This window comes from Erithacus rubecula, assembly GCF_903797595.1.
Source record: "Erithacus rubecula genome assembly, chromosome: 2".
Classification (NCBI taxonomy): Eukaryota; Metazoa; Chordata; class Aves; order Passeriformes; family Muscicapidae; genus Erithacus; species Erithacus rubecula.
The window spans coordinates 65357754-65934469 of NC_136685.1; the positions used below are offsets into that span (position 1 = coordinate 65357754).

Below are 576716 nucleotides of genomic sequence, written 5' to 3' on the forward strand. Positions count from 1 at the left end.
CTGTTCCAGGTGGGAGCTGGGAGAGGCAGGAGGCTGCTCCTGCCCACTTGGTGAGCCTGGGGCACAGCCAGTCTGAGCTGGGAGGGAAGGAAACCCAGCACAGGGGATCCTGACTTGCTCCAGCACAGCTGAAGGAGAACCTCTCCTTCCAGTCCTTTCTTCCAGGAGTGGGTATGAGCCTTGGTTCACAGGGCCTTAAGAAAGAGATACGTTCTGTGGAGCAGGTGTTCAGATCACCCTCCTCAGGTCCATGTCTCAGCTGCTCTTTCACGGGCACCTGGAGAGCTGGCAATAGGGGGTAGGAGGCTGTAGAAGGATTAATGGATTTTGTTTAGAGTGAAAAACCCCAAGATGACACTCACCTCTCATGATTCACTCCTGGTAGTTCAGCCTTTGAAGAAAACTCCAGAGGAACAATATTAAGTAGCTCTGTTGCAAGCTTTCTCATCTCCTGTGGCATGTAATATTTACTTTCACATCAAGAACCACAATCAATGACTATTTTACCAGAGATATCTTCCTGGTTTTTATTTTTCCAGAAGGTAGAATTTAGGAATAAATACCATTTAACATTGTATACTCTTTTATTTGGAGAGTGTATATAGTGCAAGTATGCATAGATATATAGATAGAGATACTAATATAGCTATATATTTAATGTCAGAGACTTCAAGTGAATTTAATAAAATATATTTAATCAGTTTTTAACAAGCTAAATTTAAAAAATATTCAGGTATTAACTATCTCGATATATTTTCAGGCTTGCTTTCCTTTCTTATATTTTTCTTTCTCTCAGATGATCATGCAGTGCCACCTAGTCGTTGCTGCTGAGGTTTGCAGAGAAAACACTTAATTGAAAACAGATGCTTCTCTGAAGAGTCATTAAAGAAGTGATTTTCTTCGACTCTTGGGAGGAAGGATGGTTATGTTGTTCCCTCCTACCCTCCCTCATTATTATTCTAACATCATTTATTTACAGAATATTTAAAATTTTTAATTTGATGTTAATTTTATAATGCTCATGTTTATTACTATGCCATACAAAACATATTTATCTGAACAATATACAAAGTTACCAAACTTCCAAAAGACAATTAAGAAGTGCTGCTTAAAAGGAGCAGTTACAAAAAATATGAATGACCACAGAAAAATAATTTCCCCCTACATGCTACAGGTGGAGGTCATAGCAAGAAGTAGCTTACATTTCAGCCTCAGGAAAATGTGTGTTAGCATGAACATGTGGCAATAGCTACTCCTTGGGGCTGATCCTGCAGTTAATAGAAGGACACCCCCTCAGCCCAAATAACAGCAGCCATCAGGTCTGCCTCAATTCAAATATGCAGGTATAATATAATCTTAGGAGGAGCTTGACTGGTTGCTTATCAGGTCTTAAAATTAGAATGTGTCTGGTCACAATTGTATGAAAACTTTTCTGTTTTTCTGTGGATCTGCATCCCAAATACTTACATAGTAATGAGCACTTTCGTGTAAGCAATCAAAAGGCAAACAAAACAAACAAACAAAAAACCTAGGATTCCAGCATGTAACAGATCCAGAACAGAACTTGTAAACACAGACATCAAATGTTTAAAAGCTGAAGTGCTAAATACATGATTTCTCCTACCTCTTTCATTTTTTAAAATATATAAATATTTTTTAAATTCCCTAATTCTGGAAATACTAATGCGTGACTCTTGCAATTTTAGTGTGGAAATTGATTGTATACCCTGTATCAAAACATTTCCCCTCAGAGAGAGGTGAATTAACAGATTTTTGCAGAGGAGTAATTTTGTACACGTTTCTGGGTGCCCTCTAGAACATGTAACAGATCCAAAGAGTAATGCATGATACTAGTTTAAATTCATGTCCTTTGATAAATGAATAAGGGCTAATATTTCATAACCATTATTTCAATATTTCATTATGAATATTGTCCTTTCCATCTGGCTTTTAGACTTTTTCTTGATATTGGATTTTTTGAAAGGTGAGTGTAATGAAGTGTCTAACTAATACAGGACAGCTTCCTGCAAATGCTGGGAAGCTGCATGCAGACATAAGAAACTAATCCATTAAAAATCTAAACAGACCACAAATTAGGCTTTTTTCTTTATTATTTGTTGACCTGTTCAAGAGGATCTTGTTCTTTTAAGCAAGTACCCTTAAAAAGGCGTTTAGGATCACCTGTTGGTTTAGAACATCTCGAAGAATATCTGTGTGAAAACATACAAAAAATCATTGGATGGCACTGTTGGCTTGCATGTAAAGAATCATCCCCTAAATTAAAAAATATATATGGATTTTAAGTTTAACTATATATATATGAATTTGTGTTTGCCTAGTATGTTACAGATTTTGCTGTATTTGAGCAAACCCATTTTATAAAAAAAGTTTATTTTCATGCTAAAGGCCCCAAAATAAAGTACTATTTAATTCTGACACTGTGGCTTGCTTGAAACAGAAAGTTTTTGGACTAAGTATTGGACTGAACTAATCACTTCAAGGAATGCATTAGGTTTTGCAACACAGAAAAATGTCTGATTTTCTTACCTCTTTATAGGTACAAAGTATGAAAATTTGGTTTGTTGAATTCTTTTAAAAAAACCCCACTTCTTCTGACCAATAGAGTATATCACAGGAACTTACTCATTCAGGCTCTGATAATTTAGTCTCCATTGATCACAAGTTCCCTCAGCGCCCTCAAACACTCTTTAAAACAAGGCAGCATGGAAAAAGCACCACGTGGTCAGTGTGGAGAGGCAACACAAACCTGGGGACAAAACAATTACCTTTCCCAGAGCACAGGGCTCTGAGATCATTTGATGCTTGACAGCATTTATTGTGTGCTTCAACTCAAGCATTGCATGCCATAGGGAGGGGGATATCTGCAAATCTTTCTGCTGTGGATCATATGGGTAAACAAAGGAATAAGGAACTGCTGGGCTCTTTTGCTGTGGGTAGGGAAGCTGAGGCTGCCATTGCTCACAATGGAGTTAATCCCATTGAAAATAAGCACACTTGGAATTTGTGCCTTGGCTTTGAATGCCAACCAAACCACAGCCTCAGTGTCAGCCTTAGTTTGAACCTACACCATGGACACAGTGCTGTACACTCAGTTTGTGAGCAGAGATAAAAATGTTCATCTCTGTGAGACAGATGAACCAGGAAAATGAGGTGTGGTGTGTCTATGGCTTGGCTTTACAGCAGGATTTGCAATCAAGTCAGCCAAGGTTTTCCCTCCTGGGTGAACCCCCACATAATGTGGCAATGGCACCAAACGTTTGTAAGTAACCCAAAACTCATTGTTCTGACAGTGTGGCACTTACCTGCAGGTGTCCTACCCCAAGATGCACATGAGGCTACATGGAGCTAAATCAGGAGACCTGCTAAGACTCCCAGAATGCCTGTATGATGACCATAGGTATAGGGGAATACAGCTTGAGAGCCAGAACCAGAAAGCACTGAACACAAGGCAAAGATTCCCACTGAAATTAAAGGGGTCTCTTTGTCCTCGGACCCAAATTCCATCTGGATGGATATCTAGCTAGATGCAGAGGGAATAGACCTTCCTTCCCTCCTTCCTATTAGGATTTCTGCAAAGCTATTTCTATTGTTACATTTTATTGAAGCTGAAATTTTAAAACTATTTGTTATTCTAATCTGGGAAGAAAAATCTGACTTATTTTCAAACTGAGCACTATAACTCTAATGTAGCAGCCAAGGTCCTAGAAAGTGGAATGCACACAGGGATTGAGTAAAGGTTTGGGGATTATTTTCCATTTCCATTTGCTGTGGAGCTTACCCTGCCTCTCTGACATTGAAAATAATGTGAGTTAAAACTCCCTCTAGGGGACTTTGGTTTTGTGACTCAAAGGTCTTGAAGGAGTCTTTTATCATGTCAGATAACACATTTCTGGCATGTCTGTTGCATCTCCACACTTTTCATCTTGGCACCCATGGTTGTCATGGCTACAGTATCCATACTCTGAAAAATAATAAATAAATAAAATCCCCTTGATCAGAGTAGAGGAAAAGAATATTTTTTCTGAGTACATGAAAAGTGGTTTTCTGCACTAGACTTATTTTAAGATTACAATTTCAAATTATCAGAATTGCATTACAAATTCAGTTTTATGCCCCCAAACATGAAGCTGGAATATACTGGGTACATGTAGTCAATAACCAGGGTCACAGATGGGCAATGTTGGAATAACAAGAAATACTGAACCTTGAAATAGATCATGAATCAGCATCTCTTTTCATTACCCCGTGAAATCTCTCCCAGAAATTTGGTGGGGTTTTTCATGCATAAGTGGCCAAGATTCCTTAATCATGAAGATCAAATACTTCAAGATGCAGGTAGGAAAAGGTTTCTTCCATGTATGTAACATGGGAAGTGGGGGCAGAGTCTGTGGTGTAACTCCATTAAAAATGGAGGAATTCAGCTTCAGGACTACAGTTAAAATGACATATTTCCAAATGTAACCTCAGAATAATTCTGCTAACCAATAGATGACTCTGCTTTGAGCCAAATCTTCTAGCCTCAGGGGTTAAAAAGAAATGTCACAGAGATTTAATTCTCTCACTTGAGTTTTGTAAAGTTAGTGCCACTATAGATTGACAAGAGCATTATTTTGATCTAAGTTTACATGAGGCATTGTGCCTTATCAGACAAGGCAGACAGTCCCTGCTGCCTCACTCGTGGCTTTTGGGAGGCTTTTGTGAAACTCAGCACACCCTCCTTGTCACGCCATCCCTTCCCTGTGGCTGCTTGCAGAGGTCTCCACTTGAGTCCCACAGCCAAATTCTTACCTCAGCTAACAGTGCTGTTAATAAGCAAATGCCTTCACTGTGGTGCACAGGCATAACTGCAAATAGGGTGTGCAAATTGCACAGCTTGCCTTCACTGGGTACCATTCTTCCCAAAAGGTTCAGAGGGACCCTGCTTACATTACTGTTTGCCTGTGTTTCTCTGAGGTCAGATCTTGGCTGCCACGTTGCATGCGTAGATTCCTTCCTTATTGAAATGGAATAGCTCCTCTGCCTGTCACATATAAACAGTTCTGCTCTGGATATTGTCAGAGGTGTCTGAATCTGAAAGATTTCTTTTCTTGTTGGCAATAGCAAACCTACTTGCTAACACAATTTAGTGGAGTTTTAATCAGCAGCACTGGGCTGCTCACAGAGCAGCTCCCAGACATCTGCCATACATTTCCCACATCTGACAGGACTTTTCCCAAGGCACATGCCATTTATCAAGGAAGACATGTGATGCTGTCTCTTACCAAAACCTGTTTTCTTAATGCATGTGTAATGAGGTGGCTAATGCTTTGTGAGCAGGAGTGTCCAGCCTTAATAAATACTGACATGTGCTAAATGATATCATAGGCTTTGGAGTTATCCTGGAAAAAACCCTCACATATATATTTGCACACAAAAAAGAAGTTTCCAAGTATGATTAAAAGTTGAATATTTTTGTTTAATTTTTTTGCTGCTCTCTGTTAATCATATGAAAACAAAACAAAAAAATTGCAGTCTCTTGCTGTTGTAGTAATATTAACACAAAGAAGTCCACAACACCTATGACCAAAGAATGTATTATAACTACATACTGTAAACCTAAGAGTATACATTTACAGAGAGGAAGGAATACTTAAACACAAAGTGTAAGTTCAGGGGGAAGACCACACTTCTCTGGCCAATAGTTTTTTTCAGCTCAATACTGCAGACAGCAATTCGACTTCTAATTTTTGTGTGTTCTAAGAAAACAACAAGTTCTTTTCTTCTGGTATAAGCAAGAGTCTAATATCAAGGATGTTATTAAAGGCAGTCTTTCACCTTCCCTCTGATAATCAATACACATTTTCCTTTGCTTTCTTTTTTTTCTTAGAAGATCACACCACTGACTCTTCACCTTTGCTTGCAACATTTCTGCAGACTAAAACTTCTGTTGGGACCACACAGTCCCCCAAGTCTAAAAGCCCATCACGCCAAGCACTGCCTTCTCCAACTGCATGGCTAACAGCTCTGCATTTCTCCAGACCCACATCCTCTGATTTCCTATTTTGTTCTGGGGTTTTTCTACAGCTATTCACCACAGGTTACTTGATACAGACAGCTACAGCCCCACGCAGTAATTTTAACAGTTGGAAGTCCAACATAATTTTAGACAGAATGTTTCTTACTGGGAAAAATTACTCCACCCCCATACAATTTTGTCCAGCTGGGGCTAGGGTCTCTTATTTTCTTCTTCACAAAACATCTATTGTATAAAACCCTAAGAGCCATGGCATATGCCTCATTGAGTTCTCCCTGGGTTGGTATGCAGGGTTACAGCCACCAGCTTGGCTTGGCATCCTGGGAAAGCTGCTTCACTTCTGTGAGGTGTTATCTGTGCAACTGGAACAGTCTTTGAGACTACATAGCTGTCTGCCATTCCCTCCACAAGAACAGCCATGCTAGCAATTAACTGATCTGTGTGTTTACAGGATTAAAGGATCTGGTTTCTCTTACTAGGTCAGTTTACTCTGCTGTAATTAGCCTTATCCTATTCTTACAATTAGTGTCACACCAAAGTCTCAGAGCTTAACATAGGCCAAGCTTTGGGAGTGATCAAATTTGTATCTCACAGGTATAATTGAAAATAGAATTTGTAATCTCGTATAACGCTGTATGTTATATACAAGACACTTACAAATGCTAATTTAGGCTGGAACATAAGAGTTTTATCCAACACAAGGATGCTGAAAGTAGCACAGGAGTTTCCAGAGAAACCCATGTGAAGCACTAAAACAGGGGAGCACACAGGCCTCTGCTGAATGACCCACCTTCCCTTCCCCAAACCAAGGTGGCTAGATGTGAGCAAGGTCTGGTTTGAAAGTATAGCACCAGAAGGGTTTATGGATGTGCTGGTGAAATCAATGCTTCTAAAAACCATTCCTACTGATGCTCTCTTCAACACTGTCTGGAGCTTCACAACCTTTGTTCCTTGATTGTCTTGAATGATTTATCACTTACCTCCTCTCTTTGGATAATTCTCGACTCCTGTATTACATGTCCCACAAAAGCTAAACCACAAGCAGCACAGTGTTTAGCAGTGACAGTCATTCTAAAGCATGTAAGAATTGCAACTGCTGTGCTATTGGAGGTGCTGAGAGAGTGTGCTCTCTCACCAGGTATTGCACACATTTATCAGTCATTGCTCCTTATGACAGAACAATGGTCTGTAGAGTCTTTATACAGAGTCAGAGATGATGCCCATGTTTGGCATATAATCCTCCTCCCATCTGATATGCTGATGGCTGATGACAAATGCCAAAATAACCCAGTCCTGTCCTTGCAAGGCAATGGTCTCAGCAGGAGAGCCAGACCTCTTTGTGTGACACCTGCACTGGCAGGCACACCCTGTGCAGCAAACATCACAGGTTCTGATTCTTGGGCTTTAATTTTACCTTCCCCTTTTTGAAGTCATTGTCCTAGCTTGAAAGCAGCTTCAGAACTTAATCCATCAAGAATCTCCCTCATATAGCAGGAAAGAAGTCTAAACTTTGCAGGATTAAACCATTCCAGTCAAGTTTAATTTCCCTCACCTCCCCCAACTTTTGGTTGTCCTGTCTTCAGCTAAAAATATCCCAGGTTTATAAAAGAACTTTTGTCCTGTTTCTGTGACTTCAAAAAAATAGTAGATGAATGGATAGCAAATTTAACTTACCCAAAAGTTTTCTAATCCATTGCTTTAACCATTCTATGGTATAGTACTGGGCTATTGTTAATAGATAACAATAGCTGGAAGCCAGGTTTTAAAATTCTTTAAAATTTAATATTGTGTTATTAAAATGGTAAATATCTGCAATATGAAGGAATTATTGAAGAAAGCAATCACATGTAGATTAGATGATCTGCCAGTCAGGCAGCTCTAAATTCTTCTGACAAGAAACTATCAGCAACTGGAAATCAGCTGTTGTTGGACCACTCACTGAGCCTCGTGGGTGTTCCATGCTCTACTCTGCAGCAGCTGAGACTGACCTATGAATACAAGCCTGTTGTTCACAGCAGGGGAGAGTTATCTGTCTGATGTTCACAGCAGCTCCCTTCCTTTTTGGTCTCCTCTGAAAAAGGCATTCAAAACATGATTAATAGCACCCCATATTGACAGATAGAGAATTCAAACCACTCAAAAAATTATGAGAATGATCAGAAGACTGAAGACAAGGTGTTATTTTCTCTTGCTTTCTGTAACAGAACCAGTCTGTAATGTAATAGACTTGGTCTCCATGTACACTTCCTATATCCTTGCAGTTAATTTTTATTACAATTAAATAGTTCTTACCATTGGAGACATTCCATCTCAACTAACCATCTGCTATCTAGTCATTCTCCTTATTTTCCTAAACATAAACTAGATGTGAAGGCTGGGCATTTTATGTATTCTATTACTGTTGCAAAGCACTGATGCAAAAAATATTCCTATTCAGGACAGATCAAACTTAGGCTTGAAAATTAGGAAAAATTAACTTCATTACACTTTAAGTCTAAAAACAACTGCTGAATCTGATACTATTTCTTAAAATGAAATCTGTGAAAGTCCCAGATTATTTTCTTCCATGCACCACCCTTTCTTCTTTTCCCCCTTCCCTCCAGTTCAACAAAATACTAGTCCTTATTCTCACAAGGAAAGATGCTGGCAAAGAGTGCACAGCTTCAAAAGCAAGGCAGTGGGCTCAGACTCATTTTTGTACTATACAGCTACAATAATTCTGAATAATAAAAACCATAATAAAACCATAAGTATGCTTATAACTGTAGTTGCTCCATATCATCCTTCTGCCTGCACTCAGTAGATCTCTCTTGTTAACAGTTAAGTCCACTTCTTATTTTTCCCTGTTTTTCCACTAAGTTTCCACAGGGGACACTGCTATGGTCAAACCGATGTATACAGACTTTCTACCTGTATGGAGTGGATCTGTGTTTGGGGACTCCTGTTCTGCCCTCAGTTCTCATGCATATCAAGAGGAAAAGAGATTTGGCAAAATCTTCACAAACTCCACAGCCAGGCACATGCAGTGAAGAAAAAAGAATGCTTTTCCCACAGTACCTGTAGACTTTTATTGTTATAGACAGGAGAAACAATTATTTCCTCATTTATAAAATCTTTTGATCACATAATTAATAGATCCAATGGACTCTTGCAATTGTTCTCATATTCTGTTCAAATAATCCAAAATCAAGGCACATTCATACTGTACAAGATCCCTCCTAGCTTGTTTTGTGTAGAACTGCCACTAAGGTAATTATCTTTCAGGCTGGCTACAATCAAGATGACAAATCTTTAAAAATGAAAAAAAAAAAAAAAAAAAGCATAGAAAAGAAAATTAAGGGTTTTTTATTTGCATCATGTTAACTGGAGATTTTTGTGCTGCTTTTGCTTTGTATCCAGTGGATTATTTTGGGGGAAAAAAATCCAAGTTAATTGTTAATCCAAGTATTCCAAGTTAAGCAGGTTTTAACTTAAGCTATGTAAAAAACTGCTAAGTAGCTATACTTCACAGCTACAGAAAGATACCTACCCACCATATTTCAGAGCAACAAGTCTATTTAATTAACGATAATGCAAATCCTTGCTGAAGCAACTTCAAGTAAGTGTGTGCTAACTTTGGGAAACACACTATTGTACTTTCAGGTCTGAGCAGCATTAGGAACTGTATTACTTTTTCTTTGACCTCAGCTGAATGGAAGCAACAAAACATTGCTAAATGCTTAAATCTTTCCACAGAGTCTACTTCCCATGCTTCCCTGCTGACTTACTACTCCATGGCAAAATAAACAGCTTCAGAGAAGATACATAAACCTCACATCTAGTTGCATTAAATAGCACAGACAAAAAGCTGTGAAGAATTGCATCAGCTGTCTGCCATAAGTACTGAAAAACACAGCATATGGATATTTGTACAATGAAGCAGAAGCAAATTTTCATTTTGAAAGCATCATCAGGAAAGAGCTTGCTGGCTAGAGGAAAGTGTTTGTGATTTTACATTTTCTCATTGCAGCAACCAGACATATTTTGCTGCCATAGTGGCAGCTGTAACTGGTTACAGGACATAGCTTATTGCTTTATTTGACAAAGCAAATCTAAATTTATTTATTTATAAATATATAAATTTATATTTATTTGAATATAAATGATATTTATAATGAGGGCAGCACAAAGCCCTTTGCATTAAGGAGAAGATTGAGGATGTTCAGAGAATTAAGAATGAATAGCTTCATAAGGGCTATTAGCAGGGCTTCTGAACAGGAATTGGACTATACAACTTCCAGATACATGATCTTAGCTCTAATCCAGACTTTCTTTAGAAATGCTTAAAGGCACCTTTGAAACTTTAATCCAGGATTTTAATCTATAACTACTTTAGTCTTACTTGAAGCATCTAGCCTTTGAATGCAGTAACACAACTTTTAAAGACAGATCTTTCCCTAGCATCCCTATAACCAGGCCTTCTTCTATTGTGCCAAGAAAACTTACCAGCCCATTTCAACTTCACAAGGTACTTAAAAAAAATAAAAAAACAACAACAACAAAAAAACACCAACCAAAAAAACCACCAAAAAACCACCAAACCAAACAAAAAAAAAAAAACAAGGAAGAAATAAAAAACGAAAACCACAAAACCAAAAAGCAAAATTTAAAAAAATCCCACAAACCCAAACTTCCTTCTCTCCCCTCTTTATTTCATCTCTTACAGCATTAAATGGTCAGTGTGTATCAGCTGTGAAGGCACTCCTGATCCAGGTGGAGTGTTAGCACTTTCAGCTGTAACTGGGAGCGAGTGTGCCCTCATATCCAGAGTCTGGCAGGAGCAACTCGCTGTAGATCAGCTGGCCAGAGTGCCACCCTCAGCTGCTCCCTGCATCCAGCTGTGCTCCAGATGCTTGAGGTATTCTGTGATCCACTGTTCACAATCATTCCTGAAAGGGTGACAATAAATCTACTCCATCCTGTAAGGAAAGGAAGGAAAACAGGTGAAATTTGATAGTGATGAAAAAGAAAAGTTCATGACACAAGCAGGTCCAAATGACATATAGCAGGAAAAAATCCATCTTTGCAGTAATTACAAAAAGCAAACACACCCATTTCACAACATTAATTTCCATTTTCTATTATGCGTGGTCCATGTCCAGGTCCTTGTCTTTGTCTTTTTGTATTTTATCTATTTCCTCTAGCACTTATTGAAGAGAACATCATATAAAGTGACAATTTATTGTTTCTGGCTCCCTTTACATTTATATTCCTCAGATCAGCAAAGAGAAAAAGGAGTTGAATAACTGGAGGAAACCCCTCCAGTTAAGCTCACTCCTCCCACGGCCTCTCTTTTATAGCAGCTGTAGATCTGACACTTAAATGTCTGTAGAGGGTTGCATTTCACAGTAACTAGTGGTCCTTAATTTATGGAACATTTTGCACCCTGTTACACACCTGGCCTTTGGGCTGGACCAAGAAAAAAGCTGGAATTCTGCAGCCATTTCAAATGGCTGTGAATTTGCAGTACATCCCATAGTGTACAAGGTGAGGAAAGTACTTAAGACCTCCACAGGTTGTGCTTGTGGAGGAAAGCTCTAAAGCCTTTCCTTCAAGATGAAAGGAAACAGGAGAAATACTATTTTACTTAATCAAATCTCAACAGTGGGACTGATACTTTAAGGTTCTCTGCAACTTTGACCCACATTCATTGTTGTGAGAGGTCTGAATGCCCCACACTTCAGGGAGCCTGAAATGACATGTGGAAACCTTCAGTTAAAAAGTACAAACAAATTTTGCAGGAAAAGAGGAGTTTTTGTTCCCCTTCACTTTCTGATGATCTCTTGGCATGATGCACTGACGTGGCAATCCCTTTCCAGGATTTCTGCAAAGTGTATCCCCAAGTTCTCACAGCTGCACAGGCAAGAACAGCCCTTGTGTTCACTGAGAACTGGAAGACGTATAGTTAAGACCTCAGTAACTATCTCTTTTAGTAAGGAACAGAATTAAAAGTATTAAAATAATGTACTGGATATAAATGACAGCTGTGACAGGAAAATGAGAACAACTTTCATGTTTTTATTGCTGCCTTAAAAGCAATTGATAAACAGTACACTTCATATATAAATGAGCATGTGTCAATATATGACAACAAAAATAAATTACAGTGACATAGTATTTAACTTTACAAGGTTGTACAAAATTTCCAAATATGAATAGATTTCAACTTAAAAATTTGAAATAAGTTAAAACTTCAACTATTCTGAAGACTTAAAAATATACATACAGTTTCACTCAATCACATCATTTACAGTATGATTTTTTTAAGCTGTTTATTCTTATACACCCATATATTTTTGACTGTGTTAGTGGAATATATCCTGCTATATGCAGCTTTGCTGCAGTGGGATAAAGGGGTTCCCTGAGGGCACAGAACAGGCTTTGAGTGTTAATATTTTAAATAATTTGATTATATTTATTAGCTAGAAATATAAACCCAAAGTGTCATTTATCTGTCCTATAGTAAGAGACTGATTTATCTGCTCTTTTTAGAATTTCCATTGATGCTAATGAGAATTTTGAAGAGAGCTTAACAGCAGTGTTGAACTAAACTAACTTTGTTTAGCCAGGATGAATTAGGACAAATTATTTAATGAAGTATTTGAAAAATATCTGTAAGTATTTAAAGAATATCTGTTTTGTATTAGATGTCATTATAGACTACATAGCTAGTCCTGGCTATGCATGGACATATTTGCCTCTGCAACTAACAGGAAAATATATTTGATATGGTACTTTGAAGCAATGGGATGGATTATGGATTGGCATTTTTAACACCTCATTTATATGCATGTGATTACTTTATTAAATATTATGAAGATTAAAAGCATTGCCCAAAACTCCTTGGCTGTTGAGTATATGGTAATTCAGAATGCCAAGGATCTAATTCAAGCCATAAAATAAGGTAAGATGGAGGAAATTCGTGCTGCAGCTGGATCCCTCCCAATAACTTCAACTAAGGCAGGTGCAAACAGCCTCTGCACCAGCAAAAAGGCAAAGGCTTGTAAATTCAGAAAATATTTGTGAGAAAACTGATAAGGAAAGAAATTTGGACAAACTGCCACATGTGAGAAAATTGCTCAATTGTCAAAAATACAGGAAGACACTTGTGCAGAGGTGGGTCTTAAGCTGCCTGTGATGAATTTGTTAAGAAATAAAAAGGAATTTCAATATGTCTATCTGTGAGACTGGATTTTCTCTTCTCTGAATAAGTTAAAATATCTATCAGAATGCTGTGCCAGTAATCCACAATCTTTCCTCCAAACAAATAAATGTTCTGTGTACATCATTTAAATGAGAAAGGAAGAAAAAGAGTCATAAACAGGGCAGAGCTGTGCAGTTCCTCATTTCCATTTTTCTCTAATGTTATTGGTAATAAAGACCACTGCAGTCTACAATTCAGCTGGAAGTTATTTTAGAAGCCGCTGTTTTTGTTGTGTGGTTATGCTGTAATTGGGCTGCAGGAAGGAGGAAGGGAACTGGAAGGAGACATACATATATATACACACACAGACACACACACACACATATATATGTATATATATAGGTGTGAAAATGGCTGGGGGTGGCTTGCTCTGTTTGCTCTATATTTTCCAAGAGAATTTCTCTGCAGGCTCATACCCAGGGAGTGAAAGGTGGGGGGCACACAACTGGAGATCTGTAATGCTGATGGGAGGCCACACAGTCCAGCCCCACACTATGGTGCTGGGGCCTGGCTGCGTCCTGCTTTTCTGGGGATAAAAGTTCATTTCAGAAGCACAGAGGGAGCCTTTCCATCAGCTGGAGCTGGGCTTGGATCAGGCCCCAGAAACGGCTGTTTTTCACCGTCGCTAAAAGAGCACAGAGCAATTTCACTCAGCAACAGACTGGGTCATTAAGAGAATTAATAGCTGTCAAAGAATATTTTAGCATGTGACTGGAGTCAAAATTTCCTTCTACAAATCCACACCTAAGGGGAGTCCTCCCAGACTGAAGGGAAAGCAGCTACATGGTGAAGACTTCAAAATGTTTTCTAGATTGTTTACTCCTCTTACAACTTCTAATCTCAAACTACTTCAATCAAAACAATTACATTTCTTTTAATTGCTTGTTCTGTGCTCTGCTCCTGTTTTGGCTCCTGAGAGAAGAAAATAACATGGAAATATATCTCAAAAGTTCAAGCAACATCTAGCAGTTATGTAAACCTTACCTCACCGACTGCTTGGCACACAGTGTATTACTGTACGATCAGATACGTCTTTTATATCCCATAATTTGCTTTTTATCTTAACTAGCAAGCCACTCTATGAGCAGCAACTAAAGAAATGAGTTTATCTGCTTATATTAATGCAATTGTTATCAGGGGCATACAGGGTAAAAATAATTTGTAGATTACAGTAATGTATTTGCACGGAAATTTCCACACGGGAAGGTGCCACCTGATTAGTTTTCTGTGGAGAGTTAAAAAAAAAAAAAAAAAAAAAAAAAAAAAAAAAGATGTTAAAGCATCTTGGCAGGAGAAAATCTCCTAAGAGCACAATGTTCCACCGTGATAGTTCAGTGGGAGCCAAGTTTTGACAGCACATTTTGGGCTGATCCCCATGCAGTGAAAGGGGAAATGTGAGCTCTCATGGGCACTTGACCTGGACCAACGTATTGACTTTTCTACAAACAGGCAGCCATCCACCTTCTGCCCTCAGGACTGCAGTGGTGGCAGTCATTCCAGGGGAGAGAATATGGCATTTGAGTCTCCCACAGTACATATTCTACTCTCATTTTATTAGCTGCAAAAGGGAAGGTTCCTCTAAAACACTGAAGCCAAGGAAAACGATTGCTCTTCATCATAACCTGCCTCTACTCTTCCAATTACTGTGCCAGTGTTTTGCAAACTGCTGTCAACATGAACTAGGGCCAATTATTTTTTTCTGAGAGTTTACCAAGACATAGAATTTAATTTATTGGCAGAAAAAATCCTGCAAAGTAAGGTAGGTGCTAGCAAAAAAAGATCAACTTGGCCAATAATTTAAAAAATAGTAATATTCTGTCTAGTACCTGAATGGGTAGCTATGACTAGATCAATAGACACCAGTTTATGAGTTAATGCCCAGCACTGTCTTTTTGCACAGCACAAGTTAAGGGGCTCCTTTGTACTGTTTCCTGTAATTTTATGAGTTTATTACATTCAGTTCCACTGGTTTTGCTGCAGATGATCGGTTTTATAAGGTGTAAAATTCCAAATTTCTTTTCATTAAACCTATTTCTGATGTGCCTAATTACTGTCTGCAATTTCTCCATATATTTCAAAATCAGAAAGCAGCAGGCTCAATTAATTTAAAATTTTCAAGCCTTAAAAGTAGGTATTCAGATATTGTGTCTGGGATTTGTTTTGCTCCTAACCAGCAGAACAGAAAGCTTTCAAGTAATAGGAACATATCAGGAAACACATAAAATATGTTCATCAGATTCCTGCAAATGTTATCTCTATTTCTATCACAAAAATACCCGCTATCTCCAAATAGAAGCAGGAAGCTTATGGCTCTTTCTTGTAACAGCTTGACTGGTGTGGCCCACACCCTTCCTGCTGTGGGGTGGCAGGGGCAGGAGTTTAGTTCCAGCTTCCTGTGAGGCAGAAGTCCTATGACTGCTGGTCAGCTTTGAGGCAGGAGGAATTGGGTTAAGAGGCAGCTGGGTGATGGGACACCTCTAGAAACCTAGGGGTAATTCATATTTTAAAAATTACATCTGCTTCACTGACATCTTCTAACATCTACAGCTTACAGCTACAAAACTTCACATTTTATTTATCATTTTCCCATTTCTTTTGGAAAGAAATTAATTGTAATTTAGGCTTTTTACAGCTTTAACTATGAGCTCCTGTGTGCATTTAGTACATGGACTTCAATCCCTATGCAGCCTGCTTTTGAGAGCAGCTGTCCATCCTTAGTCTTAATATTTCACCTTTAATGATGGATTCTGTGTCAGTCAATACACATTGCAGAGACTAAAAACCAAAATAAAACAAAACCAAAAGTGGTACCTGTGCACATTAGTTTAAATCTCTTGCATTTTTCATGCTGATCCTTCCCGTCTCACAGCAGGAGAAATATGCATCTACGTAATGCAGCTGTACTGTTTTGAAAACAAGTGAAAGGACCTGAAAGGACCTTCCATCATATTCAGTGAAGTGTAGGGCAGAGCAGGAGATAAATGCTGTTCTATCCTTTACAGAGAGGATTTTGTTCAGATTACCCTATTGCCAAGAAATCATACTCATTTTGAATAAAGGAACAAAACATTTGCTCAGATGTATTTCTACAGCCTGAAAAGTGTAAAGTTTTGGTCCTAATATCACTTGCAAAGCCAACATCATTAATGGAGATATGAGGCAAGAAAATGGAATGTGTTTCTGAACCAGAAAAATTCATGCCAATGGAGAATAAAAGCTGCTTAACTCCAGCTATATCTGATTTCATATAGCTTTGAAGATGCAAAGAAACGACATATTTCTATATTGAGGGCAAAGGATATTCAATAGGTATTTTCAATAAATATATGTGATAGGTATGTACAATAGGAGGGGAGTGAGCTAAGGATAAAAGTAATGAGTGGAGAAAAGTTCTGAGCATCAGGGAATGCAGCACAGGCCCATTTCTTGTGATGTATCTGCATAAGCAGAGTGCAACACTGTGCAGGGTTCAAAGTAAACTGGCTTACTTCTTTTGCCCCATGGTGTTAGTCTGTGCCACAATGGTAATAATAATTCTTAATGTGGACACATTAAGCACAAATTAATGAGGGCAATTTGGCCATTTCCTCATTCCTTCGGCATCCCTAGAGTAGGCAGTACTTCAGGAGGGACTACAGTTGCTTTGTTTCCCAAAGATTTTAACACAGAGAAAAATAGGCTCAAGAAGACTGGATTTTGAAATTACATAAGGAATCAGATTCTTGTCCAGAGACTTTATTTCTATGATAGTATAAATTTTTCAGATCTTTTCAGCATTTTCAGTAAGTTAACTATGCCTGTATGAATGAATTGAAAAATAAATTTAAGTTCTCTTGGCCCTATAATATCCTGTGCTTTTCTGATTGTTAGGCATGGTTGAGTGATGATTACCAGACCATTGCAAGAGTAATTTAATTACAGAAAGTGCACTAAATAGCTTTGGTCCAGGAGCCCATCCTGGAAAATGCATATGCACCCAGACAAACAAGCCCTGTTTGCATATTAAGGCCTTGTTATTTAGTCCTAGAGTGTTGTAATAAGGATCTCTTCACAGAGGCTGAGTGGGGTGTCAGGGTGCTCTGCCAACAGTGTAGCCAATGGTGACGTGTGCTTTTGGCTCACAGAGTCATTCATACACTGAACTTTTTTGGGCACTGTTTACATGTGTTTATTCACCATTATGCAAGGAGGATGTGCACCATCTATAAAGCCTTTAAATGTCTTGGGGTTTTTTTTCCATACTTTCTGCCAAGTTTATAACTTCACTAGCTTGGAAAAAAGTTACCTCTTCTCACCACCATCAGACTGAATAGTTTAATTATAATTTTCATGAGACATTCCCTTAAACCAGCATCACACAGTCAAGGATTTATTGTTTGAAAACCCAGAAGGGGGGTGAATGATCTGGATATAGTGGGTATTTCTTAGTCTTACCAGGCAAACGAGGCTTTTAAAGCCTGCAAAATTCCACCCATGGGACTGGCAAATGAAAAGCATACCAAAACCAGAAAGGACAGAGCAATACTATGGGATGAGGGAGGATGGTAATTTATTTTCCTTTCATTTCTAATGGAAGGAGTGAATTTGCAGTGGTGACTTGCCTTTATATGTTTGTGACTTTTGCCTCAAACAGTTTTCATAGTGACTGGATTTCTCTTTCAACTTTGAGAAAGTGACAGTGATGTTCACATGGACATAAGAGTTTCTCTTATATGAACCTAGATAGAATCTAGTCTAGGAGGCATTTTTTTTTTTTTTCTTTGAAAAAAGGCAGTGTGAGTTTGGGTAATATGATGGAGTTAAACCTAGTGCAGCCTTGGTGAATAGCTCAGTAAGTGAAATATGTTCATGCATTTCTAAATTTTGGATAATGTCTAAAAAGCCATCTCAATACACTGAAAACACCATATCCAGAAATAAGGACAATGCAATTGTAAAAAAATGCAGTAAGGAAAGATGCAGAAACTTTTCTTGCAGATAAACAGAGAAGACTTTAACACAATTTCACTGTCCAGTTACAACTGATGAGGCATCAAAGGCAATGTTTACCATGGTTGATCATTTCAGCATAAATTTGTACATCTGTAACATTGCTCTAGATGTGGTCTGCAGATCTCTTTGTATGTACATGCACAGCAGAGTCACACATATGTTATCCTGAGATATACATAGTGCATGGAGAGGTATAGGTACAATATACACACCATACAATACATGTTGGAATAGGCCATGAAATAAGTAGCACTCTTCTTAATGTTTTCCCATGTTATCTGTGCTCCTTCCATTAAACAACCCCTGACAGGGATTGGCTCTCTTGAGCCACCTTCTAGGAATGTATCTGGAAATAACTACAGTGATATTTATTGAGAAAAAAAAAATACATTCTATGTTCTATTTTGAATGTGCAGTGTGAGTAGTGAAGAGCAAAGTCCCAAATGCCAGTACAGCATAGGTAAGGAGTTTGCCAGTTAAGATTGTGAAGAACTGTCAGTGACATCAAATAGTGTGATGCTCAGTTTCAGGCAGTTGCAGTGCCATGGGGTATGAAATGAAATAAACACAGTGTAGCATTCCCATTCATACTCAACTTGTTTTCAACAAATAGCACAACTGCATTATGTCTGCCTTACTTTAAAAGCTGAAGCACAAAAATGCCCAAGTATCAGACGTTACAAATTAGCTTTTTGCCCGATATCTTTCTGGCAGCTCAAAAACATAGAAGTAGAAAAGTGCAGATGCTATAAATGATCTATGCCTGCTACAAGCAAGAACATCCTAATTAAATGAAGATTTTAATGCCATGAAAACCTGAATGTCATGCATGCTTTAGCTAAGCTTCCAAACAGAAGTGTTTGGGTATCATGGGCGTGCAGTGCATGAGTCAAAAAGGCAACCATCATTATGAACACCTCACCTCCACCAGACATCTCTGCATACCCTTCGGGCTAACAAGAAGCAACCTGAAAATATGTATCACTCTGACCTGCTCCCAGAAGCCAGTGCAGTGGTATTTGAATGGGCAAATATATAAAAGATTAAAAGAATATAAAAAATTGAGAATCACAGAGGGTGAATAGTGACAGCAGATTTGCATGGGTCCAAGAATATTCAGAACTACCACAATGGATATGTATGCTTTTTAAAATTTCCAAATTGATTGATGAAGTGCATGAAGTTCAGGCTAGTGGGGGTTTGGGAGAACATCCCTAGGGACAGGTCATTCCCTGGTCTGGGAGAACATCCCTAGGGACAGGTCATTCCCTGGTCATGCTTGGTGAACAGACCACTTGTGGGGCAGACCATTTTTGCAAACAAGAACCTGGCAAAACCTCTCCAGTTGTTTTTGATATGTTTTATACATCTTTAGAAAAGAAACTATCAGACCTCAAAACTATACAACTCCTGTAATTAGTAAAGTGTCTTTTGATAATGTAAGATCAGATAATTTTGCATAGGGAGATTGTGAAAGGGAAAAGAAGCCCACCTGATAACAAGGCAGGCTTGTAGAGCATGTTTTAGCATAAGAATCTAGGAGCCATCTGAAGGAAAATGAGGGTTCAGAATCTCAAATAAAAATTTGAATAGCAATTTCTAAATAGTCAGATGGTTAAGGGGTGAATGAAAAGCAGTTTATACATTGTATGACACTGCTTGACCATCCCTACTGTATATAGGGTAGAGTGGTGATAACTATTTTTATTGATGCTGCTGATTAGGGGAAAAAAGTTTAAAACTTCCTTTTGCTTTGATGTTTGCATTCTGTAGAGGGAAACCAAGTGTACTTTTGGATCTTGACTCACTTTTTAGATATATAAGGTTGACAATGAAGCAAGACTTTTTAGAATATTCTTGCAGAATAAGTAAAGATATATAATAATCAAGACAGCAAAGTAAGAAAATGAAGCTGTACATAATTGAGAAAGGTCACCAACTCTCTCTGAATATGTCTGTGCATACTCCTACTGTTAGAACCCTTCAGGCCACTTATTGTTTAGGAAACACAGATCCATAGGTTTAGATCTTGGGAGCTACTCAGGCCTTTCCTAGAACAGTGCCAGACTGATTAGCTTTTGCTGAAAGTGTATTATGCAGGAGTGGGAAAAAGTGCTTCATGCACCATGGCCTCTGCCCTCAGATCTTCAGATCAGGGATCTCTCACTGCCTACACCAGAACAGAAGTAATAAACTTCTACCACAGTTTTACAATGAAAAAGCCAAACGTATGTTATAATGCATTTTGTGGCCTGTTCAGAGGCTGACAGTGACTGGGGTCTATTCTGCAAAGCTTTCTCCAGACTACCCAATGGCTCCTGTCTGGCTATCACTTCTGACTCTTTGGTCCTCTTCATATGGTCTCTAATCTTGTATTATTGCAATTAACGGAGACTGGTCTCTGAAAAGCCAACTCCCAGAGCTGGGAGGAGAGTTAATGGGACTGACCTGTTTGTCTGCCATCAGAATGATGCTTTCTACTGTGTTTTGGACTTAATTTTCTTTAAAACAGATTAAATATTACACCATATTGTAGCTCTTAAAAGCAATTCTGTCATTGGTCTTGCATTGTTCTTCTTCTGCAACCTATTATGTGCGCCTGTGTTCATAAATAATATCTCCACTAGTGCATACAGCTAAAATTTTTGTGTGTGCATGGGTTTAAAGCAAACACAGAAACATATAAAATACAAATTAAATTGATGCCCACTGTACTTGCAACACAGCCAAATTCTTAATATTTTATAGTGCATATTCCATTAAATAAATAATAACTTAACTGATCTATGCTACAATATGTGTATACATACACATTTTATGATGCCTGTAAATAACATTTTAAAGCCTGTTCACACATCAAAAGACAGGTTGTTTATTTCTCTGTTAAAACAATCCAAGGATTCAACTCTTCCTATTATGTAAACAGTGGTGACAGACGCTTTCAAGGAAGCTTAACTTCAATAAAAATAATAGTTTCCCATTTTAAAATCAATACCAATATACCATAAATCCCCCGATGAACTTTGGCTTCCTTACATGCTCTCACATTTTGTGTATTAGGGGCACAGCACTACTCTAGATACCAGAATATAATAATATGGCAATATATATAGATATAGATATATATTTAAATGTTAAAACATTTTTAGGTCAACTTGAGTAATGAATATATTTCAAATATATGCTTTTTTGTATAAATAAAGATTTGCAACATGGGTGCCTTTTTATGTGGCTAGCAAACTTGCAAAACAATTCTTGTATCTTCAGTTCAAAACAGACTTGTGACATAGATGAAGCTTTAACTTTTTTCTTTTTTGTACTAAAATTGTACTTGCAGTAGAGTTTCAATATAATTTATGAGATTACTTTAGGGTAGACATTTTAAACAACTCATACAAAAGAGAATTTATCTTAATGACAAGAAAGGTAGGTATAGTCTATTCATTTCTCAAGCAGACCTTTATGAATCACTTTAAAAGGACACTACAGCTGAAGACTGAAGAGCAATATTTATCAACATTAAATAAAACATTCGGTGAAATATGTATAAATATTTCTTCATATGAACATAACACAAAATTAAATAGTTCAGATACACAGACACCATTTAATATATTTCCACTGTTGTCAAAATCATCTGTAAACACCATCTCACACTGAATACAAAAGCAGCTTTAACATCAGTTCTGTGTTCACAACACTGATGCCCCTTTGTAAAGTAAGATACTTGTTTTATTTTCAGCAAAATAAGAGTCTAAGCAATTAAAAAAAAAAAAGTTTTGGTCGGTTCAAAGGAGAATACAAAATAATCTTTCAACATATAACTAAATCAGATTTAGAGCAACAGTTTAAAGTACAATCCTTTCCCCAGGGGACCTCTGACTTTTATAAATCATGTTTGGTGCAGACCACATCACAAATACCAGGAAATACTGGTCATGTTCTAAACTATAAATATTAAAGCCCTTTTAAAATTGTCTTTATCAAAAATTGCCAGGTTACAAATTGGCAATATCACATTTTTCACACCACTGAATAACCTGGCGTCAAATGGATATAGGTACACTTCTCCTGATGATTTTTATAACAGGTTGTGGAAAACAAACACTTTTTAGTGAACATCCTTCACGTGCAAAAATAAGCATTTCTTTGAGACAAACCAAGTTTATCTGAAGATCACCTGGGCAGACAGTGCAAGCAGCGAGGCTCCACCAACTTTTGTCAGAGAATTGCAACTTGAGCTTTCATCGGAAGCCGTGCAGAGACTGCACACAGGATCTGAGCTGGCTCTGAGGAGGGTGGTGCATCCCCATGGTGCAGCTCAGGACAAGGTGTTGCAGGAGCTGTGTGCCTCGACAGCAGCACAGCCTCCCCAGCAGGACACAGGGCTGCTGCTGGCTGTGTCTTCCTGGCTCCTGAGCAGCCACCTGTGGGCACCAGTACCGTGCAGCCCAGATCTGGGCTCTCAGCATCCTATGCCCCTAAGACAGCTTCATGCTCTTCCCCGAATGCAGCCTCCAATTCCTCCCTTCTTTGTATCTTTTAGAGAGGCAGGATCACTTTGAGGAGAGACTCTGTGCTCAAGATAAAGGTTTTACTGGGCAATTACCTCATTATAAAATTCTGCAAACTCACAGGCTATGTTTTGGTTTTCTCAGTTTGAAATGTGGACATTGTGTTTTGGTTCCAGACATAACCTTGAATTTCAGGTGCCAAATAATGAGCTATATACTTATAACACGATTTTCTGACTTAAAAAAATTTCAATCAAATTTCAATCATATGTAATCATGATGGGCAGCCCTGTAAAACCTGAAACAGCAGGTCAAATCTTTCCTGGTATGTGTGTATTTCAGAGGTGTGAATGCATGCTATGCATACACACACACACTCAAACACATAGAACATCAGCTGCACACATTCTCAGATACTCAGAAATCAGGAATCAGGGATGCAATTAACAATATACCAGAAGAGAAGTAGACAGGAAGTTCTACCAAAACAACAAGAGGCAATTTTTCGACCTATACAGTGTCTCAAATAATTTCATAATCCTGTTTTACTAGCTTGCTACATCTGTATATAACTTGAATTGAAAGTTGCTGGATTCCTTGGAAAAAGGAGAGTTGGGCTAGCTAGATATGCTTACCTGAGATCCCAGAGTTGATTAGAATCAAAGAACTGGGCAGATCAGTAATGAGTTGATAATTGCTATACAGCTTCTCGCAAATTCATAGGAAAACTTTATTAAATCTTTCACTCCTTAGTAAAAATGTTGAAGTTTCTTAGTTTTTGCTGAATGCAGATTGACTTTTATATTAAAGTGGCTTTATTGAAAGGATAAATAAGCCTAGCAGCTGCTTTCATCTCTTGATGTTCAAATCATAGAGCCAGCACCCTGGAACCACCTTCCCACCCCAACCCATCCTGTCCCATCCCTCACTATCCTGCCCATCCTGCCCATGCCATCCTGTTCTGCCCTATCTCATCACATCACATCCCATCCTGTCCCATCCCATCACATCCCTGCTTCATTATTTTTTTTGTTTAAAAAATACTATTCTATGAAGCCTCCCTGGGGATCCGCTTATGAAAAATGACCGACTGCCTTTGCTGATACTGCTGTTTGCGCCGTTTTCGTTTGTCACACTGGCACAGCAGCAGCATCTTGAAAGTGTTTCTGAATGTTTTGTTACACAGTGCATAGCACATGGGGTTCACTGTGCTATTGATGTAGCAAAGCCAATACCCCAGGTGCCAGAAAGTTTTGGGGATACAGTTGCAAAAGGTGTTCACCAGAACCATAATGTTATATGGGGTCCAGGTAATGATGAAGGCAAACAAAATGGCACTGAGTGTCTGTGCCGCTTTCTTTTCTTTGATAAGTGACATTCGTTTTCGTTTTGTGATCTGACTTCTGGTCTTCAAGGCAAACTTTTTTGCCAGTGTTGCTTCCTTAAAGGACAAGGGCAGGGCTGTTGATGTCTTGGTCACAGACGAGATGCCATCAGAAGCTGTGGTTGTCTCTTCTGACTCTGGTTCAATTGGCAGCTTAGTAAAGCTCTTTTGGAAATTTCCACCATCCTGAACACTTTTGGGAGGGTGCAGTTTTTTAGCTTTCTTTTCCTTCGATTCCGTGTCAGATTTCTGCAGTTCATCCCCTGACTCATGCAAATCTTCCGAGGAGGGCAGTTTTGTGGAATTGAGGATAGCGCTGTGACCAGGAAGCTTCAGCACGATGGAATAGATGGCTCTGGTCTCTGCAGCCATGTCTTCTTCGTCAGAGGAGGCTGAATTTTCAAGGGAGGCCGCGGCATCATTGTTGTTCCAGCTGTCACTGCTGCTGTGGTCTTGGTCCCCCTGATCCGTGCTGGGCTCCCAGCTCTTCATGGTGAGCCAGAAGTGGCAGCGTCCGTATTTCTTGCGGGAGGAGCGTTTCATGCTCTGCCGCTGCAGCTCGTAGCTGCTGCAGCTCCGGGAGCTGCCCGTCTGGTGCACGAAGCGCGCCGCCTCCGCTTCGCTGCCCGATGCCTGCAGCCCTGCCAGCTCCTTGGTGCGCTTCTCCGTCTCCTTGTAGATCCTCCAGTACAAAATACTCATTATGGTGACCGGCAAATAGAAGGCAGCTATGGCAGTGCCAAAAGTGATGATGGGTTCACTTAGAAACTGGATGAAACATTCATCAGGAGGCACGGTCCTCTTCCCAACAAAATACTGCCAAAACAAGATGGCAGGGGCCCAAAGAACAAAAGAGACGATCCATGCTAAACCAATCATTATCCCGGCCCTTTTAGTTGTTCGTTTGGCTCTGTATGTTAGTGGCCTAGTGATGGAAAAATACCTGTCAAAACTTATCACAAGGAGGTTCATGACAGAGGCATTACTGGCGACATAGTCAATGGAGAGCCAAAGATCACAGGCCAAACTTCCCAAAGCCCAGTGGTCCATGATGATGTACGTGGTATAAAGATTCATGGAAAGAACACCGATGATCAAATCTGCGCAAGCAAGGCTCAACAAGAAGTAGTTGTTGACTGTTTTCAGTTGTTTGTTAACCTTAAATGCAACAATCACTAAGATGTTTCCTATGATGGTCACCAGTGCAAGAATCCCAGTGAGGAAAGCAATCAAAACTACCTGCCAGACAGTGTGTCCACCCAGAGGGTCTTTGCTTGTGGCATTTAGGGTCATGTTTGTTGATTCCACAGTGGAGAAAGGAAAACTCTCTGTGGTCTGAGGGAAATCATAGCTGCCAATGAGTGATGCTGCTTCATCAAGGAGTCCCGGTCCATGCGAATCTCTCTTCCAGAAGGAGCTCACATTTGGAAAAAGAGGCGAGGATGAGCTGTTATTTTGCATGATCATCGTGGCTCTCTGACATAGTCTGTAGCAGAGAAAAAACAAACAAAAATCAAGTGAACAGGTGAAGATGTTAAATCAATAATTGTCCTCATACTCGTACATAAAATCACTTTAGCACTTTAAAAGATGTCTTTAAAAAGTCAAGCTGCCTGTGACACATTTCAAGGCAAACCTGTATGTGATAGCACTCAGCTTCCAGACTGAGATTAAACTGAGCTCTTTATAGTGATCACAATGTGTTTTCTTATAAACATTCAATAACAGAGGAACCAAAATCCCAGGAGAATTTGAACCCACGGTAGTATTAAAATGCCCCTGAACTCTAACTCTGAATTAAAACACTCCCTACTGGATCTGAACTCAACATATCAAAAATACACAATTCTGGAACCTTCAAAAATTAAGTTCCAAACATATGGAGCCACAAATCTTCCAAGTTCCAATCAACACTGGTCCCCAGTGCTATCCTGACTCTTGCAAAATAGAGCCACAGCCTCTGCTGCCTCCAGCTACAGCTGATGACAAACAAAAATATTGTTCTGCCTTTTCTTAAACTATGGACATACAAGCCAGCATCATTTCACTGTGTCAAGCTACTCTAACCTGTGAGGTGGCAAAACTCTTCCCATTTTCATCTACCTTTCAGCTATCTGATAAAAGTAGTAAAAGTTCTCATTAGCACATTTTGCACATGCCACCATTAATTTTTTCATGCGCATTTTTATATTTGGACTAGAGATTTTGCACATCTAATAACTTCAAAATTTCTTCAGGGGCAACACATGGTAAAAGTTCCTTTGAAACTGTGGTCTCCAGAGTCAGGAAAAACCTTTGGCAGATGTATGTCAAAGCAATCTTTAAACACTTTTGGAAAATAGGGAAAAAAAGCATGAAAGGGATTAATAATTAAACTTTAATCCTTTTCCCCAAGTACGAACATAAAATGAAAACATGCTCAGAATAGGAACTTGCATTTCTCTTTATTTCATTAGCTTCTCTAGTCAGCTGACTGGATGCATAGTAATAAATGAATTATATCATCAAGAAGAAAAAATTCTGATGAAAAAGCCCATAATTGACTGTAAGGGTTGTGCAAAACATGCTGTCAATAGTTGTTTGTTTGCTAAATGTGAGTCCTTCCAGAGTCAATATATAATGGCATGAGATAATGAGTACCACAATACACTGATCTGACACAAAAATATTTACCCAAAAGAGGAGGGTCTGGTTCTTTTTTTCTAATTAATTTCTAAATTCTGCTTTCCCTTGAACTGTATTTGGCTTTGTCACAAAGCCATAAGACACTCTGAGATTTTAAATGATGCAGTTTCTTTGACATATGCAGTATATTGACCAGCAATTCTTTTCCTTCATTCATGCACAATAACTAACACAAACCTCACCCCTCTTTCGATATCTACTGTAAATGAGGTATTATTGTTTCTTTTTATTAATAGCAATACAAGGTTACAATGATGATGCCACATTGTAATCTAATTCAGTCCACTTTTAATGCATTCATTATTGTATAACTCAGAGTATGAACACAATAATAATGAATAGATATTGTTCTGGTAAATCACACAGTTAAATTTTAAGTCTTTTCCTGATAGAATGATTGAAAACTCAGAGAAGCTCAACTTCTAAAAAATAAAATGGTAAGACAGGACTGCTGGAAACCATCCTTCTAGCAATGTTTTATTTAGAAAGCAGGCATTTTTTTCCAGAGCTGTCAGACAGGATGAGGTCAAAACCAGAATAGTATGGGAGGGATCTCAAATAATGATATTTGCAAAATATATGCCAGAAATTATTAATGTTATGGGGTGCAGATCTTCCTTCACTCACACTAGGGACAGAGAGCAGAGGATGAAAGCCAGAAAGCATCTGCTCTGCAGGACAAATTTATAAAATCGCTGTAGGGCAACAGCCAATCCAGTCAAGTTACACTTAGATGGCAATGATATAATTATGCTGCTTTATCATAAAAAAAGACAAGCTGGTACCTTCTAACACATAAGAAAAGATCAGGAAGAATATATCAATAAAGGAGACCAAACTTCCACTAGAATGGACAGAATAAAAAACAATATCACTTAGAAGTGATGGTAAAAATAATGTTATTACTAGGAAATAAAAGTAGTAGTAGTAGTTCTCACTTTCATTGTATAACACAACCATGAACTAATCTAAGTGTTAGCTTTGGAAGACCAAAACAAATACCACATAAGAGATACAAATGATCTTGCAAAATTAACATGTAAAGGCCACACTATCTATCACTAAGTCCATAAACCAATTGTGAATTCTATTGAACTGTAGACTTTGAAGTAGATTTCCAACAAAAATGCACTGATAAATCATTGAGGAAATGCCATGATTCAAAAGACTCATTTTGAGGAGCCCTGGGATCATCACAATTCAGCTGCAGTCTTTCAGACACTGCAGTGTTGGAACTAAACCTTTCTTTCTCAGGTCAGTTCTCTCATGTCTGGACTTCAAAACAGCTTCTCTAAGTCATTGTTTCAATGAAAACCTCAACAGTCCTTAGCAGTCCAGTAACTGAGGAAAAGGAGAAACTGAGAACAATCCACCACCTGTCTCCTGCTGTCCAGTGCAGTCCTGCATATGAAATTTGGCTTTTTAAACTCCACAGATTAAAGGGAACCCTAAACTTGCATTGACTGCACTATTTGATAAAATGGAAGTGCTAGTAGGATGATTAGTTCAAGTCTTTTGTTATTCTGCCTCCTCTACAAGCTCCTGTAATTGAACCATTTAATTCAATAAAAAATGTATTAACCATATGTTCATCTGCACAGAAAAAAGAAAATATCACTACCACCACTACCATACCGGACCAGCACAGCTGGCTTTTCTTGCCTTTAGGAAGCCAAGGCAAGCTACATTATCCATCATTTTCCAAAGCTGCCATGAAGTTTCTGGTTTCTGTATAAGTGCTAGAGGGAAGGAGTGTCCTGGGCTTGACAAGATGACAGTGGGATTTGCAGTGCAGCTGCCAGCACCTGCCCAGCAAGCCAAGCTCAGACAGAATGATGTGTGACCAAGTGGGAAAGCAGCCACAATGCTTGGGTAAAACAAACAGTGCAGCACTGTCTGAGGCAAACAAACCTAACTGTGAAATGATTATAGGTTTACATACCATGACAAGAATTTACAAATCACTGGTGTGATACACTACATCACAATTTCAAGGCAGGGAGTAGCTAAAAAAACTTCTTTTAGCCTAAGAATGTATAATTACTTAGCTAAGATCATGGTATTGGTATTCCCTGTGGGTTTCAGTCTTTGTTGTTCTTGTTTCTGCTTTTTAATAGGATATTATGAAAGGTACAGGCCAGAGAGCACCAGATGAAATGTACACTTGCCAAGATTATTCAGGAAAAGTGTAGGGCCAGTACAGGCAATGGCTATATAGACTTTCATACACATCCATCCAGCACCCCTCTGCTCTCTGCCCAGCCAGAGGGAGTGAGATATTTGATATCCCACTAAGACCAACTGAAAGGGTAGAAGAAAACATCTACAAAAATGGTCAGTGATTTCAATAAATGGGTATAACCCTGATTTAAAAGCCTGTAATTTATTTCACATTGCTGTAAATAGAAAGTAAAATAGAATAGACAGTAGTAACACACATTTTCAGTGCATTTAATTTCTCTCTGGTAATATTTAAGTGCTTTTGTGAATATTCCATATTTTACCAAAATTTTTATTTTCCTTAAACTTCCCTATTCAAAAAGTTTATTTTTCTTACTGTCTTTAAAGTGCTCTAAGAAGCATTTTCTGGGAAGTGAGATGGCAATCTGTGGGCTTGGCTATCTGTGAGCACAAAACTAGCAAGCCTTTATGGCTGAAGAATTTCACATTGCATCTGTTTACACAGACAAGAAAATTGCTTACCTTATTTTTCCATTTTCTTCTGCACTGCTGCTATATACACATTAGCCTAAACAGCAGAGGACTCCATATAGTGATTTGTAAAAGACTTTTCTAACATGGAGAATGGAAGCCTTCAGAATGCTTAATACAGTTCCCTAAACAAGCACATATACTTTGTTCCAAAACTATTATTTGGAAAAATAAAAATATACATTTGAGTTATAAGGTCTTCCTGAGATTATTAGCAAGATTATGTATAACAGTTTTTCAAAACATATAGAGGTTTTTTTTGTTGGTTGCTTCTTGATTTTCAAAATACAGTATATTTTTTCAAAATATAATAAAGAATTTTAAAAGCTAATAATGGAAGATGAAAGCACTCACAGTTTTACATTTATAGTAGCTCATATCAACTGAAGTTAGTGTAGCACAAAGAACAGGATTCCTTATGAATGTTTATGTGGCAACAGGAAGCACAGTTTGATAATCAGTGAACATGACCTCAGATTTACCATGACTAAATTACTTACTTATTACTTATATGAAATATATTACACTAAATATAGTTTTGCTTCTTTGCAGAATGAGAATACAGAATCATAGAAATCAAGCACACCAGCAAAAATCCTGGCCACTGTCTTGCACATTCACAGTTGCTAAAAACAAATAACTGCCATATAATTTTTTATATATGTACATACACACATAAGTATATCTACATACAAATGTATGTCACATATAGTGTAAGGAGTACATGTATACAGAGCTGCAGATGAAAGCATATGTATATATATACACTTATGTATGTACACACACACACACACACACACACATCTGCAGCTACAGATGGACATAATTTTGTCACATTATTCCAAGTATTCCTATAAAGGAAGACTGTATCTTTCACTTATTACCTATCAACCTGATACAGATAATGTTCAGTCAGACCTATCCCAGTTGTACTTCAACCCAAACTCTTCCATTTCGAATCCATAAATATGTTTTGTTTTCTAAAATCACCTAAATTAAATGTCAGTGCTTTAAAATCACTTTTGTGATTAATGAATTAGATTTGCTCATTATGTGCTTACTCTATTTCTGATGCTAGTGCGAGGTCTAGCCTGAGCAAGCTAGGAACTCATTTCTCTAATCACAGGGATCCTTTTCATTACTTTGAAGAGTGTATAGAGAACCTAATGCATAGCACTGAGCTACCTGATCCATCTCCCTTGCAGTCAGAGAAAGGAACATCCCTCGGGGCAGAGACAAGGGGATGCCACCTCAAGTGCTCCTGCTGGGGCACCAAGGATGACAGACTGGGAGCACAGCAGTCTGTGTGCCTGGCACAACCAGGAAACACACTCTAAAGCTGGACCATGCCAAGAGCCTCTTCTGTGCCTTAACTGGCCAGTTAGCTTTTGCCAAAACCATCTCCCACCATCTCCTTCACTAGGACTGAGACTTTTGCTCATACTGCCCAGATGGACCTGCAACATCCTCTGGGGACGTGATTGCTTAACCTGTGTTTGCTTTTACAGAATGTGCTCTTCTTGTAGTATGAACCCTTCACTGAGGGCTTTTGTATGAGAACAGAAATGCAATTTTGAATGTGTTTTAATGGCCAGTGACTTCAGTGCAAACATTATTTATATGGTCTCAAAAATAAGAATAAATACTGTGTTGCCATTAGGACCAGAGAAGAAAAATCTCAGATGTTGTGTCTGTGCAAAAATCCAGATATGCATTTCTGATCTCTTTCACTTAAGACTTCCATCAAAGATTGAATTTATTACACAACCTGTATAATTCTCTTGCATAATTTTTCTACAAATATACTATCTATAACAAATATACATCCTGGTCTGCATAGTTAAAGGGCAGCGATTTTTACAGATTTACTGAATAAGTGTTTCTGTACTATTTATTATTTATTTACCCCATGACCCAATGCTCATTCACACCATGACTTCCAGTTTCAAAATAATCCTATCTTGAAATCATCTAAAATGCTTCCTAGAGGTTCCAGAAATGAGCTACCAATCTCACTTGTGGTAGGCCTCAGGGCAGTGCACAGGCTTCTCACATGTAGCAGCAGCAGACTTGCCAAAGAAGGGTACTTGTCTTTCTTGGTGGTTATTGTCCAAACAATTTATACAGGACGAACTGAAATCTTCAGAAGCCTGAGCTTGGACATGCCTAGAGTTTTCAAACTCTTGAAAATCAGAGCAAATCAAGTCTTGCCTAATTAAGATTGCAGTAAATATTGATTATGAATATATGAGGTACAATTCTATAAAGAGAGGAATTGATTTAAATTCCAGGCAGTTTCAGTAAGCTTTATTAGAAGTACACCCCATCTGTCTAATTGATGTTGGAGGAATCAGACATGCAGTCTGAAGTTAGTAAGAATTACAAATACTGAGAGTTTTACCCACTTTGAGCAAACCACTGCAAACTGACTTTGCAGGTATGAGGGGACAGGAAAGTTTGGAAAAAGAGTTTATTACTACACTGAATAAAAATATGGTATTAGATTTAAATGAAAGAAAAATATTCAAATTATCTCCTCTATTTGGAAGTGCATATTTTTTCCTTTGAATAAAACCTGTCCATCTTAGTGTTCATTTCAGTATTTTATTATATATGCACTTTTAAACCCAAGATTTATTAATATTTTGTTATGTTGGATCAGAGTTGTGATCCAGATTTTCAGCTCTCTCCTTATGAAACACTGTCAATTGACTCCAGAGATAATCTTCCCAATGAGATATTTAAAGCCACATTAAAATGTTCACTATGCAAAATAAAGTAAAGAGAATTCTTAGGATTAATTATATCATTGTCCCAGATGTTGTTAAATGCTAGAATACCTTGAATCAACATGGAAAAATAATTTCTAAAGAGAAAAAAAATCAAGCCTTGTAAGTGATTTCTCCTCTTTTACTGAAATGGCATTGTCCTCTATAAAAATAATCACATTTGAACATGTTCATATTGAGAAGAGCTTGTTATCAATTCTAGATAAAGCAAAAAAAAAGTTACTGTATTTCTAATCCTGCCCTACTTTTAATAATACATGAATGCATTCAAATTCCATATTTAATGTGAATATTAGCCATAAAGAAGCTTTAAAGGGAACACAAAGCTCATAGGCAGACCTCTTTACTATCTTAATTGGTACTGCTTTAAAATTAAGTAATTAATTGATTATGCCTCAAAGAGAAATAAACTTGCTTTTTCTGTTTGCTCACTACACAATACACCTCCAGAGAAAACTGGAATACTGTACAAACACTTTTCAAGTATCAAAGAATTCAGAGAGCCTGGAAACTGAGCTCTAAAGAAGCTCATCTGACACCTGACACGATCTTTTCAATTTCATTTGTCTGCAAGAAGAAAATGAAATGACAAAATGTCTGTCAAGCCTTGAAACCAGAAAATTGAAAATATTTTTTTCTGGAAATCTTTTTCATGGTGGGAAAATAAATAGCCCAAACAACAACAACAGCAAAGCTTTAAAAAAGCCTCCTCAAACCACAGATTTTCTGCTTTTCAAAACAATATGGCTTTTTCCTTCAGAAATTAATTTCATTTTCTCTCAACTTTGAACTGAATCTCAGATATTTTGTGATAAAAAGTGCTGAAAGAAGATGAGCTCCATTCTGTTGTTAACTGAGAGAAATTATTAAAATATTTGTGTTTCCATCAGGTCTGGCATAGAGCTATCCAAGTCTCTGGACACTATGTGATGTTTACCTGGTGTCAGGTCCTGTTGTATGAAAGATCTCTAACATGCATCATTTAAATGTGTTAAACAACATGAATTAGAACTTCCCTGGAGTGTCAGAGAATCTAGAAGTTTCTAAATTGAACTATTGCTGACCACTAGATTTTCTGCTGTAACTATGGCACTGCATGCAGGTATTAAAAGAGCAGACTATCTACTTTGGTTTTTATTGATGATGGATAGTGGGGCAATTTAACATAAGATGCAATAAAGTGACTTGAAAAATGCTAGGAAATGCTCTATTAAAGGAAATTTATTGTTATTGGCTTTGATGATTGAAATATTACTGCTATCTGCTGTGGCAAACCCAATACTCCCACACAGGACAGATGGTTTACTTAAAAAGTGAAAGAAAAAAACCCACAACTCTGTTGAGAAGTTTCAGCAAAAGGAGAAAAATAGCTAAGAAAAAGCTAATGAAATCTATTAGATTTTTGGACACAAAATATTTATATGGAAAAGGAAATTTTATGAGAAATTTTGGGCCAGAATACTATGATTTTAATATAAAACACTGCTTATTATTTTGTCTAAATAATGCCTTAAAACATGCAAGCATAATAATGTGTTAAAGCTTTTTTTTTGGCACCAAGTTGTCACAATTGGTCAGAAAAGAACATTTTTATTGTATTTATTTATTTACTGTTTTACAGCATGGAAATTCCTATCATCTGAGATTTGGGGATATCTTTTCACACTGATAAGCTTATGAATTGTGCTAGTTGTTTATTGGAATGGATTTATTGCTGAGGAGGTAGAGTTCTGTGTGCATCTTCTCTATGTATTATATTTCTTTAACACAATTGCAAACAAAATGCTACAATATGGTCAAAACAGAATATTTTTTACCTAAGAGGAACACCTTGGTAAATAATCAAGAAAAAAGAGAAAATACTTTTGGTTTTAACATGTCACTCAAAATATTTTAATAAATACTTTATTTCTTTATTCACCAGTATGTTTAAAGTCAACTTTTCTATCTATTTAAAAGTGTAGTTTAACACTCACTAGGTGGCACAATGGTTATTCAGAAGTAGAAGTCTGGACTTTGCAACAAACTCTTAATCAGTCTCTCATAAAGCCTTTGTCTAATACATAGACATTACAAACCAAATTATATCTATTCCTTGATAGGGGCAGCAGATAAAGTAGATGCATGTCATCCCAGTACTAGTCTGAATTAAACTAGCAGCCAAACTGCAAAAAACTGTGTTCTCTGCTGTAGTTCGACTTCAATTTTTTTTTCCCTTGGAATAGACACATCTGCAAGTCCTAGTGGAATTCTGTAGATAAATCAAAATTGCCCATTCCAAACTTCAACCCCTTTTATGCACGCTGCCAGGAATTTGCAGTCTCTGGAAAATTGATGGTGGCAGGCACTGTGGATTTTAATGCATGCAAGCAATTGTTCTTTAGTGAGATACAGACAAGTAATCAAATAATGCTCCAATGCTAGGCTCCATTTTTAGGGGTTTTTTTGCAGGGTTTGTGGGTTTCTTTTGGTTGTTTGCTCTTCTCAGTTAGAAAACAAAGGTGTGCCCAGGTGATCATGTCACTAAAGGGAGACATCTGCAATGAAAAGACTCCACAGAGAGGGAGGAGGCACTAAGGAAAAATTAATTTTTAGTTATTCTACATAAATGCCTGTTGGTAGCCCTCATGATAGGGTCCTCTTCCTACTAAGATTTAGCTAGGTTTGCTTGACTATCTCTTTTTCTGCCCACTTGAAATATATCCCTATAATTTGAAGGTTTTGAACTACAGTTTTAAAAAATCACTGCTAGTATAGAGAATACACATTCACAAGGCAGTGATTTTATTCTGTGTGCAAAATGGATCTGCTCCAGCAATTCACTGCAGTTGCACTGCAGAATATTGATTCCTTCAAGACCCTCTTGTCTGATGGTTGTAGAAGCCTTGTTGTAAAGGAGGCACAAGGCTGAGGAGGGAAAATGAAGGATTCAAGGTCAAGAAAGTTAAATGTGGAAGCCAAGTGTATTCCTAATTCTGTTGCAATACCTCCAGTCACTACTGATGGAGTGATGTATACAGATCTTTAAAATAATATCCTTGAAAGGATAGTGCAAAGCTGAATTTAGTAAATCACAACTTTTGTATAATCAACTTTGTAAAATGAAGGATCTTGAAATATATCTTTGTAGGGCTTTGTCTACACAATTCTAAAATTTTAAGATCATTCCATCAACAAAAAGGACCATTTTTAAATGCAGCAACTATATTTTCATCTATTCCACTACAAGTTTTCTATTCACTACCTAGCTAACACAGCCATGGTACTCTGCAGCCCCTCCTTGTTTCTGTTTCTGAGGATACAGGCATTCTGCACATGGTAAATGGAAAGACATGGAGATATAATTACATTAGCTGTAAAGGTTGCTATCTAAGTAACAGGATTTTGCTTCTAAAATAAGAAGGTAGAGTGGACTCATGATTGTTTTCGTTTTCTCTTTCAAGCCTATAAAGCCTGCATTTTGTAAACCCATTACAGTCCAGGACAATCAACAAAAAACTTAAAATCAGGAGTCCTACATAAATTACAAGGAAAATATTTCTCCTAGCTTTGACAGGCTTACTCAAATGGCAAATATTTTATTTTCAGAAAGGAATAAGAAAGCTAGAAGAAAGAGAATCTGTATCTAGAAAAAATATCTCCTGCTCTAAAAGGTCAGAAGCACTTTAATACTTGAACTAAGAGTAGGGATACATGCAGCACATCTTTTCACAAAGTCACATTGCCTCAAAAAAGAAGCAATAATGCAGCATGATTTCCTTCCATTCATCTCTATCTTCCAGCTGGCCCACTTTTATGCTTTGATTCGCCAGTGAGCTTTACTTCTAGGCTGCTGTGGGTCTATCTGACCAATTATTTTTCAGAATCAGAAAAGAATTCTCTATTTGGTTGCCACTCAGGAGGGTATTTTCTTTGTTGTTCTTTTAATCTTTCTTGCCAGTCCTACAGGGATACATGTAGGTAAAAGCTCCTAGGACTGAGTAGTCTTAATTAGGTAAGTATCTGCTGCAACCCGTGGACAGATTCCAGAGAGGACAAAATGGTTTTGGATTTCTACTGGACATCAGAGAAGAGGACAATTTTAGCTTGCTGCTATTGGTACCTTCTCCCCTCCATTTCCTGCAGGATTAAAGGTTTACTGTAGAAAGGCCAGTGCAGTCTTTCTCTTTTGTTCTCCTGCATCACCTGAGCAACAGCTCTCAGGGGTGTCTCAAACCCAGTATCCCCAGTTTGCAGGACTTGTCACCTGGGTCCTTGTATTCAGCAAGAAGTGAGCCCTGCAGTGTCACTATGTTCTTCAAAAAATGTCCTGTGGGCCAGGGCATGTCCTTTGGAGAGAATGAGGAGTGGCTGGATTTGCATCCAGGGCAGGAGCACCAGGGGGAGAGTGGAATGGTCAGCATAAACTGCACATGCTTGTGTGCTAAAAGCTCCTGCATGAAATTTCACTGCACAAACAAAACCAATCTAGATAAAGATAAAAAGGACACATGTGAGCTTCTGAGTCAAGTCCTGCTTTCTGCCACTCCAGCTGCAGCAGACAAAGCAAATGCACCAGGCCTGCTCCTGAAGTAGTCATTGCATAGGACCTCTTTGATTCAGTATCATTTTATGAAAGAAAGGAGGCAGGGAGAACTGAATCTCAATAAAGTAGTTAGATATTAAAAGTGAAAAATCGGAACAAAATAAAAAAGCATTTCTAGGCTTAACCTGACATCAGTCAATTGCAGTAGCTGGGACCCTCAACAACTCCTTGCTATCAGGGAGAGAGTGGTTACTGAAACAGAAGGAGTTTATGGTATTTCAACAAACCCATGGGCACAAGAAAAATACACTGGATTTATCTGTGTCACCTGAAATACAGGGTAGCGGGCATGTGGAAGGAAACAAGCTGGCTCAAGTGTCTCCATGCTGAAATACCATAAAAGATCTGAAGTCCACATCCCAGATGGCTCCTTTATATTTTTTCCTTAGAAGAGATATTAATATTTTAGTGGCAACTAAAGGCAAGGGATACTGCAATGTTATTAGGAAAGTGAACATGTTAATGTTGTGATAACATTTGGAAAATCTTGGTCTTCAGGTCAAACCCTTGCAGTGTAGGAGTGAGCCTGAGCTATTATATTTATGCACATCATCAATACAGCACACAGCAGGATTTTCCAGATTTTTTGCAATATCTGGATTTATCATCAAAATGGTGCAGGATTTCCCTGCCATTCTCAATACTGCGTGCCAAATGTAAATTTTCTCACTAAATAATTAATGAAAATTAAAGCATTGGACCACTTATCAATTACTGAAAAGTGCCTATTGACTTTGAACAAGCATCTAGTGTCTCCAGCTTTTTCAAAAATCCAAAAATCCTACCCCAGCAAACACGGCCCAATTTCAGAGATTAGGATTATCTGCATTTCTGATGAAGTTACTGATAAATTATAAATCAATAAAGGATTTCAAAGATTTTGAAAGAAGTAGCATTAACTTAACTACTGACACTTCAGAATATTAATTGCTGCCAGAATACTGGTTCGACTTTCAAAAGGCAAAATGTATCCATGAGGGACTGTGTTGAATCATAGCTGCTTGGATATGTATTAATGTTTACCTGAGCTTTTGAAATAGAGACTAACACTTAAATCTCACTGTAGACTTTTGATCTGAGCTTACTTTTCCAAATGTCTCTGTGCCCCCATCAATCCCTTTCACTAATCCTTACTGCCACAATTTTCCAGCTGAAAATGTATCCATCCTCCAAGCTCTATATTATTAATGAATACAAATAAGCTGTGACTACTTAGGATTCATGTAAATCTATCAATATTCCCATGCTGGCTGTGCTTTCAACTGCAAGAGAAACACTCCACACAAACATCTGCAGCATATTAAAAGTCAAAAATGAGAGTTTTCATGGCGCTTGCACATTTCTGCCCTTTCATTTGTCCTCTCTCACTCATTTACTCACAGGAGGAAATGACTTTTCCTGCCAAGGTAGAGGTAAAATGTGTCAGACAAGGGCAAAAAAAAGAGAAAAGAAAGATTCATTAGTGAACCAGAGGAAACAATTTCTGAGATACAAAGTGTCAGCAGAAATGAGTTTCTACTGTTGCATTCCTGTGACCCTATTCAGAAAGGCATAATATACCACCTATTTTTTGCTACTATAAATAATTTTTAAATGACAGTATCTAGGTGAATCAATGTTTCACTAGAGTCTCTCTACTTACCAATATTTTGGTGGGGTTTTTTTGTTTTTTTCTTAATAAAAATTAGGAAAAGCTTTTCTGAGAAGTTGAATTAAAAATGTGTGCTTGTAAAAATATAAGAGTTGGGAAATCATAAATACCAGTGTAATTGGAAATATTGTCCCTAATTCCAATGCTGCAAGGTTTTACATTGAGTTCAACACACTCTGCAATTTAAACTTCTGGTCTATTTGAGTAATTTAAGCAAGTTTGCAAAGCTTCTCATTGCGAAGGAAGGAAGGAAGGAAGGAAGGAAGGAAGGAAGGAAGGAAGGAAGGAAGGAAGGAAGGAAGGAAGGAAGGAAGGAAGGAAGGAAGGAAGGAAGGGAAGGAAGGAAGGAAGGAAGGAAGGAAGGAAGGAAGGAAGGAAGGAAGGAAGGAAGGAAGGAAGGAAGGAAGGAAGGAAGGAAGGAAGGAAGGAAGGAAGGAAGGAAGGAAGGAAGGAAGGAAGGAAGGAAGGAAGGAAGGAAGGAAGGAAGGAAGGAAGGAAGGAAAGGAAGGAAGGAAGGAAGGAAGGAAGGAAGGAAGGAAGGAAGGAAGGAAGGAAGGAAGGAAGGAAGGAAGGAAGGAAGGAAGGAAGGAAGGAAGGAAGGAAGGAAGGAAGGAAGGAAGGAAGGAAGGAAGGAAGGAAGGAAGGAAGGAAGGAAGGAAGGAAGGAAGGAAGGAAGGAAGGAAGGAAGGAAGGAAGGAAGGAAGGAAGGAAGGAAGGAAGGAAGGAAGGAAGGAAGGAAGGAAGGAAGGAAGGAAGGAAGGAAGGAAGGAAGGAAGGAAGGAAGGAAGGAAGGAAGGAAGGAAGGAAGGAAGGAAGGAAGGAAGGAAGGAAGGAAGGAAGGAAGGAAGGAAGGAAGGAAGGAAGGAAGGAAGGAAGGAAGGAAGGAAGGAAGGAAGGAAGGAAGGAAGGAAAAAGGAAGGAGAAGGAGGAAGGAAGGAAGAAGGAAGGAAGGAAGGAAGGAAGGAGGAAGGAAGGAATGAAGGAAGGAAGAAGGAAGGAAGGAAGAAGAAGGAAGGAAGGGAAGGAAGGAAGGAAGGAAGGAAGGAAGGAAGGAAGGAAGGAAGGAAGGAAGGAAGGAAGAAGGACGGAAGGAAGGAAGGAAGGAAGGAAGGAAGGAAGGAAGGAAGGAGGAAGGAAGGAAGGAAGGAAGGAAGGAAGGAAGGAAAGGAAGGAAGGAAGGAAGGAAGGAAGGAAGGAAGGAAGGAAGGAAGGAAGGAAGGAAGGAAGGAAGGAAGGAAGGAAGGAAGGAAGGAAGGAAGGAAGGAAGGAAGGAAGGAAGGAAGGAAGGAGGAAGGAGGAAGGAAGGAAGAGGAAGGAAGGAAGGAAGGAAGGAAGGAAGGAAGAAGGAAGGAAGGAAGGAAGGAAGGAAGGAAGGAAGGAAGGAAGGAAGGAAGGAAGGAAGGAAGGAAGGAAGGAAGGAAGGAAGGAAGGAAGGAAGGAAGGAAGGAAGGAAGGAAGAAGGAAGGAAGGAAGGACGGAGAGAGAAAAAGAAAAAGAAGAAAAAAAAAAAAGAAAAAAAGAAAGAAAGAAAGAAAGAAAGAAAGAAAGAAAGAAAGAAAGAAAGAAAGAAAGAAAGAAAGAAAGAAAGAGAGAGAGAGAGAGAGAGAGAGAAAGAAAGAAAGAAAGAAAGAAAGAAAGAAAGAAAGAAAAAAAAGAAGAAAGAAAGAAAGAAAGAAAGAAAGAAAGAAAGAAAGAAAGAAAGAAAGAAAGAAAGAAAGAAAGAAAGAAAGAAAGAAAGAAAGAGAAAGAAAGAAAGAAAGAAAAGAAACCAGTATAAACCAAGCCTTACTATTACTTAGAACTAAAAAATCTGGCCATTTGAAGAAGGTGAAATGGAGCCATGAATATGCATATTTGCTGGCATATGCAATGAGGAGGTCATGTGGAAATGGGAGGCCCTAACCTATAATGGAAGAAGAAAGAGAAATATCAGAAGAGGGAAATTGAAGACATCTACAGTTCCAGCCATATTTACACTCTCTAGAGCAGAAGAGTTTTAGGGAATGATGGAGATGTGGCTTACAGGGAGCTCATGGTCAGTGCACAAAATCTCTAGAGCTATTACCATGTTTGCAAGCTGTCACTACCCCAAGGAGAGGAAAGGCTGGGATCTGTGTGTGCCAAAAAAGCCCCAGGTACAGGAAGCCAGTGCAGCAGGGTCTCAGTTTTGTGACCTGAGTGCCTGGCTCCCCAGTGCTTCACTGAGCTTTGCACTGGCTGCAGTTTTCCCAGGGGCACTGCTGGGTTGGGATCCTGTGCAGGAAACACCACAATGTAATTTCCCACTAACAGCCCCCACAACACAGCAGGTCAGAGCTCACTGGGGACTGCCAGTGTTTGCTAGGTTTGTTCATTTATTCATTGAAACTTCTGTCCAGAAATCAAGCCAATCAGAAGAACAAGAGATCAAATCTGGAAGCTGTACCTGAGTAAACAAATCTCAGGTGATTACACTCACAGTGCCTTCCCCTGGCCTAGTCAAAGGCAGGGAGCACCAGGTATACTCATATCTATATGTGTATGGGTTTATAACCTAAACACATAAGTGGAGAGAAAAATGACATTGCTAACAAAATACTTGGGGATAACTGATACACAGGGACACTGGGCAGGATTTGGGATGCCTCATCTAGTAGCTATTTAGGAAGGAATTTATGGGGCTTTCACTTTATATATGCACATATTATATTTTTTATTCATTTTGCTGGCTTCCTCAAGTACTTTTTCTTTCCACAGTCTGATACACATCTATGTAACATACTTCTGTAAGTGTTTTTCAAAAAATAGACACCAGTATTAAATAGGACTGTCTTTTTGCAAAGCCAGGAAGTTGTAAAATAATAATTTCTCAACTAGAAAGTTACTTTAAGGCAATTTTTTCCATTAAATAATTTCAATATATACTTATATTGAACTGCTGGAAGTGAAATGCAAGAAAATTCAGACACCTTAATTCTCTAAGAGCTGTATATTAAAAGCGGATGGCAATGAGGTTTTTCTTTCTTTAGGAAGACACTTTTTTTCCTTCTAACTTGTAAATAACTCTCCAAATGACCAGCATTTTGGTTTCCTTGATGCTGTAAAAACCAGTTCCTAAATCAATACTTTCCAGTAAAAAGACTCATTCCAACATCTTCCCCTGTATATCCTTATTCACTTGTGTGTGAATTATCGCATGGTTAGAGAAGTCAGCAGGTTACACACAGTTCCCTTCTCAAAAGGAGTCACTGCTGTGCCTTTCTGTAAATCACTTTAATCCCTTATTTTTATAAATGGGTATAAAATCCCTTTACCTAATCGCTATGTCCAAGCCCCAGCTGAATTATTCTGCAAGACATATTCATGCCTTTGGAAGGAAAGTCCTTAAAGCTAATAGCAAACACCTAATAGCTATTTAATTTGACCTTTTCCTTAAAGCCAGGTAAATATCAAACTCTAGTTTGCATGTCTAAATGAAATTTGACTTGAGAAACCCAAGAGGAATAATGATACTTTCCCAGATCTTGAACAAGGCTCAATGCCTAATTAGGACAGCCACTCAACAGGACACTGAGTCTGCTCCCTTTGCTCATCTTCAGGAGTGGACATAGATAGTTTGCAATAAGATCTTCACCCAAACTTCTTCCAAATATACACAAATGTCAGAGTTTCTTTATATCTGTGCTTATATGACTTTTCTAAAAATTTTTATTGACCTCTTATTTTTCATTCAGTTCACTTCCCTCCATGCAAAACTGGAATAAAGCCCTACTGTTCTTATTAATGATTTATTGTAATAACTCACAGAGGTAAATAGGTTCATAAAGTATAAAACAGTGAAGAAGAATTATTTTTAAGCATTTGTTTTCTGAAAAAACAATATTAAGTCTGGATCACAGTAAATGATGGACAGTATTTATGTTTTCTCTCAAAATTCTCTCAACAGAAAGCAGCAAATTTCAGATATGCTAGTCTGTAAAGAAGTCCTCGTTTCCCTACAAGTTTATACCTTCAGCTTATAGAATGGATTCTAAAAAATTAATTACTAAACTGCATTAAAATTGCATAAAACATATAAGGTACCAAAATGATTTGCTGTATTTTCCACATTTTTACTATGCAGAAAGAAAACTATGATCTGCATACTTTCTAAATGCTTGGGTGATATTTGACATTATAGGTAAACCAAGGTAAGAGTGAATGTGGGATATACACAACTAACAACTTCTTTGCTTTTACACTAAAACAGCTGGTAGCATATATCCACTAAATAATTTTTTTTTTTTTTTTTTTTTTTTTTTTTTTCTGTCAGAGAACAATGAGGTTAACTAGTTCTGTAGCAATTCACCACTGGACAAACAGTGTTTTATAATATGTTGGAAATTTATTATATAAAGCTCCCAATGGTAAGGTGTAATATAGTGATTATTTCTCTGATTAAATGAACACTCCATCCCACACACTGAAATAGTAAAAAAACCTATGAAGAGCCCTATTTATAACCTAGCATATTTCCACCAGCCTGAGGCATAACTGATTCTAATCTCATTCAATAGATTTAATATGGCTTTTTTTTTTTTTTTTTTTTTTTTTTTCTTTTTGTGGGGGTGGGGGTGGGGATTGTGTGTGGTAGGTTTTTGTTGCTATTATTTTGGGGTTTTTAATCCCTTAATCTCCTGTAGTTCATTAAGGACTAGAAAAGAATACTAGAAGGAAAACATAATTGTTAAACAAAGAATTGAAAAAGTTAATTCTTCCTGCCAAGGAAGTTTGACCATTTACCAGCAAAAAACATGGTCTGTGGATCACTTTGCCCTTTCAACATTGGCTTCTGTGGATGTCCAGTCAACATTTACATGGTAAGGAGCTGTTCCTCTGTGCCACATCTCCTGACAATGTGATGGTACTTTCCTTAAGGCAGCAAATGGAAGATCTCCAAATAAAGCTGCTTCTTACACAAACACTGCACAAATACTGGTGACGGTCCCTTGATCTCCTTGGGCATTGCATGGTTAACCAGATACACTAAACAGAGAATTCAACAAGTTAAATCAATAACTGTTTTCTCAAATTCCATGAAAAACCTCTCCTCATAATTTTAGTAGTTTATCTGAAAGGTATTGGTCGTACATCTCTAGTGTAATTATGTCTCAAATGAAATAAATGCCTTGAACTTACAGGAAGTTCGGCTGCTTCCAGATCTCAGCATGGAAAATATTTTTCTCTCTGACTCTGTATTACCTATTTCAACTGAAGCTTTCAAAATCTACAATCTAATTTAAATATAATTTTGTGATTGATGGCAGAGCTTCAAAATAGTTCTCTATGAACTATGGAAAAATACTGGCTACATCTAAAGATAGTTGTAATTTTCTTAGCTCAGTGAAACTAAATTTGGTTTCCAGGTATGCCTGAGGCCATAATTAATGCATGCATTCAGGCAAAGGGAGGATAAAGTGCACCTGGACTTCTAAAACTATGGTTTGAGAAACAACTATCCAATTGCAGAAATTTTACCAGCATTCCTAATGAAACTGCCAAAAACTATATAGACTTATCAGTGTAAAAGTGGTTAAAAAAATCCATGACTTTGAGCAAAGAAGCCTTTGAAAATACTAATATGATAGAATGTTTGAAGCAGCTCAGGACAAGCCATGAATAAAGCCATGGGCATTTGAAAATTCATTTTTTCTCAAAAGAAATGTTCCTTTTTATCTTTATTTTTTTTGTTGTTTTTGCAATGAAAAGGCAATAGTTCAAATTCAGACAGGTTTTGGGCTTTTCTCTATTTTATTTTATTTGGAATCCAAGGAGGTTTTTGCATTGACAATGTAGTAAAACTATTTCAGTGTCAAAAGACTTTACTTTCACAATGTCATTAAGTGTTTTAAATAATTTAATTTTAAAAATATCAGTAGTTAATTAATCATTAGTCTATAGAATGCATTTTACACCCTTTTACGTCCAAAATATATACATAAAATTGCTAGATTCCAGACAAAGTCTTCCATTTCCTGAAAAATGCTTTAGCAGTGGAAATTTCCTTACCTGAAGCTTTCTGGCCAGCTCTCTTTGTAAGGCTTATAAATGTGTTTGAGTTTTTCCACATCTCTTTTTTGAAAGGCTTGTATCAAGCATTGATACTGCTTGATGGAAGACTTTCCAACAAGCAGCACTGCAGTAATGACCTAAAAGGCCCACAGGAGCTCAGGAGAACAAACTGAATTATAAGGCAGTATGTTTCCCTTGTTCCTCTAAATGGTATCCATGCCCAAAGTGAAAAATTGATCCAATAGCACTCATTTTTGATCCACATGAAGAATCAAAACTGTCACCAAAGGAATTAAAGCATCAATGCTCCAAAGATGTGACAGAAATCTCTGTCTTGATGCACACGAGTAAACCACTAGAGACAATAAGGGAATACTGTCCAGTGGCAGAATCAGATATAAGGGTGTGCTAATATACTGGGATGTTTTTTAGAAACCATTAACATATGGTATATGGCATTCAAGTATTGTCCCGTAAGTGCATCTCATACTCACTCATATCATTCTCATTTGGATTATAATTAAAATCAAAACTTTCAAACTTCAGATAGCTAGATGGAGCTGAGGTTTCTACAAAGTCCCAGAGTTTTGGAGGATCAATTAATCAGCTTTTAAGAAAAAGGAAGTTAGGTGATAATTTTAGGGCTAAACTCCCAAATCACCCAATAAGGGGATTCTGCCACACAGCTTTTTGAGAAGGATCTAACATCACTAGCACTTATGGGAGCCAAGTCAAGTATTTAGTTTAGTAGTCACCATTTTTTTTCTAGTTCTTACAATGACTATATGACTTTGTAACTCATGTTCCTCATGATATAGTTTCCAGTGGTTCTAGCAAAGCTGTTCACCCTAAGCTGTTGATTTGTGTGTATGGAAAGTCCAGAAGATTAAAGATGGCTCAAGGCGGCCATCAAAATGCAGACTCATATAAACTTTATGATCTTGGCTTTTAACTGCTTTGTGCCTCAGTTGTTCAATTCAAGTAGAAAGAAAAACCAAATGTATTTAATTGTCAAGACTGCAGCTAATTATTTACAAAAGCACTGAGTCTTTATAATTAATTTTTCATTTCCTCAGCTCTCAAAGAATTGCTAATTTGTCTTGAATTTTTTATTATCTCTAAACATCACAAACTACTCTGTCCAAGCAGACATAAAATATAGTTTCATTTGGATTGAAAATCTTAATATAGAATCCAGCAGAGTTATAACATGTACTATAACAAAAGTCATGGATCATATTTTTCAATAAAGCACTAGATGGCTAACCTTTTAAAGTAAGTTAATGATGCTAATATTACAGCAGGGCTATTTTTTTTTTTTTTTTTTTTTTTTTGACAGAACACATTTCCTATCAAGGGCAATTGCCCAGGTCCTTGAATTACCAGCTCATCTGTACTTGGCAACCTTGCCAGTTCTATACCTCATGGTGTTAGAGCTCTGCTTTACATCCAGGAGGAAACATTTTCCTGAGAGTTACATACTGCTGTTAGCCCACTACTGCAAGGCAACCCTGCACTAGTATCTCACCAAACATTATCTTTCACCTTTCCAGTCTGCATTATCCATGTGCTAAACAGATCACTACATTGATTCTTGCCAGGGATCAATATATTGTGTATTTTCACATTTATACACACACATGCAGTCTAGCTTATTGAAATATATAGGTTTCGGAAAGCTAAAAGTACATCATAACAGGAGGGAAGAGAGCACAGTTTGATATATTGATTATAGGAATTATTACTACCAAGGTCACTACAATGTATATGTGTATTTACAGTGACTGCTGGCAAGATTGTCTCTTTTCTCTCAGACTTTTAACTCCTTCTAACAACAGTTTATTATCAGAGATGGGTTTATCAAAGCTGTGCAGATCAGTTCTGAGTGAAGGCATGCATGTGAGAATATGTGTTTTCATGTGCAAACACTCATATACCTTTCCATTAGAATGTTTGCTCAGGGTTATGGAATACTCATGAACCAAGAACAGAATGGTTATCAAGTTTTCTTATGGCTCCCCCAGTTTTACTGTATTATTATACACACCAATTTTTTTTTTTTTTTCACAGCCATTTTTTTCATAAGACACAAGAGCAATAGGAAATAACTAGGAAGACAAATCAAAGATCTACTACATGTAGCCATCTAATTACAACCATGCTGTGAGCAACACAGATAGATAGATAGATATATCTACCTGTATCATCTATCTATATCTATATCTATATCTATATCTATATCTATATCTATATCTATATCTATATCTATCTATCATATCTCTATCTATCTATCTATCTATCTATCTATCTATCTATCTATCTATCTATCTATCTATCATCTTTCAGTGAGCTTCTACTACAGCATTCATTCATTTTCTGTGTGGTTAAATGAGAGGTATGAATTCACTATAACATGAGTGCTTGCCTGTAGCACACAGCTAGCTCTCTCTCCTGAGGAGGCAGGCTGCACTGACATTCCTTACTGGCTCTCTGGCACAAGAGGCACACTGGCTGCTGAGAAACAGCAAGCTTTGCTCAGTCTGTTACTTTACAGGAGATTGGTATCACACACATCTCACTCAGGGAGGGCAGCAGCTGGAATTGTACCTCTGCACAAACAGGGAGACAGCAGCTTTTTGTAGTTTCTGTCCTTCCTGTGTTGAATGCCTGTATAAGATTAGTAATAACACAACCTTGAGTAAGATTTCAGCAACTCTGAGGAAGAAGCAATTTGCATCCCCAAATCTGTCCTTCACACTTAGGCTTACAGCTGCCCAAGGTGCTCAATTTTATTGCATCAGCTGTAGCATGCTAAGCAGAAGTTATAATCCCCAAATACCTACTATTTTGAATAAACCTAGGAGTTAGGCTGGGGTAGATTTATTTCATAGATATTAATTGAGCTGATACGGATTTTCTGGGTTGTAATGGAGATCCTGAACACAAAGGCTAGGAGCTTCCTGTTCCTTTTACAGAGTGCCAAATGATAAGGATGTGAACTGGAAATGAACAAATAAACCAAGCTCCAACAGAAGTCCTGGGGGTGGTCAGTCCCCCTCATTTGAACACTCCTTTTGGTTTACTGCCTGTTTCTCATTTACTTTTTCCTCTGCCTCTGTATCTCCATCTGAGATTCCCAAGGGCACTTCAGCAGAATTCCTGAAGCTTCTCAGATCTTTTCCAGCATGCAGGGCTGCACACAGGATTCCCTGGCACAAAATGAAATCAGCCATATGTAGCAAATTTGGCTGCTTTTTGCCTGATGACAATAGCCAGACTTCAATCTACAGGTATGTGCAATGGTTGGTTGGGAGCAAAAATGGTTACTGAAACTTTACAAAATTCTAGTAAAAAGATCAATCAACACATACTTTATATTTCTATTGCAGCAGCATCTATGATTTCTTTCTGCCTGAAAATTCCTCTTGCAGCAAACAGTGTCAATTTAACAACCAGAATCCATACATAAGCAAAAATGTCTCCTTTTCCTGAAGGAATTTCTGACATGCTGTGGTGTTTAATTCTGTCCCACCTTTAGTGGACTTCAATGACTTACAGCACTTTGCATCTATATCACAGACAATAAAGCCATGCAATGTTTGCAAGTTCCATTTTTGTTTTCTGGACTGTACAGCTGCCTCAATATTCAGATGCAAGAAACTTCCAGAGCATACAGAGTACAGGTGAAAATCAACAAGTCAACACCTATAGATCAAATTCTACACGAAAACTTCATACTGATTTTTAGCAAGACAATACTTTTACAGAAAGTTTTAATGCAAATATTTGTACTTCTTGGAAACTGTATTTTTGCAGGGGAAAAAAAACTCTTCTAGGTTTGCAGTGAGTCAGAATACAACCTCAGATGTTAAGTATTTGAGTTGAAAACTGTTCATATCAAAAAAGTACTTTTGCATATTTTATATATAAAACACACACACTTGTAGCAAAACTACTTTGACAAATGCTTGAAACTGAATTTAGTAGAAAAAACTATTTGACTAGAAATATTAAGGTTCTTTCTCCCATTTGTTAATGAATCAGAATCCTAAATGCCAGGCAGCCAGCAAATTGTGGGCAAGCAGCTAAAAAAAAGGAAAGAAAAGGGATACTCAGGCACTGTTAATGGATACTGCATTAACTTCTTCACTGTATCAGTGCAGGAACAATGGATAGCCCCTCTGGACTACCAAAATGCTTCCCAGTAGCATCTTTTGGAAAACTCACTGGTCCTCATCAGAAAAAAATACTATGCAAATATCTGTGCAATTGCCAATGTGAAAAAAATTGTCTATGCTGTTGATTTCGACTTCCATAATGGAATATCAGTTGCAAATCTCAGACTACAGATTCAGAATATATATAAAATGAAAATTAGGGGGAAATGAGAAAGAAATAAAAACATGATCCTTCTGAGAAATTTTTTTTACAGGTTTTCTATACTTCATAGTGATAATAATTTAAAATATTAACTATCTAAATAAACTTGGTAGTTCATAATATCAACCCTGAAATTTGGAGAAATTACAAAAATAAATTACTTTGGAGAAATATCATCTTTTGCTGGTTTTTATTTTGTTTGTTTGTTTGCTTGTTTGTTTGTTTTGTTTTTTTTTTTTTTTTTTTAATTTGAATTAGTCTTATTTTAGTCATTTTTTAACAGGTGAACTGAAAACATCTCAAGCAGGAATAGATTTCAAGCTAAGAGTTTCAAATTGATTCAGCAGAACCTGATATCCTTAACACTTTAAGCCTTCATGGGAGCTGTTTGCCTCACTTCTTCAGCAGTAGCAATAACATATATTGCAGTTAAGGGAGAAAGTTCATTTGAGGTTCTGAAGTTTTGATATATAAACAAAAGAAAATTACTTTTTTTTTTTTTACCAAAACAAGACTTTACCTTTTAGTTATAAATTAATTTCAGTTTACCCTAGACACCTTTGTGACCCACAGCCTTATGTAAATTCCTGTGATGCTTCATATTGAGAATAGTGAAAGGTTGCAAGACACATCTGGTTTTACCATAGTGTAACAGAGAGTTTTGTTCCAGCCAACTCAATCTGTACAAGACATTTACAAAATAACAAAAGATTAAAGAAAAAAAATAGAAAAGTTTGAGGAGTAGAAGTCCTTGAGTCATGGGAAGAGTGAGGAAACATTGTTTAAACAAAGTGACAAGAACAGGAGCAATATTTAAACTGTAGAAGGGCACCAAGTAATTTTGGAAATTGTAACAGAATAAGGGAAACATTATTAGTCTCATAGATTGTATCTACATCTTAAAATAAATTATTCACAGCAATGAAGCACAAAAATCTCAAAAACAATGAAGAGGCTGAGAGCAGGGGCAGAACCCCCAACAGTGCAGCTCCAAGGAAGGGAGAAATTTATTTGGTGTTTTAAGGAGGATACCCAATTATATCTGAGCAAAGGGAAGATTATTTCTTGGTGTCCTGGTTGCAGCTGGGGGTTATACTATGACACCTGGCACAATGAACTATCAGTTTTTAGGATACATATAAACATCTAGAGAAAGTTCTTAAAATGCCAAAATGGCAAACAAATTAAACAGATTGAAAATGAGAATGAAAACAAATGAGCAAATGAGAAAGAAACTCTTATTAGCAAAGAGATGGACTCGAGGGTCGAACGAGGTTTAGCTGTCTAAAGTCTTTTCAAGTGTAGAAAAATGTATAGTTTTACAATTTATTCTGAAGGAAAGATATGATATTTTTCACCTAAATGTTTTGCAATGGAAGAATCCAGTATTAGAGAAATTAAAGACTTTTTCTCTTTCTGTCTTATTATAGACTCTGAGAAGATATTTACCTTGCCAGATCAAATGTTATTTTTATCAAGAACAACTGTAATGAAAAAGGCTTACTTCACAACATTTACACCTGAAATTCAATAAAATGTGAGCACAAGTTGTGAAGTTTTCTTCTTCTGAAGTTCTCTTACCTACAATAAAAAAGGTTTACAGCAACTTTTGATAGGAATTGCATTTTTGTGTCCTTTTGTGCCTGTAGGAGCTTGTCAGTTTTAATTTCCAATGAAAAATACTTTTATTCCTCTAGGGCTTTTTTTAGTCAATTATGGTTTGCTTGCATTCGTGCAGAAAGTACTAATAACAGTAATTTGAATAATTGTTCCCACCAATGAACACTTCAACTACAACCAGCATAAAAAGATCCTGTTGCTTTGAAATCTACAGATGCAGCCTGTGCTGTAGGATAGCCAGGCTGAGACATGAAGCTCTACTGAAATAAGAGCTGAACAACGATGATAATGAGAGCTAAACCACTTCTGTACTAGGAGTAGGGACTATCATTTTGGACTATATCCACTGATGAAGATCAATGCTTAATGACCATTTTAATACCACACTTCTTCAAATTTTTAATCCCGCACTGTCTCAAAGTTTTAATTCTTTCTCTCCAATGGAGCTGAAATTGCTGTGAAACCTCAAGAATGCAATCAGAAAATACATACAATTTTATTTGACAGGTGAAAGTGAGGAGTTATTGAAAACCTGTCTCTGCCACAGCTTAATAACTAGGAGCGAGTGAGAGGTGAAGATGTCAGCTCAGAAAGGCAGACACACTTTTGATCTTACTTAGGTGAAGTGAAAGAGAGTGAAAGGGAGTGTCAGAGCCCTGTGGGTGGTGTGGCACTGCTCCCCTGCTGCTCTGGCCACACAGCAGCTGACCAGACAGCAGGAGATTAACCAAGGGTGAGAGCTCTGCTTTGGCACCAGCTCAGTGAAACAACAGCAGTCACACACCACCAGCAGTAATCCTGGGAAATTCAGTTCACCTGCCTCCAGTGAATACCAGAAATCCAGATTACATGGATAGCACCTACATCAGAGATATGATTCAGCAGCTGGAAGCAAGCTGGTGGAACAATCCAATAATACCAGGTGCTCATACCCTGAGTTATACTTCAATTAGTCTGTTGAGACAAAGGTTTAGACCACACACCAATTTTAATTACTAGGTCTTGAGGGTTCATATTTTGAGAGGAGTTATTTAAATGATTTTTTGCAAATTCAATGAAGTAAGTAAAGGATGATCAATAAAAGTAACTAAAAGGCAATTCTTAAACTCCAGTCATACCAGTACCATTTCATGCAGCTTATCTTTAAAACTGAAGAAAAGCAATAATGAAGACAACTAGTAAAATACATTTGATCAATAAAACTACTGCATTAATGAAAACTTTATAAATTATGGTCAGTGTAGTAAATGACATTTGGATACAGCTATTGCTGAGTGCAGGAAGTCAATACAAAGTTTTACTGAGTTCATACTGGTCTCACAAAAGAAAACATTTATAGGAATGATCTCTAACTGCTGATAGTACTTTTGTTTCCAAACACTAGCACAGCTATATTTGGAAACTAAGTAGGAAATGTACTGGACCTTCAGGTAAAGACTCTACTGTTCTTTATATGTGAAACTTGATGAAAGTAGAATAATGCAGTAATAAATAATTTTAAGCAAAACATATTCATCCTTTAAAAATGTTATGACTAAGACTTTTCCTTTATTAGCATGCCCACAGACAAAATGCTCAGCATCTGGAAAATTTTGCTACCCCTTCACTCCTACTTGCCTTTTTACCCCTAATACTAGAAAAATGCCATCACAGCATATAATTGCATTTTTAACTGTGGTTCTTCATAGAAAAATAACAGACATCACTAACAAAAAGATTTTATCCTAGTTTTGGCACTGCATTTCTTCTCAATATATTTAAACCAAAAGCTATGAACATACCTTTACTTTGGAGTCTGTGTACTGAGGGCTTTAGATTTATGACCAAATTCTTACAAAGATTTTCTTCACTGCAGAAAGATTTTTTTTTCATTTGTGACAACCTTTCTTGTTAGTTTTGTTAAAAACTTTGATCTTAGACATCCTTAACACATTTTCTTCACAATCTAAAAATTGATTCATTCTACTCAAAGTGACATGCTTCTTTCATGCCAGTGTATAAACTGACTGCTGGCCTAAATGGAAATATCCTTTAAAAAGAAAGTTTGAGATACAAAATCCCTGCAGGGAACAATTACAAGAAGAAGCTATTCCTAAGCAGAAGAAATATAAATACTGAAAGACCCTGCTGCAAATAATAATGGCTTAGAAGAGCAGAAATTCACAAAATGTCCAATGATGTTACATTTGTAATCCTATCTGTTAAAGCAACCATTTCAATAATATTTTCTATTTATTTGTGAAACAAAGAAAGGAAATGCAGTTTGATCACTACCAACACTGTAGGGCCTTAAACTGTGTGCAGATTAGTTAAATCCATGTTTTTTTAAATGGCAAAAGTGAAAAAAGTGGTAGTCTATTATTTTTAAGATTTCAATTGACATTGTCATAGAGTAGCCTAACCTGGAGCAAATGATGAGTAGCCTGACTAGATGACATCTATTTCCAGAGATCTACTAGGAGATGAACTGTGATGTAAACTTGCTGCAAACACTGACTGACCTCTAGCTATGGACTGTGGCTGACTATATGTGAGCTCAAATGCAACCCATATGATTTGGATCTGCAGCATTTCCTAAAGTATGGTCAACACCTTTACTGGGTTGTTTTGAAAGAAAAGGAAACCAATGATCCCTCACATCAGGAGTGGCTCTCTTCCCTGTGACTGCTGCCCATAACAACCAGTTTCAGTGATTACAAAGGGTAAAACTTATGTTACTTATTGCTGAAACAGTAATTGGATTTTTAATGTGGGACTCCTCTCAAGAAGGTTTCAGAAAGGCAAGAAGAGCCCTTCAGGATATGAAATCCATTAGGGAACAGCTCACAACCTGAGCTGGAGGGTCTATTTCAGAGCATCTCACCAGCTCATACTGCATGATTTTTACACCTTTGGCCATTCATGAACAATTGTCTCCCACTTTGTCCTGCAGTCCTTTCCACTCAACAAACCATGCAGAGTGTGGGGAAGCCAGGCCTGAACATCAGCTAAAGACACTTGCAGAAAGCTGTCTGCTTTTTCCTCAGGGCTGACTGCTCTCCATATGCCTAGTCTGCCACTGTGGGCCAAGGCTGGATACTCTGTTTTAGAAGCCCCCAACAACTCAGAATAAGACAAATCCACATATCCAAGAGAGACTCAATTACCTTTCAAATGGATGTGGCATCTGCACAGATTTCACTACACTGCACAAAGCAAATGGCAATTTTCCATCTTTGAATGGGGTTGATAAACAGCAATCAGCCTCACATCCAGACCCAGCTCTACATTGCATCTACCAAAAAGCAACAAAAATTAAAGAAAAGAGATATCTTTCTAATCAGCTGCAGAAATTCTGGCCATTTACAAAGTATCCAGCCAGTCTCACATGCACTGAGTCATATTGACTTGGGCATATATAAATCTATAATACCAGGACACAAACAGCATGACACAGGTGCCTCTTTTGGGTGTCACTGGCATCCTACATACAAAAGTTGTCAAAACCACAGGAAGTGTGGAACTATTGGATTCCATGACAGAATTAAATGAAAAATCTAAAATATCAATAGACATATGTTTTACCAGTCTTTGATGAGGTTTTCAGGAAGAAATATAAGATCAAGAGAGAGGTTTGTGAGTGAAAGCAAGACAAGTGAAAAGTTGGTCTAGTACTAATAAAACAGGATTTAATTGATTCATAAATGCATTCAAGTATATTGAACATTGTACTAAAAATCTATTCAAAACTGGGCTAAAGGCTTTTCATTTGTGTAAGCAAAATGAATTTATGAGGAGAATGCTGCTGGGGATAAGAGCCAGAGAGGGCTCAATTTTGATTTGCTGTGCAAGCTTTCTCTACCTTTCTCCCTTCAAGCTAATTTCACCTCAGCAGGGACCCAGGGGTTTTTCCTATAGATTTGAGCCTGTATTAATGCTAAACAAGGCTGAGACTTGACCACAAGGTATGGGCTAGATTAAAATTTTCACCTGCTCCCACAGGCAGGTGGGCACAGGCAGGGAGGTGGGCATCCCCCTGAACAGGGCTATTATGAAGTGGAGGGTGTTTGAGAAGATAAGGAGGGAGGATGCTTCTTCATCAATCCACCTTTAAATCTAAATCTGTATATTGAGGAGAAGCCAAGGAGAAAAGGACAGCCAAGGACACTTGTAGATACATCTAAAATACCCCAGACAGCAAGTGAGAGTTTAATTCATGAGCTATGGAGAGCAGAGTAGGGGAAGTGAGTGTCTCAGTTTCAGGAACCCCAATGCCTGTGTGCTCCTTCAGCATAGTGCCTGCCTAGGAGGCTCTAGAGACTGAAGCAATAAGGAGCAACAGACCTCCCGCAGACACCGAACATACTTTTTGCAAAAAGTGGAAATGGATAGCAGCCAAATTATATGCCTTAAGTCTCAATGAAGGTCCCAACAGAATAAATTTAACTGCAAAATAATAACTGTATAAGGAAATTTTAACAACAGCTCGGGTATTAAAAATGTTGTACTTGACACATCTAAGGTTGTCCTTGCAAAAAATGCACTACAGAAGTTTTGTATACACCATGATTTTGCACACCTCAGGGATTTCTCCACTTCTTGACTTTAAAACACAAACTAAAAACAAAAATAGAGACATATAATATTAATTTTAAACCCCCTTCAACTTCAAAATAAATTTTAAAACTCAAGCTCTTTATGCTATGTTTTCAAAGTGGAAAGTGCACTCATGCAAAAAGGTAGCATAAAGTTTATGCAGCAGCCATGTCCCAACAAGGTTCCAATAAGACTCCGACTTAAATTATTTCCTAAAGCTGTATTAGTCTTCTCAACAGAGCTTTTATTTTATCCTAAATGAATACTTCAATTAATTCACTATCCAAATGTGTGTTAACAAAAATGCAATTTCTTTACAAGAATACCAAAAGAGTACCAAAACAGTACTGGCTTTCACGAGAATAGATTTTATCTCTACAAACTGTCTTAATCTTATGCACTATTTAAGCAGCTTTCATATGCCTGTGAAGCACATTAAGTTTTTATAATAAAAGCATTTAGATAAGAGTATAACATCTGTATTAGTGCTGTTACATACATGAGATGATAAATGTACTGTTTTTCATTTATGATATTTTCCAAAGATATTTAAACTACATATAATTATCACCTAGTCAAAAGATGAAATAAATTAAAAAACAATAAATAAATCACCAAGCCTGCTCAGATTTCAAATATTTCATCACGCACTAATGAAAGATAATTGGAAATTTATAAATAAAATGAAGAAGAAAGAACTGTGATAGTTAAAAGTAATTATAATTTTAAATTATAATTAAATTTACAATAATAATGAATTATAATTTTAATTCATTTAAGTTACAACATGAATGTGTTCACAAGTTCTGACTTTTGTTTATTGAAAATGTAGTTATAGTTTCCTCGCTCTTAAGTGAGAAGGCTGGCATATCGAGCCAGGCTTGCTTGGAACATCACAGCTTCATTTGATTAGTCTTGAGTTTTTTCTGCATAATTTTCTTTATTTACATAAAAATATAGGCAAAATTGTGCAATGAAAATCTTAGAAGCACTAGCAGCAGTTGTGACTGATGGTGTTGTTGTATTAGGCTTTCTGAAGCAAACTGGGTCGTTGTGAGACCATTCCTTGGCTCCCTGTTTCTACAGAATCTCCCTGCAGTGATGACCCCCCATGACAGTGTCTGCAATACTCCAGGCACAGTTGTGCCTCCAGTGTAAAACTGACTTAATGCTTCCAGCCAAAGGAAAAAAGCTTCCTGAACCTTCCCTAACATGTGGAAGGTGGTAAAAACTGTCATCTCTGCTTTTGTCTCAATGAGGAGAAGGCACAGTTCCACATTTCTGAGTTCAGTTTCCAAATGTGGAATGACAAGGCTTCAGAGCTGTGATTAAAACTGATTAATCAGTTTAACTTCCTGAGAAACAAATATTTCACCTCTTGCTGCCCATATCCTCCCTCCCCCTTCTCCCTCGGAGATCCCCATGCCTCTAGAGAAGCAAGAGAACATTAACAAAGCCCAATCAGTTTTCTATTAAACTTCTAAAATGCTTATGTTCTGGCTTCCTTTCCTGTGATTATAACTATTAACTGCAACTACATTTAAGTCTTGCTCGAAATTAGAAATAGGAAGCCCACATTTTATTCTAACAGCTCTCCCATTATTATTTTTCATCTGGTTATTAGCAGTAAGTCCTAAATAATCCAGAAGTTCTTTTAGTATTATTAAAGGTCAAATTTTACTTTGCAAACACAAATTGATCCTATAATACACCTGCTCATCTAAAAAATCACTTATCTTTAACTAGGAAGACAGGAGTCACTCTAAGCTTCAGTTGATGTGACCTAAAGTAAAATCTAACCCCATTAATCTTTCCTTTCCTTGATTTGTCCCATAAATAGCAGCAAAGACTAGAGGGGATTAGATTTATCGAGTGTATTTTATTTCCACAGGACTCTGCAAATATGTAATTTTCAAAAGATAAAGGTGCTGCTGTTAATTTTCTGCCCTGTTTAGAGGTAACTCGGAAGATGGGAGAATAATCATTCTCCTACAATCAGCCCTTGAAATCTCAAGATGAGCATGAATAATCACAACTGAAGACATATGAGTATACACAGAGCTGTTGATATATCCTCTTACATATGACTTTGAAAGATGGGGCTAAAAGACTGTAATCCATTTTAGCATCACCTGTTTGATGTTCATTTTGGTAAGACACCTATTTGTATCTCCCTTACAAATATTGCAATTAAAACTAGCTCTGATTTAATTTGAATTTTCAAAACATTGCTCCCTCCAGTCTAAATTAATTTTCATCAGTGTTAAGCCTTGTTTGCATCATCAAGCAAAACCTCTATTTTACAGCTGCCATCACAAACCAATAATTAGTTTTGTTTCATTATCAGAATTATTCATCAGTAATTTACTAAGGTATAACTTCTGCCTACAGCTCCACACCTCTAACCACATCCTAAACCATCACCTGCCAGACATTATGTGAAAATTTGCTTTCCAGACTAGGCTTCATACTCTTAATTCCTATGTATTAGATTATGCAGTTTTCATTTAACTGATTTGGAAGGAAGGACATTCATATAAACCTACTGCCTTCGGCATACACTCCTTTATTTCTATTTCTCTCACACAGTTTTATCACACGTCCTAGGAAGACAAAATTTTAAAGCTCCATTTGGAGGTGAATATATTTTTGCCATATACTTCTGCAAACATTTTCCAAAACATATTTTTTGAAAGAATACAGAATTACTTTTCTGATTACACTAAATCATAGTAAATGGAGTAACATAAAACAAGCACATGACTGCTGACTATAGACAGCAAGCAGGAATAAGGACTTGGTCGGTGCATCTTCCTCTCATTTCTAAAGCTATCCACTCCCAACTCTGGTGATAAAGAAGAACTGATTGGCATTAACATCTCCTTTTTCTGTCTGCAAGGAGAACTAGGCAGTGTATGCTGGATGTTTTTGTGGATATATACCCTGTCATATGGCCCTGTCATAGTGTAGCATTCACAACAAACTGTGATAGCTATTTCTGCAGGTTGGCAGAGCAAACAAGATTGGATATAGCAACTGTAATTGGGGTTTGCAAAGAAACTTGGTGGAGTGCTGTTCAAATAAAGAAAGTTCCTATGGTTATTTGCACTGGCTTATTTCAGGAGTAAGTATTTTTTTCTTTTAGTTATGAATTCTACTTGGAAACACAATGGAAAAATCGGTGTTTTTTTCCTTATTTTCATAAGGGTCATGTACAAATTGAGAATGACAGCCCAGACTTTTATATAATTTGCTTTTATTAAATGCAAAAGCTACACACAAAGAGTCTGCCACACAGAGAATGCTAATTTCATTTTCCAAACCCTAGGCAATAAAGCTTCTAATCACAAAGAGAGACATTACAACATACTTAGAAGTTGTACTGATATATATTAATGGCCATGAAATTACCAAAGAAGTTTCCTGGCATGACATACACAACTCTTGTATCTTCTGGAAATGGCATGGAAGTGTTCAGAATAAACACTGCTCCTTTGAAGCAAAAGACTTTAATTTTCTAGTGCAAATATGGGTTCTGTGTTTCAAAGACATCAAAAATCACCCTTTTGGATCACTCTTAAGTATTTAACTATGATGCAGAGATTCCTGCCTCCTAACCCTTATTTATCAGATTCCCATATGATGTCTAAGAATTCACACTTGTAGGTTAAACATGTAAATATTTTCTTTGGAATGGCTCAGGAGGAGATCAGCTGAAGGGTTTGTAGGCACCTCTCCTCCACTGCTGCTGCCTTGCTTCTTTTCCTGCCCTACTTTACCCCAGAGCCTCCTGCTGAAGGGATTGGGAAGTTATGAGCACCCTGGAAGCACAGCACTGAAACCCAGATCTGTGATACTGTGGGATCTGTCTGCTGACCCCAGAAGCAGATTATTTTTATCTGCCATCTGATGCACTGATCTCAGTTTTAACTATGTTGCCAGATTTTCATGGTCAGCGCGCTCAGAATAAATTCTGAGTCTGGGCAGAGCCCAGCTGCTTTTGAAATACCTAAACAGCAGCCAGATTTTGCTTCCATACAAATTGTGTCCACACAGTGCTAGTTTTGCTTCAATGCTTAGATTATGTGGTTCACATGCAAATGCTGCAGAGCTCCTGTAAAAAGTAATGTTTATTTTCTGGATTGTCCTTAACAGGACAAAGGAGGTGGAGCATATGAAGGAAGGTTTCTTTCCCTGCTTAGCTGGAGCATTGTGCAGGAAAATGGAACAATCCTGGAGACTGGAAGTGGGTGTGATACAGCATGACCCTGGCACACTGCACAAAAGATTGCAAGAGCACCACCAGCCAGAGCTCCTCTCCAGCTCTTGAAAGATTACCTTGACAAGAAATTTTTGTTGCCTTTCAAAACAAATTGAAAAATTAAATCAGAGCAAGAAGCAATGTGGAGAGGGCATGGTGGGTGATGGGGATAGAGGAGAAAAAAGGGAATGAGAGCAGAAGAGGTGAGAAAGGCTTTAACAGTTCAAAGTAATTATTCTTGTCACCTTTTCTCAAGCTGCTCTTTGCAGTGAGGTTGTCAAGCATCAAGGCTATATACCAACATGCACAAGTCACCTCTGTTTTGACACTTTATATTTTTGCAGAGCTTTTGATACTGGAACACTAATAACAGATATTTAATATGGAGTTCAGAATGTAATTCTGATTTTCAGCTCTTAAAGATCAAAAGTCTGAGTTGTTTTGAGGAATTCTTTCATTAAGGATTCTTTCCTGATTTGTGTATATAAAAGTGTATTTACAATTATACACTGTCTTTTCTATATAATGCTAGTCTCAGTATATATTCCATCCTTAGAAAAAAAGACAGTCATACATTGTGATTTTAATTTACTGCAAACTGAATAACAAACTTAATTGACAGCAAATAAATAAATAAATAAATAAATAAGTACTGAAGGTCAAGGATCAAAAAACCTGCAAGAAACCAATGCTCAGAGTACTGATTTCTGACAAACAGATAGCATTCAAATATTTCTCAGTCTGACATTTGGCTAAAAGTTGAGTGTTGATCATACTGAAATGATTTCACAAGTCCTTGCTAGGACAGGCAGCTCTAATCAAAAAGAGAATGAAAACCTTTATTAGGAATTTAATCTTTTCAGAAAATGAAGAATGCATGTTTTTTGTACAAGCTTTTAATTTTTCCTAAATTATCAGCAGTCTTTTGACAACAAAGGAGATGGATTATAATAGTTGATCCAAATGCAAAGGAAAAAATCTTTACCATATGAAGGAAACGTGCATTATTGCATGCCTGTATGGATTATGTAGAATGAAGATGTTGTTAGAAATGACAGAGCAAATTAGCCAGTTTGATAAAACATGTGGCAGTTCCCTGGATTTGCTGACTACTTTACATAATTACAGTAGCTCTTCAACAATATTACTCTCCATAGATCATTTCAGTAATTTTCCCAAGGCACATTATTTCTTGCTGCTTTTCCAATTTAACTCATTTATCTCATTCATATTTATTCAAGTTTACTCCTTTTTTTTCCCTAACCCTTGATCGTTACCTACTGTTTAATGTAAACCAGTCCCACGAATTCATGGTAGTAATTTCAAGATAAAAGAAAGGAATCAACCAGGTTGGAAAAGACCTCTGAGATCCTTCAAGTCCAAACTATGAGCAAACACCATATTGTCAACTAGTCTTTTAAACACCTCCACCACCTCCCTGGTTAATCCACTCCAATGCCCAATCACCCTTTCTGTGAAGAACTTCTTATGTCCAATCTATACCTTCCCTGTGTCCTCTGGTCCTAAATGTGAACCTCCACTAATGTAAATATGATGCACAAAGCAGCAGACCTGCTGCTGATGCACTCCTGTTTCCTGAGGAATAAAGCTCTGTGCCAAAACTGCATGATAAACCTACACACTTAAGGGTATGAGCACAAACTCAAGTGGCTGATTCAGAAACTCTGAGTCACTCCATAATTTTTGGGCCTCCCAGAGCACACAGAAAGCATGTGGACCTCCATTCTTCATCCAGCCAAACCAGAGAACTCTGCTGCCTTATCTGCCCACTCTGGGTCCCCAGACTACTCTGGACTCATCCTCTGCCTGCAGGGAAACAGAGTGCTGGTGGTGCAGGTATCTCATGTAGCAGGAGAATACATCATGATGACAATGAACCTCCCCAAGAATTCCCAGGAAACCTACAGGGAGTTGCTGGGGCTCCTTTGCCAGTACACCTACTTCCAACCTTATGACAGCCATTTAATACCCTAGAATCACAATCCAGCATGATTTCCTTTCAGGTTATAATTACCTTGCAACTGGCTTTGTTTCTATCTACCTCAAACAAAAGGCAACTTTTATAAAAGGAGTCATTGTTCACAGCAACATTGTGTGCTGAAAGTTTATGAGCTCCTTCTGCTTGCCTGGCACAGTGTTTAAAAAAAAAAAAAAAAAAAAAAAAAAAAAAAAAAAAAAAAAAAAAGAGAAGCTGTGGCAGAACTCCACAGTTTGGAAGATGTTATATACTTGGTACAAGCAAATATTGGAATTTTTTACACCCAAATGCATTATTAACTCAAAAATAATTCCTGTACCACTTGCCTAGATTAATCATTGATTCCCTTTTCATTCAAATGCTGCCTTTTTCAAATTCACTAAGTATTTGCTAAACTTTCTTCCCTAGTATGCAGTTATCCATAGGCTGGGAACTGCATAAAGTAAAATAATTGAATGGTCTAATTTGGAATAGACAAGCTAGCCCTATCATTCCATACATTAAACAACAGAAAGCCTGGTGGCAGACAGAGGAAGAGTAAATAGAAACGAGTTTCCAAGCACCTTCTCAGTATTCTTCTTATACATTATCTGGGATCTGATCTGGATTGTTTGGTGCACAAGCAATGTCACCAGCTGTCCTGCCAGAAACCCCAGGGCTCAAGGACCTTGCCAGTTAAGAACTTGTATGAATTGCTGCTTAAAAATTATCTTTATTAAAGAAACAAGAACAGTGTAACAAGCTGAGAAACTGCATTAAGAATGGTACAGCACTGAAGACACTTGTAATTCTTGTCCCTGCACCCATGGATTCAGAAATTATAACCAATTTGTGCTGCACTGTACAGTGGCTGCTGTGGCAATTCTTTGTAATGCCTCAATAAACACATGTGAGTGTTATACACAATAAACACATGTGAGTAGGGCACATCATAGCAAAAGTTGCCCCAAGTGCCATTTTATCTCTGAAGCTACTATGGAAGGAGTGGCAGAAGGGGTTATAACTTAGAACATCATGCAATGACCTGAAAATTATGAGTTTCAAAATATTTTCCTGAGCTGAGTTTAGCTTTTACATTAAAAATCTGTGCAGAAACTGTGCAAAATATGTGCCTGATAGACTTATAAGATTAACTCTGATAATCTAACATGCCTATTAGAATCTGTTTTGCTTATTTTACTGTGAAATTGTGACTTTTCTTCCTCCCTTAAACTACAAATCATACTGACATATTTCATTCCTTTCTATAATTTTTTCCAATCAGTAACTTAAATAAATTATAAATACAACTATGACATGAATTTTGGTTGAACATTTCAAAACAATTTCCAAAGAATCATTTATTTCCTGGCAATATTTATTTTTGGCTCAGGAAGTTATTCAGCTACACTAACTCTCCTATTTTCAAACTAATCACACTTTACTCACCTTTCCTGAATCATCAGTTAGAAAAATAATGGTGTCTTGTTCAATAGGCACAACACCAAAATCTGGTAAAATTCTACCACCGTTCATGAAAGGCTCAGAGGGGCCTCTGACTTTTAATTGCAAATTAATTGCACATACCTGTGCCCATTTAAAGTACTTAAAAACTGAGATCCATTAAAAACAAAAGATTTATATGTTAAAATAATATCCACATAATCATTATGGTCTTCTCAAAAACTAATTTGGCAATTTTTTTAAAAATAGCAAGCAGAGAGTTGGTTGCAAAAAGGCAGGCCTCATTCTTGAAGGTATCTCAGTAAATGAGTCAGAGAAGCTGATTAAAAAATAAATTATTTTATACAAAGAGAACTTCTTTGAAATGGGCTCTCATTGTGTATCAAGGATTTGCTAAGGTGATCTAATGTCAGTGCGCTTTGAGTTTTGGCTACTCTTACTATGCTGTTTATATTATAAGTATTATAACCAGTTCTGATCTCATAGCATGAACTGTAAACTTCAGATTTACAAGAAAATGAAATGTGGGAAAATAAACAGGAAATGGTAACACAAAGACATCCATCTGCAGAATGAAACTGCCTCTCAGAATATATTTGCTTAGAAATAAATAAATGGATATCACAAAACCTGACACTTAATGTAACTTGCATTGCAAGCTAGTAAAAAAGGGAAGCAGACCCTGAGCAATAGGTTTATATTCCTTTTCCAAAGCTTTCCTTGAAGACTTCAGTGGCTCTGTGATCTAATGTTAATACAACCTTACTCAAGCATCACCCATTCTGCCTTTAGAGTGAGTTTTGTACCAGTTAAATCTCAACAAGTGGACCCCCACTAACAAGTTAAGAAACAGCTGCTGCCCAGAAGGGCTGACAGTCATGATTTAGGGTGGCATTAGAAGCATACTCATATCATGAAAAGGGGATTGAGCAAACAGAAAAGAAGGACAAGTGTCGGTACAATAAAATGACAGAAAGTTATCTGGAAGGTTTTGTCCTAGTTGTCCTACAGAAAATGAGAACTGAAAGGTTGGAGGCAGGAAAAGGGTTTAAAAAGGTGTGCATCTGAAAACTGCACAGAAAAAACCAGGGTCATTCAAGGAAAAGAATATAGTCAAGTTGATATACTTTAGTTTTGAACATTCTTGAACATTTTCAATAATTTCTTGATTTTTCAATGAGATTTGCCTTGTATCTGCTTACTTTGTACCACATCTTACTCCTTTGACATCAAACTTGAGACAACATCTCATGACATATTCAATTTTACATTGCAGCTGTGTGTCTCAACATCACTTGCTCCTGGGCTCACTCTTTCAGCCTCTGTCTCCAAGAATAAACTAGACTAGGGACTGCTCAGACTGGAGCCACCTCCAGAGTAGTGACCTGGTGATTTACCCTTGGAACACCACAACACACTGAAAAAGAGGCACTGGACAACATACTCATCACTACATCACTTATCTCATATAATCACCCAAAAATATGAATCTTTATGAATAGAGTCAGCCTTTCTTAATGGATGGGCTATCCAAGACACTAGGTAGGACAGCAAGGGGCTCTCTTTATTTGTCAGGCCTCATTTCAGCCTCTGTTGTACATGTTTTCTCATTTTGCATTCACAGATACTGCAACTGTATGAAAAAGTTCAGTCTAAAACTGTTCTACCAAATGTTACCCAGAAGGCTTTGCTGGCCTTAACCTCTTGTGTTTTAACCTCAAGTGGTTTTTACTGGGGTAGGCAATCCTTTTCTCAATACTGCAAGCTTTGCAAAGATCTGCAAGGATCAGAATAAAAAGAAACAACACAAAAAAACCCTTTAAAATATCAAATATAAACTTTGCCAGAGATCATGCTAATATATACTGTTAATGATTAAATTAATGTAGTATTTATAGTCTCAGTAAGCTGCTTAATAAAGTCCATTAACATTCTACTTTTAGTCCTTCTAGCACTTCATCTTGTATCAGAATGGTGAGGTTTCTAGAAGATCTAACCTGTATCTTAATGTTTCTTACACTCCTAATGCTTTTTTACATTTATCATGGGCTTGGAACTTTCTTTCACTTATTACCCTGGGGTTTAAGTTGCTGTTTTACAATCTCAGTTGCAACTTCACCTCAATTTTATGTGTGTGTTTGGAAAGCTGCTGCTTTCAAACTTCAGTGGCACACTCAAAAGTAAACAACCTCTTGAATTAGAGCACCACAACCTATGTAAACAACACTCAGTCAAACTTCAACTCACCAAGGCCAGAATTACAGTCTCATTCACAAACATGTTTGGCCGTGCCCTGATGTGGCAGCCTTCAGATGTGGCTGCTTATTGTTGATTTTCTGGACTCTGAAGAGGGAGTGTGGCACAGAGGCACTCGAAAAAACAAGCCTTCACAGTGAGAGCTGAAACAAATCCATAGCAGAGCAGCACAGAAGTGGTTCTGAGAGCCTGTCAAATGCTGATTGGCATCCTGTGGTGCCTATAAAGAAACTGGTCAAGTCTCACTGAATTTCTCGGAGCTGTATGAGAAGCAAATTCTTTTTTTTTCTTCAGCTTGATCTATCAGACTTATGGGAAAACCTGATAACTACAGGTTTGCTCTTTTCTTATTTTCCTGTCTTTTCTCTCTCCTCCCTATTCCCATTTTAAAATTACTGTGTGGATGCAATTTGATGAACTTCTCCATTTATCTCAGCTAGTAACTAGCTGGGCAAAGTAGTCTGGAAAATCATGGTATACTTCTGTTGTGGTTGATAAGCATACAAACAGGGTCTGGAATGTCATTCTGGAGAACAGGCTGCATGCTGAGGCTCCAAGGATTTGACTCTACACAAGGAGATGTCCTGCAGAGGTGAGAAAGCTGGCTGTCAGCCATGTGGTTACAACCAGCCTGCCCTCAGTTGTGCAGCTCCAGAACAATCCCCTCCACTTGAGTACATCTCATTCCCAGCTGTCTTGGCTGTATTAGAAAAATTACAAGCTGCTGGCAGCTTTCCTCTTGACTTCCAGCCACTCCTTCCAACCTCCACCTTGTGTCAGTTTTAGGATTTGAGCTGCTGTAGATAAATTCCATCTATCCATCTGTGAGATGAATTTGTGGTTGGATTGGGTCACAGAGGTGCTGGTGGAGCCCCAGGGAAGGAGAGGAAGGGACAAGGCAGGGCTAGCAGAGCAGCATTGCCCCTTGCAGCTCCACCTGACTCTGTGAACCTTAAATGCACCAGTGCTCAGAAAGACTGGAGACCTGCACGCTGTTCCATGCTGCTGATGGATTTTTCTGTCCCAGGGATCATTGTAACAAACAGTGTTGTGTCACTGAGAGGAGTGCTACCCATCATCAGGGACTAATAACAGGGCAAGCAGTGCTTGGCAGAAGATGTAGAACATAACAGGGAATACTGTGCCTGAGCAGGAAAAGATCAAGGTGCTCAATGGATCAATCATTAATGTGAACTACCTCAAACCTTATGTGCATGATGTTTGCTTTAAAACAAACTGCCTTCAAGAAATATCCAGAGCAGAGGCTTGGTAAATAACCTGAAATCATCCACCCTTTTACAAGCTGAATAATGAAATTAAATACACTCTGTAAAACAAGAGTGATGAATATTTCTTTTCCAATTTTAGAGATGTTAGATATGCTACAACAACATTTCAAAATTCAGCTAAGTTGAGAGATTTCCAGGCTCCTGGTAGGTGAAAACTAGCAGAATAATTACATATGTTAATGAGACAGCACTTAAAATTCCAGTCAGAAACATCTTTAAGAGATGCATTCTATTATAACACTCACCCTGTGGGAGTTCTATGGACTTCATAGTCAGAGAATTTTAAAAGCTAGGTGCTGGGACCTTCAGAGACAGCTAAAACAATAGCACAGTTCTGAAGTAATAGAGGAGAAAAAGACCACACTTGAAGCTAAGTCATCAAGTGAAGTTAAGAACTACACTAACTTTGGCTTCTTACCTATATTTATTTTGCAACAGCTAAGTAAGGGCTGGATGCAGCCCCAAAGGTGATAGGGGTGGTATTAGCCTGTTCCCCATCCCATTCCCCACATACAAACACAGAGGGACCCCAGCAAGGAATGCACAGTGTGAGGATCAGAAGATTCTTCTGGAGCAAAGTCATACCAACAGCAATGACAACATCAAGGCAAAAATTAAACTGTAAGAGGCACATAAGAAGCAGAATTGTACAGTAGTTATCAACTACACAGATTTTTTGGTCCCCTGAAAACTTCTTAATGTTTTGTATTGATTCCATCCTACATTAATCTAAGCAGAAAAGCTTTTCAAGTACTTTTGCTGGAAAAGTAGAAGTGTGAGAAACTACACTGTGGGCCACTAAAGGACAATGGAAATCTATCTCCTTTATCTGGTTTGCAAGTTTGGGTCATGCTCTGTCTCCCCTTAAGTAGGCTCTCCATGCTCTGCACAAGATTAATGACAGTATTTTAACCTGCTTTACTGTATGTTTCTCCAGCTCTGAAGATACAGCAAAGAACTTTAGATATGAAAAGCAAAACCTAAAACTTGTTGAGTTTGTTTTTGCTGGCTTTTTTTCCCTCTATCTAGCTCTGTCAGGTGCTTTAAGGGCTTTATCCAGTTCTTTGGTGTGCTGCTCCTTCATTTTAATCATGCTGCCCCTGCACCACAATGCATGTACTTTGGTTTTTTTTCTGTGGCTTTTTTTTTGGTCGAGGGTTTTTTTTTTTTTGTTGTTGTTGTTGTTTCCTTTAGTTTGCAAACAATTTTCAGCCTATAATCTTAAAAATTCAGCCTATAATCTGTAGAAGAGTTTAACTAAATTTTTGATAACCTGACTCATCTTTACTAGTTGTCTGCATTGCTCCCATAGAAGGCCTGAGCTGTCCCAGAAGCTTTTCCAAAACTTTTTCAGTAAATCTCAAGGCCTTTATGCTCCTCAGGAGAGTTTACAGCTCACTGCTTTAAAAACAAATTTTTACAACCAAGTACATTTTCAACTCTTCCTCAGTAATTAACTGGACTTAAAAATCTGATAATACAAGAAGAATGTATCAAATTAACTTCAGGCAAAGTTAAAGAAACCCTCCAAGAAACCACTTTGATTGGTACTCAGGTTAGTCAGGGATTCATTAATTGCCTATTTGCCCACCTAATTAAAACACTTTCCTGAAATATCAATGAAGAAGCTTTACAGAAAATTTTATTTTAGTCTCACATTTCCCTTTCAAAAACTGTCAGTGCTTCATCTTACGAAAGCTAAATAGGATAGATTCATAAAACAGTGTAATATAGAAAGCTGAGCTGAAGCCACTTGATTTTAAACTGCTTGTTACCTTATATTTAAGAGCTTAAACAGTCCTCTATTTCAGCTTTTTGATTACTACTCTGTCCTTTTGGAAACATCTATGGAGTTTATTGATTTTTTTGAGAAATTATTTTCTGGTTTTACATCAGGCTATAAGACTGGCAATGTCCTTATGATAAAATTCTTAATGGAACTTTACAAATTGGTCCTGTTTCTCCTTCTTTCATTCCCCTTTACATGCCTTGAGAACTTTTTCCAAAGGCACCCAGATTCTTTAATCTCCAAACACCCTTGAAGTTTTTGCTACACCAGCCCTCAGAACTTACAGGCTGTGACCCTATGGCAGGAGTGAATACAAGCAGGTTTTTCACCAGCAGCAGCTCCCACAATTGGAGAGGAACCTGGATGACTTCCAGCTGCTCCAGTCAGCTCAGCTCACCACTGAACAGCTGAGGCTGCACTTTCCCTGGAACGATTTATATTAATAAATAAAGTATTATGAGCTACAAGGAGAGGATTGTAAAAATTCATGGATCTTTTGGATGTCAGCTGACAACCCTCACAGTAGGCACTCCTTATTGTTCAGTGCATAACAGTGCCTCTCTTGGGTATCTCCAGTACAAGATCATTTCTAGGATTAAAGCAGAGTAAGAGTATTGATCCAAAAAGGGAAGAATAAAGTTCTGAGTCTGCTGAAATACTCACTGCTTCTTTTGGAGTTTCAGAATTTCCAGTTATAAGAAAAGCTATGGAAAAATATGAAAGATGCAAAAATGTGGGAAAATATGCCCTGTCCCAGGAAATCTGGGCACCTAGTTCCAGCTAAATTGGAGAAAACCAAAAGGTTGCCGTCTGTGCTGCCTGCCCAGTGAGGATAGGGACCTGGCCAAGTGGGGTTGGCTGGGAGTGGAATAGATGAAGAAAGGATTCTTTCCAAGAGACATTACAGCTGCCACTCCTGTCTGCATTCACTTCAGTAGGAAATTCAGCCAGAACTTCTCCCATGGTCATCACTGAAGAAATGGGAATCCCTTAAATAAATGCCATAGCATGGTGCAATTATCTAATCCTAGTTGCAGGTTAGACAGATAACTATACAACCAGACTAGTTTAAAAGAAACTGAGAATTTGAGTTGAAAGAGGTCAGCAAGTATTCACTTAAATAGCAAACAACTAATTTAAAATGTGAACTTAACAGATTTTTCTTGCTTTTATTCTATTTTTTGTGGTTTTTTTTTGTATGACTAAAATAATTTTTATAGTTCTTGTTTTTATGTTGTGTGCTGGAAAAAAGTTGGAATGCATTCAGAATTGAGATTTCCTACAATTTTCTAAATGCTGTATGTCTTCCGCTAGTTAAAAAAGCAGTTAAGTACTGAAAGTACTGTTTTTACAACTGAGGTTTAAAAAAAAGCCAGCAACATTTAAGGATTGTTCTAAATTATTCTAAACATTTGGAAACCTTGCTGAAGCTGAAAAATTACTCATTTATAAATTAAAATTTCCCTATTTACATTTTGCATTTGAAAAGTTAACATGGGAGAATGAAACTCTCTATGAAAAAAAAGTTTAACATATCACTTTATTTTATTTTAGAGGAAGCTCCTCAGTTGGCACAACCTATGGGCAGAATGCTGGCTGCCTTCTGTACCTGTTTAAGAAGCTGCATGGATCAAAAAATGCATCTTCTGACTCTGGCAGACATCATAAATGGTCTCTGTAGTGCCTGACAATACTGACACTTCTTAAAACATGCAAACAGAAAGCCTCTGCACTCTTTTTAAAAGTAAAGTTCCAACTCAGGTTTGATAATTATGTTGTTTCTTACACCATATATTAGCAGAGTATTTCTTGAAAGCACAATATTCCTCCTGCCTTGGACTATATAAATCTGATCCATACAAGTCTGATTGTTCTATGCTCCACTTGAAAGAAACAGAAGGATTTAGAATGATTTTTCTTTTACGCCTTATTTCTAAGCACTCCAGGGGTATTCCACAGATGCTGCAAGGCTCTAGGTTTTGACATTAACACTAAATAAAGGTGTTGTTATATGCACATTTGCAAGATGAAGTGTCAAAACCACTCATGTACAGAGAAAACAAATGTGAATTTCCTTGTGCTACATTGATCCTAGCAATAGAAATGTGAATTACACACTCTGAAACAAAGCCCCTTATGTTTGTTTACAACTGCTTTTCCCTTTTCCATGTTCTTATTTATTAACCAATTAAATAATCTGGGGTTGGATCTCGGCTTTGTTTTTAGCCACCTGCAAGTCACAGCACAAAGAGAAGCTGGTCTATGAATGAACTGAGAAATGTCACATAGTTAAAGTTTCATCTCTGAAATCTCCCTGTGGCACAGGCAAGAATCAATACAGGGCAACAAACATCCACCACAAAATATTTCCTCTACAGTGGAAGCAGATCAAAGGCTCTGGGCAGCCCTGGAAGAGATCCTCTCTATCAATTCTCTTTTTTAACTAGGGAGGTTGGTCTTCCAGACTTGCAATATGCAATTCAAACAAGAAATATAAACTATGTATCCTCATTCCTCTGAGGGGAGGTATTTCTGATTCATAGTCTACAGATTAAAAAAAAAATCTCTCTGTTTTTCTTAACTTTGAGAACAGCTGAGCTGGACAAAGCTGGGCAACAAGTCACCTAAAGGCATGATCTGTTTGAAATAAATCTTCAAGCATAGCTGATTTCTCTAGGAGCTATACACTTTTGATAACATGTCCCCTCAACCCCTGCAGATGATGAGTTTTACTAGTCCATCGATTTTTTTAAGAGTGCAGTCAATTAGAAACTAGTTTAGGAAACAAAATAGGGATCTAGTGGAGTGTTCAGTAGCCATCCTAAGAATTCCCAAGCAGTAAGAGTAAATATTCTTATTCGTATTCTTATAGAAACTTTCATGATTTAAAAAAACCCAAAAAACTATGGAAAGTCCAAGAATGAGATGCTAGATCTTCAAGGCACTATATCACCATGCAGATGACTTCATAGCAATTCCCCTCAAAAGGAATTTAATATATGAATGTTAGAAATAGGAAGCCTGGAAAATTCATGTTCCTTCAGGGAATAAAATCAAAATATTTCTCCAGTTTTCAGATTAAAAATATTTTCAGATAGCAATCCCTCTTTTTTACTTGTTTATATGGCAACTATGACCACAGCCTCTGGACAACTTTCACACATAGTATCTGTTGAGATAGAGAAATGCTAGTGCTAAATTAGAACAATTTAATCCAGGTAGCTAAGAGGGATGGATTAAATCCTTGGCGATGGTTATACAGAAAATTTCATAACAGAACAGGGTGTTATGTGTTTAGTGCACCAGCAAGGGCACAGAACTACACTACAGCACAGATTTGTCCTTGGGGTTTGGCTCTCAGTGCTTAATTTGGGGACCACCTGTGAGAAGCTTGGGCCCAAATGGAAGCTTGAGCTATGAGCCTATCCAGCTTGGAGTCTAAGAGTTTTCCAAAATTGGCTTTGTACAGCTTCTTCATAATGACATGATAGAGTTTAAGTTGCAGCATCATGAATTCTTCTATCCATCCATACTATTTTCTATTAAGTGAACTCAAAGAATGTGACTAACAACATCTTTCACAGAAATACAAAGAAATGCTGAGTTGACCACACGATGCAACAGAACAGACATCATTGGCTTTATTCAGGTGGGAAAAATAATCCTTCTGACCCAACACAGTCCAAATAGAAGTGGAATATGTCTTATTTTTTTGAAAAAGGTGAAAACCAATGCAAAAGGAGAATAAACACCATTAAGACATTTATGTGCTAAGGAAATGAGTAATTTCCTTAATTGCTCCAACTTGTGCAGCTAGCATCTTAATTTACAAAGAACACAGATACTACATAGTGGAAACTAAATGTCATTAATCATTGCTTGTCCTTCTCCTTTATTCTATAGGGTGCCAGGCAAGCAGGGATTTTACATCTGCAAAACTTTCCCTTCAGGAAAGACTAGACAAAACAGCTGCATTTTTATGTCATAAAGGGTTATGCTTTGCCCAAAGACATCAGTATTTGCACAGTTGCAGAAGCATGGTATGGTTGGGAAGAAGGGGAAATGGAAGTGTGCTCAGCTACATGATGATGTGTGGAAGCTGATAAGTACACACTGTGTGCCAGAGATTAGAAAAGTCAAATGGCAAAATATAATTTCAAAAGTAGAAATAAAGTAGAAAAGAAATTGAGGGTGATCAAGAAAAGATATGATATTAAATACAGGAAATATGTTCTAAACTGAAGTAGGATTATACTTATCCCACAGAAGTAGCTGTACTTTTTTTGCTGAGCAAAACATCTGTCATGAGATCACATCCTGAGTGATGTGACTCCTCTACCCAATTCTGGGCTCCTCACTTCAAGAAGGACATTGAGGGGCTGGAGCATGTCCAGAGAAGGCAATAGAGCTGGTGAAGAGTCTGGAGCACAAGTGCTCTGAGGAGCAGCTGAGGGAGCTGGGGGTGTTTAGCCTGGAGAAAAGGAGGCTCAGGAGGGATCTTATCCCTCTAAAACTGTATGGAAGGAGGATGTAGCCAGGTGGGGGTTTGGCCTCTTCTCCCAGGCAACAAGCTGCAAGAAAGCACAAGGGGAAATGTCCTCCAGTCATATCAGGGGAGGTTTAGATTGCCTAATAGCGAAACATGTTCATGGAAATGGCTATTAAGCAATGGAACAGGTTGTCCAGAGGAGTGGTTGAGCCACCATCCCTGGAGGTATTTAAATAACGTGTAGATGTGGCACTTAGGAACATGGTTTAGTGGTGGACTTGGTAGTGTTAGGTTTATTATTAGACTCAATCTCGATGGTTTTCTAACCCAAAATATTCTATAATTCTACAAATTTAGCGAAAGTGGTTTGGAATATCTTAGGTGGTACTGGCCTTCTGTCTTCAAGGAGGAATAACCACAAAACACAGCAGAGACAACCTGTGAGGATAACAAAGTGATTTATCCTGGGAGTGGAGTCATGGTGGAGACTAAGGAGTATGACCTGAAATCAGAATCACAGAATCATAGAAACATCTAGGTTGGAAGAGACCTTTAAATCAGGAAGTCTAACCATCAGCCCAGCACTATGACTAAGGACTGTTAGGCAAGGATTTCTGCCCCTGAACTAGCAACAGGTATCTCATTCGCCCTCCCCTAAAGGGGAAAAGGCATAGTACAATGTTATAAAAAACATGTAAAGGGAGTTACAGTAGTATTTGAATATAACCATACTGACAAAATAAGTTTAAATCTCCTCTCCATTATACATCCCAAGACAGATGGAAAATGCAACTTAATATGTTGCTGCCCTTTTTGCACAGTACATTTCACTTGAGTCTCTTGATATACATTTCACTAGATTTATATTCTTAGTTAAAAGACTCATAACTTCTTCAGAGTGAAGAAGCATCAACTGCCTACCATGAATCTGTGCAATGATGTGCTCTTTCAAGATTAAAAGATGCATTAAATGCCCTGGAGTTGAAACAAAAAAACAACTAGCTAGGCCATCCATTAAAATTACCATTCTGTTTAGAAATAATAGAGCAATGTAGGAGAATAAAAATAGGATTTTTGTTCTCAGACAGTCACAGAGTGAAAAATGTAATGTTAATTCAATGGGAAAAGGAGTTTATATTCAGTGAAATTTTTGTCTGATGATGCTTGTACATGCAGCCATGTCCACAGCACGTGAGCATATGGGGGAACCTTCACCATGCACAGGGCAGATGCAGGCACAGCCATGTGCTCTCATTCTGACATGGTCTCTGTCACCTTGAATTCCTGTTCAGTGAAATGAAGTGTGCTTCTGAGGTGGAACACATCAAGTGTTTAATGACATGCAATGGTTCTCTTCAATAGCCAAGGATAAAATGCAGGGAGAAAAACAATATTGCATTTAACACTTCCTAACAAGGGTTTCCCTGTAGCAGTCTCTTGCTAAGTGCAAGGAGGACCAGAAGCTGCACCTTTCACCCTATTTTGCATGTTTAATACTGCAGCTTGCAAACCAAAACATGTCTCAATGTGTATGAATTCAGAGGAAAACATACAGGGGTAGGAGAGAAGCATGGATATATGTGGATATTTCTTCTCCTTATGTCATACTGACTACTTCCCCTCTGAGAAAAACAATTAAATAACTGTTGAAAAGAATGTTCTAAACCATTCCTTTCTCAGATCCCTTTCCTTAATCTCCAGAATTTCAGACATATAAAGGGGCTATAAAACTAAGGAGTCAAACTAAAGTGGGTAGAATTTTATCTTCTGCCAGTAAACAAAGATGAACCTGACAATTTGTAAAATGTCACCATCTAGTGAAATGAGAAAGGTCTAGTGAGGCTTGAAGCATTATCATCTCATACTTAAAAACTGTTTTGAAACCTTAATAGCTTGGAACTCAGTTAATTCCACAGCCACAAGGAAAGAGGTTACACTTCATTTAAAGCTACAAATCCTTTTGAGGGTATTTAACCATTTAAGATATTGGGCAGTTTCCACTCAGGGTTGACAGTAAACTAAACACCAACCAACCAAAATAACCAAAAACAAAACCCCACAAAAACCTCTTAAACCAAATTAAAATGACAGAAAAAAAAAATATATACTTTTGGCTACATTTTGGGAACATGAGCCATGACCTCTATCATCTTGTCTTAATGCACCATCAGGCACACAACATTAGGACAGGATACCAGGCACACAGCAATTTGTGCAAGTTTGTTTGTAAAGGAATTCAGAGAAAAAAAGGGGGAAATTCCAAAAATGTTGCTAACACTGACACTAAATCATAAGGTAGTGAAGACAACAAACTGAGAAAGAGAAATCCCTTTGTTTAGTTGGACAGTCAATAGCCCCTGGGACTAACTTTTTATAAATGCTGAGGCTCCTTTTAAAGAGTACCTCTTCATGAAAAGGCAAGTTGCAAATAATTTTCCCACTGAGATGGTTCACTATCAAAGCTAGCAATGGAGGGAAAGAGCCCTGAATCCTCCCTTAACCCAGGATTACTCAGATGGAAGACTCCTGCTTGGATCTGGACCACAAGTAAAGTTTATTGCAGCCAAGTTCACATGTTTGTGATGCTTTTGCATTTCTGCAGGAGATGCTGCCATTTTCCCAGTCTGTCTAAAACCAGTTATGGCTTGCCACAAGACCTGCCAGCTATAAAAGTGGTTTGCTGTGCCTAGTTTGCTCCATAGAATCAGGGCCAGCACTCTGCTTAATGCAGAACTGCTCTTGGAAAAATACCCACCAGACTACTAGAAATTGGCAAGAGAAATAGCAAAAAGTCTGTTGGGTAAGCTGACCCTTTACCTTTTCCGTTTCTCTTCAGCATATCAACTTATATCTTTCTAAAATACAGCCAATAAATACTACAGGTGTGCATACAAAACCACATGTAAGAGTCTGAAAAATTGATATTCAAAGCTGAAATTCTATCACAGAAAAGCCCTGCACTCCCTATTTTCATTCAGTTCTCAGCAAGAGAAAAAGCCCCAAATGGGAAACACAGCTGATGTCCTGAATGTTTGGTGAAAAGAGAAAATGGCTACTTCCTCTCAAATTCCATCATATTCTTTTCCTAATAGCTAAAGATTTCTTGCCTTGCCATTTTTTTGCAGGTGCAATTACTGCAAGGCATTGCAGTGGCAGAGGCACAGTGGAGGCATCAACATTAACTGAAGTTATCTCTCAGTATCTCCTGGAAAGCTGTATGAATTATACAAAACAAGTGTCATGTTCTCCCTACAAGGAACAATTTTTAATAGACAGAGAGTGTTAGAGAGAAAAAAAAATTGATGATGGAAGATTTTTCATTAGAAAATGTTATGTCAGACTTGAAATATTTTGCTGGAATGTAATGCTTGGTTACATCTTTGGGAACATTTCAAAACAATTTGATTCCAATACACAGCATTTAATTTTGTTCAAACTTGCATTCAGCTAAAGTAATGCATGTGATAAAGTGTATATGATATGTTAAACCTCTATTTGATTTTAATAATTCTGTATATTTTATTATGTTAAAATTCTGTGTTACAGTACAACCACATTAATACCAAGAAAAAAAAAAAAGAAAATAAAAGAAAAAAAAAAAAAGAAAAAATAAGACAAGATTGGATTTTTATGTCTGGAAGCCAAATATCAAAATATCAGTTTCCTAGAAATAAAATTTGTCCACCAGTCCCTTTGAGAAAAGAAGACAGGACTCATGGGACCTTTGATGCCTCCTGTCTGAGAGCTTGAATTTCCAGGGGAGGGGAAAGCAAAAGGAAGTAGGTGTGAAACATGGGGCATCTCTCCTATGAGGAAAGTCTGAGAGAATTGGGATTGTTCAGCCTGGAAAAGAAGCAGCTTTGGGGTGACCTAACTGTGGTGTTCCAACAACAGAAGGGGGCGACACAGAAGATGGAGAGAGACTTTTTATAAAAAATGTAGTGAGAGGAGAAAGGGGGATGGCTTCAACCTAAAAGACAGGAGGTTTAGATGACATGTTACAAAGAAATTCTTTATTGTAAAGGTGCTGGGGCACTGTAAGTGACTACTGACTGCCTAATTCCTAAACTCCTTTTTTTTTTTTCCTTTTTTTTTTTTCACCTTAGGAGTGACTGGAGAAAGCTAATGGATTTGACTTAAAAAAAACCTTACTACCAACCCTCCTCTGCACTGTGGCAGAGATGTGTGTACAGAACTGTGAGGAACACAGGTGACAAATACATTTGATAGAACAGAGCAGAACTAACAACAGGGATCAGTGGATGTACAGACCCTTGAATTCCCAGCTGAAGAGGTGGCTTACTGCACCTCTGCTCTGCATTGCAGCCACGCCACACAGAGTAACGGGTGCAGGTCTGAGACCAAAGCCTGAGTGAAACAATGTTTTAGTTGATTAAACAAATAAAGGCATCCTGTAATTTCCCTAATTATTCTAATTTCTCTAATGCAACTCTGCAGTCATGGCACAATAATGCCTGCATCATTTAGGTGCTGTCTCCAGTTTCTCAAGGTGCTTTGGCCTTGGTTATTAACTGATATCACAATCATTTTTTGTTAAGTATTATTCTTGCTTTTCTTAGTAATTGTCCTTCTCCAGAACACAGGAAGAATAAAATATTAAGGAGAGCTGGATTTTCAAGGACCATAGGGATTTAAGAATAGTTAGTTTTTGTTTGTTGTTTTTTTCCTTTTTTTAGTGCAGTTTCTAGCCTTGCTTCTTAGACAGACATGGCTTATATATAAAACTGTATTTATGTGTATGTATATGTGCTTTTTCTGCCTGCCCCTTACTTTCTGTGGTCCTCTGTCTCCCTCTCAAAATGCGAATTTAATTCACATTTGATATGGAAGAGAAGACCACAGATGTATGAAATGCCTAAATATTTAATGAAAAATTATTTATTAAGAAGAGGCCCTGCTACATAAGCAGGAGAAATAAGACCCTAAACTCTGATTGCAAAGAGGTGTTTAAAATGTATCGATTATAGGAAAAACATCAGAATCTCTTTCTTAGATAATCTCATCTGAACACATATATCAACTGCAATAAAAGTCTCATTCATTTAACTTCTATATTTTTTTTTTCTTCTTGCTGCTAATACGTACACCATATTCACTCTTTATTCACTTGGATAGCATACAAACACAAATGAAGCATGTATTTGCCATGTGGCATCAGATACAAATTCTCCCAAAATTTAAAATTAGACCCATAGAAATTTAAATTTAGGCTCATTTCAATTTATCATTTGGTGCTATGCTGATGTAACTTCAAGGAAGACAACAGTAAAGCATAAAACTTTGCTTTGCATATTTAATGTTTCTTTGTGCAGAGATAGTGTCAAAAGTGATCAAAAAGCATTGAAACTCTGAAATCTTGCAGAATCAAAAGTCTTCATTTTAAAAATGGAGGAGGTAATGCAAAAAACTGCTTAGCAACTTGAGAACAGATAGCAAATGTGATGGACCAAACATGGAGCTGTCAGAATAAATTTTCATACAAAGACCTGAAAAAACTCAGAAATCTGCTACAGTGAAAAGCTGTCTCACTAGCTTAATATGATGTAGGAAGGCATGTTTTGCCAATAAGAACAAGTCCCCAGAATTAATACAAGAGTATTTCCTCAGGTGCAATATTAAATATATTGGAAGTGCCTACTTCTAATGAATAATGCCATCTGTAATTATTACTTCCTTTTTTGTTTTATTCTCAGAAAACAGAAAATTGTCCAACTTTTTATTAGTTTGTATCAGAATAAATGAGGGTGGAATATAACAATCTCAAGAAAATTAAAATGCTTTAAGTCTAGATAATGAACAAGAGGTTCTTAGCCAGTGAGTCAGTGAATCAGTCTCAGTTTCTGTCCAGCCTTGAATGGATGTACAACTGCCCTCTCTCAGAGTTCTCTTGGATTTTAACTTCAAACAAGTATGTAGACCCAGTAATATATTTCTATGGATAATGAGTGCCTGTGTCTCTCCTTACATAACATGAAGATCCAGATTTATTAGGTGAATCAAAGTAACAGCAACTCTGCTTGATTTTGCAGTGTCCTGGTTCAAGGACAGGAGGAGCTGGGTTCTGAATCCTTCCCGTGCCTACATGATTTAGATCTGTATCTCCTTTAATTTGACTCCTCAAAACTCACAGGGCTGCTCTAGCCCATCTAGACACAGGTCATAAACTCACATAAGGAAAATCATATTCTGATTACTTAGGAGTTACTTAATCAGAAATATAATATTATCAGAAAATCATCTCATTCCTCCTCTGGCTATATAAATTTAATCCTCTCACATCCTCTACTATTATTTAAAACTCTTATGATAAGGCTTCTATTATTTGTATAAGTAGATAGTTAAATACCTTGAAGATCTCATAGCTAAAATACTTCCTTTCCTTGTCAAATTCAAATCCTTTTTATCTATCCCATTGCATCAAGCCCCATCTATTTGGAGTTTCCTAATTTTAATGCTTACACTCCTCAAGTGCTTGTTGATCTTATCTTCCTTTTAGAAAGCACATTTTTGATTTGGTTGGCTATACCTCTGAATTACTGTGATTTTGATCAACAAATTCCATTAAAAAGCCTGCAAAAATCCACTCTGGATCATGATAAAATATGGTATAACACAACAGCATCTGATCTAATAATGAGACAGACCAAAAATCAAATAGATAGTAAATTATGTCAAATTAAAGCAGGAAGAAAGTGTACAATTAGGAAAAATCCCCATAACACCTACAAGATGAGCTTTTAAACTTGCCTGTTGGCTGGAAAGAGACACTGTATCTCAGTGAAATGATTTTATTTAGGAAAAAAACAGAATACTGAAGCTAGAGGAAAGACACACAGCCTCCCCTCCCACACTCCCCACTCTTTGAGCCAAAGTAGAGCCAAGAATAATGATATTATCAGCAAGTATTACTACACTTCTCTGTAGGTGGCAAACATAATACAAGCATTGGCAATTCAGCAAATAAACTAAGGGCAATTTTCAAATGCTGTAATGGGAATGCCAGGATAATTAAAGGTCAGTAAAACACATACACAGTGGCAAGGATCCTAACACTTATAAAATAGCTTGAGGAAGATGTTAGAAAGGTTCTTTTAACTCTCTGAATATACAATCAATGAATGACAATCATAAAATGATAAAAAAATGTATGAAAACATAGATATTCATTTATGCATCTACCTAGGCATCACAGGAGTGTTTCAAGGATCTGATTAGTTTTTGCATTTTCAAAAAGAAAGACTTTGGACATAAAACCAGTTGCAATCTATTTTTATTTTTAAGCCCTTGTATGGTTAGGGCTGGTCTGCAATCTGCCAAAGAGAAAGCTGGACAAAGCTAAAATTAATAGATTCCCAATTCTCCTTTAACTGTGGATCTAAGGACAGTATTCCAAGATTCCATACTGCTTAAGTACACTTTCCTGTGGTTGGTTTTGAGTCAAATCTATCCCCTGTGTTTTCTCTCATACAGCTCACAATATATTTTTCCATCAGAAACTGACTCAATGGCCTCTTTTCCCCATAGGGATGAAGAAAAAGGACACTGAAGGAACACTTTTTGGGAATGCCTGCTGCAGGAAGCATCATAAACATTTTCCTCTGCTCCTTTGGTTTTTGGCTGCTCTGCCACTGCAGCCAACTGGGGGGGGACAGCTCCTGCCTCCCACCTCCTGTGGAGGGAATTCCTTCCTTCCTCCTCATTTCATGGGTGAAGCCACATCCCTCATCACCACACACAGCCAGACAACCTGTCTTATCAGCAACACACAAACACCTCCTCTAATAAAGAATGACTACACTCTACTGTTTGAAACCATAAAGCAAATTTACCACAGGAAAGTCCCAAACCAAAAACCACCCTGTTCCAGCCATTTGATTCAGTGAGTCCTTTGGTGTACAGTTCTCATGGAAGACACAATAATAGAATAAAAAATACAAGTTAGCATTTTAAAAACTAAGGAAGTCCCCAATAAGACCACAGCTGTGGGAACGTTAAACCATTGTCTTTCTCATTGTTCCTACTGAAGTTTCATATTTTCTGCAATATCCCTGTACATAGTTGAGGCACTCCATACACTCGTGTCTAAGGTAACCCTACTAATTTTGCATATATGACAGATGTGTTTTGGAAAACAATTATGCAGAGCAAGAGAAGGCAGTATCCTGAGCCTAAATTAATCAATACAAATGTGGCACAGTACACATGTGCCATGTGGCACCATAAATGAAGATACAAAAGCAAAAGTAACAAAAAAAGCTAAAGAAACCATTTTTATCAACTAAAAAAAATTCTGTAAAATTATATAATACAAATCTATGAAATCTAAATGAACGGCCATTTTTGTAAATCCATTCCAATGTTATCAATATTGTGAATTTTTTTAAATGAAGCAATGAAAGTATTAATATTATAATATTGTATTTAATATTTATTATTAATACTTAACATTTAATTACTATTATATATTAATTATAATATTAATTATTCAGTTATAACATATCCCAGATAAAATGTAATGATTCTTAATTTGGCATCATGTCTGTTTTTGATATTTGCATTACATGTTAAATTATAAACATTAGAGAATCTATCAAAATGTCAGGTGATAATGCTGATAATTTCAAAGAAGGTTTTCTATTTTCAGGGAGTATTTAGAAGGTCAATTCTGACAGAAAATCAAACTACAATTCAAAGCCCTCAGTATTCTTCAGAACAGATTTTTCTGCCTTCTATATAGTAGCTGTTAATGTCTTTGTCTTTGGTCTGGTGTTCAATTACATAAAACTTTTAGATATTCTAGTACATTTAAATATGAACTCTTGCCAGAGAAGCATTATTTTAAAATATATTTGAATATACTCAAAAAGAAAGAACTATGAAACAGGAAAGGAAACAGTGGAAAATTAGAGTAAAAGCATTGGTGGAAATCAATGAGGAAAAAGTAGAATATACCCAAACCAAAAGTAAATTTCATTTGGATTGTCAAAATTGTTTATTGATCAAAGCGCAAGCCTAATGTGGAATAACTCAGTATCTAAGCTAATTTTGCAACTAACAATAGCAATTAAAATAAACATACATTAATTTTCAATATTTTTTAAAGCATTGTGATAGGAAAATAATTAAATTTACCTTTGCACAGTCTTTAAAAGAGAGGGTGGTGCACTTGGAAATCAGATTCAGTTTACACATATCCACATACCAGATAATCTGCCAGACAGGGACAGCTGCAGCATGAGGGGGTAAAGCAGAAACAGCCTTCACATGGGAGCCCCAGCAAAGAGCCCCAGCTGCTCCCCTCCTTACCACCTGGATGGTGCAGACTGCCCAGCTACCACCAAACCTTTGCTTTCTCCCCAGTAAACTCAGCCCTGACACACTTGCTGTGCTTCTCTTTCTAAAAGGGGAAAAAAAGACCCTAAAAATCATAGGGCAGAGACACAAAAATGCATCGATAGCAGAATTGGATTAGTGACTGCTGAGAGGAAAAGTAACTAATTTCATATTACTAACCTTACACTAAGAATTGAATCAATACTAATATGAAGTAAGCTGCACGTGGGGTACCTATTACTGAGATGTTCATAATATGGGATTACAGCTCCAACCTCCTGTGATTTTATCTTGATATGATAAATAAAGGTAAGGATTATGAGCAAGTACAACTTGTTTTTAAATAGCTTGCAGGAGATGTTTAGTAAATTTGCATACATTTTTAGATGCGTATCAACAGTGGGAAAGGTACTGCTGAAGGTAAGGGCAACAATTTTGGATCTGTGAATCTTAAACTACCTGAAAAATATGACAGTGGCTACTGTCTGCTATTAAATTAATATTAATACCTGATATTAAACAAAATCTGAAATTATAAAATATCCAGCATTTTATTCAACAAATATGGGTCTTTTGCTATTAAAATTACTATTTATCTAAAAAAATTGGATTTGAAAAAAGTTTAAATTTTTGTTAACATAGCTTTTCTGCAGCTGTGATGGTGTAAGTATAGATAAGAAACAGCCTGAAGGCATAGGTAATCTCTTTATTTTCTGATCTTCTATTAGACAAGTTGAGATAATTAGGAAAAGCAGGTTGCTTTCAGATTCAGGCTTCCATGAGACACTTTCTTTGTTGAGGAAGCTAGTGTAAAAAATATTCTGTGCCTTTATTGCAACTCCTCACACTTGTCACTACTGCACTGCATATGGGTCACAGGGTGCATTTTATCATTGATGTAATCCATGCTAAAAAAATATCCCTATTAAGAAGAGGTGGCTTCTTGTTTGTTAATGTTTTTGTTTGTTTGGTTTGGTTTTCTTAACTGATTCACTGATATGGCTAAGATGTTGTGTTAACCTCATCCCAGATAATTAGATGAAGCAAAATCCCAGGTTGAAATAGGTCAGGCATATATATTTGCTTAAATTAAAATGTTCTTCAGTTACTTGGGTAAAACAAGCAGGTGGCACAATTAAAGGCCAAAAGAACTGAGAGGCTAAGAGACTGACAGAGAAGGAGATGTTTTTGGAAACAGAGATTAAGAGATGTGGCAGCAGAAAGACTGTAAGTAGGCATAAGCTCAAAGGCTGTGCTGAATCCATTATTTTTTTGGTAACCTGGGAAGGCTTGAATTTCACTTCCCAGGCTCATCTACTGAAAAACATTTATATGCATCTCATAGTGATGATGGTTGGGTTTAACCTCAATGGAAGGTGTTTATTTGGGGGGAGTCAACCTCCAAGAGTAGCAAAATATTTTTATTCTTTCATGTAAATTGTCTGCAGAAGTCCATAGGTAATAACAGTTGATGGTTTTCTAAAACTTCCAAGAGGGCACTGAATATTCAAGACATAGCAGAACCACTTTGGATTGAGCATATGTAGGATCATGGATTTTAAACATTCTTTTGTAGGGAACACGTGTTCATAGATTTTTGGTTATGTCTCTGGTGGTTTAATTCACTACATAAACAATTAAAGTAGTTAAAATAAACTTCTTTAGGCTTCACTGACTACTGGCAAGATCACCATTGTCCATAGTGGATCATTAATATGAAGTCAACCACTTCTCTAAATTTATGCCATCCTACTCTCATTACTTGCACATTAGGTATGCTTTTTATTTTAATTTTCAATTGGTTTCTTAAAGCACTAATAGACATGGCTCTTGAAGAAGAGCCCACCAGATCTGACACAGAACTTCTGAGTCTCTATCAGAGCACCATGAAGTGGTGGAGAGACCACAGGCTACCAAGGCAGACCTGCACATGCCCGCAGGGATGTATCCAGCAGGATAAAAACCCTCGAGTGAGAAGACAGGGAAACAAAGACTGTTCAGTTCTCATGTCTGTCAAATGGGCATGATGAATAGCTATCTGGGAACAGCTAGCAAAAAACAAATGTACATATGAGCTTTGAAACCTCATTTTTAAAACACGGACTTGCACTGCAGAGTGAGACTTTACTGGAGGAAGTTTTTCTTTTGGGTTATCTTTTGTCCTCAGTGATTTCAGGACTTTTGTTCTGAAATCATTAAGAGATAATGGAGGCTCATTATTTTGAGTTACTTTCAGCACAAAAACCTCATTGGAATTGGAATCGTGTCTTTAATTAGCTTCTTGATTTGCTATTTGGGATTTCTGTGAATTAGGAGAGAGATTAAGAACTGCTAATACTCCTGCATGTGTCCTTCACTCTCACATTTTACTGGCCTCTCTAAAGGACAGAACAAGGAAATGTGAAGGTGGGTTATAAATGTATTTGTTGAATTTCTATTTTCTCTTCTGTATACTTCTAATTCCTAGACATAGTGCAATTTTATCTTGGGAAAACAGAACAAGAATGCATCTTCTAGATCACAAAGGTAATGTTAAGAAATCAAATAATGCAATCCTCCCTCCTCTCCCCCTTCAAAAGGAAGGCTACACTGAAGCTTTGCTGTCTCTCAGTGGTGTTCCAGTCTAGTTCCAGCACCCTGGAAATCCCTCCCATGCACAGTCCCTCTCTGAGCAGCTCCTGCTGGGCTGCTCCCCTCTGCAGAAGGACTAGGGCAGCATCACCCACAGGCCAGCAAACAGTCCTGAACATGAAGGAACCACGTAAACAAACTTGTTTCACTTTGAATCTAGAAATAATTTTGATTTAAAAAAAATAAAAGAAAATTACTGTCAATGGTTTGAGAGGGAGGCTCTGCTTCTCCTGTTATTTCATTCCATTCCCAAGGTGCTGTGGGCAGCAAAAATAGTTTAGATGGCTCAAGCAAGATAAAAGTGAAACTACTCTATTACAGACAGCATTGACTTGTAGGCACAAAGCAAGTTGCTTTATAAATATGTTATATAAAATAATACAAGGTTCAATTTTACTAATCTTAAGGTCAAGTAAACCTTGTTTGAACTTAACAAGAATAGTTTCCCTTTGAAATTCCTGCTCATTACTCACTTGTCACATTTAGAAAAACCTCCCAGATAATATGAAAAGCTCCTTTTTTTCACAGTTTCCTCCATGAAGACAAACTGGGCATTTCACTAAAATGATAATCCCATTTTTCTTAAAGTAAATTTTTTTATTGGACTGTGCACCAATTTTTTAGACATCTTGAGACAAACAGTTTTAATTTTCTGGTTTTTTCCTTCACAAAACAGTAACAGACACTTTACTCCAGCATGCTAAAACTTAACACTGATACAGATAAAAAAGACCCATTAAGTAATTCTATAAAATGACTTATTTCAAAGCTGTTAAAATAATACAGAATTTAAAATTCTACCACAGTTTACAGTAGACTTTTTTCTGGGGCAATGAACCACACATATTCTTCTCCATGTGTTTAATATCTTTGCTCTCATAAAGGAAAAATATAAAAAAATATACTGCTAAAGGATCTGAAGTGAGCAAAACTGGCCAGATAGCTCATCAAAAAAGTTGTACTCTGTAACTTGTGTCTTCTGTGGAGAATATGCAAGCAAGATACAAATAATAAAATAAGAAAATGCAGACATACTGTTAATTAAATTTCCCTATAAAGACAGAATTATCTTTAAAGTTATAGATAAGGCTTTCACCTTCAGATCAGTCAAATGTCTGTGGCTTTCCAATTAAGAGAGGTGATCCTACTTCCTCCTTTCCCTAAGGATATATTAATGATTTTTTTTATTGTGAAGTATCAAAAGCACTCCAAAAATTAAATTATTGGAGCACTAATAATTTTAACTTTTTAAAAAAGATTGTGTATTTCATATATTTTTCTTCTAATTAAGTATATTTATTATTTCATTACCTTTCATTTCTCTAAGATACATAATAGTTAATGTAATGCTACATGTTTGTTTTTCTATCCCTGAACATTCACAATTTCTAGGGAGCAAACTACTTCTCTTGAAATTTACTGTTTTCTAAAATATGACCATCATTCCACTGTTACTATGCTTACTAACTAAACTTTGTACTGAATTGAATACTCACAGAAATAACATGTTTATCCATCCCAAATAAAAATGAATATGTTCTGCACCACAGAGTAATTCAAAATTGAAAAATGGCCAAATATATCTGTGTTCCCTGTCTAGTGTGAGGTGAAGCTTTTCAATATCCCACTCCCAAGCAAGGCTCTGAAGCACAATGCTTCACATCAGTTGTTTTCCACTCAGTCACAATTAATCAAAACACGTGAGGATCCTTTTTTTCAAAGTAGGATGAACAGTTTATACAGCACAAATATAAACGCACATTTATTTAGAGGCGACTTCTCTGGTCATATTTACTGGAAAACCAACCAGTTCCTAGAGTAAGGGGACTCCTTTAAATGTGCCTAAGTTCTTTAAGTTGTGTTTTTCTAAATATTTTCCTCTTTTTTTTTTTTTTTTTCCTAGAATATTACCAGCTATCCAGGATTCTCTTAGAAACAGCTTAGCTCTGAGCCTACTTGTTTTACCACGCTGCACTCTAAACCAGCATATTCATGGGATGAGTACAAATTTAACACAGACGGAGTTCAAAGGAAAGGAACTAATTTTTGACACTGAATCACCAACTGTGTGTTAAATTTAAGCAAATATTTTGAAAGTAGAACATGCAAATACCATATGGGAAACCAAAACAATAAAATTAAGATCCTAAACCAGAGAAACTTCAGTTACTTATATATTCAGAACACTACTTGGACTAGAGAAAAGTTTTCTTCAAATTATATCTTGAATGCTTGCATTTTTAATTTTTGTCAACCCATTCAATGATTATGTACTGGAACATGCTAGGTATCCAGAGTGATACTTTGTGTCTCCTCTGGAATGTGTAGGTAGAAACTAAAACTTTGGACAGGTCATTTATCTGCTAAACCAAGGCTCAGTAAGTTTTCTTTTGTCCATACTAATTCTTTTACCCAGAAAGGCAGATTTCTAATGTATTGTATTTCCCACATCTACCACAATGTACAGCATTGCTCCTGCTAATACCTATTTTCAGTGAATACTCTTTAGGTTGAGATTTCAGTCAGTCCTTTCAATGCATAGAAATAGGTGAAACATACATACATTTACTTGTAAATTTCCTGTTTCATAAATACCTTACTTTAATATTTTCATAAAACACTAGCTGACCTTACATAAGAATTTGCAACTAAGAAAAAACACTTATATTTTTTCATATGCTACTATATGTGCTTCTAACCAGAAAAACGCATTCAAGTGTTTTTTAAAAGAAAGGAGTTTAATTTGGGAAGCAGTAAAAGAAAATTCTCCAAGTATCTGGGACAGAAAGTGACTGCTTTATTGAATACACAGCACAAATGAGGAAGGAACTCTTTTTTGCAGAAACACTTATGTGTAAACCAGCAGTAAGATGCACCATCCCTTTTCAAGTGGAGAGTAAACGACAATTTAAAGTAACCAAAAAAGGATTCCTGACCAGAATATTTTCATCCTGTCTGTACAGTGCAATACATGAACCCCAGTCCTCAGCCACTCACAGTTTCAGTACAAAAATCCTTTGAAAGCAAAGCTCTGCATGGACTGTAGGGGTCTCAGATCAGAGTATCTACACTACTGAGTAGATCCTGAGGGTGATTTTTTTAATGTGATTTTTTCCTTCATACACACCTAATTGTATTTCACAATATAAATGTGGTCCTAATGAATGCATTTTTTTTCAAGAATACTATCTTTATAAAATTATACACTGTTTTTGATCTTCTAGGGCAGACTTCTGGTCTTCATATTTAGTGAGTGGGAGGTTTGGGTTTTTAAGAGAATTAAAGTGAGACTATTAACAATCCCTACACTATGCTGGAGTTTTAGCATCAGGTTCAGCCACCTTTTCCTGATTTGCTGTAGATTAGTGTAAATAATTTTCATTTGATTCTCACTATGGTTTGTTAAAACACAAGTTTGTTTAAAAACAAGTAACTTTCATCTTGGAAAAGGATCCTACAGGCAGAGGAGATAAAAAAAAAATTAGTGGCAAATGAACAGAATATTAGGACAAAATATAAGACCTAACAAGAGATGAAGGAAATGTGAAAACTCTGTCAGCAATTGTGATTTTAGAATGGGTTTTCCCCAAGCTGTTTCCCTACATGGCCTTTGCATCATGTGAGTGAAGGGGAGAAGGGCTGTGGGACCAATCCTGCACACCAGCAGAACCCCTCAAGTGGCAAAACCCAGCAGTGCTGCTTCCCCTGTTTAGTCCCCATTGCTTTCAGTATTTTAACTGCTCTGGTTTGCTGGGAAGACACTATGGTTTACACTCTATACGACTTTCACATCCTTGAAAGCAAAACACTGGTTCAATATGACACAAATGTGCACATGGCCATCAGATGCACTCTCCATAGATGAATTGCATCCTGCTTGCCCATAAGCATAGGATCCTGTACAGAATTGAACTTTTGAGAAGTTTTGAGCTCCACTGCTGTGCTGGTTTCCAAAACAGGCACTCATAGAGGCAACACTTCTGACATCACACAAGTAGAAAAGGAACCATCATGGAACGTTGGACTTTGAGAAGTCTGTGAGGAGTTGCAGTACAATCTCAATTGTACAAACAGCAATCTCAAACATATTGCTTCTGGGATGGTAAATGAGGCTGTGTGTCCTGATTCACATGAAGGAGGGTTATAAAACATCCAGAGTATCCCAGGTCATCTTTTGAGGCAAGACAACCCACAGGAACTACAAATGTGGAAAAGTGAGATACTGGGTTTTGATACTGCTGTTGCCAAGACTGCTTGGAACATTTCACTAGTTCATGACTATAGCCCCTGACTCCTTTTAAGTATAGGAGAATGAAGTAGCATTTTAGTAGACATTCCACTACCAGCTGGATATGCTCCCCAAATGAACAAAACTTTAACTAAAATAACCACAGTGATCGCAGTTCTTGTGCACTGACCCCAGTCCAGATGTCCACAGGCTGGGCAGCAGCAAATATGAAATATAGAGCAGCAAAAGAGAAGTTTGCTGGATCTGGTTGCTCTTCCAAGCTGTTGGGTTCATAGGCTGGCACACAACTGAGCTGTGTCACAGCACATCACTTTTCCACAGTGCTAGTCCAAACCTGTGGGGACTTTTCCACATTTTTATGAATTGATTCAGAGAAGGAACAGTGATGCATAAAAAGAAAAATCACCTGAGTAGCTGCAATGGCTATCCCTTGCAATCTCTCCTGATGTCATTTTCAGGGTATCTTTAGCAAATCTCATTAGAGCTCTCAGAAGAGCTTCATTCCTATCGACTGAGGAAAAGTTCTAAAGACAATTGATTAGGAAAATGTATTCAAGAACATCTCCTGTAGGAGTGGAGTTATTTCTGCTGTGTGTTTCTAAGCCCACTTTTCAGCACTAGTAAGTAGCACTTTGATACCAATGTCCAGGTAGCTGAGATGATGCGTAGCTGATAGAGATGAGACACACAGACTCTAGACATTATTTGTGGGCTGGATGACACAAATCACACACTTTTTTCACTACTGATCAGCGAGTGACTGACTGCAGCTACAGTAAAGCTCAGATTTTCCAGGATGGTATGGCAAGTTTAGACTGTTGTTTTTCCTTCCCCTAAAGGCCGACCGTACAGTCACTCAACAACAATCAGCAAGCTTTCTTCCTTGATTTTTTATTAAATAAATAATACTATTTATAACATTTATATAATAATTGTTTTATTGTGTTCACCTTCAGTATAACAAACAAACAAGTTAAAATAGGCTGTACTAGAAAACAAACAATAACCTGTCTGAAAGGCAGCATGATGTGGCCTTGACACTAGTAGATATAAATGCTGCCCTACTTCAAAGTGTTCTGCTTGCCAAGTTTCTTTCCTAGGATCTCCTAGAATTCAGACAGGCCAGCTCAGTGCCTATGTTCAATTCACTGCTGCTGTATGGGTACTTTCCCAATTGAACCACACTGACAGAAATAATGCAGACAAATAACTCTTTTCACCATTCAAATATTTTAATATACACACCACTAGTTCTACTGCAACCACTAGTGTGAGTAATGGTTTTTTAAAGGTCAAAAGTTCTACCTGATACTACTAAGTTCTCCAAAATACTCAGATTTGGTGTCTCTCCTGATGGAGGAGAACACAGTGATGACACCACATTTAGATGTCACTTTAGCTAATATATTTATAGATAAATCACCCAGCAGATACTGCTTTTCTTGAAGGCTGGCTGATATTACAACCTTCTTTTGTTCCCTCATGGAAATAACAGCTTGACTCCCAGAATGGTTTGAATATTCTCAGTAACTGGAAACTCACAGTTTTTCCAAAGCATCCTCCTTCCACACTGTGCAATATTGATCAGAATACCCAGGTAATAGCAAAGTACTTTATAAAAGGTCTAGAAGGTATGCTTCTCTGCCCCTCTCTTTGTGCCTAACTCCACATGCCTGTTGAACCCAGAATCTGTGGTGCTCTTAAGGGTTTTTTTCTCCCCCTTAGATACATGAAAAACTGCACAAAGTTCAACTTGCCAAGGCCACAGTTAATTCCTACGTTCTGAATTCTTCTTTCTGGACTCAAAAGGATCTGGGAAAGTGTCTACAGATCACCTCAACACTGCCTGAATTGAGAGCATTTGACAGAGCAATTCACTTGTTTAATCTGACTGAACACTTGTATGTGAAACACCAAGAGGAGTAACATTATCTACCTGCCAGTATATGCCAGATGTGACTTTCCAGTCAGAGCTGTCTGTGATAAAAAAACAACACAGGTATACATAGAGAAACAACAGGAAACATAATTGTGTGTCCAGCACTGAATCATGAAGGAGACAATGTTACTAAAGAAAAGGGAAGAATTCATATACAGTTTCTTCTCTCAGATTTCAAAAGTTCCCGTGCTACTGCTTCATGAAGGATATACACTTTTATCTGTGATTTCTCTCTGTCTGTGTTTGTAACATCACATAAAAAATTCCAGTGATGGGAAACTTTCATTTTATTACTACCAGCTATCCTGGAGCTGAGAAGCAACTTTATAGATACAGTATAGTATAGTATAATATAGTTCAGTATATATAGTATAGATACCATTGACTGTTGATGTCTCAAATATAAACTACAAACTACAGTTATCTAACAGCAGAGAAACACAGAATGCCCTGGGTTGGAAGGAACCTTAAAGATCATCTAGCTCCAAGCCCCTTGCCATGGGCAGGGATGCCTTCCACAAGACCAGGTGGCTCAAAACCCCATCCAAGCTGGCCTTGACAACTTCCAGGGATAGGGCATCCAAAACTTGTCCCAGAAAACTCTTCCAGTGTCTCACCACCTCTCAATAAAGAATTTCTTTCTTATATCTAGTATAAATCTATCTTTTTCCATTTGAATCTCATCCCCCTTATTGTGTCACCACATGCCCTTGTAAAAACTCCTTTCCATCTTTCTTGTAGGCTCCCTTCAGATACAGGAAGGCTGCAATTAGATCACCCCAAAGCCTTCTCTTTTCCAGGCTGAACAATCCTCTCAATTCTCTCAAACATTCCTCATTGCAGAGGTACTCTATCCCTCTATTCAACTTTGTAACCCCCCTCTGGACTCCAACACACACTTCCTGTGCTGGGCACTTCAGAGCTGGATGCAGCACTGCAGGTGGGGTCTCACCAGAGCAAAGGGACAGAATCCCCTCCCTCTCCTGCTGCCCACGCTGCTGTGGATGCAGCCCAGGACACACTTGGCTTGTTTAAATTTGCCTTTTAAACCTTTCCCATGGGCCTATATTTGAGCTTGTCCAGGTCACTAACCCTTAAAACCACTATCTACATCTAGGTTATTAAAAAAAAAAAAAAAAAATCATGTTTTTAATCTCAAGTGACTATTATCTTAACTTTTAGCATGAAAAACTTAGCAAGACTTGTCAGTCCAGCTTTCCCTCCAAAATGGGCATCACCCAGACTGTTGCAGTCAGGTTATTTGTGGGGGTGCCAACATGTGGTGTTTGGAATGAATAGTGCACAAACAAGGCTGAGCAGACTGTGCTGGTGATTAGAGAGAGACACAACACTTTGTGAGAGGAGGTATCTGAGTGAGGCCTGGGGGATCACCTCTTTGTAGAGGAAGACAAGATTTATAGTGCTGAAAGTCAGCAGTGTGTTAGGCAGACAGATTCCATTCTCACTTTAATGTAAAGCTAAGATGGCTTACGTTAAGCTAATTGTGATACAATTAATGAAAAATGGCCTAAGAGGGGATCTGGGTATCTTAAGCTTTCTAAGTTTAGGTTTTATAAAACCAGTGAACTCTTCCTGAACTTCAGCTTTTGCTCAGAAAATGTTAGAAAAGGAATTCTGTGCTGTACAGAGATCATCTTATGAGCCATTCTCTTTAGTGACTGCACCTGTTTGCCACTGTCTTGTTTATAGCACTAGTAATGGGAACAATAAGCAAGAATTATGCAATTAACTGTTTGCTTAGGTGTAAATTTCCATGCTTTTTGCCAAAGAGATGGTTTTACAAAATGCAGTTCATATTCCTTAATTGAGAACTAGTCAACTGAGGGCAATTTGAAGAAGAAAAATGGAATCAATTTTGAAAGGAAAAAAATACTAAAGGAATGGCACTCTTGGGTTAACCTGGCAATTGGAAGTTGTGAATGTAAACTTTTAAGACAACATGAGTTAAAATAAAAATAAAATAAAATAAATAAAAATAAATTTAAAAAGAATGTAAAATTGAATTGATTTAAAAATCAGAAACAGGTTGCAGAAACTTAATTTCTAAAACCATATATACATGACTATTGACTGTCCATGGTAATAGAAGGAGAGGCACTAGAATGCCAGAAGAAATAAATAGTTTATAGGGACTGTAAAAGCAGAGAAAATGAAGATAACTATGATGATGATGGACAGGACTTGAGCTTTATGCCAAACTAAGAGTACAAGACTTCCTGCTAAATTTGAGGTGAATACAAGGCAAGATTTGTTCCTTTCTTAGAATATATTCTGAGTTCTTAGTCCCCTAAAATATATTCCCATTCCAATGATCCGTAACTTCTGTAGTAAACAGTATTAGTGTAATACAATAAGCTTTGGCTGCACATCCACTGCTGTTATCTGCTTACAAATATTTAAATTGATAAAAAGCCCAGAGATCCTATATCCATATTGGTTTAGCTCTCAACTGCTGCAAAGTGAAACAGCATGCAAACCAATGTCCTGTTGCCTCTGTTCCCCAGACTGCACAGCACAGGATCAGAAATAGCTTTGTGTGTTGTTCTTTTGTGCATTCTTGCACTCTGCTTACACTTTCAATCCTAGGACATAATGCTAATGTTACTGATGAACATTCTTGTAAAGGATTTACATATGCCTCAATTTCAAACAACTATTAGAAGCAAGAAACTAAAAAGTGCAATATCATCTATAGCAAAGACAGAAATTACCAAAAACCATTATGAATTTCAGCTGTGGTCAGGAAAAATATAATCAGTTGAACATAACAGAAAACCGTGTCTGCTCAGGAGAAGAAACTGCAGGAACATATGAACTTTATAAAAGGACGTGCACAGTTAGGCTTGGTCCTCTGAAGATAATGAGAATAAGAATCTCATCAGAAGTGTTATGATGGAATAGAAGGAAAATTGGACTTGATGGGGATTGCAGACAGAAGAGACGATTTGAGCTCAGAAACAAAAAAAAAAAAAAGGACTGCTCAGCAGCAAGATGCCTTAAAGAAGGGCAAATTGAATTTTTCAGTAGCATGGAGATAATCATGTAAGAGATTATTTTTATAATATAAATCAAGACATTTTTTCATGTGGGAAATTAGAATGTCAAAGGGAAAATACAGCTAAATTATTTCAATTTACTTTTCTCTTATTTTCCTCCTATACTCTGAATGTATTTTTTTTGTATATCATACAAAAAAAAGCAAAATAAAACAAAACAACAAAAAGGTATATTTCGCTTCTAGGCATGTTGCATGCTATGTGCCTTCTTCAGTGAGGCCAAGCTAGAACACAGGCATCAAATAACATGGAGGAAAATAGAATTTTTTATGAAATATTTGCAAAAATGTCCACAAGACTTAAGAGAAGGGTATAAACTGGGTTATGCAAGTTTCCTGGTGTAATAACTTAAATCAGATATTAGATCTTGCTCTGCTCATCTGGCATAAACCAATAGCATTAGTCTTTGGTAGTCCTTCTGTCAACAGGTACCTTAGTCACTTCTCTCCATAGAGCTGACAAGTTAAACAAAATCCTATTCCAGTGCCTTTCAGGGATCTGTCTTTATTAACAATAAAAATAAGATAAACTTCAGCTCAAAAATTCTGTTGATGCTGTTTCATTTCATTGAGCCTGTTGCTAAGATGACAACTTTGGGACTCCTGAGCCCACACTCTAGATTCTATCTTCTCAGGCAGCTACTTCCCCCTCTTATATCTAGAAGTTATGAGTCATCTGCCTTCCAGTGCCAACAAATGTCTCTCAGCCTTTTTCAGGCCTGAGAGAATAACAGCAGAAGGAGATGTTCAGGCAGATTCTAATAACCTTTAAAAACAGAGTAACTGTGTGGGACAAAATTCGGTCTTAAAGGTCTTTCAGAAAACAGACGTTAGAAAGTAAATGCTAATTAATATGTCATTTCAGATAGCATGTCATACTGAAACACTATCTGATATCTACCAAGGAGAAATCTGTCTAAACCAAGCTAAACAGAGTGAGGGCTCTTAACCACTGGTGGCAGCAATTTATTCTGGCATTCCAAAACTTCATGATAATTTTTGCATTCGGAGTGTGATCTTGCACTCCTCTTCCACAAATAAAGTCAAATCACTTACCCTTTAGAAGCTGTGAAGCCAAATTAAGGCTTTAAACAGAATATGCATTTCAAATTTCCTGAAATGCCTTTATTCTAACTTGCAGAAGTTTAGAACATTTCTTATAACCATGTTACTGCTGCTGCAGGAAGCAAGTGATGCCTTAAGCTGTTCTGTGTGCAGCCAGTCTCAAAAGAATCACAGGCAGGTCCTTTTTCAGACAACCTGACTGTCAGGCTGTCTGGACAGATGGAAAGTGGCAGAATGCTGGATAGATGTTTCCAGTCTGCACAGAAAGATTTTCTTCCCACTTGAAAGAAGGTAAGGTAATTTCTATTACCCCACAATATGATATACACCTATGAGAATAAGAGAAGGTTTCTTCCCACTGAGCATGAATCAGAGCTTCAGAAGAAAAGGATGGATCCATGGTCTAATCAGCAAGACAGCTATGATAAATTAGTTAAAAGAAACAAATTCAGTTCAAAACTGACCAGCCAATAGAGTTATCTGGCAGAAAGGTATTCTATTCTTTTGAGAAAACACATAAATGTAATAGCAAGTATGACAACTTGAGAGGAATATAATAGACTATCATTGTGAAAGCTTAACTGCCAATTTGCTTTCTTACATAAGAATATCAGGGATATCTATCCCGACCACTTCAGTTATTTTAAGTAAGTGTAAAATGCCTGAGAACCATTTAATGCTAATGTTATTCCCTTGTTAACACTAAATGTCACAGCAAAACTATTGAATAACCAAAGAGAGGTTTATTTTACCACAATAATTATGATATTCCAGTGATGCCTGTGGAATTTTAATCCCTCAAATTCACCAACAATGTGTTTGTCATGGGTGGGAGCAATTAAGTCACCTGAAGACTGCAGCTGTGTCTGTGGCAAGCTTGTTTTCCTACACCTGTCATTTGCTGTGATTCATGGCATGTTTGCAAATATGTCAGGAAATGCAATATTTTTTTTATTACTCTATTGTAATGGAAAATAACTGGGAAGGTTTTTCTACCTTGGCTCCATCACAATTCTGAGAGCAAAGTTCTGGCTAGCTGGTTTGAAAGAGGCAACAAATTTATCTCCTTTCTTGGTCCTTCCCCACACATTCTTTATCTTCTACCTTTTAGTGGATTTATTCCCAGGAAAGCAGAGACACAATTCTCTGCTGTCAAAGAAATCCACAACAAAAGTTTTATACTTTTCCACAGTGCTTCACACTGTTTGTATTTTAAAGGCTAGAATACAATTTGATGTTTTATTTAATGTGTCCTGACAGTCAATAAAGTCAATAACTGTCCAAAAAAGTAATAAAGTTTTAACTGAATGATTTGAAACATTTAAACACAAATGCAAATAACAGGTTTTAAGCCTGCAAATGCCTGTAAATTTCATAGCTTTAAACTGGTGTTATTAATTGCATGTGTCAAAGTTAAGCCCAGGGAGTATTTAAAAACTTACAGGATAAGGTGTTTAGACTACTGAACATTAAAAAGCATAGTTTTTTCTAACAATTAGAGCATTAGACCAAGACTGAAGATGCACAGATTGCTTTTTGTAAGTCAGTAGCCATCTGCATTACCTGGGAAAATATTTGCATCTACTCTTCAGTTTTCTCATCAATGACATTAGAGTCAAGGACATTCTTCAGCTTTGCAAACTGATATAAAACTGTTAAAAAACATAGATTTATGTTTTGGTAGTTTCATTTTACAAGACAAACGAGCACAATAACTTCAGAGTGAAATGTGTTTTTTTCTCAACTGAAATTATGTGAAGAATTGCATTGAAGCAACCACAAATAGATTGGGATACTAGAACATGCATAAATGCTCGTTAATGGGAATCCAGTGAGACTGCTTATGTCTGGCTTTCAGCCCTAGGAGGAAATGGCTCAGAGAAAAAACCTTCCTTTGGAAAGTTATTCACTTCACATGCCTTCATTACCATCCCTTTCTGGATGAGACACCCTTTCCACAGGCACCTCTCTCTAGGATGTCCACTGCCTGGGACAAGATGCAACCTTTTACATGGGAAAACACCAGGAACATAAATTCTGGACTAAATTTTTTGTCAGAACAATCATGATACAAATATCTTGGGTGTATCTACCATTTTTCAATCCACCTACATTTATCTTCTCATGTGTATTAGCCATAGAAGACAAATGAACTCCCTAAGGCAATTTTAAGGGAGTTCTAGATAACATTTTATGGATATTCTTTCTCCCACATAACCTGAAAAAAGATCTTAACTTGTCTGTTTTAAATAAATAAGGAATAATGCTAGAATCCTAGAGAAGCTGTAATGTTAACTCATAGTTTTAAAGTTTCATTTCAATTATAGGAACCCTAATAAAAATAGCAAAGCTTAGATATTTTGGAATGGAAAAGTATTTGGAATGGGCAGAAATTTGAAACACATTTCTAAAAATATAAGAACTCATATCTTTGGGCTCATTTCTGTACTTGTTAATGCATTTTAAGTGAAAATGGTTTCCATTCAATTATTTACCTGCATATACTGTATATTGTGTTGTCAGTCTGAAAATGCCTCCATCATCTTATTTTTGTAATTTATGGAAAACTTTAGAAGTCAAAATTTTTAATTCATTTTGGAAAAGCAGATCTGTGATTTCTGCTTCAGGAATGGGCAGCATATCCATCAGTAAGATCTTCACAAGCAGTCTGGTAGATTGGCTGAACATCAGCAAGAAGACTGCATGGGTTCTCAAGCATTTTAGACATGACAATTGTGTTGTAGTCCATAGGATTTTCTTTCTAGATAAGAATTAGTTTTCTCTTAGTGAAGTCATTATTTCAACTGGACCCAACAACACCATAAGCAATCCTCTATATTAGTATTCTGAATAGACTTGCACATATAATGCACACAGCATATACAGCTCTATATTCAGGACTGAAATTTATTTTCAAGCTTTCAAGCTTGATCTTTGATAACAGAAAACACTTGTGAGATATGGTGAGTAATTTGCTTTGTGTGCTCAAAGAGTTGAATAAAGACGGGATTTTTGGTAAATATTTATTTCAGTATTTTCATCAGAACAACAGGGCAGATAATTCAGTTTAAAAGGAAATTAATAATTTCCCTACTCTTCTCAAAAAATACCGCAACAAACTAATACAAGAAGTGGGTTCTGTAATGGCTTGCAGCAAGAAACTACAACATGTTGTTTTAACAACAAAAGACCAAAAATACAAAAATTGAACATGTGAGACTACCTCGATGCCAGAGGAGCACTCACACAGGGAACAGCTTTGACTAGGACTGCTAATAGAGCACAGGAACAGGCCCTTTATGGGCACTCTGTAGCATTCTGAGTAGACAGGTGTGGGTAACATGCACACCACGGCAATAATGCAGTGCATAAATTCTGCTTCTTTGCTCAACAAGCAGTACATGCAGCTACTGAGGTATCTCCAAAGGGAGCCATACCAGCTCCTTTACATTTCAGTTGGGATTAGCTGGAGCTAATTTCACCATAACTTAGAGTACAAAGATGTGCCACATCACAATGGGCTCTCTGTGAGCCCACAGCACTTCAGTGCTTTGCAAAGGAACATCAAACTTTTTTTTTTTTTTTTTTTTTTCAAGCCAGCATTAGCAATTCTTAAGGTTTCTGGAGTCAGTTTAGTACCCTGAGAGATGAAGTCCTCAAATACTTGGGGTAGCATTAAAGAAATTATAAAATCACCCCTGCTTAGGCTCCTCGAAATGTCTCCCTTTAGTTTACTGCCACTATGACAACTTCCAAAACACCAGACAATGTACATAGATCGTGCATCTGGTGTAGGCATAGTGAGTAGTTTTTCACTGTTTCCCTAAACTCAATTCTAAGCCCATGGGATAGCTTATCTTCTTTTTATTTTCAGCATTTTTATCGTGTTTTTGCAAGAAAGCTCCTTGGCAAGTTGATGAGACTGCCAAAAGAGAAGGCAAGTGAAGTGAATGAGCAGAAGTGAAAGGCATCCAACCAGAACAGGAAAAGTGGCTTGTACTCTGGGCCTATACCCACTCCTGGATGGTGGCTAATGCCCAATGCAGGTGGCTGCAGCAATTGAAGAATTGGCAAGGCAGGGGTAAACCCACCTGGGCTGCTGCACTGTGGCCAGACACCACTGCATGGGTAGGAAACTCTGAAGGACATGATGTAGATGCTCACATCCCCCAAAATCACACCATTGAATATCACTGAAACAAATAACGGGTACATAAGGTTGTCAAAATAGAAATAGCTCAGAAAGACAGACTGGGAGCAGAAGTACGAGCTGTTTATAGCCTGGTGGCTCCATGAAACAACAGGACATCTAGAAAGAGATGCAGCACACATATGGATGTGCTCGTGACTGAGGGGTGGATGATGATTTCATCCAGTGTTTTGGCTACAGTGAGCAGGCTCTGGCACAGCATCAGAGCTGTCTCTCCAACATTCCACCTCCCAGCAGTGAGCTGGATATGGGAAAGTCCTGGGCAGGGACACACCTAGCCGACCCAAACTGGCCAAGGGGATATTTCATCGGGTACATTTGGTACTTCCAATGTTTGCTTTCCTGAGAAATGACTACATATGCTTCCTCTTCCCACATAGTGGAAAAATATTGTCTGATGATGGGGAAATAGAGAGAACTTTTTTTTCCTCTTTGCTTGTGCATGCACAACCCTTTGTTTTTGCTTTAGTAAATTGCCTTGTCTCAATCTACAAGATGTCTTCCATCTTATTTTCTCTCCTTCTTTGTATTTCCTTCTGTCCAGCTGAGAAGGGGGAACTGGTAGACCAGCTTGGGGAGTACTTGGTCAATCTAAGGTCAATCCAGTACACTTTGTAGGAATACTAATAACTAAATAACATCCTAATGGCCAGATAAGACATTACACCTGATTCAGGGGCAATCTAATGAACTTAAGTGAGGTCAAACTAGTTGAATTCACTGGGCTTAAAATAGCTAGGATATAGTGCTAAAATTTCAGCCTAGAAAAAATGTAGGATATTAAACTATTCTGCAGAGGGATACATATATCTACAGCTACAGTAGACAAAATACAAAGTACAATCAGTAGCTGGGTGAAGAAGAAATTTTCCTTTATGGTATAGTTATAAAGGAAGTACATTACATTTGTTGTTAGATCATTAATCATTTTTACTACAGTAGTGCCTAAAACCATGCAAATGATGAGCCTCATAGGATTTTGCAGTATGCAGACACAAAGCAAAAGACCATAGCTATCCTGATGAATTTATAGACTAGGCAAACAGTATAGGTATCTGAAGAGAAAGTGATGCAAAAAATGAGCAGTGTGAGCAGTGCAGTCATAGGAAGTGTTAGGTTTGCAATGGGAATGAGCACACAGGATGCTGAGAAGGGATGAGGGGGAGCAAGGGGGCACTAAGAAAGGGACAGTTCAAGCAGAAAAGAAACGTGAGCAGGACCAGGATGATACACTTGGGACAAAAGTGAAGCAAAACTAAGGTGAAGGGTGTTGGCAGAGATTCAGAGCAGACATTCACTAAGCAGAGGGGCAGAGGCAAGCCTGCCAAAAGTGCAGAGACAGCTGAAGGCCACAGGTAGCCTGCAACAACAGCTGGGTGGACTCTATTTGCCCACACGGTTGCCCTAGAGCTGGTGAGAGCTCCTCAGTAGGTCAAGAGGTACTTCGAAACAGGTTTTGCTGGATGTATCTGAGACAGATGATGCACTCATTTTTTCTTGTATATGCTCATACATAATTGTATTTATATATTACCACACCATAGAAAATAATTTATTTGCCATTTTGGACCACAGGACTATAAAAATAAAGCACATATGACACCTGCCTTAAAAATTATACTAGCTGTCACTCTTTGATTGAAACAAATCAGCTTTGTAATCAAAACAAAGTGAAATTAGGGGCTTCATTCTTGATCAGATATTACCAGTGTATCTCAAAGAATTAGGATAACTGTCAGTCATAATACAGTTTTGCTCTTCAATATTTACTGATATATTTTCTCTGCCCTAAGCACAGAGTGAGGAGGCAGTGAAAATCAGATTGAACATAAAATCTTTTCAGCAAACAGCAATTACAACTGACAGTGCAAAATTAACAAGAATACTGGAGATACTGTGGGTTGGGGTTTTTTTCTCTTTGGTGTCACCAGATGAGTTACACAGCAGAGAAGCAAAAGGGCATATTATATATAATACTACATGCAAATTCATGGTAAAGCACATATGGGTACAATTTCCTAGGAAAAAGGCTGCCCCTGTGATCAACTCCCTGAAGAGAAATCTCTGATTCCACAGAAGTTCATGGAATTCCTTTGGTGAGGTATTTAGTCAGGAAGGCTCTAGTTTCATGACCTTCATGAAAAATTATTTTAAAGCTGCTCTTTATCTACTGAGTAGGAACCCAGCCTAGAAATAGTGAATATAAAGACCTCTTGGTTCAAGTAGACTAAGAGATGTTCCTAGAGGAATCCTTTCACAAAGGAGTATAAGGTCAATAAAGCCTATGAATAAAGGATGTGTTTGCACACATGTATAGGAAAGAGGTAATTTTATCTCTGTGGCTAAAATTGAGAAAACTTAAGGAAAAAATGCATTCCATTCTGGTGGCAATGTTGTAAAACAAACAGAAAACTAAGAGTAGCTGTAGAATACAGAACTTTTTTTTTTTAACCCTGTATTTTTTCTACCTTACTCAAAAGAAAACACATCCATAATCTATTTAGTGTATACATCCTATCAAAAAGAGAAAATAATAAAGCAATCTTCATTCTGTCAGCACTGAAGTTAGTGGCCTGGAGTTGAAATAAATGTCTGGAAACAAGCAAAATGCACACATTGTCACGGAGCATGGTCCTCCAGTACAAAATCCATCAAAATAAGCAACCAATCCTCTGTAACTTGATGTCTTATTCATCATTCAGAAGGTCACTCGTTAATTTAAAGCATTTTAGTTCAACACAAGAAAAACTTGGTGAAATTTAATGACTTCTGGATGTTCCAACTGTTTTCTGAACAAAAATATCTCTACTAGGTACAAAACAAAACAAAAAAAAGTGATGTGCATACACATCAGGAATTACTCCTCCCACAGCTGAGGAAAGTTTGGCTTTCTTGCAGCAATCTCCCTGATAATTCCCAGCCTTTCACTGATCTTCCCTTTCAGTTCATCCTCTATAATTCTTTTTCTTTTAGCTTCTTTAAGGAAGACTCTTCTAATATGACTGGTACACGGTTAAATTAACAATCTCAGTAAAACTGTAGCTGAAGCTGAGGAGTCTTTTCCGACTGTGATTTCTGCCATTCAATTGACTGTTTGGTAGAAGACATTCCTCCTCTGTAGACAGCAAGAGTGTTTCTTATTCTACTTCTGTATTCTTTGTTGCCAACACCTTCATGACCCTCTTCATATTTACCTTCTTCTATTGAGGCAGAGTGCAAAGCCAAGATGAACAAAGAAACACTGCAGAGTTATGAAAATGCATTGGATTTTCTGAATTCAATGCCAGGCTGCGTGTGTTTGCAATGACTGCAAACTGCTATCGAACTAAATATCACAGGTTTTCAGTTGGAGAAAGAAAAGCAGTGAAGTTGCTTAGGAGCACCCAAGCAAATAATTAATGCAATCAAGCAGCCCACCCAGGAAAAACTCCTTGGTCCTGTCCAGTCCTTAACACAGCTGCCAAGGTGGAGAACAGAGAGATGAGGGAATATCAAACCTTTGAGGTCTTTGGGAAAGGGGTGGAGACAGAAGCATAGTGAACAGTTCAGAGCTTCCAGGGCAATGATCACAAAAGCTGTCAGCTTGATCAGGGATAATACAAACAACCTAAAAGTAGGAAAGGTCTTTTCTGCTTATCAGACAGGGAACTAACAAATGTGGGGGAAAGCTTCATATTTTTCTTACCAGCTTTTATGAATAAGTCACATGCACAAAGTCCTATTGTCGTGTGACCTTCTGCTTGCTTTTGAAGGTTAAGTAATAAGTAATGAATTATGAATAATTCATAATTAATGAATAAGTAATGATCCTTTTCACAGTGACTGGGATTGACTTGCTGATAGCAGTGTTTCAGAAAGAAAAAGCTTGCAGTGAAAACAGAATCATTCTCTTCAAAGAACATGAAGAAAAGATAGATGGATAAAGGTTCTACATAAAACTCTAAACAGAGAGGTGGAGGAAGCCAGGTTTATTTCTAGGAACTGTCTTAGAAGCATCTCTGTGGGAACAGGGGATTAGGTATAATTTCAACCTCCAAACTAAAAAGTAAGTTCTTAAACATGAAGAAAGAGAAACTGTTCTTTTTTTTCTGGAGGAACCTTCAAAAAAGGGAGCTTGCTAAGAATACATGCAGGGACCTGAACAGAGGCAGGTCCCAGTGTGCTGGCAGTGTGTAAGTCTGTGTAGGCTTAGCAATGCCTCAGGCTGGCTATACATGAATGGTACTCAACATCACTGTTTACAGGTTTTGTAACTCTGCAGTGCTTATCTCCAAAAACAATCACCTCAGAGATGTCTGACTGCTCTGTATCAATGGTGAAAGGCTAAAGGAACTCCCACTAAACAAATTTCCTCTTCAAGATCAAGGAACTAGGATAACCATTCCTAGGCCAGATAAAATGAGAAAGACATTATCAATGTAAAACATTTATTTTTCCTATCCTGTTCTCTTCCCATTAATTTCTCCTTCCCCAATCATTCTCCTCTATCCCTAGCTCCTATATTGTGCTCCCTGGTACAGCTCTGATGATGTCCACTACTCTTCTTTTACAATCTAGGGAAAAAAAATTAAGTCTGTACTTCTGTAATAGGCATGAGGAAAAGTCCTGGGAAAGAACTTAAGCTTAAAACTCCTGCCTGTATTAGTTCTGTCTGTGTGAAAGAGCTAGGATTTTGAAACAAATTGAGGTGAGTTAGAAAAGGAACCACACTTTGCAAACTCATGTAACTATCTGTATATTTACTTATCTAACTAACAGTCTTGCCCAGTATTATTAAAACATGCAATTATGAAGGTTTGTCTGCACAGCACCTTATTGAAGCTGGAGACATTTTGCTCTTCTTGCAGTTCCTCTGCTGCTGAATTCACTTTCCCTTATTTTTCCATGTGCTGAATGTCACCAGGATGTCCACTGGGTCGTTTGACAAGAAAGTCACTCTGCAGTGGACTCTAGGAAACATCCACAATCTCACATTTGATTTGATAGACCTAAACAACATGAACTTGTGACATATGAAAAATGACATATAGGTCATGTAGCTAACTGTGAAGCAAACTCCACTGAGTACAGTTGCAGCAAAACATCTGCCATGTATAAAAAAAGGCCATGTGCTGAGTTTATTCATAATTTTTTTTAGAGAAAAGTACACTTAGTCCAATTTATAAATTGTACAAATTTATTTCACACATGTGATTTTAATTTTGGATTTATACGGAGTGCATCAATTTATGTCATTTTCTTCACATCAACCAACAAAAATGAAATATGAATTATGCTAACATGAAACATGTTTCCCTCAAAGCACTTTTTCCTGCCTACAGTAATTAGGGTGGCAGCACCATTATTGTTTGGTATTCCCACAGCTTCTATTTTCCTATAGAAATCCAAATTTGTTTTTGCTGTTGACTCAATAACTCTAAATAAGTTTATTTGGATCTTACTTCCAAGAAATGTTCTTAAAAACAAAGCCAGAGTAATTTTCATTACCCTGAAGGAGCTAATTCAAAACATTTTTAAATAGACCATAATGTGGAGGCATTTTCCCAGTTTTGAGTTTTTTGGTCAGTAGATTTTATGTATCTTGATAGTATCAGCAGAATCAAATATCATTAACTTTTCTCCAGTGACACAAACAAAAAGATAAATTTTACTGTAATTTTAAGCCTGGATTCCAAACTCTAACAGAGAGAGCATTTTATCTTAGCCAAATACGAAAAGTGCACTTGTGTAAATATTTGCACACACATATGTGTATATACATGTATATACATTTGAATAAATGAATGCACAAATTGACTAATCCATCTATTTATATTTAATTGCTACCCCAACATCAACCAGTAGCACAACCTTGCTAAGAATCTGCTTGTGACCTAAATGTACAGGTTGAGCAAGACAAAGCAGGATCTAAAACAGAAGGAAAGAGTAAGAGAAGATGCTCTCTAGGGATACTAAAAGCTCTTTTTGTGATAAGTATAGCTAAAGACTATTAAATATGATCTCTTTACCACACATAAAAGTATTGCATTCACTTTTTAAAACAAATTCTGGACCTCCATCATTAAATGTTTATCTCAAATCATCAATCCAGAGTATACAACAGTACCCATAGCTCTTATATTTCATTAATCAACAATGATCAACTAAGAAATGCATAAAAGATTCAATAAATCTTCATAAAGTTGCATGTCCACTGTATGATAAAAATCTAGGTTTTATTTTTTCATACATTCTTATGCATAGGATTTGTCTTTTTTGGCTCCAAATCCATATATTTTGGCAGCGTATTTTTACATAACACAGGTTAACACAAGGTCAACTCTCAGAATTAACCATGTTATTTTTCTATACCCACACACAAAAGAGTTTTCACATTAATTGATTGCTTTTATTAGGGACTATGAGCACAAAATAATCTCTCAATCTCCTCTCACTGCCAAGAGTGCTGCATGCACATCTGGCACACCAGTCCATGCTGGGAGGGAAGCAGTGATGCTTTCCTCATAACAAAATCCCAGACTCCTGAGAGGACTAAGGGTGCCACAGACATTTCACTACACAGTTAGGTATGATGGCCATCACCTCTCAGGGCTGTCATTAAGGTTTGCATATGTTTACTGATTTCTTTTGCCATCTTGTGCATACTAAGTGCCAAAATACCATCACTGCAGGCTTTGCACTCTGGCACTTGCTTTCCATATTTCAGATGTAACTGCTGGTCTCATGAGTGCCTTTTGTTTCTTGGTGAAAGTGCTGAGGATGTGTCTCATCCTCCTGCCTGACAGCCCAAAGACACCAGTCCCTCTTTCAGAGTAGTTCTTATACAGTAAACCTACATTAGTCTCACAAACTGGGTTTCACAAAGTGGTGCTGAGCTCACAGGTTGGGGTAAATAGGAAAGCAGCAACGCATTTTATCAAGTAGATATCAGCTGAAACACGTGACTACAAACCAAGAAAATGTGAATAAGAGGTTTTGGAATTGATCTCACTATTTTCATGCTTTATTACTGTTTCAGTGCAATTCAGTAAGTAACAATCCATCGTAAGACCACAGTAAATATGGTTAATTGACATCTATTTCACTCTTCTTATACCGTGTGCTTGTGTATCTTAAGGAAGCTCCTGAGTGATTAATGATTTTTTTCCCCTCTCTCAGACTAACTGATCTAGGGCATTTTACTTTCTGCAGCTCTAAATGATAGTGCATGCTGTACCATAACTATCTATAACACTCCACGCAGAAGAGATAAATCTTTCTCAAAATGTCATATATATTTTGGAAGACGTTCTAAAATTATTTCCATATAGGAAATATATTGCAGATATTGCCCTAAGTGTTTTTTTCACTCTAAAGAAGGACTAAACTGTAATTTAAGCATTTATTTTAATAATTTAGACAATACTTTGGGAGGGTGTTTGATCTGCTTCCCCTGGAATTACCTCATCAGTTTGATGCAGGATGTTTGGTAAAACAAGAGATAAAGTCACACACCAGCAGACAAATTTAATTCACTTAAGACACTAAATTCAGTTAAGACACTAAGAGTGATCTTCAGGCAGTAAGAGTTGAAGAGGAGAGATAACCCACACAGAACATCCACACTAAGGAAAAAGTATACTGTGATTAGGTTTAAAAAAAAAAATCCTCACTGACTATGTGAATCAGAGAGCAGTATCTAGTACAAATTCTATCCTGTCCTTTTCTGAATGTGAGTTTCACATTTTAATAGATAATGGGTTTTGGGCTGGAAGCTCCTGAATTTATTGAAACTAAACTAATTTAAAACATATTTATCTTAGAAAACATATAGAAGAAATATTGATCAAACTGAAAACTCTAAAGAGATTTAAAAAAAAAGACAGAAGGAATTGAAGAGCCCAAATTTCAAGAACTTCTACATCCTTGGAAAGTGGTTACACGGAGAGAGTTGTGAGCTGTGTGGAATTTTACTTCTTTCTCAGCTCTTTCTCATGATAGGAGACCAGAATATCCCTAATAAGAGTGACATAGCTACCAGTCTGTGCTGTTTGTGCTGTTTAGTCATTCTTCCTCTGATCTGGTGGTGACTGTCACACAGCTTACATCAAAAAAACCAAAAATCCCTTTTCTCTCATGTTCCAAACTCCATTCTATTTCTCTGAAGTTCTAACATATTAACTGTAGATATTATGTGTAATTTTTTTCTTCTCAAATCTGCCTATACGCTGTGTTTTCATTTGAAGCTTCACAAATAATTAAAAGAAGCACAAATAACAGTTAAACCTACTGAAATGTAAGGTACTTCCAACCATACTGAACCGAGGAAAACAACAAAGCAATTGCCAATAGCTGAAAACCTGTTTCAGAACTCCTTTGGCCACTGAGTACTCATTTATTTTAATAATTGACTGAAAGTCCTCAAAATTGTCGCTGTTCTAATTTTGGTGTTATTGAATTCTCAACTGAAGGCAAGTTTTAAATAATGATAAACTGAACTGTTTACTCTTACTTCCATAGGAAACAAAATGGTCTATTAGAAAAGAAAGAAGAATCCAGAACTTAATAAATAAAATAAAAAGCTGTATTAATTTTTGGTGTGTTAGCATTTCCACACTTATAAGATCATTAAAATACCTTTATTATTAGCAATTTTACATAAAGAAGCCATTGAAAACTTTCTTTTCATTTTAGTATTTCACAAGTAAAATAATATAATTAATAATGAATATGCTACAAAATAATTTTTATCTGTCTTTGCATTTTTCTGGTGAAAGCTGAAAAGTATTTTGAAAATATTAAGTATCCCTCTAAGATGACTCTTTCTATTATTGACATATTTAGAAGAATTGAAGCAGGAAAAGTACCAGGGACTGCTGAAAGTCAGAATGAATGGCAAGAAAGAGTATTTCAAATTCTGAAGTCCTGATTACCCACCCACAGTCTTCATCACACAATGATGCTCCTCTTTCTCTATGAAGACAAAATGATTCACACTGCCTTCTCAATAATTGGAATATTCATAAGCAATTATAGCTGTGTTCAAAGAATATCCTTGGACTTAAGCTCTTGAATAAATCCATTATCAAGGATTTTAAAAAAATCACATTTTCACATAAAGTAGCACATGTTCACTTTATCAGGGTGTTTTCAACTCTTTTCATGAAATTCATGAAGTTGCACAGCAAATTTACTACATCCTTTGCACTTCTAGAGAACTGAAGTCTGGTAAACTTATGACAACTTGGATTCCAAGTAAGAATTAAAGTCACTGTGTTCCTGTTGATGTAGAGCCACAAACCTAATTAATTACCAACTTATCTTTTTAGTGTTACATATAAAACCTAAAATAAGCATCAAGGAAAGAAAACAAACAAACAAAAATTCTTCAAATTTATCATAGGAAATGAAAACAAATCACAATACCAGAGTGAGTTGAAAGAGTCACAACTTAGAAAGCAGGCAACTTTTAAACTTCAAAAGTTATCCTTTTAAAAAAGATGTATTTTGTCAGTGCCTCCTCTGGAATGGACAAGCAAGATTTTGTTTATTTTACTTCAGTCTAAATACAGAGAACCTCCAAAGGGGTTTCACCAAGTTTCAAACAGGCCCCTGGAAATCTAGAATTGAAAATTGAAATAGAAATAAGTGCAGCAAACAAGCTGTTGCTGCCACAGTATCTGCTCTCAGTGCAAACCAGGCTGCTCTGTATTGGCACAGCACATCTGGCACCATCCTGCACTAATACAGCCTGGATTTCCCTTTGCTGCACGGAGTGCCTTATCTCAGCAAAGAGGGAAACAGCAGCTCTATGCCAATTCCACACTCCAGCCCTGGAGCTGCAAAGTGAGCACCCAGTTCCAGAGTGTCCTGACAATGTTTGGGTGAAAGCAGGGCACAGGCCAGTGCTTCTGCAGCCATCTGCCAGCATGGCTTTTCCAGCAGCCAGCTGCTTTGCAGCACAGGGAAGCAGGAGCCATCAATGAATGGCTGCTTTCTGTACCCAGATACTGCAGCCTTTATTGAATTAAAACTAAAATTGCTTTAAAATTCCACCCACACGAACCTGGCTCTAAAACAAACCTGGAAGACTTTGTGCCAGCGATCTTCAGGCTGAAAGGATTTAGTTCAGAACTCAGTTGCACACACTCAGCCTGGAAGCAGTCACAAGACACCGCCCTCCCTGCCAGGCTGCTGGGCAGTGCAGTACCCTCACAGCATTCCCTAAAACATGCTGGTGACACCCAGTGAATGTGGATAGCGAGGTCTCCTGGGGACAGGGGGGGGGGATGTGAGCAGCACTGCTTCTGGCAAGCCTGGAAGCAGCCACTCGTCAGGATACAGAATTCAGAAAAGGCTCATCTAAGACCTGGGAGCACAGCAAATTCACTGAAAAGTGAAACAAGGGGTGACATTCCAGCTTCAAAAAATAAGTGGCAAAACCCATCACGAATATCTCTCAAGTCTCTTTACTTTATGAAAACAAGAGGCTTGCTGCTTACAAGCAAGTTACATTGAGCTAAACTTTTGTACTACCAAAAAAGTGAACTTTTTGTGTCCATGGGTGGGCATACTGATAAGCTTTACTATGAAATAAATACCACTAACTTCGCAGAAGGTAACAGGAAATTTCAAGACAGCTATACACCCACACAGATTCTTAAATTTGCATGGATTCTTCCAAAGAAGTTGATGTTGTCTTCTCTTTATTGAGTAAAAAGGATGCATTCTTTGAAACTAACTTTAATGACTTTTAAGTAGTAGAACCTGATAAAAAAGGACTAGTAGTAGGTTGCCTCTCCAAGTATGTTTACTGTCCAGCAGTTTTGTGAAAAATCAGATTTCCTATGTGGATTTATTTCAGATTTTACAATAATATCACTTATGGAAAATAATTCCGATGGGAAAAAGAACTTATTTGTACCTGCCTAATGAAGCAACAGAATTTCTTCATTCAGTGTCTAAATTTAATAATAGGCTTATTTATCACTAGAATTTGCTCTTAAAAATGAAGTGGATAATGGCAGACACCGAAAGCCATGAAATTTCAACTGAAGTTCAATATGATTTCCATGTGAATATGCTGTATTTCACCTAGTACCACATTTTTAAAATCCACAAGTAAATAAAGAGTTTAGCTGTTTTGAATAAAAACCAAAAAACAACAAATAAACAAAAAACATTGTGATTTATTTCTGGCAGAGAATATAATGCTTTTTTTGATCTGTGTGACTTGTGTTTTTCCCTGCAAGCACTGTGTATCCATCAGATTACACATTCTGAAGCATGATGCATTGGAGTAAAGCATCTGCTGTACAAGAACCCCTAAGCTGGCAGCTGTATTTTGCTGACAGACCTTGGGAGTTAGATGTTTATCAAGATCTTGCTGGTGGATGGGAGCATGCTTCATAATACTCCAGGATAATCTCTGGGGACTCAACTTTTGCAATAAAGCAAGACAGGCTCTGGCTGTAAGCTGTAAGAAAAGTGACAAATATAGACCCTAAAATTTCATTATGGTACTGTATTTTACTAAACTTCATTGTATTTCAGTTTTAGGTATTTATGATCCTTGTTTTTTGCTTCAGAGCTGGATGAGAATGAAGAAACACAAACACCATAAACGGAAAGGGTGTAGAGACAAATTCTTTCAATTTGAACAGATAAACGGGAATCTCACCTTTCAAAATTTGGATTGCAAAGTTAGTGTCTTAGAAAACAAATACTCAAATGTAATCAAATAGAGAATTGCTCCAGATTTGGTGGTAATTTGTCACTATATAAGAAGCAGTGGAGCAAAAAATGTAATACAAAGGAAAATGCCAAACTCTTCAGCCCAAGAGATCTGAACTGAAACAAACCTTTCTATGGGGCTACTAAAGAATTCAGTGAATAATCTTCTCCATACTTCAAGGCTTCATTTCCACAGTAAAAATTGCCAAAATCACCTTTGAAATCAATGGAAACAGTCTGAAGTCTTTGGCAGGACTCACAACATGTGCATTGTTAACCTCCAATTTCCCCATCATCAACAGAATCTATTTGTTGAAGAACTGGTCCAATGTACAGTTAAGTTACAGTCAAGCACAATATATGCACAGAAAGATATGTAAGAGTATACCCAAGGTAAAGGAGAGATGCAAAAGAAGGCAACATAATAACTATAACTGCATAAGGTGATAAGTACTTCTACAGCATTTTTCTTCCTATTTATTCAATGTTCTTCATTGTCTCGTATTTAAGCAATATGTAAAGTGACTCTTAGTCCTAGGGAGTTCAGTTCTGAGGAAATGACACATACATGCAACTCTGAGAAAAGATAATGAAGAATGAATCCCAACAGATTGAAAATTCAAATGCAGTTTAATTGAAAAAGTTGAAAACCAGAGGAAAACATTTTTTTCCAATTATTTCAGCCTCTGCTATAAACAAAGATGAATGCTTCTCAAGGTTTTTTCCCATTAATAATGTTGCTGTAAAGCTCAAGTATGCAAAACAAAATTAAATAAACAGGACTGATTCATCATTACACTCCAATTGTTTTGCAGTGCTCTGGTGAAGCAGTAAATGCAGAAAAACTCATATTTTAGACCAACTTTATAGCTGTTCTGCATCACCAAAGTGGCACAGAGCAACTTATCACAGACAAGTAGCACGAAACAATTTGAAAAACCTCTTTCTTATTCTTCCATCTCTGCCCTCTCTCACTTTCCCTAGCAGTTGCACAAGACTAAGAAAACTAGTTGCCTCCAGCTTCTTTGATCCCTTCTGTACTTAGAGCCACATACAATACCTTTCATGCTGCTACTCACCCCTTGAGCTGCTCCTCACTGCAAAGCTGGTGAGCACTGAAGACGGTCACTAGCCCTGACTCCTGTTCTACAACTGTGCCTGGCTGCAGCCCAGCTCAGAGCCAGGGCAGGACTGGGATCACTGAAAATAAGCTGTGCAAACAGATGAACAATTCTAACAATGTGTTACTAAGAGCTGTAACCAAAACACCGGGGAAAAAGCCCAAAAACACAAAACCAAAAGGCAAAACCTCTGGAAAACGAATGTGCCTGTGATGCACACCTGCAATTTTTAGGACAGTGCTCAGCAATGCACTTACACTGCCATGGCTGAAGCTGAGCTTCCTTAAGCACTTTGGCACACTTCACTTGTGGATGAAATCTCTTATGAACAATGACAATTCCTAGGTACTGAGAAAGGGCCAACCACTTCTGCACTCTTAAGCACCCAGGGGAAGAGGGAAGCAGCAAAGGTACTGAATGCACTTCAGGTCTGAATTGTGTGAGAGGAACTGATCCACAGCTCCTCAGTTGCAGGGATGCAATTTCCCTTGATATACTTGTCTGGCTGACTGTCAACCCATTTCTGAGGTAGGAAGTGAATGTCCTTACCCATTTATTTTCTTCAAAACAGCGAAAGAATTTATCACCTGTTGTCCAGGCCAGGAGGTAACAAGGTGCAGTTGCAACTCTGCACTTACACCAGCTCACTCACCTTCACATTTGCAGCCTTAACGTGGCTCTACTTTGGCATGGCTAACCATGCCCATATCCACAGTGGAAACAAAAAACCCACATTTCCTTACACTAGGATGATTTTTTTTCAAGTTCAGAACCAATTAAATCCATGTTATCAGCTGAACTAGAAATCATATTTTCCTGACACACAGAGAAAAGAAAAATGTGATTTGTCTATCCTTTATCTCCTTAATTTCAAAAAAAACCAGCAGGAAAGTTCTATTCTTATGAAAATCCAGGGGAGATGAAAAGCCATGGAAAAATATATAGTTAAACAAAGTCCACCTACAACTGCAGCAGGAATAATACACAGCAAGATTTAGATGCAAATATGATGGTCTAGAGCCCCACATAAAAAGTTTAAATTCAGTGGCATACAGACAAGGAAGACACCTACAATAATCTCTCAGGGAATGACTTTCAAGCCCACGTTGGATATATTTACCAACTAACACTTAGGAGATGACAACCACTGACATTTACTATCTAATATTAGACTACAACTCTCCAGTGTTTTACACCTACAGGATAAACAACAGGCTGAAAGAATGAGGAAAGGTACAAGAAGCTGATACTGACAAATTTTGAACAGTCCAGTTCTCACATCACCAAAGCTTGCATTACATGTCCTTGATGCTCCTGGGGATTTTTCTGAGGGTGCCCAGTCCCAGGTTTTACCCACTCAAGGAAAGGTTTTCATTAGATTCAATTATAGTTTAATATTGGTATAACTAAGGTGTACCCTAAGACACTGATCTGTTCAGTCACTGGCAGAATTTTCAGCTCAACTGGTAGATAAATCTACAGCATTTACAAATCTGAAAAGCATTTATATGGTTTTCAAGAAAATTACACACACACATTGAATCATTCCCTTCTGACATCTTTTCAGTGGCTGTGATCACACTCCTTTGAAATGAGAAAAAATCACAACTGTGCATACATGATTAACTTTAATTAGCAAGCACCTACAAATAAATTATTAGACTGTCACCTAATTAGCTGGAATAGTAAATTGTAAGCAGCTGAGAGAAATTTCAGAGAGGAATGAGAAAACAAACAGTGCCAAGCACACATGAATTCTGAGCCAAGTTCAGCACCACTGAAGAGGAACTGAGAAGGGGATCTAGGAAGCCCCAACTTGTCTTCCAGTTCAAGTCATGATAACATTAAATAATTTCTGTAAAACTACACAGGTTCTCACTCTAGGCACAAGAACAAGCAAACAGAGCTGTACCTAGATGTTGTGTTACAGCACATGCTGCTCCACAGCACACACACTGAGGACTTAGGTGATTTTATTTTCTATGTATTTTAAAAATGTTACATCATCTGAAAGATTATTTACCCATATTTTATCAGGCTGCAGAGACAGAAACATGTTTTGCTATCCTGACCTCTATTTTTTTCCCTGTGATATCTCCCTTCTAAATCTTGGCTCAGATACAGAAATATCAAGAGGATTTTTTTGATAGGGCAGCCAGGCTATTGACACAATTTGCAGTTTCTTTTGTTAAAATGGATGGGATCCTTGCATGAATTCATATGATCAAAATTTTGGCTGTAATAACATAATTCATAGACATTATGATGAAGAAACTCTGAACCACTTCATTGTGACCACAGTTTTTTAATATTAGAGAATGCACATCATAAATCATTCTAGTCTGGGGTGAAAAAACATTGATTAACATTTGCATTTCCTGACAAGGTTATTGCACGAGCATATGTATCATATGGAGCACACGTATCATACACTACTCAGTGTGGGGAGTACGTGCTGGTTTTGGAACAGGGTAGTTGCAAGATTCAGGAGATTTGGTCCTGACAGCAAGTATGCTGCTCAGCCCCTGGAGGGAAAAAATCCTAGATCACCCCTTGGTGGATCAGGCCAAAAAGGAATTGAATTTACATTTTCTTTTTGAAATAGTTTACTCCAGTAAACAACTAATGAAGTGAAAAAAACCCAACTAAACCACTGAACCACCAAACACATTTGCTTTCCTTTCCTTTTGCCTTCCTCAAATGAAATACCTTACAGAAGGACCTTTATTAATCTTTTTTCCAATACTGCTATTTAAAGCATTGTCTTTCTTTATAACAAATGGAAAAGCACTACTCATGTAAGTGAGAGTTTTAAAAATTCAAGTGTGTGGTTGCTCTTTATATGAAAAATCATTTATTCTTTTAATATGCAGTGCATAGAACAATTCCCTTAAGTATGAGTGCTTATGGCTTGATATGAATTTGGCTTTCTTCCTCGCTCCTCTGTTTTTCCCATCTAACAAAATTGTATCAGCACAAATAGTATTATGCAATGTACCTTAGAATGCTCCTAATGCAAAAGCTTGTCTTTCACCAGAGACTTTTTAACAAAGGTAAACAAAAGAAAAATTTGGAGCATTTGAAAATCTTTATAAAATGCTCAATATGGCATATCTTCATTATAGGGAAAAGTGAAAATACATTTTTTTGGAAAGTGTGTACTCAAGAATGCTTGCCTGAAGTCCAAGTTTTAAACAGAGCCAAAGCCTGCCATTGTTAAGAAAACCACCAGGCAGTGAAGACAGTCATGGAAATGGTTGGGGTAGTGAGCTGGCAATTTCAGCATCACTGAGGCTTTCTCCTTGCTGAGCTGGACATCAAACATGGCTTTCAGGTAGAAGAAAACATTTCATTCCACATCTTACTGTTTCAGAAGGCTATTCAGAAAAGAACAAGAGCTAAATGCTATAATCACCTCAGACTGAGACACAAGGATTACTGTGAACACTACCAAAGTATGCACAATATGATCTGCATTTCCCATGCTATGAAGAAGATTAAAAAACTGGGATCTGTAAGAGTGTTCTCAGACTTGTGGTACAAACTGCTGCCCTTTTTTTCTGAGAGAGGCTATCACCAGAACAATAAACATTTATGCAAACTGAATGTTTAGTTTGGAAACTCATTCTTACCATAAATATCTGGCAAAACATATGGTAGGAATATCTTTTATGCAAAAGACAGTTCATTAACTGCCTACCTCATTCTTTAATTGTAAAGGATTGCTGTGTGAATTTCTTGGATGATTCAATGTCTATTTAAGATCATATGTTTATGCTGTTCTCTACAAGTTGATTTTACTTATGAAATTATGCTTCTTACTGAGGGCATAATTTTAATTTTTTTCACAATATGAGAATTATTCATAACCAAATTTTTGCCTTGATCATAATTTACTATTTTTCTTGATATATCTCACACCAGACTGATGGGTCGGCCAGCAAGAATGTCGGTCATGCTATAAAGAAAATATACCCTCCTGTTGTCCTGACAATACAAACTGTTCATTAAAAGAACATGTGACCAAGAAAAAAAAAAATAAAGCAGGTAGAGAAAAGATTTTTTGCTAAAACAAGCAGCTGAAATCCCTTTCAGGCTTATCAGCTTGAATTGAGGATTATCTACTCCTCGTGCAACACTAAATATGATAAAGGAAAACATACTGCCTGTTTCAGCATTGGCAGTAAGAGAAAATGCTTCTCTTTGAGCTGAAATAAAAGCACCAAGAACACACTGCTGCTGCTAAGTACTTGGTACAGGCAAAACCCCTTGATACAAGGAATAAACAGTTTTGCCACATTAGATTATTACATTCCCAGTACTGTAACAGATTTCCAGAAGAACCTGTCACAAATTTCTTTCTGGATTTAAGAACAGTGCAGTGAGAATAGCATGTTATCTACACAAAACTAATGTGATGCCATGACTGGCCCACACAGCTGCTTTACAAAAGACTTTACAAACTGAGAATGAAAATAGAGCTTATCCCCTAATTCCACATAAGAGTTATTACATTTTTAATATGCAGAAAGCATTACCCTCTCTTACCTTTGACAGACATGTGCTGAAAGGATGCTCCAACATATTTTTCAGGGTGCTGGTGATAGAGGAATCCCTGACTTACATAGGTCAGCCACCATGGCACAATACTAAAATTCTGATGAAGTAGCCAGAATTACCCAGTGGCTTGATAAAAATAAACTTACTGCAGATCTAGAGACTGCATACTGATAGGTATGTGTTGGAGAAATGGCAAATATGACAGCCCAAAAGGACAACTGAGGAACAAACTATGAACTGAAACTGCTATAACTATTAACTTGACTAGTATAAAAATGCCATCTTACTGTTCCTGAGCCTTGCAAATGAATACTGTAAAATTTGTCATATCCAGAGCTCTATTTTGAGTAATTCTGCATAATATTTATGCAAATACAATTATAATTATTTTGTAAGGATTGGAATAACTTCCAAAGATGTTTTTCCAGAGAGGAATCTCCCAAATGAGCTTTAAGTTCTCGATACAAAAAGAAAATTCTATTTACTCTTTGCTATTTTACAACCTTTAAAATAATGAAAACCCCATCCATTAAAAAAGAATTCTAAAAAAGACCTCCATAATATAGCCTGTGGATCAACAAAAAAACCATCACCCTAATGAATAAACACTGAGACTTTTCAGAAGAGGGAATAATTCAGAAAAATCTCAAGAAGGTTTTGAACATATAATAGTATGTATATTCTCAAGCAAGCCAGTCAGCCCTATTTTCTGCACCTTCCTGCAAAGCCACGAGGCTTCTGCTCCTGGATGTAGCTGTGCCTGCTCTGACCTTTGAGACAGTTCCCTTTTTGAGCTGCAGCATTTTGTATCTGCTATTTAATTTGGAAAATGTTTGCATTTTAGGATCCATTAATACTGCTCTGGTAAAAAAAAAAGATAGTTAATATTACTTTCATATCCTGTTGCTGCAATCAGCAACAGTGGCACACACAATTGTTACTTTTGGTATTACATTAACTGCATCACCTATAAGTCAGCAAAAAGTAACAACAGAACAAAAATGTTTCTGATTTTTTTTAAAGGAGATGAGCAGTATTTCACAAAATTAAAATTAAGCTTTTGAGTATACAACCATGGAATTTTAGTGTCAACACTTATGGAAATATTACACAAATGAAAATAAACATTTTGCCATAATCTTATGAGAAATAAAGTTTAACAAAAAAATAACATATATTGCAACACAGCTAAATAATTTCTCATGTTTGCATAAATTAAAAGAAAGCGAATTATTATTGTAAGTGCTAAGGTGCAGCAGTGAAATAAAGATTATCCTGGCACTAGTGTAGAGGTACAAGTGCTCTTTATTACCACTTGTATCACTGCTAACATCAGTGATTAGGGATAAATAGATACATTTGCCTTTATTTAGGAAGTAATCCCTCTTCTAAGTATAAAGAATAAATTCAGAACACAGCAAATACCACGATTAAGTGTTTCATTAAGTAGGCTCTTCCTGGAACAGCTGGAAGGTCATGAAAGATTGAACTTTTTTCTGTCAACCTGAATACAACTAAAAATCCAAACAGCATAAACTATCTCAATTCTCAGCCACATGCAAACATGGGTACTACTGCATACAACTATGAATTGTATATACAATCTTGGCAGAGACACAAAATAAAGGAATATCCTGCTGAGGATTCTGGCCAATACTCAGTCTTTATCATTTTTTATTAGTAATTTATAGCACACAGTATTAACTACTTACTAACCAGTACAAAAATGCTCATTACATCCTGTTTTGGCACTAAATCTTCTTTTAAACTGAAAATGAAAATAATTTAAATTCTGTCTCAGATTTTGTAAATACAAGTCAGGCTCCCAATCCAGTCCAGGAGACTGAAGAACTACATGCATTCACAGAAATATACAAATACATACTCTGAATACAAATATACAAATACTCTGAATGTAGTGACACAGCCATATGTAACGTAGTTACCACCACTTTTACTCAATATTCACATGCAAGCTAATGCCTGTCTCTGGGTTCCATGCAGTGATGAAATAATGGTTCTTGTGAAAGCCCAGATCAGTGGTCAACCCAGAGCTTCATTCGTTCATTCAAGCCCAGAAGTCAGGATTTATCACAACAAAGAATGCTCTGTTTTTTATGGAATGTGAAAAGAAATGGTGGCACATCAGTTTATTGCTATGATGTCTAATATGTCCTGTGCAAGGGATATCCACCTCTACCTTTAGAAAAAAGACAAGGGAAAAAGTATGTCACATTACTTTGCATCTTGGAAATCGGGAAGCAGAAGTGGAAATTCTCTTTGGTGGCAGATTGGTTAGTCTATCAGCTTCCTCCAGTTTCAGAATATAAATTTCTAGTATGGCTGCACAGCAGTTACAATTAATGTAAATCAAGGATACCATGGGCTTCTGCTTCTTCAAGTCACTAACCCTGTCAGTGAACCATCACTGACACACCTGTGAACCAGAGGAGTGAACTGGAAACTAATCACCATTTGTAGGATTGCACTGTCAGTACTTGAATGCAAAATTATTCCCAGCCCACTTCTGGATGTTGGTATTGAACATACTGTAAGCCTTAAGGAGTTGATCTTCAGTTGTATTTCAGGGAAAAAAAGGCAGGGTCACAGGCTCACACAGAAGAGTTGGATGCAAAGGGACTGTGAAAGTAGTGCCCTCTAAAGAAGAAATGGGACACGTTCCTAAAATTGAAAGAGTAGGACAAACGCACCATGAAGAAAGTACCCCAAGTTCCCCACCTGACACCTCAACCATCAGTTTTTCGTGGAAGATTTTAGGGCAGTTTAAGAAGTAGTCCTTGCCCATTATGCAAATTTTATGGGCTGTAGTTCATAAAGTAAATTGTCAGTCATGAAAACACTGTGAGCAACTAAAAGTCACTTATATTAAAGAAATTACAACTTAGACATACCTTAAAAATGTAAATTTAGATACAATCTCTAGAAAAAGGGAAGGTTTGGATTTTATAACTCAGTTTAGGGAACACAAGAAGGTGGAAGAGTAAATTTCAACAGCATAGCTGTATTCAAATTAAATCCTTGTGCAGAAAGGATCAAGAAAGGTCTGGAGGGGAGGGGAGGGGAGGGGAGGGGAGGGGAGAGGAGAGGAGAGGAGAGGAGAGGAGAGGAGAGGAGAGGAGAAGAGGAGAGGAGGATGAGGAGAGGAGAGGAGAGGAGAGGAGAGGAGAGGACTAGAGGAAGAGGAGAGGAGAGCGAGAGGAGAGGAGCGAGAGAGGAGAGGAGAGGAGAGGCGAGGAGAGGAGGGAGAGGAGAGAGAGAGGAGAGGAAGGCGAGGAAGAGGAGAGAGAGGAGGAGGAGAGGAAGAGGAGAGGAGAGGAGGAGGAGGAGAGGAGATGGCGAGGAGAGGAGAGGAGAGGAGAGGAGAGGAGAGGAGAGGAGAGGAGAGGAGAGGAGAGCGAGAGGAGAGGAGACGGAGAGGAGAAGAGAGGAGATGAGAGGAGAGGGAGAGGAGAGGAGAGGAGAGGAGAGGAGAGGAGAGGAGAGGAGAGGGAGAGGAGAGGAGAAGGGAGAGGAGAGGAGAGGAGAGGAGAGGAGAGGAGAGGAGAGGAGAGGAGAGGAGAGGAGAGGAGAGGAGAGGAGAGGAGAGGAACTGCACTTGCAGGAGGGTACCTAGAGGAGGTGTAGCCCCAAACAAGGAACAGTTTAAATGAAGCAAAGGTTGCTGCATTCCCCCACCCCTCAGGCCTGAATCAATGAGTATTGAGCCTGGTCAGCCGCCTGCAGCCTCCTGGGCCTCTCACACTTGGTGGGTGCAGGAGCAGGGACACAGCACAGGGCCAGCCCTGGGGCAAGGGGTGCTGCTGAGGACTGCTCCTTCCAGGAGAGCTGCCAGGGCAGAGCAGCTCTGGGGTGGGGATGCCCCCACAAAATTCACAGGCTGTCTATGAGAAATAAGAAGGAGCCTTTGATTTTCTACAGATAACACCTTGGTGAAACTTGCTGAGAAGAGTCTCAGTCTAACCTGAGAGGTGGAAGGCACATTATTCCTCAAAAGGAAAGTATTTCTCATAAATGGTATGCAGGACAAAATCCTTAGAATTGGAACAAACCTACATTGCTCAGGAAAAGAGATGCATCTCTAACCAAGCCATGAGTGCAAACAGCTGAAAAGGGCAAGTCCCAGCATATAAAGAAATCTCTCTCAGGTGTGAGCTAAAGCCCTTCTGCAACAGGCAGGTGGATGGAGACAGCATTAATTTCTGAAATGTTCCCTGGGGATTTGACAGGCTAAAGTATCATAAATCTTAAAAAACTGCAGAAACAAGAGACTTTTTTGGGAAGCCAAGTAAGTGAAATATTGACCATTCCTTAAACAAAACTTCCATCTTATTTATTGAGATTTCAAGTGAGGTTTAGATATAATTTATTGAAGGAATTAAAACTCATTTGTTGTGAAGCCTTAGTCACAAGATTTTAGTCTACATCCTTCAGCCCTGTCACTCTCCTCTCTCATTTGTTATGCTGCTGTCACCCACTCTTCTTCCTTCTCTGGATCAACAATGCTGGAGAGGGATAATCAGGTCTTTTTAAAAGACCTTAATTTTTACTGAGAGCTGACAAAACTCCTTCAAGTGTATAAAAAAAGTAGAAAACACTGATATTTGAAAATGAAAAGCTTTTAAAAGAAAGAAAGAAGGTCCTCAGGGAAAAATAAAACCTTTAAACTATTCTCCTGAAGACCTCAGAGGACAAAATCCTTTAAATCCATTAATATTTTGGCATCAGTATGCAGTTATTAAAATCACGGTTGACTGAAGGTTTTTTTTCCATAACACTGAGTATAAAGACACTACACAGAATTCAATGACTTCGCTCGATTATTTGATGCTTAGTTCAAAACGATGCCTTAATAGAAAGGAAAACCCAAACCCACAACTCCCCTCAAAACCACATAAAATTGCCCCCTAACATCCCAGCCTTCTGAGACGTAAAGAGTAGCACAGAGGCTTTCTTTGGCTTTCTCTGACACCTTTCCCAGGGGTCAGGATTTCAGATGAGCCACCAAAAAGATGCAGAATGAAACAGATGATACAAACTGCAGATCTTTGCATTTGCATGAAAATACTCCAGTTTTCCAGGAGGGAGGGGAGCCCCTTGCTCTCTGAAGGCCAGGATGCTTTAGATCTGCAAGCACTGCTGAGCATTGGTGCTTTGGGCAATGCAGGGCTCTGCTGGGGAAAACCCAGCAATAGTGCTTCAGACCCGTGTAGGGGCACTCCTTGGGAGCAGGAAGAATGTGCTCTCTTCAATCAGATTTTCCTCAAACCTATATTGAAAAGATCGTTTTTTCCTCCAACTACAGTGAGTGCCAAAGGCTGCTGACTGAATATAGCAGAAAACTCATGAGTGAAGATGATGTTTTCCCGTATCCTGCATGAAAGATGTGCTACAGATCCCACCTCCCTACTCAGCATTTTCTGGTGGTTCTTTTAGGGAGAATCTCACACACTGTGATGGCTTTTTAGGTGCCATTTCCTACATACTTTAGAAGGTGCAAGTTTTGCAGTTTAAGCACTTGTAAGAAAGTATAGCAGCCAAAAATGCAGTTTTTCAATAGTCAGTATCCTGCAAAGAATAGCTGGCTAAATCTTGACATGTCTAGGACTTTTGCTATAGCCAAAAGGTTATAACGGAGCCTGGATTAAAAGTCAAAAGCAACTATTTCATAGAATTTTAACTTTAAGGCAGGAAATATTATGTATACATATATTTGATATATTGCATTTAGTGGAATAATAAAACATGCAACATTATTTGATTATTATAGTCTTTAAAATTATTCAATGATTATAAAATAGTTGATCAGACAATAATTTGGTCCTGCTAATTACATCTTTTCCACCTCTATGATTGGGCAAAATACAGAATGAACTATGAATGACCCTTAAATAAGTTACTGTCAAAAATATGTATTTGAAAATATATATATGGATCCAAATCAGTTCAGCTGCAACTGAAAGAACACCAATGGATACAATTCTTGAGGTTTCAAGATTAACTGTAGCATCTGGAACATATGAAATAGAATTTGATAAATCCCGAGATTAGGAATTTTTAAACTTTCTTACTGCAGACAATATGTAATTTCATGAGCTAAGTTTTGGCTTTCTCTTTGTCCATATAAAGCAACACATGTTCAGTTTCAGTGAAATGAGCTTTCATTATAAACATAAGTATTACTTGAGAAACCTACCATAGATTAGTATCTTTATTGCATATATTCACTTGTATATTCATGTCCTGAACATTCCAGGCAAAGAGAAAGATTAATTTTTCCACACTAGGTAAGATGAATTATTAAAAAAATAGAAAAGTTGGGATTGTTGATTATGATGTTAATTCCTCGCCCTTTGCACTTTGTCTAAAGAACCCTTCCCGCCAGCAAAAAAAAAAAAAAAAAAGGTAACAATATAAAACTAATGATTATAAACAAGAGTAGTAAGAGATAATACTAATTGTAAGCTCTGCACTGATTACAAAACCAGTGTCTACTATAAATAAGGAAGACCTACTATAAACAGTTCATGTAACATCCTGTAAATTAGTTTCAATATGTTTTCTATGCCATGAAAAATCTAGACAAATATAACTTTGTGTCTTGAAACACTTTCTGATGATGAGTTCTCCAGGCCTACCACATACTTTCTAAAGTCTACTTTCTTTTAAACATTTCTATTTTTTTTAATCAAGAGCAGATTATTTTGAATTATATCTAAGGAGCATTCTGGATCCTTGCTCATGTGTGAATCCAGCAAAATGATGATGCACCAGCCCCTTGCTGCAGGAGTATGTTTTGAACACTGTGCTCATGCCCAGTGCTGTGCTGACACTCACTACTGACATCCAAGTCTGCTTGGTTTTGTTTCTCATCCCAGAGTTGTTTGCTGCCCTCTGATTCCTGATGCCTTCTAGTTAAAATAATGCAATAACTTAGATGTGTTTATATAATATCAGCACACAGTACATCCTAACAAACAAAATCAAACAACCAAAAATAAAAAAATGTACTCGAAAAGCAATATTTAGGCCAAGCTTACTTTTCATCAAAGTTCAGCAAAACAATGATTTAGTTTTTGGGCTAAGTTTTAATATGTTGTAATTTTATATGAATACATATGGGCTACTGAATTTTTAATTTGTAATTTGAGATGGAAGATCAGGAAAGATCAGTAGAAAGAAGATTATTTTACATATCAGTTTTGTTTTGAGACCACAGTTTTCTCTTATTTGCATCCAGGGAGAAATATACAAGTGTTTTATTCCCATTTAATGAGAGTAAAAGGGGTAATATGTTCCTTTGAAATGGAATTTGTAAAGCAAGAGGCTATTTGGTATCAACAAAAGCAGAAGATAGGCTGTCTTGAGGACACATGAAAAATGTGAATCTAGAGCTAAGCATCTTTGAGTATTCTATAAAATTCCCCCAAAATCTCAAAGAACAAAAGCAAAAGGCCAAATATATGCAATACAGATCCTCTTCTAATTTGAGAAGGGCCATGCAGGAACTCTCCTTCATGCTGAAGCCAAGATCAGCACATATTTTATTACTAAATTCTGCTTATATGGTATCATAAGTTCATGAGGGGAACTCACAGAGAACTGGCCCATTTGACTGTTGTGAAGAACTGCATTCATCACAAAGGCAGAGCTGCTTCCAAAGGGCACTAAGTGATGATGAAAAGTTGCAACTTGTGCACACCAACGAGGTACCAAACTGCACTGCTCATAAGCCAGAGAAAAGCAACCAGCATGCACATACAGACCAAAAAGCAGGAAAAGAAATGCTTCTGGAGGTGTGTAAGATCACAGAGCAACTTCCTGCTGTAACACAGTTCTGAATTGTGTCAGTAGGCGTTTCTGTCATTGCTGCTTAGTTAATTAGCTGGAAAAATCTATCCTCTGAGGCTTGAACACTCCAGAAGAGCCATATTTTACTCTGTCAGGACTTCCTGCTGAAACAACTCAGGCAGGCTTTCTGAACAGAGACGACAGTGTAGCTCACCTTTTGTAGTTCAAGGTTGAAGACCCTAATTAAAAATGTACTCTGAGCTGCTCAGAATGCAGATGTATTGTATGAAAAATAAACAGATTTTAGCACTTTCCCTGGTCTTGGCTTTTCAGTGCCAAAGATAGCCTAAGAGAAGCAAATATTCCCATTCATTGAGGCATTGCAGAGTAATCACCATAATTCAAAATCAAATGTGACCAATGGCATTATGGTTTACAGAGTACATTGCTTTAAATTCAAAGGCATCCAATGTATTACCATACTAAAGACTCTTAAGGGATGTTTATTCATCTTGCACCTACCTTTAAGCATAGCTATAAAGTTTGCTATTCAGGAAGATATGCAGAAATATTTTACTATAATTTTCAGTTCTAATGTCTAAGCTGTCTGATTCCATTTGCTCAAAAATCCATTGGTGAGATGGTGAGTGCACAAGCCACCTAAAATCAATGCAAGGACCATTGCTGATGGTCCATTTCACATTCCCTGCTCAACTGAATTCCAGAGGTTTTAACAGTTCCATAGGCACAGAGAGTTTAGTATGATGATCTGGAGGTTAATGATGTCTGCAGTGATGTGAAGCCGAGGTCAGTTAACACATTGAGAACTTTGGTAGAGTTGTGGGCTGCTGACTTGAACTCAACTCTCTAATTATCCCAGATTCAGCAATTCTAGGGGAGCCATGAGGTGTTTATATGAGGCACATTATCACGAATGATTACACTGTAGCTACAGCCATCACTTTATCACAGTCTGGTGGAAAAATACCTATTTTGAAAACAGACCAATATACATTTTGCAGGACCTTTCACAATGCCACTGCATTCTTTTTATGTTGCTAACTGAAAGCTAAGAAGGAAAAGCTGGTAATTAAAATTTTAAATTTAGCTTTGAGATGAAAGATCCATAAGACAAAATATCCCTAAACTGCTAGTGTTGCACAGCATTTTCATTTTATCAGATCTTAATTTTCAGGTTTTTAAAAAATGTATTTTGCATTTAATATGTTGGCTTTTAATGTCATGGACTTGGAAGTACTAGGTTAATGGTTGAACTTGATGATCTTAAAAGCCTTTTCAACCTAAAAAATTCCATGATCCTATATAATTAATTTATGAATGCTCTGATTCTCCTTACCTTAAATACCAATGGTGTAGACCAAGAGGTTTAGTAAAATGGAACCAAGTAATCTTTAAATAATTATGAGCCCTAATGATTTTCTGCAAGGCTGCTGTTTGGTTTGCTGTATGAGTCTTCTACTCACACCTTTTGTATGTGGTGCTTTCATACTGTCAGTCTAGATACAGATGCATGCTGAAGATTTTTCTGCAATATACAGTGCAGAAAGCAATAAAGGTATTTGTGACCTGAAAAACTGAGAAATGTTGATGACATGGGAAAATTTGACTGTTTGTGATTTTTAGCCTATATAAGAGACCAGAAATTTTATCTGACTAATTTTTTTCTTTTTTGCTCTTTGCTAGACTGACAGCCTAGCTTGCTATTGCTTTGAAAATATTTATCTCTGAGAAAGCACCACAGTGCAATATTATAAGTATAGAAACTTTCTTTTAAAAGAAAAGCCTTACCAGCTTCAGTTACTTCATAGTCCTTATTATGATGTCTCTAAATTCAGGAACACCTGTAGCTGATTTTTTTCAGGCACATGTTCAGGTCAATAAACAAGTTGCACTCATTCCTAAAATTCTTTCAGTTTGTTCACTGAACAATGCTGAATGTAATCATCAAAAATAACAGCTGCTATTTACTGAGAGGGGCAGCCACTTGTTTCCAGAGCTGCCACCAAGGATCTCACAATTGTTTCCATTCCTCCAAGGAGCTTCATACAAAGAGCACCACAGGGAATTATTGATTACCTGAACTCTGCCAGGAAACAAGACTGAAAACAATACAAAGTACCAGAGATTGAAAGAAGCCCTGGAAAATGCAAGCTGGCTTTAGGCACTTTGCCCCTTACTCTTCTCCTTTCAGACTTTACAATGCTGCAGGACTTCAGGTCCCTCTTCAGATGTGTTTGCATGTGGCAAAAGGGGAAAATTATTTTTCCCTCAGTGAGAGGCATGTCAAAAAAGTATTCAGAGGCAGAACTGCAGCAAAATGATACCAGCAACCAGTTTTGCCTATTTCTTTACAGATAAAAATTCACAGTGTACTCCTATGAAATGTTACAGATTAGTGTAAATTCTACCTATTTTGTGGATTTTAAGAAAAAAATAAACACTACAAAATCTGGAACTGTTTCTTTCTCTAAATAATTAATAATAATTCAACAGGAAATAGAACTTTACTACAGAGAACTGAACAGTCACCTGAACAAAAGAACACAAATAACAAACACAAAATATGCTGTGCTGGTTCAGACTAGTAGGCATCAAACTGGGCCTTTTTTGCTCTGGCAAAAACCCCCTAGATATCTTCAAACTATGTTACTTTAGTTTGGAGCAAGGAGTCATTTAGTTTCCTCAATGGTTTTGTAGAGTCTAGATCTTAAGACATCTTCTGAGTTTCACATATAAGATGGAATTACTCCAAAAATCTCACAATAGATCTAATCAAAGTAATTATGCTTTCATCTGAAATCCCAAACAGAAGCCTCAGAAGCCAAGCTTTGTCTTGGAATGTGGCATATCTAATAAATCTACTCCTGCTACCAACACATACCTATGCTGTCCCATATTATTTCTTGCCATGTTTTCTCACTGATGGCATTGCCATTCAAATTTGAAAATGCCATTCGCTAACAAATTACAATAAAAGCAGTGGAACACATGCATAAGGAAAAATTAAACAGTGACTGGCAGAAAACCACAGAGATAGTCCAAGAAATCAAAAGGATATGGAAGAGAACTTTTTTTCCCTGATAGCACATGTCACTGCCATTATAAATCAAGGACTTATTTATACTTGCCTGTTTATACTAATTGTCCCAGCTGCCCACCACATGGAGACCTGGTTCCTGCTAGTTTTCTCCACTGCATAGATTTCAGAATAGACCCTCAAAGGTATTAAAGCAGCAAATTCCTGAAGAGGTTGGTGACAGAAAGGAGAACCCAAGGCAATCATGTTCATGTGGGCCAAGAAGAAATGTAAATGGTCATTGCTAAGAGACAAAATGTGGATGGAATAACAGGGCCAGGTTTGAGGAGGAAACCAACTCTCTGTGAGGACTTTTTTTTTCTGGAGTAAAATATATGTCAAACCTAGAATTTATGATCAAGTTATCTTAATTTCTGCAAAACCAGGAAGAGATTACATGTCCATAGCATGAGATCATAGATGCTTTCAGCACTTATGCTACATAGGGAAAAATCAAGACAGTCCCCACCTTCTTCCATACTCCTCTGAAGTCAGTCCACCTTTTGATCAGTCCTTGGCTCAGCTATTTTGATTCCATGCTGGCATATGTATTATTTAGAGGGGGGGAAATGTCCTAGTCATGAATCAGAAGGTTTGCAAACATCATTTAACTGTTATCTAAACCAGATTCAAATCATGCAGGAAATTAATCTGGAAAGAAAAGTGTGTGTGATAGGCTAATCTAAACACTGGTGTAACTAGTTTAAACTGTGATTAAATAGAGATATGCTATTTTGGAAACTGTCTTCTTGTTCCTGGAATAGTTCTGCATGCAAAGGAAGATAGAGAATCTGACTTTTCAAATAGCTCTATACATATTAGAAAGAAAAATGTCTTCAAGAACTGGAATCAGAGGCACATGTCTTCACAGTCATGTGGATTAGAACATCAGAAAAACAATGCTTAGAGTATTACAGGTATCTCAACCTAATGAGAAAAAAAAGAAGCAAAATGTCTTTCAGATTTTTCTAAAACCCATCTGCTATTTTTACCTTTTTTTGATCCCATCCCACATAGTTGGGATAAGTTACTGTATATAAGATTTAAAACAAAATAAAGTTGGGTCCTTGCTAGGGAGTAAGAGAGCAATGATTTAATTAACTATACTTCTCAGTGATTGTGAGAACTGAAAAGATGGAAAATAAGGCTGAAAACATGGGCCACACCAGGATATCAAGATTGTTTACAGCAGTACACAGATACAGCATCTCATTTGAGAGGGTTTTGATTTGCAGTGAGCACATGATAATTCTTTTAGCATGTCTGCATTAATGTGATAAAAGAAAACAAGTAGGAACATGAATAGAAAAGTTAAGAAAAGCTAAACTGCTAAAACTTTGAAATGCAGACAGTGTTTTTCACTAGAGAAACAGGAAGAGCTGTGCTTTGATTGGGTATAACAATACAGTTTTAAAACTTTATCTTCTGCCCTTGTCAGATATTTTTGAAGAAAATGAAGGCCTCCAAACCTTGCCAGTTAGGAGGATTTGGAACATTACATAGGTGCAATGACTTTGATCTATAAGGAAAGTGGCTCACACAGGCACTTTTTGGATACTGTTTCATTCTCAAGGGATGGGAAGCCAGAATTAGTATTTTTCTTATTTAAAAGGTGACCTTGCTCCAACAGAAACAGCAAGAATAGCACTAATGTACATGTAAAACATCCCTTGTTTAATTCTTTGCTTTTTTACAAATATTATGTATCTTCATCTCAAAGGTTAAAATCTAGCGAAAGATGGGCTCTTAATGGCTGAGAGTGGCAACATAATTTATAGTATATGAGATTTTTCCTAGAAATACAAGAAATCTTGAGTAGGGTGGAGGTTTCTGATCCCTTTCCATATGTGAAAATCAAGCAATTTTCTTCTTCATTCAAAGTCTGTCCCTCCTGAATGCTTGCGAGCAGCAAATGACCTCAGTGAGAGATATCTACTTGCTCACCATTTTCCTGAATCTCTTCCAAAGCTTCCACTGTGACAAATTTACTTGTCCCTGTTCAGACTGACCAGGAGGTGACAAAGAGAATGGCAGAAGCTTTGTTTTTGAAGGAAAGCAATTTACAGGGGAAACGTCATGCAAAATTAAAATAGGATTTCACTGTTAGATGGCATGCAGTTGTGACAAGAATACTGATTTCTATTTACATCTGCACAACAGAACACTAATGGCAGTATCACTCAATGGGCAGGTCCCTAAAAGTGATTACATTTTGGCACTGCATTGTTCAGGCTGATCCATCTGGGAGTAATATTTCAAGTTGTCCTCTAGGGACTTGGGCTTTTTACTAACATGTGACTTTATTTTGTTGGCAAAATAGAAATTTCTATGGAGATACTGATTACATGGAAAGTAAATTTTCCTAGAAATTCGCCAGAACATGAGGAATGAATTCCCACAGAAACAAAGGACAAGCACAGTCTTGCCTCAACACTTTTTACTGTACCTTATCAGTGGAGTGCTTCAGGTAACAGCTTCCACAATAGAACACAATACTGTGCATGCATTTGTGATGACTAATTGATCTGCATCCAAAGATATTACAATATTCCTGTGGGGAGGACAGTATTAAGAGAGATGGAGAACAGCATCTAGCAAACTATCAATATGTCTGGTATAAAAGAAGAAGTGGTTTGTGTTTCCAAACCTTACTGCTTACCACATAAGAGTGTGTGTTTTGGTCCAAATTTTAAAAAGTTTCTAAACAACTCCTGATTAAGAGGCTTGAGTTATGTTCTACTGCTTTACAGTTTCAGTCTTTGTAACAGAAAATAGTTGACTTAAAAGAAAAAAAAAGTCATACATTTAGAATGACCAATCCTTACTGCAGACATTGGGAAGGACCCTGAGTACATTATTGTCACTGCAGCTTTTTTTTAGTGGCCTTTGAAAACCATTACACTAGAATTCACTTTTCAGCTATTAAAATGGATTCATGAAATCACAATGACATTAAACAGCTGTACTTTTGTGCAATTCTAGTGCTACAACAACCTTATCCCTTCTATTACACGTCGGCTTGCTCTACATCACTCTTTGAACAGAGGACACATACACGTTGATTTCATAGAATTTTTATCCTCTCAACGTTGATCTCTGCCAATTCTTTAACCATCTCTAAAATCATAGTGAAGCCTAGACCATGCCCACTCCAGCCCACTTGTTAGAGCCCTCTGTGGAGGGCCAAGCACAGCAACAGATACAGACCTCTGCACCTGTGAATAAAAAAGAGAGTGCTGCCCTTGCTGTCAGACACTGATGTTCTCAAGCCCTTGCTACCAAGATCCCATCTGAGCTGACAGCCCCCAACATTCTATCCATGCTTCCTATCTATTGGAAGTTGCAGATTAAAGATTCCTGTGCTGTTTTGAGATTAGCAGTCTCATATAAATGTTCTGCTTCCTTGATCTAGTACATTTGTGAGAGACACGTGTCAGCCCATTCAGACACTGCCAGCCAAGATGCACCTGCTTTTCCAAGAGATGTGTCTGCACAAACATTGATTTGGATTGGGTTTTTTCTGATGGAAAATAGACACAGTGGACTAACCCAACCACCTAACTTTTCATAAGTCTGCATAGAGGTGGGAAATGAAATAATGCACAGCTTTTCCCAGTGCAATACTGTTGCTGCTGCTTCTCAGCTCCCTGTAAATGGGGCAGAAAAATCCTGGGTTCATGTCCCTCCCACTGGCACAAAGCTCAGAAATCATGTACTTCTCTTCACTGACTCAATCCTCACTGACTCAATCCTCACTTACAATTGAGTTTGATATTCTTGGTCAGGAATCTGTCAAAAACATATCGTTTCAGTAAAAAAAATAAATTCTTGTTGAAAATTTAACTCTCCTTAGACACTTTCAGAATAAAAGAATAAATAGAATTTTAAAATTAAAATATTGATGAAAACATTTTATATCTCTCATTATCTTCATTTTAATTTTAAAAGTCAGTTTTTGATGATGAAAATGAAAAATTTAAATATGTGCTATTACATTGAATCATACATTTCAAGAAAAATGATTTTTTCATTCATGTTAGGTTTATATGATAATATTACTAAAAATTTGAATACAAAATCCAGCCTTTTTAAACCATTAAGTTAACAACAGACCAAGAACAGTTATGTGCTTTTCTGTATTTCCATTATCATATGCTTATTCAAGCTTCATAAAAAATGAACCTACAGAATTTCACAGTTTTTAAACCTTTAGTTATGGGAGCAAATATATATTAAAAAAAAACCAAACAGAGCCTGTATACATAAATAGGTAAATAATGTAATCCCTTTTGATTAATCTTCAGTGAACTATCTACATCTGATATAAAATAAATATATTTCCCTACATTTTTATGTGAAAATTGTCCTAAATGAAAAAGGACTGAGAAAGAAGAAACCAACAAGTGTAGTTTCTCAAACACCTGATTCTTGATCCTCCAGTTCCCTACACTGAAATAGTGGAAACTCCTCACTGCCTGATGGTGATACATTCAGTTTTTGTACAAGTCTTTAAAGCAATGATTTAGAGGGATTTTTAGCCAGAGAAAGTAGCTTTGAGATCTAATCACTAAGGTAGCAAAACCTGGACTCCCTGGAAGCTGAGGCTCTAATGCTGGCTGGCTCATTTCAACCTTTCATCTCTCAAAGGTAGATTAAATTCCATGTAGCTTAGCATATAGGGGTCCTCCACAGTGCTTTAAAAAGATGAAGTTCTATCTCCTCTAAGTGCTGTCAAATATAACATTTTTTCTCTCTTTTTTCTCCCCTTAGAAATAAATCTTAGCAACTTGAAATCATTTTTATAGATACATTTCTCTTTTACAAATGGCTCCCTACCTTCTTGCCTTGAAGGTCTGCATCTCTATTTCTTTGATTCTTTGTTTTTGTACAGCAGACCCTCTTCTATAGAATTGTTCTATTCCACCCATGGCATTGGCAGAATCAGGGCCCAAAGAAATACATGCATGTCCTCCCAGTTTAAGATGTGCTTTCTAAATTTCTTTAAATTGCAATAAAAGCTCATCAGACATACTGAAAACATTTGAACTATCTGTATAAAGAGGAAGAAACCCCAGCAATTATCAAAATAATTATTGACCATCTCCTACAAATCCCTGTGTGTACTGAGGAATAGTCTAAGGAGATTAATGACAGTGGCTACAACAGCTTGAGCTGAAATTTTTATAGCTAAAACTGTTGGTACATATTGCAAGCATCAGTGATTTTACATGTATGCACTAGGGACCTCATTTAAGCATTTAATGACAACTAATGCATTATGCAACCTTATATATTTTGGTAGACACTTGGTACAGTTTATCCCAAAGGCTTATTCAGCAGTTAAAAAGAACTGGAGAATTGCTAATATAACTTGTGATAATGCAAAATATCTTGGCAAGAGAGAAAGTGAGATTTGTGGATTCCTAGTTCTTAGGTTTTTGATTTTTTCCCAATTAAATAAAAAGAGTAATAAGCAAATTAAATTGTCAGTATTTTAAATCTTCATCCTGAATCGGGTTTAGCCACATAATCCAAATAGTCCCCAAAAGAAAGATGCCTAAAGAAAATGGATAATAATGATTGGATAACTTTGGCTGCTCTTTGGAAAAAAGAAATCCTAGAAGTGGATGCATGGGAGGAAAATAAAACAGTTCATCAAAGAGGCACTGACTTACACAAATAAAAACAGAAATTTGACAGTCTATATCCTCTCCCCAAGAAGTCATAGGAAATACTTTGGTGTACAATGCAACATATTTCTGTTGAGAGAGAAATAGGTTTATCACAGCCAATCTTGTTGATCCCACTTAAAACACCTGTTGTTTCTTTCCTTCATGGTCCTTTCAGTACATCTAGCTCTTATTAACCATGCAATGTCTGCTAATATTTCAGAAGGGAAGAAGATACAAATTTTTAATTATTCAGAGCAATTCAGCCTGAAGATCTGGCTCAATGCTTTTGAAGACACACATTGTTACAAGTGCTGCTAACAAATTTTGTGTTAAAAAGTCCCTCCTCAAGCTTTTTTTTAACAAGTCTTTCAAGCTGGTAAATGGCAGTCTATGAGCAGTCCAGGACATGTTTGTCAGCAGCCCTCTCAAGCCTCCAGCTGCTCAAAATCCTTTGCACAATACCACCAAGGCTGCAAGAATCTCACATTAAGTACAGGAGTGGTGCCTGAAGTTCACCTCAAAATCAGACAGCAGGCTGAGAAGTTCTCTCTTGCAAGCTGTGTTGGCTGCAGCTCTGTCACCCAGAGATTGCAAAGGGAATGGTCCAGAATACAAACTAGACTTTGAGACCCTGGACATCAGCATAATAATGTAGAAGTCACAGAGCAGTGGAAAAATCACAGAACCACAAAAGTGCCAGGGTTGGAAGGGACCTGTGGAGATCATCTAGTCCCATATCACCAATGGCAGGGTCATCCAGAGGTGCTTACACAGGACTGCATCCAGGTTGGTTTTGAATGTCTCCAGAGGGGGAAACTCTACAATTTTCCTGGGATGTTCAGTGCTCTGCCACTCTCAGTGTAAAGAAGCTCAAACTATGAGGCAAATGCAAAAAATTGAGCACAGAGAAAAACTGAAACAAATCTTGAAGATGCTTTGGCAGACTGTCATTTACAAGTAGAGGCAGAGGGCATTAGGGTTACCAAGTCTGAGTTCTTGTCACCTTGCTGCAGAATGCCCTGCTCTCCATTTAGCAAGTTCTCTATGGATATTTCTCAAGTGCTGCAAAGTCTTGTCTTGAGCATATTCTGGGCCAGTGTATGACAATGCCAATTTGTTGTGCTGTTTTGAAAATACTTTTTAGCTCACTTTAGATTAATCAAATAAAATAAGCATCAGGGCATCAACAACAATTCTTTTAATTAATTAATCATTTGATTGATTCATTTTGAGAAGAGTTTCAAATTCAAGAATCATCACATCAATTATTTTAGACCTAGAACACAGCCATTAATTCTGCTCTTTAGTGTCAGTCTGCCAACAGAGACAAACTGTTAATATAAATTAATACAAGGCATGGAATATCCACAACTAAAAATATATCTAGAGGTACGCTATTAATTTCTTCTTTTCTATCAATCACTAGGGTAAGTCTTCCAAAGCTCTCCAACAAAGCAGTTGCAGTGAATGTGAGTCTAAGTCTTCTCTTATGCACAGTGTACCAGTGCATGCCTAAGTCATGCCTAATTTGTATTCAAACTATGAAATTAGTTATAGTCACCTATTCAAAATCCTCACTAAAAATGCATTTTAAAACATTTTTAACATAGAGGAATCTTTTTTGGTTTATTTGTTGTTCTGGGTTTTTTTTTTTGGTTTTTTTTCCTATGCAAACAATTGTATTAACTTAGATATAAACCAATATATAAATCAATAGATGGTGAGAGTCACTATACCTTACTATACTATATACTTATATACAGTACCTTATACTTACCCTGCAAGAGGGTCCCATTGAAATTCAGGCATTTTTTCAGAAGATATGCACTGGCATGAAAGCATAAGCTTTGTAATTCCCCCAGCACCAGGCAAATCAGCAGTGACCATCATGCTAGAGCCAACTGAGAACCTTGCTAGCTTTCATGCACAAGTCATGTACTGTGCCCAAAACCAGAGTATAAATCTCAGCTTTATAATGGTGTCTACAATTGAAAGAAACTTGAAAAATCCCAGAGAAACAGTACAAATGCAGCTTCTTTGTCTGGACTGTTTCCTTTCTTCCTGAATTCTCTGCTTCAAAGCAACATTGATTACTGACTGCAGTTGGACTGACACCTCCAATGTCATATCTGCTAGTATTTATATTTTGATAGCAGCCACTAACACATAGAATAAATAAGAAAAGAACAGAGAGATGTCTATATAGATGCAGTACATTTTACATTGCATCCTTACACATTTAGATAACTTAATGCACCCTGAAGCATTTCTGACTTTAATGCTGCAGTATTTCATTTTCAATCGGTCACCACAGTGTTCAAAATAATGATTAAAAAAAGGGTATGATTTGAGGGGATATTTCAACATAGTGCTATAAAATCATGAGAGGTGATATAAAAAGCACAAATAGCAGATAAGAGCAGTCATTCAGAAAAATGTAACTGGAAAACCAGACCAGACAAGGTGTTGTTGTATGTACAGAAGATTGAAAATACTTTCTTATGAAACCTTTGGACATTTTGGCATTAAAATATTTTTCTTGCCACATTAGTTTTCCATTTGAAAGCTGACTTTAAATTACAGCGAAACAACAGATACAGTGGACTTACAATTTTGTTTGCCTATGACTCGTATTCTGAATAAAACATGTCCATCTACTGCCTTGCTGTCATTCAGAGCATGGGTTGGTGGCTGGGTGGCAGTGCATATGAAGACAGGGTGCATCATTAAGGGCACAACATGTCAAATGAACAAATGAAATTTGCAAATTCCAAACAAATCTTTACTTCAAAGTTCCTCATTAAAGGAATTCCACAGTTCCTAACTGCTCTGGCTATATACTTCTATGACAACAATACAAACATTCCAGTGAAATAATAAGGTTATATCACTATGATAATGACTCTAAGTTCCTCCTTAAGTACTTGCACATGAAGGTTTACAAGGAGAATTTGACTGTCACCCTGAGCACCATGGGTCTGGAGAGGGGCAGGCAATGCAAGAGCAGCACAGCTGCAATGAGAGCTGGGAAAAGGGACAAAGGGACTGCTGCCCTCCCATACCACGTCTCCAGTGTTTGCTATCAACTTGAATTTCTCCAAGGACTTGTTTCCTTGCTGTAATTGAGCAATCAGCCCTTAAAGTACAATGAGTCATGTATGGCCTCTTTTTATACAGTTCAATAGTGTTAATAACTAGCTGCAAACATCTATTTTCCTATGCAAAAATAGTTCTAATAACTTGAAATTAAGTGCTATGAAACAAAAACCATGTTTTAGACTTAAATATGGATTGTTTTGAGGCTAATGGCTTTTTTAAAGTTGACTCTAAAGTGGAAATAAGTGTGAGATATGAGATTGGCCTGCTTTTATTATACAACCTGTTTTAGCTCCTGTAAGCTTATATGTGCTTAGACTATCTCTACAGAAACCCATAGTGCAAAGCTGTCAATATTAGAGGAGCTTGGCAGCACAGATTTACTGCCCTCATTGCTCTGAGGAACGACAGCCTGATTTAGTTCTGCCTGCAAAGTCTCGTCACGGGGTGAAAAAGGAAGAAAAATAAATCACTCTTAAAATTAGATAGTTCACTAAGATTTTCCAGTATTTTCCTCTCCTAGAAAACATATTATCTTCATATCTTATCAGGCTCCCTTGCCTCCAAGTTATCTCTATGGAGGAGGGAGACTAATGGATTCTGTTGCTTGTGTTGCAGTCAGTCCCTGCTCAAGTTTCTCCTGCCAGCACCCTGCAAAAAGCAAGCAACACAGTTTGGATGAGCAGACTAAAACATTCCTACAGAAGAAAGCTTCACCCCCTCCATTGTTTTGATACAAAACTTCAGGCTGAGCTGAGAGACTGGGCTCCAGCAGGAGTTTGATGAAGCTGAACATGCGAGGCACAGCGATGGTAATGTGCCACAGCCCATGCTCAGAGCGTTAGTCACCCCTAATTCAGAACTGAGAAATGAAGGAAGGAGGCAAACAAAACTACACTGATCTGCTGAACACAAGGCATTGGAACACAAGATGGGAAAGAATTACTCCTGTTGCAATGACAATACTTTTAATTATATATAGTCAATGAAAAGTAAACTATTAGAGAGAGAATAAAATACTTCCAATTAATGGAAGTAATGCAATGTTCAAACTTAAATGAAGTATTTTTCTCTTGAGGGTTCTGCTGCACTATTTTATTTAGTTTAATGTAATTTAAATTATAAACAGAATGGTTTTGTAAGCCCCCAGAGAAATGTACTTTATTTATAATGTATTTCCTTTGAAGTGGTTATGGAAATCATGCTCTTCCTGAAGTCTGTATTTCACATACCACCTACAACTGCAAGCTAGTCAGTCCTCACAAGTTAAATATGATCTGTCTGGTAAAGTGCATTACAAGAAAACTTGAGATTTTTTTTTAAATGCCAGAGGGAATAAAAATTTTTAATTCTGCAAGCTAACAGTCTTTCTTTCAAAAAAAGCTATTGAAAAATCTTTGTTGATAAACGTTATGTATTTCCAGAGGGAAAAGAACTCAGCCATAGTCACTTTATTTGAGTTTTAATGCACATAATGAAAGAATAATTGTTTATACTATACCCTAGAGACAGTTTCGGCTGGAAAAAATTGCATTTTTTTATACTTAAATTTAAACACATAAATATTTCCATCTTTCATTTACATATAAAATCTTTTAAAATTTAATTCTAGTATTAAGAGCAGACACTTTATTTCAGGAGAAAAATTAAAAATGCCTAGTTTGTGTCACCTTTTTTCCTCAAAGTAATTAAAGTTATCTATTTACACAAAAATAAGCAGCCACAAATGAATAAATGGAATCCCAATCTCTATGCTCTCCTCACCATCAATACCTACTGCATTGAGCTGGTTAAATAGAGACAAAGAGGAAATTGTTTCTAGAAAATTCATTTTGGCCATTAACCATCTTTATGAAGCATAATGGTACCTTACCCTCATGGAGGAACCACTAGCTTAACATGCCAGCTCAGATACACAACAGTCTAAGCTGTGATGCTTCTCCTGAAATGATGTCACACCAAGTCACTTCAAAGGGAACAGACAATCAAACACAAGGATTTGGCTGACTCTAACTGCTGCAGCATGATCTCATGACAGGCACAGATTGCATGGGCTTTGAAATGACCCTTCCTTTTGTCCTACTCTTCTGGCTTAACCTACTACCAAAGTAGATAAATAAATAAATAGAGAAACAAATTAAAATGCAAATTGTTCACTAGTCATGGATTAAGAGATTGAATAATTTTTCAATGGGTAACATATAGGAACAAGTATTTCTTTGTAACTACTCTATAAAACAAACATCTGTTGCCTGGTGTTAACTTCTGACTGAGTTGGTAGATTTTATCAATATAACAAAGTTTCAGGTGTTCCTCTTGATGAATGCAACATGTTCAGAACAACTGACAAATTCTTCTCAGTGTTCTGCACACTTGTGGGCAATAAAGAACATAGTTTTTTATTATTTCTTTATAGATATAATCCTTTAAGACGTAGCAGACAGCATAGTGTAAATCCAAAGCAAACCATTAGATTTATTTACATGTATGGCTTTGTTGTCATTAATTTATTATCAAGTAAAGTCCCAAACAACAGATACCAATCCCTGGCTTTTCTGAAAATGGATTATAACCATTAACTCACTTCAACCCTTATTTTTTTGCTCACTGTTTCCACACGGTAACAAGAGTCTAAGTGACAAATATTTCATGTCTGTACAGGAAGAGAGCTGTGGACAGTAACAAAATGTACAGAAGTCAACCATATGAATTTAGATACTATCTTAATTACTTCTCTTTCAGACTAAAACTGAAAACAGTTCCAGTTTCTTTCAGGTATCCTGAAATTTGGCATCAATTATAAATTCTGCAACAGAACAGTTGTGCCACTGACACCTACAAAAATGACATTCTCCCATTCTCTTCAGGCTCAATAGCCTCTCCAGCATCTCCAGATGTCTTTTGGGATTGCTTCCCTACCCATCAGTTACAGCAAGGAAAGACTTTGGATACTCAAAACAGAAAATATTAATCTCTTTTCCATTCTGGAGATAGCAAGTAATTTATGAATTATGATAAGTTATATTTAATTTTATCCACCAAACCAGAAAAATATGTTTTCAGTATATTAATAGAAATACTGCCATCCTAGGAAAATAAAAGTAAGAATCCCAAACCGTAACCTTTCACTTTCTGCAAAACATCTGAAAAACATCTAATTAAAGCTTGAATATGGTCAGCACAACATGAAAGGCAGCTGTATATGTAAAAGCATACAATATACCTTGTCATAATTTCAGGATAAAAAAGCAGGGATACACATTGTTACAGGATTCACCTGAGGCAACTGTTGTTAAAACTGAAGCAAAAAAAAATTCAGCCAGCATACTCTGAAAATGTTTCACTGAGACGACTTGCTTAGAAAGCTTCTCCAGACAGAACTCAGTGACTGAAATCTCAAGACACTCCAGAAACAGTCACAATAAACTTGCAGTGTCACAGTTCCAAAAGTGAATGTGATGAGAGCTGTTTGTTATGTGCAGAGACTGTGACAGCATGGGTAAATACAGGCCATATAAACAACTGCTACACACCCAAGTTTACAGCCAATTTCCATAGAATTAGAAATGCTAACCAAGGTAGAGCTTTTACAGTGTAAGGAATGCAAAAGAAATGCCGATTATAATGTAGACATAAACTCTGCAGCTTACCAATTCATGTGAATTATTTTAAGTGCCACTGCAACTAAGACATAAAACACCTTAGCATACAAGGGAGAAAGCAGTCAAGAGGCAATAAATGCTGGCAATTTAATCAGAACAATTTAGTCCTTTGCCTAGGTCTGCTAGCTCAGAGGGAGGTGAGACTCAATGCAGCTAGCATATCAAAAAGGAAAAATACACTTTTCAGGAAATCGAGTATAAATCGCTGGATTCATTGCACTTCTAGAAGAAAACTGAACTATTCTGCAGGAAATCCTGCTGATAGAATATTGGCTACATTTTATACTTTGTCTGAAACTCACAGAAAACTTGAAAATTTGTGCAGAAGCTCAAATAGAAAACTTGAAGATTTGTGCAGAAGCTCAAAATGATCAACAGAAATAACTTGAAGGCATCCTTCTTCTGATTATTAATACCATGATATTCCTTTTTAGACAAGCATAGAGGCTCATGCAGGCAAACCTGTTCAGCCTAGCTTTTACCTGGCTAGCTCTTATTCTGCTACCTGTGTGGCTGTAATAACAAGAACCTCAAGATTTACCAGCTGCTTCACAACTCATTCAATTTCTCTGCTGGGTTTTGTGCCTAAGCTGAAATTTTCACCACTGCAGCTGCTACTAAAGTTAACTCAGGTACGCCTACAGGAATGATGGGCATCACCTGCTGCCAGCACCTGTAAGGTGCTTAAAACAGAAGTGGCCAGAAGACCAAACACATTGTGACATTTGACACTCTACCTTTGTGTTTCTATTAACAATAAAGCTCATCAAAAAGTTGTGGGGTCTTGATGATACTGTAGTCCATAAATTCCAAAAGACGCCACAAATGAGCACTGTTGCCAAAAAACAGATGTTTCCCAGTATGCTGAATACTTTTACAGATACAGTATAGATATAAATAGGGTTTTTTTAATTTTACCTACATGGTCCAGTGAGGATCATCAGAGCAGCTAGCTGGATCAGACACTGTAATTCTGTGAACTCCTCTTTTGGAAACAAAACTGGTACTGTGTCAGCATGTAGGCTGTGAACAAAGCAAATGATGGAACAATTATTAAAATAGATTATAGAAACATGGGGAAAAGCACAGACATATAAGCCAAAAAGCCTAATTTGGAGCAAGATAAGACAAAAGCTTTTAATAATCTTGATTGCCAAATAATACTGTGTTTCTTTTGTCAGTTTGTTTTTGGTTTTTTTTCCTGTCTGAGAGACCTAGTTGGAGATAGAACAACTCAAGCACACATTTATCACACAGAGGTCTGGAGCAGTGGTGGTAACATGGTACTGACAAGCCTTTGGGCTGCTCACACCTCTCTCCAAAGGGCATGACCACAGTATTCACAGATGGGTTTTTTTTTGGTTTTTTTTTTTTTTTAAACCTGGTGACCAAACTGGAGTGAAGGGAACAGTTTCTCCAATACAGTACAATCAATCATAGAATCATAAAATACGAGGCTGAACCTTTCCTGGCAAAAGCACAATCTTGACAGATAACTCAGCAAACTGTCCAGCTGCATCTTGAAAGATCAGTGCTGGGGGATCCAACACTTTCCTGGACAGATTACTATTTTAAGGCTGCAGCTGCATCAGCAAGCAAACTTGTGTAGCTTGTATGTGAAAATGGGCATCTCCAAGAAGAATGACTAGCTCATTCAGACCAAGGAGCAGGTGACCCCAAAGGCAGAATTAAGAACTGGAATCTCCTTTTCTTCCCCAAATGATGCAGCCTTTCAAGCTAACCACTTTCGAAAGTTGGTCTAGAATATAATTTTTCATGTAAAAACTGTAACAGAGGAAGCAAAAATATTAATAATTAAAACCTAAACAAAACACTTTCCTCCACAGAAGTTGTAAATGTCTGAATTTACAGTGTAGGAGAAAGATTAATGACTGACTACTATGCTCCATTTCATTACATGTAATTAGGGCCAAGAAGAACCACGTGCCATTATTATTCCATTTATTGAATGCCATTGCAGCATAAGGCTTCCAGACCCCTTTGAATAACTTAAACACAGAAGAGTGAATCTAATCAAGATATTTCTTGATGTTTCTTGATGTTTCTTCAAGATGTCTCAGTCTTTACCAGAATGCCAAGGGATTTTATTAGCAAGTGTTATGAATAGCAGGCAACAGACCAGAGAGGAATATATTCATTATGCCGCATATTTCTCAGAAAAAAAACCCCAAAACACCACCAAAACCCAACAGCAACAATAAGGGTGAGGTTACTAACAAAGCTGGGATTGTTTTCCAGTTAATTTTCAGAAGGGAAGATAATACACACTTACTACCCATGTGCATTGCTGCCTGCCAGCCCAGCACTTGTAACACAACTCTGATATGTCCTTAGCCATGAAGATCTCCCCCTGATCTGGTAAAACCATTTCTGGAAGAAAGCTGTTCCCCCACTAACCCTGCACTGTTAAGGAAGTGCCAAGAGTCAGAGAGGAAGCCAATCTGAACAATCCTTTAAACCAAATGAGCACAAGAGAGACTGTATTTGAATGAATGAAGGGAAACGAAACAAATCAGATGAAACATGGCCAGAATTTGTATAATTTGACTTACAAGGAGTGCAAAGCAGTTCTCAGCTGGACATGCTAGTGCAGCAACCCTTTCAAAAGAGCAGGCTTTGAGATGGATCCTCTCAGCCTCTGTGTTTAGATCAGAGACTATTACTCCAAACTCACTTGCTAGAACATTTATTTTCCAAGGCATTTCTTGGCCAGCCATTACACCACTATAATGCTCTGCTCCCACCATTGCTCCCAGACTGACAGTGCACAGGAAGCACAACACAAGGAAGAAGAGCCTGTACTGAGGGTCAGGAGGCAAAACTCAGAGAGGCAAAGAGCAGCCAGACAGATCAAATGATCAAATGCATCATTAACCCCCTTCCCACCTGAAAGGGTTTTCACTCTGGAATGATCTCATGGAGCCTTTGGCACTAGAGCTTGATCTTTTGGCTCAGGAAGGACTGTTAGAGACTTCTCAAGACACAGCTCTGATTTTAGCACTTCATTCCAGCAATGCAGCAGTGAATCTACACACACACTTGTAATTCACTCACATAGTAAAACTACAATTTGCACAGCACATACCAATTTTTATTTAACTGAGGTCCCTAGAGGTCATTAGTGGAATGCTTACATAGTGTTGGCAATATGAAACAATGTGAATTACTCTTAAAAAAAACTTGAACGTTTAAAAATTAATTTATCCATTTATTTAATTCAGAAAGTATAAAAGTTGAAAAAGATTTCTCATTTACACTATCAATGCAGAAAAATAATTTTAGAAACTGCTACATGATCAAAATCAGTTTTAAATAATTTTTAAGACTGCAAAACAATTTAAAAGACAAGGCTTTTTTATTGCTAGCTGAGCCTCCTTTTAGTTGACAAAATTAGGTGTCTGGCAATTAAACTTTAAATTTTAATAATTTCCCTCTTATCAAGTTATTATGCTTTAGGTTAGCAAAAAACTAATTTATTATGGAAATAGCTTTTCAAGCTATCCTCAATTAAAAAAAAAAAAATCTTCTCAATAATTTTCTACTACATGTTAGGTTTATGCCATTACTGCCAAGAAGCCAGTTTTACATGCCTAATAATGCAGGTTGTGACTCAGAGCTTTGGAATTCATTGCCTTAATTTACAACAAACTAAGTCTCCTCAACTAAGCTTGTGCTGTTTGTATATTCAGCTCCAAAGCTGATACACTCTACTCTTTATGAACAGTGACCAAGGCCAGTTGACAATCCAGGTTGTGCTGAACATCAAGCTCCAGCTGAGCAGCCCTGTCAACAAACCCCCCAAAGCCCCATTCCAGCTGCCAGCATGAACCCTGGACCTCTTTAATCCATCATCTGTCACCTCTAACCTCATTTACCATGTCTGTGCTAGAAAATTTAATTTGAGGGGTGCTTCTAGGCATTGGCACCCAAATTCTGCCATAAAACTGAAACTGGTCCTAGCAGGATTTTAGCTTAGGTTTGGTCTGGGACACAGCACAGCAAAGGAATTTCAGTAATGCTCTGCACACATGGACACACTATGAAGAGGAGAGGACTGAAATTTGTGGCACCACAAATAAAATTTAAAAAAGAAAAGAAAAAAAGAAAAAAGAAAAAAAAGAAAAAAGCTGCAGTCAGGGCAGGCAGGCACTCAGTGTTCCAGGTACAGAACTGAAAATCACATTTTGTAGAATTTATTTGCTATATTCATGAGAATTCCTACTTAAATCAAAAAGAGGCCCTGTGTGCTGCCCTTAGCTTTTTATTTATCTTTGATAAAACCTCACTTGAGACTAGAATGTCATAAATGAATGACTAGAATGTCTAAGTAAAGTATTTTTGTGGAAAGCAAAACTATGGATACAGTAATTTCGACCCTGTTTACTTGAGAAGACAAATTTGCATGCATTGACTCTGCACTGAGAAAATTAGTTCCCATGTTTCACAAAGTAGGTTCCTCTCTATGAAAAATAAAATTCTCAGACTGGTAAAACTTTATACATAATTAGGCAAGCATTTGACTTTGTATCAAGAGAGATAAATGTGATCTCATGCGTTGGGATCTTTTGAATGAATTATGTTCAATTTTTGCCTTGCTGTGATGACAAAAAAAGTCTCAAAAACTTGACTTAGTTATGTATTTTTTTTTTTTGCAGAAATAACCTAATAAAAATCAACACTTTTTCACATAACATTTTTCAACCTCAAAAATGCCTATAGAGGTACCTAAATAGATAAAAAACCATTTTGATAGTTGAATGAATATGAATAATAATTAATATGATCTTGATATTAAAAAAAACAGTCGGGAAAAGGGAAGTTTCTATTTTCCATGGACTTTAAAGAGCAGAAAATAATTTGATTCTTTAGCTTCAGACATAAAAAAGTCTGCAAGCTGGAAGAAGCATCTCTGTCTTGTACTTTTTTCAGTGAATCTCATTAGAAAGAAGTTAGGAACTTTCTGGACCAAGACTATATCAAAGATGGATGGTAAAAGATTGCAACTGCAATATTTGTGCACTTGAAAAGTGCCCCTCACTGATACAACAGAAAAATGCGCAATGTGTAGATCAAAACAGAATTTCTTTGCTGGGACAAATTCAGTATCACACAAATTCATCCAACTTGCTCTACTTTAATTTATTCAGGATGGCTAAAAACAATCATTTTATGCTCCTTTCATTCAGTTTAATGGAGATAAAAGCTAATGATTAACATCCTGATTTAGGACCATGCTCTCAGTGAACTCATGTCAATTCACAGTACTGTCTCAGCCAGCTCTCAGCTTCTGAAGAACTAGAAGCCTTTATTTTAGTTTGAAGTTCTGAGGAGTACAGTAAAAAAAATCCAAATATTTCAGGTATGATTCTAGTTTGGCAGTCTCATAGCTCAAAAATTGATCAATCTAGACATATCACTTTTTTTTACTCTAGAATAGTGACTTCAGTGTTTTATTGACAAAGCTGAGTGCTTATTACAGAAATACTCAGGATGGCCCAGGGTAAAGTTGTTCAGCTTAGTTCAGTTCACACACAAAGCATCTCAGAAGTGCACTACAGTGTCTGAATAATCAGTAGAACAAGCAGCTAGGAAAAAGGGAAACATCAGGAAAAAAACCACTAGAATACTTCAATCTAATTGCTCTGTTACTTATGTTTTCTATGTATCTGGCATATAACCCTGAAAGCTTTTTAAAATTTGTGAAGTGATTAGACTCTCTCTTAGATTGTTGCTTCTTCAGGTGTCTACTGATACCTGATTACTAGTGTCTCTGACAAGGATTATTATTTTACACACTGAAATCCTCTAAATGTCATGTATAATTTTATATGGCACTAAGAGATAATAATGGTTAAACAGACCAACACAGGAAGCTCACTACTTAGTATACAGTTATCTGCATTAATAATTTAGGGTGGTTCTACTTAACTTTAGATATCTTTGCAGTTACAAGCATCTTCCCCTGAGCAGTACAGGCTGCACAATCAATACAAGAACAGCTACCACACCAAAAACAATTCAACAGAACTGATGTGTTTTAGTTGTTGGCCCTAGGATGAGATGAAGTAAGCTTTAGGAAGTTCTCATGTTCATTATCCATTATGCAGCACATATAAATCTGTTTTGATGAATCCCTTCCTGATTTTTTATTTCTCATATTGGTATCCTTAATTGTTTTTACCAATCCCTTCCATCCACTGTTTAGTTTATAAATATTCTGATCCATCCAGCTACTTAGAGTGAGATTAGGCTCCACTGTATGCATGGAAAAAAAACAAAACACACCCCTTCTTGAGGAAGACAGCCTTATCTGAAAAAGATGTCCCAAACAAACATACTGCTACATTTCTTTCAATTTTATTTTAACTGTTACTCAAAAATTTCAAGATATTCATGACTCCCATATTCATAGCCTTTTCTCCACTCATCTCTTCAACTAATAAACCCCCCTGAGGTGGCTTTTACAGTAACTGATTAGTCTAAACACAAAGGAAAAAAAGTTTCACAAAACAGTAGACTTTTCAACATTTGAGGAAATATTTGGGTGTGACTCATGTACACAAGATATGCGTGGTGTGTCAAATCTGAGAAAGTGGGAAAGCACAAGTAAAATTTTGAATTATCATGAGGCAGCTGAATGCACAGTGAATAATATGCTGCTTTATCAGCTGGAAGCAGATGGGCTTTCCTGAAAAGGGATTGTGAGCCTGCTAATGGAAATGTGCAGCCTGTTCACTGGAATACCCAGGTAGGAAATGTCCCATAATTTGGCCCTTCCTAACTACGCCTGCCAGGCAGCACTGGAAAATCCAAGTAATCATGTATTGCTTTCTAAACTCCATTTTGTATCAAGGACACACAAAACTACCCAACAAACATCTTAATGAAATATCTGATGAGAAATTATGGGATTAATGATGTTTATAAGCAAAAAGAAACAGTCCTGACCCACTATAGGAGAATATTGTAAGCAACTTTTGGGACTGTAACATGCCTTTGCTCATGTCTGAAAATATGTTAAAGTCTTAAGAGCACTTGGAGAATGGCTCTCTGTGCAGCTGAAGCTAAAGATCTGTTATCAATTTTGTATTGAATTAGTATACAGAACTTCAGTATTGGAAAAAGCAGCTAAATAATTTCTTTTCAATATCTTGAAATTTTTTTTTGTTTGTTTGTTTATTTTTTTATACAAAATAAAATGCTAAATGGCTTTTGCCTGGTGGGGAGAAGGGATGAGGAAATAAAAAAAAAAGAAACAAATGATATGTGGAAAGATAAAAATCCTCTCACGAGGCCACGAAGCTCCTGTGTCATGACATCTTCTGTTGTTAAATACAGAACTTATACAACAAATCAGATCCCCAAAATTACAAAGTATACTGTATCATCCCAGTGCTTTACTAAAACTAGACAGCCCAGGGAATATAAGCCAGTGGCTTTGCCATCAGAGTTTTACTCTTCTGCTCAGATAATACAGGTTTAGCTTTGCTCAGGATTTATTTAATTCTGAGTATTAGGAAAAGCTTGGAACTGATTACTACCAAGGGCAATAGTAATCAACATCTGTTGCTGATATACATTTACTCAGATGAGTTAATATGAGTAAAACAGTGTAAATGACCCCAAAGTACATAAACTCAGTGGTACAGGAGATTAGGGATATAATGGGATATATCTGTGAAAGCAGCAGAATGACCTGTACCCTAACCAGGACAGAGGATCAGAGCAGACCAGGTCTGTGTGCTGTTTATAGGCTTTGACTTCAGGGGCAGTATCATAAGAGCAGGCACTTGTGGCTGGGTGACTATAATCACTCCTGCCATGCAGCACTGCTCTGCTCTCCTGTGATTCCTCAGGTCATTATAGTAATAATGCAAGTGCTGTCACCTAGACAAAATGTAAAAGCACACTTTTCTCTTGAGAACTGATGGAAACCCCAGCCACATTTTCTAGCTGGAATTAACATGGGCTTTGCCTGTGCATGTTTTCTTCTGCATTTCAATTCAATCAAAGAGAAAGTGTTGCTTCTATATTCACAAAAGTGATATTCCCTAAAGCAAAATGATTCTGTTTTTTTCTGTATATACAGTTTTCAGAGTGTTGCTTTGGAAAGCAAAGAAAATGATGGGCTTTTCCTGATAGATGATATGACTGGAGGTGACTTTGTTTTTTAAATATTTCAGAAAAATTAGATGCCTTAGAAACTGGGGAGAGGATTCATATCTGTCTTCTTTCTGTTACAGGCTGAAGTATGGAAGTGGAAAACCCTTTTCATCTTCAAGGAAAGCTTAAGCATACCAGACTAATCCCAAAGTTATCTGAACCAATGCTACCTATTAGCAATACTAAAATTTTAAGGTATGTAGCTAGATTCAGGAAAAACTAAACTAATCTAAACCATCTTTACCAAATCTAAAGGTAAGATGAAAAGTAGTCTGGTTAGGGACTGCTGTGTTTGGCTTTATTACTACCTTTCCCTGGACTATGAGAAGCAGTGTTTTTCCCAAAAAAAATGCCATCTTTTCCACTTCTACAGGCACTTATGCTATTGGAAATAACCTTAATTTCTTATACTCTCTTTCAGAAGTATCCTGTAATTGTGGCTTTTGATTTTTAAAGTACATATTCAGTGGCCACCAGGCACATACCAGTAAAATATTTTATGAACCTTCTGATCTGGAAATTTACTGATAATTGCAACCTTGGGGAACAATCCCTAAAACCACAGGTACTTCCATTCCTATGGTACACAATCACATTAGCTTTATGTTTTTGCTGAAGAAATGCAATTCAAGACTTAATAACAATATTAAATTGCGTAATTAATTTAGAGGAATTAAAGAACACCAGGATGTATTGAGACAATTAAGACCTTTAGCAAGATTATTTTATGATATTTTCTGCCTCTGGAAGGCAACATAATACTAGTACAACATCAGCTGAAGCAAAAGCTCTCACTGGGATAAAATTTTAAATTACTTAATAAAGACTTTAACAGACAAAATTCTGCGATCAGCTTCATGGAGTTCATAAGTCAAGAAAGGTCCTGATTTACTACAAGCTAACAATGCAATTATAGAAATTATGCATCTTGCTGACATTACGGAAAATGAGACAGAAAGATCAGCTATTTTTCTAAATGTAGAAAAAGGAATGTCAAAGAGAGAGTGAAAACCCTCAAGGTTGAGCTCAGTCTTACATTAATATAACAAAATACCCATGCAGGATAACCAACAGAAGTCATTATGCCTTTTGTTTTCTTGGCCAAAAATGTGTCAGTATAGGTAACTTTTGAATTAACTGCATTCAGGAGGAATAATACCACTCCAATAATACAACATTTATAACTGCATCAATTCTAAAAAGTACTCAATTTTTTTTCCACCCAAAATATCCCTATGGTTTAACAGAGATTTAAGAAATATCCTGAATAGGGCTGTTGATACCATGTAACTTAACTATTTATTTTATTCTGATATGAACCATTCTTTGCAGGAGCTTTTCCCCAGGATAACAAGAAAAAGCCCACTGGTTAATTTAGATTAAACATGAAATACCTAAACAGGTAACTTTAGGCAAGTTGGATTCCACCCAAAACTAAGCCAAGGATAAAAATCTATCCCTTTCCCTCTTATAAAGCAGTGGCACACTCAAGGTCTGAAGACTTTTTAAGCCAGACAATATCACCCTCATCCCTGCCATCTGAAAATGGTGTGAAATTCACTGATTGCTAAACTAAATTTCTAAATTGCCAGAGTAACTAATCTTGTTCATCAATTCCTGTATTTCTGCCTGATTTGTTTTGCCGCTGTTTAATTAGCAGCATTCATGAACAGAAGCCTAAGCATTAAGAATGTGCAAGGAGGAAATGAGTCTGATGTATATAACTGTGTAACAGGTAATGTTAGCTAGAGAGAAAATCATAACACCACCAACCTTTGTTAACATATGTCAATGGAGAAATCAGTTGGATTCAGGATTCAGAGCTAAACCCTGTTTTTTGACAAGAACTCTACCAAAGACAGCATGTTCTTGGACTGGGCTCTGAAGAAGGGAGGAGAGCCAGGTGTTAACCCTGTGTGTCTGCTCTAAATATAATATATCCCTTAACCACCCTTATCCACAGGAAAGGGACTGTCCTTGCATTGATTATTCTGCATAGATTATTCTGAAGCTACAGTGTCACACTTTAGGCACCATTCATCCTGCCTTTCTTCCAGTACAGGTTCTTTAATCTGCAGATATCTTCCAATCTTTCTCTGTAAACCTTGGTAAAGCATAGATAGCTTCAGCCTGCATTAAGGCAGTACTTCATGCCCTCCTAATATATTTGTTACAGACAAAAACAGCAGCTCAGTAGCTGCTGTTAGTCTGAATATATATATATATGTAGATATATATATATAATTTTCTTTTTCTTTTTGGTTAAAGAAGAAAAAAAATTCTGTATATCCTTTTTTACAGTCCAGGAACAAGGTCATAATCTTGTTGTACATTAGGTCAGTGAAAGACTTCCTGTATCAACACCCATGAAGAAAAACCAATGTAAAAAGAGAAGCAAGCATTCCTAATTGCTCAATATTGGTACTATTCTGGAAGACTGGCAAAGCAGTGCTGAAAACTCTTTCTGGTGTCATTTATTCCTTTAAATGGTGCAGTTTCCTTATGGGGAGCTGATTTAATGGCAATATCAGTTCAAATCATACGGAGGTTCTTTAACAGCCAGTAATTTTCAAGGACAGCATTTGGACCTTGCAGCAAATAAACTAATTCCATCTACAAAACTTTCTTTCCCTACTATATTACTTCAAGCAAGTCAACTTTTCAAGGTTCTGCTATTTGTATAAAAATAGCTCTTTCTCAGCCTGGCAAACAAAAGGAACAACTGACAACATTTTAATAAGACTGTAAATTCAAAAACCAATATGAAATTATAAAAAGTGTGTTGATGCCTCAAGCACTGTCATATATGCATTAGATGTAAAAATGTCATTTATTTAAAAGCCTACCACTCTGAAAAAGAAGAAAGAAGTGTAAGGAAACCCATGATGGGTAATAGTAAGGGTCCAGCAATGCAAGTTCCCAGCTGAGGCTTATAAACTTTCAACCAGGTGGAATCATCTTATTTCAGGCAGAGACAGAGTAGCTGTTGGTGGCTTGCTTGCAAATACAACGGAGGTGAACTTCAAAGCAAAGTTTGTTGAGACAGAGATTTGTGCTCATGCAGAGAACAGAATTTTATAGTGGACGTGACTTTGACAACAGCTTTAATTTAAAAGAAGCCTATCTTTTTTAGAGTGGTCCAGCATTCAAATGACTTAGTAAACTCACTATACTCTCTCCAGCAAATCGATGTGCAACAAATCTGTGCCTATTTAGACACAACATTTTCCCTAGGATTTTATACTTCAGTGAAGAAGTATGCACCTTGTTTAGGGGAAGAGGGAAAACTCCACTCAGCAGGTATCTTCCACAGCTTGTTTCTGGTTGTCTAAACAGTGCAACAGTACTTACCAAATGATAGAGCAGATTTGCTGGGCTTTACTTTAGTTTTCTTCTCACAAGTCTGGGATTATTAAAAACCCCATAACCCGCATTAGATCACAGAAAAAAAAAACCTCACCATCAACCTAGTCTGCTGCTCTGAAGTGGTTGGTTGTTGGCCATATCCTCACCTCGTAGTAATCCCAGTTACTAAACTGCTGCAACCCAGATTCTCTACTCAAGGCAAAGTTCACCTCAAAAGGAAGTCACAAGCAAAGGAGTCTCTCTTTTCCACTTCTGAATGCACTGTGGTCAAGATGAAGAATTAAAGTCACAGTTTCTTAAAAGATTATTTTGATGAAATTCATGCTTATTCACTCCTAGACGCAAAAGTTTTTAGTGAAAGATAAAAAGTCCAAACAATTCACCCAAAACCCAACCAAATACTGCAGAAGCAGAAATGTTAGGTGATTTGTATTATAGTGTTGAAAGGAATTTTCAGATTTTGTCACAATTTTTCTGCTGCACTGAGCACCCTGCAAGCCTTATTGCCAACCTGTTTGCAGGGCACAGAAATTCTGCCGGGCTCCTCACAGAGAATCGTGTCACAAGCCAGGATTAGCTCCAGAGTGAACAGAGGAACCACACGTGTGCTTCACAGAGAAATCTCCAGCTACACTTTTCTTTATTTCCCTTTCTTTGCCTTTCTTCAGTACAGGACCATTTTCCCCTAGCTTACAATGCATGATCTACACACTCTTCAATCCAACTCCATCTCTTGGTTTAATAAAATAGTTTGCTGAATTCTCCTAAAAGAACTGGGAAGATGGTAAGACTGCTACATGTTTTGCAGTGGCATATTCCAGAACAGTGCCCTGCAAGTCATATCTGAAAACATGTTGAACTGTAACTCATTCACCACAAGGAAATTAAATTTTTCTTCTGTCAGGGAACCACTAAAGTTTCTTATGTCCAAATTAATTGTATCTACTAATTTTAATTTTCCAGACACAGGATGAGAAGATCATCTTCTTGGGAATTTTGTATCTATAAAGATACAAGTGAAAAATCAAGAAACTCCTTCAAGCAAATATATAATACCAAGACTAAAATATAGATACAAACAAATGAATAAATCAAAACAAAACAAAAAAAAAAGAAAGTAATTAAATTTAATTTCTACATAATATCTCAGCTGATTCTGAGGACTGTTTTATCTATTTGACTAGAGAAATATCAATTTTTATCCAATATTAAGAGTCTAAATGATGAAAAACTTTGTTAATAAACAGAAGTTCTACTTGTTGAGAAGTGACAAAAATAGCAAATTCCTGCCTCGGGTTTACACATCTTTAAATGCCAACATTATAGCAAGAAAAGGAAAAGGGACCATTAGAAAATGGTCTCACTCTTCCTAATGTATTCTAGGATTTCATTTTTTTCACTTGCAGCAATAAAACACAAGTTCCTCTTTACAAGAAGGCATTCTAACATCATTGTACTGTTGCTGTTTGGAAGATTAAAATATTTTTTATTGCTAAAGGAATTCAAAGAATCCAGTCATATGCAGTCTTTTCAATTAAGGTTATATCTTCAAATAGAGCTCAAGCAGATATAAAAGTATTCCAATTTGATATGCTCACTGCAAGTGAAATTATTTCTTCGAGCTTTCCAGTTTTTAGCTATAATTAGGTTTGATTTTTGCAGAAAAATGTTGAAAAAAAATGAAAATAATCTTAGAAAACAGTTGTTCAACAGAGATATGGTTTGGGGTGTTTCCCTACATTTTTTCAATTTTTTTGTTTTAAATGCGGTACCTAAATTTCTTAAAGTTTTACCTTTTTTTTTTTTTTTTTCCTGTCAAATACTTATCAAAACAACAATCTTGATTATCTAATACAACCATCAATGACAAAAAACAGAAAGCTATTATTTACAAGTCCTGTTATGGTTGGTCACGAACAATTTAATTGTATTGACAAAAAGAGATGCTTTCTATCTTTAGATTTCCTGTTACCAAAGGTAACACAACAGCACCTGACACTGGTTCAGTTGGTTAGAGACTGGTGTTAATAACAAAAAGGTTTTGGTTTCAATTCCCATATGGACCATTCACTTAAAAACTGCACTTGATAATCCTTTTGGGTTCCTTGAACACAAAATATTCTGTGACCTGTGGTTTAATACTAGGCTGGCACATGTGTTGCAATGCTGAAATTTGAAGCTGAATCTCCATGCCAAAAAACAACAATAACAAAAAAAACCCAAAACCAAAAACAAACAAACAAAAAAAAACCCAAACAAAAGAAGTAGTTGAGTTGTACTTACAGGTAAACATCCTCACTCAGTGAAATCCCACTAGCTATAACACCCCTACTCATGTAATTGTAATACAGAACTACAGCCCAAGAATGCATACCAAAAAAAGAAAAATTAACATACAGACAAAACTCACATATAAAACAAATACTAATTTCCAACTTAGACTAAAAGTGTCTAAGCCTTCTCTTCCTTTGCCTCTATTTTGAGCCTTGTTATTCCAATAATTTGTGAAATTATTTGCTACAACTCATGGGTTTGAGGTTTTCACACGCTGATGTGAAAGCCAGCAGCCATCGCAACAGCGACCTAACTCTCCTCATGCCTTGTGGATGTGCAGCATATTCAATTTACACAGAACATTTGCAGCTCCCAGCTGTACAACAGTCTGCATCTTTGGGCTCTCTGGCAATAGATAACATGCAGATCATTTCACTTCCAAAGGGCACTTGGAGAGAGCACATTTAAAAGGCCAAGAAGTCACTTGGTTGTGAGAAGAGCTCAGAAGTTCTTCCAGCACGTCAAGCCCAGCTGCCTAAGGAGCCCATCAAGAGCCAGATGTCAGAAAATATCTTTCAAGAACTTGCCACTTGCATCCTGTGATTGCCATCCAAGAAGGAAAAAATGGTGGATGAACCATCTCATGGGACAGGATGGCTGGCAATCCCTGCGGAATTGTATCCTGATCAAAAGATTTACAAGACTGAAATAAGAGATTAAATTTAATGGATAACTAACGATGGACAGCATATTTGCACCTAAACCCAAGCATATATTAGCAATTAAAATACATACTTGTTTTGCTTGGTTTTTTTGCTTGTTTTTTTTAAATCTTGCCAATTAGTTACATATTTTTGCAATAACATAAACCTAACCTGCTTATTACCACAGCTAAATTCTGGGACATTGTGAATACCTGAAATGGTAAATGTAATGGGAGAGACTTTTTTTTTTCTTTGCATTAGTTTTGTGTTTGAGCATACAAAATTAGAAGGGTTTTTCTCTTTCATGTGAGCCTGGGGACCTATACTGTGAACAAGATCAGTATAGGGTTTAGAAGCAGGGAATAAACAAGTAGTGAAATAGACAGATTAACAACATATTTTGAAAGTTCTAGAAAATGTTTGTTCAACTATCAGAAATAACACCTATAAATGTGTAGATAAATTTAAAAAGACAGTTCTTAAACTATACTCTCTTCAGCTTTTGCATGCTTTGTAAGATTTGTTGAAATCTAATAAAATTATGTATTCTTTCTAAGGAACTGCAACTGAAATCCACTGTTCACAGATCCAAAATAAGCAGTTTGTGTAACCTCACTTTAAGTTCATTAACAGTAGAAGAATGTTGACATATCCTAGAGATATACACAGAGCTCAGATGAAGAGACAGTCCATAGCCCATGCTCTGTCCTTGAACCAGAATTTCCATCAGTATTTTACTATTAATTTATAAAACAATCAGATAACTTTCCCTTTGAATTGTGACTTCAAAGCACTCAAAGTTTTGGATCCAGAAAAGTTTTCTGATTACATACTTAATCTAATAAAAAAGTAGTGTACAGAACTATTTAAAAAGTATTTTCCTACAAAGGATGACAATTTCTTTGAAATCTTTCTTGTTCCAAGAAACCTTGGGATCATCATTAAATCCTGGCTGCATAAAGATTACCTCTATGTGTTTACCAAATAGTACTCCAGCTCTCACAAGATAAGATGAAAGAATAGTGTTACTAGCCAGGGTCAAAAGTTATGGCAGTCTAAAACACAGAGCACTTTGCATGATGACAAGATTGGTTTTTAAATATAATTTTGTGGAGGATATTTTATTCCTTAGGTCTGCAGGTTTTTGTGGTTAGTTGTTTGGGTACTTTTTTTGAGGGGAACAGGGGGGTTTGGGGTTGTTTTTTGGTTTTTTGGGGTTTTTTTTCCCTTAACTAGGATAGGAAGTCATGAAACAATGTAAGTAAATGGAAAAGAACAGCATTTTCTAAAGAGACAGATGAAAGAGTCCCTATATAAATAAAGGAATATTATAAAATGCATGGGAAGGGAAAAATAAAATAAAAAAATCTCTAATTTTTGTGCAAGAGTCAATGCAAAACTCAGCTTACAATGCTCTGCATGCATTGTAATTGATGCAACCTGATTTCAGAGTCAACATTTTCTTCGTGCAATTCTCTACTTTTTCCTCCATCTGGTTATGTTTTTAGCACACTTGATCAACTGTGTTACTCCCATGAGGATGCTCAAAGCAAATCCATGACCAACCTGATTGCTGTCAAGCCCACCATTGTAAGGCAAGGTAGCAACAACACCCCTTTTTCCTTCATAAAATTAAGTAGGATATAATGTTCAAAGAACACTTTAAAGAGAAATGCTAGCAGCTTTTGGTTTGAAGCTGACTATACAAATCTCATGCCACATTTGAACAGGACAAACTAGATTGTAACTTATATAAATACCTGCAATTATGAAATCTATTTGCTCTTTCCTCCTTCTTTCAGTCTTTGACTTACTTTCCCTTCCATCTCTGTAAACAAAATTTCAATCTCTTAACTTCCTTTTTTTTGATCTGCAGCATTATGTTTTTTGTGGGTGTTGCCCCTTAAGCCTCTAAATATTTTTTTTTTAAATTTCATGTCCTTCCCCTCTGTCTTTCCCTGGTACTGAGATGTTCTCTGTTCCTCCTCCTTCTTCTTGCTAGATCTCAGCTCTCTGAGCCATTTCTCTCCTCTAGCAATTTCTTGACAGCCCTTTTAATGATTTTTTTTTCAGCAACAAAGAGAACCTGAACTGCTGCATCAATGCCACAGCAGTCTGGAAGCTAAAGGTGTTTAAAAGGTGTGTTAGAAACTCTTCTGTCACTGACTACTTTATTATTTATACTCTTAACTTTTGTATTTGACTGGGACTTTTCACAGGGATTTTGAAAGAAAGCAAAGATGGAAGCAGAGGCATGTAAACACCATAAAAGTGCTTGAGATGGTTTGCAAACAGCAATCTCAAAACAAGGAAAAAATAAACATATTGTTTTTATCCCCAGACAGTTTTCACTCTCAGGTGCCCTCAGAAGGCCAAGAAGGGACTTGTGACTCAGACACACCATGAAGATCCAGCACCACTGTTCCTTACAGAACAAGAGCAGAGCTAAGCCTTTCTTTGCCTTCAGATAGGGAGTAGAAAATACACAGGGTTTGGACATATTGCAATAAGTTGTCCTGATTGCCATAGAGAAAAAAATAAGCTAATGCTTTACATCTGTTCTAACTTACCTTTTCAATATATATGCCAGTTACTTACTTCTGCATATGTCTCCTATAAAGTATGATAAGGAGGACATAAAGGTGATGAGGCACACTGAAAATTGTAAAATATGAGTGTGAAAATCCTGTAGAGAAAATCCCAGTGATATAAGCATAGGAAAGAGAAAAGCAAGCCCAAAAATAAATTAATTTATTCAAAGATATTACAGATTAATAATTATAACACTTGAACAGTTAACTAGATATACTATTTGGTTTCACAGACCTGTTAAAAAAATTAAGAAAAATAAGAAAAAAACAACCTTCCTCAGAAAATTAATAATAAAGGCAAGAAGATATAGTCTGAATTATAGGAAATACATGTGCTTCCTCAGATGATAATATGATAAATCTTGACAAGATGTTTAAATTTTCATGAGTTCTCATATACACACAGAAAAATATGAGATGTAAGAATGAGTACACCTTGCCAAGGAAGGGCTCTTGAATAAAAGCAAAACAGCGAAGCAGATCAGAAGGAACCACTAAGTGTTATTAAAAGGGATGAAGAGACTTCTTCTAAAGAAGTTGTAAAAATCAGATGAGTCAGTCTGGCAAAAGAACATGCTGAAGAATCAGAAATCTGTAGAAAGCTGTGGAAAAGCCAATCATCTAGCTGACAATTTTTTTTTGAGAGCCTTCTCACATTTCTCTGTTTCAATCCATTTCATCCATTGCACACAATTAAATCTCTTTATAAGAAATAAAAACAACTCTTCCCAACTGCATTTAGGTAAGTAGCAAGGCAAATACCTTGCAAAAATGCTTGCTGTTCACATTTGTCTCCAATATTAATTTCAGGAAAAAACAGCATCCACACACTGATACTTCTAATTAACTTTAAATTAATACAATTCAAGAATACAAGAAATGTAACCAAGTCCACTTCTGCTTCCAATGGACTGAATGCTTTGCATCTTAAAGAACTTAACAAATTAAAGTAGATTAAAACAATTAACAAAAAGATAGCAGTAAATAGTAAAAAGTTACTAGTATAAACTGAAAATTCACATACTGTATTGATAACTCCATAGTTTCAGTTGATTCTACTTCTGTGATTTATTTTAAATAAATTAATTGATTTTAATTCCTTGCATCAGATTTTTCAACCCATTTCAAAAATTGCAGAAAAAGATATTTTTTGTGCCTGAATACCTCATATTAAATCTGTTTTAGTTCTACAGCACTGTGCATATTAGCAATGAACATGTTAGAAAAATACTATCTTCATTTTCTAGAGATTTTGTAGACCTGAAATGCCTACTCTGTTACAGACACTAACAGAGTGCATCATTTGGTCTCTTATTCCAGTTCTCCAGGATGGAGAACATAACTACAGGTAGCAGCTTCTCCATTTTTCACAGAATATCAGTGTCAGTGGAACTTGGCAGGAAAAAAGGCATGACTGCAAACTTGCTTTTTGAAGTAGGATCAACAGGTAAATATATACAACATGTCATGGCAAACTATTGAAATGGCTGAGAAATACACAGTCAAGCACTGACAGAGCTTGCCTTCGCACCCAGCCTGTCCTCCACAGCAGCAGCCAAAAACTGTTTTTCTCTCTTACATTTCATACAGCACTCTCACTCTGCTCTCTCAGAGCTCCCTGTTTGATGTCAGCTAAGCATCTGACTCCACAAACTGAGATGCTCACTTCTGGGCTAGAAATGCCTTAGGCTAGTATTTTTAACCTCCTGCTTTCACTTCCATGTGTTTCTCTAATCTCCTACACTCTGGCTGTACTGTTGTGATGTATGCAATGATAAGGTGGTAGAAACTCCTTGTAACATGTTCATAAAAATTTGAACAGAGACAAACAAAAGAGTTTTGCCTCTTCTTGGCACATATTTGTATTTATGGTAATCCTGTAGGGTACAGGTCAGGTACTAATGACTATGAAAATACTGCCTGAGACACTGAACTTAGAAAGATCTCTATGTAATAATAGATTTTTTTTTACCTTATAATAGAAAGTGCTGATTTGTGGTACATAAGATATTAACATTTTTTATGAGCACTACAAAGCTTAAAAGAGTTTAATTGACTTCTACTTTTGCTGGTATACTATTCCATGTTTGAAAACAGTTTTCTGTCAGTTTTCGTTAACAGCAGCTTTAGTATTAAGTGGCTGCAGCAGAGTTACTCACAATTACAGTTTTGTATCTAGTGAAATAGCTTCACAGAATTTAACCAGTTTTTAACTTCACAGACTCAATTCTAGATCTAATTGCAAAATGCTTCTGAATGATGCTTTAAAAATTGTAACTTACATCACTTCTCAAGTGGTTATAACCACCAAGCAATCTCTCTGGATGCCTACAGAAAAAATTGAACTATGGTTTATGATATAAAACATTAGACCATCTCTTGGCAATTTCCTTTCCTCCTTTTTCCACCTCTCACAGAAAAAGAAGATTAATCACTTTTCCAATCTATTTCAGCACAGAGCTGCCCAAGCAGCTTTATGGAAACACGGGGATAGGTGACAGGCACAAAATACCAGACTGAAGCATAGCTGAATATCTCTATTGTAAAACCCAAGACTAACACTGCTTTGAAAGTGTTGGCACTGCTAAGACCACAGAGTATCCTTGCCTTTACATGACATTACTGGAGACAAATTAATTATTTAGGGTTCTTAAAGTTCACCTCTGCAGGAACTGATACTGCACAATTAGGAAATAAAGCAGAATCAGCTCACTATGAGATCTACCCCATTTTTACTGCAGAAGCAACTTTACTATTGGCACAGTTATAACTATTGTTAAAACTCATATTGACACTGTAGAATCATCATATCCACATAAGATGGATGTAGGAAAGAGATAACAAATGCCTAATTATTGTTCATGATTAAATACAGAAGACAATCCATTTAAAAGTCATAGGGTGAGCTAGAAGCAACACCAGTTGGAAGAAAGCTCTATGTTCATAAGCTATAGGTATACTTCACCAGGATTGTTAAACACCTGATCTTATGTGAGCTTCACCAGGAAAACTTCCAAAACAACTATAATGCTCAGTTTATAAATTGGAAAATAATTTATGAATGATGATTTTTAGACCAGTCTAATGTAAACAAAATTTTCCTTTCAAATAATAAGGAGAAAGAAAATTTTCTCTTTACATCAACAAACAACATCAACTCTATGACTTTGCCACATGGCAAAACACTTTTTGAATGGAATTATGAAGAACTGCATTAGATACAATGCCATTCTGAACTCTAGAAGAACATTATGCAAAGGACATTATGCATTGTGAACATTTATTCTGAAAATTTACATAGATTGTTTCTCAAGTAACTAGTGAATCTGTTTTTTCATGTCTTCATCTGAACACTTGAACAACTTTTATGGGCACTTAATGCCAGTTTTGAGTCCAGTGACTTTCAACAGCTGATTCAAACACTGAATGCCATAAACACACACAAAGAAAAGAAATAACCATTTTGAGAAGAGTTTTGAAAGATTTTCTTTGAGTTTCATTCACATGGATGACAAGTAGGCTTGACAGTGAAAAGGGGACAAAAGCTCACCTACTCTGTTGGAAACTAATTTAACATAATTGTGTTAGATTGTAGTGATAAAAGATAAATCGTTGTCTTTTGTTATTGCCAGAAAATTGGATTGCATGCATCATTTGCATGTGGAAAAATATTGCAAGGATGCTAGAAATCACACTAAAAAGTACATTAAAATCTTTACATCGCGTTAAATTCCATTGTCTTTCCCTCTCAAAATTTTACAAGCATGGGAAGGCTACAAAGTTACTACAGTGGTAATACCATAGTATAAACATCTTCGCCCACTCACCAGCAGAAACCTCCCAAGAAAAGCCTTAATGGCTTGTTGGGAAATTCTAGTCACAGAATCACAGAATCATTTAGGTTGAAAAGACCTCTAAGATCATTGAGTCCAACCTTTGACCCACCACCATCTTTGTCAACCACACCACTGAGTGCCACATCCAGTCGTTCCCAGAAAGCCTCCAGGATAATGACTTTGACTCCATGACCAGTCTGTTTCAAAGTTTAACAACCTCTTCCATGATGAAATTCCTTCTGCTGTCCAGCCTGAACCTCCTCTGGCACAGCTTGAGGCTGTGTCATCACAGCCTGTAGCTGGTTACCCAGGATAAGAGACCAGCCCCCACCTGGCCCCACTCTCTTTCCAGGTAGTTGTTGAGAGTGATAAGGTCACTCTGAGACTCCTTTTCCCCAGGCTAAACAACCCCAGCTCCTTCAGTATATGGGCTCAAGTCCATATTTGAGACTAGCATAACTCTTACGTAAGCCAGAATAAATCAGAGCAAGTCAGAAACTTGGTTTAAGATCTGAGTTGGCTCTTGGCTGCTTCTGAGCACGGATGGAAAAGTGGATGTGCATGGAAAGTACTTATGTACTCCCCTCAGTGTTCCAACAAAGCTTCTACATGCCTCTGAAAAAGGCTTTTAAAAATATCAACTACCTGGCTAGGGCAATATTTTTGCAAGCAACGTGGTTGTTATAGCAAATCGAATTTGTCAAATTGTACTAGATACAACTACTTACTAATGCAGTATTACCTTCAGAATAGCAAATTTATTAGCATACATTACCTAAGAAAGAAAATGTATTTTAAATACCTGTTTTTAATAACTTGTAACAGTTACAAGAAAATTGCGGTTCAGTAATTTCCTCTTTCTACTGAAGATTGTTTATACGAAAAACTAATTGAGTACTTCACTGATTATTGTTGCATTTAATGATCATCCTAACCCCTTTTTTGTTCAAGCTGTGAAATGCAATATTTATTACAGACATAACTCACACATAATCATGTCCTTAATAACAACGTGCGGGTAAGAAGAATGTTAGATCATAGAAATACTTTGCAATAAGAAATCTATTCTCATTTCCAATGCATTAAAAAAAAAAAGGGGGGGTATATATGAAAATCTAACATGCTTAAAATTAACTTTACTGCCTTCTTTAAGGTTTTACAAAATGAAATATAATTTTCAAACTCTGTAAATTAGCACAGATCATTATCATTATCATCTGCTAAATCCCTTAAATGCAAAAGTCATTGTTAACAGTTATTTTGCACTTTAAAATGAAAATTTGGGCATTCAGAGTTGCTGGCAACTTCTGCGTTGGCAAAAATACACAAGCTGAAAGTGGATTGAAAACAAAACAAAAAAAGGCACTGAGGATCACTTAGGTATTAGACAGAGAACAACATTTAGTCTCATGGCTACATCCTGGAAATCCTTTGAGCCTTTGGTTGGAGCAAGAACATGCATTTCTGACAAACAAAATAAATTCTACTCTATTAAACATTCGTGTGTCAGCCATGCTTAGCAAAAAAACGTTTGACTGCAGGTACCTTAGTGAACTTTAAGTCGTGCCATGCATCATTTCAATTAGATAAAGTTTTGGAGAATAGCCAGTTTTAATTGTCCTTGCAATCTTGACTGGTTATTTGCTCACTGTACCAACCGTGGATAATAGAATTCTCTATAAGGAAAAAAGCACAATCTCAAAACAAAGTGGATAGTCCAGTTTCAGTTTGCTAGCAGGAGGGTGTGGGGACAGAGAGGTCTGAGCAAGAGGTGACAGAAAACAATTCCTTAAAACTAGACAGACAATAGAATTCTCATATTTAATATAACCTGAAGGCTTAGTTTGAAAACATCTCATTATTTAGACATTTCTCCATGGGTGAAGAATTTACCAACTCTGTTCTTCCCACGTATCTCTGACTTTCCATGTAGTACTGGTCACATTTCAAGCTATCACTGTTGTTCCTATATTTCTTCATGTGTAATTGAACTTCAAGGGTACATCTCTCTGACAATGTGCAAATTCCTATTTGTGATGAGACCACTACAAAATATAAAGAATTTCTCAACATTAATCCTAGAAAAGTCAGCAAAAGAAAATTATGCAAAAATCATTGCTATTCAAAATGGTCCCAAGGACCAATTTTCCATTTTGTTAGAGCTGGGAAAATCCTGAAACTGTAAAAACAAGTAAGACTCAAAAGCAACATTCTCCCCCTTGATGTTGTTTTTCCATCCTTCCCTCAACTCCTAAAGAAGACACCTGATTAATTATCCCTGGGCTGTCACAAGTCCCTCTGCGTCCCCCCCCCATTGCTCTAGATTGGTTGAACAACAGGAATACCAGACAAGATCAGAAGAGCTGAGTTTTGGGAATGGCAGCAGAAGTCAATTATATATTTGAACACACTTGAGATAAACAGACAATAGCATGTGAGATTACTCTTTTGACAGGATATACACTGCTCTCAGCACATATCTGGACTGAAGTATTTCTTTGAAATGACAGCTCTTTCTATCTTTTTGAACTTTAGATGAACCAAAGCAGAGAATTCATATATTTCATATCTCTTCTAAAAAGTACACACATATGATGTAAGATATCATAAAGGTTGCAGTATAAATCAATTGTCATCATCTGTAATCTTCAATATTGACATTGTTCCTCCAAAAGAATAAACTGCTTGAGAATGACAGATGATTTTCCCTTATGGTATAACTTGCACATACTTTCTTCCTTCCTCTTTTTTCCCCAGTTTCACTCTAGTTTTATTAGTATAGGCTACAAAGTGCACTCTAACAAAACTTAGCCAACCTGTGTTTCATGTTCAGCCCAACTTTTAGCAAAGCACTGTAGGAGCTCCTGTAGTGAGCCAGTGGGGTAAAGAAGGTGCTGGGTAAAAAACCAGCAACTGAGGAGCCCCAAGATGCCAGATCAGTCCTCATTTCTGCTGCTGCCAGACCAGAGCAACTGAATCATGCAGTGACTTGGTACAGTTTGTTGTTTGATCTCTTTACATCAGTAACACCTCATTGTCACTACTGGCTACACTGAATTAACATGAAAGGCCCTGCAGTATATATTGTACACTTAACACCTAGGTACAACATATACTCTTACAGATCAAAAAAATATTCACTCAGAAGGCAAGAAAATGGAATATAAATTTGTATCAACTTCAGGGAAGTCACCACGTTTACATCATCTCAAGAGCTCAAAGGGAAGAGTCTGGAGTCCTGCCTGGGATCTTTTTGAGACTGAAATTTACTTGGGCTAATGTCAGACCAATGTAAATTCTATAGAAGTCCACTGAATTAAAATATATATATCAACCCAACACAAGCTGGACCCTGTTTCAGGATCTTCTCACACTGTCTATAGAGACACAAATGAAAATATTAACAGGCCTGCAACACAATCTAAGGGGTTTTGGAGATATCATAATTTATCATGTCATATCTAAATGTCACCTTTAGTTCATATAAATGTCACCTAATTAGTTCATATAAATGCTTTTTCTGAAATTACATCACCCTTAAAATTTTAGAAAGGTCAGAACTGATAAGTAGAGGCACATACATTCTCTCTGCCCCTCCTTAGAGTTATTCTGCAAAACAACTGACAGAGAATTTTGTCTTTGGTAACTAATGTAAATAAGACAACCTTGAGACAATGTTTAACACAGATGTGTGTTCCAGACAGCCCTCAGTGGCAACACAAACATTATTCCAACTAAATTTTTGCAAAGAAAAAGCACTAAGTTTATACTCCGTATGCAGTCTCCTACTTAGTAACCTTTCCCTTGGAAAAGAGGAAAAATAAAAATCTTGTGACAGCTTTTATACAGAGCCTTAATTTAAATATTTTACCTTCTTTCTTTTCTAAATATATAGCATTTGTTTTTCAAATAAAGTCAAATCCTAGTCTGATCATAGGAGCAAATGATTTGCTGAATTTTATCTGCCTTATCAAGTCCTTTTATTTACATTTAATATGTTTAAGCACTTCAGGATTTAACTTTTTCCATTTTAAATCTGGAGCCTGAAAATAAGCCCAGTGTAGAGCTGCATCCCAATAACACATCCTGAGGAAATGCTGATAAACAGGCCACAAAACATGACAACAAATATTTCTAATCCTACCTCTATTATATCAAAACTCCAATAAGAGGTTTTATAGTCTTTAGTCCTGCATATATCAAAACTTACCTAAGAGGGTTTTTTGTTTCCAAGTAGACATAGATGCTTCAAGACTGATTACGATTTTTATTTCTCTTAAAACAAAGCTTGAAACAATTGTTCCCATAATTGGTATCCAGATTAAATAAATCTAAAACATCAAGCCAATGACAATGAATAAGGAGAAAAACAGATAATTTCACATTTTAAATAATTTCTTAATTTTTTGTTGGTCTCCAGAAAACACTATACTGATGCCCCAGAAATAAAGACTGAGAATCTTACAAATTTTTACAGTTTCAGAATGCTTCCAAAGGGAAAGGCTTGATAATGGAACATTCTTAATATTGGAACATTATTAATCTTAACATGAAATTAATCAATCAATAAAAAAGTACGTAAGAACTCTTTTGTTTTTCATACCAAAATCAATTCTGAAGTCATTCATGAAAGACTAGAAGGGTTGGGGACAGAAAAAAATTCTCCTTTCTGCTACATTGGCATAAAAGAAAATATTGTGGAGCATTATTTAAAAAAACCCTCAGACAACAAAGAAAAGGAAACCTAGATTAATACTTATGTCTGTTGGATTTAGATTTTTCTTTTGTTGTTTTGTTTTTTAAAAATCATTATTTCATATCCTGATAACCACCCAGAAACACTGCATATGTGCTGCATATGACATTGAACAATATTTCAGGCCAAAATTGAAGAATGCAGATGCAAGTGTTTTTGCCATCACTCAGTGGAAAGATTCAAAGTCACATATCTGAAAACATTTTGAGAAAGAGGTTACAGTGAATTAAAACATGTGAAATATGCACAATCTTCAAAGTACTTATAACTTTTCTTTTAAATGACACTTTTTTGCAGTTTAGTTTCACCACATATGTCTACTTTGCATAAAATAAAGTGGCTTTGCAACATCAAGAAAACTGCAGGTGAGATTTGCTCCAAAGCTGCACTATTGAACTAAACTAAAACTCTCAGTAGTTCAACTGGCAGTGAAAGGTCAGAGTTCATTTCTGTCAACCACCTTACTCCTACAATTGTTCTTCTGTACAAAAATGCAAACAAGATATTTGTATGTACAGCCACACTAGGCAGTTACTGTGTCATATTTAATTTTTGCTTTCAACTCTGCTGAACTGTCGAGTCCAAATTCTTCCTGTCACGTGACTATAAAATTATAGTTTATATTTGTATAAATGACACTGAAATCTACTTGAGAAAAAATGAGAAAGAAACAATACCCACTTAAACAGAAGTGTTCAAGTGAAACAGAATTTCCTTTATGGCAAGACAGCATTTTACATTCTAAGTCTTCTTTGCTCCTTTCTAAAACTTGGAATCAAATGGGGAGAAAATATCTTACGCTCAAAAGTCAGCACCTCCATGTCTTTCTTTTAGTGGTGTGCATTCTTTGATTGAGAAATGGTCATGCAACTATACAGGGACACCTTCCATGAGGCCAGGCTGCTCAAAGGCCCATCCAACCCAGCCTTGGGCACTTCCAAGGATGATGCATCCTCAACTTCTGTAAACCTTATCTTATTATCCTTATCTCTAAACCTGAATCTTATCTAAACCCACCCTCTTTCAGTTTGAAGCCATCCCCCTTTGTATGTCATTTCACCCCTGCAAAAAGTCTCTCTCCAGCTCTCTTGTAGGCTCTCCCCAGGTACTGTAAAATTTTGATTAGGACACCTCAAGGCCTTCTCTCTTCTGGGTTGAACAATCCCAATTCTCTCAGACTTTCCTCATGGGACAGGAGTTTCACTTCTTTAATCAATGTAGTGTCCCTCCTCTGGTCCATGTCCTTCCTGTGCTGGGGACCCCAGTGCTGGACACAGTACTGAAGGTGGGATCTCACCACGGTGGAGTAGAGGGGGAGGATCACCTCTCTTCACATGCTGGCCATGCTCCTTTCCATGCAGCCCAGGATATGGTTGGCTCTCTGGGATGAAAGCACACACTGGGGCCTTATGCCCACCAGCAGCATCAATTTTGCAAGAGGCAAAATGCATTGAATTTGGAAGAGCAAACAAATAGTTTCTGGAGTCCAAAGAGAGAGGCTGCAAAAACAGGCCAACCCTCCAGTCAGGATGCCAACACCTAACATTCTCCATATAGAAAAAGAGGTTGAATGTGTTAAACATATGTTTAAACAGTGTTAAATCTCTGTTCTTTTTTTTTTTTTTTCTGTTCATGGAGCAATTCATCCCTATTCCCATATTTTTCTCTCTCTTGTCCTTCTTGTATTCTGCTTAAATTGTGTAGACAAGCTTGACAAGCTTAACAGAACTCTGAAGTGATGTAATTGCTGTGATAGGCCAAAATGCAGTCAGCAGCCTTGCTTCAGGCCAGAAGTCCAGTTACTGTAAGACTGCTCTCCATATTTCACTCATCTGTTAGAAAAGCAAACTTTGAAGTCAGACCTCTCCATTCCATCCTCTCACCCCTTTACATGGTCTTCCAAATGATTAGGACATTTGGGAAAATAATTTAGAAGAGTGCACGGACATTTAAGGGAATTTCAGCTGCTATGAACACTGTCTAATTACTACAGATAAGTAAGGAAAGGAAAATTTTAACTTTTGAATGTCAAGAATATATTTTAAGGTTTTTATTTTTATTCTCATATGCCAATAGAATAAATGGGATTAGCTGCATATAAAGATGGCCAATGCCCATATGCAATCAAATCACCTTAATGATAAAGAGTGATGTGATCTCTCATACAGAAAGATGATTCTAATACAAAACCAAACCTTCCATCTTTGTACAATTTTCTTCTATGGGCCATGAGAGAAGCTCAGCATGGCTGATTAGCAAATGAGATAGGTCAAAAAGCCTAGCTTATTCTCTGAGATAAGAAAGAGACCCAATTCTCTACTTTTCTTTTACAGCCAGCCTGAACCCAAATGCAAGAATCATACTTTTAATTTTTCTTTCATCTTCTTTTTAATAACCTCCTGTCACAAAGTCATATTCCTAATATACAAGTTATAAATTGTATGTGTATAACAATGTAAGCAATATTTATTAAAAGTATAAAGCTATAATATATATGCATATTTTTAAAATATAAACCTTATATTTATATATAAGGTAAAAATAACATCTACACAAATTAAATTGAAATTAAAAGCATAGTGGAGAAAGTTAATAGTAAGATGCATATATTTATGGTAAATTCTTGCAGTTTCAAATGTTTGCTAAAAAATTTTCAGATGAAAATATGCAGAGTTATTTTTTTCTGTTTGTTTGTTTTAAGATTTATAGGACACAAATAATGGCTACCACTGTGTAATTAATGTAATGCTATAAAAAGATTTGGGGGTAAATAGTGCATGCAACAATTACTAGTTATTTCCTACATATCTGAATATATTTTCTAAAGAATATGTAAGTGATTGCATGTGTCTAAACAGAAGTTCTAATATGATTTTACAATTTCTTCAAGTTCTACATGAATTCACTGGGAAAAAAAAAAATCACCTAAAAAGTTTTTTGCAAAAAGGATGTGGAAATGCTCACAACAAAAGCAAGAAGTCATATCAGGATCAAACGTAAGGAAAACTGAAGCAACCCCTCTGCAGTGCAGAGCAGCATTTCTGCAAATGAGAAAATGTACTACTGCAGGTCACATGGACTGAGGGAAGCCAAGGGCTCTGTGACAACACTCACTACAAGCAGCAGATGCAACTTCAAAAGCACTGGGAAATGTCTAGATAAGAGCAGTTGTTCTGGTAAAGCAATTCTTCTTGTCCTTTGCCCTGGCATAAATAACTTTGCAATTGAACAGTACAATCTGCTCCTTCCTCTGCCCTTACCATCTGTCCTGCTCTTGCATCACCATGAGAGGCGCCTCAGCAATAATCACTGAGGTAGGGGAATTTTATCAGACAGACATGGAGAACAATATAAAAAAGCAAAACAGATTTCTAAAAGGAATCTAATGAAAGGTTAGAGGAAACCCTGCACAATGTTTGTTTGTTTTCTCTAAAGAAACACACAAAACCAGAATCACCATGACAATTGTGAATTATGCCCCAATGTGATAAAAGTGACTATCTGGAAAAAAAATAACTTCAAGAATTCTCCAGGGTAATGAAGTCTGAAATACTTTGCTTTATAAATAAGTCATCATTCTCTTTATCTGCTTTCAGATAGGTTTTTGTTATCTCATAATAATTTAACTGCAATTTTCTATGCTTCTTTTCCAGTACCTATTTGTTTTTCAGTATTTATGCTGATTATATGACTACTCCACAGTAGAAAGATCCATTAATGAAAAAAATCACAATGTATTTTGAAGTAAATGTTTATGCTGACACAATGAAAGCCTTTTTCTCATCGACTATATCCTTGTATTTAATAGAAATCACTGTTCTTCTAGTGAACAGACAATTATTTTTCAAATAAAAACAATAGTCTATTTTTAATAAAAAATATAGGATGATTTCCTTCCAGGGAAAAATCACTATTCTGAGAAGCACAAACTTTCAAAACACCTCCATGAAGTAATTTTCAGACACTAAAAATATAAAGCAATTTACTCATTACATCTTATTAATAAGAAATTAGCAAGAAACATTGAAAAATAGTAAGTATATAGTCTCATCTGATGATGTTTTAGTAAAGTGAATATTCTCTCAATTTAACACAATGAGCTAAGTTACCAGTGGCTTTGCTCCTGTACAGTACAATATAAATACACATAAAGAAGGTGTCTGCCCTTCCCTTGGCATGTGCAAATTACTACTATGAAGCACCTTCTGCGTCATGGAGGGCCAAAATCCTTGAAGCTCACAGCAAACTCACAGTCCTGTATTTGACTTTTCTAAGCTGCAAAACACAGAGATGTTGACAATCATCCATTTTTTATTCCCCTGTATTTCCCTCTGGCAATTTGCTATGGGGACAGATGGATGCTGTTCAATAGCTCACTTACCCTCTGTCATTACACTCATAGAAGAGATTATGGGTACACAGTGCTAATGAGACCCTCAGAACAAAATATTAAATGTCAGTCACCCTTGGAAACACATAGCAAATTAAAACTAATTTCATGTGTACACCACAGAATTACAAATTGATTTTGACATGACCAGAGTAAGATAAAAAGCCTGTAACAGAAAGCAGGAGGATCTGGACTTTATAATTAAATAAAATACAGATGTACGTTAGAAAAAAATAACCCAGGTTGGTGACTCAGCTACATCTCCTGGGTACTATTACAACGAATGAAGGCAGCTCCTGGATCAGTACAAAGTTCTTAATCAGACATTCTCCCAAATCAAATTACAAGTCAGAACAATAGGGAGGCACCTCAGAATAGCCTGTAGCCTGATGCATAACAGTAGTACTACAGTGAGGTGTTTTGATTTCAGTACATCCTTTCACATTTACCTTTCTCTTTTCTGTCTACCCCAAAGAAGTCCACAGGGCAAGTGCATCCTTCCATCTCCTGCTGTCCTGTGAGACTCTTAAATCAGACATCACTGGAAATGCTCAGTCAGGTTCAGTGGAGCCCTGAGCAATCTGATCTTTTGAAAGATGACCCTGCCATGGCAGGGGCTTGGGCTAGGTGGTCTTTGAAGACTCACTGCAATCCAAGGCACTCTGTGATTCCATGATCTGTGGGAAATGCTGGGGCAGGTTGCAAGGAAATACCACCTATGCCCATATGTTGCCTGTGCTTACAATGATAAGGCCTTTCATACAGCAGAAGAATTCACAGAGCCCATGAACAGAGCCAATAAACTCTCTAATTCGTATCATCACATCAAGTAGATGTTATAGTACAATTGTAACAAAAGAGAAGGAGAGAACTGCTTGAGGAACCAAATGTGCTTGTGAACAGATCCTTCCCTACCCCAAAATTGCACTGGTAGGACCCCACTGAAATGAGACCATGTTAAACAGAGTAGGGATGAAGATGGCCATTCTCACCACTCAGCTAGCCTTGTCACCCTCTATTTCTTTTACAGAGCTGCTGGTAGTTGATCTAAGACAAAAGTTCTTTCTTTCTCATTAAGGCAGCAGATATATCTGAGTCGTAAGACTCATTTTGATAGTTTAATGGGACTTCTGTGGCTTGCATGCCTTATGCTATCACTGTTGAAAAGACCATTTCATTGGGAATGCACACATATCAGCACTGTCAGACTGAGAGGTCTGGAAAAGCTGGAGCTGAATATTTTAGCTCCTTTTGAAATATTTCAAGCCACTTCCTCAGCCCTTTTAGTGAAGAGCAGATCACTTTTCCTGAAATGACAAAAGTATTAATTATCTTGACATACACGAAATGGGGGCTTCTTAAGAGAAAGTAATAAAATATCAATTATTTCAAAGATCATTCTTTAATGAGAATTCTTCCTCTTAGCAGCTAAAGTGACAGAAATCACCTATTATTACATAAATGGACAATGTGAAAATGGCTGTAGTTTTGGTTTCAAAGCAGGAACCACAGTATTTCTTTTCATGACAACACAGCTTGAAGCAAACAGACCTGAGATGAAATTATCACCTTTGTTCAACTCAGTTTTTCCTAAATTAGCCACTAGAAAACTATCTACTAAAACACTTCCTAAGGATTGCAAATTGATGGAGTGTACACAACCAGATTTTAAATACTGTCTATCAGAAATTAACTTTTCAGCATTCAAAATACCAATTGCAAATGGCAAGGAAGATGGAAAGGGACCACAGCATTAAACATCTTGTCTTCTTTAGAAATTGCCTAAAAAAATATAGTTTTCAAGCATTTCCAACTACTCTTACTCAGTTGAACATGTTTCTAATTGAAACCTTCCTAGAAACCCTAAGCCCACACGTCCTTGAGTGAATTAGGACAAAAGGTAAAACGACTCAGACGTATTGGTGCATGAGAAGCTCAACATGACCTGGTCATACACACTTGCAGACCAGAAACACAACTGCATCCTGGGCTGCATCAAAAGAAAGTGACAAGCAGGTCAAGAGAGGGGACTCCACTCCTCTGCTCTCACCTTGGACTCACCTTGAGCACTGTGCCCAGCTCTGGGATTCCTAACACAAGAGAGGCCTGTTGGAGCAAGTCCAAAGAAAGGTCACAAAGATGATCAGATTCTCCTATGAGAAAAGGCTGAGAGTTGGGATTGTTCAGCCTGAAGAAGCGAAGACTCCATCGAGACCTTAACCTTCCAGTGCCTAAAGGGAGCCTACAAGAGAGCTGGAGAGGGATATTTTACAACAGCACAGAGTGACAGAACAAGGAGAAGTGGATTTCAACAGAAAGAGAGTAGGTTAAATAAGCTATTAGGAAGATACTCTTCACTGTGGGAGTGATGAGGTACTGGAACAGGTTGCCTAGAAAAGTTGTGGATTCACCATCCCTGGAAATGTTCAAGGCCAGGGTGGATGGAGCTCTGAGCAACCTGTAGCTGGTGTCCACGCTCACAGCAGGGGTGGAACTAGGTGATCTTTTAAGACCCTTTCCAAACACAAATTCTATGATATGCAGATCAAAACATCAAACAACAGAACAATGATTTTTCAACTTATTTTCAGCAACTTACAATATCTCTCCAGAGTCACGGACATTTACCTTTCCTAAATCTTACAATTTCAAGGTTTTCTTTACACAGCTTATTATTTCAGAATGAAGTAGTTTATTACCAGCCTTCTACTCCTTTTCCACAACACTGTCCAGAAGCCTGTGCTCCCATTCAGAACTGCTACTGGCTGTCCTGACAAAGACTGAACTAGATCCTAAGAGGGAGCAGCTCTTTGAAAACCTCACAAGTCTCAAGCCCAAGAGAAACTTTTTTTAGTCCTGTGAATGGGGATGAACCCTGTCTGTTATAAACAAAACACTCAGCCATGAACTCGGACAGTAAGTGATGTCCACATAGGAGAAAAGTTTGGGTTTAAGGAATTTTAAGAGGAAAAGAGACTTCCATAGCCAGCACACATCAGGCTGACTGGCTAAGAGGAGGCCATGCAACCTAAACTAAACAAGGCATAAATCAGAATTTGTGTCCCTGAGCACAAAGATTCCAGTGCTTCAAACCAACTGCTTTGATTCCTGCTCTTCAAAGAGACTGCTTTGTTACCTAAGGAAACATTATCTACAGTGACAAATTCAATTATTCCTTACAAAATACATGTAAATAACTATAGGAACTAACTTACAGGAAAGGAAAGGGATTTCCTCATCACATATTTCCATAATTCCATCAGAGAAGCTCTTAATAATGGTACATAATTTTTAAATCTCAGTTTAAATGTCTATTATACTTCAAAAGTCTGTTTATCTGCATTACAGTACCTCTGTATCAGATAAAGCTTTTATCGTTTAAGCCTAAAATGAAAAAAAATACCAGAGATAATAACCCTAATTTCCTAACCTCTTCAGGGAGATACAGTAAACTTTCTTCTCAAACAAACAAAAATCACTCAAATGAAAATGGTTTATATTACCTATTAAAAGGCTGGTGATGGCATGCAATGGAAGCAACAGAAAGCTTTGTCTTGTACTACTTTACATATTTAACAACATTCCATAAGCATCAATTCCCACAAGCAGATTCTGAGAAAACCAATAGAGAATTTCTATTACAGTGTTAGAAAAATTACAAGGCATAATTAAAATCACCGTCCAGGAGACAGAAAATGTCTGGATACAAACCCTGGTTTAAGAATCATCCTTCATCCCTGAGAAGCACAGGACCAGTCACGATTTACAGCCCAGCCATCAGCACTTCCCTTTCTGATGCTGTGCAGCTTCCAGCCTCTGGAGCAGCCCAGCACAGCTGCTTGGTGTGATGTACTGGAAGCATCCAGGAGTGGGTAAGGCAGCCCAGACAAAAGGAAGGTGGAGGGGTGTGCATGGGAAACAGCTGAATGTGATTATGCATCCTTGCTCTCTTTTGCATGCAGGAATGCAGAGTTGCCCCAGTAATTCCTTACCAGGTCTCTGGTGAGAGCTTGTAAGGAAAATGTGCCTAGAGAGACTGTTGTCTCTTGCTGTTGTATCAAGTTCAATTCCATGCAAGAAAAACATAAGTTCAGTCTCAAGGCTTCAGCAAGGCTTGAGGAAATTAGGGCACATTGCTTCCAGTGACTGATTTTAAAACATGACACAGAACACTGGAAAATGAGCTATAGTGAAAACGAAGAAAGGAGTGATACTAACCCACCTGCTTTTTGACCTGAAATGAGAGAGATGAGATTCAGTGACTGTGAGCTCACACTATGCTCAGTTTTGGAACTGTGGGTAATTTCCCTAGGTATAGTATTTTCACTATATAGGCACTCAAAAAAGAACAAGCAGTGAAAATTAAATAGTTAGCAAGATATCACCTGCCTTGGTCAACTTACTCTTGTAAGTTCAATTAAAAAAAAAAAAAAAAAAAAAAGGCAAATTGGTTGGTTTGTTCAGTTTCTCCTTCTAAAAAAAACTCAAAAAACCAACAAAACCACCACCAAAACACTCCTGTCATCTCAGTGACAGCATTTACCATAGACAAGATTTGCAAGGCGCTCACTAGTATTCACACGAAGATTCACTACCACCAAGTTCAAAAGTCAAAATTAATTACAACAGGGTTTAAGGCGAGTCTAAAATATTTTACAGTGGGGATAGGGAAAATATCACTCATTCAAGTGAAATGTGCTGGTGATATCACTACAGCCAGAAGATTTGTACAATTTCAACCTTCTCTATTGGCATCAATCTATGAATGATCCTCATGCTCACTTCAATTGCAAGTAAGGACATTTTATAAACAAAATACATTTTTTTATTGATTAATACATGGTTTTTTAGTCTGTAAGGAGACATGGGAATGAAATCTGGATCTGTGGAAAGCTTATCCTACCTCGCTAGAGAAAAGAAAATTATTCTGTGCTCATTATTCTGATCCTCCAAAAGTGATTTTTGGGAATGAGAAATGTACTGGTGAAAAAGTACACAAGCTATTGCCAAGGCTGATTGCTAACATTAAATGACTTTAACAATTATTAGTTTTTTTAATTAAAACCGCACTGTTCATTCCAAGTAAAACTTTTAAAGCTGCACTATGTCTCCCTGATGCTCAGACCTTTAATAAGTAACTGGTCTCTGGGTATTTTATGGGCTGTGTTAATAGTTCTCTAAGGTGTTCTGCACAGCTAAGAGACCAGTGTCTCTAAGCTGCATTAGGAGCTCACATCAGACATGTAATACATCTCTTAATGTTCAGAAACGATGCATATAGACTATGGCCCTCTCTGTCCCTTTTATTTCCTGTATAATTATCCCTATGCTAAATTATTAATGCGATCTAGCATTTTACTGACTCATTTCTACACTCATTTCAGGATCAGAGATGTAATACTTTGAACAGTACAGGTTTGAAATTCAATGTCATTGCCTAAAGAGAAAGTACTGGTGAATTATTTCTTATGACAATCTCACCTAAGATGATGGGGAGAAACCCCATGAAAAAAGGCAAGTATGCTTAGATACTTTTGAGATTTGCTTTGCCACAAAAAAGGTCAACACATTAAAAAGAATCCTTGTGCATATAATCAGTAAAAGGCAGGAAGTGTTACTGAGTTTCAGTCATTAACTTTGCAGGTTAAGAAAGTATTCCTGAGTTGCTGGATGGGGTTCCTTGCTATTACATGCACTGCATTACACAACATTTATACTCACAGTCAAGTCAAGATGAGTAATTTTAAGGGCAAATCTTATCAATTATCTTTTGTATACTAGTGTCAAAGCTTGTTACACTAATAAACCTAATTGCATACGTGATTAGTGAAACCCCAAAAGACCCAGTAAAATACTGTTACGATGGAAGACAAAGTCAGCAAAAAGTCTGGTACTTACCTGCCTAGAAAGCAATTTTAAAAATCCACAACAAAACAACAGCTGATGTCCTAAAGGAAAAGTATGGGGGTATTTTTGTTTTGTTTATTTTTTAACAAAAAAAATTATTTAAAGATAGATCAGGGACCAATGTGTCTGGATGTCTGAATAAATTGCTACAAAGATTGTTCTAGATGTACCCTACCAATATACTCCCTTCTACACTTACATGACAATAAAAATATCTGAGCTGGCTGGCACAGCTCTGCAACTATATGGAGAAAAAAATGAAAGTCAGGGACAGCATCCAGCTGAAAGTCAGCTTGGGTGTCACAGCCTGTAGAAAAGTGCCTGGGCAGCACTGCAGCAGTGACAAGGTTCCTGCATTATTTGAACAGATACCAGAAATCAATTAATGATCTCAATGACATGGAAGGCACAGTCTAAAGGAGAAAGGGGTGTAAGTGCAGGGAAAAGCTAGTGCCCCTTTTCAAGGGAAGTTGTATCTGACAGACAGATATGGAGCCTGGATGCCTGGCATAAGCTTTTCATCTCTGGGATTCCAGAGAGCGCCTGCTGAAGATCACAGCTAGGCTTGGAAGAAAAGTTGCACACATATACATACACACACACACACCAAAAAAAAAAAAAAAAAAAAAAAAAAAAAAAAAAAAAAGAAAATCTGGCATGGAAGAGACTATTTGTTTTCTCATGTAATCTAAAACAATATGGAACAGGGAGACTGAACAGGAGTTAAATGACAAATTTTTACTGTTTATTTTAAATGCATGGTTGCAAGATTTTGTCTGATGAAAAGGACTGAAGCGGAGGTGAGGAACGGAAAAAAGATGAGAGAGCACCATTTGTACCCATCAGACCAACTCTTCAAAGGCAGGAGAGGCAAGAATCTATTGTTTTCTGCTGTGAGCATGTGAAAAGCAGGCTCCAAGGTTACCTTTATTGTTTGTTGCTCCCTTGACCTCTCCTGGATACCTTCAGCACATCACACCCAGCAGCTGTGCTGAGCTGCTCCTGACTGAGGGCATCCCCAGGCTCTGGGGAGAAGAGGCAGCAGCAGCCCAGGCCAGTGCAGAGCTGCCTGAAGCAGGTGGCTGCAGAGCCTCAGGAGGTGAAGGGACCCATGGATGGGCAGCAAATCATGGCTGGCCCAGTGTGTCTCAGAGTACAGTGAATTCCAAGCCAGAATTTGTGTCCGTATTTCCACTCTGTTCTGGGATGACAATTTTGCATCTCCCTGATAGTTTTTCTCTTGCTTTATATAGAAGTGGTCTATTAAGTTTCTCCAATTTTTTTTTGAGAAACTATTAAGTGTTTTTCTAATACCCAAATCAGTTTGCAAGGAGTTTAAATGAGATGAGCATTCCATTCTCCCTTCTCCTTTTTAATGGTACCTAAGCACAGTGGCACCTCTCCTCCACCACCTTTTTTCCCAGAACAGACTGCAGAAGTGGTCCTGTAATTAGTTCCCAGATTCCCAGTGTTTCTTATGCAGCCTCTCTGCTGTAACAGTCTGAGCTGTAAGAGGCCTGAGCTATTTTCTTCACTGCTTGTCACAAATGGAAAGTTCAGGCAGGAGGCTGGAGTCCTGCCATGCCTTCTTGCAGACTTGGATTGCTTCAGCTCTCCATTTCTCATCTATCCTTCACCAAGGAATTGGGACATTTTTTTGTGCTGGATGCCCAAGTTCAGCTCTACCTAATTTAAGTGTAATGTATGAACTCAGCTCTGTGGAATGTGGATGTGCACACGTGTCTATAATCAACTAAGGTAACAATCATACACAGAGTTAAAATATTTGCATTCAAAGATTTTGAGCAAATCTGAAGTTTCCATAATGCTTAGTCACAGACAATATATTATCCTGATCCCAGCTGCAGACTGCAAGATTCTCATTAAAGATAGCATGCCATGAAAAGCCTTTATAAGGATGCACCACTTCATCAATGCATCTGCAGCAGAAAATGACAAATTAGGATACAGAACTTTTACAGGTAACTTATTGATGGGTAAGAGAGTTTCATTCTAGCTGTTATTAAACTCTAACTGGTATTAGAGCTATCTCTGTAATAGAGATTTTGCCTCTCTCAGAAGTGATACATTATGAGAAATATTACATGAATTATTAAAATTATTTCTTCCCCCCCCAAACACTTGGTAGAGGACACGTCCCAAGAATTCCAAAATTAGAATAAGCTGCTGATACAATGTTAGAAAACATTTATGCCTGTTATTTTCAGAGAGGAGTAGCAATCAAATATATAAAAAATCCAGAAGCCTGCAGAAACCACAGGATATTTTGAATACCACTATTTAATGTTATCTGTCCCTTTTCTTATACTGCAAAAATACTATAATTGTTAAATATATTTATTTATGGGTGGCTGGGATAGTGGTTACTTTTTATTTAGATTTGTAGTGCTTTTTCACTGAGCAAAAGGAAAAAAAATAAAGCTCTGTAAAATAACTGCAGCACAAGGACTTGACCAAGTAGAAGGTCACTTGCTCAAAGGTTAACATTCAGGCAGACTCTCAAACTTCATGGAAATATCTCCTCAAAACTGCATCTCTAGCATCACTCCAAAACAAAGAAGATTTTTCTTTCACAAGACCTCTTCTCACTCTGGAGGAGAACAGATCACCCAGAATTACCATAAGGAAAAAGCACCAGGCCTATATCCACAGCTGGATGTGCAATGGCCGTAAATGACTTAAGTGCTCTGATGTGAGGCCCTTTTACAGATTTCTGTAACTCTTATTGCCAAGTCAGGCTACCACAACTGCTCTCTGCTAGCACTGATGGGTGGGTGGCTGTCAGAGGAACACTCACCCATACCATTCCAGGACAAATTGTTCTAAGTGCAGGAGAAAGTTCATTGTGCAATTTGCTGAAAAGAGGAAACCCAATGCCTTTCCCACAGCCCCCAGTCAGGAGCAGCCTCAGAGGAATCTTCCAGGACAGGCAAAAGGGGACCAGGGCTGTGAGCACACACTTCGGTGGCCACACAGTACCACAATCTCCTCCCACAAAACTAGAGACTTTGTCCAGTGACCACCAAGGAGAGATATCAACTAGCCAGTCCCCTTCCCTGCAAGGAACAGGCCTTTCCTTGTCATCAACCCCATCCTTCCCTGGGATCACCATGCTTCCATGCTATAGGCAGGAAAATCCCAGAATGCTCCAGATAATTTAGCAAGATGCTCTAAGTGATTTGATAAAATGTGTTAAGGCATACATGGAGCTATGGGAGGATTTAGCAGGATTTAACAGAAAATTCAGAAGAGAGAAAAAACTGAGATGAGCTAATCAAGTGGAAACACAAAACACAAATTTCTTTCTGACATCATTATTTTGTGGATGCTGAGCTTCTTCAGAGGGAGCTCAGTAAAAACACATTTAAAGGCTGTCATTTTGCTCCAGACAAAGAAGGCAATTGGCAATGCTCCTAATCATTCTTACGTAGCACAAGCATCACCTTATTCTTTCTTAATAACATATATTTAATGGTAATAAATATTAACTATTAACAATAAATATCAATAAACCATTAAAAAGCTTATTATTCTCTTATATTACATAAAATCACTACTGCAGTATTATCTATCCTGAAGTATCTTGTAAGGTAAGGTTTTTGAGGATATTCCATTGAGAAATAAATGTATTTTAGAACCACTGTATCACAGCAAGTTACCAAGGCTTGTGAAAGTGACAGTTTTTGACTTGTGGCAGTGATAACCCACTTAACAGAGATATACAGTTGTGAAGACTGAGCTGTGCTCTAGATAGGCATATTTTATTGCAATCCTGAAAAACAGCCCTTATCAGAATATATGGTATTCTGCTAATATTTCACTGGTTAGAAAGCTCTTGATCTTCATCATAATTGTAGAAGATGAAACTTTCTTCCCCTTTGAAAGATGCCATCATTGCTTTCTAGTAAGGTATCAGTATACTCATCCCAGATTTTAATGAAAGCAAACACCACCTGCTGTTGGAATAAACCTGTTTATTTAATCTGCTATTTTGCTTTCAAATCTTAAAGTATCACTTTTGTTCTGTCATCTCTGAGGTGTACTGTCCCTTCTCTCCATCTCACAGGTTTCACATGCTCCTCCACAGGCAGAAGCTGACCTGTGCATCTTCCTCTTGGAGATGCAACACCACGCTGGGACCAGAAGGATGAGCACAGGCAATTCTAGAAGCTGGGGGGAGAGAGAGAGGCCTCACCCTTGGATGTTTTGAAAATATGAGTGGCCAAGACTTGGGATACAGCCCAGTCAAACAATGAAGTTAACCCTGCCTAGAGCAATGTGCTGAAGAAGGTACCTCCAGACCTCCTTTCCACCATAAAGCGTCCTTTGCTTCCTCCTTCTTTCATCCCCTTTCTTTCACTTTTGGGAAGTGCAAAGGTCTGAGCATAGCAATATTAGCTCTTACTGCTTTCTGCATACCTCTGTGGCAACTTCTGTTCACACTGAGAATAATATCTGCTAAGGACAACTTGAACAGCATACAGTAAGATCTTCTTAGACACAGGAATGTGTTTATTTCTTTCCTCCTAACCCGTAGATTTTGGCAAGCACAAGTCACAAAAATCCATAAAAGAGCTTAATGTTTAATAAATACCTTTTTGAACCTTTCTCTTGTTTTTCATTTTGAAAACTTTTCTTCATAAAATATTTTGATTTGCACTCTAAGATAAAAATTTTCTCAGAAGATCCCTGGAGTTCACATATATTACTTCTTTTCCCATTATTTCAGTGAAAATAAAAAATAATAAGGAAAAAACTGTAGAAAGAAAGAATTTGATCTCTGCTGAAAAAGGGAGCAGATGGAGAAAAAGGCAATCAATAGGCCTCAGAATTACTGTGGAGAAATAGGCATGTTTGGAAAGTACAAAATGTTGCCGAGAGCACAAAACATCACACAAAACCTGCCTTAACAGTTGCTATTCCACTCTCTACACTATCTGAAGGGGCAAACTGTATGCTCTGTTTATTTTCACTCACCATAAGCACTCTGCACTTAGCAGATGCCAGCATATGTTTTGACTAGAAACGCAATTAAACTAGCTTGGAAATAACCAATAGGTGGGGGAACAAAGACATGTTGAGCCACTTGACACTAGCTGGAAGGCAGCAGGACAATCTATCAGCCACAGTAGCCAAGGGAACTTTAGGAAACTGAAATATTTTGACTGTATGGAAGCTCAGCTGAGGGCTGAACAGTAATTGTTGAGGTGGGGTGGAAACAGTCCTCTACACAGAACAAAAGCCAGCTGCACAGCCTTTACAGGGAGCCCTTTGCAAATCACTCTGGATTGCTAGTGTCTTTTTAGTCTTATTTATAGCTCTTCATTGTCAGAGTTAAGACTGCAGTATTTCTGGTTGTTTGGAGGTTTTCCTGAGTTTTTCTGAGAAAATACCCCAAACTCTATAGACATTCAGCTGTGGCACCCTCCCATGCTGCATTCTGCAACTTCCAGCCCCAAACATGCCCCACTACCAGTCCTTGGTTTATACATTTTGGCTTTCTTATTTTTAAGCTTTACTAGTTCCCTACACTCCATTTATTTTTTGTCCTATGTTCATAATTTCATCTTCTGTCAACAAGCCAAAAGATTCTCCCCAAGAGACTGGAAAGCCACTTACTCCTTTCCCATGCTTTACTGACAGTAAACACAATCCCTGAATCTTGCTTGTGTAGTGTTTTAAGTGTGCCCCTGGAGATTCCTGAGCTCTGGGGCTAAATTGTTCAGCCCAGTTGGATTGCTCAAATCCCTGTTTCAACATGCCAGCATTGGCAAGCACAAGGAAAGAAATATCCTCTGGAAAGCAACAGTTCAGAAGAGCCTCTTCAGTATGCAGTGTAACAATTTATGTAAAACTAGCTGACTGAAAAGAAGAAAAATAAAAGCTGACCAAGAATGGACAGGACAACTGAGAAACAGAATCAGCCATCAAAAGTTCAGTGATTAATAAAAAAAAAAATTAACTACATTCTTCTTAACACTACCCTTCTGTCTCTCAGTATCTCATCCAAAGCAAAACAACACATTTTATACTAGTCAAAGCTATTAACAATAATTTAAAATGTCATCTTTCAACTATCCCCCAAACAAGAAAAGTTCCTTCACAGATATTGACAGAAAAACAAAATACGCATGAAATTAAATTATGAAGACTCAGTTACCAAAGAATACTTGCCAAAATGCATGGTTGAAGTATTTCCCACTTTATGTCACTATTACCACAGGGAAAAAACCCCACACAAAATGCTTTAGTGATAAGGATCCTGGGATGTCTCTGTGGTGTAAATAAGAAGAGAAGGCAGACAATGGAGATCTCCCACCTGCTCCCTCTGCTTCTTCAGCAGCAATAATGTGCAGATTAAACCACAAATTACATTTATTAGACAATAATGTGAAGGCATTTAAAGCTTTATAACAGGAAAGAAGGCTAAATTAATGCCATCTTCAACAACGTGTGAAAAAATAAGAGACTTTAGCGGCAGGAACAAGCTCAAACACGGTGATGAGAAAATTAACTGACCAATTCATTAGCCACAAAATGCACCTCATTTCAATACAACTTAAAAAAGGATTGGCATTGCTGCTGTTGCTTGTATTTGCTAGGAGCCTGAGATATTCTCCATCTAGTGAGATGTTTTCCTCATAATTCTGTGTCACTTCTTATAGAGTTAATCCTGATTTTGTCCTGGACTAGAGAAAACTATACATTGAAGCAGCATGCATTTAGGGCTCAGCCCTGTAGCATGTTGAGTGCTCTGGCCCCTGGCCACCAGAGCACTTAGGCACATGTTTTATTTTAAACACATGAGCAGTTCTGCTGAAATTCAGAGAGAAAGTCACAGTATGGAAAGGGCCAGATTATGCTTTGCAAATGTAAAGCTATATTAAAAATTAGCAAAGCTATTTAAAACTAATGCAATTATTTCTCTGAATCAAGTAAATCTACCTGGGTAGACAAAGTATTCTACAACACATTAATAGGTCGGAGAGGCCTCTCAGCCCCACTCATGGCTCAGGTATGCTCCCAGATTTGACAAAAATTGTTTTGTAGAAAATAACATGAGTATTCAAAGTTCAGCAATATCATTCACTGCCACCAAAACCAAAAAGAAAGGCAGAAACTGAAACCTGGAGCACATTCTCAATTCTAGTGCAGCTTGCAGAGTTCTGGGCCATGAAGGATGTGTATGCCCTTCACAAAATTGTTCAAGTTGACACCACCTTTTAACAACTACCAAATTCTGGCAAAGTTCTTTTCTTTTCACCACTGACATAAGAACTGCACTAATTATTCCCTGAAAATGCTATTAACATTTCACTGTTAAAATTACCTAGTGTCAAGTTGCAGACAAAAAAAAAAAAAATTGAATAAATTTAATATACAGACTACATAAAATTTCAGTAGAAATAATGCTTTGAGGATAGGATTAAAAAAAAAGACATGAATACCACTTTTACCTGTGTGCCTAAATCTTTACTCATCTTTGAGATGAAAAGAAAAAGCATTATTTTACACCATTATGACCATATTTCCTGAAATATGAATGTTACATAATGCATCAATTTTATTTGAAAACAAATCTGGTTTTAATTTTGAGATCATAAAATAACGTTAGCATATTTTATATCTCTTGCTCAAACACATCAGAAACAATTTAAATAATTTTTGTTACATATTGTAATCTGCACCTTGAGTGACAACCCCTGCACTGGTTATCATCTTAGAGGGATGAGATAATAAATAACTCCCTGCTTCAAGCAGTATTTATAATGCAAAATGTCATAGCTCTGTAAAGCAGTGCTGGCACATCTTAGCAAATTGTTGTATCAATGACATTTTAAAACTAGAGAACAGGAATTTGAAGCTAAAAGATCAACAACATTCTGTGTTTGAATTTGTAGCACATCAAAGCATAATGCCTCCACCACAGCAGCTGAGAGCACCTTAGTTTCTTCAACACCATTGTATTAAAAATAAAATTACTTTTTAAAAAGAAAGGACAAGTCTTATTACAAAAACCTTAAATTTTCAGTAACTGCTGGTATATACAACATTCCTACCTTTTCCCCCAATTAAATCCTCACTTGATTTTGCCAGGTTTAATGGGAAACAGTGATTGAGAAACTTGGTTCAAGGCTTTGGGCTTCCTGATGAAAGGATGAAACAACATGCACTTGAGCCACAGGTTGTACAGACCTCTGGTATTTGTACAAAACCTTGCATCTGAAAGGAAAGCTGGGACAGGATCTTGAGAAGCAGGCTCCAGGTAACAGGTCATGCCAACCCTTGGGACACAGGAGATCTCTCAGCTGCCTGGGCCCAGGGACACAGACCCACCACCCCTGATCCTAAGGAATTGCTCAGTTTGGAAAAGACCTCTGTGGCCATTAAGTCAAGCCATTAACCCAGTGCTGCCAAGGCCATCAATAAACCAAGTCCCTAAGTGCCATATCTATATGTGTTTTAAATACCTCCAAGGCTGGTGACTTACCACTTCCCTGGGCAGCCTGTTCCAACATTTAACAAGCCTTCAGTGAAGGGTGTTGTCAGATGCTAAACACTTAAAATCTGTAAAAAAAATATTTTAACATCTACCTTTCTAACATGTATTTTTTTTCTGATTTTTTGGTGCCAAAGACACTTAAAATGCTGAAATATTGCCAGCCATTTCTGCCACTGTGGCAGCTGTGATGCACACTGTTCAGAAGAATGATTTCAAATAGACTTGCCAGTCCTGTGAGACCTCTGTTTATATCTCTTTTCTAGGCCCTACCCTGTAGTGCTTAACTCCATCAGTTCTCATGAACACAACAGATTAGATTACTAAATCCTGACAGCCTGTAGAAAAATACTTCATTTGAAACACCACATATCCACTCTGCTTTTCCTGATCCAGAGGCTGCTCTGTAGAAAAGCTGCAGCTGGGAAGTTCTGTATTTGCTGTGTTTTAAGGGGGATCCTGTATGGATAAATAATGCTGTCCTTACAAGATGATTTGATTTGGCTGACAATGAATCTGTCCTGTTACATTGCTATGCCATCACATCTCACTGGGCTCTGATAAATCACTGAAGCAGGTACACTCTTAAAAGGCCCCTGTAAACCACTGATGATACATATACGATCGAGCAGGATGAGCTTCAGATACCAAGGGTATCTTCAGCAGCAAAGGGTCATATGACTCATTTAATAAATTCATTATTTATATTGAACATAACCTATACGCAGAGGCTGCTGCATAGTTCAACTGCAGTAATGATGAAGAGATTATCTTCTAACTCCTAAACTACATTTACACATAGTTTATAAAATTACTCTTTCTTTAAATGAGTTGGTCTTCTTTAAGGAAAAAAAAAAGCCAAACCAAAAACCCAACAAACCCAGCCTAAATCAGCACCTCAATAAAGGCCAAAACAGTTCAGGACAGCAACTAATGGAAACAAACAAAGCAATTACCATTTTAGATAAGTAAGGAAGAAAACACAGCCTGCTATCTCATTCTGTATAAAAGCAGAGACTTAATCAAGTCAGAACTAACTAAAAACTGAAGAGGTCCATTAAAATAAGCAAAAAAAGAAAGGTGACTTTCTATTCATATTGAAGCCCACTGTAAACCTCATTTGGTCATCAAGTTGTGAAATCACTAAATACAAGCAGGAAACAAACCCAAGCCAAATCAGACTTAGAAAAAATACTTCAAGTAACTACTGTGCTGCTAGCACTGGATGAGCTCAGGAGCAAGGGGCACAAGCAATGAGGCCTTACAGCTCCTGGCAAACAGGGGCACAGGAGCTGTGTTGCACAGCAGAGCTGAGTCTGGACAACATCCCCTCTGCACATCCCCCCTACCAGCTGATATTAGTCCACGGACTTTAACTTTCCCTTTCCAAATTAAAGCAAGTGATAAAATCTCCAAGGTGAAGGACAAAGAAGTTGAGACAACTACCACCTTTCTACACCAGATTAACCAAGCAGAGTTAATCAGAGCAGTTTGAGTCAGTAGTTAAAAACCAAACATAAGAAAATATATATACAGTAGAGTAAATTGTTTTGTTATATTTTGTATGACCCATAAGATGTGTCTAGAAAATACTCATAGAAGGAAAAGCAATAGAGAGCTCAGACTTTTAATTAATACTGCTAATTTAACTTGTACCCTAACACACCACTCACTTATTGTTATCTGCACTCCATCAGGGAGTAGATGGTGACATGTCTCAAGCATTGCTAGGAAATTATTTGCATTTTGTCCTTTCCCTCATAAACAAAACATCACAGTGGCAGAAGCTGCTTGACCTACTTTCTAAGAAAGAGATTTTCAAAGAAGCACTCCCCCCTCCTCCCATTATTCCTGATTTCTGCTTTACTTACACCTCCAGTATGTAAAAGAGTACACAAACCAGCTACTAAACTAATTTGCTTGTTTTATCCACTGTCTCACAGTCAATCTTACCTATTCTTTTCCTGGATTTGGTGTTTTAGGTGTCTATATACTCCATTAGAAGAGAGCAAGCCCCTCAACAGTAGTGAAAACCTACACAGACAGACATAATGCTAGTTTTTCACTTATCTCAGTGAGACCCTTGTTTTCCCCAGATCTCAGGGATCTGCCAAACGTTAAGATGCTACAAAAGAGCTCTGGCAAACTTTCTGTGAATATCACAGAAGTGAAGTAACCTCTTGACAAGGTCATCTTCTCTATCTTTTAAATTATTTTCTTAACTTCATTTTTTTTCATCTATGAACAAGTCCAAGTGATAAAATGATGCTATGCCATGGGGCTTGCCTTTGGATCCTTAATGTCAGCTTCTGCTGGACAGCTACAGTATCACAATGGCTAGCCTTGTTTTTATCTTTGCCTGCTGTTTCCTCAGATGCTCGTTCCTTCAATTTTTCTGCACCTTGACTCCCTCTAAAACAATGACAGCATTGGAATCCCCACCAATACTAAATGGGTGGGGGTAAAAAAAAAAAAAAGCTTTATTGGTTTTTAGCCATCATGACACAACAACCCTCCCTGAGAAAAACAACTTCGTTTAACAGTCAATTTAATGGAAAAGCAGGGTGGATTTAGTTACTGTGGTAAAAAAAAAAAAAATTCACAGAATTTAACATTATTTTGGGACACTGCAAAAAATTAATGTGGTCATAGGAAACTTACAAAAAATTCAGCTTTCAAAAACTTCCTGGAAACTCATAGTCCCTAAGAATGGGTAGAGATGGGCCAAATGTTAGTGGGAGATAGTGACCTCTGTGCTGCCTGGGGCTCAGACACAGGGGAGGAGGGAAATGGGGAGCACATCCAGCTGCAGCTTGGAGTGAGCTCTTCTCCAGTCTGGTGATCCACTGCTGTTCCTGGCTGGAATGGTCAATCAGTAAAACATTTATTAGTTGATTTTTCACCTATCACATCAGGAAAATGAAACCTTAAGGGTAAATTAGAGAATTTGAAAAAAAAAATATATAGCTCTATAGTTCATCAAGTCTGAGAAGTGATAAATTCTTCCAGCAATTTAGTCCAGATCAGGTATAGGCAGCTTTTTAAGTGTGTTGCATCAACATTTGAACTAAAGCATTTGTTGCAGCAGAATAACCAGATAATGACAAATTTGCACAGGAACATTGGTGCCTTGCTCTGACTTTCTTCTCCTACATGACAAATTTAAGTAAAGGAAGAGGAAAAGGAGATGAAAAGTAAAAGAGCTTTATTTCAGCCCTTCAAATAGTTAGGAGCTTATCAGTAATCACACATTGTATAATCACGAATTCAATCCAAAATGCATAGAACATCGGGAGCAAAAATAAAAGTCAAACATAATCAAAAACTGTAAACAATGATATGGCTCACAGAATCAGCTGCATAAAACAATTTACAAGCAAGGTTTATATCTTTCTTTAATCAAATAGAGGGGGAAGTCAATGTTAGTAGTCTTAAAATAGTCACTGAGGTGATGATAATACAACAGCACTATTTATCCTCTGAAATAATAATGACTCTTTGTGAACAGCTGAATTAGCTGTTGTCTTATAAACTGCTCAGGATTACAGATATTTATGTAAGAGCAGAGGATGCACACAGCCCTCCCATGGATAGCCCTGCAGTTACATGCACCTTCTTTCTCCCACCTGTGTCACCCACAAAAGACTGGGAGCACTGGATGATGTCACCCCACGTGCAGTCAACCCTGACCATCCTAAACACAGAAATTAAGACAACCCTTGTGAATCATTTCTCCCCAGGCTCTAGTTCTTCTGCTTTAAAAATCTGTGTTAGAACTATAACAAATATGGTGAAAGTGTGCTTGAATCAGCTTAAGTATGTATATTTGCCAAACAAAAGAAATTCTGTGAGTATTCCTACTCCACAGCTGACTCACATTCAGAACTAAATCCTGCACACAGTTATTTTACGGCCTTGCTTGAAGTCAACATAAAGCTGACTTGCACTGCAATTTAAATTACCTCCAAATCTCTTTTGGCCAGAAAAACTTTCCATAGTAACAAGAACTATTCTTTAGAGACCATATTTTCTAACACCAACACCTGAATTCATTTAATCTGAGCTTTTCAGACTCATTGCAGTCACCTGCAGTAGATGCTAATGTGTTGCTTCAGGCTGTTGTTGGAAAGTTTGATGCCTCAATTCTCACAGGATTTATCACTTTGAGGCAGGTCCTTCACTTCCTCTCCCCTAAGTACAATAACACCCACAAACCCTCCTTCTCGAAATCATTCAGACACTCTTTCATAGCTATCTAGCTGGGCAGCATATAAAGCAATAAAACTATTTCCCTAACATAAAAAAAAAAAAAAAACCAAAAAAAAAACCAAAAAAAAAAAAAAACCAAAAAAAACCCAATCTCTCCTTTTTCTAATGTTGCTAAACCAAAATATCAACAATCTTTCAGTTAGGAAAAGGTGGACCACCAGATATTTTAATTACTTGTGGTGTTACCTATTTCTAAGCAGAATAATTTTTTCCAGCAAAATTTTGAAGCAAAGCCACCTGGAGGAGGGGACACAGCAGCTGCTCACTGGAGCCAAGCAACAGAACAGCTTAAAAGGAAGAATTAAGAGAATAATAGTCTATAAAATTGAAAATATTATAAAAGGGTTATAACACTAGATGTCATCTCAAATCTGCTTGATAACCTGAATTGACACAGTTTGTTTTATTAGTACAAGCAGTTAAATTAAATCATGGTGTTATCTCTCACTCAAAATGTTTCACCCTTAAAGCATGGCATTGATTAATTAGAACTACACAAGAAAGTCTTGTATAATGGAGTCAGGCCATTAACTTCACTTGGCTGAAGGTGAGACTTGGGCTGTAAGTATTAAGTCCTGAAAAGAGCTATATATATTCTCCAATGGGAAATCATTTCTGCACGACTACAATGCCCACGTTGCTCTGCTGAAACATCCATTTCACTGAGAGGAAATGAAGACTGTCTGCTACATAGGAGTAAACATTTTCCAGTAACAAGTAGAAAATGGTTCAAAAGGTCTTGCTTCTCATGATTTTTAAAATTTATTTAAAGAAACTCCTCATTTTAATAAAGCTAACGTTCTGTTTAGATACAAAAAAAATGCATTAGGTAGCACACAAAATGGAAAGTGTGCTATTTCTGTGAATGTCAAACGATTGAGTTACTATCATTTTGAGACACCTCTTCTATACCTAAAATGTACAATCCTTTTGAACAAGTGTAGTTGCTCCAGAGATGCAATTACTGCAGCTCCAACAAAATAAAATGAACTATGGGAAGCATTGGGTTCTTCAGGCTTATCTTGGCCTTGTTTCATAAAATAGGAAATAACAATATTGCATGCATAGACAATTACCCAGAGGGGAATATATCCCCTTCTAGGATAAGTATCTAAGACAAATCTAATAGAAGAATTGTGTTCTGAACTTGCCTGCCTGTCCCCATGGACAACTTTAGAAACACCAGGTAAATCCTACCTTTATTATAAAGAACTGAGTAATAAGAGATACACAATAATGACTTCAGATTTCAGATAAAGTGAGCAATTAAGAAGAAAAAAAACCCCATAATTTTGCATGAAAGATTATTTTCCAAGTTTGCTCTTCTCCTCTTTTTCCTCTACCAAAACAACTTATTTAAAGTGCCTCTGTATAATTTAAGCTATTATTGCATCTTCTCATATTTGTGCACATATATATATACACACACAGCATACTAAAAATACATACAGGAAATGAAATTAAGATATATCAGCATATGTTAATTCTTAGAATAATGAATATTGTGCCTCACCAAGACATTGGTACCATGTATTCAAAATCAGTATTCTGAAGTATCTAAATTGTTTCCATATTAACATGGAAAATACTGATTTTTGATACTAAATCTATTTACTGCCTCATTTAAGCAAATCATGTCGCAGAAAAATTAAACTGTCCCAAGAGAAATGCTTATACACAGAAATGTATAGCCCAAATTATTACCTACAAACTGCTGTAAAATGCACTCAATTCACATAAAATACAGTTAGAAGACATGTTTATATAATGCTGAAGGTTGTATAATACAAAGAGAAATAAAATGAGAGGAAAGCTAATAATAGAAAGCATTACATAGTTTTACAAAAAGAAGAGAAGGATACTAAAATGCTTTTGTCAAAGGCAACACTACAAAAGATACTCCTCAAAGTTATCAGGATTTGAGTTGGTTTACTCCAACTTCAATTTTCTGGTAAAAAAGGATAACAAAGGGTATTTCACTGAAACCAGCCACTCTGAAAAGATGATTATCTACAAAAATTAGTAATTCTATCAGAAAGTATGACTGATATACTTGTGAAAATCTGCACTGATGTAGTTTTGATCTCATTTAGATAGTTCCCTCCAAGCTAACAAATTGCCAATATCTAGATGGTGAAAATTATTTGAGAACATTAAAAGAAAAAAGAAAAAAACAAACCCTGAGCCTTACATAAATTTCTTAATAAATCTGCTCGGATGTAATGCAAACCTCATCTCAAAGCAATGAATTTGAAATTGAACTGTGGATGCCTGTTGTAACAACATGAATTAAATGTATGAATCTCATTCCTCCCCTTCTCAAGAACTTAATTAGTTTTTGAATGCCTAGATTTTGTTTCACTGAGCTAAGATATATGAATTGCTTATCAGAAGCTCTATCTTTTCTAGCAGTTTGCTCTTTCCACCAGTTTTGCTGTTGCTGGTGTTGGCTACAAGAATAATCAGTTAGAGGAGATACAGACACCATATGCATTTGATCAGCTGGAAATCACAGAACTGCAGTGATTATTACCTGTTTTCCACCTTGTGCTTTGCAAAGGCACTTTTCACCTAAGTCTTAAAATATTATGTTTAATTTGGGTACATGTACTTATAACTACTCTCTGCTATTAGGTAAACTATACCACACCACTGATTTATTGACAATAATTGAAAAATAAAACGAGAAATTAATTCTTACCTCATTGTAAAGGCAAACTTCAGCAGCCTATATTTTTCAATAACTTCATTGGTGATCTGCTGATTGCACAAAAGGCAACAACTGACAGTAAATTGAGGGGAATGCTGTCATAGCTGATGGCAGCTATGCCATCATTGCTAGCTGGGAAGATGTTCACACTCTTGAGGTTTAAGCCAGCAAAAACCTCATGTCCTACCCCAGGCACCAAGGTGGGCTCATTTCACAGAATAACCCCTGCATGAGTAGGGACCAGGTGTGGAAGAGATGGGCAGGAGCTCTGGCAAAGGCAGAAACCACATCTGTCCTCATCCATGTGGGAAATGGTCCTGGACATATAGTTTTTAAATATCTCATTATCATATTAATAATTTCAGAATTATACCTATATAAAAAACTATTTCCAACATCTATATTCATATAACACAAAGCTTCAAAATAATAAGCCTTCAGAAAGGAACTCTACCGGCTAGAAATGAAAGAATAAAGAAAAAAATTACTGATTTCTTTAAGCATCATAGTTTTTTTTTTTGCCCCAGAAGTCCCTATTGAATCAGTTCTGTGAGAAAGCTGGGAGTTATCAAACTCACGTTTCCCAGGGATATTGGAAGCACTACCCAATTCCAACAGTCAATATCCACCATACAGGAGATGTGTACATTTAGTTTATCTTTAGATGAAACAAAGCTCCACTTTCTAGGAGTATTTTTGGGTGATTAATCCTGGGTAATTTTTAGGTCCTCAACTCTTCTAGTAAGCATTTAGCATACCTTCTCAAGCTAGGTATCCAGAATTAAAACTGTGCCATTGCTCACACTGCAAACCTGGCTGCTGTGCAAGTCAGGAGTGCAAGCAGGCAGGAGAGGTGACACTCCATGCAGTGATGCCATGTGTCCCCTCCTGCCAGCCCAGCCACCCTGAGAAATAGGAAAGAACATCTGGAGCAGATTTGTTGGCACTTACAGAGGCTGAAGTAAGCAAAATTCTTTGGTGAATCTGCAGAACTCATCTGTTGCCACCAAGAAGAACCAAGAGAAGTGGTGAGGATGCAGCTGCATCCACAAACCAGTGAACTCAGTTACAGATTGTCTAAAATAAGCCACCTCTCCCTTCAAAATGGTATCTCACTGAACTAGTTCCACTCATTTCATACAGTTCCACAAGGTTTAACTTTGAGGAGAGGACTTGGGCACCACAAGCAGTTTGCACCCAATACAGATCTGCTTGAGCACACACCATTTAAACACTTCCAGCTTTCCAGGATCCTCCCTTATCAAATGTGTTGGGTAGTTCTCCAAGACCTGTACTACATCTTGGTTATCCACTGGAGACTTTATCTCTATAACAGGACTACTACAAAAAAAACAGACCCAAACAGATCTTAAGCACTCAATATATTCTTGTATTATTTTTATTGAGAAAAAAACCCACAACAAACTAGATTAATATTCTAATAAAAATAATAATAATCAGTTTACTAGTGTTTGCTTTTTGGGGTTTTTTTACCCTAACAAAACTGGAAAGCTCTAAGTCTTTTGTGGTAAATAGCTGCTGTTGCTTTTTAACAGTAGCACAGTAGAAAAGCTAAAAATTAAGTATTAATACATTGAATATATTTTCAAGCAAGCTTGCTCAAGCTTTAAACCCAGCTTTTTCTTTAACAGCCTGCTGCAGTTAAAAGAGTATAACATTTAAACCCCACAGTAAGATTACCACAGAACCTCTTCTGATTCCAAGCAGTTTTAAAAAAACCTACTATGTTTTTTAAATGCAAAAATCTCACAGAAGTAGTTACTTGGTACAAATAATTCATGAATTCAGAAGAAAATTATGCAGGAATTCAGAACTTTAGAAAGTGAAAATATTTTCACCATTCAGATAAAGAAATTGCTTGCAGCAGTTCATTTAAAGCCAATTCCTGTCACAGTCACAACAGAAGGATGCTCTTTAAGAGAAAACAAAATGACACACTGATGCATTGACTAGCACATTAATCAGGACATGCTGATAGAGAATCATTAATCAGGACTCCCTACTAATAGAAAATCATTAGAACAAAGCACATCAGCAGTGATGCCTCTTCACTTATCAGGCCTTTCTTTAACCAGTACCTAACACTGAGGCCAGTTTCTCAGTAGCTTTCAAAGCTTCCATGACATAATTTATTCAAGAGTCTTGACATAGTGCAGTCCTTCAGCATCACAACATCAGCTTGAAAATGAAGCACATAAAGGTGTAGGGAAAAAAGGGCAAAGGGGAATTCTTAGTTCATTTGAATGTACTGAAGCAACATGAGTTTAAATTCACCCAAAACAGAAGTTTTCAAGGCAAATGTTAACATTATTTCTTTGTTTCTATTAGCTGCTGGAACCTCAGTTCAGGATATACCTCAGTAGGATTTAGATTACTTTAATAAATAATATATGCTTCATTCTGATTTTTTTCAGTGCACCTGCCATGCCATTTACTCTTTTATCCAAACAAAATCTGTGATGTGTTTGGACAGCCAGAATAGCAGGTGGCACAGATGGACCCAGGTTCACTGAATCCACCTGTGTGAACTCTGACAGAGCAATGCTCTAAGCAAAATCAGTGGCAGTCTAGAGAACCCTGAATATTTCCACAATAGGCAGGAAAAAAAATGGAAATAATAAAAACTGATTTTAATATTTATTAATGATAATTTTCACTTAAAATGGAGCACTTCATTAACAACACTGTCTGTAAACTCTGAGAAGCCTCCAGCACAGAGGAGCTGAAACAAGAGCTCAGAAGCAGAACCAGACAAAAAAACAAGCTTCCATAGTTCAGTACACGCAGCTTTAGTACATGATTTTTGACAGATTGTTTTGGATTGAGAAACTGAGATACAGGGCTAGATTTTTTTTCCATATCTCTTCCTCATTGCTTTTTTTTCCTTATTCTCCTTTTTTTTTTTTTTTTTTTTTTTTAAGTAAGGTAATAGAATTGTAATCTTATTTAGCAGCAGCTAATATTTTTTCTTTAAGTGGTTCTCTCAAAAATATAACACTCAGAAAATACAGCTGGTAAATATTAGGAATACCTCTTATGTTTCTTTAAATTGAGCTTTCTAGACTTATTCAGTCTTCCAAGTAAATGAAGGTAAGGGTCCATTAAAAAATTTTTTGTTATTCTTATAACTTAACACATGACCTGAAACACTTGTTTGTGGATGTCCTGACCTTTAATGTTTTACAAATCCCCTTTCAATTATCATAAACATCTCCCAAATAGTACCTGGCTTCTGTTCTCTACGGCTCCTTTTTCATCCTGTGCTGACTTTGAATATTGAATATCTTAAAAAAAAAATCCTTTCAATAATAAAATACCATATGAATTTTCTCAATTTATAGTAGACAATTAAAATTTACACTTTATATTTTTGTTTGACTTTTTTTTATTGTTGGTTTGGTTTTTGTTGTTTGGGGTTTGGTTCATTTTTTTTTTAAATGTCAGTGTATTCCAGAAAGCAAAAAGCCCCAACCAAAATTGATATCAGTTTGTCTAAAGCAGAATGAAGATCAGGAGGCACCCAATTACAGGCTGATATATACTTTTGCATTTAAAGTACTTCTTCCTTGTAAGAGATTCTATTTCCTTTTCACACAAGTTCTCAAATCCCACATGCTGTGGGATGGCATCCAGTTTACTTCCTGATGCTCACCTTAGCTTTACTCTGCTTAGAAAGAAGCAGTGGAGTAACTTGCTGGCCATTTGGGAGCCCATGAGAGCCTTGAGTGGCTACAGAAGGAGAGGAGGATGAGGATGGCCTGACACATGGTACATCCTTTTTGCTTGACTGCAAAAAAAAGCAATTCTAACAAGAATGGCAAAGCAGTGTTTTTTTACTTGTCAGGACAATGTATAACGATAAAGATGCCATCACACCTTTTATTTATTATTTTTATTTTTTTAAAGTCTGGCCTCAAGGGAAACACTGTGAATTGAAATAGATTTTGTTCTCCTGCTGGTGGACACAGGAAATAAATGCAGTAAAATGGTAGTAAAATGTAGTGTAGCAGACATCTACAAAAAGAGACATAATCCTACAGTATTTACACATATGGGATAGATAGTTTTTTCTGTTTAAAGAACTCAGGTCTTCCATGAGACTTGACACAAAGCTCTGATTTCATGATGAATCAGTGCACAGTCAGGATGTATTAACAGGCTCAGAAATGTATGGCACATTGCTGATAAGGAAAAGGAGTTAAAAAGGTCAAGTCTTTGAAGCAAATCTGCTAATTTGGCAAATACAAAACTTGGTTAGAGAACGATGCAGAACTCAATAAATAATCAGGGCAATGCTTCACAGAACCAACAGGTGCTGGATAACCCATCAAACAACTTCAGGTTTGCCCCCTCAAAAATTTGCAGGTGGAAAAAAGCAAGGTGATGGGTTTTTTGCTATTTATCTGGCTCCCTGGTTTCAGAGTTGGTTACTACTTGGGAGACATAAAATTTGAAAGGCAAAGCCAGCTGAAGCTGGTAACAGAGAAGCAGGCAGAAAATGTCCACTACAGGATGAGAAAATGTGCTACATGCCTGTTCTCTGTGTAAACACCCATTTTCACCACAAATAACAGGAACCAGTTTTGCTGGTGAACACCTCTATCCACTTATACAGGATATTCAAACACATCTTTTAATTACCAAGCTCAAACACACCTCTAGAAACTGCATTGCATCTATCTTAGTTCATTACAGCAATTAAGCATATAAGAACAGCCTTGACTAAAAGCCTTATGGCATTAGGCAAATTAACATTTGCCTCTTCTATTCTCTCTACTTTTTCACTACTTCTGCATCCTTCTAATACATCTGGAGCAGAAAAGGAAAGACACCTTTCATATAATATCTTTTCCAACCCGAACACTAGACACAAACTTAGTGTAACAAACATCTATAGGCAAACTTTAACAGTGGCTAAGCAACTGTTCCAGACAATTCAGTATCATTCATAACCAAACTGTGGCATAAGAACCAGATCTAAACCCTCAGCAAGAGGAAGAGTGAGAGAGTGAAGACTTTAACCTCAGTTGCTTAACCTGATTTTTGGAGAGGAGGCTGGGCTTCAATTTCTGGTATGCTAAGGAGTAGTCAGTGGAACATTTTGATATCTGAACCTAGTTTGTCAATATGTTTAACCAAATGAATGACGAATGCTTTGGATCTCATTATTGTATGTCTGGACATAAAAGCAATAATTCAGTTATAATATGAGGAGCCTTGCTTTCAGTATTATTGATTATACTTAACAGTACTCACAGATACTATAATCACATTAACTGTAGGCACAAAACAGAGAAGCAGTGCAAAAATAAGACTGAAAAATTATTTCCAAATATTTCATCCAATTAATTTTTTTTACCTTTTATAGTATATTTGTAATGCAGTTACAATTACCTTATTCTTAAATTCACTGTGGTACCTGTTTGACCAAAAAGAACATTTGGTTGGAATCTAATTTGAACTAGAAACACTAAACGAAGGTGAAGATGCTTTCAAGCTGAAGGGAGAGATAACATTTCAGGTTATATATCAGGATTTTTGCACAGCTCTAAAATATTCCAAAAAGAGAAAAGTTCTATACAGTTAATTTTGAACTTAGGTTTTTAAAACATTTTCTTACAGCTGATGAAAAAAGAATGGGTTTTATGTAGTCAGTAAATTGACAGCTCCAGGGTAATCCATACGAAAACAGTAGGAACAACATCAAATGTGGGTCACTGAAAACTTCTAGTTTTTTCTCTGAAACATTTAATATATACATGCAGAAGCAGAACTCACCATGGACACGGAGGAGGAGGAGTATATATCATGTTTCAGATGACTGTATATCATCCAACTGGTAGTCCATTATACCATCGGCTGATGAAAGACTTTGCCATACCATAAAGATCTCTAAAAAAAAAAAAAAAAACCCAAAAAAATAGGGAAGTCAAAATATAATAACTGAAGAAGTTAAAACTGAATGTTCTTTATTTAAAATACAGTTTCACAGCTGTTTAAAGCATACTTCTAAAACAACAGTAACAAAAGAGCCTGTTCTATATCACCATCCAGCAAGAGGTGGATACATATTCTCTTATAACCACTGCAAGATTTGCTCAGATATTTCATTTGCAGTTATTTTACTACAAAGGCTACTGTACAGATTTTTTTGACTTCCAGCTGACTTCAGGATTCATCTTTTTTGCCATGTTGTTTAACGATGACAGTTGTATGCACTGGTGTTTTCTCAAAACAGTATTTTTCAAGTATTTTCCTTCTTGATTCATTTATGCAGGACTCCACTGCACATTTTCTACCAAAACAAAAATTCCACATGCCAAAATTAACTACAAAGGTGGATGATGGGGAACACCACTGCACATGAGCAGACAGCTGACAAAGCAAACACCTTCATACAAGAGACACTACTCAACTTGGGTTAACAGCACATGCAGAACAAGGGGCACCCACCATCCCATCATCAGCTATTAATTCCTTGTTTCTCTTTTGCTAAACACTAAGGCCAGAGTGCTACAAAGCTTGCTTGAGGATCTGATCCCAGAGTTGCATTTCTATACTTTGATGGTGGGCAGAGTGGCAGGAGAAGTGGATTCTAAGCCAAGTGGCTGTATAGCATGGAGGCAAAAGCCAATGTAACTTCACTGAAAAAATTTATATCAGCAATTTTCAGGAATCTTGTTTTCTCTCAATTAATCCTTAGTAGGCCTCCTTGTAAGAATTTTTATCCAGGACCATTTTTTTATGGTTCCTCAAAGTTCCCGGCAAGTGCTACAAGTTAAACTGAAACAATGGCTCACACCAGAAAACTTGATAAATTTGGGGTTATTGAGTTTTGTGGTTTGTTTGTGGTGGGGGGCAGTTGTTTGTATGTTGGTTATTTGTTATTGTTATTGTCTAATTGGTGGGTTCTTTTGTATTTTGTTTCCTCAATGCAAAAAGGGATGGGGAGGCTTCCACCCCTCTAGTTTCAGATTTAAACGTTTCCTCTCAAAAGAGGTTTTCAAGTTTAATTATATTTAAAGTCAAATCCTAGGTTAAAAGAAAGTTAGGATTAAAGTGACCCCAGCACAGTGGTTCCTCTTTCATGAAACTCTTTTAAAATCAGATTTTGAAAACACATTTTTCATCAGAAAATGAGATTTCAGAGATCTCTCTGAAGTGGGGCTTTACACTTTCCATAGAATTGCAAAGAACTTAGAAGCTGAGAAATCGATTATCTTTTCACCTTTATGATAACAGCTTAAGTAAAATGAATATAATTTTCTGATATTTTTCCACAGATTATTTTTCTCTGCATCAATCACACATTTCTTTTGATCCCATCTTCTGCAATTTTACATCTAAATTCTGTTGATAATTTAAGGACAGCAACATGACTCTGCCCAACATTAAACCTTCCCAGTCTGCTTTACTCCTCTAAAAACCCACTAAAAATGCTGAAGATGCATTCAATCAAGTGCACATGAGTAGAAAACATTATCACCATCAAAATTTATAATAACCAACTCTTATCCAGATTTTTTATACAAGAGAATTAAATTCTTAATTTTCCTAATTGTAAGGGTATTTTATCATGGTGGAGACCAGCATAAAATTCATAACAAATATGTTTGGGAAGAGGCATTTTACTCACATACAATAGTTTTTGTTGTATGTGTTCTAAATATTTTTCTAATGCTCTTTCACAGGACAAAATTACATATTTTCAAGTATAATAAGGCTTTTTCCAAACAATCAGCAACTTTTAGCAAGTCCTACAACAGCCTACTTATTGCTGCTACCTCTCACATCTCTGCTATCTTTTCAGCACAAATGAACAAGAGTGAGGAATTGGTCCAATCCAAGAAAAATATGAGAAAAACTTGTCCTTTTTTATCAAGGTAGGTCTGTTTTCTCTCCTTGGAATATTACTGAACCCAAAATGCTACTGTAATGGATGAAGCACACAGGGGTAGGCACAGAGGGAAGATAAAGTGCTTCACCTACCACTGTTACTACTGAAACACACATCAAAACACAATCTTGTTTTGAAAAAGTATTTTATTGGTAAAGACAGTATTTATATGAATATATTAGTATTTTAAACCAGTATTTCATATTCACAACTTTGCTATGTCAATTATTCAGTACAAGCTTTTAGAATTTTAGGCTTTCTAAAGACCAAATGAAATTGATATAAAATGTGAAAAATGTGTAACAGAATTGATATAGTTACTTGGCGTTTTTTTTCTTTCAAAGCCTGCAAGAGCCATATCTTTATCATAAGCTCTTTCCATAACTTATTTAGATAAATTGTTGTTTCATTCATCATTTTCAGCTGTGCACCTATGACAAGGCACCAGCCCAGGCCTGCCAAACAGTAAGGTGGGCAATCAGATAATCTAAGTTTTTCCTTGAACAGACTTAGAATTCACTGAAGGACTTCCTTCCAGGTGCTGAAAGAAATAAACAAATATAACCAAACAACCCCAAACAACATTAAAACTAGACAAAAAACTGTAACATTCAGCATTTAAGAAAACTGTGAGGAGACAATTTCCTACTGTCCTAGTTCTTTCCTTTGAAAAATATAAAATTAATGTGAGAAATCAGTCTTTTTTTTTTTTATATTGGCATATCTTTCCTTCACTATAAAGCAGTTATTCCACAAAATTTTCAGGAACTTTGCAGTGTGAGAAGCTGTAGAATGTAGAAAGCCATCAGTATGCACAATGAGCAGGGCATGGTAACTGCTGCAGTTCTATAATCTCTGAAGAACTACATTTTCCTTTAATTAATTACGTTGTCTTAACTTAGAAGTAGATATTGTTTTAAGTGAATTCACTCATATGTCAGAAGACTAGCTACATAGAGCTGATCAATCACTGTGACTCAAATATAAGAGAACTGACTTACAGCTGTGAAGTGCAAAGTTATTAAAGCATTCTAACAGAAGCCCCTGACCATCATTCAGTCATATGATTGAGGGATTTGTCTTGCAGGACTAGATTTCTGAGCTGCACTTAAGGATGCTTTAGTGACCAATGTAAAAAGCTGGAAATGGTGTTTACACATTCTGCTGACAGCTTTAATCAGTCAAGAAGATGTCTGCAGAGTCAAAACAATACAAGTTTTGGCTCTCCTGTGGTATTCTGACTTCCCATAAAATAAAAAGCCATAAAAAGACTTTGATGTTTTCAAATACTTTAAGAACATGAAGGAAAAAATAAACTCTGCAAGGACTAACATCGTTGTATTTTTTGAGTATGCACAAAACCAAATAAGGTATTATTCCCTACAAAGAGTCTTTTAAAGAAAAGCTATTAATCTTTAAAAGTGACAAAACACGTGAAATAGCACCAACTAAAAAATCTCCTCACTCTAGCCAGAGTCTTAATCTGTTCCCAGCACTCATGTGTCACAGGTGGACAGTAAGAATTTATTTGTGACTCCTCTGCTGGACATAAGACAGTTAGTTGAAATACAGTCTCAGAATGACATAAAAAATGCAGTCTCTGTGCACCAGCATTATACTGGGATCACATATCCCTTCAGCCAGCTCCTGCTGATGAGCAGTTCTCCAGCACAGCTCCAGGCACCAGGAACAGCCTGCTTCAAGAGCACAGCCTCTAAGGTCCAAAAAACACAAAAATAATGAATTGAGATTGAAGTAAAAAATTCTATCCTGGTTTCCAGCTCTCAGAAATGTGGAAAGAGTTTTAGGCTGTGCACATCTCACTGTCATTGCCACAAAAGCCTTTCTAAAAAATGGCAATTTCCTGAGTGTCTTATGCAGCTACATAAGCACCCAGATGGAACACGAATTAGCAATTGATTTCATTAATGAGAAAAGTTGCTTTGAAGGAACTGAACATTACTGACAGAAGTAGTTTGTAAGCATTGTTCTCTAATGAAATCCAAACTGTCATTTCAACAAAGGCAAAGGGTTTTTTCCCTAACAAGCAACCTGCACTGAAGACTAATCAGAAGCCATAGGTATTTTGCTGCACTTCACACTCAGTGAGAGACTAATCTCGAATAGCCAATTGCAAACAGCTCAGCTTGTACAGATAAAAATCAACAAGTCGCTCGAACTTTATTGTCATTGACCCTTTATTTGCAGCTTCCACCAGCCTGTCCCAGTGCTGCTCATCTGAAGGGGCAGAGAGGAACGTGGTCATTCCCAGAGCCTGCCTCTGTTGCTCTGCAGGCACAATACATGCTGGAGACATGCTTGGATGTCACATGAATTTTCATTCCTTAAAAGTGTAACACGAGAACATTTTTTGTACCTGCACCTCTAATTGTAAGCATAATTCTTGATTTCTGTTCTTTTTTTCAGTCAAACCAGCAGTTACTACCTGGTATAAAATAACAAAAAGAAAACACAAAAGCCCAACAGTGCTGCCAGACACGCTGTGCAAATCAGGATGGACACAACCATGTAAATGCACACAGGTGCCAAAGAGCTTTTGTGACAAAACAAGTAAGCTACACGTGGTTTTCAATTATGGGCTATACTCAAACTGATGGCTGTTCATACAGTTTTCCTAATTTAAATGAAAACTTCTCATCAGGTTTGGTTCTACTAAAATTTGTATCAACAACATGCTAAATGGCAGTTGCTTATTCTAACACCCTGAAAAATAACCATATATTAATTATTTACAAAAAATCTTGAATGCATTTGTCCCCTTAAAATTATCAAAACTGGATTGTATTCAAGTGACCAATAATTTTGGCCCCTAACAACTAATACAATTTGTTTTAATCAAATTTTGTTTTATGTTATCAATATGCAACATTTTAAACTGTGGAACAGCACACTATGGCTTGAAACTCTCAAGTTTGTTTTAAGAGTGAGACCTCATAACCACAACATCTAACGAGTACTGATAAATCATAATGATAATGAGTACTTTGGTCTTTAACTCTATTTTCAAAGTTCAACCAATTCAGCTTGCACTTGTAAAAAAAAAAATCTATCTATTAAAAAAACCAACTACTCAGAGAAAAAATAATATGATATTCATTAAAATTCTATTTTCCAAAAAGAAGAAATGTAGGGGGGAAAAAACTGAACAAAGCTGCATTTGAAGCTCAGTTAATTAAAAATGCATCTGGCAGAACGCATTAAAAAAAAAAAAAAGAAAATAAAAAAAAAAAGAAAATTCTGGTTATTGAAACCAGTATCCACCTCTGTCACGAAGGCCAGCCTGCTCTGAGAACAGACATTCTAAGCTGAATGCAAAAATAGTCAGATGGTATCAGAGGATGAAATAGAAATTTTGTCCTGGGTTTACTTCACAGTTTTAGATTGCATGTGTATCCTACTGTCATTGCTACAAAGACCTTTCTAAAAATTGGCAATTTCCTGAGTGTCCCATGGAGCTATACAAGTATCCCAAAGGAACATAAATCAGCAATTTTCACAAAGAATTGGCTGATATTAATTTTCTAAACAATGGATTTTCACTCAAAGAGGAATTATTTACCTGTGATTTCTGAACAGTGAATTCCACTTGTACAGGGTGAGTGAAATTATGAAACATAATTTACATTTCACTTGCATCTTTCTTTGCTTTTTCCTCATAGAGATCCTTCACTTTACTATATTTCCCTCCAATGTTTGTAATGACTTCAAGCCTATTTGCCTCAACTCTTCAACACTGTGAGACATATTACTTATGATTATAAATTTGTGAGACAAATTATTTATGATTATATTGTAATTTATTTAAAATTTCTAGTAACAAATTGTTTGGCAAAAGAAGCATTTGTATGCTCATATTATATGAGCATATCATATCATATTATCATATCATAAATATATATATATATTATCTAATTAGTCAGAAGTGATGGTTTGAATGTATGTTCTAGCATTTAGAAACAATAGTTAGATAAAATGCAGAGGGGAAAAAAAATACTCCTTAACCAGGAAATAATCCTTATCCAAGACTGATTGTGGATGGAATTTGAAAGCAGAATCATCTTACTCCCACAAAGTAGCAATGAGGTTGTGCTTACATGTGCCCCCAAAACTAATCCATCGGTGAACTGGTGTTAGTAAACAATAAACCTCTACACAGACCAGCCACACTACCACTTGTTAAAAAACAAACAAAACACCCCAACCTTGTAATACTCCCTATGATATATTAATTATTTCGTAATAAAATTTATCCAGGAGAAATTGGGTTGCAACAGATTCATGGCACATCTTCCTCAATGCACATCAACACCAGGAACACGAATTTGGAGTGAAAAGTGAGGGGATGGGACTGATTTTAACCTCTTCAGAAGCAATTCATTCTCCTCTACAGTAGTATGAACATCCAACCTGGTGTGCAGCAAATAGCCACTCTATACACTATTAGGGATTTCAAAATCTGGAAACGATTCTGGTTTCTTCAAAGCAAAGGTAAAATTTAATATGTGGGGCCAAAGCAAGCAGTCAAAAACCTCCAAGGATCTCACAGATAGAGGTTCAGACCAGAAGCATAGGGGTGTTTCTCAAAGGATGGAGCAGGCAGAACTGGAGAGAAAAATTAATTAAAAATTCTTGGGGAAGCAGTTAAAAATGGCTGGCAAAGCATTTCACCTACTTTGTTTGGGGATGACTTAGTGAACATCTGAAATGTTGATTGACCATGTTGCTTGCCTGTGATGCTCTAAGTAACACAGGCCACGTGTTCAGAGTGTAAGTTTTGGGGAGAGAGGAGGCAAGAACCTCAAACCACGGATTATAGGAACCAAGAAAATGGCTCTTTGTCTCCTGGAGAAGGGAGCTAGCTGGCTCATTTGTCAGAATTTTTTCTTTACAGGGACCAAAGACATAATGGAATACCTCAGACACGGCCATCAAATTTTCTCATTTCTAGAACAGCTGTATTAGAAGTAGCAACTTGAAAGTAGAAGTAAAATCACAAAATATGGAAAGAAAGTGTGTTATAAAGTTTCATTACACTCATTACACTTTTTTTCTTTCTTTTTTTTTTTTCTTTTTTTTTTTTGTGAAAATATAGTATTTCAAAATCACTAAGGACCAAGTATTTTTTTTATAATTACTAAGACATAAAACATTCAAAAGATTTGAGGTAGCAGAAAATATTCTTTAGTTCACAATACTCTTTAAATTGCTGAACAAATTAGTTCAGAAGATGTCTTCTGTTACTAAGGTGTAAGTCCATATTGTACAGATTCCAGACAGCCAAGTTATATTACTGATTTCTACATGGGTGATAAAACACAATGTTTAAAAACCTATTTTTATTACTGCTATAGCATAATTTTTATTTTAACTTAACCCCAGGCACAGAGAGAATCAAAGAGAGAATAAGAAATCTTTTCCCTCAAAATTTTAGTGCTTTCCTAACCAAGATGCTGTTAGCCAAATCTTAAAAGTAATTTTCTGCATTACTCCTGCTCTGTTATTTTGTCTAGGAAGGTCTTTTTTTCAGGGAATAAGAAGGGACAGAGAATATTTTTTCTGTTAATATGAGCTAAGCAAATAAGATAAAGAATTCAGATACTACAAGGACATACTGTTCCCTATGTGGTAGCTGTATTAGTAATAATTATGAGACTAAGTTACACACAAAAATCATTCACAAGAGATTAAAGGTTTATGCTAAACTTATAAAAGCTATGACCTAAAGGCTAACCTTAAGATATTTTTTAAAAACTCCAAAAGGAAAAGAAGAACATGCTGTATATGGAAAGATAATTACTTCATAAACTTTAGGCAATTGTCTGAAATAGGCAACTGCTGAAGAGGAAGAGCATGAAAATGCAACACTTGTTATCACTTAACAGTTAACTCATCAGAGAGGAGAATGAGTTCAAGGCTGGTAGGGGCCAAAAAGCCAGGTTGCTGAGTTTTTCTAAATTCTATTTCAAAATCCATGATACAAAAAAATCTCAACCAAACAAACAGAAAAACACCCTAAAAAAAACCAAAAACCCAAACCAAAAGAATAAAAAAAAACCCCAAAAATAAAATGAAAACCAAACCAACAATAAATCTCCAGAATATTTCAACAGAACACCATCAAAGAAAAATGTTTCCATTAAAGCAAAATGTTCTTCTTTGGTCACAGTTTATCCCTTTTAATCCATGATCATTCATACTACCCACAGAACCATACAACGTTGCTTTATACAGAATAACAGGATAATCATGCACTTAAGAAACCTACAAGAGTACAAAACTGTGATCCTACAATAGCAAAAAACACTTTTGCAACTTCTATCAAAAGAATAAGGGGGAAAACAAAAAGCAGCTATGACTGATAATGTACTAGAAACCATATAATTAATTCCACTTCACAATTACAATCTGTTTATTGTCTTTCTTCTATTTTTTAAAAAAATCAGATTACATGTAAAAAAGAGATTTGAATTTCATTCAGGCATGGTCCAGCGCATGTGATATTCTGGAACTACACCTTTAAGAAAATCTCAAAATTTGAGGTTTTTTTCTTTTTTTTTCTTAAGAGACATCCTTTTTGCACGAAAGATGATTGACCATTTTGTTTTATCAATTTGAATAATTTTTGAAAGTCATAAATGTTTCTGAAAAACTAATCTAAGTTTTGAACACACTCATAAAAATTGGTGTATTTGTTGCCAAGGAACAATTTAGGAGTGGATGCGGAAGAAAAGTTTTTTATTTAGATTAGGGTTTGATTTATTTTGTCTTTAACAAAGAATCGAGTTCCTGTTAAAAAACACCTGATAACTAAAATTGTTTCAAGTGTTTTATTTGCATTAGTTTTTATCTACTATAGCTGTTTTTAATAAAAAGATAATGCTATTTCTAGACATTCTTTACAAAAAGCCTGTTGAACTTAGTGTCCATTCATTCTGAAATAAAATCAATAAAGATCAATAGTATATATACCTGTACTGGCAAGAGCACATGACAATCCTGAACAGGGTGAGATCTAAAACACAATGTCTTTTCCCTCCAAGTAGAATTAACCAGCAGTTCCTCAGACACTCTGGTGACAGGGAACTGTGTTTATATTTTAGATAGTGACCATGATAAGCCAAACATTAATGACCTTCTCTTTCCAGGGAAAACAAACCTTTTTTGTAACAAAGTTTGTTTCTTCAAAGGTTTCTAACAGACAGTAATTGTAAATGTATGATTTTAATCTCATCTTGAGGAATTTGTGCTGAAATTCGCTTTGTACATCCAGCCAAACTAAAGATTTTCATGCCCTGTGACCTGAAAACATTGGATTCTTACAAAGATGCTGACATTTTTCTTTATAAATCAGAATGCAAACTACCAAAGTGAGACAGCTGAAGCCTTCCAAATAAGAAATACATCCACAAACTGTCAATATTATATTTTTTTCCTCCCAAGTAAAACCTATGCATGAGTGTCTGGTTTGTTTTTATTTGCTTTCATGTTTTTCCTTTGCTTAGCTTTCTGTCACGCTTGAAAAAGCTTTACTGGCTTTTTAAACGCATTTATTTCAGAAGCTTGTAAGATCATAAGAGAACTGTACTGCCTCTGAAAGGAGTCCAATAAGCTCAGACTGTCACTTCCAACAGTGACCAAAAGCAAATGCCCAGGCAGTGACAAAAGTTATCCACAAGAATAAACCACTTATTCCCCAGCTTCCAGACAGTCTACAGAATCACTGAGCCACATATGGTGGTAACTTCTGGGTATGGTATTATCTCCATCTCCCAAAATCCCTCTGCAATTCTTTCAGTTTCCCTCTCTATCCCAAATAAGTTTACACTATCAATAAACCTCACCATTCAGCTGGTTTCCACATAAATATATGTTCACCTGAATGACCATTTTTATTGTCATGTTAATATTTTTTTAATATCAGATACAATAAAATCATGATAATACAAGATGAAGAAACATCCTCATTACAAGGGGGTTTGTTTTCTTATTTCTCAGGAAAAAACTCTTCAAAAATGGAATAGAAACATAAGCCTAGGCTCTAACTTGTGAGGCTTCTACAAGTTTAAAAATGAATAGGTAGTGGAAACAGCAGTAATGAGAGAAGGCCTTTTAAAAACGGGCAAGAAATACTAAGTATTAATCTGCTTTGCCTTGCAGCCATTCCATCTGCTGGCACCAGGAGTATCTTCAGATCTGTCCTTTCTGAATCAGGTCCACCCAGAGAGAGGATGATAGGAAAATGCAGATAACATAAGACAGAAACAAAATTAGCAACAAAAAAGCTTAGCTATTTTCTTCGCTTATAGAACAAACTGTTTCAAATTCCAGATCTAACTGAACATCTTTATATTAGGGGGTGGAAAAAAAAATATGCTGTTTTAGCAGCAAAGAGTAAGAGCCATATTCTGATAATGGTTGAATATCCTGTGCATGTGAGAAAGGAGAAAAATAAGCAATAGAGCTTAGAAAATACTCTCTTTCTTTAAGAAGACATGTCACAAAGGGAAAGCCCCATTGCTGTGAAAAATGGTCAGTTATTATTTTCCTATACCTACAGACTATTGACTGGATGTTAGACACTGAGAGAGGTGAATATGGGAATCTACACTGCGATCTGCCCAAAACTAAGTGTGCCTGGGGCTGGATGGACAACTTGGAAAATGCTCTTCATCTTCTCCACCACAGGAATCCTGTCAGTCCCCATCACCAAGTCAAATAAAGCATCCAGTGGCATGCCTGGGGATTGATGAGCTTATCTGTAAAAAAAAACCTTCCCAAGCTCAATGAATTTTTGCACCTGCCTAGTGAGATCTGGAAGAGGTCTTTATTTCCAGGAAAGACAGAAAGGCTCTAAGGAAATGTCCTGCAGGAGCAGAGAATCACAGGGAAATGAGTAAGACTCACTGCAGATATCAGATGGCAAAAACTTGTATTCACACCTGGTAAGTTTCTTTCACCTTTCTTCTACACTAATAACCCAAGGTTCCCAGAGCAAGATAACTTTTTAAAAAACAGAAAATTACAACACAAAGAACACCTTAAACTTGACTCTATGGGTCATTTGTTGTTCTTTTGGTTTTTTTTCTTGCACTGTTGGTAAGCCTCCAAATGTCTTTTCAAAATCTTGTGTACAACCTGTATAGTGGCCTATTGTGCCAGAAATTAAGTAATATGCTATTGGCAGGGCTCAGGAAAACAAAGTTGAGATAGTTGTGTTACTGGGACTGCTTCTTGGACCTCCCCAAATGCTACTGAGTACACAGGTTACTATGTGTGCACCCATAAATATGCAGGAAATGTTAGAGAAATACAAAGAGGTAAATATCAAATCTCCAGCTTGGAATCTGTTGCATAGCTGAAATTCATGGAAATCTCCCTGATTTCAAAGACTTGATTCCTCCCTAAGTTAAAACATCTTAAACACCCCTTAAAGCAACCTGAAGAATGCATCTCATGATACAGAGCAAGAATTAGATTTAAAGGGATAGGAAGCATTCTTGTGGTAAGAGGGGAGGAAAACTTACAAAGTGAAAGACTATGACCAATAATCATATTTTAGGGGCTCATCACAACAGTTCTGTAAGTTAAGGGAAGTAAAAATCAGTGCATGTTCCAGGAAAGCAGCTGCTGCTGAGCAGGTACCCACGCACTGACCGAATGTCCAATTTCTATATTCACAGGGACAGAATTTTTCACCTTGCCCACCTGCTGGCAACTGTTGAGAACACAAAGCACAGCAGAAGGAAGGCAGAAATAACTTAAAGCTCTCTCAATATCAACAGCTTGGAACTTGTATAGTATTTACAGGGGAATGCTGCCAAGACATTGACCTCCAACAAAGCCTGCAGTGTGTGAATCAGTGAGGTTCAGCATAATCCCCTCGTAAAATCTGGTGGTGAGTCACTGTCACAAATAGCTTCCTGCTCATTTTGAAAATGAGGAAGAGGCAGTAAAGGGATGAATGACCAAATGAATAAATGGTAAATGTATTTATTTTCTCTGAAATGTTGGCTCTGAAGAGGACACAGATGAAGAGAAAGCAGCAGCAGTTGCTCAAGGCTATCACACATGAAAAACGGCAAAGAAAAGGGCCAGAGAAGAAGATGCAAAACATGGTTCCAGACAAAAAGATTAATGTCATCTTAAGAGACTCTGATTCTCAGACATATTATGAGCATAAGCACTGCTTAACAGTTTTGGGCCTGAATGAACAGTGCCATGTCTTCTCCATGGTAGAGCTTTTAAAATCTTTATTGCCTAAAATCATATCAATCATAAACAATCATAAAATAGTTTGGGCTGGAAGGGACCTTTAGAGGTCAACTAGCCCAATCCCCCTACAATTAGAAGGGACACCTTACATAAGCTCAGGCTGCTCAGAGTCCTGTCTAACCTGACCTTGAATATTTGGGCATGAGGCATCCATCACCTCCCTGGGCAACCTGTTCCACTCTTTCACCACCTTCATTGGAAAAACATTAAAAATGTTGCCTTATATCTAATCTAAAGGAACTCCTGGTAGTTTAAAACCATTAGCCCTTGTCCTATCACTACAGAATCTGCTAAAATGTTCCTCTCCAGTTTTCTTGCAGGCCCCCTTTGAGTACCAAAAGGTCCTCCCAGAGCCTCCTCTTGTCTCCAGGCTAAACAACCCCATCTCTCTCAGTTCTTCCCCACAGAAGAGGTGCTTCAGCCCCTCCATCATCCTCATGGCCCTCCTCTGGACCCACTCTAAGGTACTCTCTTAAGTCTAGGATGTCTTTCTTCAATTACTACAAATATTCTGGGCTTCCAGATAAAGATATTTAAATGATCCTGCATATCCTAAAAAGCTTTGTTAAGTTACATCTGAACAAAACTCCCATTGTACATGTCCATATAACAAAAATTTTACAAAAAATCTAATCTGTACTTTCTAAAGGCAAAGAATCAGAGTATCTGTAAAATCATTTAAACTTTAATATTAAGGCATGAAAAGGACCTACCACATACCAAGCCACCTTCAATACAATGTGAGAAAATAAGTATTTCAAAGGACTATTTTTCCCCTATGAAGAAGTAAAAGGCAAAATTTCCTTACTGTTTGTGCCAGATAGAGAGCTGCAATTGCAATTTTTTCTATGAGATCTGCTAACACCTCACAGGTAACTTACTAATTTTGCAGTTCATTGCTTGGCTAGAGATACCTAAATTAAATTTGGACATGTCACGTCCTTGGAGTCACCTGTTTATACTGGGAGAGTGTCAGGAAGAGATCTGCTTTCAAAGTCAGCTGTGTCAGCAGATGCTGTTGTAAATAGGGGACCAGACTGACTTTCATCAGTAAGATGATCTATTCCTTGCTTCAAAATACCATTCCTGCAAGGTCTTGAGAAAGTCTCAACAACTTACACGTGCCACCTTCAAAAATGAGTCAGGTTATAAAAATTACATCAAGAACCCAGGTTAATCAGGATATACTTGGATTCAAATTAATCAAATCTCCCTAAAATGGATTCCAATTTCTTAAATGTGTTTGTTTGTTTCTAGGAAAAGTGAAAATTTAAATACATATTTTTAACTGCTTCCTGCTTCAATTGTGTTGAGCAATTCTGAAACACTTGAAATGCTTTGGCATGTAGTCAAATAATATGAAAAATGAAAATTAATTTCTATAATCTTCTGTTTTCTATTGTCAAAATGCAAGTTTTCTCTGGTTTGTCATCTTCCGGGAATGGTCAGTTTTACTAATCACAGAAAGCTCATTTGGCTATTTACAATCCTCTTGTGCTCCATAAAAGGCAATTAAAACAAAACTTCACATTAAGATGTCTTTATCTCATCAGATGCATGAATGATTCAATTCTGCTTAATTACTTTGATGTCCAACTGGAATAAACTTGGTTTAGGATAGCCAAAAATAATGAAGGAAACAAACCAAAAAGGATGGCCAAATGGAGTCAAGGTACCCAATACTTTTATCTAAGAAATGCACGTGTCTGTCAGAGCTACAGGGAGCCTTTACATTTTGAACCATCATTAACTTTGCATGTTTTTGTCAGAAATTCACACGGACGAGGCCTCAACTACAGGAACAGAAAGCCAAGAAAACAAAAGACCCTGCTCCATTCCAGTGCATTAACTTATGGTGTCTCCAGGTGCCTTTCCATTTCTGTTGGAGGAGCTAAAGTCACAGTCAATAATTCAGAGACTAAAACTGACAGTAAAGTACTTATTTTGCAATCAAAAGCAGTTTTCGCAAAAAAAAAAAAGATTTTTCAGTGAATCTGTGTCTGTCTACCAAGGCAGAGAGGTGCTCTAAGGCAGATATATTCCTCCAGATTTATGCCAGCAGAAGTGATGTGACATTCCAGATTTTTTTAAATGCTTATTAAAAAAGAATGGTTGCCAACTATTGAAGGAAAACAAAAACCTAAAGATGATTCTCCTTTGCAGAAAATCCCACATATCATATTCATTGCTGCATTATCAAACAGGAATTTTTACTATTGTTTTGTACTCAGTTATTTGTAAAGTTGCAATTAAATGTTGTGAACAAGTTTTCACTCATTCTTGAAAACACCCAGAAGCAACAATGTTTGATATACAATTATTCTCAGTACACAACACAGGGGGTTCTGCCTTACAATCAAAGGGTAACAGATGAAGCTTTGAAGTTTTCTGTATTTTTACTGTTTAAAGCTGCCTTTCATATCTATTTCATTTTTAATCATCTTGCCTTGTAGAAAGCTTTTCTTTTATTCCTGTTTTCTTTTATTTTCTCCCCCCCAGCCTTTTCTATTACATGCAATAGAGTATGACTTTCTGCACAGACACATGCCAGCAGACTTGTCTCCAAGCTGCAATATAAGAATGCCAGTAACAGAAAAAGAATATAAACTTGTCAGAATTTTTATAATTACTCTACTGACAGGCATAAATCAAATTATATCACAATCACCAGAACTTGTTTTTAAATCTCTAACCATTCAGTAATGGGACAACACCAGTATCACATAACAAGAGAAATCACTTGTTCCCTAGAAGTTATAGGCTAAAGTCAGAAAGCAGGGATTTCCTTTAGAAGAGATCTGTAAATTCCTGAAAATTTTCAGGAATGAATAAGCTCAGGCAGAGAATGAGGGAGTTCCAATTAACTTGCTTGAAATCACCTTAGCAGCTTGTAGCAGAGGTAGGGACACAGAAATTTTTCTCTCACTATGGTGCCTATCAGGTGGACTACAGTAATCTGTTTTTTAAATTCTTCTACACTTTGTATTTTCTTGTCATAGTAGATGTTACTGAGGCATGGAGTAGCCAGAAGACAAAATAAAGGACACTGCCACAATGCACTGTGCAGCTTACACACTGAACAGAACCCTCTGGATTACTATGATTAACTGATACTGTACCACTCAGAAGAGGTACACTTAGTTTTTTATTCTAAAGGAGAGTGGCATGTGGGAAGGGTATAACAGGACTATTTTTAGTGGAGGGATTGATTGAAGGGAAAAGCCCTCTAAGTCACTCCTGCCCAAACCAAGTTTTCAGACAGGGGCTCTAGGTGCATGCTCTCCATAGTAAAAGCCTACCTTGGACTTCCAAAATACAATTCATTCCAGGCTTAATTTGGCCTTTGGGAACACACACCGTGGCACTGGAGCAGCAGATTGTGGGGTGACACCCTTCTGCAGCCACAGCAAGGCACCCAGCACCTAAAACATCCCAAGAGGGATCATTTGTTTTGTAGTGTCTTCCCCAAGATGACAAACTGCATACAGGAAGGCATGCCAGCCTTAGTCATCCCAGATCTGCAGGGCATTACCATCTTCATACCTGGCAATCCTGGCACTTCATTGTCCAGCCAAGGAACTGCTCAGAAAACTTTGTCTTTAGGCCTGACTGCTTAGGGAGAAGAGAAGGAGAAGTGCACCAAGAGAGAGGATGCAACTAGGGTAGCACATGGACCCACAAGATAACTACTTCTCCCAGGTCATACAGCACAAGGCTATGTCTGTGCTATGAGCAAATACTTAGACTAGGTCTACACTGAAAAAAAAAACACTGGAGAAGCCACCTGACAGGGAGAGCAGAGGAAGCCACACAAGAAGCCTGACTAAGGGACTGCTCTAACAAGAGACACATGGTGCCTCTGTGACACAGGAAAAGCCAGCTGGCCATACAGAGAGGATATTACCACAAAATACATTTAGTAAAACACCTTGGTACACCATATCTATAATGGGAAAAACAGAAGCAACAAGCTGTAGACAAAAGGGAGCCAGTCGCCAGCTAGACATCACTCAGAGAATGTCTTAGAGACATAAGGAAAGACATTTGTGACAGAAAGCAAGATAAGCATGTGATCCTTATTGAAATAAAGGATACTTCCCTTCTGGCATAAGCCACAACAGGTAAGGGCCCTAAAAGCATAAGCTATTAAAGCATCCCTTGCCCAAAGACTTGTTCATGTGCTAGAAAATGCCACCAGTCAACAGAGAGCAGACTGGTCAGAACTGGAATGACTCCTAGACAGTGACATTTCACTGCCAGCTCACACAGCTGAAGTGTGAGAGATGCACAGAGCACTGCTGCAGAGAGGCTGCCCACCTCCCCTGGTGATATCCATAAAGTGATCCTTATATTAGATATCCTTTCTGAAAAAACACTATGGATGTTCTCCCTCTCCTCCCCAAAACAAACTGTAATTTATTTGTTTATAAACAAAAGCACCTGTCAAACACACACTTGCAATTTATTTGGAAAACCTAGCTGTATTTTTATTTTTGATTGTTTTCCTTAGATGTGCCTATCATCCCAAAATGCACTTGAATTTGCTTGTTTTATACTACCAGACCAGCTCAGTCTCTCCAACCTGTTCAAGCCATGCCCTCTCCTGCTTTAGTAACTGGGGAAGGCTTCTGAGTGCTTCTTCTGCCCAAAGAGCAGCAAGGGATAGAAGAGAACACAAAGACAGGCACAATAAAAACAAAACAAAACAAACAAACAAAAAAAAAAAAAAAAAAAAAAAAAAAAAACCACAAAAAAAAAACCACAAAAAACAACCCACAAAAAACCTCCAAAAATGAACACACACAAAAAACCCCCCAAAACAAACAAAAAACCTCAACTAAAACAAAAAAAAAACCCCACCCAACCCAAAACAATCAAACAAAAAAACACCCCAAAACTTAAACTTCACACTCACTTTATAATGATGGGTTTTTTTCCTTGACACAGAGATTTTTCTGCTAGGACCTTTAAGAAGGCTCTGAAATCTGTAATTCACATAAGCCACAACCAACTACATCAATATAACACAGACCAGTACAGGAACCACATGACTTAATAACATGACAGTAAGGCAAAGAGGAAATTTTTAAACTCTGACATTCTTCACTGGAAAGCCTCTCTGTGCTCACATTTTAATGAAAAATGTTTCTCAGAAGATCAAGTACATAGACTTGCAAAGCAGGAAAGAAGGAGCCACCACACAAAACCCAGAAAAATAATTTAACTGAAGCGGGGTGTGCCCCACCAGCACAGAACTAGGGGAGGAGGAGAAAGGAGAAAGTACATCCATCTCTTCTTTTATTAGGACAAAATGGAAAAGTCTCAATTTTTGTTTCCTCATTGGAACAAAACCACACTTTTCAAAGTGCTTTCTAAAAAGCAGTATTTTGGTTTTCAACAAGCACTAGCAATAATCCATTACAGCAAATGTCAGCTCCAAGCATTTCAAAGATGTAGATCACATCAGACATCTGCTTTTAAAAGGCAAATTGCTGACTCATTTCTGATCCACCATGCTTGACATTCACATCCTCTCTTAATGACAGTACAACCCTTTTGTTTCTTCCCTGCACTTTCTTAAATAAGCTTAAATTAATTGCCCATTAGATATAATCAGTATTGAGGATAATACTGCAGCATATTTCAATTCCTTTCATAAATCAAATGAAAGATGCTTGTTATATTTTCTTAAAGGATTTCTTTTATGCCTGTATTATCATTTAACTTCTACAGTTACCCTACCAATTAATTTTCAAGTTTATATGTACATTTTAACTAATCAAAAACTAATTTAAAAAAAAAAAGTGCTGTTTGTGAACCAGTATAAATTGAAATCTTAGCTTCCAATTCTTAAAATACACAGGCACAAAAAATTTAATTTTCTTTTAGAATAGTTTTAAACAATCTGCCAAATATTTATGCACATTTTTTAAAGATTAAAAAGTTTAAAAATTAAAATTTGCCTTTACCACCATGAATTTTAGAGGAATCTTATTTTCCTTACAAGTGTTTCCAACGAAGAAGTATTACCTCAAAACTCAAAAATGGGAAAATGTTAAAAATCAAACAAAACACCAAAATTGCCAAACAGAAAAAAGCCAATTAATTTAAATATTAATTTAAAAGTAAACTACCAAGAGGGTGGAAAAGAAAATTATGAAGCACAAGGCTCTTTGCTTTCTGTTTTATCTGCCTTAAAAACGATGATAAGCTTGAGCTAAAATTTCAAACAATTTTATAATTAAAGTAATACAATCTCCCTGTGTAAAAATGAGATCAGGATAAACTCCACTGCTGCAGATCTGAAATGAGATTTTTGGTATGATTTCCTCTGAGAAGCCAGGTCATGATTGTCAAAACCAGGTAATGAAGCAATGTGAAGTAAATAGGGACCCCCAGGGGTTTTGAGTTATAAGCACACCAACGACCAGAAAAACACCAATGCACATGCAACCAGTGAGGGGAAAAATGCTGGAGCACAACAACATTATTTTTTCATGAAAAGACAAAAACTAAAGTCATGGAAGCAGCAATGGATATACTTTTGTTCCTTAAATTGGTTTACTCAGACTTAAATTAGCTTCATTATTAATTTTGTTTTAGTTACATTTGAAGAGGAGCTAGAGGCATGAAACTATGTCCTCAGCTTTCAAACTATAACCACTTCTCTGTGCAGTGGAGAAAAAAAAAATACTATTGAACAAATCCTGCTGCATGACTATATTTGTGGAAGAGGAAGAAGTATGAACCCAAAAGTAGATCTCTCAATGACAAAAATATATATCCAGGAGTCATTAGCAATTCGATTTTTATTTTATTCATATAAAATATAATTGCATATATATACATATGCATAGATAGCTAGATAGCTAGATAGCTAGATAGCTAGATAGCTAGATAGATAGATAGATAGATAGATAGATAGATAGATGGATGGATGAAACCTGGAAAAGACAGTTTTTAGCTTTTTACCAGTTACTAGATTTGATCAATGTAGAATTATATGAACAAGGAATCTGCCTGCTATAACTAAGCACAGCAGCTAAAATTACTGCTTAGGTCCATCCACTTAAGCAGGCAGATTTTCTAAGATACCTGGGCTCCTTAGAACTGCCTCGATTCTCAGCAAAGTTGCTAGTCACCAAACATGTTTTCAAACATAATCAATTATTTTAAGCCAATTTATTCTTCAAAACCCAAATATTGTTCCTTGAGGGGAATAAAAATTAAAAGCAGAATTGACACAGAATGAGGCTTAAGCACTGAGTCCCAAGGCTGTTGGCTTTGAACACTCCCACTGGGAAATAGTATTCAACATCAAAGTTGTGTGTGGATGAGTTTACCCCATCCTTCCAACTTGTTTTCCTTTATTAAATCCTTTTAGCTGTGTCAACCTGCTCTAATTGCTTTTTCATGAAATTGATAACATTGTGCCTAGTGCTCAACTTTCACTTTATTAACCAGAGCAAAGCACTCTCCTGTAAATCTCCACAACACTTAACCTTTGTGATTCAGTGATCTTTATTCATTCTCCAACAATTAAAGGATTGTCTTATTTTGGTATACAGGTGTTCTAGAACCTTTCTAGTTTAAATTTCATAGAGAACAGGTATAACTGGATGCATAGGGTAGATTCTTGGAAAATAAATTATTCCTCATTTCCCTGACACATGAACAATTGGTGTCCTTCTAAGGATATGTTAAAATTTATGAGCCCTCTTTGTCTGAACTGCCATTTGCAAGAAAGGGTAATTACCAAGGCTTTCAAAGTAGCTATATTAATTCAAGCAAAGTAAATGCTAAATACTAAACAGTATTACTACAGTATTTTACTACATTAAAAAGATGGAAAACATGGCTCATGGTAAAACAGCCTAATACTTAGCACTCTTTTAAAAATAAATGTTGTTTTAAACAGAAGAGTCTCTTAAAAGTAGTTATGTAGAAATAAAAAAGTGCCACTTCATTGGTAAAATTGATATAAACATTACAAGCAATATTTTTTCTTCTTTTCCCTTCTCTCATTAAAATAATTTTAACACCATCTTATGATTCTTCAGTTGTCTCTCAGATGTGCATATAGCACAGATCCTGCTATCTACCATGACACAGTAACTGAAGAATCTTTCACAAGAGAACTTTGTTTCCATTCCTCTGACAAATACTAGTTAACATATAAAAACCAAAATGAAACAAAACAACACAACAAAAAAAGCCAGCTAGAACTTTTTGACATTGACTAGCTTTAGAGATTGGCTATCTCTATGAAAATTTTATTTTGAAGAGGCATTCCCACCCTGGCCCAGCCCTTGCTGTGCTGATCAAGGGAAGCATGATGTGACAAAGGCAGCCCCAAAGCTGAACTTAACTTCACCAGGACTGAACTCAAAGAAGGTGAAGCCTGCTGAAGTACATCCATGGGCAATGCCAAGCCTGATTTTAAATATCACTTTCTCCTCATTAAGCTGAGCATTTCAGCAGCTTTTGACCTTTTAATACTATATACTTGCATCTTCAGTAAATAAAGTATTTCAAGAATTTCCCCCTCACCCTTCAAAAGAAATAAATTACAAAAACAAATCCATAAGTTGCCCAAATGTTAGTCTTTAGAGGAAGTGTTCTCCTCTGAGAGGGATAATAATTTCATTACCTACTCTAAGCCAAACCAGTTTCCACAGTCATTCCCATCCATACTGCCCTCACTCTAAATATTAACCTACATATCTGCTTTAGTGAATTATGATAAAAATATTTTTGACTTAGGTATAGATAGCTTCCAAATCATTGCTCATTCCTTTTATACTCAACCAACTAGCTTAATTGAATGGCAAGCAATTGCAAAGGTAAGTCAGTGAGATTCAGCAGAAATATATACAGAAATGTCACACAGAACAGCAGTAAAGTAGAAGGGTGATATAAGAGATGCAGCTCAGCAAGAGGTTTTGGCATGCAAACCTTTTCTCCTGCTAATAATATAATTCAGATTATCTGGCTGCATCAAAGAGAGGCAGAAGCTAGTGTCTAAAATGATGAAGCTACTGAAACTGTAATAAAGACTTGCATTTATGAGCAGAACCATTAGATAATGCTACATGCCATAAATTACTATGCCAATAACACAGCATTTGGAAAGAAAGAATTGTGATCTACCACCCTTTTATGCTCTGGCTTAAGCTTTTCACCATGTACCTTCCCAGGAGATGAATACCAAGTATTGTTGTTGGGTCTCCCCTGCATATGTAGTACAGCTGAGTTATCATGGATTCTCCCAGACAACCTGTAGGATGAAGAATTCTTTCCTATGAGCACAGGTGTGTTCACACCTCTTTACTACTTTTAGGAAAATAATTACCTTGTTTTAAGTTTCTTTTTGACTTGTTGATGCTGCCAAGCTGAAATATAGGGCTCTCTCTCACTCCTCAAAGTGCTACGACAACCTCAGGTATCTTCTTGCTAATAACTCCAGTTTATCTAACCTATGGTTTTGCCCCACATTCAGAAGGTGTCCTTTGCCCTCTACAAAGCTCTAATAAAAAAGATCAATAGATTTCCTCTGCTCCTCCAAGAAGACTGTTGATGGAACACCTTTGGACCATGACAGAGAAGTAAATTCTGAAAAAAAAGACTTCTCTGACCCTGCAATTTAACAACACATGAAGATCATCATGGGACCTAATCCTAATTCCCCATGCTGACAAGTGCTTTTTAGGCAACCTACACTATCTCAGCCAAAAACCATACTGCTGACTACCATGAGTAGGATGCCACTTTAACACATGGCTTAGTTAAGGTAGGATGTCATTAACACATGGGCTTAGTTAAGAAGGGATCTTTTTCACTACTTTAGCATCAGCTAGGCAAATCATTCAATGCACCACCACATCAAACCCTGCTAGTTGGAACTGTCTAGTGACTTTTCTTAACATTAAGGGCTAAAACTAAATGCAAACTTTGAGAACGGAAAAATGAGTTGGCTCCTCTGAAGTTATGGCTACAAAGCAAATCTGATTGAACCTAAACCACAAACAAGAACCCTGAAATAACTGATTTTTCATCTCTACAGAAATACTTACAGCTATAGCAAGTTACTGAACTATGAAAATAAACACAGAATTGAAAAGGAAAAAAAAAAACCTAACCAAATGTGCAGTCTGTTTTTCTAAGGAAGTTGGCACAATGCCACATAAAATATAAGTTATGTTTTCTATAATTGTGTTGTGGATCTTAAAGAGGACAGTTTTAGTCTTTGGTCTTGGCTGAGGTTCTAGATTATAAATCCAGAATTAATAAAACATATTAAAAATCACATATAACACCAAAATATTGTAGCTTTATACAGTCAAATATATAGCAGTGCATTTTCCAGAAGTTAGAGTATGTAAAACTGCAAAATTGACTCTCTTGTCATTTCTGCCAGATGAAGAAATCTCATTAGACTCACAGCCGTTCAGCTGTTCCTCACTCTGGTCAAAAAGACACATTTAACATCAGCATTTGAAGAAGATATAAAGTAATATAAAACAAGAAAGCCTGCAAAGGTATAATTACTAAAAAGGGGGTGGGGTGAGGTGGGTGTCTGTTTTATTTTCAGACATGCAATACTGTTGCACCTTTCAAAAATCTAGTCATGCATATGTGCATGCTCTTAATGACCTAAAAAATTCAGAGAACATAATGCTTAATGATTTTCTCACAGAATAATAACCAGAAAATATCCTGAACTGTATGGACATCCAAAGGTTGAAACTCCCGGAAACTGAGTAGAATGAAAAGTGCAAGGTCACTGATGTGAAGAAAGGCAGTCCAGTTAATATTAGCACAACTCTCCAATTAGCACTGTCGACAAGCAGCATTTAACCTGAGCAGAACTCACATCTGACAAGGTACTGCTTATTGCAAGTTAGCTCAATTATTTTCACTTGGCAGAACATAGTGCACATGGATGTACCAGGAGTGCTGCTGAAAATCATCTCTCACGCAGGACCAGAACAGCAGTGTTTTTACTCCCTGCCTCTGAGAAACTCAAGTACCACTTCCTTAGCTATGGTCTAAGCAGGTATTGCAAATTACTCTTTTCCTCAGTCCTGATGTTTAAGAGACAATCAAGTCAACAGATATCCAGAATGAATATACACATAGGCAAAATGCCATTTGCTGGCACGTTCCTGAACCAAGGGACTCATTTGTGAAGGAAACTGATCTATTCTGACATACAGAAACTGTAAGAATGAAATTCAGCCAGCTGTAACTCCTTCTGGAGACTTTGTTGTGGTTTGAAGAATTCTAGGACTAAATTGATATTTTGCCACTACTTCAGGACAATATTAACAATTGATCCCAGAGGGATCAGGCAAATGGTACTTTCAGGAGTATGGGCTCAAAGCCAAGTACTAATCTGTATTTACCAGTGTTCACTTCTCTCTTCTGTTTTATGCACAAGTTGCTTTGCATATGCAAAATCAGACTTTTCGAGTTACTTGAGCTATTTGCTGTGAAGGATCCAGGTCCAGGAAATCAGATCTGGGAGTGGATTTCTCATCAGTTTTATGGTATTTCTGGAGAACCTAGAGAAAGGAGCTAGAAATGGTGCCCTTTTTTCCTCTCTCTTTTTTTATTAATCATTATTAAATAATAAAATTATGTCTTTTTCCTTTTTTTTCTTTTTCCCTAAAACTCTTCATTCTGAAGAAAGCCACAGCTCCTGATACTGCCAGGTTCTTGTCAGACTCCTGTCCTTGAACTGGCCAAGATCTCTCAACTCAGATATTTAGTCAATTTCCAATTTCAAGATAAATTTTTTGATTGCTTTCAAAAAAACTCTTACCAACTTTAAACAATGTGCTTATCTACACACTGAGCTTCTAAGAAATTGCACTTCAACATGATCTGAAGTTCTAAAAGATAAAAACAGAAAGTTAAATAGTAGGTTACAACCAGGAAGAAGTATTAACATGAAAGTTATAAAAGAAATATGTTTTCAAGTTGTATTGGGAAAGAAATTTCACTAGGAAACTGAATTCGTGAAGCACTACACAAAAAAAAAAAAAAGTCGATTGGAGCAGTCACATCACTGTGAACAGAAACACAGAGAAGCAAAAAAGAAGTGGAAAGAAGTTTCTTAAGGCAAACTGAAAGAACCCTACTATGCAGAGGCAGAAGTACTATTTTCAGGATAACTGTTTACACATTTGTGCTCCACGGGAGAGGGCTGGCAACTACGTTTTATGCATGCTGAACAGAAGGGTTTGAACTCTGGCAGGAAATGCTGCCAGGCCATCAGCTCCTTCCACTTCCCCAGCTCCCAGCAGAGCACTAGGGAGCTGATTTCAGGCCATGTCCCCCAGGGACAGACACTTCACAGGCACTGACTGGGGAGCAGAGAGCTGCTTCTCCACATGGAGATGGGACAGAGTCACTGATCCTAATTCAGCTCATGGCATCACTTCTCACTAATTTTCTTTCAAACTGCTCACAGTTACACAGTCCACAGAGGAGTGTTAGCAAGTTGAAACCCATTCTTGACATAAATAAGAAAGGCAACAAACTAAAACAAAAACCAGAGAGAGTCTTAACTAAGAATTTGAAGCAGAAGTACCAAACTGATTTGGAAATCATCTTGTTCAGAGATTACTTTTATCTTAATTTTTAAAATTAAATGATAAATATAACTTGTACAAGAAAGTATCAGAAATCTAGGAAGAACCAAATACCATCTAAATAAATTACATAACTTAGTCAAGTTTGGAGATAAATAAACCTGTGTCAAAAGCCTCTTTCTGAAATGTAGCTAGGAAAAGACCTTGCAAATTATGAAGCTGATGCACAGTAAGACTGAAACTACATCATATGTTTTACAGAGTGCATCACACAATAGTCTTGTCTTTACTCACACACATATATGCCCCACCTTGCAAATGAAATTCTGCTAGACTGACGTGCTAAGATACAGAGGCCAATTACAGAAGAGACAGAGAAGGTAAACCAATCCCTTTTAGTGCTGTGCCACACCTTTCCACAGTATTCTAAGACAGAATTATATGGGAGTCCAAGCCTTTCTAAGCAGAACTATGAAATTTTTGGCATGAATATTTAGCAAGAATGTTTCCATGTTGAGAACACTTTCCCCAAGGTAAGTTTCACTGTATAAAAACGATGCTTACAGTAGCTGCTAAGTCTCTTAATAAGACCTGCAGTGACTTTTAATACTTGGTGTTTATTTCTATGGATGGTTAACATTTCTGTCTTTTAAGGGAAAATGCAAAAAAGCACCATGTGTGGCCTCTTAAGCCATTTGTATTTTCAAAGAAAACAAAGAATGCTTGCTTTGGAAAAACATCTAAGAAAACATTTTCTGAAATAAGTCCCTTGACAAGTAGAATATTAACAATGATTGTAGGTGAAACACAACTTCAAGCCCAGCTTCTTCAGATGCGACGTGCACAGAGTAAGAAACCACAAATTATTAATATGTCTACATTCAGACTTAACTCACAGTTTCTACTAATAACATAATACTTGTGACCTAACTTCATTTTCACATGTCTGTACAGCTTCATAACAGCCAAAAATGGTTAGGTGCATTATCACATCTGCATTTCACATTCACCCATACAGAATGGCACAGATGCACACATTTAGATCCACGCTGATTAGCACACACAGTTCTTACTGCTGCTAATTCTTAATGATGACATAATTAGTTCTGGCATTATACATAATTATTCAATTGATTCTGGCATCATTTGTATGTTAAAAATCAGGCCTGAAGTAAGTAAAAGAAAACAATTTGACCAAGATGGCAAAAAGTTTGGATTTCTGATTTTCTAAGGGAAGAAAAAGTAACTGTGCCCATTTTGGCTGTGGTATCTCAGAACTAAAAATTGTGTCTCTCCCAGCTGTCTAGAGGAATGTATCCACGCACTGCAATCCAAATTTATATTACTGTAGTCTAAATAGCACTTTTTTCTTTCTTTTTCTCCATCTCTTTTCCCTAAGTTTCTGCCAATCAATTGCCTTTAATCATTTGGGCCATTTTTTCCTAGGCTTTATCTACTGCAGTGACATTGCCACAACAATTCAGAAACTGCAGACCTGAACTGAGATTGTGTAATAATTTACTTTAAATATAATAATAACAATACTACTTCTATTACTACTAATAATAACAAAAAGAATTCAGAGTATGTGTCCATCAAGGAATAGTTTTCTCAACTTTGAAGGCAAGATGAATTAACCTATGTGGTTTTCAGCAAATCCCTATAAGTAACACTGGACTCTTAGGTGCTCCAAATCCCACAATATTTAGCGACCCTGCAGTGTCCCAAGCTCACCAGAGCACAAGGGAGCTGCAGTGTTGCACTCATGGATTGATTGTTGCCAAACCATAGCCCTGCATTGAGTGGTTTTTGTTAAGATTGAGACATCCAGTTAATGTCTTTAAAACACAAACTTTGGAATGCAGTCCTGCCTCTGAACACCTTTAGAGCAGACTCTAATTCCTGTGAAAAGCACTGCCTTTCTCCAGCAGGGGCAGGGCTCATCCCCAGACACAGAGATCACCTGCAGGTGTGCACACTGGACAGGGAACAGGCATGCTGCCAGCCATGTCAATACTGGGGCTTGTCAGGAACCAAAGATCAGCGGCCAAAAATCTGAACCCAAGCTAGAATTATAACTAAGAGACTCTGTGAATGGGAAAATATTCCAAAAACTGGGAGGGGAGTGACAGGGTGTCACACTATGTGACCCTTCGCTGTGGTCATATGGTGGAAGGAACCAGAGAGGGGCTGCCTGCCAAGCCCCTGAACAGCTCTGCTTAACACTTGTGCTGACACCAGGAAAGAGGGATAAGAACTGGCTTTCTGTGAACATCCAGTCTCCGCTCACCATCACAGGAGACAAGACACACCTGCCCAAACATGCCTGGAACAGCTCCTCCCACTTGTATATCCAGAAAACCTCTTTTTTCCCCTCCTTCTACCTTTGCAAAAAGTGCAAAAAAAGGAAACAGCATGACCTGTGGAAATTAAGAGGAGTGCCATCTGTAATCAGCCTTTAAAAACATCTAAAAGTCCTACAGCCTTGCAGTCACTGCACCATCCCAGGGAGGAAATACCTTTCAGGCAGAGGAAGGAACCAAGCCCAAGTTACAGAACTATTTTATTAAAAGATGACAATTACTTAATCTGCGGTAGTTTTCTTAACACATCCTTCCTTTTCTGTTGCTTTTTTTGTAACCAAAAAAGTCAGTTATTCACAGTGGCTTTATAAAAGCTCTTTTGAAATACCAGTGGCTTCCTTAAAGAGACAAGGGCTTGGTTGTGGATGGGAGAGGGAAAGGGTCAATCACATGGCACACACCAGGTCCAGCTTCTTCATGGCTTAATGTTGGGATAACCAACACACATTTAAAGCACAATCCACATCTGTGGTCTGTTTTCTAATCCACTCTATCATAACATATTATTCATGCTTACATGAATGACCACAAAGGCCTCATATTACAAACAAAGGAGAAGAGTTATTTAGTCACAAGTTACCTGTTTTTAGACACGCTAAGTTAAAATAGCAATGACAGCAGCCAGCTTAACTACCAATAGGAATATTTTTCCTTCAAATTAAAAGCAAAATCAGGAAGGAAATAAACAGTTTAAAGTTTTGTTAATGAAAGGTTAAGGTTGCCAGCCACAGTGTGCACAGTTTCAAATACCTCATTTAGTGGTAAGAGAAAAATATATCCAGAACATAAAGTTTACAACCAGAAAGCCATTTAACATTATTTTTCTTGAGTAAAACTCTCATAATGACCACCTACAGTCATCCATTTAGATCATTCTTTTGATGTTGCAGAACCTTTGTCAGAGAAATATATTTGTCACAGAATATATTTTACTGTGGAGAAAATCCACATTTAATTTTTATTAGTCATATAAATACACATATTCCATGTAATAAAAGAATAATTTGGGACCAAAAGGTAACAAAAATCTTTAGTTGCTTATACCACAAAAGAAAATCAAATAGCCTTTTATTTGAGAGCTGCTGTAATTTCTGAATTACATGGGCATAGGTTATGGAATTTACTAGGGAAAGAAATCCAATCTCTTTCTCAAAAAAAAAAAATCCCAAATGCACACTTCAAACAGAAGAGAGAATGGCATGAAAATTCAAGGACTCTAGCCCCTCTGAGTGAGAGGGGTAAGTCAGGGGGCTGATAAAAGCAGGGCTCAGAAGCTAAATACATGCAGTAATAAACCCCTTGACTAGATGCTGGCATCTGAGATAAAACAGAGGAGCTATTAAAAGCATGTCCTCTGCACAGGTGTCACTTCCTTCCTGTGTATTTTAACTGGGAAGACAAGTGATGCAATTTACTCTGTCACACTGTTTATAATGCTTCCTCCTTTAGTAATCAGCTCGTATGTGGGAGTGGGAATCAGTGTCTCCTACAGAGAGGATCTGGAAAACACCATTTACCCCTCAGCTCTTTATTTTCTCTCTTTGTAAATTACTAAGTACTAGTCTCTGTTATATGAATGTTACCAAGACTTTGATGTCTTCAACATTAACAACTGCAGCTAGCTTTAGCATTTTCTGGTACCTATAATCATACTTTACATCATTAGAAAACAGTAACTACAGCATAACAGTATGAAAGCATTAGGATTAGTCACCAACAAATAAAAAGATTGATCTGTTTTCTTTGTGAGTTCAGATAACACAAGCCATGCTTAACTGGTTCATTACATGGAAGTGCATAATAAAACTGTAAAACTAAATGAATTGCCAGTACAGACTAATCATTTCACATTTACCCAAGATGACAGCATCCAAACAAGACTACTGCATTCCAAAGCAGATTTCTTAATTAATGTTAAGCTCTTTATGTCATGTTATAAGAAGGTATCTTTATTTTATACTTAAGTGCAGAATAAGATGAGCAATGTGAAACAGCACAGTCATTACCAGGCCATGTAAGGAACAAAATGAGCTACTAAGTTTAATATTATAGTTTAAGGGGAAAGCGTGGGAACCAAGGAAAGGTCAATTAATATGATGTTTTTCATGGTTCTGGGGATTTATATGATAGCAAAAAAAAAGGGATCATTTGTGACTGTATTTCTCCTCATGAAGAGTTTAGCCTAATGTTTCTTTTTCATTTTAAATGTTCTCAAGAAATATATTAAGGCAAGTTTAATGTGGTAAGACAAATGGTGGTGATGTGCTGAGCAATCTTTTATGTACTTCAGCCTTGACCTGCAGTATCTCCGACAAAAACCAATTGAGGCAGGAAAGGGAATTTATTCTAAATTATGCTTTACTATATAAATTCAAGAAAAAAAAAATTTATTAAATCTGCCAAAATTGTTTTAATTCTACCTTGAAATAGACATTAAAATAGATTTTAAAGGCAGAAGATTCAGTACCTGAATATACTCTGTCAGCAAAACTTCCAAATGGCAACAAAAGGACAATGACAAAGTCATGAGAATTCCAAATACAAATAACAACTGTATAGGTCATACATAAGCAAGAGTATCGGGTTTAGAACATCTTGTGAGTTGAGGACAGACATTCAGAAAGGGAAAAATGCTTTATGAATGCAATTTAATTTCATTTATTGATTAGTCACAATTCCTTGAAACAAATCTACTGAAAAGAATCTAGCAGAAATCCATAATGTAATGAGAGGGCATGGAATGCATGAATTAGAGATATAGGAAAGAACTACATTTGAACCTGAAGAAGGAAAAATGAAGTAATGCATGGAAAGATAAATTGATACACAGACATCAAAACCCCTGGAAAGACAGATAAAGGCCAGCACATGGAATTGAATATTTTAAGCTCAAGAAACACTCAGAAGTGCTTCACAGAAATAGCACAGGAAATCTACATTTCACAGCACGCTTACTTTTCAGAGCACACTTTTTAAAAGTTATGTGACTATCTGATGTTATGTGTAAAACCACGTCTCTTTTTATCAGAAATGCCATGCTAGAATCCATGTTGCACAAAAAAATAGATTTTTCCATTCTTCCACAAAATTTAAACTCACCTTCCACTAGTTAAGGAGGAAATAGATAACAATACTTTGGTGTATTTATGAGTTAATGAAATACAATGGGAAAAATATCTGTTGATTTCTTCCTTAAAATCTTTAGAATGCAATAAAAAAATACATTAAAATAATAATTATTACCATCTTGCCTTCAAGCACATGTAAAACAATTGTTCTGTCCAATTTTAAGAATAAAACTAGTTCTACTAAAAAGGATTAAATTTATTCAAATTGCTTATTTATAAACTTTAAAAAAAAAATCTTTCCAGTGATGGGCTACTTCTCCTGGAAGTTCATATACATACTCATGTATATGAATATACATATTGTAAATAAATATTGGAAACCCCATGACTATTAAGACTGTCATGACCAAGGATTCTATAAAAAGCAGAAGAAAGTAAAACAACTTTAATAAAATGTTAGCATTTTAACAAGCAGTAATAGACAAATGGCATAAGTTCCCAATATGCAGTTCAAAGCTATGCAATATTTATTTAACATGCATTTGCTAGTATGGTAATATGTAAGTAGAATGCTAAGCAGCAGCTATAGTACTTTTCATTGGCAAATTCAAGCTACTATTTAAGAAAAAAAAAAAAAAAAAGATATAAATATACGGCTAAGAAGTAATCTATCCCTTGAACTGTCACTTGGAATTCAGCAACAATTCCAGAAGACGGAAAGAAAGCTATGTTACAATATGTAGCAAGATTAATTTGCAACAAAAAAACCCCTACAGGTATTATCACTTGGCCAGACAACAGAAACTGTTAATTCATCAAAAGTAGTAATGGAACTTAACATAAGTAATGGCTACTGAATATGAGTTTTTGACACATTAATTCCAAAAAATTTATATTTAGAAGATTATAGACTTGGTTAAGTTTATTGCCACCATAAATTTGTTTTCATTAAGACCTGGTACAACACAGAATCTCAGTTAAGAAACTAATACAATATAAAAAAGCAGTACAACTTCCACTAAATTGCTTTAAAAAATTGAATTCAGAAAATATACTGCAATTAGTCCTACTAGGTATTAATTTATTTGTTCTTTCTTTTCCAACTTGCTCAGTCAATTTAAGACGGTTTTACCACTTGCTTAAGAACTAAAGAAGAAAAAATTTAGATGTTATAAAATTATAATTCTCGATGATATTGTTTTTGATTTCAAAACAATTTCTTCAAATTGGTTTTAAGCACCTATCTTTGATTAAAATCAATTACTCATTTTTACATCCGTGTTGCAGAGACAGTCAGGTCTCAATAATATTGAGATAATAAACCCATTAAAGACTAGAAGTGGACCAGTGGCTACTGTAACACTTCAGATTAATCACCTTTTGTTCTCGTATTAAAGGAAGTGAATGTTTCCTTTTCTAAATACAAATATTGTGGCTATGCAATACAGGCCAGCTTACTGTGGCTGCCTTAATGAAATCTAATTTAAAAGTCAGGTATACCTTCACTCTTAAGAACTACTAACAAACCTTGCCGAAACAGAAAATTGAAAATATTAAGAATATTTTCAAGTGACTCATTGCATTCTGAATTATAATACTGCATAGGCTGCATGTTACAACAAGTGAAGGAAAAACACACTTTATACCAGAATACACTTGTGTCTTCTCAAAATGCTAACAAGGTAGAAAAGCTTCTAAAAATTTCTGGAAAACTATGAAAAAAGCCAAGACTTCCATAGAATTGGAAATAATATCATTTTTAGGATATTTAATTGCAATTACAATTTAGATATCTCTTAGGTCAAGGAAACATGGACACTAAGAATCTTTCACTCTCCCAATTTAAGAAGCATTTCTTCAATACTTTATACAACTCAGATGTAACTTTGCTGTAATTCCAGAAGGACTGGCATGCACAAAATACAGGTCAATGTTGAATACCTTGCTCAATTATTGTAACTTAACCCCACTGTGCCAAAGATACTGGTAAGAGAGCCCAAAGTTAGTTGTCCTTATCACTAAAAAAATTTTAAAGTTACTTTGCAACTTCCCAAATTTGAGCTGCTGAGATAGCTATAGTTAATTCCACAGGTTTATTATTTATACCTTCTTTAAAAGAGCTGTTAACAAAGAAAGAATTTCATTTTCTTTCTGGACTGGAAGAAAATAAAAGTTGCTAAAAAAAAAAATGGGCTGATCACAATTGACAAAGTGCAGAGCCCTGAAAGTAAGACATATGGTTTCTGAAACTGACCCACTCATTGAGATTAAAAATAAAGAGAAGATTATGAAAAATCTAGTCCCTGATTCAATAAAGTATTCAACTATGTCTAGCTTTACATATTTAAGTTATCCTACTAAAACTAATGAAATTAGTTCCTTAAAAAATTATCTCTGTGCTCATAGACAACACTGGAGGAGTGGAAGTAACTTCAGGGAGAAAAAGTAAGGCAAAGCATTTCAGGGTCAGGCTGCACCTAGCATTGTGCAGAAACCCCAAATCCCCTGTTCCAGACAAGGCAAGGATTTGGCCCCACTGTTTTCAGATAAGCAATGAACCCCATCCATGCAGTGATCACTTCCAGTATCACCTAACATGTGTTCCAAGCAGCCTTGCAGAGGGATAAACAGCAGCAGAGGTTTGAAAGGGAACATCTGGGAAAAGGAGCTGTTAAGCAACTCCACTAATCCTTCCTTTGGCAAGATCAACGAGTTAGCAGACACTAATTTTCTTATTTTTCAGGATAAATGAAAATCAAGATTTACTAACAATGGATACTTCTAGCTTCTTCCCCTTAGTGAAATAAAACATGCACATGAACAACTCAAAGAAGAATTAAGGTATTACCAATTGCTAAGGGGACATTAAATGTACTGAAGAAATCTGTTAAAAGCAGCCTACTAGGAAAATAAAAAAGAAAGGAAATTAGCCAGGCTTTCCTTGTAAAATTATCACTGGCTGCAGAATAGATTGTTACTATTCCTGTTTCAAATGTGACAACATTCTACAGCTTGAAAAAAAAATTAAAACTGAAATAACAACCTTCACAAATACTTAAATTATCTGAATTATTTTACTGAAATAATAAATATTCCTTGATATTCCAGAGGATTTTTTTTTTTTTCATTTCCATTTGTTAAACCAACTGAAAATTAAGTTCAAAAGCAGCTGCTGTTGAAAATTAATTTAAAGTTCAACCTACATTCCCCTGTGGAAAATGCAGTTCTAGGAAGCTGAATTGAATCTCGAGAAACCCTCATCAAACCTATAAGAAACTTCTGTGGTCAGAGAAGGATGTGTCATGAATTAGGTGAGGCGGGTACTAATTTTCACTTTTTCATCTATACCTTTCAGCAAAGTTCAACTGGAACATTTAGCCATAAACTATTTCAGTGGAAATAATTAAACAGCTCTCAAAAGAGCATGAAGGCAGGAAAATCAACAACAAAAGAAAAAACAAATACTTCTTAAGTAAAAAAAGGAGTTGTCTTAAACTATTTTTGACCACTGAAATGAAATTATCTGAAATGACTCAAACTCTTGTCAAGCAAGGCCATCACTTTCAATTCTCTTAATCTACAAAGAGAAACTTCAGTAATTCAAATGCTGATACTTTCCTGATTTTGTTCATTTTAATATAATTTGCAGCTAACAGATAATATAAGTATAGGAAATCTCTCCTCTTTGGATATGCAGTTTGTTCAGCTGCTGCCCACTATCTTCTATTGCTATGAAGTAAAATTATAATAGGTAGTGAAGCAATGCAAATTAATTATCTCCCAGATTCCAGCTCTAGAATGTTCAAATTTTTTTTTAAATTGCTAGTCTTACAAAGTAATTTTAAAATAAGATTGGCGGGAAAATTGTTTTGCCAATCAAACTTTCTTACTTGTTTACTTAAGAGATTAGGAGTCCCTCAGTACCTAGCTCCATGTAACCCAAGAAATAGTCCCAAGTTAATTGGTGAAATTTCCAATTTTCTTCAGTTTAACACCTGTGCTCCCTTTCTTCCCCAAACAGACATGCACATCTTCTGCCTGCTTCTAAACTTCTTGTAACTAAATAAAAAATGCATTTTTTTCTCCTTACACAGTTCATTAAAAAAAAAAAAAAAATCTACTTTTCCTAAGGCTTACCATTAATAAAATTAAGAGAAAAATCACCAAAAGGACTGAAGGGAAACCACCAAATATAAGTTAGAAGTAACTATGCTGTACCAGACTGCTTGTTGATAGCTATTAAAATGACACAAATGCTTTCTACCAGTCAAGATAATTGAAGGAAAAGATTCATTGAAAAGAGGTAAAAAGAAAAAAAATCCATTGGAAGGCAGAAATATAAGTGAGGATTTAACTTTTTCTTTTCACAATTGATATAAAATGTCATAAAAAATGTTGAAGTGACATAGCACATACTGAAGATAAGAATGGCAAGTTATCTCATTAGGTAATAAAAAACTGAGTCAATAAACTTACTAGCACTGTCTACTCTAATCAATTATTAACCAACTCTCTTCAAGCTATGTATGATGATGCATATATATTGCAAAAGATTTATTTCAATAAAACAGGAGGAGGAGACTTTGAAAATAAAAGGAATTTGGAAGATTATCTTCCCGACTAGTACATTGCTCTGCTGTTTCTTAGGACAATCAACTGAAATCTTCTATTTCCTTAAATAAAATAATGAAAAAAATCCATTTTTCTCCATTGAAAACTTGTTTACAATTGCAGCTTTAATGTCATCCAAACATCATGGAAATAAATGTATTCAGGAATACAGCCACTAGAGCTTTTCCTCTTGAAATTACATGCTGAAATTCCCAGTGACTGTGTGCTGGGAGATCTGCATGTGCTGCTCCTCACTACCCCAGTAGTCTGGGAGTCCAAAGTAATCAGGTTAATACTGAAATGCACCTGCTGCTTTCACACTTTTTCCACCTTTTTGCACAAAGAGCTTCCCTTTTTTGCCCAAATAATTGTTTTGTCTAAATAGGCACAACACTTCACTGATATGGTTTTCAGATTCAAAGGAGAGATTCTTGTCTGATAATCCCTGATATCAAAAGCAACTCCTCAGGGTTTATCTAAATGCCAAAATTTTCTTGTGCTTTATGCAATCATACTAATGATGTCAGGCTTCTTACACCTCCAAATTTAAGGGAAGACTTCATTTTTGTTTTCACTTTTTTTAAATGGATTTGGTTTGGGATTAGTCCTTTTTTTAAAATCATGTTTCATATTTTAATCTGAGAGAAAAATAAATTTAGGTATATGATGTTTATAATGTCAAATAGTATTTGCGAGTAGAAGAAGACACATTTTCAAACAAAAAAATGAGGTCAGAAGAAGCTTCCAGGGACTGTCTAATCTAACCCAGCTGCTCAAGCAAGGTCACCTAAGGTAGGTGCTCCAAGTTCACATCCAGTAGGATCTCAAATACCTCCAAGGATGAAGCTCCACAGCTTCTCTGGGCAACTGTGCCAGTGTTTCCTCACCCTCAGACTATCAAGATGTTTCTTGATGTTCACACAGGAGTCCTGTGGTTTATCTTGTGCTCATCACCTCTCAGCCTGCCTCAGGGTACCATGGAAAAGTCTGTCTTCCTCCTCTTCAGTCCCTCCCTGAGGCATTCCTTGACATGGACGAATTCCACCTGAAGGTCTCTTGGTTCCTTGAGGCAACCAAAAAGGCACAAAATTTTTCCAGATAAAACAAGTTAAAATAGTAATGCTTTGTCCCTATCCTTATTCCTTATTCTTGTATTTATTCTTACTTTTATATTCTTCTTTGAAGAACCATGCAGGTCTTGGAGCTTGACCTACTCAAGTATCTTTTGGCTAATCATTCCCTCCTGCATTTGCATTAGACATGGTCCAATTATACCCTCTGGAAAATTATATGCCAGTGTGAAAATTTCTAATACTCCAGGATAATTGGAACTGTCTCCTGTGTATAAACTGTATGTAAATGGAGGAAGGGAGGAGTTATGAGAAAATGCAACTCTCTAGCCTGGTGGCAAGATTAGTCTCTTGGGAAATGAGACATCTGGTTCCAATCCCTGCTCCCCTGAGTGTTTAATTTTGTATACAGAGCAGCAGAACAAACCTTATTTCTGAGTTATTTCTAGTCTGGTTATCAGAGCACTTTCTTCAGAGAGGGAAGGTGCCTGTTCAAGTGTGCTGAGGCAAAAATAGTGTGTTGAATCTGAGTTTACTACATGTAACATAACCACCCTTATTACCAGGCTAATAGTTTAAAGCACTATCAAAAGCAGTACCCAGCAACTCACTTCTTTCACTGTTTCACCACTTTTATAATGCAAATTTTTTATAAAACTTATAAATACAAAAATAAATAAATAAAACACATATTAAAAAAAAACATACAAAAAAGCAAGAAATATCTAACTAATTATTTTGCTTCAGATGAATATCATATTTGACACCTTTTATGCAGTAGCAATTTAGAAATTTGACTTCTTCCACTCTGGGAAGGTCTGTTTTATTAAGAGAAGATATGGCATTATACAGCTTTAATATTTACTTATTCATCTATTCGTCATGTTGAATCACCAGCAGATTTCTTAGAAAGGATGAAGAGAAGGGACCCTGCTCCCCACCAGCCCATGTGACTGATATACACCTTACCCTGCAGCCCCTCTTCATCCCACCTGCAGCCTTGGATGAGGCAGTTGGTGGTGGGAGCTCAGACTAGGTACCCAGACACCAAGGACTATCTCTGACAGCTTGACCTGTTTACACAGGTCATAGCAATGAAGAGGAGTTTTCTCCAAGCAACCTGCAATTTCCTTTAATGTAAATTAAAGAAAAAAAATGCCTAGAGTGTAAGTTACTGTATTAAATATTTAGAGTAAATGTTTGAGCCTAATATTACATAAATATGAGGTATAAAAATAATACACCAGGGCACTTGATATATTAAAAAAAAAAAAAAAAAAAAGCAATGTGAACTGACCAGGTATGTCAACAGAAACAATTTTGGAAAGACTGGTACATAAAACACAGCATCAACAGCACCATCTTTCAAAATTACATGATTATGTATTTAATGGAGAAAAATTGCTTCCAGTCAAGTTTGATTCCTTCACTTCAAAAACCAGCACAATGAAAATGACTTTCCTTTGGTCAATAAAAAAATGAGCATTTAGAGAAAATCTCTTTCCTAAGCAACATTCAATCACTGCATAAAACTTTTAGAAGTGGCCTACGAAATTCTGGCAGCCAAATTCCATTAAGACTTCCAGCCATTTGGCACTTGGCCCTGAGGCATCCCACCCATAGCTGCAGGAAAGGCAGCAGCCCCATGGCCTCAAGGGCAGTGAGAAGCAGGATGCCAACAGCCAGTTCCTCTCAGCACTTTGTGGATGATTGCACCCACACAGACAACCTTCCTGAAAACTGCTTCACATGATCAGCTGAGGAGAAATGGGAAAGGTGACTTTTTACGAACAATAAGAAATAAAAATATCTAGGTGAACTGTCTAGCCTAATGTTGACAGGGGTGATTCACAAAGCCTCTAAATAAGAAGAAAGTTTCTTAGGAAAGCAGACACATATTCAAAGATAAACCTGTATTTTGAATAATAAAATTCTCTAAAGAGTTGAATGATGTTTCATTTTAATGTACACTTATTTTTTCAACTAAATGTTTTGTTAAACATATAATAATGCAAACACCAACATGTGGTATCAATTAATCCATATCCTTGCACAGCAAAAGGCAATGCTATAAAACCTATTTCTTAATGATAAGATCTTAAAGTAATTGTGATTTAGATATGAAACTAACTACAGCAGAGGCAAAAAATGCAGTCTCTGTGCCCATGCATCTTAGAAATTTTAACAGCTCCCCAGTGACTTTTTCTTTCTCCCTACACAGGACTAGCCTCTGTTTGCCTGCTTTTCTTTTCTAACACTATCAGGCCCTTCTTACCTGAGGGTCTCCATAGTAAGTCACTATACAGGGAGAAGGTAAAAAACAACATTAGTAAGAGCCCTGGAGGAAATTAATTTGAAATGAATCTTGGATGTTATGCAACAGGACTACAGAACACATAATATAATTTTAAATCATGTAAGAACTTGATAAAATACAAATAAAAGCTGAAGCTTGTCTCTATCAGACACGACTCAAAAACTGCTGCAGATAGTTCAGAGTAGCAGAAATGAGCAAAATGATGGAATAATTTACTTAGACAAAAATGCAGCACACATGCAGAGAAATAGGCTTAATTTACATAAATGGACACATATTCCGGAGTCTTACAGTGGAAGGAAAAAAAAATGATGTGAGTACACGTTCAACACTGATAACAGATTAAATGAAGTAAGAAAAAGTTACGAGTTATTTTTTCTTTTAATTCTTCTGAAAAGATAAAATCATAAGCTAAGCAGTAAAAGAAAAGAAATTTTATACATGTATATGTCAAAGTACATAAAGAGGATGCCCACCTAAGTGGAGGATTCACATTCAGAAACACTGACAGCAAACATGACCTTGTGAACTGTGTTTTAAGAAAAAGTAGGGTGACATCGCCTTAGGTATAACAAAAAACGCCAAGCTCCTAGTACAAGGTCCACCTTGAGATTATAGATGTGCATCTTATTTAGCCTATATTTAGGTGTCTATAGGTATGTTAAATAAGATGAAGATTTAAGATCCATTTGTTTCTTAGTCATAGGTACCTCGATTAGGCAAGTGAGACTCTTCAGTGCTTTAGGAGACAACCCCAACCACAGATAGGTCTGTGCCCTGCTACCAGCCCGTGCTCAGACCTAAGACAGGTTCAATAACAGAAAGCCAATTTGTGCTCCATAGTATTCTATTCTTCCATGTTTGTCAGATTCACAGTTTTTTAAACATTATCTGATAAACGCATAAAGCGTTCTGCTTTCAGTTTGGTTTTCTACTGACAGAGAAAGCACAGAGAAGGCCAATAGTAACAATTTTTATTTGAATTATAACTTGCAGTGCTACAGACACATTACACAAATCATTTCAGCTCATCTTTACCAGAAAGGCAAAATAATACTGTTTTCTAATGAAACTTCAAATCAGCAGCAGTTGTCATCAGATACTTTGTAATTTCTCAGTCCTTGTGTCCATCTCAGATGCTAAAAAGTAGATTCTTTCTCTAGTACACATCATTGGTTACTCCTTATTTGAAGTTTGGTTCTTTGTTTTGGTTGGTTGTATACTATTTTTAATTACATAAGAGGCTTTAAAAATTGATAAAATATTTCATTTAAAAATACATTGCAGTACTACAACTTGGCTAATCAAAAATAATATCATACTCTTAAAATTCTTTCAGATAAAGCAGATCCACCAGGAAAGGAACTATTTGAGCACATTTCAGTAATTTCTAAGCTTCCTTATAAATTTGTTTATTTTTATTTCTCAATTGCAAATTCTTTGCAAATTTTTGTTCCGTTGAACCATAATGGGAGGCTCACTCTGGAAAAAAAATCTCCATGAGGTCAGAATTTGAGCATTAATTAGAATATAGAGTTGAGAAAAATAGTTTAAAGGATTGCAAGTTTATTGCTGCTCAAGGAAATGAACAAGAGAAAAAAATAAAAATAAGAAAATGAAAAAATGTAAGCAAGTACTTAACAAGACAAGGGCTAATATTTTCACAGTGATCTGCTTAACGCCACAAGTAGTAGATCCCACTGCCCAATTACTTACAACTACAGTAATATCTAGAGTGTTTCCCAATACCAATATTTAGTTTCCATGTGAACTAGTCTCACCACCTGCTGTGTTCAACAAGCATTAAACCAAACCTCAGCACTGGAGGAAATACTTTGGAAACAGACTGAACAGCTTACAGGACATTGGAACCAACAGCCATCACATATGCACAAAACCAAGCTACAACCAAGAACCCAAAGTATTCTAAGTGTGGATTGCAGCACGTTCAACTGAGCATAGCAGAGATCAGGTTTCTCTTGTGCTCCTAGGTGTTCTGAAAATAAAAGTATGAATGTTTAATGTCATCATGGAAGCCATGTATGTACCTGTATGCAAATGAGTGAGCTTCTGTAAATAAGAGCTGAATTACTCACATGTATCTTCAAAACTTTTTTTCAGATAACTAAAATCCTCTAAATGTTTTAACTAGAGAGTGTGTAACTTCAAATTACGTTGAACCTAGTGGCTCATATGGCTTGATGGCATGTGCCATAGAGGACACTTTGCCATATGGTGTCCTGGACAGGGAGTCAGATTTTTGCAAAAGGAGCATCCTTCTTCTTCAAAGAGCCAGGCTGCAAGCTCCTAATGAATAAAATCTGCATCAAGCTGAGCAACCAAAGTGATGAAATTTACAAACAGAATAGAGTGTTCTGTCCAACAGCTTTTAGTGGAAAAGCATTAAAAAGAGCGATTTCAAATTAATTCCTCCATCTCTATGTGAAATGAAATCATACTTGACACTTTTTTTTAAAGGAGCAGTGTTAACAGAAGGAACTGTACCTGCATCATGTCAGAAGAATGCACCCCGAGAAAAATACTGTGTAAAAAGGCTGGACTATGACATTTTGCAGCCTTTGTACCTGGAGTGCAGACAACATCTGCTCCTTTATAAAACAGAAATACTTCTTCCCTGCCTTCACCCCCTGATTCACCAGCCCTACAAATTATCCTGAGACTGGAAGTTCAGGCTTGGTGTTTCCTTCACAGCTTATCAATCACCACTAATATTACAGGCCAAGCCATTCACTCAACTGCACCTGTCCAGCTCAACCAAACCTGAAGCACAAATTCACTGATTTCTGGAGGTGTAAGTTTGTGTAACATAAAAGATCAAACTGTCAAAGCTTTATGTGTGATGGTACCAGATCTTTTATTTATTTAATTTGGTGGCAGCTCATCTTATCACAGAGCAGGAATATATTTTAAAGGGTTATTCAATACTGTTTGCAAGAACAATGAATTCTAAACACAATGTTTAATATTTGCCCATCCTTTAAGTAAAGGAACAAGAAGACTGTCTGTCATCTATTTCTGTTGTCTGATGGCAGATTTGATGGTGCACACAGAAAATTTAATGTAAGCCCTTCAGGAAAATAGGTTTAAAAATATTAATGTTTTTCAGTTTGTAGGGAGAAAGTAAATCATACTGTCATGAGATCCCTTAAATTATCTGTATAGCAGAATTGTAAATGCAGCAGAAAACAGCTTACTGAAATGTAAATAAAGCTTTTCATGCAGTGCTAACAGGGCAAGTTTATTTAATATAATATATTACACAAAGTCCTCATTGCTACCTTTCAGTTTATACTTCTATGGTAACAAACTTTAAATAAACAGAACCCTTGTGTTAAAATCCAATGCAAAGTATCAACACTGATCCTTTTCGAACCTTAGATATAATTTAGCTCTTCACATTTTAGTTTTACCTACTAGAATTATTAAAAGTAATAGTTTACTGATACTAATAGTCTAATTATTTAAAATAGTACTCTAAAGTTTTGATTTAATTTTTACTCTTGAACACTGGGTAGCAAATTTAGTTAAATTTGTCCAACTTTATAGGATGTGGTAACAGAAAAATAGTTTTATTTATATCCAAATCTGAGAAATCAGTAATGCTCAATATATGTTCAGGTATTTTACAGATAAGCTTGAGTCTGGCACTGTTGCATTCTACATGTTAGTAAAAGAACGTCTGAAAACCTTAAGTTGTGAAATTTTTGGATGCTTGTAGCACTTAATAGCAGGAAAAAGAGGTCCTTGATTTAAAGCCCATGTAAAGCATCAGCACTAGAAACACCAAGGTACCCAGGCATTTGAGCTCCAAAAATTGTGGATGTTTTATCATTTTCTGCTTCAGGTCCTCATTTCTAGAGCTGGAACAATAGAAGAGTCACTGAAGAAACCTACCAGACTCCTGCAGCTCTATTTGTGGTAACTTAAAACAAACAAACAAAAAACCAAAAACATCCCAAAACCAAACAAACAAACAAGAACAAACCCAAAAAACAAACAAACAAACAAAACCAAACCAACCAACCAAAAAAAACCCCAAACTAAATTCTCAGATAAGAACTGCAAGAGAATTGATAGTGTAATCTGATGTTGAATGGGCTCCAAGAATTCAGGATATTGGAGCAGCTGGTACAATATGACTGCATAATTATTATAATCAGTGACCCCCTTGGCACCCTGAAATCCTGAATTTTGGTATCCCGGCCTCCAAATTAGCAGATACTTGTGCACAGGTTCTCAATACACAACTGAAGGAAAAAGTATTTCTTCCTTCCCTCAAAACAAGAGGCATATTATTATAACTCACTGCAAACACCCTACAGTGCAGATTAAATTGATAAAACAGAGAATGAGGGGGAAAAAAAGGCCATAGGAGAGAAGGCATAAGGACACACTGCTGCTTGTTCCTCACCTCACAGGTCAGGCTATGTACCTGCACAGGCTCTGCAACCACTAGGTTAAAACTTTTTTTTAAGTAGTATTGCTGAAAGTATGCAAAAGAAAAAAAAACCCCAGGAAATCAAAAATAGAGGAGAACAGAGAGGGAGCAAGAAAAAGCTCATGGGCAATGAGATAATAATGTGAGAAGGGAAAAAAAAGGCTATTCAGCTGTTTTCCATTCAAGTACATAGGACTCTTCTTGGGACTTATTATTCCAACAGACAAGACTCCTGCAGCTCCTTAAAGAAAGAACTGCAGGGTGCAGTTTGGATTGGCTCTGCTGCCTGTAAAAGGGCAGTCATGCCCCATAACCTGTGCTCTGACATGGAGTAGAGCTGCCAGACAGACAATGCCTTGAAGATGCAGAGCAATGGAAGGTTGGATACTATCACTGCAAAGACAACTCAAAACTATTGAGGTTTTTTCTTTCTTGCTTCTTCTAGAAGCCCTTGTAGCTCAGAGGATTCTCTCCTGCACTGCTGGGCTTTCTCCTGCACACCTCAGAGAGGAGCCCACCAAGGCCAGGCCCTGTTCAGAGCTGTTAACAAAGAAGCAGAGAGCACTGCTTTGTGGCTTTGAGCCATCCCAGCAGGAAAGGCTGCTGCTGCATGCTCACTGCCTGGGAGCCAGGAAGGCTGAGCCCATGGGGCAGGGCTGGAACTGGGCACCCAAGGTGCCATCTGCTGCTGGTGCCATGGGCAGGGCAGGAGCCACCAACCACCTGCCATGCCCAGCCTGCTTAGCAAACACCCCTTGGGTGAGACCAGTGATGGACACAGCCCTGCTCATCCAGGCACACCACCCAGCCAAGTCCCACCAAAGGGGACAGGTCAGCCTTCACAGGCAGTTTCAGCCACAAGGGAGTCGTTTCAGGAACCAGAGGAGTGCTACAGTCCAACAGAGCCTGGACTGAATAAAATGCCCAAACCCTCCACTTTAGGTATTATTTCCTGATTTCTAGCCCTCAAGACCAAGAACAGCCAACAGAGTGCCAAGCAAAGGCTCATGTGTTGGTGTTTCCCTTCCTCCCATCCTTTGTGTTGGGATTGACTGAGTTTTTCCAAGGCCTTTCTCCCCCACCAAGTTGGATTAATTCTACTCTGGATGTGCCTGAAGGCAGTTCCAGGAGATTATGACACCACTGATAATATGACAGTATTATGACACCACTGGGGTGGGTGGGGAGAACGCTGGTTGTCCAAACAGGGGAGAGTAACTGCAGCAGTCTGGTTATAGGAGACAGTCACTAATCAAAGCCATGGCAAAGTTTGGCTAGTAAAGATCATGTTTGCAGTAGAGGTGGGCAAAAGGAGAAAGGACCATCTGCCTCCACCTTGACCCAGACTCTCCCCACTGCCCAGACATCCTGCAGCAGTTTACAAGCAGGGCTGAGCCCAAGGACCAGACACATAACTGCAGGAAAGATTAGTGCCCCAGCCTTCTCCTGATGGAGGTTATCAGAAGGAAATGAAATCCTACCCCTACAACATTTGCATCTTTTCTCAATCCATGTTTTAACTGCACGGCAGCATCCTCCAAATATTATTTCATGAATAGCATAGCAGAGTCAATTATCTTGCTTATATTTGTCCTATTAATTAATTTTATTCTAAAAAAAATATATATCTACCTTGAAAGCAGCATATAACTTCTTTTGTATAGGAGGAAGTTATGGTCTATTCATGCCTGGCTACTGCATCAAGCCCACTATTTAAAGTCAGACAGGTTTGTTTTAGAATTCTCCATTATTTTTTTTTATTCCCCACAAAGTATTTCTTCACAGAACTGCAAAATTTTAGTCAATAACCAGTAAAAAATGCAAGTTGTTAGTAACCTCTTTCTCATAAACAGGAAATAAATACACTTCTCCTAATTTTACAGCATGTTTATGGTAAGTGCTGACCAACAACTTAAAGATAGTTGTACCACCAATCCTGTTTCTCACTGTTTTACAGTATGTACAAGACAGATTGCTTTTATTTTTAATTGGGAAAACAGTACAGAACATAAATGAACCCTACATTGCTTAGTACAGCTCTCTCCCTCTCTTTGAAGGCATTTACACCAGACAGTGTGGAATCAGTGTGGGAGAAAACCAGAGAAAATGGAAAAGTTTACCTCAATCATTAATGGAGTTATAGAAAAATAGTTAGGCCCTGTTTAGCTTAAGAGTAAAAAGAATTACATAAGATTTTAAATACTTCTGGGCAACTTTGAACCAGCAAAGTTCACCAGCTGCTACAGAGAGGTAAATGTGAATCAGTGCTGTGGCACCACTTCAGCTTGCAGTGCCCAGGTCAATCAATGCTAGTGCTAGCCTTTACTCCAGAAAGGGTTTGTAAAAAATAACCAGGTTGCCTCCCCCACATCCTTCAGTGCAGGTAAACACCACTCATATCACAGCAGAGTAAGGAATTGTCACTGCAACTCTTTCCTTTAAGCTTCTCAAAACCCACAGAAGTACAGCCAAGACCAGAGATATGCATTACAGAGAGCAGAAGTTTCCAGAACCATAAGGTAGCAAGAATTCTTCATGGCTTTGTTCTCATGTGGTGGCCCAGCTCTACCACAGCCCACTAAACACAGCTCAACAGCACTCATTAGGAATAATCTGGGCAGTTTCAATAAACTGATTTTAAAAGTTAATATTTCACAGCATGTTTCATACATGTTTGTATTTCTGTATCCTTAAAAATGAGCATTCCACCACTATTGTTAGCACACAGGCATGAAAACTAGAAAAAAGTTTGTACAGGTCTAGCAATTCAATCCTTGGCAAAAACAGTCAAACTTGCAAGAGACACTGTGACTAAAGGCTAATTACAGATACAGACCAACACACTGACTTAGAATAAATCAGATCCTGGGCTTGTCAGTGTCAAAAAACATTCCCTAGTACAGAGTCACCATGTTTGTATAAAAAGATATTTTCCTTAGGAGGCAAGGCAAAGAACCCTGGATACTTCTCATGGAGACAAGTTAGCCTACTTTCTCATACCCACACAAATCCCTTTGGGCTGTGATGTATTGTCTGGGTTTTTAGACAAATAACAAAGCTGTAATACCTTTGTCCTATTTCCAGAGGTTTAAGCAAGAAAAAAGCAGCACAAATTTTGATCTTGCATTAAAATTAGAGTCCTGAGTAAGCAAGTTTCTCCACAATAGAAGCTCTAGCAACACCTTCCAGAAAAGACAACTTCTGAAAAGACACTTCTCAAAACTAAAAAAGCCAATTAATTTTGAGGGTGTTTTTTTTTTCTTTTTTAAAATTTTCTTCTTTTTTCTCATGCTTACCTGCCAGTTATTTTCAATCATTTATCACAAAACTATTTTGGGGATAGGACCCAGTATCTGGACATGGACCTAAACCATCAGGTATTTGCCAAGATCCTTAGAACATTTTACAGATGGTGTGGTAAATCATTTTTTGACGTGCAGTTTAAAACCAAGGTACACTAACCTAAAAAAAGTCACAGAAAGTAGGACAGGAGTTGGACACTTAATTTGATAGAAAAAAAATGCTTCTTAGTAAAAAAACCCTCCTGAATTAAGAGGAATTTTTGCCATTTCACTACCACATAAAGACTTACATTTCCCATAAACATGTTTCTGCTAAATACTCAGGATAATGGATAGCTGAAACACAAAACCACAAAGTTATCACTCCTGCAAAGCTGCAATATATCCACAGCCTTGCTTCTCATCAACACTCCAAGAACACAGGGAGAATGCAGAATATTGAGCACATCCTTTTCTCCACCACTAACAAGCTGTTCCCTCCCTCCCTGAAAGCCCCTGGCTGCTTTAAACAGGGTCTGTGAAAGAGAGCACGGTTCCAGTGGCTGGTGCTGCTATTATAGCACACCCACGATGATTCCTTCCTGGGCAGGATCAAAGTCACCCTCCCTGCTGTGCTCCCTTCTCTCCTTGCCAGGGGTTTGGCATTAAATGAGCTCCATTTCAGCACTGCCTACCTCAATTTCCACTCGAAGTCCAACAAGATCACCTAGCCAAGTGATTCACAGAAATGCAAGTAAAAAGTAAAGGCTGCAACTAAGTAATTCTTCCAAAATCAGAGAATCAATGCAATGTACTTTGCAACCAGATCTCAACTGTCAATTTTTATTTAAGAGAAAAAAGAACACCAAAAAGGGGTCAAAGCTGTAACAAAGACTAGTTTGGCAGAAGGCAACCACCCATACCTGTGACAGGCCACTTGTACAGCTTTTCAGAGTGTCAGAGATTTACTTTTATTATGAAACTCACCATACATACTTTGTTTAAACCGTCAAGACCACAGAGCCATTGCCATGAATACAAGACAATCTTATTCATTAATTACACAGATGGGTTTAAAGTGCTCTTCATTGCCAGGCTGAGCTTTTAAAGTCCCTTAAAAATGTGTGCCTTGTTCCTTATTCAAATACATAAGAAAATAGAACCATGATGTAAGATCAAGTAAAACTCTAGTCCCTAAAATGACCAGCAAGGTTCCTATTAGCCACAGATGGTCCCACTTATCTTAACTGCTACAGCATGAAGGAAAGGCTGCTACTGGAAACAGGAATAACAGGAGAACAGTCTTAACAGGATGCAAAGCCATACTTTACAGACAAATGTAAAGGTTTTGTTATTAGCTTTGTGTTTTCTGCCCTTCTTTTTTTTTTCCTATGTTTACAACACCAGAGGAAAGACTTCTGTGCTATATTAGATTAAGGTACTGACTTGGGAATGATCATCCCCAAATTATAGTTCCAGCTCCAATACTCACATACTGCAGCAGGGCAATTCAATTAACCTTCTTCTCTATTTGCTTACCTTCCTGTGTAACGGGGATAAGATCTCCAGAAAAGTGTTCTATAAAGCTTAATCTTTATAAAACTCCTAAGATGAAACAGAAATATGCCATACTAAATAAAATGTAAACAAATAAAAGGTGCATAAATAAGTTATTGTATACTACAGCTAGTTGGAAAAAACTACAAAGAAGGAATTATCCACCATGGAATGCTGCTTTATTGAAATTGAAATTCTCCATAAAAATCATATCCATTGTGCTCACATTTAATATCAAAAGATTTCTTCTGACAGTTTTTAAATATGCATGTGGGTTCATTTGGAATACTAATATTTTTTTTTAAATTGAAGTGCTGCATAAAATGGCATTTATTTTCAATAACTTTATTTTTAAACTGCAGATATGCACTAGACACTTCAGAAATTTTATGTAAAAAAATTTTAACTGTGCTTTAAAACACTTTATCCTTTTCCAAATTGACATTTAATAAAGTTCTTTGTGATCTGAATATACTGTATATGAAAAACTCAATCCATAGTTTCAGTGTTAACTACAAAATTTTCAATTATATGCTGTCACACCTTCCTATCACTCTTATAAAGTGAATTTGTATCCTTATATTTAATTAAGCCTATTCTTAAAATGTATTTTTTTTTTTATATTCAAGGAATTATTTATTAAATTTAATGCACAGATCCATAAAGCAAATGTCATGGTGAATTAAGCTCTATTTCTCAGGTTAGAGACTTATTGGTTTTGTTTTGTTTTTATTTTACTTTCTTAAGAGACTACATAGTCTGAACTATTATTAAATATTGGAACATTTTTTCTGCCTTTGTAGAGCTTTATTTTTTGTCTTCATTAATTATGTATGAAAAACAACTACTATAGTAAGTTTTGCTGAATTCTTGTTTACCCTCAGTTAATTTTATCTACAGTTACAAATGGAACTGGGGATTAAGAAAGACAGATACTGCAGGCCTAAGAAGTCCTAGGCAACTTTATACAAAGTTATTACCTCAAGACTTCTGCAACCCATTATATCTTTTTACTGAAATAAACATGATTATTGCACCCTGAAGCACACTTTAAATGTCATAATATATTGGTTTGCATTAGAGTTTATCTACAAGGGATATGTGGTTTAAGCAAAATGATTAAAACAATTTTTTTTTTCCTGTCATTTAGAAAAGATTTTTATCCGCTGTCCTTTAAGGTAGGTTAGAAATTCAGGTATCAATGTAAAAAGCATTTTTGTTTTTAATTTTGGCTTCACAGTTTGAAGAAGAGAAAAAGCTGCAAACATTACTTTTTACACAAAGAATTACCTACATGCATCTGTGTATAGTTTAAGATTATATTTACTCTAAAAAAAGAAATATTTTAAGCTATACTAAAATAAATTTTATAGACAAAAAAGTTTAAATCTTATACAGATACAGAAGCCATTCCAACTATTTCAATCAAGTATACAAGACTTATTTTCTAATTATTCAAGATCAGTGATTCAGAGGATCAACATGCTCTCCAGCGTAGAAACACTGTGTGGCCCAGTTGAAAAAGAAATATTTGCAGTCAGATATGTTTGGATAGTGATTCAAAAGACCTATGACATAAATTTGCCTTCTCATGGCTTACGTAGATGCTGCATGTCAGGTAACCAACAATCATCAACCACATCTGTGACTTCAGGTCCCTGCAAAGGAGGTCAAAATGAAGCTCAGATGAACTACAGTAACACCTAAAGGCAAAGCATTTAAGCCAATGTTTGGGTCCTACAAAAAAAGACCTGCAATAGCAAGACCTGTTTTATAAACAGCAAATTGTATGTTTAATTAGCATTGTTATTCTGTCAACTGTTCAATCCGATCAGAAGACCAAGAGGAAAATAACGTTCCTCACTCTAGTCAGGAAATATGACTGGCTTAAAAGGTTCAGGGAGATGAAATCACCAACACTAAGAAATTAATCAATATCCTTCGAAGTAGTTTTAAAATCAATATTAAATATAAGTCATGTGTTAAACACAAAAGCCTAGAAGTTGTTGATAAACCCTGGAATCATTCTTTTAAGCAGCTTCTTGATTTTTCTCATTTTGTTTGGAAAGGAGAAAATGCATATGCATAAAAAAGCTAGGAAGTTTTACAGAAGCCCCAATAGTCATCATGCACAAACTTAGGTAAAAAAATTTAACAAGGCTAAAATAAGATCGATATTAAGAATTCTTAATACAAAACATTTAGATATTTTAAACAACTTCATTTATGAAAGTCTGACAATATGTCAAAGCTTCCACCTCTCCTGTAAAAGGAGTATTCTCAGTTTTAATAACTGGTCCATCTGCAGTTCACACCCCTGGAGCTGTACCTCAGCCTTTACCATAGGGCTGACATGCACACTGTTTATGGCAGCAATTGCATTCGTAGCTTGGTGACACAAACACAGGTGTCAGGCTGCACTTTCCCTAGGTGCTGCCAGAGACAAAAGCCATGATGGACCCTCTGGAAGGGAACTGCAATGCTGCTGGTCAAACCAACCTACACGAGACCAGGAACCCAAGGAAGGAGGGAAGGGACCAGCTTTAGAAAACATCAGGTCCAATAAAAACCAAACCCACACAGTGACCTTATGTAGAACTCTTCCTGAATGCTTTAGCACCTCTGCTACAGCACTGACATTTACCTCTACAGTAAAGTTACTGAAGTCATTTATACTTTTTCTGCTTGGCTGCCCTTTCATCCCCCATCCCTTCTAAGGCTGCTGGCCTTCTCTTTCACCATTTGTGCATATTGGTTGTAGCTATGAAAGTTTAACTGATGCAGTCTTAAGTCACAGTGTATTTACTGGTTTATTTTTCTCTGTGGTGCAATGCTCTTGTGCCATCCATATTTTGTTTGAATTTACTTTTATGTAAAACATCTCTACTTACACAATCAAATGTCATTAGGAAACAGAGGAAGGACCAAGGAGGCTTCTGATGTGCTCTTCAGAATTACATTTAAACTGCTTTCAGTCTTCAAAGATATGGATTTCAGTTTAGCTACTAGAGCACCTAACTTATGCTCACATGAAAATATTTTTTTATTCAGCTGCTTCAACTTTGGCTATCAAAAAAATCATGTTCCAGTGTCAAGTAAATAAGCAACACCAATGTTCCATCATGTTCAAGGAAATTATTCCAGCTAGGGGATGTAGTAGTTTATTAAACAAATCATTTTCCAGGATATGTGTACTTACGTTTCTTTTTTTAGGTACGTTATGTTCTTTTCTGCTCGGTTTTGTGAGAAGCAAAACTGTTCTACAAGCACAGCCTCCCTGTCCAAAGTGAAAATAATGCTTATGCCAGTAGCAGGCCTCTCTGTCCTGTGCTTCACAGTGCTCATGCCAGGCAAACTGTGTGCATTTTGGAGATTCCTCTGAAGACTTTTTCATTTGCCTTTCTTCAGTTTGTTTCTTTAAGTTAGATGCTATTCATGTTTTGCCTCGAAATTTGAATAATGCCATTATTATCAGAATTTATTATTGTTGTCAAAAATACAAAATATTCTTACTGTATTTTTGCCACAAAATGGAAACTTGCATTTTCTTTTTTTTACAGAATGGTTCTCAGATAGAATCAGGTACAGGTATCAGTAAATGCTTTGCAATCCTATTTTTTATTGGTCAATAAAATTGAGCAAGTCTTTGAGCTTTTATATGAAGCTAATAGAATGAATATTTAGAGATATGCATTGCTCATGTTTCTGTAATAAATTGACATCTGATTCATTTTGGTTTTCCTAATTGCACACTAGCAAAAGTTATTTTCTTAACAAAACAGAAAAAAGCACAAACTTCCAACACATCTGCTCTTTCAGTAGTTCTATTAGTCCTTACACAGCAGCTTATGGCAGAAAGCACTAAGGGATCAAGAAATAAACTTTAGAAAAACTACTTTTATTTTACTAAACTTTATTACTAATCTGTTTAATAAATAGAATCCTCAATTTTTCCAGTATGTTACTAGTGCCATGAAACCTTTAATTCAGCAAGCAGCACAAAGAGGCAGACATACCCAGAAAGCTCTAATAACAAACCATGCAATGCACAGGGTCAGTACTGCTTACACTTCCACAGTTTCCCAACCAACTCCCATTCCTCACTATCCTGCTCATGGAGTGGCTCAGGCAGATACCTGCACATCAGGTCTCTATCTCTTCCTCCAGGAAATGGAGGAGATAAAAGGGGAATAGAGCACACAGCTGGCTGCATCATGGACTCCTGAAGATGATCACAGCCAACTGCTAGAATAGGATTTACTGTTTTCCTTGACATCCTTCCTGCCCACCCTTTTCTGTGCCCCTGCTTGTAACACTGTATGAGCCACAGGACAAAGGCAGGTACAACACTGCAGGTCCTGAGCTGCTCATCTCTGAAGCAAAACCCTGCCCTACTAAGGAAGGCAGATGTTAACAGATACCACTGAATATGTACTTGGCACATTCATGCCCAAAGTTTTATGAGATCAAAGCAGGCTAAACAACCGAGATTTGACGCCTGCTTCAAACACTCACTTCAATGATTAAGTGTAGCATCAGTTAAATATATACAAAATGCTTGCTACATCAACATTAAAAATGAGACCAGAGGTTTTGATCAACAGGGACTTTGAGCTGCCCAGAAAAACCAACCTCAGCTCATAGAGGAGAGACAAGAGCACCCAGCCTCCCAACTCATCCTACCTTCAGTAAAAGCTTTATCCTAAGAAGGAAGGAGTGAATTGCCCTTTATTTTTTCTTTTTAAGTGACAGGATGTCAACATAAATAAGTGACAGCATAATAACCAGGCCAAAAATGTTTTTTTCCTTATTTTTTTTTTAACTGTCTGCAGAATAAATATGAAATAACTGGCAGCTAACAGCAGGAGTGCACAAAAAAAATAGAGGGAAAAAAGGGTTGATAAAAGCTGCACCACAGACCTAAAGATTCTGAAGAAGACTTACTGGGATAGAGCACAGTTATCTGACTAAGAATTTCATTGGAGAAACAAATGTCTGGGAGGTTGAAGTATCCTGCTGTTCGAAGTACCTTCACAGAAGTCAAGTGGAAACTTTTAGTTTGAGAGCTCTTTTCCCTTGGAACAACAAAGTATCCTTGGGAGACAATTCTGAGATTTTGATGTTTTGCTTTTACTGTGACATAAATCCTTGATAATACAATGATTTCTCTCAGCATTTCAGCATACAAAAAGAACTTAAAGAAATTTATGGTACAGACAGTCAGAAAGTCAAACATCAAGATAAAAAGCACTTAAAAGACCTAAGAAAGGGATCAGCAGGTAATGATTTAACCGTTGAACAGAAAATAATGCAAAAATAACTTCTTTGTTCACATGTGTACTGACCTCACGAAATGCACTGCATGTGAGGTACAAGAGAAAAAAAAATGAATGATAAATTTCAAAATCCTATGGAACACTGCTTTCAAAAAATACACAACCTTTTCCTGGACTGGAAACAAAACTCTCCCAGAGATAAATAGCATAGTGATTAATAACATAATGATTGAGCAAACCATAAGGTACACACTAGCACACAGGCCTTACATTCACTTTATCTTCCTTCCTTCCACAAGAGTATAAAAATAAAAGTACTAATAATACTACTGCACGATCAGTGCTGAAAGTTAACAGCCTGAATATTCTTTCCTTTATTTTAACAGGATTTCCAGCATACTACCATATCCAAAACAGCTGCTGAATTAACATTATTTGAATTAATGTTGTATTCCTTACTTTTAAGTTACATGTATGCTGCTATGGAGAAAAAGCTGACATGTAGCTGCTTTTTGACATTTTCTATTGCTATGGGGCCACCCATCTCTTCAGAGATACTGAATGGGAACTGATAAAAGGAAAGAAAACAGGTTTTGTTCTTCAAAATCTCCATCTCTTTCATTAGACAAATTGTATGCAAGTGGCCATTCCCCTCTTCTCAAGAGTTGAGTGAAGAGTCCCTGGCAGCATTTGGTGCAGCAGGGAAAAACAGCATCATTTGTGGGTACAGACCAAAAGAGATCTCTCTCCCCTCTGCTGCTCCCTTTTAGGGTTGTTGCAATAAGAAGCAACAGTAGTTGTTTGGGAAATTTTAACCAAGAAAAACAATAAACCACCCCCCCCCCCCACAAAATGCCACTAATAACTAACCTTAGTGAAAGATTCTTTAGGTACATAGTTTACTGCTGATATAATATCAGAAGCAACTGAAAACCCAGTATTTTTAATTAACTATCTTTAAAGTCTTAAAACATTTTTTCTGGTCTTTCAGCCTAGGGGAATTTTTTACTTAATCTTAAGTGAATAGAAATTATTAACACACTAATTAATCATTGTTACATGGAAGGAAACTGTAATTTAAACATTGACTGGTTATTAGTGCAAGATCAAAGAATTATTCCCCTATTGCTTCCTCCAAAACAACTAGCACACTGAGGCTAATGTGTCATTATCTTCAACTCTTCTGAGCCATGACAATAAAAGATAAGACTAGGATCTTCATTAGGTCTTCCTTTGTTTCACCATTAGATGAGAAGCTAAAGGTTATGAAGAGCTACTTCTTCATTTGGAATGATAAATTTTATTAGTTTTGCTTTCTAACAACAACAATAAAAAAACAAAACAAAAAAACCTGCTTTAAATAGAGCTTTCCAGATTTCTGTTCTAATAGCTGAAGTTAGAGCTCCAACAGAAAACCAAAATGCATTACTAAGTAAACTCTGAGAGCTTTATCTCCACAAGAATATATACCTTTAGAAGAAATACTAAGCAGTCCTCTTTAACTAGGAGTACTCAAAGACTTACAAATATTAACTGTCCATATTATCACTTTTCAGAAACATCACAATACAAAGACTATGCAAAGGCAAAAACCACCAAGTTTTACCCTTTCTGAAAACTTTTAAAAAAAAAAATGCTCAGAGAGAAGGATTTTTTGTATAATTTTCAAGATATAAAACCAAGGCAAAAGAAAGAATCAGACTTAAATGGAGAAAAAGTTTTCTGGAAGAGTGTCTCTTTTCTTCCTATTTTCTTTTGAGGTAATGATAACAGCTGTTCCAGAAGATTAACTAAATCATGTGTCATGAGGACATAACAGAAAGTAAGTGGTCTGTGATCAGACAGAGACACTGGAGGCACAAACAGAATGTGTTCAATAGTGATGCTAACCAATGCAAAGCAACTGAACTATATTTTAACCAAAACCATCACATTAGCAAGGCAATCCTGCAATTCCTGCGTAGACAAATTAATCATCAAATAATTTGGGCTGGAAGGGTCATATATTGGGCTTTAAAGGTCATCTATTCCAGCCCTCTGCAATGAACAGGTACATTTTTCAACTAGATTGAATAGCAGGTTTCTCATAGCCCATCTGACCCGACCTTGAGTATTTCCAGGGATGTGGCATCTTATCACCTCTCCAGGAAACCTGTTCCAGTGTTTCACCACCCTCACTGTAAGAAAATCTTTCTTAAATCTAGTCTGAACCTAACCTCTTAAAACCATTACCCCTTCTACTAAACAACAGCACAGCAGCCAATAGTCAATGTAGCTGTAAAACATCAAGAACAGTCTTTGAGGTACACCAGCATTTAACCAAATTTAAGGTCAAGAAGATATTAAGAAGATACTATATTTAAACACAAAGATTTATTCTTTTTTTCCTGATTTCTGTATGTTGCAAATCTCATGTCAGTTATTTAATCTGCTGTGTTTAGGTCTGCCAGCTTGCCAGAGAAGGCTTGTCAGCCTAGCGGAAGTGTGATGAAGGAGTCCTGGGGGCTGGAGAACCTCCACTGCTTCTGGTAACTTGTCTCTTCTGAGACTAAAATCTGGACCTTGCTCTCAGTCATCCTGGATCTAATCACAGCATTAGGCCTTTGTTTTCAAAATTCCTTTGTGCTATTATTGTGTTAACTTCTAATTTTTGATTTTGTTAGCAAACTTAGCTAGGAAGTTTTGCTTTGTTGTTTGTTCTCTTTGGTTTTTGTTTTCTTTTTTCAGAGACATTTATCCTAAGTTCTGGAAGATTTGCTTTTCTCCATGTTTTTTTCCTCATTCCTTAACACTTGTTTTCAACTCATATAGTAAGTGTCTAGGGTCAGCCTCACCGATCTCAACTACATTTTACTTATATATACAAACACACAGGTACACACATATTCCCATACATATATGCATATTCTTATATATACATGTGTGTGTGTGTGTATATATATATATAATTAATATATAAATATCACAATCTTTTTTTTCTACAGCACCACCTAGGGGACAAGGACCCCTTCAAGTGTTTCCACTGTGATTCCCAGCCTTGTGACTGGAGTCTGTCTGATTTCCTCAGTAATAAAATCTGGCTGTTTCGACTGTGAAACTCCTTTGATTTCACCACCACAGCTGTTCACTGTTTTGATAAAATGTGTAGACAGCATAATTGTCAATGATTTCATCTTTGTTTCTCAATCACTAACAAAAATTATTTCAGGCTCTGAAGAAACAGAGGTTTCTTTTTGAAGAGGCACTTTTGAGATGGCATCCTTAACCCATTTAGCATATGCTTTATTGGTAATGTAGTTAGTGCAATAAAGTGATGAGCACATTCCAAACTTCCATTCTCTGCTTCTAGGATTGCTTACTCATTTTATAGTTGGACTCACCAGAAATAACATATAAGCTGCCCTGGAAGCAAGGAAGAAAAGCTGTTCTGCCCTTTTCAGCAAGCACCAGCAGACTACAAGACTGTCTGTGCTGCTTCTGCTGCTTCCAGTCCATGTGCACAAGGTACCTCCCCTCAAAGGAATAACTTCCAGCACTGTGGGCAGTTACAGAAGATCTTGTATCAGGTGAATGGGTCCACAGGCTCCACACGTTTTCCCTCTGTGTGACCTTCCTTCCTTTCCTGGCTGCACAGCCTGGGCTGAGTTCCCAGCACCAGTCCCAGCCAGCTCTTCCTAAGCCCCTGCCAGGGCAGTCAAGAATCTCCAAGGGGACTGGGCCACCTAAAGCTTTAGTATGTCTGGAGGAGTCAAGGGAAGGAATGCTCTGCAATCCACAGAGAAAGGCCAACAATCAGAAAGCTCCCTAGTGATTTTTTTTTTTCTTTTTTTCCCTCCAGTCTACATTCATTCACTGCAGGCAACATTGGCTTTTTTATCCCTCCCTTTCCCAAATCACTTAGCACTAGATGGCATGCAGCCTTCCACACTCTGTTTCACTGTTCACTGCATTGAGGCAGAAATATTAGAGCATTGAGACATTTTTAAACTATCACTTAACAAGCAAGGCATACATCTCTTTAGACAGAAATTCCTAAATTCTGAGCTGCATTTTAGGTGCTCATTTCTTTTGTTGCATAGTCTCTCTCTAGAGACTAAAAACACTAGAATAAAGCAGAATTATTCAAAGGAACTGTAAAATTAAAATATATTGGAAAACAGGTAGTAGGGGTCTGCATCCTCCCACAGCTGAAAACTAAGCCACTTGACAAACTTTACAGCAGTGGGCATAGTATGAATTAATTGAATAGATCAAAATTCACTTCACTTCCAAGATTAATTAAAAAAAATAATAAAAAAATAATAAAAAAAAAAAGAGAACAACTAAAAATTGCTCATTTTGAAAAAGTTAGATAATGGCAGATAGATTTTACTCTGGGTCAGCTTTAATTTCTAAACAAGCCAGGAAACAACACACATTATCAACTGTCATGCTTTACACAGATAAAGGCCACTGTGTGAGACAGTGCAGCAGCCCTCATAATATACTACAGTTACTCAGACAGAGATTGAAATGTCAGTCTCAATTAAACTGACCTCATTTATTTTCATGTTTCCTGGCTAAACATGCTTATTCTTTTCCCTAAAAAATTTCAGAATAGCTTGTAAATTTCATTTAGACCAAGAAAGTTCATTAAACTTACATTAGATCATAAACAGAATTGGAAGCACTAAAAAAGGCCAAGCAAAACCTGCAAATATCTCCAATGCCTTCTAAGCATCACATGAAACATCTCCTAAATGTATCTTTATAGATCATCCACAAATTGAAAGTGCCACTTTAAAATTAATTCCATGAACAGTAAATATCAATAATTTCAAACAAACAAAACAAAGCCATACAATCACCTTTGGAGGTAGTTTTGATGTTGGCAGTAGTCTTCGCAGGAGGCTTAGATTTCAATCAGTATTTTTCAAGTTTTCCCATGAATATCTAAAAGCAGCATTTTTATTATTTCACAGGAAACTAATCCAATAATATAAAAGCATAAAGTAAAAAATATCTGATTTATTTTTCTAATAGAAAATAAATAAACCTCACCCATCTTCTCAATTTACTATATTTTATTTCTCAAAAATTATGTTCACCGTTTCTATTCATGGGTATATATGTTAAAGGAAGTAGGAAGTTTGAAACTAAGCAACTTTTCGAGGAAAAACACTGGAAATTAAGAGCATGGCACACCAACAATTCAGGATGCATATACATAAAAATTATACAGTGATGCAACCTTTACTTACGCTTTCAGTGGAATAAACAAAAAGAGTAAAGTAGCCAAGGAGAAAAAACAGTGGTACCCATGTCAAGTAAAAAGCAACGATCAATACCAATATACAGTAACAAAACAAGAGATGTATATGAATAGGGAAATGCTGAAACAAAGTCTCCATCTCTTTTCTAAGGTGTAACAAGTGATACCACACATGTGAAGACAGTTCCATCTAGTCCTAAGGGAGAGCAACACACATAAATTGGAGAGAAGTATCCCATTGAGTTTACAGTATCACAGCTGTGAATTACAGTTTTAAACTAGCACTTTTTAAAGAGATGCATGAAAGCTTGAGTGCTTTCACAACATTTAGCAATTAACAAATTCCTGTATTGGTGAAGTATAATCATGCAAATTATCGTACAAAATAAATAAGCCAGGTACTTCACAGCATGCAAAAAGGTGTGACAAATTCTCATGTCATAGACAAAAGCTTTGGTAAGAAAACAAAAACCCCAAATTTTGCATTAGGTAGATATTTCAGGGGAAGAGAAGTAAGCAGTGTATATGAAATGGTCTCTCTGTGGTAGTCACTGCTATGTGTGTCAGTACTGCAACAAAAACCCACAACCCTGATAGTGAGAACATCACAGAGGTGGAAGCTGCTCAGTTATACTTTCAAAACCAAACCTTTGTTCATTTGTAACCAGATATCTGACGACCTTCATAGAGATAAGCCCTAAACTTAACTATTACTGGATTAGCATAATTATGATTATAGTAATACTTAGCCCAGAGTGAAAAATAGAACAAGGTAATACTGTGGTTCCACATCTATGTCACATTTGACAGAAAAACCTTACTGCAATGATAATAGTATGAGTAATTTCACAAGTACACATCAGATTGGGCTATTAAAACATAACATTCAACAGTATCTGTTGACACATCTTCTGCAGAATATTGCTCAGATTCCATTTTATTTCCTACTTGCTCCAACTTTAAATGGGTTCTCCGAATAATAAAAACATACATTTTTTTTAAAGCAGATAGCAAGACAAAGAATTCAAGTCAATAAATCTCTAGCTCACAAGTGCAGGTTTTCACTTTTCCAAATGGAAATTATTTAAAAAGAAATTTAAGAAAGTGGAAAATTAAAGATAAAAGGTTCATGACAGAAAACTGAAACCACGTTAAAGTGGGAGTGTCTTAAAAAAATTTTATTCAGGCTGCCCTAGTACTGGTTCTATAGCCCTAGACTCATAATAAATGGAACTTTAATCTAGGTACTCTTGTCTTGCAGTCCATCATGCTTTCAGAGCTCAAAACAGCAAAGTAAAAATTTTATTTTAGAAAAAAATAAACACTTCCATCAGACTGAGTAAAATGATGCTAAGGACAAAATACAACAAACAGACCACAAACACCACAACATTCTATTTCATGTTTTACACAAATGCTGCAAACCTGAAAGATGTAAGCAGTTGAAACTGCACTAACAATGGTAAAATACCTGCATAGTAACAGCTTCTAGATTCTCCTTTTAAGATTTTAATACCAAGAAAAACATTTAAGACCGACATACTGAACTTAACCGGGCTCTCTTTCTGAGTTAATTAATTTCTTTTGGCTCTTACAGAGCCTCTTACAGAGGAAGAATTCAGTGCACATTTCCATCAAGCATGTTTCCAGGAAAGGACCGGACACAATGTTTGTATCAATTCCAACATTATTCATCTCAATCAAGCATCTGATGATCAAAATTATTTCTTACAGATCTACACTGGCACCCCAGAAAAGGCTATTCAGTATCCATAGTGACAAATTGGGATCATTATGAGCTTTGTATGATTATTTTATGACTCTCATACCACAGATTAGTATCTCTACTTGGCTGTTATCTCTATAGCAGAGCAGCATACTAAACATGACATGGAATTGAAGGGACCTTCAGCTTATACACAAATCAAAAGCAGGAGTTCAGAAGAGGCACATCAGTAGTTACAACTTCTATTTTGACAGTGGGTAATACAAGACAAGATCCTGCAAAAATCTGAGTATATAAACAAAACAGTATGTTTATAGCACCTAAAGAGCACTTTTGGCAAGACCCGAGTTTTTCTAGACTCAATGTACAAAGCACCTAGAAGAGACCAAAAATTAGATGAAGATAAGGGAAAAAACAGCAGACAGTCAGAGATTTTAGTCAAATGATTTCTTCATTAGTTAATTCCCACTACAGAAGCCAACAGAGACATCAAATGGATGAGTGAAGGTTTCCAGCTCCTTAGAAGTCTCCTCTCCCTCCTGTTACCTCAGGGAAATGCCAACAGTGTTTTGCAGTCATGCATCTGTAAGAACCAATGAAGGTACAGTGAAGTCTTACAAATGCAGCTTATAACCCCAAAATTGAACTTAAACTTGAAAGCTGCTTAAGTTTACATTTCAACTCTTTGTTTCACCCATGAAAGTTTCCACTTGTTGCTTAAAATAGCAGACGGAACATTTTTGTTTACTTCCACCCAAGAACAAAACTCCCTGAGAAATCAAGGCAATGAAGAATATATGTATATGAGAGAATGGAACAGCTTCTGTGGCCAAATTCGTCAAGTACTTTGTATATGGAATTAAGTATACCAGGAAGAGCTTTCTGATGTTAATTTTTGCCTAATGATAGAAAGCTATTATTGAATGCAAGTTTTGTGTTCTTGCAAACACTTACATAAAAAGAATAAGAAAATTATCTAAGAAATACAATTACTGTACCTATACTAACATCTTAGTATGCACAGATGCCCAGATAACTTAGCCTTGACTCATTCATCATTTAAAATGTAATTACATAGGACTCAGTGAACAAAGCACTTTTCTTCCTACTCCCACTTGCTCATCACTGCAAGTTATCTGGTCCTATGAGCAAAAAAAAAAAAAAAAACCCAAAACTTTTCACATAGCTGTACACGATGACAAGAAGGGAATTGTGAACTTCTAGAACTGTAATATGTCTAAGTACATGTAACTAAAACTGAAGAGCAGGTATCATTTATGGAAGGTCTTGCCAGACTCCTGCAATACGAACAAGATGTAGGGGTTACAGAACTGTGTTTATATACACATGTAATCAGTTATTGCTCCTGAAAGAAGGTGCCAGTAAAAACTTCCAACAGTGTAACCTCTACCACAACTATGCATGAAGGGGTTTGCATTGTTGGTTTGAGTTTTAAAATTATTTTTTTTTCTGTGAATTTTGTCAACAAATAACTTGCTTTGCTTTACAACTTGGATTGACTTAACTTTTAGCCCTTTCACACAGTTGTTTTGCTTTTTTAATATAACCACACAAGAAACTCAGAAAGATAAACTCTTTTTTTCTTTTAAATGAAACTGTAAAGCAAACAAATTCAATTCTGTAATCAATTTATTTCAACCCAAATTATTATTTTCCAAGATTTTTTTAACGGCAAGCTTCTGTCAAGTAAATATGTTACACTCAACCAGCAGGGGAAAGGTGTATAAATAAAGACTTGTATCTAAAAGAAAAGCCCATGAACAGAGTTTAATTATCAGTCAGGCCAAACAGCATCCTCAGAGGCAGCACAGAACTGAACCCTTGGGTTCAGGTATTCATTTCTGACTTCCCAAAGACACAGCTGAGACTTTACTTTTCTCCTTGGCAGGGCTTTTCTCCAAAGGCTTTGGATGATGGACAGGAACATGGTACACACAGGGACTGTCAGCCCCAGCTGTGCTCCTGCCCTTGCTTCACAGACAGCCCAGCTACTCCTGAGGTAGCATCACGATTTCTGCATTTTATAGCTTTTGGACAAAGCAGTGGTTACTTGAAAAGCCCAAGACAAAGCATGGCTCTTGGAAGGCTGCTCAGTGGTCAGTGCAGTGGTAGCAGGGGATGCAGGTACAGGGCAGCCATCCCCCAGGTCACCCACATGCAGCTTCATGGCACACAGGCACTGGACCCTCCTGTTGAAGCTGTACCATGAGATATGAAACACATGGAGAAGGAAAAATCTGACTCAGAAATAAGACAGAAAGATGGATACTTGCTAAGGAACAAAGAGGGATGTGACAGCAAGGCTGCAGTTCTTGCTCAGGTATGTGCCAACTGGTTACAAAAGTACAACCATGATCTACAAGCATGCAAACCAGAAAAGTTGTATGTTTGAGGAAGTCTCCAGGAAAAGGAGAAATACTGCAAACTCCTTAGAACAAGGCATCTGATGCTACCTTGTATGGCAAATGAATGAATTACCCTAAGCTAATGATTCCCCCTTCTTATCCAGCGATGCATTTTCTCAACATGCAGGCACTGAGCTAGACTGCTTCAAAGCATTCCTGGTCCTAAGTCTCTGGAGAACACATTTTTCACCTGATCAACTCATCTTGACCTGAAAAGATGTCCCACTCAGCCCTTGTGATGAAAAGCAAATCTACCCAATCCAAAGAATTTTTTTCACTTTACTTACTGAGAAAGCAGAACAACTATCTTTTCTGTTTCCTTTTCAGCATTCAACCTGATTGCCTTCTACAGTTAAGAATAATCCCATAGCAGAAACTCTCCATTTACCCCAAAAGGGGATTAGGACTTCTTGGAAACATTTTCAAAATAAACAGTTTCCTTACTGTGTTTCAACAATGATTATTTAAGACATGGAGACAAAATGACTCAGAGGAATTGTAGTTGTCATTGTACAATTTTCAGCATGATCTAAAATGCGACCGGGCAGCAATGACCTGTATTAATCACGGGCCAAAGTATAATCTAGGTAAAATTAATGTACTGTGACAGTCTGGCAATTGCTGCCCATGTCCTCACCCCTTCTGCTGGCTTGCCAGACTACCATGCTTCTGGTGGAGAACTGGTCTGCAACTGAGGAACACATTTTAAACAGAGCAGACTCAAACAGATTAAGGAAAAAAAAAAAGAAAAAAAAGGAGGGGAAACAATTTGTCTGAGCATACAGAGGAATTCTTTACACCTTGATTATGGCAAAAGCGATGGGGCAGAAGAGCACTGCTAAATCTACTCAATTCCCTGTGAAAGAGTTTCCAAATGCCTCAATCCACAGCCACCCTTGTGGTACTCACTTTTTTATCCAACATGCACAATTTGCTTCTCTCCTGTGACATGTTTAAGGTTCTGTTTGTAGTGCACATTAATGGTGAAACACACCTGTTATACTGACACATAGTACCGGTTTACATTTGTCACCAAAAAGCTTTTCAGCAACCCAGCTTGTAGAAATATTTGACTACTACAGCCTTATAGTTTAGCAAGAAATATACAGCAGCCTCAGAAATAACAAACACTTTCAAGAAAGCAAGCTGTAACAGGTGGCTGGGAAACTGGAAATATACTTCTAAACTAGTTCCTCAAGCTAAACACCCAGAAAAAACCACAAGCATATGACCCATATCAGAGTCAATGTTTCATTGGATTAGCTGCTACAGAATTACAGCAAATTTTTGGGAGGACAGAAGTTTTTTTTTGTTAAAGTAGATCACCAGCTCCATTTTTCATGGGATAAAAAAATTAAACCCTTGAAGATTTATTAGTAACCAGCAGTCTACAAACTCACAAGTACTTCGGGATACAGCTGCATCCTACCATGATAGAGTCATGTCAAAATTATATACAAAGACTTCCAGGAGCCAAATCTTGACATTTCTGCCTTTGTGAAGGCTTACACATTTCCAATTCAGGGATCCATGCTAGGGAACTATTTCAACATCACTTTCCATTATCTCATGCCTGCCACTGCCCCCAGGCTCCCATACCTCACTATCAGACAACCTGCACTGTCTCATGGAAACTAAAATATCTGTCTTGATTTTTGAGGCATAAAGGTAATGCCAAAGTTTGAAAGCATTGCACTTCAGATATGTGAATGACAGAAATTTAAACCCCCAATTCCTTCTCCTTGACTAGAGTCATTACAAACTCACTTGGGTGGCCAGCCTGTCTCTGCAGTAAGTAACTCTCCTCAGCTCCTTTCTCTGAATATTAACTAAACCTAGAGGATTAACAGGAGCAATCTTACAGCACTCAGTGAAAATTAGACAGTATCATGTCCATCTGCTGTCTAAGCTAGAGAGTTTAAGTTTCCCAAGGCAGCAATACAGCTGTCGTGGAACAGCAGAGATGCACAGGTCATGCCTGAAAAATCAGGTAAGTTCCCTTGACTGTATCTAGTTGAGTAATTTTTACAGATTTTGTTCAGAAGAGGAAACAAATTCCTCAGGCCAGAGTTACTTCTTTCACATTTCTTGTTGAAGTTGTTTTCTAATAAAGTCACTTTGTAGCATCTGAAGTTTTGAGTATTTCAGCTCAACTCTCATTACAACAATTTCAAGGAACTCTTGAAATACAGGATTGGCAGTTAAAGCATTTAAATATCAACAGGGGAATTCACAATTCACTACTTACACACTTGCTTTTCCAGTATGGGAACTGCAACATTCAGCTGACATTTTCCGTGACTTCCATTTCAGAAAGATCAACAAACAACACAGAAAGAACCAAAAGTGTGCAACACCAAGGGTGTGCAAAAGGAAAACAAAGCAGCTGGTACATGTGTAGAAAGTGCCTTTTTCTTCACCTCTCAAGAGGCCTAAAGAGCTTCAGCTGCAGGTATTTAAAATTCTCAGGGGTGGCAGAAGCTGAGTGGACATAGTTGCTATTGTGTAGATTATTTCAGAGGAGCTACAAATTGATATAAGTAACTGTGAGCTAACAGGACGTAGCTAATCCATAACCACTCTGATATTAGCATACATTACTTTACATTAATCACCTGGGGATAAAATGTCACAATATACTTCTATGGTTGTTTGTACATGATATTTACAATTACAGAATTAAAACCACCCTTTCAGTCAAACATACAGTGCACATTCAATTTTGTATCATCTCAAAGTGACAGTACAGACCCTGGAACATAACTTCCTTATTTCAATCACCTTTTCTTTACCCATATCTGAAATTTTTGTTAACTTTATATGATCATCAATTTAGGTAAAGTTCAGATGGCTAGCAAACACCCAATAAGTATTTTGCTACTGAACAAAACTTTAACATAGTCATTTATCCATTTTAAAGAATTGTGCTCTACATTTCTGCTGAAGCCATTTTCACATATTTACACATGATTCCAGCAGACATAACATCTCACTAAATACAGACAGTAAGAATTTAGAAGCAAGGAAAAGCCTTACTTCTAAATAATGCAGTCAAATAACCCATTAGTATCATTGAAACCCCAAGCTGTTTTCAACAGCTTACTGATAAGAGTCACTAGCTGCTCATCTTTTTGTTCGATGTATTACTCAGTTCTCTCAGCTCTGTCCAAATATTGCTGGAATGATAACATGCCAAAACAACACAAATCCATCATTAATTCTACTACTAATACAGCTACACTACATCAAGGATCTTTCATCTTCCAGGGTGATTCAGAATATGACTTTCTTATCTCACATGCACAATACAAGAGGGATTCCTTCCACAGAATCCCAATTCCACTCCATGTGTGACATTGCACTCAAGTTTCTCCAATGGTTAATTTTTTTCCATATTTAACATCTATTAATAAATACCCAAGGTTTTGTGAATAAAATCTTCTAATCTTATGTTTTTCTGCATAATTACCTATTTAGAATGTTTATTCCACTTCCATGATTCTCACTATTCTTAATATGCATATATGGATCACTGAATTAGAAACAAACTTGCAAATAACATATAAACAAGAATATTTGGAAAAATTGCATACAGCTAGCAATCAGAAGGAAAAAAAGACAAGACTAGAAATTCAAAAAGGAAGTTATAATCCCCAAATGAAAGGTTCTGGTCTGGTTGTTACTCTGAACTAGGATCAGAGGAAGAATATTGCTTAAGCTTATCTTCATATGAAAATAGCTACACATATTATAGGTTTAATCTCATTTAAATTAATATAATTTAACAGCTGCAAATAGTTTGGGGATATTTATTTCAATTTATTTTTCTTAAGTAGATTAGGACAGGCCTTGAAGTATATTTTGCACACGTACACTCCAAGCACATCATTAGCTAAAACAAGACCAACTGGCCACACTCTTCTAACATTCATGTTTCTGTTCCAATTTAACCAAAAGAGAGTGATATCTTTGGTGGAAAAAAAATGGAAAACTCAAAAAAATTATAGAGAAACACACAAGTAAAACTGAGCGGAAAAAAGCCCTATACTTTTTCTTGTGTGAGCTTAAAAAAAAAAAAAAAAAAAAAAAGTCAAAGAAAGTGAAATATAGACTAAAGTGAAACCTCAATTGGTCCAAATCCAAAACAGAAAGAAAACCCAGTCTTTAGTTTCACAGTGTTTGGTGTCACCCCACATTTTCAAGTCAGATAGAAACAATCAGATGGTTCATACATACAAGTACCAAATGTAAGAACACTCCTGTAGTGCTTGCCCTTTATGTTGAATCTTTAAGTTTAGCCTTCTCCATGAGCTAGTCAAACACAACTAGTAAACCTTTTCTGCATTTATCCATTGCTCTTAATCATTAATAACCCCAGACACTTGGAATTAAAGACTGGGGAAGGGGAGAAAGAGAGAAACAGGAAGGTAAAAGGAAATATCAATGTTACAGTTTCCTAGTAAACATATTCAGACTCAACCATAACCTATCATCTTAATCATTAAATTTCTCAAATGCCCTACAGAAATGTTTCTTTTTAGTACTTCTGTCAAAAACAGTAGGTTATTATCTTACATTCCCTAAACTGACAATGTTTACCTGCAACTGACCACTAGTTAGGCACGATCCACACAAAAATTAAATTAATATTTTAACATTGTACATTCGAGTCACTTACCAATGAGTCCACAAAGCCTTGAATTTGTTTACTCTCACATCAGGAGCAGCAGCATAACCAATTGAAAAACCAAGTGAAAGGTCATCAAACATTATTTTTACAGTAGTAAAAAATAAATATTTAACAAAAAATACTTGCTCAGGCTAAAAAGAAACACAATCTCAGCTTCAAACACAAGGTCAATTGGGAAAAAAAAAAATCAGAGTAATTCAAAGGACTGGTGGGGTAATCCAGGGTTTCAGTAGGCCCAGCATTAAGATCCAGAAACACTTAATGACATTACAACACCCAATTGTAACTAGAAGAGGAAAACAGAATCAGAGTCCCACAAATCACACAACCACAAAATGTCCTCAGTATTCCAGTGCTCTTGGTACATAAATCAATCCACAATGCAAATAAATTATTACGTGAGCCACATCCAGGAAATGTTCCCATCTGGTAAATGAAAGGATACAATTTTGGGGTTGTGTCTGTTTTCTGTTTGTTTGGGGTCGTTTATTTGTTTTGTTTTGTTTTTTGGTGAGGGTTGTTGTTTTTTTGGTTTTTTTTAAAGGAATCTTTTCTCTCATTACCTTCTATAAAAACAGTACAACAACAAAATCTAGGAGAAGCAGAAGCAAGACTATACAGCTGGTGTAAAAGGGATGTGTTATTCCTAGAAACAAACCAATCCACCCAGCAACAACATATCAAAGGAAAGAAGCTGATCATATCTGACACAGAAAAGAGGACTAATCACCTGTGTGACTCCCTGTACCATGGAAAGTTTCCAACTGATGTAATGAGGATAGGACCTCTGCATTCCAATACTCACGGGTTACTAGGTATTAGATATTTTGTGACATTAGAAATACATTAAAATTGTTTCAATTCCGATATTTTCTTCTTGGAAACAACATACCTGATCACACTTATCTTTGAAACTCCATTTTCTTAGCTTGAAAATATGGCAACTTAAAACTGCGTAAATATACCAAAACTGTGCAAAGGAAATTAGGTGAAATGAACTTTTTTGTGTCCTATTTTATTTCAAGTTAACTTGAGATCATATTTGCTTTTTCTCCTTATTGTTACTGTCAGCCTACAAGAGTCACATAATCATAATTCTTTCATTTTGGGCATTTAAAAGTTTGATTTTATCATAATTATAATTCAAGAGTAGAATTCAGTAGCAGAATTCAATGCACTGAAAAGCTTCAGCTTCAGCCTACTGCTGTATTTGTAAACCTTTTGTTGGTCCTGGCTGGACACCAGGTGCCCACAAAGACACTCTATTGCTCCCCTCTGAAACTGAACAGGGGAAAGAAAATGCAGCATAAGACTCAAGGGCCAAAATAAGGGCAGGGAGGGTTCACTCACTGACTGACATCATGGGCAAAAGAAACTCCACTTTGGTGGCAAGTTGTAAAATATTCCCTGTCAGAATCGGATCAGGATAATGAAGATTAAACCCAAATGTTAAAAACACTTTCCCCCCTTGATTAGGGGAAACTCACAGCTCATCACACATCACCTCTAATGCACCTTCCTCCTCAGGGGGAAGAAATCCTCACACTCTTCTCCCCTGAGGGAGAACTCCTCACACTCTTACCCTGTTCCACAGGAGACAGTCCTCTACCAACTTGTACAAGCTGAGTCTGTCCCACAGACTGCATTTCATGAGCTGCTCCAAATGTGCCCTGCAAGGTCACAGGCAAACCCAATCTGGGCCTTTGTGACAGAAAACCTGCTCCAGCATGGGCTCCTCTCCCTGAGCCCACAGATCCTGCCAGAAGCTTCACAGAGTCAGAGTCTCCTTCAAGCACCCACCTGCTCTGGCACAGGCTTCCTGCATGGGCTGCAGGTGGATATGTGCTCCATCATGGATCTCCAGGGGAGGCTGCTTCAGCAGGGGCTGCAGGGGAATCTCTGCCCTCCCCTTTCTTCACTGAGTTTGGACCTGCAGAGCTGCTGTCCTGCACACTAACATTTTCCCTTGCTGAATATGTTATCCCAGAGGTGCTGCCACCATCATTGATGGGCTCAGCCTTGGCCAGCAGTGGGACTATCTTTGAGCTGCCTGGCACTGGCTTCATCTGACATAAGTGAAATTTCTAGCAGCTTCACAAAGAGCCTGCCCTTGCATCCCCCCACTACTAAAATCCAGCCACGTGAACCCAATAAAACTTGTCTAAATTTTGCTTGCATATTTTTGCCTCTTTAGCAAACAAACACAGCTTTCATTGAGCTGAGTGAGAATGACAATTACTGGCTCAGTAGTGAACAGTATAAACACCGTCTGCTGCTTCTGAAAAGTACAGTTCACCTTCCACATACTTGCTTTCACAAAACAACTGAATGTTTTGAATGGAGATATGGAACAGAGGAAAACTAACAGTCAGTCACATTTTTACTTGAAAGTCTTAGCAGCCCTTGTGCTTTTCCAGTGAAAGCTACATGAGGGACTGAAAAGGAAAAACCTGACCATCGAAGGCACATACCTATGACTGTCCATCAACAGGGAAGTCAGACACTGCCTTTGGAATTATTGATGCATGCCCATATCACACAGCAAATTAACACCAAGGAAAAGGAGAACCAACACATGTGAATCTGCAGTTTCCAGGAATGGGAACTACAAATTACTCTCATTGCTTTTCTATGAGTTTTCTTTGCATTGTATAGAAGTATTTTTGGCAACTGTTTTCTACACCACAATCCTTTACCTCTCCTTGTATTTCTGTAAGTTTCCCTTTCATGCATATTTGCTTCAATGTAGACCTTTCACCAGTGTTTACTCTAAAGTAATTTTTGCTAGTTTTTTATACTGTTTCCAGACACTAGAGATCAATTTCTTGTCTCTTTCAGAGAAAGTATTTTTTCTTGAGTGATTTTTTCCATCTCTTTCCACAGAAAATATAAGACAATTTTATACAAAACAATGATCAGAAAAATAATACAAAGACATTTGAAATCCAGAAGTCCCCCTGCAAGCCTCTAGATTTCAATTTCCTTGAATTTCCCTCAGCAGCTTGAAGCCTAAGAGGACTCCAACCCTTGTTTTTCCTAACCTCTGCTTAAGAGACACTGCTAAACTGGCTTTACTCAGATGCTATCTGAGCTACTGGATGCATTCTGCAATAGATATTTTAGAACAATATTTACATAAATAAATAGTCCAGGGATCATTTGTCTTTCAAGAATCCTGGAAGTAAAAGACACCCAGCACTTCTTCATTGCACTCTCTTGTAATGGTCTTTTAGCATTTATTGCAGAATTTTCTTTAAAATTTCCTAGCTAACAAAGCCATACCACTATGCTAATAAAAAGAAGTACAAAGAGATACAACTTGAAAAAGAAAAGTAAAACTTTGACTGCTTGAAAACGGTATCTTTGACACTATGCAGAGGGCTCTCCAAGGCTCTCCAAGTTCTTTGACATGAGAAAGTTGCAGAGCTGTAGCCTTGCATGCCATTGCATTTTAAGTATTTATTTCCTCCCAATTATTATCAGCAAGGCAAACAGTCTGGCCAGGGTAACCACAGAAGGTCTGCTGGTTGATGGGGGCACTACAAGTGAAGAAACATAACACGCAAAAGAAGCAGCCTAGACATCTAGCAAAGCACCATGAAGAAGCCACCCATTTCATGAGGTGAAGGAAGAATGCACAAATCAATCTTTCCTCCCCAGGAAACCATCATGTACTTCCCAGGATGTCTGCCACAAGAACATTCTCCCCTCAGCACCTAGGGTCACATTGTTCATTTTTTTCTGTTTCTTTCATGGTTCCCCCTTCTTTTCTCTGCCCTGTATGTATGCAAGAGTCACAGGTTCCTGGGATACTCCCTTCAGACCTCTCTCCTACAAGCACTACCCCTCCTTTGACTACCCTCTGAATTTCCTTAATTTATGGTTTTATCATTCTTACCCTTCACCTGTCCTCATACTTTCTTCTCACACAACCTGTTTTCAGTGCAATCAACATCCTTAGAATGATAGCTCCCCCTAAAGATTTATAAGCTTTCACTACCTCAAAATCTATCACAGGTAATAACATCAATCATAGACTTACAGTGCCAGACCTTTCCATTTTTTCCAGTGTTCCTTGGGTATTTTACACTTCCACACCCCTCATGCCTCCTGGTTTTTGTGTGTGCATATATGTGTAACTTCCCTTGTGTGCCTGCTAGAAAGAGAGATGACAAGGTAAAATGCAAATACCAACCCACTTCAATGAAAAAGATGCTTCAACTGTAAAAAGCAGAGGTAAAGGAACATCTAATTCTGGCCTCATAAATTTGGATTATTTGCTGTCCAACTAATGCTGAAATCTACTTAGGGTTTTCCTGCACTTCATTGTCAGGGCACAATCCTACTTTGAGAGAAGATGCAGCAGTTGACATGAAAATATTATTCTCAGAGATAAAAATCTTCAGAATGTTCCACAGAATGATGTGCTTTTCCTGCAAGGAGACACAGTGTGCTGCAATTACTTTGTTCAAAGCACCTATGCACCTTTTTACAGCAACTGGAGATGATTAATAAGAGAATGCTGAAAATTTTCAAGTTCTGTTCATTCATGACAGTTTTGAGTATTTGCATTACTCCTCTTCTTTTTAAGAAGTTTGTTCCCTAATCCTTTGAATAGTTCTTACAATTGTGCTTATTACATATTGAGATTGAATTCTCCTACTAATTGCCTGCAGTGAAGTTCGAAAGGATTTGTTGCTATAGCAATACTTCATGTTGATTCAGAAATTATTGATAAAAGAAGTGGCAATTAGCACTATTAATTTTTACTAGAGAAACATGGCAAAGTGCTAACAGGCATCTGACTCAAAAAAAAAAAAAAAAAAGCAGTAAGATTTTGCATAGGTGACCAATACTGAGCTTGCAGCCAATGGATATTTCATGCTTCAGTACATGCAGCATGAATATTGCTGCCTTAATACCTCAAGACAGACTATGTCTCTGTTGTGTCCCAGCAATTCCCATAAGACCACCAGGATGTGTCTCCTTTCACACATAATGGAGCCCTGTGGGACAAGCTCCTTGTCCTTGTGGGACAAATATTAGGAAGGGGAATCGAATACTTTTCTCTACAGCTTTGACACTATTCTTCCAGTGTTTTGCAGGGAACCTTTCTTTGGCATTTTTAGTGAATGAAAGTATGCTGCTTCAAGATAATGACCTGCTTATTCTCATCCCTGATTAACAGCCACGAAGCAGACAAGTGTTTTCCAGGTCATACAAAACCAAAAGAGGTAATTAATTTTCTACACCAAGACTGATATTATCTCACCAAATTACTTGGTTTTGTGGTAGCCCAGGACCTTCTACAAGGTATTTAAAGTTTTGGTTTTTTTTAAAAAGGCTTGGCTTGTTATTTCAGCCCTATAAAGGAAATAGATTGCCTCTCTGTGACTTAGTGCAAGACTGAAGGAAATGAAATGCTTTGCTTCTTCAGTATGCATTTAGTGAGATTTTTTAATGTATGATTTGACAGCCTTAATAATGTATTTCCTGCTATTAGAATCCCACACAATTACTGAATTCAAATTTACTTATTTCATAATGAAATAATGGAGGCTTTTTATAAATCCTTGTGGATGATAGATAGCATTTTCCCCCTTCAAAACTGTCAGGTTTATTTCCTTTTGGTGCTACAGCTGATACCTCAGACCTTCATGCAGGAATGTTGGGAGGCTTTCTTAAAACCCATTAATCCTAGATGCTGGCAGGGTCTTCTCCTAATCATGAGAAGGACAGACAGGAATAATGGGCCTGCAGGACAATGCATGTTGTCATGACTTTACACACTTGATCTGAAAAGTTGTCCCTTCATACTTCACTTGGAGTCTTAAAGGCCCAAGAAGAGCCCTCTGCATCTGGCTCCAGTACACCTTGTGCTGTCAAATAAGGTAGTAATGGACAAAACGTTACACACAAACACAGCTAGAGCTCAGCAGGTAAACAATATTGTACAAAGCCCTGTGGCCAACCCCTGGCATCAAGACTAGATTGTTCTCTTTAACAGAAGAGATGTACACAAAGAGACATGTCCTAGTAACTTCAAACATCTTTCTTAATCACTTCCTTCCAAATTTCTGTTGTCTATGAACTTATTTGTAAGAGGCAAACTTTTGACTTCTTTTATTATGAACCTTTGTATGCCATAAATAACCTTCTTCCCATGGGAACGAAGGAGGAAAGATCATCAGCCAAATAAGGTGAGAGATTAACCTCTCACATCATCACACAGCCTTATTATCCAGAGAGGAAATAGAAAATTATAGAAATTTTAGAAATATATATCATTAAAGAGCACAAGCCTATCAACTTGTTGAATGTAACTAAGCAAGCCTGGAAGCCCCCAGTCACATTCACTACCCCTACAAGAACTGTCTACAAACTTTCAGAGCAGCCACAACCTCCTAGAGATCAAGCCCAGGCCTAATGCCCACAAGAGAGAACAGACAGCTTATCAGATCTTTGGTGTTCATGACACTCTGATACTGTGGCTAAAATGCTATATTGCACTGGGCTAAATGCACAAAACCTTGAATTTGCTTGCAGGAAATTGTTTTAAATTAAACAGGTTGGGTTTTTTCCTTACTTCATCTTTAAAAAGAAAATAGAGAAGGAAAGATAATGGCATTGACAAATATCTGCATTTTCAAATCATACCCAGGAAAAAACTTTCTGATAATCCATACTGAAGCTTTATTATTATTTCTCTGTAACTCTCTCCATCAAGATTAATTTAGAGAAGTATGAAACTACCTCTAGCTCTCATTGCAGCAACTGATTATTTATAATTTGTAATATAACTGACATCTTTTGTTCTTCCAACCATAGAAAGGACTTTGCCTTCAGTTTGCAAACATTTAATAAAGAAACTCACTTAAGTCTTCCCTCCTTTACTCTGACAGATGCCTCCGGCATGAAGCTAGATACTTAAAATATGCAAAGGGGTTAATCTCTCATTGTCACCTATTTCACAGTCAGTAATTTCAACATTTTACATTCACAAGAATGGATTCTCACTGAATCTCTTAGCCAGGCATGCATGGAGAAGGTTGTGTTCTGCTGGCACTCAACCAAGGCAAGAAATAGAAAATGTTGCAGCCTGCTCTTATCCTCCCTTAAAACAAAAATAAGACATAAACAACTCCTGAGCATGAAGTCTTAATCTAATCATGGCACACCAGGCTTATGCTAAATGTATTTATAATGTTTTGCACCCCAAGACCATCAGCAACATAGCCTGGTACATGCTGGAACACTGTTGGGTGAACTGGGAGGCACAATTTGTGCTGTAGAGGTGCAGGTGATGGACACTCTCCCAGCACCTCTGACAGTTTCACATGTTCAGCAACCAGGCAGCCCAGCAGAACTGATATTCAACAGAAAAGAGGTGCTGAGCAAAGTGACAGAGAAAGCATCAACACTGTTGAATGGATTTGTGAAACTTACAACTTTTGGTGTTACCAGGTTCCTCCTTTTTATTGCAAGTTCACAGACGCATTTAAACATCTGTTACAAATTCACAAACTATGGTACTTAAATGCAGATAAGGATAGTGAGATGGCATTGCATATCCTCCTCCACATAATCTTACAGATACTGCTCCTTATTTAAAAGCTTAATTATGTATTTTCACTAAATGAGAATCTGCCATTACAGTTAGGGATACCATTAATATTAGTAAACTCTTCCATCATATTTTGTACTAAACTAAGCAGCCATGCCATGTACATGCACTGAACAGAGCCTTCATTGCCTTCAGATATTGCATAGATTCTTTGTCTCCTCCTCAGAACACCATCTCCTCATAATGGCAAACAAGACGTAATACGATAATGAACAATATTAATTAAGGTCATCCAGATCACTTCAAACGTTTTCCTAGAGTCAAGCACCTTTTGCACCCCTTCCTTTTTGAGTCACATAACACTGCGTAAGCACAGTAATTGCTGGCACAAAGTACACAATTAGGCTGTCTGCTACGATGAAGACTAAGGGAGAATAGAAGATATGAACATAAGAACCATAACGCTGTAGCATTCATGTGGAAGAAATTTTCACATTAGTCATCACAAGATTTTCTTTACCATTTCAGGATTTGACCCTGAAAATATTCATAGCATTAAGTCTAAAATCCAAATACTAATTCAAGAAAGGGATGCTGGATAGTTTTAGAGCAGCAACTACAGTTTTACAATGAAGAATGTAGTTAAATGTGACAATTTTTTAGACCAGCTTACAAATTAACCAAGACATTTTACTCCTTAACACTATTACCTAGAACTGTAATTTAAGGCACCATTGAGCACCGTGTTTATGATGTTTCATATGGCCATGGCTGGTTTTCACTATGAAAATCTACCTCTGAGACTGCTGCTCTAAAATACATTAATAAGTTGTCAGATGCAGACTATATTACTATGAGTAAAAATGATTGTCTTTTTCAGTAACAGAAAGAAAAATGCACTGTACTTGACAATATACAGATACATGATATAAGGTATGCAATCAGCTCCCTCCAGAAAGTTACTATTCATCTACTTGAAAATGAGATGAATTTACACCACATGACATTTTCTGTAATAAATTAGGTTAGGTTCTATTTCTTTTGAATTAAACGTGAAAACATACAAAACTGAATTTCTGGCTTTGATGGCGAAGTGTATCTGGTATAAGAAGAGAACTTGCAACATGTTTTGAGATAGCTGCCAGTAAGTCAGAGGAATTTCATACTGGATTATCCCTGGAGCATTTAATCTCTTTGTTAATAAAATTCAGCAAAACTGCCACATCCAAAGTAGTCCAAGAGAATTGTTTTCAGTGTTTCAGCTGAAGTCAACAGATTCTTGTTCCCTTGTATTGCTGGAGTTATCCTGCTAACATGCACATGACACCAAAATAAAAGCACATTACTTTGAATGAGATTCAGCACTGGAAAATGTAGTCTTCATATTGCTCCACAGCACAATAATGTACACATAAAAGCTACTGGTAATAGCAGAACTATTAAAAAAACAAACAACTCAATGTATTTAAAAAAAAAAAAAAAAAAGAGAGAGAGAGCACAAAACACACAATATCAGAAAACCCTACAATACTTCTTCCACGCCATGGAAAATTGGTACTGTATGAGCAATGTGCTCGCTTCCAAGCTGAGGCACGTTTCTGAAAGCCATCAAACCAGGCTCTCATTCCGGAAAAATCAGCGTTCTCTACTGCAGATCTGGTCCAACACAAGTAAGCAAACCAAACACTGCCAGATTAAATAGAGGCAGACAAAATAAAATCAATATATCATTCATCAACTTTGAGGTGTATAGGCAGGTAAACAAGCAAACAAAAAGTAGAAACAATTGAGTCAATGAAGGATGCAAACACAAGAAAATATATCCCTTGGACAAAAACATTCTCAGGACAAATCTCGGCTTTTACTTGCTGTTTTTAAAGTTTCTCGACCTGTGTCAGCAATATTGAAGTTATAGTACTTCTGTCTGCGATTACTTCTATATATGGTCAGCGCAGATATTAGCCGGGATTTGCGTTTTTCCAAAGTAATCCCAGGCAATCAGAAGGCAGTTAATCAGTATGAAAACCCACATGAGCAGATCCATAGCCCTGCACACGAGTCCATTCGGGTTTCTCTGCCGCGACACTTACACAGCGAAGAGAACAGGGCTAGTTCTGGTTTTAAGTAAACACTTGGGCTCTGCTTCAGACGCTCCTGTGGGTGCGCTGGCAGCGCACACCCGACCCACCGATGCCTTCCCAAACTCCAGCCGCACGACAGCCCGCACCCCGGGGCGCAGTCCCGAGGAACCCCGCTGGGTCCAGGGCGGAGCGGGCACGGCACAGCGCCGGGGACAGCCGAGCACCTGCCCGGGGGAGGCCGCGCACCCGCGCTGCCCCAGCCCGACAGCCGGCGGCACGTCCAGCCCTGCCCGGGGCTCCGGGGCGAGCCGCCACACGACGGGACCGTGCGGCCGCGATCCCCGAGCGCGGCGAGCCCGGGGCGCCGGGCGGCCGCTGCCCGAGGGGCGCAGCGGGGCTGGGGAGCGGCCGCGGCTCCGAGCGCCCCGGAGCGGGGCAGCCCCGCCGCGGTGCGCGGAGCCCTCCGGCGGCCGCCGCCGCTGCCACAGCCTCGGCCCCCGCCCCGGCTGGACGGAGGGCTCTGCGGCTCCCAGCCGCTCGAAGCGGGGACCGTCCGCTCAACTTTCCCCGCGGCGAGCCCCGCCGGCCCGGGCTGCGCCGCACGCCGCTCCCCGCCGCTGACCGCCGCGCACGCTAGGGACGACAGACACACAAAAGCTCTTCAGACCCGCCCGAACCTGCGTTTCTCCTCCTTCCTACCTGCCCGGCTGCCGGCGACCCCAGCCCGCCCGCTCCGCGCCGAGCGCTCCGTGCGACGCCCAGGTGGTGTTAGGAGCGCGCTTCCCACGGGCGGCGCGCCCCCGGCGGCCGGAACATCCCCGCCGGGCGCCGCCGGGAGGAGGGCGCTGCGCTCCCGCCCGCCGCGCCGCCACCGCCGGCACCGCCGCACCTGTGCTCGGGCAGCGGCGCCGCCCCTCCAGTCCCGGCCCCTGGTGGGCGGGGGCGCGCCGGGGCCGCTCGGACCCTCCCCGTGCAGCCGCCGCTCCAGGGACACCCGCTCCGCCGCCCGCCGCTCATTGGCGCGGCCGCAGTGACCTCACGGCCCGCCCCGCCCGCCGACCCCGGCCCCCGCCTGCCCGCGGCCCCGCAGGTGCGAAGCTGGGCGGCCCCGACGGCTGGGACAGGCTGGGACTTTGCTGGGACCGGCCGGGCTGGCGGGACACTGCGGCGGGTGGCGGTGCGGGGACCAGCGGGAGGGAGCCCGCCCGCAGCCCCCGCCCCGGGAGCAGAGAGTCAAAGGCAGAGGGTTGCCAACCCTCCCTCGTCCTTGCCAACAACCTGCGAAGTAGCAAGGACTCGCAGAAGATGAGGTTATGTGGGAAAGCCTTCCCTCAGTCGCGATGGTTTCTTCTCTCTCTTTTTTTTTCTCTTTCCCCTCCCCCACGAATTTTTTAATCTACTTTTATTAGTTTTAATTGAGACGCGTGAGCAGCTATTGCTTGAAGATTGTGGTCCTGTTTGTGGAGAGCAAATAATTTTCTGTTGCATATTAAATGTGCCTCTTAATGAGACATCAACCAAATCACATATCCTCATATTGCTCTCTAATATATATTAATGCGATATTTATTCATTACTATCAAGTTTTTGAAAGGTCTGCTTAAAATATTCTCCCCTCTCAGCTAATCAGGGTATGCTACAAACTAATAGGAAGCCAAATAATTTATTAATATATGCTTATACTCCATTAAAACATGAAGAATGTAAGAAATCTGCATTTTAAAAGATCCTGTAGAAGTATGTGATAACTTACTGCATCAAATTGAGGTGTCTCACACTGCCATGTTTCTTCTGTTGTAAAAGATTAATAAATTTCACTTCAGATCCTTCAACACAAAGGGAGTTCAGCGTTTAGCAGTTGTTTTGGGAAGCGTTGCTGGCCGCCAAGTTGCTATAGCATAAGGGAGCAGGGTGTGTTCTGCTTGCCTGCTTGTGTATTTCTTGGCTAGGTGTAAGAGAAAAGTTACAAAGTACTGCTCCGGAGAACAGAAACAAAACAGCCGTGTATCCTTTCGAGGGCACCAATTCTCTATTCTTCTCATAAATAATATTGTTCGGATTATCTACTACCTTCAGAACAAAATTTTGAAAACGTGGGGTCCGTCCTTTAGCCTATGCATTCAGTGAGGAAGCACCTGCACCTTTTGTCCTTCCCCTGGGGTTTTCACAGGACATAGGATCCTTTGTGACGAGCAGTCACGACCAGAGCCTGTGAAAGAATATGTAAAATTCCAGGTATAAATTTTCAACACTTAGAAAAATTTTTAATTTGCTGGGTTTTAATTAATTCAATGGTAATTCATGACACTCTAAAAAATACCCGTGGGATGAAAAAGAAGAAAACGAAAACTACTTACATATGAAAAATGAAGATCTCTTGCTGTGCAGAGATCCCCCTGCTTTTGAGCTCTGGGTATGTTGCTTTACTGCCCGCCTATCTTTTCATTTTACCTTGCATCTCAAAATAGCACCAGAAAAAAGCTCTGTCTGGTGTAATAGGAAGCTGGGGGTTGAGAGCAGCTACGAGTTCTTCTCAGTCGTCCCAGGTGACCCTTACAGATTGTCCTTGGTGCTTCTGCACCTCAGCTTCTCCACGTGTTGGAGATGAGCTCACACGATGCACCACTGGCTTTTGGGATTATATTAGAAATAGTGCATTTATTATTGTGCCACTGAAGATGTGGCTGAAAATTCGACCATCTTTTCCCCTTTTGTCACTTGTGTTAGCTGTTAAATTTGTGTAAGGACTTGTCAGCTGTAAGCACACTAAAAATAGATAAGGTAATCTCAGGCTGAGATCTTTATAAGGCATAGACCATTCATAAGGGGGAGGAAAACCACTCCAAATAGTAAATTATGTTATTATTAGGCCAGTGTAGAAAAATGCATAGCTTTGTACCTACCACAACCTGATTAATTTCTGAGGTTGTGGAAGAACTCATCTGTGTGCACAATGAGAATGTATTTTAGAAAATACATCCATTTTGAGATTCAAAGCAAGCTGAGATCAGCTTGGCTTTGCATTTGCCATGTTTTAAGGCACATATCAATACTTTATAAATAAGGGCTCAGTTGCCTAGTACGATTGTATAACATAAATGTATTTAACCTTGAGTCATGCAAAGTGAGCCTTTGAAGCAAGTGTATACACACTAAAATCAATGATCCTAGAAAACCCGTATAGGACAATGTCTGTATAAAGAACTAAGTGTCAAGGCAGGCAATGAACTGGTTAGCCTAAGGTATGGGAGTAAATTTTGCAATGATATTGCTAAATAATATTCTTCACAGAAAATATCCATTGATTTTAACAAGATCTTTAGCTGAATAAAGACCAGAGCTTTAAACCTTCACAGTACATCTCCTAGGTATAATACAGATCTTTACATTCTATTCCTAAGAAGGAACAGAGGTAGAGATGAATTAGAAGGGTGTTGGGGTTTTGGTAGGTTTTTTGTTTGTTTGTTTTTTGGGGGTTTTTGTTTGTTTGTTTTGTTTGGTTGGTTGGTTGGTTGGTTTAGTTGGTTTGGTGTTTCTTTAACTAGGAAATCTCACTTGGGTTTTTTTGTTGGAATTTTTGGGGTGGGGGTGGTTCTTTTTGTTTTTAATGAGGTATCTATAGGAATAAGAAGCAAATCTGACATCCTAAGCTGCACATCTCTCAACATTTAATTTATTTTTCCTCTCATTGAACAATATAGAAGGTAACTGACACGTAGGATGCCCTGGAGGATCAAGACCAAATCACCATAAGCGTGCCAGCTCTCACAAAGAATGGTGCTGCAAGAAAGGTGGGGATATACAAGTGAACACCATGCAGTTGGATGACTGGACAGACAATGGAAAATACATTCCTTTGTTGAGGACCCCTGTAATATTGAATCAGCAACCTTGAACTACTGTGCTTTTTGTGCCTGTGCTCATGGCACTGCTGTTCCCAAAATATGTGCATCCATCCTCTGAATATGCTGTGGTTATGTATTTGCAGCTAAGATCCAAAAAAGCTCGTTAAGAAATCAACTGAGTGAAGTTATCCTTGAAGGGCCTTCTTGGGTGACATCACTTCCTTGTCTGTGGTTTCATTCATTACATGGAATCAGTGTAGTTTCATTCAGAAGCTCAGATGATAAAAATAATATTATACATTTTGCTCCTGCCCATTTTGCTCTTCTGGAACAGCAGATCCTCATATCTATAATAGTTAGGAACTTCTAATTTTAAGCCTTGATTTATTTCTGAGTACTTTATTCCCATTCATCTTGCCTGATGATACTAGCTTAACTTGAGCTAGCTCACCATTCTCCTGTGTTTTAATATCTTTGCAATGTCCCCTCCATCACTTTCCAAGTCTGTGCTTTCATAGTAAATAGGATCCTTCTATTTTCTGCTTAACCAAGCTGCATTTTTGTATTTTTGGGGGGTTTTGTGTTTGTTTGTTTTTGTTTGTTGTTGTTGTTGTTGTTGCTGTTTATTTTTGTGGGGGTTTTCTTCTGGGTTGAACTTCCTTCAATACAGGTGAAATTATAAACCAGTTTTGGATAAGGTGCTAAATACACCCAGTCAGAAAGAGCTCAGTGTGGTGAGAGTGCCCTGGACTGTAAGCAGGTGTTCATTCTGTTGCTTTCACAGCTCAATCACATTGCTTGCTAGTAGTTACCTTCTGGCCAAATAGTATTGACAAATAGAACTCATTTACTTCTTTTGTTTCCAAATGATGATTCCCAGCTCACAATAGAAATTCCTGTAATTAGCTTCTATGTGTACTACTCTTTTTGTCTCACTTTATTTCTCAGTTTGTGCCTTGCTGTGACCTTGTGGGCACTCCATTTTTTTTTCTAATCAAATCATCAGATACTCATCAGTCACCTGTGGCAGTACCTCTAAACTTTGTCTCACCAAGAGCCTCAGCTGGTAGATGCCTCACTTTGGCCAAGCAGCTGCTGCTCCATAAGGAATTTCACCAGCAGTGCACATCCAGCCTGCTGATGTGTCAACATAACACACCTCATAGTCTCCTCTTTGTCCAATGCCTTACTGTATTGACATTCTTTCACTAATCCTCATCCTCTTCAGCTTAACTAACAGTTTCCCATGTCTCACTGTGCCAAATGTTTACTGAGCACCAAACAGATCAAGTCTACAGAATTACCCTTGTCATGAAAATTGTATTGTCTAAAGAAAGGGATCAAGTTAGTCACAATCTACTAAAACTGCCTTTTATTAGATTTTCATCATGTAAATCAGTGCAAACAACTCCATAAACTCAGGTGATCCTTGCAGTATAAGCAAAATAAAAGTTGTGTTAATGACTGATGATCAGGGTCACACTAAAGCCAGCAGCTAAGCATAGCTGAACAATGAGACCAAATTTTGCAATTTTCTTAAGACATTTAAAGAATGTGGTTTCATTCACGTTTCACAATGGTTTCAGAAAATGTCCAACAAAGATGACAGTGGTCCACAATTTTCTATATTGATAATTTCAAACATCGTTGAATATAACACCTGACAGTTTGTTTGTGAGGAAAACAAATACAAGCAGAAAAGCATGTTCAGATGGGGCCTTATCTATATAAAGCTGATCTAGTCAAGACAGCAATTCCAGTTCTAGGCCAAATATTTGCTAACATACTAATTTGATTTTTGTAGCACTTTGATTTCACATAATGGGAAACATTTCCAAAACAATTAATTAATATTTTAAAGAAATTTATAAGCTTTATATCATTATTTCTTAATTGTGAATTGCATGCAGTAGCAATAGCAGATCTAAAAATGAGGTAAATAGAAATGAAGGGGTTTTTTTAACATAATACTAAAGAAATATATTTATCACCTTCCTCCCCTGACACCTGTTAATGCCAAGCAGAAGTATAAATTGAGTGTTCTCTCATTTTAACAGCAGTTCTTCCCTTTAAAAGCATCTTTTCCATAGCTCATTTTCAGTATTATGATTTCTCATAATCTTTACCTTTCTTATTTTAACTTCTACCTCTTTCTCTGCTGGGAAGAGCCTCTTAAGGATGCCCCCCTTCAGTCTGGGCTGAGCGCTTTGTGCAGGATGGGTGAGAGGAAACTGCATGAGGAGAGACTGCAGTGGCTTGATGGGGGATTGGGCTATAGAGCTGAAAGGGTGGAAGCTGTGGCACCCTGTTGGTCCCTAGCCCACACAGATGGATTTCTGTCCTCAGCCAGGCTAGGGACTAGCTCTGCATGGAGCCCAGCAGCTCCATGATAGGATCAAGCTCTTCTTTCCCTCTTTATATGTAGGTTGTTTTGGGGTTTTGTCTCCTATACTTTTTATTTTCTGCCAATGGGACCATTTTCTCATAATGAGACCCCTATCACTGTAGATGCCATAGCTCCAATGCATAATCATTGTTCAGGGTCAAGAAAAAGAGAGAAGGTAAAAGAAACAAGTGTGAAGAGGAGGATTGTTCAGTCTTACTTGAGAAAAGATGTTCTGATTGGTTTCAACAGCAGCTGGAAGCATTTGCAGTTACGGTGAAGGAAGAGTTTACAGTCAAAGTAGAAGCTTGAAAGCAATTTTGGTACAAACACTTTTCAAGGAATCAGATTTCCATATTCTCTCAGGTAATGTGATTCAGAATGTCTTCAGTACTTAAAAATATTTTAACTTAGATGTGGAAAATAAAAATACTTTGTTATTTAACTTGAATACAAAAATTAAATTTGTGAAATACTATCAATTGTATCTTCCAGGCAACTTTTCAGAGTTACCGAAAGCACTAATAAGGTATTTATCAACCCCTTGACTGCACAAAACACTGAAGCACACAAAATAAAGAAAACAAGTTTAATGAGGTAGGAAGGCTCTCAGTGTCAATGCAGAAATGAAAAAAATAGATCAGCACTGGAGTCTCGAATCATCTGTTGCAAAGCAAGTATGCACAGGCTGCTTAGAAAATAAATGATGCACTCAAGGCTGGTAGAGGAATGCTATTCCCAAGCAAAACACTTCTCTATAGCATGTAATCCCACCACAGCACTTCTCTGCTACACGCTCTGTAAAAGGTACAGATCTGATATGTCATTATGCAGCTGCAGCACGCTTAAACATTTCTGGTTACTGCAGACTGAGAGCTATTTAATACCACAGAATAAAAAATACAGAGCTGAAAAAATAGAATGCCACTGTAGTAAAAGACAGATCAGTAACTCTGTTATGACTCAGTAGCTCACAATAAATTATTTAAACAACTTGAGCTCAAGAATGACCTTTCAGCCATTGCAAGGCAGGAAAAATATTTTCCTTTCTTAACCTCCACAATTCAAATCCCGCTTCTTCCATCAAAATCAGAGGACCAAGATGTGGGAACTTGGTCATTAATCTCAGACTGTGAAGCCCTGGAGCACCATCAATCAGGTGCAGATGGTGACATGGTAATGAAAGCATTGGGAGAGGGTCTGCTGGGCAGAAACCAGAGGCATATTATATTGCTTATCATACATTTCTAAGCATTTATGACAGAATATTTAAAACTGATAAATCCTTCAGATTATTCAATTTGGTAAGACTCAGGTCAGCATATATTTTAATTGATTCTAAGTTTAAAAACCCCTTTAGGTACATATTATTCCTTACAGACATTCCTCACACACATTAGAAATTTGTAGGTCAAGCTCCATAGGCTCAGAGTATCTAGACAGCTGCATCCCTTTCAAACCTGACCTACTTCAAGTGCTTTTAAGAATAGGCGTGCACTTGAGATTTGATGTGAGACACGTCAAACTGTGGTTTAGGAGGCTCCTTACCTGCCCTGCCAGGTGCTGCTGGGGAGGTGCTGGCAGGGAGGAGCTGCAGGAGCTCCTGCTGGAGAGGCAGGGGCTGTCCCAGCTGGGCACAGCCGATTCCAGCTGGCTCCAAGGTGCCCTGCACAGGGTGCGGCTGAGCGCTGCCGCCGAGCTCTGGCTGATTCGGGAGAGCGTGGTGCAGAAAGACCAAACACAACAGTTTTAAATGGGGAAAAACAGCAGAATGAGCAGCAAGGAGGGAGTAGCAGGAAGTGGGGAAGGTGCTCCAGGCACCAGAGCAAGGCTCCCCTGCAGCCCGTGGGGAGGGTCAGCAGGGAGCAGTGGAAAGGGGATGGAGCAGCACAGGAGAGCTGCCACACACTGACCACAGTCCCTGTCCTGATCCCTGTGCTGCCCAGGGAAAAGGAAGGGGAGCTGGAAGTGAAGGAGTGAAGTTGAACCACGATAAAAAAGGTGAGAGGTGGAGGGAAGGGGTTTATTTTTTGCCCTTTACGTCTCATCATCCAACACTGTCACAAATTGGCGACAAGCTAAATTAATTCTTGACAAGTCAAATCTATATTGCCCATGAGGATACTCGGTGAGTGGTCTCTCTGTTCTTACCTGCAAGCTTTCCATTTTATTTTTTCCTCCCTTCCTGTCTAGATTTAGGAGAGAGCTGCTGTATAGATGTCTGGCAGTTGTCCAAGGTTAAGCCACCCTGGTCCTATAGCTGATTTTGCAATGCTGCTGGGGAATCTATGTGGACAGCCACTGTGGTGTATGTACTATATGGGGTAAAGCCAACACATCTAGTGGCTTGTTTGGTGCTGTTTTGAAGAATACCTTGGAAGAATGAAGTTCAGTAGTTTTGGGGGACCAAAAGTTAATTCTGGAGTAGTTTCACACAAATATCTAGTAATTTATCCTCGGTATCTCCACATTTGATTCCTGTTTAAGCCAATAAGACTCTAATTTTTGACAGGTATAAGAAAATTACATGCTGTTTCTATGAGTTAAAAAATTGGGATTTTTTGTTGTCAGTTTTTGTTTGGTTGATTGTTTTCTTTTTCCCCCAGAGATAGATTTCCCACTAATAGAAATTGATTGAGTCCAATTCTCATATAGAGAATGCACTGAGGAATTTCTTCAGTGAAGTATCAAATGAGCTGGAGATACTTCTTCACATTGCAACAAATCAGCACTCTGCCAATTCATGCAACTCCACCTTAAGGATGTAGGTACTACTTCTTGATCACTGACCTGGAAATTTTTCAATTTTTCTAAAACTGTGTGTTTGCTACACCTCATTTTAAATAATTCACTTTTCCTTATTTTTTTGCTAGAAACAATGAAAAAACCTTTAGGAATATTTTGAAAGCGTAGTGATTTGCACAGAAATTGTGAGGAGGAGGAAAAGGCTTTAGAGGAATCAGTGTTAAAGGACTACTAAAATAAGTATACTCATAGGAAGTCTGTGGTTATGTGATGCAACTTTAGCCAAGACCTTAGCATGTCAGCAAAATGTTCTGTGAAAACAGCAGATATCAAAACATGGAAACTCTTCACGTTGGTGCCTAGAACATGGTATATGAGGCCAGATGAATATGATGAAAATGTGATTTGTTTCTAGAGCCTTAAGACTGGTGGGCACAGATGTGAGGGGTACATAATTTTGATAGCAATACATAATATTGGCTATTTAGTACTCAGACACATCTGTCATTTCCATGGTTTTACAATAGTGCAATATTGCTAACTGGGAATGGAGATGCTGGATCCTGAAGGGAGCTGGAATTGTCCAAGCTTTAGTAAGTGCTGCCTGTATCTGCAAATGACAGTGAGAAGGGGAAACAACATGGAAAAGTACAAACCTATTTTATTCTGTGTATCCACAAAGTAGATGATGGGAATGATGACAAGCTGAGTGGTTCAGTTGACACACCTGAAGGACAGGATGCCATCCAGAGGGATCTGGGCAGACACAAGAAGTGAGCTAACAGGCATCACATGAGGTTTAACAAGACTGAGTGCAAACACTAGGACTGGGGCAACCTCCAGTATCAATAAAGGCTGAGGGATAAACAGGTTGAGAGCAGCCCTGAGAAGAAGGAATTGAGGGTGCAGGTGGATGAGAGTCTAGAAATGACCCAGCCATGTGCACTCACAGCCCAGAAACCAAATGTGTCCTGGGCTGCATCCAGAGCAGCAGGGGAGGGAGGGGATTCTGCTATTCTGCTCTGCTCTGGTGAGACCCCACCGGGAACCCTGCATCCAGCTCTGGGGCCCCAGCACAGGGAGGACATGGAACTGTTGATTAGAAGGATGAAACAGCTCTCCTATGAGGAAAGGCAAAGAGAATTGGGGTTGCTCAGCCTGGGGAAGAGAAGGCTTTAGGGCTTAATTGCAGCCTTATAGCACCTGAAGGGAGCCCACCAGAAAGATGAAGTGAGGCTATTTATAAGGGCATGTAGTGATAGGAAAAGGGGGAATGGCTTTGAACTAAAAGAGGGTAGGCTTAGTTTAGATATTATGAATAAAACTGATTTTATGACTCTATAAAATTGCTTGTATATACTTTCAAATTTTGAAGGCAAACTCTGGCAAAACAGAGAAAATATTAATTTGCCTCTATTGCATGCATATTCCAATCTTCAATACTCCTGTGCAGTATCCTTTTCATCTGAGTGAGGCTAATGCAGATTGCTGGGAAGTTAGAGCCTGAGAGATGTTTGTTTCTCCTAAAATGAGTATCACTGAATACATGAGGCAAATTCATATGGTGTCAAGAAATATTAATGGAACACATTTGGCACTGTTCCTCAGCTTCTCCAAAAGCAGACATGACCACCTGAAATTCCTGCTTTCTTGCTTTCACACAAAGCAGTTCAACAGGGAGGCAGAAATCCCACTCTGGAAATGCTTCCTTTTGCACTCCTCAGATTTTTCTGCAGGTTTCTGTTTTGCCTGCCCCTGTCTGGGAGCATACAAGTGAGTACCCAGTCGAGTGCAGCCTGTATGCTGTGCTGTCACTGTTCACCAGCTGCCTGTTATTCAAGAAATGTTGTAAAACATCTCGGGGAGTCTATGACTAACACGGATTCAGTAACGATCCAGACATAGCAACTAGAGCAGGAGTTAATTAGCAGCCACCCAGCAGCACCAAAGTGAAATGGGAAGAGTCTGTGTTTAAAACCCCACCACTTCTCCAATCCACATAATTCACATTCGTCACTCACTGTGCCAAAGCAGGCTCTTAACCCTCTGATTCTCTTAGTGCAGAACCAAAGCAAGGCAAATCTTTTCATATGTTTTGTAGCACCAGCTGCTGTACTGTCCTTTTACAGCTAATTAAAACCACATGATTTTCCAATTCACTCAGAACTGAAAAATGTGTATTTTGGTGCTATATCACTTCAAAAGAGCACATCTTGCTGCAGATTAGAGAGCAATAACTTGAAATCCTGTTGAGATCTGAAAAAAGAGTGAACAATTATGGTTGGCCTACAATCTCAGGAGCCTCAACAAATTCTCATAGTGGTCCCCTGAGGTATAGTGAGATGCCATCTATGCAGCAAAATCCCTGCAGCTGAGTAGTGTAGGAAAAGGATTTGGCAGCTTCCCTAAGTTAAGTATATTCAAGTGGAAATTATTCAGAGGGGAAGGTTTGTCTCTATGGCTGGAGTTATTTCCAAGGGGGCCAGAAATATGCTTCTATGAAAGGAGAAACAGCTCTTGAAAGGAAAGATGAAAAAAAGGGCAGAGAGACCATTTTTTCCATGAGTTGATGGGTTAAGAAATTAGTGGTTGTTGTCTATTTTGAGGGTTACAAATAACAAAAGGCAACCTATGGGTGCTGAAATCCCACTCTTCTGAATTTACAGTATAATTAAATTTATGAGAATAATGCAGTCAAAAGGTTCACAAATCAAGTTGTTGGGGTTTTTTTAAAGAACTTTCTGCTTGGGCTAATTATCTGATTCAGAGTCAATAATGGATTTTTCATACATTTTCTATGTTCCTATTCATATGCAAAAGTCATGCCCATAAAATAATATATTCTTCAGGGGCATTCCAGCAGATATTTTAATCAGTTAGGAAAGTTGATAAAGAAACTAACAGATTTGAAAAGCACTTTGCACTAATGCAGATTAAGATTCAGGCAGAGTATGTGCCACAGTTTATATTTTTAAAAAATGCAAACAAATAAAGATGGAATTTTCTCATTATTTCTTTTTTTTTCCTTTGTTCAGTTTGCTGTGCTTGTTGTAATTTCACTGATTATAACTTCCAAATGCCCATGAATTTAATTTTACTTGATAGCAACCTCTTCTCAAAGTTTGGTGCAGAACCTTTTCTAGAAAATATTTTTTTCATCAGATTAGCACATCTGAGAGAGAAATTGACAATTTCTTGGTTTTTGTTTTTTTTTTTTAATCCAGAGAAATTAAAACACTGCAAGCAAATGGTTATGTCAACACAGACATGGCTTTATTACACACTAATATTAAACATGAATCACACTAATAAATGTGGGATTCTATTGTGTATATTTGGTAAATATTTGGGTTAATTGTTTGTGAAGCCAAAGCCTAAAATGTACATATTTATACTGATAAGCATGTATATGTTCATAGAGATCATGGTCAGTTAAAAGGTAGGAAAGAACTACTCCAAATTTACATATTAGTAGACAGGGACTGCTAGATGTGGAATGTTAATAGAAATAAGACAAAACAAGGAGTTATCAGATTAACTGTTCTGATTAACTTCCTTATTTACTGTGTTCAGAATTCCTACAGAAAGGAAACATAGACCCTTTCAGAAGCCTTTTAGGAAGCCCTTAGGAAAGCAAACCCTGGATCCTGAGGTAGTAGCAGAAGTAATGAAATTTCACAGTCTGTAGAAACATTATTTTCAAGAACTCTATACCTTGTAGGTTTTAGTTGTGCTGCTGTAATATTATGGCCTTAACTGAAAATGTAAACATAATGATTTAGTGCAATATTCTCTGTTATCTTTTGGCACAGCAAGACTATTGAGTATTCACTCTAGTAAAGACTGACTGGAAAACCTCTGATTTTGAAGTACACCTGAAGAACTTCTGTCAGTGCAAGTTATGCCATGCAAACACACACAAATAATTGAAATCAGAGAGCAGGACATTAATGCTGTATGTCACACACTGTGTAGTTCCATAGGCCTGTGAAAATCATTCTGAAGAACTGTAAGCCTGCCAGAGATCAAGGTGCAAATACTACAGAAAACATAAAGGAAGCAAGCACAAAAGGACGAGCCTATGAAGGTCAGTGTGTTTTTTATATCAACTCCCTTAATGCAGGGTTTCCTGAGCAGATGATCAGAGCAGGCAGCATTTGTGATGTTTGTTCCTGCTACTCTTCTGCTACTACCCTTTTACTCAATGCCCGTTCACTTAGTCAGTCTATAGGTGTTAAATAGTATAGGATTATATAAGAACAGTAAAAAATGTCCCTCAGTGAGAATATAAAAATCAGTCAGAACTCAGCAAATGTGAGGAACCATAGTAAGCAGCATACATTTGACTTCATTTTCATTATGGTAACAGGAAATTATGGGATAGGGAACCCTCAAACCAGAAATGTTTCAGAAGCAAAAAATAAGCCAGGATAAAAACCACAAAGGTTGTTTAGGGAACTTACCTTTATATGTATATGGTTATTTTATTATATTAGATATTTATTTACTCTAAAAAGATTAATTATATGTTAATAGCAACTAAATGCTTAGTCCAATACAGTGTTGTTCTGATCTTGAAGCTCTGTTCAAACCGAGGTTTTCCATGTGTGCATACCCCCAAACCTTTAAGAGACTATTCATGTTATCTCTCAGTTCTGTCAGTGCTGGGCTGGGCCAGGGAGATGATGCTGGAGCACATTTATGGCTTATCAAGCAGCCAAGGAAGTCCAGAGATGTCATGGCAGCATTTGAGGTTCTTGGGCAGCCCTTACATGACTACCTGTAACAAGTTAACAAGCATTGTGAAGGACTGCTTTTCACAACCCAGTATCATCCATTTCAGGGCTAGACTCAAATTGAAATATTCTTAAATGTTCAAAAATCTTGAGTAACCTATTGCATATATTTAAGTCTATTTTTTCTTCTAAATAATGCTGTTGCCTAAAAAGTTTACTTTATAATGAATATTTTCCTAAAGAACACAATTCATTTTGTTTGCAATGATCAAAGGTAACCTTTAATGGAAAATAAAGAAAAAATATTTTAAAAGCTTTCTGCACAGATCTGTGCTATTTCTAATAAATTTAATTGCTCTAGATAAATTTATATAGATTACATAGAGTTGTTAAAGATTTGTACTATTCTCCAGTGATTTAATCTTTCTGCAATGCTTTCTGCTTCCCTATATGTATGTCTTCCCAAAATAAGTGCAAAATATTAAATTAGAAAAGCAGCAATTAATAAATACTTACCTATATGTGGCTGCAGAAGACAGACAGAAAACAAGCTTACAGTCATCTAGGATTTTTCTTCATGAGAGAGACATAACTGAGCAGCTGTGTCCATGACATAAGAGTTTATTTAGTCTGGACTCAGCAGAAGCAATAATGAGCATAATGAGATAACGAGCTGATGAGTTTTGAGCCTCTAAAATCTGCTGAGTAATACAATGCTAAATTAAGAAGCTAGCTCCTTACTTCTTCTGAACCATTAATTTTTCAATTCAATGAAAACAAGAATAGAAAAGGCAGGGCTTTTTGTGAGGCCTTGGAATTATCACTGGGAAGTTCTGGATGATACTTGGTCATGACAGATTCCACTGCTTAATCTGTCTTGCTGAACTACAGTTCAAAAATTATCGCCAGACTGGAATCAAGTTCACAGTCATTTAGGATTTTTTTCTGCGAGAGAAAAGTGTAACTGCTGAGATGTGTACATGACATAAGAGTTCATTTAGGCTGGATTCATTAGAAGAAATAATGAGCACAAAAGATAATAAGAAGATTATTTTAGAGGTGTCTATTACTGTCCATGCCTTATTTATTTACCAAGGATGTAAAGGCAGAGTGAAACCAGTGAACACTCCCTCTCTTGTCTGTCTCAAAAACTAACTTCAGCCTCAGTGAAGCCAGGAAAATATTAGAACTTAAATTTTGGCTCTGTCATAAACAAACCAACTGCTGAAAACTACAGCCATCTTCAGGAGGGATGTATGAACAGTTAGCACCAAAACACAGTCCTTCATTAGTAAAACAAAACAGACTCATTGCCATGTGAATCTCCATGTAGCCAGAAAGTAAAAACCCCAAGGAATTGGCTTTGAAGTGAAAAAAAAAAAAAAAAAAAAAAAAAAGTGATGAAACAGAGAAGTCAGTCACATTTGGTTGGCTTCATCAGGAAGTGAGGGAGTAAGGAAGGCATTTAAGAGAAACTCTTAGGAAATCCTATGAACTTTGCACTCTATTCACCAGCTTGCAGTGTTTCTTCCTTATTTATGGCTATGACATTGTAGCCACTTTCATGTTCTTTATTTGAAGGACCCCAGTTCAGGGTGTGGAGATCTGCTGTCAATGTCCTGTATGCATTTTGTACCAAGCTGTGCCAATTAACTCTGTAAACTGTGGAGTGTTAATCACATCCCTATCAGACATGTGTCATTATATGCACTACAGTTTGAATGAATCCAGAAAAAAATCTATTTTGTCAGCTGAGCAGACAGTCTTGTCATTACCCTGCCAGTTTATACATGAAGTAGTGGGAGCTGTGTGAGAAAGCAGTGAACAATCATTTGGACTAATTAAAAGCAAAGTGATTGAAATAAATGAATGTCATTGAAGGAATGGTGTTGAGCTGTTGCTAAGAGAAAATTGGTTTGAGCTGTATATTCTTAGGAGATTTGTCTTGGATGCATCCAGGGGTATGGCAGGCTGCTGGTCAGAGGCTGGAGGGAGATGGTTATGTGCTAGCTCTGTGTCTTTGAGCCCACCTGGTCAGCTAAAAACCACATCCCTTTGGACACTAAAACCTCTTGTGTCATGATAGATAGATGAGCAGGCATATATAGTTGGCTGGCCAAATCTGAGCTGTGTTTTTCTAGTAAAACTTAATTTCAATGGTAGATGTGTTTTTCTTGACAATTTTTTTTTTTTTTTTTTTTTTTTTTTTTTTTTTTTTCAGGGCGGAAAGTGATGACATTCCTTGAAAATCCTTGGTGACAATATGACAATGCAAAAGAATAATTATTTTGGAATTTTTTTCTTTTTTTTCTTTTACATTTACAGTTTTGGTTTTTTTGTTTTTTGGGGGTTTTTTGCTTAACGTGTTTGGAGATTCAGTGATTTTTTTGTTTCCAGTGAAAACAAAACAAAAAAAATCAGTGGAAAGCATCTTTTTAATAGGCATTTTCTGCAAGAAAACTACCATCATTATACCAAACCTGACAGAGACATCAAGAAATGTCAGAGATGTTGAGATCATGTTGCAAGTCAAGTGTAGAACTGCAATAAAACTCCTACCTATCTGTCTATGCCTTTAAATATGGGCTTTTCTCTTCCTGCTGCTCTGAAATCTTTTCTTCTCTCTATGTGTTATTCTTTAACTTCAACTCCTGTTCTGAATCCATTGAATATACTCTGATCCCAGTTTTTTGTTAACTCACCTTATTTATCTTCACTATTTATCAAAGTCTATGTTATGATTTTCATAGTAAGTGTCTCCTGTGGTGATTAAGACTTTGCTGAAGAAATTCTGGTAAATCTGGCCTTATAATTTTTGCCATATTCTGTATGAAATCATATTAAAATCATAGAATATTTATTTCTCTCAATATATTTAAGATGCTCCTCAAGATCTGAATTCTGTGTTTGTACTGCAGTACACAAAAGCTTTCTTGTTTTACTCAGGATAGGGAAGTTATATTTGAAGATGTTATTTTATGAAATCTGAGCATGAAAAAATAAACTTCCTTGTATTAGTGCTATTGTGGAAGAATGTAATTCTTTGTAAACATTGTGTGCACGTGAGTATTTGAGGTCACAAACCCCTATATGTCTGTTATATAATGGGCACCTGGAGCCATTTACCATTAATGACTGCTCTTTTTTTATTAATATGTTGTATGTGCCTTAACAGAAGTCCTAATGCTTTGTTTTATAGCAATGAGTCCTGGGAATTTGAGCACTGTACTGTCCTGTGGCAGCCAGTAATTAGTATTTTGGCATTTGTGGGAAGACTGTTGCCACTATCACTCACCTGCTATTACTAAAGCAGCAATAACACAAGAAAGCAGTGAAGAAGAGGAAAAAGATAGTAGTTATTGCTTGTTTAACTGGGATGAAGGCAAAGTGAGCTGCATGGAGAGAGGCCAAGTGGCTACTCACAAGAAATACAGCATCCCTGCAGAGGGACACACGTGCTGCCAGGTCCAGCCATGGAACCAGGGCCCAACCCAACCTGTCACACATATTAGAGAAAGATTGAAAGTTCTAATCACTCCTCTGAATGAAGAAAGGACAGGAACATTTTTTTCCTAAGCAATGCTGGAAGGAAGTGTACACCTAGACACGGGGGAGAGTAAAGAAAAGGAAGGTGAATATGGAAAAAGGAGGCTCTACTCCCAACCCCTGCCTAATGCAACTCACTAGGATGACACAAAAGCTTTCAAAAGTGTATTAGCTTCCCTTTAAAGCAAGCAGAAGAGCAGAAATTTTCCTGGTGTAACAAAAACTTAATAAATGGGTTGTCATCATAAATCAAAGCTTTATTCATTTGAAGAATACTTCTTCCAAAGGAAAATGTCAATAGCAGATATACATCTTAAAGCTAGAAATATTTCAAAGATTTCAGCCTTTTTTGTTGTTGTTTTGTCCAGAGATTGACACAGGTCCTTCTTTCCTTTTAAATGTGGGAAAATAAATAGCTTACAGCCTGATGGTGACAAATTGGATGCAGCTTAAAATTTTCTCTCAGTGTTTTCTCAAAAAACCCCAAGGATTTAAATCCTAATCTTCCCAAAGAAGCAAGGTACCACTTTCTCTCTGTTTCTTTCAAGCCATTTTCCCCCTGTGCAGAATAGGACTCCTCTCAGAAGTTCGTATGCTTTTAAAGCTCCAGGTTGTCCAGATACACAGTACCCAAGAGGAACAGCAGTTATTGAATTTTCCCTTTAAAGCTCTATGGTTTGCTAACAGTAGGTAAAAATTGAGTCAAAAGGATATCTATCAGGGACTGGATCAATAAATTGCTTTTCATACTGAGGGTAACTTAATTCATGCTCAGAGAGTGTCTTTGCTGAGACAGAGTGTCTGTTGTAGAGACACAGCTGAACAGAAAATGTTTGCTGCAGATTGTGCAGGGGAGCACGGAGCAGCACTAGGTACAGGCTTTCCTCTTCACAGATGCACACATACATGTACTCCATAAATGACGTCACAGTGCAACAGTGCTGCAATTGTATTTTACCAACACTTAACTTAACAGGGCATATAGGAAATTGTCCCAGATGTCTCAGAAGTACTGAGCAGGTGCAAGGACAGTGATGTGGGGAAAGCCAGACCACCATCCAGGGTTGATGCACCACCCAATCTGACCATTTGATAGCAAGAGGAAAAAAAATAAATTCAAACAGTCACTATTTGGTATCTTTCCAAATGCAGTAAACTCAAAAAAATGCTAGGTCAGTCAAGAAGCTAGCTCCTTACTTTTGTACCATTGGTTTTTTGATCAGAGGAAAAAGAGAATAGAAAGCAAGAATCAGGATTTTTTGGGCTTGGATTTTAAACGAGTCTATCAGCCCAGGGCTGAACACCTTGTTTCAGGAAGACACCCATTAATTCCTTATAAGAAAATTTAGGTACTCAATGCATTGTAATGAATATCTCATGATGAACATATGTTTATTGCATCTTTAATGATTCAAATCTCCATTGGCTCATCTATTTATCTCTTATAAGGAGTTTTTGTTAATCCCATTCTGATTATGAGTTTTTGATGTACAAAAATATATACTTGGAATTCGTAAGGAAGCTATATTTAAATTATCCTGAATTAACTGTGAAGTAATAATTTTCTGGAAAAAAAAAGAGAAATTCTAGAATTTCATTAGTGAATTATTTTTAGATTGCACTCTATTTTAAGATCCTATTTTAAAATTACACACTCAGAAAGCCAACACTTTCCCTCTTTTTTGTATATGTTTGAAAGACATGGAAATAACATAAAACCATAATTTTTAATCCTCTTCTTCTAAATAATTCTTAATAACCTGTTAAAATATATATTTTAAAGTGGTCAGGGAGTAGATTTAAGTAATTACATGATGTACATGTCTGATGCCTGGAAAGAAATAACAGCAGTGAGAAAGGCAAAGAAGCAAATCCAGAAAGTCACAGCTAAGATAGTGGCACAAGTCCAATATCAAAGGTATGGAGAGTGAAATCTAATTTGTCTGATGAGTCAGGAAGAGGCATGCACAGCATCTAGACAGTAGCTAAGACTGGGGACAGCTTATCTGGATTTGTGTTTTTGAAGCCTCTTCTTTTCAGGTATCTATATGTTTGTCTCCAATCCACCTGACAGGTGGATTAACAGGTATTATGTTATTTTACACTGCAAGGAACAGACATGATGTTGAATAATTTCCTCTGAACTCACTGGAATTCACAATGGGCATTATTGTAGTGACAAATATTAGTTTCAGATAATTTAGTAGGGTCCATAGAAGGGTCACAAAGACAACCAAAGAACAGGAAAATCTGACACTTGAGAAAAATCTGAGCAAACTGCATTTGTCCAGTCTGGGGAAAAGAAGGCTTAGGGGAGATTTTATCACTGTGTTTCAGGGGTGGGGACAACAAAAATGTGCATTCCATGGTGTTGGGTGTTTCCAAAATTCAGCTAGACAGGATTCTGGGTCACCTTGTCTAGATTGTGGTTTTGGCAAAAAAGTTTGGACTAGATGATCTTGAGGCCTGTTCCAACCCAGATACTTGTCAGTTACTTTCTCTCTGAAAGCAATAACTTTCAGAAGGCATGGTTTTGATGATAGTGTTTACATTAACATATATAATGCAGTGGAAACAGTACAAAGGAAGATACATCTTGGGGTTTGAGAATTTTGCTACTACATCCTAACCACTAAGCCATCTTTTTTTACTGCAGTTATGATATATCTTCTGCATTCTAATTCTTGCAAAAATCACATGCATTGTCATTTATAAGAAGTGTATTTAGCTATAACTTGATCTTCTGTAGGTTAGATAATATGAACGAGAAATTTCTCAAAGCCCCCATCACACCACAAGAAGCTGGGTAGTCCTGTACCTTGCTTCTTAGCTCTGTTCAATCTGTTTTTCCACAGTGCATCAGCAATCTGGTCTGCAATAAAATCTTCTATACAGATAGCATTTCAAATTAAATTAAATTGAAAAAAAAAGTTAGTGCACATGAAACAGTCTCTCACCCCCTACTTCAAAAACAACATTTTTTTTTCTTATGTTTTTGCCCATTAAAATGCTTCAAAAACATTTCAGACCTTGTTTGTTCTAGATGCTGAAACTACATACTGTAAATATCCATCTGTGTATTAGTCTTAAAAACATTTGAATACATTTGAAGGCACAAATAACAAAATAGTCTGTATTCACATTTACCAGTGGGCTAGGTTCTCTCTTTATGCACGATAAGATTTAAGAAAGAAATTTAGTCAAGCTACAGACTGTGTGAATACTTCATTGTGTCAGAAATTTTGATTTTGAGAGCAATAGTAGACATGGACCAAGAAAGGTGCAAGCTTTATATCATCAGTAAAAGGTACTTCTGCCTCTATACAATTAAAGGCAGTTGAGTATAATCAAAGCATTTCTAGCAAGCAATTTTTGTAACAATAAACAAAAGAGGAAATTCGTGCTTCAGTAAATCTCACAGTGACAGAACCAGAGGGCTGCCACCACACCAGCTCCAGGCTGCATTTTGGTAGAAGTGTATGGGTCTGTGACTGCCTCTGTGCAGGACTGCCTCTGGAACTGCACCAGCTGAAGAGCTGGGATGGAGCCATTAAGCCAAGACTGTTTATTTATAACCAGTGTTCTTGCACAGATGATTATATCTGTCTGCTGGCAAGAATTCTGCTTCCTGTATATTTCATACTTAGGAACACTAATATTTCTTTTAAAATAAATAATAATAAAATAATATACATCTCCAGACTTCCCATAGTCAAATTTAGTTTGATTTAACAAAACAGGAATTTTACCAGAAAAGAAAAACTCTCAGTGATACATGTAATGAGCTGAGTTGTACTATTTGCAAGACATGTTTTCCTTTGGTGAAGACTTGTTAAGTTTCCTAAATGTTAAATAGAAATTATGCAAGCTCTGATTAGACCTATCAACTTTCTAAAGGGACTATTAAAAGATAATTATGCATAAGAATGATGATCATAAGAAGTAGTGCACATTGTTCAAGGAAAATATTTTCTGAAATCTGCAATTATATATGTTGCTGGAAATATTCCCAAGTAAACTTCATTTTGTTGCTCATCCTCAAGAGATGTCATTAACATAACGATATATTTGTACCAATTATCAAGGGAATGTCTGAATTTATTTTCACAGCTGGGTAAATAAGGAGCACATTCCCAGCAACAGTTGTGTGACTAAGTTAATATTTGTTATATTATACTTGATACATACTTGATTTGTTATGTTATATTTGACATGTTATTTGTCAAACAGTACTTAGAGTAACAGCTGCAAGTATAATTATTTTCTAAACTTCAGTGATTTTTCACTATTTCAGATAACTTCAATGAAAGTAATTGAGCTGGTCAGTTAGACATGTGACAAATAAGAATACCAGTTTATCTTCTATGGCTTTGGTATGTTCTGCTGATCTGCTTCTGCTGCTCTGACATTACTGAAAATTTGCTTCAGTTGATTATTGTGCAAGTATTCTGGAGAGATTTAGCTCTGTCTCATAAAATGATTACCCTGGATTTAACTACAGTGCTTTCATTAAGGTCAAATGAAATTATGACTTATGTTTCTAATAAGACTTGGCACAGGAACCTGTGTCCCTAGCCTGGGAAACTTTCAGATGATCTCAATACTTGTTTTTCAGACTACCTGAGAAGAAATCCCTTGATTTTTCAGGAATCAAGAAGAGATAACATTTCTATATGGGAAAGAATGCTCCTGAACTTTGGGTTATGTGTGTGTATGGAGTAATGTCTGAGCATGTAGTTCCTTCAGTTATGCATTTTGAATATAGGAAAATAATCTAAAATAATCTATTTGCTCTGACAGAGCATCCAGTGCTTCCTCAGTATGTACAATCTTAATTAGACAGGGCTGGAATGTTGTTTAGCCTCTATTGTGTTGGTTGCAGTGATTGCACCTTCCCTCTCATGGAAACCTCTTAATTTTTATTAAAGGTGCCTATTTCGCAGCCAGGAATGAATCATGGCACTATACTGCAATAGGGAACTTGACATCCTGTCACTCTTTAAAGCTCCTTTTGTAGTTTTTTTATCAGTTAGGTATTCTATGAAGGAAAAACAAAAACTTGAAGTCTGAATCAGAGGAAACTCTCCCAAAATATGAAAAAAATATGAGTTCTATATGCTCATCCTGACCAGAGTTTGATTTAAGTATAAATTACCTTTTCTCCATACTGTTAAATGAATTTACCCTCCCTGGAAGTCTTTTTCATTTAATTTGCTCATCATGATTATATTAATAAATCTACAGAGAATCTGACACATGTATTTTTCAATGAGTAGTTTTTATAGTTAAAGTATGTTGAAATTGGCAAAGTACCTTCTTAAGTGCTCTGAAAACACAGCTATTACTTTGGAAGTGGCATTGTAGATTCCACTTATCATTTTCTCTCTGAGATTTGCAGATAAAACTAATGTTCCGTTTACATGGAGAAAGTAGACTTATTTCCAAACACCCTGTTCAACAAGCTTCAAATAAATACTGAAATCAGGCTCTCCAGCTCTAGCTTCTTCAGTGAGACCTGAAGAAGGAATGAGGAAGGACTGAAGTGGTAGCTGGGATACAGCCAAGCCCCAGATATGCTTTCTGGCATTATTGGTACACTGCCCTTCCAAAAGGACACCCACTCCTGCTAGGCGCCTGAGATTCACCTGGCTGCTTTTAGGCACTAGATCTTCTGAACAGAAATGAATTTACAGGTACACTTTCAGATTAAACCAATTTCAAATAATGGCCTTTCCTTCTCTGAAGTCATCATTTTGGAGTGAGCATTTAATGCATTTATGACTGAAAATGTGAGTCAAACCCACTGCAAAGTAGGGTCTGCTGTAAGCCCTGCATTTGCTGTTTGTGCAGGCATCAGGTTTCCTGATTAAGTTTGCAGGATGCCTCTTTTTAAGGGTACAGGAAGTTAAAATACAGCACTGAAATCAACATCACAAATGAAATCCAGGCACAGGAAGGGAATTGAAAGCATGTAAACATTTCAGGATCACTGGTGAAGAAAGATTTACAGAAAAATTATGGAAATTTGGAAGTAAAGAATACTATGTAGGATTCAACCTTGGCTATGTGGCATGAGCTGTACATGTGCTGCATGGGAATGTCCCTTAGGGCAGCCCAACACGTGGAATTTCAGTCCATGCAAATTCACATGAGCCTGAGTAGGGAATTTATTCTTCCCAAACAATTTTTTAGTTAAAACTAGAAATTTTTTTAGTAACAGTGTATTATATGGAGTTTAAGCATCTTCAAATACTTTGGTCATTTATGTTGTTTTACAAAGTAAACAAGCTCCACTATACAACCTAATATTGTTTCATAATGTTCAAATTGTACAATCCCTATATGCATATATGTTTTTGAGCTCCTTGTGATTTTCAGTAACCCTAAGCATGAGCTGGAGAAAATACAAAATGTTCTTATCAGAAAAAAATGGAAATTACACAAAACCAGGTAACATTCTACGTGTTGCTAACGACAAAGCAGTTACAGAGGTTTATCAGAGAGAAATGCCTTTTGGCATATCTAAATAAAAGTCAGACATCTAGGAGCCAAATAATTTGCATGCAAATTCTCATTGCAGCGTTGAAGCCACAAAGGTCAAGTCAGTCCTTGAAGTTTGAGCTGAGAATTGCCAGGAAAGGATGGGGAAGTAACAGCCTCACCACAGTGAGCAGGGGCATGTCTGATTCTTCCCACAATTTGAAAAAGGACACTAAAATATTAGAAAAGTTCAGGAAAGACCTATGAGCTTGATTTGAGGTCTAGAGAGAATTAAGGGACTCAGGGTAGTTAATTAGTCAAACATGTGATGTGATCATGGCCTTCAGAAGTACTTCAGTGGAGAGAAGACTTCCTATAATGACTTCTTTAATTTAGTAAAATAAGGATAATGAAATCCAATGCCTGGAAATTAAATTTAGACAAATTCAGAATAGAAATTATATGCAATTTAGTAGCAAGAGTAGAAAACACTGTACTAATTTGCCCAGAAAAATACAGGATTCTCCAGCTTCTAAAGCTTACTATCCAAAAGGTTATCTGTCCAAAAGATATGCTTCAGATTAAGCAGAAGTTATGATCTATATATGCAAATTATAAGGGAACTTCTTTAGTCGTTATTATTTGGACTAGAGGATGTTCTGCAATAAAAATCACAAAATCTGGGAAGAATTATTTTAAATTCATCTTTTGTTTGAGCTGTGTTTGCCTTTGTATATGTGGGTGAACAGAAGGAGGGTTTATGCACTTGCCTGTCTTGCTCTGATTTCATATACATCTGCTGCACAGAAAGCACCCTGTTGTGAAAAATACTGAGTTAGTCCTTATATGATTATTATTGTTGTTGCTGGTTTGCCTTCATATATTTTAAAAATAAAAACAGTCAGATATAAGAAGGTATTTTGGGATGACTAGCCTAGACCCACTGGCACAGAACTTGACAGAGTCCCATATGGTGAACTGTTTTACTTTTACTTAGTTTTGCAAATTGGCTGTATTGTACTAATTTATTTCAGGAGGGTAAGTTTGGTGCTTAAATTTTAGTGGATATTTTAAATTATTTTTTAGTATGACAGCCTTCTAACCTGTGGAGAGGTGAATATGGGAGTTTCACCTGCTCTTAATCAAAAGAATAAATGTTTGAAATTATCTGTAAAAGGCTACTGCTGGGGACTTGCTGTGTTTGTATGAAAGACTGAGAGTAAGTAAAAGAGATTAGTGCCAATTAAGCACTGTCATCATCAGCCAATAGTCAGTAGTGCCCAATAAGTCAGCAAGGAATATCATTGAAATGGAGATCCTTTTAAGAAAGTACTACCTGTGCATTTCTACCCAACATGTGGCATTCTTACATTCTGATTCTGAAACTTTAAGGTTTGGTGAGATTCTGTTATGCAGAAGATAATCATAATTCTTGCTCTTTCTTTTTTCCTTGGTTTAGTTTGGTGCCTTTTTTTATTTAATTTTTTTTTTCTCTATTTGTTGGATACCATAGTGCCCACCTTCTGGATACCAATCCCCCAAACTGTGTCACTGGCTTCCATGGAAGATGCCAAATTCAGATCCAGAAAACTTTCTTTGGTTAAGTAAGAAAACACCTGGAGCTTTACATAAAATACATTAAAACCCCTGGCTGAGGGATTCATGGAGGCAGTTCTGCCAACAGGTACCAAGTCTCAGTGGTGACTAATGCCCTGAGAAGTGTTTTCTCCATGGATGGAACACCAACCCCAAACCTACAGTGACCTGGAAGAGGGCTGCTGGAGAACAAGTTATTATTATATCTCCTTTTTTAATGTGTGAACATATTGATTAACACATTTGGACAGGATGATAGGGACAGAAGTTTGATTCATTTGTCATCCTCAGTGTACAAGCAATGTATCCTAGTTTTAAGAGGATTTTTACATATATTAGAAGTTTCATTTGATCAAGAGTGCACCTTCAAAGCAAATGTCTTAATCAGTTTTCTCTATGCTTTAGTTTGCAGTGGGGAACAGCCTGGGAGCACAGAAACTGGTGTCCTTCTGGGCAAAACTAGGGCCAAGAACATCTGCCAGAAGCTTATTGACTCTGCTGTAACCATTGCCAGGCACTCACTGCAAGTCACGAGATTTGTAGTGGGTCATGTCACTCTCTGCTGATGTAACTACAACACTGTGAAGAAAGCAATGAAAGATTCAGGAAGCAATGAAAGATTCACAGTGGTAAACCCAAAAAGCACGAGAAGGAATATGGCTGTGCAAACCCAGTTGATAGCCTTGGCTGCATTAGTTGCAGATCAGAAAAACTTCTGGGAGTGCCTGCCAATTATTTAAAAATTCATACTTAGCTCCTGTGAACTTCTCCCAAGGAGTGCACACCAAATATGAGTTCATGGTTCCATGTTCCCTCTTGAGCCATCCCTTCTAGCAAGAGTAGTGATTGTGTCCCACTCCTTGCTGACAAGGGCACCTGATAATGGCTGATTCTGGCCATCTTCATTTTCTGGACACATTTTGCACTTAAGAATCTTCTTTGAGTATTAACTGTAATATTTTCAAATACTGTTTTAGCATGTAATTACATAATCTGTAGAAAAGATGGCTCATTCCTCCATGTTTTGGAAATATGGAGGATTAGGGGAGAGAGAGAAAGACTTCCAATAGCCCATTGATTTTAAGCATTTATAAGCATATCTCAATAATTTGATGGTAAAATCTTGATATTTCATAAAAGATTACTTCTGTTATCCCAACACTATCTTTAAAATCCATTCTTTAAACTCCCAACTATTTATAGACCATCATGCTTTTGTCAAGGTATATACATTTAGGACATGTTTTGTTTCATCCTATCCTTTCATTTTTTTTCCAGTTTGCCAATATCTTTCTTTATCAAGCAAACACAGAGCTGTCAACAAGTGAGAACAACAAAACCTGTTTTCAAAAACCCAAGGAGGAATGGAATTAAGGTGATTACATGGAGGTTAAGGGGAGGCCCCTCCTGTGCCTCACATTTCAGAATTTACTGTGAAACCCTGAGGTTTTAGATCCCAATCCCAGAACACAGAACTTGGCATTTCAGGGTAAGGGGAAGCCAACACTTGGTAAATCCCTAGGGTTTTTTTTTCAAATCTTTATCTGCCTTCTAGGTAAGAGACCTGCTTGTTTTATTCTAACCTTCATAGAAATTGGATTGTGTAAAGCAGTTAAACAGAACCAAATGAGACTGGGTGAAAAAAAGAGCTGACAGGGGCTCTCTTTCTACTTTTGCCTTATCATTTACTGAACATAGATTATGACAGGAACTGTAGTGCATAGTGGAGAACTGGGGCAGCTGTATCATCTAAATGTGACCTGTGGATTGACATGAGTAATCAGGAATCTGTGGCACCAACTATGTAGACATAAGCCTCAGCCTTCCTTTCAGCTCTGAAATATCCCTGACAGTTCTGTGCATCCCCAGCTGAGAATCTACACAGTTTCAGGACTCTTTTTGGGCAGTTCCTGTCTGTAACAGTAGGAATTTACTTGCCTGCCTAAAGTAGGAGACACAGGGCAGCAATAATGTAAAATGCTATTAGTAGGCACAGTCCATTAGGCTCCCATTGTGACAGTAAAGGAATAAAAATGTCTGTGGATGAGTCCATGAAGTTAGACTGTGTAACTGGAATAGGTTTTTTTTAAAATCTATAAATGTTTATTCTGGAGAAAGCATACTAGATGATTACAATTGCAGATGCCCTTCTGGTCAATATTTGACTAAGGAAAGCATTCAGTTCTAACAGCAGTAAGAAAATAATATCATGAAGAATAATGAGTACATTAAAAAAAAAACTAAATTGACTTTGAAACAACCTAGTTATTTAAGAGCAACATTTGAATGTTACCAACAGATTTGAACGCATACTAAAGTAAAACAAATGCATATGACAACTTTCTTATCTTTAATAGCAAACAATCATTTAACAATAAGACAGTGAATTTAGTAATGTGGCCAGACTGCAGCAGAGTTCTTTAATTAAAATTCTAGTGACTTCAAACTCAGAATTCATCACTTCCATCAGTTCTGTCTGGCAGGTAATATAATGTAGCTATTATTTTTGCCCTTCATATGCAGCATCTTTGTCAAAATAATAGAATCTAAACTGAAATTAGAAATCTCATGCTAGATTGGATCCAATTAACATGACAAAACCATTATGTGAGCATAAGTTTTTTTCTCACTCTGCACACATATGCAGTCTCCAAAGACAGGAAGGAGATATCATACAGACTGCAACTCTTCCACTTGAAAGGCAACACTTCCCTCTTAAAATAATTCAAAATATTCTTTGCAGCCTTTAGTACTACTTATCAGGGGATGGTATAGCAAATGTCATCAAACCTACATTTATGTGTCTGCAGCCAGAATGGGGACCTGCTGCTCTATATTTCTTTCAGAAAATGGATAGTGATCTACCCAGAAGAAAGAGTCTCATCATATTGCATGTTGAATAGCTTCCATTAGCCAGTAGAAAGCACTGATGAGTGGATTGTCACTGAATACTGTTTTGTTTTTTTTTAAAGGTAGAGACAACTTTAAAGATCCCTTCATGGTTTTGAAACATAATTTTTTTTCCCCTTGAAACTTGTCTCTTTTCTCTTTGATGTCATCAGTGCACAAAAAATGTGGTCCTAATGCAGGGTTAAATGACAACAAAGGTATACAAGTAAAGTATAAGTTGCCTGTATTATTGCAATCAATACAGCCACATCAAACTTTTTTAAAGTAATTGTAAATTTTTTTAAAGAACCGTTGCATAATATGAAAACCCTGATAGTCTGGAAGATTTATTCTAACCCATTTGAAATTCTTTCTGCCTTTTAAATACTTTTTCAATGAAAAATTACATTGAGAATTCTCCATCCAGAAAGATTTGATTACAATGAACATCTGCCTGTGCCCATACTAATATTTTTGGATGTGTTCTGTTCTGTCAGCTACAGAGGTGACTTCTCCATACACTGCTGCAATTTTCACTGTGGCAGGGGAAAATCATCATCTCTTAGGCAGGAACACCATCATCATCTCATCACAGCTTTTGGAGACACAGCAAGTGCTTCATTTCCCCACTTGTGAAATTTGAATTATTGAAATTGACAAATGCTAGATTGGTACAACCCATGTTTCAGAAGGGGCTCAAAGTGAAAGAAACATAAAAACCATGAGCTGTACTGCTCAGTGGCACATGTTAGTGTCCAGGTGGCTTCCAAGGAGACATGGCTGGGACACTTCACTGGTAGGTATTTTCTAGTCCAAATCACTTTGACAGAGAAGAGTTAAGGGGAGAAAGGCACACAGTTTTACCAGCTGAATTGTGTAGGACTGAGGGAATGGGTCCATTAGGTGAAGTCAGTGTGTTGTGTAGCTGGAGGTGGTCATGTCATCATCAGGCTGAGCTTCAGGCACAGCAGGATGTAGGTCTGGGAAAGAGTCACTCTGTGCTGAGCACAGTGTAAGAAGAGAAAGCACTTGGAAAATTCCTCACTTACTCAGATGCATTTTTATAGTAATCAGAAGATAAAAATTAAAACCCAGAGCTGGTGTGGGATCACAGTATCTCAAGCAATCAAGCAAGACAGACTGTATTTTCCACTTTCCAAAACACACTCTTAATAAAGAAGAGGTGTAGTGGGATTGAGTTCATTACGTATTCCTTGGCCCAGAAGGAACTATTAAGAGTTTCATTTCTGCTGAACTCACAGAATTAAACTACTTTATGAAGTTTTTTGGTTACCACAGGGAAATAATTATTTTTCTAAGGAGAATAATGAAAAGAAGAATAGCAAACAAAATTAATAATTCTTCCTTTCCACTCTGAAAGCTGATCAAATTGGATAGCTAGTGGCTGTACATGAGGACGTGGCTGTACATGGGGACAAAGGCAAAGATTGAAACTCATCTTTGAGCTGTGTGTGATTTTCATGGTTTTGAACAAACAGCAGAAGAATTTAAGACAGACTGGATTCTAGAATAGTGTTATTAGAAATGAACACTGGAAGGGGTTCTTCAGAGTTAGCAGGCAGAGTTCTGCTGTTCAATCAAAAGGTGTGAAATATGAATTGCCAGACTCTAGATCCCTTTTTTTTTTTTAGGAGAGAATGATTTTCTTACTGCTGAATTAGAACCAAAGTACCTATTTTTATTTTTAAATTGTTAATAACTTAATTTCTGAAAAGCTTATTGCACCAGTTCAGCAGGGTCAAATGAGCTGGCAATGGTAGAAAAATAAGTGTCAGAGCACTACAGAAAAATTTATGATTGAGTATGTCTCCCTACAGACTTTCCTCTTATGAGAAAATTCAGGACAGTTAACAACACTGTAGGTCACATTAGCTTTTTATGTAAAGGCTTCCCCAGAAGTTCACTCCTTCCTCCCACCCTGAAGTAATGAACACCAAACCACAAATTCTTTCAAGTTAAGGCTGAAGAAGACTGTGGTGAGATATTCATCCTTCCTTGTGAGTGGGAAGAAGATTTGACAGAGCAAAAAGGCAAAGGAGACAGGAAAAACCATTTATCTGACTACTTAGTTTGATAAATTGTATAATTAATAATTTGGTAGGAGGAAGGCAGTGGTTAGCCAGCCAAAAGCACTAATGCTTTGCAAGAAACTATACATCCAAAATGAAAAGTGCATTTCATCTAGAGGACAGTTCAAGGTTGATTAAGGCCACAAACAAAGTTTTTTCTTGCGTTTTTAGCTGAAAATGTAGCTGGTTTAAAAAGCATCATTATGATTAATTTCTGGACAGCATCTATGTCCCACACAGCCACTTGCTTACTCGCCTCCAGTGGGTTGGGGGAGTGAACAGAGGGGCAAAAGTGAGAAAACTTGTTGGTTGAGATAAAGACAATTTAATAGGTAAAGCAAAAGCCACGTACACAAGCAAAGCCAAACAAGGACTCCATCCACCACTTCCCATTTGCAGGCAGGTGCTCAGTACTGCTGGGGAAGCAGGGCTCTGTCACAAATCATGGTTACTTGGGGAGACAAACACTGTCCCTCTAAACAAATCCCCCTTCCTTCTTCTAACCCAGCTTTATATGCTGAGCATGATGCCATATGATCTGGAATATCCTTGGGTCAGCTGGGGTCAGCTGGGCAAGCCCTGATCAGCAATACCTAAAACATCCCTGTGTTATCAACACTGCTTCCATCACAAATGCAAAATTAATTCCAGCTGAAACCAGAACAAGCACTCAGAGTCATCATAGCCACCTTTGCCTTATTTCTATTATTGTTCCTGAATTACTGTCATCACCAATCATGTACAAAGAAAAGCTTTAATTGAACAGAGTTGCTCTGATCCTTCAGTGGGTGTAAAACTTAACTGGAGGATGCAAATTGGAAATTGAAAGGCAAGTACAATCAAACACAGCACTGTATAATAAATGAAGCTGACTGAAGAGTGATGGAAAGTTCTACAGTAGGATACAGTAATACATTGGACAAAGCTCTTGCAGTTGTAGGAAAGCCTAAAGTCAAGAATGTGCAAACATAAATTGCCCAAAAGGTCAAGAGAAATTGCAATTTCAAACTCATATACTCATATACTTTACTGTAAAAAACCCCAACAGGTAAATTAGGGGAAAAATTTGTTTTGGTTTGTTTTTCCAGGTCAAATATGCCTGTACCTAGTGATTGGGGCAAAGAGCATGAACCAGAAAGATGGTGGGCACACAACAATATCTGGTTAAACTAGATTTATGCATTTCCTTCAGTACAATCTTGATCAGGACTTTAGAGCAACAGAGGAGAGAAAAAGTATGGCTGATGCAAGTGGCTGAAGGGCTGCAACAGAGCTAAGGCCAACAAAGACAGTAAAAATAATTTAAGAGGTGAAAGGAGCTTCTTGATTCAACTTCCCTGTGAGGTTTATTGTCTGCACTTAGTCTGGAAAATGATGATTCCTTCTTATACCACCGCAAGCAACAGCCATCAGGGCTTTTTTTGTGTCACAGACTGTTCTGGGTGAAGTTCTCAGTAGTTCTTGTCAAAGTGAAGGGTGGTTTTGCAAATATTTTGAAAATATTCGGAAAATTGCTTGGTAGACTCATGGTGTGGGCTGTCATGTAGGAAGAGGACATTTTTACACCACACCATATTTCAATAACTGCATGTGAAGAAAGATCTTGAATAGGACTAGATGTTTCAGTAGACTGATTAAATATAGTATGTATTTTTTGTGTATGTGCAGCATCCAATTTAGGTCTGGATTAAGCTAGTCAGGAGTGCAAGAAAGCTCTTTGAAATGTATCATGCATGACCATGATCTGTCTGTGGGGGTTTTGCTACATTTCAGCAAGGTATTAGGACACAAGCTTCACAGAAGTAAGAGAAAGAAGAGAAATAACCAGTATTAATCAGGTAAATTGCTCCTTTGTTTGGGAGTTTCAACATGAATATGTTTTCACAGGTAGGTCATTGTCCAGAGCTATTTCTGCAGCAATTAATTCTGTTTGGATTTTTCAATGTTTTGCCTCAACATGATGCCACAAAGATGAAAAAGATGGAGAGAGTTTATCAGAAAGCATGCCTGTGCAAATAAACAGTTTCTAGTGGCCCACATTAATCCAAACTCATGGCCACAGTCAGGACTTGCAAGATAAGGGTGAAAAATTGCTTTTTCTTACACCCCTGTGGGTGATCCATGCAGTCCGAGGCTGAAACTCATCAATTCAGTGTTTTGCCACCACTTCCTCTGTTGTTCCCTTTTTGAAGACTGCAGGTTTTTAATTGCCCATCCTTAGGAAGCCTCTCTGTTTAAGATGCTCATTTATACTTTGGCTACCCTCCTGGGGGGACCCTTGTAGGCTGTTAAATAAAGTTTTAATAACATTGCTGGCAAACAGCTGGCATTACTAATTATTAATTGCTAATTACTAATTACTATTACTACTTATCACTAAGGCACATGGATTTAAGTTTGGAAAATCATGATGTGGGTGATCTCACTTCTTTAGCTTTACTGGAGTGTGGTCTGTGCCATACTCTGAGTAAATACAGAGATGCACTGACATTAGAACCTGGGGAAACAGAGAAAAATATTTTGCCTTTCCAATAACACAGTGCATAAAATGTGAAATGAATGCTATGGTTGATGAGGCACAGCAGGCAATAGATTTGACACAACACACAGGATTTCACTGGAACCACTGTGTGCCACCTTCTCCAGACACTGACATTAATAACTTGAATGAGTGAACCTTGACCTAAAAGTGAAAAAAAAAAAATTGCTGGAGTCTGGCAGACACTAGAAATTTGATGTTAACAGGCTGTTTGCAGAAAGTGTGAATTTTTTCACTGAATATATACATTATTTAAAGTAGTTTGGAAGATTTCTTCTAACCTTACATGTTCAAAATCTCAACCATATATAGTTATTCTAACTTTAATGAAAATAAGACAGTTGTTTTCATTAATGTAAGAGCACATATCACCTTTTTGTTCTTTTAAATAAAGCAGATGCTTTGTTCTAAAACCATGGTCACAGCATCTGCATTGCATTTTCAAATAGCTGAAAACAAAGGAAAAGCGACCACAAAAACCCATCATGTAAAATCCATTGTGTGCACTCCATCAGCTGTTGTTAAGGGATTTTTTTGGTAGGAAAAGAATGGCTTGGGATTATTTTTTCAGCCTCAGCACCTTATTTAAATAGGCAACTGGATGAACATGGAAAGGTCCATGAGAGAAAAACAAAATCTCCAGTCCCAGACCCTAAGTGAGGTTTTCCACTGGTACAGGTATGTGCAGATCATGGTGTCCCCTCTCAGAAATACCATTACATGAGTCCAGGGCATATCTCTAACTCTTTAAAAGTGGTTAGCTGGAAAAATGGGAAAATAATTATCCAAATTACATGAACAGAAAATCTAACAACTCATTATGTAAAGCTTATTGTAGAATAAAATCAAGCAACATTTCCTTGCTAAATTTCTTCCTCTGGAAATCTCATGGGGCTGTGAGAGAGACCAGTCCCTGACAGTGGATTTATCTGGTGAGATAACAGAAGAATATGTGCATTAAATGTATTGCTGTCTATACCTAACACCTTTAATATATGGCCTGAAATACAGATGTAATCAGCTACACAAATACTTATTTGTCATAAATACCCATCAGCTGTCTGAAATTTTCTAGCTCACTATTTTTAAAAAGTCACTGAAAAATCATTATCTATAAAAGATAAGGACAGAGATATACACCACACTTGCATGCACACACCTGGAATTTTGCATTTTCAGAGCTATCACAATCTCCTAAACTGCTGCATTATGTTCCTCTGGTCCCCTGGTGCTTTGCTGGCTGCCTGGGAGGTCACAGCCACACCCATGACTTGTCCATGGAGGGAAAGAGCCGTGGGGCTCCCTCTCTGCTCTTCCCAGGCACTGAAGGTTGCCAACCCAGCTCCATGGGATCCATTCCTCTTCCCTGTGATAGCTTTCCTATGAAACCTGGCAAAGTCTTTCCTGCTCACAGGAGAATGATAGTAACCTACTTTCTGCAATATATTTGTCTTCGTGCTGCAATGTCTGTCTACAAATATGTATATAAAATAACTAGTGAAATTAAGAACCATTGCTTTCATTTCCACTCTCTTTCAAATATGTTTCCAGTTCTAATATTACAAAAACATTATTTTAAAAGGAAAATCAACATTTAGATCTTTAGTTGTTTGGAAAAATTCAAAATTGTTGGGAAAAGTTCAAAATTGTTTTCAAACTTCTAAGCCATGTCTCTCATTTCATTGTTTTTCACTGTCAGAAACTGCAGTCATTAGCATAATGCTAGTTCTTGTTAATGCAGTTAGGATGTTCTACTTCAATTTCATTAACGAGGCTAAAGAGAGCTGCTACCTCACTGAAATATTTCTCTTATTTTTTCAGAGCAAGCACATCCTTATTTTCCTCTCATATAATTCAGTGTTCAGTTTTAATGATAATGCAAACATAAATTATTCTTATTTTTAGATGAAAATTAGGTACCAGAAGAGAAAATAGTGTTTTACTAAGTTATTATGACTTTTCAAAAATCCCAGAAAATTTATGCCACAGCTATTTTTTTTCAAGAAAATTAAACTTTGATTTAGACAAAATCAACATAATTATTTCAAATTATGTTTTGCTGAAAAATTCACAGCCATCTCTGTATGGAAGTAAACACCTACTAGCACTGCAAACACTTAGTCATTTTGGCTGTTTCTACAAACCACATCACAGCAAGGTGTCTTCTTTCAAAATTATTATTTCTAATTATATTATTTTGCTGCTCTTGTACTGTACTTCTAGCTTTTGAAAGCCTGGAAACACCACATTCCTGCAGAATTTAATGCTATTATTTAATCCTCTGCAATTATTTCCTTAATTAACCTTAATTGTTTGGAAGATATGAAGTGACAGAAAAGTGTGCTTGTGGGTGAGGCAGAACCATGACACTGCCCTTCCCCCATCCCATTCCCTGAGTAATGTGCTTTAAATGTTCTACCAAAGCCAGGCAAACCAGTGCAGGAAAGTTGGAGTAGTTAATGGAGACCTCCACAGTAATTCACAGTGCACTTGGTGCAAATATTCTTCTTTTTGAATGTGTTGCAATCATATTGCCCAAGAAATTTTAATTCACTTAATTTCCTTTGTTTTTCACACTTATGCATTTTATACATCTGTGGACTGGTACATACATACATGTACATACATAGAAAGCAAGGCAGACACACCCTGCATCACTCCAGCTTTCTTCCAATCATGAAATTATAATTGTATTTACTGGCAGTGGGTGGTCTGCAGGATAAACACAGACTATATCTGCATATAAAATGCCTTTGAGTCATTGATCTGTATGAGTCATTTAATTGAGAGGTGCACCATCATGTGAGTAAATGTAGGCAACACTTTACAACAAACATATTTAATATGTTTATATATTTATAAAATTCCACTCTGTAAGGAAAATGACAACAAAATAGCCCTTAAATATAAAGAGAAAATTATAGACATGCAAGCAAGAAGCAGTATAAATTTGCCCTGATTTCTTCTAAGTGAATTTTAGATATCCTACCTGGAGAAAGAACAGCAAGTGTTGTACTGTGAAACTCTTGAAAAGGCAGTGGATGAAATGAATTGCAGAAGGTTGCAGGAAAGCATTGCTAATTGTATTAGCTGTGTGCACTTTCTGAAGGAGAAGGTCTTGGGGGAACAAGAGGCTAAAGTGATTGTACCAATAAAAAGGCTAAGCTCTTCTTCAGGTGACTCCTGCAGGAGGGCTTGTGCCAAGATCAGGACACTGTCTGGAGCAAGGTCAGCAGCAGTGATGGAGGCTGGAGGCGTGGTGCCCTTCCCAGACCCTTTTATCCCTGGGGTGAAGGGGACAGGAGTTGGTGCAGCTTGCTGATGGAGGAGGCAGGGGATCTGCAGTGAGAGGTGAGAGCTGGGGACAAGGAGCTGAGGCTAGTAAAGACAAAAGACTGCAAAACAAGAAGGGAATTAGGAGGGGGAAAGAGAGGAGCAGCATCTCATTACACAAACACTGACACAAGCATTGAGAGAGGGCTTGGTTTGATGCCAGGGAAAGCTGTAGGTGGCTTGGTGGTAGGAAGACATGCACAAGACAAGCACATAGCTTTTCCGTTGGCACAGCTACTGTCAGTCTCTGGTCTTCCAGATTAAGGGGAAGGAGGGGACTAAATTGGGAGTGCTGTTTGAAAAAATTGTCTTTTATTATCATGTGTAAATAATATTTCAAATCTTTCAGAGCATTTGATGGCAAGTTCTCTCTCCCTCTCGCAGCTGGTGAAACAAGTTAGTAAGAAGAATTCCAGCTGATGCATTTGCATCCTCCCAGAGAGTTAGAATGAAAACTGAACCTGAAATCCCACATCCCTGCTTTTGTGCTGAGTTTTTTGGGTTTTAAAAAAAAATATTTTTAGAAAGGTCTGAAATGCAACTCACTGTATGGGAGCTGAGAGGAGAAAGGAGATTTGCACGCATCTTGTGATGCAGGATGGGCTACTTCAGCATGGATATTTGAGGAGCAAACATTTGAGATGTAAATAATTAGGGAAAGCTCTGAACACCTTCAGAGAGGCCAGAATGCTTGGAGGAAGGCTATACAGCTGGAAGTTGAATTATTGAAAAAATCAGGCTGTTATACAACTGAGAGGAAATTTAAGCTGCTCATGTCTTCTGCTCTAGTAATTGTTCAAGTCCAAAACATCACTTGAAAGAACAAGATGTGTAGAATAAGCAAGAAAACAGCACAAAGGAACTGATATTGTCATTATGAAGATCAATTATAGATTCTTCTTCAGAATATTTGGTCCACTTCTTATCATTCTATCTCAGAAAAGGATGTAACAGCAATAAAAGTTTCACAGACAGAAAAGAAATGTTATCATAAAGGCTACTCTATGGAAGGAAATTGAAATATTGTCTCATTTAGAGGGAGAATGAGTAAGAGGAGACATCCTAGAAAGATATGCTATAAAGTAAACGTAGAGGGGAGCAAATAATATAAAGGGGGCAATTGTCCTATTGCTTTCCTGCTGAGCAGGAAAACAACTAAGCAGCTAAAGCAACTAAATCTGATTAATCTAGAAAACAAAAAAATCCACTGGAAATTAATCTAAAATTTATTTCCAATTTAGAGCTTGGTATGAGCAGCTCAGCAAGATATTCATGTCAGTTTTCTTCCACTTAGTTTCTTTTAAAGTCTTCAGATTTTTTTTTTCTAAAATCAGTTTATTAAAAAATCACTTGCATTTCTAGTTTCAGTTCCTGTATTTTGTTTCTTTTAAGACTCCCATTTCTTCAGATGTTCTCACTCTTTCTTGTGCTCATTCTTCCAGCTGCCTCCATTGGTATAGGAAAGTGTTAATTCAAGTGAAGGACAAGACCCCAGAAAAGCCCATGATCATAGCAAATAAGCTTCATAACTTATTATGACATGGGAAACATAATAAATCTTGAGATATTTATGCTCATATGCTGCATGCATGTCACTATTCATTTTGAACTGATAAACAAAACAATTGGTTCTTATCTTCTCTCCCCCTTCTCTTTTCTTTCCAGGGAATTTATTTTTAGAGGAGGCATTCCTGTGGATGAATTCCAGGAATAGAGACACTTTGCCTTCTTCTTCTACCACACTGTGAACTTTTCTTCTCCATTTGAGTTGCAGACATAAAGCTAAAAGCATGAAGAGCTAATGTATAGAAATCTCAGAAGTGATAAAATTTCAGTCTTCAATCTGTACACAAAGATCATTGGTAACAACTTTCAACAAATGAATGTATTCCATAAATACAACATTTTATATATCCATATCTATGTCTTTCAGTATTACCAGTATGCATCTTGGTTTTCTGGTTTTTCCATTACAATACTGTTTATAATATCCTTTAAAAAAATTTCACATTATTTTTTGTTTATATGAACTGAACCAAGTCAGGTCAGTGTAACTTTAAATGTGACCCTTGATCAAGCACTAAGCAATTAGGTTGACCTCACTGTTAATTTCTCTAGGGAGAACTTGGTAATTTATATCTAGGTTTGGATGCTTATGTTGTTACACACAAAGATACTGCTTTATTTTCTGCACTTATTAATTTTGTCTCATCAGGTAGTGTTTCAATGCCATCTCTGCTTGATATCCTTTGGAGTGCAGATGGCTGGGACCCAGTGCTGAGAGGAGCTGCACAGGCTCTGTAAGGAAGGTAACTGAGCTCACAATCTAAGTGCTGCTTCTGTGCCCCAAAGCCAGCAGGCACACGCAGCTGAAAATACACCTCATGTTTTGAGGTTTTCTTAAATGATTTGGGCAGTAGCAGTTTTCTCAATTAATATTTCTGGAGTGCTCCACACAGAAATCAACTTTTATATTTCTATACAGAAAAAAATCAGTGTTGCTGTGCCAGTGGCACTGTCCTTCAGTGTCTTCCTCTCTACTTTGTAAACTTCTTTGGGTGTTCTTCCAGTGTGTTTCTTACATTTTGAATACTCTCCTATCTAATTGGTCCAGATGGCTCCCTGTCCTTTAAATCTCTCTTCAAGAGGGTTTAGATATAGCCTTTCTGCCCATTATTCCCTACTGGTGACCTTGGACACCTCACACACATGTTAGGCTTTCAGGGTGCTGCATGTGGCAATAATTCTGGCACAGGGAGCTTTTTAGCTGTAGTGCAGCTGAGAGCTTGGAACCGTGGCAGCAGAGCCCTCCAGAGTGGGATTTTATGATCCAACCATTGTGCCACACTTGTACATAACTCTACAAAATCCAGGCTGTGGTGAACACAATGGACAATCCATAGGGCAACTGAAATCTGGTGCATCTGAGGCACTGAGGTTTTCATATTCATGTTTAGGGAAGTTTTCATAATATCTCTCATGCTGGAGTAATTACTTTCTCCCTGGAGATTTAACTCCAGTTGCAATTTGTTACCCTTTTGTAAGCAGTTCATGTCGTTCTGCGTTTAATGAAAAACAGTCTCAGATTGCTCCATAAGGCAAATTATTTACCTTTCCACCACTTGCTCAGGACAGAACTGCAAATGCTGGGCACAAATGTTGAATACCACACATGGAATTTGCTAATGGCTTTCACTGCAAGTATCTGATCATCTGTCTGTAAGCAATATGAAGCTTTTTTGGAACTACAGCTTGATTTATTTCAAGATAGTTAATGATATAAATAAATCATTTGAAATTTCGATCTCTCTTTTTTTCCTAGTAAAGTCACATTTTCCACTTCTTTCACTGAGAGTGCTAGAGGGGCTGAAACAAGAGAAAAGTCTTGTAGTTACTCCTCCAAACTATCAAGATTTCTGACTCAAGTCACTTTCACACACCTTGTTTCTCGACATGAAATACAGAGTATAATAAATAAGAAATATTTTTCTATAAAACAGCTAAGTAAGCAAGGAGACGATTTATCTTCCAAAACAATTGAAAAGTATCTCTTCATTGATTTATGTATTTTGACTTAAAATCAGGGTTTATCTAAGGGATTATAACAGTCTGTAGAAATATTTCAGGATGGCATAAGTTGACACATACAACAAATACAATCCCCTCATTTCAGTCAGTCCTGGTAAAGGCTCTTCATCATAACTTGCACAACAACTGCTTGGAGTCTGTCTCAATTACATACCCAGGGCTGCTGCAGATTTACTAGACAGCTGGCCCTTAATGAATACAATGACTATTTAAGTGTACATGATACTGGTTTAAGTTTGCAGGAAAGCCACAGAAAAGGAAAAGTACAATAAATATATATTAGATGATTTTGTGTAAAGAAATATAAAATGCTTTGTCCTTTCCAGATGTGAATAGATCCAGATCTGTCCTGCTGCTGTCCTGATTATTTTTCATAACATTTTTGGTCTCTGTGTTTGTCTGAAATACCTGGTTATTATTTCAAGTTCTGTAAATGTTGGTTATTATTTTCTCTGTCAGGCCTATGTCCCATGGCATTAAGAATCTGTTTGGAGGGGACAAAGCCAGGACAGCTGATCCCAAGTGACTCAAAGTGTATTCCATACCATATGGCATCACTCCCAGAATTCTCAAGCAGGTGGAGATGGAGATTGAGCCTGCTGCCCTTCGGCCCAGTGTCCTCCAACCTGGCCACTCATCTAACCCAGATCCCCACCTCCTTTATTTGACTTAATTGCTGTCTGGTGTTAAACCATGGCACAGTCATACAGTGTTCAGATGAAAAATAGTTTCTTCATAACTTCATTGTATACAATGACAGGGTGCAGCTGCTGCCCCAGAGTCTGGGGAGCAGTCAGAAATATGGATCTCAGGGAGAAACCTGATATCTGAGGTATTGAGAATGTCCAGATAAGCACTTAGACTGTCATGCCAAACCTTGAACCCGATCCATCAAACTTTAACAAGACCTGCACCAAACTGTTATGACCAGAGAGCCATGGCTAGTTTCTCATTTTCCCTTAAGTCCATAATTCTCTTTCCTAGAATAAATCTCTAGCATTAAGCAGAATATTTTGGAACTTAAAACACACCAGCTTCTCCCAAGCCTTTTTCACAGCCATCCTCAGGTCAGTTCCCCAAGCTCTGGGGCGCAGTGCCCAGCAGAGCATTCACCTGCATTACTGCCCTTCTCTCACCATCTGTGCCAGACTTTGGGTTATGCCCAAAAAGGAAATGCAGACTGCTACTCACGGAAACAGCTGGAATGAAAAATCAGTGAATGACAGATTTGAATTTCTATCTCCACATAATTTGGACCTTTCACTCATGCTTCAACTTTTTTCTTGCTCTATATGACAAACATTGATTTTCTAACTAAGTAGTGGACTCACTGAGTTTTGTGGAAATCTTTTGGATTGGACCTTCACTGATTGCTTGGATTTCATTTTTTTGCATGTGAACAGAAATCATATCCTCTGTATGGTTGCCAAAAGTAGAAGAAAGATATAATAGCTAAGCTATGACAGAGAAAGATCATTAGGAGATAAACTTTAAAATCTGTTCTATGATTTCTTACACTTACTTTGTTTGATTTTCCATATACAGAGACATAAGTCTGCCAGACAGGCAGTTGGTATTAGGAATTGTTTGTGTAGAAATACAAATAGATTCTGTTCAATTCATTCTGCATCCTTATTTTCCTTTGATCTTCTACTGTATATTATTTTATGTCAATCACCACTCCAACCACTTTGGCTACAACCATTGCAGGAGTGTCATGTGTGTTTATTATTTAAGCTTCTATAACCTATGAAAGAAAAATGCACAATAAAAACATGAACTGTGACATAAAATGATAAGATGGAAGGCAAAATGAGCAACAGTCAGTGCAGCTTGTGGAGCAAAATATTTAAAAGTAAAATAGCAGAGGTACTAGTACCAAAATCACTACAAAGGATAGGCAAATTTGTATGTGATTGAGCATTATAAAGCCTATGTGATATTGAGTACCAAGACAGTAGATAAAAGACTGATCCTGAGTCAGATCCCACCAAAGCACAGCAGAGATTGAGGAGATGTTATATCTGACAATAGAGGCTTAAATAAGAAGAAGGCTAAGACAGCTTGGGCTATTTGACTTCTTCTTTATTTGAGGATAATTCTGGTCCCCCTGTTGCAGCAAGAACAAAGGCAATGACAGATATGTGGAAGGAAGAAGAGCACCAAGATCTAAAGCTTGGGAAGAAAAAATTACCACGGTAAAGGCTGTAATTTAAGACTTATTTTTATATCTCTGAACTGGATGTACGTCTTGAGGACTGAGTTTCAGAGATGAGAGGAGAACTGCAGTGACACTGCAGCGTGTGGGAAAGAACAGTCTCTATTCCTGATTAGCATCTCAGCATCCCACTGTCCTACTTTATTGTTGTGTCTCCAAACAAATGAGTCACAGAACAATCTCTGATGAGAATGTTACTTTATTGGAAAACTTGCTCCTTTCTTCCCACTCTGCATCCCTTCCTTTTGTCCTCCTCCATCAGTCTCTTTGACTTTTCAGTTACAAAAAATTCAATTTCAAAAATTTTTAGCATTTAACTGCAACTTAAAAGAAAGAAAAAATAGTTTTCAAATGGATAAAAAAGCAGATAAACAAGCAGATAGTTAGACATTATTCTAGTGAACCTTGCACTAGAATGAAGGCTGAAAGAAGAGAAAAGATTTGTCATTAAAAAAAATAAATTGTTACTTCTCTGTTTTCCAGCTGGGACACATGTATGATGCAGAGTGCATACACACACACACTGTGGGAGGTGACAGCAACCGTTATTTTGTTCTTAAAATCAGCAGTATAAAAATTGTGAAATATGTGCAAGTATTACATTTGGGCTCCAAGGCATACTTTTTAATCTTGAGAGAACCAAATGCCAATTATATGGAAGTGCAACTATTTCTATGTTTCTCAACTTGCTAGTGGTCTTACAAAATTTTTTGCTGCCCTCTCTGACTTAAAGATTACATCAAGAATGAAAAAAATTCAGAGTGTTACCATGACCTTTATCACTCATAGCTTCTGAGACTTTCATCAATATTTTATCCAGAAAATGATAAATCTCTTAATTAGCCCATGATAAAGTAACTTAAGTGCACATGAAAAGGAAAAAAAAAAAGACAGTGAAAAATCCAAAATGTTCAGTTAAGTTGATTTTTTTATATGATGTCATGTAATGAGATTATTCAACATTGATAAATAGCTACTATTACCACACAAAATGACTTTAAGACAATCAAATGTTTTTAAATAACAAAAATGATGAAAGCTCAAATTCCAGCATTTTTTATTCTTATTTTCAAGCCCCTATCCTAAAAATACTTATCCATGTAAAACCTGCTCCTCAGCAATTAAAACCCTGCTGTGTTGTCAACAGTAATTTGTTCACAAATCTGGAATAGCATCACATGAGATGCTGTGAAGAAAATCAACTCTATCCCAGTGAAAAACAGTACATTTTTACAGGTTTTCTGTATCATTTTGTACTGTAATATGCCTCTGCTTATAACCTATGAGGATTTCAGTTTCCTTTTCCCTAGTGTCAGTCAATTCAATACTCTCTTCACTTTACAGGTCCTGTTCTGGGGTATCTTTACAGAGGACCAAAGAGCAGAAGACAAAGCTAGATAATATTAATGTATCATCAATTCTCTATTTCTCTGAAGGTCAAGAAGAGTGATGTCTAACCAAACTGTAGCTCTAATCCTTTTCCTGTAGAAACAGCAGTTAGCCTCTTGCTTTCACCCCGAGAGCAGCAATAGCAATTCCAAGGTTGTGAGCGTGTCTAAGGGCCAATGCCTCAGCTCACACACTTGGCATCTTACATGGCTGTTGCTACTTTGATTCATTTGGGGCTTCATTTGATAAATCTGATCAGTGGAAAACTGCTCTTAAATGCAAATTCCCCTTTGGTTTCCAAGGCAGCCTGCTAGAGTGAGGAAGTTTGTGCAGCCCCTAAGGGAAATGTCCTGCATGGGAGCCTTTGGAAAGAACTTTGGAAAGAACTTTGGACTTGGCTGGGGCTGGGGAGGAGTGACCGCTCAGCTGAGCTGCCTCATAAATGTCTTCTGTGAGCATAATGGAGGAGCAAAGCAACAAAGAGGTAATTTCTTGTCTTTCCATAAAGTGTTTTCCCCCAGGGATGGGTGTGGAGTGACTTGAAGAGTCTCATGAAAAATGTGTGTGTCCATGATGATGTGAGGACACCACACCAAAACAAACTCTTCACTTGGAGGGTGATTCTTTTATTTGCTTGTTCTGTTCCTGAAATACACTCAAATTTACTTTATTAGGTTTTCCATCTTCATATAGACTGTTTGGCTCCCCTTTCACAATTTCATTCAGAGGGTTTTGATTGGTGAGAACAGTAAATTATAGTGATATAGAGGAGAGGGTGGATGCATTCCCATTCTTCAGAGAACTGAAATAGCAAAGGCCAGCTATGGTTGAAAAAGCTGCAGATATATCCAGACCTCCTGTTAGAGACACATGAAATAATTCCAAGAGATCAGGAAGATTTTTAAACGAGATAGTCAAGCTCCTGCAAGGTTGCTATTAAAAACAATTAGGAATCCTGATTTGCCAATTCCTAATATCCCTAATTAGATTACTGTTGCTGATAAATTTTGAAACATTTATGGACAAGTTCCTTGGGGTTGGACTGTTATTGTTGCTGGTGATGGTGGTGCTGTGCAAGAGGTTTTTTTTAAGCCTTTACAATATGAAATTACATAACAGAGTGATTGAAAACATTACACATGGAAAGAAGAGAAATGGAGAAATGAGGCTCATCTTATTACAGTATGTAAGTAAAAATGGCTGTAACATGTGTGAAAATCAGTGTGTGATGTAAATTCATACTAGCATTGAAAACACTTCAGTCCTAAAACTAGACACTTAGAAGTGTTATATGTCCTTTGTTTTGCAGTAAAACTCTTTGATGCTACTTTCCAGGTAGCAATGGATCCAGGCAATCTTAAACCAAACAATGTAAGTATTTCTTCTGAATTCAATGGAACTGGTCTCCTATTGAAGGTTTATTCTAGGACATCTAGAAGAAAGATGTAGGGAAATGAATAATACTATGGCATGTCAAAATAACAGATAGTATAGGAAAAGAAATATGGGAGAATCTATGGATAGCAGATCCTGCTACAGAAGACTTCCTTTCCCTGACTTGTAAACTTAACACATAATAAAATACTTATTTTTTTCTATTTCTCTGAGACACAGTAACTCTAGTGCCCTATTGGAACACCATAGGACTGTAGTGTAGATTGTGGATTAATGATGCTTTCTGAATTTTTTCCAGAGCAAATGGATTTTTCTTACAGTCAGCTCACCCTGCACATTGAGCCAACATGCACAACAAAATGTAGAGATGTGTATTTACAGAGGTATTAGGGCTTGGAAAATAGATATAAATAATAGACTCCAATGGATCAGGTAAATCATATATTGTCTCACTTTATATTGAAGTCCATCCCTGCCCAATGAATTGGGATCTATTAGCTGGTACTGCAAAATATAACTGCTTTTACACCATATATTTTTTAAAATTTCCAAAATATGCACTGAGATCTGCACATTTTTGTGTGATTTATAAAATATCCTACAATTACTTATGGTTCTGTTTGATTCATGAAGTTGGCTTCTAATATATTTTTTCTCTCCAAAGTGATTCTTGTCATTAGATGAAACTGTCTAACAGAAAACATTTTGGTGGCTATGTGGAGTTAGTATTAGGAGCAGCCCTGCTCACAAAGGAGAGCAGGTTTTCTAGTAACAGCCTTGCATATCTGAGTTTTGGAATGAGCTGCAAAGAACAGGAGATGCATTTGGAATGCCAGCTTATTAAAAATCCTCCTCAACATTCTCTATCCTTTGTAACATCCCACTGTGGGCACTAAGCCAACACAGTGCAAATGCATCAACCTCAGTGAGAGTTTGTATTAAATATACTCTGATTTTATTGCATTCATATTTGCCTTGTTGCTTTTCTTGTCTTTGCGTTAGATTTAATGTGTTTATAATAGGACTTAGGTGCTTTAGTATATTTGAGGATCTTTTCAAAAAGATGTTGATGAATATCAGGATTTCTTTTATTCTGTAATCTCCCCATAGATATTTTATTTATAACAAAGACACAGTCTACAGAACGTACACAGTTTCACAACCACATGTGAGATAATCTAGAACTACAAAAAATGAGATAGTAAAGTTTTCTGAACAAACTAAAGGTATCTGTTTTGATAGAATATGGTGGAGAGAGTTCATGTGTCTATTCTGCATTGGGATAACACACCTAGAACTTAACCCCAAGTCGACCCTTGAGAATGAATTACCTAATCACTGCTGCAAAGTTTAGGGAGGCTCAGTGTTTTTTTCCTAGATGTATACTGAAGATAGAGTATGAATTAAAGTCCAGTAATCATGATGGGAATCCTCTGGGGATCTGCTGCCTCAATTAGCCAGGACACCACCACTGCAGCTGCCCTCTCTTACAGGTGGTGCAACAGCAGCACATTTCAGCCAAACTAAAATGAAACCTCACCTCTTAAAAAAATAAAACAGTTTATTCAGAATTCAGTGAAGTTGTGATAGAAGCTTTTGCTTTTGCTTTTCTGACAGTATCTGAGGGACAGAGAAGACAATGGGCTATCATCATGTGTAGGCAACTAGCCCACTCCCTGTATGCCCCAGAGGTTGGTGGTTTTGGGGTTGTAGGGCTGGAGTCCATGAGGTGACTCATGAGGTGCCTACATGATGCATGTGGTAAATTAATCTGTCTGTAAGCACACAAGTTTATTACACTAGGCCCCAGATTATTTAATTTGTGAAATCATACTGAATCACAAACTCAGACAGTGTGACAAAATTTATAGCACTACATTCATTTCTGGCATTATTTTTTTCTTATTGCCTTTTATTGTGACTGATTGCTATTTTCTGCTGTGACTGTAGCCATATATGAAGATATATGAACTTTCTTTCACTCATGAATACGTCTCCATTGTATGTTGGCTCATTTCAAGCAAAACAACAGTAAGAAAAAGTTATTCCTAGGCATAAAAGAGCCATTTAGCAAAGATCTATCTGGGAGGAAGATCCTTGTGTGAGATTTTTTTGTTCTTTTAACAAACATGAGGATGAATTTCCAGTTGCATGGAGTTAAGTATGAGGCATTTTGTGACAGGGATGGGTAGTACAATGCTTGTATTTGTCTTCTTGCTACTATTTCTCATTTTCCTTCTCTTGATTCATCATTCCAAATGTTCCCTTATGTGCAATTTTCTAGTCATGCTAACAAAACCCATGAGTTTCAGCATTTTATACTATGGATATTAAAAGACAGCTCATTTGAATTGTAAGAAAACTTCAGCTGTTATAAGCCTAGACACATCTTTATCTATTCTTTGCAGTCTTCTTTGACAGTTTAATCATGTCTTTTGAACTCTCTGGTTTCACCATTATGCATTTACTTGCTTTGTTTCTGGAGTGACCCACAGGTTTTTTCCCCCCTAGAGGTGTACTCTGAAAATTAGGTCTAGTAAAAATATCTGTAAGATAAAAATGTAATTTGATCGCTCCTTATGAAAACTTCAAACCTCTAGAGGCTTTGTGTGCTCAGAAATGAACCCCTGAAATATTAAGAGGCTGACAAGTATCATAAAAGAAGAACTTCAGTTGAAAAGAAAAACAATCTCCTTCCTCTCTCAGTATTTGACTTACTGCATGAAGTGGAAAGAAAGTTACAGATGAATCAAATGAATGTTCTCACTCACACTCAGTTCAGGGCAGTGAAGTTAGTTCTGCAAAATATCTTTTTTTTTTTTTTTTTGTTTAAAGGAATTAATCCAGGTATTATTTCCTCTTTATTCGTATAAAACAGAAGATAAAGTAAGAACAGAAGGGTCAACTTTTAAAAAAATTGTCAATGGACTATTACTTGCATTACAAGGATCTTTAAATGTTTTGCTGATGTGGTGGAAAAAAGAATTTCGGGGTGGTGGAAGCCAAGTGTAATTAAATGCATTCCAGATCTCTTCCACAGGACCCATTCTATTTATTTATGTTGTATTAAGACAAAGAGAGTTGTGTTTACTTTCCATCCATAATCTACTCACTATCTAATATATGATTATACATTTCAAAGTGCATATAATTTTTCTAACATCAGATTAAAAATTGGATATGCTGAAGACCACATTATACCTTTTGGACATGATGACTGGCTAGTGTTTTCCAGTGCAATATTTTTGAAAAGTAAGGCATTCATTCAATATCCTATTGCTCTGCAGTGATTTTCCTCTGCACTTAGTGGAGAAAAGGGGAAGCATTGACAAGAGCTGTTAATAGTTAACATTTATATATAACATAATATTTTTCTGTGCACCCATTATATACATTATTTACATTATATACATATATATTATGTATATATTTTATATATTTATCTATATCTATATCTATATACACCCATGTATCATTATATGCAGTATGCAGTTCTGTCATTCTTTCTCACAACTATTATCTTACTGCCTAATCATTATTCAGGATGTAATGGGAATTCTGCTGTTAGACCTAGGCAAAGCAACAATCCTGTCCTTGCTCAGCAAGAGGTCCTATTGATTTAATTCAAATCACTTACAGGTCATGATACCACTCAGCATGCATCAGCATGATAGGATAAAGCCACAGGTAAGGGAGCATATTGAAATGCAGAAAACAAGTTATGTCCTCAGGCTCTGTAGGTACCAAATCCAATTCTATTCTGGATACCCAGCATTTGACCATGAAAATACAATTTTCACATATTTTCACTGTGAAATATATTTTCACTAGTATAATATATTAATACTCTTAACCAACAAATTCCACACCATCAGTGAGAAAAATACTATCTGTTCTTAAAACAAATTTAAGTCATACACACGTGGCACAAGGCTGATGTCTATTGTGGTTGATCTTTATATGTGTGCTTATGCCTTTTATTTATTCTATATTTTGATTCTGTTTATGAAATGTATTCTCATTACTTATGCTGTCATTCCCTTCTTGACACTATGTGCTTTCCTAGCTCTTTGGCATCTTTTTATTTGTTTTCCAATTTTTTTATGACATTCCTAATTTGCAATCTTTCTGCTGTTATCTTTTCTTACTCCAGTTTTTTCTCCACTTGTGCCTTTGTTTGATGAATAATTCTCTTAAACCTTCTTAGACACTATTTTTTCTGATTCTGTACTCTAAGAAAACAGTCTTCTACTTATTGATTACTTTTTTCATCTCAGCAACTGCACCTTTAAATTTTCTGCAATTTCTCAGGTTGCATTCAGATTTATCTGCTTAACTTTTCACTCCACTTCCAGCTGTCCACTTCTGTTCCCCCACTCCCCTTTTAATATGTTCTAGCTGTTGCCCATGGCCTATTTTATTCTGACTTATTTTGCACTTTCACTACCACTTTATTTCACTTGATCTTCTGTTGTCTTGCTCTGTTTCACAGAGGAAAGTAAAAGGTGAACCTATCATTAAAATGGCACAATAGGGGCAGATGAGAATTGAATAATTCTGTCCCACCTTCCTCCCATTCTGCTGTCTCTAATCAGAGCGTGAAAAGTGGGGCAGAAATGTGGGTAGATAAGAAATTACATTTTAAATTGTCCTCATCAATGTGCTTCAGACTACGTATTTATTGCAGTCTTGATTGCTCCTCTAATATGGAGGCAGAACTCTCTAACAGAGATTTGAGTTGATAAGTTTTCCTGACAATCTAGCCAAGACTAAAATTCAGGTTTAGCTGCTATGAGAACATATACATGCATAATATGACCCTTATTCCAAAGAATTTGCAATTAAAAGAGAAAAATAAAAAAGCAAAAAAAAAAAAAAAACCCCAAAAAAACAAAACCTAAAACCTTAAACTAAAAGTCTAGAGAATAAAATGGACATATCAGTTGAATGATTTTTTTTGCATTATGTTCTTATCCAGACTTTAGCTTAGGAGCATATTCTTTCATGACTTCTAACTGCGAAAATTTGTTAAAGAAATTTTATAATTTTCAAGAAGACCATGCAAATTACTTATCAATGACTGAGTTTTGGATAATAAAGCAGGTTGGATCAAAATAGTAGTGGTTGCAGAATTCTCCCATGTCGTGCAACAGAAAGGAAAATTTTCCATTGAAAACCAGGGCCACTAATAGATTCTTTATTCATCTGAGCAACTAAACTCATGGAGGATGTCAGTGGTGACCACTGGGTATCCTAGTTCAGACGAAAGAAGTGATCTGAAAGCAGCTCCTTGCTCTCTTAAATGTCAGAAGTAGTTTTGTCACTCCAGGTGAAAATTTGAGGCTTCTCTCTTAGTACTGAGCCCTCATTGCAGTACTGCTCTTGCATCAGGAGCCCTCTTGGAATGTCACTTGGGGAACTGATATACCTGCTAAGGCTGTAATCCTTGCATGCCACAGCTGCTGAAAGCCATCTTTTGTGGTAACATGCCAATTATTTTCCAGGTGCCATGGCAACAAAGGAGAAGAGCAGCCCACCCCTCTCTGAGCTGGCAATCACTGGAGGTGAGATCCCCAGGCTTCCCTGGGGCAACTGGGAGATCCAAGCAGAATGCAAATCTGTGGAAGCAAACTATGCTCTAAGAAGCAGCAGAGAAAAAGATGACTATTTTCTATGACTTACACATCCAAAGCTTTACTTTTGCTTAGGGTTCTTTGCTGAATTTAGGATAAGTTGGTGCTCTGACCATGTAAATGTTACTGTGTTTACCTTTTGCTGCAAGAACACAACATGCTACATCACATGTTGCTTTGTAGCTGGTTTAGTTTCCACAGCTGTATCATTCAAATTCCTTACACAATTATTTTATTATCCAGGAAAAAATGCCTGCTTAGGACCTTTTTTGTGCATCAAGAATGCATTGGTGTATGAATTAAAGCTGCTTTAGCTAGCTAACTAAAGGTGATTTATTGTGTTTTGGCTTGTTTTTATTCTGGATTCTCTCTCATACCAACAAGTGTAGTCAAAACATAAAACATTTTTCAGAAATACAGGTTTGCTATGGGCAGGAGCTGTTAATTTGACTCTTCTGATTGTCTACCACTGGTTGCAGAATCTGCCTATGCTGACTCTGGCTTGAGCTTGGGAATTGTTTGCAACCAAAAAATAAAAAAAGATCATGACTTCTGGGAAGGCTGGAAAGGTAAATCCAGTACCAAATTATGCAGCAAATCAAATGTATGAGTCTTTTACCTCTTGACACATAATGTAAGCTTTGACTCTGAAGTACAAAATACACCAAATGTATAGATTTATTAATTACTGGAGGAAAAGACACGAATGTTATGCAGGCAGGCTGTCACACAGGGTTCATGAACCCTGGATTTAGCATGCCTTTGCCTTTAACAGAGCAAAAGGCAGACTTAAAAAATGTTTGAAACAGCTCACCTATCAGCAAAATGTTTTATAGGAGTGAAGGTAATTTTTTGCGTAAAAATCTTCTGTTAGGGCAATATGATGTTTCTCGACAGAACTCTACAACTAATTTTTCAGTTCAGCAATGGAATTTAGAGAAAATAAAAATTAGTATCAGGCAGAGAATCATTCTTTTGTCCTACACTTCAGTGGAATATACACTAGTCTCCATTAACATGTGCAGTATTGCTGCAGTGTATGTCCTCAGGTGGATTCATTTCCTCTTTCTTTCTCCTTTATAAGGCTAAATAGTTTTAATTTAGTTCTCATTGTTTTATGGTCAAAATATTAATGCATAATAACTATCTATATTTTATGAAATATTACCAAATATTGCAAGAAATTTGAGTTTAATCTTCTTAGGAGACCCTGTGTAGTTTGGAGTTTTTGAACTCTGACATGTTTTCCTCTGACCATTAACAAATATGATTTTCTGCTGCTCAGGGACATTTTTTATTCTTTATGTGGCGGCTTCTGACCAGTTAAATAGGTAGCCTGCTGCATGCTTGACATCCCTTGGTTGCTGCTGTTTTGCTCACAGATCAAGGAAGCATCCTTCCAGGCTGGAGTGTTGTGTTGGCAGGACAGGGATGTAAACATCTGAAAGTTCTCACAGCTTCCAAGTAGAGTGGCACTGGTGAAACCAGCACAGAATTAATAAATAGAAATACAACCAGTGAAAGTAAAAATGTACAAGACTATAAACACCCAACTGGTAATTTAGTTTCCTTAAGTTTGAATACAAGTGATTGACAAATGTGGGTTATAGATGTTTTTTTCCGGATTTTTTTTTTCCTTTTTGTTCCCTCTACCTTTATTACAATAAAAAGCCAACCAAAAAAAAAACCAAAAAAAACAACAACAAAAAAAAAACTAAAATATATGGTGAATGGAAACTCTAATGAGTTTTATTACCTATTGTTATAGGTAAGATTATCTTGCTGGATTTTGTTACTCATTTGGAATGTAAGAGGAGTCTTGGGGTTCATTGGGTAACCCACTGTGCATAGTAGCACTTGATATATTCCACATATTGATCATTGAGGGATATCTACATTCACATAAGTCTTCGGGTAATTTTTAAATAGTGCCAAAGTGGAAGCAACTCTCTTGTACCCATCTTTTGCCCCAAACCCTTTCCAGTGTTTTCCAGTCCCTATTTAACATGGGAATGCAAACAGCCATGGAGGGTTTTGGAGGCAGACATGATAGTTCCAGCAAAGAGGTGTAATTTAGGGCATTTCAGCTAGAGTACTCAGCCCTGGATAAAAGCACCTTTTAAATCGTTCATGCAATAGTTCAATTTAGTTTGCATGATCAAGTGTCCCTGAGCAGGGTGAAAATTGCAGCCTGCAAGATGTAGTGTTTCAGAAAATGCCACTTCTACTGCTCAGTACATCATTATTTCAGTACTCTCAGGTCTTTTTCAAAAAGAGCAAAGGGACTTGCTAAGGCTATTTTCTCAGCTTGAATGTTTGATCAAACTCTGAATTCAAGAAATTTTAATTTGCTCAATAAAAAAGCTGACAACTACTTGATTTTTGACCTTGCTGAATCTGTAATATGGGTTCCTTCAGGACGAGGTTTTTGCAACACATCTTCCTTCCCACATTTACTTTTGCATCCCAACCTTTCTTACCTTTCTATGTTCAGAAGGTATTCCCTAAGGATTCACTTACACAAGAGCAAGTTTTCACTCATTTATTACTCATCAGTTTTATGCCAACAGTCTATGCCAGGAGAAACACAGCCTGGAAGATTTAAGCTTCACCTCCTCAATATTAGAAAAACAAAATATTCTAAAGAAATATTTGTAAAGGTACTCTAACATACTGATATAGGTTCACAGGTGCGCTTATCTGAGTTCTGCAAACCAAAAATGGTTCCCTGTCCCTCATCTTAAAATAGAAATTTTTATAAAATTTTTATGCTTTAATTGTGAAAACTGTGAATAATTTTTTCATATTGTTTCTAAGTCTTAACTTTCCTACATTCTTCATTTTCTTTTTCAAGTCTGTATTTTTAGATGCAAAACTTCCATTTTGAAATCTAGAGAATCAAAATCAAAACAAAATATTGAGTATATGCTTCTTAAGTCATGGCCATGATTTGAATGGACATGCAAAGATATTTGTGAAAATGTGAAATCTCCATGTTTTGGAATGCCTTCTATTTTGGTGGGTTTGGAGTGGTTTTTTTGTTTTTGATTTTGGTTTTGGTTTTGTTTTGTTTTGTTTTGCTTTTGTTATTTCCCCTCTTTTTAAAGTTCAATTAAATAAGTAAATTTTGTTTGGATATCTTATTTAATTTGAGATAAACCTTCTTAGTTCATTGCGACATGCACTGCACTAATTACTCATTTCCACTGGGAAAAGCCCTGTTTCACTGCAGAAGGTGCTGGAGGCAGGTGATGAGCTACCAGCTCAGCTGAAAGGCAGCATTTGGTAAGTGCAGCACGGATTACTGCAGCTCACAGCAGACCTGGCAAGGTGAAGTTTATAGCACTCTTTGTCCTTTGCCCAAAGGCTTGTTCTATGGATTTGAAAACACTACAATGTCAAATCAGCAATGGATTTCCCAGTGACTGCATGAAGATATACTATGATTTTTGATTATTTCAAGTCCCACTATTTGTTAAAAAAAAGTTTGGCATGTGTGTATTAACCAGAGCAGGGACTTGAACTTTGGTTTCCTGTGCTGCTGGTAAGTGATGTAGATAACAGTAAATCATACTTTCTTCATTTAGACCTATGAATATTTAGTTTATTGATATAAACTAAATCATCCTCAATAAAATAAACAGAGAGAGATATAAAACTTCTACCAAAGTAACCCGGAGTGTGTCTATCTAATTAATGGAATTATTAATTTTATAACAGATGAGATGAGGTTTCTCAGTCTCCTTGAGCCTCCTTTTCTCAGACTAAACAAACTCAGTTCCCTCACCCACTACTCCTAAGACTTTTGCTCCACACCTTCCTCCCCTTTTCAGCTTTTTTTCCCTTCTTTGGACACTTGTTTGGAACGTGTGTGTAGAGACACTTACAGACATAAAATGCAGGCATGCTTGCAAAAATTTTTGTAATGTTTTAGATGAAAAGTTCTCTGCTAGGCTGTATCTGATCCAGTCAAATTGCAAAATAGGTGCAGTGACTCATTATACTACTTGTATTTTATAAGAGCTTATATTTTATAAGATTTGACATCACTTTTTACATAGATTTTTTTCATAAAAAGAAAAATTTCTGGAGAACAGTATATTAAATTTGCCATGTCAGAAAACTGCGCTCTACATTTTAAAATTGAGGGTTTTGTAGGATTTTGTAAGTGATTAGTATCATGAAAAAGGTGGTAAATGTTGTAATAATTAAATTTTTTTCTGATCACAAGTATCATCACTAGGCATCTAGACAATTCAGCAGTCTGGTTCCTTGGTGGAAGGAAACCTTCATCACACAGTAGTGAGGCAGTCATTTCTGGAGTGGGAAACCAGTTTAGAGATCCTGGCAGCAAAGTTATAGTAACGAAGTTATAGTAACAAATCCTCCACTTACAGAAAATACCACATTATTTTCACACAATAATTAAGGGAGATATAGTTTTTAGGATGGCACATGGAAATCCACAAACAATACAGTGCATGCTGCTCAATTATTCCATGAAATAGAAAAAGCTCACTGTACATTCAGGCAGCTAAAAAGAAAAAAAAACAAAACATATCTGACATTTGGACTTCATTAGCTCAATGTCACTAGTTGGAATTTGAGCCATTACTTCTGAATAACAGAGAAAGGAAAAAGTATAGTTTGTGTGGGCCTTTTTTTTTTTAAGGAAATTATGATAATGAAAAAGTTAAAACCTGTGAAAAGTGCCCTCTCTCCTGTTTCCTACATCCAAATTAGGCTCTGCAAAAGCCATGACAGGGTCAGGGAACAGATGCCAAATGAGGCATCTAGGTCATGATGCTTCCTTAACCTTTGTTCCGAGTTAGATATACACTTAAGGGAGGAGGGGGGAATGAAATAAAGTAGAAAAAAGTAGTCATATAGCATGTAGATTTATAAAGTTGGTGTGGTGCAATTAAGCAGTTCCCAGAATTATCTTCATTATATTTCATCTCATATGCCATACATTATTTCTATAATGTCTGGATGGGATATTATATTTTCAGTGTTCTATACATTAATCTTAGAATTCATTGTTATTGATAACATCAACAGATACCTTGGTATTATGAGAGGTAATGTCTATAAAATCTCTTCAGCCATCCAGCTGGTTTTGTATCTCAGTTCATCAGATGTTAAACATTATAAAACAGTGCAGGATTGTTCCCACCTTAAAGTCCAACACTCTTCTTTATGCATATGACGAAATAGGTAATTTTATTCTTGTTTATTGTTAAGCACAATAAAAATTCTCTTTTACATCCAACAGACTATTTTTGTAATGGTCTCTTCATTCCTCTGATGATGCAGTTTTCCCAAAGGCAAAAAATTGGTGGGTGGGATCCAGCTCATCTGATATTGGTCCAGATTTTCTATCATGGTCCATTGCTGGATAATATATTTCTGATTTTGCAATTCAAATATTATGATTGGTGGATCTCTGGAGCTACTGCATATTCAGGTTCTTATTCCAATTCAAATACAAATATTATTCAAACAGAAATCCCTATGCATCTCAGTCTTAGGTAGGAACAAAGACCTATGGACCCCGGATTTCAGAAACCTCGGTGTGAAAAGTAGGCAGGCCAGCAACAGCCCATCTTCCCCAGTACACTGAAAGGTGGGGTATTTCTAGCACATGAAACTGAAGCTCATTTTTTGACTCATTTTTCAGATAAAGATCTTTATCACCAAGACCTCACATTTCAGTTAGAAACTCAAAGCTTATACAATTTTAGTCATGAACTTCTTACGCACAAAGGCAATGAGACATTAAGCTCCCTACCTTCTTAGCAAACACCACAAATACCTGCCACCAAATAAATATTTATTTAAGTTTTTCAAGTAAATATTTATTCCAGTTACTGGAATAAATTTTTAGTTAACAGTGACGATTTTATTTCAAGCAATTCACTATGTATCAAATATTGTTAAAAATTTGCTATGTGAATTAGAAAAACTCTTTTCCTGGATTTTGAAGGAGAAAGCTAAAAGATACACTTTAGCTGGAGCCAACCTGATAAATGACAAAATTCTCCCCTCCCTTCAGCAAGGTCTTCCTGAGCTAAGTTTATCCTGACCTGGCCAAAAAAAAAAAAAAAAAAAAAAAAAAAAAAAAAAAAAAAAAAAAAAGTCCTAAAATGCCCTCAGGTTTCAGCTGAATAAAAGTCTTCCAGCATAAATACTTTTAGTTTTTTCACTGGTCTTTTGAGCTGGGGCACCTCTATACAAACTGTATAGAAATATTTAAAGACTTTTTGTATGCATGTAGAGGTGCAGGCTTTGTCAGTCTCTATGTATACACAGTAATATGTACAGAAGAGGAGAAATTTTGCTCTGGGGTTTATTACATCCCGTGTTGGCAACAGGCAGCAAAAAAAGGCAGTAGAACTTAGAATTGTTTCTAAAATATAGCAAAGCATTTTGAGAGGTGGGGAACTTTGGAAGCAGTATTTTTCAGTAAGGCTCAATATACTGCAGAAGGAATCTAGCATGTTTTAGCTCTTATCCTGCACAGGGCTCCTCCAAGCACACTTCTTTCAAGCCCAACAAAAACTTAGGTTATGTAGACTCTTGTGTTTCCAAAGTTATGCCTGGTAGAATGAATTTGCCCTCATGGTTTTGGAAGACAATAATTGTTTTCTCAAGTAATTCTTTCTCTGTAAACATCTGTAGGAGGAACATGCTGACAACAATAATTTAATCTCTCACATACTTTCTAGTAGTCTGCAGAGTCTAGTTACACAGTAGACCATGAAATTAAGTTACCACTAGATACAGAAGGAAAAACTGCCATTATTACAGAATAAAGAGAGATACCACATCACCTTTTTGCCTCTCTGAACCTGAACTTCATCACAGTATAGTGAGGCTGTATTTTCTTTTATCTGTGTGTGGTTGTAACCAATGTAATATCTGCACTATATAGGTGCTGATAAATCAGATTGTAGAACTGAATAAAACTTCTATAGTATTAGAATCACACATTGTCACAGCCTGAAATGAGAATTACCAATTATTATAAAGATTGCTCAAAATGCTTTTTAAGGCATTTTATATATTTATTAGTGACTTGAGGAGGAGAAAAAAAACAATCAATTTCTTATGCATAAATGCATTTTATCAACATGCTACAAATATAACAAATGATGGAAAAAAATGCCTTTCATTCTTTGTGGTACTCTGCAACTTTTCAACAGTTAAAGAACTAGTAGTAGTAAGTAGGAAGAGTTAAGTATGGGAAAATAAAAGACAAAGTAAAGAGCACTCCTGCAGTACTATGGTACACAGCAGAAAGCATCAGAAGAAGAAGAGAAAGAAAAGATTAAAAAGATAAAAAGCAAAACAAGAGAAGAAAGATCAACATTTATTTAATTGATCTTTTTTTCAAACTCCAGCAAAAATGTGTGAACAAAATCTTCCCACAGGAAATCTTTCATGGAAAATGTGAATATCCTCCAGAAATTATTCACTTTCTTCATTATCCAGTATCTCAAGAATGATTTTACCTAGACAACTCCATATAATTCCTTTTGCCATTTAATCTGTAAATTGTTGTTGTGGCATAAACATAAGTCTGCAGGAACCATACTGGGATCACTTCCCAATAAATTGTTGGAACAAATTTAGTAGCATTGTGTAAATTTATTTACATTATCTAATAATCAAAGATAAATATTTAAAAATATATATATTCCTGATACATACCTGTGGGGGTTTGTTTGAGGGTTTTTATCTTCTATTTATTTTTAATTTTTAATTTTTTTTTTTTAATTTTTACTCTATTTTTTCTTTTTTGTAACCATAGAACTAAATTATATTCTAAAAGAAAACTTTAAAAGGAGCTGTATCAGGTCTTTCTGAAAGAGCCTAATAGAAGAGAAAAACCACAGGTAAATGAGAACAGATTACTAGCAAGGAAACTGTCAGGTGACTATTCTTCAGTGCTCTTTTCAGGACTTCTTTGCTTAGATTGCCCAGACAAAGGAGTGAAAATCTGTTCATAAACTGATAAAGACAGAAAGAGGTTGCTTGTGTACAAGAGTAAGAAAACCTTGTCAAATTTCTGCAACTGAAGTGAAAGAAAATCTGTGTATTTTGAAGTGCAGTGAAAAATAATGAATGTTTGCAGATTTGTTTTCCTTTAATTGCATATCATTATAAAAAAAAAGCAAGTAACACTTTAATCCATATTTTTAAAACGTGTTCAAATGGAATAAAATGCTGAAATCAGTTATGAGGAGGGGAGGACAGCAGTGGTTTCTGGCCAATGGATTTTTGTAATTGATTCAGCAGCACGTTCAAGAGAGCCTGGGTCCATGTATTGACCATATTCCCTTTGACTCTCCTACAATGACAGACTTGTGACTGAGGCAATAGGTAAATATTTGATCATATATCCAGAAAACTCCTCTGTCTGAAAATTGAAAGCTTCTCAGTGAACTTCTTTGTAATTTCCATATATGTGAGAAATTGGATATAAAATATTAAAAATATTTTATCAAATCAAACAGCAATTATCTTTACCCAACTTCAGACATTATGATTATTTTCCATAGAATCCCAGACACCTGACTGAGAAATGGAAGGGGGCTGGGAAGAACCACTTGCCTTCCAGACTGGCCTGTTTGTGATGTGGGGAGGTAAGCTCTGCTCATGGGAACCTGAGATCAAGCACTTAGCTTGTACTGGATGGATTTGAAACATGGAGCTGTGCAGCAAGCAAGAGCTATGCTCACCTCTGCCTGATCCAGGGGTGTGTTCAGATTGATTTCTGATTTAATTAGATATGGCTCAGGCCTTTACTGTGTTGCATTTCACTGAATTTTAATTTTTTGCAGGAGTTTTGCTCATGAACCTAAGAACAACTTTTTGTATGGGACCATGTACTTTGCAATGACAAAGTTTAAGATCTTTTCCTATGCCAGCACAAGTAATGTCTTTCCACCTGTAACCAAGTTCATGTCTTTGTTTCCAGACAAGATAAAGAAAGGAGTAAACAATAAACCAATTAGTAATTTCAAAGGAATTCTATGGTAATAAAAGCATAACAATTGTTAAAGTTTTGCTTCACTTAATGTCTTTGAACTTTATTGAATCTCTCTTATCTTTTCAAAAGAACAGTCTGATTCTTGGATTCAGATTTTTCTTTAACACAGACTTCTTAATATCCTGCTGTTTTGAAACCATACTTTATCAGTGACATTATTGACTTGTAGATTCACATAACTGAATATTAATCTGAATACAATTCTTTGTCCTCAACAACCTAAAATGGTGAAAATACAAATTCCCAACTCAGTTTTTCAATTTTTCCATAGAGCTCAATAAAGGGCTGTGGAACACCCCTCAAATCTCCATGTTTATCAGTTACATTAATTAACAAGAAGAGGAGCTGAAGATGAATTGGTTTAAAAAAGCTTAAGTAAAACAGTGCATTAGAAAACAGTGTTGAGAACCTATAATAAAAAACCCTGGTTTTAACATTTATATTGTGGCTTAGATGTGATGCTGCTCTGTAGACAACTCTATTGTGTGTTATATTAATTTAGAGCTGAGGAAAATTAATTTTCTTGGGATGTCTTCCTAAACCTCAAAGAGAACAAAAAGGTATGAGATGGTAAATTATCTTGTCCTATTCATCTAAGTCGAAAGTTCATTTTTAATCCCTATTTTGTCTGTTTTGATACAGATGGAACTACAGAGAGAAGTGGATTCTATAAGAAATTAGACTTAGGTTAACAATAGTAGAATTGCATTTTCGCCCCTATATTTACGAGCTTCTTACTCTGCAGTTACTTAAACTTTTTGTAGTGTTACATTTTCCCCAGCTGAAAAACTTTCACAATATCTGCAATGATCTTTTCTAGGATTCTCTCTCTGGTTTTGTCCTAAAAGTGAATGGAGTCAGAGACATTCTTTTTCTGTGCAGCTTGGAAACTCTCTGGTGCATTACCAGCTCCCACAGTGGAGCAAACTTGATCTTAGCATCTTATGAAGCTCTGAGAGGGCTCACCAAATACCCTTTCACAACCACGGCTACAGATATGCCTTTCATTTTTCAGCATGGATTCACTTCAAGTGAGTTATGAGTTTCATCAGAGATACCTGCTCTTCTTCTATGGGAGATTAGGTCTGTTGCGTTGTTGGCTAGGATTAAAAACAGAGGTTTGTATGAAAGACTAGTCAGTGCACAGAACCTACACAAATTAATCCATGTTTCTGCTTTTATTTAGCTAGTATTTTGGACACTTCAGTATTTCAACAAAAGTGGAAAGGTTATTTTACACACATGTACTATACCATGCCATTTTGTAATAGGACTGTATAAATATAACAGCCCTAACCATCTTTGATATGTAAGCAAAATTGCCTGTTGATATGGTCAGTTGGAGCAACTAAAATTTATTGGACAATTCCAACAGACAGCAGTATTTTATTGTCTGAAGAAAATTCTGTCAATGGTGTTTGCTTCTAGATAGCTCCTCTCCTCTCCTCTCCTCTCCTCTCCTCTCCTCTCCTCTCCTCTCCTCTCCTCTCCTCTCCTCTCCTCTCCTCTCCTCTCCTCTCCTCTCCTCTCCTCTCCTCGTCCTCTCCTCTCCTCCCTCTCCTCTCCTCCTCTCCTCTCCTCTCCTCTCCTCTCCTCTCCTCTCCTCTCCTCTCCTCTCCTCTCTCTCCTCTCCTCTCCTCTCCTCTCCTCTCCTCTCCTCTCCTCTCCTCTCATTTTCTTCACATTCTTGTCCTGTATGACAGATGTTAATTCTGAGAGCCCAACAAGCAGAAAAAGTATTCCTGGGAAATGGTTGGAACTTAAAGATCAAGGGGTATCAACACTTGAAAACAGAAAAAAAAAAAAAGGACATTAAAAATTAATTAAAAATTAAGAAAGATAATATAAAGTTGTGGAAGCTGAGGAGTAAACAGAAAAAGGAACGGCTGAAAGATAAACACTAAATACATATTTAAGTACAACTTTTTTTCTGCAACCTGATGATGGAGAGAAAGGATGGTAGATGGGAACAAGAGGATAAATCCAAGCTGAGCCACAGCTGAGCTGGAAGAAGAAATCAAAGGCTAGGTCTGTGCTGCAGGGGAAAAGCAAACATGAAGTGCACCATATGTTCAAGATGTCCACTTCCTTTGTAACACCTGTATGTCCCGTCTTGCTGTCAAGCAAATAAATAGATTTTGTTCAGATAAGCCATACCCAGTCCTGTCAGTTCTTTGTCCTGAAGAAGTGGCCATATATCTATTGTTACTTTAGCTCCAACTTAATTTATCAACTGGTTGATTACAATTTGTTTAAAATATAAGCAAAAGAAAAGGAAGTAACAAAATGTTGGTATTTCATGGCAGCCTGCTCATTTGGCTGAACAATGAAGAACAATAAAGCCCATCCATGCATATCAGGAGAGAACCATGAGTCCCTAGTTGTCCCAATTGCAGGGCACTTCACAGTGTTTATCTGTTTATCCATTTAATATTGTTTATATGACTCTCCTGATTAAAATAAATAAATAAATAAATAAATAATGATAAAAAAATAAAAATAAAAAGAAAAAAGTGTGCATTCGGAATCCAAACAGTCTTTGTATGATTTATCATTTAGGTCCTTATTAAAACAAAGCACAGAGTGTGTTTTAAGCAACATAAGGCATTAGGTGAATTCTGCTTGGTGTCGTTTTACTCACCCTGTGGGTGATGCACACTGGGGTCTGGGCAGCAGCCTGAGACAGGGAGCATACGTGTTGCAGAGTGCTGTTTCATACAGAACTCCCATCATCCAGTACCTAGCAGCAATTTGGGTATCATAAAGCGTACAAGAGATAGGGTTTTCACATAATTCTCCCTTGCCTGCTGAAAGTCATAAACCCAAGGGTGATACAAGAGTTCTCACTGTCATTGCTGAAAAGTACTGATATGAAAACTAATTAACTGGTCTGCCTTCAGAAACAGAACATATTTGTTTGGGTTAGAAATTTTAGTTGTTCTAGCCTGTACCCTTTGGATGTGCTAAGAAATTTTAGAAAAAATGTGTTTCTTCATTGTCTTGCCAATAAAAGCTCTGTTAGATTCAAATGGCAACTTAAAAAAACCCCAAACAACCCTGTTATCTCCTGTCATTCAGCAGTTCGTCCCCCTCCTGTTTGTTCTGTACATGTTATTTCAATATCCTATCAAAATGCAAAACAGGCAGTTTCTTCTTCTACATCTCAGGTGAGATCATCTTTTCACATTTTAGCCATTCTAAATAGATTACAGTTTCAAGATTTTGCAGATCTTTTCTAACCTGGATGATTCTGTGATTCTCACAGGTGTCAAGGCCATAACTCCCAGTGATAGAAAATACTGGGGGTTTGCAATTGTATATATCATAGAGCTTATTGAAATAGCCACTTATGGCCTAAAACTCTCCATTTTTATGGCTGAGGTGTTTGAGTCTGTGAACAACTGCCTTGTCTTTATGATGATTTCTTTGGTTCCATCCAAAATTTTATACCTTTTCAGTGTATATATCAGACACCTTAGCAAGATACACTAGGGAAAGGACTAGGTTACACCTGTGGTTGCCTGCTGCCTGTGTGTCTTCCTGCTGTCGTGCTCTTTTTCTACACAGCAAATCTACTGGCAATTAAGAGCTACATGGAGTTCATTAATGAGTAACAGATCTAGATTTATGATCTTTCAGAGGAAAACTTCAATTTCCTCCCAGCTTCCTCCCTCACACAACATATTGACATTAGAGGCAAGAGAAAAAGAAAACAGTGTTTTTATACGTATTTCTTATCATACTTGTGTAAACTATGTGAAGGTGAATGTGCTATAGATTTCACAGTAATGAAAAGCAGTTGCAGAAAGTTTAGCTTCCTTTGCACCTGGCAGGAACCTGTTATATCAGGAAAAATGACTAAAACCTATTCTTTACTTAATTAAATACTATTTGAAATATAAATGCATCCTCAGAAATTCAACATTTCCAGATGAGCCTAACTCTGGCAAATATGACCATTCATTAGGAATTACCTAATTCTTGCTTCTATTTCTGGTCCTGGCATTCCCAGGCTCTGGGATGCTCAGGGACAACAGAGACTGAAGAGCCTGTGCAGTTGTGGCAGCTTTGCACCAAAAGAGCTGCTGGTGGTCTGTTGCTAGCTCACTGTCATGGCAAAAGAGTGCTGACATACAAAGGAATGCTGTGATTTTGTATCTTCAAGCACAAACAAGGAGTAGGAGGGAAAATAACACCTCTTTGAGACATTTATGTTCCTCCTTAAGGACGTTTACTTCTCCTGTGCTTCTTGTAGGAGGCCAGAAGCATAGCACAGCCCAGATCAGATGTATGTGGGCCAATATTAATGACAACCAGAAAAGTTTGTTATGCCTGTCAGATATTTTCGGACTGCCTGAGGTTTTTAAACTTAAATAAAACCCTTCTATATAAAACTCTTACACAGACTCTTGACAACAAAAATTACCAGAACATACATTTTACACAATATTCAGTGTTTTGAAATTAAAATTGTGCTTGAAAATATTTTTTTACCTTAATAATGCAGAAGCCTAGAATCTTCAGCCATTAGGAAAATCCTTGAATGCAGTTTTCTTCTGTAAGTTATTTTTGTCGTTTGACTTTACTCCCAGTAAAGCCATTGGAACTATTTTCAGTCAAGTTCTAATTACTAATATCCATTTAGTCAGAGGAGTTGCTACTGAGCTCTTTTTGGAAGTGAAAGAACAGTCATCCTGTCTAAGAAAACCAACACATCTCTCACTTTATTAGTAGCTCTTCAAAGTATCTATCTTTTGAGACAACTGCTCAAATAAACAGGGTAAAGGATTTAGACTTAAGACTAACTTAATTTGACATCATTTTTGCAATTGTGATTTCATATTTACAGCCACACATGATAATGTGCAGGAAAATAAAAAAAATTGGAAAAAAGATTTGTAGGATGCATCGTTTAAGGGAGCATGACACCGTATAATTTCTGTAATGGTGAGATATGTTTGTGGGGTAACAGAAAATAAAAAGTCAACTAGGATGTGTGAAGCATGTGAGAAGAGAATAAACTTTACTACATCATTAGCATTTATCCCTTACTATACCACTGAGATACATACAAAATGGCTTTCCTGTTGCTTTTCCAAGTTAAGCATGTGAAACTAATTGTTTTTTTAGTTGGGTGACTGGTTGGTGGTTTGGCTGGCAAAGTTTTAACTCTAATCAGGTCAAAACCAAGGAAAAGTAAACTTTTTGGCAATTCACAAATATGATTTTTGTTTTAGTTCATTAAGTTTTGCTAAAAGTCTTTACATTAAGATTGAAGGAAATTTCAATTTCATCAAAATGTGAAAAGAAAATATTATAACACCAAAATGAGTGGTCTGGTAAAAGTAAAATAAATTAACTAATTTTCCATGTCATTAAATCTAACTCTCATCCAAAAAACTGTTTAGTTAAAATAACTTTCTTTAGGCAGTTCAAAGTGAGAAATAATTTCTAAGGCATATTAATATGCTTGGCTCCTCAGTTCACATCTGCACATCCACTTTCCATGCTCATGATCTGAAAATAGAGTTCAGAAAACCTTTGTGTTTAACTGGCTGTGAAGTTTCTGTATGAAACTCCCTTTAATAATTTCTGTATAGTACTGTTATAAAAATATCAATGTTTGAAAATAAATGCAACCTGTAAAAGCATGATGCTCATATCAGCTATTTAAGGGCATCTTGCTTTTAAAGATGAAATGATACATAAGGTATCTCCCCTTATACGGATGAGACAACTGATTGGTCTCATCTTTATTCACCTCGGTGCTTTGAAAGCAGGTCCTCACATTCTCCAGTTAAATAGCAGATAATATTGAGCTAGGAAGCACCAGGTTTTTGATACTTCATTCTTTCTGTCTATCTTTTCCACCTCTAAAGCAATATGGATCATTTATTAGATTTTCTCAGTGTTTTGGTGCCTGGTCCAAACAGCTGCAGGCTCCCTTCAATTCCCTGTATAAATTGAATTCTTCTGTGCCTATTGTACAATCAAGCATGGTAGACAAAACACTGCTCACCAACAGCATCTTAAGAATTTTAGATTCATCATTAAAAGAAAAAGACACATAAAAATATGCTAACAAAAGTCAAGTGTCAATATTTAAATTATTATATGTTTTAGTTACTTTGTTGCCAAAACAGCCTTTTACTTGATATTTCTTGGTTTACAGTATGTGTGAGTCAGCTGTCATCAGGAATTCATGCAAATCTGCAAACAAAAGTACACAATCTGCTAACAAAACAGAGTGGATGTGTGGATTGAAAATTATTTCTCTTTTATTTAAAACCAGATTGGCTAAAGCCAGCCTCCAAAATGGGAGACACATCAGTCAACAATATCTCTCATCATCATTTATTAATTTGAGCCTTGATTATTCTATCAGAGTCAAGCTGGCAGTGCATTTATGGTTATATATACAGTGTTCATAATAAATCACAATGACTTGTCATTTAGTTTAAATAGCTATTTACATAACAATTAATTGATATAATCTGAAGTATTAGCAGTACTGACATAGGACTGCCAAATATTTTCCTGCAGAGCTGTTTTTCTTTCTTTTATTATTCTCTGAGGAGAGGAGTTGATTTTACTCTCTTCTTACTATGAAAAAGTTTGCTCTCTTTTTCTTACTTTATTGAAAAAGACATCTTTTCACAACCTTGAACTTACTCTTCCAACCTGATTTTTCTCTAAGTCTCACATCTTTCACAGAGCAAAATTCTTTCTAAGGAGAATGACAGAGCCTGATATGATCTTATCAAATCCATAGCTATTTCTCCTAAGGCAGTCTCTATTTCACGTGTCATAGTTGCAGAATTTTCTCAACCTATCTTCATGCCTCACACTTTCATTTGGACAAGAAGTCATATCTTGGCAACTTCTGACTGCTCATCCCCGGGCTTTCTCACAGGGAGATGTGAGAAGGTTGATCTCCACTCCCAAGTATTTTCACCTCTTTTAGAGGAGCCACCTCAGTAAGTCTGCATTACCTACTCCCTCCATTTGCAAGCTCTCATATTTATATATTTATACTCTGTTCTGTTCTGAGGGAAAATTAATCTTCTCAATAAATGCAACTGTCAAGGGCTGCTTAAGCAAGCCATGTGTGGAACACAGATAGTCAGTTGCTTGAATTTCTATGTGGAGGTGCAGGAAAAGGGGATTTGTAATGGGAAATTTGAGAAGGAATAGAAAGACAGAGGGTGGCCCAAAGCTGTTCAGGCTTTGGAAGAAGGGAATGAGTCTCCTGAGCAACAGGCTTGCTTTCTGTCTTCCTACGAGTCCACTTCACACTCCTTTTCAGTCTTTGGAAGAAATCATTCATCTATTTCATGCTGAAACCATATTAAATATTCTGCCTTCTTCCAGCCTCACAATGGGGCACCAGCACCTTGCAGCTTGTGATCTCTCTGCAAGACACTTCTTGAGCTGCTGGAAACAGCTTCTTTCTGACTACTGCTAGGCAAAGGAAACGGTACTTTTCTCTTAGTTTTTCTTTGAGGAATATGGGAAAAGAATTGAGATCAGCTTGGACTACAACCCCTGAAAAGTGGGATGAGTCTGTTCTGGAAATAGGGAATGGTAGAAAAACTTCCCTCTTCATTCTAGGGTTTAGAAGAAGACAATCTCATAAGGTCTCCTCTCTTCACTTCCCAGTTCTCACTCTGCTGAGCAGTAGAATTCATTCCCACAAGACATTCACTAATTTCTTAGAATTGTCCCTTTTCTCTCCCTGCTTGCTACATTTAACTTTAGTTTTGCAGATCAGGAAGAAAGATAACTGTTGTCGTATTTTAGGTATTCAAGAGTCAATCAAGTTATTTCTAGTGAGATCCCTAAGTCAGTTTAAGTAATAAAAGCATACTCTGCTTTCAGAGCCCTTGGGGTTTTCAGAAAAGATTTTGCTTTGAGCATAAAAGAGCTGAAGAAGCTCTTTGGCAGCTTTGATATCAGATATTAAATATATATTTTAAGTAAAGGTTCTCATAATATCTTGCAAAAGCAGGTAGAAATTCTTTGTGACAGGAAATTCAGTTACTGTTGATGAATGCAAGTATGGGGGTGTGACAAAATGGTTGTGGAAAGCGTTTGTTTGTTCTGTATATTGAATACAGCCACATTGTTCTCTTTTAAAATATTTTTTATATTTGTTTTTTAAATCACTGTCTAGAACCCACCTGAAACATATACATCTCAGGCTGAGCAGTAAAACATCTGGAGAAAAATGACTTTTGTATCTTTAAGATGGGATCTGCAAGTAGAAGGAAGAGGTTGCATGTGTTGAGGAAAATACACACAATAATCACTTTGCAGTTAACCAACAAGCTACTTTTCCAGTCTGCTGGAAATTTTCTGTAATACAACACTATAATCATGAGGCCAGATAAAAGTACCTCCTTTGCAATGAAGAGCTATAATTTTTAATAATGTGTCCTCAGTCTGGTCTTCACATGTCTGTAATAGAAAGATAATATTCATAAGATCTATATGGTCTTTGGGAAAATAAAGTACAATTATATTGCTTTAACTGGAGAGGTCGGAGATCTGTTTCAGAAGAATGTCTCCAGATCACTAAATATTCCTTTACAGACAGAAGTATTTCCCCCTGAATCTGGAAAATTCACTGAGAAATGATGATTCAGAAGTTTCTCTCAACTTTCCAGAATGGAATTAATAAGGTGGTGAGCTCTGTAACTGCTTGATTTCCTGACATCTCACTGTGCAGCATATATAAAGGCAGTAGTGGGAGGTAGGATATGAGTTATCCAGGCAGAGAAGTGAACTTGCTATCAAAGGACAGATTTAATTAACTGGGGAAATGTACTGATTTTTGCAAGAAGGCTATATTATAATCAGCATACTACTGTTGATGATTTTGCCTCTTCAAATCATCACTTTCCAGCAGAAGACTCTTTTCCTTGAAAAATTTATGATTAGCTAATTAGGAAAAAACCAGTTTCATTTGTTCCTTATGAAAGCTTAATAGCTTTGTAATTATAAAACTACTGCCAAGTATACCTTAAGCATGAATTTTTAAGAAACTTGAGGTAGACAAAAGAATGTTACTTGAAAATGCAAAGCTTGAACCAGTTTTTACTGCCTTTTCCCTTGTGCTCTTTAAATTTAGCTTAAAGACAGCTTAATTATTTCTCTCTGAATCTGGAGGTAATATTGGATTAAAATTGCATGTCAAACTAATTTTGTGGAATTGAAATTGTGGAAGTATAAAAAAAGACTGACTGATTTAAATTGTAGCTATAGAGAGTCTATCCATTATTGTACAAATAGAGGAATAATTATTTGAACTGTTTCCTGTGCTCAGCCAAAGCTCAAACACAAAGGAGAGTGGATGAAGGAGCAAACACTGGAAGTGTAGAAGCAACTGTTAACACGTCCTGAAAACAAATAGTGGTGCTGCAAAGCCTTCACTGTTAATGGCTGTGCCATGTACAATTTTTAAGAGGAAAGATTGTTTCTGTTAGATAAGGTGTTATGGAAGTGCAGACATATGTCTCTGTTAATGGGCTCTTTGTATGAGCCTGATAGGGAAATCAATGTTCCATGCTCAGAGTGAAGCCCTGGTACAGGGAGACACTGTTGGGAAAGGACCTTGCTGGGTAAGGATCAGGCACAGCAAAGTGAGGCTGCTGGGCAGGGGGAAGGAATGGGTGCTGGAGGAGGGTGGGGGCATGGCAAATTCCTGGATGGACAAAGGCTCTGGGTTAAAGCTCACATGTGGGAGCTTGCAGTGGGAAAAAAATGTCCCTAGAGGCCTGCAAGTGACAAAATAGGGCAAAATAGTTTTGTGGGGGTGTCCTGAGGCTGAAGGATCTCAGGAATGTGTTTGAGGTTCTGTGGAAGATAATGAAGGGCTGGAACACCCCTTCCAAGAGCCTGCCCATGCTCCTGAGCCTGGCAGTGTTTGAAGCTGATACAATTCCAAAATCAGCCAGAGTCTCATCCTACTGCTGTGGGCAGAGAAGAAGCTGGGATAAAGGAAGCGAGACGGGACTGCCAAGAGCTTGCTGCCATTGCTGCAGCTGCTGGTGAGACTGCTGCATGGCAGGAGCTGATCCTGCCCCTCCATCCATGCTTGTCCTTCAGTGCTGAGAGGAAAAGCCTTGCAGGCTGGCCCTTCCTTTCTTCTTCTCCTCAGACACAGAGAAATCTTACAGCTTTCCACCCCAGCTGCTGGTGGGTGTGTGCCTAGCAGGGCATGGGGCAGGCTGGACAGGATGCCTGAGGGATCAAAGGGAGAGCCCACTGAGCTTTGATCTGGTAGATATTTCTCCATTAGGAATGGTTTAGCTGTGGTTTATCCTTTCTTGCAGATGGGAAAGAGAGTGTCATATGCTACCCACACTCTGATATTTTCTGTAATTTCTGCTTCTGGGAAGCATCCATGCTGTCATAAGCTGAAGGAACACAGGCAGTTTCCTCAGTTCATTTGTCAACAGCAGCAGGTGATGAGATACTCTGTCCTGCATCACATCACTGGAAGCTTCCCAGGCTTTTAAAATTTCTTTCCCCCTGCTAAGCTTCTGAAATGTGCTGTTTGCTAAGTAATATGACTGACTTAAGACAAATGAACAGTGGCTTTGAATTTTAAAAACATGGCCTCTTGGCACCAGTAGCCAGAGAGGATGAGGTTTCTGGAATATCTCTTAACCAAATTATTTACCTCTCAAGCAAGTCCTCTGAGCAGCGCTCCCTGATCCACAGGCATGGGTTGCTCTTGCCCTTTTATCCTGGTTTGGAAGTGGCCAGGGACACTTCCTGATCATTCTCAGCAGCGTTTGTAGACAGCTTAGAGTAATTTATCCCAAGGAATGACCTGAACCGGGGAAAAAAGCATGAGTTGCCATGGCAAAGTCTGCTTCTCACAGGTAAATATATTTTTCAAACACTGAAGATTGTGAAAATAAATATTTCTGTTGGATGTTCCTTTCCTTGATGTCACATAATCATACAAGTTCTAGTCATGCTGGTAAAAATTATATCTAATAATCAGACAAAAATTTGTTTCATATCTGCTATGGCATTCAGGTAAATACTGAGTTCCTGTTTGCTAAGGAAAGATTTGATACTGAATTAAGTATGCAACACTGGAGGTAGCTGAGTGTTTCTATTGTGGCTCCTTCAGAAACTACCAGCAAAACAAGTTATCTTTTCCACATACAACCTTCTAAGAATAAAGATTAACCACTTTGCCACTGCATTGCTACCACCATTAACTTTGCTGCTGCTACATATCTCTATTTGAAATTACACCAATCAAATACTAGCTAGCAGTAGCTACAGTGCTGTTTTTTGTCTGATGCATAAAGGCAGCTCTGGAAAGGAATGAAGTTATGACACAGATCTTATTGACCCACATTTTTTTCTGTAGGCTTGATGATTACTCTTATTCAGTAAAAGAAAATACATTTTGAGTTCTACTTGTGTGCTCTGTGACTGTGCAATTTTTTTCAGGTGGACAGGTTCCAGGCACCGCAGAATAGATAATCTCTCTATCCTACAAAACAATGATATCTGAAATATTTTAAAAATTCCTATTCAAAGATTTTAGAAATCGTTATGTCAATAATATGGAGAAATTAGCTCAGGAGTACAGGAAGGGCATGAACCACTTTCCCTTTTTCAAAAGGATAACATGACTATTTACTCCTGGGTCATTTTCTATACAACTTGTTCACTTATCTTCCTTTTCACTTAATTGGAATTCTAGACTGAATATTTCCCAGGAAAAGTTTTGAATTAAAAATTACTTAATTTAAAAATTCCTGACAAGCTTTACTGGCAACACAGGTCATATGGATTTGACCTTCAATGCAGCTCTTAATTTCAAATTAATTGCACCAAAAAATCTCAGTGCTATGTGCAATGAAAATATTCGCGGTATTATTCCAGTTTAAAAGAGCTAGTGATTTCTTCATTTTCTGAAGAAAAAAAATTAACAAAGTAAAAAAGAAATCAATTAAAAAAATTAAAGGGTTATGCTAAATTTACGCTGATTCTTACCAGTTCCTATCCCCCATGTCCTATTTTTGTCTTATTGGAGTGAAATTTATAGCTACTTCTAGGGCTAGCTAAAGAATATATGCCATTTTTATCTCTGAAGTGGCCTATTTGTTACTTGCATGGTAGACACTTTTGTAACCTTTAGGTACTCCTTTTAGAGTTCAAAGACCCCAAAAATACGGGTAATTGTGACATGCAGGAAAATACAGTCTGAGGAACCTGTCAGATGTTTTTCTCTCAGCACTTCCAGGATACAAAAAAACAGAAGCCGAATTACACCATACACAGCCAATATCCAAAGGATTTTACACTCCATGTTTGCACAATTTCAGAAGGTTGACAGAAACTTACTTTGCTTCTGCATTATAAATGCTGGGATTTGGTCCAGCTGCTGATGTGAGTGAAGCCTGTGCTCTGTATGACCCTGCCTCAGTGCTGCAGGTTTTGGGCCAGAGCTGGCCTATGCCTAGACAGACCTGAGAGCAGAGAGATGGATCAGGATCTCTCTACAGCCCTCCTTGCTATCAGCAGGGTGACTGACAGTGGCAAAGGACGAGACAAAGTGATTTTCACCATCTTCACTTTCTTAGGTTGTCTTATTGCAGCATATAAGATAGCATGGACCTAAATTTTAGTATTAGGCATAGTAACACGTCATTCACTGTATAATTTAACATATCCGTATCAGAAATCATCCTCTTAAATAATGATCTTTATTCATGTACTCGCTTACCGTTCTCAAAGACATTTCATGCTGGGAACTTTTTATAAAAAAAGGTTTCAATTCCCTCCATTTTATTTATTCATAATCTGCAAGCCATTTTTTATATAGGAAAAATATATCAGCGACTATCCTTCAAAGTCCCAGCTTTAGCAGGAGTCACACTGTACTTTTAGTAGCCAATTATTCTGTGTCTGATTGTACTGACGGAAATTCTTCCTCTCAGAGATTTTAATAAAAATGTGTCTAGTAAAGCAGCCCCTTTCTCCCCATCTGGCATAAATTAGTGGTGAATGGCTGAAAACAGAGGTTGGCCTTACAATGATTGCTGAGCATGACTGGTCTGCAGCCACCCACCAGTGCATCCCTCCATGCAGAAAGGTGGCACACAGAGCTCTCCATGAGGCTTAAGCTCCTCAGAGCTATGTGTGGGGTGACTTTAGCAAGAAGGGAAGGGGGGCAGGGAGGACACTTGCTGAAAGTTCTCTGCAGTGGCAGGCTTCCCCCAACTGATTACATATGTTTTCTTTGCTGTGTGTTTCTCTTCACTCAGTAAAAGATGTTCCTTTTCAATGCAGAAGTCTTTTGTCCCTACATATGCATTTAGAGAGATACTTCCAAGTAGTTTAGACATTACATTTCAGCTTACTGGAATGAGTATATCTATATTTAAAGCAAATATCTATCAATGTCTTCCCAAAATAAAATAAGTAATAGCAAAACCTTTAGCCCCTGTTAAAACCTTGATGTGCAACACTGCAGCAGAGGTATTCCTTGAGACACTGCAGCTAAGTCTCAGGAGCCATGCCTCTGGTGAGCACTCATAACTCTGTTTGCAACAGCAGAAAGTGTAAAGGGCATCACTTCCAGACCAACATTTAGTGCTGTAGATGAATAGAGGAGAGGATCATATAAAGAGCTCATGCTACACCTGGCAGGTCTTGGATAGATCCTTAACCTAAGTGTCAGAATTTATCAACCATATGACTTGTACCCTGGAATTTAATTTAATTTCTGAGCTAAGAAATTGTCCTTGTAATACAAGGTCTGTATCTCAATTGCATTCAGGTCAGAGTAGAATGCAGCTGGGATATAAACTGCATGTGGGTGTTGTGCTTGCTTTTGTCAAGGGAAGAAGGCAAGGTTGGGTTACCCTGCGCATCACTTTTCAGTGCAGCTGTGACCCCCGAGTGCCACTGTGGCTGTGCACTTCATAGACTGTCACAGATGACTATGATGAAGCTCTTTTTTAAAATAATTCCAGGAAGTTTTTGTGCTGCAAAATAAAAGAAGACTGAGGGCAACTCTTGTACCAGACCCATGTCTTTCTGACCTCGATATTATCTTTTTCTCCAGCTCTCCTGCAGGGTGGCATCATCTAGCTCTCTCCAAGTCAGATGGCAGCTCACTCCAAGGATGGATTCTAAATGGCAGTGCTCTCAAGACTGAATGCTGGTTTGGATTCCTTAAGTGCTGTGACACATCACCAGAAAGCTTTGTACCCTCCTCTCCCTTCATGTCAGATGTCAGGGCATGCAACACATGCTCAGGCTCCTTCTCCAGGAGCAAGATTTTGGTGTGCTTCAACATCACTTTCAGCATCTTAAAAATTAAAATAATGTTTCTGATTAAGGAACACAGAGTACCAGAGGAGATCCAGGAGCAAAATGAAGAATCAGTCTATTCTGGATGAAGCTCATCTTAGGCAGTGTGTGTCCCTTGACAGGCAGACAGTAGCCTCCACTTCTTTTTAGCAGAATAGGACAGCAAATACTCCCACCTGTGAAAGCATTCTGGAAAGAAAAACTCTGAAATTATTAGATTATAGGCAATATAATTTATGTTACAGTTATAGAAGAAAGTGTGATTTTCTTTCATTAAGATATTTTTTTGGAGCATGAAAAACATGTTAAAACATTTTAAAAATCCTTAAGAGTCGTTAGCATTTTTTGTTTCCCTTTTCTCTCTCAAATCAGTGTCATGTTTATGAGTAGAATTTCAGATGCTGTTAATTCAATTACCATCGATGGCAAAAAAGGTGCTTTCTGCTAATTTGAAAATATCTTATTGGAGAATTTGGCTAACCCTACTGATCCAGTAACTTCTTATCTTTGAATTGCTTGAAATAATTTTCTTAAATCTGGACATTAATGTTTGTTTCTTCATGCAAGGGAGCCAAACGTTTATAGATATTTCAGATATAATAGCGTACAATTTTCCAGATATTTCAAAAAAAGAATGTCTTTGTCTGATATTTTCCTAATTTTTCAAACACTCAACAGTGATCTCATGAACATGTTTTATTAATAAATTAAGCACGTAAAGATGCAAAGCTTTTGTATTGGTCCCTGTGTGCCAAGTCAGCATATACATTGAAACAGAAACTAATATATCAGGCCTCTCTGCCGAGATCAGCTTTTTCAAATTTAGTCACTTTCCTAACATCTAAAAAACATCTTCTTCCCAGAAGCAGGCCCAAATGTCAAATACATGTCGGATTTACAAGAGGATTCTGTTAGCAGAGGTGGAGGATACTCCCTTCATTCACTGCCCTTTTGACATAATGGATCCCTCCCCCTTGCCTTACACTCCCTTGCCTTGCCATCAGGTCCTTTGCCTAGCAAAGAGTCCCTCAACCAGTAACATTTTATCACTGTTATTGCCAGAAACTGGCACTTATATTCTTTGTAAAATGTTTTATGGCAAGGAATGAGAAATACTTTGCAAGATATTGCCATTAGTCTTATTACATTTTGCAATAGATAAGTTTTCAGTTCACTGTCTGGATAGAAAAAAATATTTTATGTTAAATGCAATGCTTAGTAGTTCTCCAAAAAAAAAAAAAGAGCTACATTGTCCTTTTACAGTTTTAAATTTCTTTAAACTTTACATTTTAGTATCTTACTGAAATCTCTTTACAAATATCATGCCTTTACAAAGACCATTTATGCTATTTTGAGCTTTGTACTGAAACAGAAATCATGATATAGAGCTATTTCAGAAAAGATTAGGTATTTCAAAAAATCATAATCCAAGATCTAGGCCCATGAATAAGACTGGATGAATTTACAAGACATAATTTTAATCAGAAATTTAACTACTAAAACTTTAAATACTAAGATTTATTTTGTCAAAATATCCTGAATTCTTTTTGTGATAAAACTTTAGCACAATGTCTAGAAATCTATTTTTTTATTAAGAGTTTTTTAAATAAAACTGAAATATTGTGCTTAATGTGGCTTTTTTTTTTTGACCGAACAGACTTTTATCTCCAAAAGGAGATTTTTCTGCTATTCTACATCTATATATCTGAAGACCCATTTATACAGCTGCATTCAAGCAGATGTGTTTCCAAACTGAGTGCTTCGAAAAAGTGTTACTCCTTTATACCATAAATCATATGTAAACAATTTATGTGTGTACCATAGTTGCATGTGAAAAAAATAAAATCTCCATATAGATGGTGGAAGGAGACCTGTGAAATGTTGAGGAGGTGAGTACTGGGGCTAAAAGAAGAGTAAAATCTGTTGGCATTGCCACCTGCCTCAGATGTACATAGAAAGGGCCCAAACCTCTTTTTAGCAGATAAAAAAATGCATGTAAGAGTCACAGAGCCTGGCCAGGAGGCAGGTTTTACTTCTTCACTTAGAGTTGTCATGAAATAGTGTAGAGCTCATAAGCAGTGATGTGCCAGAAGGTGAAAAAGCCACAAGAGTGCTCCAGGCACCCACTGGGAAGGTGACATGGTGTGGGAAGGGGATGACTGGATTGAGAAGGTGCAGGCAGAAGAGAAAGCCCCGACTTCTGAAGAGCTGTATGTGGGCATAAAGGCTGCTGTGACACTGAGAGCCAGCATGGGAATGCCAGCCAGGAATTCCGTGTTCCCTCACTCAATGCATTTTCAACCAGCTGTAGCAGGATAATCATGATCTGTCAGCTCCTCTCATTGTCTGTATGAGAGGCTGACTGCCATTAAAATTCAGTCTACTGTTGTCAGAGTTTTGCCTCTGAAATGTGCAGGTGCTTTATTTGCATCTTAACTGAAAGAGGTAATGCTAGCATGCAGGAATTCAAGGTTTTCAAAACACCCACACCTTAAATTTGCAGAAGACTATTTCTTGGCCAAAAAAAAAAAAAAAAGAATACAGAGAAATTACCTTTGTCTTCTATATTCCTGCTTAATTAAATTTTTCTCTAGAAGCCTTATCTTGCAAAAATGTGAATATTATCACATGTTAATCATTGCCATCATTTATAACTATCAAAAGAAAATAAGACAATCTTATGACTTTTCTAAATCTTTGCTTGATTATGACAGTGGAAGTAGGAAAAAAAAAGTCAAGAAAAAAGAATTTATTCTATAGTGTGACACTACTGCCAGCAGAGTTCTGGCTTTAAGAACAGAGGCTTCCCTTTAAAGTCTGGTGTTTGATAGGACTGACCTTACTTTGTGTGTTCTTCTGTTCCCATCAACCCCTCTCCCAGGAGTGTGGGCAAGCAGGAGTGTGCAGACCCATTGAAGCCAAAGCAGAGCTTTACCCACGGGCACAAAGGGCTGGGCTTTCAGCCTGTGAAAGGCAAATAGTGAAGGCTGGTGAGAGGCAAGGTGCCAAGGCATCGAGCAAATTTTGACAGACTCAGGTTCAAGGTCTGCCCTTGGCTTTCTGGGTGAACCACTTTCCCTTTCTGGCTTCTGCTCACAGCAAACATGGGCACTGCTGCCTACTAACGTTGTGCCAGAAGGATTTCAAACAAAAGGTTCAGGGTATTTTGCAAAGTTGCCTCAGAGATTAAATAAAAGTTGTTAAATGTTTTTATTTTTGATTTTTATGAAGAAGCACATGGAATCAATACATTAGAGAACATTAAGTAGCCCAGTGCAAAGTAGGCAGAGTAAAGAAGAGGAGGCACTTTGGTGCATTCCTGTATTTTAATTAAATGATTTGACCAGCTAAGTATTCCAGCATTGTTTACTTTTTGGTTTTTTTAAATTTTCTTGCACTGAAAAAGAACTGTAGAGCTAACCCTCTTAAGTGTTTGTGGATATACATAGGAAAAACATCACATGAATACCTTTTATGATTTCATAAAAAACTTTCCAACATGGTGAAAATAGAGTTGAGAGACTTCACTCCATCCATCACCGCCTCTGTCACTAGTGTCAGTGGCTGTACTGGATGATAGCTGAGAACAAACTCTGCTGTGAGCGTGTAAAATCTTTGGATAACTCTCTAACCACGTCCTCCAGCTTGCAGTCCTAACACATTTCACACAGTTTGCACAAAATTTTGCAACAATGATTATCTCTCCAAAAGCCAAACTCATGGAATCATAGTTCCTCCTGAAAAATGTTGGTTGTACATGTCATGAGCAATTTGTTACTCTAAGTTTCTGGGACAGCCTTTAAAAGTTGTGCTGAGCCCAATGCTCAGGCTGGACAGGCAGGAGACAATTAAATGGAGACTCAACAGCCATTTGGGCAATTATCTCCAGAAGGATAGTGAGTCTTTGGGTACCTGGGCCAGGAGAAAAGGGGGACAGAAGTCACCTGTCAGGTGCCCTCCTGGAGGTGACTATATTTCCTGAGGCAGGCTCTCACACATTTCAGGGTAGCTCACTGACATTTCCCCAGTTTTCAAAAGGTTAAAAATGGTGTGTTATGCCAATAGCATAACACAATAGCTTTTACCCTTAATTTCTCTGTGTGCTCAAGTACGGGAACACGAGGGCTCTGAGCTGTCAGCAGCTGGAGAGCAGACGTGTGAAATCATCCCATCAAGAACTCACTGAATGACACCCAGAGACAAGAACACCAATCTCTAACCACCTATGTGTCTTTTATTACAATAAAATGAACAGAGTAAAATTTGATAAACCAGTCAGGAGCATTGAGGTTAACACACATTCTGGAGATCTTGCATTTTTGAAAATGAGTATTTCTTTTCAGACCTGGTTTGGAAAAACTTCAAGATTTTGTTGAGAAATAATTTAATACACGGAAGAAGTAACTGGCTTATTGCTGCAATACCAGAGGGATTTATTCTGACCATATTTCAGATATCACTGATTTGCAGTACTGCTGTGTTGACAACTTAAGTTTTCATATTTTTCTTATCTTGCAATTATCCTTTTTCTTTGTTGTTGTTGTTGCATAAGGAGCTCTTAAATATTTTGTGGTTAGAAATCTTTATTTTTTTACTTTGGTTATTTTCCTGAATTCATGGTGGTGGTTAGGGCTGTGGTTTTTGTTTGTTTGATTGTTGTTTTTTTTTAATGAAAATATTTTCCAAATAGGTGAAAACCAATATGAAAATACCAAAACTTAAAAAAAAAAAAAAAAAGAAAAGGAAGAAGAGCCACAACCCCTCCCCTTAGCTCAGACTTTTCAGCTCCCTGGATAATGAATGGTTACTTCTCACTGATGTACCTTTGAGACTTCAAATAGAAATTGATCTCTTACTTGCCATGTTTGAAAGGATTCTAATTGTGCTATGACTCTTTTCTTTTGAGTGACAGAGCCTTAAGGTCTGTGACTCTCAGAGCCAGTTGTCAGTAAGTATTTATGAGTCTCAGGTGGTCATGGGGAGTCAGGAGTTTCAGGGCTGGAATGTCCATCCCAGGCAGCTGCTCTGCTGGTGTTGGTGCTTCAGTCCCACTGTCAAGCTGCCCTGGGCATCTGCACTGCTTGACCATGGCTCAGAGAGAGGATACCCAGCCAGATGCTTAAAATAAAGTCTATAACATTCCTTCTCACAGCTTTCTTTGTGAATAGGCCTCCTGAAGGGAAAGGGTGAAGTTTTCTTTACTGGCTTGTGCTCACAACAGCACCTGGGGTGGGACGGATTCTGGCCATGCTCCCCTCAGCCCAACTGCCTCTGGATTTACCTTGCAATAACCCACGATGTCTGCTTGGCAGGAAAGAAGGTTTAGAATCAGATGCATGATCCTACTCAGAGAACAAAAGTTAGCCTGTACAGAGCCTAAATTTGTAGCCAGAGGCTTTTCCTGCTAGCATCTTCTTCTGTCTTGCACTGTGCAAGCATGCTGCAGCAGAGCATGCCCTTTGGAAGATTTATTTGAAATAAAAGAAAGTTAGAAAGCAGTTATTCAATTGTAAAGAACAAGGGGGATTTAAGAAAAAAAATGCAGCAGTGCAAACCACAGACCTTAACGTACTGTTTATTCAGTGCTGGCAACTTGTACCTGCTTTATTGGTTTAAAGCACAGCATTCAGTCACAGGGTATTGTTTCAGCAGCTGGGCTATGTGTTGAAGTGAAACTCTAAGGAAGTGTAGCAACATTACAGGGGGAACTAGGAAGGAGACTATCAGAAAAGGATAAGGAGTTGGCTTTTATGAAGGAAATTTTGAAAGAGGCACACAAGGGATTGACCAAAAGAAATTCAGATCATATTGACCTGGTTCCTCAGATGACAGTGTCAAAAAATAGAAAGTAAGAAAGAGATTAGCATTTCAACTTGGAAAAGAGGGAACCAGACTATTAAAATGAAACCTAATAGCTGTCATGAGGAGCTAAAAGATATTTAAAGCAAAAAGTGGACTCTAGAAGGCATTGTTTACACCTAGTAATGGATTTAGGAATAAACAAGCAGACAGCTGGGATTGTCACAAATGAAGGAAGACTACAAGATGAGGCTGCCAGAGTGATTTTAGTAGCAGAGAACAGTGGGTTAAACTGCAAGAGTGAAAGTGAAAGAGGAAAATCTAATCATGAAAGGAAACAATATGAAACTGAGTGCTCAGGGGGCTTTGAAGGAAAAAAATTGAAAGTGTGAAGAACAGGGAGAAATCAGAAACCACAGATCTACACTACAAATGCTATTCACTAACATCTTGCTTCACTTTTGGCTTAGCCTCTTTTTTGTCTTCTTAAAATAATGTCATCTCAAGTTAGGAATTCTATGCTTAACCTCAGCAAATTAAAAGAGGAGAGAAGTAGATGTGGGGGTACAGTGATACCTAGGAGGGTGAAGAGGAGCTGGGGGTCCCCTGCTTGCTTATGCTGCACCAGTGACTCCCTGGGCTGTGTGCCCCACTTGGCCCCCACACAGCTCAGGGCATGGATGGGCTATGGCTCAGTCCCCAGAGGCAAAAAGGAAGATGGAGAAGCCCTGAACACTTGGAGCAAGATGCTACAATCAAGGAAACCTTTGGGTGCCAGGATAGGAACACAGGTGGATATTCAAATGAAAAACAGCTGGTATTGTTCTCCAAAGCTCCAGTGTAAGCAAAGCATTCTTTATGGTGTGTAACAAGCAGTGAGGGCTGCAGAAGATACAGAGTGTACAAGCCCCTTAATGTAGGGCATCTGAGCTGCCTGCTTTAAAACTTGTTTTAAAATGTCTCTATGTGTTGTCCTTGACTGACCTAAGAATAAACCCCAAACTTTATATTCAAAGGAAAAACCCTTTAACAGTTCTTACAGTTATTTGTATAACCTTTTTAGAAGTGCTTTGTTTTCTTTGTCTTTGCCTTTCATTTACTTTGAGGTTTGTAGTTTCTTTTTTATCAGTGGTAACTTTGAAATTCAACAATAAAGTAATTTTTAAGAAGCAAGCATGAAGTGTTTTACACTTTTGAAGAGTAAGTTGTTAAAGCAAACTTTTATTCAATCATGAAGGGCTAGCTTTTGTTAACAAAAGGTCAGCTATGATGAAGATTAAAATGTCACAGGGCCAGAGCTTATGCTTGCTGTTAACCCAGGTTTCACACTTTTGGTTTTGCAGGAGGGACAGAAGTATCTGTATATGAGGAACAGACCATGGCTAATACTGTGGGCTAAATCCAAGGAGGGCTCATTCACCTGTTTCACCACACTGTCACCATGCATATTTTCATTGCAGCAGTGAGATAACTACAGAAACTTCAAGAACTTGAAACAGATGTAAATTTTGGTTCATAAAACTTCAGAGATAGATCTGATTGATGCTTAGGTGACAGATGTCCATTTTGGGAAAGGAATGGGCAAGAGACATGCTTGCTCCTCTGATGGCTGAAAAAACTCGTGTTCTTGTGTAGTCAAACATGAGAAGTGAAAAAATGCAAATTTTGGACAAGATATTGTTAAAAGGAAAATCAACTTAAACTCATTTTCCCCCCTAGCTAGTATTTTGGAATGTATTTAGTAGCTGAAGATATTTTTTTCATTTTCTGTATGAAATTTCTGCATCAATCCAATTACATCCATTACTTTGAAAATTCAAATTATAAAAGAGAAGTTGCTCTGCAAAACTCTTCTACTGAGCTGCTTAAGAAACAGCTGTTGAGCTCATGTTATTACATGAAAGAATATGAAAATGAAATCCAAAACAGAGATTAAACAAAAGAAAAGATAAACAAAAGGACCTGCTTACTAAAGCCTGGACTTTTCAACCTGGGTGAAATTCAAGTATTTTGAAGTTTCTGTTTTGAGTGGGATTGAGGACTGTCAATATTTACATCTTCTATTAAAAAGAAATTTATAAATAAAGAGTTTCTTTGGAAAATCATCTGAAACAACAAGAAGTCTTCTGAGCACAGAATTCTTCAGCCATTTTGGGGTGCTTATTCCCGATATTTCCTTATTCCCGATCCTTCTGTCCCCAGAGCAGGAAAGGTATTGGGGCCTTTTTGGTCAGGAGGGCCCTTGAGCCTTGCACTCCCTTTTCCAAAATGGTCTCTCCCTGTTACTAGTAGGGCTTTGCAGGGCTCCATCCTCAGCCCTGTGCTCTTCATAAATGACTTGGATGCAGGACTGGAAGGGATACTGAGCAAATTTGCAGACAGTACAAAACTGGGGGGAGCTGCTGACTTCCAGGAGGGCTGGGAGGTCTTGCAGAGAGACTTCAACAAATTAGAGGCCTGGGAAATCATCAGCCAGTGAAAGTGCTGACTCTACACCTGGGATGGGGCAACAATGAATGTATGGACAGATGGGGATTGAGACACTGGAGAGCAGTGCCAGGGAAACGGGCCTGGGATCCTGGTCAGTGCCAAGTTAAACATGAGCCAGCAGTGCCCTGGCAGCCAGGAGGGACAACCCAGTCCTAGGGGAACATCAGGCACAGCATCACAGCTGGGCAAGGGATTGGATTGTCCTGCTCTGCTCTGAGCTGGGATAACCTCACCTCCAGTGCTGGGGGCACTTCTGGTTTTGGGTGACACAATAAAAGATAGTAAACTATTAGAGAATGTCCAAAGGAGGGCTGTAAAAATGGGAATGGCCTTGAGGGGAAGACGTTTGAGGAGCAGCTGAGGGCACTTGTTCTGCTCAGCCTGGAGGAGACAGAGAGGAGCCCTCACTGCAGTTACAGCTTCATTGTGAGGGGAAGAGGAGGGGCAGGAACTCATCTCAGTGGTGATCAGTGACAGGACCCAAGGGAATGGCCTGTTGTGTCAGGTTTAGTTGGTTTAGTTGGAGGTTTAGGAGGTTTAGTTGGATATCAGGAAAAGGTTCCCGTGGTTTGGCACTGGAACAGGCTGCCCAGGGAAGTGGTCATGGCAGCAGCCTGACAGAGCTCAAGAAGCACTCAGACAATATTCCTGGGGTGTCACTCTTGGGGTGTTCTGTGCAGGGCAGGATCTTGGGGTTCATCATCCTTATTGGTCCCTTCCAAGTCAGCATATTCTCTGATTCTTTTTCCCTCTGATATCTCCCTAATGCCTTTGCACTTCCAGTCCCGTGAGCACAGACACTCTCCACCATACAAAATATTGGCAGGTCAGCAAGTTATCTAAACATCAGCCAGGCTAGGAAGAGCTAGGCTGTTATAGCAACTCTATAAAATATTTTTGTGCACCAGCCCATGACCAGTTTTCTTTTCTGTCTTCTTACTTTTGCAAAAAACACAGTCATATGAATACTGGGATCACTATTATTTTTCAATACTTACAGTATAATAATATTTTCTGTGATTCAGTTTTACCTATTGCAACTAGGTTCTCTCATGACCAAGCTGCCAGCAGAGTGTATTTCATTGATGCTAACTCAGAATTTAATGTCAGTTAACTCGGTTCTTTTGGATTGTAGATTATAGCCAGGAAACTTCTGATTACTCTTAAAAACCAAGACTTGAATTTCAGTTTTAGTCTCTTTCCCGGGTGGACCATTAATCTATTTTTCAAAATATACATTCAATGAACCATTTCAGTAGTAATACTGGTTTTGAAATGTGAATAGTTTGTGCATGTAAAATCCCATTTTTCTGATAAACTGGAAAGCAGTACATTTTTGTTCTGCTGGTACATTTATAAATACATGGGATACTTCCATTACAAAGCTCTGAAGTGCAATTATTCAACCCAAAATTATTACCTATGACATCCTCCCTTTCAAACTAGTAAATAGTAATGGTACAATTTTAATATCTTCTGAAAGTGAATAAAAATAAAACTATAGTTCCAGTTGAGTTGAGCAGTGTAATTCTGTGTTTAGTATTTTTTTCTCTTTGTTTTCTACCAATTCACTGTAATAAACAGAAAGTATCTAGTTACATGGATTAACCACTGCTTCTTTTCCATGCCTTTTTCATAATTTTTTGATGATTGCAATTTATGGTTGCACTGGCTTTAAAATATTTTGCTATTCAGTGTCTGTTGAATAGTAAATTCTACCTTTCATATTTTATTTTAATAGTTGTTGTTGCCATGTGCCCTTTTTTTTTAGATATTCATTTTGGGCTATTAAATCTAGAACTTGTCATTTAAACATTAAAATTGCTGCTTGCAATCAAAGGCGTATAATAATCCTTTGAGACAGACTGTAATCAAAACTGTTTAACTGCATTGATGAGCAAAAGTTGGGTTGCCTACCCATTAATATTGCATTTTTGGGATAAATAATGTAAAATTATTAAGGATATGGTACAAGGCATTAAATTTTTTTCAATTCTGAAATGCTAGAAGAGGGCCTCACTATGTGAAAACTGGGTGGAACAAACTGTAAAGCAGAGGAGAAGGTTTTAAGAGAAATCCAGATTTGTGTTCTGAGGATCGCAGAGTGGGGTTATTCAGCTCAGGCAAGGTCCAGAAGAGGAGGAATTTCTGCCTCCTCCCTCCCAGTGCATATCACAGCAGTGGTTATTAGAATGCAGCTCTGGCTTTTTAATCATGTTTCTAGCACAAGGGCAAAAAAAATACAAAACTCAGTTGAATTCCCAGTCTGGCCTGGAGTTCTGTTCCTGTTTGCAATGGCTCCTGAGCCACTCTCTACTTGGGAAATGATCCTAAAGTGTTTTTTCAGGACTGAGTTCAAAAATTAATATCCGTGGTCTTTTTGGCCATGAGGACATAAAACAGCTTAATCAAATGCCAAACATAGGAAAACAGCTCTTGGTCCTGTTTGTTTTCACCCTAAATATGGGCACAATACAGCTGCTTTGACAGATTTGCTGCAGCTGGTACTAGAGTGGGTTTGAACCCCATCTACAAATTATCTCTCAGAAGACTTCACCTTTCAATACCTAGTTTTGCATATAGAGAAGCATACAGAACTCTCCTATAGATTTCCCTGAGTCTAGTTTCCTAGGAATGACTTTCTGGGAAGCTGCAAAGATGAGGATATGATGCATACCATTTTCAGCCCTCAGTGCTCATGTAATGAGCATGACAAATCTCATCTGAAATTTGAAGTACACAAAATAATACATGGTACAATTTTAAAATTTAGCCCAAGGCACCAGTAATTTTTAATGTGTTTAAAGAAGTTTCTGAGAATCATTTGTCTGCTGTGGTAACATGGACTGTTTTTCATAGTTCTCATTCAGTTCCTCCAGCTTCAGTGATTCTATTTCTGTATTCCTTTTCTTCCTTCAATCATAACTGCAATTTCATTGTGGTAGAGCTTCCCCAAGCAAAAAAAGAAAATATAAATTAATATCTTAATTTAATACATGCTTTATGATGGAAGATGTGAAAGAATTTATTCTTAGGAGTTGCAAGAGTGATGCTTCCCCTATCCTGTATTTTCACATTTCTGCTTCAAGTAGGCATTCTGTCCAAGTATAATCACTAACTTGAAATAAGGGACTTAATTGACAGGGTGTAGGTATTCCCAGTCCTGCTAACCAGTAGTACATCTCAGCTCTGGAATACTCAGCTCAATTGAGGTTTTACACATGAGTTCATGTTTATTTCCTTCTCTCTACTGAAAGATGCACAAGGTGTAAGCACTGTTTCCCAACAATTAAAGTGAAGCAGTAGATCCTTCACTAGATATGATGCTAACAATTAGTTGGCAGAAGATAGAAAACCTTCAGACTGTACTTCTATGTGATTCTGTTGGCCCTGTCTGTCTCACAGAAATAGCACCCCACAAACCATATACAAGGAGATAATGATCAGTTCATAACAAGGGCGTGTAAAGTCAAACTTCCACTTTCTGTCAGCGTACAAGATGGAGAGTTTGGACAGCCTTGTTTGTTTAGTAAGTTTGCCAGTAAATGTAGCTAGGACAGAATTGTAATGACCAAACACAAGGAAAAAAACCCATTAAGATAATTTTCTGGGCATTGTTTTGCTTACTACTGGATAAGCAGGCGTTTCAGATCAGCTGGTTTCCAGCCTGTAGAGCCCTTTGTACTGTGCAGGATAGGGAAAATGTTAGACAATTTTCCCTACTGTCATTTAATTATTTTCTTAACTTTCTGCAGAATTTGAAAGTTACATAAAGTGTCCTGCAAAGTTGTGTGCTTGTAGATAGACGCCTACACCTCACACACAGGCAGATGTCCTGTTAGGATTTTTCTAAAGGAAGTTGCAATTACTTGCCTTGCATTTGTGATGCAAAATATGTCTGACATTATTCTCCCTGAGCTTCAATGTCTGGCTTTGAAATGCCACTGCTTTACCAATAAGGAGCAAAAAAAAATGACATAAGATGAATGTGCTGCTTCCTTCTACGCTGATCATAACAGGCCTTTCCTAGAAACTGCTTCTTCATAATAGCAATCTTGCTGCTCACAATAACATCCACCTTTAATTAGGGGCTTTTACCAAACAATTGGAAGGAAGGTGTCAGATTAAAAAGTAAACAAGCAGGCAAACAAAGCCCATGCTCTCCTCAGAAGGCTGTTTTAAATTGAGCTGACTAGTGTACTCAAGTTCAGGCAATTTCCCTTGGGTTTGATCTCAGACAAACGGAGTTTCAATTACACCTTGTATACTGTAGGCAATATTTAGACTTCAAAGGTTTTCAGGGATCAGGGTGAATTGTTTACTTATTTAAAAACTGAAGCTTCTTCGCTTCTGCGTACAATGCATATTCCCCATGGCTGAACTGCCATATCCTTTGAATGTGGAATTCAAACATTTAACATTCATTTCTGCTGGATTTCTTTGTGTATGTATAAATAATGTAATTTCTGTGCTAACAAGGGAACAGCTCTTACCATCTTTTGCCTAGTGATGTATAAACAGTTTGAAGATAAATGTGCTGTGTTGCTTTAGTGAGTACCCATGCATATGTATCTTTATATCAAATTCTATGAACTAGTCAGACTTATATAAACTCAGTCCCACACAGTGTTCTATTATTTACATACCTTTCAGCACCACACCACGCTGTGGTATAAAAAGCACAATGAAGTCAGTCTGATGTCCCTCACCTGCTCTGATGTGTGTTGGAGTTTACACATGGACATGGACTGCTCCTGCACAAAACGTTGTCATTGCATAATGCTTTCGCCTCATTTATCTGTTAGCAAGGAACAAGTGGGTCATTGAGAAAGTAGAAAACCTGATTACTACACCAAGATATTTGTTGAGCAGATATGTGTTGAAAGTAATTATACATTTGGATGCTTTTGGAAAGGACAATTTAGTAGGCATGATGTGTCCAGGATTTAATAAACGACGTCAAGCCAGTTTAAGTACCCGTAGATGAAATAAAATTAGATGGGGAGAAGTAAGGCAAAAATATGTTTAGGAGATATAATTTCTAGCAATGCAGGCAAAAATTGATACATTTTCAAGTAGTCCCTAAACTCTAATGAAGGTCAGTAGAGTTTAGAAATGAAAACTAAAATGTAAGAAAAAACTGAATTACATGGAAAGGTACACATTTTTATTTTTTCATTGCAAGCACCAACTTAATTAAATGAAATAATATTTAAATGACTTCCTGTGGATAAATATTTACAACAGTCAGTAGAAGAGTCCTCAAGTTGACCAGATTTCTTAATGAAACCCCAAGGAAAAGGGCTTCCAAAGAAAAATCAAAGTTTTTCCTTGACTCAGTCACTTTCAAGATTGACATCTAAATACAGTATCGTGAATTTTTATATACATGTTCAGCTACTCTTAGATAAATTATTTTGACTTTACTTTCAAGAGCATGTCCCAAAGGTTTTTCTGCAAAGCATACACAAGGTAAGCAGAAGCATTAGAGACAGGTAGTAAGCAACTGCAAAAGGAAGAAAAAAAAAATAGGATGGTATAAATAAATGGTATAAAAATACGGTAGCTCAGAAAAGGACACAGTTTGGTATAGGTAGGAATGATATGGGTACATGAGTCTTTAATCCTCTTCTAAGCAAAGTCTCATATTTTATAACACTCAAATCTCTTTTATGAATAGTCAGCCTGCTCTGCATCAAAAAAAACCAACTTTCAAATAGACTTTAGATCTCTCACTTAAAATGATCGATAACTGTGAAGCTCAGTGCTTTGAAATCACAAGTAACAGATCTCAGTTAAAAAATTCCAACACTAGAGCCACTAAAATGCTGTAACCATGTGCTTTAATGGAGACTACAGTTAAATGAAATTTTTCAAGCATGTTACTTTATTGGCTGTGCAAAGCATCCAAATCTGAGCCAGATATTAATCGGAAGCTGAGTAACTAAGGTTAACCCAATCTAATAAAATCTACTGGAAAGGAAAAGACTATTAGCATTGGCTTAGCAACATTTTAACAAAAAGCACATGGCTTGTGGCCAATATGGACCATGGGAAAGCTGTGGAACACCTAAAAGAAGCCTGGAAAATAATCTCATGGTGGAGAATTTCATAAGTGATTTAATGCAAATTCTGCTCTATGAGCAGAAGACACACAGAGGACCAATGGGAGATCTATCTGATACTTGTTTGCTTTCTTTGGAATGAGTTTCAGAATTTGATGGTGCATCACAATGAGATGGGACAGGAGAAGACACACTATTTGTAGAGGCAGCTTTCTAAATGACAGAGATAATAGCAGCCAGTCCCAACTGCTATCACCCATACATCCAGAAAAGAAGCCATTCATAACTTCATAACAATATATACATAACTTCTCTACCAGAACTTCTATCTTTTTAAAGATAAAGGTATGGAATGAAAATAACCAGTAATTCCTGCATTACATTTTCTAAAAGTTGTCCCTTGAACTTCCTGGCTTTTGAATATTGATATATTTTTTACAATTATGGAATTTCTGATACAGAAATATTCAAAAACACAAAAGTTATTTTATGTCAAGCTATTCAATGAATATTTTCTTAAATTTGGAAAAAAATGTTAGCAGCATTTTATTGGAGTGTTGCACATAATTTCTAAATGCTTCTTGATAAGGTAATGGCTTCTGATTCCTATCAACTGGCCTTGCATGGCAGGAAAAGTCATTATGTTATGCCACCTAGAGGTATTCTTAATATGCTGATATATTATCTGAGTTATGCATTAATCCCTATATTATTATGCTCTATTTTCCTGGTGATACTTTGTTTGTACAGCAAGCTGGACTACCACAACCATGTGAGATTCAGCTGAGACAGAAACAACAGTGCAGAAAAAGTGGATTCTTCTATTTGCTGTGTGTAGTCTATAGGCTGAGAAGAAAGATTACATAATTGTACCAGATATCATCTTACCAAAATGGAGAACATCTCCAAGATCAGTCACCCCAAACACGTTAACCCAAATCAGAGATGCCATGCTGGAAAAGGAGAAAATAAGAATTGTCTTCCTTCTGAAATGACACCAAGTATACTGCTCACAAAGTGAACAAAAGTGTTTCAAAGCACCCTTCAGTCAACAGGAAAGGGAATTTTATGGCAGCTTTATAAGCATTTAATAATCCATAAACTTTAAATTTAACTATCTTTACTATTCAGCATTTATATATTTTTAAGTAAAAAGCCTTCTTTAAATGCCAAAAGTTTATTGCAAGAAGCAAAATATATTCTTCTAAGAAGAACATTCTAGAAAATAAGGTATGTAAAAATAAACTAAAGTTTTCTGAAAAGCTGCACATGGTAAAGAGATAAGTACAAGTACTCATCCAAGCATGACTTTAATGAGTTAAGGAACATCTATTTCCTCAATTTTAGTAGTCAGGAAATGACAGCTACTTTCTAGAATTAGGAGACTACCTCCAAAGACAGTGAGGACACATTATTGGCTTTGGAAAAAACATGCAGAGCACTATTCTTAGCTCAGGAGAGGGGCAATGGTACAAGACACTTTTTATTTTCAGCATCAAAAATCTTCACATCTCAGCTAATCATGATCCAAGCCTGAAACCCAACCACCTGCTTCCCTTTTGTCCTGGCATCTGCCACTTCCACATTGGTCAGCAGCTCCATGGCAAACTCAGTTAAATTTAAGTTGCTATGATCCTGCACAAAAATTTCATATTTGAAAATGTGACATATCCAAATGATTTTGCAAAAACGTTTCAACCTGCTGCAGTATCAGTGGATTACTAATATAACCAACTAATGTGATGTTTAAATTTGATATTGGATGGAAATGTGGGAACACTGCAAGTATTCTGCTCTGCCACTTAAACTTGTGCTCTTTAATTGTCCACTAAAGAGAAAAGAAAACTTAAATTCAGCAGTTCAGTGATCTGTTTTTTAGTTAGTGTTTGAGAAAAAAAGCTTTAAATATGTTGGATTATGGTAACAATATTCGCCTGTTTCTCTTCATAGGAAGACTCTGTGAACATTATAATATAAATACTTCTGCCTACTTTCTAAATATGTTCTTTTTGTTGTTTTTGGTTTTGCTTCTTTTCAAATGTGATTATGAGAAGATTTTTACAAGGGCCTTCTGAGAATATGCATTCAGATAGAACCAAGATGATGTTCGCCTCAAGTGTATGGCCTGAGTTGAGGTGAAAAGATCAGCCATGAAGAAGTCAAAGCTGGGAGCAAGAGTGTCCTATAATACAGAAGCGAGTTCTACACTTAAATGTGTCTAAATAGTCTCTTGGTTATTTTTTAAACTCTAAGCTTTTTCTTTTTATCAGGAGCCATAACCATATAATAAATGTTTGTTTGCAACCTTTTATCAGGTATATATATATATATATAGATAATTAATTTTTAACCAAAGCTTAATTTTACTTTGTTGTTCTTCTGTGTGCTGCTAAGGTCTTATCAATCCTTTTGATTGCACAAACATCACATGATCAGCTTTTGTTTTTTGTCATGGATACGAATGTAAACAAAACTTGTCATAAAGATCAGGCTTCTAATGTCTACATGACACCGGGAAAAAATCAAGTGTTGGTAGGAGCTGGCTAGTGCTGGTCCTTGAGGTTTCTGTGCTGGACACTAGTGACTGAAATCCATCAGCTGATGAAGTGGTTGCCTTCCTCCAAATCTCCATGCAAAATGTTACATTTCAACAAATCACAGGTTTCCTTAGGGTTCTTTTTCCTGGGTGGTGGTCTGTAATAGCTGCCATCTACACCCAGCAGCCACAGCCTTGTCTCCTGCTGGTGGTGGCTCATTTGAGAGTGCTCCTTGTGGAGTCACAGCCCAGTGTGCAGGGTGTTCTTGCAGCACCATCTGTGCTGGTGTGCATGGATGATGTGCATCGGTGCGTATGGACATGCACCCTGAGCGTGGATGTGCACCCTGAGCATGGATGTGCACCCTGAGCGTGGATGTGCACCCTGAGCATGCTGCTGGGGCCACGAGAGCCCAGAGGAGGCATCAGGAAGGACTGGAACATATGAGAGCAGTTGGTCATTGAGAGTCCTGTGAAAGGCTCTGAAAAGGTCTGAGTGTCCTGCAGAGTTAACCAGGATGTCTAAAGTAGGGTCTGTTTGGAGTAAGTGAATCCAAAACCTGCAGATCAGGGACAGTCAATATAATATCAGAAAGATAGAAATTGCCTTGTTAAGGCCCACTTTACAAGCTAACTGCCATCTATAAGGGGTTTTTTGAGCTTTATTGTTAAAGGCCAAAGAGCTATACTGTTGATGTCACCAGCCAAACATGGGTTGCTAAACAAAACCCTTCAGCAAAATATGGGAGGGACACACTGTAAGCCAGAACAAAGTGTGATCTGGTTCACTGCAGTCTATGTACTCCTTGGGTACATCTAATGAATACATCCTTTTCCTGGAAGGAAGTTAAAAATTGTGAGTTATGCATGCATGGCTTAAAAACAGCAAAAAAAAAGCTGTAAAAATATCTGTGTACCCCCCTTGAATATCAAAAGTGTCTTTTTGATGTTGTTTTTTTTCCTTATTTATTTTTTATTTTGCTAATCTGTGTGTTTACTGGGTATTTGGCTGCCAGCAACCACTCAGGTAATAAATCAGAGGGAGATTAGAAAGTTGTTTGCACTTCTGAAACAAATTTCAAGGTTTCCTGTGAGCTATCAATGGTTTAACTAAATTGCTTGAAACAAGAAAGAAAATAGTTTTCTAGACAAAACTAAAATGAGTGCTGGTTTTTAGTCCTGAATCTAACAATCTCCTTGAAAAATTCTCTTTTTTTTTTTTTTTTTTTTTTTTTTTTTTTTTTACATGTTTGCAATTATAGCTAAGGTTTTGTGAAGAAATCCTCAGAGACATCATTTGCTTGGCGCTGGAATCAGGTTGGGCTGGCCAGAGACCAGAAGTGCAAGGTACTATCAGTACTAAGAGCAAGTTTTTGCAGATGCTTGAAGTAGAATTGCTTCAGATTGCCAACATTTTTCATATTGATCCAGGATTTAAACTTTGAACAGTCTTCTACTTTCTAGTAGCAGGTTATAATTCTGTTCTGATTTAAAAAGAAAAAAAATTGCTATAAACTTTCCATCCCTTATACCTGTTCAGAGCTAAACAATTTGAGACTGGTATGAAGGTTAGAATTCTTTGTATAAGTATGCCTTTTTTCCAACTCTATGACCAAATTAGAGTAGGCTTATCATGTTATATAACTCTATTAGCTTAGTGCCTCATTGATTGCACTTGACTGGAAGATTTCTCCAAAACAAAAAATTTAGTAAATAGTTTTAAAATATTATGAACACCATGAAATTATCAAATTGACTTCTCAGTTTTGTATTTTCAACTTAGTTTAATGTTCTGAACCACAGATAAATATAGGAGTTGCATCCTTTTTTTCCTTTTAAAAATAATTTATGTTATTATAAAAATATTGGCTGTGAATGAGACACACCAAGCCTTCTAAAAGAAGGATGAAGGAATGAATGGGGACACCATATTCTGTGGGTTTTATGGGGCAGCAAAATTTTTAATCCATAAAGGAGGCTTGTAAGAAAACAACCACTGATCCTTTCAGCTCTGTGCTAATCAGGATGATTTATTAAAAGGTTAAAAGTGTATTAACAGTAATCTTATTGTCTCTTTATGTGTGATTGAGCTCTCTGTTTCCTGTAGTCTTGTTATTAAAAGAACTATTTCCTTAATAGATTGCATTAGGTTGTGCAGCAAAGGTAAATTATGATTTATATGCACTTGAACAGCATGCTAAAACAAATGTGGTTCTACTTAAAGTGTTATATTTATTTAAAACTTCTCAATGTAAACAATTCTGTAGAAATAATTATTCATGAAGAGGTTTCCTGCTATTCTGAATGTGTCAAAAGTCTGTTTCAGCTTCACTGGCAGTTTTCCAGACAAGACTAACATCAAACTAGCTACATGCACTTAATGCTTAACATAGACTGTGTACACTGAGTACACGAAATATTGATTCCCAGCTTGAATTCTTAAGGAAACTAGTTCATAGTGAATTAAAATATTAATTGTCTCACATCTTCTTTTAAACAACAAGTTCTTACAAGATTTAAATGCAAATTAAAAGCATCAGAAAGAATTCATAACTGGGAATTATTTGGGCCCTGATTTATTAATACCACCACATACAAGCCTTGGAAACTCTGTTGGTGCATAAACCTTTCATAAGCACTAGGGTTTAAACAAAGGTGATACTAGAGGAGAGGCAGGAGCATTCTGACAGAATTGGAGTAAAACATAAGTTTTGTGAATGTCCTGTTACAGATGGAGCAACACAGTGGAAATTAGCCTCCTGAAATGTACCCTAGACAGAAAGAATAAATTCATTCCAGGATGATCCATGTGGACAATGGAAGGATTAATGAGCTGGAATTTTTACTTTTTTTGCCAGCCTGATACAAAGAGTCTGGAAAGGTCATCTTTTTCAAAAGAGAGAATTATTTTTGTAGGAGTCATCTTATTTGCAGAATAAGACCTACTGTCTCTCAACAGATTTGCTGCAGTAGAATAAGATATGAACCACTCAGGAAACGCATTGATTTTGAGCAAATATTTGGGGTAAAATTATCTGCTGCTATAAACAGAATCTGTTAATTTTTATGTGAAATGGAACAGTTGTGCCAGGAAAAGAATGTGTCTTTATATTTGCTCAATTCTGCCTAGAAAATAATCAGAAAATAAACATTAGCTTTTCCTAAACCCAAGTCAAATGAAAAAGGAGCTGGTATAAAATTTGCATTTGGCAATTCCACTTTTTCTCATATTCCCTGACTAGCGTGTATTGTGTAGTTATTACACCTCAATCTTAAAAAATCTTATTGTGATTATATTAAACCAGAGACAGACAGATGCATTTAACAAATATAAATTACCTATTTAGAAGCAGTGTTTCTGATGTAATTGCTTAAATGGAGCTTAAGCCTAAATGTCAGTACAACATTCACTATGTATTTGTCTGATCTATTCTCAGTGTGTCATCCAATAAGCTCTTTCAAGGTCGATTCATTTCCATATTTGTGAAGATTTATTTTTGCTGATTCTGATTGGAAAAGATTTTCTTTAAATGTATCATTCTAGTGAGCAAGCACTAGTGGACATGCACTTTTAACCAACTTGGCCATTTTCAAGTTTGAAATTCCTGAGATGCTTCAGGAAAAGGTGATTGTATCAGGCTTTACACTACTGGCATTTTGAATAGGGAGATGTCTTTACATGCCTTGCAGTTCTGCAGCTGAATATCACTTGCCCAGTCAGGGAAATTCAAAGTCCTTTGACCTGTTGTACCTTTTCAGCTCATCAGATTTCTTCATTTGCTTCAGAGGAGCTTTAAAGACACTAGAAGGGCTGAGATTCCCCCCACCACCTTCCACTGTTCTCTGACTGACAGCCTTTCAAGAAGATAAAGTAAATTGTTTCAGTCAACCAGCAGGTTGATCCATCACCATGTGTTACTGAGGAACTCCTGAAAATAGCAGCATGTAGAGCACCTGTAATCAATCAGTTCTCTCTTCTTCTGGCCACAGTGACTAAATGATAAAGATGCATAAATCCATTAGAACTTTTTACTTAGAAGTCTTGCTATTAATCAATAAAAAACAAAATTAAGAGATAAGAAAACATATTCAAAACTGTGAAAAAAAAATTTTAGTGAAATTAAAAAATTGTGTTTTCCTTGAAATATTAATCCAAAGCAATATGATTTTATTGTCAAAATAGATTATGTATGTAATAGGTCTTAAGCCATGACCATGAGGAGATCCAGAAATTCTGCTAACAGAGATGGGGTGAGATATCGATATGGATGGATTGCAGCAGTGTTTGTATCTGAGAGAAACAGCAGAGACAGGAAAAAAAACCAAAAAAAACCCCAAAAACACAAAAAAAAACCAACCCCAAAAAACCCCAGCATCAAAAAATAGTGGGCAGCCAAAAGAACACTCATAGCATAACCTGAGATGAAGCTCAAACAGAGCCTTTGTATATTACAAAATACTGGAGTAGGGAGTAAACACTTTCTCTTCTATTTGATTCCTGTTGCTTTCAGAGGGATCAGACTTCTCTATAATCCTTTTTATTTACAAAAAAATGTGTGCAAACAAATATGTGGCTGTGCCATATTCTCACAATACAGAAAGAATGCCATAAAATTGGTTATGATGAAGCAATCTAGTGGAATGGGGTACCAATACATTAACATAAAAATAGCATGTTCAAAAGGCTAGTTTTAATGTGTCTTTTAAAAGAGGACATGTGGGGGAAAAGTATTTTACAAATGTCCCAAACACCCTCTGGCTTCTGTGGAATACAGTGATCAAGATCAGTGCGCAAAGATTTCAAAACAGTCTCTTTTTTATCTCCTTTTTTCCCCAGCTATGGCAGTTTGTAGTGAATAAATGCATTTCAATAAGCCTGCTATGAGTTTTTTTACACACAGGGGCAGAATTTGGCCTTGACAGACAGTGTAGCAGCTCAGAAACTTCTCCATGGTTTTTATGGACTCCATGTCAGTGGAGAACAAGTGCATGTTCTCTTATAATTTTTCCTTCTTTGAGAGACAAGTGTGCAGAGCAGGGCACACGCAGGGCATTCCTGCCCAACAGGGAAATATTTGGTTACAGGTTTAGAGCAGGACTGCAGAGGCCTTCCTACCTCATGATCCCTGAGAACTGACCTGTGTAATAGATGATCTCCTTCACCTGGTGCTGTGCTTATACCTGAGGGGCAGATTTGTGAACTAAACAGAACATTCACTATAAACTGGGGAGTAACTCTAAGGTAGTGCAGCACTGGTATTTTATGTGCATTTCAGATCTCTTATGACTGCTTGCTTAACAAAAGACTGAAAGGACTTATTGACCAACTAAACTGTGTATTGGCACAAATTTTATGATATAAACTTTTGATAAAATTAATTATTCTATGAAACCATTGGCCTTAAGAATGTGTATTATTGTAACACATACTAATATTAAATAATTTATCAGTTTTACAAAGACAACATTTCTTGCCTAGCAAGTAATACCACTGTTAAAATTTAAAAACTTGCTGTAACACAGTCAAACCAAACTTTTAGGATCTTTCTTTGCACCAAGATGACAATAAAAAATTTCACTATAAAAGCAGAAAATTTATGTTAACTGAAAGAGAATATGGAAGGCATTAGCTTCATCAGAATCATGAGAGTTGCTATAAGAAATTTAAGAAAATCACTGGCTTTAGTAGAGTGGGCCAGGTTGGCACTAAATAAAAAATCCTTTTCCAAGAGGTAGAGTCTAAGAAAGGTTCAGAAACTATGAAAGAAATAGCAGAATAGCATTAATTAAATCAAAAGCTACTCAGTATCCTCTGTACTCAAACAAACCAGTCAAGCATTAGGACATCTCCATCTTCTGATCTTATGGAATTTACGAGTTTTGAGAAGATACAAAAATATAAGCTTTAACCTTTACAATTCTGTGGCTGCTCAGATGAATAAGTATTTCTCTGAATCTATATTAATTTTGTCAAAAGCTCCACTACTGTGGCAACAGGAGGCTCTGGATTCGTTTAGAATACCCAAATAAGGAAAATCTAACTTAATAATTTGGACCAGGGGCTTTAATTTAATTCTTTCCCATCCCAGTGGCTTGCATAGTTAGAATGCTGTTGTCTGCTCCACAGTGAGTTTCTCAATATTTGCTTTAGAAATAGGTTACTTTCTGTCTGTCTCATTATTTTTCATAAGTTACTGGGGTTGGAGCCTACCTTTAAAAAGTGGAAGTACATGGTGGCACACTGCCCAGTTTATGCCATAAGCACCAGTGGGGATCGTGATGGCTGCATCCACCTTACTCTGTACTTTGGGGCACAGATGACAACTTGGAAGCTGGGCTGCAAGGGTGATCCAGGCCTCTTGGAAACACTGCAAATATCACTATGAGTCAATCATTTTACTCCATAAATAGTGTCCATGGGGCCACTGAGCTCTCATGTGCTACAGCAGGAGGCACATCAGGATATTCCCAAGTAGGGACATCTCTTAAGGTTACTCCTTGAGGCTGAGAGAATCCTCATGGTGTCAGATATTCAGTAAGTGATTAACAGCATGTTAAACTTTGAAATCTTAGCCAGTGATCTAGAGAATTGATTACACATATATAATCCTTTAGGCGTTAACCCTCCACCAAGTCTGGAACCTGGAGTGGATCCTGTCACATTTACAATCCTCTCTGAGAAAGAACTTAGAAAGAAAGGGTGTCCTTTCTGAACAACAATGGGAGGGTTCTTGGCAGTTTTGTCTGGTCCTGTCCTCTATGCAGTAAGTAAGTGTGCTTTGCCATCAAACCATTTACCACTGAATAATGTTGTATCAATAAAACATATTGTTGCTTCTTGAGTGAATGGCAGAATTCCAACTGTGAGAAATTCCTGTGGACTAAGTAACTGGAAAAACTATGATAATTTAGTGAACATTTCTTAATTTGCCACACATACTTGATGTGCTTCTTCCAAGAGTCCTGAAATTGCTCAATATCAGCCTGCACATTTATTGCTTTTAGCACACACCAAATATATATGAAAAATAATTAAAAAAATAACAATGAGCCTTGCACTGTGCAACAATGATGCACAGTGACATTTCAGATAAAGCTGTGCAGAGAAATAAAATCTGTTTCCTATTACTGTGTTACCATGGGTCTTAATAGCTATCTGAAGGTTGTTACAGTACTATCTGCTTGCTGTTGCTCAGCATTTCAAGGTATTCTTTTTCCCCCTCTTAGTAGTCTAACAATTCCTCAATCATGACTTGCATGTTCTGAGCCCTACATATATTTCTTGTATCATTTCTGTCCTTTTCCTCCAAATCCCATCCTTTTCATGATCATGTAGGTGGAATCTGGGCCAAAAATTCATAATTCCCTTTTCAAACTGGGATTGTCTCCTACACTAATTTGATGATTCAGAAAGATATACGTGCATAATTAGTCTGCAGTAACACTGTGAGTCCTCTGTGAAATAGGCTCTGAGAAGGACAAATATTAGAACATTAATCTGAGTGTGAGGGGGTGGTGTAGCCCTAGAGTGCAAGAGTGATCAAGAGCAACTGATGCTGTCAGGGTTTCTTGTGGCATTATTTTAGATTTAGCTGTGTACCTTTTACATTAAAAACAAAACCAACAATTACATCACACGAGACATTATCACATTTATTTACTAAAATTTTCAGTATAAAAAAAAATATAGTTACCATTAGGAAATAAAATATTTGGTTTTCCTAATTATTCTCAAACAATTCTGATGGGATTTTCCTGTAGTTTCTGAGATGAACCATTAGAGAAACAGAAAAACATAAGGAATTGTGTAAAATTGATGCTGATTCAGGGGACAGAGTAATAACATAATAGGAAAATATAAATTCACAATTTAAAATTAAAAGATGTTTGTATTGTTTATTACTGTTCAAAAAGTAATCTGCTGCCACCAAAAGGCAGAGATTGCTCTTTGACCAAGGAATAAAAAGCAGGTGTCTGTTGGGGTCCACAGTATTTTTTTCAGCCTCTGCCAGGGGCAATCTTTGTAATGACAGTACACAAAAGAGGTTCAGAACCATCTTTGCAGGACAGTTCAAATAATTTGAATCTCAGTGTTCATGGGCTTATGTTCTACATTAGTAAAATCTTTATTTCCAGCCCAATGGCTGCCTATGAAATTGTATTAGTCATAAACATAACACTGTCTGTAGCTCCTGTCTGTGATAGAAAAGCCCAAATACTAATACCTAGTGTTTACCTTAGGATAAAAAGAATGACTGCAAGCAACTCAACTATTGCTTTCTAGATAAGCCATCAAAGCTGGCTGTAGCCATGGTCTTAGCACATACGGGTGCTGAATAAAATGAGTTTGCTTGTATAAAAAAATATTTCACTCATCAAAGGCATGGTGCACCATAAGTACAACAACAGGATATAACTTATTTGTGTGACTCAGATGGAACTGTTGGTCTTAAAGTCGCAGGAAATGAAGGACATTTATGAAACTGAAATCTGCTTAAGGTGTCTTATATTATTTTCTATATACAATGATCCAGTTATCAATAATGACATTTAATCTGGAATTTTGTTGCATTCATTTTACATTTGCTGCATGTAGACATACATGAGCACATGTATGAGCAATTATTTGTATGTAATAATGAAAAGGTATTCCAGTGGAGAATACTCATGGTCATTTTATATCTTATTAAAATATTGATAATAACTCGTTCTTCAATGTAAAAATTGTAAAGTTTTAATTTTAAATTTACAGATTTTGTTTATTTTGGCTTAGTAAAGTCAGTTACCAAAGTTTTCAGTAGCAACTGTGCAGTACCTGCCAACAGTTAGATAACAATTAAGATAACATTATAATCAACAGTAATCTCTTGGTCTGAATTTTAAGTTTCCGGCAGATCTTATTAGCTTTTATAGCTTAAAATAAATATTAGAATTCAAGAAGGAAGTACAGAAGATAAGAAAGTTAAAATAGAACAAATGGGATCAGAAAGGAGAATAGATGGGTGGGATAAACCTAAGAACAATGAATGGGTGGGCTTGTCCCTGTGGATCTAGCAAAGATTTTCTTTAAAATTTAGAAAGGGAAAGCAGTCATGCTTTCAGTGCCAATTTTAGATCCAATGAACATGTATGTGGATTCCCTCATGTCAAGAAAGCAGATTTCCATCAGGTCCAAATGTTCTGCAGTCTGCTAATCATCAGAATGAACCAAAGCATGTTCTGTCTTAAACTCAACATATCTAGAAAGAGAGTTTTAGAATAATGCTGATGTCATGTTACTCTGTTAACATCAGTATATGTTTCCATGTGTTTCAGAAATTGACAGCAGAATTTTTTTAAAATAATATTTTACATAAAAAAGCAACAGTTTCTTTTTCTCATGCAAAAGTAGTGAGAAAAATCACAGAAAATATGTTTGAGTAAGAACATGACCAGATGGTGCCCAAGCCACAAACTAATTTATTTGATATTACTAAACTATTAGCAGGTTATTCTGCAACATTTCTTTTCCATGCTTAGACTTCATCATCTTTACTATCAAAGGTTTTTCCCACCCCAAATGCATCTGAGATTTCTGTAATTCAAGGCCATGATTTTTTTGCCTGTGGCAAGAGGATTAATTTACTTCCTCTTTGTAGATATTTAGTACATGTTAAAATACTTACTGTGCCTTTCTCTCTCTCTGTCCTTTTTAATTTGCTGAATAACTACATTTTCCTTCTTTGATGGCTATTTTCTAAGCTTATGACTACTTTTTTGGTTTGTACCCAGTCTTTAATGGTCAGCACTGTATATAACAGCATAGGTTAAAGTTGACCCATGGAGTACAGCTGAGTAAAGCTAGAGGATTGCTTTAAATCTTATATCTGTGAGATGCTTTTGGTATTCTTCCTGAACAGGCATCATTGTTGATACATATCTAATTTGTAAATCACAATGAACTGCTTAGTTTCCATGCAGAACTTTGTTGCCAAGCCTAAAATATAATAACCTTTGTTCACCTCTATAAATAAAATCTATTTCAAACTAATTTGAATATGCTTTGGATTGAAGTCTTTTCCAGGAAGGTACAGCTAAATATTAATGTGTGGATATTAGGAAAGGTGAGGCATACAAAGACCTGTTTAAGGAAAGTAGACTCTATGGATAGTACACTGGCAGCATCCCTTGGTGCTCCATTTCACCTGAAAATGAAAAGGAATATGATTATTGCACTTCCAGCACAATAAATGAAACTCTTGACTGCAGTCACCCCATGAGCACAAGCTTCTACTGGGAGCCACTCCCTTAACACTGCCTTCCACCTGCTGACATGTTGTCCACCTTGCCTTGAGACTCACAGGAAAATGTCAGCTATTAATGAAGATAAATGATAAGAGCTTGCAGAGTTCTCAGAAATAAGTCAGCCTAATGACACAGAGTGCCCATCAAACAGTGAGATTTTAATTTTTGAAGTTTTTTCCTCTCCAGGCTTTTCTTACAGTAGACACAGAAGTTGTAGTTAAGAGGTCTGTGTAGGAGTGGTAGTGTTTAGGTTCATAGGTTCCAAAGCCAGGGGTAATCAATCTAAGAAGGAAATGGGTTTGGACTGTGTCCCAATTACTGGATATAGCTGTTACCTGTATATTAATAATATCTTCACAAACCACAAATATTATTGTACATTTATTATTCACAATTATTTGATGAATCACTGTCATCACCCAGTTTAGACAAATATAATGTAATTTGTGAATATCAAACTACTCTGTATGTGTTTGTAGGGAAAGCCCCATTATTTCATTTGGATTGTTCCAAATGAAATGCTCAGGTCTTTTACATAAATAATGAGAAAACCCTCCAGTTCTACTACTCAGTAAGCATGGGGGTTGAGGGGTGCTCAGAAACACTAGTGTGAAACTCAGCAGGTTTCACTAAAATATTCAGAAATCCCCTGATGCTATATATATTCATTCTGCTCTGATCCCAGATGGATGTGGTGTGTGCAGTGCCATCCACAGAGCTGCTGCCTGCGTCATCTGTTCCTGCAGACACAAACCCTATTTATGATTACAGCTCTGTTCCAGTGCTGGGCCTGCATCAAGGCACCCTTTCCATGCACTGCAATTACAGATGAGAAGTGTAGGAAGAGTTAGATGTTGAAGACACAGTAGAGAAACAGGCAATGACAGTTTTCCACTTGCATTAGCAATGTAAACATCCTGTGATGAGAAAAAATTCTTTTGTCCTCAGTGAAACTGTGTTAGGTTCTATCCATAGAGGGAATTTTCCACTGCTGTAAGAAATCTCTAGAATAGGTTGGCAATCCAACTTAGAAGTCATAATCAGGGAATGACTGTTTCAACTGGATGGATAAGTCTTTTTGCTTTTTTTATGCTGAATGTTTCTAGCATACTCAAAATAAATCTTGCAAGAAACATTTCTACTCTTTAAATGGTGATGAATTTAAGGACCTTATTTAGGACATTTCATTCTCCTTGTTATCCTTAGATCTCATCAGTGGATATATAATTTGGGTATAAAGGCTAAAGTGCATTTAACATGATCCCCAAAACAAGTTCTTCCAGCACAAATATTTGTACCTTTTTTAGAACAAGATAACAATCATACCTGAAACACAAACAACCAATTTAGGAGCAGACAGGAGCAAACTGTGATTATAATGTGTGATTTACCATAATGCTAACAGACAGTTCAGTCAGTGATGACAGCCTGCCTGAGATCTTTTGGGAGTATATGCAAATATTAAATTCTACCTTCAGTGTAGAGTCAACATGCTATAGTGATTGCAATTTTCACGAACTCAATGTGTTTTTAAAACACTGTGAAACTCAATCATTACAGAAATTATGATGAACATTTTGCTTTTTTTATCAGATATTTTGAGAGCCATCAATACTCTTGATATTTAAAAGAAAAGAGACAATTCAAGAAGCAAAAAGAATGTTAGGAATTTAAAAAAAACTTCACATGGTCACTGTACAAATCCATAACATGCCTTTTAGGTTTGGGCTTTGCTTCCAATCCTGAATCCCATCCCAAAAAGAATATAATAATTTTATGAGGTGTAAATGGTGTTACACATATGACCAAAGTAACAGTCTTCACTCAGGAAGGTACTGAAAAGATGTCTTCATTTCAAAATGAAAGAGGCAGTAAACAGAACTCTTTCACGGGATTAAAGTGAGATTTCTTGCCATGAAATGTTGAGGATGTCAAGAGGCTGTTAAACTCAGAGGTCTAATTCGGGCCCATTATATCCCTACACTCCAATTTACCCTGTTCTGATAATCTTACTCAGTCAGCCACTATCCACTGTTATGAAAGAAGTCAAGACAATTTAGATCTTAAGCCACCATGCTGTTTTTCTCATCTGCAGATAAGAGCTATCAGATCCAGAATGCTCCTTGACTCTGCTCTGCATTGCAAGGTTGACCTTGTTCTTGATATTTTATAGGAAGTCAGAGTTTAATCTTATCACTTCTCATGGAAAAAAATAACTTTCTCTTCTGTGCTGGTTTGGGGTAGAGTTACTTTTCTTCCCTCTGAGAATAGAATTAGATGAATATGATGTAGCTTTGTTATAATTTGATCTGATCATTATTAGGCAGGTAGATATACATAAAACTAAGACCTGGGTCAAGAGACCTGCACCAACTTTTCAGATTTCATTGGAAGTGGCTTTAAAGAAAGGAAAAATGTGTAGATACAGTATTTTGCATTATTTTCTTCATGTTTGGTTTAAGACTGATGCAAAATCTTAAGCCTTTCTCCACAGTCCTCCTGCACAAAAGCATCCAGAAATGTGTACAAGAATCAAACTGATTCTCATGTAGTTTTAAGGGCTTGTGAAAGTGTCTCAAATGAGGAACAGAACTTGATTACATAAACTGAGACACTTTAAAATAAAAGGTCATGCTGGAATGTGAGTGATGTGTAGATCATATATAGCACATCAGATGCATTCAGAATTAATAACTAATTTGTTTAGAAATACTGATGGTTTCTTGATTGGTTTTGGGGCTTTCTTTGTTTTTTTGAGGTTTTTTTTTGTTTTTGTTATGTTTTGGGGCTTTTTTGGGGGGGAGGGTTTGAGAGAGAGAGGAGCAATGAGTTTAGATATTTGAAGAAATTAAAAAGTAAGTCTCTGCACAGAACATATCTAGGGAATATTTTTAGAATATCTATTACTTGCCATCTATATATGCATTCCACAAAATTAATTTTAAGACAATGGAATAAAATTTTGCATTTAAAAATGTGTGGTTCCCGACAATTCTCAAGAAAATGTAACTAAAATTTTAAGTCATAATGAGAGCTGGTGCAGTAAATGATTCTGTGTCACTTGGCACACAGCATTTGAGAGTAAAGGACTATTGTTTCTTTTTGCACAAGGGATATTTCCTTAAAGTTATTTATTTCTGCCTGAATAAAGGAAATTTAGGAAGTCGTTATTGGCTGAATGTTTTCACATTGAAAACAAACTTTGCCTCTGTCCCTTCTTGAAGGTCTATAAATTCCTTCTGTACAGAGTGATATCTTCACCATTTTGCAAAGTGAGACTTAGTGCTATTGTAAATGCTTTAGAGTTCATCTCTGCCAGGGCACAAAAGGAAAATGGAATGGTGGCAAATTAATTCAAGTTGTCTACCAATTCCTGAAAAAGTTTAATGTGAGAAGTGTTTCCTTGAATACTCTTGTCTTTCCATGAACTCTATATTAGGATTTTAAAGAAGTCAGCTGCCTTTTGTTCTGCCTCAGTGGTAGTGTCACTGTGAAAACACTGACATGAGGCTCTTCACCAGGAGTTTCCAGGTCACTAGTCCCCTTCTGTGGAGATGCTGTGCAGCTACTCGAGGGTTGCCTGCCAATGTCAAATAGATAGGCTCATAAAGGGGCTTTGGTGATCAGTTCTATCCTGAACTAAATAGTAATTTATTATAACATAAGCAAACAGAAATATGGCAACCACTGGTAGTGGTGTATCTTGCCTAATATGTTAATGTAAGCATGGTTCCTGCCTACACTAACATATTAGCTGCTCATGAGCAAAAACAGAAGAGACCTTTTTTTTTCAAAGCAGTTAGTTAAGACCAGCTGCCACTTTCTATGAAACAGTGCCCAGTTCATTTAATGAGTCTAGACATTCATCTATCAGTGTGTCTTTATGTAAGACACAAATTCCTAAATCTAGAAGCAAGTGCTTATTTGCTGTTTTTCTTGAGCGCTGCATGATAAGCTTGGGGACAGAAAGTCCTAAAGAGGAGTTTCTGAGCACTGAAGGTGAAATATATGTGGGTTGTAAATAGTACAGTCTGGATTAATTATTTCATTCTTCCCAAAGACTTTTCTTTGGCAGCACTCTCTAAGCATTATCTAGGACTCTAATTATTCTTGTGCTCATGCAATCATCTGGTTGTGTAGTTACATGGCCTTCAGCTGGGCCAGCACATGCATGAATCCAGGAACACCAGCAAAAACCTGAATTTGGCAAAGAATCCAGGCATTTTCCCCAGTCCACTTCGAGTAAGCAGATGACATGGGATCACACATAATGCTAGGTTCTGTTTAAACATTACAGTGAAAGTGAGGAAAGCCTATAGATTTCAAGCTCTAAGTATGTAAACCTCTTTCATTATTTATGGGTGGCTTAGAGAACAGTACAACCACACTGGTGAAGCAGAGAATTCAAAATTTGTGAGGTGCATGGCATGAGTGCTTTTTCCCTGACACATGCCACTGTTTATATTTCCTGACTGGATGCCACAAGTTTTTGATATATGAAAACAAAGAACATCAACCAGACATTTATGGCATTTACTGAATTTATTAACCTTTTTTAGATGTGGTTTTGAACAGACAACAGCCTAGCCAAATGAGAAATGGGCATTTTCTCAATATTTATATAGGAAAATACTTCAAAGTTGATTTTTGTATCCTCTCACTCAAGAAAATTTAGTTCAGATTAACACAGTTAGTCTGCTACTAATGTATTCTGAAGAACAGGTGGAGTTTAGCTTATTTGTTTTCTTCACCATGATGTCATTTTGAACTCAAATATTATTGGTGAGTGTCCAAGCTTGAGGTTTTTTTCCCTTTTATCTATTTTATCTATTAGTATTCCTTATTGGTGAAAAGGGACTTTTTAAACAAGTTAAATATATGCTCTGCAAAGCATTTTTTATCTGGTGTAAAAGCCAGTAAATGAGAAATTGTAAAATAAGCTTGAGAGTATGAAAAGGCTTATTTTCATATATTATGCAAATGAGGAATAAAATAGAAGTATAAAAGAAACCTCCTGAAAAATGGCTAAAGGTGATAATTCTGTATTTTGACTGACTTGCCATTTTCAATGCAGACAGATGTAATGCAAAGAGGGAAGGAGTGAGTTTTGCTTTATTTGGTTCCTGTATATGAGTCAGAAAGGCTTTCCTTTAAGGAGTATACATTCTAATTTCTTTTTTTTTAAAGCAAAAGTTTTCTGGATATAGAAAAAAAATGTTGAAATTAGGACACATTATTCAGATACATGCTGGAGGAAATCAGCCCATAAGGCAGATAATGTTATCATACTCTTGTTGTCATGGACACATGGCAAGGATTGTTAAGATTGAAGAAAGACTTAAGCTTTTTCTTTTGAAATTCCTGTTTTCCAGAACCCTGAATATATATTTTTGGAAGCTATCTTGCTATTTATGGGATGAATAATACAGACCAACTCTTAAATAAAGAGAAGCTACTTTAAATCTACTGCATATGTCTCCAGTCATAATGTTAAATTATGTTTGTGCGTCTTTGTTGTTTACAATGCAATATCCTCCTTCACAACTTTTGTGAACAGTTTTTCTCTTTTAAGTGATTGCAGCAACACATAGCCCATGCCCATGCTGTATATCAAAACTGGATGCTTAGTGTTACCCATATTGAATACATTTCCTTTCTCACTTTCTTTCAATTATTGGTTTGGTGGTTACATTTTAAAATTTTTTTCCCCTGTTCGGATTTCCCAGTGACTGAATCTCCCCTTCCAACTCTCCAGAACCAGGCTAGGCCATACTAATCCTTTATTACTAATCCTCTGAACCATCCACACCCCCAGCTTTCAACCCTCTTAGGCTCCTCAGTAGCATGACAAATCCCTGCCCCACAGGAGGATCCCAAGACAGTTTGTTTTTATGCATGCCAGACAGGAGGGTCTTGGGATGGGTTGACACTGTGATAGCCCATACAGACATCAGACTTCCTCACATTTTGGCATGGGAGTAGCTGCTGCTCTCCATTACCTTTTACCATTGTGCTCTAAGCTTTATGTCATGTGTTTTGTATCTTCATTTTTTGAGTCTGAGTTCATGTCCACAGACTTTTGTGGACACAAATAAATGGCTTAGTTAACTGCTCCTACAGTCCTTCCTCTACGCCAAAACCTCCTCCTTTTGCTCATCTATAACTCTGTCTCTTTTCAAAGCTCACGATGAAGTACCTCTTAAATACCTTTCTAAGATACTCCAACAAAAATAAGCTCAATGCTCTGAAGCATGAATCTTCATCGAAATTACTTGTTTATATTTGAGCTTTACTGCTACTAAAAAATTCACTTTTAGAAATGGAGATGACAAATTTATTTACTGTTCCTTAAACATGTACAGTGCTATCATTACTCACAACAACCCAATCGTGTCAGAAATCCCACCCACAAGGAAAAACTGCATTTCTTGATTCCTTTGACATGCACTAGATGTTGAAGTTTGGCTTGGTTTATAAGTTTATTGGCTTAGGTGTATCTAATCCAAAACATATTAAAACTGGGATCCAGGGGTCTGGGTCTGCAAGCAGATGGAAAGTGTCATGAAAAAGGCAAGCACAGCCAGCAAACTGAGTTTGACCTCTCTGGTACATGCAATACAAAAGAGAGTCAAAACCACAGAGCTTTATGTTGCTCTAAATGGATTCATATTTCAGATCTTTTCTTCTGCAGAAGTTTTGTGCAATGTGTCTAACATTCCCTGCTACTTCACAGCTTTACTGCATACCTCCTTGTGAAAAAAAAAACAACCCAAAAGTGTGATGAAATAGACATGCTATCCAAAAGGTTACAAGTGAGTCAACACAGCACTGTCACTGTCCTTTAGTAAAGATATGATTGGTTTGTTTGTTTGTTTGTTTTGATCATACTGTGTTGCTTTCTTAAGATAAGAGCAATCCTATCTTAGAAGCAGATGTGGGTGGCTGGCTTTCTGACTCCATCAGTCACTTCTCCCACCACCAAGCAGGGATATCTCAGCACACATCACTCTCCTGAGGCAGATGAGAGACACCTGGTGTCACGGCAGGATTGACAGACACCTGGTGTCATGGCAGGATAAACAGACACCTTTTCTGTAAGAAATTTTTAACAGAAAGTAAAGGTAACTCAGAAATATTTAAAATAAGCATTTCTTCCAGATATTTCCTTTGTGCAGTCGAGGAAAAATCTGAAGCTGGTCTTAGCAACATGGCTACTGTGCTAATATCCTGAGTCTGAAATGACTCCCCATTGTGGTTTATATGGCAAAGAAAATATTGCTTAATAGACCTCTTGTGTTACTCTACCTGCAGGATGTCAGAGTCTTAGGATTAGTACTTGACATTTTCATGTTTTACAAAAGAGTACATAACACTGTGTGCAAGTGTTTTTAAAATGTCCTCATGAAAACATTGCTTTCAATCTAAGTTTATGAATCTGTGGTTCAGCATCACAGGGACATAAAAAATCAATTTGGTGACTGTGGGAAGCCATACAGCCTTCATCTACTCTACTCTGCCTCCATTGTAAGCTCTAAAACGTGGTCCTTGACGGACAGTAAGGTAAATTTAATGCCTTACTCCAGTGGCAGTGGTTGTGATAAATCACAGTGACGACAGCATAATCCAAACAAACTATCAGTTGACCCTGCCTGGGCTGTATATAATGCTTGTCTGCACTCAGGTCCAATACTAATGGAACAATAGGCTGAGAAAGTGGGATATGACTGAAATGTGGATTAACTGGATAGGAAGCTGCAGAAGGAAAGTGAAACTAGAAGCACACTGTGAAAATGCAGGAGAGTTGCTTCCATTGGCAAAGGCTGTTGCACTTTGGCTTTGCTTCATTCAGTATAGCCTATTTTATTGGCTAACTTTATTATGAAAGGAGGGTGAGATGGAAGACCACGATTTAATTTAGTATAGAAATTTTTGTAAACAAAGCTATATTAGCAAATTTGGGTAAAAATTTTTGGAAAATTACTCATTTTGACTTTGATTTAAGCAAGCACTTATGATGCTTCTATTTTCCTTTTTAAAAAAAAATGTAATTTGTGTGGGAAGGTAATTTGCATTCAAAGCACTAGTTCAAGATCATTTTAAAAACAGGTTTCCCTCTTATACAGACTTTAATGCACAATGTACATTTTTTTACCAGGCAAGTTGAGAGGCTGTAATGAACAGATCTCCAGATTTTATTTAGGAGGAAGTCACACATGCAAGGAAAAAAAAAAAAAAAAAAATCTAAACTATTTTTCTATATTGTTACAATATGATTATTTTAATCCAGCAAATAGAAATATCACATAAGAGAGAGGTGTTATCCACCAACATTTTAGAACTTGCAGAGTAATGAAACAGAATGTGTACATTTGTTAATCATACATGGTTACCATTCAGGTGTTCATTTTTTGCTGTAAAATATTCTGTTTTGTTGAAGTGTTTTTCAGAAAAAAAATAACAGCTGGAGAAATAGAGATCGATGGAAAACTTTTAGCTCAGTTCCATTTCTGATAAATTTATTTTTTTCTGAATGCAACAATAGTACTTGAAAAATGTGCATTTCTACATTATTCCATTTAACTGCAGAAAATGCCACTCAGAAACACATTAACTACATTAAATTTGTATGTTTTTTTCTTTAAAAGGCTTTTTGTTATCTAATATGTTTTTTTTAAGGATTTTTAGTCTGTGCAATATTGAAAAAAGACATAATTTTGCCCCATGATAGTTAATTAAAACAAGAAATATTTTTTTTTACCCTGATGTAGTAACATTAAAATATTATATATATTTCTGACAGTTAAGATATGTGTAAAAACTGGAGAACTCAATGGCATACATACAAGAACATACTGAAAATTGCATGAAACATAAAATTATAAGAATAAAATATATGATCTATAGGAGTAACATGAGATGTTATATGTCTGGTTTCTCAAGAAATTAAAAAAGGACTTTAAATTTAAAGACATAATGAGGAAGCAGAAGAAAACAGTTTGTCAGGCTGAAAAACATAATGCTTTCTTAGAGCTACAAAAGTTCATATCTTCCAGGTATAAATAGCTAACAGTTGTCAAAGAAAAAAATTCAGAATAAACAGTTTGGATGTGGAAATTGCTCTGCAGAAAACCAAGATCTCAGACTTTCCTGGAAAATATCAACATGTTAAAAAAAATTTACAAGCTTTGATTGCATTTGAAAGCATCCTTTTGCTTTTTTTGAGGAATGCATAAATATAATAGACAGGCAAGTCTGTTTCTCAACATGTGTTCTAAGCTGAAAATGTTCCTCCCGTGGACTCCATAAGGGAAATGCAGCACAAACTGAAACATCAAAATGTTATAGTTGAAGAAACATAAGGCAGTTTATTACAAAATGCAGGCCAGTGCTGGTAATTGCTCCACAGGAGAAATGTATGCAGCATTTTATTTTTCCGTAGTGCAGCCTTTCATGCTGCACGTGGATGATGTAAATCAATGTCTATTAACAGAGGGTTTTCTTGCCAGAATTCCTTTGTTCAACCAGGGTGTTTTTGTTTGTATCTCACCCCTTATAATGTCAAGTGTTTCAAGTGAAAGATACAAGAGGAACCCTGCAGTTTCTGCTGAATATGAAAAAATTTCAGCAAAATGCTGTTTTCTCCTTTTGGATTTCCAGATATTTGGGTTTGGGGCTTGTGCAGAAAACAGACAGAGGATGCTGAACCCTCAAAGTACTACTAGGGAGGAAAGAGGCTCTGGCTCAGGGAGAGGTACTTTAGGTGGCTGATTTCTTTGCAATATAGATTATTGCTTTCTGAGGCAGGAAGTGTTCTTGACACACAATTAGGAATATCTCTGCTAAGACAGAAACAGCAGTAATAAAACCTGATAGCTGGCACACACAAGCCAGTAGTCAGCTCTTTGTCAGGGTCACCCTGTTTGTCTTGATGTGGTTACTTGTTGGTGGCAGGGGAAAGTAAGACTGATGCTGAAGAACATTTTAATGATGAATTTTAATGATCATTTTAATGATGAAATGTAAGCATTTTGCAGTTGCCCAGACAGCTGCTAAAGCAAGCCAAGGAGTGGCAGGGTGTTTAGCTCCTGGATCTCACTTTGGCAGTCCCACATCATGTTTAGAAATGTACCTGGCACCCACGTATGGAAGGGAGGCATTTAAAACTCCCTGTAAAAAAAGGGAGGAGAAGCCCTCAATGGGCATGGCAGCAGGTGAACCTGGGGGCAGAGCACAGGGGGACACTGTGTCCTGCTTCTTCTCAGGGGACACAGTAGAGATCCTTCCAGGTGCTCTCCATCCTGGTTCTGAGCCTACCAGGAGTAGTGTTTGTATCTTTACCCATGAGAGGAGCTCTGCCTGTCACCCCCAGGGACAGTGGCCAAGGAAGGGATGCCCTGACAGTGTCCCTTCCTTCTTGCCCTCGTGGATGCTCCCCCCTGCCCCTGCTTGGCCAGGTGTCTGCAGGTGGAAGGGAAAGTCACCTCTGCCACTGCCCAGATGGCAGCACAGCTAATTGCAGTCTGATGGGATACTAGTTCAAGAACTAGAGGAGCAAAGAGGAAGAGGAATAGCTAGCTAATTTAAGAAAAGCAGCATGATTTTTAATGTCTTCACATTGCTAGTGTAGAAATTGAGCATCTCATTACACAAATTAAGGAACAAAATATTTTAAATTACCCTTAAATTGTGCCTAATAGCAAATACAGATGGTATGAGATGTATCATAGTTATATTGAGTCGTATTCTCAAGTAAGCCAAAAGTCCCATTATAAGGGCAAGGTACTTAATTGATATTTTACTATTTTTTTTAATGCAGGCACCTCTGATGGTTTATTACAGATGATCAGTGCCTACAAATCCTTTGACCAAATATGGAAACATATGTAAACTGGCTTTCCATAAAAAAGAGTGATTATTTCTCACTGCAGGCTGACATATTAATATATAGTCAGATTAAAATAATATTAATTTTATAAGATACACTGCTGAACTTACATGTTGCTAATGATGTTACCCTGCAGTTCTTCAATATGGTATTGACACTGTTAGTAATTGACCAAAGTGTTCCGAGTTTGCAAGGTCTAAGCTCTGAGGATTGTCATGCCTGCTCAGTCTGAACTTTTATTGACCTGGCAGCAGCTTCACTTTAATGTGGTTTAGCTGTAACAACATATTTCCTAATTGCAGATTGTCTACAGCTAATTTGTTTTCCTTTGCACTGATGACTCTAATGATGACGTCACACATGGAATCACAGGTTGGTGAGACAGGAGCTGCAGAAGTGGAGACACCAAACACAGCAGACTGGTGAGAAGGGAAAGAGGCTGGCACTAGAGGCTGTAAGGCCATGAACTGCTCAGCCATGGTCAGTCAAAGAAATGCACACCTGGATGACAGCAGGAGAACAAAGAAAAAGTATCCAGCATAGAACAAAGATACCATAGGCAGGAAGTTTGGACATAACATGGAGCATCAGACCAAAGAAGAAAGAATGAGGTGTGAAAGCATGATAGCAAACATAGAAAAAGGAGGCCCAGTGAGGTAAAACCATCAGCATGACCACAGTGCTCCTACAAGTGAAACACTCCAAATGCTCAGAGCATGCCATGAGACCTCCCACTGCCAGAACAGTGAAAGGGAGATCACAACCCTGGGAAAAGTGATAGAAACTAAGATTGGCATACCACTTCTGAGTCTATTCTTCTTTCTTTTTTCTCAGCAATTAGATTTGGATGAAAAAACACCACACTTTTTCAATTTTGATTATATGAACAATAAACTTTTGTCTTTATATACGTAAGGAATGCTTATTCAGACACCACAAATAAGGTGTGAATGTAACTGTAGGCATTGACTTTCAAAAATTTCCTCTTCTCATTTCTTTCTCCTTTGTATGTATTAAATTTGGCCATAAATAGGGTGTATGGTATTATATTCCATTCATCCTTATTCAGCATGACTATCTGGTCTGTAATATTTCTCTGTGATTGAAATTGATTAGCACTGCCTCCTCCAAAGCCCAGCAACAGCCTGTAAATAATAAAAAGCACAGGAGTCATTTAACACATACCCTGGGTTAGCACTGACACCTTTGGCACTATCAGTCCCATTTGTGAGCTGCTACACAAATATGAGTGAACACTGTCCTAGATCTCAGTTCACAGTTACTGTAAAGAAACATGCCTCCTATGTAATAATACTATTTCACCAAAAAAGTCAAGCTTATGTCTGGCCCAAAGTTATTATTGCAATAGTTTAACTTCTGGGCCTTAAGGACAGTGTTAGTCTGTCCTTCCCCAATGTTTCTCATCTCAGCTGCTGCAATGATTACCACTGGCTGATCCAGCCATGGAATTATGACGTGGGCCACATCTCTGTTACTGGGATACAAATATCTCTTTTTTCTTTTTCTAAATATAGCTGCAGCTACAAATGGCCAGCCATTAGTGAATTGAATATTCAGCAATTTCAATTCAATTGATTGTAGCTATACTTCAGTTTTTACTGAGCCTGCCTGTGATATCAAAACCACAATATGGATTGCATGCCTCTTCCAAAGATCGAGCTATATTTCCAAATCCCAAAAGTGTATGTGTTTCCCATTAAAAATAATAAATAAAGCTGAAAAAAGTCACCACATTCTTAGAACCATCGTAAGATTAGAACCTATGATCCTACAAAAGAGCAATTCTTTAAACAGTCTGCTGTGATCTTAAAATTATAGAAAGTTTGAAAGAGTCTATTGATTCTATGGCAGAACAATAGATGTCCTGTACTTAACTCCTTAATTGATTTTAATGATCCTGATGGATACCAGCCAAAGAGTTGGAACAAGTTGTAAGGTCAAACCAAATTATTCCTTTTGAACATTTCCGCAATCAAATCTTCTTATGTTATAAATTAATTTGAAAAGGAAAATAGTCAATTATAGCACTTCATAATTAGAAACCCACATGCAGAAAAGCTAATGAGATGTATCTGATATTTTCCATGCTCCATGGAGGCTTGCAGTAGAAGAAACTGAATAATCTGTTTTGTGCCATATTGCACGCAGAATTTCACTTGGTATGGAAAGAAAATACACTCAGGTCCATTACAAGGGGGAATTTTTTTAGAGTATAATTAAATGTTTCATGCACAAGCATCTCAGGAAAGAAAACCCAACTTTATACTTCAAACCAATTTTAATATTCAGGAGTATGGAATATTAAAGGTTAATATTTTACCTGATAATTTGCTCATCTGTGATATATCTCTGTGGCTAGGTACACTTAAATCAAGAAAAATGTGGCAAAATTCAAATTATTGTATCTCTGTTCCACTGTGGGATAACTATTTCACTTTTCAAGGCAGATTGCTTATCTTCCTTTTACCCTTTTTCTTCTCTGTCCCAAGCCCTGATGTCTTCTGGTCTTGCCTCCTCTATTCACCAGGCTGGTGTGGAACTCAGGGGAGGCTGTATTTGACAGAGTCAGTGCACACTTCAAGTCACACGTTGGTTACAAGTGGCCACTCTGTGCAGGTAAGGCTGCAGGTTGTTCTGTGGAGCAACAGAGGTCTCAGTAACCTTCTACTCATGATGGAGATCTCTGACCATGCATCAAGACACTCTTGGCATGGGTACAACATCATATTAACTTGCACTTCAGATGGAAGTTTGGAAACATTTCTCCTTCACTTTTCTTCCTTCCTCTCCGTTCCTCTCTCCTTTCCCATTAATTGTCCCTCCCCAATCCCTCCTTAGAGTACTTTTATCAGTAATTAAAATATTTATAGTGAAATGCAAACACTGAAGTTAAATCAACAGGAATCTTTGTGCCAAAAGCACACCTTCATGAGTCACCTTGGTTCAGGCTCATTTTACAACACACAGAGACTTTGCAAGCAAGCTGGGCACAGCACAGGGAGCACAGCAGTTATTTACTGGGGATAGTGGATGCAATAGATGGCCAAGAGCAGCACAGTTGTAGACTAAATATGTTCCTCTGGCTCGAAAAGCACTTCTGTAGGCAGAATCATTTTGTCAGGGATGATTTGGAGAGCCTTTGCCTGCAGAGAAGGCTGAACCTTGGTCTTTCTATGTTACCCACTGTAGGTTCTTTACTTCTTCCTATCAGGTATTTTTTTTCCTGGAGCTGGCAGATGCTATACAGCATCTGTGGCTGTGGGACATCTTGTCTCTCACCTGCCATTTGGTGGCTCCAGCCCCAGCACCTTCTCACACCAGTGCAGCCACATTGAGCCCAGGTCATGCACCAGGACTGCACGGACACCAAGCTTTGAGTCAGGATGGCTGCCCCCAACAACACACATCTAATGAATGGTTTGCTCATTTTCTTATTCTATTTACCTTCAAAAAAATGGAGGCCAAATTGAGTTTTATGATTGATTAATTCCTAGAGGAAATTCAGATTGGTTTTGCTCCTCCTAGATGGAGGGAACACCTCAGGAGGAAGCATAGTTGATCAGGAAAGTATCTATACATCTTGCCAGTCCATCCTCGATCTTTGTCACAGGCAGGGTCCCTTAAAGAACCACAAGTAGATCACTGTCTGTTGTCATTAGGAACTGCCTTTTGGGGGTGGAGAAAAACAGCAGCATCCCCCGTAACACAACAACCTTTAAATCATTTCAGTGAGTTCCTGTTACTGGTGACCCCATGACCTATAAAATTCTGTGAGAAGAGATCTTGTCATAGCCACCTTTATTTATGTGGCAAGATACAGGGGAAGAAAAGCACCAGTAGCCAAGCTGAAGGTTTGCTGGTGCCACAACAATCTCTGTCAGCTCAAAGCACTAAGTCTAATAGAGTATTTTTAAAAAGTTTTGTTAAAGTTAGATGAAATGAATTGGCTGCATGACCTTGCTAACAAGAACAAAACTGGTTTGTTTTCTAGACGGAAGTGCTTGTACTTCAGCAACAGATCTTGACCTTTTTCAGCAGTTCATTTTCTTTGGTTTAACAGTTTCATAGCTATTCTTTTCACTTGCAACTGCTTATGGAAAGCTTTGAGGCTGTAAAAAAGTTAACAAACTCGTATTCTTATCTTTCTTCAACGTCCTGCTTAAAACAAATCACCAGAGTCCTGTGAGCTGGCAATCATTTGCAAGTGAGGTACTGGATTCTGTATGTTAAAAAACTCATTTCTAGCAAATGAGAATGGACCAGAAAGGAACAAAATACAACAGATTTTTTTGTTGTTGTTGTTGTTTTTTGGTTTTTTTTATTAGGAAGTGTATGTAGCGGTTATGGAAAAGAGCTTGCAGTAAAAACAAAATCAGAAGGCATTTGTATTTCATTAATATAAGATATGATAGATATTAATGTATTTTTAATGAGATGAATGTTTTAAGATCATGAAGTATATGCTAGTAAGGACCAAGTGAAAAGGCTGGTTGACCAAGCTATGGCAAATAACTAACATAAAGCTGCACAGTCCCAGTTAAAAAATAATGATGAGACTTTTTGTGCCTCAAAAGAGATTTTAAGAGTTCCAATTAATTTTATTGTGAAAATGTTGTAAATCACTCAATATGATATAGAGGCACTTCATGTAGACTCATAAAGTTTAGTTTTTAGGTAAAGGTAAAATTGAGAAGCTCTGTTAAGGATGGTCACTTTGGTGTCAGTAATGGCCTTTTTCTCACTGGCATTTGATAATTGCATCATTTTTAATTGCAGAAGGCATACTTTAACATCTGCCTTTTCTGTGAGAAGTCACATTTGTATTTTATGTCTTCCCACTCAGTCACTTGTGGATTTCCTTTATACTGCCCTGACTGGCAAGGAGCCACTCTGCTGGCACAGACCTTGCCCACCAGGGCTCCACTCACACTGCAGCACCATGTCTCATGGCAGATAACAGCCTGGTGGAAACATAGAGGCATTTTACTTCCCTTAAGTGTGTGAAAACAAAGCTCAAAAAACAAAATTTTTAAGTTGTGAGATTCATACAGATGACTGCAGACTATGGCACAGAATTCTCTCTTCCAGAGTGTAGTGTTTGTACAGTTTTTACACAGGAAAAAGTTAAATAGAATTTTTCATGGCAGAACAAATAATTCTCCCTATACAATCATTTTGGAAAATAGAAAAAAATATTATTTGAAGTTCACACTTAGAACAGTGCTATAGTATGTGAAAATCAATGCAAATACTTAAGGTTCTGGTGAAATTAAGATGCTCTTGGGAACTGAGTGTCACAGTGAGAAAAACCTAAGAACCACAAGGGTTGCATGCTTTACATGGCTGGGTACTACCTGATGGTCTCTAAAAGTGCCATAACCACAGCTGGGTTTGAAAATGAATATTAGCTCTTGGATCTTCATACCTCTGGAGTCTTGCAGAAAGGTAAAGACGTCACAGCATGAAGAGCACATCACCTTGATATGAGAATGATACAAAGTCTTGAAGTAAACCATTCAGGTGTGGTGAGCTTACAAAAAATTTGGGCAGATTTTCCCTAATTACTGTCTTTATTTTACTTTATAACAAGTACTTTCACAGGGAATGTTGTATTTTGAAAACTTCAATGACTCTTAGTGAGATAAAGTTTTAAGCACTCAAACAAATAATTTTGATGGGTCACAGAAGTTATTCTTTCCAACAGTCCTAAACTACCAATGTTAGAGTTGGAGAATACAAAAAAAAAGAAAAGTTTAAAACCAGATGGAAAGCATGAAATGGGAGCATGTTTTGGTAAATATATTCCTTGTTTCTATTAATATCTCAGACACGGGATAATTATTGAAAATTATTGAAAAAAATAGTAATTGATATTGGAAGAGACCTCTGGAACTTGTCTGATCCAACTTCAGCTCAAAATGAGGCTATAAACTAAAAATTATTAGGTGCTGGTGATATCTTTTATGGGCTAAGCTGACAATCTCTCCAAAGTGGGAGGCTCCAGAAAAATATCTGGGCTAATGATTTGACCAACACTGAGAGTATTTTTTTGTTCAAACTAATTAAAGTATTCATTGATTAAATAGGTGCCTGTTACTTCTAAGACTTTCAGCATGGAGCTTCTGTCAATGTCTCTTTGTACTCTATAACCACATTAAGTAGTAGAAGAAAGCAAAAAAAACCCTTCCTCTCCCATTCCTTTTCCACATTTGCCAAACACACTCTCTCAGACTCTTCTCAAAAAAATAATTTGCTTCAAAATCTATAAAAGAAGATTGGGAAATGCCACAGGCAGTGTATGCAGGCTGTGTATCAGACTCTTAATTGGGTGAGGAAAACCAGACCAATTTCTAACTTTTTTTTCCTACTTTTCAATAACTTTTGGGCTTCTTTGTTATACACATAACTTCTTCAACATACTTTCAGAAAAAAAAGTAAATCAGGAGATAAAGTACACTTCAACAAAGAAAAGTGAGAGGCAAGAGACTATAGCAGAGCTTCTATAGAGATTTACTGGAGGCTAGAACCAATTCTAATCCAAATACTACATCTGGCCCAGGGTAGAGTTCACATATTATTTTTGCCTGAATTTTTACTTAACACTTTTCTTATTTTTAACCAAGCGTCTCCAGGCAGAAAGAAGCAAATGCCATTTTCCAGGAAAGTTTTCCAAGAAGCAATTTAGTTCTAAGCATATTCTCTTTAAAAACTGTATTTCTGAAGGATCAGAAGCAAGATGAGGGGACAAAATGAATAGCCTGATCAGCAAGCTGAATACAGCAGTAGTCTGGCAACTGAAATTATCTACATTGCTTGCTGGATGAGAGATTCACTTCAAGGCCTCTATTGCTGCTTAGTGTGAAATGCATGAACTGTCCTGTGAAAAGGAGATGGATCCAGAACCTCCTCCCAGGTAGAAATCATGTTGCCACAGATCAGCAGTTTTCACCATTTGAAGTAAATTGCCCTTAAAAAATCCTCTTGAAAGGATAGCTGCCTATTACTGAAACAAACAAGAAAACCATGAAATGATTGGACCTGGGAATGTGAAGCTTGTAAAGTGAAATCTGACCCAAGATAGCACTATTATGCAAGCTCATAAATACATGAGCAAGGGCACATAAATACACATTGGAGTGTGATCAGATACCAAGTTAGGGAGTGGGAATTAGGTTATGGGGTGGAAGGTGCAGGGTTGTACCAAGATTCACCGTTCTGTGGCTGACCAAATGGGTTTGACTAAATTTTGTTGGGAATGTAAGTAAGTCCTTTAGGCTAAAACAATCTCAGAACCTTTATACATGCTTCAGAGAAAATTTTGAAGCCTGCAAAGTGCACAGTGCTTAGTTGCAATGAAGTAACAAGACAGTAATTTGGCTAAGATTTCATCCAGTTTCCTTGAGTTCACAAAGTAAAGGTTAAGTAACCCTTGGCATGGGGATCACATGTGGGGACATCTCCAGCAGGTCCCACATTTGAACTTTCACTTTCTGACCAGCACTGCAAAGTCTTTGTTTCTGCCACCTTACTCACCCCTTAATAGTAGAACAGGTTAAAAACTTCACATCCTAAAGGGTCTAAGTAAAGTCTTAGGCCTAGAGTTTTAGAGACATTTTATGGCCTTGATCTTTAAGGGGTATTTACATTGAAGCTTGATTATATAGCTGCAGGCACATGTATGTCAGTTAAACTGCAAACATCACTGACATCTGAAATCCAAGATGGGCATGAAATCTTCCTGTTATGAACAACTGTGGATTTAGAGTAGAAATGGTCACTTATAAATAAACTGTGTGAAATAGACTGAAATTAGTCAAGCAGATTAACTTCAGTTCCCTAGGTACATAGCCTGGGGAAGTCATATGGAGTATGGCAACATTAATTGGTTTATGCTGTAAATTATTCCCAGCCTTAAAGCCTTTAGGCTTTACTACTATTCATTAGCTGAGTTTATTTTCGTTATTCTGGTGGGGCCCACAAGGTGGTTATCATCCTGACTGCCTCATGCAGGAGAGTTTCCATGCCAGGCCTGAGTACAACTGCAGTTTCTATTCTGTCTCATGGCCAGAAAAATATTAAGGGCACACCACGGATCAATTCATGACACAGCAATAAATATGCAGATTTAAGTGATACCATCAAGCTGTAGATGCCTCTTTTTCAGTTCCACCTGGTGTGAAAAACCCAGTAATGGTAGAGAATATTTCATCATTTTTCTCTTCCCTTATCTGTATACTGCAAGTGGTGTCTCCTCATTTTCTCTACTGTGTTGAGCCTTGCATTGGATCTCAGACTCAGCTGGTGCGGGCTCTCTATTTCTAGTGACTACCTGTGCTTTAACCTGCCTACAAACGCAGAGGGAAGAAAGCTATAAAACAGTGTACATCAATGTAGGTATGCAAGAATATTATTTCAGAAGTTGGTATTTAGAGAAAAAGAAAATGTGTGGTTTTTTTCTTTTTTAAAGAAGCAGCATTATTTATACCCAGTTTCTGTTCATTAGGAGCAACTCAATATTAATCATGTTGCACATGAACAGCTAGCTTGGTATTTAAAAAGCCATAAACAGCAAGTTATTAACATTTTTAAAAGTATTTTGCAGCGAAGCATGTTTTATTGTTATATGAAATACTAACTAATTAAACATAGATATTGCAGCTATAAAGTATTTGAAATAGACAAGCTTTATGACAATATAGCTTGTTTGTTCTCACTATCAATACATATTGCCTTAAACAGGAAAATATACATCTTCCAAAAGAGTACATAGTAAGAAATATAATAAAAGTTGACCTATCAATCTGTGGAGAGAGATTACAATGATAAATACTTTTTGCAATTTTAGCAAATCCATGATTAATGCAAAAAGATGAATAATAACTCCTCAGTAATATTTATAAATTAATTTAAATTGTGAGGTTTTATTGTGTTTTCTTGGCAAGGTTTTGGTGGTGGAGATTCTACAGGTGTGGCTTCTCTGAGAAGCTGTGAAGAGCTTCCACTGTGTCCCATGGAGACAATGTCAGCTGGCTCCAACCCCAATCAGCAATGGGGTTAAAGGACTTAAGAAGGGGACAAAATTTGCTGCACAACTGCAGCTGATGAAGAGAAGAGTTAGAATATGTGAGAGAAGTATCTCTGCAGCCAGCAGTGTCAGTGTTGCTCCAGGTGCCAGAGCAGGGATCCCAGGCAATCTGTGATGAAGTGGTGAAGACTGTGTTGAATCAAGTGTGTCCTTGCAGGCCATGGAGGTCCAGTGGAGCAGAGAAACCCTTGCAGCCCATGGAGGACCCCATTCCAGAACAATTGAATGCTCATGAGAAGGATCAGCAGTGGACATCTCGACAAAGTGCACCTTTAAAATTGAGGAAAGCCTCCTGACAGTAGAAATTTAGTTAATACAAAACCTTCTTAAATAGGCTTGAAAGCAAAGCAGATTAAGACATTAAACATTTTACACTAAAACATTTACAGTTGTGACTAATCTCAGCTGAATCTGGATGGGTAAAGGTTGAAACAAGGGCAATTTTTTTCTCGTTTTTGAGTGTGAAACTTAAAGCATTAAGCTAGACCTTGTATTTTGTTAGCTCATTTTTTATACAAGTTTTTCCCAAGCAATATTTAGTGGTCTTCTGATAGCTCTTTAGCATTTGGTTGTATTCAACTTATGCTGCTGTTCTTCCACTGAGAATTCCATTAAAAACACTGTATTATTTTTCTCTGTTTGTCTCTTGGGATGAGACTGCATTTCTTAGAGCTGCTTCCTAAACATAATTGTCTAAACCTTTTCCTGTCCTTTGCTGGGAATGTCAATGAAATTATTTCAAGTGTTTTATCTGTATCCACTTTCTGAGCAAAATTTCACAATTTCCAGTATTAACAGACTGAACATCTTGCTGATTTGGATCACTGATGCTTCTATTATAGACAATAGCAGTCATTTTACAAAGTAAATACAAAATTTAGCAAATATTAGTAAATGCAAAATTCAGAAAAGAAGTATGCTACTGGATTGTCAACTCCTATGGACAGCAGGTCTGTGATAATGCCTGATCAACCTCTTGGAACAACTTCTTAAAAAACGTTTGGTCTCATAACTGGCAACATCATATTTCTTAAAATAACATATCCTGGGGCTCACATAACAAAGAGATGCAATCACAGGCATGCATCTCTGCAGTAAGGCACACTGTACAAGCCAAGCCAAAAGCTAGACACAGTCAGTACTCATGGAGCATTCTGATGCCTTACTACAAGCAGCAAAACACTGGTGAGATTATTTTGGGTATCAACTGGGTACCAGAATGATCATGCCCCAAACAACTGTGCTTGAAGTACTACACAGGAGGTGTTGATATGTAGCCCAGAAGAGTGAAACAAATGTTGACTTTCTTAAAATGTCAATAATAAACTCTCTCCAATTTCAAGAAAAAACAATTTCACCTCTTGCTCATTCATAGCTCTGGCGAGAACATCTTGTTCAAAAGTTAAGTAATGACGTCTCCAAGTTCCAAGTCACTAGAAAAACAATTTCTAATATTTGTATATTTGCTTTTGCTTTATAAATGCCAAGAGCCAAATGTTTAATATAATCTAATTAGATCTGGTATTGTAAAAAAAAGATTGATTAAAATTAGGGCATTTCCAGTACCGTTATCTTTATTCAAAAGAACCTACTATTATATGAATATTTTTTAAAAATTTAAACTCACGAGTAACATACAGAACTCAGACAATAGGAATGAAATAGGTTACATATTGTCCTGAAGATTTATGAATAATAGAGTATAATGTGTTTTAAAGATAATAATCTCTAAAAATATGATTTATATGCAGTGTCCAGAAACTTCATACAAACTTATCAGAAGGCTCAAACTGTAATTTCAATCATAGTTAAACTGGATTTTTACTTCAATGATGACTGATAAAGATACAACTCCTTGTTCTTACCCCCTTTCTACAGAAAACACTTCCACAATAGCAATAATATGTGTAACTTCAATTTGCCATAAATGTTTTTGTATCTTGATTTTTACAGTTTGAAAACAAAAGAGAGTTTAAAAATCAGTCATCTCTGTGTGTTCATTTCAAAATGATGAATGAGTTCCAATTGGCAGAAAACTTGTTATAACAAGTTTTGTGATCAAGATTGATTTAAGTTATGGTATCTGCAACTGTTATTTTATTTGCTTTCTAAAGTAGGTTCTGAGCTTTTGTCTATTCTGTATCAATCTTCACAACCAATCAATTTAGCCATCTCACATAGTTTGACAGCCCTTCTGAGGCAGAAAATAGATACAGGACTTTTTATTTTAGAATCAAGGTATCGTAGAATTGTTTGAGTTGGGAGGCACTTTAAAGATCATCCAGCCTTGGGCAGAGCTACCTTTCACCAGTAAGGATTGCAGAAAGGATTTTCTTCATCATACCTATTATAAACCTACTCTCTTTTGAAGCCATTCCCCCTTGTCCTATAATGCCCTTGTCAAGAGTCCCTCTCCAGCTTTCCTGTAAACTTCCCTCAGGGGAAGGAAGTCCACAAATAGGTCATCCCAAAGTCTTCTCTTCTCCAGGCTGAACAATGCTTTAAATGAATTATCTTATCCTTTTCTAAGAAGTGCTCCAGCCTCTCCTATGATGGAGAGGCTTCTTTAGGTGGGAATTCAATCATATAAAGGCATAATTTTTTATATACCTTGTTAGAAAAAGACTACAAAATACGGACCTATGTGCTACCACAAGACCCAGGAGATGTCATAGTGCTTTCACAGTTCCAGAGTGTTCTGTATTATAAGAGATACATTAACCATGAAGGTACACCTGTAAAAGTAAAGAGTAACACCTAATAACCCTGCAGTTGAGCCCTATGGGCAATTAAACAAACAGTATGTCTGTGGCATCATAGAAAAGACCTTTTGTAGGGATTTAGTATTACTTCTAGTGCCAGCCTTACAGACACTGTGTTTCTAGTAAATTCCTTCTGACATCCACAAACATGAGACAATTTAATTCAAAACCAGAATGTTTCAGTAGCCAAAGGCAAAACCAGCTAGTGAGCTTTCTCTTTTTCAGATATCTCAAGTACTTTTTCTCCATATCAAAGTCTGACTATGTTCATCATTTTACACATCTTTGAGACTGGCAGGACTAAAGTTATTTTTTAATATAATGATGTTAAGTTATCTGTAGAGTTAGGGTGGCTATTATGATAAAACAGTGCATTATTTTCATAAATAAAAACAAAATGAAATTCATGTGTAGTGTAAGATTTCTTCAATTCTATCATGCTTACCAGTGCCACACACACTGTTAAAGGTCCTGGTACTCCAAGACACCCAAACTCTTACACTGACACCTAATTTTAAGCATGGGTAGCTCTCTGTAAAATCAGCTACTTGCAGGATTGCTCTTCAGGTGATTTCATCTGATGTTACTATGGAGAAAGTTTCTGTGTTTTACCTAGTCCCCTCAAGACTGTTAAAGGAAGGATACCTGAAAAGACCCTCCCATTTTGTATCTGATCCTTTGCTAAGAAAACACAACTCAGTGGAAGAGAGTATAAGGATAAGAGCATCCCAGGACAGACTTGCACTTTGTACTTTCAGTGTTCCCTGAAGACAAATGAAAGAAAACAAACAAGAATCCAGCACTTGCTTCCTTGAGTCTGTAGCTGTGACTCTGGACACAGTGAGTGCTCAGGTTTGCCTAGGCACTGAAGCTATTATGGACCTGCAGCCAGAAACCTTGAGAGTCAACAGGTAAAACTCCCCCAAGACTGACCAGAGAAGAGGTAAAGTCCCCTCATGGGCATCTGCCTGGGTCAGCAAGCCTGTGGCACAGACATCCTCAACAGCTGCCTACATTCTACCAGCTCATCCCTTATTTACCCTGTGAACCTCTGACAACCCTGAGACAAGGTGCCACTTGTCATCTGAGAGAAACAGCCCATGTCAGAGGTCCCCAGCAAGCCTAGCAAATAACTCCAGGAGGTCAAATCTCTGTTTTCTTCAGTTCCCTCAGTGGAATGGGAGCACTTCTGTTTTGTAAATATTGAGGTTTTAGGGTCCTTTATGTGGCTCTGTCCTCTTTTTCCCTTTGCTCATGGTATCCACATCAAAAGGCTTTTCCTCACTGTTGCAATCCTTGGACAATGAAGTTATCAGTGAGGGGTCATTGACTAAGAAGAGCTTTAAAAGAGTAACTTGTGCTCAGTGAGGCTATCTCAGTAGTTAGTCACTCTTAATTATCCTTAATTGCTCATCATTGCTCATGGAAGAAGTCACAGAGGGACAAATGGCAACTTTTGTGACTGTGACAGGAGAGCATGCTGTGATCAGTAGTGGCACAGGACAGAAACCTGTTGTAAGACATGAGAGGTACAGTGAGCAGCAGAAAAATTACCCAGGCAAAAGAAGAGGTTGTGACATCCATTCTACAAGCTTATAAAGTTATTTGTTTATTCTGTAATATCATCTCTAAGGACAGTAATTTAGGGAAATAAGGTATTGTTGCTTTCTGACAGTGTGAAGCATTAGCAATGTCAGTTTACACAAACAGACATTTCTGAGATTTCAGTGTAATAAACACAGCACAGAAAGCCTTATGCAGCATGCAAATAAGGCCACTTCAATTTCCTTTAAATACTCTGAACTTTTGAAAAAAGATAAACAAATAGTGGCTAAATATTGCTACTAGTGTATGATACTCTTCTTTTATATCAGTATATCATTCAGTCATTATTCTGACAAAATTCCTCTTTGAAAACAATGAGTATCTTACATAAAGAAGGGGAAAGTGCACTTCCTATAGAGGTAATTGCTTTATATAACTTGTTGCTAATTAAATATTTACTTTGCTCTCTGAAAGCCCACTTCATTGTAACTTTGAAAAATAAAAGCCACGACCAGTTTTTCTGGTTGAAGAATTTTGTTTCCTGGGTAAATAAAATTAAATTATGCCAATAAAATTGACACTGCAATTTGCCAGGGAGAACTATGTAGTCAACTGTAACAGAGCAGGAAAGTATTGCTCTGGGAAAGGATAATTTTTATCAGAGGCTGATCAGGGATGGAAAAAACACTAGGTTAGCTGAAGAAATATGTGGATGATCATAATATGCAAGCTGAGGCCTGTACTAGGCTGATTTAGCCCTTTATTTATTCATTTATATTTATTATGTGTTAATTTGTGATGCTACAGAGCCAAAGTACCCACAAAGGTCTGCCAGAATTACCTGTGAGAAAAGTGAAACTCAAAGTGAAAGTAATATATCACCACTTTATTTTCTGGGTTTTAGGAGGATAACACTGTAACTGTATTAAAATTTAATAAGTCCAGAACACATGGGTTGGCACTGAGACTGACAAGTGTGAGACAGCCCATGTCTTTCCCATGAAATGCTCTTTTCCTCCAGAATAGGGCAGCACCTTCAGCCTCTGTCCTTGGACCAGGCTGACATCCAGATTTCTCCAGGGAAAGACGGGGAGAGTTTGACAACAGAGATTATTGATTTTTACTGCCCAAGAAATGTTTACTGGCAATCCTAACGGAGTATCAATGAGGTAATGTAATGTAAAGGATTACTGGACAAATTATTTCTAATACATTAATTTTCAAAGCACTTAAAACTGATGGAGAAAACAGGGATAGTTCATTAAATGTTCCACTAGTTTAACGTGTATCAAATTTTGTAAAGTGAGATTTGTCAAAGTCACTTCTAGCTGGTTCCTCACAAATTTGAGATTTTCTTTGCATTTTATTTGCCAGACCCCTTTGCATTTGTTTTAATTTTCATATTTCTAGTGGTCCCTCAATGACCTAGGCGAAAAAAGCCAGTGCAGGTAAAGCTGGAGAAAGCAGTATGGAAACAGCACATATACCTTCATATATCAGATAATCAAAAATGGGCCTAACTTAAAGTTTTATTCCTATCCTTTTTTAAAGGGTCTCTTTAGGCATTTCAAAATGTGAAAACTTTAGGGCCAAATGCAGTCAAGAATTCTTCATGTGCATATAGTCCTGTCTCAAGTGGCAAGAAGTAAAAAGCACATTATTTATCCATTTAGGTCGGAAACTGTTTCCCATCTACTGCTTAACTGTTTTTGATTTTCCTGTGTGTTTTTTGACAAAATCAAATCATTGATGAGATATGAGAATTCTCATCTGTGATGGATCTCATGGAGAAGATTTGTCAGTCCAGTAGAAGTTATTGCTATATTTACCACATAAATGATAAAACTACACGAAATTCTTAGTAGAAGAAAGCTTAAATAATTGCCATTAGCTTGCCACAGTGGATAAATGAGTAATAATGTCTGCAAAAAGAGAAACCTGCTTAGCTACTTCAGCTTGGTTTTCAGTACACTTTTGTTGTTATTCATGCAAGACAAACATGATTTTGGACAGTCTTCTGGGCAGGAACAACGTGAAGCCAAGGCTTTTGTAATGGCTTGGAGCAAATATTAAGGAGACAAAAGCATGAGGGAAAACTTGAGGCTGCAATTTAACTGAGTCAAAAGATTACCTTCAGCTTTTATTTTTTAAAATAAGCATGTTGTATCCATTTGTTTAGATCAGCTTGACATAAAACACCACAAACGCTTAGGCTAATAGATTAATTCAGGACAAGATGACTTCTGTAACTTTCCCAATGACTTTCAGGGCTGAGTACACTAAGAAATAATTGAAAAGCAATACTTGAGTTGGTAGTATATGAGCATAATCAACAGCTCTTGTGAAAATGTTTTTTTCATCAGCCGGCTTTGTGGGAGGATTTATGACAGGGTAAACCATTAGAATTATCTGAAACTCACATTTGCTGATCAGCATGCAGCTTCTCCTTAGATTCCATAAGGCTGGTTTGCTTGGGGGACAACCTCGGCATAAAACTGGCAGCATGTCCTCAGGGAAGCAGGTCCCAAATACTGAAGTGAGCACAGTTTGTACCCTATTTCATGAAGTAAAGTTGATTCTTTATGTATTTTATATAAAGCCCAGTGGTTTTGGCAAAAACTCTATTGTTGTGGTGTTTTGGGGTTTCTTTATTTGTAAATGCTTGGATAGATAGAAAAGTATTCCATACTCCTTAAATTTTTCTAAAGACAAAATATCCATTTGCAGAACTGTGATATATACTATAAGTTTCTGCACTTTTTTTTTACTCATCATGAGAAATATAAGCCACAAAACATCACAACTTCATTCCATTTTCAATATAATTTCCTTCAGATTTGAGCTTACTTAATATCTTCCACAGTTACAGGAAAACTGGTGCTCAGTAAAGCTCCTTTTAGAATGAATAAAAACCCCACAAACCCATTCCAGAAGCTATGTAGCATTTTTAAGTGATATATGATAATGTCTTCTGTCTCATAGAGGTGGCATACAGCCTTAGCACACAAGATGCCTGTTGAATGCCATGGTTGTTTTAGTCTGCTGGTTTCTGAACAAATTCATACTAGATTCATCAGCCGTGCAGGTAAATTGTTATAATCTGTCTTTCTGGTTTTGAAGGGTCCTAAAGGATGTGAAAGCCATGAGCCATCTAGCTCACCTTTCATTCACTTGGGGAAAGATGATTTATAGGTGTGTGTGTGTGAATGACTTGTCTTCTGTCCCCTGGCTTCCACTCATACATGGACTTTAAAAAATCACCAAATAAAAAGCTAAGAAGAGGACTTATTATGACAGCACATTAATTCCAAGCTGACTGGTTTTTTTTTCAGAAAATAAAGGCAGTCTATATTGCTGTATTTACTCATGAGTTTCCAGAAAGCCAGTGGTTGAAAAGCAAATTGATTGAGCTCCTCTAATAGACTGCAGCAGTTAGAGTAAGGGGGCAATGGCAGACATGGGATTTTGAGAGCTCACAGGAAATTTCAAGTTCTAGTTACCCATCAATAAGAGACTGCTATATCTGAGCTGTGCCTGTCCTGAACCTAGTCATCTAGGTAGTACACTACCCATTAGTCAGAGTTTTACCAAGGGAGACCATCACTTCAGCAGCAAGGCTGTCTGATTTGGTAACAGATCTGCAGTCCCCTAAGGCAGACAAATGATGATTTTGCCAAATAGCTTTCATGCAGGTTTTGCAAATTGTGAAAAAGAGAGAACAGTAACTCCTCCAATAACTTTTAGCAGTTGAAGCTGAAGAGAGGCTCTTTAGGCAGGTAGATATAAGCTTTACTTTCAAAAGCCAAAATATCATCCTCCTATGATTTGCATGGGTTTTGTCCTTTAAGGGGAAGAGCTGTTCCAGCTCACTCAACTTCACCATACAAGTAAAAGATGGGATGATCTGTGAACAATGTCTTCCTGAGGACATGCACCTCTTCTAGCATTCTGCAAAAGAGCATACTTAACTGTGATAGCACCCTAAGAGGATGAGGTGGAGTTTGGGGCTAGTGGGTGCTGGCTCCCTACATCTTGTGGGAAAGAGTTTTATGTATTGAGAGCACACTCAGAGAACATCAAAGCAGAAGAAACAGATAAAATCTGTTTAGATAACACAATTTAAATCTGAAAATAAAATAGAAAGCAAACCTCAGAATTCAATATCTGAAGATCTTGGAAGAAAACCGTGAATTGCTTGATTGCAGGGCTGGTGTGGAAGAATAAAACAACTGATACAGCTCATCCCTGACCTAGCAATTCTTCTGTGGGGAAAAAAAAGCCACCAACCAACCAACCACAAACAAACAAACCTCAAAAACACTCATTCCATTTGGGAGTATTTGATGAACGAAGTTAAGCTTGTGTGCTCCTGTAGCTCCTGTCAGGATCATGCAGTGTTCTTTGCAAACAGAGTGAGAGACAGACTCTGCCTTCAGGGATTTGCCTGCTCCTTGAAGGAGAAGTGTGGAGATTTGGGTTAATAAACAATAAAAGGAAGAGGAAATACTGAAGGATGATGGCAGCACTGGAGAACTCATGTGCCAGCAAGGTAAAACTGGTTAACATCTACTATGAGAGAGATTTTACCTCTCTTGTGGGTCTGTAAAATCAGAAGGAACCGTGACGGACACCTGTTTTCTCTTCCTTACTCACAAATGTCATTTCTCTCTGCTGCTGCACTGTAAGAAAATATTATTTCTTGCTGCATTAATCACTGTTGCAGTTGTTAACTTTGAGACTTGGATTAATTACTTTGCTCAATACTTCCTTGGAGGATTTCTGTCTAAATCTCTTTTTAGACTAGATATTTGAATTTTAACATTTGACTCTCATGTAGGGAATGTTTAAAACCTCATCTCATGTGAAACCCTGAAAGCATTTATTTCCCTAAACTCTTGTAGATGCACTTCTTCCCAGTGGACACCAGAAGTTCAGCTGTGTTGAACACTCATATTGGTTTGAACCTCTGTACAATCCAAAATTATTTCTTTACGAAGTGCATTCTACAAAAATATTTTTCAGATAGTGTCCATTGGAAAATGAAGCCTATAACTTAGTTGTATTAAAGCAAGTTTCTATTTTTAGATTATGCAAGAGATAGTCTAAGGGATTGAAAGCTCTTTCAAGGAAATCCTGACAAACTCTTCAGATGCCCCTAATCTGACACATGTTGTGGTAGAGAATAGTAAACTTTCCATTCAGTTTTTTTAAAAGTTTCAAGTTACATGTAGTATTGTATGCAGAAATCATTGATTGAGAAGCAGAAAACTAGGAATATTACTGAGTTATGATGAAGAACAGTATCCCTTGGAAGTATATTTCTCAACATGAAAGTTAAGTCGAGATGAAACTATTACTTAGGTAATCTTTGATTAGAATGCATTTACTACATAAGCATTGTACAACAATTACATGATAAAACTTCCTTTAAAACTGTAAAAAGTATGGATATATGAGTTGATGTTGTGCTTTATTGCCTTTGTGAAGAAATCTCAAGAGTATTGCTACCCCTTTTTGTTATTTTGCCCAACTGGGAAAGCAGAACATGAGTGAGCAGGTTCAGAGTTGGTAAAATACTCTTGAGGGAAACCACTGGCATGTTTTCTGAGTTGAGATCCTAGAATTAATTTCTCTCCATGGTCTGGACCAGACAAAATTTACTGATAAAAGTGGGCAAGTATTCCTTAGGCATTTGGAAAAAGAAAAATAGAAGAGTTTTTGTCCTACATGTACTGTCATATTTTTCGCAGAAGTTCTTACTTCACACTGCGACAACTTTGAAGGATGCGCCTGCTGAGTACATTGTGAACAATTATAAGTGTGCTGTACACTGCTCTGCTCTTTCCATAACAAAGTTCTGGTGCTTGTTGTCTTAGTCCAGAAAAATGGAACTCCAAATCTCTTACTGATTTTGGTCTATGCAACTGCATTTTGTCTGAAAACACTGTTCTGGTGCAGCCATTGGAGATATTTCAGGTGAGAGTGGACGTTAATCATTTACGCTTTTAAAGGCACCTGTTCTCAGGCTGAGTCTCTGGGGAAGCAGGGGCTGGTTCTCCCCCAGCTGCACTGTGGATGAGCAGCCAGCCTGCACAAAATGCAGGCTCACACCATGTAGGCAGGTTTCACACAGCAGGATGCAAACCAGCATCTGAAAGGCAGTGTCTGTAGGCTATCCTCACAGGTGCAGCAATGATTGCTCTAGCAATATTATCCTTCACTGTGCAAAAACCTTCTTTAACCTCTGCTTTCAAATGGTTTTAAGCTGCTGTCACATGTCAAGCATATAACAGCTAACACCTTGTTATAAGCACACATGCTAAAGCCATTCAGCTCTGACAGCTTGAGCAATAAATGCTGTACTTTGGAAGGGAGACTGATGCTGCTTACTGGTCCTTGCAGCCCTCATTATCCATAATATGCTTATGGCAGAAGTGTTCTGTGTGTGATTACCAGGAAAGTAAAAAGCTTTGCCTAATCTTTTTTTTTTTAATTATTATTACAGGGTTGTGAAGATAAGGTGATGTTTAGACTCTATTGACAGACATTTGCTATAGAAATTTGAAGTGCCTCTTAAAGCTTTAGAAATAAATTTCTTATTTTTTTTTATGGCTATGATGGCATTTTGAAGAAATTAATAGTCAGGTTTTCAAGTCATTGTCAATTCCCAGAGAATATAAGGATGACCGAGATAATGCCTTCAAAACAAAAGGAAAATTTATCTAATCCTCATACATCACTTTGTTCCCTATAAGAAAATAGGTTTGAAGAGTTCATGAGGTTTCATGTGATAGTAAAGATTCTTGGAAAGGCAGCCATTTAAATGACAGAAAAATGTACTGTCAGAAGGTTTTGTAGGTATAGGGAAAAACCTTGATATATACTGTCTAATGTTAGAAAATATTAAATGCTATAATATTTCATATGGTATGACTATTCCTGTCAAAACAATAAAAATTATTACCTTGGTAAATAGTGTTATTTTAAAATCAAAAGATATCAAATTACAAGTCAGGACCTTGTCCTATTCAAAGATCATATCAATCTCTATTATCTTGGTAAAACCCATCTTTTTCTTTATCAAAGACTGCTTTTACTGAAATCACAGTTAGATGCTTTGATTTTTCTGTAGGGGAAATGAGGTTTTTTGTGTAGGTTTGTTGAAGCTTACTCATATCAAAATTTCAAATCAATATCACTGTAATTTGTCTTTGGTTTTAGGTATATCTTAATTATATTGCAAGGTCACAAACAGTGGAAACTTTAGACATAAAAGCACTTGAAATGAGATATGAAATCTTCCCTTTTGACAGTTTTCATTCTTGGTGCTACAGACTTCACAAGAGAAAGATTTTTTTTTTTCCCAAGTTTCTCTTTACATTATGCCTGATAATCAGTGCAAATAGTGATCCTGACCCTTAGGTACACAAGTTTCATTTTAACTTTGAGTTCTATATTCAATCAAACATCCCACATTTGATTTTAAAAGGTTAAAAAAAAAAAGAAGTGTAATTTTGTTTTATTTTGTTTTGTTTTGTTTTGTTTTGTTTTGTTTTGTTTTGTTTTGTTTTTGTAGCTGAGTGGAGTTTGGCAGTTTCAGGAATTCAGGTCTTGAGAAAAAAAAAAAATAATATGACAAAATAAAATATGGGTGGAGGCTTGAATTCCAGGCTACAGATACAAGGTCTTTTCTAATATGAACACTGAGATCCAGACAGTTGGTAAAGAAGGGATTGAGAGAGGTGACTTCAGCAACAAGAAAGATGAAACATATTTTCTACCCTTTGCTTACTTGAATCTCACTGAAAATAAACCAAATTATGTACAGAATATTTTTATGGAGAACAAATGGAATATTCAAACTTCCTCTGAGGTTAATGCAGGATTTTTGTCTCTGAACATGCAATCCTCAACAACCCTGAAATTCTACCACTAACACATTCTTGCAAACAAGCAAGACTGGACATGAGCTCTCATCCTCTATAAAGAAAAATAATTACCTTTTATTTCCATAGCTCTTATGGAAGTACTTCCAAAACTTACCACTTCCACTATATGTTTAGATCACATTAAATTTTCCATCAGTTTACTAGGTTCTTCTGTTAACCACTAAAATTTCTAATTTTAATTCCAACCTAGAAAAATATTAAAATGCACAGGAAGAGCTACTACAAATGACCAGTTTCCTGCAGAGCTCACTCTTGTGAGCAGGACTATTCCTGGCGAAGCGAAATTAGATTAACTGTGTTTGCATAACAATGTAGTGATAGTGGCAGTTTAATTCTAGCCACCCACACTAAATGTCTAGCTAGGAACATCAGTTTTTCTGGATAGCTAATGCAGAGATAGTTTACTGTAGAGTACAGTAGCACAGGGGCTTTGACTCTCTTGCTCTGGGGAGTATGGAGGGAAAGCTCTTTAAGTCAATGAGTTGCATCTGGTTGGAAGGCCTGATGCTTTACACTGTAGGTGTGAGCAAAAGGGGAATTTCCATAGCCCTGCTGAGTTCTTGGGAGCAGCAAATAGCCCCAAAAAGACAGGATGCAAGTAGTCGGTCTCACCCACCTCCCCTGCAACACAAAGCTGCAGAGAACAGAACCCTCCTCTCCAAGCAGTGGGCCAGAGTCTGGGAAGCAGCTCCTGAAATGCACAAGGAGATGGAGATAAGAAAATAAGAAAAAAGGACAGCTTGCAAGTAAGATCAGTGTGACTGTACCCTTTCCATTAAGACAAAATACTCCAAATTTGCTTCCACCTCTGACAAGCATTCCACAAGTCCTTTTCCCTCTCATCTTGCTCATTTAATGCATGGAGTGCTTTTTGGAGTAAATATTAACCTGTCCACTGACATGCATCCTCTTAATGGTCTCGCTTTCTTAATTAATGCTACTGACAATTACTTTAATGCATGAGTTAATCAAGCCACTTTTAACAGAATCTTTAACATACTTTGAGACAATAAATTTCAAAACAACTTTTCTTTTTTTGATTCCCAGAAGTGGAAAATGCCTCTCACTTTGCATTTTGAAGCAATTCCCATGTAACCTATTGGCAACCTACAAGAAACTCCATTAAAATGAAAATAAATAGTCCTCTTACACACTGAAGGGAATACATCTCCATTTAGTAACCTGGTATGAGCACAGACAAGTCGATGGAGCTGCTTACGTAGCAAACCCATATTCAAATACATGAATAAGCTGATAATGCTTAAAAATTTCCTTTCCAGTCATGGTCACTCCATGACTGAGGATACTGTAACCTGAAGACAGTCCTTAATCCAGGTTAAGTGGTTGCTTACCTTTTTGTTTATGTAAGTGGCTTACGTAAGGAAAGGGGAAGTCTGATTTCAAATCATTCTGCTTATGATTAGCTCTGCAAAGTCAACAGAAGCCTTGTATTTCTCAAGAGAAAGATGCAGGGATACTTTATCACAGTCATGACCTTTCCACATTATTTTTCACTGCTGTCTCAGTAAAGTTGACATTCCAGTTCTAGCACTGGCTACTTGTTCATGGAGTTACACAACACCTGGTTTTGTGGACTGGAAGGGGAAAGGGAGGAAGGAGAAGAGATAAAAACACAAGCCATGGTAAAATAAACAATATATACACTTTTCCTCAGTAAATACTATTTTTTAAAAAATCTGTTGGAGTGATTTTTGGTAAAAAAAATTGCTGTCAAAAGGCTTGAGCTGTCTATTGTGCTCAGGAAAGGGTGGGAAGAGCACAGAACGATGCCAAAGGAAGGGGAAGAAGGAATAGAACAGTGTAGTTGTAGTCGTGAGTATGGCTTTTTCACTTACTAGGGTGAAGAACCTTTGGGCTTGAGCACATACTCTACTTTCTCTCTGAGAGTAGAAATATATTGTCCCTGGTTTCTCTTTCATGATAGCAGTCCTGAAACTAGCACCTGAGTCATGTCCTCAGTGCCAGCTGTTTCTGCAATGAACTCAGGGGACTCAGCCAGGAAGGAGGTTTGAGGTGAGCTCAGTATGATATTATCGTGACCTTGTGGTAGCTGGTGTTTTCCTTTTAGCCAAGTCCTGAGTCTATGCCAGTCTTAACTTTCAGCTAAGAGGAAAATTTGCCCATAGTTGCAGAGAAGAGCTTAAAAACGTAACCTTTGTGAACTTCTCAGGCTTCATGTGAAGAAAATTAAAAGACAAAAAAACCCCAGCTTTTAAGCCAATAATTTTTGGGTGTTTGCTTATTTAGATTGCTTTTTCTTGCAAGTCCATTTCCTTTTTGTTTGGATATCAAGAAGAATTTGCTTTGGAGAAACAGTACATCATAATACACGTAAGCGTGGGTTTTTTTGCATGACTATCCAATCCATATAATGTCTTTCATTATGATTTTTTAAAGGCAGGATTGCAACTGTATTGTTGGATGAGGAGATCTATTGTTAGAATTACCCAGAATTACAGAGAAAAAGTCCTGTTTTGCAGTAACCTTCAGTGACCTCATAAATAACACTCTGTAATTACCTTGTAAAGAAAATACTCTTATGCAGACTCTGCTCACAAGATACTGTGAAGCATGTTTACATGAAGAACCTCATGCTTTACATGAAGTGGTAGAAATTGCTGGGTTTAGAGTCTGTATCAGCACTAAAGATAATTCACTTCACCAGGAGAAGAAATTCTATATACTCTGGAAATAGGAAAATATTTCTAGAATTCTGGATTCCTGTTAGTGACCTGACTTCAGCTATTTTATGTTCAAAAAGTGCTCCCTTGAGGAACTATGTGGGATACGTTGCATACACACAGTCACAAAACAGGCTGGATCTCCTCTCCTCCACCAACTGGAGCAGTTGAATAACCGGCCTTTTGTTTTCTGCCTTCCGGAAAACATCCGTAACCTTGTCTCCTGGTACACATTCCTAACCTAAACTATGTATTCACTAGTTATTGCAGCAATTGTCAACTTCCTCTAACACTGAAATGGTTGTGAGGAATTCACCTGCTCTTGCGTGAGAGCCAGCTGTCATGGACAATATCCAAAGCATTATTTATACACCATCTGCACAACACTGACTTTTCTTTTGTTCTCTCCTTAAAAAGTTCAGGAGAGGCAATGCCTGGAAAGGCCTAAGCAGGTATTAAGGAATCATTCCTTTGCCCTGCCTGCTTTAAATATGGTGCTCACATTTCCCTAAGCAAATGAGTAAAACTGCACTTGTCAAAGTTAGTTTTCATTTCAATCAATACTAGTGTGAAATATGAGAGGAAAACCATTTATTATTTACTTCCGAATATTACTTCAGATAGAGACTGTAGAAAGAACAAGGTTCAGTATTTTAAAGGTAAGTTCCTGATTGAGGAATCATTCATTCCTTCAGTGGAAAAAGGATAGATTATGAAATTAATGCTATTTTATACAACGTAGTCAAGATCACTGACTTTGGCCTTAATAGAGGTTTCTTTGTTTTTTGTAAGTAGTGCGTTTTATTATCCAATGATCAGAGCTAGAAATCTTTCCCTCACCAAAAAAAAAAAAAAAAAAAAAAAAAAAATCTGAAAGCATAACATTTTCTGTGGAAGAAACCTGGCTGGATGCCAAACCTTCTTAATATTTGGATATATGAACCTCAAGAGCCTGTAGGGATACAAAAAGTTAGTGCTGGGCAGGCGGGGTCAGTGCCACAGAGAGTTATCATTTCCTTGATATTTATTGCAATTCAGCCATGCAGGTGTTGGTAATTGTGAGATTGGACCATGTGACTGTGAGAGTGTTAAACTCAGGTGCAATTTCAAAATCTCACCCTGGTGATGCTGGGCAGGAGGAAATAACGATACCCTGTGGTGCCGGTGGCGCCCACTGCACGCACGCAGGGGTGGAAGTTGGTGTCTGATTCTGAGACAAAATGAATATAATGTTTCACACTGGAATGTGTTGCCCTTGTTATCTTCTTCCTTAGTCTCCTATGTTCACAGTGTTTAGTGAATCACACCAGCCTACCTGCACTCAGTCTGTTTTTAAAAGAGAGACAGTCCTTCATTATTTGAATAGGTGATTGTGTCTTTCTGTAATCAAAGCTAAGGCAAGTAGCACTCTTGTAGGAGAAGTAAAGATGGCTTTGTAAGACAGAAAGACAATTATTGGCAAAATTTTAATAGTTTTTGTTTTCCAAAAGATATGCAGTTCAATAGTATTTCACCATCCTCTTCTTTTGGCTGCCTTGACTTCATTGAAGTCCCACCCATGAGAGGATCTGGAGGAGGACAGGTCTGTAACACTTTTTAGCTGGATCATAAAAAGCCTGCAGACTGCGAGTTGTGAATCATCCATTATGCAATTGGCCAGATGAACCACTTCTTGCATTTTAGACAATTCATAATTTAATTTTTTTGGTAATTTTCCTTAAAAATTGTTATCAGAACTTCCTGTGAGCTTTCTGATAGCTACTATGTAGGTGTGTACGTGTGTGTGCATTTATGCTTCATGGACTCATATATATTGTACATATGGAAAGAAATTCCTATTTTTTCATCATCTCAGGACATTACAGTATTTTGACTCTGATTTTATCCTCCAGCTTTAATGTGTCCATTCCAGAGTAGAATTTCAAGCCTTTATGAAAACTCTTAGACATCAGGTCACCTGTAGACCAAAGATTTTTGTGTCAGACTGAATAAAGCTGCCCCCAAACCTCCACCATCACTCTTTCATGCTCCATCATTTCAGCCAAGGTACAGGCACTCTGGTTCACCATTTAGCTTTTTCCAGGGACATTCCATTTTAAGAGTAATTAGACATAAGCATCACAAGGCCTCTTTAAACTTTGCCATTTGCTTAAGTGATAAAGCCTAAAAGGAAAGTTTAGTTTTGAATAAAGCATCCAAACTGAACACCTGACCACAAGCCTCCTTGGCTAATCTTTGTTTACTGACATTTAACATATTGCTGTCTCTCACTCAGTGCCTCCAGCAGCTTCCTGTAGTTTCCAACCATCAGGAAAACGTTCTGACAGTGAAGCCATTCCCTGTCCTTTTAGCATCTCATTATTAATGCTGGTGCCTGTTCCTGATTCTTTTCCAAATTACAAGCAAGTTCTTCTGGCTATTATTATTATAAACTATTTATAATCATGATTTTCTCTGTGTTTCAGTGCAATAGGAAACATTCTAAGAAACCATCAAGAGAGACAAAACCCATTTAAGCATTTGGAAATGAGTTTTAGGTCTAATATAAAGAGTTTCTACTATTAGAGAAATCAGAAACCTATTCTCCAGATCTTCACAATTTTTTCCTGATCTTTTGCAGTTGCATGTTGGTTGCTGGATGACAGCCAGAAGCATGAGGAGAGACACTGCTGCATTGTGAGGTGATCTACTAATTTATATTCTGTTGGTGACTTAATATTTTCAAAAATGGTGTCTTTCTAAGATAAAAAAATAGGTCAGATATGGATTTGGAAAAGCATAAAAGGCATGACCTTTTAGCATAAAGATTTTTATTTCATTTGCAATCTGTGTTAGAAATACGTATTTCAGAAAGTACTCTCAGGGAAGATGAAGAACTGTGATGCCTAAGCAGATTCCTGGTGTCTATTGATTTTCCTTCAAATAACTGAATCTCAGTGCTATGAATGTTTTTTCATATCTAGAAATAGAGATGCATAGAGATTATCTAATATAGTATAAATATATATATAATACAGTCTAATAAAATTATTTTTGCTGTTAAAGGGGACTAAAAGTTGCTTATCTTAATTTCTGCCTATCATTTTATTTTCCTCTGCTTGGTTTTCCTTGCATCTGTGGTACTGGATTCAGAAGATCAACAGATCCTGGCTGCATCAGCAACTCATTGCAACCAGTAAAAGCCTTAAATGACATCTACACTAACAAGAAGAATGTTCTAACAGGAGAGGCTCTGTAGTGCAACACAAATTATGTAAGGAACTTTGTCTGCTCTGCAGTCACTTTCCTCCAGACCAATTTAGTAGGATCCCATGAGATGATGGCTAATTAGCAGCTAAAATACATTTAATGTGGTCCCAGATTGCAGCTTTCACTTTAGTGTTACCTAAAGGGAACAGAGTTTGTGCCTCCTGGCACCCTTCTGCTATGCAAACCAAGGTGCAGTGAGAGAAACATTGCAAAATTCACTTGGAAAGCATCTTCCTGAACCAAATTAAAACAATTATGTGGTTGCACACTTCAATACCTATGCTGAATTGCCAAACTTTGCCCTTCAGAAGGATGGATACAACTCTAGGGGTCTGAAGAGAGATTATTTAATCTGCTTTATTCTCCTAATGAAAGATTAACTCTATTTTTCCTGGCATTTTCTAGCTTGCTTGTAAAGGTGTCCAAAATAGTAGACTTATCACTTCCCACATAATTTATTCTAGTTTGTTCCCTCTTGCTTTACAAACACTCCTAATAAAGATTAAGCTGAGGTTTCCTTCACACTGTTAAATCCACATCTGCTCATCAAATCCACCAGAGACACAGATTGTCCTGTTCCTTTTTGAAATAAGCTTCAGTATCCTTGAAGACTATACATTGCCTAGGAGGAATTTAATATGTATATTTGTATATATATGTATCTACACGTGTGTATATATTCATATATTTTTAGCTCAAACAAGAAAAATACAATTTATATACAATTTATGAGTGCTCCCATTCATCCAAGCAAAGATGTTGAAAATGGGAATTACTTTATCCCTTGATAAAATAACAATGTCTCATAAAGTTTCGTTACCTATCAAACCATTAACAAGGCTCTGTCATTTTCTGTGCTCATAAGTTTTCTATTGTGGGACTTTTTAAGAAAAAGAGCATATATAGATTTTTAGTAATTTTTTTTTTTCTTTTGGTTGTTGCTTTGGTTTTGGTTTTGGTTTTGGTTTTGGTTTTGGTTGTGTTTGTTTTGGGTTTGGGGTTTGGGTTTTTTTTAAATCTGATCTAGAATCTATCAGACATGGTGAAAACAATATACTGACTTCTCAGGAACCTAACTAACCTCATTTTCAACTTTTTTCATCCTGGTGTAGACACAGGTTTCTCAACATTCTGGTCTTTCTAGAACATCACTTAGAAAATTGCTCCTCCAGCAATGTAGGTTGGGGTACAGAGATGAGCTTAGGATGTTCTGCTGCTATAGGAATATAAGTCTTGGCAAATTGTGTGTGCATCAGTGGTAGGCAGAAAGCATGAAGTTGCTGGTGGCATCCCATCCCTGAGAATAAATGAGCAGACTCTGTGTTTAGACTCCATCCCTTTGGTTCCTTTAATTCTTACATCTGAAAGAGAAAGGGGGTTGATGTTGGTTTTAATACTTTAGCCTGTGGGCTGTTGAAATAATTATTAATTTGCTACAAGATGATTCAATAAGTCAGTGTATTATTGAGCAGATTTACTATTCTGTATTGTACCTCTAATGTCTCTTAATGAAATTAATTTTATTTTCTGGTCTCTGTCAGGAAACAAAGACAATGGATGAAAAATATTCTATTTGAAATTTGAATAATTAAAGGAAGATAATTTAGTGAAATGTTCAATTTTTTGCATAGTTTGTTGCAAGGAAAGGGAATAAAAAAAATGTCTAGCATAAGGAGGCTTTATTGAAGGATTTAGTTTAATCTATAATCCCCATATTTTTCTAGGTTATTATATGCAATTAGTGCAACTATAGCAATTTCCCAACTGACTTCATTTTTATCTAACTGAATTGCAGACAATACCATGAACTCATATTCCTCAAAACTAATGACTTTTTTTTTAATACCAAGACCTACTGAGTTAAGACACTTCACAGATGGCTAAATAACTGGCTAAACTTCCATTATAATTCTGTGCCAAGTGACAACATTAATAAGAGGAAACCCAGTAAGTTGCAGCTGATAATAATTATGGCAGCTAGGAGACCAAGTGTTTCCTTATAGTAGAGCTGTTACAAATCCAATACTCCTCTTGCCTCTCTCATGGAAACTAATGCATTGAGATGAGAAACTGGTGTTTTGTGTTGCTGCATTATACTGCAATATCTAAATTTCTGGTGCAAGAGACCAGCTAACTTAGGAAGGCAAATCCAAGTTGTTAAAAAAGTTTTGATGTTTTCTTCTCAGTATATGCAATTCAAGTATTTCCTGCTCCATTTCCTTCGCCAGGTTCTTGTCAGAAACAAAACAGTCAGTGTAAAGCCAAAACAAAATAGTCTGAGTCATTACTGGAATATGTGTAGTTATAAGCATGACAGAAACTAGTAAATTCAGTGCTATTGCATACGTTGTGATTCATGATGACTTCAGTCAGTGCATCTTGACAGTTTCATCAGAGCTGCTGGATTGTATTCTGTAGTGAATGGATTCCTGGTTTATATTTTTAGAAACCTTTCATAATTTAAATCACATTGCCTTTACACACCCATTCAACAATCTTCATACTGAAGTGTATAACTGTGGGTGTAACAATCTTCAATTGACAATGAAATTTTCAGGGTTTTTCCAGGTGTAAAGAAGAAGAGAATTTGACTGACTTCTGAAGCATGAATTCCTCTCACTTCAAAATCAGAAATGTTATGACACTATATTTTTTCCACTGAATATAAAATAATAAACTGAGCAACCCTAGTATAGATCCATAATGGCCAAATTTTTAAGCTCCTGTACTTGATACTCTTACTGCTTTTCACCCTACATGAAATCAGATGTTGATACTTCTGAAAACCTGTTTTCCAGAGAAGTTTCTGAGATATGAAGGTAATAAAAAATTCCAAACTGCTTTTACAGGGACAGACAATACTTCTGAGAACACAGTCAAAGAAAATTACCATGATTTCATGTTTTGTATCTCTTTTATATCAGACATTAAAATAAATTTGATAGAATCAGCAGAAAAACTGAAATGTTCAATATGACTCTTAATTTTTCCTGTCTTCCTATGAAAATCCAGTTTCTTGGCATCCTTGCTTTACTGGGGACAAGTATAAAGTGTTATTCTTCATCTCCTGTCTGTCTGGAAAGTCTTGTACATACAATCTAAAAGATAAATCAAGGAAAGCACTAATGTTGACTGTCCTATCTGGCAAAAAGACAAGAAGTTTCTGATTTCATTGTTCTAATGTGGATTACTACCACTTTTTTAAACCTTTGACCAGTAGAGATCTCCAAAGGAGATTTTAATAGAAGGAAAATGGCATGTGTTTTCCATGAGCAAAGACTCCTTAATTCAGAGAGAAGAAAACTTTCCATTATATTCTTCTGCCATGTAAGGGATGAACCATGGACACTGAACGGTTTATCTTGATGTACCTTTTTATTTTCTTCTTTCTCTGCTTTGAATTTAGGTGCTCAGCCATAGGCCCTGTTCAGTGATCACAAAGCTTCCAGACTAATGTAGCTAAAGTTTTATTTCAGTTATGCAAACATTCTGGCTGAAATACTTCAGCAAACCACAAATTTATTTTTCCAGACAAGTGGCTCTGAATTCCATCCTTTGACTGAAAGTTCATGAGCTCAGATCAAAAATTGAAGAGCAGAGGAATTTTTCTTGTACCAATTACTACTTCTTGTTTTAATCATCAGAACTTTGTGATATTAAAATCTCATTAACCTGTTCTCTAAAATTTTGGGAAGAGGAATAATTTTTATGCATTGGGAAATGTTTTGATTCCACACTAATTGTGGCCTGTATTCTGAGTGGCAGACCTGTCTTATTTCTTTTGAGCAGTCCATAATCCCTTAAATATCAAAACTTCTACATTTTCAGTATTAAATTAGGAATTTAAAAAGATATTACAGAAGAGATCAGTTATGTAGAGGGAAATGAGATTGAAGTGGAAACCTAGTGAAGATAACATCAGGGAATCATCAAAGTCAGAGATGGGGGAAAACTCATTAGGTCATTTTTCTCAGCAAGGCACAGCATGAGACCCTGGCACAAAGGGCAGGGAGAGACTGTTCATTGACTTCAATGGATTCACAGCATATTCTTGTTTGGACTGGTTTATTTTTTAATGCACAGAAACAGCAGCATGTGTAGGAATAGTTACTAAGCTTGCTCCCCAAGTATAGGTGTGTCAGCCCAGGAATACTCACTAAATGAATTATTCACTTTGTGTACCATATCTGCTCACCACACTGCTGAGCAGCATCTCCCAGCACACTACTAAAGGAAAAAGAGAGAGTGCATTCCTTCTGAAAGTAGAAGAAAGGAAAAATCTCAGGGGTTCAGCTGGTGATACTATTGCTTTTGGCAGGTCTGGCCTGACTCACTCTGTCTAGTTTTGCTCTTGAAGAAATGCTGTATTGGCTTGACAAAGAATGTTCTGCTTTTCCTATGTGACTTAGAATCCTGACCAAAATCCTGACTCATGAACAAATGAGTGGTTACTAGTGCTGTGGTGTTTTAGGGTTTATGAGAAATATTAACTACTTATAGTTTTGAGCAAATCCAGGGCAATTCAAAGGAGTACCGCAACCTTTCCAAACACGTTCCTCTCAATATAGATGGGGTTTGCTACTGCACTTTTACCAGAGGTAATTTTGTGCCTATGTGAGTTTGCTCCAGAGCATGTAAACTTCCAAATACTGTACCTTAGTTTTCATCCCTGTAACAGCTGGGTGTACTGCAGCCTAAGGCTGATTAACAGGCCAGGGACATTACTTTCATGAACACTGCTGAAAATTTGACTGGCCTCCATGTCACAAAGGCACATTAGGATGTTCTGTTTCACTCCATTTTCTGAAACTGAAAATAATTAACAGTTGAAACATACCAAAAGATATAGGGACTACCTATCACCTGGCCCCTCATGGTACAGACCAGAAGTAAAAACACCTAATTTATCATGGAATAATTTCCTGAAATCCTGTAGTCATGGAAGAAGCACAACATATTTGAACAGTATAGTCCCGTAGTATATAGGAATATAATTTTTCTTGGTAATGTTTGTGCCTCATTGAAAGTAACTATGTTTGTGCATGACAGCTATATTAAAGTAAGAAAAAAAATTTAAAATAACAAAATGCAATGAATCTGCAGCGTGTTTTGTCATTACATATGTTTTGCAAGAAAATAAAACTAACCTTTGAAACTTTTTCCTGGGTTGTGATACTGCCCCCTAAGGGGAAAAGCACCCTTTTCCCTTTTGTCATGGCTGTGAAAAGTCTTCGAGCACAGCAGAGGTAATGTTGCCACCAGGATAATGTATATGCTGGGCCACATGCAGGCAGCTGTCACCACCAGCCTGAAAACTACCACAGATCTAATTAACACAGTAATGGGTTTTCCACTCTTATACCCTCTGAGTGACAGTTTAATAAGGAACTCCACAGTGATCCTGTAAATCAGAACCAAATTTCATCTTAACAAGATACAGCTAATTGTTCCAAAAATTAATTCTGAGGAATTCAGTATGTGGTGTGTCCAATGTATAACCATAACCATTTATTTCCATTAACTTATTGTATTATCTATATTTGAAAATCATTCAATGACTATGTGTTAGAAGTTTAAGAAAAATGCATGGCTTTATGACATAAATGTTAGATGAAAATAATTGAATCTGTATAATTTATAAAATTGTCTAAAAACAGGAAACTCTTTCACAAATATGGCTTTTGACTGCAGACATCTATAGAACCAAAAACCTTCAGATCATCAGTATTCTTCAATTTGGCTCAAATTAGTACTTAATATGTAAATTTAATATCTGTAAAACAGGTCTATTGGAATTAATTGGATCCTGTGCTTCAAACGAAATAATTTGAAAGTCAGTCACAAAGCATGAGCTAGTTGACTTTTGATAAGGTCCATTTATGTTTTTGAGTGAATTAGGACCCGATCCAATAAAGCAATTTTGAGTGTAGTTTCAAGTAGAACAGGTGTTTAAAAGCCTCATTGAATCATGCTTTTAAGGGCACAGAGGATTAAAAATTATAGTTTGATTTAATGAAGATTGAAATTATAATTCCCAGGTACTCTTATTTCAGGATATAAAAACATTATATTTTTCTCAGTCTTTTGCATCTTTCATGTGTTTAATTTTTATTTGTGTTTCATGGATAAGATGTTAAATGCAGACTTACAGGAAACATGAGCCGAAGATAATCAGACTGTGTCATTCCATTTCTGAAACCTCTAAAGAGATGGAAAGACATAATCAATGACATATGGTGAGGAAAAAGCAAAATTAAATGCTTTTAAAAACTGAATGTTGAACAGATTATTAATCTGCAGGGGTTTCTGAAATTGTCTTTGTTTACATATTGCTAAGATAACTTTTTTATTATTTCCAAAACATGGAATATTTGAAGTATTTTTGAGGTTGCTGCAGTCACTACACTGTTCCCATGGACCTGCCAGTTGTTCCCAAAGGTTTTTAAATCCTCATATTATAGGCAACTTAGTTCACACTTTTAATTCTAGAGGTCAAACACTCCTTTGTCTGTCATTAATTAGCAACCTAAAGCCGAATCACTCTGTAAGTTCAATATTAGAGCAAGTGCAGGCCTGGACATGTGTACACACAGACAGACACAGGCTCACTGTGCTGAACAAGTAGTTAGAGGCAAAATGGTAACACAGGAAAAACAAAGGGATTGGGTAGAAATAAGAGTACTGTGAAAGGATATGAGAGTTACAGGGATGGTTATTTCAAAAGGTTGAATTCTCAGCTGTATCTGAGGCTCATATCTGGCCCTAAAATGTAAAAACAGAGATATTGAAATAAAATATGTTCAAGTGGCCAAGTGTCATAAAATATAGAACTAGTCACTGAAAAATGTCAAACAGAAATATTTCCTGCAAGTATAAAGCAGAGTAGGTAATGTCATTTTGATCCTTTAAAACTTTTTAAAGAGTAATTACCACTGGAAATTTTAATAACAAATAGAAACAAGGACTTATCTTGACCCTGGCTGCTTGGCAAGTTCTTCCAATTAGTAGCAAAGTTGTAGGACATTCATAATTGAGAAAATCTACAAATTATTTCAACCAATAGGAAAGAATTCTGAGGCTGTCAGATTAAAAATTATCTTGGGTATGGGTGAACATAGCATTGCAACTTCATGATCCAAACAAAATGCACAAAAAAGGCCAGAATGAAAACAAAAGCTTTCAGAAAGCAGACTTCAATGAAATCAGAAAATTAGAAGAAAAAAAACTTTTAAATGGCTTGTATTAGTAGAACTTGTGAAAGAGATTAGTAATATATGAGAATATCAAGGGCACTGAGTTGAGAAACTGTAATCTCGTTGTCATTTTAATCACAAAGTGAACAGCATAGAAAATAGACCCCAGGTCAAACTACTGAGGATGGGTGCAAAAACGCAGCATTACAATTAAACTTTGGGTTAGAAAAACAAAGTCAGAAAAAGAAAATCATGGAGAAAATTAATTCCAACAGAAACCAGTTACAAGTAAGTACTCCAGAAGTAGGATGAAAAAAAAGAGAGATCATTAGTCTGCTCCTGCAGAGATTGAAAGTGATTGGCATGCGATGCTGAAAATTTCTAAACACTTAATGACTTTTTCCACTCTCACTAAAAAGCTCATTTGCTATCACAGTTAATATCAGGCGTGAAGGATCAAGATTTCAGTCTGGTGTAACAAGGAACAAATTGATACTTGACTTAATCAGATGTTTTCAAACTGCCTTCATCTGACTTTTTTTTTTTTTTTTTTTTTTTCCTCCAAGCACTGAAAGAATTCATAAATAAAAAGCTCAGTGTTTGGTTGCATCTGAGAAGTTATGACAGATGGTTGTGAAAAAAACAGCAAAAGGCAAAAGGGGTGCATTGCTTTATAAAAGAGGTTCTTGAAAATTGCAGATATCCCAACTCCTGCTGCTTAAAAAACAGGGAGCCAATAATCAAGCAATCTGTGAACACAGTGAGTAAACAGAGGAGTGAATAACCACCAGCCTTTGTGTCTCTGGAATGAATCATGCCTAAGTAGCTTCATTTCCTCCTACAAATGGTAAAGGTCTTATGCATATAGGAGGAACATCACCTGTCTAATTGCAGTTTCAGTAAGCTTTTCAACACAGGTGCCTTTCCAGGAAGAAATATGGTTAAACATTGTTTAGATAAAAATACTACATGTAAATGGAATTCTCAGCAGTTTCCACTCTCAAAAAGGTTTCTGTAGGATGTAAAAATATAAAATATTTGTGTGAATGACCTAAGAAGTGAGCAGAAAGTATGTTCATTAGGTATGAAGGGCCACAAAGGCAAGAAGATTTTAATTATTGTCATGAAATTCAAAAAACCTTGTCAGATTTTAGATGGGATCAGAAATAATCGTGCTATTCTTCTAGTGCAGGTTGTTACATACAAGCAGGAATGAGCAGGATAGGATATTGACTGAAAAAATACCTACAAAATGACCTGATTTATGAAAAGCACAAGGATGAGCAATCTGCTGTTGAAGAACAGGGGAGTGTACAGAGGGAAAAAAGCAATTTCCATGGAGAAAATTTGTGCCTATGACATTTGAAGTAGATTTTCTCTGGTGTCTACGTTACTGTGATAAGGTCTCAGCTGGAATATTAAAGCAATCCTTGTTACAGCAAAAAAATCTTTGCTCAAATGAATATTGTTTGGGATGAGCACAGATGTAGAAAACATGACAGGTAAGTATCGAGAATCCTGGTTTTTTAACTTGGAGAAGGCAAAAAGCAAAATGAGATGTGCCTTTCTTCATGTATATGAAAAATTATTTAAAACAAAGAAACTATTCTGTTCCGTTTCTCTGTGACAGATGGCATTAAAATATTCGGTTTAATTTACAGCTTGTAATTAAGAAACGCTTCTAAAATTATTATGAATGCAGGAATACATTGACTAAAGTGATTGTTACAGTCTCTATCATGGGGGGTCAGACCAGCTTCTACATCAATGGATAAACTGGGAGTGGGAGTCTCCATAACTACCTTCAGACACCTGTCTGGACTGTTTAGATTCCACTTTCTGCACTCAACAAGATATAATGGACAAATTTAATTACCAATTAATCAGGTCTGTTGTAGTCCTTCAGTTAAGGATAGGATTGATTTCTCCCCAGGATTGTTCTACTGGCAGATGATTGTAGACGGTGAGACAGATGCAAACACCTGTGCTCCAAATGCCAAGAAACGGTGAATTCCTCTCTTCTTCTGTACAAGGCTTGTCAGTTTGCATGGATCTGGTACACCCACCATGCAGGCCCTAGGTACTAGGAGTATTAATGAAGAATTAAGCCTACAGGTTGGGTGCTGGGCATGCTGTGGCTTGTTTTGTGGTGTTCTGTATCATCCCATCACAAACCATTACTGCAGCCACAAAGGGGGGAGCGTATGCCTTTGCTCAGCTTTTGCTCTCATTTGCAGTCCAAGATTTGAAATTACTGTTGCAGTAGACATTGCACATATATGACTGAGTCTACAATAAATCATAATTCTTTACTGAAAAGGAGAAAGAAGAAATGCAATGGAAAAATAAAATCTGCACTGTTAATCTCTGTATCTGACTTTCTTTCTTCTGTTTTGGTTTACCTAGGGCTTAATAATTTATTTTATATCAAACAAGATTGAGATTAAAATCTCACATTTTTTGTCTTTTACAGTTTTCTACAAAGAAAAAAGAAATCTAATAACTTCCTTTCTTATGGCCATACTTCAGTAGGTCTTAAATGAATTCATGTTCTTATTTTTTGTCATTTTACAGTAAAAAACTTTGATTGAACTTCTATGTATTGGACTTCACTAGACTAAAAATTCTGGCATATATTATAAAATTCAAGATAATTTTAAAAATTAATTTCTATTCAAACATTCAGACTTTTCATAGACTTCTTATCACTTCATATCAAGTATTTAATGTTTTCTTTGAAGTACCCCTCCAAATATTCCTTAAATTATAGGGCTTATTCTGTTGAATTGTGCAAATAATTCTCATTAGCACCAGTGGGAATTACATATGCACATCAAAGGAATAAAATTTTTATTTTCCTAACAAAATTAGCTGTTTAGAAATGTAAGCTTAGGAGTGTGTCTTGATTGTGTTTTTCTGTCCTCAACGGGGCTGTAAGACTGCTCTTAATTTTTTTTCATTTTCATATTTAATGGCAGTTTAAAAGGCTCACATTCAGTGGAATAGCATAAAATGTTATTCATATATACATATACACTATATCTCTTTTGAGATATACAAGCAGCTCTAAAATGTCCAAGGGTATGCAAGGCACAGATGAGTTATGGCCAGAAACGAAGTTGTCTCTGACCTACACTGTAGTCCTAGTGCTAAACTTGAGATTTGCAGAGAAGTGAGGTAGTGTCAAGCTGTGGATTCTTGCTTGAAGTCAAAAGTATTTAGGATTTTAGTTTCATTTATGCTGTTACATATCTCCCCATGGTTGACTTCCAGTGTGAATAAGGCACAATGCTTCTGCATGTTGCTTTGACATGTTCTGGTGGCATAACTCTTTATTCCTTTTATTCCTTATTCCAGCCATCTACAATGAAAGATATTCATGCCCCTAGAGCTACCACCTACATTTGGTGCAGTTCAGAGCACAGAAAGTTAGAGGTCTTGCTAGGCTATCAGTGGAATAATTAAGGTGGCTGTGATAAATTTTCCCCCGAGGCAGATGACAGGAGCAGAGTGTATAGTCAGTGCCTGCAAAGGTACAATATCTCAGTTAGACACCTGAAGGTATGGGGTAATTGTATCCTTGCTCCCAGGCTGTTGTCTCTTAATGAAATTCCACCTTAGAAATTAGCCATAGCATGCTCTGAATTTCATCCCCAAGACAGTTCTTATGCCTTCCAGCTGGAGAATAGCTCTGAAAGTCTGTGCAGCTAATGGACTCTCAAAATATGAGAGTGTTCTTGGTAATACTTGTGCTGCTGTTTATGGCATATAACCTGTGGTGATAGTAAGAGCCTCTGTATCAAACCTGTGAGCTGAATCACAATCAGCTGCTCTAACACAACTCTTGTGGCTTTAGAATTATATTGGCCTAATTTTCTTTTGTATGAAATAGATTTTAAATGAAAGTATATTATCCTTTAAAACAAGCAATGGAAAAAAGGCTATAGTCCTTGTTAAGTGGTTATTATGATAACTCTTGTCATTGAAAAATTATGTCTTTTTATGTCTTTAGTCTGAGCTCTTTCACACTAATTCGAAATCATGGGACATTACTCTCCACTATCAAACTTGTGTTTCCTCACTTGGCATGTATGAGAGGTTATCAAATAACCCATAAATATTTGCCAAGATTTCACATTCAATGAATGACTTCTCAAATTCTAACATTTTCAATTCCAGTCTGTCAGCTGTTCTTGTGACTTGTCCCTGAAATCTCAATTTCCCAGAGACCTCTTTAACTGGTAATTTCTGATCTGTAAAAAGAATTCTTATGTGAGATGAAAACACTGACAAACACAGGTACTCTGACTGCCTCAATCTCCACAAATTGTACATGCATTCATACTATTAAAACTTTTCTCAATGATCCTTTTTTCCCTCTGAAAATTTAAACATTACAGGAAACCTACTGAGAATAGTCCCAGGCTCCTTGCTTACCTGGGAAGGTTGAGGAAAATACAGGCAAAGAGGATAGAATATTTTAAGAGTTGCATGCATCAGGCTACAACTTCCTACAACCAATACACAGCCACAGCCTTAGTCTGTATCCATGGCTTGCTGCTTGCTTTTTTTGGTGTGTTTTCTTGTTGGTGTTTTTTTGCTTTGTTTTCTGATTTTTGGTTTTTGTTTACCATAGATAATTTAGTTCATTTTCAGTAATAGGAAGGTATGAAGCTTTGACAAGATTTATTTTCCATAAACGTATGCCTACTGGCACTAACTACATTGCTTTCCTTTAGATCTTTATTAATAAATTTTTATTGTCCATTTGTCCACACTTTACTTCAGGGTTTATGATAAGCTGACAGGCATAATTAGTTTGATCATCTCAATTGTCTTTTTTCAATATTGTCTACTTAAAGGAAAGTAATGTAATGCTAATGAGGGATTCTTTCTGAAGTAAGTGAAAGTGTTCCAATTATATCAGAAATCCTCATATAAATATGTCTAGCATGTAACAGTTGTTAAAGCCTCTCAAAGTTACTGATGCCATAGAAAATACTTCATCATATGGATTGAATAAAGTACTCTACTATCATCTTCTATCATAATATCTATTTCTGAATACTTTAGCCTGTCATGTAATTGAAATGAAAGGGTAGACCTTGCCAAATCTCATTGATCAGCTAGATTTGATTTATCTGTAAAAAGATGTACCCCTTAATCAAGAAAAAGTGTGATCAATACAACTCACTTCAGTTCCTGGTTTTTTTGTTCTCTTTGATATATATTTTATCCTTAAATCTGTCTATAGATGTCCTTATGCTTTTCTAGAAAGTCTATCAGTTTTCTGAATTCCTAGCTTTAGTTTATTGCTATAAACACCCTCTTCATTTCGTTTGTATTTCTCCTTTAAATTTTATCATAGATGGTCTTGCTTCCAATTTAGTCTTGGTATACTGTGACCTTATTGGATGTCTGTTAAGGTGTTCTAAACACAAGATTTTAATCTTTAGTTGCATCCCTCAAATGATTTGGCTCAGGATTTGTTCTTTATTGAAAATGTCTTTTTAAAGAAAGAGGAAATTTTTTTCCTTTCATATGACTTTCCATATTACAAACCAAAACATGTTATGACCTTATCTACCTCAGCGTCAGCTCAAGGTCTACTGAAGGGCTCTTCATACTCCAGACACCACTTTGGGCTTAAACTCTTGTTTTCTAGGTATTACATAACAGGTTTCTGAGTATCCCAAAGGTTGAGTGTTGGTGCAAGTGCGCATCAAGCAAACCGAAGTTCTTCACAATGACATTTAATTTAGGAATTGTACAAATAATGCCTCAGAGTGAAAGTTGTGTCTGGGGTTTTTTTCTGTTCCTTTATTTGCTTTTTAAATAAATTAGATTATTTTAAAATAGGCCTAAAGTAGGAGATAGAACCTTTTTTATCAGGTGTAATTTTTTTTTTTAGATTTTCCTATTGTCAGAACATCTACCAGAGAAGTTTAAACTCACCAGCCACCAACCTCAAGAAAGGGAATTATCAAATGCACCCATTCATAATGTATTTTTGACCTTGAAGTCATAGTAATTTTTCTTATTGTAAAGTAAAAATTTTTTGTTACTTGAAATGAAAGGGTATTATTCACACATTGAAGTGTTTATTAGTGGTTTCCATTGATATTATGCGTTATTTAAAAAATTTAGTTGTTGAACAGAGAGATGCATATAATAATAGTTAACAGTCCAGTTCTAACAGTAGAATTCCAAATATTCTTCAGAGGAAAAGAATGTTTAAAGCTTATTATATTCTCCACAATCAAAGAAAAGTTAGAATAATAACACATGATGGAGATGGAAAATAATTTATCGCACAAAAGGAGCATAAAACTTTCCTCACCATCAGGCAGATACACAGACTATACTGGCTGGGCTTCTTGTCTGCCTCCCATGCTGAGCCTCCCACCTTATCCTGTAAAAATGCACAATTTTAAGACTGATTAGTGTTATGTCCTTGGCTAGAAACTAGCATTAAAAAAAGTTAGTGGTTAATTGCCCTCATTTCATTGCAGTACTCCTGTAAAGGGAGCAGACAGAACTGTGTCCTGGGAAGGGGACACAGTGGGAAGATGTGCTGGGATGCCCATGACAAGGAAGAAAGGAGTAATGTCCACCTTCAGGCTATGCCCAGAAACAGAGTGGAGAGTGAATCCAGAAGCCAGCTGAAGCAGCAACCTGCTGTGGTTCTGCTCGTGGAGCTCTCTGCTGATGCCCACCACAACTTACCAGCCTTGGTTTGATGGTGGTGAATGCAGACAGACAGCTTCACTTGCTCAGTCAACTGAGTTAGCTAAACCTAACTGCTTCTAAAGGCAGCAGTGCTTTTCCTCTGAGAAATAACAACTTCTGTCAACATCTGTAGATCCCACAATTACAAGTGTGATCATCTGTGTGAGACAAAGTGTGAACTAGAGATCCATCAGTAAAGAGTGAGTTTTGGGTTAAAACTTTCTATTTGCTCTCTAAACCATGCAAGTGTGAATAGTTCTGTGAAATATCATCAGTATCCTTGTTACTGTAAGTAATTCTCTAATAGCAAAACCACACACTGCAATCACGAAGGAATTTTTTTTTTTCCCAAATTGGTTATTTTTACACCACTCATCCATGATAAAAATTAATTGAATGGGGAAGAGTTTGGGAGTTAAAAAATACTTTGGGTTTGCAAACAGGAGACTAGAGGGCTATAAAAAGCTACAATACATTATGTCTGATATTGTACATGAAGAGGTTATATCAGAATATGTTTGCAAGTGTCAGAAAGCTGATATTAAGTAATTTGTTTTATCAGTCTTTGGCACTATCTTGCCACCTCCTAATCCTACACAACTGCAATCCTCTCTTTGGGGCATCTGTGGATAGCAGTTTGCAGGATCAACAAAGGTGATAGAAACCTACAGGTGCAATTTATCCCTGCTCAAACAGCAGAAACAAGACAAAAGCGTGCAATAATATAATCAGCAGGAGTGAACTGAAAACCTCATCCCCAGCAAGAGTGTCACTTGCTCTTCTCTGTCAGGGAATGTTGCTCTTCTACAGAAGGAGCTGGTGTGGGGTCATGCTGGGGACATCTGCCATCAAATAACTCCCTCCTGCCCCTGCATCTGCAGCTTGAGTTGCAGCATGAACAAAGAATTCCCCAAGGACTTTCATCTGCAAAGCAATGGCCACTCAGCACTAATATTAACTTCTATAGATTCTTCAGGAAAAGGGATTTATAAATTGGATTCTTCTTTTGAAGCACCTAAGATAAATAAAGTAAATCTATAGCTTTAAAAATATTTGTCTATAACTTTCGTAATATTATCTGTAAATATCTGTAAAACAGAACTGCAGAATGAAAATTAGTATTTCTACAAATTCCACACTATTAATTGTAAAAAAAGAGTCTTCAATAATCATCTAGATTTGGTTATGTTCAGAGAAGACATAAGGGAAATTATTTCCTATTTTTCTTGCTGATATCTTATGAATAACAAAAAAGATAATTTAGTTACCTTTTTTTTGTAAAGCAGTTAATGGCATATTTTGGATTAGAAATTAGTTAGAATGGATTAGAAAATATGATAAACATATTTGCAAAGGCTTTCAATGTTTTTTCCAATAATTGCCACTATAACTGTGGATTCTTGAATTGCAATAAAACTTTGATAATTCCCAGGGCCATATTTTTTACCAAAAAATAGTTGTTTTGTACTGCAAGAAATTGAAAGAGGTACAAATGAAAGTGAGATAATAAGGATTCTCGTAGTTGGTTTCTGATAGTTGCTGTTTAGGACAATGCTGTTGTGTGCCTGAAGTATCATCTGCAGTGATGAAGTTGCATTAATTTTGACTTCATTTATGAACAGAGCAAACATACTGATATGAAATTGAAACTTGTTAACTCCAGAAGTAAGTCTGAGAACTATAATCATTACACAAAGTTTAAAAGTGTATCTAATGACATTTAAAAAGCTTTGTTCACTTATATCTGAGTATGAAGATAATTATATTTTAGGTCCACCGAAGAACGAAAAATATGGCATCATCTTTTCATTCCTATTGCTCATTATGATCTGGCATGCTTTTTAACCTCTTAGCTTTACATGTCCTTCAGGAAAATAGTGTTTGAACTACCATGAAATCCAGGAATTACACACAATGACATTTATTGCAAGGTTTGAAGTATGATATTTGAAAAAAAAATTGCATTTGTATTAGAAGCCTATATGGAGCCAGCAGCAGTGTGACTTCTATTTCAGTCAGACACCTTATTGGGTTTGTTGCATGTGGTGGGACAAAGTGTAATGACCATGCTGTAGTCACTATGCAGAATATGGAATGCTCCTAATAAAAGTATTTGGATTATGTCTTAGATTCCAATTTTGAAAAAATATTCAAATTCCTGGCCTTGATGTTTTGTGATGAGGATACTTTGCTATGGTGTTTTGTATGTGATAATACAGCATATTCTCATGAAAACTGACAAATATAGGATAAAAATTACTTATACTACAAAATGATCTTTCTTACTGAAAGTAAGGTATAAAACTGATAGAAACCTAGCTCTTCTTTTTGAAGGGGATGTGACACAGAGTCTTTCAGTGCTACTAACTGCATAACACTTCAAACTTCAGAACCGAGGATATTTCTTCTCTAAAACATAAATTTAGGTTTTATCTGAGATGTTAGGCAACAATTAAAATGCCCTGAACTTCAAAACTATCAGGTGAGTTTAACAACAGTGGAAAAGCTAACCACCAAATTAAACACAATGAAAACAGTTTTTATTAGTGTCTATCACTTTACAAAACTGCCACAATAATTGATGCATGTAGCAAAAAAAGAAAACCAGGAGAAAAACCTTGTGGCTTTTGCCACAGTAATAAGCATCTGCAATTATAAATTTGAAGAGAGTTGAAAGTGAACAGAACAAAGAGTCAGATGGAAGATTCAGGTTTTTTTACCTGAAATACTCATTTTTACCTTAAATACTCTTGAATATATACAGGCTCTGTCCAATCACCTCTTTCCTGACATTACTTTATCTCCAATTCCATGCTCTACCTCCTATTCTCATTCACTTCAGGCTCTCACTTTCATACATATATTCACATATAGTGCATAGTACATAGCTGCACTGAGTGTAACACAGAAAATTCAAATGAAGTTTTGTAGCTGGAGAAAGGATGCTATGTTCTCAAGTCTCTGATTTTGTTTATAAAGTAAATCTGAAAAACTGAAAATTAATTTATGTTACATTTAGAATTGCTTATGACAATAGCAGTGGCATAGCATTTATGGGAATTGTCTGTTTAATTAAGCTTTCAAGTAACAATGGAAACCAATATGAAATATGTACTGGCTTTTCATACTCTTCAACGAAATTTTTATGACATATTTTTTAAAATAATTACTTTTTGAGAGAATATTTATCATAATTTCTCTTAGTTCCAGCCTGTGTTTTTCTCACTGCCAGACACAAAGACCTCTAGTTGAGTTACAAGTTAAGCAATTAGTTGGAAAACACAAAAGAACTTTTATGTTGCAATAAATGTCAAATGATAAAAGCTCAAAACTTGAGTTAAGTTAAGAGTTAAGTTAATAGAGAAACCAGTTCTTGGTATGTGTCAAGGGCATGAGACCTTCATGACGAACCAGTCATGAATCTGCTAGGGAGATCAGACACAATGACTGAAATACCCCTTCTCCCTGAGATCAGAAAGATTTGTGCTATGAAACTTTATTTTATCTACTTTTATTTATTTTATTATTATTATTTATTAAGTCAAATAATACTGAAATATAAGATGATTATATTTAATGCTTAAATTTGTTCTGCTCTAATTCTTGTAAGTATAACCCTCCAGTAATTCAAGCACTCAATTCAGAATTCCAATTAGACCAACCAACTAAAGAGTGAAGGTTAATTTATTATTTCATAGAGATTTGTGGTTAGATTATAATCAATAGATTTCCACATATAACCAATCATTATGCTGTTGTATCAACTTAAGTTTTGTATCTCAAACTCTAAGGCTATGAATTTGAAAATCTAGAAGAAGATGCTTTAATTCTGTAAATTAAGAACTTTATCTGCTAATACTAGAAGGCAGAGTTTCAAATGGAAGTTTTCTGAGTCTGAGGTCTAGTTTGAGGATGTGAAGTTGACACTTTTTCCTTGCTTCCAAATCTACAGAAGTGTCTCTTTAGTGAAAACAATACAGCAGTCCAATCTCATTATAAAATGTTTCCAATTGCATTAAAAATGTTTGAGAGAAGACCTAATTTGGTCATGATGGTTTGGACAAGGACAGTGAAAGATGAAAGACATTTAAGATTGCTCTTTCCACAGTGACAGTTAAAATGTAGCCGCAAAAACAACCCCAAAATTAAACGAATCTTGGTGACACATTCCCAAATGTGTGAGATTTCCAGACTAATCAAATGCAGCTGGCTATGATTAATCATTAGTCTTTAATAGTAACAAAATACATTGCACTGCAAACTGTCTTTTCAGCTTCATACATCCTAAACTGACAGTAACAATTTTTGAGATTTAATTGAGATCGTAATTATAGTGAGCTGTATAATGAACACACAATACATCATTTGATGACAATTCTTTTGTAAAATGTGCAACAGCCTGAGCTCAGGAAAAGCAAAAAGACTTGATTCTCATTGTTCTGTTGCACCTGTAGAGTTCTAATATTTTAAAAATATTCCTTAACAAATTACCCTATTAAAACCTGCATATAAATTGCCAGTACAAGTTAGAATTTTATTGCATTAGCGCAGTAAGCAGAGAGATGGGACTTTTATCATTGAAAATTAACTGGAGATATGTAAAAAAATGTAGTTACTAACTCTTCTAATGAATCTAGACTACCAGTTGACATTTCATTCATGTACAAGCTGAAGTCTACCACCATGTGGTCTTGCTATGGCTTGTAACTACTACAAAGATCATGACAGTGACTGAACTGTTGAGATTTCATTGCAATTCCTCGATCTGCAGGAGAGGGACACATGCTTCCCCTGCTTTGTGCTTAATTTATCCAGAGAAAATACTATTTTTTTTTTTTTTAGGAAGGACTTTATAATAATCCTTCTTTGCCTATTTATTGCTTATCTCTTGGGGTGACATATGGGAAAGAAGCACAAATGAGACAGGTTGAGGGGATGTCCATTCTCAACCAAGGAATCTTAAAAAAATAAAGTTCATGCTTTAAACAGTTTGCATTGCCATGACCTCCCTGTCCCTAAAACATAAATACAATAAAAGGCAGCATAATCCAAGCCTTTATGAAGGACTGACCAGATAGTTCTAAGGTTCTAATTAGCTTTGTGTTAAATGGCAAAGAAGGTCTGGGCTGTCCCCTGACTGAGGGAGGTGCCTCTTCCACTCAGCCCTGGAGGAGCCAGAGCTGCAGTGCTGTGCTCAGTCTGGGCTCCTCAGCACATGAGAGATATAAAGCTACAGCAAAGATCCAATGGAGGGCTGTGAATGTGATGAAGAGACTGGAGAACCTCTCCTATAAGGAAGGTTGAGAGAGATGGGGCTTTTCAGCCTGGAGAGGAGAAGGCTCAAAGCAAATCTTGTCAGAGTATGCAAACACATGAAGAGAAGTAGTAAAGAGGATAGAGCCAGGTACTTTGCAGTGGAGCCCAGTCACAGGTAAAGAGGCAGTGGGCAAAAACTGAGATATAGAAGGCTCCATCTGACCTTCAGGAAACCCAGCTGCTAGGAGGGTGCCTGGACATGAGCACAGGTTACCCAGAGAGATTGCAAAGGTCTCCATCCTTGGAGATATTCAAAAGTTGTCTGGACATGCTCATGGGCAACCAGACCTAGGTGACCCTGCTTGAGCAGGGGGGTTGGGAGATGGGAACTACCGGGGTCCCATCCAACCTCAAACACAGTGTGAGGCAGGCAAATGCCAACACTTGGTTTGTACAGCAATTTGTGCCAAAGACTACCTGCAGTATCATGTAAACTTCTTCTCACATGAAGATATCAAGTGGATTTGTGGAATCCATCAGAAAGACATTAAAGAGTATTATACTCTCTATTCTATTAGTTTCTCAAGCAGCTGGTTACATCTAATACAAATAGAATATCTATTATGCTATTAAGACATCTCTTTTTCTACATTAAACACATTGTGCATGCATGTAATTTAGTAAAATAAAAGTCATTTCCTTGCACAGGATGAGATTAGACAGCTTATTTTTCCTTTTTAATATCAACAGAACAATGGCTCTTCAAAAAACTAATTGAAATTGGCATAAAAACACTATAATCACTATTCATTTTGCAGGAAAAAAAAAAAAAAAAAGAGGTACTGCAAAGCAACCCATCTACCTTAGCACGTTCTGTAGCATCTGTATAGTGTATAAGAAAAGGGACATGAATAGTCAATAAAATTGTTTCCTAAGATTTATATACAGGGAAAATAATCTCTTTCTCCTCTTAAGGTGCTTGCAGTCCATCCATGTGTGGGAATGAGTGATTTAAATCAACATCAGCAACCTTAAAGCAAATATAAGTTTTTATATATCTCACATGTCATATTACTATAAACAAGAAAGCAACAATTCTCTCTTTGCCACTGAGATTTTTCTGGAGCAGCATTAGTGAAGTTTTCCCTGTCTGCTCTCCTTAAAACAGCTCCCACCCGAGCATCTGGCCACATGCAGGTGACACAGAGGAGCTGCAGGGTGTCTTTGCTGTGGGACTTGCATCTGCCCCTTTTCACTTCCCTTAAGTGAAAGCACCTCCCTAGCTCAGACACCTCTGTTTTATTCATCTTTAGTGGAGGCAGCTGCATGCTGAGAAGCAAGGTCAGTGATTACTGCAGCATGAGGATGCTCATTTGAGCCATGCTGATTTCTGGGCAGGATCTTGCTGCTTGTTTTTTTCCCACTCAGTCTATTCTCACCTCTTTTTTGGTTTTTCTTTAGACTCAGCTTCTGATCGATTGATCTGTTGCCCATCTCTTGCCTGGAAGGAAAACATAACCCAGATAACATCCCAGCATTTCTACCCAAAAGGAAGCAATTTAAATTACTTTTTCAATGATACACTGTCAGCTAGCCTCCTGTCCTTTTTACATCTCCAAAGAAGTGGCTATTTTGTTTCTCTCTTTTTTCCCTGTGTTGTAAGGAAAAGCAAACAGGCACATTTAAGTACATAAACACGCTCAGAGCAGGAATTTATGTTTCTGCAGGTGTTTCTAGGTCTGGTAAATTTAGAGCAGTTTGCCCCTTGATGTGAGAGCCTACCTGCATTTTTATGGGGCTGGCCAAGGAAGTCTTCTGGCTGATCCTTTTGAAGTGAGAGATGTGCTGTAAATTAATCTCCAGGCTTTCTTTGCTTATCCATGCCCTCTGTTCTGCCTTGTTCTGATTTCTTCAGTGTTGGCTTTTTGCCTTTTTGGCTCACCTACCTGAAAGTTTTAAGTGACACAAGTGGAAGATTTTTTTGCCTGAAGGTGCCTTGTACTTCTATTCTTCTGTTCTATATATCCTCATAACAGTTTTCTTTCAAGTCTGTTAGTAACTAATGTCAAGTCTGTTAGTAACTAATGTTTTCTATGGGGCATAATTGTTGGGTATAATTGGGTAAAAAACATTCTAATGGGAAAATATTATAATTAATTTTATTTTAAATATTAATAAACTTAAGAAATCTTTTGATTGATTATTTGGAAGGTAAGAAAAAAACAAACCAAACAACAACTATTCTCTCCCTTCAGCCAATAATTTAAGAGGTAAATACACACAGAGTTTAGGAAAGATTTCATTCCATAAGTACCCTGATGTTACAAAGAGCAAATTTTGCATAAAGATATGCAATTTATAATTTTAAATGGTACTTATTTTTTCTGGTTTTTTTCTCCTGAATATAGACAGCTAAAAATGGACATTTAATTTAAAGCTGTTATCTACAAATCCTGCCTCATTAAATGAATAAGGAGGCATTTCTAAACTGGCATACTCATCTGGGAAGCTCTCAGTGCCAGATCAATCCCACCAAGAGCTGTTTTCCCTGGGCTGTTCATGTAGGAAGCATAGATGGGATGATTCATTTGGCCTGTCTTGCCTGACTCATAGACCCTTTATGAATCCTGCCCAAAGTACATACAATTCTGGATGAAAACTGAAATTATTGGGGAGTGGGGCTTTTTTGTTTACTATAATGTATAACACTAAACATTTAACCTCTAACTCAATCTGAGTCCAAATATTTGAAGTCAAGGTCCTTTTATAAATATAGCAAAAAGGAATGAATAATTTTAAAGGATAAAGCTTGCTATATGATTTTTTAACATTTGCACTATAGGTAATTGATCTTTATGATCTCTTATTCCATATATCAACACATAAGAGCAGTATGGGTGTTTATCAAATAACTCAATGAAAAATTATCATCTTAATTCATCAGTATTGCACAGCTAAGAACACTGGAATTTAGAGCATTTGGAGTTTGTTTCCTTTAAATAACAGTTTTCTTCTACTAAGACAGAAAATTAAGATATGAAAGACAACTTTGAAGAAATCATCTGACATCCCATCAAAATAGATCATAATTTGCATTTGCTTATGAAATAGTCCCATGTGCATTAATTACTTGGAGTCTTTGGCAAGGGTTCCTCATATCTGTGTTTCATGAAAGATCAGCTCCTGGCAGCTCTGTCTAACGAGGTGCACAGAAATAGCTGTGAAAGTAAAACCCTAGAATATAGAAACAACTGTGAAAAGAATTTGTGCATCTGCTATTTCCCCTTCACCCCATATTTTTTTCTTATATTTTATTATGAGAACTTTGTTAAAATTTAATTTTCAATGGGAAGAGTTAGAAATTAGTGCATAAAATATTTGCTACCAATTTTCATCTGTTTTGCTGTGGATTATGATTGCTTTCAGTCTTATATAGTGTTGGTGGCTAGTGGCATTGCCACTCCAGCTTCAGTCTGTCAGGCAATGGAAATGAGCCAGATCCTTTATAGCTTCATCTGTGGTACAGAAAGTACAAGGCAAAGCAATGTTCAAGAAGACAAGTCCATGCTCAGTTTTGAAGTGACACCTATTTATCTCTTCAAGAAATGATCTAAAACAAGTAGAATACATGCACAAGAAGGCATAAAGTAGATTAACTCTGAAGAGAAACAGTAGCAAATGGCATGTTGCTTTGCAAAATGAGCAGATCCTCTCAGAGCTTTACACTCAGGTAAATTTGTCAGATAAGTTTGAAAGAAATCATGTGGGGAATTGTGTCTTGTGTGTCCACAGCTGCCATACACTATCAGGTGGGCTTTTGATGTGGCAAATGAAGGCCACTTGTTGATATACCCCACCCAAACTAGTAGTGACATCTCCACCACTACCATCACCTCATTTCCTACAAGGATTTTGTAATTTGCTCTTAATGTGATTTCTGGTAGACAGGTTGCTCCAAGTAAAGCAGGTCAGATCATAAATGTTACAAGCCACTTGACTGGAAGTGTCTGCTAGCACAAGAGTAGAGGAAAAGAACAGATATTTAATCTCATTTTGTGTTCCCAGCAATCAGTAGGAAGATTTCTAGAAATTTCCTGACCTAGAATTTGAATTCAAGTCATCATATACAATAGCCACAGCTGAAACAACCTTACAATCGATGTGTTTAAAAACATTTGAAAATAGTCTCTCTTGTGGGAGAAGAAAGACTTCCTTTTGATTTCAGTATAATACTTCCTTTTGATTTCAATAATAACACTCAGTTTACAAAACAAAAAAATAATAAATTCACCTACATTTACCATAACATTCATAACTTCTTACATCTCTCTCCAGTTTACCATTCTTTCCAAGCAACAGTTTCAAATGAATCATCCTTAACATAAAAGCAATCCCACACATAACAATGTGTGAATCTTATTACTCATAGTTATACTTTTTCCTGGTTTACTGTATATATTGATTTCGAGAAATTTCTGTGTAAAAATGAAATCTATAAATTTCTATTGATAGAAGGAGCAGCCTCCAAGAAACAGCATCCATTGAAGCAATTTTCTGGTGCCAAATATTGATCATACTTGAGGTAACTAGAACATTTGTTCAAATAACAGGCATAACTAATACAACTAAGATCTGTATGAGACACATGATTCCCTGGAGTGGTGGTTAAATATTTCAATGCAACATTTAAGTTAATTCAACATTTTCAATTACTAATCTACTTTAGATTGTCTGAGTGATCGCTACCCTTGAAAAAAATCTGTTTAAAGACAGAGTATTTGAAACTAAAAATTTCTGATAGCTCCAGTGACCAGTTTTCCAAAAAACAGCATTAGTATTAGCACTGATAAATCTTGCACAGAACTTCTCTGAAAGTATCAGTTACTTTTTCTCCATTTTCTCAGTCTGTAGTTATCTAGAAGAAAAACAAGCTAGAAGTTAGTTTTTGCTTCAGGAAATATAAGGCAATCACATGTGAAAATTGCCAATATGTACATCAGAAAGTAACAAAGGAAAACTATTACAGAACACTTTAAATGTGACTGTACCCATCTAGGTATTTATTACTACAGACTCATGAAATACAGGCTCATACAAAGATCAAAATAACTATTCTTCGGGATTAATTTTGCATACTTCTTCTTGATTTCTGAGAAAAACCCCCAAAACATAAAAATCAAATGGAAATGGAAAAAGAGGGTTTTGTAAAAAATAAAGGAAAACTACTTAATTCTTCTTGGATGCTTATGACAGCACAATGAAATTTGAGAAGTATTTCCCTCTGGCAAACACATTTTCTCCTGTTGCTTTAAAGTTCACTCCTTACTACTAGATCAATAAATATGCATATAGGAGTAGATTACTTCCAAAGAATACAATTTCCTTTTTATTTTTTAAAATTTAATGTTCTCTCTTTGTGATTAAAAAGTAATTAATTCACACCAATTTTTATCAGTATTTATAACCTCATGAATGGCAGTTTTTCAGGTGTTAAGAAATCAGATGTGAGAAACTTACTGTTTTTCAAGTGAGTCAGCCAGACAAAGGGCTAAAATTTATAATTGAAATATATGAAGCAAAGTAATAAATTAGGATCCAACAGCATTTAGACTGTTTTTCTAATTTCCTGGAGTCAGCCCTCTGGAACAAGAGCTTTATAGTTGATATTCTTTTTCTCATTTCTATTTTATCAATATGGTATTTTTTATTGCTATCACTGGAGAGAAAAGCCTTTTTCTGTTCTGCTCTGTCTCCCTTTAACCACTTAGGCTATTTCATTTCATTTGCATAGGAAAATGAGTCAAGGATATGGAAATTTTTGTGTCTAGCTATTCCTAGTTGAACACCAAATTCTTAAACACCACTAAATGATGAGTTACTTTATTAACAGATCAGCTTTATATTCTCAGCACTCCTTACCTGGCTTTTTTGGAATAAGAGGGTTTTTAAGAAAAAATTTGGTTTATTGAAAATCAACCATAGAAAACCTTATATGATCACTCAACCTGACTTCTTATCTTAACCTTGGTCCTGGTATTCAATCCTGCAGTGCAGCTGAGTCCAGTAGCTTGGGATTTGATTGATACAATCATTGCTTTTGAGTGAATTGTCTGGCAGAGTTTAGCTGAAGTTCACATGAAGTTCACACTGCTATGACTAGTGTACAGAATGCACCTCTTTCTGTGATGACTAAAGAGATCTATTCTCCATTACATGATGACAAAATTCTAATATACTTTGAAAATTCTGCTAACATCCTGTAGGTTTTGTTAGATTTTTCTTGTTTCTATGAAATAACATTTCCTTGTAGAAGTTTCCTTTTGAATAGCATAAAATATTTTTGCCTTTATCAGAACAAGAAGATATATGTATTTATATATGCATATATATTTATATCTATATCAATCTTTTATATGCTTTTTTATGTATATCTATAATATTTAACGGAACTCATGAAAACAAAGAACAAAGCAAAACAGAAAAAGAAGCAGAGATAGAAAAAGGCACAGGATTTATTAAGACACAATTGTAAAGACTAAAGAACTGAAAAGAATTTTATCACTGACTATCAAAATGCTTTACAGATTAAATTCAATTTAAATCGATATTTTTTACCAAAACATTGATACCTTAACATTTAAAAATATTAAATTTGCACAAGTGATCTTGAAAGGTCCTTTAAATGTCTTTACATTCAGTAGTTCTTGTAATGTGAATGAAAAACGGGATAGTTAGTCAGACTCAAGTTAAAAGGGCACAGCTGCTTTGATGGGAAAGTTTCCAAAATAGTTTTTCAGTACTTCATAAGAACAACCATATTTAAGCATGAAACTTTCTGGTTTTCTTGGGTGGACAGAGGCAAAACTTCCTTTACCTCTTTTTTTTTTTGTTTTCCCTTTCCCCAAATGCTCATGAGATTAATTAGGGAGGAAGTGTTGGGTCACTGTGATATTCATTTTAGGAATAAAAGACCCACTGTCTTCAACCAAGTCTGTATTTAACTCCTTACATTTTGCTTTTAATTTCTCAGTGGAGTAAATCAGTAGCTCACTGATGAAAACCAAGAAAATAACCAGGAAAATGTCTGGCAAAAGCTTTCACAAAAAACCAAACCACACAGTTTCAAATTATTTTAATCTGACCATGTAATTGGCCTCACTTGTGCTCAAAACTTAAAATTTAGCCAATGCTTCCAGGAAATTTGGTCCTGTGACATTTCATTATTTACAATTCTAAGAAAACTAGCACAATTTTAAAATTATTCTGAAAGCTAGGAATAATCATCTGTACTGTGAATTTATGGTGTAGGTTCAGTTTCATAGTAAGAAAAATCTACATGTTTGTATAAATTCAGCTATGTGAAAAAATTATTTCTCCACTCAAACCTAATCTTACTTAAGGGACTTATTAACAGTTAAAAAAACCTGAATTTAGCGGTAGATTTTGGACAGATTAGTTCCATAGGATAAGTGATAAAAAGTAGTGCAATGAGAAAACACATAAAAAAAAAGAAAAAGAAAATAGTGATCAATTTCTAAATATTTCAGTGTTGAATGCCTGACTTTCAGGGAAGACTCAGATGATATATCCAGTAGAAGGGGGAGCAAGATGTCTTTAGACCAGAGAGGCAACACAGAGATTTAAATCCCTCTCAGGTCTGGATTCCTGACAGGACATTTAGTGTTTTGGTTTCAAATGTGGTTTTCAAAGAATAACAAATGAACCTTTTTTCACTTGACAAGTTAGTGCTCAAGCCTAACACCTTTACATTTGGTTGATTTTAAATCCACCAAGTCTTCAGCTTTTCTCTGCCTATCTGCCTTTGAGAGATCTTCACTTCAGGGACTCTTGGCTGTGTTTCTTGCTGTATGTCCCTCGTGTACATATCTGCAAAGGCAGTACTGACCCAATAGTTTCTGCAGAGGATTATGCACATCTGCTGAAGAACCCAACCAGAATGAAGCAGAGCTGTGGGCTTCTGATTAATCATGTGGCAGGTGTCCTCTCTCTCACTACTTCTCCCAGAGTAGTATTTTTGAGATACCTATCTCTGAGAGGTAATAAAAGGCATCAGGAGACTTAGTCTGTGTCCTTTAGACTGTGACCTTTAGATCTCTTCTGTGTTGACAAAGATAATGTCAGAAATAGAAGCATTCACCTCTATAGAACTGTCATAATCCAATTGCAAAATAGTAGGGAAATTAATAGCCCTGATTTTTAGATCTCAACTTTAAATATGTTCTTTTAATAATCTCTTTTCATGTAATTAGCTTATATAACAAGTGTATACCCCAGGTGGATAACCTCCAAAGCTGATCTTTTGAATCCCATGATATTAAGGCTGGAAATTCTTATATTTTCCTTGATCTGAATGGATGCCTGGTACAGTCACAAACTTCATAACCCCACCAACAGAGGGAATTTTACATCCTGGCTTTCCTAGAGAATCAAACTCAGAATTTCAAACAATTTGAAAGTTTTCCCCCATGTTTCAGCCTTACAAGCACTCTGAGAATATGCTTTTCCTACATTTCAGAAGTACTCATTAGTAGAAATAGAAATATCTCTTGTTCAGAACTCCCACAATCAATTGCATATTTAAGAATCAAAAAATATGTATGCAACTACAAACTATGCATATTCACTCTCATTTTCTTGTCTTAGATATCTCAACATTCTCAAATATGTTTTAATCTTAGACCAAATGAGTACTGGATCCGTTAATAATTTTTAAGTGTCTGTCAGAAAATAAAAATCTCCTTGCTTTCTTTACCCAGATCTCTTTTCTCACTCTGACATTCTCATAGAACCATTCCATTCTTTCCTCTTATTGTTTAGTCAGTAAAGGATAGCAGTAAGAAGGGATTACAATTATAATTTTTTTTCTTGCACTAAAGATTTTTTCTTATTCCTCTATTAGGAAAGCCACTATTAGCAATCAATCATTGTGCTATAGCATTTTCTTTTTCTACAGCCTTATAAGCCTTGTTGGAAGGCTTTGATATTGACATTTTATTCCACAGTTCATCATGAAGAGAAAGGAGCTCATTCTGTTAAAAATAGCAGAAAATCAGAGTGTTTATTTACTCCCTGTTTTTGTGAAGCACAAAACATTTGATTTATAGAGGCTTTTGATTTTGGTGTCATTGTTTAGCAAAAATTCAAGGTCAGAGAACACATTGTTTTAAAATCTCTTTTCAGTGAATATCAATCATTCAGGGATGATTTTAATTTTGAGTGGTCTTAAGTAATATTCCTTTGCTTTTTCTTTCTATCCATGTGAAATTCTTTTCACAGTATTTATCAATTACTATTTCATTATCAGGAATCAAAATACTATTGAAACTGGAAAACAAAAATAGCAGAAAAAAAGAAATTAATACAGGAATTTATTAATTAGGTTAACGTGAGAAGTTTTCAAAACAAGAAGCTGCTGAGAAAAGCTACTGAATTTCCTGTTTGTTGCTACTTCATTTTCTTTCTTTGTCATCATTTTTTTCCTCTTTATTTTCCTCTGAAACCAATTTATTATGTTCATTGTCAGTAATCTTCATTGGTTCACATAGTTTTATCTCTTTAGGGTCAGGTAATTTGTTTTATTCTTGGTTTTAAAAACATAGAAAATAAAGCAAGTTATTGAAAGAAATGAAGAACCTCATATAAAACAACATCCAGAATGGAACATAACCTTGAAATTCAAGAGAATAATATTGTATTTTGGCAGGTATTGGAATGTGAGACAGATAAGAACTTGGTCAATTCAAAAAGATTCTTTATGTATTTGCTTAAGTGCCAGACTTTAGTTTCTAGACTCTTTTCTGGTGTTTAGACTATATTTTATAGATAATCTATCTGGACCACTAATGATGGTCTAGGAGATATTATGCTGCACTCTTTGTACCATGTTGCCTAAACTGCATTTGGAGCACGACAAAGATTTTGTTATTACAATGTCTATTTATTGTTCTGAACAGAAGTGATAGAATAGTGTTTTAATTTGCACGGATTGCTATGCAGTGAAACCCTCTTTCAAAATGCCAAGTCTGGAGATTTTAATTCTGAAATCTTCATATGCAACTCCCCTCCCCCCAACACTGCAAGTAACTCTTCCTTACCCACAGATGTGCCTGAAATCATCCTGAGGTCCTTCAATGCAACCTTCCCTCTCCAAGTAACAGTCTTGGACTTTTTGCCTACAAATACTGCGCATAGACAAACCTCTTCCCTTGAGTTGCATGCCTTTGCCTTCTTGGTGGGTGAGATACACACACAGGACTCTTGCTTCATCTTGATCTTGATCTTCATCATCTTCATCTTCATCTTCGTCTTCATCTTTATCTTCATCTTCATCTTCCTCAGCCCAGAAATACATTATTTGCATGAATGACCCACAATCAATCACTTGCGTTCTGCTTCCTTGTATATAAATATCAGACAACAAGACCATGGCTCCTCTGACTCTTGGAGTTTAGTTAAAGTACAGAAAACATGCCAGGTTGCTGACTGGTGAATAAATGCTTCCCACAAAAAGTGTTTGTCACAGAATGACTGTTTGAATTAAGAAGTTAGGGAAATGTTAATGACATGTTAATGACCATTTTACTTTGACACAAGAGCCTGAGTTTTTAACTCTTCCCTCCCCCCTCTCTCTTTGAATTTCGTGAAGACTGATAGTTTTGATAGAGTGCAAAAACAAAAGAGAAAGATGAGGACCTTTCGTTCAAAAGCAGCTTACTTAAACCTTAGTCTTGGTTAGTCTGTCCTCAGGTCTGTCATGGCATCAGAGTTCCTGTTTATTTAGCATTGTTTCTTCAAGTTTTTTTTTTTCTTTTAACACTTATCAATCTTATATAAATGCACATTTACCTGAATGGTAATTGCTTTTCTGGAAGATGTAACAATCTCTTCTTAGCATTTATTTTTGAAATGTAGCTGAGAATCTTTAATTTCTAAGTTATTTCTCTCAGATTTAGAATTACACACTCTCTGGTATTTATCACAATACAAGGACCAGATTAGTACAGAAAATACACCTGTCTGAAGGTGACTTCTTTCAGTTCTCAAAAGAAGGAATACTTTTACTTTATAACATAAGCTCCCTTTTTCTATTTAAAGACCATTACTATCCTGGACTTCATTGCATAAAACTACACAGGTAGGAGGACTTATTGAAAGATATTACAGAGAAAAATGATTTACTTTCATTATTTGCTCAGCAAGATAAGTGGAAATACAGCATCATACCACTTTTCATAGAGTGTAAAACACTACCTGTTGCAATTCTTTCATCAACTCACCCCACAGTTTTCTGAAATGGCATCTTTGTCACTGCAAGAAAGCATTTGCTCTATAAAAACAGCTACAGTAAGGACTGCAGGTAGGCAAAACAATGAATATTACTCAAAAATTAAAAATCAAACATATAATTCTAATGTTTCTTCTTTTGGGAAGAAAAAGGCAAAATATTATGGTATGTGAAATTTATCTATACTTTCCTTTAATAGTAGCACCAGTTTAAGGGAATAATGGCAGTTTCTGAACCTAATAGAATTACATACACTTTTAGGGAGGAACTAAGTACTCAGTGAAACAACTTATGTGCTTGTATTGTTATCTTCCCGTTTTGATGGGATGCTGTAGGAGGAGCCAGGAATCTGCCACTTTTGACAAATACCAGAGACTTGCTCAGGTAGATAAACAAATACACGTTTAAACATTTTACCAGAAGTTTAGGAATTGTGCTGTGTTTTTGGAGTCTCCACTGCTAATCGAGTCAGGATAATAGAGATTCATTTCTAGGTACTTGCCAGCCTTCAAGAGGACCAGCTGGTTTCTAGTCAACTTTTTTAACAACCTGAAACTGATTCACTTTTCAGGGGGAAAAAATGGAAAGATAAAATCCCCCACAGCTTCCCTTATGATGTCTGGTCTTTGCTGAGGTACCACTTTGCAAAAAAACTTTGCAATGATTATTCAATGGCAATAAGATAGAACTCAAAGTTGATATTGATCTCTATTCACCATCCCTAATAGGAAGTAAAAGTTTGTTTTAGCCCCCAAACGTGGTAATGCATGTGGATGACTGAAGTATTCTGAAGTCTGACTTCTGGCTGTGCTTATTCATGTCTCTTGCAGAAAGAACCCAGATCATCCATAGTCTCTTCAGAATTCCCACCCCTCCAGAGATCTCTGGGAGGGGCTTTGGTTAACCACAAGATTTATGGGCTTCCCCCACTAGAAATTTTGTCATTCTCACTGATTAATAAATCCACCCATAGTTATGTTGAGAAGCCATTGCAGTCAACAAGAGCATGCTCTCTGACAATGTTAAGAATGTTGGATTGATTCCATCAAATTATAGCAGTATCTTATTTTGGCACAAGTACATTTTAGCAAAGTGAAATGTGGTGGATAATATTTTAGGGATTAAGATTTGAAGAGATTTGAATTTGTTTTCCTTTCTTGGGAGAAGTAAATGTTTAAAAAATATTTTTATAACTTTCACTATAGGTTTTATTAATTTTTTTGAAGCTGAATAGTTTTGTTATCTAAAGAAGCTAATTTTTGAAAGAATGAAGAAATCCCTAATTTTTTACATGAATAATTTTTATTTGTACTGTAAATGGATACATGATATCTGCTTCTGGTTTTTCAGTTCAAGTCTAAATGGAGTGAGGAAAAATTAAAATGTGTTGTAGCCTTCTGAAAATTGTATATTGGCAGATGTGAAATGAGCTTTCACCTAAAAGCAGAAGTAGTTACATTTGCATTTTGGTATTATGTCTGAAAATAGCAGCAAAGGCTCAGCAACACACATAGCTAAAGTGTTAACCCAGAGTGCCTATGAGGATTTTCCAAGTTGCAATAAGATCATGAAGCCATGAAAGTACCTTCTATATTATGACATGTATGAGTGCTTGTGGTAAAATATATTTCAGAGAAGATGTTGTTAGGGAACATACTTTCAGTATTTAACAACACCAAAATAGGGTGTTTGAATTTGAATGTCAATGAAGAGTGGATTATTCATTTTCTTAAGTTGTAAGATATGTATCTGTCTCATTAACAGCAGTTTTCCATGACTTATAGTCACTGAAGATTTCTCTAAGGAATAAAATTTGAGATTGTGTGGAACGTCCTCTACATATTTCATAAGGATCCCATGGGAAAAGAAAAAGAAATAGCAACTAGAACAATGTTTGAAAAACACTACCTACAGCTAAAGTTTAAGTCCTGGACCTTGAGTGACATCTCTTTATATTTCTAATGACTTTTTCAGGGGAAAGAATCTTCCAGCTAGAACCAGGAGGCTTTCCTCCTTCCTTTGCATAAACAGTTATGTTTGCCAGAAACATGGTCCTATCCATTTTGAAATCAGTGGAGAAGTTCAGAGAAAAGGAAAAATGTGATCCAAATGTAGATTGCCATTTAGAATGAGAAATCTGCTTGAAAAGCAAGAGATCTCAGATTAATTATTTCAGTGTTCTGCTTTCCAAAATGAAGGTAGGGAATGCCACTGTTATATCAGAGTCTTTAGATATTTATTTTCCCTTTTTGACTATGACTACCCCACCACGAAATATTTGATTAAACAGAAATTCTCCCGTTCAGCAAGCTAAAAATGAATAAAAATGATTGCCTATTCAAATTAAATTGTACTGTTTGGGTCTGTATGTACATTTAGGAAAAATTACTTAAGGATACACATGCAAAAATATTTAGAATGACCCCTTAGAAACTACTTGTTATGAAAATTGCAGCTGGCTTATTAGTAAAGAAAAAGTCATGACTAAAGGTAGAGGCAAGGAAACTGGACTTTTTATGAATAATAAATAGCTTTGTGTCTATTTTAGTGGATGGGGGAGTATATACATATATATGAGCACACATGTGACAGTGACTCACAGAAACAAACTGACACCCAGCAGGGTCCTGGAGTCTTGCTGGGCTGTGGCTGCAGGCACTACTGAGGGCTGGCACTGCCCACACTCCCTCTCAGGCTCTTGTCTCTGCATTTCTAGAGGTGTTTTGTTCCTTCTTTCTGCCCATGGGACCACAACTTCATGGCAGAAGCAGGTATCTAAACCCACACTCCTCCCAGCTTGTCTTTCACATTTCCTACAGCAGGCTGTTGCCATGCTTCCTAACCCAGAATAGTATGTAGGGCTTGGGTAAGGTGAGAATGGCCAGATCAGAGCTGCAGACTATGTTTTTTCCTTTTCTGCTCTTTCTTTCTGCAATAAACTTTATGGACTTTGACTTATGCAGGGTCTGGTCCCAGCTGGTTTCAGGGATGCCTAGAGAGGCTGATGTGGAACAGAGATTAGACAACTAAAAGAATAAAATAGGTATTTATTGAAAGGCCTTAAAAGGATACACCTTGGGCAGTACAAGAGCCTGGCCAGGGCTACACCCAGGATGGATCCAAGATGGATCCCATCATGAGTTTTTTACACTTTTATAAGTTTTGGTCCATTCACATGCTGGGGTCAATTGCCCAATCATAGTTTCAGGTCATGAAGTACCACCCTCCAAGCTTGCATTTTTCACTTTGTCTTTGTTTATGCTTTTTGGGTACCAGTTGTCCTTGACTGTCTAGCTGGGAAGGGACTGCTTTGTCCAGCTACTCTCTGAAGAGAACTTACCAACACCCAATATGAAGTTTAAATATCAGGCAGCAGAGAATCTGAAAAATGCAAAAGCTAAAAGTTAAAGCATCATCAGGTTGACTTGATTTGGTCAGTTCATTTGCTATTTTTTTCCTTCTACCCACAAGACTCCCTTTCTGGATATGAAGACCTTAAGGCATGGGAAATCACTCCCTTATACAATTTGTCCAGTGATTAACCATACTCGCAGTTTACAACTATGTATTTGAGCTGCTCCGCAGCTACTAATCCTTGCACCTCCTCTCTCTCCTGTATTTGTGAGCACTTCACTTTCCAGTGTTATCTCCCATTAAACACACTTATATCCATCATTCAACTAACTGCCCAGACTTGTTTTTGAAAGTTTAAGCAAAATAAGCTCCAAGTGCCTTCCTAAAAGAGGAACTCATTCCTACATCTTTTTTGGCATGTCTTCAGATTTTTAACTAGCTTTTAAAATTGTTGGACAAAAGTCCTACATGACTTCCCTCTATAGAAGCAAACTCACGTCTTTCCTTCTATTTACTGTTTTTCTCCCTTTTCCTTCCTCTTTATCTGGGGATTGAATTAGGCCATTTTGACTTAGATTTTTTATAATGGCAGTTCCAACTGAGTTGTCTATCCAATTAGAATCCCTACATCACTTTCTCTGAGACATTCTTTTTTAAGACACCTATTTTCCTGCCTTATTTGCATGCTTTCCTTCCTTTCTTTCTTTTCTTCAATTATGCAAAACTTCTCATTTGGCTGTATTACAGGTTTTCATTCAAACAAGCAGGGTTTATCACAGAATTCAGACTGTTCTACTAAACAATATAAACCCCACCAGTGCTGCAATGCAGTAAGCTGCCACAGAGTGTTTGATAAGTTTCTCTCCAGAGAAACTTCCCTCAGGATGGGCTGGGAAAAGCTGCCTTTCTACAATACTTTCAGACTGGTCCTATGGTCCCACTCACAGAAACATTGAAATGCAGCATGCAAACAGCTAGATGAAACAAAAACTTGCCATTTACTCAGTCATTCATTGATTTCTGTGCAGATTTTTTTTCTCTTGCATGACATTTCCTCATTTGTCTTCTAAGTTTGAGACCAATGCCAAAAGCAACAACAAAGCTTGATCAATTATTAGACAAAAAGAGAAAAAAGCTGAGGGTGTGGGTAAATAGTTCCTGATTTTTGATGTAACTACAACATCCCTGAAGAAATCTAACAAAACTTTGGATGTTCTACAAGAAGGCACAACCCAGGAACAAAGTCACCTCATTAATCCTAACAGTATTTTGTTTGCATAAACAAAAGGTTATTACTGTCCATAACAATTTAGACAATTTTTTTTCTCATAATATATTTTATATGTGTGTATTGTGTATATATTTTACATAGATATTTGTGGTATGTGCTTTTATACATAGCACATATTTAAAAAGGCTAACAAAACACTTGCTCTTGACAACTTTCCAGAGTTTTGCTCAAATTCAAAAAAAGGCAATTTCCTCTGAAGTGGGCAAAATTTACCTACTTTCATGAGCAACCCCCCAAATGGATTTCTACAGTTGTTCATTTACATTTTAGGATTTAGAATTTTAAGGTGTAATTGAAATTTTGGTACACTTATTTAAATTAAGAATAACTGCAGTAAACCACACCAATTTTAAAACAGTGCACTAACATAAAGCATAAAAAAATTCATTTTAAGTTAGTTTTTAGTCCTGAATGACCACCAACCTTTATAAATTTATATGTTCACAGCACTATTTTTCACATACAGAATAAGACTCAGTAGAGAAAAGCTATTCTGGAGTAATCATGGTAACAGTTATTCTTACTCATGCGTAAATTTGCTTCATTCTAACCTGGATTCACACTCACAGCAAAATTCATACACCTTTCTTTTATTCAAACTATCTTCCAAAGTCAAGAAAACCTTTATCTTTAGCAAGCCTTCTGGTCCTAAATTGTTTCCACATGGAAACTTATCCTCATTCCTGTTATTGTATGTTTGCAGGATCAATTTAATCAATTTTCACAAAGACTATGTCCGAAATGTGAGATGATAGAAATACAACCTGTCCCATATGTTTCAAAAGTCTGAGAACTTAAATCTGAGTTTGGGCTGGGCTGGGAGATGGATGAAGCAAGAGAAAAAAAAAGACAAGCTTAGAAGCAGCTGAAATACATGGGAGGATGATACATAATTCATGTTTTAACATTGTTCTTTGTCTACTTTGAACTTCTTTTCAGACATGATTTTGAAATATCATGTATCTCCAGACCATGTGTAAAGCAGCACCTTTGTGAATCATTTAGCTCAAGCTTTAGGAAGACCTTGCCCTCAGGACATACTGAGTCCACCTAAGACCTCGAAGTTTCCCCATAGACCTGTCAAAGTGAGACTGTGAACCCCTTTGAAATATTTCTTTGTGGGAAATATGACTTTAATAGGAATCAGAGGAGCAATGGCTTAGCTACTCACCCATGACCCTAACAAGTATATAATTCTGTATTTCGTATCTCTAATTTTGACTTTTCCTTTCAGTGATAGCTCAGGTTCATTTCTGACAAAGGAGGAAGCAAAAGAAGGTAGCAGAGGAGAAAGTACAGTCAGAAATAATTTTCGCAGATTTCTGAATCCTAAGATATAAGTTAATATTTGCATAAGTCAATCATTCATTCTCACTTGAAGCTTAGGTATACTTTTCCTGCTTTCTATTAGGAAATTAAATATATTTTTCCATAAAATTCTCTTAGCATCTTGCTCTCTTTCAGATCTTGAATTTCAATATTGTTTGGGTTTAGGTCCCTTATGTACATCCCTTTCATGAAGTAATAGTGTAATTTTATGTTTTTATTACTTTTTATATTTCTGCAGAACATATGTCCTGAATTAAATTGCAATGAATTTGAGGGTGAAGTATATGTAATTATACATATGAGATTTGTCGTTACTTATGCCAAAGGCCCAAAAGAGTTCTAGTCAAAGGCTTTGTCTATGCTCTGACTTAGAAAATGTTACTATAAAATATAGAAGTGAAATGAAAAAATGAAATGCATATCTAGTGTTTATGACTCATTTTGTCACATCCATGTATCTGTAGAAAGCAAGGTGAATGTATCAACTTATACAAAAAAAAAAAAAGAGATTTTAAAAATCAGGATTTACTTTTAGCACAGTTGTCATCTTAATGAATTTCTCCATGACAAATTTGATTTTCCATATATTTCTTTCACACATAGCCTTCCATAATGCAACTGTTATAAGATGAAATCTGTTTATGTTTCTTTTATGTGTTTGCTGTTGTTCCGGAAATCAAACAAGTAATTTTCCAGAAGCATATGCTTGTTTTCTTTCATTATGGAAAAGTGTTATCTTTTATCTTTGAAATATTGTATGTCAGGAATAGTTTACTTAGAAATTTAAATTTTATCATATTTTTGCAGCCTTATGCTATTACTGTTTTTTATCATAGATGTAAGTATAATATCAAAGAATAAAAAGATGAGCATAAAATATTTTTTTCCTCAGCAGCAGTAAATTGACTTTTCTAATAATATAGGGCAAATTATGGAGGTCGGGTACTGCTTAATTATGCATCTAATCCAGGTTTTATATTATTAAATTTTGTCACATGGTTTTGACCTGTATTCTGAAGAAAAAACTAAGAGCCTCTGTTATCCATGATATTTTGTGGACATTTTCATCTATCAATCCAAGACAAATATACATGTAAAAAATAGCATCAGAGCTCGTTATAAAATTTTGGTTTTTTCAAAAATAACAATTAAAGGGATCTATACAAATCCTTGCATTTCTTCTTTTTTACAATCTGCACATAACTCTATTTTATTGGGGTTTTTTATATATCTGGAATCTTATTGTTTTTCAACAATATTCTAGGACATTGACATATATTTGCCAATTGTACTGACTTTCATAATCCTAAAGATACAATCAAAATTTTAAAAATTATTTAGAGAACAAAGCAATATTTTTCTTCTTTATGATTACAATATATCCTGATTGCAGTTTTCAATACTGTTTCTTTGTGGTTTTATAATTTCTGAATTAGTTTTGCTGTTTCCCATTACTAGAACTTTTTGAGGCAAAATTAAACCTGCATAGTTAGATTGTAGAAAATCCACATGGAACTTTATCTTATTCTTCCACACCCAAGATCAATGAACCATCGTGCCTGACCTCAAGGATATTCACTTTCCTCAGTTCATGTGTGTAGTTTCTTAAAAAAATAAGCAACAGAACTTAGTTCAACCCTTTTGAGGCAATGCATGTAATTAGTTTATGAAATAATTAAAGATAGGCCATGAATAGCATGGGACAGGAGATGAAATTGAATAACAGTGGCTAGTTAAAGATATGGATTGAATGGCAAGTTTTATGCAAGAGTAACCTGACGATAGGACTTTAATGAATTATGGATCTATTTTAACAGCCATGTGTAAAGGGAGAAGACAGCTGTGCTAAAGACAAGAATAGGATTGAAACTTTGATTAGTGCTTGCTAAAAGGGAGAGGGCTGCTGCAAGGACAGATATACTCAGATGTGTGTCTCTCCCCTTCAAGTTGTCATCCTTTTGAAAGAAACTGAGAAAGCTGATATCCTGAGATATAATATAGACCAAGGGAATTGTTACCATAAGCCCTTGCTGGTGAAGAAGCAAGGAGTGAGACTAGCACAGAAATACAAAGAATTAATTATATGGACAAGTTTTCCCTGAGCCAATTTGCAGTATTACACAAGATGATGTGCCTCCTCAGCAGGTTTGCTGATGACACAGAGTTAGGAGGAGTGGTCAGTACCCCAGAGGGCTTTGAATATCTCCAGAAGGACCTCAACAGGTTGGGGAGATGGGCAGAGCCAAACCATCTGAAGTTCAACAAAGGCACATGCAGGGTCCTGCACCTGGAGAGGAATAACCCCTGCACCAGCACAGGCTGGGGGCTGAGCTGTGGAAAGCAGCTCTCTGGAGAAGGACCTGGGAGTCCTGGTGGACAACAAGCTGTCCAAGAGCCAGCAGTGCCCTTGTGGCCAAGAAGGTAAGGTGTTTACAAACCAAGGTAATTAAGGGACTGGAGCATATCTCTTACAAGGAAAAGCTTAGAGACTTTGGCCTGTTCAGCCTTGAGAAGAGATACTGAGAAGGGACCTCAGGGACCTCAGTGATGCCTATCAGTATCCAAAGATGGGATGAAAGAGGATGGAGCCAGGCTCTTATCCGTGGGGCTGAGCAATAGGACAAGAGGCAACAGTCAGAAACTGATGCACAGAAAATTCCATCTGAATATGAAAAAAGCTTCTTATTTTGTTGGTGACCAAACACTAAAAAAGGCTGTCTAGACAGGTTGTGGGGTCTCCCTCTCTGAAGCTTTCGAGAGCCCCCTGAATGTGACCCTGAGCCAGGTGCTCTAAGATGACCCTGCTTGAGCAGGGAGGTTGGGCCAGATGACCCACTCCGGTCTCTTTCAATCTTACCCAGTCTGTGATTTTGTGATGTTTATGCTCTATTTTTGGAATTCACTTCTGTGTCTGCAATATGTTTAGTGGAGCTGGAGGAGAATCTAAACACATATATGGAAGAGAGATATACAGTGGACTAGTAGACAGTCACATGAGTCATAGGAAAGCCTGGGAAGAGGAAGACAGGGGATATATAACATTTCCTTTTCCTTCCTTAGGTACCTCAGAAGCAATCTAGGCTTTGTGAACTCTCAATGATACCTCTTACTATTTGCTCCAAAAATGGCTATCTTCTTTAGCTTGATGGGCTATTGTCAAAATAAATCTTCCAGAGAAGTGCACTGTATCAAGCTCCAGAAGTACAGGCAACAAATTACACAGAGCCACAGTATTCTGTTGCCTGCATAATTTTTTAATTTCTCTGTCACTAGGGCACTAATTCACTTCTGATGTGTGCTTGAAGAAAGACTCCTACTACTATCATCATGGCTGTCATCCTGACCTAAAATATCTGGAACAATATTTCTGGAATTTATTACCTTGCCACACTTTATAAGATGCTTAAAAGATGTGTTTTACACTCATAAATATTCCTTTTAATAATAAACTGAAAGCTAATCTGAATGCAGTAAGTCTTTGAAGGTTAGTAAGTAATGCCACATCCTTTGAGACATGTCAGACCTTTCTCATATCATAAAAGAAATAATTGTCTGGATTATGCAATTACAGTACAGCCTTTTAATATGCTCACAGCTACAGAATCAGACTAAGATTGATTGTCTTCTTTTGAAAGTTGTTAGTATAATATTGATTTTATTATAGAAGTTTTTTGTGTATGTGTAAAGTTATGTATCTTTGAGAAACAAAATTCCATAAAATCCAACCAATTTCCAGAGAGAGATGTTATTGAGAATTTGTTTTTATTTATTTATTTTAGTTTGTTGATATTGTTTCATCACAGTCAAGTGCAAAAATGTCATCATTAATTAAAAAAAAAAAAAGAAAAAAAAAAGAATGCATATATTTGAAGTTATGGAATATAAATAATATGACCGCTTTTGAAAATGAATGAGAAAAATCATATTATTGAAGATTACATTTTCAGGTTACAAAACAGTGCAAAAATTTGAATCTTTAGTATTAGGGAATTGCTCTGTATAACCTGGTAGCAAGGAGAAATTAATCCAGATAACTGTTGGCAGAACTACTGACAGAAATGTAAAGGAAATTTAAAAAAATATATACACAGATAATTTGAATTCAGTGCTTTCTCACCTGCAAATCTGTGAAGCTAGGTGTGTTTGTGAAATGTTGCTGTTTTGATATCCTGAAAGTGCCATGTGAATGTTCATACCAACACTATGGTAGGCTGGTTAAACATTAAACACAGACAAGAATTTGTCACTTCTTCTTAATACATTTAATTTACATTAATACAAAATTTTGTAATGATTTTTAGTTATCCATACATCTGTATCTATTGAGAAAATTGTTCTGAAAAAGGTAGAATAAACTCTTGGAGATGCTAGGCTCTATTTAATAGGATACATTCAATAAGGAAAAAGAAACAAAAGGAAAATTTGTCTTTGCTTTTAACAGTATAGACCTGTGAGTACTAAAATGTGAAAACAAAATGCTTCCATTTCATAGCAAAAGAAAAACATATTTTTGTTATAGTTTCATTGGTTATAAAGTCATTAAGACTGTACAAATATGTTGTTTATTTTCTGTAAAGATAGTTTTTGGGATCAAATCTGTTCTGAGAAGAATTCATATGAAATACAAGAATGTGAGTATGTTCCTAATTTTTTGTTTTAAAAATAAATTATTACCAGATAAACCCCTTAATAATTCAGTTTTTACTAATCTCTTTTTTAAAATTAATTTTATCTAATTTAAATTTTAAATTTTGATTTAATTTACTAACTTAATTTTTAAAAAATAATTTATTTTGTCACAAAGGACAGAATAATTTTGCAACGATGGGAATGACCAACTCTTACAGAGTGCCAACAGAAGGAAGGCAAAGCCACCAGCCTCTGTCAGGTTTTCTTCATTGTCAGCTTGACCTCTCAAAAACAGACACTGTAAATGATTTTGGAAATGTTATTCTGAGAGCTAATTCCATTTTGTCTGAAAACAGAGGATATTCAAATAAAGTTAAAATATCCAGTTGTTTCTCTTCAAAAATAATAAAGGCTCATCATGGCTTCTCATCTTTTATTCATGCTTTCAAATTTATTCCTACCAGTGATCGTTACGTGACACCACTCTCCATCTTATCCTGTGGTTTCTTTTCAGTGGTTTCTGGACTGATGCAGTGGAGGGGTCATGGTATTGCACAAGAAACCTACAAAGCTTTTTTTTTTTTTTTGATTGGGTATCTCATCTCTTTGGCTCCAGTGTTTTTGTTTGCAATGTGTAATAACAATGTCTTCTTACATTTGCCACAGTATTTGTGCTCTGCCAATGAATATTGCAGTGTCGTGCATAGCCATTTATTATTCCACGGCTGAAAGAGCAGAAAGCAAAAGTAATAAAACCAAGCACTGTATATAGGAATATCAGTTACACATTTATTTTTCAAAATGATCCATGACTTTTTCCTTCCTGTTAGATACAGGATGCATGAGGGTATCCTGAAATCTGCCCGAGAAATCACATCAACCTACGTTAAATTACAACTACTGTAACCCTCAAGCATTTTTGTAAATGTCAGAATACTCTGTGCTTCCAGGATTGGCCTGGAAACAGGAAACATCCTCTGCACCATGACCTGCAGTTGATATAGGATTTCTTTTTGCCTTCAAAGGCATGAAGGTGGCAGATAAAGGTAAGGAGCCATGAGAGATTGTGAGTAATTGATGTTTCTGAGACCCAGGATAATAATGAAGGAATTGCTGTGGTACAGGGACTTCTGAGATCAGGCAGACTAGAGGAGAATTTTGAACATTCCTCCCACTCATAAGCATATCTGCATGTATTAATAACAGGGCATGTTTATTTTTCAGTTGAAATAGAAAACATAGCAGGCAAAGAAAATAAGAATATGTTCTAAAATTTTGTTTACTTTGGTGTTTTATAAATATTAAAAAAAAAAAAAAGATGACTTTTAAAATATGTCATTAAAGCCAAAACCAGGCATTTAATTAATTTTCCTTTTAAGAACTGGATGTGGCACCATCTAAGCATTTCAATAACTATTTTCATTATTCTACATGCATATTCCACTAAATCAAAAATTCCTATTATCAGCACTGCCTAAAATCTCTAGCATTTATTCCATGATCAAAAATTCACTGTTTTACTTTGGCTACCCCATTCAACACATCTTTTATATCTGAACCATCATCAAAATTCTGTCAATTATACAATGACATTTTATGGCACTCATCAGAGCAACTGGATGGGATTCATATACAGCTCTATATTCCCCAATATCCATATGATGTGAAGATGCTTTTATCCTTACTGAGGATTTGGAGCTGAACCACAGAGAAATAAAGCATGCTTTCCAAGAAGAGAATCCCCAGCCAACTACCTTGAAAGGTTTATTGCTGGTGTGCATCCTTAATTTTCTGACTTGAGTAATACACAGCTTGCACTTGTTTCACAGTGAGAAAACTCTTGATTCAAAGGCAGAGTAACCATGTCACACCTGAACTCTAAACCCTTTGCAGCTCCACAACACAGCACAGACAGCAGCTGGGCTCTAGAAAAATGCAACTGGAAAGCTTAAGAAAGAATATCTGACTATTTGAACTAAGATTTTTCAGGTAATCAGAAGCCTCAAGTTGGCTAAAATTCTCTCTTGCATACAAGTATGCAAATGTAGATTCTGACCCAAGCTGTGGGCAAGCTGGCCTTAACTTACTGTCTCTGGATGCAGGGGGCTGGCACATCAAAGATTTTACAAAATTGGCTGCAGATTTGGGTGGTTTGTATCTTTATTTGAAGACTTATATTTCAGTTAACTTTAGGCACTCACTCACTGAAAAAAATACACATTAAAGTACCAAAAAACTCTAGCCAGCCTAGCTGGAGCTCAGACTGGTAAACACACACAGGCAGTAGCACTGCTGAAGTATCACTGCTCAGTCCTGGGGAAAGAGTGAAAAGCTTTGTAATGAAAACCCTCTGGAGCTCAACCTAAATGCCTGTCTTAGCTCTCTGCAGGGAGACAGCTGGTCACAGTGACATGGCAACACATTCCACATTCATTTCTGTGTGAACACACTGCTGCAACAGCCTTCAGACACAGATCCTTGAAGGCTGGATCTGGCAAGAGGCACTTTGTAGAGGCTGCTGTTGTCAAATAGTCCAGGTTTGTAATGCTGCTGGCTGTGAAACCCCAACTGGCGTCTGCTGCATGAGTTCCCAGCTTCATGTGCTGCTCTGAAATGGGGAACTTTTTTCACAGGAATTTTGCAGATTCACAACTGGTAATATTTTGATCGTGATCTACAGATGATATCTATTTATGTGGCACTCCCCCCCTATATTCTTGGTTCATAAAAAAAATTAAAGAATAGTCATAAATGTAAATGCACTAGTGGTTTACCTCTGTTCTTTTCTTCTGCAGCACCCCAGTATTCTGTCACAATTCAGCTTCTATAAGCCAGGTTATCCTGGAAAGGTATGCAATCACATCAAGAAACAAGAAGAAAAAAAAAAAAATCTAGACAAATACCAGCAAACTCCAACAGCTGCCCAATAAAATTTGGAATACTTTCTTTGTGTGTTTTATGTTGCAAATACATAATATTAACAGTTAATCAAAGAAATCCAAAGATGGCAAATGTCTGGAAAACTTTCTTGTGACTGAAGCAGCCAAGAGGAAATGTTCATGCAGCACTAGCACAGCACATGGGTTTTACTTAGGAGGTTTCAGGAGCTCCTGCTCCCTGCACAGAGTTTATAGAAAGGCAATAAGTGAAGAACACATAGAAGCAAAAGTAATTCCAAATTAGACACAGTGTCTGGTGAGGCAATGAACCAAGAGACAAACACCCCCACAGACCTTTCAGATGGTAAAAGTGCATCTTGGGCTCTATGGAAACGTCCTGTCAGTCTGCTAAACCCTGCAGAGCTGGGAGAGCTCTGCTGCAGCTCAGAGGCGACAATGTGAGCTCCCCACATCCAGCAAGCACACAGAAATCACCACCCTGAACGTGCACCAGACCACAACTGTTTGGCAAACTAATATCTTGAAGAAAATAGTTACTGATTGTAATTGCCCAGCAAAATTACACCCATCATTGGCAGACGATTAGCTTTCATTTTTCAGCTTATTTGAAAATTAGTGGCAGACAATGCCTCTTGCTAATTTCCTAGGAGGATGGGGAACATTTTACATGACCTCTTGCCACAGCTTTCTACGTGAGCCAAAACATAGATGCTACACACTTGGCATCTTATTCATTGCAGAATTTTACATTAGCATTGTCTTTTGGATTTGTGCATAAAGATTTTAAAGATTTTTTTCCGGGTCTTGGTTTAAAACTAAAAATCAATTACCCCCATTTGAACCTACCATAGGAGCTGCAGTTTGCTAAGCTCCAAATCAGTGCTACACTGACCTGAGATAATGTGATTCCAGTCCAAAAACTTTGCTGTGTGCAAAACCCTTAAAAGAAACCTGGACATGCATCCTCTCTTCATATGGTTGGTGGAGATTTATTTCAAGTGCAGAGAAAAGCTCTCTTGCAAATGATAGAATTTCATCAGACAGAGAATAAATAAAGGCATTTGTTATTCTCATTAACTCTCAAATCTCATCCACACATTTTATATAGATTTGAGCGTCCATCAACATAATGCACCCTAATGATTGTATGACAATGGAAGGCAGATTTTCCTTAACAAAATGTATTGTTCTCTGACTGATAGACTGATTTCAAATAAAAATGTTCCAAAAAGTAATTTTAATAATAATTACCTACCTTATCAGCACACACAATTTTTGTCTAATAATTATGGTAGCCATAATCACAGAAATTTAAATTTTCAAGGTGTTTTGTTTGTAAATTTTCTAATTCTATGATTTTTGGTTCTTTTGTTCTGCACAAAAGTGATACTGATTGAAGTTGTTAGCTCTGCTTTTTCAGGTGTGGGCAGGGTCAAGTTACATCACATACATCAGTGACCTGCATCACCTTCATCTCAAACATTTGGTATTTCACTGATACAGTTTACAGTAGCCCTCATATTAAGCAAGTAGGAGATGTGTTTCTTTTCACAATACCTTTTCAGGTAATCATCTTATTCTCTTAAGGCATCTCTGGACACCATCCTGTGGGGACTTGACTTAATTTAGGATGACCTACTGAAAGAAATTCCCACCACAAACCTCACTTTGATTCAAACTATTGCTGTTCACACCATAACCTGTTACTCAGCTGGAGTAACAGAATTTATTTTGATTGCAGAATTTATCCTGTGACAACTTTAATGATGAAAATGTTATGTACAGGGATTTTTATCTTCACAGAAGGATCAGTGAGACAGTTACATGAGATCTCTTTATCTCCCCCAGTATTAAGGCACCTCACGTTGCCTTGCAGTGGCTAATGGGCATTTTATACATGTAGGTCCACAAGCCCTTCTGTGAAGATAATGTTCTGAGGAAATGTCACAAAATACTGTGCTTATTTTCAACGTGACAGTGCATTCATCTCCATGTGGGATCCTTCAGTCTCTGGGAGATTTCATGTGCCTTGAAGTCTGCTATCTAGAGCAGCCAAAATATATTCAGTCATTTTCTGGCTTTCAGATACATAGCTGAGTATAAAAAAATAAAAGATTCACTCAAAAGAATGCAAATCTACTCTGTTTTTTAACCCAAACCAGACTATGTGTTTGTTGTGTTTTGGGTGGTGGTGGTGGGGATGTTGTTTTATTTGTTTGTTTGTATTTTTGAGGGGTTTTATGTTTACTTTCTAAATCTTACCTATATTCTACTGTGAATTAATCAAACTTTACGTGGCAAAATTGTGAGGTATTTAGGGGTTTAAACCTTTTTGTTCCAAAAGATTTTACTATGACAGAACTGCAGATCTAAGTCCTTTAAGACAAACTTGACTATTTATTAACTCCTTTAATGATTACTACTAATTATTGAAAATAGTTAATAGCTTTAAAATATTTATCTTACCCTTTTATTCTTGTGGCAGAATTAGAACATTCTGATGATTCATTCTTATTCACCTGCAGTACATAATTCAACTGCACCTACTTCCATCAAAATATTATCTGCACAATTGTATTCATTATTATTTCATCTGGTGTCACAGGTTTCAACAGAGCTTGCTATTCTGCATATTGCCCATATTATCCTAAGCCTGTTTCTCATCTTGAGAATGAAGGTTATTTTGAAATCACAAAGCCAAGAAAAAATCAGCAGAGCAGAGTAAGTGCTTTAGTTAGTTAGATTTTTTTTGCTGCATTGCACATTCTTTTCAGTGTTGTTATAGGCAAAACTTGTTCATTCACTCAGGTGCATTTCATCGATTTAAAAATAATGGAGTAGCAAAAAGGCAACGGTAGCAGAAGAACTGGCATGAAGTGGAATCAGAGAATTGTTTGGGTTGGAAGGGAACTCGAGATCAGCCAGTTCAAACCTCCTGCAAAGACAGGGTCACCTTGAGCAGGTAACACAGAAACACAACCAGGTGGATTTTGAAGGTCTTCACACAGGGAGGCTCCACGACCTCCCTGTGCAGCCTGTTCCAGTGCTCTGCCATCCTCAATGTAAAGAAATTTTCCCTTATGTTTTTGGGTTGTAGTTTATGGCCATTACTCCTCACCCTGCCACTAAAATCGCTGAAAAGAGTCTGGAATCACCCTCTTGAACTCATCTCTGAGATATTTCTAAGCGTTAATGAGATCCCCTCTCAGCCTTGTCCATACTAAGCAGGCCCAGCTCCCAGAGATATTCCAGACCCCAAATCATCTTTGTGGCCTCCACTGGACCCTTTCCAGGAGCTCCTTTTCTCTCCAGTCCTGAGGAGCCCAGAGCTGGACACAGCACCCCAGATTTGGTCTCTGTAGGGCAGAGTAGGGGCAGGATCACCCCCTCATCCTGCTGGCCACACTCTTCCCAATGTAGCCCAGGATACCACTGGCCCTCTTGGCTGCAAGGGCACTGCCAGCTCCTGGTCAGCTTTCCCCCACCAGCACTCCCAAGCTGCTCTCTGGCAGATCAGCCCAGCCTGTGCTGGTGCTTGGGCTTATTCCCTCCCAGGTGCAGGACCCTGCACTGGCCCTTGTTAAACCTCACCAGGTTTCTCTCTGCCCCATTCTCCAGGCTCTCCAGTGACCCTCAATGACAGAACAGACTGCAGGTGTATCAGCCAGTTTTGTGTCATCAGCAAACTTGCTGAGGGTGCATTCTATTCCTTTTCCCAGGTCATTAATAAACAAGTTGAATAAGTATCCAGTACTGGCATTCCTGCCACTGATTACAGGTCTCCAACTGGATTCTACTGTCTTGATCATTATCCTCTGAGCTCTGAAATTTAAACTGTTCTTGACCCTCCTCACGGTCCCTTCACCTAACCCACATTTCCTGACCTTACCTACAAATAACCAGAGAACACACAGAACTCAGAGTGGTAGAAGTTGGAATTATAAGAAAAAATGAGAAATAGCCTTTTTTGTTCAATCTGAAAGGTATTTAATCTTTTTCTATTCTACTTCACAACCATATAATATGTTTAGATTTGTAATTTTCTTTTCTCTTCTTTCCTATTTCATTTGCTGTTCTATTCCCCTTGTTTTTCCTTCATTCTCTTCCTGGTGGTAATAAACCTCAATGCAATTATTCCAGTAACTATTGGTGTCATTATTTTTATAATTCATAATCTTGCCATTCCTTTGTACTTCATGATAGTCCCAGAGCTATGTAATGAAGGGGTCAGAAAAATTCCCTAGCATCAGATTCCTTGTCATTCCTGCCTGTCAGGTCTCAGGAATAAGGATGGCTCCACACTGGGTTGCCAACTGAAGTCGCCCTCTCAGTAATATTTACAACTTTAAGTCAACTGCTGTTTGCTGATCTGTATGAGAAGTGACCCTACATCAAATCTCTGATGTCTGAGGCTGTATATTAAAACCTTAATTACTCCTGATATTGTCAGCTTCACAGCTAGCAAGAAATAAACATGTCAGAAAAACTGGGCTATCTTTCCACCTAAACAGAGAACTGGATTGTTTGCTTTTTTCCCTCACAGGTATTGAAGCACACCCGATGAAAGAGAATTTGCAAACAAAAGACTGGCAAATTCACTCTTCAGCTCAGAGAATATTGGATTCACAACTGGATAATACAACCAGGATTCTGACACATATTTGCTTATAAAGTAAAAAATTATGCTGCTCTTCTGTAAATATCAGTAACTTAAAAGTCCAGAATGTTGTTTACCATCTTTTTTACACTCACTGAATTAATTTTTAGGAGTTCAAATGTTAAAAATGAAGACCCCCTTTTTTCGTTTGTTTGGGATTTTTTTCACCAAGACATAAATTAAGTGTGGGGATGTGCTTGGGCATCTGATTTCAGTTCACGGTATCTTTCTGAACTTGAGTTTTTCCACCAAAATTGAGAATCAAGTGTAGCTGTAATAGCTGACAAAACAGAACAACATGACTTTTCGTCTTTGTCTTGCTCTGTAGTGGATGGTATCACATTACTCTTTAGCAGTCAGTGACATTTTATGACTCTAATCTCACCCCATCCTTCCCTGAGGACTTCTGAGAGGATGCAGCCTTTAAATAAATCTTCAGTAGTGAACCTAACAAATACTTCTAAGGCAAAAAAAAAAAAAGAAAAACAAACAAAAAACAGAACCCTTCCCCTTACTCCCATTTTATCCCTGTAAAATACCTATTCCTGCAAAGAAAATTTATGGTATGTAAGAAGGACGCATGATCCGGTGAAAGAATATTAGTTTTAAGCTACAATGCAGGGACTGACAAATCCATGATTTGTCATACTGGCAGTGCATCTTTTACTATGAAAATAAAATATGATGGCAGCTCTGAGGAACAAAACTACTGTGACTTTTACTTTAATTTCACAGGTGATACATTCAATGCAGAAAATGTGACTCATTAGCAAAGTACCTACTGTCCCAGGTGGTACCCAATGCAGTGTTCACACCACTTTGAGGGAGCTCAACCTTCTGGGAATAGAAGGCCAGGACCTTGTTTTGTAGTTTTGTCAATCTTTAGCTAATACATGTGTAGAGAACTGTTGCATTGCAAAACAGTAGTAACTCACCTTTGACTATGAAAGATGTATATAAGAAATATGGTTGTTAATTACAGTAAAGAAGCAGCTGCACCATGATTTACCTTTTGCATAAACAGTAATAGTTTCAAGTCTTTGTGGTGTTAGCTATCTATCTGTCTTGTTAACAGTAACATTCCATAAAACAGGAAGAACAGTTTTTCTGAATCAGATTTTCTTTTTTCTTTTTTTTAAGTTTACAAAGCTGAAGTGCATGTACTCTTTAAATTCAGAATCATAACTCGGGGAAAGAGTTTACTTTGATGGAGTTTCTGTTCCTAGGCAGTCAGTGCAAATAATTCTTGCTGCAAAAAAACATTTCTTAAACAAAAGGAAAAATAACCTTAATAGTCTGCTGATTCATACATCCTCCTAGGAGGTGACAGATACCAAAGTTTCAAAGACTTCTCTGACCACTCTCTCACAGATGTCAGTGGTAGTGATCTATGCAATTAATTTCTTTGTACAGTTTGTACAGATCCTAAACCTATGCTTTAGGCATGCTTTTAAAATAAGTCCAGGACTGTCCTACTCAGAGAATGCCTGCTCTTGAATGCTGAGATATTCTGAATGTGAAATGCTTTCCAGTGTTATCTCAACTATAGCAAGTGGGAAAGGCACATTTAAAAAAAAGGCAAAAAAAAACCCCCAAAAAGCCCAAACCAAAACAGTTCTCACAGGCTTCAAATCTAGGCATTGACAGAGCATCTGAGAGGGAAACTTGCAGCTCTGTTGCTCCTAAATGACAGAAAATCTCACATTTGAACTATGTGACTATGTAGTAGGTCACAGATGCATTTGTCATGAAGTAAGACAGAAACACAACAGTAATTGTATTTCTGAGCTTGTGACGAACAAGCTATTGTTTTGTGCTGTGAGCATAATTCATTCACCAAGACATATTTCTTTGTTTTAATGACTGTTGATTATTTATGCCTCCTAATAAATAATAAACTTATTTTTCAAAACTATAACTAAAAGACCAAGGGCAAAAGGGCATTTGGCATTTATATGGTATTTTCTTTTATTGTAGAAATAAATATGGTACAAGTAATTCCCATGGAAGAAACAGAGAATTGGAATATTCCTCAGGTGAAATGTGTAAGAACTGAAAAATACTTAATATAAAAGTCAAAACCACAGTACTAAAGGAATAACAATGGAATAAAAAATTTTGCCCATATCAAGAAATCCAAAATAGACTGGCATAAAATGTAACATTGTCAAATAGTGTTTATATCACTGTCCTGTTTAAAAGCATGTAGAGCCTTGTGCATATGTACCTTTCTGCCATGACATGATCCATGACCAATGTAGGCTTGCAGCATAAAACTGCATGAGCTTGTGATAAGCAAGCAAAAATGTTCAACATGACATTCTGCAGAAAGCTATCATGTGATACAGGTGGGAAGCAACATTTCTACTCCATAGAGTTTGTGTCATTCTCAGCACAAGGTGAAGGCAAAATGGAGAGCTGTCACAGATTAATCCATGTGCTTGGAAAAAAAGAGAACTAGAGTTAACACAGAAAGAATGTGAAAGCTGAACCTGTTCTAGATAATGAGGTTAAAAATGTAATTTTCACATTTAAGAGAGTGAAGGAAAGAATCAAAGAATAAAACCTGATAAAGGAATCCTTCATTAAAAAAAAAAAAAAAAAAAAAAAAAAAGGAGAAAGAAAGAAATTCTTATGTCTTCTTTATGTCTTGGTGTCGTGGTACCCAAATCTGCACACAGCACTCAATGTGAGGCTGTTCCAGTGCAAAATCCCCTCCCCTGGCTGGCTGGTGATGTTGTGCCTGGTGCAGGCATGCACCCCAGGACATGAAACAGAACTAAAAAATTAAAATGTTAAACTGTTATTTTACACACAGCTTCGCAGGTTTTCACCCTTTGATTTTCCTGTGAGTACCACACCATCACACCAACTCTATAGGGGTGAAATAACAGACTTATCTTTAACTGATGCTAGGATTTTAAGGTGATTAAAGTCTGATAAAATACCAAAGAAAAAGCCATGACATTCATCATATACCAACCCGTGTGAATTTATAGTTCAGTGGAAGCTATAGAAGACATGACCCAATACAATGAAATAAATACTAAAATTAGAAAAGTTGCTAAAAATCAGAGGGGAAAAGCATATTATTACACAATTAACACTTTTTAATATGTGGGGGTTAACTTTCAGTTAAAGCAACACTTTTTTTGGGATAGGTTTTTGAGGAATACATGCTTAACTCATGTTTTGTTTTTGAAACAGTTACTGAGCTATCCAGAGAAAGTCAGAAGCTCCCATTAACTTGCACAAGGAATGATTTTCTTGCAAAATACATATATTTTGGTCAAGTTAGTAAAATTCATGAAGAAGAAAGATACAACGGTATGATAATGATTTTTCCCCCAAGATGTGTCACACATCTCTAAATTAGAGGGAGAAGCACTTTAAGACAAGTGACTAAAAATACCCCAAAATTAAATTCACAGAAAACACAATAATTTTCTAGGGAATCTGACCTCTGGTCTCTTCTAACTATTAATTAGTTGTGAAATAGTCACATAATACACTTAATAAAATAAATATATTTGCTCACCTAAAAATGAGAGAAAAACTAATCTAGAAACCTTTTTAGGAAACACATTAGTGCATGACGCTTCATATTCTTCAGTTCCCATTTTCTAGCTCATTGGGACATATGAAATGGTGGCTTCAAGACATTTGTAGGCAGTATAAAAGGAAGTGTGTTAAACTCCTTCACTTTTATCTTGCACCTTAAGGGTAAATTGTTAAGCAGTTGCTGAATGATTCTGTGAACTCCAATCCTCTTTCTGGTCATTGATCTCTTGAACTTTTTATTGAAGGTGTCAATTTTCACAGAGCTGTCACATGTTCTTCGAACAGGATTGAGATAAAGTGTCTAAAATGACTTTAAAAAATACTGCAGCAAATTGCCTGTAAATCTTGTGGCATAATTTTGTTGCATATGCACATATTTATAAATACACTTATTAATTTGAAATTTAAAGGTCAACACAAAGGAAGCCCAAAGTGATGCCTGTCTTCTGCCAGAACTTTTTCTTCAAATGAGTAGCACAAGTGACACTTACTTTGCAGCTTGCTCAGAATGCCTTTTAGTTAGAAATTTTGTTTCTATATAAAATCACTTCTTAAAAATGACACAATAGTTTTTTATTGCCCTCTGTGTAACTGTCTACACCTGACAGGGAAGCACTACTTGCATTATTCAATTAAATATTTTTAGAAAAATTGTCGGGGATGGGGGGGGGGGAAGAAAAAGTGAGAAAAAGTGACTTTTGAAAGCATGTCAATTAAAGGCAAACAAAAGTACAAACAGAATTAAACAATAAAATAAATGAAAATTAATGCCATTGACAACAGAAAGTCATTGCCATTATGTACAAATACAAGTTCAAATTATGCATAGATTTGCAAGTGTCAATTTGTTTATATTTTGAGTGGATATTTATCAAGTAAGTTCAGTGAATATATCCTCAAAATCCTACATTGTGCTTGAAGCTGTATTTATAACACATTTGCTTTCTCATGACAGTAAAATAACACATCTCAAATACCATTTTTGTAAGCATGTCTGCAGGTTGTCAGGAAAAATAACATCAGATCAGAACAACTCTTTATTATAAATTCATATCTATCTTAGGCTTCCAAATCATTGACTACCTGTAAAAACCACAACTGAGTAGTTTAGTGGCATCAATACAGATTCTTACACTGGTCTGCCTCAAGGACTACCCTTAAGTAGGAATTGTAAGTTATCTCAAGAGTGAGAATGCACTGCAGTTCTTGGATCTTTCTAATTTTCTCAGTACTTTGTAGAAATTTTATCTTCATTGTAAGACTGGTGTTGTGTGGAGTCACTCCAAGTCTAAAGTGAGGTATTTGTATCAGCTTAGAAGGGAGTTTCAAACAACTCTCTGTAACCTTCCCAAAAAACACACAATCTCTCAGGATATTACAGTCAGTGGGGGTTCTCTTCCAGAGGGGTTTTATTGAGCTGCTAAATAAATGCTCCTTGAGAAGGGTGAGTTCTGAAGGAATCACGTCACATCAGTTCATGATGAAGCACAGGTGACATTATACATGTTGATTTCAGATGCTTTCCTGATGCTCTGAACATTGAGGACCTATGCAAACTCACCATCCAACTGTTCCTCTTCACAGTGAATAAAGAGGGAGAAATGGTTGTATCAGTCACATCGTCCTCTTTTAGCTCTCATTCATGCTCATTAGATTTAGGTAGAGGAAATTCTTTTTTTATAGGAGTCAGCTAGAGTCAGCTAGAAGGACTTGTCCTTTGTGTGATCTTTTAACTTTTAGTTAATTTTTTTTAACTATGGCAATCAATCTTTCCAGTCAGAGCCTGCTCAAAGTTGATCAGAGGGAGCATAAATGACTGTTAGAATAGAAATGCATGTGGGTATGAATTATCAGCTAACACTCTAATCCAAGACAGGAATTTTGATTAATATATTTTTTTAAAAATTAAAGTAACATTATGCAATTATTTGCATTCTAATCTTTTAATACTATGTAATTTGATTAGCTACTAATTGATTCACTTGAATCAAAGCTATGCTTTAAAAGGATTGTCTGCTTTTTCTTTCCACTCTAAAGTAGATAAGAGCTCTATTATTTTTTTAACTATTTACCCTGTGAAGCCTCAGCTCTCACTTTGCACAGAAAACTGGCATACTTGACACATTAAGAAACCTTTTCCATTCTTACTGAAGCTCCCTGCTTTCAGCTTTAAGGACCATGAGTGGGTGGGTGATGTCTTCTGTGGTTTGGCCATCAGATTGATTTAGGCAGTTCGAGCTGTCAGCAGTAGAGCTAGATATCAAAACTGCTCGTGAAAACCAAAAAAATATCCTAATTAAATTACTTGACACCCAAATCCAAAGGGAAAGCAAAGCTCCTATGGTAGCTGTACCCAGTCTTGATCTTCTATACCTCTCATATAATTTCAGTATCAGATAATAGAAGTCAAGGAGTATTTCCAACAGACACAGTAGGGAATGCAGTGCAAAAGTAACAGCAGTAAAAGCCTAGGTTTAGCTTTTACTTCTTCTTGGGTTTTAATATCTTCATGTCCTCAAAAAGCCAAGGAATTTGAGGGCAGAATAGCAGGGCTTCAGGGAATATAAAACATCTTCACATTAATTTTTATCTCTCTCACTTCTTGCTTGTTCCTAAGTTCATCCATCTTTAGTTGCCTGGGGCCAAATTATAGATATGGAAGACAGTGAAGGAGTTTGTGAAAAAAACATAGGGATAAAACAAGAATAAAACTCTGTAATGCTTAAGCAGAATTTAAAGACTGAGTTTCCTCAAGCCATAAAGCTTCCAAGAATCTCAGACAGACAGAATACACTTTACTTTCAACACTCAGCCAACCATCTTTTCCTAACCTTGCATTCTCTTCTACATGCAAAGACTACAGATATCAAACCTCTCAGATTAAAAATCATTCCTTTCTATACGTTATGTTCCACAGAAAAGTTTTTAGATATGAAACAGTAGAAAAGTTAGATATGAAAACAAGTTAGTTACATTTGAACATTAATCCAGCTTTATTTTTGGATTTGGTTTTTAAGTAAGGAAAGAAGTGAATGAACTGTTTGGGGACAGTTTGTAATACAAAGGGAAAAATAAATTGGAGGGACTCAGAAGTGTAATTCTTCCTAAAGCTGTCATGAAGCATAAACTTATAATGCAGGACAATTACATGTTGCTATACTACTGGGGGGTTTTGAGGGAAGTGATGGAAATACACATTCAAACCTGCAAGTGCCATAGCTAGTTGCAGCAAGAGCTGATGCACCATTCTAAGGTGTGTAAGGTTTTGTTTGGGAATATAAAACACTACCTCCCTAAGCAAATTATCACTATTTCCTCAGTGATATTATTGCCTGGTCAGGTGTGCTAGCACCATCACACATATTCCCTGAGAGCAGCGACGTGCTGTTGTCAAATGAACTTAGTGGGGAAGGACAAAAAAAACCAAAATTAACCAAAAGCAGCAATCTCCTTATTTAAAGAACTCAGACTCACCCTGACATCTTAGATGAAATGAAGGTAGAGGAACTGCCACATGCAGTTTTCCATGGATGTGAGGACTCCTAGTAACAAGAAGGATGTGATCAGGGTGCAGATATGTGCAGCAGCATCTCATTCTCCTGCAGCCCAACTACAATCCTCCATGAACTCTGCTGAAGTAGCACCAGTGCCTCATCAGAGTGTTGGAAAGGAAGCCAGTAGATTTTGCATGAGCTCCATGGTCTGTGATACTGAAAACCTGTCCTTGTGCTTGGGCATGGATAAAGGGCATTGAAGGGGAGCTGATACAGGTGAGACTGAGGCCACTTTGCACAGCAAACCCACACCACTCAGAGGGTGCAAGTACATTCCTTTCCATCTAGAGTTCACAATGGTTGCTATATTTTCTGTGGAGGATAGACTTGCAGGTCAGAACTGGTAAAGAGCATTGTTTTCCATTTCTTCACTCCAATTGAGAGGGAAGTGCTTTGTCCATAGGCAGCTTTGGTTGTGACCAAGGTGTTTTCCTCTAAAGAGTGAGTCACTGCAGTGCAGCATTATAAAGTGTGAAATGGAAAACTGGGAAATCAATGGAAACTGCTTGAAGCATTAAGTTTAGTGGGAAAACTGGATAGGTCCATGGTCTTTGATTGCTACTGATTTCTGATCCCCAGATTTTTGGGTGGTGTACAGAAATACAGTATTCACTGTGAATGACATATTTCTTTGAAAAATCCTATCTTCCTTTAGACAGCCTTTTTCTATTGTCTTAAGCAAGCTGCAGAAACAAATTAATGAGGAAATTTAGCTGTTGAGAATCAGGACAGCAGCTAAAGCATCTTAAATTCTGACCTGAAAGAGAGGAACTGTAAAACACCCTTATGGGAAAGGCTGAGAGATTGCTTGAGGGTGTCTACTACCTTGATTACATCTATGTAATATAGTGACTTAGGAGACATTATAATTATAAAAATATGAATTTAATTTATATAATGCATGTAAAACACTAAAAAACATAATTAACAGAGATAATGACCTCAGGTTACCACAGAGAATGTTTGGATTGGATATTAGGAAAAAATTATTCATGGAAGGAATTAGATCAGGGGTCTCAGGAAAGTGATGGAGTAACACTCAGTGTTCAGAAAGTGTTCATAAACCATGTAGATGTGGCACTTAAAACATGGTTTAGTGGTGAACACAGTGGTGGTGCTAGGTTAACAGCTGAAATTGATGTTTTTAAAGGTCTTCTCTGACCCTGAAGATTCTCTGACTGAGAATTTCTGTCTGAAATTTTGTTCTTAAATATCCTTAAGAAATTTATTTTTATTATTGCAATAATTTTTCATTGAAGTGGCTTTATTCTTCTAACATTGCCTCCTAAAAATAGATAAAAACACACACATGGCTATGCTTGTTTTAAAATGTTACTTTCTGAAGTGTGAACATTGTAATTTTGTTTAGGAAATGTTTAATTTAATATTTTAGCCTGTAGGTATGCTTAAAGTATTAATATATGTCACAAACTGAAGAGCAGGTTATTGAATCTGACCCTTGGTGATTAATCTTAAACTGTCTTTCAGGTCTTAAATTCATTATGTATTCCTAGTCTGTCAGGGGTATCCAATACTAGATTTAATTTGGGAATACTTGTTATCTTGGATGATATCCACCATTATTCAGCATAACCTTTTCCTTCAAGTCCATAAACTACACTTTGGGCAGACAATTAAGGATTTGTCCAGAGGCACATAATAATGGTGATTTCCAGCCCATGGGCTTAAAGGAAAGAAGAAGAAGCAGTAAAATGTGTATGTGTTGGTTTACTATGCAGTCCAGCTGAATCACACCAAAATAACTCTGTGTCCCTCAGATTGTATTCTATTAGGTACAAGCATCAAAAAACATGTTGAATAAAATGGTTTTAAGAAATATGAGTCTTATAAATGTAACACAGCAACAGCAAGAGAAACAGACATTTCCTTGCACAATGCTTATCTCTATTAGCACATGCAGGTATTCCACCTGCCTCTCAGGCATCTGAGTACACAGAGGATGTTCCTCCAATTCATCAATGTAACAATTCTTTATCTATGTTTCCACAAAATCATTGGCACTCAATTAATGATGCACAAACTTTTGGTTCTTAAAACAACTCATTTTTCTAGGTTAGGTTAAAAAATAAAAAACAGCCAACAGCAAAACAAAACAATGAATATTTCCCCTTGCTCATGTATATTGAGGATTTGGATGCTATATTTAATACATTGTTACATTTCATTGGTTTTCTAAGAAAATACTGCATCTGTCTCTAAAGTTTCTTGTATGCCTGTGTGGTCTAAGTGAAAAAATGAGTCAGAAATCATGAAGTTTTCCCTTTCTACTAGCATTATTAAACAGATTTATTTTACTTTAGCACCAAGTCTCACAAAAATTGTCTTTGCCCTAATTGCTTGGATGCCTTGGACCTATCAAAGAGGGATATGTCTTCTGGTGTAAATCTAATAGATACATATTGCTGATGAGTTTCTATTATATTCTAATTAGGAAACATCTGTTCTTGTGTATGTAGATCAAGTGGAGGACTTTGCTTTATTCTGTAGTGATGACTGATGATTCCCAGCTCCCTTAGGACATGTTCCATAAAGATGCCACCCAGGTTTTTAAGGAATCTTCTGGCCTGGGTTGCACCAGCTGTGTGATGCTCCCAATTAATTTTTGGCAAGTTGAAATCCCTCATAAGGACAAGAGCAGTTGATTTAAAATAATCCCCTAGCTCCACAAACAATAAATCAACATCATCATTTCCTGGCCAGGAGGTCTGTGGTAGACTCCCAGGATGACATCTGCACTATTTGTTTGCCCCTTGATTTTTACCCAGAGGCTCTGAACTGAGCCACTGCCAGCTCTGAGCTCCATACATTCTAACACTTCTATTACATGGAGTGCCATCCCGCTGCATGTTTTGCCCTGCCTTCCCCTCCTAAAGAACCTTTCAATCACCTGACAGGGCACTGCAGCCACAGGACTCATCCCACCAGGGTTCACTTTCAGCAGTTGATGCCTTGGACTGGCTACCTAGAACAGAGGCAAGACAGAGTCAGAGAATAAAGTGAGTATTTATGAAAGGCCTTCAATAGATACACAACAGGCAGTCAAAAGTCTTCCAGAGGCTGCACCCAAAATGGATGGTGGTCACGAGTTTCTCACACAGAAATAAATTTGATCTATTTGCATATCAGGGATTGATTCTCCAGTTACAGCGTTGGGTAATGAAGTCATATTCCTCCAGTTTGCTCCTTCCCAATTCAGTTTTGTTGATACTTTTGGGGGTCTCAGGCTATATGGGTGTCCTTGGTTCTCAGAGTAGGAAGTATTTTTGTTTTGTCTGACCAAAATGTGAAGAGAGCTTACTAACACTCTATATGGAATTCAGACTTATACACAAATGCAGCACAGGATCTGAAAATATAAAAGCTGGAAACTTAAAGAGACATAATGATGTTAAATCTCTGGAACTGGGACAAAGTCTCAAGCTCCTCTTGTTTGTTCCTCATGCTGCATGCACCAGAGTAGAAACTGAAGAAGTGATTGAAGTGAAGCTCTTGTGAAGTTCATTTTTTTCCCTGCTGAAATAACAATACCTTTTTTTACTGTATGTGAATATGTATTTCATCCATATGCCACTTACCTGCAGTGTTATTCACTTATATAATCTCAAAAACTGCCAGATGTGTGCATAACTTGCACAGTCTTTACAGGTTTTCTGAAGTACAGATACCATATATTGTGGAAATTGCACTCTCTCTCATTTCTTATGTTTTTTCTAGATTGAAGTAACTCACAGTAATGAATACATGACCTTTATGCACATTGCTTATCTTTCAAAAACCCCTACTTTTAAACCCTTATGATCTTTTTATTCCAAGAGCATGAAGTCAAAGAGAAGCAAAAATAATGATAGCATTCTTTTCATCAATATGTTGATGTAGTTTCTGAACTAGGTTTTCTTTGCTGTTTTTTTGTTGATGGAATTTTTATTTCATAAAGATTTAAACAGCTATACTTGTGCCACAGCTGAACATTAGTCCAAAGCAGAGGTAAGGTCATTCATTTTTTGTTATTTGGGAAGGAATGACTCAAAACTATTTGGTACTAACTAGTAACTACATCAGACTAGTTTTTCTTTCTTTTGAGGAATAACTTTATTAGTGATAAACCCCTCTACTTACATCTTAAACCTCCACAACACAGTATTTTTAGCTTTTCTTAATTTTGTGTCATTCTTCTAGGAAAGCATCAGTGATTCTATTAACTTATTTGTCTTCCTGTTCGTCTCATTAACTGTTTTTCTTCTGAGCAATTTCCTCAAACACATCTAGCAACAGTTTAAAACTGAATTTGGTTTTATTGATTTTAAATAAAAATAATGTATTTTCCTCTGCCAGTAATAATAGTAGAAATTCTTCAGCAGGAAGGCCAGGATGACAGAGCTAAAATGATCCCTAAGTAATATTTGTGCTTTGACAAAGTCACTTTTAGGCTGACAGGACCAAGGAAAGCACAGAATGGGATATAGGAAGTCAATCTAATTTATCTCAACTAACATATTGTAGCAGGGGAAACATGATTAGGTATTTGAAAGTACCACATATTGATGAAAGACTTAAGGTCCTCTATGTAGTCAGATCCAAAGAAAAAAGTTCAGTAATTAGTTTATCTACCTTGATTTGAACTAATTAAACTCTAATCTCCATTTCCTTCTATCCCGCTGCATTTTTTCCTTCTCTTCCTTTGTTATCCAGGATTGCTCCTACTGCCTGCCACCTTATTTCATGCTACTTGCCCCTGCTTTTTCCCTAATGCACCTTCTCTATAATGGACCAACCATCTGACTATAATAATTCCTCTGTGTCAAAGCAGCTGCAGCTTCTAACTCTCCAAAGACCAATTCTCATTTCTCAGTAAAGAAAAGCTCATTTTAACTACCCATCACACTTCCATATTACTCACATATCTGACAAGTGAAATATTCTCTTAGTGTTGCATAAGGTCTTCAATTCTTCTGCTCCTGGCACTATTTTAATGAAAACTATTCAGAGTTATTCTGTTCATGACCTCCACATGTAAAATGAGCTTTGCTCTGATTTACTGTGTCTGAGGAACTGAGCAGTGTATGAGGCCCATGAGATGAGCACATACACTGTGTATGCTCACTCAAGCCTTGTAGTTATCACTCATGACATATTGGCCACATAATAAGAGAATCCTGACCTCTTTACCACCTGCTGGTGATTGCTGCCAGCTCTCAAAAAATCACCAGCATTGTGCTGAAGTCTGCTGTGCACTTGCAGCCTTGTGCTAAATGGTGCTGTTATCTGGCCATTCAAGAATTAGACCTCGTTCTCTGCCCAGAGTATTAAGATAAAATGAAAACAGCTAGGAGGTACTGCAGGCAAAGAAATGCTGAGAGGGCAGAAGATTATCAAAAGAAAAATTTCAGTAGCTACCATACACATAAAAATGTGGCAGAGCCATGAAATCAGTGCTCTGACATGATCTGGACTTCCCTTGCCCTCCCTCTAATCAGGGTATTCAAAAATGAAGAAAGCAAACTGCAGAATATTTCAATAGCATAAACAGCTTCCACTTTCAGGACTTGTCCATATTAGAGAAAGTATCATTTGAGCAATCTAGATCTCAAAAATAATTCTGAGGATGTTTCATATGCAAAGGCATTCTATGCTCCATTAAACTTATTGTTCACATTTTATAATTTTAAAACTGAAATGAAATGCCTCAAATAAGCTGTAATTCACGTCTTGTAAGTGAAGAAATAAAAATGCAAAGAAATAATGATGTTCTTAATTTTTATGTTTTGTTTCAGGAATCTAACATTAATAGCAGCAAACAGTTTTATTTCTGTCAATAACTGAAAGGGCTTCCAAAGTGCCAGGACCATTGTGCAGTAGAGGGAAAGCCAAAAGGAGATGATGAGAAAGGAAGGTAAAATTCTCTTTCTTACATTTTGTAAAATTTCTCTATGTTCATACATATCAATTGCAGTTCTTAGTTCCAGATCTGTATTCTCTAACTCTGGTGATATTTTCCTAACAGATCTTTCTAAAAATCAGCAAAAAGACAGAATTCATGGGAGATTATAATCTTTTGAACAATCCAATATTGATTTTCCTGCAGGCAAAGGAGCAGATTTGTGCTTCATTTGTTAACCTCAGATGAGCTTAAGACTTTCAAGATGCCTAATTGATGGAGTTCCACTGCTGCAGAATTTGTCAGCATTACTGTACCCTCTCTAGGTAAGATTTCTACCTGTGGGAGGCTACTGACAGCTGTCACCTGAATACAGGCAATCATAAGCCTACTTCTCTTGGGATCTCTAGGTTTTCCCCAAGAATCCCTCAGCTGCCACTGAAGATCTGTGTCCTAAACCTCCTTCCTGTGTCCCAGTCACACCTGAAGAGCCCATTCTTAAGTCGTGTTAGATTTTTGCAGCCTATGTTCCTTTCCTGCCCAGGGAATCCTTGGAGTGACATGCCATGAGAAGAATCTTTAAATTCAAAGTTTTCTAGTTGCATGTTTGAACTGAGTTTGAAAGTAGAAGCAAAATTTGAAGGTGTCAACAGTAAACCAACCCAAAAAATTGATTTATATTTCAGACAAGAGAAACTAACACAGTTTTGCAGGACAAGCAATATACAAAAATGTATAAAAAGTTCTCTTGCAATGTGAATAGTATTTTTAAAATCCTAATTCTTATTTTTTGAAGCTTTATAAAATGTAAAAAAAAATTCAAAACCACACTGGTAGGGAGGAGTAATTTTGTATTAAAAATCCTTGTGACTTATCAGATCATCCAACAGTTCATGTTTTGCAGTTCAGTGTGTGGTCTGTTTATAGGCCTCAGCAAGACCAGAATTAACAAATCAATTCTATACATTAGAGTGCCTAATGCTTCCTTCAATGTCACCACATAAATTATCCAAAATAAAGCACGAAATGAATGCAGGAAGCTGCTTATATTCAGAGTAACACATGGTAGCAGTTACAAGGATTTTACTCCCATTTCATAAATCAGACAACTTCATTGAGGTAGACTAAGAAAAGCCTTGAAGTCAGAGCTGATCAAGGAGAACCTCACCCCAGGTTCTTTTTTGTCACCAGGCTTGGTTATCTTAATTCTGTCAGATCAACCACAGATCAGGCAGACCACAAGGTGATTGTCTCATGGTTGACATGTGGCTTTTTCATTTTTGGCAGTCCCCCTCTGCTGTGTCTGAAATGTTTAGTCTAATGGCTATTTTCTGCAGTACTTCTGGCAAAGCCACTGTAATTATGGCAGGGTACAGAGCCAGTATATGTCCCTACCTGGGTCCTGATGGCTGTAACTGAGGGAGCAGCAGCATCTCTGCCCCATACAGGCTGCAGCCTCTTCCCCCCAGGAAAGCAGGGGGAGTGGGACAAAGTCAAAATCTGAGACCTCATTTATTAGGATTTGGCATCCTATTTAGTTATTCAGAGCTGGAGCAGTGGAACATATGTGCATGCAGACCCCATTTGTGCTTTTTTGTTCTTTTACACGCTATTTTAAGTATGTAAATTGTCCTAATGATTTACTTTGCCAAAAAATAGACACACACCTCACAGGAAAATAGGAACATTTAACACATCTGACTAGTATAAAAGTTTCCTGCTAAGCTACAGAGTTCATTTAACACTCAGAGACAGCTAATAGGAATGATTCCTGTAGGAATAGCTTTGCTATACAATTTATACATAAAACCCCCTGAGAAATGTCTCATAACAATAATAAAAAAAATATTGAATCAAAATCTTGGCAGTTTTCAAATCTGTGACTCAGTCATCACTGTTGATTCAAAATATATTTTTCAGTTAAAGCAAAAATGAGTGAGTTTCTTTTCCAGTTTTCCAAGTTGCTCTACTTTGAAGGTATATGACTGAATGTACATGATAATTTATAGTCTGGTTAAAAAAAGTCCATATTTTTTCTATGTTTTTCCATATGGGAAAAAATTTAAAAATAATATTATGAAAGTGATACATGTTGCATGCAACAGTGTTCCTTTTTATACTATTCAGTGTTTTATATCTAAGGATCTTAATATGTAAGAGAAATGTTATCTCAGTTTTACAGGTCAGGAAGTGAACAAAAGGAGGTCAAACAAGCCAATGTCAGGATCAAGATTGGAAGTCACGGGCCTTGGACTGTGTGATAATGATCACATTTTGCTGCATGTTTCCTCAAATCTTTTGAATTGTCTGAAGAGAAAGAAGGCAATACTTGCAACTGAGGACTTTGAATTGCTTAACACCAGTTATGTGAGGCAAAGTATCTATCACAATTACAGAACTGCCTCTGTCAAGTACAGGAATGAGCTTGGCCACTTTTCCTTGGTAAATAATAGCACACTGTTATTAGTAATGGCAACTAAAACCTTTTCCTCTACTCCTGTAGCTTTGTGTTCCAAATTTATTAAAATCTGGTGGTATGTAAGTACTGTGTTGTGCATTATGTTATTATTTTCCTTAAACATTGTTCCCTTGAAAGGGACCATTTAAGGGAAAATGCTGGACTGAAAGCACCCACCTCTACATTTTCCTGTCTGGAATGAAAATACTCTGGGTTAATGGTGCTATTTAGTGGGGTGCTAGGAAAGTGAGAGCAGTGCAGAACAAGAGGGAATTTAGCTGGTGGCAGTAACTAGGAGCCTGTACATCACTCAGGGTGTCCTGGCTGCAGAGACAGTGGAGGTTAGCTCTGTCTGGCCATGGCTAATTTGCTCTTTGCACCATACACATCATCGTGCCCTTTTGGGGGAAGAAAAGGCAGTCACATCACAGAGTCAAACCCGAAGGGGACCTGAGCCCCAGCACAGTAGAGCTTGTCTGTTATTGTTTCCCTCTGTCTCGGGCTCAGGGATGGGAGGAGGCCGTAGCAGGGAACAGCCTCCACCCTGCCTGTGACCCAGGGGACCACATGGACACAACCTACAGGGAGAGTCTGCCAGCTTGTCTTCATCCCAACAGTCATGCAGAAATACATGAGGTGGCAAGCACCTTTTGTGTGTAAAGCACCTCCTCTTTTTCTATATTTTTGTTGTTACATTGCTGCTGTTACTGTGATTTTTTTATTTCACTATTGTTTGCTTTCAGTAAGTTGGAAAAAGGAAACAATCTCCATAGCCAATATAATTTTTAAGGAAATAATCACATGTAGAAAAAGCACTTGTTCAATATGAACATAGACAAGGACATAAGCAGTAATGACACAGTTATGCCAATAAGGCTTTGCTAGGGAAATGATCATTCATTCCTGGTCAATAATAGAGTGCTACTTCTAGGTGTCAATCAATTGAGAAACAAAAGCTTCCAGCTTTAAACAAAAATCATGACTGTCAAAATAACTGAAAGGAAAGTTGCCACTGCTGAAATGGTTCAGCCTTGCCACTGAGCCAAGCAGTTGCCCAGGTCTAATCTCAGTGCAAGTTTTTGAGGTTTCCTTCAAAGCAAAATGCACATTTTCCACTGTTAATTACATGGTAGTTCCCCTTATTCAAGCTGCTCACAGCTTTCCACCTTGTTCGCTTTTAATGCCTTCACTTGGCAACCATAACCTTTTCACCAGGAACTTTAATCTCTCTTTTGGGATTCTTCATAAATTATGTCTCATCCCTTCCTCAATAATGATTGATGCAACCTCTCAGCATCTTACTATCACAGAAAAGGATATTTTTTAGTATAGAACAAATAGAAGCAGAGATGTGCTGTCACGGTCAACATAGAAACTTTATTCTTATTCTCCCATCCCAGCTTTTCTCTGCTGAAGGACTAATTTTTGCATCAGACTGAACATGGGTTTCTGTGAAAAAAACAGCTCTCCATCTCCAACCTCTTTCTTAGAGCTCCAGCCCTTTGCAAGCAGCAGTGAAATAGACAGTCTTCTTAAATCATGGAAGGACAAGATTTGCAAGATTGTGCATCAATTGCCAAAAATTGCTAACATCTGCATTTATCAATCTATTAGGTGCAATCTTAGGGTCTCAACATTGTTTAAGGAAGTGCCTCAGACTTAGATAGTTATGGATTTTTCCAAAAGTAAATGTATGACATATCTTGCCAAAGTCAGCACTATGATTTTTTCTTGTATCTGTTTTCACCTATATGTTCTTCAATGTGTGAATACAGGGACATACTGTAGCTTCTTTTCTCCCTCAGAAGACATGTATAAAAACAAAAAAAGAAATACTGAAAGACTGTTTTTGCCACATATTTAAGGTGATCAATGAGGAAGAAGTAATGGAAGTGAGTCTGTGAGTCTATGTAGTAACTGTAGTAACTACAGTCCTTAAGTAAACCCACTTCTGCAGATGCTTTTCACATTAATTTCTTTGTCTCTAACATATTTAGCCAGCTAGATTCAGAAGGTGTGGAAGGCTGCTCACAGTGAACAAGATAAGGACATTTACCTGGGAAAACTGATGGATCAGTTCATGCTCAGCTTCAATGGATAATTATTTTAAAATATTTAAACATGTTCTGACACTTACATAAGTGTTCCTACCCTTGTGCAGGTCCTTTGTTCTTTCTTCATGGCCCAATTAATATTCAGTTATTTCAATTAGAGTGGAAAAGTTTTTACTCCCTTTAGTCAGAGGAAGAAATTAAATCTCTTCTTCTACATCCTGGCTGAGTGTGTTAACCACAGAAAAGATTGCATATTAGACAGTTCCTTAGGCTGTGCTGCATAAATAGGATCTGAAGACCACTTCTGGACTGTTTCAGGTTGAAAATCCCAGTTGGCAAGTATTACTTCTGCCTCTCTGAAGCAGCTGAATTACAAGACCCTGACATTTGATTTCTTCATAAGTTCTTTCTCATTAACTGTCTGGGAATTCCTCTAAAGCCTAGGTTTCTAATTAAAGACTGTGGATTTACAGAGAAGTAGTGTGGCTGGGAAGAAGGTGATTCAACTCGGGGTGCTTTCTTTCCCACAGCCTTTCATGGACCTCCTCTTTGGTGTGATAACAATTCCTGGGAGTGAGAGCTGGACCCGTGACCTTCAAGGGAGCACCCCTGGCTGTTCTCCTGGCATGCATGAGCCAGTGGGTGCCACAATTCCTCCAGCCCATCAGAAAGCTTCTGCCTCATATGACAGCCCAGTAGAGCAACTGTGGAGAGAAGGCCACTCAACAACAATCTCAGACTGAGATCCTGCACTAAGTGCTCCCCCATTGAGGATGTTGACAAGTGCAGAGAAAAAAAGGAATATTGATATGACTTTATGGAAATCCAGCACAGACCAGCCTTCAAGTGCAATTTGCATCCTACTGCTGCAACCACATGAAGGAAAATAGTTTGAGAAATGGCCCAGAGGTGTAAGAGCAGTCAAAACAAAAAATCCCGATAGATCTGTTCCTGCTCTTCCCCCACAGAGAATAGCGTACACACATGCATGTCTAGGTCATAAAATACTTTCCAAAACTCTAAGGTGGGCAGATACATGGCAGTATAAGGAAATCTTGGGTAATGAGTGCATCAGAGAGGCAGCCTTGTCACACAGCACAGGACAGTGTCTAAACAAGGGTGTCCTCAGGCAGCCAGGCTGGCACACAGCTCAGGTACAGTACAGACAGTCAGCAGATGAATCAATTATCTGTCCTGTGGATGTAAAAATAAATTCTTCCACAATAAAAGTGTCATCATGTAACAGAGGCAGGCATAAATTGAAATGAAAGAAACAAAAATAAAGGGGAAATAGGAAAGAGAGTGTGTTACATGATTTATTCATGTGCTGTAGAAAGTGAGAGATCAGAGAAGACAATAAAGACATAGGTTACCATTTCTCCCTTCAGTCATTTCCCAGAACTTTATTTTGAATTCTGTGTATGTAAACTAGTTTCTATAATAACATCACTTTGTAACTCTGTTTTGTAAATAAGAGCACATAATGCACTCTGCATTGAAGAAAAAATGTGAACAGGGCATATTTTCAAATTTTAGTGGCATTTCAAACAGGCAAGAGTATGATAAACCAAGAGAAAAGATTACATAGACTATAAATTACAGACAAAACATTTTTCGTCTCTGTCTATTAGCTAACATGTTATTACACATATTGTTGGTTTTCAGATTTCTTCTGAAAATTGTGCATCTCTGTAACTAGTTATATTGGACAGATCAGAGCAACTGGTTTCAGGCCCCATATTGGATTTATTTAGTCTTATTTTCGTTTTTGTAACATCCATTTACAATGAAAGAGGTTTTTCCACGGTATGGTAATAGAAGCCATCAGTTTTTAGGGTAAGTCCTTCATCTCTCAATGTTCACTTCAACATTTTCTGTAATGAAAAGTTCTGAATTGTTATTGTCATTTGACAAGAAAGTAAATACATGAATTGCTGAAACAGCATTCAAAGCATCCCATTTCTTCAACATTGCTACAAACAACTTTCTTATATTTCTGTACCCTTCAATCCCATTATCTGATTGTTGGAGTAGAAAAATGAGAATTGACAGGTTTTATGGAGTATTTAAAACTGAATGTTTTCATGGAGTATTTTAAAATAAGAAGTGGAAGAACAGAAGAAAAAAATGTCATAATTTGTTTATGTAGTGAAGACTGATGGTAACCAGGGTTAAGATAGACCAAGACTCAGTTTCCCTCCTGTGGCTTATCTCATGTAAGCATAATGAAGATGACCTAAAATTTACTGGTTCTCTTGCAGTTTAAAACAAAAACAGCTGTCCAAAGGCTGACAGCATTGTTCAAAGTCTGAGATACAATACATGTGAGAGGGGCCACAAGTATCACAGACACTTAGAGAAGAGGTCTGAACTGAGCCAAGGAGGATTTAAGTGTCAAAGATATTTGGGAAAACCACTTCTGCTTCTGTTTAGATGAACTCTCATATACAGCAGCAAGGGAGGCAGACACCTATGCCTGGCTTTCTTCAGTGTCTTTCTCCAAACCCTTTCCCTGGAGAACATGAAGTTAGCCAGTCTCTTATTAGGTTCCTGCAAAGTATTATAGCCCTGTGAAGTAGCCAGTCTTGTTTCAAAGCTCTTTGCATGTGTATATTCACAATATAGGGATGACAAGTTCCAGTTTGCCTAGGGTTTCAGGATTAAAGAATGTAAGGACTCTCTCAGAAGAAAGAGACAGGAAGAGAAGATCTACAACAATTATTAAATCATATGTAAAGCAGGTAACCATTATGAGAAGATGAGCATTTTTTAAATCTGAGATGCTTACAGAAAACCTTATACCTCTGACTGGTATGAAAATCAGCAGAAACTATTTTGAAATTGTTTGGAAGAAATATTTATACTGTGGGTACTTTAGGGGGAAATACCTCTAATCAGAAGAGAAGCTCTTGAAAAAGAAGAAAAATATACAATTTAATAAATGATAAAAAGGTTTAGCAACTGAGGCACTACAAATACAGACCAGATAGATGCTCTAAAAAGATACAGCTAATATAAGCCAATGCTGAATAGCACTTTTTTAATGATGAAGCTTTTGATAACAGTGTATTCTTCAGTTCTGTCCATCTCCCACATCTCTTCTTGGTTTTAATCTAGAAGGATTTAAAGCTTTCTCATTCTAAGGTGGAGAAGTAATAAATGTGCATTCCTACAAACTGAGTATCAAGAAGCAGTATAAAGGGTGAGAGGTAAGGAAAATTGTAATTTTTGGTAGACAATGAAACAGGTCTAGTAGGAGAAATCCAGGAATATGGAAGGATTTATTTTCTTACCATAATACTCAATTTGGTTCATGATTCAATTTTTTAACACCAACAGTTTATCAAATTTAAATAATCATAATAAAATATATTTGAGGCTATTACAAGAGCAATTAATACAGATCTTAAAGTGAAAGTATTGTCCTTGAAAAAACAGGAATATCATTGGTGGAGGGTATATGCTTATTTGAAAAACTAACAAGACCAAAGGACACTGTGAACTTAGTCCTAGGAATCAAGCCAGGTATAATAAGTAATATTAAACCTGGCTGGAAGTCAGAATCTGATCTGAATTAACAAACTAGAAGTCCTCTGGAGTGGATTAAAGGAAGGTGTTTTTTATAAGACATTTTAAAAGCAGGCTCATGTGAAGTTAGTTCACAGTATTGGATGGAGAAATTTGAGGGCATGTGGAACTTCTCAAAACAAAGTGTTTGATGCTCCTACATTTCCTATAAAATTCACAGATGAATTAAAAAATTGCAGAAACTCCATGTAGCTCTGATTCATGGGAGGTCACACCATCCACTAACCACTCTTTTGCATGTCATGCACAGAAAAAATATTGTTTTAAAATATTCCGTCACACAAAATGGTAGAAAATGAAGAATGGAAAAACACAGGAAAGTGTCACTGTACAAAGCCAAGAATTTAATGGATCAGTTAACAGACTCCCATGGAGTGTATTAACAATCTGACACTGAGAAAATGGGCTGGATAAGGCATAAGCATTTTCCTGCTGTTTGTGTTGAGTAGAAGGCTTAGAGGTTTTTGAGTTATTGGTGTTGTAAGACTGATTTTGAAATGTTTATGTGCAACTTTGCATATAAAACATGTTTTTTAGTAGCAGAGTGAACCCCTGTACAGGAATATTAATGGCAACTGGCTCCTTGGGTCCTGTACCTGTATCATGGTCTCTTGCAAATTAATTACTCTCTTCTTGTCTTCTGTTCTTCTGAAAAATTAGTCACCTATTAGAATGAAATTTGAAAAAGTACCTTATTTTGGCACAGTGTTTCTTCTGTGGTGATTTAAACAATAAAAACACTTCTTGAAAAATTGCAAGTTGTTATGGAAATGTGACTCATAGCAAAATCCATTTTTATAAACAAAAGAAAATACAATGATACTGATTTTAAAACTTGTGATGTCTGTCCAATTAGTCACTTAGAAAGATATCATCAGCCATGTTGTGGAATCTAAATACAAACAAGTTATGCACGAATGATCATATGTGGTGAAAATAAATGGCTTTTTAGAATTATGTTAAAAATTTAAACAAGACCCCAATCTCCTCTGAGCTGTGACCATATGATAAATGTTCAGGAGATCAACAATATAAAAATGCTCTTTTCTAACATCAGATAGGATGGTAGAGGTACATTTGAGGGGTGAAATTTGGCAGATAAATACTTTTTGAATAAAATTTATAAAAGCAATTTTCATCATGTTTTATTTTTTTGCCAGGGGTATATGCAGTGCTTTCATTTATTAAATTATCAACAGTGCCAATTTTGAGGCAGTAATCTATGATTGGTGTAAGGGTTTAGCTTATCTACACCTGGATTTTTCAGATTTAAACAGCTCTTCACAAAAATACCCCTTTGTAAAATAAATATTTTTGTTTGCTTTTCCTAGGTTAGTAATAAAAAGCTTGTGGCAGACAGATGACTCTGCAGCTGCATGAAAACATTCAGACTCTTGATTACAGTCAATTATTGGCTTTAAGGAAATCTGAAGAATGGGAGATATTAATGTGATAATTTGAAAATGGATATACTGTGATCATGCCAGTGAAGATTTAGAGTCAAAGGCACCAGATAAGATAATAGAGCTAATCCAAGTGTGACTAGGTGGGATTGAACATAGTAAAATGACAACCTAATAACTTTTGAACGTCATAAAAGCTATGATAAACAGATCAATCAGCCAAATGACAAATAAGACCAATCAATAAACATTCTTCTAACCAGAATGCAATGAGCTTTTTTTTTTTGGAGGTGAAGATGCCATGTGGGCTGAATGGCTGTGGAGAAGACCTAAGGCATAGGAAGCATTGCCCTCAAAACAGTGTCTGTACAGCCTTAGGGTATTTAAAGACTTGTAGGAAGTGGCCCCCATTATATGATTATAAAATAGATATATTAAAAGGGGTAGATTTTGTGAGGTATCTTTAATAATCCAAAATTTAAATGGTTTTAATGGCAACTCAGGATGTTAATCAATTTTGGGAAAGAAATTAAGGACATTAAAGACAATAATCATACGTTCTCTCAAAGACAGACATGCAATTAAGCCAAGAACAAACAAGTATTTATGTGAAGGAGATCAGTGAATGTCGGCGACACCTCAAAAATTCACCCTAAGCTGCATAAAGGACTACAAAAAACTGAGTAAATAGCTAACTATTCTGGAAAATCATAAAAGACAAATAGGAAGATAAAAAAAATATTCCCCTTTGTAATCAAGGAATATGGAAGAACTAGAGGAATTCTGAGTCAGTCATTTTAGATTAAATAGTTAGAAAATTGCTGAAATAAATTATCAAATAACCAATTTGTAACTGCTGAGATAATGAAGTAATAAAATAAAACAACTGCCTACTATGAAGCTGTTGAGTCCAAATCAAGCCAAAGCAAATTAATTTTGTTTTCTGCAGGATGTATAAGGAGAAACAGTTGATCCTAGTGTCCACCTGTAGTTTTCCTAAGCAGGCTAAGGAAGTGTGATAAGGATAAGACCAAAGTAACCTGAAACAAAAAGTGGTTTAAATCATATATTTAGTGAACAGCTGTCAGTGACACGTTCTCATGCTTGCAGAACCCTCAGGTAGGATGCAACTTGGTTTGCCAGGCCCAGATTTTCATTAATATTTTCACTGAATGTTTGGAAGATGGTAAACGAGCATGCTTATCAAATTTGCAAATGATACCAGCCTAGGAAGGGTGGTGTTCTAGAGGTATGGATCAAATATTTGGTTTTTTAAATTATTTTAAGCTGGAAAATGGCTCAAAATCAAGGGAATAAAATTCAGAACTGTTGAATGTGAGTCATCAATCATCCATAAAGGAGAAATCAGATGCCAAAATGCAAAATTTAAAAGCCTGACTAGGCAGCAGTTTAATAAAAAAAAGTGTGGGAGTTATGTAGGACACCAGAGCAACAATGATCTACAGTATGATAGTGTGTAAAAAAAGGCTTGTAATCTGATATACAAAAAATAAATATTCCTACAAAATTCTGGTAAATATTTTATATCTTTGCTAAATTATGATTATGTATAAACTGGCACTTTGCACTGTGTTTCAGACAAATTTCTTTACCCTAGGTCAAGAAGAAATACAGAAATGTTTTAATTTAGCTTTATTTAAGCTAAAAAAAGGGAAGATTGCTGACGATTTTTTCAAAATATAAAAATCTGTTACAAGGATGACTACATTCTCCTTCTTTTCTCAAAGACAGAATTGAAGATCAGAAATAAGGAAAATTTTCTGAAGGCATAAACTCCTGTTAGTTTAGAAATCTGTCAGGTAAATGGGTTATATAATCCCCCCCACTAAAGCTTTTAAAGACAGTAAATATTTTTAAAGACAGTAAATATTTTTAAGACACCCTAGATTTTATTTAAGTGTACTAATTCAGCACAGAGGATGGGGATGACCCCTTTTTGGCAAAATATGTTTCTATCATCCTCTGATTTTAGCCTTAAATCTTCTCCTCTCCTTTTTGTACCTCTTTGCTATATTGTGAGCTTCATGTATAAACATAGTGGGGGAAAATGTTTACCAGTATTGAACAAAAAATTAAGAAGCTCTCTAATAATCTTGAAAGCATAAATTAAATATGCTTTGCTTTATGTTGAATTTCACTTTATGCTGTTCATTTCCCTCAGTGAATTTACTGGCAATTGCTTAAGCAATCTACACAGTGCTGTAGTTCTGGACTAAATATGATTATTAACATGAGAGAGATTTTCCTCTACCTTATACTCTTTTTGAGAAACCTCACCACCACAATAGTTAGCCACAAAATCTCAAGACAGGTTGAAGTCACTCACAGCTAATCTAATGTGCTGAAGTGAATGTGAAAATGGTCAGGGCAAGTTGATCAAACACTATGCTCTTGATGTAAGCTAACTGCTATAAGAATATATTTTCTTGTTTTGCACACAGTATCAAAATTAAAGTGTAATTGGTATTAAGAGTTATTTACCAAATATTTATTTCTCAATACCCCATTATCTGTTATTTGTTGGGATATTTTAGTCTTTCCTGAATTTGGAGCATTTTTCAGTAATCATCTCTGAACCATGTTCAAGGGTTGAAGGCAATCCCACTCTACTCCTGGATCTAAGTAATTGGTAGTTGAAGAACTGATATGATTTTATGGAGAAAGGAAGGTAACCACACAGGTAAAACTCTGATCTAACTGTAAGCTATTTGCTCCATAGTTCTTCCAAATTCTTTACAAGTACATTTTCAAACTAGGAGAAAAAATATGAGTAAGAAACAACACAAAAGATAAGAATGCATGTATCGATACTACAATGATGCATAGGTACTACAAAGAGGTAAAAAGTGTTATCTCTGATTTGCTTCACCCTTCAAGAAGTTAAGGAAAATGTATGATCGGGATAATAAAGATAATTTAGAATAATCTCATTCACCAGTCCTTATGCTATAGGAAGCTTGTAGCAATTTGCCAGTGGCACGTGGGGTACAAGAAGATGAGACAGAAGAGAATGTGCCTTGCAGGAAGGGATTGGTTTTAGATATTTGTTAACAGCACTACTTTTATGACTAGTGGAGAAGCCTAAAATGGAATATGACCAGAGAAACTGGGAGTGAACTACATAGTTACTGCAGAACTGGGAAGTAATTCTGCTCCCAGAAAAGGAAAAATAATGTCCAGTTACAGTAGTTATTTTCAAAGCTGATGGATGATCACAATAAAGGACAGCAGTTTGACTTTGACAGAGGTTAAAATCTATTTTTCTTATGTTGATCGCAAAAGATGAGAGTATGAGGCAAGTGTGCTATAGTAGGAACTTTCAAGAGTAGGGAAAAACTGTGAACCATATTTACTGGAACTAATAACTTTGAGATACTTTGAGCAACATCTCTATGTAATTAGTATAAAGAACTATAAGCATAATAATAAGCATAATAAGCAAAGGATTTTTTTCCAAAGACAAAAAGAGGCTGCTGTTCTTACCAGGACTTGGTAATCCATCCCAACCAGCTAGAGAGATAAGACAAGATAGATGTTAATTTTATTATGTTTGAGATATGACAGTAGTTCTATTTCCAATTTTGTGCAAAGGATCAATAAGAGAGGCATCTTGTTTATGGACTTAGACAGATTTTGAGAGTTGTCTTCAAGTGCATGGAACCAGGGGAACACCTAGTTTGTGGATCTAAGTGAATGACTTTCAAGGTGGTGTAGAGATGCATAATACCAAAAGCACAGTTAATTATAGAAGTTAATGTTCATGCATTCTAAAAAAACCCAAATGGAGCGGGTTGGTTTTTTGTTTGTTTGTTTGTTTGTTTGTTTGTTTGTTTGTTTGTTTGTTTGTTTTTGTGGCCTGTTTTTGAGGGCAAGATATTTAATTATGAAGTGTATTCAACCTCTTCATTCTCCTAGTACTCTTTTATCAGCAAATGTTGGCCCTAATAGAGAAGAGGGAATGAGAGAATAAGACCTCCAAGTTCACTGCCTTCTGGTACTTCAATGTTGAAGCCCAATTTGATCATAGTCCATCTATGTTTTCTTTCACCTAAGAAACTATGTGCTATATTTCTTCTTTTTTTCCTGTCTTAATTGTAAACCAAATCTGATTGATAAGATGTTTCCTGTAAGTGATAAGAAGTGTTAAGGAAATCTGAGTAGTTTTATATGCTGTCTTTCTCTTAGAAAAATTCTTATGATGGTTTGTTTTAGCAGTCATATACATTGATGGGTATCTAATGGAATGTGAGCAAAAGTAATTATCTTAATCTTCTACTCCTGTTTTTATGGGGGATGGAAATTACTTTTGCTGTGTGCTTCTCCTTATTCTGAAAGAAGGGAATAATGAGAGTAAGGCAGACACCCAAAGAGGTTTTTTCAGAGTGAATTATGTACTTCATCACTTATTGTTGCTGTGAGGGATGGTGCAGTTGCTTTATCCCTGTGGCTTCCATACAGCATTCCACTGTTTTGCAGATGCTCCTACTTGCTTTTTGAAAAGGTAAGTTCTAACTTGCTTTCTGAGCGAAATCAAATTTAAGCTTTTCTTGAGTAAAAACTGCAGATGATATGGAGAATAAGTTTCATACACGTTTGTGGGCTATTATCTTATAGCAAAGTTCTTGTTTCATTTCAGAGTCATGGTGAAGGAGGGGGGTGGTTGGTATTTTCAGCCCCCTCAAGATAAATATATAATGCCATGTAAGCCTAGAGTAGATATTGGTCTCATCTGGCAGAAGCAGTGAGTATGGCTCAAAAGGCATCTTTGCAGACTTGTATACATGGGGAGAGTGAATGGAAAAGACTCAAGGCAATAAAGCTGAGACTACCTAGAGTATTACCTACAAGCTTACCACTAATGAGGTTTCATGCAATACATGGGTCATCCTCACCTTATTATATTTTCCTGCCATTTGATAAATTTCTGGTTGAACCACTGCAAATAAACAGAGAAATTGAGAACTTTTAATCTTTCTGGTTGACCTAATCTTTAGGGAGATTTCTGTCTTTTGCTAATTAGTCTCACAGGATGCCATGGTCTGTGAAAAAATTTCAGCAGTATTTCTAATTGCACATTTTTTTTCCTGATATGTCAAGATGGAAAAATACCAGAATCCACCCCTGCATTTTCATTCCCTGAAATTGTTATGTGTTTGCAGGATAGATAGACTCAAACCCAAGCCATAAGCCCAAACTCCTGCCTAAGGTTTCACCCCCAGGGGCAGACACACAAGTTGTACTGACCCAAATGCTCTCCTGTGTGTCCAAGGCCATCTCAAAGGCTTCACAAAACTCACCTTGGCCAGAGCATGGCAAAACGGGACCATGTTGGGCAGGAGTTGTCACACTGCCTTCAGAGAGCTTTTGCTTTTGGGATTTCCTGCATGGTGCTGCTTTTGGGGATGAAAAGGAATGACTAGGGCTGGTTCTGTCTTTACTTCAGAGCTGGTACTGTTCTAGTCTCAAAAATACGTTCTGTTGGGCCCATATTTCTGATGTGAGCTTCTGGAGGCAAGTCTTCTTTCAGGAGTACTTAACTCTGAGACAATCTCAAAGCAAAGCCCTGCTTTGAGAGGTATTTGTAGTTGTTCCTGTCCTTACATAGCCTCTCAGCTGCCCACAGCCCAACACCCCATGTCAGACCCTGGAACCCTCAGCACCTGCCCCAGAAGCAGCAGGACTGGACTCCCACGAGTGACAGCTGACAAGCAAATCCTCCAAGCTATCAGCATAAGCCTGAGTGCTCTGGCTTGAACCAAATCACCCAGTGGTTTTGTGTTTGCTAGGTTTAGTTTGTAATGGGAGAAGTGCTGGGCTGGTAAGACAAGGACTCTTCTAAATAACCTGTGCCCTGGAGAGCATCCTGCAAAGCAGCAACAGAGCAATCTGGCTATTCAGGGATTGAGCCACATTTAGTGTTCTTCTGAGCACTAAAACTGTGCAGTAATCATGTGTAAAGCACAGAAATAACAGTACAGAGATGGTGCTTAGGCAGGGAGGGAGGGAGGTAGAAGAGCATGGAGAGGGCTCAGGTGGTGTTTAGGTAGAGTGGGGATCCATGAATGCACATGGGAGGGGCATTTTTGCATATCAAAGATATTCACCTAACTCACCAGGAGATTGAAAAGGATTCAGGCTCAGAAGCATCTGAATTACTGCTTTTCAGACTATTTGAGACTAACTTCTAAGATTATATATTCACAATCACTTACTGTAGCAAAATGTACCAGTCCAGTACAACTGTTTCAGCTGTGAAACTACTGCTGCAAGTCAAACAATTGAAACATGTGGAATGAAGCTCTTCTCAAATTAAATAAACAACACTCATGGTAAATCATGAGAGGAGTAAACATTTTCTCTCTTTATTGCCTTGAAGCACAAGACCAGAAGCAAGCTTTACAAATATTTAATATAGTTTATAAATAAATTACACCAGCAAAAACTGAACACCAGACCTAGACAGGGTGATTTCACTGGGCAAAAACCAACTGAATTTTGCCATACTCTCACCTTCTCCTACACAAATAAAGGTCTGGGTTTTTTATCTTGTTTTCTTTCAACTTTCAACAGAGTTATCAAGGCTTCAGAGAAAAGATGAAATTGACAGAAATGTTTCTGTCTGCCATCCTTTCCTCCCTAATGTCCTAAGGAAAAAAAAATTAAGAATCTGGAAGAAAAACCAATCGATCTGTAACAACTGCATTATTACTCAGGAAAATCCCTTGCCCTTGAGACAAAGGGCAAGTGCATGAAATGAAATGCTATTACTTAGTGTATCATACTAGAATAGCAAGACCCTTGGTAAGTGTAGCTAGCACCACAAACCTCAAATAAAGTTTCAGTTTCTTTTAATTTGCTTATTTCTTGCTTTTAATTGAGAATGAAGGGTTTTCCCCCAAATAGTTGCTCTCATAGGATTCAAGCTCAAGTTGCCTTTTACAACTGTTTCAAGTGTGCCCCTGGCATCACAGTCACAGAGTTTGTAATCAGATGGCATGCACCACAAAAGCACATCTGTAGAGTATGGCAATGATGAGATTTACCAAAGACACATTTGCAGGATGCACTTGGAACTGTGATGCCCAAAAACAACTGTAAAAACAAGTTAACATTTGCACGACTTTAAAGCAGCATATGCACAGAAGATTGAAATCCTCAAAATATCAAGGACAATGCTCAGAATTCAAGCAGGTATTACACAATGGCTATATGTTCACTACTTTGAACCAGTTTCATGCAGAATTTTTGTCTTCCCTTAGGTCACCAAATCTGTGTGACCTGTTCAACTGCAGGAACTCATTGCCTCTATCATAGTGGATGTTTATTTCCATGGTTTCTTTACTTTCTTTTAATAACTATGTATCCATGGCATCAAATTTGACTGCATATCTGGGTCTGGATGGGATTTCACACACAGCAGCTGTGCTGGCAAGGAAAAACAGCAACTCCAGTTGATATGACCTCTGCGCTTTGGATGTCCCCTGTTTCCAGGAACCTGGTGTGTTCAAAGTTCCAATCTTTATTCTGAAATAATTCTGACTCCTGAATGCCTTTTGGAGAAGCAATAATGGAAAAAGAATCTAAAAAATCACAAGAGTGCAAATGCAAGAAGTTCTCTAAGTCTTCAACATACACGAGAATAGGGTGTCTGCAGTTAATAGAAAATTTTCTTTAAGGTATTCAAAGCCAGAATTTCAGTTTCTAGAGGAAGATATGGAAACTCAGTAGGTATTTTTCTGTACTTCAATGTTTTGCCTAACTGTTCTGATGGTGGTTCACAGTATGACCTCCTCACCATTCAAGGTCAGCTGGACTGGGCTCTGAACACCCCTTCTGGTTGAAGACCTGTGGGAGCAAGTCCAGAGGAGGGCTAGGAACATGATCAGAGGGCTGGAGCACCTCTCCTGAGGAGGCAGGCTGAGAGAGTTGGGGTTGTTCAGCCTGGAGAAGAGAGGGCTCCAGGGAGACCTAAGAGTCTCTTCCAGGGAGCTAGAAGGGAGCCTGCAAGAGAGTTAGAGAGAGATGTTTTACAGGGGAATGCAGTGATAAGATATGGGGTAATGACTTTAAACTGAAAGAGGGCAGATTTATATTAGATATTAGGATGAAATTCTTTACTGTGAGGGTGATGAGGCATTGGAACAGCTTGCCCAGAGAAGCTGTGGATGCCCAATCCAAAGTGCTCAGGGTTGATGGGGCTTTGAGAAAACTGGGGTATTGAAAAATGTCCCTGTCTATGACAGGGATGATGAACTCAAAGATAATTAAAGTCCTTTCCAAATCAAAGCATTTTATGATTCTATGTTTCTCCAGTAAGATAAAATATTATGCTTCTGAAAAATCCCATATGATGAATTAACTGTTGTTTGGCAAAATTATTAACAGAGCTGATGGCAGTACCCTTACCGCTAGTGGTTTTTTTCTCTTGGATTTCAAAAGGTTTCACTGAGGAAGGCAGTGCTCTTTTCCAGATGGGGGAAATGATGTAGAGAGAAGGAAGCGACTTGGCTAATTTTAGAATGTACATTTTAACTAATCTATACTTAAAAGACTATAAGTTTTTTAAAAATTTTCCTCACAAATATTTTTCCCCACATTTAAAGAGAGAACAATATTAAGGAAAAAATCTTAGCACAAGACAGATTGCTGTGGCCTTGGTTTAGTTTGATTAAACTATTTCAAATCCATAAAAATACATCAAATAGGGGTTAAATCTAAGTCAACTAAACAAAAGCAGCTTGCCTGCCATATATAGTGATGCACATATAGATATATAATCTCCTATTTTGGTCTGCAAGACTAGATTTAGCTTTCATGTAGTCTCAAGCGTCATTGCTGGTAAGTTATATTATCTAAATTGATTTTTGCCTGCAGCACTCATGACTGCAAATCATCTCTGACCAAACCTGACCAAAATATTATTCTTATCAAATTTCTATAAGTGAAGAATTATAACTTTGATAGCCTTAGCCCTAATTCCTAGAAAAGGCTGTTACTATCAGGAAACCTGTACTCATTTAGTGTGCATTACAGAGTAGGACTTGTCAAGAGGCCAAAAGCTTGGGAAGCAGCTCCTGTGACACAGGGGCTGTGATCTGAGATAAAGTGCCAGAGCTCAGCAGAGCAGACTCCTCCATGCAGCTTTCTACTCTCTTCCAGTGCCTTCTGCAAAGGACACTTCAACTGGGCAGAAGCTGTTGGGGGACATACTCTGTGTCAGTCACAAGCAGGTTTTGAAGGCTTGATACTTTTTCTGCTCAAGCAGGAATGGTCGAGAAGTCCATTTTGACTGGCTGAGGGAAAGAAGACACATCAGCTGTAGGATCAGAAAGCAACTTGTGCTCCTTTAGAAGGCTTAATATTTTTCAAATATGCTGAAATATGCTCACAATTCCCACCGAAATCACAGGACAGGCATCCCCAAAAAATCAGCCCTTTCTCTGCTGTTGCAGCTGCATGCACTGTACATTTGACTTCTCCAGCTGACAAAAACTTGATACTTTATTTGAAATAAGTTTCAGTCCTGCCATCCTCCATACTGAGGAATATCTCAGTTACATATTACCAAAAAAAAGACCACTTTTTCAATTCAATTTCAAGGTTGCCTTGTGCTTTTCCAAGAGATGGAAGCTGGCAACAGAAACTCAGGAAATTAATGAAAGTACAGACTGTGTTTCTCTAGAGCTGGCACTAGGCTCAGAGAGCTTCCTGGATACAGGAGTGCAGTTGGTACCTTAGCTATTGCTGTGCTGAGGATTGATGAGCTGATTCAGCTTGGCAGATTGTAATCTGAACAGACCTGAAAATTGTTTCAGCGAATGAAGCAGAGGTGTGATTTTTCTGCAGTTGTGATAGAGTCCCTGTTCTTGGATTTTGGTGTATGACTGTGGTGATGAGGGTGAGATCAAGTCTGTGCAGTGCAGAGATGTGCAAGCTGTGTGAGATGTGAGAGCTATGTGAGGGCTTTCTCTGCAAGGGAGTACAAGACAGCGTGCTCTGGGATATGAGGCTGGTCAGAAGCATGGTGATACACTACAGAAGCACAGCAGTGCATAGAAATCTGTGAATGCAAGAGGACAGCATGAAAAATGAACACTGTGCTTGAAAACATGATGATTTATTACAGCAGAAAGTTCAGTGCTCACTGTTGAACAAATGCATGTTGATGACCATCCAGAAGACCCTTTACTTCAGCAAAATATGTGGTTTGCTTTGAGCTGTGCTGCATGCTGTTCAGAAAGGAGCTACATGGATTTGTGTTGGGACATGGTGAGTAGGGCTGAGATCCAGCAAGAGAAGGGTTTCCCCAGCAGCTGCCTTCCCTGTGCTGCTCAGCTTTCAGATCGTTTAGATTGAAGAAAGGGAGGCTCAGGGAAAACCTTATCTCTCCCTACAACTGTGCTTAAGGATGCTGTAGCTGGGTGGGGGTCAGCCTCTTCTCCCAGGAAACCAGCAAGAGTACAAGAACACACAACCTTAAGCTATGCCAGGGAAGTTTTAGATTGGGCATTAGAAAGAAGTTATTCACAGAAAGGGTGATTAGACACTGGAATGCCCAGGGACGTGAGATGGGAAACTGCCCTTGGTGGTGTTTAAGACTGGCTGTGGCACTCAGTACCATGGTCTAGTTGACATGGGGTTGTTAGGTTGGGCTTCATGATCTCCAAGGTCTTTTCTAACCTAATTGATCGTGTGATTCTGTCAGGAGCCTGGTGCTACAGGGCAAATGCAGTTCTGCCTCAGTGGAGTAATTTGCAAAGAAGGTTTCAATTGCTGGGAGCACTGAAATCTTGTTAAAAGGTCTGCTGAGTCTTTGGATATTACATCAATATTAAAGAGAAACAGATACTGACAAATATCTGGATTTGAAGGTTTAGTTTACTTTTCAGAGGAAATTTGTTCAATGTTTAACAATTGTTAAACAAACAAACACAAGCCCTTAAGGTTTCTCTTCAAGCTTAGGAAGCAAGGGCTTTCTCCTTATATTTTATTCTTCCTATTCCAGGGAATGTCAGCACAAGTCTGAGAGCATAATAAGTATTTAGTAGAAAACTAAAAGTAAAATAGTAGAGAAAGAAGAAAAATGTTGTCCAAGACTTCAGAATCTAGTAGCATTTCAGAATCTAATAATAATGGTTGTAATAGCGAGCAATAGGCATAGTATGATCTCATTTTCCCTATTTGTGATGGCAACAGGTACATGTAAACTTCATTTTTATTTCTTAGCTATTTCTGATTTTTTCTGACATCTATAATTCAATATTTTTCTTTTTATTGTCAATGGTGCTTTGAAAAGCACAGGAGTTTCAATCTCAGGCTTTGGGGTACAGGATCCTGGTAGCTCCCTTTGGCTGCTGCAGGATTTGAAAATGTGTATCCAGGCCACCTGGGAGGATTTCATCTGTCTGACATTACCATAACATGGTTTCCCTATGACTTTACACAGTGATTGGGCACACTCAAAGCAGCAATTCTGAAAAAAACCCATAAAGGTATTTTGGAGACATTACAGCTTTTGACTATGAAGCTGCAGATTCCTTGTGTTAAAATATGAGTTAATTACTCCCTGGTTACACCTGGAAATGCTTGAAATATCACTAGCATAAATACTCTTGAAAATGAAAGTGAATTTTACCTGCCCCTTTGGAATTCAATATTGGTTATTTACATAAGTTATCCAAGAAAAGGAGAAAAGGGAAAAAAAGAATCCATCCTGGATTCAATCTAGGCCCAGATTTAGACCCTCTAACATCCATAAGAAACTCTAGTGTTTGGAAATAAAAAGTAGGTTCTCTGTTTTCTTGCATAAAATGTACATGCTTTCAATACCACTCTATTGAATAGCAAAGGAGCTGGGTGGATAACCTGTGCTAAATGTTGTACTTTTACAAAGCTCAAGTCAGATGAATGCCTGAAGTATTTAATCTGTGCCAAATTAAATATGAATTACACACAAGTAATTTACTGAATTGTTATGTTCAGCTTTATGAATCAACACCGATTGCTAACTTAATATTTCTGTTTTAATTTTGATGGAATGTTAATATTACCAATTAATTGTTTTAAGGAAAATATACTTTTTAAAAAAAATATACCTTTTTCATGTTGGAATAGAAAATTTTCTAGGAAAATTTGCCCCAGCTACATTTTGAAATTACATTTGAATCTTCCTATTTTCATTTTTAAGAATGAATTTTTTTTTGCATATGAACTTTTTTAATATGATGAACAATAAATTGCTTGTGTCAATTAATAAATTAGATGTCTCTCAAATTCACCTCTATCTTTTTTTAACCAATGAAAAACGTTTTCATTAAATTTGCAGGGGAGGTAATTTGTACCTTCAAACCACTCAACAGCAGAAACAAAGTGTGAAGGTTTGTTTCCTGTAGCTTGAAAGTAATAATACTATTCAAAATCAGAATTAGAAGACCAGAAATAATGACTTTGTTTCCTAGTTATGGTTGACTAGGTTTTTGAGAGGCATTTATCTCAGGAAACTAAAATTTGGTTCCTATTGCAAGCAATAGCACTAAGAATTGATTTCATTTTAACACCTTGTAGATAGAACTTCTTGAATTTTATTCAGCATATGCTTGAGAAGAACAGCATAGGACTGCATTAAATACTCACATAAAATGCACTCAAAGTTATCTTGCCCACTAAAATACGTGCCTTATTGTTTTAATTTCTGGTAGCTATTATAATAATTCTATTATTTCTATAATAGCCAAGAATCTGGTTGAATAGAGGAAAAAAAAAGCATTTGCACTCAAACTATTGACAGCATTAGAAAATAATTAATTTAATAATGTGTTTATGTATGTGGGAGAACAGATTTTAGAAGATTAGGAATGGGGCTGAGGTCAACCTCATCCCTAATGGGGTGCAGCTGTATAAGACAGGTGAACAGCATTGAAGGACAAGAATCACAGAATACTGAAGTGTATAGAACAACCACAGAAGAGTAAAAGGGCACAGAGGTGTTATGTATGTGAGAGTAAAGGTACAAAGGGTTAGCAGGAGAGAGGTGTTTTTGTTGGAGCTGGCAGGTTGTACTGTGAGAGGAAGGAATAACTGGTGTGTGGTGCTCTCAGTGGGACTGCAATAGAGAAAAGGCAGAAGGCTTTAATAATCTGCTGATGCTTGCTACCATCTTCAACACCATGGTCAATGAGGGGAAAGGTATAGAAGTTTTTAGATAAGGGACTGACACTTGTGTCAGTTGAGTGTCCACCATCCATTCAGTTAGTGTCCTGTGTAAGGAGCAGGTGACAATGTGGTTTTCTGTCTGATCCAGAGAATCTTCAAGGAAATGACTGAAAATAACAAGGGATCTAGAGACCATTGAGTTTGAAGTCTTGGGGTTAGGGCTTGGCTTAACTCCCTGCAGGAGGCTGTGAACTGCAGTGTTGGTGATGATCCTTAGGCCAGGGCTGTTGTTCCTGCCTGTATAGACCCTAACTGGAAACAGATGTGCAAACAACAGAACTGTGCCTGCATTGCTCCTCAGAAGAGCAGAAGAGGGTTGTATCAAATGTGCACCTTATATTTTCAGTTTACATAGAGAGCACCTGCTCAAATGGTGATGCTTTCAGTGTGTCTGTGCAATGATGCATTTCTGCTGGGTTTGCCAGACCAGGTGACAAAGGGAGATGTTTGAGTCACTTGCTCAAGAGTATGGCTGTCATTTTTAGTTCAGCCTGCTCCCATCCAGGTCTGGTATGGCCTCTCCCACCACTCAGTCCTTTCCAAGAAGGGAGGACTGGAATCATACTGAGTCGGGAGGTACCCAAAAGGATCCTCAAACTCCAGCTTGTGGCCCTGCACAGGACAACCTAGGCATCACACCATGTGGCTGAGAGCATTGTCCAAACACTGCTTCAACTCTGACAGTCTTGATGCTGTGACCACTTCCCTGGAGAACCATTTCAATGCCTGAGGATGAAGAACCTCTTCCTCATGTTGTCCTTCCTACCAGACAAGAATCCAAGAGGAAAAGAAAACAAAGGCCAAATTTGCAATGTAAGTAATGTTGGTTCATACCACTCTGGAGAACAAAGGAAGGGTAAATTGGATGTCATCACATTAAGGTGAAAATAGAAATTTCACTGATCCCAGTTATTTTCTCTACTAATTTATAGTTTTGTGATAAGCAGGTAGGTATCGGAACCTGAATAAAACTGTAATGCCAGCTGTGGTGTCCAGACTGTGCTATGAGATTAAGCCAGTCATGTCAAAAATTTGTAGATAGCAATCAATTTATTTTCCACAATGTGTTACTTTTTAAATGGAGTGCATAATTGTAGCATTTATATATTTTTCTTGGCAAACTAATTACATAAAGAATGGAAAGGAAACATATGGAACTTGCTTTGGGTAGCATTTTTGAATTTTTTCTCTTCTATGATAAAAATTCTTTTAGGGTTTTATAATTTAATTTTAGTGTGTACATGTTTTTGGAAATGAAAAACATAATTTAAAATTTCCCATTTCACAATCCTGGTTCTTAATTTTCCTTTCTTTTGATTGCAATCAGTGGATTTCAAATGGCCATTATCATGCGAAATCCAGGAAAAGTTGAAAAAGATGAAAGAAAAAGGAAGAATGAATGATTGCTAAACATTTCTTTGAAACTGGCATTTATACTGTCTGGAAACCAAGACCAGTTATACTCCAGAGAAGTCACGATGCCATAAATGAAGCTTGAGAGTTAAATGTATTAGGAAGTACCGATTTAGACATAATAGTTATTTGTAAAACAAAAATCTTTGCACAAATGTACTGATTCCAAAGGCTTGGTGTCCTAAGCTGTATCCCTAGGACTAAGATTTGTGACTGAAAGAAAGTGTGTTGAATGATAAAGAACAACTATATATGGTTAAGTAATGCTACCCAAAACTAAACATTTTTACTTTTTAAACATAGTGTTTCCACCATTAACTCATTTAACAAAACAGTGAGGAAAGTCATGCTTCTTTTGAAAGGAAAAATGAGGTATTGTTCTCAACTGTCATTCAAGGTCACTGTTGCATCGTAATGCAGACAAATTAATGAGGAAAAGATGTCAGATATTTCCCAACACCCATTCTGTTTATTCTGGAGAGAGAAGGGGAAGATGAATTTGCAGATCTCTGGGCATTCCTCTTGGGTAGTCTAGAAAGCTGCATGTGTATGGAGTGTGTGGCTGCTACCTAAGACATCCTGCTCTCACTGAAGTTAATAAAAGTTTTGGTAATGATTAGCTATTGATTTATTTAAAAAGTTGAATGATATTTTCTTATATCTTAACTAAGAAATTGCAGAGGAGGGTGAGGATGCTATACACTGCGAGAGCAGCATACTGAAAACTGAAGAGAAGCAGGATTAAATTAAAGAAGTTGAAGTCTGGGGTGAAACCAGAAATTTTGAGAGGGGCACTGGCTGACGGGCATGAGACATGATAATCAAATACATTTCCTCACAACAAATCATTTATATTGGAGCTGACTAAAAGTAGGCAAAACCGTGAATATGCTTGGCATAGCTTATGCCTGCCCTGGGTCTTAGGGCATGAACTGAAACAATGACCCTGTGGACAAATTTGTTTAAGCTTGATTTTCTCCCATGCCAAGATTTCAGTGTCACAGAGTCCTTATAACTTTTCTGTGGCTTGTTTAAACCTGCCCAAGGCAGAAAATGCAGAGCCCTGGACCTTGTGCTAGATCCTAAAAGAGAAGATACGGTTATATTAAGTTTCTGCTGGGTATAACCTAAGCACTCATTAGCCAGCAAAAAGTATTTTTCAAAGAAAGTGATGCACTAAGTGCTTGCAGTTGAGATGTGCTGAGCTAAAGTATTGGGGTTTTTTTGAAACAGTGATTCTGAGTGATGATTAAGGGGAATTTTGGTTTTCTAGGTCATTCTCCCTTAGAAGGTAGCATTGCCCAGAGGCTCTGCACCAGAGTTGACTGGTATATACTGTATATAGTTTTTTTAAATATCTTTTTGACCCTATTGATCTTTACATGACTTAAAGAAATTCCTCCATTAACTTTATGGAATGGCCTTACAACAGAAAACCTGGAGCCCTGTGCTCTAAGCAGAACAATTCCTGGAAGCCTGGTCTTCTGCTGCCAGTACTTTCTGGGAATGCTACACATGCTCTACTGACTCACATCACTTCAGATGAGAAAAAAAACCACCACAAACCAAAAAACTGCTAGTAGTCTTGCTTTTCCCTTCAGGGCAGAAGTGTTTCTTCTCAGCATGCTATTATAAAGATCAAAAGGAGCACTAATGTCATCCAACTTGTTTCATATTGGGACCAACAGGAGATTTTGTTCTGCACCACATATAAATTTCTAAAAGTAGAGAACAGTTTTAGGGAAAGTTGGGTTTTAAAGTTTTCATATGAAAACAAAACTGTCATATCTTCTAATAAAAGGGTGACAAGCAGACTAATTTGAGAAAAGAAAGAAGGTTACTGCTTCCAATTAATTAGTGAATAAGAACTCATGGAGGCAGACTGGATCCAGTGGGATCATGACCTAACCCTTTAAACCATTTTTGTATTCTATTGATTATATGCATGCTGCACCAGCAGGATGACGGAAAGAATATGCTATTCAAACATTGACTTTCCCAGTATATTAAGGGATATATTTTTGCAGGGACTCTCCCACAGGAGAACCCAAGAGGTACAGCAAGACCACTGGACAATCCAGCACCCAAGAGGTTATGGAGGAATCACAGCTGACTGACAAGAGCTTTTGCTGTCAAGGTCCTGCTATTCCTCTCAAGCTCAGTTTACATCATGTTTATATCTCCTGACAGCTGTGCACAGTGAGCAGTTATTACAGGGTTTATATTTTCAGTTGCTTAGGCTATGATTAATAAGATTTTTGTCTGCAGTTGTATTTATTTTCGTCTTCACAGACCATCCAGCAAACAGGGTGTTGTTTGATGTGTGGGATTGCAGGTTTGAAATTTACTGAATTCAGTTATTCTTTCTGCTTCTCCCTTTTAATAGTACATTGTCATACTTGTTTTTCATTGCAAAATAAGTAGCTTTTTGAACCTTGCCATAAAAACATTTAAAATGCACTGCAGAAACAAAAAAATTCCTCCTCACTCTTTGACAATGTTCTATGGCAAACATAACTCAGACACTCACATTGACAATAAAAATTATTTTAATGACTGAATTTACTTCAGTTTCAACGATCCAGGTAATAATAATAATAGTAATAATAATAATAACAGTAACAGAAATATTATTAATAACAGTAGTATTATTGTTACTTCCACACTATATACAGCATTTTCTTTTGAATATCTTGTAGCATCCTGGTAACATTTCTCAAAACTTGACTGCCATTGTACCGACTTCCTGTGAAAATAAATGAAGATTAATTTTGTATACATGAGAAAAAAAAAAGTTTAAGGCTTAAGTAGTTTCAAATATCCATTACTGTTAAGTGACACTGGCTGTTGTTTTCTCCTGCAAGTCACAGTGAATGAAATTAGCCTCTGGCTATGTAGATTGGGTGAAAGCATAAAGTGCCTTAGAGACTATTCTGCTGCAGCACAGCCATAACTGGTTATGTTTATCCTGGAAAATAAATGTCTTTTTGTTAATTTTCATCTTCGTAATGATGAAATTTCCTATTTCCTCTCATTGCACAGACATGGATTTTTTTTTTTTTTTTTTGGTGCCAAAAGACGACTATCAATATGTATCAACATTTGTAGCTGGGTGCATATAAAGGATAGATAAGTGATGCACCCAGCTGTTGCATTTTGTTAAAGTATTTGTATCATTATGATCCACACAGTGTTGATGGTCGCATTTCAGTCTCATGTTTTTCTGCAATGATCAATTAAAATAAATGCTTGTTTATTTTGTTTATTACATTGTTGAAAGCTCTCAACTGAGATTTAATGGGATCTGAATCCCTCCTCACATGTTATATTTGTGCAAAAGCAAATGCAATTTACTGAAGTACACATACTGGTATGACAGGGTTGCATCCAGCACACAGAAATTTCCTATTGTAAGTGAAAAAAAGGAGCTGTTCTTTACATTTTCATGGCAAAATAGTGTACATTGCCTACAAATTGCTTATGTGGGAATTAGGGAACTCGAGCTGTGACAGCTTGTGAGGCACAATAAGAAATCCAGAGTTGTGCATGAATTGTGGCCTAAAAGTTTGTGAGAGTTACTGCATATGAAACAATATCATTCCTGGGATTCATCTGGGATGTGATCTGCTTGGGCATGGGGAAAGGACAGGAACTGTAACTCTGCATATTAGGACCAAATTAATCAGAAACGTGAGTTTCTGTGGTTGAGAGAGCTCTGCAGACCTGTGAAGGAAGGCTTTCCACAGGTAGACAGATGGACCTCATGTCTGCAGGGCGTATTCTCAAGTAGAAGGGAACAGAAATGTCTCTTAATAAAAGTAAGTGGGAGAGTGTGAAATTCCTAGTCTACTCCTGGTACCAGTAATTTATTTCTGTAATGTGTGAATCTATCAGAAATTTAGAGACAGAATTTAAAGTTTTCCTTTACAACTGAAAAATGTTATTTGCTGCCTCTGCAGAGTGGCCAGGCAGGCACACAACACTGAGGCTGGTGGAAGCTTTCCCTCTAGAGGGTAGGGTTCTATGACTCCTCTTTCCTGTAGAACAGCTTTTTCTTCTCTCCCAAATGAACATGCCAACATGATTTTCCTCTTTACCAGCTGAAATACACTTATAGCACATAGAAACATCCTGATGTCTTTCACAATCTGCATTTCTCAAGGCTTTCAACCCCTAACATTCCCCTAGATTGCTTTGGCTGTGAGAGAAAACAGTTCCATTTCATTGTTCACAGGCATTCACAGTGCATGCTGTAATGCCCATCCTATATGTGTGGTGTTTCTTACTAGTTGGATGCTTAGAAAAATTCCAGAATTACTCTGTGGAAAAAATTCTGTGTCCAATTGTGCTGGCCTGGGCTCATGGCAATTAGAGCACTGTTGTTAAGAGTCCTGCCACTATTCCTGCATCTTTTCTAAAGGCTATGTCTGTTGTCTAAAACTTTATAAATTAAACCTATGTATAAAAATGAATAAAGCAGGCATCCTTTTCTATGACCTATGAAGGCTTATCAGCACATTTGTTCACTTTGTAACCAGCCAGAACCAGATAACTTTCTGTGGCTCACTCATTAATGTCAGTCCCAGTGTTTACAGACAATAAAATGTCAGTCAACCTTACATTAAATATTGGTGTGTCAATCATCTTTTTTTGTCCTTTAGTCAGATGTATTGAGTATAGCTCCTAATAAACAGGAAATAATGAATTTACCATATATCAGGATCCAGTTAGGAATCAATGGCTGAGATGAAGCTTTATGAGCTGCAACAAAGCTACAATTATGATTCTTAAATTTTAATTAAGTATATAGCTAATGGTCTACATTAAATGAGTTTTCCTCTTTTTATCAATTGTAAAAATCTGCTGTTCTCTTCCAAACCATCTATGAAAATACAGATCTTAAATAAGTCTTAATACCTTTCCATTAATCAGATATTGAAGTATTTCTTGAAAATTCTACATCTTTATGTATTAAACTTTGAATAATCAATTCTACTGATGATGGAGCTAAAAATCCCTATCAGTGAAATGAGTATTGTAGGATAATATTGCTTTGTCTAGGGGTCTTGCATTTCTACACAAAGCTGAAAAGGCCTCTGAGCAAAAGAACTCCTACATCTTGACAGTAAATTTGATATTGCAAAGATGTTTTCATTCTCATTCTGCAGTTGAATTAGCAGAGCATAGAGAGGCAAAGCAGAGAGAAAAAAGCATTTGGTTGATAGGGTTCAAAAGTGACACATTTTCTTCATCCTCTAAATTGCCTGTCAAATTAAAGAGCAAGTCTAAAAACTCCTGTAATTATCTAAACTATAAACTCTAACAAAGATTTACATGTCTTTCCTCCTGTGCTATAGAAGGGCAGTTTCAAATCATTAAGCTTAAAACCTTCTGAGATGCAGTTAACAACATTCCAGAGCAAGACAGCTAGTTACAAACCACTCTAATAAAAATTTCAAGCAGAAGTGTAAAGTTTCCTTAGACAGTGTAGATACTGAACTATTCTGATCCAAAACCTTTAAAGTCATTACGACTTCCTCTCCCAACCTCATCATATTAAATTGATGATTTATCAATGCCAAAACCTTTCCTAGGGAAGGGCTTTTTCCCCATGGTATGCATTATACTTCATGTGTATTAAAATACTGATTAGTCAAGCACCAAAAAGATAGACATAAACTTAATAACAACTAAAGACTTGCAGATAACAGAAGTTATCTGTTGTGGCTTTTGCCTTTCAGTTATGACAAATGCTTTCAAAATAACTTTTAAGATGCAATCCCCTTTCTATAGCTGGAACATAAATACATTTATTATTTCTATAACTTTGTTGTGGTTACTTCAGGAATTGTAGAACACAGCAGGATTTCTGTAGTGAAGTTTGTTGGTAATACAAGGTTGTGATTTTTATAATTTTCAAGCTTTGTCAGACTCAGCTTTTTCTACCTTTACCTTTTAAAATTCTTATTATTTGTGCAATTAAATTATTTAATTGATGCAACAGAATCAGAACCTGGCAGATTTTTGGGAGTGATTGGTTATTTAATCTGGATACTGAAATATATCCTGAAGATGATGGCTTATTAAAAAAAAACCCAAAACTTGCAGAAGTAACATTCATAAAGACTTATCAATGAATTATTTATGAAGTTCTTTCAGAATCAGTAAATAAAATGTAGGGAAAACTTATTAAGAACTCAATGAAAATACTATTAAAATTCTTGTAAATTATACTATCAAATTCCATGTAAAACTTTTTACTATTCTATTAAAACCAGGTGCCATAGCAGCATCCTTGATAGTTTAGGAGTGTATTGTAAAAAATGGCATTATTAATCTACGTACATGAATCATGGTTTTGCTGAGGGTCATTTAGTTAATGGGATGTCAGGAGAAAAATGAAACAATACTACAACACATTGAATCAAGATAGATGTGAATTTTGAATCAGAATTTCATTAATTTTTTCTAGTGACAAAAATAATAAATACTCCTGATCAAAATTAATGAGGATTTATTAAGTAAGTGAAGGTTACCTAATTGCAACTGCAGTTTAAACAATGCCTGAATTGCCTAATTAAAAATTTTATGCCTCTTGCTTAAAAGGCAATTGCTTGTGAATTGCTGCTTTACCACACTGATTGCTCTTCTTGAAGTTCAGCAAATTACTGAAACTCAGAAGGCATCAAGAGCACAGCATATGCAGGTGAGCCTTCCTTTGCTATTGAAGCATACAAGGAATTGGTTTAGCTATAAAGAAATTGAAGTGTTTTGCAAACAATGACATCTCTATGGTTGTCCATGGAATGCTACCTTTGTTCTTGCTAATGTAAAAAATAGAACACATGTTATTTCAAAGCATGCGCATGGCATTTGATGTCACTAAAATGCCCATTTGTGTCTATGACATTGTGCCTAGTGGCATGTGTGTTTAGGAACATCTGCTGCCAGAAGTTGCCCTTCCCAGTACCTGTGATTAAAGTCTGATTAACAAGGAAAGATGTTTCTGCCAATAGATGAAGCTCTGGAGAACCAAAGCAAAAGTTGCAGATTCCTCTATCAGCTCTACTGGACTTAGCATACATAATACAACTTCCTAATATATCTCTTCAGACTTCCAGTTAGGTTTATATAATCTGTGTAGCACGTGTTCTTTTAAGTTATGATGTTATGCCTATTTATTAATATAATCTGCAGTGAACATCTCCATGTCAATGGGTACCTTCAAATGAAATTTGTGATCAATTTTATGTCTTAGAAAACAATATACAACACTAATATAATTTGTAATATGCATCTTCAATGAATGCTATTTGTCTCTTTCATATCCACTCAGTTGCTGTGATGGGAAATAAGGATGGGTTTGGAGGATATCCAGGTCTGTCTCCAGTTATATCTCTATATATCACTTTTTTATATATATAAAAGTGGAGAACTTAATCTGCCTTCACTGGCTACATAGAAATCAAATCACTTCAAAGACACTCTCTGAATAGAGAGCCACTGTGATAGATCTGAGACAACCATGTCTAATATCACCATCATTCTTATGCCTAAAACTTTTATTTGAAGTTTCTAGATGGAGTATAAGTTTTAGCTATAGCCACAACTGATCATCCTGTCAACCATGACTGATAGGTAGAGTATTGTTGCCTGTGCTCTCTGGGTTGTCCACAAACACCAAAGTCTGTAGAAGATACAGAAAGCTGCCTGTTAAACCAAAATCAGACAATGGAGAGGCAAAGAGCCCAGGCAGAGTCAAACTGAAAATGTGTAAAGCCCACAAGGGAAGAAGCTGAGGGAGGTCCTAACTCCTAGTTTTCCCTTCATGGAGTCCTACATTTTACCTGCTGTTGGCTACTTTAACAAATGGTTCCTCAACAGAAGAGGGTCTTGTTTAAGTTCAATAATTATATGTGTGTCCTCAGAGCAAATAATGGTTATTTCTGCTATTTAGTATTACAAAAAAGCTTTTTAAAATGTGTGGTTCATAATACCCTGAAGGAACCCACTTGGAAAACATACCACTTTTTACTCTGTATACTATATAATAGTTGAATACAAATAAAAATATGCAAGGGTGTAGACTTTGGGTTCCATTTAGAAAAGAAAGCTGATAGATGTGAAGACATAAAGACGACAAAAATTGATGGTGGGAAGTTACAAATTACTTTTCTATATTATATGAAAGATAATGAAATGGTTTGAAATCTATCAGTACAGATTTAAAAACATGCATGCATAGGTTATGGAAGTCCAATCTCAGAAATCCTACAGAGAGGATTTTAACTTTCTCCCCAACTTGAATCTTGGAAAATAACATAGAATAACAATAACCATTTTTTAATTGTCTCAATGCTCTCATCTTTAGTGGCTTTAGAAAATGAAATTGTGGGCTAAAGAACAGAAGAGTCTCAAGATTCCACTTTGATGTTGCCCTCTCAATACTAGTCACATTGTCTGAAACCCAAGTCTTGGTCTATTCTCTGTGAAAAACTTATTTTCTAGGCAATTTAGAGGCAGTAAGTGCTAGTTTCTGGGACTATCTGAAGGAGTCTCTTTCAAGTGAACTTGGTGAAGTGGCATGCATGTCTTGCATGTTCCCTAGTGTTTCTCAGGGAGAATAAAGAAAAACTGAGACTATGAGTTTTACCTGCAGGTTTTATGTGTGCTGAAAAGGAAAGAAAGCTGAATCATCCACTCATAGTGAGACAAAGCCAATACACTTTGCAATGAGAGTGATTAGGATTTTTTTCATTGCATTTTTCTCTTGCACTCTCGAAGCTGCATATTTTATTCTTTAGGGCTTAAGTTCTATATGTACTAATTAGTCTGAAAGAAAATGAACACACATTTAATTAGTGTTTACTGTAGCCCTTTTCTCATTTGGTGTCTTCCTGGGTATTATTCAGAAATATGAGGTAAACCACTAATATTGACAATGCCAAAACCCCCTAACTTAATGCTGCTGATTATCATTCTGTCTCTGCTGGCTACAACCTCCCTCTATTCTTGCTCAGCACCTTGCACAGTATGGGCTAATCTTCATCATAGTTTATGCATTCAGGTGTCTCCTCCATAAAAGATAGAGGATGAAGGTATCCTTGTTTAACCCTATGTACATTTCCATATGAAGCTTGTTTTCTGGCACATACAGCACGTATATGACAACACATTCTATCTTTATATACTTATATGCAGTTATATAAAAGGTGTTTAAATAGCAAAAGGCAATTAAAATTATGTGTGGAACTCAGATCCAAAGTAGAAGTATGGCCTGACTACAAAATCAAGACCCTCCAAAATGTCTATTTTGCATGAGTCAAATCTGAGCATGTTCCTTACACGTTTACCACAAAGATAGTAACAATGTCATGATGAAATGGGTGATTTTCTTAGGCTTCTTGGTTTTGTGGATATTTTTCATTTTGCATAGAAACTCTCAAAAACAAACAAAAAAAAAAAACAAAACCAAAAAACGGACAAGTGAGGCATGTTCACTTTCATTGCATTGCTGACTCAGTTTGAAAAGTCTTACATACACCAGGAAAACCTTATGGAGCCATGATTGTTCTTTCTTTTTTGTGTTTGCTCTCATCACTTTCTTCCCTTTCCCAGGTTTATCTGTTTGTTGGAAAACATAGGTGCAGCTATGGATGCTTTAAAAGAATTAATAACAGCAGAGTTTTTGGGCATGAGACAGTGGAGATCACAACTCTTGCTTTCAGAATTCTTCTTGTTACTGTAGGGGAAAACTGTAGGGGCTGACTGATGATATGACCTTTGTCTAAAGATTAGAAACAATGCACCACATGAAAGCATTCTTTGAAACTATAACTGTATTCAAGTTAACTGAGACATTGCATAATATACTGTGTCATGTAGATAACCCCAAGGTGAGGATTTCTTCTAATATACACCTGAGTGGAAATTCCGCTTCAGCACCATTTCTAGGTAGCCTTCATTCTATTATTAATGCAGTAACAGCTCCCCTGCTCTTGAACCAGAAAATCAATATAGAATATTTTTGCTAGGCCTATAATAATGTAATTCCCTTAGAGTACTCTTTACAGATAAAATTTTGTAAAGATCATGCTTATGAATGACTGCTTTCAATTACAGAATTAAAACCCCAGCATTAGACATTCTGGTTGCTCAAAAAACCCACAAGGTTTCCATTATTTCTATGAATAATTTAGAAATTCCAGTGTAGTCCTACAGGAGAGAGTTTTCTAAATTAAAAGGACAACAAGAATAGCAGTACCAGCTGATGTTAAAAAGAAAAATCAATAACTTACATAAGCACATTCTGGGAAATGTTTTGTTTATATATTGCTTCCCCTGTGTGTGCAGCCCTTCTGTTTGCTTTTCAGGTTAGTTGATGTTGTAAGGTTGATTAGTTTGCTTGCTTGCCTTTGTAAAAGATAAGAAATAATAAACTGAAATAAACAAGCAAAATCCAAGTAGAAACATGCAACAATTTATACCACTCTTCTTAGTCTGCTGTCAGGAAGAAGTACTCTTCAGAAATAATAGAGAAGATTTGTTTTTCTTTCCAGATGCAGTCACAGACCCAAACCCAGAGACTAATGCTTTTGTTCTCAGAGTTCATATGGGCCTGCAGAAAAACAAGTACCCACCCATTCAGAGCACACTCATGGTAAGTCAAACCTTTTAGACTGTCAGACTCTCTTAACATTACATCAGAGTTCATTTCACAGAGCCTCACCCTCCCAGAAGAGGCTGAGCACACGCTCATACTCTCACTCCTCCGCGGAGGTATAGCAGAGCTGCCAGATAGAGTCATGAATCCCTCCTGGAAGTGACACCCTGGGCAGATGGCAGAGCAGCTGTGCCCATGTATGCTTCTCTATATCACACTGCCCCCCAGTGCTTCCAGTGGAACTAATATATCTTCTCATTTTTAGCACTGAGGTGAAAATTACCCACTCAAGCAGCCAGTCAGAGGATGATATTGTTTGCTTGTAAAATACCTGGATCTACATCAGACGCAGTCTAGACTAAAGTAAAGCAAAGTTTTGTAAGCTGTAAGCACAGCACATTGATGCAGCAAAACTTAAGTGGCCTTGCATGTGCCTTATCACATCCTTTCTGTAGCCCTCTACTCATACTTGCTACTTTGTTCAGGTCCCTGGACAATCAGGTTTGAGGGAGAGAGAGGAAAATGAGGAAATGAGATTAGGAGTGGGAAAATGTCAACATGAGTTTCAGTTTCCTTTTTCTAGCGCAAGAAGTGAAGAATTTGGGACAGATCCCATTCCTACCAAGGCCAGTGACAAATTGTCCATTGACTTTAATGAGAACATGGCTGATTTGCTTGGGTTTTATTGTTCCTTATTTTCTAACTTCATCTCGCGGCTGGCCAGAAAGTTTGGGTTTGGTTTCAACTCCTGATAATAGCTTTGATACTATTAATTTAATACAGAGAAATCCCTTCCAATCCTATATGCTCATAAGATTCAGGCTGACTTAAACTGATTGCATGTAGTTGTAAAGTAAATCTCTCAAGAATCAAGCTGTAGTGCATTTATATGGCATATTCCTTCTTTCTATTTTTAAATGGCTTAATTAAGAAGAAAAGGATTTAAAAGGGTGATCTAGGGCAACTATAGGAATTGCTTCTTTATACTTAGTTGGCTTCAGAAACAGTTCAGATATAAATGTTTTTGGGTTCCTGCTTGGGCTGAATTCAAAGTGATAAACATCACCATGTACAGGTGAGATTTTGGGGAAAATATCAAGAAGAAATTAGCCTAATTTTGTATACAAAGCAAACTAGACAAATCTGTTCTGATTGGTGGCTGGAAGCCAGGACTTTTCCTGATAGTCAGGTAAACTGCAAAAATCCTCATCTGTTTAATTGCTAAAGTTAATATAAAAGCAGAATTTTGCTCCATCCTTTAGAGACTCTTCTTGGAGTTATCTAGGTATATGGATAGACACATAGAGGTGTAGAGGGACAGACAGATAAAAAGAAAATATTTTGACATGACTATTGAAAATCAGTTATTAAGTGTGCTTAAAGAAGTTAGCCCAGTTTTGAAAATCAGCTGCAATTCATAAGCCCTCAATACCACTTCTCACTGTTCTAGTTTTTTTTTGCTGATGGCACTAGCAACTCTTGCAGCTTTTTAGACTCAATTCTGAGAGAAAATGTCTATGTGAGTCTACTCTTATTGTTAATCCTTTTATTTCCACTCAGTTTTTCTGTTTTCAGTTTGCCACCCGTAAAGCAAGGCACCAATTTCCATCAAATTCCACAGACTGTTCTGAAAATAGGTGAATAGATGCTACTACTGTCAGCTTGATCTTTACCTCACACTTACACAATCAGCCACTGCTGGGGGCCTCAGGGCACGAAAGCCTAGCAAGCTGGGCTTCTGTTTCAGAACTTGGGGGGTTACTTGGGGCATTTTACACAGTAATGCTGAGCTTGAAATGAAAAATGCAATCCCAAGTCTTGCCAGCATGGCACATATTAAACTAAACAACAGTTTCACTTTCTTTCATCATTTAATTCTTGTGTCTAAACTACTAGTGACACAACTGAAGAATGCCAAACAATGGCTTTCATCCCTTCACATCGCCAAGGAAATATAACAGCTGTGTCCTGAGGTTATAAATTTTTTAAAAATTTTAGATTATTAAAATTTCAGGTTAAAAATTTATCCTAGTTATAAAATTTCTCCTGATGAGAAATACTCTGGTATTGGAATACAGAATTATTTATGAGCATTTGAATAACTCAGAGATAAGGACTACCAGAACATAGATAGTCTTTTTTTTGGTAAAATTTTTCCATGTGGGTGGTCAAACTTTCAACAGTATTTTCACTTGTTCAACTGATACTGTACTTCTATCCATATCAATAGCAGATTTGAAAGAGAACACAAAAGGATCTTGTCTGAGAAGCAGGTTTACTTAAAGATTTGTATTATGGGAATGAACATTATCTTCTCTGACATATGGGGAAACTCTGACATATCTGGGCTCTTTTTTTTTCCCTACTCTGTCTTTCTAGAGGAGTTTGTGGCTTCAACATTACTGGTACTGGAGACAATGAATAAAAAACCTGGTAGCAGGTCTTCTGGCTTCACTTCTCAATTAAGATTTCATTTGGAAGAAAATCCAAAAGCAGTTGCTGGTGTCATGGGAGAGTGTGTACAGCAACAGCACAAATCTATGAGTAGTTCTGTGTCTGTGCATTATTTGGGCCTACCTGGCTGATTGTTTCCTTGGATAGGAGCTTAGATTTTTCAAAAGGAATGAAGAAAATCCCACTGACATAAAGCATTTAATGTGTGCTTTCCTTGCACATCTACATCTTCAGGTTGGTGGCTGCCAATCACTGGTGCCAAATTAGTCCTTCAGGCAATCAGCAGAGCAAAGGGGCCCACAGTACTGTCCTCCAGTGAGCAGTAATCACTGCTCCATTCTGGAAGTGAAGAAAACCAGGAAAAAGAAAAAAAAAAAAACCTCAAGTTCTGAAACACAGAAATAGATAAAGCAAGAAAACACATCTTCTGGATGAAGGTAAGGAATGTTGGCCACTATTAGCAAGTCACAGGCAGAAGGGAGAGAAGCAGAAACAACATAAATAAGATTGACATTGAAAAGAAAGAGAGAAATTACCCTACTTTTCAAATAAAAAAATTAAAATAATATGAATGAAAAGAAGCAGATATAATCCTGTAAACATAATGAGGAAGTAGTAAATGAGTAATAAAGTCAGCTACAAAGAGCCAATTGTGTCTTCTGTTCTGATCTGGTGCCTAAAAAGCTTTCCAGTAAAGTACTCAACATTCTCTTATGAAAGCACATAGCAATTCTGTGAGAGAGGATAATTTATTTACAGGTTATGGTGTTATTTGTGAGAGAATTCTCAGAAAAACCTTGGATTTTCCATTACTTAAAATGAAATATAGAGAACATTTTGTTTAATTCTTGCATGTGTTAAAAGGAGAAGAAGGGAAAATGACTATACTAAAAACATAGTAATCCAACTTATTTCTACTCTTTCTTTAAATAACATTATTTGGCTTAAAATTATTTTCATCGATAACATCTGATTTCGGCCAACAATTTTAAAAATGTGTGAATTGTTGCCCAAATAGTTTCAAGGCTTGATTTTACCAAGTGCACTGGTATTGAAAATTTTACAATCCACAGATGATTTAACTGGACCTACTAAACCACTGAGAGGTGTGAAATATAGTGCTGTAAGAATAACCCTAGTAAAATCTTTATTGAAATGGCTTGGGAAAGGTATATTATTAGGAAAAGGAGACCAGAGTTTCAATTCCCTTTTTCTTAGCATGAAAACTAGCCAATGTATTCTACATTCAATTTAACACTTTCTTCTAAATTAATTTCTTCTGAGCTTCATTTATTTGGTCCTTTGGGGCACTGTCAAAACAAATTGCAAAGCATTGCATTTCAGCCTGGTCATTATGACACCTTTTTTTTTTTTAATTTTATTTTTCCAATAATTTGCCCTTAAACAAATTGGCATGTCTCATTACCAAGAGCTTCTTGAAGTTTTAGTTACAAAAACTTTTTGTCTCCTCAAAGAGGCTTTGCCACTAGATACAAGTCATCCCACTTCCCTTCTACTCTAGTGGGTGCAGAATACTCAATGTATACACTCAATTATCACAGTCTGACTACATGAAAAATCCTATTATCATCAAAGGATGTCATACTGCAGCAGGGCAACAACAGAAAAATATTTACCCTTTGAAAAGAAAATGAGTTCATAAAGGTAGCTGACACAATTCTGTTACCTAATTCCATAAAAATTTCTTGTACTTGATGCTCCCTTTGAAACCCATATAGCACTATTTTTCCTATGAAGACTAAAGTAAGCTGTAGTAAGAGAGCCATTACTCAGACCCATGTTAGCTAGCTAAGTTTCAACTCACTTCTACAGAAGCTCATAAGGTGCTCTTCTAAATAAAAAAAGGATGCTGATAGGTTAATTTTATTCATTGCCTTCAGAGAACAAATGACAGAAGTTAACCTGCTGGTGAATATTTATTGATGGTGCATATTAATTGTAAATTCTCTTTTATTTCAATTTGTGAGACAAGGACATGTTATTAGTGACAGAACAACATATTTAGGTCGAACTATCAGAGCTGCTTCTCTTACCTGTAGGAAAACATTCAGTGCAGTTAGCAGATGAGAAATGCCCTTCCAGAATCAAGCAACTGTGGCACCAAGCTGCTTGGGAAGGGCTCGGGATGACACAGAATCTGTCAAATATTGGCAGGAGTGTGCCCTGCTGACCTTCATTGTTCCCAACCTGAAACTCCTGTCAACTCGCACAAGTGTATTTGATTTTAGTCCTTATCATAATAGGAACTTTTTTGTAACCCTTGGTAGAAACAAATTAAAAACAATTCAGAATCTTCTGGAACGGAAACATATTAAGGATTGCTCTATTTGTATCCTATAACCTAGGGCTGTTCAGATCTTCAATCTTTAGTCTCTTCCTGATTCAGAGCACAACTCCACCTCACTAGAAATCGTTTCTTCACAGACCCCACAGTAGGCTGCAATACCTATATGAAATTAGCACTCAAACCTAAGGCAGCCAAATATTTTTCTGCTCTGTGACCATGTTTCTTGTATGGTGTGTTCCATTGTGAGCAAGGTCTTAGCTTTTCTATGTAAAGCAAAGATTAATACTAAAATAGATCATAGTGTTTCTAAAGTTATGGATGGTTTTGTGCCAGAAATGATGGAAAAATAATTATCAGTGGGTTATTTTGGCCACATAAAAATCCTGTATATTATTGTTGAAAAGAAAATATCCCAAGCATGTCTACAGATCCAACCCAGAATCACCAGATAACTCAAGTTAGGAAGGACATCAAGAGGCCTGTTGAACAATCTCCTGCTCAAAGCAGAATCATCTTAGAGATCAGATCAGGTTAATCAGGACTTTATCCAGCTGGGTCTTGAATAGCCAAAAAAAATGGAGTCAGCACAACCCCTCTGAGCGACCAGGAGGCTTCCTCAGGATCCAAATCTGCTCTGAAACCTATCCAGCAGTGTAGGCAAAAGACAGCTGTGCTGATGCTGCCCTGTTTTCCTGTGCTGTCCCATTCACCCTATGTACTTTCACTGATCTGGGCCATGCTGCTCCTGCAGTGCCCAACAGCTTCCTCCCCAGCTATGGAGATAATTCCTCTATATGTTAATGCAGTCACTGATGGCATCCAAATTCCAGCTCTGATAGCTGTTTCATTGCTCCAAAGAACAACAGGGAAGAAGACATCCTACCAGGAAAAGCTATGGAGTTTATTTGGCAAAGATTTTAGAGCATATGGGTGAGATGAAAGAAGGCACAGCTGGTTTCAATTTTCTGTAGTGGAATTTAGCATTCAAGAGTATGGCAAACATTGGTAGAAAGAACAATTTCAAACTCAGTTTGGCATCAAACAGATGGATGGCACAGATTTCAGTCAATATACTCCTTCAACTCAAAACAAAACTGAAATTTTCATTATCCATAAAAAAGCAGCCCACCTGCACTTCTTTATTGGTTTTAGTTCTAATCATGGCAATTTATGGATCTTTCATTTACTATTAATGTTCATATGCTCTTGCAGACAAACACTAATACTTCCATTTTACGACAGAAAATAAAATAGACCTAAAATTTAAACCACTGTATTTTTTAAACTGTAAATAAGACTGGAAATATTTCCCCTCAAGGAATTCACACAGAAAATATACATTTCAGGTCACAGAATGCTGCTTAAAAGAAGATGAAGGATAGCACCTCAGGGCTTTTTTTTTTTTTTTTTTTACACAGAATTATGGTTGCTGGTGACAGGCATGGAAAGGTTATTTTTGTGTGAATGACTGATTGTTTCCAAGTAACATATTCCACTGCTTGGGAGGATAAAGGCAGTGGGGCTGTATATGATTTTCTGGGAGCAGACAGATGGAGAAAAGATTATCTAGTACCTATCTTTATGACACTGAACTCAGTGAAGTTCATTTACATCTTTTCCAGCTTTCCTGAGTATACCTATCTACTTTTTATCTTATTATCTTTTTCCACATCAGAGAGGGGGGGAAAATGAATTAAACAATGTTTCTTCAGTACTAACAAATAAAGAAACATCCCTGCGACATCAAATCTGGAACATCTTCTGGCTGCTATGTAAGATTATCACTAATTGAAGAAATACAGATGGGTCTGTGATGGTTCACATCTTCTGAATAAAGGATTATGGAAATCCTTGGTAACAATCAACCAGAACTTCCCACAAAAGGCATGTGAGGTGGAGGGAATTTCAAAGAGATGAGATTTATTGCTCGTAGGGAGGGAGGGAGTATATGTTTTCCTGCAATGTCTTGTTATTCTCAATCTCAGTCTTTCCACTTCTGAAAAAAACTTCACTTCCTCCCCTCCCTTGTGGAAGTAAATCTCTATTTCCATCCTAAGCTTTCAGTTTTGTTACCACCAGGCCACTTTTCTCGCTGTCAGGTCAATTTTGCTATGGATTGCTGGTAAGTGTGGATTTCCCCCAGTGCACATTAATAGTGAAATACAGCACATGCAGCTGCCATTTGTCCAGGGCAGCTGCAATCTCCTGTTCATAGGTAGCAATCCTGCATTATGTCCTGGCTTTAGAGAGTGCTCCTTCCTCACTGGGAAAGCAGCCTGCAGGAGACTGCAATGCCTGGTACCCCAGTTTTGCTGTGACTGCTCAGTATTTTCAAATCTCCCTGCTGCCCTGCAAGAAGAAAAATGCATCTCCCACCATGGAAGCTGCCTCTCAAGCCAGATGAATCCAGGACTGAAAGAGGGCTTCAATTCTGACAGGAAAGTATGTGCAGACACCATTATTGTTTGCTCCAGCTTAGGTGTTTTTTTTCAGACAGCTATATCCATAAAACTGAAATACACCTAAAAGAATTCATGAGATCTGCAAAAGACCCTCAGGGAGTGCAGATGAAAGTTTGTGCAGAGGGAGAGTACTCTTCATGCCTTGTCAGTGATGCACACTGTGAATGCAGAATGATGAAATACAATTACACACTTATAAATGTTTTAGTGTTTACTAGTGGGTTCATTTTTGTGTTTAAAGGGATTTGCTAACTTCAATAGTTTGTAATTAAACCTCTTACTTCATTTTATTTTTATGTTAATGTGTAGTTACTTATATATTTTACAGCCAAAGAATAGTTTCAAACATTTTTAGAAAAACCAACATTATGTAATCAAACACACATGTTCTTTAATTGTATGCATTCAGTGCTCATAGGTATTGTGGGTAATTGCTTTGTGAAAGCTTTCTTCAAAACATATTCTTCCTTTAAGGCACGTTCTTTCAAGTTCCAGAAAAACTGGAATGTGAACAAAATTTCATTCCTAGCACACAAATGGTTAACCACAGCCTTGGAGAAAGGGCTTTAAGATGAGTTATGAGGGGGAATGTGCGTGGGAGCACTGGCTCTCTCTTCTCAAGAGTGGGAAGGGTTTGTATGTACTGTTGTGACTCAACAGTGCCTTGTTTGGTTTGGTGCTGGTGAGGATTTCCATGTTTGAAAAGCCCCTTCAGCTCCTCGTAGGGGTCTAATCCTGGACCTGGCAGCCCACTGCCCTGTGGGTCATGGCAGTGCAGGAAAGAAATCTCTGCTTTAAAGACAACCACAGGCACTTCTGAACTCCTTGCAATCTGTGCCACTGCATGGACTTCATGTAGTGCCCTACAGCCTTCCACTGGAGGAGTGGGATAAGACAAACTGCTGGTATGAAGCTATAAAGTGCAGGGGCTTCAGGAGCTGCTCTCTCATACATGCCCACAACTGGCACATCAAGTAGTGAGAGAGATTCCAGACAGTAACATTTTAATTTCTGAATCACTGGTTATTGAGCTATCTTCTCATCCCTACAGATTGCACGAACTCAAGCTCTGTTTAGCAAACTTGACATATTCATTAAAGGAATAATAGTATATAATTACTATAGTATTGTGTATAGGTACTATAATATTTACAAACTTGACCTTTGCTTGCATTCTTTGTTTCCTTAGAATGGGCCCCTATCTATTTTATTTTTTTTAAGGTTAAAACAACAATCATATCAGTAAGTAATCAGTTACAATCATGCCTCAAAGTAACAGAAATGAAATATATTTCTATGATCTCTCTTGATACAGCATTTGCAGATACAGGAAGGTACTCTTCAGTACTGAGGACATTTTGTGAGGTTCTGTATATAACACACATACGTGTATGTCACTTAATGAATTGTGTTATATATGAAGCTGAGCAGCATTTTCAACCCTTTGCATCTTTGTCCAGTTCTACTCTATTTCCTTCCACCTTGAATACTGCAAAGCAGTTTCTGTCTGAGTCATCTGGGATTTAAAAAATTAATTATTAATTCCTTCATTTTCTGAGTGTTCTGTTATACTTTTGTTTTCATCAGCTCCCTCTAGCAAACCAGGTGCTTCAGCATGTGAAAGATGTCAAGCAACACCACAAAACTAAGAAAAAAATTATTCGGCCAAGAATGAGGACCTTGAAACTTGTTGCCAAGTCTAGATGTTTATATTTACCTTTACAGAACTGCAATTCTTGATGTGCTGTTTAAAAATGTTCTTCTTTAATGAAGAGAAAAAAAAAGAAAAATGGTAGAATTCTTGTGTTCTTTTTTTGGTTTTTAAATAATGTTTCTTATCACTCTACTAAAGTAAACTTCAACATCTGTTAACTCGCTGAAAGTTACATTGCTGAAAGCTTTTTTGTTTTTGTTTTTTTTTGGTGGGAGGGTGTTTGTTTGGGAGTTCTATGAGGAAGATAAGAGGAAGAAAATTACAGAATGGAGTAAACAACTTTTCTAGATAAAATAGAGGTGTGAAAAGAAAAAGATAACCATTGTACTTGAAGTTCTGTTATTACCCTGGAACATGATTTATTGAAAGATCAAAGAATACTTTTTTCTCGACATGTCTTTATTTTATTCCCTTATTTAATACTTGAATTTTTTTTTTTTTTTTGTGTAAGTCATACAGTGGGGAATCCAAGACAAAATTCAGTTATTATTTCACTTTGAAATGATGCTATTTTGTTCTACTGGACTTTTACATTAAGAAGTATCACTGATGGACTCTCTGAGGACCTCTGTGGGAAGGGTCTTATCATTTTGAGGTGTAAATAAGCTCTAAAGTTTGTCAGAGGTTTTTCCTTTTCTTCTATATCTTGCCTCTTTGTAGATGCATGGCATTCTTTCACTGCCATATTCCACATTGCTAAAAACTACTAACAGACAAAAAGTTGCCACCAGAAGCATGTGAAAGGCAGGGATTTCTTTATCAGTGTCAAGTCAAGTTGGCTTGAAATGGACTCCAGATCAGCCTGCCATGCTTTCAATGGAAATATATACTATCTCCATTATTTCCCCACAGACAAAGTGAGTTTCCTACAGAAAATTATATCTTGCCTTCTGAACGCTTTAACACATCTCAAGTAATTTAAAGAGAAAGAGATCAAGTCCATATTCAAGTCCATTTTCTTAATATAGGTCCCACTTCAGCAAGATGGGTTTGGGTTTTCTATTCATTCTTTTGCTATGACTGGGATAAATTGTGTTTATTGATATCATCCATTGATTAGCAGAGACTGTTAATGAAATGTGGATTGAATTTAGCTTGAAGCAGGTTTAAGCCTGTTATGTTATAGATGATTTCATCAGCACAAGATCTATTTGTTTACTCTTTTGTGGGTCTTGGTGGGGACTGTTTTGAGGTTTTTTGTTTGTTTTTCATCTGGCATGCTGTAAATGAATCAGAGGACCACTTTTATATTAATAACGCTGTTAATTGTTAGTGGCAAACAAATCCGACTGATATTTATTTTAGAATAAGAAAGACAGCAAAAAAAGCAAATAAAGTAAAATAGATGCCAAATATTTGTTTTATAGGAGGAAGGAAAAGTATCTCTCTATATTTATGCAACTTGAGCTCTGTTTACAAATGGAATTGAAATATTTGGCATTCTTGGAAAGTAAATCTTAATGATGGCATATTTTCAACATCTTCCTGAAAAATGCAGTCAAATAACAGAATATCAGAAATTAAGGCAAGAGTCACTGTGGAAGAAAGGTAGAGGAAGAAAGGAAGAAAGAGAACATACTCCTGGAAGGCATAGTCTGGTAAAAGAATATATGTTAATAAATTGCTAATAGTAATAATTAAGTGATAATATCTCTGATTATCCAGAAAAAAAGTGGAGAAAGTAGGAAAATTTTTACTTCATCTTAATTTTCTAATTCATTTTATTATAACTGCTGAGTTATGACACAAAAATTACTTGGTATTGCATGTAGCAGGATTTGCATAGACCTTTCCTACAGGCCAAAACCTGTCCCTTGGCAGGTGAGAGAAGTTCCCCCATCTCCAGAGCTGGATGACAACCACTGGAACTTCACCTGAAGGTCCCAGCATGTTTTTTATCTTTTAAAAAACCTCAAGTCTTTTCCCAGGCGTCTTTTGCGTGAGCAATTTCTGGGCCTTTAAATGTGATATAAACATAGAGCTCCCATTTTCAGATGCATATGCCTGCTTGCTTTTAAATATAGATGAAATACTTACATTTATAATATATAATTTATATATTTGGTGGAAATTCATAATTTTGTTCTTGTTTTAATATTTATAGGGTCTGTTGCTGATTCCTTAGCTTTGCTTCTTATAATGTTGCCAGAATTACTTATAATGCCGTGGATTTTGAGGCACTTTTCAAATTACAGCAATTATTTTGTGGGTTTTTTTTAGATAGGAAATATTGCTTCATTGTTTTATTTATTCCTTCAAACTGCCTCAGCAAATACTTGCAAGTAATACCAGAGAAACATGTTATTGAATTTTTCCACAGGAAAAAGTGATCATGCACCTTTGTATGGTTCAACCCAGTGGCCTGTTCTGAGTCACTGAGATGAAAGCTATGGAAAGTTTTTTGGATTATTATGTAGTCTCACTCATCTGGCTGATGTTCTGGAAAATTTCTTTGTCATCTCCAGTTAAGGCAGAGACGTGAAATCAGACCAATATTTATATCTCTGCACATACATACATACATACATACTTATATACACAAGTATACTTGCATACACATACAAGCACACAGTTATAAAAGTGTTTTTTAAGATCTAATCTGTCCTTTTTTTTTCACCTTTGTATAATATTTTGAAATAATATCCAGTGCTGGTGCATGGTGAAACCATCACTGTTGAACTCATAAGCTTTCCAAGGCTGCCAGGAGGATGTGGATGGAAAAATCAGTGTGCAGATGAATCCTTGTCATTGGTTTGCAGCAGATGGGTCCTGCTGGTTTCAGCCAAAGCCCTGCTGAAGCCTGCACTGGGGCCAGAGGTGCACAGAGGTGCAAGGAGAGGTGAGGGCTCCCTGTCCTCAGCCATGCCCACTTTGAGCTGAACATCTTCACTCCCCTGTCACTGAGTTCTGGATCCTCCTTGACTACAAAGCTGCCTGGTTAGAAATTTGTCAGTTCTCTGCTCATAATAGGTGACTTCAATTTCAGAAAAGTTTAGGGTCATAGCAAAATACACAACTGCACACATGCACCAAAAGTCTTCCACCACTCATTCAGCTGTACCTCTGCTCAATTACTACCAGATCACATCCATCACAATCATGGCAAGAACAGCAGCCTTGAGAATAATCTGAGAAGTTTTTACTTTTTGTTTTTTGTTGATTTTTTTCGGTTTTGGTCATTTGGTTGGTTGGTTGGTTTTTCTTTTTAATGAAAGCTGATTCATTATAATCCACATGTAACAGGAAGAAAAACCTTTGACTTTCACTTGCATCATGTTTCTTTAAGGGAATTGATATCCATTCCCAATGTATGTTTGTCTAGTGTATTGGTCCTGCAACTCCAGTTTCTATTTTATTTTTATGCTTCAGCTCCACGGTCATCTAAGAGATTCCTACATTAAAAATGTCAGATTATCCTGATTAGGCTTTAAAGAGATTAGGGTTTATATATATATATATATGTATTTATATCAGTTTTTTACACACATACATGACACTGGTAGTGTAAGGACATGCAGAATTATAAAACCACCCTGTATGGCTGGCATGAACAATCCAGTTCAGTGCTGAAATCAAAAGGTGAAATGCTTGAACTGAAGTAGAAGAAAGATAAATAAGTATTTGCAAGGGTAGGGATAGATAGGAACTTCTACAATTTTTTTTTTTTTTTTTTTTTTTTTTTTACATTTTTCTTTTAAATGTAATGTTTTCCAAGCTTTCTGAAATTTTTTTTTCCTTATTACTTGGAATTATATGTTTAATATATCCTTGGTAAAAACTCTATTTTACAGTTAGGAAAATAAAAATTCCATAATTATCCTAAGTAAACCTAATATAACATTTTAAAAGTACAGTAATATATTAGTATACACAACTTGTATTGTGCATAATGCAATTTATGATTAACTGAAATCCATGAACTTAAAATAAAAAGAGACAGGATAAAAATCTACTGGAAAGAAGTTGAGAAAGGCAGATGATGCTAAAATCTATTGCATTTATATTGGAAGATACCCAGATATTCATTAAATATCTGAGATTTTCTGCTTCATATATATATATATATATATATATATATATATGCACACACACACATATGTGTTCTCCAGGCTAACTATTAAACAATCAAATAAATTCAAGAAATAACAATTAACTTTCCTTCTAGTGGAAGTAAAGAAGAGAATGATCTTCAGGAAGAATCTTCCTGAGGCTTCTGTATTTTTACCAAGAGGACTTGAGAAATGGGAATTTATGAGCAAAACTTCCTGGTGAAAATTAATCTGTTGTATTCTTCCTCTTTAATTATTTTTCCTATTTTGAATTCCCAGTGTTTATTCCTACCTGTGCTTCCCAGATGGCTGCCACATGACTGAGATTTTACAGGGACTTCTGTACAGACTAATGAGTGTTGGTGATGAAAGACTTTCTACCAAACCTTGTGATCCAAGTATGTGTGGTGTACCAGTGACAGGGCACTTCAGCAGAACCAGGACTGGGGCCAGTAGACAAGGTGACATTTCAGGGGACAGGAAATGTGCATTGTTTCAGCTATTTATTCATGTCACAGCACAGGTCACTTGGCTTACCTACGAGTCTGGGTGTCCATGTTACATTTCATTTACTTTGTCAGCTATTTCCATTTGACACTTATGCAAAGAAGGTGAATTTTGTGTCCTTTGTTCAGCATCTTCCTTACAAATCTTGTGTGTAAGCATCCCTTTTTACATGGTCTTTCTGAGAAATGAGAAACTGTAAAAATCTCTACAGCCCTGAGTCCCTTCAAGATGATGAAGTCTTTACAATTTTAACAGACTTTTATTTTGTGTAAAGTGGTAGATATTTATTTTTGCTCAGAAATGCTCTCTGCTCATTTTATACATTTTTCCACTCAGTGTTCAGTAAGTCAGTCACAGCCTCTGCTTTAAGGCAAGTCTGTCTTCAGAAACACTAACCCACCAGGTCATTAGCAATTCAGTGAATCTTTCTGGCACACACATTAGAAAGCCCTCACTGCAATTCAATTTTATCTCAGACAAAAAATCAACCCAACAAACCAAAAACCAAACCCAGCTTCATAGTCTTTCTTTCTGATTTCCATGTATTCCTGCCTAAAAATGCCAGGAGAATTAAAAATAATCCACCTTTCTGCAGAAGAAAAAAGAGTAATAAGATTTATCCTGTATCCAACATTGATTTTGTATCTATTCCAAAATGTCTATATGGCACTTTTATTTTCCTAATATTCTAAAGTCTTAACTGAAGTTGGATAGAGTAGTAGAACTGAAGAAAAGTGCACAGATCTATTAGGATTTTAATATAACTTCAGGAAAGATATCAAGTTCCTTGACTTACAGCATAATAGTTCCTAGTGCAAATACTTTAATAATAATGTGCATTTTTATACACTGCTCATATACTTCAAAGTTTCTTGCTAAACTAATTTTCTTATGCATAAGAAATGCCAGATAATTCTTAGTCTAACCATGGACCAAGGGAAGAACTTTCCTTCAGGCTACTACATGATAAGTCATACCTCTGCATATAAGTATGTGTTATGAAACTCTATAACAGGTTCCTTTTTAATATCTTGAAGTTGAATTCTGAAAATTTTAAATCTGTGTATGACATAAAAGCAGGAGGTAACCTTCCAACCACTGTTATTGGAAAGGGAGTCCTGGTAACATTCTGGGGGAAAAAAAATCTTTTCCCTCAGGTGCATTTGCCTTTCAAAAAAGTGAAGACAAAGGCCAGGTTTAAGCATGACAATACATAGAGTTTTGTCAGCAGCCCCATCACCAGTTTCATGTTCTGCACTCATTCTCATTGGCTGTGTTTGACCACATGTCATGTTAGAGGTCGCCTTGGTCAGGGCAGCTCTACCTGCACCTAGCTTGTCCAGAGTAAATCAGAAGGTGATGGGCAGAGCTACTCCATCTCCTTGCCAGGAAGGTGGTAACCATTCACACAACATCCACCATCCTGAAAATACATGGAGCTTTCTTTTTAATTCTTACATTACAGAAGAACTGCAATTACTCAGGATGGCTAGTTATAACCACAAATTTATATTCCCACATTTTTCAATCTTAAAACAAGTTCATTCTTTTCCTTCTCTTTGCTTTTTTGCCTTTTTTATTTTAAGGGGGTTTTTTTCCTGGTGAGGTTTTTTTGTTTGATTGGTTGGGAGGGGTTGTTTTTGGTCTTTGTTCTTAATAGAAATACTGCAGAAATATTTAGTTATTTAATAGTCATTAAACACAAATTTTGAGTGGTAGAATACTAACCTGAATAAAACAATATCTTGCTTTATCTCATCTATTCAGGGCAACATAGAATAATTAGAAGTTATAATTTGCATTAATGCCTATTGTAACACAGAGTATCATCCATAAAGGCTTCTGAAAAGTTGTTTGGTCGTTTGCTTCCCCCCTGCCTTAGGCTCTGCTGGACTGGCTTACAAGAACATACTTTTCTAAATAGGTCTTTTTTTCCCTCAACAAGGCAACCATTAGTCTTTTACAAAAAAACCCTCAGAAGGGGGCTGCTGGAATTTCTCCATCAGCAGAACCAGTGAAAGAGCACAGCCTAAAAAGTTTATCATACTGAGTGTGTGCCTGGAGACACATTGAGAAAAGCCACTGGGGTAATAGTACTCACAATAGGAGGTACTACAGTTTTGTAATAGAAAGAAAGGACATATAAACAGCATGGGTTAACCATGAATAATAATACTTTTTTTTTTTTTTTTCTATTCCATGTTTTAGATTTGGATCTAGTGTGTGATTACTTTCCTTTTCTTCTTCTGGATAAAAGATGTGGTAATTTTTCTGAAATAATTAGGACTAGTCATCATTGCAGCACCAAGGGTGTGATCAATGACCCACAGTGCCCTCCATCCCACATGGAGAACATATCATCATCAAAAGAAAATTAAAGATCTCTTCATCCTTAATGCATGTTTTTTGTTTTTAATGGTCTGCTTTTTATGGTAATGTCAGCTTTTGGAAGCCCTCTAAGTATTTCAAACTTTGTGAGAAAATTAGTTTTTAAGATAATCTATCTTCTATGGTTCTGTGCAAAAGCACTGAAAAAGAATATTCCCACAGTTCTCATCTATAAAGAAGTATCTGATATCAAAATCTCTGAACCCAGCTAACCAGGAAATATTGGAACAATGTCTAAACATGCTGTCTTCCCATGATCTGTGGCATTTCTGATGGTATCACTGACTTATAGTGTCAGTGTTCATTGTTCCTGTGGCACTATGTGGATTACCTAGGCTACTTGCACCAACCCAACTCCACCTCTCAATTCAAAGCTGACTGCCTTCTGCCCTTCTCTCTGAGAATTCAGGACTTTGTGTTCTTGCTATTATTTCTTTCAGGTCATCACCACTGAATTTTTTTCTGTCTCATGTATACTACTGACTCCTATAGGTTTCTAAAATCACTCTGATCAACTCATTGTTTGGAGTTTGGATTTTTGTGGTTTTCTGTTTTTGTTTTTTTGTTTTGTTTTGTTTTTTGTTTGTTTGTTTGTTTGTTTTGTTTTTTGTTTGGTTTTGGTTTTGGTTTTTTTGTTTGTTTTGTTTTTGTTTTCTGGTGGAATAGGAAGAAGTGGTGTTGTTCTTGATTTTTGAAAAACAAGCTTTTTTAATTGAAAACTAAACTTATATGGAAACCTACTCTTTCATGTAGCAATCACCCATCTTTTGCAAAGTTTCCCAAAAAGTGCTAAGTCCTAGGCACAGATTTATTTTCATTACTATTTTATACCTGCGGGTTCTTTGATGGTATCTCTCTTTAAGATTATGGCAGTACTCACACAAGTCAACATGATTATTTCTAAATAATTTATATAGGATATTAAAGAATAATTTGTGACTATTGCTTCAGTACTTGATTTTCATGGCCTCTCAACACCTGCCATACTGCTTTCAACACATGCAAGTAAATAGAAGGTTATAAAATTAAATTAATATTCTTTAGAATATCCTTGTTAGCATGATTTCAGATTTTTAAAAATTTCCATGTTTTTGCTCACTAAAACACAGAATTCTTCTGTTTCTTTATATATTATGTTATTTATTTCTAAACAGTTGCCATAGTTCCTTTCATTGTGATGGATAAAACAATCTAAAAATGCAAATGCTATTCAAGCCATTTTCTCTGCAATATTTTCTGAATCCTCCTGGGTGAAAGGCTGTTGTGTGAGTAAGTCTGTCATCATTACCTGTCTCCAAAGCATGGATGCAGAAGATGTCCTTAGCCAGCAGTCTGATTATGCCAAATACCAAAATAGTTGACAAATTGAAATGAGATTTGCTACTGGCCTTCTATCAATCAGACAATGAGAATTGCATCCTTTGAGCAAACAATATTGTAGGCAATTTGCATGGAAATTAGATATTTTTAAAGCATTTTAAGCTGTTGTAATATTCATAAGAAAGCACAGTACAAAAGGAAAATACTGATAGAAAAACACTGTCCTTGCATGAGAATATTGTAAGTGTGGTGTTTCAGAGACATATCATGTAGAAACAAGTAATGATTTCCTGATGGGTAAAGATATCAAAGAAAGTATGAGGAAAATTTTAGAACTAGGCAATCTTGATATAAAATTTAAATGATTTAACTATTATGCCAGAGGCATGATAGAATAAATTAATTGTGAAATATTAATGTAAAAACATGTTGTTTGAATGACTAGTGTTGTTCTTCAAACAGCAAACTCAAATTAAAAGACTGAGGTATTTGTGTTCTATCTGTCATGGTGGGTGTGCTAAAACATGTTCCAGATTACTAAAAGAATTTGCTAATGAAATGTCAATGATCACAGCATTGTCTTTGAATATTCAGTAGCAAAAAAAGAAAATAAAGAAAATTGAAGAGTAGAGCTGTCTCTAGAAATTATAAGAGTTTGTGACTTGAAGACACAATTAGATTAATTTTGACCTCTATAAAAATATTGAAACAGGTAAACTTCGAAAGAAGGAACACAATTAAATGAGTAATGTTCAGTCTGGAACAGAGAACAAGCAAATCACATCTGATAAACCTCAGAAGAAATCTGAGGAAATGATGTTCATACTGAAGCAATGCAGCATGGATCCAACGACTGGACAAGCCTTCCTGACAGTAAGTATCAGTGTACCAGAATAGAATGATGTGTAAGTGAGATGTTCCAGAGGGTAATATTTCATTAATAAGCAGGATGAAAGAATAGAGATTGTACTAATCTTGTTTGTAGATGCATCCAAGCTGGAAGTGGTTGCTTAAAAATTATCTCAAATTCAAAATGAGTTTGTCAAACTGAAGACTAAAAGAAGACAAAATTCAACCACTAGAAGATCCTGTGCCTCTGCAGAAATAGTTGCTCATGCAGGATTGGGAATACCTAGCTAAACAGCAGAAAACTTCCTGAGTGGAATAGCAAATTATATTGAAACACGAACTGACAATATTATATGCTGCAATATTGTGTTGCAGCAATAAGCAGATCCCATAGAGGGATCTATACACAGGAGTACATATATAGGAAAGTAAATAATCCTTTCCTTGTACAGCTTTGGGAAGGTCTCAGCTGGAGTACCTTGTTTATATTCATCACTTTGAGACAGACACAAGCCAGATGAGAAGGCATCAGTCTGGATGGATAATGGCTGTCAGGAAAGCAATCATCATGGTCTAGAAAGTCTGATGGCATGAAGAAAGGACAATGGATCTGGGGATTGAATAATACCTAGAGGAAAGCAAAACAGACTTTTAAACTTCTAAGATGCACCAGCAAACATGAAGCATGGGTAAATACTGAAAGGATTTTGTGGGGGAGGTCTGGCACCTTATCAGTAGATTTTTAGCACCAGCTATCAGCCTTTCTCAGGCCTCTGATTCCAATTTGATCATAAACTGGCCTGCATGCTTCTGCCGTCCCCCATGTGTTGATTCTTACTGCACAGAATACAGACAGGTATTTAAACCTATTTGAATCATTCATTCTCAATAATTCTTTCAATAATTTCATTCACAGAAAAGCAAATCTCAGAATTTATCACTATACCTGACAACTATGGGAAGCTCACTTGAACACCATAGAGTTTGGAGTCAGGATTTCATCTACACCCTGGATACCAAGTAGGAAAACTTGTCTATAATGAAAATATAATGCAATTTCATTGAATGAATTAGTTATGCCTTTTCCTGGATTTAATCTATCAATTCTTTAACCATGTAGATAGTACAGAAACAGGAAAAAAATATAGAAGAAGGTTTTCCAGTTGCTGCTTGACCTCTTGCAAAGCTCTCAGCTTACTGGGAGCCAAGTAGGGCAGTCAAGTGATATGGGACAGTTAAGTCTTTGCTATAATTGTTTTCACAACACTGATGACAGAAATATAACCAAATGATGTTTCCTCTAGTCTGCAACCATACTGATACATACCATGGTTAGGTATAATGCTGTATAAAATGTCATATACACTCCAGTTCTGAAGTCTATTGGGAATAAACCTTACAAATTCTGATACTTGTAAGAGCCTTCTGTCTACTAATTAGTAAGAAATCTAACCTTTGGCAATGTAAAATGTCAATTTTAGAAAAAAACCCCAAACATATAGGAACAGGTACTATAGGATGAGGTTTAGTAGAAAATGATACAGTTCCATAGCATAAAAATACATAGTATTTTATTTAATTAAAACAATTTGATAGAATTCTGTATTGCCTAAAAGGTCACCGATAGCTGATTCTGTGAGAATCTAATGCAAAGCCAAATAGTGCAAAGATAGCTAACAGAAAATGATGCATAAAGGTGACTCATGCATCATAAGACACAAGAAGAAGGAGTTAAACAAGAAAATAAAACTATGGGGATAATCAAGGGTATAATGGTTCAAAATTGGAAATTTTCTGGATGCATCAAACAAGTAAAATATCTTCAAGATAAATTTTCTGAAAATTAATAATAGTAAACATTTTTAAATAGAACTAGAGAATTGTAGCCTTAAAGTTATCCTAGATCAGAATTTACTTAGGAAAACAAAGCACCATATATTTTCCTATGGCAACAACCTGTAGCCATTTCTGCATTACCTCTTGATAATCTGCTGAAATTTGTCTGTAGATCCCTCCAACTGTTATTTACCTCAGCAAAATATTTAGTTTTAAATATAGTACATTTAGAACTATAGTTTTACATATCCCTTAACTGCACTTAAAACATTTTAAAATTGAGTTTTGCAAAAGCAAAAAAAAAGTATATTCAGTACTATCCATTTAGGATTTTTTCTGGTTATTTCAGGAGCACTTTTTTACTTAAATTTTCTGTTGATCATTGAAAGGTTTGGTATCCTTTACCTTTGCAGAGGTTGAAGGTGATGACAACATCTCTGAACTCTCCATGGCATTTGATGGCACAATACCCACTTAGTTTATCTCCTGTTCACCTGCCAAATAATTGGAAATCTATCTCAGGCTTCAGAGTCACATGCCAGAGTTAGAAATAATTGACAGAAATAATCTGACAATTAATTCTCTAAATGAATTGAGTGCATTTCACAAGCCCATATGGATCAAAAATAAAAATACACTAACTGACAAAACTGGTGAATGGTATAAAATAGTAGGAAGGGGAAAGATTAAATCTGCATTCTATGATGTATTGCAGAGTAACTTATGTTGTTTATGTTGTTTATGTCTCATGAAATGTGAGGACACTTTCATTTTATCTTTTTCTCAGATAGTTTGGCAGAAGTTCTGGAAGAAATTACATCAAGTAAATCTAATTGAACATACCATCATAAAATTGATATTTTTGACTCATCTCATGCCCTACTAGTTGCAGTCAATTGGAAAAACCATCTATGTTGAGGATTCAAACTTTATTACCACAACACTGTAAAATACTGATCAGCCTAATAAATCCTCAGCTCTTCAGAAAATTGGTTGCATGCACTCATGAAATCTTTGGATACAGATGATTTAAGATCACTCAGTGGTGAAAAATTAAGCAACTCCCCTTTCTTAACCCCCAAACCTCCTCCCACAGGTTGCCTGTGTGTACAAAAACAAGAACAAAAGACAGTTCTAGGTTTGCCTTTAATCAAAAGAGTACTTGATTATTTTTCAGAAAAGGGTAGAAAGTATTCCATTTTCTGCCTTCACAGTGGTTTCTATATCCTCAAGCTGAATGCTAACTTGACAGTGGGAGACAGAGCCAGGTGTTCCTGATGACAGAGCTGCTACCAAAGGAAGGTCTCTGCTCCCAGTGGCTGATTCCATTTGGAAACTTCCTGTCTTCTTCTGCTCATGTTACAATTTCCCTTGTCATGGGTCTCAATATCTTCAGTTGCTACACTTGAGAAACTACATAGCATAGAAATATTTGTAGGAGATTTTTCTTAATGCCTAAAGATTTCAAGGAGAGGAGGGGAAGGAGAAGGGGAAGGAGAAAAATGCTTTCTATTTTGTTTTGATTTCAATTCTAGCATGATTAATTCTTACTGTCAAATTGAAGGCAGTTTTCAAAAGATATGTTTTGTGAATCATTGGATTAATTTCATCAACTTCACTTTGCATTAACTAGATAGTTTATGTCAAAATGTTAAAATAATATTGCTTCACTGTGCAAGCTTGATGAAAGGCTTCAATTAACAGCCCCTCAAGGGAGCCAGCAAAATAAGGAAGACTAGAGTAGATCTCTCTAGAAATGTATCATATTAAAATTAAGAAATAGAGCAGCTAGTATTTAAAATTAATGACACCTTTTGCATCTCACTTTTGAATACATTATATTCTAATGGAGACAGAAAAAGATTAGAAGAAAACGTCTGGGTTTTTAAGTGGTGTGGAAAACAGCTGAGAGGTCTCCTGGTAGTATTACACATTTCTCAATAGCTTCTGATTTTCACACCTAGATTCTCTTGATCTTGTGGGAATCACTGTTTTATTCTTTGTTAAATGTGTTCGCAGCTTCAAGGTTGAAGAGAAAAAAAGTCTAAATACATGAGTAGGTTCAAATTAATCTCTGTATATGGTTACAATAAATGCATCTACTCTAATTTTTTCTTTAAATTCAGCAAATCCAAGAACTCTCAGGCTCTTTGAATATTTGGAGTTGGCAACCCTTTATGTACTACTGTGATCTTGTTTCTGCATTCCTAGTGCTTTGTCATATTTTTGAATTCTAAATATATGAAAAATTGCATCCTGAAAAAATTAGGTTTATTTCTTGTATATTACATTTTTGAGAGACTGCTGATCTCATCATATTTTAATTAATGTTTGCTCTTCATTTTAATGTGATCAGAAGGGCTCCAAAAAGAATAGATAAATAATCAGGATGGACAGTTTGCTGAGCATCTGCCAATAATTTGATTGCTAACAAGAAATAAAGTAGCACTCAAGAGAAGAATGTGCTTCCAAAGATATTTGAATTTAATTCATGTTTTTCGCTGTGAACCTCCATGTTACCTTAGGCAATTGTTATCCAGACCCCTTTGCCAAGCTGGGCTTTGCAAGCACCCCCAAAGTGGTCCTATTTTAAGGGAAAACATGAGAACAGGCCCAGTGATGAATTTATTCCTCTCTGCTTGAGCAGCCTGTTCTTGCCAGTTTGCTACCTCTAATTTCCAAAAATTGATGGCCTTAGAACAAATATCATCAATTACTTAGTTTGAGTATTATTCTAGGGTCCAGGTTTGTTGTTTTCTTTGTCTGTGCAATGTTTCAGTTGATTTCCTAAATGAAGGCTTTTTGCATTTGTCCAGTTTAACTGCTAAACAATTTTTTTTATAGCTGTCAGGGTAATGACTAAATAATGTGCATGAAAGCTTGCAATATTCCATAATCATTGCAGTGCTGAGAAAAGAAATGAAAATTATATCCCAATGGATGCTGTGAGTCTACCTGATCATCTTTTGCATGCTCTGGTGGCCTTCCAAGGGTTGTTTTGACCATTGTTCTGCCAAAAGAAAACTTGATTCCTGGCCTGACAATGGTTAGCATGGAATGGATTTCCATGGAATATCTCCTGGCTCCAGAAACATCCATAGTTGTTCAGAGCTAGCACAAATTAAGAGTTATGAATCTTTCTTCAGGTAAGGGGGCTGACCTTGAGCTAGGTAAATTGAAGAGTTTTTATTTAAATTAACTGCTTTGGGAATAATATGAGCAAGGCTATTTCCATTTTTCCCACTAAATTTTATGTAAAACAATGGAGTGTGATGAACATTTGAATTGTACATCAAAGTGGTAAGGACCCATGAGGCCCCTGGTAAGTCAGAAGGAACATCACTACTTACAAGACTTATAAGACACTTGCTTAGAAGAAGGCATTAAAGTCCAAATTTATCAGGTTTATATTATCAGTGCTAATCTCCAAATGCCTTGTGTAGTGATGCATAGCTGAATGGAAAAGAGACCAGATATACAAAAGTGTCCTTTTAATCCAACCTCTTATTACTTGAGACTGATCAAAGCCAGAAAATTACTGAAAATTTGTTTCAGCTATGAATTGTCAGTGCTGATAACCAAAATCAGTAACCAGAACACTGTGTCCCAAAAGAAGTGTCTCAAAATAATAGACCTGATTTCTCAAATATTTATACCAAAATTAAGATATGTTTCTTTATTACATGCAGCAGTGTAAATGTGCCTGTTTTAACCATGGATTTCCAAAAGCACAGAATTTGCTTTATGCCTTCGATAATAAAATTTCTTTCTTCTCAGAATTGTACACACTATTTTAAAACAACAGCCAAAAATACTCAAACTATCAAATTTCCCTGCCTGTAAAAAAATATGGCATCTCCTTTTTTTTCAAGATACAGTGAGAGTACTCAGTGTTAAAAGTTTCAGAGATAAGAGCCAATGTTAAAAGTTTCAGAGATAAGAGCCAAAGTAACCCAGCCTGTTTGTAGAGGGAAATGAGGAAATCAGATTACTTGTTGCTGAGCATGAATTCTACTAGCACTAACTAGGGAATAGCCCTCTAGCAGAACCAAATTTCCTTTCCCCAGGCAAAGTAGTGCAGCTGTGGGTGGTGTCTCTCAGCCAGGTAACCATTGCTGCCTGAGGGACGTGCTCTGCTCCCACAGCACAGATCCCTTTCCACTGAGCTGCTGCTTGGCTTTGCTCTCCACTCTGGTTTGGAGTCTGGCATAGAATGAATAGGATGACCTGGCTTCTGTGACAGCATGAGCAAGGCATTTAAATACCAGCTGGGTGGGTAAGAGAGCATTTACTCCATCCAGTGGAATCTTAAGGTCAGCAGCTCTACAAAAGCTTTACCTTTGTGAGTCTGAGGTGGCTTCAAACAGGCATGCTGTAGTTTTAATGATATGGAAACAAAAGAGTAAGGGTTCTTAACCACAGGACTTGTGTGAATGGGGCAAAAAAATACTACAAGGGCTAATGTTAGGATTAACTTTAACATCATAGGACATGGGAGAGTTATGAATAACATATTAACAGAATTTCCAAATGCATGCTAACCAGGCTGATTCAAACACTTCTGTGTATCCATGATAAACAGCACCCTTGTTTAAACTGTTGGGAAAGTCATTGGCTCCCCTGCAGGAATACAAAGGCACAATAACCGAGAGAGGTGCCAAGATCATTGCATTCAACAGGAGAAACCATCTTGCCATCCAAGCAGTGCATCCTGTAGTGCACTTTTGCGGCAGACTGCAAACTGGACCACTTTAATCTGAGCAAGAAAGACAGGATAAAAATCCAACCACTTACTGTGCTAACACTTCAGTTTTGGAGATTTCTTGGCTGTTCCTTTATTATTGTATTTTCCAGCTTTTGAAACAATATGACCTATTCAGATAGAGAAACAACTGGGATTTCCACAATCCTTTCTGAGTTCTGCAAAGATATTCACTCTTGTGATTTAGCAACCTTACTCCTGCTAAGAAAACTCATTCAACCATGGACAGATATTAAAATTACAAGTCCTCTTTTCAAATCTAACATGACTATCTTTTAAGAAACAGAATTTCTACAGGGCATTTAGTCTTTTTTTACGTAGAGGGAACAGACATCAACATGCTAAATGCACGTGGCAGAGAAAAATGACTCAACTTTTTCTGCTATCCACTTTAGAACAAAGCTGCTATTACTAATCTCTTACTAATGTTCTTTGGAGAACATCCATCTTTAAGGCATAGAGTGCTGATTTATTGACAAATTTTTAGGTTGAATCAATGAATATAAACATACTCACACTTTTGAAAATTTTCCCTTCATTTCATTTTTTAGTATTTTACTTCAGCAGTCTCATAATTTTCATTTTATTTTCACTAAGTTTTTAAAATGTATGAGGTTATTAAACATAATTTTCCGCTGATAAAAAGAAGTTTTTACAGCTTCTCGGAGAAAGCAGAATCTGACAGAGAAAAGTGTTGTATGCTTTAAAGCTTGTCATTCTCTAGCTATATTAGTTGCTCTAATAAAATATTTCTCCCTATGAACATTGTTTCATAGGAGAGGTTTATTTGTGAGTTTAAATATTTGAATCTCTTCAGAGTTAAGACTTTTAGTAGTCATCTGAACCTAACAAGTATTTGCCAGTATTTGCTGTAAAAGGTCTATTAAAACTTAATACTTTGTTAAAATCTAACAGGTTTTGGTGACTCTGCTCTTGCTTGAACCAGGACACCTTGTGAGGAATATCCTTTCTGCAGCTTACACTTGTTTTTTGCAACTGAGCAGATGGTGTTATTTCAATGTGAAAACTAGCCCTCCCTTTAAAATATTTTTGAGGCTGCATTACAGATTTGTTGATGTTCTTGCTAAAATTATATTTACTTGGGTACTTGGGTATAGTTATGTGAAATGCAACCATATAACTGCAGAATCAAACTCACAGAAAACCATGATATGCTGGAAGTGCACAACAATATTGTCAAACTTGTCATGTTTTTGTTTTCTGTTCAGGTGAGTGCCTCCAAATATTGTTTTTCCAGTTAAAGGTTAATTTTATGCTATATGGTATCTAATGCTGTTAAATTTTCACTTCAGCACAGCAATATTTAATTTTTTTCAATTTGATTCCTGGTCATACTATATATATATATATATATATTTTTTTTTTTTTTTTTTTTTTTTGTCTACAATTACCAGTTAAACAGTGAAAAAAAATTATGAGTATCCATTTAAAAATAATTTTACTCCAATCCTTCTTATTAATCTATTATGTTTGTTTTCCCCTGGTCCCATAGCTGAAATTTATAAGTGTGAATGGTTATTTAAAGACAATTTTGAAGTCACTTGGTTGAACACACATTGATGATGCACCCTGAATTTGAAAGTAAAAATGTCAGAACTTGATCAGATACCTAAACAGGGAGAAGAAACAAAATCCTGGGCCTCATCCAGCATAGAGAGGCAATAAAAACTAAGAAGTGAGGAATGAATGGAAATTTAGGACTGAAAGCAACTAAATTTATGTATAAGTGGAAGCAACATATGAAGAATTTTTATAATCTTGTCATAAAATAAACTCAGCATCAGACTAGCATCCAGCTATAATTTAGTATTAGAATTAATTAGAATTTCTGAATAACAGATAAAGGTAAATTAATAGTACCTAGTTGTGTTATTTGGGAAGTTCACCAACAACTTTTCAATTACAGAAGATTTCAGCTGTGGCAATTGAGGTGGAGTTCAGATGTAGTGGGTGCACAGTGTACTAAAAGTCTAGCTCAGTAATAAATGAAGATATTAATAAGATATTAGAAGTGGTCACATGGGAAAAGAAAAAAAAATCATAACTATTTAAAGAGGCTGATTATTCCTCACATGCTGAGGAAGTATTCCTAGGTGTAAATACAGCTGGCAGATGATAAGCAAAACCAAAGAAAATGGTCCTTTGACAGGTCTTAAATTAATTATCTGTGACTTAACCTAGACAGTAATATTTGAGAAATTCAGATGAGCAGGTGATAAGTAAATGTTACAGAGCAAAGAAGTAATGAATGTGGGTTTATTTGGCCTGAAATATGAGCACTTGTACTCCAAAAATTTCCTACTAAGTTGTAGACATTGGTATTAGGAAATTGTGATTCATGAAAATCATATTAATTTTTATGGGAAGAAAAATAATGTTATAGAATATATATATATATATAATTTATCTTACCATAGAATTATTTTATCATATTATCATATTTCAAATTATTTTTTTGCTGAAAGATGTAACTTTTCATTTTACACAGGGCACACATACCTCTAGTATCTTTAATTTACAATGAAGAATGTGTTGCAGTGACTCCTTGAGACTTACTGAGTATTTAGAAGTAAGGATAGATCAGATTTTATCCTCATAAGAATATGTTTAGCAGTTCAGAGGGCAATGTCAAAATTGTCATCTCCAGAAATTCAGGAGCTCCATGTTTCATCTTCTCATTTCCATGACAGTTCTGTACATTTTTGCTTAGAATTGCTGAACTCTTATGACTTGGCGTAAAATTCATAAAAAGGAACAGGACCAACTGTAGGATCTAAAACTTTCTACTTGTGAACAGATGTCTGAGCCAGGCTACAGACTAGGCTCAGAGGAAAAACCAACTGGCTGTTTGTAGAGGTTGTACAAAACTGCTGGGCCAGGAACAATCCCAAAGAGACTCTGTTGCCAGGTAGTTGGGATGCTTTCCTCACACTGCTGTGGATTCCTCCCAAGGCAGCAGTAGAAGCTCAGGTATCAAACACCATGGTCTGAATTTCATTCTCAAAGCTACTTTAGCACTGATGACCTTTACAGGATTTGGCTATTAATGATTTTCTTAATGTAGGCTTTTAATACAAAAAGCCTGAAGAAAAAAAACATTTTTCTTCCCCCTTCTTCTTTCCCACATTCTGCTGTGAATGAATATATTGCAGTACACACTGCTTCCTTCATTAGGAAGGGAATTGCATTCATTAAAAGCAGAAAATATCCTGCTATTGTGATATTCAATGGTTCACTAAAATCATTGTCCCAGTAGAAAAAGCAGAGTATATTGCTGAAAGGGGAGAGAAAAGAAACTCAAATACCTCATAAAGGGATATTAAGTCAAGCTGGTAAGTCTTTTATTCAGCCCTTAATAAGCTTACACAGGGATAAGCCTGAATGGGAGAAAGGTGTAGCACAGAACTTCTTAAACCATTTAAATCTTATTAGAAGTATTTTTTTCAGAGATAGGAAAAGTTTCTGTCACTTACCATTTGGATGATGAGAATAACAAAATCAATTTATATAAAAAGAAGAATGAGGAATTTAAAAGGCAGAGAGAAATGAACCATTTTCCATTCAGAAGAATAACATTTTATTACTCTAAGGTCCATTTCTGAGTCATAATTAAAATCAATCAAGCACAAAACATGTGTGAATATTCTGGACTACTAAGTGCAGACACCATGGTGGAATTTTCAATTGCCATTATTAGATTGAGATAATTTTCAGGCAATATAATGGGCATTAAATTACTTAGTGTCAGTTTTACAAAGAAATAATAGTATTGTATTACTCAGACCAGTGTTAAATACCTCATAAACATTAAGCAACATTTTTCCCTGTCTTAGCATTAGTTATACTTCTTGCCTTTAAACTTAATCTAATTGCCATTCCTTTTAGCAGGAATATGTGGAATGGCATAAAGTAACAAATTCTGTCTCAATTACTCTTGTGGATTCAGGGGAGAAGGGAAAGGAGGAGTATCAAAGTGGTATATGCATGTTTTCATTTCTGTGCCCATTTCATCTGCATTAATAATTTGCTGGTGAAAATAGGGGAAACCTGCTTGGCTTGGCAGACCTAAACAGCTGCTACTGGGAACAGCATACCACGCTCTGTTCATGAAAGCAGACAAGTTCCTTGTCCTTCAGCATAGAAATTAAATAGGTAAAACTAAATACTTATTGCTTTCTTAAGTGGCAACAGGTCTAATATGGAAAAGCAGCATTGCAAAGTGATAAACCATGGCAGTACACAACTCCAGTGGTTTTCTCTTTGAATGTATACAGTCAACAAGTATTTATAGTATTGGGGAATTAAAGCCTATGGATCGTGTGAACTTTGATACCTGAGATACAGATCTTCAAAACTTGGTCATCCTGGCATGAAACATGCTACATTAAACTACAGGATGGGTATGATTCCTGTCCTTTGGAAAGTTCCATAAGTTGGCCCTTTCCTGCAGACAGCCAGCTGCTTCCTTTTCTCAGACTATTGTGGAGGTTTAGAATAGCTCCTCTTTTGATAGGAGAGTGAACAGGAAAAGTGAAGTTAAAAGCAGTGCTCTTCTGGGAATACTCAGCTCACATAAAAGAGTAGTGAGTGACTTATAATTGCCTTGTGGTCCACTCAGGAGAAGGTTTTTGTTGCTTTCTTTGAAAGCGCTGCTTGGGAAGCATGCTTGGCAAAGCTTTTGATTAATTTCTGGTATCAAGGTCTGGAGAGTTTTGGAAGATTCTGCTGCTGAGGCCACACTGATATAGCTGGGATAAAAAGGACAGTATAATTCAAGGTTATATGAAATTTCTCCAGGCCTTTTTGTTTTAATTTTTTTTTTTTCCCAGAGAAGACTTGAGATCAAGCAATAGATCATCCCATGGGATCTCCCTGAGAGACATAAGTCCCATTCAATAGGTCTATGGGAACAAATATTAGGTGTGTTCTAACATCAGACTAGGGTTACACAGTTTATGAGAAATGAAGGGTGAAAATGTGCAGCAGCTGAAAATGACAGGTGGCAATCTGGTTATTCAGTCAGTGAAAATATTTATTTTAACTTCAAGAGAAGTGTGGTGGTTCAGCCAGAAAGCTGGAAGGAGAGCAGGGGTGGGTAGCCCAAGAGGTAGATTTTGCAGAGCAAAGTGGGCAGTGCTGCATGGTACTCGTGACCTAAAACTCCAGCTGGGCACTGCCCAAATTTGAGTGAAACAGAAATAAGCTTTTGTATAGGAAAGGTGAAGCCTGAAATTCTCTTCACCTTTTAATGAAGGGAAAAGATTTGATTATATTTAGTTGTGTGGGAAATGAGAACAGCACTGAATGGTATTCTTTCCATTCTTTCAAAGTATTGTAATACTGTGTTTACATTATTCAGTCATTCACAGAGATGAAAGACTGCCCACATAGCCTAGAAGGCCAGCACTTACTGATTGTAATCAAATCTTTATGAGGCCCCCAGAAAAGCAAGTGACTGATGAAAAATGGAGTCTGGAAGTATGAAAGGAAGTCCTAGGGCTTCAGCAGGAGAAAAAAAACCTCTTTATATCTCAACTATATCTTGTTAATTTACAATGCTTAAAAATATACTTGTTAATGCATGTGAATTCTCAAGGAACAATACCATGTAAAGCATGTCTGGCTGTCATTCCTGTGTGAAGTGTCTATATAATATAGTGAAATAAATAAACGCAAGAAGTGAGGGTTCTGCCATAATTTTAGTGCTTTTTTCTCTAGAAAGGTCATACAAGCAAATGTATAGAGGACAAAAGGCAAATTGGTTGGAATTGTGTAGTAGATAGAATACCTGTTACTCAAAATCAAGGCTTTAACCCAAATACTTTTTCATATTTCAGCCTTTTTTGTACCATTTATTTTGAGAGCAAAATTTTTAAACTGTCTTAAAATTAATTAATAAAAACCCTCTATCTCCAAGATACTAAAGTGACAGTCTGGCCAGAGGGGAAGAATCATTAAAATTATCTGAAGTCAATGAAGTTTAATGGAAATTAATACATTGAAACAAACGTAATGTGACATCAGATATTTCTAAAATAATTGATTTCCATTTGTTAAATTAAGTAACTGAAGCTCACAGTTATGCTTCAGAGGCACTTTTTCCTTTATTAATTTCAAGGAACATGGCTAATGTTGATAGTATACAATATGCAGCTTGTGGGAGAGAAAAGGCTTCAAGAGACGCTGTATTTGATGTAAGGGATAGGAAAACCATCATCAAACTATTCTTTCACTGCTAAATTTGTATGTCTCATGGTACATTATGTGTCTACAGTTTTATACTCAAATTTTAAGGTAACAAAAATTAATTATTTATTACCAAAATTATTCAGCGCAGTGACTTTGAGTCAAATAGCCTGAAGATTGTAATAATTAAATAACTTTTTGATTCATCTGCCTATACTTCATTATTTGCTGTAAAATACTTGGGGTTTGAGCAACTTCCCCTGACATTTAGTCAGAAAATCCTGACAAAAGTGGGGAGCAGGGGAAGCAGTAGATGAGATTATAGGCACAGCATTCCACCTGAGTGGTGTGAGGGTGGGCTGTTGGCCCCCATGTTTTTGCAAAACAATAGATGTACACCAATTCCAGTAACTTCCCTCCTTTCCAAAGCAAAACATCCATATCTCAAAGAGGGTTAGGCTGGGGGACAGGCTGATGTGGCTCCCCAAGTCTTTGGCAGCACATCTGGCAGAGCAGGTGGGACAGGCTGGTGTTCCTGATCCCCAGCATCCACACAGTTGGGAAGCTCGTGTCCCATGGCCAGACAGGAATGCATAGGGGGTGGTACTTACCACACAGTTTTAAAACCTACTGGACTGTAATAAACCAAGACTAGATGTCCCTAGTCTTCTCTGAAATGGGCATCAGATCCTCTCAGGTAAGTATTTAATATCATACACTGTATCATTACTTATCTCATTAATTCTGATTTTCACTCTGTTTAACATCCTGAAATTCTGCTTTGGAAAACACAGAACAAAGACCAGATCCTTACCTCCCCTTGGGCCTGTCCAGCAGATCAAATCAACAGGGAAATCACATGAACTTCTACTGAGAAATACTGCAATGACCCGAAGCAGAGGAGTTAGATACTCTCTCTCTTTGTGCATTATCCAGCATCCGTCCTCTATAAATACATAAATTGTTAATAAAATCAAAATATACATATAATTTGATATAATTTGGCTCCTTTCAGTCTTTGCTTCTTATAGTCTCAGATCTGAGCTCTTAAAGACAACTGTAGACAATTATTTCTGAGGTCTCACCTTTTCTTTTTCTTCTTTTTCCTGCCACATAGAGCTAGTGGTCAAGCATTCACACTTCTCTAATCTTGTGGCAAGATCCCATGAAAAGCAAAAGTATATCTATATGTTTAGAATACAAATTAAGTGTTTCTATATGACACAATTCTTTTTGCCAATACACTCAAGTACCAGAGGCCTTTTGGGTCTCAGGAGTAATTTCCCTGTTATTTTAAGAGATTACTTAATATTATTTTTCTCATCAGTAATGATCAAACTTTGTCTTAAAACAAAACATGTTTCTCTCTCTTCTCATTCCTTCTGAAATGTTTTTACCAAATTCATCACTTTCTTTATTTGAAACTTTCTTCAACTCCCTTTTTGCATTTACTGGGATCAGTTAATACATTTAACAATTAACCTCTTTTAAAGTTCAACCTCCTTCTATAATAGGTGACACATTATGGTTGCTAATGTTCTGAGAACTAAAAAAATTATTAAATTTTTATTGGAAGCTTATGTAATCATGCACCATGGCTTAATCTTTCATTTTTTTCCTTTGGGTAATTGGATTAACATAAAATGAGATGAGGAGACAAACCTTAGGAATGAAACAATATTAAAATCTATAGTTTCAGGTGCAACCAAACTCTTATGTAAATTCTGACTAGACCTTGGGAATGTGTATGACCTTTTCTCTTTTTTAAGGAGTTCTTTAAAAAGGTCAGAAATGCAAAGTTTATAAATCTTTTACATTAGGAAGAGCTCAAAAAAAGCCATTGTATAATCCTTTTTTATATGACAGATATATGACAGGGACAAAATTGTTAAGACAGAAACCACATTTTTTACCTCTCCTTAATATTAAAAAAGGATACTGAAGGCAATATTTTCAAACATTTTTAATAATGATTAATACACTTCTTTGAAATGGTAAAAAGAGGAATTTCCAGTTTGGGCTTCTTCATTTGCTAAGGTAATTTCTGTTATATGAGTAATCTGAATAATTGTCAAAATCTATATAACTTCCCATGGTGATTTGCTTATACACTGCTCACATGCATAAAAGAACTGGCTATTTTAAGTCAAGAATTCTTATAGTTGAGGAAAACTCCACTTTTCAAAGAATGATTTGGCCTTCCATGCCTGGTTTCACAGTCATATTCCTGTGGCATTAGTTTTGACAGTTGATTTCCTCTCTTTATATGTCTCCTACCTTTATACAATGAACTTCAAGATAGGTTGTCAGGGGAAGTTAAAGTCAAAGGCTTTCAGAATTGGCTTTCTCTCCGTCAGCACTTTATTGTTGTTTTCTTTCTCTTCTATTATAGTTTGCTTGTTTATTTAGTGCACAATGTTTTTCTAATCAGAAAAGTAGAAAGAAGAAGGGAAAAGTCATGACATTTCTGCTCATGCATTTTACTAAGCTTAAGCTGGCTAGGTAGAATTATCTTGCTTTATGAGACAGATGAGAAGCACAAGGATTGTGTTGACACAGTTACAGCAATTACTGGATAGTATTTTGAAACTGTTACATGAAGACAATCTTTTTCCTGTAGTGGTTATTTTTAAAATTGGTTTTCATTAAGGATTTTGTTGTTGTTGTTGTATTTGGAAGTCTAGGTGAACTAATCATTGTCAGTAAACCAGAAAGAAAAAAGGCTTTCAGTAAGAAAGGAACAGAAAACATGTCTAGTTCTTGTATTGGAAAAAATGATCTGGTTAGTTTTTGTGTTAGAACTTCTCTCTTGAGCACAGATTTCCACCAAACTGTGGGGACATTCCATGCCTCTGTAGGTCACTTCAAAGCACTTAGGGTTGATACTAATTTTCTTGTATCCAAGAGATTTCTGAGAAAGGCATATGATTATTGGTGTATTAGTACAATCACTATGAGAACTACAAGTTAAGTCAAATAAAATTGCCCGTTAAAAAGAAAAGTAAGCATCTAACATTCTAATGAGAAAATATATTTAAAGAAAAAAATAATCTTCATCTACCAAATCAGTCACAGTAGTCACTGCAGAAGCTCAGGTTTCATGAGAAAGGAATTTCTCCAACTCAGATTTATTTCTGTACCTACTTTACAGTCCATATTCGTGCATCCAAATAATACTTGGTCAAAGTAAAACTTTATTATATAGAATATACAACTGTTGCCCAAAAGACAGAACACACATTAAAACTGACTGAAGCAAAAAATCAATGTGAGGGCATGGTTAACACAAGTATTTTAAAGAAATGTGTAAACTTTTCATTTTTATTATATCTATTTTGCATTGCTTTTCAAAATAGAAAGCACATATGTAAAGGCAGTTCAACACAATGACATATAAACAATGTTTATATGGTAAATAATGTTTTCTTACCCACGTAGATGGGTATGATGATAGCCTGTGCAGGCAGTAGCATTAACTAAGTAAGATCCAATGCATTAGGACTGTTCACATTAATAGGGGGAAGTTCTGGATGGACATGAATATCTTCACGTTTTTGCTCATGGACAAGGAAACTGTGGAGGAAGGAAGATGGCAAGTGTCTTTCAGTAGAGCTTGAATTGCAGGTTGCAATACTTGATGTTATGATTCAGCAGCTGTTTTGTGTTACTCTTCATGCATTTTTCTGTCTTGAACTCTGAATTCACGAAGCTCTAAAGCACACAGGACATGTTTGTATGTCTGCATGAATACAGAATTAACATGTCCCTTCTTTCTCAGAGCAATGGAAATGGATAAGCAGAGCTCCCTGTAGATCCATCCCATTCTCACAAGCATACCCTGAATGTACTAAAGGAAATACAGACAGTACAATGACAACGAAAGAATTCTGGAACATTTGTACTGATACTTTCCAGTAAGCATATAGGGATATGTAAATTTATGTCTTTAAAATCCATTGAGAAATACTTTGAACTGTGACAAGAAAACAGCAATTGCAGCAAGCAAAATTAGAAAGAACCAAATCTCATAATCAGATGTATAATTACTGCAGGATATTTTGTGGCAGATTTCATTTTGTGACTTGGATAAAACAAATGGTTCAATGATTTTCATTTATTGGATGCCTGAGGGTATCTGGTGATATGTATGTTTTATCAAATTTCAGCATGTACAAGTTTTTAGGGACTTTCATCTAATTTAGAACATGTCCCATTTGGGGGAAAATATGAGATGGCATAGAGAAAGTAAAATAATTTTTAAATTATTTCAAATTTTTTAAAAGATCAGGCTTAATTTACGTAGTTATTTGCATCACAAAGCTTTCCCAACTCACTGACAAGCAATTTCTCACTCAGAAATATTTAGTTAACTTTTTTTTTATTCTCTTACATTTCTTTTTTATATTCCATGTTTTCATTTGGTGAAACCCTAATAATCACCTGAGCCACTTAAATCCTTGGCTTTGCAGCAATAGTGTCAGAGATTTGAATCAGAAAGCAACAAACCTTGACATTTTGTATAGGAAACAAACAGCAAGTCCCCTGGTCTCTTTGGAATAACCATCTCTACCTTTTACACAAACCATTTCAGTAAGACTTACCTTGTTGCATCCTTTTGCAGGTCACAGTTATAGTGGAAACACAGTTTATATGAAAGATTGTGATAAAATGATGGCAAAAGAAGCAATAGAACAGGACAAGAAAATCTGTTTACTCAATAGCTTGTGAAAATTGAGCTTCCTTTCTTCTTTTTGCTTTTCAATGGAACATATCTCTAAGTCTATCACTTCTTAGGCTTACATAATTCTAAATAAGGGTAGGCTAGGAATTTAAAACCATATAGCAGATGATTTCGTTTTATTAATCACATCAGCTTAATACATATATTATTATTGTACTTAATTATTATGATAGCTAATCATTAGAATTAGAGATCATGTAAAGCAATAAATCAAGCAAACGGCACAAGATTGGCTCTGACCCAAAGTAATACTGGCTTGAGTGGAAGAGACATTTATTTTTCAGATTATGAAAAAGAGCAATGAAAATTAAACTATTTTTTTTTTAATGGTAGATAAAAAACAGGATTAGATTTTATTTAAAATTTCCATTATCAATAGCTATTTTTGTTTTAGTATTTATAATGAAATTTTAAAATTCTTAACTTTTACTATTACAAAGATATAATTAGAGTGAGATTTGTGCTCTGGACCCTTCACCAGCTCCATTGCCCTTCTCTGGACACACTCCAGCATCTTCAGGTAGTTCTTGTAATGAGCAACCCAGAACTGAACAGAAGGTTCTGGGTACTGCCTCACCAGTGCTGAGTAGAGGGGGACAATCACTGCCCTGCTCCTGTTGGCCACACTATTGCTGGTCCAGGCCAGGATGCCATTGTCCTTCTTGGCCACCTGGGCACACCCTGGCTCATGTTCAGCCACTGTCAACCAGCACCTCCAGGCCCTTTTCCATGAGGCAGCTTCCCAGCCACTCTGCCCCCAGCCTATAGCACTGTCAGGGGTTGTTGTGACCCAAGGGCAGGACCTGGCACCTGGCCTTGTTGAATTCCATACCACTGGCCTAAGCCCATTGGTCCAGCCTATCCTGGTCCCTCTGCAGAATCTTTCTACCCTTCAGCAGATCAGCAGTCCCACCCAACCCTCTGTTGTCTGTAAAGTGATAGAGGCTGCACTGGGTCCCCTCCTCCAGATCACTGATAAAGATATTTAACAGTGCACAGCCAGTTTTTCCAGGACAGTGCTGTGAGAAATGGTGTCAAGCATTTTACCAAAGAATGAATAGTCAACATGCTCAGACTTTCCCTCATCCACTGAGCAGGACACCTGCCATAGGAGTAGATCAGGTTGGTCAAGCAGGACCTGCCTTTCATAAACCCTTGCTGGCTGGGCCTGATCCCTGGTTGTTCTTCACATAGTGGCACTCAAGCCTATTTGCTCCATGATCTTCTCTGGCACTGAGGTCAGACTGTCAGACTAGAGATCACAGAATTCTCCTTCTGTCTCCTGGTGTAGATGGGGGACACACTGGCTAATTTCAGTCAGCTGTGACATCCCTGGTTGGCTAGGACTGCTGATAGATGATTGAAAGTGACTTGGTGAGCTCTTCCCATGAGCTCCTTCAGTACCCTTAGGGGTGCTGGTGGAATTGCTCACTAATCCTCTTTTATTTTTTCCCCCTGTTATTAATATTATAGCGAGTGTGGTTTACTAGTTGGGAGCTAGTTCATACAATGATTTGTATTTTAGAAAAAGAAAACACTGACACTCACTTCTCATTTTCTCCATCAATAATAAAAATGCAATTGTTTTCATGAGCCAGCATATCATAATCTGAAAAGAAATTACGACTACTCATACTTGATACCTGTTATTTTAAAAACACGCCTCACTACAATGAATCACTCACAAGCCTTTCATTACAAAACCCCACTTGGCCATTAAACAGTACTAATGTTTTTCCTATTGTGCTTAAAAATGAATAATTCATATCCTCCATGAGAATAAGCTGGGATGGTGAATAGCAGAGCAGAGCAATTACAGTAATGTCCTGTTTTATATATCTTACCACATGCTGGCTATGTGTGATTTTATGCCTTCTGTTTTGATGTCCAGGATGAATTTTATTAAATGTGTATATATATATATATGTGTGTGTGTGTGAATAATTATCTGTATAAATGGGATGCATGGATCAAAATTCACAAGCTTCAGTGTGTGTTTGTGAACATTTTATACACACACAGACACACATACCCCCACGCATATACTCAAGAAACTTTCAAAACTTTGAGGAAGCAATAAAAAAACTTGACAATACTTTTGATCATGGAATAATTGCTTGGAAAATCTCAGCTCTTTATTGCACTGTCATTTCCCTGAACTGTGTCAAGGCTATAGGCACAGTCTTTTCTCGTTTTTTGGTTTTGTTTTTTTTTTCGTTCCCCTTCATAACTGGTTTTCAGTTAGAGTTTTCAACCATTCCCCAACACATCTCGCACAAAGAGGTGAAACATGGTGCATATAACCTCTTGATTAACTATGACTGTAATTCTTCCTTCATACTGCTTGTCAACTTATTTGTTTAAAAAAGCCCAACAAATAAAAGCCAGCAAATAATCCCTTTAGGGGCAGAGAAGACCTATCCTGCCATTAACCCTAAAAAAATTTCAAAAATGAAAAAGAAAATTAAAAATTTGTTTAGTTTTGTCCAATAAAACATCACTGTTAGACCACATCATTTTTTATGATTCTCCACATCTTGGAGTTGATTAATCCAAGAACAGTGGCCTAAGAAAATATTCTTACAGCAGAAAAAGAATGTGTTTTTTCATGTCTGACAGTTCATGCACTTCTATAAGGAAACCAGAGCCTAGTCCACTATTCCTTCTACAGAAGCTTAGTAGTTCAACCTTTCTTGTTGATTTCAGTTATAACTGATCACACAGTGTTATTGAAAAAAGAGAAAAAATCATTAGATAAAAAAGCAAAGCCTTCATTTAATTTCTAATTTACTCTATTTTACTACTTCTTGTAAACAAGAGAGGTAATTGTTGGTTTAATTAACATAATTTCTGGCCCACAGGATTTGGAAAAGAGAATTAATCCCGCAGGATGTGATTGGGTATAAGGGTTTGATAAAACTTCTGCTGTGAGACCAGTTTCCTTGTAACACATCCTTAATTAATGTAAATGTTGCCAAACACCACCAGTTTTAAAAAGCCAATTCAAGTTGTTTAAGTTAATTAAACAGTGCTGCTGCTCCCAGTATTCTCTCTGCAGAGTCTGCAGGCTCTTGCACCCTTGGTGCTTCTCCACTGGGGCTGTTCCCAGCTGCCCTCACACCCTGGGGATTTGGCCACAGCTGGGGATTTGGGATTTTTGGGACAGGCAGGATGGGCTCCTGGTGAGGAGAGGCCCAGAGGCCCAGCACCTCTGCCAGGGACCATGGCTGGGCTCCCTGAGCCCCAAGGAGATGCTCAGCCGTGCCTGGCCCCTCCTGGCCCTGGCCTCCAAGGTGGCACAGGAGACATGGGCTCTGTAGCCAGACACCTGTGCTGTCCCTCCACATTGCAACGAGTTTAATCCTGTCAGAGAGAAGACAAGATCTGAATGTGAAGGAAAGAAAAAGCATCTTTTTCTCTTCATACCACCCTTGTGAGTTCAGGTGTTGTTGGACATTGTCAGTTGATAGAGAGACCAGCTCAGCTTGATTCAGATGAAAATGTACAGGACAGGGTGCGAGAACCCAAAGTAAGGACTGCATTTTGGTGTGATTAAAACAATGGTCCCCAGTCAAGGTGAAAGGACTATTAGCTTCTGTCTTCTGAGATTATGGATCATATTCATAGATACACATATACATGTGTATGCCTGTGCTCATATGTGTACCTTTGTACAGGCAGAGGAAGCTAAGTTTGGTGTCTTCTTTCTGTCTTCTTGTGCCTATCTTCTTCATTTAGGTAAACAATGCTTCAGTGAACAGCACAGTAATCTTAATCTATAACAAATAAGAATCACCTAGAAAGAATCATCTATCCTCCCGAATTAACATTTATTTGTTATTGTCATGGAGGCTATTCCTCTCCAGTACTTTTGCTGAATGCAATATTTTACCACAGTAATAAACAAATTAGAGATATTGAAAGTCATTCTTTGTCATCTGTGTGTCTTTTTCTCCAATTCCCATTTGACAACCCAATGATTTATAGTATTTAGATTAATGTTTATGGAAGATCATTTTTAATAGCCTGTTTGATAGCCTAATCTGTTCTCTTTTTGACTCAGATGCTTACATTTTTACTGACTGATGCTTACTTTGTATGAATCTTGTCATCCACCAACAAAGAAAACAGAAAAGACATTGCAGTCAGAACATATTTCTTTATCTCACAGTAGTAATTTAACACAGAGGATACCTAGCTGTCTTTGTAGACTCAACAGATAAATGAACTTATTATTCGTGAAAGTGAAGAAATTCCATGCCTTTCTAGAAGATAAATGATATTTGTTTTCTCATGGTCTTGCTTGCAATTAAAACAATTTTTTCTAGGTTACCTTTTTACTGAGAGCTAACATAAAGTGAAGGACATCTAGATTTTAATCTTAATTCTGCAATCAGAAGTGTTTAAGGAAAAAGGTGTGTAGAATAAAAGCTAATATCAACCCAGAGGATTTGCATTGTGGATATGCCTATCTGCAGAGTGTTCTTCAAAGCACAAATGCAAGAAAAAACACTTCCCTTCTAAGAAAATGTATATTTTTTGAATTATGCCTTAATTCACCTTGGTTGGCAGAGGTCTTTCTCTGGTCCAACCATAGCAGGGCAGACAGCAAGGGGAAGCCACAGCTGTAGCTCCCCTCGCTGTGCTAGTCCAGTAACACCCACAGTTTAAATAGGTACACAAAGGAACACTTCAGCAGTCTGTATTCTCACAGGAAGCCATGCATCTGGACAAAACACCAGCACCTAGCTGAGAAAGTCCAAAAACCCATCATTAATTTGTATGAGTTTTAGAAAATTTTCTTCCTTTCCTCTCCTGCCTAGTTGTTAGCTTCCTCAGGGCTTAAGAAGGGTCAAAGAGCTGGGATAGTAGTGTAATACAGGGAATAGATTGATGGCAGCTCAATGTGTGACTAGAGAGAACTGAAACCACAGGCAAGTATTTGAGACCAAATTACTGGGAAAGTAACAGTGCTAATTTCATCAGACCTTTAAGTACTGGCCAGGGGCTTAAGGGATCAACAGCTCTAAGTAGCACAGCAGTAAATTGAAGAATAACTGGCATCAGCCCAAAAGTAAGGATGTGTAGTTCTGTGTGAAAATAATAGCTTTAAGAATTAATACAAAAAGATAGTTTTCAAAATTATGGTGAATCAGTTCTAGAAGAATATAAGAGAAAAGAGAAAAAGTTAAATTATTGTAACGTGGAAAAGGAGATAACTAAACAGAACGCAACATAAATATGGATATAAAACTTTAAGTGTAGCACAGATAAAATATGAGCTAACAAGTCTAGGAGAAAAGTTTTTAAAAAGTCTATTCTTACCTAGTTGGATTTCTGTAGACTTGTGAATAGTTAGATTTCCCAGATATGGGTTAGATGCCTATGTTGTTGCTTGTGTGAATGACAGGTGACCAGGTACTGTTGCTTCATTGCACTATCAGGCATTCATTGGATATTTACCTTACACTGAAGTCCACTTGGGTTGTAAATTTAGGTGCCCATATCTTAAAATCCTGGAAAAGCTCATTCTACTAACATTGTGGAAGTGACACTGACAGGACTGAGGTCACAGAACAGCATAGCTTGGTCAGATCAATGTTCTTTAAAAGAAAGACTGGTGGAAAGAGTGGCATATCTGGTTTGTGTCATAGCCTAAAAAGCAGAGCAGCCTTGCAGTGCTCCACCATTTTATACTGCAAGAGAAAGGCTCAGCTGCTTTCACTTTCTTCTCGTCCACCCTCAACAGTATGTCAGTCAGACTAACAGAATCTTCTAGCACTGTAACACTGAATCTCAATGCAGAGGTGATAAATTGCTGTCTAGAATATGCATAACTGCATGTAGCTCTGCACCTTGACTGAACCTGAAATGTCTGAAGCATGTGGAAACACAGGGCCAGCTGGACTCACCAGCTGCATGTTCACACCACAGTGAAGCAGAGCTAGGTGTTAGCTGAAGCTGTCTGGGCTGCCTGCTGGTTGTCCTTCCACTCAGCAGCTTCTGGGCAGCTGTGCTTTTGCAGTGTCTCTCTGGCTGGGGGTCAGCACAGTGTTTCTGCTTCTGCCCAGCTCTGGGGTCTCATGTGTGGGGACTCCTGCCTTTAGGACCTTACATCCTTTCACTAATCCCTCACCCAGTTTCCTTGAGCCATGAACCTGAATTACCTACACAAATCATGAGTTAATTTCTATGCTTGGGAAACACAAGGATGTTCCTTCTGTAAATTAAAATCTACATAAAAGACCAAGCCTGCTCATAAAAAGTCTTTTCAATAAAAAGCTTTCCATAGAAAATGATTAGTATAATGCATTTTCTAATGGACTATCAAGTTCCAACTTGTGAATATTCATACTGTACATTCAAAGCTTTTAAGAAAGATGAACATTTTTATTGGTTATGTCAATTATAATTTCAAGAAAGCCTATTATATCAAGTTCAGGCAAGGAAAGGCTAATTTTTAATAGATGATACATAAACTAGAATGACTCACTGAAGAAAGCAGGACACTGAAATGCATGAAAGTGGTTCTTAAAAGTGTTTATTTTCCCTCATATTAGCATAACACATAGGAATATTGTACATAACAATCAAGAAGGACAGCACATATCTTGATGGCACACTATCCATCAGTAGAGGCATTACTTTCCAGAATTCTAAGTCATTAGAATTTCTATAGCAGCAAAAAGTGAGTACATGGCATTACAGTAGGAACAGATAATGTTATAATTGAGAAGGAACTCTTCCCTGTTTCTACTTCTAAAATTGCTCATAGGTTTCTAAAAGTAATTTCTTTTTGGATGAAATTTTTTCATTCTGAATTTCAGGTTTAAAAAAAAAATTCTATCTGAAAATACCAACACTTTTGCTTTTCCTACATACAAGAAAACCACAACCTGATTCAAAATCAGGTTATTTCAGGTGCTGTAATTTTGTCTTTATTGAGATCAAAAGAGTAATTTGTTCAGAAAACTAGTATTTATTTCATGGTCTGTATAACCATCTGTTAAATGGCAATGTAGCATTTGGGTTCTTCAGTCTTGGTTTGATTACTAGAAGGATTATGAGCCTCATCAAGTTTGAAAGAAAAATCTTGCTTGGCTAAGTTTAAAGCAAGGGATAGTTAAACTGGGTAATTTAATTATGCTGATGAAAATGGTCCATTTCCTTTGCATTCTCTGTTTGTTTCCAAGGAAGAAGTTTAGAACACAATGAGTTTCAGAGGTTTGAATTTTGCTCAGGCTGTGAGAATTTAAAGAGGGCTTTAGCTAATGAAGTCAAGCCTGGGTGAAAACAGCATAGTATATGAACTCAGACTGTCCCTGCTCAGACTCTCATTTTAGGACATGACCATTGAACAGGCAAAAGCACAGTTTGACTCTTAGATCCAGAGTTAAGACAGTAATACATGGAATCTGTTATTTTTTTTTTTTTCTTCCTATTTTTTTTTTTAGTTTCTGATTCTAAAGCTGAAAGATATTTTTTTCTTGAAAGTATATCTTTGGATCATATTTAATTTGCAGAACAACATCTCAGCCCAGGAATAACCCAGAAATCTAACTTCAGCAGTGAGACCTTAGGCATTTTTGTGTAATTTGAAGGCCTATTATTTAATTGTTAATGAAAAATTAAAATAATTAATTAATTTAATGAAATTTAATTTTATTAATTTAATAAAACTAAGCAAATTTAATTTAATAATAAAATTAATTAATTGTTTATTTTAATTTTTTTTTCTCAGTGTCAGCATTAGAATATCAACAATTTAATCATTTGCAGTTATTTTATCTCCAAATTAAAATGGATTAATTCTCAGGCTTTTTGTTGAGACTATCAGCTGCACTGGGCTGTCTTAAAACTAGAGGGAGTTCTGTTCTTCTTAGGACACCATTCTTTAATACATTCTTCACTAGATTGCAATGATCACAACTCATCTATGATGTCAACCTTTGTCATTGCTGAAGCAGTTCCAGAGGTTCATGGCAACCAAAACCTAGGTAGTTAACTTTTAAATAAGCACAGAGCAGTACAGCAAAGCAGATCAAATCTTCTAAACTAGTGTGAAATTGAGAAGTGCACAAATGTTAATATTTACATAATTGTTTCAGCAAACCAGCTGAAGATGCAAGCATTAAGTTCTTGAGTAACTCTGCAGTGGAGCTTACAAAGTGTCATTTTGTGAGAAGGTAACTGCTTATTTTTACCTGGCTTTTGTGATAAATAGTTTATTATATTAAGTCATGGAGTAACATGAGACTGGTAGATTGTAAGAGTCAAGAGAATTTCTTGGAGATTTAATATTCCTTGGTATAAAATTTCCAAGATAAAAAATTAACCTGGGTTCAATGGGGAAGTACTTTAAGTTTTGTTTGTGATTTCTAAACATCCCTTTGATTTAATTATTTTTGTCCTTTCTTCTCAGGTATGTTAGGTAGCATTACACCTACTGGCTTTCAAATACACTGTTATTGGTACAAACAGTTGAGATCACATCCAAGAGAAGCCCATTCATTCTTCATTTACCATAGAATTTCTATTGAAAAAAATTTAGATTCTCCCTGCTATGCTAAATAATTATTTCTTATTTTAATTAGAGAGTTCCTGCAAATATATTATTACTGCTGCAAACTGTTAGTTTTAGGGATTGATGTACTCATTTCCTATCTAGTTTTCAGGGATTAGAATAGTTTAGATTAAAAAAAAAACAACAATTATCATAGATGCTACAAAAATTAATTTGTTACTACATTATTTTCATAGCTGAATTACAGTGTTGTAATACATTGTACATATTTAACAACATAATGCTGGTGTAGCAATTATTTTGATTCATCACAGCTTGTACATCCGGTGGTAGGTGTTGAATTCTGTCCTTTTGAATCCTTGGGGAACAGTGGCGATAGAAGTCCATTAGTCCAAACTGAGGGGAAAATAAAAAGGAAGCTCTGAATTAAGCATTATATTTCTAATCTGGAAAATATAACATCCTAAATTCTGCTTTTATTTACACTGGTTCAATTTCAATGCTTTTATCTACCCACAAAGTGTAATATATTTGATTCCTGACATACACTGGAGAAAATGTACTACAGATGTGGATCCAGTCAACTAAGAGCTTTCTTGTAAATATGCTCTTCTCCTCTACAAAGAATGCACTCTTACTTGTAAATCAATAGTCAAGCTTATGCAAGACAGTAAAGTGAGACGTGCATGCAAAGCAGAAGCCCAAATAAATGTCAAGATGGTAAAGATTAATGTTATAGTGCATCAAAACAACTTGACTGAGTCAGGGTTACATGGGAAAAGAAAACAAAGTCTTGATGAATTCCCTTGTTAACATTTGAGAAAAGATTTATGAACCATGAACATTACATAGTATTTTACCAAGCAAATAGAATAACTAATAGTACAGGAAATCACTGAAGCTTTAAATGGGTGATGTTTTGAAAAAAATAAACACAGCAATCTCTGATAAAGAAGCACTTCTCTAAGTAATATTTTCCCAAATGTGAGTACAGTGTTTTTACTAAATCTAATATAATGTGTGTATACATATGTATGTTGAACAGGGTAAATAGGCAGAGAGTAGCCTTCACTAAATCTAACTTCACAGATTTTATTTTATGCAATTATTTTAATGATTAAACAGGTAAGTATAGACATGTGTCACTGGTTTCTTAACTAAAATTTTCATTAGAATTTCTGCCCTATATCTTGTTTTCACTTTCCTTGATTGCATTTCCCTGGGAAGAAAAACAACCAATAGACACACACATACACACACACTCCCCAGTTAAAAGAAGAAACAACAAAACCCAATCAACAACCCAACAAGAAACAAACCTTCAGGTTATTCTTTACAAAGGTTTTTTTTTGCTTTTAAGATAATTCTGAAGAATTTTGAAGTTTGCAAAATGTATTAACATTTATCATAAGCTGTCTTGTCTATGATAACCATGAAAGGAGTCATTCACATTAGTTTTCCACACTTTTCCACAGCACAGTTAATATTTGTAGTTGCCTTAAAGTTTGCAAATATTAGGCATGAGAGTTTTAGATAAGCTGATTTTTTGTTTGCAAAAAATTATGATCAGTTAAAAAAAAGTTCTCAGCAAAAGACATTATTCTGGAAAGAGGGAATATATAAAAGCATGAGTGGTAAAGACATAGAAAATTTTATCAGACTTCAGTATTATTCTTAGATATTAGCAAAATATTTCAAATTGCTTTTACAAGTGCTGATTTTTTTTCTGAAAAGGTAGTGTCTTAAAATGGATGAGTTGAAAAATAGTACCCAAGGGTACACTGAGAATGAAAATAAATTCTCTGATTTGTGAGCATGGGATGTAATGATAGTGTGGTACTTGCAGTCAGAACAATAAAAACATGAATGCAGTAGTGCTGCTTAACTTTGAATAAGAAAGTTTGAATAAGAAAACTGTTTTTTGGATTATTTTTAACTGTTAGCTGTGCCTCAAAAAGGTTGCATGCCAAGCACACATCAAAAATCTTTCAGAAAAATGAATCAAAAATTCTCTGACAAATAAGGGCCACTTCATAATTTCTATAAGTAGATCCTCTCAGTCAATTCCCTCTTTTTAAATATGCAATCTATTCATTTAAAAATTAAAGAACAAAAGATTACAGACGAAGGTATTCACCAAGGAGCAATTCACAGTACTCTTAATTTGTTCACATTTATTTTAATCTCACCAGAGCAGAATATTACTTTTTAGTAAATTCTTAGTGAGGGAAGGTTATGATTTATACATTTGCATAACATATGGACACTTAAGTTTTCATGATGGCACACAGAATTGATTAGACTGTAGTAATGACTATTTAATTTTTGCATTCACAATACCACTGCTACTAGTCTTTTTGCCTTAAAGCTGAAACTTAAAGCTCTTTGTTAATTTTGAATGTTGGAAAAATATTATTGCATGGACAAGTATAAAAAAATTGACCTATGTGAATGCTAATTACACTTTAGAATTTTGTTTCTCTAAAGATAGAAAATTAGCCTTGGCCATGAATTGGTAATAAACCAGATGTGTCTGTGAGTACCAATAAGGATGACTAGAACAGAAAAAAAAAAAACATTAAAAAATGTCAGGATACGGGAGACCAGGGAATAAAACAGATTCTGATAATATCAGATTTATTTTGTAGTCCAAAATAAGTAATTACAGAGCTATGGTTTCTAATGCACTGATATCCTGATCTTCTTGTGTCTCCAGAGGTCAGAAGTCATTGATGTAACAGGATGAGAGATGGCCATCTTCCTGTGTTTGGAGTTTAAAAGACAAATTTGTTTCTCTATTTTCCCATCTGTGAGCTCCTAGAACTGCAGTTTGGTCCTTCTCTACCTGTCTTGTATTTAAGCTCAAGGAAAGGCTCCATTTATTCAGCTGTCAGAATGCTGGAGGTTTTCTGGGTGATGAGAGATGCTTTTTATGCTGATGAGCCTCAGTATATTCTCTGGCATTTCCAGTGTTTCCAAAAAACAGTTATTGTAGCATAGGGTATCTCAGCAGTCAGAGGGAACTGTCCAATTCCATGGAGGACTTGGGAAAAAAGACAAAAACCACTTGAAACTGGACTCTCATGTCTGTGGTCCAGACCATGGCAATGGGGGAGAACTTTAGTGCAGGATGGGTGTGGAGAGCTCTGCAGCTACATAAGATTTCTTTTCTCCAGATTTTATGGAACAAGTTTTCTGATCAGAGATGGATAAGGGAAAGCACTTCTCAGTAATGTATTCACCAGTACCAAAAATTCGGACATGAAAAGTAGATGCCATTAACAAAACATTATAAAATATGAGAAAACCTTTGAAATAAATATTAACAGACAATATGACAGCAAAATTAGTCATTTGGGCTCCTTAAAGCATAACTGAAAAAAGTATTAGTAAAAACTGATTTATACAGATTTGCAAAAATATGACAAAGTTTGGTTTCAAGTTTACTAATTACTCCAGGGATATAATGTACACAAGAACATGAAATTAGGATCTGTTTAGAATTATTTATGTGTAGACTGGGGTTAAAAAAGGGGTGAAGTTCCAAGAGGGAGACCCTCCATTGAGTAACAAGGTTCAGAGAGGGCCCCCCTGCTTTCTAATTACTCATGGAGCTTAGGAGTGACTGAGCCCAATCCTTGTCCCAGATTTGGTCAATGGTTTATGTCTAAGAATTTAATAGAGAAAAGCAAGGGGTATGAGGTTCAGAGAGGACCACCTTGCCTCCTGAACTCCTTATCAGAGAGAATTTTATTTGTGTCTGTTTCCAATCTTATTCCCAGACTTGGTAAACAGTTTATGTCGAAAGCATTATGGCAGCAGTTTATTATTGATTAATTTATGAAGTGATTTAATAGAATTTACTACAATCATACCAGTGACTTAGTTATGTATTCCTCATATTTATGCTACACTTACTGTAAGGCACTCAGATCAATACCCACACACATGAGAGTATGTAAAAATGTGAATGTACCTGTGAAAAGTGCCCCTCAAGAGTTATTGAAAGACTCATGCCAACACTTTGGCCTTTCTCAGTGGGCAAAGGGCTGAGTATCAAGAAGTGAGGGTATCAGCCCAGGTCCTGTCATCAGACAATGGTCCTACAAATATTCCACATTGGAGAGCTGGCAAGCTCTGAGAGCTCTCCCACTCACAGGCAGATACTGGCCATAGTCCACTTCAGTCCAGGAGAGCTCAAAACATCTCATTTAGGGCTGCTGTTAACACGGTCTCAAGATGATCTGCTTTAAACAGCATTTTTTTCATTCTCAGGTCAGCAACTACCAGAGTTTTCAAAGGAATGGAACTTTGCAATACCAGCAATAACAATACTGCTCTCCTTAGGCTACAACTCAGGTAGAGAAAATTGCTAGTTTGTCACGGGATGCCTGATTATCCCTGCTCTTGTTCCTCACTCTAGGAAGACCACTGCAGGAAGAAGTTCATGAGGAGTTCCTCATGTGGCCAGTGCCTTTCCACCTTAGCTGTGTAGGAGTTCAGTCAAAGGATGCTTCACCACTCAACTCATTTCACAAAGGCCAGGGAGTAGCCTGAGAAATACAGCTTCAAGGAGGCACTGAGCACCTCCATTGAGAGTCTTTCCTCAAAAGACCATTAAGACTAGTAAGAATTATTGAAATCTCTGAGAATGTATTTTATTGGTGGATTAAGTAGTCATGAATTATTACTTATTAATGACAAGACAATTCAAGGAAAACAGGCACAAGAAAAGCTGTGCTCAAGGTTTGAATCTGCAGGAAAATGTTTGTTAAGCATGAACAGACTAGGATTATTTTTTTCATTTATCCTTTGGGAGGGATAAATGATAGGAAGACAAATACCACTGGAACCTAAAACAGTGTTAAATGGAAATATTTTCAGTCAGTAAAAAGCAGTAAAGACAAATTTCTGGTACAGCCAGTTATCTCAAACACCAGAGTTCTGCAGCTCATGTCATGTCACTGCCTAGTCTATCAGCTTCTCTGAAAATGTCTTCTTTCAGCTTCTCTTTGTGGACTAATTACCTTCTGTAGTACTAGCCTAAATATATTTTGACACACACTTGAAATTAATTCTCCTAACTCCCTGAGCACAAAGCATAATATGAAGTCTCTCTTGTTTTTCTATCTTCAGTATTCATGCCATTATAAACCTTCAATCCAAATACCTGTAGAAGAGCATCTCATAAGTTTTCCATTAGCTTTCTTTCTTCTGGTACAATAAAAAAAAATAATTAAATTCCTAATATTTGTAGAATGGAAGAACTTCCTTCCCATATACATGGAGCATTGGGAAATAATACTGGAAAGCTACATACAAATTGCCACAGGGAGAGAAAGGTGACAGGTAGAAGGGAATACAAGGTCATCTCTGTCACTGATGGGGGCTATGAAACTTAATGAAATGAAACCTCTGCACTTTGTTGGAGGCACTCACAGCCTTAAAGACTCTTAACATATTTTCTCTTTTGCATTTGTTACTGAAAATCTGAACAAATTATTCTCCATATCAGGATAAACTGGCTGTGTATAATACTGGAAGACAGAAAATATCCACTTGGTTAAAATGTTCTCTGAAGAGAATGAAAGGTTGGAGCACTTTGCCTTCAAGTACAGTTCCATTTAATTATCTGGAGGCAACTTGTTTACAGACACACAAATAAAACAAGATTTGTGCAGTAAAACAGCGTGCTGTCTCAGATGAACTGTGCACTTTTGCTCTTAGCAGTTTTCCCTAATGCTCTGAAAGTCAGAAGAATACCAACATATAAATTATGTGGTCCTTATTATAATGTGATTCAGAATATTAATTACTTAACTGAAGAGCTGGAGCTAAACATGACTAAAGCCAGTGGGAGTTCCCCAAATGAGATTAATAAGGCTTGCATTAGATTCTAATTCAATCTCTTTGAAAAAATAGTGGGGTTTTGCCTTATTAATTTTCCTATTTCTTTGTGACTCCTCTTCTTGCCTACATGAAAGACAACCATAAGACACTGTAGTTGGAACTTACTATTCACCAGGAAAGAAAAAAATATTCCAGCTTTATTTGAAAGTAGGTTTTCATTGTAAAATATGAGATCTGGCTCCTTATATATATCCTCTGAAAACTCAATATATATCACGATACAATTTAAACGCAGAAAGCTCATAAAAAAATATAATTTGTGACCTTTCTTCTAAAAAGTATCTAAAACCAGCAAGTTTATGGTGACAATTAACTTTGTTCATTAAAGAAAATTATTATCACCGAATTCACCCACAACAATTTGAAAAAAAAACCAACCAAACAAAGCAAAACAAAACAGAGGTCTCCTAATAAAGAGTCACAATAGTTATTATGAAATGTCTGGAGACATTGCTGTGGTACCCAAATTGACTCTCTCACTTATTCCTCTAATAACAGTCCCAAATATTACCTACCTGCTGCAAGTGTAAAAGTGTAAGAGTCTATTACCAGCTCTTCTTTTGGGTTGGTCGTGGGTGGTGTCACATTTCCCTGGAGGGCAATGGAAGAGCTGCTGAGAACAGTCTTCTACCAACTCCATCCATGCCATGCTGCAGCCTTGCAGGGCTCTGTATCCAGAGGAGCATAGAGATAACACAGAGGGCCTTTAGTCCCTTTCCTGTTTTGGGAGAAGTACCAGCACTGTGAGGGACGAAGATCAGAGCACGTTGCTTGCATTGTCTGCTGATTTGTGTATTCTAAGTTTATGAGAATTTTTGAGTGATTTAGGTTAGAATTTTTTTTTTTTTTTATTTTAGCCCACATGCCACTTAAATGGATTAATGATACTACATAACTCCTGGAGCACTTTGTACTTCAGCTGCAGTATATTGGTCCTCACAGATAAAAGGGGCTTCACAAATTCCGTTGTGATGCCATCTCACCTAGTCTCTTTAATATTACCTCCTTTACATATTATTATGATACTCCTGTGGTGATCCCAGTTACACATATTTAAAAGGTGACTGATAAAAAGAGCCTACCAGCATCTCTCATATTCATTCCAGTGTTTAAGCACTCATGTGGTTACACTTTTTAATTTCATTTGGCTTTGCTGAAGACTAGCAGCTGTCTCTTGTTTCACCTTTCTTCAAAACATAGGAGCACATCCGAATTGGCATTAATTAGCATGCATGGGCTGAAGGGTGGGCCTGTGAAACCCTGGCTCCAAAAGGCATCTTCAGGAAGGTGCTGAGCACAAACAGTGTCTACGGACTGAAGATTCCCCTTGTGGCAAGGGTGGGATTTGAAGGTTCTCAGACTGCCATGTTTCCATTTGTTTCAACAGAAAGTGTCTTCTAAACCAGGAACAAGTGTGGTGATAAGTTTTTGATTACTTTGGTTTTGACCAATATGCAAAAAAAATCCCATATAGTTAACTCTTCTTCCTTAAAGACTACTAGGGTTGCCTAATAAATCTAATGGCTAAATGAAGAGGTTTGCCCTGGATTGCCATTATAACTCTTTCCTAAAACAAACTACAGACAGTTTTAATTAGAGAGCTGGAGAAAAGAAAGTAAGACAGAAAAGACAATAATTAGAGTAATAAAATTCGCATGCATAGGGATGTAGATTTACACTGGAATATAAATCTCTTGAAAAGTACATAAAGTAGTATATTGAAGTGAATTATGAAATTAAATAACCGGAGACAAGTACAGTAAAATCCAGTATGTAGGGGCACAATCTCTCCATACTACTAGAAATTCATATTACTGGGAACAGATGCTTCCTCTACAGATACATAAACATGGAGGAAACATTTTTATTAAAATCAAATAGAAAGTATAAATAAAAATTATTTGAAATAAACAAAGAGGCCAGTAGAAGTGTAACTCTACTTTAATAAGATTTAGAGTGGAAGAAAAAAGACCTAAAGAGTAATGCTCAGTATATTTCAGCTACTATTTTTTCAGGCAAAACTTAGCAAAGAAAAAGAGAATGCTTAGGTCTCTAAATGCCATTGAATTATAACAAAAGAAAAAAGTTTAGCTCCAACCTCATATACCATATTATGAAGCAGAGCAAAGATGGTGTCAACAAAGATAACAATAAACCTCAAAAATTCAGGAGAAATTAAAATTCACTGAATACTTTATAGTAAAACATCTATGACCATCATAAGGTATTCAAAACCAGAGTGGCTGAATTGATGCAATTATTTTAAAATGTTACGTAGAAGTAAAAATTAATCAATTCTCAAACTTTGTCATGTTATTGAATTTTTAAGTGTATTTTATTCTTGCTGTAATGTCATTACTGTAGAAAAATGAACTAAAGATCACCTCCCTTCTAGGCCATGCATTCAAAATAGTCTTTGATGTTAAATGGCACCAAGAGATTTCTGTCCAAAAAACCCAGAACAGCCAGGACAGATAACTCAGCCATCAAAGAGCAAAGAAACAGTTGCTTCTACTTTGTGTGCCTTAATGAGATGGTGCTGGATTGAGAACCAACAATCAGCATTTTTTTTGTTACTTGGTTTTATTGCTAAAAAAACCTTTGGTTTATTTTGACTATTTATGCCTTACTTTGCAGACATACATTTATGCTGCTTACATTACTTATAGGTCCCTTTCCTGTGTGCTCTTTGGTAATGAAGTAGATGGCATTTTCTTCCCTGAAATGTCCTTATTGGTTCTTTACTACATGTCCTGGAACATTTCATTTAAATTTCAGACAGCAAAATGGGATTATTTTCCACTATCTACTAAGGTTGCTTCAAATAACAGTAATCTCCCTGCAATTAGGGAGTTTGTTTTAAAACTGATATGCAGTCACACAATGTTAAGCCTCCCTTCCCTTCTCTAACTCCCTTGAAATTTGTCTGAGACATCCATCAGACCTGAAACAATTCATCAGTTCATAAATCAAATAAAACAATTTTCTTCCTTTACCAAAAGTTACATGAGCACTGAACTGCACACAAATACTTACAATCATAAGTCAAACAATTTTTTGTATGTTGTCTCACAGCCTGAGTAATCCCTGTAGTTTACAATTTACAAACAATTTCTTTTCACCTGAGATCAATGAAAATGCAATTTTTTTTCTCATGCCTGGTACCTTCATTAATACAATACTATTTATATGTATTTGAAAGGAAGCCTGAAAACCTGACTGGTTTAAAAGATGGAGATCTTTGGATCATAAAAAAAAAATTCAGCAGATATTCTGGTAAACACATGATTCTACATGGGGAAAAATAAAAGCCAATTAAATAAATTAATTAAATAAGTAAGACCACCTAGCATCAGTATATAGTATTGCTAAAAATGATGCTTGCATTTTCTTCTCTATACCAAGGCACATGGCAAGAGCATGAGATACAATATCCTAAGTGTTATATATTAAATTAGGTTTTTTTCATTAGTTTTAGCACAACCAATGGTGGATGTTATTTAAATTTGAGGAATAAAGTTTCCTCATAATTTATTATTTATATTTTTGGCAAGGACAGACTCATTTAATTCTACTTCAGAGCTTAATAAATACTGAAATTCAGAAAAAAAAAACCCACAGAAAAGTTTAGGTTTTTTTTCCAGATGATACCTGTTTTAATGAATTTATCATGCAGACAATATATGCATTTGAAAACATTTTCCTCCTAGATGTAAAAAATAGCATTTTAATACAATATTTTATTTCATTCTTATTTGCTTCGGCACTAAATTACTGAGTAGAAAACCATCTACTTTCATCCTTCACATAATTTGCATTTAGATTTTGATATGGGATTTTCCTTCTGAAAAACCCCATGGTGCACTAATAATGCCTTTTAATAGCCTAATAAAAGTTTTAGTAAAGCTGAAAATTGAATCATAGTTTTGGACATGGTGTATCCTATGTATTTGGGAGGAACGAGCATTTGTATGCAAATGATCCAACTCATTGTGATTTTACTTGGCTGAGATCAAACCAAGTATCCCAAGATCTCGGTTCCTTTACCTGACTCTGAAAAGATTTAAATCTTCACCTTCGACTTTCTGTGGACTGATGTAGGAACTGGACTGGCAAGGAAAGAGAGGGGAAAAACTCTCATTTCTAGAAAGAGAACAAGGCAGGAGGAGCAGCATCAGGTCCCAGCTCCAAGGATTGCCATTAGGCAGCCATGCCATAAATTAACTGTCCTTCAACATGTGCTAAACTAGCCTGGCCACATGACTTAGGGTACAGCTGAGAAAGTAAGGAGAAGGTGAGGAGGCCCTTGAACCTCTTTTTATTTTCTGGTGTTATATAATTAATAAATGAGAATGACAATTTCTACAGTGATTAGCACATTTGACCCCTATATGCTGGGAAATAGTGGAAGTATGGAGATCTCCCTGTCTTTTCATTCCAGGATGGTGGCTGCTCAGTGAAGGGTTGGAAAACTCTGTTACCTTCAGCATTTAGAGTTGGCCATGGCCATAAGACTCACCATTGATCATTGGTGCCTACATACCAGGTACATCTAAATCATCTGGATCTAACCATCTCCATACTGAAATAGTTCACTGACATTTAACTTCCTTGCAAGTTGTCTTATTAACACTGAATTCAACTGCAAGTGATAGTAAAACACCCATTAATTTCTAGGAATTTTTTCAGTAACATATTCCCCCTGTTAATAGACCTTGGTAAACAATATTTATTTTGGATTTTGCTGTTTGGATCAATGTTTTATCCTCCAGGAGTGAGAATGTCCCAGGTTTTCTGTCCCCCACATGAAGTAGCTCAATGAGAAAGGAGACATAATTATTTGGTTGTCCAAAGACACATAGAGTGACACAGATCTTTCAATAGCTCTCAGTGAGTTTGCCTGGCAGAAAGGAGGGAATAAACACACTGTGCTCTCTAATTTCTCACTTTTGCTGTCTTCAGTTTCCCACCAGCAGGACCAAACTTCTGCCTATCTGTGCAGTGTGGAGGCAAAGAGAAAGTATTTTGGTTGGGCTGCTAGCTATGCTTTCACTGTTTCCTTCATTTGGGTGAGTGAGAATGAATCTTTAAGTCCATGGGGTCAGATGCTTGTGGTGTCACTGCACCTTTCAAAGGAGTGAACCAAGTGGTGTATCTGAGCTGACATTGTAATTTCTCACCCCAAAACCACATTACAGAAGTAGTGAGTGTAGGTCTGAATGAGGAAGTACACTGTGCTCATAATCCCATCCAAGGAATGAGGCAAGATGCCTAAATGTGACACTAATTTAAAATCATAGAGGCACCAACTATTTTGCTCTAAGCCTAGCTCTCTATTTGTTGGTTTTCTTTCCAAAATCACTGCTTTCCATGTGTGACAAGACCTATCAAACTGATTACTCCCTGACAGCAGAGCGACAGCTTGCTGCTTGGGCAGCCGCGAGCACTTAGCTGGCCCTTTTGTCACTCCTGACATATGACTCAGATGTTCAGGCACTGGGCTCTGATGAGATTTCAGGAAAGCGCAGAGTCCAAGCCTGACACATTCAATATGCCATCTCTCATCCAAAATAGACAGAACAGGAGCTTTTTGCTAGAGCTCTGCTGCAAGGGAATAGTTTGTTTGCCAGCTGTAAAACTCGATCTCGGTGGAAGACGAGTGTGTGCCAGGTAATTACTTAACATAGCTATTTTCCCTTCTGTTCACAAATCAGAGGTAAATTGCAGAAAGAATCAACAGCCTGGGTTTGTTTTGTCTTCTTTTAGAAGCTTTTCTAATGAGCAAGACAGTGAATTTCTACTTTTTAGTCTGAATTTTTTTGAAATAAAAATCAAGGGTCAATGAGTATTGCCATGGCTTAGCATTTGACAAGAGACATGAGCTATCCATGAGCATTCCATAGGCACCTACTCAGAATGTGCAGTAGATTATTCCACAGCTTCCAAGTGGCTTTTTTCAGCAGTATGTTATTGAGAGAAGTTATCCCTCATGATGCTGAAGCTAAACCTCAAAATTATACAGAAAATAAAAGATTCATTATCCATTAAAAAGAAAAATAAAAGTTTCTAACTTGACATACATCTGGGAAAATATATTAGATCCTATAAACACCTAAAAATATTATTAATTTTAGGCATATAAGCAATAACATCAGGAAACACAGTTTTTCTATACCTTAGGCTTGTTAGCATACTGGAACAGAAATTTCTATACAGGATGCTGGACAGTCCTGTCACATAAGAATTTATATAGTATTTCACCTAATTTCTGTCTTTTTTTCTTAAGTATCCTAACTGGCTACTTTAAGAGGTAATGCTTTCCAGATTAATGGGCTTGACTTTGCTTCTGTCTCTGATTTTGCTCTTCATTAAGTATAATCCAAAGCCAGTCTGCATCCTTTTTTGCTAAAGGTTAATGGTGAGGTCGTTTCAAATGCAGAGTCCTTACAATATAAACCCCCCCAATACTGTCAATAACAGATTAATGAAAAAGCTCTTATACACTAACCATATCTACTAGTGGAGCTGCAAACCACTGTCACTAGCTAGGGGAATTGGTGTTGCTTTAGGTTGCATCCAGAATTGTGCTTGAGATGCCTGTACCAACATAAAACATAAAAAAATCATAGATAGTTCAGGGATATTACCATTTGAGTATGCCTTTGAATTAATTTTATGATCAGTATTTTATCTAAGAGAGCATTTACTTTTAACCACAGGGTTATATTCTCAGTAGTAACTGGTTTCCTTAGAGTTCTGTGAGCACACCAAGACAAAAATATAAACAGCAACTTCTAAGGTTTATCATCCCCCACTGTTCAAAAGTATGTTTGGATTTTACACAATCAGGGAAAAAAAAAAAAAAGATAGAAAGGATTTATTTATTTGCTTTCCCTTACTAATTTGAGCCAGTGAGGCCACTGAATGCAATCACCTCTAAACTCTGTGAGAGATGAGAGACTGGATTCTACAGATCAGTAGAATGCTGATCTGCTGAAATGCTATTTCTGATGGCATTTATGTCAAGAGCTTCCAGGCAGCCTGTAGTAAATTGATGGACACCTGGCTCATGTAAGTTTTCTGCGCCATCATTTAGACTCAGGCCATAGGTAATTGTTGGTAAACAGATTTATTTTTGCCTTTTATATTTGCACCATTTCTAGTTTAATTGGTCTCTAGGTCTCCCTTTCAATTATGAGATGTTTACAGGTTAAGTTGTATTTTAAATGACATGTATTTTGGTTTCTATTCAAGAGTGTAGCTCTATTACATCATCAGATTTTTGAGTATTGCTCATATACTGACCTTGTGTAACATCTGTAATTTTTTGCTGAAGAGTTCACAAAAGCAAAAAGAAATAACAATAATTCCTGCCAAAGCTAATCATATTTTCAGAGTTTACGCATAATTTTCTTGAACATATTTTTGATAAATGAATAATATGTCATCCTAAGAAGACACTTTCCAGAACTTATTTCTTTGTTCATGCAAAAGCATGTAATTTTTCTTATAAATCAGGAATTTCTGTGATGGTATGCTGTGCTGTGAGAAAGTACGTGAAAGTTATATAAACTAGCACGTACAACTTCCCCGTGATCTACCTTGAAGAAACGTGAGCATCAGTTGACAAAATTCTATCAGTAGGAGGTATCAAAAAACAAAGGCCAGGAGTATGACTATAAATTTTTTTTTGGCAGAAGACTGAAATTATGTATATTACATCACTGTTCAAACTATATTGAAAGTAGAAAGATTGGAGTCACTAATAAGTTTTTAGCAAGCTGAAGAGATTGCTGTGCTGAGATATGAAGATAGAGCTTGGATTGAGAGAAAGGCGAACAGAGATATTGTTGGCATTCGGGTGAGGCTGGTGAAAGGATTTGCTGTATTATTAAAGAATTAATAGTATATTAAGCAGCGAAGATGGAGTGCCAAAGCTGTATATACATTGAATTTCTGTCAGCAGTGGATTTTCTTCAACTCATGGCATGAGGAGAAAAGGAAACAAGCATAAGCCTGTTGTGTCCTGTGAGAACTACATTCTGGTTCTTGGTCTTACCCATCTCCATTATGTTTCCTATAAAATCTAAAATTATAACCTTGAAAATATTGTAAAATAGTTACTTGGGATGACTATGGAGATGGTCTTTCAGGAAATCTTGTACTTCATAGTAGAAGCAAGTAATATAGAATCAGCTGCACATCATGAACAGCAGGAATATATCTTTAGTAGCAAGTCATCAGCAGGGACTCATGAATCATGTTCTTTAGCTATAGTTTATCAAACAATTTCTCTGGAAGAAGTAAAGTCACAGAAATTTAGTATTTTTCAGATTAACTTCTAGAATATGCCTTATAAAGTAGCTTAGATCACCAGAGGGCCACTATAGACCTCAATGACAGGGAGGAATTTTTATACAAATACTGTACATTCAAGTCTTCAAATAGTACAGAAGGAAAAAAGGAGAATAATAAGATCTATAAGCAGCTTTCCCAGTTTCCCAAGTGGGAGGTGAAAACTTCCATCTCAGAATCAGGAACACTCCCTGTAACACATTTCTTGATAACCTCATCAGCAGCCCAGCCTTGAACTTGAGCTCTGCTGAGCTTGACAAGCATTTACACTTTTTGTCCCTGCTGTTTGCATTACACATTCATTACAGGATTCAGTTGTACTTGACACAACCTTGTATAACTTTCATCCATGGCCAAAATTTTCTAGCAGGTCCACAGAAAAGTTAAAAAACAAACTGGAAAAAACAGTCCTTCATCGTTTCCAATCTCTTTTTGGACAGACCATCTTTAAGTTATCTTTACTGGTGCTTTTTTAACCTATTCTTGAGCATTTGATTTCTACAGCATCCATAGAAATTTGTTCTAGTGCATTACTACCTTTATTGTTAAAAAGGTTTTCCTGACATCTAAACTGAATCTTTTTTTGCTGTTATTTAGGAGCACTATTTCTTGCTCTGTGCATGATAAAGTGCAAATTGTTCCTTTCCTCTCTGCAGCGGTGTTTCATGTTTTTAAAGGCTATTTTCAGTCTACTCTACAACCTTATCTCCCCTAGAATTTAATACCATTTCCATTTTTTTCTTGGTTTTGATGTTTTCTAAACCTTTGATCATTCACTGGATTGTGCCCAAATGATCAATATGTTTCATGAATCAAGGTGCCTAAAATTGAGCAATGATCTTAAGATACAGCTACACTACTGTTTATACACACTTTTTATCTGTTTATATGCCCTTTCCAAAAATGTCAATGTTTGAGTCATAGTCATGTTGTAATCCATTTTAACAGAAGGACGTTTTTCTGTAGCACTGCTACGAAATGAGACATTTCATAGCTTCTAGTTATGCTATGGAGTGCTCATACAAAACCAAAATTTTATATTTGTCTTTACTGAATTTAATATTATTTTTTCAGTTCTTATTTTTCTAATTTATCAAGATCCAGTTCAATTCTCTTGAAGTTTCACTTTGCTAAACTGCAGCAGCCAGTACTAGGTCGGTAGGCACTTGTAGAAGGCCAATATACATGTTTTTCCATTTGATAGTGATCTCAGTTACAAGTTTTCTAGCTAGCATCTGAGAGTTTTATCTAGAACACTTGTCCTCATGTTGTTTACAAGAAATACCATCTTATTAACACATAAGTAATAGACAGATATCTCTATAGAGATATCTATCTATTAAGAGATAATAGATATCTGTTGCTTCTTCCCATTTCATGAGTCCTATTTTCCCATTACAGCAAGAAATCAGATTTCTTTTATATGATTTGTTCTCAATAATGTTCTTTGTTGACTGTCAATCATTTTTTTTCTTCTTGTCACTTCTTTGTTCCTACAATTTTCCTGAAAAATTTAAGTGATAAATTTATAATTGAATTTTCACAAACCATACTTTGCTTCAGGGAAGTCTTATTTTGTTTCTCATTAGTCATTCAGTATCTCGCCAGTAACTTTTTAGAGTAATCACTACAATATATTGCTTAGGTCACTACTTAAAGTTATATAGGATAAGGTTTATTGTATCAAATAATTTTAAAGTATCTGATTTTCATAGGTGTTCATTAACCCTTTCCTTACTCTAGGTTAAAGCTGTATATTTTTATCATAAAAAAGAACTTGCGTGAGTCACCTGATTGCGGATCACATTAATTCTTTGAAAACATTGAGGCAAGGAATATCATCCATCTGTTCATATTCCTTCTGCCATTTACCAATAAATTTCTGTCTTTGTTTAACTGTGGCATGACATTTTCCTGCAGTATATACTATTACATACATTTCCCACATAATTTTCCCTTATCATTTACGTTGTTTCTCTCATTGCTTTTTATGCCCCTTACTGGCTTGGTCTTTTTTGTGCCTTCCACTTCCTGATTTTGTTCCTTTGTGTTATTACTCGGTCATGTTCTCCTTGAATCTGACTTAGTTTCTGCTGTCTATATACTTCCCACTTAAGTCTCAAGGTCCAAAACCCATTGTTTAAAACCCATTAAACCCATTGTTCAGCCAGGCTGGTATCCTATTATGCTCCTTCCCTTATAATGATTGGTGTTTCTGCTTCTGCTTCTTTGTTTGCCTAAATCTAATGTCTTTAACTTGTTCCCCATAGTATCCTAAATGCTAAATATGTGAGACAAAATAATTCTGCAGTCTTGGAAATGTCACAGCTTATAGATGTAAAGAATGCTTTATGAGCACATTCACAATATACTCATGTACCTGTTGAATTAATATTAGTGACAGTCAAGGAAAATCGTGTCATAAAAACATCATTTTCAGTTCTTGTTCTTGCTGGATCAGTCATAAAATTCTTTACCCCAATGATAAAATTTTAATATTATAGCCCAAATCATTGATATAAGCAGTATGTATAAATATTTATATACTGAAAGAAATTTAAGCACCATAAATGCAACTTTAAAACACTTTTTAAAAAAATCTGTTCTCCCGGAATGAATTTATAGCATCTTCTTGGAATGGAATATACATTTCTACTCTCCTGCAAATATTAAACACAATTCTTCTTCAGAGAATCATATTGTACAACTATGAATAGCATTACATTGTCACCTCTAGTCTAAATCAGGTGCCACTTAGGAAGGCACTCTGAGCCTGTTATAAGAACTATACCACAGTTTTAATACATTCAGAATGAGTGGGTTTTCTTGAATATATTCAAATAGCTCAGTGGCAAATCTCTGTCTGTTGGATTCTGAGGATAAATTAATTAAATTTTGCATAACTATTCTATATTATTGAGGACAAAATTAAGAATTGGTAGTTAACTTTCAGGAAATATTCTGGATATCCCTATAGCTAATCAAACATTAGCTTTTTAATTTGAAGTTCTGACTCTAGGAGCTCTTAATGGAACATTTTCATGGCATGCTAAATGCATTACCAGAAATAAGGCACAAATACTGCTGGATGCTCAGATAAATATTGCATATTGTCATTTGAAGGCCACATGACCAGAATTTTAATAACTTCAATTAAAACAAGATGCCTGATAAAACCAAGTTTAGAAAGGTCTCAAAAATTACTTTTTAGTGCTGCCCTTAAAAGGAGATAATAATCTGTACCAGATGTGGGCATCTCAAGTAGCTCTCAATATACCTGCCATTAATTCTGGTAAATCAGAAAGTAATACTGGATGCTTTAATATGTAGTGAGTCTTGATAAGGCAGAACTCTTACTTGCAATTCCTTCCATGTGTTGATAAGAAGTTAAAGAATCAGTTAATGAAGCAACTCGTCACAAAACCTAGGTCTTGGGTGAACAACAGTTTTGCTGAAGGTGTTCTGAAGAGTTTTACTTTCAGATGTATAGTTTGAACAAATAGGAGGAAAGACTGAAAAATTCCACATCATGTCGTATTTGCTTTCCTTTGAAATTAGAGTGTAACTCATGAAGGATTGGAACAGTTTTGAGGCATTTCTTGCTTCTGTTAAGCAGAGCTGATTTTAGGAAGGTAGGGGTAGCTGGATCCTGTTCACCAAAGGTGAGAGATAAGGATGCAGCCACCAGTGAGTTAGACTGAAAGTCCTAGGTTTTGTGCCAACTTATACCAGAGAAACCTAAGATACAGACCAATACATGACATAAAACCAAAAACAAGCTTTGGAAAAACAGGGGCATTCACAACACCCTGTAAGGTAGGTGCTACTTACCTAGAGGAGAACTGGAAGCAAATCCAGGGAAATAATAATTGCAGTTAAAAGAGAAAGTTAAATCCAGTTTGAGTCTAGCCCCTCCAAAATTTCTGTCCTTACAGGAGTTACTCTCTAAATCTTTGCACATCAAAAGTTGAGCTGAGGAATAATTAGTCTCATGCTGTTGCCACCATATTCAAACAACAACAGTCACTGCAAATTCAGCAACTTAGAGCACAGGAAAAAATATATGTAGGAGATTTCATCTCTCAAGGTTTCAAAGAACTGGCAAAACTTAAATTAATCTTTTATAGAAAAAAGAGCTCAGTGTTGGAGACATTCATAGGCTGTATTCAGCTAAAGGAAAAGTAAGTACAGACTATTTCTTTTCAGAACTATAAAAATCGTTTGGCAGACACAAGGAAATTCAGTTATACACAAAGCATGACTTTAATTGCATTTCAGTCATTTCCTACTGTAAGGTAAAAAGAAAGGTCTGATTTTTCGGTATGATGTCAGAGGTTGTTGATTAAGCCAGTTGTTGTGAAACAGTAAAAGGTCAAGACAGTACTTCAATTTCATCTAGTTGTAATTCTCACCGCCTCAATTTCACATAAAATAAATCTGTTCACCTTTCTATTGCCTATTACAGAGCACTTGCCATGCAAGTCACCCCAAATCACTCCATCACCTCACGCCCAGATTTGCTGCACCCTCGAGGCAGAGCAGACACGAGGCTGAGGCTGTTTGCTGGGTTGTGCTGCATGAGTGGTGGATGATTTGTCCAAGGTCCCATGGAGACTCAAGTCACTGTGGAGCTTCTGTGTCCTCTCCCACACCCTGACTGCATTTTAAAATGTGCCTTATCCTCTAGCAAGCATTTAAGAAAACCTAAGATACCTGACATGTGTATTTGCTACTGATATGCTTTTGTAGTGATGTTTTTTCTTGGCCATTTCTATATTCTTGCTAGAAGAATTTGCCAAGCAATGTGGAAATATCCCCCCTCATATTTCCCTCAGCAGAAACAGAAGAATTCGTTTAATTGGAGAGAATATACAAAAAGCTCATTTTTTTAAGGTGACGACAGAAAGGAAAAGATTGAAAAAGAAAGGAATTTCAATAACAAGAAGAGCAGCTACTTTCTGGCCAACCGTCCCTAATCTGTTATTCAGAAAAAGAGCTTTTGTGCAGGTTGACAGCACTGGAACACAAATAAAAGCAGACACTGTAGAAGTTAATCACAAGAAGAGCTTAAACTGTGGTAGTCTGTCACTTGGATCTTTAACAGCAGAAGGAAGCATGTTATTCAGATTAGCAACAGGCAAGAAATTGTTGTCACTGCTAGAAAACATCTTGGATTGCATCATACTACTTAAGCCTGCTGATAACCGAATCTTCACTGAACAAGATGTGTTTAAACTTTAGGAAATTACAGTGTTTACTAGCCAAGGACAAACATGCCCCAGATCACCTAAGTGCATGCCAGTGGAGGCCTTTTGACCAGAGAAAGGTGTTTGAGTGCCTAGTAATCCAATCAGTTAGTACTCTCCATTTATTTGCAGAATCAAATAGCACACTGATGCAGAGAGGTAAAAGCCTAGGGTGTTTTTCTGCCTTTGTGACAAAAGAAAAAGAAAGAAAGAAAGAAAGAAAGAAAGCACAGAAAGAAGAAAGAAAAGTAAAGAAAGCTAGAAAGAAATAAGAAAGAATAAGAAAGAAAGAAAGAAAGAAAGAAAGAAAGAAAGAAAGAAAGAAAAAGAAAGAAAGACAAAAGAAAGAAAGAACGAAGAAAGAAAGAAGAAGAGAAAGAAAGAAAGCACAAGAAAGAAAGAAAGAAAGAAAAGAACGAATAAAGACAGACGAAAGAAAGAAAGAAAGAAAGAAAGAAAGAAAGAAAGAAAGGAAAGAAAGAAAGAAAGAAAGAAAGAACGAAAGAAAGAAAGAAAGAAAGAAAGAAAGAAGAAAGAAGAAAGAAAGAAAGAAAAAGCAAAGAAAGACAGAAGAAAGAACAAGTAAAAAGAAAGAAAGAAAGAAAGAAAGAAAGAAAGAAAGAAAGAAAAAGAAAGAAAGCTACCTTCAAATTTTCTGGTAGAAAAAGTAATCACTAGGACATTTTCCAGCTTACTGAGTAACATACTTGAAATTGTTACTTTATTCTTTGTTGCTGACCAGTCTTGCATTCATAATCGATGACTTCTCAAGTGATGATTCTCAATATCAAGTGTGTCAAGAAAATACCATAGGGCCATAAGAAATTTTTGGCTCATCTGGATTTATCAAGAGAACTCCAAAGACCTATCTTATAAGATCTTGCCTTTTCTCCTTCTCACTGAGTTGAAGAAATTATATGAACTGCCACCCTGCATGTTCACATACTTCAAGCAGTACCTCTATATACACCAGTCTAGGATTGACTTTTGAAGAAAATGTGGCAGTCCCTCTTGCTGAACATGGTCTGTCTTGGTGCTAGACTTTGGCCAAAGCCCTTTACTGGACAGTATGTCCCTTGATCCTTTACCAAGATCCGCTGACAAAGCATATCAAGCTTCATGTAAAAACAGCTACATTTTTTCTACCTTAAGGTCTCTGCTTTGATCAGTGATGTTCTTATATTACTTTCAATTTATTCATAGCCAGTCTATGGTTCTTCAATTTACCATGTTCTGTCTTTAGTAACTTCAAAGTTAAAAAATTTTTCAAGACCTCAGTTTTTTCCATCATAAAGAATGGAAAGCCAAGCTATTGAGTCTACCTGCAGGTTGGGTCATATTGGATTACAACTAGGTTCATCTTCAATCTCATCAACTGTATATTCACACACAAGCAAGCCTCCTTTTTCCAAAATCTCATTCTCATTTCTGAAAATGAAAGGCAAAGAATTGGTTGAATTTTTGCCAATCTCTTTAATCTCTTTTTTAGTCTTATATTGCAAACACTTCTCTCTAAAATTGTCCTTGAGGTAAATAATTTAGAGAAAGAAATAATTTTAAAAATGGCTTAATATATGGGAAATTATTATTTTTTTAAATAAAATAATACCCAAACAAAGAAAACTTTAACAACCTGGGTATTTAGATGGATAGACATGTAATATTTTTGGTCGTAAGTAAGTAGTAAGTAATGTGTTATTTTGGTTCAGCCAATGAACTAGAAAGTTTGGACTATTGAGGATTACTTTTTCTTCCTTTTCTTTTGTTTTAGAAGTTGAAATAGCATGGGACTTCCATTACAATGTAATAAATACACTGTAATCTCAGTTTAATTATACACATTGAATATACATAGGCTACTTTGGAGGATGTGTACTGTTCAGCTAAAACACATCCCATAAAACAAATCACTTGTAAATGAAACAAATAATTATTTCTGACCAGTAAAGGCAGGTAATTTGTCTAACACATACACATTCACTGATAATTTTGTTGCTATATCAAGTAGTACAGCATATTCAAAGTCAGCCAGCATGGCCATATATTGAGAAAACTGCCACAGAGTTTCCAACTCACAGCTTATCCAGTCTAATATCCCATTTCTAGGGGGTAGTACTAAAAGCTTTATAGCAAGAGATAACCAATGATGCATGAACATCTGCCCCCACGTTACATTTCCGTCTAAATCTAATAAACTTGCATATAAACCTTTAGGCGTAAGAGTTGATATTTTTTTAATGTTCTACTTTTAACTTTTGCATCTCAGTGCAATCTAGTCATCCATTGAGTGTGCCCTTTGGGAGACTAGATAAGGATCTTATCAGTCACAAACTCCCTGGCAAATCTGTATTGTGAAAAATAAAACAAACAGAACTAACTCCTGTGTGTTTTGCATTGCTTTCCTTTTATTCTCATACTTCTGTTTAGTTTAATAGTCTTAGAAAAGATAGATCTGTAAGAAACTACTATACTGAACTTTGTTTTCCTAAAACTACTCAATGCCTTTTCTTTTTTTTTTTTTTTTTTTTTTTTGTCTCTAAGGGATAGAACAATTTTTTTTTTTAAATAGGCATTAATTCTAGTTCCAAAGTTTTCTTTGAAGTACACTGTCACTAACACTGCATTGAACATGTAACAATATCATATCTTCATAACTATTACATTGAAACTCATTTTGTTAAGGACTCTAGTATAATCTGTAAAATATACAGCTACAGCATATAAATTCAGTTGCTTTTTCACAGTCACTGGAGATGTCTGAATGAATTTCCATAGTCATACAAATATAGTGCATATAGAGTACTCTTGTTTGAATTAAAGGCTACCTGAAACTCATTAACTTTTCTGGAGGAACTTTTTGCAAAATATTTTTAATGTACCTAAGAATCTGGGAATCGGCCACCTCAAACCTGTAGTCAACCCCAAACAACAAATTATTTTTGAGAAGTATCTCAGTTAAAAGACATTAATTGCAAAGATATTAATATAGTTTGGTTTTAATCTACACTTTGATAAAAAAAATCTAAGGCTTGCTGAAGAAATCCAGGTAGATCCAAAGAAGAGAACTTGATGTATTAAAGAACTTTTGATTAGACAGTTAAGTGGAGCAGACTGCTATTACAACAAAGACACATCTCTTTATCACTGGCAGGGGCAGAACACTGATTCTGCTTAAGAAGAGAATGGACTGTTTTGAGGATAAAATATTAGGTGGATCTAGAGATTTAAAGACTCTCAAGACAAATCTGGCAAAAGCCCGACAAGCTGTCCTAAGAAATAAAAGAGGGTGTGTTCAAAGCCTGAACACCCTGGCTAACACCTTGGGAATGAAGAATCCTTGCCACAGGAGAAGATTAAAGTGTGTGAGTGAAATATGTATGTCAGGTCAAGTGTAAAGATGACCAATCTG

General features: G+C 36.9%; 1 protein-coding gene across 6 annotated transcripts; it reads right to left on the reverse strand.

Moving 5' to 3' along the window:
• Positions 1 to 23503: 23503 nt before the first annotated feature.
• Positions 23504 to 274921, reverse strand: CHRM3 (cholinergic receptor muscarinic 3). 6 transcript variants are annotated; one of them, XM_079297859.1, is made up of 5 exons: positions 274728 to 274921; positions 197281 to 197394; positions 186456 to 186536; positions 140892 to 140996; positions 23504 to 25653 (listed from the first exon to the last, which is right to left on the reverse strand). In XM_079297859.1, the coding sequence occupies exons 2-5, from the start codon at positions 197310 to 197312 to the stop codon at positions 23832 to 23834; spliced, it is 2040 nt and encodes a 679-aa protein (XP_079153985.1). In that variant the 5' UTR covers positions 197313 to 197394; positions 274728 to 274921; the 3' UTR covers positions 23504 to 23831. The 6 variants fall into 6 exon arrangements, with proteins under 6 accessions (XP_079153985.1, XP_079153986.1, XP_079153987.1 ...); XM_079297860.1 differs by lacking the exon at positions 186456 to 186536; XM_079297861.1 differs by lacking the exons at positions 186456 to 186536; positions 274728 to 274921 and having other exon boundaries at positions 140896 to 140996; positions 197281 to 197320.
• Between the last annotated feature and the right edge of the window lie 301795 nt (positions 274922 to 576716).

Excerpts from the sequence above, each read along its gene's own strand:
- CHRM3 (XM_079297859.1), bottom strand. The coding sequence starts at position 197,312 with ATGATATATACTCCTCCTCCTCCGTGTCCATG. Across the intron at positions 140,997-186,455 it reads CAAATCCAGGAAAAGAATAG|CCTACATGCTGACACAGTAC; the intron begins GTAAGATTGACT and ends CTTTGTTCACAG. Across the intron at positions 25,654-140,891 it reads ATCCTCACTGGACCATGTAG|ACTATGTCAGAGAGCCACGA; the intron begins GTAAAATTAAAA and ends TCTCTGCTACAG.